Source organism: Cinclus cinclus, chromosome 5 (genome assembly GCF_963662255.1).
Source record: "Cinclus cinclus chromosome 5, bCinCin1.1, whole genome shotgun sequence".
Lineage (NCBI taxonomy): Eukaryota > Metazoa > Chordata > Aves > Passeriformes > Cinclidae > Cinclus > Cinclus cinclus.
In genome coordinates, this window is record NC_085050.1 from 17,399,223 (window position 1) to 17,955,525 (window position 556,303).

At 39.4% G+C, this 556,303-nt stretch overlaps 2 protein-coding genes across 4 annotated transcripts; both read right to left on the minus strand.

The window, feature by feature from the left end:
• Positions 1-110,483: 110,483 nt before the first annotated feature.
• Positions 110,484-470,525, minus strand: PPARGC1A (PPARG coactivator 1 alpha). Of its 3 annotated transcripts, XM_062493424.1 has the most exons (14): positions 173,797-173,890; positions 171,245-171,279; positions 169,516-169,695; positions 139,461-139,655; positions 138,383-138,505; positions 137,308-137,512; positions 133,173-133,218; positions 132,991-133,064; positions 124,286-125,192; positions 123,592-123,696; positions 123,063-123,183; positions 113,967-114,088; positions 113,461-113,612; positions 110,484-110,587 (listed from the first exon to the last, which is right to left on the minus strand). In XM_062493424.1, exons 1-14 carry the CDS (start codon positions 173,888-173,890, stop codon positions 110,484-110,486), a joined length of 2,463 nt encoding a protein of 820 aa, XP_062349408.1. The 3 variants fall into 3 exon arrangements, with proteins under 3 accessions (XP_062349408.1, XP_062349409.1, XP_062349410.1); XM_062493425.1 differs by lacking the exons at positions 171,245-171,279; positions 173,797-173,890 and adding an exon at positions 470,439-470,525; XM_062493426.1 differs by lacking the exons at positions 171,245-171,279; positions 173,797-173,890 and adding an exon at positions 174,781-174,828.
• Positions 470,526-484,055: 13,530 nt separating this feature from the next.
• DHX15 (DEAH-box helicase 15) lies at positions 484,056-528,567 on the minus strand. The gene is made up of 14 exons (XM_062492690.1): positions 528,435-528,567; positions 522,437-522,785; positions 517,293-517,486; positions 516,030-516,189; positions 515,439-515,657; positions 504,278-504,445; positions 500,349-500,435; positions 498,711-498,860; positions 498,435-498,543; positions 497,066-497,257; positions 493,909-494,031; positions 491,600-491,790; positions 485,889-486,058; positions 484,056-484,625 (listed from the first exon to the last, which is right to left on the minus strand). Exons 1-14 carry the CDS (start codon positions 528,500-528,502, stop codon positions 484,508-484,510), a joined length of 2,298 nt encoding a protein of 765 aa, XP_062348674.1. The 5' UTR covers positions 528,503-528,567; the 3' UTR covers positions 484,056-484,507.
• Between the last annotated feature and the right edge of the window lie 27,736 nt (positions 528,568-556,303).

The following is a 556,303-nucleotide window of genomic DNA, read 5'->3' on the forward strand; positions in this document are numbered from 1 at the left end:
GTTTTATTTAAATGTGAGAAAATATTCCATTTAAGAAGGATTATAAACTCAGATCTGAAAGAGAAATCTTGTATGTGTCCTTCCAGGAAAAAAAGAAAACAGAAGCACTTTCTACTTTCCTGTATGGCAAGTAAGGCCATTCAGAAGTGTGAGAAAAACTGAATATGTTTTATTATGTTCAAAGGTGCAAGATAGCTTATCAAGTCTGCAATTCATCACACGCTTTAAGTGCTATTTACCTAGAAGTCATTTCCAAATATAGCCAGGACATTTGTAAATTTGTAATGACATAGCTTTATTGCAATAAGTATTCTGCATGATTCAGCAGGATATTGGGGAGCATATTCAAAGTTTGCAGCTATATCAGTAATGGCTGGTAAATCTGGACAGACGACCTACTGCTCCTTACTATCTTCATATCCTGTTCCTATATATTTTTTTCTCTCTTTAAAAAGAGTGCAGAAGTTGCCTTAAATGCCTCCTGAATATTGTCCTCTTGAAAAAGTCTTGTTCTGAAATCTGTGCCTGTTTCCCATTGTGCCATAGCACACCCATAAGAAGAACCTGGCTCCACCTTCTCTATAAGGTGTCTAAGGTCAACAGTAAAGAGTCCCCTTGTCTTCTCTCCTTAAGGCTGAACACCCCAAGTTCTCAGTGTTTGTATCAAAACCTTCAGCTCCCTGAATAATTTGACTTTAGAACTTCTCAGGGTTATGAGGACAAAATATGCTAAAGTTATTTTCATTATTATATAACTAGGATTTCTTAAATGATGCCACAGAAACTGATAAACATGATTGCGTTAACAGAATTGAAAAAAAACTTCTATTATGCTCCTCTGATTAATTACAGAGCTGAGAAAAATAGCAGTTTTAAAAAGATTTAAGGTATTTGCTTGCAAAAGCATTACTCAGAGACAGCTTTATTTTTTAAGTATGCAATTTTTCTGTCAGTCTATAATGTGGTACTTTGACTGGATAATATATCTTGAGGCTTTAAAGACTCTTGGCATGACATACTCTTTGCAACAGTAGATCTTAATAGATCCTTCTGCATTAATTCTGACTAATGAGAAGATGAATAGTTAATTAAAAATGCTTCACACAAAATTTGACACAGTAGACCACTTCAGCTTCACTGTTTTTTGCTTTGCCATAGATGAACACAACCTAATTTTCATTTTTTCCATTAGCTCACTGTGGTTGAAAAAGTTCCATTACAGTTTACCAGATCACTGATCTATGAACTAAACAGTATTTAAATATTTCCAGATTTGATTTACTATGGTATATGATCTCCTGTGCCTTCACTGAAACCATATAGTAAAAGAGCCATTATGTGATATCTTCAGTCACTGATCTAGCAGATCATTAAGAAATTTTTCCTTCTGTATGCATTAAGCTTTACAGGCTTGATTTTTTCTCTAGCATTCTGATGGTGCTCCGCATGAGGGGAAGCACTTCGACATGGGTGGTTCTTCAAGTGCAATGTGTACTGCATGGAATCATATGCAGCAGCCCTTATCAAGTTAAAATAGGGTCTTTTCTGTCTAAAGAGAATCCTGTTTTTAGCTCCTGAATTATGCAGCTTCTGATGACTCTGCACATTTAGAAAGTGCTGGCAGGTGTGTAAGAATGCAAAATGACAAGAGATTTGAGTCATACCAGACAGGAATGTAGCCCTCCACTCTTTACTGAATTCTCAATAAGCTTCACCTGTGGGGCAAATGTCTGCTAATGTCCCATAAAAAAACAGGAAAGAACTCTAAACAGCAAGGGTAACATGACTGGTCTCAGACACCTAAAGAATTTGGATTCAATCACATCAAGATCTCAGTCATTTGTAAGACTAATATTTTGCAACTTAGTATTTAAGGTATTTGGTCTTCAGAAGAAAAGGAATGGTCAAGTCTTTACAGAGGAATTGACAAGACTCTATATTCCTTTAAAGAAATCCACTGTCTTTAGGGTATAATTATTACTGTGATCAGTAATGATTCCATTTTGTTTCATTCAGCCAAAAGCACATTGTCCTTTGTCCAGCTGTGCAATTTTAGGCTACTTCTTTAAAAGACAATATATTTTACAAGAGGGTTTTCTCTAAGTTTTGGAATTTCTCTGCACAAATCCTGCACAAAAACAATACATTTAAGCAAGCCTTGCTATTATTTTTAAACTATCAATATTGTACTACAGAAAATGCAACAAGCTATCCTTGGTAAAAACAGTCACTTGGGATAAGACCATTTGCCATGAAAATGCAAAGTTCCATTTGCCAAAAGTGATGAATTTCAGTCTTCATGGTTTTGCACAAAAATTCAACCAAACATTTTTCCTTTCAAAATTTTGTATGGCTAGTAACAAATAGCAGGTGCTCAAAGGAAGCTGCAGGAAACCACAAAGAGGATGACTAAGAAAATACATACCCATACTAGACAATTCTTTCTATAAAACATTGCTTAGGTCAAATGTATAGGTTAAGGGCCAAAATTTACTTCCTTTTTTGTTTAAAAATGTGTTCTATCTAGTATAACAATATTGTATAAAATATCTTTCTATAGTTTTGATGATTCTCAGTGGGATCAAATGCTCAGGTTAGATTAGGTGAGAGTTTCTTCCAAGACATTTCATCAGCTATAAAAATATTCTAGACGGAATTACCAAACTGGTAGAAATCAGAAAGAAATGAGTCATGGTAATTAACTTCCTTCAGGACTCTCTTGTGTCAGAACATAAATGTTACTCCTTCATAGATTTGCCTCAGGTATAATATTCTACCTACAGTTTATAGAAACAAATGCTCTATTAGTAAAGCAGAAATTTTGTAAATATGATGAAGGATGCTCAAGAGAGCTGAACCCACTAGGACTGATTGTTGTACTACTTTGATGCCCAAGTTTAAGGCTGCCTATACAGCTACATTCCACTTTATTTTGAAACTCATTAAGAAAAAGAAAAATGTCTTAGCAGCAATTTTTCCTTCCAGTAATGAAAAAATGCTACACTGGAAAACTACAGGGACACTGACCAAAGAGCAATAAAGATCAGGAGAACTTCTGAAACATTAATGATGTCCTTCTGCCAAAGCTTGTAAAAGTGTGCTAAAACTTTGGGTATTCATGAACATGGCATCTTGAGATTTACCTCATCTCATCAACTCCCTGGGCTAAGTTTTCACTTACCCAATATTTTTCCCAGACGGGATCTCTGTAGGATTATGAGAGATAAGAGGGAAAGACATGCATTCCTTAGCCAAGAGATAATTAAACAGAGTCATCAAGGCCAGACCTCTGGCTGGGCTGTGAAATCTACTGCCAGGTGTTGCAGATACATCTGTCTAAGTACTAACAGGATCCCTTTTATCACAATATCTAGGCATTTCACAAATATTAATGGATTTTCTCTCTGGGAAAGGACTGTTTTTCCATACTAGCATAGTACAGGACAGAGCTGAAGAAATAACGGTCACAGAATGGGTATTTTTTGAGTTTTACATTTTGCTTTATAACTTTTTCCATTTGAATGTATTTTTTTTTCTTGTACATAGGGGAAAAAGAACCCTCAAACTCTATGAAGCTTGAAAATCTAGAGACAGCTAGTTGCTTCCCCATAGCAGACTCTTTCCTCCATTATTCTTATTTTTTAAAAAATAGAGCATTGGCAAATGGTGAACCATTTATTGATCACTCACTTCAATATATTTTTAGGTCTGCATGTCTTACATGGTGTAGTGGTAGACAGCTGTGGCCTAAATACTGAAAAACTGAAAGAAAAATATCCAGGATCTTCTATACACACACACACACACACACACACACACACACACATACATACATGCACACACTCATATTTACAAGAATAAACAAAAATATTAACTATAATCAAATTGTGTATTAAAAATTAAATGCATATGCAAGTTTTTGTTTGTATATAATTTAAAATGTGGTTGTATGTAATTATGATTACACACATAGGTAAGTTTTATTCCATCTATTTCATAACATGTAAGAGTTGTCTCACATACTTTGAATAGCTTGGGTCTTCCATTCTGTAGTTCCTGGACTAAACTGAATATGATGTGCGTGAGAGAGAAACTTCTGCTTTTTATATTACTTCATCTTTTATATATTGCTGTGGGTTATCGTCTGCACTGTGCACAAGGACAGAGATAATGGGAAAGGTGAGGAAAGACCATGGTATCTTATACATTGAGTCAGAAAATTGCATTCTTCACAAAGATCTAAGTAAGCTTTCCTTAGACCTTGCAGACCAGTGGAGAAGAACTTGCATGCATATATGAGAGCAAGAATAGGACTCTTCCATCAGGTTTGGCATTAAATAACCAATAACTGAAATACCACCTGTAGGACAGCAGTAAATATAAACAGCCAGGTGCTGCAGCGAAATGAAATAATTTGTTTAAATGCCTGTAACTTTGCATTTCAGTAAATTAGTACATCATAATTAGAGATTTTCACTGAGATTGTACCAAGCATTGTGGTCTGTGAAGTTTGTTCTTGCTGACAGTGAAAGATGTCCAGGTTGCACTAGTTGCTACTGTGAATAAAATGGGGGTTTTCCGTCAGCTTCTGGTGTTCAAAAAAGAGGTGCATTTTCATGCATTTACACAGTAAAATGGATTTGATCAGACTCCACCTCTGACATGCCAGCCTTCTCCAACAGCTAAAAAGAGAACCCAAATGGTGATAAAACAGAGCACAAGTTGTCTTTTATAAGCCAAAGAGGAGGGGTAGACAAACTTCCCTAATTCAGTAAAATCTGAATTAAAAGCCCTTTGAGGAGAAGTCGGAGCAACCTTCCGCTGTCCTTGGGAGCAGGGGGAGTCCCTCTGTCCTGGAGTCTCCCATGAATGTGCTGAGGTCACCTGTGTGATGGATGTGCTGACTTGGGACATCTCCCCACTGACAGGCGTGGCAGTTGCCAATCTCTGCCAGGTCTCACCCTCTGCACTGAGCAGGGAAGGTCAGATTACAGCACATGAAGTCTCGACTGAATACAGTAACCCATTATGTGTTTTCCTAAGCATTGTGTGCCACATGCAATGATAGCATCACATGTATCACATACAGGCAGCTGCTACTGACTGAGCAGCTTCTACTACTACTGCTAGCTGAAGGTGGAAGTTCACATATTAATTAATAATGCAACCCTTGCTACACAAATACTTCTGGTTTAATAAAATTGTTGCATCTGCATACAGAGCTAGGATGAAATTTTGAAGAAGATTCTAGATAAATTACAGAGGTTTATTAATAATTTGTTAGGTACACACTGTATATAACTGTACACATAATTATTATATTCTGGATGAGGTCTAGATTTTTCCACTCTGTTGTTATTGATAAAATAATCTATTTGCTTTTTTGGTCTTGTACTAAGAGTTTGGTTAGACCTTGTTGGAACTTTAGAGACAATTGAAAATAAGGGGCATCTTTTCACATTTGAGTACATGTTTTACCTTACATTACACTTTTAAGTGCCTTTTTTAAAAATTCAGTTTAGAATTTGAAATTGTTTCTGGCCAGTAAATACATTTACAGTTGCTAAGCATTTCCCTAACAACTGGGAAGAAAACCCCCTATTTTAGTTCCATTTAGCTGTCAGTGAACTCCAGTGCTGACACCAGAATAATAATGATATACTTGTGATATTGATGCATTTGAAAAGTATATGTACTTTGGACCTTGTGGCTTTTTAAAATACACTTCCCAAGATTATTTAAGTGTTTCCTGTGATGATGTAGAACACAATTGATGTTATTAAGTACTTTACCAGGTCTTTTGGGCACTGCAAGGACTTCTAGCACCAGTATTTTCTGACTGTGTGCTGCCTCTGTGCACTCTAGTCTTTTCAAATCAGAAGTGGGAAAACAGCCCATTAAGAGCTGCATGTGCTGGGAATTACATAAAAGCCATGCTCATTGTACTCTTGGAGGCAGAGGTAGAATCTTGATTAGTGTGTACAGATTGAGTTGTCAATTATTTATTTAAAACTTTTAATTGGTGCCAGAGAGGTTGAAGGCCTTGGCTACATTCCCCAGCAAAGCAAACACATAAAACAAAGTAAGTGTGGTTTGAAGAATATTCAGTGTTTTGAGTAGAAATATGCCTTAGTTTAGTCCTGATCTTTGATTTCCAAAGCTGTCCAATTCCAAGAGGATCAGATTGCCCACTTATCAGGCTGTTAACTGTTCTTTAGTTACTTATCCTATTTATTTATGTATCTTTCAAGTTATTTACTGATGAAAGAATTAATACCTTCCTCATTAATACAAATATGTTAAGACCTGTGTTAGATCTAACCCTCCCCTGTGATCCAATGACTTTGACCTGTTAGAAGCCAAATCACATCAATTTGCTGGAGCAATGCACTGGAAGATTTGGATTGCTGTAAATATTTCTTTACCCAGATATAGTGCTCCAAACTGAACAGTATAGATTAGTTTCAAAAAAATGCATGCAGTACTTGTTCGTTTCTTAACATTCTCTTCATTTGTGTGCAGAGATAACTCAGACAAATCAGAGGCTTCCCTAATATTTTCTTCATTCAAAAAAATTCAAAATGGGATTTAAAAAGCATTTTATCAGCTAAATTAGGATTTGCCAGGGACACATTACTTACAGATTCTTCTTCTGCACAGTCAATAATGGGGCTTTTATTATGTTCCTTGGGAAAATTTATAGCAATTTAGTGTATTTTATCGCTAACAAACTTGTTCTGCTTGTCTAGATTACTTTTTTCTCTTCACAACTTCACTCTGTTACACTTAGCTGTATCTTCCTACTTTTTACTAAACAATTTTTCTACCCTTTATAAATATCTCTAAAAATCACTTAGAGATCCTTTTCAAAATAGTTTAAATATTTTTTAAATAAAACAGATGGGTCTCAAGAAGTCATCTTTCACATCTCTTAGCCATGTGTTTTCATAAAATTTTCTGTATTAAACAGATCTGCTATTCACCTAATATGTTCTAGTCTCCTTTTTAAATTGCTTCATCTTTGCAGACAGAAGATGCATTAATTTCTGTTCAGAGAAGTCATAAATAAAGTAATTATTCTTATGAAGTTCCTTTCATCTGTGTATCCCAGAGTTTATGATAGACATTATATAATCAATTCCTCCTATGTCTCACTGGCAAAGGTGTGTAAGGCCCTACTGGTAAAGCTAGGGAAAAAAGCATCCCTTAGGACTATAAAGTACTATTCTGACTTGAATTTGCTCAGTTTGAAAATCCTTGAAAATCAGGCCACATTGTTTTCAAGTAGGATACAAAAAATGCAGGTCACGGAAAAGAAATTTACAGCTGGACTGTATTCTTCTTTTGTACTTCCAGATTTAAAATCAAGCAGGCACATGCTTACACATAAAAACGTGTTCATTACCCATTTTCTTCAACAGGATAGAAACACATAAACACGTTTATGAAGTAAAAGTACATTAGAACCACAGGTTGATTCATTTGGAAAAGACCTCTAAGATCATGGTGTCCAACCACTAGCCCAGCACTGCCTAGCCCATGACTAAACCATGTCCACAAGTGTAACATCTGCATGTCTTTTAAATACCTCCAGAAATGACAACTCAACCAATTCCTGATTGCACAGATACCTGGTATACTAATACACACATTACTGCTACGTGAATGAAATTATAGCACTGCTTGTTCACAGAAATGTGAGTGCCAATTCATTTCTTGTTCTAGAGAGGAACTGAAACGGATCAAAAACAATGGCTGGAAGACTCATTACAAATGTTTTTTTCATTCATAATGTAAGTGAGCCAGAAGTCTGAAAGCAAGCATTCAGAACAAAGTGGTCAAGGTTTCAAGGCTAACTGCATTAATCCTTGGTGAATGACAAGCATAAATTCTCATCACTTCTAGCTGACAAACAAAAGAAATTAGGGTGATCCATCTCTTTAAGCAAGCATTCTTCACCATCGTAATTGATGTCCTGTGGTTATTATCTTACATATTTTAAGATATACCCCTTAATTAATTAAATTTTTCAGATTTTGCTTACTTTCACTGCAATAATTCATTCTCAAAAAAGCTATGGATTTTTGACAATATAAATCAGAAACCTAAAAATGACAATTCCCTTTTCTAGCTGTCCTGAAGAATTAAACAAGCAAAATACAAAGTCCTGTCCTGAGCTCACAATTCCTGCAATTGCTTCCCATTTAAGCAGAGGTCTGTTTGCAGCATAGGGGGCTAGAAAGTCACAGCCACCTCCTACCTCATTCATTAGGTCATGGTAGTTACGTCTTGTGGTAGGGGGACCCCTTCAGTTTTGGACTGTGGGCCATCCTTGAAGAGCCTTAGCTACAGTGTGGTGATGATTTGTTGTGAGAAACTAAGGTATTTGTGAGAGAGTCAGGGCTTAACAAATGAGTTAAATGTAGCAGCAGTTATGCCATACATTTAAAACCAGAAGACACTAAAAGATGTGTTTACAGAAATTGTATAGATATTCTATCAGCTGCAATAGAAGTGGAAGAAGACAGTTTTGAGACACATTTCCAGAACCATACCTAGCATCCTGCATATTAAACTCTGTTATCTAAAGGTTACTTTGTCCCATGGATTTATCACAGGCTGTATACTGGCTTATAAATAGCTAATATAAATAGCTAATATGTTCCATATACATACAGAGCAGTAAGTGAGCATGTTCTTAAGCAGCACTTAAACATTATTTATGTGGTTTTAATTGATTAAATTATAGCTCTGTACATGGCTTTCAGCCATGACAGCAAACATTCCTTCAACAAATCAAGATACAACCTGCTAGCTGTCTCATAAAGATAGGGCTACCCGCTCCTTTATTCATTTCATGCCTCTGAAGACACTATTAAAAAAACATTATTCCTCCCTTTCTGTAGATGTGCACAGCAGAAGTCAAACAAGACCTAAGCTAGCTTTTCATTCCTTAAACCAGCTGAAACACAGAAACCAACAAAACATCTTACAGGCTGGTTTCACAAAACCTTCAACATGGCAGCACCCGATAAATAACAGGAGCCAAAGATGCCATCTTGAGAAAGCAGAGCAAAAATACTGTCTTTTAAATATATATGCCTTTATACTTCAGTCAATTCACATCTTTTTTTTTAACTAAATCATACCTACCATTTGTCTCTCATCTTATTTGTTTACTTCACTTTTGTACTAGCATCATCAAAATGATTCATTATTTCAATAGCCTGACCTTGCAGTGTCTTAACATATATTACAGATAACCTTATTTTTATAGTGTTATAATGGAAAGCAAAATTGCCCTTTCTGGGTAAAAATGTACATGTGCAGTCTTGCCCACAATTCATTCACTTCTGCCATGCAGCAAAAGTTCTAATTAACCAGGCCTCTCAGGGGGCTGGTTAACTTCTACTTGCAAAGCTATATTGCTGAAAACTGTAATATGGTCAACAACTCCCTAAAAAGAAGAGGCTTTGCACTTTCTGGAATGAGAGAAGAAATGGTTTTGCATGGATCAGTAAAGATAGCAATAATTGCCATAAGGCTTACTGCAATTTATGCAGAAGAAGTCTCTCAATTGCTCATAGTGGACTGTCAGATGTGAGACAGCATGCAAATGGAGCAGATCATAAAAATAATTTCTAGCTGGGATTCTTAGAACAAAACTCTTGAAACCTTTTATTGCTAAGAAAAGTAAGAATAGAGAAAACAATGTGATTGCTGGAAATGAAACAGAAGTGCTTATTTTATTATTCATACTTTTTTACAGAGCTACAACAGGCTAAATAATACAGTTTCCCAAGATTTATGCACAGCTATATCTTGGTAGAACAAAAGTTTCATAAATTGCCAGCACTGTATTAGTCTTCTTTCAGTTTAGAAGCAATTAAAATCTTTGTTGAAAGGCTATATCTTTTTCTCTGGCCACCAAGGCCTTAAGACTTGAAAATAACAGGAAAGTTTCTGGTCAAGTATCTTAATGCCTTATTAGGCATTGTCTCTTATGATTAATTTCAAGAGAGCAACAAAAGATACACTAGGAACATTTGGAAAAGTAAAAACTATACTGAAATAACAGAGTCTGAACTTTGGCAGTTATGGTAGGTACTATCATACAATTTTTGCAAAGCAGGGAATACTTGCTGACTGCCAATTGTACAGCTCTTTCACTGAGTACCTCAGTACAGTACATATATTATTGAATAGAACATTGCAAACACTCTCAGTCATTTTGTGTCACCTTCCCAATGGTACTCAGTTTAGCTATTTTTCAACACGTAGGAATCCTGAATCATGTCTTTCCAAGATGGTTGTCTCCTACCTGGAACTTGAAAATATCTTAAAGTAATTTTTAACTCCCAGTATTTATCTATATGCATTAGATGCAGGGCTCATCTCACCTAAGTTTAATGGTATGAAAGCATACAATTTCTAAGCTATAATAGTTGCCTAATGCAAACATCTTAGAAAATCATCATCTTTCATCTGTCAGAGCACAATTTATCCCTCATGCTTAGAGAGTATCTAACATGGGTTTGAAGTGGAAATAAAAATGTGAAGAAATAAAGATTGTGTTAGTGTAAAGTTCTAATACTTCTTGAAACGGATAGTTTTACAGCATCTCTGAACCTTTTCCTCAGCCATTTATAGGCCTCGCAGAATCTTACTTCACTCAAAGCAAGAGCCTATTTTCTTTTGGAATGCAGTACAGGCTCCACTCGGAAGTCTCTAATTATCAGCATTTTGCTTAGGAACTTGGCATGTCCAAAATGGAAAGACAGACAACTCTGGATAGACTGATTGCAGGGATTCTAGGCATCCTTCATGGGTACCTCATGAGACACCCAAACATGATGACAAAAGGCTGGTGTCTCCCACTCCCCTGGTTCTTATAAAGGTCTGCTATTGAGGGTGAAGGAGGAGGCACTGACTGTCTAAAAAGGAAAGCTCCAAAACGTACACTAGCCAGTGACCTATCTTTTTGTTTTTAACCTACGTTATGGATTGACAATAGACATCCCTCTTTCTTTTTCTTTTAGGAAAATACATTACTGCTTCACCTGTTCCTCATCTTGTTTTACTTTACTTATCTTTGGGAATTATACCTTGGAGGGATTTTCTGTGCTATTGAGTTCTTGACTGCTGAAGATCAGCAGCTTTAACATTTGCCTGTCAATGGCAGTTTTTGTAATCTCATGTTCCATACTCAGAATGCTGGACATTACAGCTTTGACATTTGGCCTAAGATTGAGGACTTGCTATTAGTATTTCCCCAGGAAGCTGACACTTGATGGACAAGTTACATAATCCATGCTTGGATACATTTCTTAGTGAATTGATCTCCATTTCAAATTGACATGGGCAAAGACACAAATGTTGTACATCACCATCTATTCCCCATCCATAGTGTATTTTAATAAAAGACAACATGCATTACAGCATAAGATATGAAGCATATAAATCTGCAACATGCAGTTTGAAACTTGCTTACAAAATACCATAAATGCCTTCCACATTTCCCTTGTGTTTGTTTACTTATGCAGGAAGTCTAGAAAAATATTTTGATGTATTGCATGCCATAATTTTTAACATTACTCAAAATGTTCCAAGAGACTTTTAGTGAAAGTTAACCCACATCAATCACAACCTTGACATGAAAAATTACTGCCAACCTTTAAATAAAAGAAGAAGGAACAAGCACTCTAATACTCCTGGCTGATGCTGAATTGTTGAAAACATTTAAAGTGTTATGCGCATATTCTGTCTGCAGTGAAGCAATATAAAAGGGAGCCAATCATTTATTACCTTGGCAAACATAATTAAAGATATTTTATCTTCTCAACTTATACGATCCCAGAATGTGCACTTTATATAGTGAGAATTATATTTAGTAACTATTGTATTAGTAACTATAGTAACTCTTTCTACTTTAGATTAACAGATTCCAATGAATTCCCTGGAGCTTTTCAAAGTTAGTAAAAATGTGCATTCAGGCCATGACTTTGTCTCATACATTGCACCTTCCCTATTGTGTTTCCCCAGCTGAAGTTATCCAAACAAAAGGCAATACTAGACTAAGCAGGTTGACCTGATTTTTTGGTGTTCCTCTTATGAGGGAACAGCAAGGAATACATGTCAAGATCTGGTTGTCTCACTGGATCTGAGTACAGAGATTTTTTTATTCACAGAAAGCACAAGCAGCATGGTCTCCAGCTCTATGCCAAAAATTCAGTAATGTGCCTACCAAGGTGGTACATGTCTTGTAGTTTCTCCAAGAAAAGTAAGCTTTATCAGAAGTCTGGGACTTATGTTGTTGTGTCAAATTCCCTATATCTCTGGAGAGTTTTGGTCAATCTGATATCTTTGGACACAGAATTAAATATGATGCAAATGAAGAAATGGTTCTTTTCTCTGTTATTATGGGAAATTTCAGCCTTGAAATATTTTAGCTGTACATTCCTCTGGACTGTATGCTTTATAAAACCTTGTTATTACAAATCCTACTTATTTCAGAGCCTTGATCCGCAAAGCCTCTTTATATACAGATTCTGATGGTTTTTTGCAACACATCTAAATCACATCACCTAATTTATTCAAAGTTCGAATTTCTGACTGTGGTTTTCAGTCTCTTGCTGCATTTCAACAAGTTGTGCAAACTATGAAATTTTATGAAAATATGGCATTTACCTTGAGGATATGAAAATTGCTCTTCTGCTTCATCTGATTTGTTATTCTTCTCTTGCAGTGGTCAGATTCATCTATAAATGCTCTATCACACTTTTAAATCATGCAGTTCTGTATCTTATAGGGAAATAGATGAAGGCAATTTCCTTCTGCTCACAGTTGTAGCTTTACAGGCTTAACTTGAACTCTTACTGGCAATGAACTAAAAGCATTTTAACTGAGCTAGTTAAAAACAAAAACAAACAAACCAAAAACAAAAACAAAACAAAACAACAACAACAAAAACCCTGGAAATTCCCAGGATGTATAAAATAGCTACCCCAAAAAAGGAATCAATTGTATTGTTAACTTGGGAAAATTAGTTTCCTGAAAGTATGAACAATGGTCAAAAATAAGAAAATAAATGTAACCAAAAGCAGATGAAATTAATCAAAGAGTTCTTTCCTGTGATGCCTTCTTACTGCCTGAAACATAAATGTGGATTTAGTATACATCAGCTGCATAAATGAAAAGCACAAGACTGAGTTTGTAACTATGAAACTTCAATACAACTAGAGATCTGGAAATGTTAAAGGAAAAACCTCATGAAGGAGAAGACGAGATCTGTGTAAACATGTTTCTCTTTGTCTTATTTCTTACCAGAAGTTGCTAATTCAACCACATAGCTACTGCTTCCCAACATCTTAAAGAACTGGTCAGCCTTACAGGTCAATTTTTCAAAGAAAAGACTGGTAGCACAGACACTAATAATTTTCAATCACTCTTTGAGTTGATCACTTTTGTTTTAAATAAATCCAAAGTATCTAAGGAGTTTTAGTTTTTTCATTTGTCTACTTTTGTGGAAGATTCTTGTGCTGGTTTTGACCGGGATATGTATTTTTTCTCGTATGTTTTGGGTTTGGGCTGAAAACAGTGTTGATAGTATAGAGGTGTTTTTGTTACTGCTCAGCAGTGCTGACACAGGGTTAAAGCCTTTTCTGACCCTCAGCACCCCCACCACTAGCGAGGAAGCTGTGGGTGCACGAGGAGTTTGAGAGGGACACAGCCAGGACAGCTGACCCCTACTGACCCAAGGGATATTCCATGTCATAGTGCATCATGCCCAGCATGTACAGCTGGGGGTAGAAGGAAGAAAGGGGAAACGTGTCAAGTGCTGACATCTCTCTTCCCAAAACACTGTTACATGTGAGAGCTCACTGCTGTCCTGGAGATGGCAGAAGCCCTGCCTGCCCATGGCAAGGGGTGAATGATAACCTTGTTTTGCTTTCCTTGTGTGAGCAGCTTTTGCTTTACCTGTTAAACTGTCTTTATCTCAACCACGTGCTCTCCAGCTTTTACACTTCCAATTCTTTGCCCCATCTCGTTGTAGGGGGACTGAGAGAGCGAGTGTGGGACTTGGTTGCTGGCTGGGATTTAAAAACTACAATGCTGAAAGAATCTCTCCTCTCTTCTTCTCCCCGTTTTCAGCAATTGCCTTGTAATGGCAAGGAGCACTTCAGGAGAATCTATTGGCCATGTTAGGTTATGTCTGACCATTAGTCTGATGCTCTGAAGGCTATAACTCATGGGATTCTGTGCCATAATTATTCTTCCACTTCATTTACAATATTCCTATTTTTAGTATCAATGTGAGACAGACACAATTATACTTGAAGTTCAGCAGCATATAATAGGTGTCTGAATTTGACTCTTGAATTATTCCAATCATCATTTTCACAATTTAACATAATTTACACAGTGCTATTTGGTTTTAAACATCCTGGACTCGAAGTCATATGTTTAAAATCAGGTATTTTTAAAAAAAGCCCTAAATATAAATTGTGAAGAAATGCATTATTGTCAAGTAACTGTGCTATGCTATGTTTAGCAAGTATAGAGTAGCATATGAGATTATTTTTAGCAGCTGTATTCTCCATTAATATTTTTTTCTGAACGCTGAGAACAACCATCCAGAGTGAACTTGCACTCTTTATGGTTGTGGAAATTTGAAAAAGCTGCTGTAAATTTGTGTTTCTTTCCTAGCTGTACTTTAACCCAGTTTCTACCTTTGCTTCATCTCATTTCTATTAGCTCCTATACTTCAACAGCAATTTCCAGTCTCGTTGCAGCTGAGCTCCTCAACATTCTAACTGCAAAGAGGTGGGGACCTGGAACCCTTTGGTTTTTCTGACCAGGTCTTTCATGTGAACTAGTAGCAAGGTGGTTGAATTGTTTAGAATTATTTTGCAGACCCTAAGTATCTGTCTGAAACTCAGTCTCCTAAGTACTGTCTACCAATCTTTGTCTGGGATTTACTACAGAGAAACACTTTCATATGTGCAGTGAAGTTAGTCAAGTGCCATTATAAGATAACTTTGACCGTTTGGGGACTGGTTGGATTTATTTTATTACGTGTGCATAAAACAGCTGTGCAGTGAAAATAGAGTGAGTCTCTCAGAACCCTCTCCAAAATTATAAACCTGGTAACCCTATAGGGCTGAATCCTGCTTTGTACATGGAGTTAGAAGGTGTCAACAAATCACAGACATTCACTGCAGATATGTGCCTGGAGTTACAGCCATTCAACAGTCAGACTCACACTACTGCATATGTTCAGCAGCAAACAAACTCACAAGGATGTGATAGCATAAAAATTACACTACAAAAGCAAACAGTAACTTCTCAGATAGGTTTTCATCTGTTTAAATAAAGTATAAATAAATGATAACACAAAACACACCAAAAAAAGCCTCACCAAAATACAAACAATGTTCGTTAGGCAAGCTACTGGGAGCAGGACAACTCAAGAGGAGTGGAGATGGCTCCACCAAATCATGCTTATCATAAGATTTACAGGTAGCACATTTTACAAGAATTTCCATTCTAAAGACATTTTTAGCTTAGAGCCTTCTGGACCCCTTTGGAGTGTAACTTTGAAGGTCTTAACTGAGGTATAACTAGAATTGTATCTAAAACATACTCCAGGAGACTGAAATATCACTGCTTCTTTCAAGTACAGATGTGGAAAACATCACTAGTATTATCCTCACAGAACCTCATGGTAAATTTTGACTTGTATAATGCGTATCTAAGTACTGTATACATATATCCCATTGATGTCAGTAGCATATCACAGCTGAGACCTGCTGTGCATATCTAAGAGGAAATTTTTGTAACTGAAAAGATTTCTTAGTGTCTAAAAGATAAAAAATTGTGATGAGATTTGGTCATTGTTCCCAGAGCTGTATAATTAGGCTTAAATGTTCTAGTTACAGTCTTGCTGTGGATTTTCATGTGTTACTCCTGGTGATTAAAGCAAAACATGAAGAGCAGAACTAAGCTTTTGCTCTTTAGGAAGCAACATATGAAACTCTGCCCACTGAAATCACTAGAAGTATTTTCTCTTCTTTGCTGGATCAGGATTTTCTCCCATGTCTGGCTAAATGCTCAATAGATTCATTTTCAGACACTCTATTGCCTCTCCCTTTTCTCCTCGTTAGATAAGATAAAGTATTTCCCAGAAAACAGTAAAAAGAGAACTAACCCAAATAAATGCATAATCTTGCTATCCTACTTCTCCCTTGTATAAAAGGAGAAAAAGAGGGTTTATGTTCCTACTGTAGTTTTGATTCTAAATCCAATGTAAATATAGAATGAAGTGCAAATCCATTAGGTTTTTGTGTGGTGAATTTTACAAATTTTTAATATTGATTCAACTATATGCTGGAAAGTCTCTTTCATTAAAAAATCCATAAGCGTTTGAGGAAGGAGTTGAGGTGATGTCTTTGCGTCTTCTAAAGTTTAAACCCCTCTTGTATATAGCCAGGTGAAATCCAGAAGTGGGCAAAATGATGTAAACCATGTCCTTCTCTGATCTCCAAGATTTTATTACATGCTTGCCTTTACACTTGTAACTCCTTGGTTACAGTTCAATTGAGTTCTGTCTCACTGTGTCACTGTCTTAAGTATTTTTCTCTTTTCTAATGTCAATAGCTCTTCTGTTGAGAGGACTCAACAGGAAGTGGATGCAGGGAGTTTGAGCTCTGATGAGATCCTTTAATCCACCCCTAATCCCCCTCAATTAAAACTCCATTGATGACAGAAAAATCATTAAGGGCTGAAGAAGAAGAAAATTAATGAAAACAACCCTGCATGAGAAATTAGATATGCAGCTTTTAACAGGGGTGTCCTGCTCTTTCTCCAGCACACCTCCTTTCTGTGCCATCCCTGGCAAGAAGCCAGGCTTTACCTACAACTGAGCAGGTAAAAATGTATAGTCTGGCTGGCAGCTTAAGTGATGCAGCTCTCACTGCTCAGGGAGAGTTATGCACAGAATACCTAACCACACATTCCACTGCTGGGGAAGATGAGGGGGTCTGGAGCCTTAAATGGAAGGTCCATTCAGAGACTGTTCTCTTCTATAAACACATAGTAAACTGTTCTACCAATGCACTGCTGCTTACTGTGTATTTCTGTAAATAATTTCTTGTGACAAAGTTTGCAGAGATAAAACTACAAGTAAAAATATATTTTTAAAAAAATCACTTTGTCTATAAATAAATTTTAATAGTATTCTTTTTGGTTTTCTACTGTAAACCACAAAGGGCATTTATTTTTTGATATTTTTACAATTAGTGTATCCTTTTTCCTTGTTTACATATTTTCTAATGAAGTGAATGAAAAATTAGGCTAAGAAAGCAATATTTAATGTTACCTCTCCCCTTTGCACAACCCTCTCCTCCAAAACCTTGAGGTGGTTTGTATGTCATAGTGAAAGAGGCAGTATATTAGAGGGTGTACACAGAACTAATGAGCAGCGGGTCTGAATGACATTTTCCACTGGGAAACCTGGGAACCATATGCTGTAACTGTTGAGTACAGTTAATGTGGCTTGAAGCAGCATTAAATGCATTTACCCTGCATGAGCCCCCTCTCCCCAGTGTGCACACATGGGTCATGGAGCCAAAAAGAAGTACAGAAAGCAGCTGGACTTTGCTAAAGGTTCTGGTGGTAGCCAAAGGAAAGCTTTTGATAAAGTTTTTTTGCAAGTCTATGCTGAGAATTTATAGTATTGCAGTCTTGATCGCTCATGGATCCCCAGCCTTCCTTTTCTTCCTTTCTTGGTCAGAAAGAGCCCTATTTGGAATCTCAGATAATCTCACAGACAGCAGAAGGGTATGAGGTAGTTAATAGAAACAAGACCCAAACAACTGTAGTCTTCTTGGACTTATTTTGTTCCCCCATGTGAACTTTCATCTTTCTTCATCACTGCTTAAAAATGGAATGATCTGGTACTTTTCCAGGCAACCTGTGTGTACCTATAAACTGAAATGCAGCTCATAAACATTAACCATGTTGAGACAATACATTCGCTCTTTGCAATCACATTATAAACAACTTAGATGTAAGACACAATTTGTAGACATCTGTAATATCCCAGAACATGGAAACCCAACCTCGACACCTAAACCACAGAGAAAATATCAGCACATATATATTTTGCCCTGCACATAAGCTTTCAACCAATATGTATATCATCCCTATGACATTTTTTTTAATAAGTACTTCTTCTTGAAATATTGGTGGTACTAAACCTCTGACCACTTTTACACTCCTTTAATGTCTCTTCTCTCTATTTCCTTGGTACACACTTACTGCTGTCTACTTCAAAATGCAGGTTTCCAGAATTTCTTAGCTTCTTAAGTGCCTTGTTTAATTCCTTGTATTCTAACTCCCATGTAGTGCCCCTAGGGGTTGCAGTAAAAACAGTAATTCATGGATCCTGACCCTTCAGATACTTTCTAGTACAAGTAATATCCACTAACACTGGTAAGCATGTCCAAGAACAGGCTGATGATTTGTGCACTTGGCAAACAGAGGCTCAAGAGATTCTTTAGAGGTTTCACTTGATGAACAGGAGAATGTTGCCACGCACGTATTCCCTGACATTTATTTTGATACAACAAAAAGCTTTTGAAAGATAGGCAATTTTTAAGTATTGAAGTACCTTGCAAGTTGCTTGTAGATCTCCCTCAGGCACCTGGGAGTCATTCTACTTGCTCCTTAGCCACCAGAGTCAGCTGCCAGTCATCAGCTTCAGCTGGAAAATTACAGGATCTGCAAATCTTCCACAACTCCTCCAAGTTCTATTTATAGAAATTTACTAGGATCTACACTCAGTGGATCTGGTGCCATTGACAATTTTAGAGGGGACTTGGCTGGCTTCTTCCACATCTTTTTTTGAACAATTTTGATACAAGTAAACATAAGGTCAGAGTCAAGACCTTGCAGAACATTTGTCTATTTTATTACATTGCAAACTTGTACGTTTTAGCACTTAGTGCTGTTGCAGAGTAGTCCACTAGCAGACACACCCTGTCAGTTTATTTTTGTATAGTGAAATAAATAAAAAATGCACTGCTGCTGATTTTTCACAGGACAAAAGGCTACACAACTTGATTAATCTTGTGAATAATACTCTAGACTGATTTATTTTCTCTAAATCAGACAATTTAGTTTCACAGTCCTTCTCAGGAGTCAGAGAACACATACAGGGAACATGATGCTCAAATGGATGCCTGAGGTGTCAGTTCCTTTATCAGCTCTATAACAGATATCCTGCTTCCCCTCCTCTCAGTTTTCCAATCTGTTAACTATGGCTGAAGTTCCTGATCAGTTGGATAAAGACACTGAGGTCTATAGGGAATCAGGCAACTTTGCCCAGATAAGTTATGACTTCACCCTGTTAAAGATGCATTTGCCTGATGGCAGGAGGATATTAGCGTTGGTGTGTAGAATAGCCACACAGTGCACCTTTTCAGTAATACAAATCTAAATAAAGAGTAAGCCTAAATCTCTAAAATGAGATGTGTTCACCTATACAGCATCTGCTGTTCCTAGATACCAGGACCTGTTCACTGATTACAGCTATTTGACCCTGCATTCCTTTAGGAACACAAATTAAAAATAATGTAGCCACATAGGCTATTTTGTGACCACAGATAAAGACCTTAAACCCCTAAGCAGCACCAAGGAAAACAGAGCAAGCCAGAGATTCCTTTATGTCTTTTCAATATGTCCTGTGTATGAAGTGAGGTGTTCAATATGCTGCCTCGGGGAGCAGTCCAGGGGTGTCTGCAGCCCAGGAGAGACCCAGCCTGTGCCTTCATGGCACCTAAGGAATGCCACCACTGCTGCCAGGACAATGTTTCAGCAAGGCAAAAGCAAGTGTCTGCAGCTTTTCTCTCCTCACTTCCTCACTCTATTAGCCTGCACAGAGAAAGTTTTGGCTCTAATCAGACATCATTTCCCACCACCTATTGCAGCGGATGAGTAAGGGATTTCAAAGCACTTGATTAGGCATGCAACATGAGCCTCTATGTAGCCTTGTGTAAAACAGGATTACAGGTTGGTGTCTTACTTCCAGCTGATTTATTTTTTTTTGAAGCACAATTTTGGTAAAGTCAGCATGTCTAGCATCAGGCATTTGTTACCAGCCCAAACTAGAAAAGCATCTACACAATTGCTTAACTATGAAAAACATTAGTGAAGGGAGGAGGAGGAGGTGTGTACTTGTGAGATGGCCACTATGGCAAATCAGAAGGCTGTAGGAAAGCCAGAACAGCAGGCACAAAAATAAAGCATTAATCAGAAGTCAAAATTCAGGCCCAGTCTAGTGTCTCCATGGAAGAAAACAGCACCTTTTCCAGAAACAGTTGATCAGGCATGTTTAACTCTATTTGAGGTAAAGAAGATAGCCCAACACTCATTGCTGATGGGCAGCATAATGGCAGGCTACCAAAGTCCCAGGTGCTTTTCTCCCTGTCACTGTAGATATAAGATTGGAAGAGATCTGGACAAAATTTTGAGATACTACCATTCACACTCAATGAAATTAAAATGGTTTTAACTGTTCCTAAAATACATTAACTTGCTGACAATTGAAACACTGGGTCACTTTTGCCTATGTTTTGTTCTCATTTCATGCAAAGGTAGCACTTCAAGCCTCACAGACCCTGTACTCATTGAGCAGCAAGGAAGCGAGACCACAGCCTGGATCTAGCACTAACATCATAAGTGAGATGTATTCCTTTGTATCTACCTTGATTTCAAAACCTTGTTTAACTCAGGTGAAACACAAAACTGTAACACTGCTCTACTTGTATTCAGCAATTTCCAGCAAATTGGTCTTGTGAAACTTAGCTTGAGCAGAGAGCAGGAGCCTTGGAGAAGGATCTTTCCCAGCACTTTGAGTTGAATCTTTCTTCAGGTCTACTTGATTAAAAATAAATTCCACTAAAAATGTGAGTATTCCTAAGAACTTCTTACATTGAAAAAAATTAAATAGATATAATTTAAGAAGTAAATGCCAAATGTGACTAGTTAATGCAGAAACATCCAGAACAGTTTCTTAGAGAATGCTAGTGGGTTTTCATGCAAATTCCCAGCTCAGAGTTTTATAGAAAAAAAATCACTAAAAATAATTTTGCATAATTGTATAGTATCATTATTTTGAAAATATTCATTTTGTTTGGACTTAAAATATCAGCGTTGAGTGACGTAAAAACAAAATACATCAAAGGACTTTGGATACTGTCTTTGTATACTAATTTGGAAAAGTAATTTTCATGTTTCTTTTTTCTTCTGGAACTCACATTCTTCTGAGAAAACTAATAGAAGTCAAAACTTTCTTGTGAAATGTGGGGGGTTTTTTGAGTATTCTCTTAGAAAATAGTTTCTAATTTTTTTCTGGAAAAAAGTATGTACTATCAATAGCATTTAAATCGTGTCCAGCTATTCAGAATAAAAAATTATAAGCATCTTTCCCGTATAAAGTCAGATACAAAGACTAAAGGGGAAAAACAAGTCACAAAACCATACATATAAAAGACAGCATTAAGAAAAAAGAGTAATAGCTGCATTATTTGTTCTTACAGATTGTGCAACTTGGGTCTTTATGAGTTGTTGAATGACAACTTAATTTGCAAGTGGGAGAGCAAAGAGAATAATGTGATAATTTATCTCCAAATGAAGATAGAGCAGTAGCATACACAAATTGTATCAAACCCCTTCACAGATAGATTTTCTAAAGTCTTCCAGTAAAAAGCATTTTAGCGTTTTTTTAAAAAATAGTTGTATCCATCTGAAATTACTTTCACTTTTACTTTTAAAAGCATTTTACATGGGAAACTAATGCACAACTTGCTACTTGATAGGGAAGGGTATGGGTGCATTTAAGTTCAAGAGGAGAAGGGGGTGTTTTAATATGCAAGTCTAATAATGCTGTTGGGTTTTCAAAAATCAGAATGATCTAATTGCCTCCTAAAGCACATCTAAATATCGTGGTATTCAGAGACATGTTGTGTACTGTTAAATTTTTTCAGTAATATATAACAAGAACACAATAGCTCCAGTAAATCAAACTAAAATGAGTGATTAAGTACCTGATTTAATAGTGTGCATTAATTTTAGTTCAGATGGTCCTTGCTTTGTTTTATAATACAATTGCATTCAAGACTACATCATTTGCATGCTACGGGAAGGTATATTAAAAATAATATTAAATTATCAAGAATGAAAGGGAACAATTGTTAGGATACAGTATTCATATATCAAAGACAAGTCTTTAGTGAGCTTCTCAATTCGTATTTAAGAACAAGCACTCAATTGCCTGAGAATTCTTGATTTTTTTTCCTAAAATCCAGTCACAGTTGCTTCCTTTTGCGTTTCTAGACTCTTAGCTATCACTGCTATGCCTGCAAACTCTCTGTAACCTCTTACTTAGCAAGTTTTAAATTTTCCTGTATCTATCTCAAAACTACAGGTGTACTGTATCATATCTTTCCAAAGGATTCAGAGCCAAAAGGAGAATTTCATTCTAAATTACTGCTTTAAAGTTCTGTAGATCCACTCATCTATCTGCAGGGTCTTCTATCTCCATTCAAGTGATTATTCCACCTTTCAGGCTTTTATCTTGGCTCCTAGTTGTTCATTGCTCCACAACTGGCTTTGGAAGAAAGGCAAGCAGTTTAGAGGTAAACACACAGTGTATTAGTTATGCTGGTTATAAATAAACGAAAAATGGCCTATTAGAAACATAGCTGATGTAATCTTCCTGAGTGTTATGGCCATGTCACCCCATGGAGCCTATCTTGTGTCTATGGTCCTGCCTCCCTGTGATCCTGCTGCTGCTGCACAAGGCTAACCTGAGCAGAGAGTGACAACCAGCCCAGCATCCATCAAGAAGAGTTTCAGCATTATTGAAAAGAACCTGACTTGTGTTTCTTCTAAGCCATCTAAGGCCCTTTCACTGTGGATTTCTTAAACTGCATCTACTTTTTTCCCAGTGCTGAAAAAGGCAATAAAAGCCCCTTTTCACTGAGACAGTGGAAGGGCTTCTCCTAAAGCCTGAGGGTCCCTTCAGTGCCTAAAGGAATAACCATTCAGCTTGGTCAGAACTGCTGCCTTCCACCTGCCACCTCAGCATGATCCTTGAAATGCAACAGAAGGGCAAATGCTTGGGCTGTTAAGCTGATAAAAGAAGGGCCTTGTTGATCCAGTCTGAGTGCGTGGGCTATTAAGTCAGTGCTTATGTTCCTGTCTCCATGTGAAGGAGAAAAGTCTCAGTGAGTGCCAGTGAGGCTACGGGGACCAGCTGATTGCAGGGCAATCCACAGTATGGCATAAGATGGAAACAATGGGCAGTCATGGGAGGTATATAAACCCTTACAAATTTTGCAAAGAAAGATATATAGAGATATATTGTTTGATTCTTCTTAAGCTATGTAAATCTTAACTACTTATTAACAGTTTTATTTAGAGTAGTACTGAGCAAACTAACAGATTAGGAAAATATTCATATTCATGACAACTTATCATCCTCTGTGTATGGTCATCCCACTCTCCATCCTCTAGGTGAAAAATATTCCAAGAACAACACAGAAAAGAGAGCAATACAGCATTTACAGAATGATGAAACTTCAGAAACATGCCTCATCACACTGGGGGAGAACACTGTTTCATGCTCTTCATGGATCTGTTTCATATGAACACAAGGATATTAATAACACAAAAACCCTGGTGACCCAGTTCAACTGTTGACTGTATTACAGTAGAGTCTACAGTCTATACTGATACACACAGATCAACAACTTCAGCTCTAAAACATGAGGTTTCTTTACCCTTGTAACTCTGTGGTAGTAACGCTGCAAAACTTTAAATGTTGTTCCTGTTGATATGGATACCTCATGCCTTTTCAGTCTTCCTAAAGGGTTTATTTCAGCCATGTCCATAGTGGCTTTTTCATTACTGGCTGGTTACACACCACATGCATACATACATACCTACCTCCTCTTCTGCCTGAGTTCAGCAGCATTAGAGGTCACTTGGTACTCACCAATTTCCACACTGGAGGAGGAATGTCTGATTTGTGGAAATCTCCAGGTCCTACTGTGTTCAATTGGAGCTGAGACTATCTGTAAATCTGCCTCCAAGTGCAATGTCCATTGATCCGTAAAATATTAAAAGCCTGTAATCAGTGCATAAATTTTAGGTAGTGCCATAGTTCCTCCAGTCAAACAACATAAACTTTTGAAATTTATCCATAACTATGCATATTTAGCCATCCTTAGATGCTTCTTACGCTTTATGTATCTATATTTGTGTCATGAAAATAACTAAAGAAATAATATCTAGCAGCAGATACTATTGAGTCTGTTTCATAAGCAGCTACATCACTGTAAAGAAGCTGCCAATTTGGCTGATAGGAAGCTCTCTCATTAGCTTGTTTTCAGTATTTCTTGCTTGAGAAACTTCCTTTGTTCTCATCAATGTGACTTTGAAATGAGACTAAAGGGGAAGAAACTGGCTGGAACAGAAACTTCTTACACACTACTCCAAGCCTTCATAGAAGAATTTTTAAAGAAGACTGCGGTCTTAAAAATCAACAGTGTAGTTGAATGATTTCCTATAAATGCCAAGTGTCCAAAGTACCATAAATTTGAAGGTCATACCTTAAAAACATATAAGCCTCTAACCTCCTTAAAACTCTGATGTATTTTACTTTAAATAAAGTATTTTATTTTTTTAGTAAAACCCATCCCATATTACTTTTGCCAAGCTGAATCTTATTTTGCCACTTTTTGGCCTCTTGAGATTCCAATTTTCCTAATTTAATAAAACCTGTGAATGCAATCAGCAGGCTACTCTTCTGCTCCCGCATCTCTAATAAAAGATGTTGTATGAGTCTATATCCAGCAAAGATCCTCACATCACTCTTCTTGTAACCTCCTATACTGTTATCTTTCATAATGTCCCACCAAAAAAGGCTGTGTACTTCTTTCTCTCTTCCACGTGTGGAAAACCAAATTGAAGATACCTATGTGTAAATTCCTTATTTGACCTACATTAGGAAGGGAAGTAACAAAAGAGCTGGAACTGGTTTCCCTCTTTTTCCAGCTGTTATAGAAAAGCCTATTCTTCCTTATGTGTGTTTTCCAGCACTCATTTTCCTGTACTCAGTTTCCAGTAAACCCACTAGATATTCTCCAGCATCCGTCTTTGTTTCTCTCATGTTTATATATTAATCATTCCATATGACAGTGCAAAATATTTCAGCAACAATAAAAGCTGACTGGAAAGCAGCTATAGCAAGCATGTGGGATCAAATTCTAATCCAGTTATATTAATGAGCTACCTACTCCTGTCCAGCAGGACTCTCTTTTAGCTTGGTGTAATGCCTTATAGACTTTAGCAACAGAAGAGATGGTGCGAAGTTTTCTCTTTGTTTATGTGGGCCTCTCTTAGTGTAAGTTCATGACAGCAAGAGGGAAATATTCCAGAGAGAACTTGTAGCACCTCAAAAGTCTCATTTGAAGAGTGCTTGCTGGAGGAAGGAACAGACTCCATATCCTATGGCAAAAGTCCTGAGAAAGTAATGGCCCAGGCTAAAGCTGGCCTCTTTCTCTGACCAAGGCTCTAAGGAAAGCTGAAGGTACCATGACCTTCCTCTTCGATGACATACAGGCCCTCTGGGAAATCACAGATTTGTTTGGTGGAAGAAAGTCACACCCCAGCAAGGGGTCTGAATCCTCTCTCCTAAACTAAGTTAAAATTCATCAGTCATTTTAATATGTCACACACAGAATTCTACCCAGTGTTAAAATAAACAGCATGGTACTGGTTTTGTGCTATTTTTCTTTCATCTACTAAATAGTCTGCTAGGCACTCCAATACTACAGTAATGGGCTCTGGATAATGACTTAAACTCAGAGTTAGACTTTAACCATATTGCAGTGTTTGTCCCTACATACCACAGCACCATGGCGTTTTTCAGCAAAACACAAGGGAAAAAAATGAAAAAATGAATGAAAAAATATGGTTGTATCATATTAGGAAATAATAGGCTAAATGCCAATCTTCAGGCATTTCTAAGTGATATCCTTGTGTTTATACTATTAGTTCAACCAACATTACTCTGCTTCAAACTAAAATAATAACAAGAACAGAACCATTTGTTCAGCCTGACTGCTGGAAAAGGAAAATGACGTTGTCTGTAGAACTGCAGGAAATTATGTTGACTGATAACAAATATAATTATTTCTGAATTATTATGATTGTGTCACAATCATTCCATGAATGCAAAAGAATTTTTTTTCTCCACTCCTCCTTTTCCCCCTACAGCACAACTCCTTATCTTCCCTCTTTGTTCCTACCTTCTGCAGCAGTTGCAACACTGGCACTGTGCCCCAGCACATGAAAGCTATAGTATTGTGATTATCAGACTTTTTGCCTGGAATAAGATGGATGCAGAAACACTCTGTTTAACAAAGTTCCCACTTTATCTTTGTCCAGGCTTCTTCCCTCTGCTCTTTGAAGCTTTACTAGAGTATATTGTGTCATAGGGCAGCATAAAGGGTAGCTACTTCCTGAGAGGGTTTACATGCTGCAGAATTAGTTTGGTTTTAAGAAAACCAACCTTAAAACAATAATTAATGAGAGCATCACTGTAAAAAAGAGTAGTGATTCTGGCCTGAGGTGTTAGTTGGTTGGATGAAAAGTTTCATAAAATGGATTCTAGCAGGAAAAGAGTAGAATAAGGAACAATGATTGGAGAAAGCCCCCAAATTGGTAAGTTATTGTAGAAGATTATAGCTGATGATGTGTGCTATAGCAACTGAAGAGAAAGGAGATGCATTCTGAAAACTAGACCTCAACGAGAAGCAAAGAACTGTGAAAAAAAAAATAGTAAACAATAACTGATTTACAACAGCTTGTTAAATAATATTGGAAAATATTACCTAAAATGGTGGAATAGTTCAGATGCTGAATTCTGGTTTTGCATTAACTGAACCATGGGAAAAATTTTTGGGTGAGCAGTTATCATGAGCTCTTCCAGCTATGCTGGTGGGGAAAAAAAAAAGTGACAGCTTTAGTTGTTAAAATCCACAGGCTATATTAGATAAAGCCTGCACAACAAGCCTTTAGCAGCAGCTGGACTAAATATCAGAATCCAGGAAATACCCCAAAGTGAGGAAATATCCAAAACACTGCTAAGCTTTTGATAGATTCATCTGCAGTGACTAAGCAGTAACAAATAGGACAGGTTTACAGTGGAAAATTGCAGTGTGTGTCAAAGTGGAGTACCAGCTTGTGTGGAAAAGACCATTAGTCGGTAGCAGAGGCCAATGTCCCACAACATGACATGTTCTAGTAGTCCCCAGCCACCCCTTTGTTGTGCTATGAGCTGTAGGAGCTGGAGGAGAGGAGGCAGATTTTTTTATTCAATTGCTGAGCTGCAGAAGGCTGGCAGGGAGCTGCTGGCCCCAGGGGGTGGTCACTCAGAGCTGTGAAAAGTCTTTCTGAAAAAGGCAGTGACGACTGTCTGCCTCACACAGTGTAACCAGTCACATCTCATCAGAGATGTCTAATGTCCTAATGATGTCTACACTTCTTATTGACTGTGCACAAGAGAAAAGATTGTCTTCGACAAGGAGACTTTGTCCCAAGCACTAGCTCTGGACTGAGCCTACTTAAACAGGGTTTAACCAAATTCTCATGAATTGTAGCAGAAGATTGCTGTTTTGAAAAGGACTGTGTTTATCCTGGGCACTTGAGTGTCACATCTGTGTCCTTTCTTTGATTGCCAGGATCTGGAAACTTGGGATCATAGCAGCAGCTCCTAATCAGGCTTTCCAACGTGGTGAATCTCTTTTTGAACTAATCCTGTTAAAAGGAGGATTTCAGACAAAGCATGAGGCACAAATCCAGCCAGCAGCTCTTTGAGACACTGTTTTTGGTGGGAAAATTAAAAATTTCTGTATTTGTGTGTGATGTAGATTTGCTTTGCAGTAACTACCTCAGAAGGGGATGTGCTACAAAACTCCCATGTTTGACCTCTCAGGATGTCACACGGTAGGGAAGCAACCACTGTCTGATCATCCCTTTCATACAGCACACAGACTAGTGGAATAACACAGAGATCTCTATTTTATATTAATGCAATAGCTCGCTGACCAGGCTTCACATCCATTCCTCCATTTATAATGCTTCAGCTACTAATATCCTGGCAACATTCTGCTCTTGCTATCTTCATAAAGATACATGCCAAATCTACTTTTCTCTCCCTTGCCTTGGTAACAGATTGAAGCCTACAGTATTGTCCCCAAATTGCTTTGCTGCTTTGATTCCTTAGGCTGAATTTTAGAGTATAAATATCTTACAACACACAAGACAAACATGGGATTTCCAGTATGTATGAACTATTAGAAATGAAACAACATGAAACATTCGGAACGAGTATGGCCTCTTGCTCCAGAAAGCAAAGTATTAAAACTATCTTAGCTGCACCTTGACAGTGTAGAAATTATCACAGGGTCTTATACAGGGAAACTGCTTGTAAGCAACATTAAAGGAGATGGATCACTAACTCCTCAAATAACAATGTCTTAAAATAATGAAAGTGGAAAAGAAGAAACTTGAGACATCCAAAACCTGCAAGCTTATCTTGGCAGAAAAACTACTGTTACTAGCTACCTATTGAGCCAGCTAATGTTTAATTTCACTAACCTTGAGTGAAGGCCTATGTAAGTGGCAAAATCAGACAATAGGTGCAAAGGAAGAGATAAGGAAAAATGTAGAAAGATTAGGAAGGAGAAAGGCTAGTAGGGGATTTTGTCTGCTACAAAAAGAATTATATTCTTAATGGGGGGAATAAGGCATAAAAGAAAGGACATTAGAACACAACAAAGACAAGAGATCTGAGCTTTAGAAAGTGTACTATGCAAAAGAGCTCATTAATATATATTTAAATATAAATATATATACACATATATGCATTTTGCAGAGATATGAAAAGCTTTATGCCTTGAATCATGTTGCAATCATACTTTGCCTTTCTGAAATATGCATGCTTTGATGTTGGCAATGGGATAACACTATTTGTGTTTTATTTATCTATACTGCACAGAACTGTGTAAGATATATATTATGCTACAACCAAGGCTTTGATACAGAGGAATATTTCCTCTTTTAAATTATTACCATTCCTTTTTACTCATCAGGAGCTTCATCACGGCTACCTGCCTTGAAGAGACCAGATTTGTTCAAAATGCCCTTATGCTTTATATTGATGTTCCAGGCAATTCAAATGTGGGACATCTGTCTGTGAGCACCTGGCAATAGTTTGCTGACAAGAGCAAAGAACATAAAGAAACATTGTTCTAGGCCCCATCAGAAGAGCCAAATACAGAAGTGGAAAGAGACTGGTTCCGGCTTCCTTTCTCAGCTGTATAACACACAGAGTAGGAAGTCACAGTTGCATTGCTGGCTAGTAATGAAAGCTTTGGGCTGCTGCAGCAAGTTTTGATATATCAGCCATCTCTGAAACAGATCACTAGCTCAGGCAATTTCTGGACTCTTTGAAGGAAGTCTAAAGTTAGTATTTCCTACTGCTTGGATATTTCTTAGTACCTAAGGTTTTTACTGGTTGATGGAAAACATGATAAAGTATTTGGAGTTTACTGGAATTTTCAGCATCTAAATATGGTCCTATCTGATAAATCCTCGAAGTGCTGAAAGCATATGGAAGGAAAGACTTAACACTGGACTTCTTTTTGTTCAAATTCCATCAGCCACTGCTGAGACCAGAGAGCAAAAGGCATTATAGAGCCTAAGGAACACTTACTGTGCACACTCATATTTTGTGTTACATGTACGGACCACAGGGCATGATTCTGATCCCAACACGTATGTGTGAGTTTATATACTTCTATATGTATGAATGGAATATATTATATACATTTTATATTATGGTTTTTAGTAAACTTGCGATGTGTACCACATAACAATTATACTGCTGACATGCATGCATATACAAAAATAGAGATAAAAGGTAATGTTAGTGTGTATAATGACCAAGGATGGTGGTAGTAGTATAAGAGTAAATAGAGCTAGAGAATTTTTGTAAGTTTTAGGCTAAAGGAGTATATGAAGAAAAGACATCAATGAAGTCTCCTAAAGGAGTACACAGTGGGACATGTGGGACACTTAGGCCAACCATCATGAGCACAACAATTTAAGCATTTAAACTTGTTGGGTTGTTTGAGGATTTTATAGTCCAAGCGAGTTTCAACCTGGACTGATTCCTTGAGCTGTTTGAAAATCTAGCATAAATACATGTGCTGACAGAGAAGGAAGAGAGGGCATGGGGTGGGAATAAGCAGTCTAAGGAGGAACACCTTCTACCAACTTTGCTTTGAAATTCCAGCCCTCGCAGCACCTGGGAGTGCTGTGCAGACAAATTATAAGAAATCACTTGTGTTGCTGCAACCAGAGCCATATGTGCATATCAGAGCATTATAAATAATATATTCTTTGAATCTTGTTATCAAAACAAACAGACCATTGTTAAAACACCCTGCCAGCATCTATCTCTTGTTTCCACTAAAAATATTCCTTGAACTTTCAAGTTGTAACTGTCAGCCTCATAAAGCAAAAGGCAAAGGTCTCTGACAACTTGTTAAGGAAAAAACTTCAGTGGAAACTTCATGGTAAAACATGTTTTAAAACCTGCCCTGTTCAAATCATCTTTTTCTTGTGTTTCAGGGTGTTTTACTATTAGCCCACAGGCTAATAATAACTTCCTGTGTGTTTATTGGAAGATGAATGTGCTTTATTTGCCTGTTTAAGTTCCAGAAATCTGCTCTATTTCAACCACATATGAAGATAAAATATATTGGTTGATAAGGTACGAGCAAGGGCATAGTCTGCTGAGATGAGACATTCATTCTTCCCATAAGGGGATATATCCAGTACGTCCCAAGTTTCCACAGGTGCTTATGTTGTAATGAAGACAGATATTTCAATTCTCCAAGTTTTAAGGAGGGGAAAATAGAAGTATTATGTTTAAAGACCCTTTCTGAGATTTTTGTATTAGTTTTGGGCAAAACCTTTAGTCTGTGCCTAAGGTTAAATCACCATAAATGGATATGGCTCAGGGAGTGGGGAAAAAAAAAAAGGAGAAAGAAAAGCTGATTTAAATTGAACACTGGTCATACAGGACACATAGAAGAAAGGCAGGAAGGTAAAGAGAGTCATCAGCCCTCTTTCCCTTGAAGCACATGTTGTGAAGCCTTGGGGGGCAGCCATCCGAACTACTGCTGGCAGTATCCACTCTTCTGTAGAGAGGATCTGGGGGTAACAGAGGAAGAGTGCCCTCCTTTCTCATTGCCACCTTTGCAGGTATACAAGTTTTTCCTCTTCTGGTGTGCATTTCTAGCTGTAATTTGAATATAGGCCTGTGTTATTCACAGGGCCAGATAAGATTCCCCAAACCAGTCATAGGTGCTTTGTTACTGTTTGTTTATACTGCAGTATAAATAGTAGTACCTCTCTGTTCCAAGTATTTGTATAGTCCCTATCATTGCTGAGCCCAAGTGCCTCCCAGTCTTAAATGTGTTTGTTCTCACAAGAGCACTTTGAGGGCAGTGCTGTTTGACCATCTAGGAGGAGGAAGCCAGGACACAGGGCAATGAAGGTCTGAACAAAAGCATACAAAGCTCTGACTTCACTGATTCCAGTAGCGTTTATACATCTAACCAGAACTTCGTGTCCATGCCTAAACAGACAGAACACCATCCCTTGACAAGTTATGGAGCAGGGAATTCAACTCAGGTCCCACCACCTAGCAGATGTCTTTCTTTTCCACGAGGAATGTGCCTGGTGAAACAAGGGAATAACACTGCATAACAAGGACAATGCCTGCCCTGAGGGGTAAATACTGTGGTCCCTTATTGCTGTGTAGATGATTTTCAGAGATGAAAGTGGAAGAACACTAAGGTAATGTAAAAAAAAAGTAATTGTGGAGTGAAAAGTTAATCACTTGTTCCCACAGTCTCAGAAATATCTTTCTAAAGTTACACCTCCTAGAGGCAACTTTTCCCCTGGTAGGGATTCTGGTAAGAGAGTCACATATGAGTGATGGAGTTGTCCTGCTGTGCTGTGGGTTTTCTTGCTCAGGACAGTCTGTGGTTCTGAATTTTTCCTACCTAATGACTACAGGATTTGGTCTTTTAATTGGTTTCTATGTATTAATTGCATATGAAAAGCTAAGGTATTTATCTTTGTAAAGCAGTTCTGAATGCTGAATAACCACCTATTTTTCATAAGGGGTTTTACTATACAGCCTGAAAGGGAATGCAGATTTATATGATAAATACAACTGCTCCAAAAGATATGAGATTTATCTTAGCAACTGGCTAAGTCTCTCTAGGATTCATCCCCAGTCCCAGTCTATCAGTCAGTGTATTTTTCTTCAAAGGTTTCAATGCAATAAACCATACTCTTTTATAAATTATAGAAGTTTTATTTTGTCAGAGACATGAGGAATTCCTTGATGTGAGAGTTTTTATCCCTTAATGAATCACATTAATAGCAGTAATATTAATAATTTACTTTATACCCTAATCAGGATTATATCCAAGTTATTAGGCACAGCCTTGAGCATAAACGAAGAAGGGCAGGGGCAGTTTAGGGTTACAAGGCTAATACAATCTCTAGACCCAAATAAATAAATAAATAAATATCTTACCAAGAAACAGCAGAATCTTAACAACTGCCGAGCCAGCAGGACCCTGGAATCGTTTCGAGTTCACCCTTTATGGCCCAGGAAAAATACATTGTTAAGCAATTTTGCTGTTCCTACCAGCAGACCTTGAAGTGGAAATTAACGAGTGGTGGTATTCTCTCACACCCAATCCCCTGTACATTTGCATTTATTTGCATATGAATGCCCAGCTAATTGTTTTGAAGTAACAATTAAGAGAACAATAGAGGGGAAAAAAGGGACTCCAGGCAGCAACTGACACCTGGGACTCTGTATTAAGAAAAGCTTTTACATATTTGAATTAAAAATAGACAAAGGAACAGAAACAGGCAGGCATAAAATTCATTACTGTAAGGAAAGTAGCACATCACATCCGTGCATGCTACCATGCTCCAGAATATGTTTCACACTCATCCAGCCAAGAGATGTACAATATAATGGATGATAGAGGAGGTTTTTCCTTCTGGTGTGCATTTTAGAAAAAAAAGTTGTTTTCTCACACTCTCCATTATGCCTGAATCAAAGAGTTTGAGTTCAGAAGGAAAGGATTATTTTGGCAATTTGGCATCAATTCCAAAGTGGATTAGCCTTTCCTGAGAAGTTCAGATGTGCATGGATTGAGCAGTACCTTTAAACCATTTGCCTGCGGTTAGAACTGGATCCATTGGAATATGATAATAGAGGTTTAATTTCTGTATAACACCATCAGTGCCATCTGAAATTATTACTCAGCTTGCATTTCCAGTAGGGATCCAATTATCCGATTGTTGGTGCAATGTGATTTGTTAGACTCAGTCCTCACTCCTGGTAATGATGATGTAGCTTTTTTTATCTGGAGCAATTGCTGTTGTTAACTGCATCACTGGCAAATGCTTAGGCTCTGCTGTCCCCTCCTGCAAAGAGAAGCATGGGGTTGGGAAGTAGGCTAGAAATGGAGCTAGGCGCAGTAATAACCCCTGCTACTAAAGAGGTTTATTGACTCCAAATTACTGATCACTAAAAGCACTTTTGTACCCAATAGGATCATCTGAGCCCTCCTGTAGAGAAAAACGCCAGCACACAGCAGAATGGAAGTTTGAGGCCACAAGAAAGGTCCATATCAGCCAAAGAAGTGGGGAGCAGTGGGGCTGGATAATGGATAAAGCTCTGGGTGAAGAATCTGCAGCAGTGGATTCTCTTTGGAAGACAGACACCAGCAGAATCCTTATACGAGCTGCAGGCCAGGAACTGCTCACACAGGACAGTATTTTTAACCTAAAGCTCCTTTTGAAAGGTTTTCTTTTACAGAGCAAAGAAAAGGTGAATTGTATACTGTGTACACTTCAAAAAAACTGAAAAAAAAACAAAACCAAAAAATCCAAAACAAAACCAATCCCCCCAAAGCCATGTACATTAACTAGGAAAACCCAGGCTCATGACCAACTATTTCTGATCCAGGTGAGACCATAGTATGCAAAGGATGCCTGGGAGATACTCTCAATGCAAAGGTGAAAACTGTAATCTGACCATAAATTACATTTCTCAAAATGCGAAATTACTTAGCCTTGAATAGTTATGAGTAGGTAATAGTTATGCTGCAGGTAACAGCATCTTGGTACTCTGGTGGTCATGGGTGGCAAAACTCCCTGAATGCACCAGGTGATTTAAGTGACAGGTTGTCTTATTCAGAGCAATAAAAACTTCCTATTTTGCAATTAAATAGTTCCTTTTAAAAGGAAGAGATGTACAATCACAGGAGCCGGTTATCTAGCTTTTTTATTGTCCTTCCTTAAATATCTCTAATTTCTGGTTTATTTTGATAAAAAATATTGTGAGATAACATACATCATACAATGGCACATATCACACCACAACTAAGGCATGTGAATGTACAGTGTCATGTTTGAAGATGATCCTAAACATGTAATGAAATATTTATAACACATTCTTCAGTATTGTCATGTTCGAGTTGCCTGAATTGCTGAAAAATAAATGTCATATCTATATAGAACTGCAATGGCTTTTCTCTTACTTGATAACAAAGATAAGTAAGATAGATCCATTGAAAGGCAGATAGGACTTACACTATAAAGGATTTAAAAATACTGAATAATCCATCTCCACTTTATTTTTTAGAATGCTCTATGGGAGGCATTTCTTCTCTTCCTCTTTTAACTTTCCCTGTTTTCACTTTTCCTGTTTTCCCATTCTTTTCATGTACTTCTAATACATTAAATAGAATGTTATGGATTGAAAAATAAAGGTCTCTGTTATGGATGAATTATTTTTTTCCATCAAGTTGTCTGAAGGTTAGACAGTCAACACCTACAAATTACACAGATGTGTCATATTCCTAAATGAATTGTATTATGCTGGCACACCTATGAATACTAAAAGAGGTCTGCCACAAATCTCAGTATAAAATGCACCCCTCTAATTCAGCTGGGAGTACATTGAATACAAGAACATTGTGCCACTCTAAAAAGCAACAACATCCTGTGGGTGATGTTCTTTAGCAATTAGTTCTTTATCTCTTTGTTTGAATAACAGCTCTCTTTTCAAATTTGCAAATAAAGGAGTCACTGTGAATTGGTGACATTATTACACTGCTTTTATATTAAAAGCCATCCTCATGTGCAGTGTATGAAGCAAGAAGTGAGGAAGGAAGATACTAGCAAGAACAGGGACAACTCTGCTGCCCATTTTGAAGGCTACCATTGCCTCAAAATGTAATGCTAGATGTATATTTTTAAAAAGTTCACCTTAAAATATGATCTAATCCCCTCTCGTTTTCTGTGAATGATGTGGTAGGAAGGGGAGAAAGAGTTGCCATTTTACAGAAGCAAAAAACCATAACACATTGTGCAAGGGAACCAACACTGGAACTGTTGATTGAGGAGCCGAGATAAGTGGCAGAGTGTTGATTAGCCAAAATTACAATGAGGACAAAGGGAAGAAAGTAGCTTAGAAACCTCAAAATTTTCCTACAAGCTTGGTGAGAGCAGCAGTGAAGAATGTTACACTAAAACCAAGGACATTGTTTGGATCCATTTAGTGGAGGAAAGACAGCAGAATGCTGAGATATGTGAACTAGCAGGTACAGGACAAGGACACTTCTTTTGATACTATGGGAAGATAAGATGGAGAACAGACTGAAAATAAGATTTTAGGAGAATTTAGTGGGACAGGTGAGTACAGGTGAGAACACCTGGAAGTGGTAGAGGTTTAAGGGCGATTAGAAGGATTTTGGAAATTGAACAAGACTGATGCTTAGGCTGGGCAGGAGGACTGTAAATATAGATAAAATTATTATTCAGTGTTTAGCACAGCTGGGCCCAAATTTTTAGGTGCTACCCTAATGCAAACAATACATAGTAGTAATAGCTTGCCATAGAACTCATCATAAAATGTTAGTTTTAAGCACGTGATGCCATTATGACTGGGGTTTCTTCTAAAACATAGTTATTTCAGAAAAGGATAGTTTAATTTCTTCATTTTATGACATTTTAACTTGTTAATTTAGTAGTCAGCATACTATGAAGTGTCCTCCTATTTAATATTTATTACTGAAAGCTAACCTAAGGTGTCACAAGTTGTAATTTTGTGGTGGACCTGGTGAAAAGTAGATTCTATTTCCAATGGCAGTACCATAGTAAAATAATTAGAATGTATACACGAAAGCTGAAATAAAATAATACCCAGTGGGCCAGTGCCAATGCATATGCTACTATAGTAGAAATACATAAAGAAAGATTATACATTAGGTAGTCCAGAGAGTCTAGTCAATCTACCATGAACAAGAATCATAATTGCCATAAACCACAGTAAAAAGTGCACCTAGTCAGAGGTCACTTTCTACCATTAGGAGGACAAAGATAATGAAGTATGGTCAAATTGTAGAACCCATCCTGCAGGCCTTCGATTAGGGCACTTGCTAATTCTTTAATCTTTAATCTTTAATTGTGCATGAGTAAGGTGTATGCCCTGCCAAGACAATTCAAAGTTGCATTTTCTTCTGTGTGAATGTGTGAATCAATATTAGTGATTGAGTAAGACAAGCTCATCTGTTCACTCTATCTTGAAACATGACTTATGTGGTGAAACTACTTCTAGTGGGAGGGCAACTGAAATGTGTATAGCCAAATGAGTGAGAGCTTGCCAAACAGGTTTTCTGATCTGTAACAGAAGCATCTGGACAAGTGCTAGTGCTAAAATTGTTTAGTTTAGGATCAAAGGGGTCTGCATTTACCATAGCTTCCGCTATTTTGTTTCCTTCAACTGAGTTGTTAAGTGAAAATCAGCTGTGTCCATATGTCTTCTTGTTCGTGGAGCCATGGAAGCAACAGTTTAATGCTTTGAAAGAAATGTTTCTAGACACCTGTGAGATGTTGCTTACACATTTCAAAGAGAAAAGAGGGTATAATACAGGACTTAAAGAGAGTAGCTTTGTGCACAAAGTTTATGAAGTTGGTATTTTCTGTTCTTACTCAAACTGATTTCCAGCACTTCATATTCCACAGACAAACATGCAACTGTGCGGAGCAAAAGCTTATCCAGCCTCTGGACTGATCTTGTAACTCTTTGAGGTTCTCAGATTTTGAAGAGCAGCACCTATTTTCTGTTAGCTAATGGATGCTGCTTTGCTAAATCATGCCCTGATTTACAGACGCAATCCCCCAAAACTAAAATAAAGTCAAACTCAGAGAATGTGTGGGTAAGAGGACAACTACAAAGAAAGTCATTAAGTATGGTAGATTAAATGTTAACATAGCATATGAAAATCTCAGTCACTTTATATTCATTGAGTCTTATTTGTCCATTTTATTTACTCCTGTAAGGCCATCCTCTTGAATCATGGCACATGGAAAATCTGTTCTCTGAAGGCATGCTTTCTACTACTGATGCTGGTGTGGTTTCTTTTTTTGCTTAGAAGAGAATACATGACTGATGATTGTGAATTAAATGTAACCCAGTGAGTTGTCAGTGACAGATATGCATTACGTGCACTAGTACTAGTCCAGATGTCACTGCTACACTCTACTATTTTTCCTTTAGCAGCTTTCAGCCCCTAATTAAGGTTTAACTTTCTTTTTAACACTTTCAGATCCCAAGGCACCATATGATTTAATTATTTTTATATTAAAGCTAGTTATTTGAGAAGAAAGAGGGTGCAGAGACACATGTTTATAAGTATGCAATAATTTTGAAAAAAATACTATTTCTTAATAAAAGGAAACAGTAATTTTGAAGAGTATAACAAAAAAGGAAAGGAATGCCACCTTCTAAGACATGACAGATTGTCATTTGTTTTCTTTCCAAAATCCAAATGGGCTGAAAATCTAAGAGTAATCTATAGCCACAAGCACTAATCTGTGGTTGCATCCACTCCAGCAGCTTTTTTCCACTTTTTTTTTAAACCTAGCTTCTTGAATCTATAGTATTAACCCCTATGTTTCCTAAATTGCACACAGCATTCTAACAACATGACTCCCACTGACTTTAATGAATCTTGATGCTGAGGATTATGCAGCTGACTGATGGCTGTAGTCGACATGTACGGTGTGCAGTCACAGATCATTACACTGCCTTGTCTCTCTTGCGAGCTATAAGCAGTAGCTATAGTCTCTAGGCAATCAGCTTAACTTTCAACGGGTTTAATACAAAACATCATGAAACTGGAAGGAAACATTATGCTGCCCCACTCCATGCTGAAAAGAGAAGACCTGATTTCTTATTATCTACCAGAGCAAAGCTACCTTCCCTCAAGAAAAATAACGCTTCTTGTATGCTTTTAATTGAGAAAAAGCGGAAATTTTAGCCAGCCCAACTCCCTAGGTCCCAGCAAATTCCTCTTTGTGTGATTGTGTGTTTACATTTTTCAAGTTAAATTTTTCAATTCCAATCTAATCTAATCAGCTATCAAAGGGTAATGTATTAAGAGAAAATGTCGTATGGGTCCTGAGATTTTCCTTTTAAAAAAGTAGGAAAGTGGTGCTTTGTCTGCCTGCTTCCACTGTCACCTTGGAGGAGAATGGGGAAGCAGTGAATACATCTGGAAAACAACCCCATGTTCTCAGACAGAAAGCCTGACACGTGGCTCTCCTGGGACTCTGTGAGAGCACCAAACTAAAACAATGGTCCTTCTCTTTCTCTTTTCGTCCTAGTTTTTTTTTCTTTTTTCCTTTTTATGCCATGTCTTGAAAACAAAATCTGTCTGGCAGCAATACTCTTCTCTTGTCTTCTTTGTTCTCAGTGACAGGAGAGGCAAAGAGGCAAGTAGTGAATGAGGTCTGCAGTCATTTGGAGTTGTTGCATTAAATGCATAAAATGTATCCAGAACAAGTATCCTGCTTGATCCTGATACTTTATTTTCCCTTGACATGACTTAGTTGCTTCAGTAAAAGCACCTGAAGATTTGTATCTTCAGTGCTAGCCCTTGTTCTCATGGAGGTCTTTGCCATACCGAATGTGTCCTGGAAATACAACATAGCAGAGGAGACAGTCTAGGACCTCCTAGACTTGTGGACTTCCTCTTGTGTGGAAGAGAACTTTCTGACAGAGCTGGTGAGAGACCCAGTAAGGGGAGATGTTCCCACTGGAACTGCTGTTTGTGAAAAAAGAAGTGGGTAATGTGATGGTTGGAAACCACCTGCGGTCCAGCAGTCATGAAACGATGCAAGTTTTTGATTCTCTGAGAAGGGAGGAGTTCAGCAGAATACTTTGGCCTGTTTAGGATGCTGGTTGAGACAGTCCCTTCAGGAGGCAAACCTGAGGGACAAAGGAGTCCAGGAAGGCTGGGCATTCCTCAAGGAGGAAATCCTGAAGACACAGGAGAGGTGTCCTGGTTTACAATACAAGATACATATTCTATTAGCATCTGAGAAGGGTGATCATCCTTACCTCTGTGGAAAATGTCTTCTGTTAATGGGCCATTGAGTCCTGCTGTATAACTGATAAGATTACATCATCACACTGGGAGATGCTCCAGCCAGGAGGATGACTCAAGCCTTTCCTACCTAGATAAAAACTGAGGTTTAGAACACCAAAGGCAGCCTTTTTCCACTGGATTCCAGAGGAAGAACCAGGCTTTTTTTCCACATCATTGCTGGACCCTTTGGAGGAAAACTGCACCAGCACCCTGACTGACAGGGTATCAGGTTGTATTCTGACTCTGACAGTGGTTTTATTTTTTTTTTTATTATTGCATGTATTTTCTTTTTCCTTTTTCTCTTCCCTATTAAAAATTGTATTACTGACTTGAAGTCTCACTGGTTTTACTTTTCAAACCAGTACAAGAGGCTATCCCAATCTGCTCTAAGGTGAGCCAAATGGGAATATTTGTCTGGCTGAACAGAGAGATTTGACTGGAACCTGGGATAAAAAGTAGAGCTTATGACTTTTAGAAGAAGGACAGGTAACTCAGGAGGATGAAAAGTATGTCATGAGGTTGTGCAGAGAAAAACAGAAGGACCAGAGTCCAGCTAGAACTTAATCTAGCTACTCACATTAAAGAAAATACTAATTCCTTCCATAAATACATACAAAAGGAGCATTAAGGAGACTCTCCAGCCTTTAATGGAGGTGGGGGGAAATGTGGTGATAAAGGATGAGGAAAAGACTGAGGTACTTAATGCCTTGTTTGCCTCTAATAGAAAGACCAGTTGTTCTCCAGGTTCCCAGTGTCCTGACCTAGAAGACAGGGATGGGGAGAACAAAACCTCCATATTCCACACACAAGTGGATTAGACACACACAAGTCATGGAGATGTGTGGGAACCACACAATGGTACTGAAGGAGCTTGCAGAAGTGCCCACTGAGAGAGTTTCCATAATTTACCAGCAGTCCTGGTTAACTGGGGAGGTCCCAGTTGACTGGAAGTTAGCAAATCTAGCCCGTCTGCAAGAAGGGCTGGAAGGACAATCCATGGAACTACAGGCCTGTCAGCCTGATGTCAGTGCAGGGAAGGCTGGATTCCATGATCTCAAAGGACAGCCTAATGGTTAGATGATTTTATGTTTCTACGGCGCTGTTAGATTTGACAAGAGTATCAGAGGGTTTTATTTCCCTTCTTTTTGTCCAACTCTTCTCAAATAATTAAACAACTTTCTTCAGATTGTTGCTTAAATCTCTTGCATTCTGTTCTCATACATAAGTAAGTTCACCAGCAGGAAAGATACAAGTTTAATAGAAAGCAGCAACATCCTTATGCAGCAATATCAACAATTTGTTTAATTTTAAAATCAAAGTTATAAAGAAATCAACGTTAAATCAATCAATGTTAAATCAATGTTATTATTGCTTCTAATGAATGATATTTGAGAAGTGTATGTGTCTGTTGTAAAAAAACAGAATGATCATTAATTGGGACATCTTATGAAACCCTTGCAAGAAGAATGCAACTGTGGTTTCTGCCAATTAAATAGTACCAAACTGATCCAAAATATATTTAACATGAGTCTATGACTTATTATTGGACATTATACAAAAATTTCCAGAAAAAGATTCATAAATTAATACAATTCTAAGCAGTTTGTAATTTAAAAGGACAGGTAGGTAGTACATACATGCATTCATATATGGCCATATTCCTAATGCACATACAATGCTAATTCATGTGGTTTGTATGTAAATAATAAGCAATTATTATAATAAGCTGCTTATGAGAATATGATTAAACTTTTTTCCTGTAAATAATAATATGGAATTAATTTGATGTTATTTAAGCATAAATGTCTAAACATATACACACAAAAAAGTAATTATCTGCAGGCATGTGTAGGCTTGATGTACATATGTCCAACCTTATCTCATTTCAAAGCACTTTTATTAGTTATTGCTTTAATTTTATTTATTTATGTATTTATTATTTTTATTTATTTTCATTAGTTATTTTTTATTTTTATTAAATTAGTGTGCATCAGACACCACTGGGATAGGTAACTCCAATTACACACCCACGCAGACATGCTTCAAGAATTGGATATGACATACAGTGTAAGGAACTGGAATTCACACAGAAAGTCTGTGGTGTAACAGTGAATTAAAAGCAGCTCTTCTGGTTCTCTGGCTGGAACTCTAGTCTTTTTAAGTTCCTTTCAGACCAGGAAATACATATAAATATATTTAAAATTATAGTAGTTATAAATCAATAAATTGATTTTAGAATTTGTACAGTATAATTTTTTCCTGCTGTTATAAATATTGTCTTGTTTATAATGAGTGAGGAAAATAAGATGAAAATTCTTACCAAGACAGTAAGTAGCTGTTAAGATTGTTCATGGGATTATAAGAAATGGATTAGAAAATGAGCAAGACTGCTTTATGCAATACTCTGTACAACACAGAGCTTCCCAGGATTGCATTTGGGAAAATGATGATAATTAGGAAGATGATGATGATAATTAGGAAGATGAAAACCTTGGCAGTAGATTGTCTGGAAAATCATTCTGTTAAGTTGGTTTAAATGTGTACTTGGGTCAACTTCCCTGCCTCCTGGAGTCACTTTTCTGGACATCACTTCTTCACTCTTTGCCTTTGGAGTCTTAGGGGTGTGTTCCTGTCATTTGGCTGCTTTCAGCATTGCCTTCCTATGGTGTTCTGTTGAATTTAGGCAGAAGTCTCCCTTGTGCTCAAAAAAACTGTTTCAGTGCAGGAAGCAAGGCCAGCATTTCCTTTTGAATCTGCTGTATCACTTGTCTGTGTCTGTCAGGGCTCTGTTACAGTGGGCTTTGCAAAAGGCCCCTTTGGCTTCTCCTGAGGTATCATGTGCCTCCAGCTGTTGTATAAATCCCTTAGCACCTTAAATCCAGTGCTTGCTTATATTTATTCTTTCATCTCACTTCAGATTCTCCTGCAAGTCCCATGCCGCATCACTGAGGTCTGTCTTAAGGTTTCAGAAGTATATCAAGGGCATGTGCAGAATGCAAAAAATTGCTGAAAGTTTTGCAATTTTCCCTTCATGTCTGCCAGCCTGTGCAGTAAGTGGCAATATATACTGACTTCTTTCAAGTGCTCTGCTCAATGACTTTGGCTCAGAGCAATCCTAGGTTTACCTGAAGACTCTCTGACTACTTTTTGGGTGCTGATTTACTCTGTCTTAGTTTCAGTGAGCATAACACCTCTTGTTTGCAGCCTTGTCAGCTTTTTCTTTACCAGCCTCATCACAGCTAATCATGCTTTTCAATTCAGTAGCTCTATCTTGACTTTGCCCTCAGAGTGTCCTGAAATATGTCTTTAAGTTTCAATTCTTCACAGACCCTGAGATGAATGCTCTGTTTTTCTCTATGTGTTGCAAGTATAAGTTTGTCCTGTTGTGAGGCTACTATATATTGTCCAGAGTAGTGATAGATGTGCCACCCCTAGAAACATTCCAGATCAGGTTGGATGAGGTTCTGAGAAACCTGATATAGTTGAGGATGTCTCTGCTCATTGCAGTGGGGTTGAACTAGATGATCTTTGAAGGTCCCTTCCTATCCAAATTATTCTGTGATTCTATGATATTATGACTCTATGAGTTGCTCTGCCTTGTTGCTCAAGCAGCCACTGATATCCTTTTGTGTCAACAGCTGTATGCTCCAAGTAAGAGCACAGCCCATGTCTGGATTTTTCTTGTTGACAGCCTGCATGCATCTAGTGCCTTAGGAAGATTTTACTAAATATAATCAGTCCTTTGTCACATTTCTAAAATCTGATATTAGCACTCTGATGTGACTCTGGAGCTGTGCTGCAGTTGGGTCCACAATTCAGCTGGATTACTGAACAGCAAAAGGCTGCTCATTATTTAGCAACCCAACCAATGTGGCAACTTTCAGCTGGCAGCCTTCTTCTGCCGTGTATTTATATATTTGAATCAATACATAACTTTGAATTTGCCAAAATCACTTTGCAGATGATCTTCTCTGTAGTGGAAATCACTGTTCTTGGTCACTGCATGTACTGCCATTTTTATTTTCTCTGGTAAAAGTGAGATTATTAACAGTGCTGCTTTTTTCTCCCCCACGTATTTTGAGCGACTTCTTATAAGGCTGAGCATTTTATTAATGTATTTCTGTCTGCTTTACAGAAAATTTATGTTGCTTCTAGACCATGTCACTAAAAATCCTTTCTCTTTTAAGGTTATTTGAGCCTACATGTTTGCTCTGTGCAACCAGCAGTCACTGTTTAGATATTGGGCATTTCATCAGTCCATGATTTTGCAGAAAGTCCTCTGAGATTCTGAACTTGCTCCACCACTGTATCCCAAGGTCTCAGCCTGCTGCAGGAGAAAGTGTTTTTCTTCCAGAGACAAGAGTAACTCAGCCACAGAATGAGAGTTCCCAGCTCTGCTATTTAAATATTTGTCTGCCTTGGGATTTCTCAGATTTGACCTAATCTGTCACTCCATACAGGAAACATATTACCAGCCAAAACTTGCCACTGATTAATGTTTAATGTATTTTTCCATTGTGACAGTGTTATTCCAATATGCTGACATCTGAGTAGAGACTCAGTTCGCATTTCCAGTATTTTCACACTTGAGTAAGGATATTGTAGAAAACAGCAATTCTGTGGGAGGAGGTTTCTGGTGCTACGGTCAGGCTGCCTCTTTGGTTTTGTTTTTATCCCATGTTGGCCTGCACACCAGACAGTTTGTTGCTGTGAGACTCTGTGGCCTGGCTGTTGCCAGCATGTCTCATACACTGCCTGCTGAGTCAAATCATGGAGGCTTCCAAGTTTCCTACCTCATCATGACAAGTCATATCCACAGAGATGCTACAAACACAACCAGAACTTCAGGCTGGCCTTCTCTGAGACAATCCTAAAATTACTCACACCAGCTGCTTGAAGTATTTCCTCCCAGGACTGTGACATTTACCACAGGCAGATGCTGACAAGTAGATTTTTCTGTAATGCTACTCCAAATATAATTATCTTACTTGAGAGATGAGTAATACAGAGTTATTTGGTCAAAAAGATCTAGCAGCTCAAAGCACAAGTACTGGAGTGGAGAGAGTAGAAATCTCTTTTACAACTTGAGTGTCTATAAAATGAGATTTAAAGATTCTGAGATTCTTTTACTGAGACTCCCAAAGAGGTCAGAGAATGTGGCTATTTGTGTCTACCAGTTTGTGCCTCTCTGCTAATAACTTGTGACCTCATTAGTTAATTTCAGTCAAATTTGACTGAAGGGTAACTTTACCCTTCATTCTTGAAAATAATTAAAACTGCATTTTAAAATAATTAATTAATATAATTAGGTGATAATTAATGAAATAATAAATCTATACCTTTTGTGAAATTGTGTAATCACAAAGGAGAAAAAAGCATTCCAGCATTTCCCACATAGGAAAAAAAATTCCCATGTGAGCATGAATATGTTTTGCATGCTCTAGACTAACAAATCTTCAAACAGGAAGCACAGTTTATAAATTATAAGTACTTTAAATATATATATATAATTAAGGCTAGATAAAAACAGGTGGGAAAACATGTTTCTTGAGTTTCAGGACTCACAGTGGTGTTGGTAAATATTGTCCTCTTTCTTTCAGCATTCTTTCCAGGTTTTTCTATATGAGGGACTTTTGGGCTGCTTGGACACATCAGCATGATAGCGACAGTACTCAGCTGCAAATGATGTAGAAAGGATAAGTGCAACCATTAGAGTATGAAAAATCCTAATTGCAGGTGCAGCTGGAGGACTTGTGTGTTGTGTCCTCAGTCTTCTGTCTACCTTAGAGCATCTGAAAAAGGATTCACTTTGTCTGGTTGCCTAACAGAGAGCAGATGCAGTGACACAGGATATCTTTTTCAGTGCTCTTATACTCGTATTCCCAGTGACCATGACTAACTGACACAAAATCAAACGGGCTTTGTGTATGCCAAAGACTTTTTGTCTATTCAGGCTGTTAAACCATGCTTAATGTCAGTGTAACTTCACAAACCTTTTAACATTATGTCATACTCTAGAAAAGGCCGTTTTCCTTATAGTATTTACAATGGATAACAATTCTCAGTAATTAATCTCATAAAACTGGGATGTGAATTGAATATATTTAATAAAGAAAAACCCCAAAAACATTCTTGCACCTCAAAGAATATTCGGTGGTGAGATTCACACCACCTGTTTTGAAGAAAGCGAGTCAGTCAAAACAGCTACAAACATAGACCACCTATTTCATGTCTGCAGAGCTGCTGAATCTGCTTTGATTTTCCATTCCTTCCCTCAGAATAACATACTGGAGTTTAACCTTCATTATATGATTATGTCTGTAGTTCTCATGGTAATTAAGTGACCTTCCAGAACAGTGAACAAAACTTTCAGGCTGAGAGATTAATTCTGAGAGGTGTGAACTTTTCTGTTCATCCCAATCGATGTTAACTCTGAAGCCTTACAGATAGCTTACATTTCAGTCTCATTAACTATTTCACTGCTGATCATTTTGCACAAAAGACTCAGTAATAAAATTGAGCCACAAAAGTAGCTACTCCCAAATGACTGAGAACTCCAGATCCACCAGATCCTTTTATCTGCAGCATCTATAACACCATAGTTTGGTATCAGAAAAGGAATCTGTAGCATACTGAAGACCAAGACCAAAAAGGTGGTCTTCACCAAAATGTGAGGAAATGACAATAAATAAAATTCCATATGAAAATAAATAAAACAAGAGTCTCTGTCCTGAAATTATTATTCATGCTCGTATTTAATTCAAGAAATACCTTTCTTAAGTGTAAAGGAAGCTGTTGCAGAATTTCTAAGCTCACTTTATGGCTATGAAAGAGAAGCAGAAACACTGCAGCACAGCATGGGTCCAGCTGGAAAAAGCATACATTGAGCTCTGATCTTAGCTAAGCAGATTAGCACCAAGATAGAGCCAAATCACTCTTACATGTTATTCTCATTAGAAGCTACTCAGAAAAGTAAGAAGGTGACTTTCATCCCCATATAAAGGAGTTGAGCATGTTTAACTCTTGGAAATACTCAGCAGTTCATAGCAGTAGTCCTGTTACTGTTTGTGCCTCACGTACAAGGGCTTGTCTCCACTTTTAAGTTATGCCAGGGTGAAGTTGAAGAGGAATGTGAAGCATCTGAAACAGCTCTTCTGTAACCCCTCTTGTTCTGTAGCACTCTGGCGCTGCAGGTTAGACAATCACCAAAGCTCTTCTTCAGCGGCGCTGCCACGTCCACCGCTCACCCCTGCAATCCCCAAGTTCCACAGGACAGAGGTTTTGGGACACTGGCTCAGGTGTTTGGAGGTGCTCAGCTCACCATCACCCCAGCCGAGAGTCTGCTGGGTCTAATCACCCAAACATTCCTTCCAGCTTGAGAAGAGTGTGGGGTGCCTATGTGATAAGGTCAGGTTAAGCAGGTCTCAGGTGGAAAGTAGTGGATGGAATGGACTTGCTGAAATCGAAGCGCGGGCTTATGAAATTTCTGTTGGCACTGCTGGAGCTAGTCAGCATTATATAGTCCCTGGATCATCAGGGACTTTATGATCTGTCTTAGTCTATTTGTGTTCTAACAATAACTTCAGCTGCTAGTTTCATGAGCTCTGCTCTTTGCAGGAAACAGTAAACTGTGCCTGAAAATCACTATGTAAAATACATTGCAAAGGAAGGGAGTAAAACAGGGCCACACAAAAAAAAAATGAAGTGACAAAAGGCTGTAGGGGATTAATAAAACTTAACTGGCTTACAAATAGGAAGAAATTGAATTGTTCAAGTAAAAGTTAACTGAAATGAGTTTTTAAAAAATTTCATATCTCAGATCTGCAAGGTTGTATTTGCTGACAAGTCTGTAGCTTGTTATTTTTATACTTTTGGGTTTCCATCTCTTTATATCAATCTGGTGAAGGCTTATTAAACCCTTATTTGAATTTTTGTATCTCCTTCTGCTTAGACCTTCACAGTGACTCACATAAAAAGCAATATTTTTAAAATCCATATATAAAACCTAGAATAGAAGCCCAAGTTTTAGCAATAGATTTTGATTTTGTCAGGCCTTGCTAAGCGAATGATTGGGAAATAAAGTTCTATTTCTCCTTGAATATTTAGATGAAGTGTATTTTGTGGCTTCTGTGAAGAAATCAGGACTCTACTGACACTCCAGCCTGAGAAGTTTGCTTTGTACTTGGGTTCTTTTGGAGATAAGTAGTTCTAATTAACTGTTCCTGCATAACTCAGCTGCTTGTCAAATGTTGTACTTTTCCAGTCTTCTTCATCAAATCTCAGTGGAACAGATAGTTTATCATCCTGTATGTCCATATTTGTTGTTTTGCACTCACAGTGAGTAAATGTATTCAAAGGTTTTGTGAAATATTGGTCTGTTCATTCTCTATTATCTGAATGAGGCACATCAGTTCAGCACAGGTAACTTGTTTTCATGTGCAGATTTTATAATGAGAAGGTGTTTGAAGAAATTTGCCTTTTTTGCAGACATAAGGGTGGCTTAGGCAAAGGTGTCTCACTTTTTGTCCATTTTTTTCAATCACCACATGATTTAGTACTTCACCTGCTGATTGTGCTAAAATACTTGGGTTATTGAGATTAAGACTCCATGGAACTATTTCTCCATTAAAGAATTATTTCTTTGATTTCCATGTTTCTTAATTTTCTTCACTAAAATCTTAGCAGTGTCAACAGTGACTCACTCAGACTTTGTCATTTGTCTAGCAGCATTGGAATGCTATTGCAGTATGGGAAAATTAATATTCTTTGGCATATTCTTCCAATTCATGAAAAGTCATGTAAATTCCATTATCTTAAAGCCAGTTGGGATGGTAAAATGGGAGAAATGCCAATTATTTGGGGTGGTCACTGCAGTGAAATCCAGTGAATTTCCTAATTTCCAAGAGGCTAAAAAGTGTTCAGTGCTGGTAAGATTCATGCTTTGGTCAAAAGGGCTATCTCTGCATTTCTTCACAGTCTTTCAGGAGCTCTGCAGATTTGCATTATCTTTTTCTTTGGGCATTTGGGCTGGCATTCAAACAGGTTTACCAATTGTTATTTATGGTGTATGAATAGTATTTGAACCAGCATTTTCTTGTTCCGTATTAGCTTCATAGCACTTCAGCTCTGGACAGCCTGAAACATGACATGGCTGCCTCTATGAGTGACATTATCTGGTGTCTTCTACAAATTAGTTACAGTGTGCTTCAAAGGAAAATGGGCCGTCCTTCCAAAAGGACATACATGAGCATCTGTTTTTGTGAATTTCTTACAAGTTGTCTAATATTTCATCACAGGTTCTTTTTAGCCTCTGCTCTTAAACTGGCATAGAGGTAACTTAGTTGATGCTGGCTGTCATTTCTGAATTGCTATGAGGTCAAGATTCTCATGTTCTCTGTCCTGTCAGGCTGTTCTGGACTGAAAATTTACTAAGTACATATTGATCATTTTCTTGTAGTATTCATCTAAAACATAACACTGAAGCTTCAACAGAAAGCACCAGATGTATCAAAAAGCTGTCAACAGCATTGTGTAGAATGCTGTGCAGCAGGCATTTTCCATACTGGGTTTTCTAGCTTTGAAAAACGGATTAAAATTTTCCCCATTTAAGAGCAATTGCAAGTAATTTCTTCTCCTATCAAATACATTTGCATGGGTCTAATATTTGGTGCGACTATCACCAGAGTAGATGATGACAATTTTTACCAGAATCCTTTGATTTTCAAAACATCCGGTATGCACTTAAATTACCAGATGATATTGCTTCTTCAAGTTTCTTTAAGAGAAATTTTTTTAAGTGGAAATGAAGTTTTTAAAATACATTGCTACATTTTCCAGAAGTACTCAATACTGAACATGATTCTAAAAAATTACAATTGACTGATATATGGGTTTTATTGGTAAACTTTCCTTTTTGATAAACGTATTTTTCTGTAGTAGTGTCACTTGTATTTGAAGTGTTATATTCCTAAATATGTATTATTATTGTTATTATTATTATTATTAAGAGGTACTAATACAATACTTGTATTAATAAAGGAATTTAAGTACTTTTTAAATCACAGCTATTTCTGTCTCACACCCTCATACAGAATCACACAGAATTACAGAATGGTTGAGATGGGAAGGCACCTCTAGAAATCATTTAGTCCAACTCCCTGCTCAAACTAAGGTCAAATAGAGCAGGCTTAACTCGGCTTGTGCCCAGTTGAGTTTTTAATATGTCCAGGAAGGTAGACTCCCAAACCTCTCTGTGCAACTTCATTTGGTGTTTGACTATTCTTGTAGTAAAAAGATTTTTCTTATGTTTTTGTGGACTCATCAGGGCCCATGGATGTGTATATGTACAGTTTGTTTGAATGTTCCTGGACTGAGCCCCCTACAGTAAGGGTAGGTCTTCCTTGCACCAGACATTCTCCCTGGTGTCATGGACCTGGGATTGCTGAAGGCCAGTCTTTCAGTAATGACAGAGGGAAGGAGACACTGGGTGCCTCATCCTCCTCCCTGTCCCCTACTCAGCCATGAGCCTACATATTCCTCTGTGTTCCTTTTGCAGCTGCTAGATCTGTAGAAACCCTTCTTGTTACTCTTTGTACCCCTTGCCAGATTCAGCTTTGAGTGTGCTTTTGTTTTTCTAACAAAATCCCCATCCCTGTACACAGAACCTCTCCAGTCAACTCCCTCGAGCTGCAGTGCATGGGCTGTATATCTGTCCTTCTTTGTGAGACTTAACCGGCCTTTTTAAGTCTGGTTTTCTTGAAACACTCACCCCTTGAGAATCTCATGATATGTCACTTCCAATTTTAGAGGAGGAATAGCATGATTTCTTTTCAAAGGATGAAAAAGTATCTCTAACATATTTGAGGGAACTGGCCATCAGAGAAGGTAAGACATTCTGTGGAGCACAATGCACCTTCCAATAGCGTTCATGGAATTACACTGTTTCCACTAAAAATTATGAGTGCATGGAGAGGTTTGTTTTCTTGGAAATTATAATCACCTCATTCATCAATGAAAAATGAGGGGTTTTGAAAAATTGAATTTATTGTGAATGCAATGCCCTTAAATTAAGAACACTAACTGCTAGCTTCAAGGTACTGGCAGCAAAGTGTGTTCCTTTCACAATGTGAAGTATAGCTCTTGGACAGGCTGCATTTCTACAGAATGTAAAATGAGCCTCGTACAGCACCTTGCTTCTGAGGTCACTTGTTCTTTTCATATGGAGATGCCACCCTATAAGCTTGGGAAATCCTGTGTCACAAAATAGCTGTGGGCTGGCCAGAGACTATAAATCATGTTTTGGAATTTGGGGTGTTATCCAATATGAATGAGACCATTCCTTTTATAAAAACAACTTTCTATTTTTTTCCTGTCCATTATGCTGGAGCTAAATATAACATACTAATGGGCTCTGTAGGCTTGCAGTGGATTTCCTCTTGTGACTCAATATTTTTTCTATTAATTTATTTTTTATGTGTTTCCACTCCTATTCCTAGCAGCACAACATGTATCTTCACTATAAAAAAGAAAGATAAAGATAAAGAAAAAAGATAAAAGAAATAAAAATAAAAGGGAAAAAAATAAAAGGAAAAAAAAAGAAAAAGGAAAAGAAAAGAAAATAAAAGAAAAAGAAAGAAAAAGAAAGATTGAAAACCATGATTTATCTTCTACTTGAAAAAAACCATCTGCAGAACAAAATGAGCCTCTTGATGCCGGAATTGTCATCAATGATGACTTTGACAAAATGAGCAATACATAATTTGCTAGCTCCCTTGCGAAGCTGAAACAGATTGTCAAATAAAACACTGGAGGAGATGCATATGGGGTGAGTAGACCAGCTTTGAATATGAACACACGCAGGTGGTCATTTAGTAGTGGTTGTAAGAGGCAGGACATCCCTAATTTGGGGGGTCATTTGCATTTGGAAATGCTCACTGATAAATAGCGTTGTATTCCCTATAGTAAAGCAGGACTGATACTGCCAAAACTACAGCTATTTCTGTTCCAGGGTAACTTGAACAAACCAGACAGCCCAAGGCAAAGTGAGTGGTTTACACTCCAGCAAACCTGCCATTAGTGGTGGGTTTGCAGAATACAGATTAGAAAGATTTGAAAAAGTGCTTTCTAAAAAATAGAAAAATAGAACTTCTTCATTCTCTAGTAAGAAATTATGGTTTTCTTGTGAGGCAAGTAGAGCAGCTGTATTGACTGAAATACTGTGTAAAATAGTCAACCATCAAAAATGTTTTATCATAACCTCCAATTTTGCCACTACTCTGAATTCTCAAACTGCACACTCCACCGTCAGTCACTTGACAGAAGCTGAAACGCTCAAATATGTATGTTCCTTGTATGTGTGTTACTCCTTTTCCTTGACTGTGTGCCTCTGTATACTGTTAGATCATGAAAGATACTATTTTAAGAACATCTTTAAGAAATGTTATGCTTACTATGTATAAATTTATGCTTGTTCAAAGAAGGGTGGCATATGAACATTTTGACTAACATTTCATTTCATTCTTAGTACTTGGCTGTGTCAACCAAATTAATTAAAATATTCTATTAAGGAATTATTAATCTACCAATCAAGAAAGGTTTCTCTGAGATGCTGCTCCTGCAAAAACCTTTTCTTTGTTTGAAGCCCCCACAAGATGTTCTGATTGGCTTCAACCCCAAGGAGATTAAATGACATTGTGAGCACATTCAGCACTGAGGACATTCTTGTTTGGACAGAGGATGATATCTGAAGGCCTTACTTCTGACAAGGTCCTTCAGATATTAGTATGCTATAAATAACTAATGATGATGTCAGCTTGGGGGCACTTAGCAATGTGTGAGAGCATGCTGCTCCTTCACCAATAGTTCTGTAATCTCAGCCTTTTAGCATATTACTTCTAAAAGAACATAACTTCCTCTGGAACCTTCATTTCCATTTAACCAGCCTTGTCCTTTTTTCAGATATACTCCCCTTGACATGTGTAAAAGAAATACCCCAATGAAAACTTGTTCAGAACCACTAATTACTTTTGACCAGACTCCTTCCTCCATACCTTGGTTAATAGTGTGGATTGGAGAAAATTGTGGCCAGATCTGCTATCCCAACAATTATAGAGAAATGAAAGTGACAATTTGCTTACTTGCCTGAAAGATCAAACAGTAAAACCCTAATTTCAGTCACTTGGCACTGGATTTTATATATTGAAACTGGCAGGCCCACTTTATGCAATGTCCAAGCAGAAATTACCTCAGGCTTTTATGGACTACCTGGCTTTTAGGGGACTCCTTTCTCTCTCTCTCTATCTCTCTCTCTATTTTTTTTTTTTATTTGGTTTGGTTTTGTGGGGTGGGTTGTTTGTTTTGGTTTTGGTTTTTGTTTTGTTTTGCTAGTTTGGGGGTTTTGTTTTGCTGTGTTTTCTTGGGGTTTTAGAGGGGTTTTAAGTGCATGTTAACCATACATACATATAACCAAATATAAAATTTGAAAAAAAAAGTGACCGAATTAATCATACATCATACAAATACAGTGTAGTGTGCCTTGACACTGAGTGTTTAATAACCTATCCTTAGAGACAGTGGAAAACTGCAGTAATTGAAGAAGGAAGAATATTTGACTCTTGAGTATGACTTTATGAACACTATATAGTTCATCGTACACTGGGGATATTTTAAGTGCAGACCACTGGTGTACAGTAAGTTTACCTCTTTGACAAATGATTATTTTACCACATACTCATATAGGAATCTTTTACTACTGCAGATGAATGAAGATAAAAAGCTGCAGAGCATTCTTATTCCCTTTTTTAATGTTTCTGTCTTTCTTAAATCTATTCTCCATGCTGTCCTTAAGGTCAGGAAAGAAGAAAAAGCTTCAGGACTAGTGTGAGTCAATTCAGTTTGCTAAAATCAGCATGATGATCAGATTTTCTTTGGTATAACAAGGTGATTACTTTACAAACACCTGGCTTGCCTTCACTGATCTGCACTCTGAAGTTGAAGCACAGACCACTCCCTAGTAAATTAACTAAAGAGTTCACAAATCTTATCTTATAACCCCTGCCTCTGGGAGAGGGTCTTAGTTCATTGATCCTACATGAATATTGAACAATTTTTGGCTACAAACGTCTGTTCACAGCTCTATATGGCTAGCTAAATGCTAAAAATCAGAAATCTTTACCTCAGAAACAGAAAGCTGAATGCATTAAAGAGTTCTGCAGAAAAATGGATCAGTACTGCTTAAGTTTTGCACGATGCTGTCTCTTTTGAAGCCAAGTGATTCACTAGGCTATATATACACAACTAAAAAAGTTCTGTGCAGATTTTATCCTATGGAAATCATAGTACAGTCCATTAATTACCCTCTCTGATGAAGGGAAGGGTGAAATTTGTTATAGAATCAGACCACAAGATAGGAAGTCCCAGGCATCCATTATATAATTTAGTCCTGACATAGCACATTAAATTCTGAGAAAGGAAGACCATTTTACTGTAAAGTCAGCAAAATACCACCAAACTAAAACAGTGCTGCCTGCATACCACTAGCCATATCTACAGTGAATAACCACTCTAATGATCCTATCTGTGTTAATGCTATAAGAATTTTACAGTGGTCTGTGCTTTCACTTCAGCCTCACATAGGCATTTCTGTTGCTCCAGCAGGCATTTTAAGCTTTGACATTTTGGTGAAATATTAAACCTTCTACTTACACCATCATGCCTTTTCTATCTGTGGCCTGGTACACCGAAGGCACACCTGCTGAATTAACATGCCCTCCTGCTACCCCTTTCCAAATCTGTTTGCCAATGAGGGGAGCAAACACACCAGGCCAGTATTTCCAGGAGCTGGCAAGTGGTGAGGTTGTGGCTTTGGGCTCAACCCTGAGCTAACCCTGGCCTGGGCTGTGCCACTGGTGGCCTGGGACACAGTGTGACTCACAGAAGGGAGCAATTTCTAAAGCTCAGCACTGAACACACGCCTTCAGCCAGAAAACAGAGGCACAGAATCAAAGTCCTCTCTTTTCCTTGGCTCCAGGCAGGAAAGAATGGTGAAGTTGAGCTATCCCTAAATGCATGGCACAGCAACATGAAATTCCATATTTTTTAAAGATTTAAGTCAGAAATTCAATACCTTTTTGGCTATAGTACCTGGTGTCAAAGTCCTAGTGCTCAAAGATGGTATCAGGAGATGAAGACCTGCCCTGTCTCCTTTCACAGTCCAAATCAAGGTGTAGCCCAGAGTCAGAAAGGGAAATGCTATTTGGTTTACAGTGTGCAATTACTTTATTTTTGCAGTGATGTCTAGTGGAATGGATTTAATTGTTTTTGCCATGTTTATAAGCTGCCCGAGAATGTGCTGGGTGCTTTGGTCACTCCTTGAGCTTTTGGACTCACAGCCTTTGCTATCCTAAGGCTGTATTTTCCCCCTCACAGCTGGCTGCACAGTGTGCAGCAGCTCAAACAGACTGCATTCAGCTGGGTATTTACTTAATTTGCTTTTTCATACAACCTCTGATTTAAGTAAAATTATGAATAAATTAGAAAGCTACCACATGGCTTTCCCACCAGGACAGCACACATTCTGCTGCTATTTCAAATCCAGTGATCTGTTTCTGTGCTAAGGTTCACAGAGAGGCGTTGCTATCTGATAACTGGTCAGCTCAAAGTTCAAAGATCAAAATGTGACCGTGTGTGGATCGGTTTTGAGAACAAATGCTATACAGTAATGGGGACAGTATATCCTAAGACAACAGAGAGAATATTTGTTTTCAGCACGCTATTTGCTGAGCAAGGTTTTATCCAAATCCATTAAAGAGCACAGCTAACAGCACTGCTGTGGTTATGAACATCCTTATGTGAGTCTACTTCATTACACGTTAGCCCTAAGAGGCCTCAGCAGACTAAACAAGTACAGCTATACTGGGGGATGAAAGGATCAGAGATCAATTTATAGGAAAAACAAACTCTCCCTGTACCTCCTCCTTCTCAGAAGCCGGTGATTAGGTGCTGTGTAAGGCACTTCAGCAGCAATGCCAGCCAACATCAGCATCCTGCTCTGCACCCCCCTCAGAGCATCCCATGCATCAGAATCACAGCAACGGGAATCCATCATTTCCCAGCAGCACATAAGATATAAGCAGATATACTTGTTTATAACTAGAAAACTGGGGTAAAAAGATGCTTCGTAGCAGTGTTATTTGTTCTGTATCACAAAAATTTGCATGATTTTTGCAAACAAAACCCTTTTTAGCTCAAGCATCTATCCCGACAGCCTCCACATCTTTCTTCCATTATAGTAGGAAGAAAAGTCCTAAGTTTGAGATAATAGAGGAGCTGGATGTCTCAGAACAGACCTTTTTGTTCCCATACAAAAGCACACACCTTAAACGTTTGTCATGAGTTTGGAGATTTTCCTGCTTTTTAAAGTGTTCAGTTTCTCAACATGTTTTTTTTCAACAGACAGTGTTTCTTTGTAGAGGTTTTACTCGTTGCCTATCTAAAAAAGTTGATCGTTTCTGCTTCTACTAGATAATTTTTTTTTAATTAAAGCATCCACCTTGGCAAAAAGAGAAAAGGAAAGAGTCAGAAAAGAGAGATGCAAATGCTAGTAAGCATCTAACTGCAACACTCTGCCAATAATAAAGGTATATTTTACTTAAGAGTGCTAGGAGAAAGTTATTTTTGAAATATCTTTTTACAGCACAACCTGCAGTGAAAGCCTTCTGAATTTATCATCCCATTTTTTTTTTTTTACAGAGCTGTGTCTAACAGAAATTCTTAAAAAGAGTTGAGTAACAAGCTATTGAGGTTGTTCATGTTACCAACATACATAAAAATTCTTGACTGGATACTTGCAAGAGATGTATTCAATTTAGTATCTTATGTTCAGCATGGAAAAGGTAAGGTCTGCGTTATGAACCAGAGTGTTGCTTGTGTTCTCTCTCCTCATCTGCTACCTTGAGAAGAATACCCCATGAGAGTGTAAGGAAGTCATATGTTATGCTCAGAATAAATCAGTTTTCCCCTTGGTAATTATCAAGGCTGCTCAGAAGAATATGCCCTATCGTCCTTTGATTTTTGGAATTTACCCAAGAAAATAACCACATATATTGTCTCCAAATGCATTACACAAGATTCAGGAAAGACTTATCAAGACCAATTGAAGACGTTCTCACAAGGCTTAAGATCTTAGTGCTAGTTCTAGCCATTCAAAATCTTGTGACAGAGTTGTCATTGCTTACTGGAAAATGAAGTGAGTTCTGGAGCATTTCCCTGAGTCAGTGAATGTGAACAGATTCACAGTAGCTGAAAGGCTGAAAAATTAGTGTTACTGGTGTATTCCATAAGCACCACACATTGCGGTGATTGACCTACTTCAGTGCTTCTCTGAATATGAATGAAGCATTCTCAAATCCTTAAAATGCTGCCAAACATATCTGTGAAAGGGTATATCCCTTTCATTCTGTACCAAGATAGCAACCTCGAGCCTCAGGACTTGAAAAATAACCTCCAAGACTTCTATATGCATCCCTATGAGTCAATTCAATCTCATCTCAACCATCATGTTATCATTATTAATATAAATAATTTTATTTTAAAATATTTACGTAACAGTAATTATTAAGGGACTATAAGAAATGGGGGAATATTAGACAGGTTACACTGTTTACCTCTAAGTAAATATCCTTTTATAAATTAATGTTAATACTCTAAAACATGGCTGCTCCCAAACATGCTATGAAAACATGTTAAAACCAACAGCTCTGCTTCCACCTATATCTCAGAGTTGCCCTTTGAAATCATTCCTCATGGGAAGCTATTATGCTGCAGAAACCTTCCTGAAAGCTGCTCCCACACAAGTGGAAAAGCTAAATACATTGTGTAACACAACAGTGCAATTACAGGAAAAGCAAACAGAGACTTTGGCACTCTCCCTCATGTTGCAGCTCCTGTGTGCCCTGTTCTGTGACGTGGGCACCTACTTGTTGCTGGCATGTCTTGACCCCTTCCTGTTTCAGGAGAAATACAGTTGCTGAACCAACAAACGACCCTATGTGGCACAGCCCTGCGGGCAAGGTTCACCCCAGCTATAGTCAGTCATGGGGTTACCCAGCCAAGAGTGCTTTGCCTCTGCCTTTGAACATCCAACCCGATCCCAGAAGCAAAGTTACCTTTATAAAGCCCCCCATCTCTTCCAGTTTTGTTGGAAAACCTTTGTGTGTTGATTGACAGACAGCAAGAAAGGGGTCTTGATGTGGGGGGTATTTTTCCCATCAGAATTCCTGCACTAAAATACATTAAAAGATTTTTCTAATCAATGGCTTCTACCAAGATTCATTTTGGTTTGTCGTCTGCTGAAATACAAAAAGTATAAATATATAATTTTGGTCAAAAAAGGAGCTAATTGGCTGCTTTAATGCAAAATCAAACACCTTTTATAATTGCTTTATGTACACATAAAAGTTCCCTGCTAGCTGTGCCAGTGAAGCCTGTATTTTATCTGCATCATCTGCTTCTTTTGAGATCAGAGGATTTCTGACTCAAACCACATACCCTCTTTCTCAGTATCTCTCTGTTCGTATATTACTATTTCTGCTTTTATATATTATAACAATCTTCTGAAGTTGTTATAATTGTACCTTAAGCATCTATATTATCTGAGTGGAATAAAACCTGTAAAAATGGGTGAGGGAGGAAACATTTTCTTTCAAAACCAAGTTCCACAAAGCTTAGTTAATTTATGTCTCTGAAGGTTTCTTCTTTCTCACCTTCATATATGGGCATCTTGGTCTATTTATCCCTTCTGAAATAACACAGTGGGTTTCTATTATTGTAGCTTGTAAACACTTTAAACTCTTTGTTTATGCTTGAACACCATTAGGAGGAAAGAAAGCCTTACTCTGTCTGATGCATTACTATGACTAACATCTGGAACATGAATGCTGCATATTTTGCAAGTCTCATTTGGTATAATACTAGTTGTAAAAGTGCTAGATGTACACCTTCATATTTCCTTTCATGGAAACACCAGCTTATCCTTGTCACAAATTAAGAACTAGACATCATTTGACCCAAGCATCTGTAAAGAGCTGGTCACATGAAAGATTCACAGCAGTCGTTAAGTACAGTTGTACTACTAGCCAACTGTTTTCCACCCAGACATTTTCTGTTTATCATAAGGAAAACATCTATTTGCACTATGTCCTAGTTTCTAGGCTACCAAGAGAGGTTAAAATTGGGTGTTCTGTAGAGGCTGGTCAGAGGTTGTCAGTGATCACAAGATGACAGCTATTAAAATGATGTATGGAGTGGCCAGAGATGACTGGAGTTGATCCTAGCAAACAGTACTAGGAAGAAAAGAAGTGCAGTGCACAGCAGTAAGTTTTATTAGCTTTACAAGTCCTAGGATCTATGTCGCTTGGAAGAAGGAGTGAGCAAGCCAGGAGTATCAAGGCATTGTCCAAGCCTGCAGGGAAGCAATTAGGAAGGCCAAATCTCAGCTGAAGTTGATACTCGTAAGTGATCTGAAAGGTGAGAAGGAAAGCTTCTACAGCACATTATCAGAAAAAGTAAAGCAAAGGGGAACAGAAGCATGCTGTGGGGCTGAGGCCCTAGTGACAGCAAAAAAAAAAAAAAATAGAGGTACTCAGTGCTTTCTCTGCCTCAGCCTCAGCTGATACTAATAAAATGTGCAGATACACGTGAAAAACCTCAGCATGACATGAAATAGAGAAAGGTAGTGTCCACTTTAACAAATTGGATTGGATACAGTGGATGCCAATGGTGCCAAGGGAACTTTGTCATTTCAAAGCCACTCTACCATCTTCAGGAGGTTATGGCACCTCAGAAGACGTTCCTGATGTCTGGAATAAGGCCAACACTGCACATCTGTTGCACAGGGGCAAGGAGGAGACTTTGAGGAACAAGAGAATAGTCATCCTAACCTTGGGTTTTAGGAAAGTAATGGGAGCAAAGTCTCCTGGAAGCTTTGTCCAAACACAGAGAGGATCCATGCTGGGAACAGCCAACATGGATTTACCAGGGGCAGCTCATGCCTGATGAACACCGCAAGGACTAATTGTCCTGGATGCAGTGTTGTGCAGGTGTGGTCATACCACTGCGTATTGAGGGTTGGAGCAGTTGACACCAAAGTACAGTGTCTATAAAACTATGAGTGCCTTACAGTATCTTGACTTGCAGTCAACTGGAACTGTGAAGGACAGTGATTCTGATCTCTGTCTATGGCTACTTGTAGGGCAAACCCTATAAAACATGGTTTAGAAAATTTTTCAAAATGGGGCTGGTACAGGGTTGCGCTTAGTTTAGCTTCTTATGGTTTGTTTCAGTAGGAGTTGTAAATTGGTTCTGCATCTTCGGTAAGTTTATTTTAGTTTTTTTAATGTGGTATGTCTAGGCAAAAGAGCAACATCTAAATACTTCACATATCCCTCTATACTCAATATGGCTTCCAGCTGTGATCGCTGTATGTTTTCAAATGTGTGCAATACGGTTCATACCCACACCTGGATTAATTGTTCTGCAATGCAGTTGAAGAGCCTAACCCCAGCCTTGCCATCTGGTGGTGGTACCCAAAAAAAGAAGAGGGAATTTTACACTTTTAAGGAAAATAAAAGGGAAAGGCTAGGTTCCTTCCCTTGCAAAGACTTCCTTTGTTGGTCTTTTCAGCCTGGGTGTCTCCAGCTGGTTCATGTTCCTTAGCAGGTACTCCCAGTTCCTCATTCACACCCTATTGGTGTACCTGTGCCCCTACAGTCCTGGTCTTATGATTAAATATTCTGGGAACATGTACAGCTGGAGAGTTGCTGGAAAGCCTGTAAACACATGGTTGTTTTCCACTAGCCTTTGGAAATTTTTCCTTTATTTAGTGAAAGTTAATTACTTTGGCATTTTCAGATCTTTACTCAATGTTTTGCAACTCTTCTTTTCTTATCAACAATCTCTTTCCAAATGTGTTATTGCAAATTTGCAGGCACTGGTTAATGCAAAATGCAGTTAGAAAAATCTTCAGACAGATCTTAAACAATTCCCAACTTATAAATTGTATTAACTCCATTACACATTATGAAATCTAACACCTTTCTGGCTCTCCAAATGATGAAACAAGACTGTTATATTTAGTATATTCATATGGCTGTGCCTGAAATATTTCTGCAGAAATTAGGGAACGATTTGCAATAATATCAATACTGTAAATGCAATGATACATTATAATCTTCCGTTTCTAGATCTTCGTCCCTGCCCAGCACGCCATGGCAAATTACAATCAATACAAAGCTAAACTTAGCACTGTTATGTCTGCCAAGTGATGGCCAGATGCAGGGGCAGACCTATCCAATTTAGAGACTCTTCATTCTAGAGATACAACTCTGTGTGTTCATCCTTTGCATTCCTGTAGGAGCAGCTCAAAACGGAGATGTCAGCTGACTCAGCCCTGCTCTTCCTTGATGCCAAGGAGAGTTTTGTCACTGATTTCAAAGGGGACACAATTGATACTTAAAATATTAGTGGGGAAAAAATTCAAGGTTGAATTTTCTGAGAAACTGCAAAGAAAATTCCATTCTTGAAACACAATGTCATTAGGTATGTAACCACAAATTCCACAAGTTCCTGAGGGGATGAAAACTAGGAGGGATTGGGCCTTCTCTGAAGAAATTCCTGTACCAGAATCCAACACAATTAATTTTGCTAGTGTCAAGATCTCAGAGATATATTTTTTCAGGGTGACTCAGAAAAACTGCCAGTTCATGACCCAAATGAGTAAAACCTATAGAAATTTGATGTTTCCTAATGGCTACGCTATAGAGGCTTTGTCTGTACACTTAATTAGTGCAAGTCAGTATAAATTTTGAAGCCAATAAAGTCTGTAATGATTTATACTAGAGAAATATTAAGGTTATGGTCAGTAGAGCCTAAAAGGCATTTGTTTAAAAAAGATTCAATATTTTGAGTGACTGAAGAGGCTTTTCCATTATTATGCAAGAAACTTTAGAATAGGGAGAGAGTAACTGAAGCCTCCATTGCCATATCCCTTACATGAGGTTACAGTGTCCTCATCTATCAGAGGTGTCACTGCTACTCCACCAAAGAAATTCAGGATTCACTTGCCTTCAAAAGCAAGCCTTATCCGGCAGGATGCTTATACTCCACAAAATGATAGTATCTTCCACTAACTGAGTCAGGAGAAACCGACACAATAACTATTAAAAGGGGGTCTTTGTATACTGAGCAGAGCTAGGAAGGGTAAAAGACATTACAGAATTCATAAATGTCTAAAGGCACTGAAGAGCTTTATCAGTGAAATCAGTTAACAAAAAACATAATACATAACTCCTGAAAATGTAAAGCATGTAGTTCCTTCTCCAAGTCAGGCTCATAAAACATGGAACTACTGACTGATATTTTTCCACTGGTTAAAGGACAATGGCATGGAGCTCTTCTATCCTTAGAAGCAAGATAAGAATACACATGTGTATTGAAAAGGAGCAAAGATGCTCTCCTGTGTGGTGAACCACACCCTAAGGCTATTGACAGTACCAGAGGACTACCAAGCACCTGAGCTTCTGCAGGAAGGACAGAAATGAAAGCTCATTTTTTAAAAATTCTGTAAAACAAAAAAAAAAAAAAAGGAGTTGGGACTTATCTATCTCTGTCCCAGCTTCACAGGTCCATTTATATGCAATGAGAGGAAAGAATGAGGACAAACAGCCTAAATTCATTTAGCAGTTACTTCAAACCATTTTTTGCAACCAGAAGTAATTTTACAAAGTCCTTTGCAATGGGAGAAAACCACTTGAGTAGGATCATTATTTCTTTCTTTTAAAGTGTTGGTTTCCTCCCCATTAACAGATTCAGCACCTTGCAATGTTTGGGTCCAGTGTTAACATGAATTGTGAATGAAAATATTGACTTAACTCCAAAATGTTTCTAGTTGTATTGAAGAGGGATGTCTTATAGCTGCCAGGAGAAATCCTGTGAGAGCCAGGAAGCAGTTTTGATAAATTAGCAAAGTCAGTTTTTAGCATTTCTGTTTTAACTTGGAAAAGGTTTGCTGCCATATGCATTTGTACTTTGGCAATGCTTGCTGACAGAACTATGCTGTCTTGGCATATTACTTGTCAGAGCAAAATAGATCTGGCTGTCATTTCCATAATAAGTATAATTCATATTACAGTGTCTAAAAAACATATGGAAAGGGGGCATGCCAGTATGAGAAGAATTTGCCTTTAAAAGAGCTTGTAGGGGACTCACAATTAAACAGGTCCAGGTCCAGATGAAGTTATAATATGAAAAAATTCTCTTCGCATCATAATTATATTTCTTTTGTGTTCAGTTAATGAATGGGTTAACTAAGTCTGCTACTTAAAATATGTAGGGCTCAGTTTATCCATTCTTGCAAAGCTCATACCCATGTAAAGCAATTAACCCGAACAATTCATATAAAAGACAGAGGAATAAAAAATGAATAGTAGAGGCTTCTGTGCAGATAAGACATGACGTTTATTTTTTTCTAGTGTGTGCATGTAGTATTTTGTCAGTGGTTTCAGCTGATCTCTCCAGTAGGTGTTGTTAGGAAAACACCAAAGCCAACTTTACACAACTTGCTCCTGACTAGAGGTGAGAAACTGATTCTTCATAATATGTAAATCAAGTTTGTTCTGCTCCCACTTAAAATTGAGCAAGAATAAAGTGAACAATGTATGAAAGAGTTCTTACCGGCGTGCAAAGTACCATGTAGACAGACTTCTGATATAAGAAAGTATATGGTTCCTTTGTATATTTTATATGAGTTTACAGCTCTAAATCTCTTTTATATTTGTGTCAACAACTTTTGTTAATTGTTATACTGATACAAATAATTGCATTGATACAAAGAGCCTAAGACCATAATACCACAGCTGGCAGCAGCATGGAGCCAGGCTCGAACAGGTTTTCAGTGACACAGAACTTATTGCAAAATGTTCTTGCATATAGCTGAGAGCCATGTTTGTCTGCCACTATAAAAAAAAATAGGCTACACATGAGAATCAGGCCCACACATATAGATACAAATTTACAATTTCTTCATTGTCATTTGCCACTTCTGCTCTTTAATCTGTTTTTGCATTGTACAAGGATTTATAATATAAAGAAATGGGGAGAGATGACATTCCATAGCACTGATGTTTGGCAGACTAAGATTATGTATTTCAATAAAATGGAATAGCTGGTTTTCAAAAGGCACAGGTGGATAAATAAAATGTGATCCCCTATATCCCAGCCTCCAAGTGTTAGAAATGTTATTCTGCTTTTACATACAGGCTAGAAATCAAAAAAGTTGGATTTGTGCTACAACTGTGCCATAAATTCTTTCATTTTTAAGTTTATACATAGACTGTGGTAAGTACAAGCGACACTTGAAGGAAAGAAAATAAATCAAAATTCAAAAGTGTGTGAATTAGAAAACTTGGCAGCCTTGGACCAAGAAAACTTGGGTCCACCTTCAGAAGTGTACACACTCTTGAACACACATCACCAATTTGCTGTGCAAGTTAATTATGTCTTTAAGGGTCTCCATGGTAGTGTTTCCATTGCTAAAGATACAGAGGAGTACTCGGAAGAATTTTTAAAATGCCTTAGTATGACAATCCCTTAACATTGTCAACATTTAAATCCCTTTAGAGATCTGATTCATGCTGCCCAAATCACTTCAGAAGGTGCAACACACTCCCAAATTATGTAGGGTTTTTCTATAACAGGTTTTTTAACCTTTAGTTTTCAGCTGTTACTTCTTAGTTCCCTGTAAAACATAAAGGAATAAATGCTACACCAGCCTGTTCAGTTGCATGAAGCTCTCCAATATGTCAAGGAAAAAGTAAAAGTTAAGGTCCAGCTGCCTGAGTACTTTGGTGTATGAATCTAGGATGATGGGAGTTGATCATCTCCACTTCAGTCCTCAGATATAGGCCCTTTCTTTGGATTAAATATCTAATTCATTTCTGCACACTCAGAGCAACCATTTCACAATTTCAATACTAGTGCATAGAGACAACCTCACTGCTCCCTCACTTTCCTTCTTTCTCTCAATTACCACACTGCAGCTCAATGAAAGAATAATTAGGACAGTTAGAAATGAAGAATGCCAAGGTAGTCTAATAAAGTAGAGATGAATAACATGAAGAGTTTTACAAGAGAGCATTATATTAGCAATATAATAACAAGCAATTTTGTGAAACTCAAATTTTCATTCTAAAGTGGAATATAAATACTGTTCAAGTTGTTGATGTTTCTATGCAGCAGAAACTGTAAGTTTTGATCAGGCTATTAAGATCTTATTTTAAGGTCTGTCCTCTAAAAGGACTGTTACATCTTGCAAAAACATCATGTAGAAGGTGAATAAGAACCCCTCATTGATTAAAAAAAGCCACATTCATCCTGCAATATCTTAATGGTGTTTGAAGGCTTCCGTGCAAGCTCTGAAACAATCTAATCCTCATTAATATGTAAAAACTTTTCTTCCCAGAGATATATTATTTTAGGTCAGAAAAAAAAAAAATTGTACCAAATAAGAAAAACAGGTATCTAAAAATAAGTATCTAAAAAACCCTGAGATCTGAAACCTTACTTAAAAAGAGAAGAACTAGAGAACTAAAAGTATAAAGGATAATGCTTTTCAGTGTGTGAGAGCGAATTAGCTTCCACTTTGCATAAACATACAACACAGAAGTTTTATACTTGCTTTTACAACATTCAGCAAAGAGATTACTTAACATAATTTTGACGTTCTACAGAATAACAGTGGCAAGAAGAAATAATGAAAACTATTGGAAGGTTGCTGCAAGTGGATATTCACTTCACAAATTCCTCAAATATTAAAAACAGAAGTGCTTGCAGAACTTTCACACAGCCCTGTATTGAAAACCACTGCGATGAAAATTGATGCTCTGCTTGCTCTTCTGTTTTTGTTTATCCACATTGTAAAGCAGTGTTAACCATCCTGGATGTACACACTCCTTACTGAGTGGAAAAAGAGTATTAATTCAAGTTAGTAATCGTACCAGTAGGAAGCTTGAAATTCACTGTTATCAAAGTTTCAGCTTCTCAAAAAATGTAACTCTTGTGCCTGTGTGTGAAATTAGCATATATATCCAATATTAGTAACTTAAAAACCTTAGTCTCCTTTGATGAATGCAAAATAAATCAATATGATTATCACAATGATGGGTGCAAGAAAAAAGCAGTCTTCACAGTCAATATATCTGACAAAACATGATCTCCTCTACAAGATATCATTATTCTATGTCTAATGACTCTCAGTCTTAGGACTTGTTCAAAATGTGCAAAAGTCAGTTATCTACAACACCTTCTCCAGTTCCCAGTGACCCCAGTGACCAGCAAGGAGCTAAGGTGCAAGCTGTTTGTCAACTTACTGTACTTCAAATACTTCAAAGTGTTTGGCAGGTATCCACCAAATCCTGTGCCAATATACCCTGCTTCCAACACCAGGCCATTTTGCTCTTTTCCTCCCCTCCTTTTTAGTACAAGAAGGAGGAATAAACCCAGAAGAGATGAGTTATCTGCAGACCAGTTCTTGTTAGACCTCTGCATTGCAAATGAATTGTTTTGGTGCAGCCATGCACTGTTAAATAGAACAGGACAGCAGCCTCAGGTCAATCTTCAAATTGAGGTCATTTGCACTGTTGTGGGGCAACCTGAGGTCAGTCTCAAAAATGACTTTAAAATATCCATACTGGTTTACTCATGGTGCAAGATAAATTCCTTTTTTTTTTTTTTGTTTTTGCCTCCCAGCCATTCAGTTTATCTTACTTTTTTAAAAATCAGATCTTTGATATTTCTTGGAATCAGTAATATTGTTTCACTGTCATTACCAACACTAATGCTGAGAAAATAACTTAGATTAGACACAAGTAAATTACAGAAGAGTAAGTTTTAATATTGCCAGTCACAGCAGCCTTCTGGGGTTTTTCCTTAGTAAATTAAAAGGCTTTTCTTTTCATCTAGAACCATCTTATCACTCATTTCACTATCAGAAAAACACTCTGAAGATAATAGCAAGAGATTCTTTTAAAGGAAAATATATCCAGTTTAATTTCATCTCCATTTCAAGAGGGAGGATTGTTCTATATTATTAGTTACTTGGGTTCATGTTTTTCCATGCATACACAAGTGATAACAGCAACATTTATGTAAGGTAAATTGCCTGAGAACTGTGATTTCACTTACTATGCTCAACTAAGACTGCCCCAAAATAAAGACTGTTCTTTACAGATGTGCCTCTTTCATTGCTTGTGTTTTGTATGATGTTTGCTTGTAAACTGGCAATTCACTCCTGCCCTGTGTCGTAACTCTTTATTCCCAGACTCTACACTTTCTTCAGGATTTGGCAACGTTCATCATTTTGATTATGTTACCCATTTGTTCAGCAAGTAATTTACTATCTTCCGTTAAGAATCAGGATACTATTTCAGGGATAACTTCTAACATTTAAGGCACTTAAGGTGCCAGGTCCAATTTACTTACTGCTAATGATTGATGTCTACTTTCTCTCTTGACTTAAAACTCAAGTCCAGATTCCTCTGTGTCTGCTCCCATTGTGCCTCTGTGGATGTGAGCGTGGATGTGAGAATTTTTCAAATGCAGCAGTACCCCTAAACAGATCTCTAAATTTCATTGTATTTAATTCAAATTGAGAAATTCAAAATGCTTTCATCAGCCTTATCATCTCTGAATGTGTGGGTTCCATTTCTCAGCTTCAGTTCATTTTCAAAATATAACGAGGCATTGATTTTACAAGCCTGTTTTGTAACAGTCCCAAGATGCTGCAATCAGATGTTTTTCTATCCCATAATCAGAAGAGAGGATATGACCTAATTCAGCTCCTTTGCATTTTGCATTATAATACCTGACCACATACCTGTTAATGTTCTTCACAGCAAGATAAGACACCAGAGCAGTGGTGCAGCTGTGGAGCAGGGTCCTGCCAGCCTGGTTCCCTGCTTCCAGCCAAGGGTGCCGAGGGTGGAGGAACCCCAGGCAGGGTGTCATGCAGGGTGAGCACAGCCTGCCTCTCCCACAGCACACACGCACCTCTGGAATCCTCAGAAAAGGTCAATCGTACACCTGATGTAGCTTTTCTCTCACCCACACCCACTTCCCCAGTCTTCTCTTGAGCACACAGCATTGTTCAGTGGGGAGCTGTAAAGGTCTGTTACCTACAAGTGAAAACATGCCGTGATCCCTTGATTCCTGTACAGGAAGAGTGAGCACTCAATCTCCAGTTGTACCTTTCCTTCAGCATTCATGAACTTCAAAGATGCCTCTTCCCCCACATGTAGGTGCTCTCTTTTCCTTTAAGAAGATCAGTCTCTTTCACCTTTCCTGGTACACACTATAGAATACTTGTCACTCATAATGCCCTATTTCAGATTTTTCCCTTGCCATACACTTCTGGAACAAGAGGAACAGAATACAGAGTGCAGGGTGCAGTTGGACGATAGCTATGGAATTGTAGTGTTGTTTTCCTGTTGGCTTTTCATTCCTTTTCTAATTTCACCTTGAAATCCATTCCTTTTCTCTGACAGTTGCTGAACAGTGAGCTGACATTTTTCTGGAGTTCTCTGTGACAAGACCCAAGGTCTCATTCTTTAGTAGTAATAAGTATGTCAGAGGACATTATTTAGTACACAAATTCAAGATGATTATTTCCCATCTGCACCACTTTATCTATATAGAATTTTTACTTCCATCTTGCTTTCTAGTCTCATAAGGATATTCTGCAATGTTTTAGAGTCAGTCTGGAGGCTGACTCCCCCAGCTCAGCTATTTTTGTCACCTCACTCTTTGCCGTGCTTTCCTGGTCACTTACAGACATGTTGCAAAGCACAGTTCTTAGAAGAGCCCTCTTTTTATTCTTGAAAACCAAAGATTTGGTCCTATCTTCTGTATATGTTTCTGTGATTAGCATCCATCCAAGATAGGATCTCGTCTCTTATGCCACGGTAATTTAATTCCTTAAAATCCTATAGTGAGGGACTTAATCAAAAATCTCCTGAAAATTCAGGGTCATCCTTAATGATTTGCTCATCGTCCTCTCAAGAGACTTTATCCTGATATCCACTAATTCCATTTTTTATCATGTCTTCTGTTAATTTACCAGGTGCAGACATCAGGCTCACAGGGTTGGAAATCTTCCCGAGAAACCTCTTTAAGATTATGTGCCACATTTGACACTCTCCCCTTCTCAAAAAAGACACATTAAGGTAAAATTTACACACCACCATCAGTATTACAGTACAACTATTTCTTCCTTTAATTCTCTCAAGACTCTTGGGTGCGCATCGTGCAGTCTCAGTGTTTTCTTAGTGTTTATTCTACCTCTTTATTGAATTACTTCTTCCACCATTTCTTCTGCTTCAGACAATCTCTTGCTGAGTCCTCTCAAAGTGTTTGGGGCTCCCCTCAGTCTTCCTACAGCGAGCATCAGTGCAAGACCTTTATTTACCATCTCTGCCACAGCCTTGTCCTTGCTGAGCTCTCCTCAAATAACCCTATCACCAGCTGACCAGCAGAGCTGGCAGTGGTTCCCTCTGCTCTGCTGGGAGAAGGATTTAGACCTGCCTTGATGCAGAGTGAAGCATATTGCCCATAGGGCCCATGTACATTTCCTATAAAAAGTGGTTACTTGGGTAAGGATTTCAGGAAGAGAAAGGTAGTCTCAAGTTAAGACAATAGAACAATGGTCTGGAAAGCTGGATTTATGTCACTGTCATATGAGCTGGGCAAGTGATTTATTTAAGTCTTCTGTTTGTGTTATTTGTGCACTCCTGATTTCTCAAGTGACTGATTCGATAACTCTCATATACAAGCAGTGCAGTGCAATTTAGAATGTATAAAGTAGCACGCCAAAAATTCAGAACTCATAATCTCAAATCTTGGAGGACTGGGGGGATTATTTTCAACTCCTGGTGTCTCAGTTCAGCACTTGCAAAATGGAATAATGCTACACCTCACCTCAGAGGGGTTTTGTGCATATAAATTCATTAAAATTTGTAAAATGTTCAGGTACTATAGCAACAGGCACCATAGAAAAACCTAGAAGGGACATAGTAATTATGCTCACAGAAAGGTTTGGATACTGTGCAGTAAATAAGGCATGGGGGACATATTGAGCAATAGGAAGAGAACTAAAATTGAATATTTGCTTTTCAGTTAAGCTCTTTCTGTCCTGTGCACAGACTGAAGCACAAATAGTTTAGAACAAAATTCAAATGTAACTGTGTAATTAGACAATGTCATAATCCTCACGCCCACTGGGGCTCATTTAGGCCCATACGAGGCAATTCTTAGGGTTTGGCAAAGACACCAGCCATTAAAAATAGGGTTTTACATTAGACAAAAGGTCAGGAAACTGTAATGAAAGGCAGTCCAATTCTCTTCTGCTACTCCACTGAATTGCAATTTGGAGGGGTAATAAATATTGCATACAATTTTCAAAAGTACTTTAGAGATTTGAGAGCCTAAACTCTATGAGTGTCATCATAAACCTAAGCTGCCATTACTCCAGCTAGAGGAAACTCTGCTTGTTCCAGAAATGGATGCATTAGGATGATATGTCATCATAGCACTCCATGTGGAGAGAAACACCACGAGAGGAACCATATAATAAATTGTCCTTAGCCAGTGTGTTTGGGCTAGTATCCTTGCATTGAGCAACTCATTGTGAGCAAGTAAGGTGTTGACACAAATTTGATTAATATGATGGAGTTTGACAGAATTTGGTGCTGATTTACAGCCTATTTTTGGGACCTTTACTCAAACTGATTCTCAGGCTACTCCAACAGCTTTCCTGCTGAAATTGGTGGGGTTGCTAACAGTGAATAACATTCAGTGTAACGGGTCCACACTCTACGTTACAGAGAGAGAGGAATAGAGAGGAGTGAGCACACAGAGGAATTACAAGGAATTACAATCTTGAATTGTGTTATTTAACTAAGTTGAACAAATTCTTTCTCAAAAACTGAGAAACTGTTAGAACATTAATTTGCATAGAGAAAAGTAAATTTTTTTTATTTTAAAGTCTTATATGAGATGTCTATTTATATGTATGATGCTGTGGTTGACAGTAAAAACTCCATTGATTACTGTGAGGTCAAAGTTTCACCCATAAGCAACTTAATCTACCTTGAAATTATGAACTCAGCTGACCCTGCCAAAATTTCATTATGGAGTCCAAGGAAGGCAGGTATTTTGACAATGTAGGAGGCAACAACTTTTGCTACCAATCTGAGCAGCAACCACAATTTGTATTTTTATGAATATTTGCTATAAATAATAGTTTTTTATTTGTCAGGATCATCCTTATGATTTATTTCTTTTTGTTATTGTGTTTTTAATTATTTAATGTTTAAAACCTTAAAAACCTGCAAGAAAATAACTGATCATCATAGTAAACATCATTACAGTTCTAGAATCCACTTTTTTTTCCTATAGGACTGCATTTGTTCTACTAGCATGCACATACATTTGATTTTTATGGCAGAATTCAATTTGGGCATTCATTATTGACACACACACACAATCATTTTAAGTGCAGTTAAGTACACCATCTGCCTTTTCTTTCTGCCTGTGTCTGTGTAGCTATGCACAGTGATCTGCTATTCCAGGAGTGTCTGGTGCCTGTTATAGCTGCACCAGTTGCACTACAATCAGCTGAGTAGGCATTTCCCTTATGAACTCTGATTTTCAATGTTTAACATCTAATTTGAAACTGTTTAAAGCTCAAACATGGCATGTACATTTGCAAACCAGATGTGTTTCTGTTTATTCTTTTACTTTTAAATACCAAAAATGGAAGGGTTAAAGAGTTCATCCAAATAATATAACATTTACAATCAGCAAAGCAGATCTCTTCTCACTTTGGGGATGCGGTTGAAAGATGTATGGAAGTGGGTCTTACTTAGCCTTTTGGTCATTATTTGTACCTCTCTTCCCTTAGCTAACTGCTATCAGTACACAGCATGAACTGCAGGCCACAATTAATGAAAAGGCTTGAGCATGTCTATGACAAACCACTGGCATTTGGCATAGAGAGGAATTGTTCTGATTTACCCAGCAGCTAGACAGGCTGGGTTCTATTAATCCCAGGGTAGAAGTTAAAACAGTCTTTATATTTCTCTCTGAATCTGAGAAACCTAAGGAGAGAGATAGAGAAGCCCTCTAGAGACAAATTCTGTGAAAGAGTTCACATTCATAAGAAGATGTAAAAAGGAAAAAAGGAGGAGAGGAGGAAATGAATTAAAACCAATTTCATTTAAACAGAGTTTTCCAGTCTTTCTGGTGATCTGAGCTTTATGTTGGGAAGATCCACTGCAGCAACATCTCTAAATTAGGGCCTCTAAACCTACCAAAGGTCTACTGAAGAATTATCAGTCACATCCCAACTTCATCTGCAAGTTCCCAAGGCATTTTCCCAGGTGCTGTTGTAAGTGCTTGATCTGGGGCAATGAATGCTTATCTCCTATCAAATACTCCACTGCAATCCAAGGCACCAGCTACACCCCACCGCTCCTTAGGAAGTCCTGTTTGCAAACCAGTCCACTGGGTAAAGCACTTAGCACTCAGCCAGTGCACAGCACCTGCAGGGAGCGCAGCCCACACCACTTTTGGTAAGTGTAATACAGATTTTTTCAGTGCTCTGATCTCTAACAGGAATTGAGGAAACCACCTCACCCTGCCTGAACATTAAAGGGAAGAGAGAGCCGAGTCAATTCTTTGAAGAAATAGTTACAGAAGACTGCTGTCAGAAGAGGATTCCAGATTTATGTTCCCCAGTGCATGAAGGCACTTGCCCATTACCTGCAGGGAAGTAGTAGGTGCCAGAAGAGGGAAGGGGTTGCACTCCCAGATGTCACCTCCTATCTGCTTCAGCTTGACATGGTCAAGAATAACAAGAAATTTAGACCAATGTGAGGGGAGGTTAGGTTCTACTCAGAAGTCAGGCACTATCATCTACTGATATTTTAATTACTGAAAATAATCAGTTTTCCAGTTTTGTGTTATTTTCCCCTTCACCCTCTGCTGTTCCCTGGCTCCAGTGTGATGCTGCTGCATCTTCAGTTACGGGCTGCAGATCCAATGTTGGCCTGGTTCCCACAAAGACATGTCCAATGTTGGGTGATTTGTTGTGTGATTTGTGGGTCACCAGTGTTTACACTGGTAAACAATATTACAGGTCTCACATCTAAGGCAGTACCTTAATGTAAGGCGAAAAGTTTTTAAGAACATTTTCCTGAAAATGTATCTTCAGCAGGGGAGAAGATAAGCATGTGATTAATCTTAAGCACATTAATAATTCTAATGAAGTCAGTAGGGCTACTCATTGACATGAAATTAATACATAAAGTCTTCATAGGATGAGCATATATGTATGAAGAAGATTGTTTTCTCATCTCATTTCACAGGCATCCAGGACCAGTTCTTGCTCTTGTGATGGTTTCTTCTCACATCAGCTGCTCAGCCAACCTCTTACTTTCCAGATGGTCTGCTTAGACCCTGCTATAATCTCTTTTACTCTCCCTCCACGCATGCCCAAGATGCCAAAAGGGTCCTTTTTAATTTCTACATTGATCACATATTTCTTCTAAAAGACATGTTCAGATCATTAATAGTTCTTGACATTGACATAAAAACAGATGAAGAAAAAGCATAAACCTAATTAATTCATGTTCACTGAGGTCAGAAGCAAGAAAGGGGCAGGTGAGTTCAGACTCCAGTGGGCCACTCTCTAGCCTCTTTTCTTTATGAGTCTGGATTCTTTAGATTTTATTTATGGACTAATCTTTATCAATATAATCAGTATTGGCTCCTCAAGGACATAGCCATTACTCACGTGAGACTTAACTACTGTTAAATACAGTGTAGAGTGCTTAGGGGGAGAGTGGGAGATGTACAAGAATGTCTCCTCGTCATGTTACTCAGCACTGAGTATATAAAGTGGAGGCTTGAGGAAAACAAAGAATGTGGAAATCAGAAGAAATTAAGAAAGTGAGAGCAAACAAAAGCAGATCAGATGCAGGAAATCTGGAAAAGGCACAGTATCATAAAAGATGGATGGAAAAATGGCTTAATATTGCTGCCTGTCTTAAATCTTCCTCCACCATGGTTATTGCTATAAATCCCATCCTTGGAGCCTAACTGCACTGTTTAGTCTATAAGGAGCATTGATGCCTATAACCATGAATTCTGCTCCTCCATGCTGGAATTCTGGCTGCTGCACAACTAAGCCTTGCACTTTGTCAAGTAGCCAGAGATTTTCCTAATGCAGAGAAAAAACTGTGCTACAAATGACACAAGCACTGAAAAATTATCAGCATTGTTAGAAATGTTAGGACACTTCCTGCAATGAAAAATAAAATCTATATTTATATCCCAATCATACAAGTGAGCAGTTTCTGCCATTTGACTGATTTTGCAGAGAGAATGTAATTCTGAGATATATAGATACATAGATACATAGATATATAGATATATGTATATAAAGCTTTTCATTGGAAAATTAATAATTTTTGAATCTGTTACATGGTCTGCTTAGAAACAACTAAAAATATCTTGGAAAAGCAGTGTGAAAATTTTACAGTAGTGTGAAAACTGTCTGGAAAGACTTGTATGGGCTTTTAGTCACAATCTGGTAAGTGAGCCAAGACACATCCCAATTCCTTCTCAAGCAGTCAACTGTTTCTTAGCTGATTTTCAAAAGTCTTTGCAACATGCAAAATTGTGTGTTAAAAGTTCACATTTCTGGGCTGCAGCAACATCTCTCCTTGAAAATTGCATTACTTATTCATGTCTACTTTTTCATAATAAAGAAGGAAAAAGTAGATGGTCATAACAATATAATATAAAGAGAGGAATTATTTTTTCTTGTTATGGAAACACTGTTTTCTTTTGAATTGGTTTGAGTGAAAGGCAGCAACAAGACTACTTAGCATGATAAGAAGTCACCTACCTATGTTTTTTTTCTTTTCAAGACCCTTTGTTTTTCTATTCTATAAACAGTTTAAAACTATTTTAGACACATAAGTTAATGATATTGGCAAATAAAATTTCATTATTATGTAGTCACCTGCAAATCTCTCTATCAGTTTCTGTAATGCCCCACATTTCAACCATTTCTTTGTAGGATTAGTCTGCAAAATGGATATAATTCAAATATGTGAAGAACATAAATGTTCTCAAGGAAAATCCATCTCTCTGTGGCAAAGACTGCAAAGTTTATATACTCCTTACATTAATGAGAATCATTTGGGTTCATTATGTTGCACCTCTACTTCACAATTAGTGGAGCAATACGAAAAACTAGAACTAAAGAGGACTCAAGCTGATAATGAAAATAACTTCTGGGGAGTAGCAAATGGAGGCAAATGTGGTATTAGCATTCCACATATATTTCATGTACAATGTTTCCTGAGACATTGTCCACATTGAGGAATTATAGCAGTTGCTGAAGCTCATTGTATAACTGTCTCCAGATTTCAGCACTGTTCCTCTGAAAAGGTTACTAGGTCTGAAAGTGCATAAGTGGACTAAAAAGAAGAAATTCTGTATTTTTAAAAATAAATAGGAAAGCTTTATCATTATGGTGTGCAATAAATAAATAAGAAACAGATCCATTTGTCGCAGGTTCTACACCTGTATATAACAAGACTCCAAACTTTTTTTACCTGAAGTTGGACCTCATATTTAATTCTCCACCAAAAAGGTTGTTTTCATTTTCAATTTAGTTCCAATCAGGTGAAAACACTCACATTTTCTGTGAACATCCACTTGGATTTCATCACAGTGATTTCACACATGTGCACAGGTTTTCAGCTGAGCTCACATGGACACAGTAACAGATAAGCTTAGCCCTGAGATCAAGGGGAGAAAATTCATGTTAAATATTACAGGATAGCCAAAGGAAGCAGCTCTCAGATTTGAAATACAACACTGTGTTTCAGATATGGGATTCAAAGGGTGCTGTGTGTCCAGTCAATTCGGGAGCAGAACAGAATACTCTGCTCTCTGCGCTAAATTAGAAAAAGCTCATTTGTCAAATGAATTGCTTTTCCACAGTATACTTGAGGTCTGAGACAGAGGCAAAGAAATATTCTCAAAAATGCAAACAATTCATGAAAAGTCTTTTTCTTTAGGATCCTGCAGTCCGTTTTGAAATGGAGCAAGAAATGTAAACCATTCTATTGTGTGGTTCCTGTGTAAATTAGCTCTATGGGAATCCAAAATGGAGAAGATTTATGCTAACAACAGCCTGAGGGAGATTACTTGCAAACAACAAAGGCAGCCTGGCCAGCAGTTTAGGCCTTCTCTTGTTAAGAAAATTTTCCCATCTGTAGCTAAATCAATTAGTTATACCAGTGCAAACCCTGATAGAGACATGCTGCACCAGCATGAATTGGGGCTTAAAGCCATTTAGGTTAATTCAATAAATCCTTGTCAGCATTGCTTTGAAGCAAAGGATACCATAGAAGCAAAAGTTTATTTGGGGTAAAGAGACTGACTGACATGTAGGTAGGTATCAAGCTGTCACTCTTCTGGCTTAAAACATGTGCAGCTGAGTGAATATATGTGGCAGGTTGGATTTGGACCTCATCTCAAGCCTATGTAATGAAGAATGACGTTTTTTTCCCTTGCAGCCTTTTCTATTCAATAATTGGTCTTTAATTTTCAAATGCATTAATCATGAGGTGCAACAAGACAATTACACATGCTGACCCTCAGCACCCCACACCTCCTGGAATAACACCAGACTGTCATCTTCCTCTCCAGCTCTCTCCTCCCAGCCCTCCCCATTTCCGTGTCCCATGGTGGCCAAGTCTACCACTTTCTTTCTCATCTGCAGGAGCACAACATCTGTGGAAATTGTCTGGGACTGCAATCCCCAGAAATGCTACGTGAGCTAATAGCTTGCATATTCAGAGGTATTCTCTGGGAAGGTCATCAACACTGCTACAAGAAGAAAGAGCAGCTACAGCAAGGCATGCTGCTGTCTCCCCCTCATTAGTGCTGACACTGGTCACTGGCTGGGGCTGGGAGAGAGGCAGCAGGGTGCCAGAATCAGATCAAGACATCTCATTTTCTCTATGCTCTATTGTTCTTCCTTCCCAGCTGTGGAAGAGAGTTTGTTTAATACCTGATGTTCTAGGGAGAAAAATAATTTAGAAGTTAACGGATTATAGAAAATTATGGTATCAATATTTCCCTGGGTCACCTACAAGCCATATATTAAACATTTCATCTGGTTCTCACAAAGTCAGTTATTGACTTCATAAAACAATGTCTGCTGAAAAATACATGTATTTGAAAGCAAAAAACTGTTCTAAATTTTTAAAGCACAAATGCTCTTGTCAGGTACTTGTTACAGGTCAGTCCTCTGCATGCTGCCTACATCAGATACTTGCTACTGCCCAGGAGCATAGGACTGAAAGCCTCCTAAGACACAGTTCGTGTGCCTGTTATTACAGGCTTCACATCAAACAATTTTTCATAGCAAATCAATTTCCAGTTTGAGAATAACAGATTTTTTTTTCCCATCAGACAGATGGTTCTGGAATAGAGTTCCCCCACTTACTGACCTGGCACCTCTCCCACTTTGCATTAATATTTCTCAAGCATGTTTTACCAGGGCTGTGCACACCACCCCTGATGACATGGCCTCCATATATGCAAACATTTTGCAATTATTTCACCTCAAACAGCTTCCAATCTCTTTTCCCCACCTACTTTACAGACTGTTCCTGTTGAGTGATCCTGCTCCATCACTACTAGAGGGAAGGCAGTAATCTGTGGTGTGGACACAGGAATGTGTGCCTTGTGAGACGTGGGAGAAGAAGGACAGAAAGAGAAATTACTGACAAAACACAGAAGGAATTTCCTTTTCCTACTCACCTGTAGCCAGAGAGTAGTCCCAAGTCTTTTCCTCCTCTTCAGTTGTTTCCAAAATATAGGCTGACAATGATTGGTTTTGGGCTGTGACTGCATGACCTTGAACTTTGTGCTATTACATTTCATTCATTTCTTTTTACTTCAATCCGTAGTTATCCATCTCATTCACGTGATATTTTGATCCTCCTCTACACAGGCAGTGCCACCCAGCACTGTGTCACCAGCATAATTTTTAGTTCACTGCACTTTTGATCCTCAGTCTAGAAGTAAAAATACTAAACAAATACAGAGCCTTGTTTTTTTAGCCACATAACCTTCCAGGAGTAACCTCACTCCTGCCTGCATGACCTCTTCCACACTCAGCAGGGGCATGTTCACTTCAGCCAATTTTACCCCTCTTGTGTAAATTCAGCTCCTTCCCCTAGTTTGACTGATCATTAGTCAGTGAGAATGCAAAATTAGTTGGATAGCTAGTAGCTGTTAGATTGGTCTTAATAATATACAGTTTTTGAACAACTTTTAAAGTAAAAATAATTGAAGGTGAGGAAATAAATATATTTATAAAGAGATCAAATGCAGCTTCAGCCAAGGGAGATTGTTCCAAATTCATCTGACACTGCTCTGCAGTGGAAATTTTTTTTTCCAGGAAAAGAAGCCCAAACAATCAATGTCATTGGTCTGGGCTTCAGTAAAAGGACAGCTAGTGAAGACAACTTAGCCTGTGGAGTTTAGGCAGGGAAAGGGCAGAGAGAGTTAGCATAACTTCATACCAGTTAAAAATAACTGTTGGGACTGAGAGTGATTGCTTGGTTGAGTGATGCCATTTACCACAGCTTTAAATTACTATGGAATTGTTTAGGCATTAGTTAACTGTCTGCCATGAATCCCATGATGGATCTCTTAAGTCAGGGTTGAGGAATGGTTTACCATTGCCTGGTTAATGGTTATTCAAGCTGTTCTTCATGTCTGATTAGTTTTTATCTTTCCATTATTGTAATTGTGTGATAATTAACTTAATTACTTTTTTTTCTCTTTTTTTTTTCTTTTTTTTTATTTTTAACAGGTTTTTCCTGGGGAAAACTCTTCTATTACAGAGTGTTCCACCATGTCAATCAATTGGCTGCTTCTGTAGAGCTTATATTCCCAATTTTTCAACCTAACAATAATGTATACTTAAACTTTTCCTCTGGAATAAAGTACAAATGACAGAATAGAGATAGTGTTTGATTGACTGGATTTACCAAGCAGCAATGAAAAGTTAAAACAGTATACCACTGAATGTTAACTTAAAAGAGAGGACCATAATTTCTTGAAAGATAATCATATTTACTGAGATATTAAGCATTAAAGAAGATTGTATAAGACAACTGGAAATATTGATAAACACAAAATAAACTACTGCTTCAGTGTAAAAGGTAAGGTACTAAAGATGCTATGCATGCTGCTTAGTATTTTGGTAATATTTTGCACTGTCAAGCCCCTAAGGAACCACCAGGACTTTCTGTCGTGCTGATATACTGTACTCCACACTTTTAATCACTTTCTTAGGAAGCAGCAGAACAACACACCCCCACTGAGAAATATGAACACAGAAATCACAGACCAGCAGAAATCTCAAGCTACCTCAGATCTGTGCTTTACTGCATTGAACCCATGCACAAACTCCTAGTTTGTTGCTTAGAAAAAGAAGGAATAAAACATGGAAGAAAAGATTGTGTCCATGTCGAATATATATCCTCATGAACTGAGTTGTATTTCAGAACTGATGCCTAAAACTGAGTTCCTATGACATAAATAAAGTCAGAAATAAGAAAGTTTTCATGGCTTAAAGTTGTTTCCTTATTTTAAGCAAACTGTAATTCTGGGAAATTGTCATCCAAAAAGTGAGGTGCATTTCCAGACACCCATGGCCAAGAAAATAAGGTCATATAGCAACAGGTGCAGAAAAGGGTCACAGACTTCATCAGGGGACTGGGATAAGACTGGGGTAATTCATTCTCATCAGTGTACCAAAGTGAGGGTTTGATTTATTTATTTATTTATTTATTTATTTATGGTGAAGCAACAACATATAGCAAAAAAATCACATAGCATTATGAATTTAAAATGTAAATTAAAATTCCACCGTACATATAAACAAATGGCTGCACCAATCCATCAAAAAGCAAGTTAAAAGATTTTAAGCCATGTCTTTTTCCATGAAAAGCAATTTCACCTTCTGTTAGTAGACATCAGATTTACTACTGGGGGAAAGCAGAAAGAGCAAGTCTGTGAACCGGAGCTGATACTCGTATTCATTTGGGGATTTTTAGTGAAGAATTAAGATTATAAAAATTAATAAATACAAATTTCATCTAGCATGCATTTTTCCAGAGGTAAAATTTCATGGATCAGCCCCTTCTTCTTCTGCCCACTGAAAAAAGTTCCAACAGTGAGTCTTTAATCTGGCAGGTCTAATGTGCACCAATTTGAGTGTTTTATAACAAGCTGCCTATAAGTGTTCCTAGCATGTGATGCTAAACTATGTGGGTCCAGGAGCAGCACCAGCTGAATCATCCAGCTCTCACAGCATGGTGTTAATCCCACTGCCCCAGTGTTCCCCTGGGAAGCAATACCAACAAGCCACTTCCACAAGCAGGCTATGAACTTGAACTATGATGTTGAGCAGGAAAATATTTCACATAATTGTCACAGAAAATCACTGAACCTCAATTCTGGTGCAGCATGTAGGATAAATTGCAGGAGCTATGCTTTTGCTATATTGCAAATTGCACAGGGTACAGCTCATTGGAATAGTTTTAGACAGACTCACAATGTATGACCAGCAGAAAGGGGGGATCCTCCCTAGACATACACACCCCCCTACTTCTTCTGTCTTGATACTCCTGGCTGTGTGTGGCCACCATTTACCATCAGAGCTTGTCTGAACAGACTCAGCTCACTGGCTCAAGTAAAACACCAAGTAAAGGAGTTATCTGCCCCTTTTGTTAGTGGATGAATCCACCCACAGGAAAGGCCAAAACCCACCTGATCTAGTGGAAGGAAGAGGTCAGAATGTATGCAGCTGGGTAAAGAAGAGGGACAAGGATGCAGAGAGAGAACAAGTGAGAGCTCTTTTGCAGCCCTATATGATTAGGCTCACATAGGTAGGCATCACTGTAAGCTAAAACAATAGTTATTTACCTCAGACTACTAATGCCAGTATTGAAAAAAATGCTTGATTATATGAAAATCTACCACGGTATTAGGTGGAATTCAAGTAATCTTTTTGGTCATTGGTTGAACTTCCAAGACTATTTTAAGAGAGTCTGTGAGGTCTGTAAATGTCAAGTGCTCTGGACTTCAAAACTCGGCAGATCTGAAAGCTGGACATCTGCAGTACAGTTTGTTGCCTTATACTACCAAGGGAGAAACAAGCTCTATTTTTAGTTCACCTTGTGCAAGAAGTGAAGTCATTACAAAGATGAAAGAATTGGTCTGTACCAAAAATAGTATGCAAATGAGGCAATGCTTCTACAAGCTTATCTTTTCCTTTCACACTCATAGCTATGGTCAGCAGCAAACACTTTTCCTGAAAATAGCCATGGCATAGACACAAGTATTGTTAATGTTCTCTGCACTCACAAGAAGGAAAAAGGGGGGAAAAAACCCACAAACCACGAAGTAGTATGCAATGGAAAATATAAATTTGCAAATACATATTTATTTTAATTAAAGATAAAATACATCTGCAGTTCCAAATAGCCTCTTATTTGTAGACCAAGATCAAAAGAAGCATTCTGAAGAAAAGTCATTCTTTCAGCCATTAGGAGATCCCTGGTTTCCAGCATCAAAACGGGAGTTAAATACTTACATGGTCTCTTATGGTATTTCTTGTCCCTTTCTACCTGAGGAGGAATAACCAGCACTATAGAATTTTCAGCCTCAGCGCTTTTTCATCTATTGATTGTCCATCTTTTAAAAGTGATTGAGAAAAAAAATGCATATTTTTACAGAAAATTAGTGTCAGGATGGAGAATAATTGCATTTTGCTACATCTTGATTATACAAATTACAATGGTCTTGTTACAAACATCTACTAATAAAACAGTGTTTGGCGCAGAAATATTGACACACGCTTGACTATAGTTGTGCTAGCAGTGCCATTATAATAAGATACTAAGATACAATGCAACAATGGAAAAGAACATTCAGCATAGACCATTTCTGTTGTGTTGGTTGGCTGCTGAATAGCTGCTTTAGAGACTGACAAGAAAGGTGGGACTTTTAAATGGGACAAAGACTTAATTCAGTAGAGAAGAAATACAATACAAAACAAAAAATGGAATTCTGTTCATTTACATACAAGCTAGGAAGTGGGTGAAAAATTATTTTTTTCCTTCAATTTACAGCTTTACAGAGAATTTTTGGGTTTGCAATGTTTTTTCAAGTTGCTATCATATTCTACATTTTCTTTGAGATACATAATTTTGCACACTTCATTTAGAGACCAAACAACTGCCTGAAATGGTGAGCTGTTTCATGCCCAAGCTTTATCAGTCCTCCTCCATTATTATTTCTGAACTCTGCTGAGTCAAGAAATGAGTCATGGTTGTGTCATACGGCTCAGCTGTTTCTGAGGATCTGAGTTCCAGAAAGAAAAACAAACTGCCCTTGACATTCACTAGCCAAAACGAATACTGAAATATGGAGAAACTTGTCATCCCACCAGTGTTTCTCTGAGAACATTTCCTGGGAAACCAGGATGTACCAACACTGTAGAACTTCAGTTTCCTCCATAGCTATCTATTCCTCTTGGGACTTTCTTTTAAATTTGTGAACTGGCATCTTGAAATATTTCTTCCCATAGTTTGGTCATTCCTGTTCTCTGTGTTCTGATTTTAGTTATTTAGCAGATGCTGTGTACTAATACATATTTGTTAAATATTTGAAATAATTGAATTTTGTGTGATATTGACAGTGAAGGAGTCAGGCCTTGAGTGAAGTGAACCACTCTAAATTCACCTGCTTGTGTTGTCACCAGTGCTGATCCATGCAATGTTGAGCTAGATTAGAAGGGGTTGAAATAAGTAAGGGAAAGAAATATACAGAAAATTATGTATTTCAAAGACTAGGAAGCAGGCAATTTTCATTTTCAGTGAGAGCATAAGGAAAGAAATGGGTGTTATCACTGGAATAAATGTAATGCATAGCCCCTCACAAGGTTTCAGGTCTTTGTGAGACAGATCTGCATGATCAAATAGAGTACCTCAGTGATTTCTCAGGTATAAACCTATGCCCTTCACCCTTGCATTCAAGCTTACATCATTATCAAAAGAGATAAGGCAGTAGCAAAGGAAACAGGATTAATCATGAAAGTCATTAGGTTTTAAATTACTGAATTAAATAAACTTCCCGCACTGTGACCCAGAATACCTAACTTTTCCTTAAAAACTGTTAGCACAGAAAACTTACCAGTCATTTTAATACTTTCTTCCATCAGGCCTATAGTAAATAAATACTAAGTGCAACAGCCTGGTGCCTAAGGCTCTGATTCAGAGATGCATTCACACACACACACACACACACACACACACACACACACAAACACATATATATATATGTATATGCACAGTTGTGTTGGGGGTTGGTTCTTTCCCTTTTCCCCCTGTGGAATTTTCCCCATTGTCATGCTAAGATACCTGTTGACTGGGTCCTGGGGGCAAGGGGGAGGGGAGAGAAGAGGGAAACCCCTCGATATCCAAACATCCAGAAGAGCAGAGGGAAAGCTCTGGCTCTCCCCATTTTTTTCCCCCGCGGAGTTCGGACGAGAAGGACGATCGCTGCCTGTGTCCCATCCCTGCCATCCCAGCGCTGGGAGCCATCCTCACTGCTGTGGGACCCTGCCCTGCTGCCTTCTCGCTGTAACCTGCCACCATCCAGCACTCTGCTGAGCACCAGGACCCACACCGTGAGTGGAGAGCTCTCTCCCCATCTCTCTCTCCCCCTGGGACAGCGCTGCCATCACCCCCAGCCCTCCTGCAGCTCTGCGGGACCCGCCCGCCCCCAGCACCGGGAACTGCAGCTCAGGGAAAAGGTGCCTGCAGCCAAAAAACACTGGGACTGAGTTACTGTTCTGTTTGTGGGTAATTTCATAGCTGTTGTTGTTCTTGTTTGTCTTGTTAGATATACTAGTAAAGAACTGTTATTCCTACCCCCACGTTTGCCTGAGAGCTCCCTTAATTTCAAAATCATAATAATCTGTAGGAAGGAAGGATCACATTTTTTCAGTTCAAAGGGAGGCTTCTGCTTTCCTTAGCAAACACCTGTCTTTCAAACTAGGACAAGTTGTCACTGTGTCATTGCATTCAGTCTGGAGAAGAGCAGTAGCCCATTCCATGGGAAAATGAGGAGTACACGATGCAGTCAGTGAGCAGAATGATCATGGCTGAATGTGCACCCTTGCACTCGTGCATTTCTCACCAACAGTCCTACCCACCACCAGTCCCTCATTGTGTGACAGGACACATCCAAAATACAACTAACACACCTGGACCCCCTACCTCCCTCATGTCATATTGCCTGGTACATCCAAGCTGTTTTGCATTATCAAGTGGCCTCATGTCCTGGGATTCTAGTTCAGAGCTATAAGAAGGCATAATGAGCATGTCCAGCCTTTTCCTCCATGTCCAGCATGTACTTGCAGGTGCTCTCTGGTTTCTGATTTCAGATGAGTTAATCTTTTCCTGCCTGAGCATTCCTTGAGCTCAGGAGCATAACATTCATTCTCTCACAGCCACTGCTATATTAGTACAATGCTGTTATATTTCCATTTTTATTTCTATCCCCTTTGGGCTTTCAGTTCCCTGCAAGCATATGAAAACATTAAGAATGATAAAGCTTAGTTCTTATATATCATTTTCCATGTTTAAGCACAGAAACTAATGATGCTGTAAGTCCCTACAACAGTGCTTTTTAGAGAGTAGTAAGGCAAGAACACCTTATTGGAGAATCAAGAAGGTGTGAAATGACATTTAGTTAAGAGACTGTAGGGTAGATTAAAGAGACATTAAAGTACTGGTTTTCAGCTAAGAGCAGAATCTAAATTAAAATCCCAAGTTTGCGGGGGAGAAAACAGCACTAATTTGATATATATAAGTGTAACTATAAAACCAATCTACTAGGTACTTATAGCAACACTGCAGTCAAGCCACTAGCTGGAATATGGCAGAAGGCATAAAAGATCTAGCATTTATACTGTGAACTTGGTTAAGAAATTAACTCAATTGTTTTTTTATGAAGCTCACCCAGTCCAGTCACTTCATTGGATTCTACCAGTCTGTTATGATATACCTACAAGTGGAGTCTCTGGACTTGTAAGCTTTCCTTTGTGCCTGGATTGCCTCCAGTCATCATTTCTGGGTCAAAGTATTCTATTAAACAGAATGTTATAGGTTTCTTGCTTTACTTCTAAATAGGAGACAGTCTTACAAAGAAGAGCTCCTATGCTAATTAAAAACATCACTTCCCATACCTTTGTTCTTGAGGGCCATTTCACTATAAGTCTACTGACTTCAGGCTACTGGAAGCAAGTAGACAGTAGTAGACAGTACTCACCACATGATTTTTATGAATTTCCCATAGACCAAGAGATATAGAGTTTTATGCAAAGCATGCAACATCTCCATCTCCACCCTCTTCCTCAGAATCAGGAAAATCCTACTGACCTTTGAGTTCCAGGTTCCTCCTGCTGGAATGCATTACCAATGAGTCCTTTAAATGCTACGCTTTATTTCTTTCACTTTCTCCAGTGTCATCTTGGAAGTCCTTAACCAAAACTTATTTCTGTGTGACTCCATGGTTCCCAAGCTTCTTTTCTACTTAGCCCTGCCTTAATATGTTCTGTTTCTTGGTTTCAAGGGTTTCCTAGTGCTTAAAACTCTAGATTGTCATCTTCAGACCACTAGAGAAAACCTGTTTTGCTGTCATGAACCAATTGCATGGTTTTGGTTGGAGAAGAGTAATTTTTAATAACAGTTTTAATGCTTGTATTCAAACCTACTATCCTGCCTCCTTGATCCCAAGGAGGAAGTAGGAAGGGTATCTTAAACAATGGTGCAAATATGTAGCAAGACAACAGTCCGGAACAGAATTTATAAATGCAGTGACAAATTCCCAAATGAAAATTCCATTATTAATCAGTGTGGTCATCCTCAAACAGGACCTGCTCTGCAGTACTAGGTATTCAATTGTTTTCTTTCACTGGATTTTCGTTCATTGACAACAATGATGATTAATAACGGTCTGGCCAACAGTTTATTTACACTCCAGAAGATTAAGTGCTACAACATGTAGCAAAAGAGAACAAAACAAAAACACAGACATATGGGTTGTTAAAATGGTATTTTATTCAACAGTTCTGATACTTTAACAAGAAGTACATCCTCTGATTGTAATGGATAGTCATATGGTTGAAACAATTAATCTAGGTTCCCTGTATAAAAATGAAAGAGCCTGATGCACCAGGAATCATTAGGATTTAAAGTAAGTAGAATCTTCTCTGTTTCAGAATTCAAAGGACTAGGGTGTTTTTCAAGCTGCTAAAATAGCATGGGTTGTTAATATTGCTAAAGACAGTCATCAGCCTTGTTCCCTCTAAGCTAAAACACACATTTCCCACTTAGTTTCAGACAAAGTTTCATGAGTTTCTATTTTTCTGGGAAGTTAAGATAACTGTTCTGGAACTCAATTTAATTTTGACATCCTATTCATCTTCCTGCTTATTTCCCATCACTGACCCTGATCTTATTAAAAAAACCTCAGAGAATGTCAGCAACTGCAGGGTGGGGTTTTTTGACAAGTTACTCTGGAATGTGTTTAATGCCTTAAAATTGTCATTGATTGAAACTAGCAATTCTAAATCAGCAATTGAAAACTAATTTCCCTCTATTATTTATTTCTGTTTCTCCCCAGCCATATATTTGGCACTCCTGAGATGTTTTTCAAGATGAACAGCCCAATGCCCATTAGGGACACATCTTTCTACATCCTAGTGACTGATTTAGCCTCTTTCAGGTTATAAGATCAGTGGATGCTTCAGTGGCACAACGAACTAACTGGGCCAACTGAAAAGACTGAGCACAGGTCCTGCTCCATTGAATAAGGGCACCACAAAGAAGCACAGAGCTGATCATATCCTCTGCATATGTGTGTGCCCTAAGTTTAATATATAATGTAAAATCTAGTGAGGAGCGTCAGGACAGGATAAGCTAAATGCAATTATATAGAAGTGGTGTTTCCCTGTGGTAGTCATTCACCTTCTAGTGACTTGAAGCTTGGACTTTTCAAGACTACTCTTGAGTTAAAAATCCTGGATGATTTCTTTCCATGAGTTTGTCAGGCACTTTCTGAATATATGTAAAATTTGGCAGTAACCACATGGACCTCCTGTGGCAATGAAGTCCACAGTTTGACGGTTCACAGCATCCCAAAATTTCCTGTTTTGTTTCTGAGACGTCCTAGAGAGCTAGATTTTATGTCCTTTATTTTGGTATTGTATTATATTACTCAGTGAATAATAATTTTCTACCTGTCTCCTCTTTCCACGTATTCTTTTCTTCATGACATCTGTCCTCATTAGGTCTCCAGGATGAACTGTTATTGCCTATTTTAGTCATTTTTCATAGAGAAGTTGGTTGTCTCATAATTTTTTCTCTTTCCATACTTTTTAATGATGTGATGCACTTTTCAAAACTGACAGAGAACTGTGTGAAATATTAAAGTTGTGGTCACAACAGTTTAAACAATAATACAAAGAAGTTTGCTGCTACTGTCATTGTTTTAGTGCTTCCTGCATCCATTTGTTCAACCAGTACAGAGAATTGAGCTAACATTATGAATATAATGTCTAGATTTTTTTTGAAGCACATGTCAAATTGCATTTATAAATTTCAAATATATCTGTAATTTTATTGCTGGGTGGAATTGACTCTGTAGAATCCCTTGGCAACAGTCTGCAATTATTCTGGTCTTCCTTAAACTGAATAGCTTAAAATTCTCAGCAAATTTAAGTTAATTTCTGGAGGTTTTTATGCATATGTTATGAATCATAGACAATTTTCATTTTTTACCACAGATTCACTTGTGAACTCTACTTTTTCTTATTTCTCTTAGTTTTTCAGTCTACAGAAGGACTGTGAAATGCCTGTGAATGCAAGGATGGTGTTAGGAAAGTCAAAGCTCACTTGGATGCTTACAAGGGACATCAAGTGCAAGAAGAGTTCCTAATGCTGCCTTCATAGTTAAATAGTAAAAGGCTAAATGAGAAAAATGTGAGGTTTCCATCTTTTAAATACCCATATTTAACTTTTACTTTCCATTGGATTTTTCTGTTCAAATGTGGTTTTTGAATATAGGTTCATCATAGGCTTCTGTGCTGGTTTACTGATAATAAAATTTTGAACCAGATCTTCTGGTAATACTGAGCTTCTTTTCTCCTCTGGGATGTCTGGCTTTCTCTCCACTAAACAATCATTCATTACATCAAAAAACTTAACCATGGTGTCATATTGTGTCTGCGACATCTTAATTTACATCCTAATTTATTACTGAAGTATCCTATCATAATAGCCTCTTGGATCTTGCTGTTTGTCACAATGAGGTATTGTAACTAACCTGAACAGGTGGCTGATGTCAACAGGCAGTGCAGGCATTTTTCTGTGTAGGTGCAGAGTGAATATCTGTACAGAATCCATACTATCTGTTGATATGCTTAAATTAATCAGAAAATTTAGTTCTTTGGATGCTGTCACATACTGTACCACTACTTGCTCTCCAGGAAAAGCTTTATCTTTCCTGCAGACTTTGGCCCCTGGCAATACATAGTCAGAGCACAAGTCTTATGAGGAGCAGCTGAGGGATTTGAGTTTGTTTAGGCTGGAGAAAAGGAGATTCAGAGGAGACCTTATCCCTCTCTACAGCTACCTGAAAGGGGCTTTAGCCAGGTGGGGGTTGGCTTCTTCTCCCAGGTAACAGGATGAGAGGACATGGCTTCAGATTGCACCAGGGGAGGTTTTGATTGGACATCAGGCAAAATTGCTTCATGAAAAAGGTCACCAAGAATTGGAACAGACTGCCCAGGGAAGTGGTTGAGTCACCTTTGCTGGAGGTATTTAAAAGACATGTAGGTGTGGCACTTGGGGAAACATCTGGCAGTCGGCTTGGCAATGCTGGGTTTACAGTTGGACTGGATGCTAAAGGTATTTCTCAATCAAAATGAGTCCATGATGCTAAAATTCTAATTATCATTCTTCCATAAAGTTTATGATTCATTTTTGAAGCCACAAATTCATCTTTTTTAGGCTTCTAACATTTGTAAAGCAGTGACACTCCTTAGTTCCGTAGCCACTTTTCTGGGATCTATTTAAATAGGAAATTATTTGGTCCCCTGACCTTACTATTAGCTGGGCTTTTTTCACCTTTTAGTGTATTCTAGCTTTCAGATTACAGCATGTCTATGATTTGAGCTGGAAGAACTTACGCAGAAAACTGTGATTTTCTACAATTTTTACGATATTTTTTCTCTTTATTTTAAAATTTCCCCGCTCATCTTTCTAATTTTAAATGTCATTTCACTGTTTCCATTTTGTTTTTAATGAAGTCATTATTGCTTCCAAAATCTTAGCTATTCAGTGGATATGTGCAGAATGATAATATTTTTTAGCAAAGGTGAGCCCATATGCTAGCATGGTTCCCAATTAGAAAATAAAGAGCAGCTAGCTTAGAAACACAGCTGCAGAGGAGTAGCCATGTAGTATCTGCTTTCCCTTATTCAAAGAATGACATGCTGCTAAAAAGAGACTGAGGGTGATAAACATTCAAAATAATGGAGAGACGAATTTAAAAAAAATAACAAATAGGCAATACTTACCTGTGAATTTCATACTGAGTTCCTGTGACTTTTATGTAGTCAAAATCCTCACAAATACTTTTTTCTTTCAATAGCTTATTGAATTTTGAGGGCAGGAGTGTTTAGTCTGAAGTGCTGGTAGAAATGTGAGTTTTACTGTCACTGCTTTATGGTTCTTTTGCCATACAGAAACCCAAACAAAACCAATAAATGTGTCTAAATCATTCCTGAACTTAATAAAGGTTTGTTTCCATTTTCCTTCTTACAATGTGCAAGAAATGCTTTTGTCTGAACCGCTTTTTCTATCCCGGATTTTCACCCTATCTACCTTCAAACAGAATATTTGGATCTGCATGAATTCCTACATTCTCTTCATAATTTGTACTGACTTTTCTCATGGTATTAGGTAGCAAATGCAAAAGCATCAGAGAGAACATCTTATTAGGAGCTAAACTTTAATCCTTTGTAAATAGTTAACTGCAGAGCTGTGCGTATTATTTTGGCAGATACATATACTACGCCTGAAAACCACTGTTACTTGAAAAATAGCAACATAAATCCATCCGTCTGAATACTTCCCATATTATTTACAGCTTAATACAATACCCAAATGCATTCTGTGAAGCAGGTCCACGCTGTAGCTAAGGTTTATTATTACAGATATACCACACAGGCATACCTCAGCTATCTTTCAGGTAGGGAAGTTTTAGCAGAAAATATCTGTGTAGGGGTTCAAGGAAACAAGTATCTGAGGATGCATTTTGACAGAAAAATGGCATTGATGCAGCTAGACTGCTAGGCAGACTCTTTTGTTAAAGGTAGACTGCATAGGTCATATCTTAATGTCAGTGTGGATAAACACTAAAAAATGAAAGTAAAAGTAAGGAGAAAGAAGAATTAACTAGTGTGGTAGCTCTTAGTCTTTTTTGTCTTTTTTTTTTTCCTTTCCTGTTAGAGATGCACTGATTTTCAGAAATACCTAAGGACTAGCTCACAGGCTGCTAATGGCACCTGCCAGTAAGCAATGACAAGAATTGCTTGTATGGACCACCAAGAGCTTACAGACCAGTAGCTAAATAGCAGCACACACATGCTGAACCAGGAATTAGTCCAGGGTCTGGAGCTTCATCTTTAGCCAATGCTTTCTCTTCTTCATGTTTATATCTCCTTCAAAGCTGTTAAAAGAAGCTTTTCCAACCCTTTTATTTCCTCTTCGTTTTTCATCTTGCAATGAAAATATTGGTCCTTTCAGTATGGGCAGCAAACTCTGTGTCCTTAAAGTGACTCATTGCATCAGAAGCACCCGCAGTAGTGCTACAGGATGCCAAAAAAAATAATTCTCAAACTGAAATATAGAAATCACTAAACGAGGAAAGAAGAGGCTGTGAATGGACATAATCTGAAATACATTAAAGAATGTGTCCACATAGGGGTTAAGAGGAAAAAGAGGGATTTCCTCAGCTATCCTGTACCAGTCATTCCAATGATCCATCGTTTTGACCTTTCCTTTAAAGATTTAGTGTATTATCAGCTGAATCCTTTGGCTGTTTTGTTGGGTTTTTGGATAGTTTTGTGTGAGCAAACCCTACATGTTGAAGCTAAAAACATTGAATCATACAAAGACAGCTGAGAACAAGCTAGAACAAAGCTGAAAGTACTGGGAAGCTCAAAGGAAGTAATAAAATGGAATATTTCCCTTTTTTAAAATATTCACTTGGGGCCAAATAGAATGATATTCTGCACACATAAAATCATTGTTAAGTCAATAACTTGGTAAAAAAAAAAAATCGATGGTTGTACCTCTTCAAAAGCTTATTATATACCATACCGTCACTTGAAATGTTGACGTCAAGGACTTTAAAGGTGGATTGATAGTCAAGGCAGGGACTTCTCTAAAGATTAGTGACCTTTCCTCCTAACCCTCCCTTTTCCAATATGACCTAGAGCACACATAAGAGCAGAATTCTGCTTTGTGCATTAATATTTTATTAATTAGATCTAAGCTAACTCTTATATTCATTTAGAAGTAGCTAAATAGTCAGTGTTACATGGCTAGCTTGAAGACTGAAATCCATGGATAGGAAAGGGTGCTGGTCAACAGCAAAATTCCTTAAAGGTTAGCTGAAATATTATTATGTGATGCAGATTTGCGACAGAAGTTAGCTGCTCTCATTTTGCAAGATTTTTCCAAATATGAATATTTATCACTAAAGATTCTATTCTAAGCCTATAAGGTCTCTTAGGTCATAAGATGTGGCATTCCCCCTTTGGCAGGGGAGAAGAGAAAGGAGAAAAGAAATGCCTGAAATGCATTATAGGAACATTAAGAGATGCATTTATGAGTTATCATTAATAATAATTATTTTGAGTGTTGGGAGTAAATACTCTTTTAAATGCCACTAAAGCTGCATTTGCAGGATGTAATTCTGGTCTGATTTACACCATTCAACTCTCATTTAACAGAACAAAGTTACTGTCATGTACACAAGAGCAATAGTGCAACTACCTCTTTATTCCCTAAAAAATCCCCCCTGCAGGGAGATACTTTCATAATAAAGCAAATTGGTATGTCCATTTGTGTATGTATCATAGGTGATCTGTTTATCAAGAAATGAAAGAACATTTCCTTCCAATTTCTCTTTTCCTTGTGATTGATATTAATTAGGTTTTCTGCAAAGCACGGCTTATCTTGAACTAAACCCAAAGCACATGAATATGTTTCTGTGCAGTAAGATTGTCTTTTCTTGAAATGAAGAATGGGATGAAGATGCTTATCTGAGATCAAACAGGCTTCAGGTAGAGTTTACATCAGCAGCACTTTGAAATTCATTGTTAGAGTATAGTTGGTATCAATAAGGAATGAGGATGGTATTCTGGATTGTGACTGCATTTATTAACTTATTTTCAGCAACTAAAAAGGGAAAGCTGTCATGTACCTCTAGCCACAGTCTTTTCTTCTTGAGATGAAAGAGGCAAGTATAGTTCATAATGAAAATTAATAGAATCCCTGAGGGAAAAAAGGGCTGAGTTTACTCCCCTGCCATCTTTGCCTCCTGTCTGTTTGCTACGGAGAACAGTTCTATAGGAATGCTCTGACCAGCCAGGGCTCAGGAGATCATACTGGTTGCACCAGCTCAGGTGCTGAATGCCATGCCTATGCATCCCACCACCAAGCTACCATGTCCCATTTCACAAAGTGAAACACCACACTCTTTTCTAGTACTTGATAGAGACTGTTTATACCTAATATTATAGTAGAGTCTTATTCTAAGCCTTATGTTTTAGGAATGTTCTAGGTACAGATACTAAATCTCTCTTTTCCATAGTACAAGCCAATGTCCTCTGATGTAGTATTATGAAACAGATCCAGTGACTTAATTTAATTCTCTCTTTACACCACACTGATGTAGGCTCTTTTTCCCCTTCAGCTTCCCTCTAATCCCATGCTTAGTGGTTCTGCAGCTCCCTTCACCCCTCACTGAGCTCGTTGTGCTCACACAGCCTGCTCAGCTATCGCCCTCTCCTTCCTGTGCTCCTGTGCAAGCCTTGGTATTCTCAAATCACCTCTCTGCTAGAGCTTCACCACTCCACCACTGGCAAAATAGTTTACACTACTCTGTTGTGTACAAGTGCAGCTTATCCCAGCAGTGACAGGTTTAAATCCCAGGACAGTTAAACCCTTCAATAGTGTGGTCATGTATGACATGTAACTAGATAGATGTATTACCCAGCAAGCATTTCTCCTGCTCCAGGATTCCAAGAAAAAAGCTTTTGCCAGCTTCCAACTTCATTGCTTTTCTCCTTCAGCATCTTTTTTTCTCCCTTCTCTTTTTAGCAGCATCCATTTGCTCCAGGTACCAGTATTTTCACCATCACTCTGCCAGTTATGGTAGTTACTAATTTCTTAATAAAAGAGAATAGCTGCAAATTAGGGCTGCCATATGGCTTTTATTACTAGAGAAGGAGCCTTTTCCTATCCCTTATTTTTATTGTACTGAAGAAATGCTGAAAAAAATAAAAAATATAGTTTGTGTATTCTTTTTGGTCACAGAGTCCCAGAAACGGCCACTCCACTTTACAGCTGAAAGAAGTGATTTCGTTTCCAGGCTAAATCACTCCTCAACTTCTCCTAAGCATAGACAGCCAATTGTGCCTAATCGTGTGTGGTAGTTCAGTGATATGGACTACTGTTCATTGGGGATTGAGCTGCACATTTTAGTTAGGACCACAAATTGAACTCAAACCAAGGTCCCAAAGAATAAAGCATGTGTTTTATACATTAAGTCATTTCTCCTTTCTTACTTGGCCCGTGAAATGAATCAGGGAAAGATTATTTTCTGGGTAAATTGGTACTAAAACCCTGATGCAGACAGTTCCACAATTTGATTGCAGCCTGACTTCCACTTATTGAATATCACATCAGGCAGTGGTTCAAGGGTTTCATATGACAGCTTTAAAATCTGCAAAGTTTTCAGAGGTACTTACTATATTGTGATCAGGTCACAGATCTAAATGTCAGTATTGTATGCCTGATTTGCACATTTCAAAACGATTTAGTAATTTTTTCATTTTATCTGCATGCATGAAATGATTTGAAATACAGAAACAATTTGGAATCATATTTAGTTCGTAACAGTTCAATTAACCTAAGTGCTGAAACATGCTTCTTTCTTAGTAACTAGTTTAATTGGTTACTATTGCAAGAATAGGTTTTGAAAGAATGCCTAAAAGGCCAGGGGCAAAGTAAAGCCCACTCTAGAGAATCCACGTTCCTGCATAGGCATATGTGAAAAAGAAATAGCAAGCAGTCTTAGGGGTCACAGTGTAGTCTATGATTGCTAGTGGGAAAAGGACACATAGCCTGGGCAAGAAATGGACCTCACAGCAAGTGCTTTTCTTTGACATAGTTACTAGCATGACCTCAGTTCCCTTTGGCTAATTTTATTACTGTTTAATAAGCAAGAATGGTAGAGCACAACAAGGTTACAAAATCCTAATGAATCATTATATAAATCATATATTTAAACCTTGATCCACGCAATAAGTACAAAGATTAGGTAAAATAATATAGTAGTGTGATTTATATGACATTACCATGTGCCGATGACAGGAAAGGTTTGTCTAATTAATGTAAGGAAACATCTGATTTTCTTTTGAAAGTCTGACTTTTATTTTGCTAGACCCAGAGACCTATTTTTTTAAAAAGAATTTGCACTTTGAAGGCTTTTTTGCTTAGGTTTAAAAATAAAAAGGACATGACTCTTCAGAGATAGTAAATCACCACAAACATGAATTCTCTTCTGTTACAGATGAATAAGGAAAAAAATTGCATGGATTTTGGTACCTCTATGTCACTGCAAAGGAGTGCCTGGGATTTTGGTGAGATATTAAAACTTTATTTCTTCCTCTCACAAATCTGTATCATAGCTCAGTGCAATGAAATAATGAATGTCTATGCTGGATCCTGGGCAAAAGAGAGGACTTGGGGCTGCTTTTCTGTATTTCAAACTCTTTCAGCCACAAGCTTTTTACTGCAGTAATCCAGCTGCAGTTTGCTCAGGGCACTGACTGTACCCACATTGCTACATGGAAGAAGTGATGTCATTCCTCTCTGAGATACTGGAAAGGAGGAAAAAGAATAATTTCTTCTACAGGGTAGGGACTCTACATATCAAAACTTCCTTTGCTTCTTTAACAATGGGCAAGTTATTGAGCGCCATTTATTCAGCGCACAGAGGACTCATACATAGGTTTATTAAATAAATGAGCATGTGTTCTCCACTTTAGGTAATGACAAACACAGCTACTGCCAGGGGCTGAGGTAAGGTACACTACAAGAGGAGGTGGCACTACTTCTGATTTCATCCATCCAAATTTTAGGTCTCTAAATCAGCCCCTATCCTTCTTACATAATTAATTAAGAGAAATCAGTACCTCAAGTGACAACCATTCCCCATAACCATTGTAAAAGCTGCATGGGGTATGAGAGTTGAGAAATGGCACAGGAAGTCCCCTGACTGGGGGCAAGTCTTAGAACCTGACTAGACTAGTTCTTGTACAGCTGAGACTAGGTGAACTACAGCCAGTGTACAGGCAATACATTCTGAAAGTGTATAAGCTATACACTCTGCAAGTATATAGCCAGTCATTCCTTTAAATAAGAGTATACCTTGACAAAAAAAGGAACCAGTATTGTTACCATAATCGAAAGATAGGTATACTGTAGGCTTTCAGATAGTATGTTAATAGATGGCAATGATGTAATGTTACAAATATGCAGTATAATACATGATGCAGGACAAATCTTTCTATTAAATAAGCTTGGAAAATGAGGATTATGTAATATGTATCCTTAATTCACTACCAAGACTGATAAATTCAATATGTGGGAATTACAGTGTCTTAATTCAAGAAAATTAATTAAGAAACTTTATTGTGAATAGGTATTAGCTGTAGGTTGCGTCTTGAAATAGCAGTAACATAATTTTGGATATTGTTTTAAAGATTATTTCTCTTTTCATTCATTAATGTAAAAGTTGAGCTGACTCTCAAGGAAAAGATTTGTTTTAAAAAATGCAAGTTTCATTTTTAATGTTTTTTCCCTGTGGTAAGAGACAGGTTCAGGAAATCTGTTGATGGGCTGCCTTTAGGTGATGATTTTGACCACAGGACTGAGAGAAGTGGGTAACTTCCCTCAGTTACCTGGAGAACTTCTGGTAACTGGAGCTGCAAGGCTGGGGAGGAGCAGAGATGGACCCATGGGTCCATCAGCAACTGTGGGGGAATTCTCTTCTTCCCGGGGAGACTTTGCATAACTGTCAACACAGATACCCAAATGCACAAGCACACACTGAAAATTTTATCTATCAATGGTATCAGTTCAGTTACCAGCTCATGGTACAAAATTAATCCAGAAGTCAACTGATCCAGCATCAGTGACCTAAATTGGACCAGACTGAAAAATCTGTGCATTCTTCAAGAGAAATAACCGCACCTATTCCATCAGGGGCTGCATTATGAGATGGGTCAAATGAGGAGTATTAGATGAAAGCAACAAAATGTCTGCAGATAAATCTAGGCAAATACCTGATGAATAAGAAGGTCTTGTGACCCCAAAGATGGAGATGGATATCATGCTGGACAAGACAAGACAGAGAAAAGACAAGGAGAAAGTGAGAGAGAAATGAGCAGAGAGAGCCCTGCAAGGTTTTCTCAGCCTGTGGTCTGGGAGCCTCTCAAGTTACTTTCACCATAACTCTGGAGGATAATTAAGGAAAGTAAGTATGCATGTAGTGGGTTACATTTAGTGACAGAGGTACCCACACTTTCACTGAAAAATTCTTAGGGACTGAAAGTTGGCAAAAGCTAAAAAACCCATTTTTTGTGAATTATGTTACAGCAGCCTGCTTTCTCCCACAGCTGAGCACAAGTTTTGATTGTGCTCCTTGGCCTAATATCTGGCCTTTGTTTTTTTATGTAAATCAGGGTGTTGAGTACAAATTAGTATTATTGAAAAACAATTGCCATCCAAATTAAAATTCTGCCTTTCATTTTACACCAAACCTGCTGGGCTTTTTTAGATAAACCCTGCATCAACTTAGCTATAGTGTTTACGACTAAATGGCTTCATTTTTTTTGGCACAGTAGCCCTGTTTCTCCAATAGCATAATGCCAGTAGCAATTCATATCTGTAAGACCATCCTCAAGGGTCATCTGGGGTTGTTCCTGTGGAAGGTAGTAAGCAGCTCCTTCCAGAATTTCTTCACCTTATTCACGCTGGGAATATTTTCAGTGTACAGATATATGCACATATATGCATGCATATGCATGTATTTATGTATACCTATGTGTGTGTATATATTTGCATACTGTTAGTATGTGCCACTAGAAACTACTATTTTTATTTTTATTTACTTTGTTAATTGCCCCCATTTATATATCTGCAGTTTACCTAGATATTATTGGAAGGGAGCACTGCATAATAAGGAAAGTACAAAGAGAGGGAAAGCAAAACAATGTATGACTGAAAAGGATGCCAAAGATAAATCCAGAAGAGATTTTTAATTTCAGATATCCAGCCAAGTGGGCTGGCTGGACGCTGTGCTTTGCCCCAGTACATAATTGCTATGAAGTTCAATGAGTAGGCAGGAAAAGTCCTTTGTTACACAGGCCCTAGGAAAGGATGGTTAAAAAATTATATAAATTATGTTTTTTCAAAGTAATATGATGAAAATTATGATATTGTAACTCTGAAGACATTTTATCCTCAAAGAGCACTTAATTCACAAAGGAACATCTCTCTAGCAAAGTAACCCAAAGCCTTGAAAAACAATATGAGCATTTGCAAAGATTTTATGGTATCACCAGAGAGGTCTGAATACGTAGACTGAAAAGCATGAACAAATTGTTGGAACAAACTTGTCTTTGGGATCTCAGATAAAGCACTTTCCCAGAGCCTGTTTTTTCAGTGATTTCATCAAGGAGGTGATTTCATCAAAAGCTCAAGGAAAGCTAGTGCAATGCTGAAGTGATAAAAACACAAGGAAGAAATTGTAAAGCCATTGAAGAGTGCAGCAGGGGTATCTTCAAATCTTTAAATACTTTTTTCCTTAATAACAGACAATCAGTAGAACTGAGAAATTATCTCCCTTTACAGATCTGAATAAAAAGATTTCTTAAATGGTAGTAGATAGATCTTATTAAATAAACAGTATGGTGTCACATATTGTAAATGCAAAGCCAGACATCAACAGAAATGACATACACTTCTTAGCTCTGGAGGACCATGGTACTAAAACGCAAAAATAAACTGGGAATTTTCAGTGCTGAGCCTATATGCGACACAGCACAAAACTTAGACTTTAGAGCAAGCATTAGTAAGTGTTGGTGTGGGTGTCCTGGGCACTCCTGCAGGACACAACATGGTCCCACAGTTTTCTTCAAAGTTGCAGTGATTTAAGGTGACCTAGGAATGCTGTGCTGAGAACCCATCTGGTGTTGCTACAGGTAACATTAATTATTTCAGTTTAGAGACTCTATTGAAAAGTACCAAATTGTGCTACAGTAAATAACCAAACAAATAAATGCATTCTTAAATAAAGGAGCTGAAGCAAATTCTTAAAATTTCATCACTGTTAACTGAATGGGTTGAAGGAGACTTTTTTATGACCAGAGACTGGAAATGGCATTTAAAATACTGCATCCAGCTATAAATGTAATCATAAAGTGAACATATGAAAATTGGGGGGGGGGGGGGGGGTGGTGTTTGGAAAACAACCCCTTTTTCAGTTGTCAGATCTGGCCCTGTATAAATGGAGAAAGGGGTTCATAGCAGCTTGTCAGCTAAAAGTACCTCTTCCCAGTTCACATATCTTGGACTGGATGATACACCATCCCAGATTTAAGGAAATGACAATTTCCTTCATGTTGAAGTAGTCCCTGATTATACCAGCATCATAGAAAGCCTGGGACTTGTTGGATCCCCAGGCCAGTTTCCATTCCTGAGAGGAAGCCAAGATGGTGTGCAAGTGCTTTGGACTCTACAGTCTTGGGGACTAAGCATACCTGCAGAGCAACTTCAATGGATGATGGTTCAGTGTGAGTGAAAAACAGACACTGCTGCTTTCCATCTTTTAGCTGGTCATGGGCACATTGGGTTAAACTCTGAGGGTTTCAGTCTGCCCATTACTAATAGTTCTTAGAGCACACAAATCTGTTTCTAAACAACATCTTAAGGAACAACTACTTGTTTTTCAGGCAGCTCTGAATTCAGTTACTGTAACTGCAAAGCTATAGAAAATTGGTTTGATATAAATTATTAGAAATGCTCAAATTATCACTATTTAAGCCACTACTGTGTATTTCCTACCAGCTGCCACAACCACAGAGCCCAAGGCATTCCCTTTGACTCCACTCATGTTTACCCAGTCAGGAAGGCTTTCTGCAATAGTGTCCACCAGAGCATAAGTGAAATCAGAACTTCTTGCTGGCCTGCAGGACAATTCTTCTGAAACATAAGGATGTAGACACAGCCTAGGGCCTTATTTGGAGAGAAAATTATTATTTCAGTCTATGCAGTCTTTTTGTTATTATTTGTAGGTGGCAAATCTCAGATGAGGGATCTACATACATATACATATTTTATATATCAGGATAATGATGTGTATATGTGCGTATATATAGTCCTGCTTATCTGGTATGTATACAGGTATGTGCATATGTATATGTTGGCTGAAGAGCAGGCATGACAGAAGGTTTCTGAAGATTAAACACACCTTAAAAGATTATATGCTAAACAAGCCTTACAGCCCTTGTAAAGGAACAAAAGATCTGTATGACTTTCAGTTTGACCAAGGAATATTTTCTTTGGCATTACCCAAACCTGTGCAAATGGAACACTGAAAATATTTCTCAGTGTTTCTCTCTGCACACAGGAAATAAATAGTTCCAAGGACCAGATATTGCCCTTGGCAGTGTAATATAATAAAGACAGATACAACCAGGAGAGAGAGAAAAAACATCTTCTGTTCCTCCAAGAAGAGCCACTTCAACAGGACTTGACAATCCACTTTCCCACATTCAGAGGTGCTTGAATTGATAATATTATTTTTTTTTGTGGCAAAGGACATAAACTCTGGCACTGACCATACTCCTGCTTCACTTTGTCCTGATTATCATCCAAAGGTACGACTGATTCCTCTAGCTACTCCACTAACCAGTGTAATAACAAATTTATTTCCATGCTCTCCATTACTCTGCATCTTTCAAAGAACTTCAGATTATTGCCTTGATCAGTTAAGCCCAACTTTTTTTTCTCTATCTTAAGCATTTTGGAGTTCTGAGCATATGAATTTCCTGTCTTGTAGAACTGTCCCATGCACACTGTGGCAGGAAAAAAAAATCCCAACCCTAAATCTAAATAAGAATATTGAAATCCCTTCATTAACATTGCTATTAGAGAATAAGAATAGCATCTGTATGTTAGATACAATAAACACAAGTCAGAAGGATTTCCAGTCTCATATTAAAATGTAAATCATCTATTTATTACTCTGTGTCTAAATGTTCCATTGCTATTTGCACAATGATTAAGAGTAGTTTTCAGAAAATAAATCTTTTTCTTAATAGTGCAAAGAATGAGAAGGCTGGAGAATAAATGGGAGTTTAAGGGGATGCTAAAGTTCTCCCATGAGCTTGGGTGAGATTTATGTGCAATGTGAATAAAAAATGTATAGGGCAGCACAGGATTCACTTTGTTGTTGGTTCCTATTCCATTTGTCTAGTCTAACTGTATTCGTTGCCTCCCAGCCATACAGTGAGTCTGGCATTGTTGATCAAGTGAGGGAATACACTGCCAGTCAGCAGCTATTTGGGGCAGCTTAACCTCATCCAATCTCATCAGACCCAACATTGTGTAGCAAGATCAGTGCCACGAGACTTGGAGTAAAAGCATAAATGTTACCTGAAAAGCTGCTTCTGCTAGGAAGAGGCATTCTAGGAGTCTCACTACAGAGCACTTTCTATTGCAACGCCTTTTCCATTTTTAAATGAGTATGGAATTTCTTCAATTATATATCAGCTTCCCTACAATGTCAACAGCCTAGTAAAAGGACAAGCAAGAGCCAGTGGGATTGTGATGTCTGATATGTCTGATATGGCTCTCCATGCAGCTTCAGAGCTGCAAGGCTTCATGCTTGATGCTTGATGCCCATTCTCTATCTACTCCCATTAAGGTTTCCGCATAAATCTCCCTACAATTGCCCAGTTACAAATATGCAAAGGTCCAAATCTGAAACTACTGACAGCTTATTTGTTAGGTGAACAATATCTGGGGGCTAGGAAATAATACCAATAGTATTATTGGTATTATATGACCCATCATAGTGGAGGATTCCACTGGGGTTTTTTTCCCTTGTTTCCTGAGAAGACTGAGATTCAGTTGCTTCTGCTTCATGCCTGTCTTGTCTCCTCCCACCCCCATTCTCCAGTATCATCAAACCATGATAACCCACTTAAGCAGAGTTTGGTAGCCGGGTAGAAGCCTTCAGCATAGAGTGATCTAGCACATCACATTTATTTCAGGAAATCAAGGGAAGAGGCAGAGGCAGAAACACTCTCCATTATTGCTGCCACAGAGCCACCTCAGATTATTACAGATCAGAGGATCTGCACAGGACAGAGCTGCAGTAAATGAGCCTGCACATGATCTACCTCTCAGGGAACTACTTGTGGAAGAAAAGTAATATTTTATAGCTGCAGAATTATTCTGGCTGTTGACTGGGCATAGAAAAGCCATTCCATGGTGTCCACCATGGCTGTATGGCCACCCTCCCACCAGAGTGCTGCCATACTCCACCAGGCCCCTGAAAACCCACAAGAGCCTCATGGTTGCCTTGTGCTCTCTGAAAAGAAAGATGTCATGGGCTTCTTCAGCCAGCTTTGCCATGCTGTTGTGGCACAGAGATGGAAATCCAAGACTTCTCATCCTCTCCAGAACAGGAAAGGTCTATTTTCTATCAAACCCCATGTCACCGTAACCCAAACCCTCACCCTAAACATCTAGCACCTCAGATTTCTGCAGTTTAGTAGACAAAAATAGTAGAGATCCTGTCTGGACAGTCAAATGACTCTGAGCGAGACCAGGAAGAACTAGATGTCACTGCTCTGCCAGTGGTGCTGCCAGCTGTGGCCCCAAGAACCCTGGGACAGCTATGGCCAAGCAACTCCTGTTTTCCAGATAGCAGGAGCTGAGAACAACTAGATCTTCCCCCCACCCAGGGCTCAGAAGAGCTGTGGCTCTAGGTTTTAGAACAGGACTTCTGAATGTTCTTCTTCCTTAGACCACATGAAGTGCAATATATGGCAAAAATTTGATTCCCTGCTCACCCTTCCTAAGTTAGACAAACACAGGCAGGGATTTTCACCCCATACAGCAAATGAACTCCTCACCTTGCAGGGAGGAACTGCATCCCAGCTTCCCACCAAGAGGTTGGACAAGTGTCAGCAAACAATCCCACTCATACAGTCTGTACACAGTGGGAGCCAAGCTCCTCCCAGAGTTTGCCAGCAGGTTGTCACAGGACAACTCTGAAGATGAGGCTGGAGATTCCTGAAGAAGCCATCACACTGTTTTCATCCAAAATGTCAGCACTGCAGAAGAGCAATGGCAGCACTTCAGCAGTGCAGTGACGTTTTGTACCCCCTGGCACACAAGATATGTAAATAAATGGATTTCTGTCTAAATTCGATTGTGTGCAGATTTGTACCAAAGAATTGTTGTGACGTGCATCATTATGTCTCATTATGTGATTGCAAGTAACCTTTTGTATAGCAGACACAATCCACGTAACATGCTGTGTGACCAGTTTACAAAGCAGGGCTCCTTCAGAAGGGCAAGTAATTAATCATTATTCAGCAACAGCACTCACCACTCCATACTTGCTGGCAGGAGTGTATAACCCAGGGCATGCTTAGCTATGACAATAAATTATTCATGCAATAGAAAACTAGTTAACTGTGGTGCTGTTCCAGTAAATGGTTAAAACAAGAAAGCACTCCATTAATTTTCAAGTGTAGGGCTGATTTTTTTTTTTAAATAAATTTACTGCCAACACATTGCATAAACAAGCATAGGCCTGAGTTGCAAATGCAGTAGGAAAGAATTTGTAGAAGGCACCAATGTGTGTTTTTCATAATGCCAAAGTCAATAATCCAAGGATGAGAAGACTTCTTGAAGGTATAGTGCAGTAACTTTATGGCTGCAATAATTTTATTACTTTATCAAGTACTAATTTAATAGAGAATGAAACACAGACTGTCAAAAATATACTGCAGCAAATATTTTATTTGATGAAAAGCCCTAAGAGAAATTTGCATATTCTGCTCTTTAGGACATGTTTTACTTCATCCTAGCTTTAGCTTTCATTTACATTACACCTGGCGGACAATCTATCATGATGCAAATAAGGCACATGAGATTATTTACATTTGATGACTGACCTCTATTTACATAAGCCGGGTTAATTCAAAAGGCTGACGAGGGTTAGAGTTTAATCACTGATTTTGGAGAGGCTGGAATAGTACCTGTTTTCCCTTCAGTTGTCTTTTCTCAGGGCAGCTCATCTCCTCTCTACTAGCAAATAGCAGAAGAAAAGTCAGTATGCAAGCACAAATCCTTCCATCATCTTGTACTTCATCATGCATGCCTACCAAAGGTACATTTAATCTCAGATCTCACTGTTTACCAAACCTGTGAGTATAATTTTTTCAACTGAACCCATTAGTAATTTTTTTAAAAAAATACTTCCCTTTATATAAGAGTACTTTTCTCTCCATTAATTCCATTAGAATTAGGAAGAGTTTAATTCACCAAGTCCAGTCACATCATTAAGATTATAGCCTTTTTTTAATAAAAGCGAATCAGAAATGCCTTTGAAAAACTATTATTCCAGAAGACTGTTCAAAGAAAGCTGCAATAATTCAAAGGAATCACAAAAGCTAAACATGTTTTGAGGAATATGTTTCCAGCTGCAAAACATGTATTTGTAACTTCACCAAAATTTGTCACTGAAGAAAACAATCTTTCACTTTGCTTTGGGTTCATAGGCTGCTAAGATTTTGGGTTGAGGTTATTTGACAATAAAAGCATCATTCGAGGAATGAACACCAATCAAGTGCAACATTTAAGATTTCTATATATATTCCAGCTGTTTTCCATAATTGTATTGCACAGACACCAGCCATTCAGCAGAGCACATCCTGTAGCGAAGAATGAGTTGGCTTTCTCTTTTTCCCAGCAGAGCAGTGTAAGGAGAGCACAGCAACGGGAAGCAGAGGACAGACTCACTTCCTCTCATGGAGGATTTCATTTTCTTCTTTGCTGAGATGACTAGCCTCCTTTGCCCTGAAGTATTAACAAATATACCAGCTCCCAGTGAAGACAGGCTGCCCTATATCTATCAATAGAATCTATATAGAATCTTTTCCCTTAGGGATTAATTCAACTTTTGATTCAATCTTTCTGAGCTTTAAATTATGATGTTACAAACCTCCAAGGAACTACTGTACTATTTGTGACCTTTTTATTACTTTCTGCTGTTTGATAAAGTAGGAAAAATTGATTTATAGATTAGTTTGCTTGTGAACATTGAATATCAATGGTGAGAATGTGATTTGCGGAAAAGCAGGAGAAGCTGGCATTGGTAGAAGTTTAATATAGCAGTTAATTAATGGTGAAGGACAATGGAATAACTGACATTAATCTTCAATAAGATTCTGAAAATGCAATGTATAATAATAGTGATGAATCAAGGCATCTTGCAAGAGTCGGACTTAAAGTTTTCAAAACATTTTCCACAAAGAATAATTTTTTCCATTGCTTCCACTTCTCTCCCCTAAAGCTCTCTCTCTTCCCTTTAAGAACTGAGAGCTGTTTTTATGTTTTCTGTAAGCATTAAAGGTTAAAGGTGGTAGGAGAGGCAGTTTTCCAAATGGAGCCTAAAATTAGGTGTTGGTTTCTGTATTTGGAATCTTGGGCCCCAATCCAGGAGTCTATTTTTATTCAAAGCAGCCAAGCACTTGACTTCAATGGATCTAAAAACACTCATGCTTAAGTGCTTTGCTGAATCAGGACAGACTTAAGCACAAATGTAAATGCTGTGCTGAATTGGGGCTCTAAATATGTGGCTTGATTTTTAAAAGTGCTGAGAGACAGCAGGTCTAATTGAAGTCAATGGGAGCTGCGAGATGCTCAACGTTTCTGAAAATCAGGCCACTCATTGAGGTGCCTGAATCTGATTTCATGTGCTCAGCTTGCAGTATTCACGGTGGGGAAAAATGGCGACCCAGGACAACAGGCAATGGAAAGCCCTGATTTTACGCAATAAAACTTAATAATGCAAAAGGAGGAGACGGGAGGCAATAGTTTCCTGGAAATCTAATGTGGAGTGCTTTTTTTGGCAAACATCAAAAGTGCTATGCAAAAATGTGAAATGAATAAGCAAATGAAATTAGAAAGCCTAGTAACTGGAGAAATATTGGGCTAAATTCATGCCTTGAGGAACAGCAGCAAGACTGACGAAATACATCAGGAATGATTTGGCCTACTACGTTCTGAGCATTAATTTGATCTGGAGCAGTGAGTCAACAATGCAAATCCCACAGAGTGAGGAACTTCACTCTACCATTCTTGCGAGAGCCAAGCAAAACAGTTCGGAGTAGTAAATGGTAAAAATGCAAAAGCTAAACAGTTTTGCAAGTTACAGAGCATAAATTAAACAGCAATGTTGGGAACAGAGATGAGGTGGAGGCTGGATGTTTTGAGAAAAGCAGTTTTTTCAAGTGAACTCAGTAGTCCTTTGCTTAAAAAGCACAGCCAGGCTGTCCAGCAGCTGCCCTGCCCTGCTCCTCACATTGTAGCTGGGTTCCTGCTGAGGTGACATCCGACAAGAAGACTCCGTCACATGGTGTTGAACTGTGAACCCCCAGAGAAGCTGCTGCCACAGCAGGACGGACCTGCAGCCATAAATTCACCAGTGAATGAACCCTGGGCAAATCAAACAAAAGCAATTCTTCCCCTATTTCTGTGCATGCAAAGGAGAGGGGTGTGAATACCCTCTGCCATCCCCAGGACTACCTATTGCCTGCCCAGTGGCAATGCTGCTGTGGAAGCCCAAATGCTGCACACTGTATTAACCCCAAAGGAGTCAGGAAAGCCATACTTGTCCAGCCACCTACCTGTCTGATCCTCCTGGTCTGTCTGCTGACACAGAAGCTGGTGAAGGACTCTCATGGCAGGCTTACTCCCAGTACAGGTGTTTATCATCTCAGGATGGAAGACATGAACCATTTTGCACTTCTCAGTCCCCACTACCTGCACTGGGATCCAGCATGGCCAGATAGAGAAGTCCTTGCATTCTCCACCCCCTTCTAACTCAAACCAGCAACTCTTAAACACCACCAAGATTTTTTTGAAGTTTTCTTACATGGTTTATGGCATGGCTCTTCAACAGACTTGGGTACTCATGGCAGAAAGGCACATAGCACCTTTCTACCATTAAATGTATTAAAACTGGTGATGCTGTGCCCTGTACAAAGTGCAGTAATGCAGGCATGCTCTGGCCAATAATCTGAAATAAATTACAACCACTAAGAAGGAAAACAGAAAACCCACAGCACAACCAATTGTGGGGGAAAAAACCTGTCACTTGTAATAAAAATGAGAAACAGAAATGAATTTGAAACATTCGTTTCCCTTTATTTTCTCAGTGAGGCTGATGTGTACTGCACATTAAAAAAAAGAAAAAAAATCACAGGAATTTTCATACAATGAATTAAACCACAAAAGTACATGTAGAATCGGCAGGTGGAAAACAGCCCAACTTGGGCTTAACTACTATCTCATTTCCCCTGTTCAGCATAGTCCAACCTACAACTTTACATATTCACCTACTGTACAAATCTTACAGTAGTTCCATCGGGTCAGTGGTTCACATTATTGAAAATGTCTGTCACAAAGGTACAAATTTAGAATCATCACATTATATTACATGGCTATTCTAGGTCATTTATAGATCAGATCTTATACTACATTGATTGAAGTTCTCATTACAGCCATTAAAAAGGACACATAATCATTACCTACTGTAGGTTTACATCTAAAGGGATGAGAAGGAGGTGTGACTGTTTTGTGTTTGTTGGTTTTTTTTTCAACTGACCCAAGTATTATTATCCCAGAGGCACAAACCTTCCTCTCAGTGCTACTCTTAGTGATGGAAGCCCAAGTGCTTCTCAGAGTAGCTTAGCACAGATATTTTTTTCAACTTTAGGCTCCCTCTGTTTGCATTAGTTTTTAGATCATTTTCCATTCTGTAGGAATTACTCAGTTACAGTTCTAGGAAAGACCACAGCTCCTAAGTACCAGTTCTGTTACCTGTATTGCGGATGTGGTACTTACCACAGCATGAAAGCAACAGTACAATCTTCATATAAAAGACACACAGAGCTATGCTGCAATTTGCCTCTGGTGACAATGTGGTACATGTGCTAATTTGAAATGTTCTTGGGGAAGAAAAAAAGAAAAGTAAACACTGAGTTTATATTTTGATGGATTTCCTACTACAGTGTCTATGAAAGATCCAAATAGCTTTATTCAGCAATCCTAGCTCTATTAATTTCATATGTAATTTGTAAATCCACAGAGGAAAGCCATCTTCAAGATGAGAATGTTTGCCAGGCCAGTGAAAAAAAAAATTGACTCACATCATTATGCCTGCTCAGTGAAAAATAAATAATGCCCCCACACAAGCCCCACACCAATTTATTAATGTCAGCAATCTAGGGCAAAAGAGAACACTTTAAAATTTAATCACAGAACTGTAAAGGCAAAATAGGTAATGCATCTGGTCCTTGAACACATAATATGATATACTAAATATTGATTTCTTAAAAATAATTTATTGCTTTTAATATTTTTCTTTACAACAGAAGATACTCAAAATCCAGAAAGGAAAACTGTAAACTTTTAGTTTGGCATTCACACAAAGTTAAAATACCTGCATTTTTAACCTACAGAGCAACAACAAGAATTATGCAGAGTAAAGGATGTTACATTTGTAACACAGAACCTCCAGAAAAGTTCTTTTCGTTTTTTTTTTGTTTGTTTGTTGTTTTATTGCTATCTATCTACTGAGAAATAAGAAGCCAAAAAATCAAGCAAGCATCCAACAGGACAGACAGTGGAATCTCTCAGAACACAATATGCTGGTGATAAAATGAATGCAGCCATCAAAATCAACTGCACTGGTACGGGGGTAGAATCAGTTTTCTAAGATTTGGAGTGGGAAGGTAGATTAAATAGTTAGGTGTGCCATACCTTTAAGAGGAGTCATGAATGCCAAAGAGTAATAGAATAACAAATCTATACATTCACAAGCAAATTCCAAACTTTGCTGATTCAGTAGACACTCTGAGCTCAGATGAAATTCTGATGCTCAGAATAGCAGTAGTTTATACTCTTGTAGTTTTTTTCTTTCCTGAAATTTCTATTTAATTTAACAGAAGCAATGTCATCAGCAACAATGTCATGGGCACATTTGAGGCCATGCTAGTGCACAGTAAAAAAAACCAGGAAGAAACCCAAAACCAACCCACTGCTTCTGCAAAAGCGGAATTTCCAAACAAAGCACTTTCTTACTCCCAACTGACAACCATCATGCATCCTAGGTATAAAATTTCCACTGGCCTTTTTATTCTTTTAGTCATCTCATAATTTATAATAAATAGGATAATTATAACTGATAAATATGTCTCTTCAGTAAACAAAGGAATGAAGGATTGGTATTTATACAGGATGCATAACTGTAAAAAATATAGATAAATACCATCATTAAACTCTGCCAATGAAAAGATTACTGGCTTCAAGAACAGTGTTTAGACACAGAATTACTGTAAAAATCATACTGTACTTAGTACCTCAGCATATTTTTATCAAACTAAAATCACAAAAATTAAAACAAAATAGCATTTTAAAAACATTTTTGACCTCTAGTTCCAAAACTACTGTTGATACATAAAATAAAAACATTTCTTAATGATTACCCATTTGAGAGAGTTTACATAAAATTATGATATTTTCTAGAAAAATTTAGATGAGAAAATTTCATTCCCCTAACAAATTCAGTGTATAAAACTGCAAAAGAAAATCAAGCAATGAGAAAAATGTGGAAAAATACTGCAGAAGGTGGTTAATATCTTTTGGGCTAGGATAATTCGTGACAAAATTCTTATATAAGCTCACCAAAGAAGGGATGAATGTGTATAATGCATTTTTGCACTCAGACACACACACACACACACACACACATATATGCACACTCACACCCTCACCCACACGCTTTTATCTTTTTTTTTACAATCAAATATATATAAGCATAAGTTCAGCTTTCTACATATGTTAGTGTACAATAATTGTTTCACGTCATATAATTACATTTGAGTATTCTTGATTAAGAAAAATTCAGCAGTTTTTGAAAAGAAGGCTGCATTTACAGTGCATAGCTGTAACAAAAAAAGAACATCGTCATACAGTATGTACATAAATAAAAATACTCCATTTAACATTTGTAAATACTCAACTACTTTAGAGAATGTAGTAAATAAACTATCTGTGCACACACCCAGATAGTTATATCCAACTCTCATTAATAATGTAACACCACGTCCGCTCATTAGAATAAATCGCTGAACAAGCTGCACATTTGACCATTAACAAGGCTTTGAAAATTTTGCTGTGGAAGATCAATGTTGTAGACATTTACATGGGTGTCAGAATTAAAAGATGAAACTTCAAAATATTAGGGAAGATTGAGCCTTTTAATTTTCTTTTCAGCAAAAGAAAAAAAACCTACAAAAAAAAAAAAACAAAAAACAAACCAACCGAAAAAAGAACAATCTTAAAACAAAGCTAAGACAGATTGCAGGCTTCTGGGACCTGTGGTCTTCTGGATTGTCATATTATCACCATGTTGTGAGAAGAAGCTTCTTTACAAAAAAAGAATAAGCAGTGTCTGATCCCCAGACATCAGCAGCCATAGTTCTCACACTGGGGTTTTTTCCTTTGTTTTTGTTTTTTTTGTTAAAATGCAATATGTACAGATTTAGCAGTTCACTGTAGTACGCGTATCTCTGTGGAACTGCTGCCATGTCTCGTGATTTGCATTGAACTCGCAAGGAACGCCCGGCTCCCCCGCCACCGCTCACCGCGAAAGCGCGGCTGACACCCATGGACATGCGTGTGCTTACTGGGCAGCATCCTGCCCCTCCACTCCTTGAGCAGCTGTGTTCATGTAAACCATGGTTTTGAACAGAGAGTGTAAAGTAGGAGAAATTCCTAAGTACGACTTTTTAGTTGTCCATTATTGAAGGACGTGATGTCCGTGAGGTATTCGCCATCCCTTTGCTTTCCTCGGATGACATGCTTGTTACCTACGCAGGCTCCGCTGTGCCTCTTTAAGTAAACTATCAAAATCCATGGAGTCATACTTGCTTTTAGTGGAAGCAGGATCAAAATCATCTGAGTTTGAATCTGAAACCCAAAGGATACAAGTTTTGGTAAGAGGCAAGAGCTATTTATTTTCTTTGTATATTGGTACAAACAGAGCCCTGAAGAAACAATCCACTTACAACGACAACTTTATGGGATCATAAAAACATAGAAATGACCAGCACAGAAGCTTTAGGCATTCCTGGTAAGAAGCAGCACTTAACAAAAGTGGTACACATTATCAGCAGGGGGGAAGAACCATTAATTGCATATACATTTAGAGAAGGTTATCTCAGAAGAGTTTCCTCAAGGACTTGAGCCCCAGAGACACTCATGTATAGGTCTCAAAGTAGTCCAGATAATCTTGACAGATGCCTTAACTAAAACTTCACCTTTGTCTTGCACCTGCTGTTTCATAACGTGCAAGACTTAATTCCCCTGAGAAAGGTTCTGAAGAAAGCCAGGGCAGCCTGTGAGCAGCACACAGAGGAGGCAGCTGCTTCTGCCTGCCTTGCCTTAGGGTCCTGTGGAAGTCTCTACACCTGCCAGAATCCCTGGTTTTGCTTTAATTCATCTTTTTGGGTTTGCTTGTTTAGAATATGAGCGGTTCTTGGCAGGGCCACTGCATGAGCAGTCTCATGTGGGCTCCTCTGCTTTCTCTATCACATGTGATAAGCCAGGGCAGCAATAACAGACCAGCTCCTGCAGCCTGGGATACCTGTTGCAGCTTTGTCAGTTGCTCAGACATGGATGTCAGTCTGTTCCCAGCACAGAGGAGGGATTGTACGTTTGTGGCCACACAGCTCCAGTACAATTATTGACATGGCTGCAAACGATGAATTTGCTTTTGGAGGCAACCCTGCCTCTAACACTGACTCTCACCAGCTCCTGTGTCACAGCTCCTTTATGAGAGTGCCCTTTTCTCGCCATTTCTTGTGTTGAATTAATCAGAACTCCCCATCTACCACTATAAGACACACTGCACATTAAATGTTCATTACAAGTTCTGTTAAGACAATATCTTCTCACAGAGGAGAGGTGTTAAACTTCTGACTACTATTTTCAAGTGTTTTCTTTCTTCTGTACTCAACCCAAAGCTGATTAATTCTCTCTGTCCTAGTACCAGCTCATGAATTTTAAAGTTCGTCCTGCCATTTCCTTATGTTGCTCTATCAGATACTCTGCAAAATACAAGGAATGCAACCTGAAGTACAGAAGCTCAAGCTGTCAGCAGGACAAAGTGAAAACAGTCTGCTCACAGATACTCTGGGAATCCCACTCACAATAGAGAGAGCTGACAGGGAATACTCCCAGTGATGAATAATGTTCAAGAGGGTTCCCTTCAGACAACTTATTTTAAACCCCAGATTTTCTGAGACACAGAGGTGACCTTGGCTTCCATTGCTGAAGATAAGTCAAATCAAGGCAAGACTTCAATCTGGTTTTACTTTTTTTATCAGCCTACATTTCAATAAATGCCTTGCTACCTTTTATATTTTCTACATCAACCCTATATATCTCTTCAGTAGTCAGTTGCCTTTTCTTAGCTTTACATTATCTGTTTAGCCACTGAAGTGAATTTTAGCATATTCATTGTGAACAATGCATATCATCTTTATAATTTATTTTGAAAAGGCATCAATTGGTTAAGAAAAAATATATCTGTATTCACTTCCTGAAATGTACAAAGCTAAGGGCAGCACATACAAGATTTCATTAGCACTGTGTTACAGGGTTATGAGAGATTTTAATGACTGTGGTCATTTATTCATTAAAAAATCCACAATATCTGATTAATATAGATTTAACAGCAAAATGTGCCTTGCTATGTTATTCAGAAAAGAGTATTTTCCATGCCTTTAGTCTATTTATACAGGTATTAGAAAGGTTTAGCATTTAATGAATACTTTACATTTTAAAAGGTAATTAAGTAAGAGGTGAGTTTATCATATATTGTAGTATTACAGAGGCTCTTTTGTTAGTCTGCATAGTCTCTTTATGCATATACTTAACATCAGCATTACTGCTGTAAGACTTTGAACATCTCCAAAAACCCTTGCAAGGGGAAGCACCACACCCTGACTCACTCAGAGCATAGGACAGAACCATACATTTTTGCCCAGGCAAGACTCAGACAGACCCAGCTGTGTTGTCACAGCCAGCATGCACACTTGGGACTGGAGTTATCACAGAATACTGAGGGCTGGAGACTGCATAAAGCTCCACATCATTGTAACTTCAAACACCAAGAGATTAGCTAAGCTCTCCACAGGCTGGAGCCTTTTACATCATGACTGGAAGGCTCTGCAAGGAGACACTTTCATACATAGATACTTATGCATGACTTTAGAATCACCTGTAGAGATCAGTGGCTTTCGCCACATTAAGGCTCAGATTTGGCCACAAGCTCTTCTAGCTTTCAAACTTGAGCAACTATGAATTGTGTTTAATGAGTGCCCCTGGCAAATTCTACATCTGCATCAGAACTCATGGCAAAGTAAGAATCGTAACGAAGTTTTTGGGTGAAGGCATCTACTCTGTACTCTGTTTACCTCTCATATACATAAGTGAGGTATTGGAATCAAACAGTTACAGCAATAAATCATAAAGCATGTGGGAGGCTTCTGTGGTGCTATCTTTTCAACTTAGAAATGCATTATTGAATACTGGGCACTTATTTTTGATAATGATGGAAATGGGCTTTCAAAGAATAATTCACAGTTTTGAATGTTTAAAAGAAGCTAGCTCAGATTACTTGACCTTTAAACTTCTTACAGCAAGTGAAAACCACTTTCTTCAACACCCCTCCAATCATTTAAATGGTATCAGCAGTAAACAAAGAAGAAGCAAACCCTAAATTCTCATGAGTTACAGGATTCCAGTTATGTACTATTCACAAAGAACAAAATACCTACCTAGGTCTGCATAGTTAGACTTGCAAAACTGCTTGCGTCCACAGAAGTACAGCTCAAAATCAGGTTCATCTGACCTGCGTAAAGTGTATCCATTTTCAAGAGCAGCAAAGGCGTCACAAGTATAGCGGTAGGTGATGAAACCATAGCTGTCTCTGCCATTGAAAAATACAGTTATGAACAAAAGCTGAGAAGAGTTAACACACATTAGTGTAACCCCATTCTGAAAGCAAGAACTTGCCAGAGACCCAGCAGTGGAAATGCCAGAAGTACTGCATCCATTTATCAGCATGATTGTCCTGTCATGCAGCTAAATACTTATTTCTGGGACAGGAAATTTCAACTAGCAAGATTAATAAATAAGGATGAAAGAAAATAAGTAAGGTTTTGAACTCAGCATGTCATCTGTCACAGGACTTACACTGGTAACTCCCATACCAGTGATCTTAATGCCATAGTTTTTTACATATGGCAAATCTCAAACAAGAAGTAATCTCAAAAGTTCCTACCCATCATCCCGCAAATTTACTGTGCACTCCTCAATTTCACCAAAAACTTCAAACCGGTCCCTCAGTTCCGTTCGGGTTGTGTCAGGTCTGATTTTACCCAGATAAATCACACGATGTTCTTCCTGTGGATAAAGAGCAACCAGGAAGGTGTTTTTTTAACAAATGTATAATAGAAATGAACCTATACATACATGGATGCAAATACAAACACAGATGTGCAAAAGATGCATAATTATAGAAAACAGTCTTTTGTGGAAGACCTACTGCATCTTGCAAGTATATGGAATAGTTTTCTCCTCCTAAGTATCTAAGGTGCTAAGCATCTAAGGACACTACATTTCTCAGGTGGTGTGCTCCTGGAAGGGTTCACTGACTGCTGTTACTGTTCTGGACACTGAAATATGCTTCCCTTTGTATCCTACTGCACCTTCTTCCCTCTCACCCTTTCTGCCACTTCCCCTCCAGGACTGCAAACTCTTCCAAACAAGAAACTCCCTTTCTCTTGCCATGTATACAATACTGAGCAAAACCCATCTTAGCTGCAGAGTAGCATAAAGTAACACAATAATTGCGTAAGAGTACCACAGACATAACAAAGCATATTACAAGCATAACATCATAAGCTCATATGACTCAACAGCTGATTCATTCTCCAATCTTGTTCCACCATAGTCCGTACCTTAAAAGAGAGGGAAAACTGTTTAAGGTTTTCACCCCAGCCAACAACTAAGTAGCGCTCAGCCCCTAGCTCATTCCCTGCTCACTGGTGGGACAGGGAGGAAAATCACAAAAAGGTGAAACACATGTATTATGATCAGCTTAATAAATGAAACAAAGTAAGACGAAATAATAATAATATTTATAGTGACAGTAATTGTAATGAAAAGGAGAGAGAGAAATAAAACCCAAGAGAAGCAAGTGCTGCACACTACAATTGCCAGCACCTGCTGACCAACACCCACCCTGTCCCCGAGCAGTGATCTGCCTCTCCCAGCCAACTCCCTCTGGTATATACACTGGGCAGGATGCCATATGGTATGGAATAACCCTTTGGTCACCTCAGGTCAGCTGTCCTGGCCACGCTCCCTCCAAGCATCTTGTGCACCTGCTCCCTGGCAGAGTATGGGAAACTGGAAAGTCCCTCATTTAGTGTAAGCACTACTTAACAAGAACTAAAACATCAATGTGTTATGAACATTAATACTAAATCCAAAACACTGTCCTGTACCAGCTACTAAGAAGAAAACTAACTCTATGCCAGCAGAAACCAGAATTGAATCCAAGAGATGTATTTTATTAAAAGAAATATTTTGGGGAGAATGACAGGAAGTAAAATATATCCCACAGTTACCACTGCCTTTTGATTTATTCAGAATATAAAACACCTGACTGAAGTTCCCTAGGCTAGGGTCTCTTCTGCATGTTCTTTCAACACTTGGAACAAAGCATCAGATACTTTTAAAACAATAAAGTCATGGTTGTATCATTCTTTCCTTAGTGCAGAATGAGGGAAGAACTAGAAAACTCTTTAAGAGTCACTTCATGAATTTTAGGATAAACACTTTTCTGAGGGCAGAGCCATTTAGTGAGCTCCAAGAAAAGAAAATGGAAAAAGGAGATCTTTAAAACACTGACCTTAAGGTAACCAGGGCAAAGAAGCACCAGCTATACATGGCTTGGGTGCTCAGCCTTCCTCTCTCCGACTGCCTCTGGCATGGCACAACTGGCCCTACTTCTCATCCCTTACACACCCACACAGCAGCTCCATAAATCAAACCACCACCGCATTCTCAGCTGGTGTAAAACTGTCAGTCAGTGGAGCAATGTCAGTTTAAACCATCAGCATTGGCACCTGAGACCTGTGCAGAATTTAGGCGCCGAATGCCGAAGGAGCTACACTGACTGCTGAGAATTCATGACTATCGTAACCTGGAGGTGCCTAAAGGCTAATGGCACCTCAACTGTGCAATGCAAAAGGCACTAGGGACCTAAATATAGACTTGCATTCCTGCTCAGAAACATTCTAGCCTGAAGAGACAGGTAGTTTATAGCATTACAATTCAGATATAGCACAAAATGTATCTTTTCCATGAGTCCCCACAGAGGCACAAAGCACTAGTCATTCTTGGACCACCGACAATACAATTGAGATCAGACCAAAACACAGGTAAAATCAGAAATTATATTGATGTTGCTTCTTTGAGTATTCATTTGAGGTAAAGAGACCATCAGAACTCTTAGTTAGGGGTGGTGAAAGTCTTGTCTTCCTGCTCCCAGAAGAGCACTTTGCTCTCAGGAACTATTTAATACAAAATAAATAAACAATTCCTGCAGCAGAAAGCCACCACTAAAATATCTGACTTCCAACAGAAACTCCTTCCTACTAGCACATTCAGTAAACTATTATTGCTGACTCTTTTCCTGGCCTCACAATTCTCAGGGGCTCAGATCCAGTTAATCCAAGCTCCTGAAAAAGGAAAGTTTAAAACTGCAGAAAACAGAGTTATAAGAATCAAACATTCCTACCCAAACCGTACCCACTAAGGAATGGTTCAAGAATTACCCGTGTTCTTTATAGGTCCCTGATCAGCCCAGTGGGGTCCTTGGTTGCTCTACCGAAGTATGTATCAGCTCTCCTTAATCAGGGGGATCAGGTAAGGATCTCATTTAGACACGTGAAACTACTTCCTCTTTGGATTATGTAAGGAACCAAGGTGAGTGCCTTGATAGTCCTCTGTAACCACGCTGGGACAGACACATCCACTTTTAAATGCTGCACCTTCTAAAATGCAGGGTACTAAAGCTGCCCTTTTTCTATGCCATAGTAGTGCAGTTTGGAGAAGCTAGCATGGCTAAAAGAAGGACTTGTGCTCATTTAGGGCACAAAGGTGCTTTCCAGACAGCTGCTGCTTTTTATCCGTCTCCACTGCGTCCCTGACCTTCCTGACAGAGGAGTTTGGGTAGGCTTCTGTGAACCAGGGACTATAGAGTGCAAGTTACAGAAATCTGCATTTCTCCCATTTTTCCCCATTCTAATTCTGCTTACTTTCACTATGGTTGGATGCCATAAACTTCAAAACCAGGAAAATCTGCATATGCACAGTAATTACTTTTTCAGACTGTTTTACCAAATCAAGGATTTAACCGCACTGAAACACTTGATAAGAAACAATTCCATTGATACTTGCTATTGAACCTAAATGACTGACCAGATGGAGCAGAACATAACACAGCAGACTGCCTAATATACTTTAGCTGAGATAATACATCTCAACTGAAAAAAACATAATGTTTCACTCACTGACATGGAGATTGTTATATTACAGTGTGATGGAAATATCTATTGCACACTCTTCCATAAGTCTGCCTGCATGCCTGTGCAATTTTTCTTTCTTCTATTCCTCTAATAACCTTTATATCTCTAATATCCCTTTAAGACAACTGTAATAAACCAAAACCGAACAATTAAAAAAAAAAGCCTGTTAAAGTACCGTTAAGGGAATAAGTTAAACCTGCAAAATTAAGGAAATTCAAATTTAAAGCTAAAGTGCACCATATGTCCTCCAGTATGCATATATGAGAAGTTGGGTTCAAGTAGTTTTTTAAGCAGAGTGCCATGATGGAATAAGACACCAGAGAACACAGGATTTACACAGCATTGTCTTTGCCTTGGTTAATTTGGCTTATTTAAAGCAACTAAGAATATTAAAATTCACAGAGATGCCTTCCTTCTATTCGCATATTAAGTAAGATGTTTACTGCAGTTGTTAGATGATATGATAGATGACTTGGAAACATAGAGAAGGGCAGAGTAAAGCTTTTGTTTTCAATTTCATTTGGGCAGAGGGAACCTGGAGTAAACTCCAGAAGCTACTTGTTCATACTTCCCACTCAAAAGTGCATGATTTGTTTTGCATCATAAGTGTTAACTGTGGCTCCTTGCTCTGCCAGGTTGAAAAGAAAAAGAATAGTCCAGCCAACTCCTTCAGGCCTAACATGTCTGTGTTCTATCATAATCTTGCTCGTTCTTCATCACAGTAAAAACATCTGAATAGGAAGATGTCGCAGAAAACCTCAGACTGACAAGCAGTATTTTAAGTCTCAAATTAAAATACTAAAGCATTAGAATAACACAATATGAGAAAACATGACTGGGATGTACCGGATGTACACATCTAAGGGTCAATAAAGGGACCACTCATCCTCTAAATATTGACTGATGTTAAGGATCTTTTTGTCTTGCAAAGGACTCCTCCAAAATTTTATTTTCTTTGTAATTCCTTATTCCTAAGTCTTTATTTCATAATTATTTTACTAAGCACAGACTATTTGATGTATTAGTTTTCCCTTGGGTTTTTCTTTCTTCTTCACCCCAACACTTGTTAACTTTGCCTGCCAGTGGTGCTGCTAAGCAAGGCAGCCACTCTAGAGGTGCTGCTGCTCCCATTTTTGCTACCACTTTTTGCCTGCACGTCTGTGGTGCACACCTAGTTCTCCAAGAGCCAGGTAACGCTTTATGTGAAGCTGGGAGAAGAAATCCAGGAACATTTTAAAGCTGGTTTCTGTAATGGCCTTGTGAAGGCTCTGCTGCTCACTCCAGCACAGGTGTCTGGCTGGGTGCACACCCCTTGTGTGTGCTGCCTTCCATGCCAAATGATTTCTCTGCCAGTAGAGACTTGAATCCATGAACACTTTTATCCTTAGAGCTGAGGGCCAAATACCATTTTGAAAATGCAATGGGATTGGTTGGGCAGAGTTGCAAAAACACAAATGCTATGGGTAGAAAAAAGCCATTAAAGCTTAAGCTTCTGATGTAATAATAATAATGAGAAAACAATTCTTTAGATTGAGTAAAGAAAAATTAGTATGGCCTGTGAATAAGTATGAATGGCAAAAGTCATAAAAACAGGGGAGAAAAAAAAAGAACGGGATTATTATCACATGGTGCTGTGTGGGTAACCCAAGGCTGAACAATTCAGACACAGTCCATGGTGACTGCTAGAAAAACAATGATGGATCACTAAGATTCAAAATTTAGGTAGAAACATATACAGCAAAATTACAGTACCTGAGATCTAGGCCACCAAGATGAGAAACAACAAAAAAAATCCCAACTAAATATGCAAAATACATTGAATCCTTCATAAGTTAAAAAGCACTCTATTATAGGCTGACTCAGGTTTTACACTTTAGAGAAGGCAAGCACTCATTTATGAAACCACCTTTCTCGTGCCTTCCGGTTTCAGAGCAATTTATTTTCTTTGAAACCTTGTGTTTCTTTCCACTGCAGTGGCCTCACAGCACATATATCTTCTTATGTCTGTAAGCTCTCTGGGACCGAGACTCTTGATACTCATCTCAGAGAGGCTGTCAGCATTTAGGAATGAAAACTAGTAATGTTAATTGTAATTTTCTACTTGAGTATAACCTGATTTTGTTGTATGTCTTGGCAGTAGCCAGTACACACAGTAAATGAGCTGCGTGAAGGATGTGACTGTAAGTCAGTATCATGGCAAGAGTGGCAGAGTAGCAGAGCCGCAACACCAAGCTACTCATCTGAGAGCTTAACCTCCAGCTCTGGTGCACCATATCAATGAGGAATCACCAACTAGTGACTGTAGAATTGGAATGTGCTAACTATTTCTGGTGCCATGCTTCGAAAAGTATGTGCCTCATGGTCTAATGAGCTGCAGGAGTAAAAGCCCACACAGCTCAGAAATTTCCTGGAGTGTATCAGAAGACAAAAGGGGTCCTTGGGCCTCTTGGCAAATCACTGGTCTGCCTTGATTGGGGGTTCTACCCCAGTTTCTACAAAGCACTAAGTAGACTGTGCTGTCCTGCAGTGCTCCTGAAGTCTCACAGCCCATGTGTCTCCACTATGATCTGGCTTCCATGGTTAAGCAAGTCTTGGTAGCAGACCATTCTTATGTTCAGTTGAGGATCCATGCTAAAAAAAAAAAATTTAACCAGTGAAATAAAACAAAACAAGATCAAACAAAACTATGCTAACATTTGGTCAGTTAGGAAAGTAATCACAATCAAAATGACTGACAAAAGTATTTTTTAACTAAGTACCTCCTAGGCTCAGCCCGTATTTTTCAATCATGCCTGCTCAAAGTTAAGACCTCAATCCACAAAAAAGGCACTGAATCTCCAGAAACTGGAGAGGGGGAAAGAAGAAAAGGAAGACAAGAAGAATATCACAGTACCTCCTGAAGTCAAGTCACCTATATACAGCTGTAAGACCAGACAGGAATTCAGGAATCTATACAGGAAAATGCTTCTAGCTCTGAATCCTCTATGGCAAAGGTGGTGTATGCAAGACTGAAGGGGCAGCCTTCAAACGTGCCTGTTGCCACACAGCATGAGCATAGGCTTCTAAAACAAGTCTCCTCAGCATTATCAACATGACTTCACATCTGCCAAAATACAAGCTGCCTACACAATCAGAGTGCATTGCTTCATATATGGTTTTGACAGATCAAAATACATTAAAATACTATATTTTTCTCATTTCTTTTTCCTAGGTTTCCCATGCCTGTTGTCCCACAGAGACTAACTTTAGATACTGCTTTCACAATACCTAATGACTTTTGGCTCTCTCATAACTTCTGCTCCTTGTTTACCGTGCATCCTTTCTACAACTAACTCTTGAGATCTCAGCATGATGCTTCTCGAGTCACCTGCCCTATGTAATAACTGAGGCACTACTACTTCCCAATCTTCAGGCCACTCTTCTAACAGTATCTGGAAGTATGTGGCCATAAATCAGTTCTGGCAGTATGAGAATGGGCTAGAAAGGAAATAAAAAATTCCCCAAGACATAGAGCAAAGAAATCTAAATTTATGGGACTGTAGAAAGAGCTCAAGGAAAGAGAGAGAGGAACATTCTTGTGGCTGAACGATGAGTTGAATCCCTCAAGAATGAAAAGAGTTAACACAAAAGAGACCCATAAACCAAAAGGCATAAGCAAAAGAGCAGAGAATGCTAGAAAGTATACAAATTTTATCATTTAATTTATGAGATTGGAGATTCCCTTTCTCAGTTGTCTCCTAATCCTTACCTAATCCTTTCACAGAGAATAGCACAATTCATATCCAGATTTTTAAAATAAAAGTGCTGGTAGACTTTGGATGAAGGAGTTAATAGGACTTAATCTACATTTCCTGCAGAACTCACACAGATGACTGGATTTTAGATTTTTTGCCATGTTCTGTTTATTGATATTTATTTTTAGTTTTGATTTATTTATGTCTATTAATAAATAATTCCATTAATTAAGTTAATTATAATCAAAACGCTCACTTTAGAAAGAAAATAAATTCAACCTTGGTTTTGAATAGTCTAGAATTTTTAATGCAGTATGATGCAGCATATCTGGAGCTTTTCAAGTTTCTGTTCTTTCCTTTCTCCTTTTCTCTTGATTAGCTACTTGCCAAATATTTGTTTGTCTTAAACTAAATCAAATTTTCTACCTCCTCAGCAGGATTCATGTTTATTTATACGGGTAAGGTACAGTAATTGAGAAGTAGCAAGATACACCCATGACAGAAGTCTACTTGAATCTCTAATTTGTGGTAGCTCTAAGAGAGAACAGACAGTGTAAGTTACGATTGCTGGAAGGTAGTGTTCATCTCTAAGCAGATGGAAGCCAGATATTTTAAAACTAACTGCAACAATTGACTTAAATACGGCCCCGTCTGAAGCCAAACAGAATTATTCCATTGCCTTCACCGTGTTTCAGAGCAGCACAGCAGAGCATGTTATAGCTCTAAATCTTGTGCTTTACAAGATACACCTATCACCCACACTTTGTAGATAGGACACCTGAAATGGTGAAAAGTGAAATGATTTGCTGAAGCTCACTAAGAAAAACAGTAGCAGAGACAAAAAACAGACCATAAAGTTGTCTGTTCATTCCCAAAACTCATTGCTGTAGACTATGCCAGTCTCTTTCAATCTCTACACACTCCTGTAGGTGCATTAGGAAAAATGCTGCCAAGTGTGTGACAAACCACCTTTTGCTACAAAGTCCACTAATGGCACCAGGAAAAAGAACTATTAATTTTGGTGACCTCTGGACAGAGCACTAATGGAAAACCTGGGAAGTAAGATGAACTATCCTGGTCTGTACCAGTTCATGCAAGAGCCAGAGCACAGCCAGAACAGCCATGTAGGTACAACTGAATGGAAGGAGTAGGACACAGAAAATCAAAATGTTAGGGTGAGCCGCCAAATGGGCTTAGCAACTTTTACAGCAACAGATTTAGAGCAGCTCCCAGTTTAATTTATCAAAATGCAGTTGCCAATGGGGAACTCAAAAGGGGCAAAAGCCACCCACCCATTTAACAGCCATTCTTCCTTCTGTCCTACTGCTACAACAGCCAAGACAGTTGTTTATCCCACATAGTTAATTTCCTTTGCTTCAGGTATTTCAGTTGTTTCATAGAGAACAAATATGAACAAAATAATTAAATAATATATATTCATTACAAGAGGACCAGTACTAAGTGACATTTGTTAATTGCATCATGTCTTCAGACTACTTTGCTAAAAAACAACTTAAATATTAACCAAATCACAGACACTGAAAAAATTATAATTCAAGCCAAGTCTTTGGATCCCAGTTTTGAGTTCTGTTGTCTGCACCCTCTGTATAGACAACTACAGCCACTCTGAGAGTTCAGCAAGTGGTATATTACCTGACTCCTTATTTTGCATACGTCCGGTAGGTGAAATAAAATATAAAAGGCAGGTTCACTCAGAGATGTGTATAAGAAACAGACTAGTTCTCTTCTATTAGCATATTGTCTGGGATGACCCCTTTTTCTATTAAGTTCTCTTAGCTGTTCATTGGGAAAAACCTCTACGAGTTGCAATTTATAGAACCCGAAAAAATTAGCACTGTGACACCACAACAGAAATTATTACGAAAACACTTATTTGCTTAAAATGAAAAATAGTAATAAATACACTTAAGCAAATTTTAGTATTTTTATAAAAAAAGGAAGAAAATAAAGTCTGAATTCTAGCGTTAGAATTTATGAAAAGAAACAGATTTATTTCAATATGAAAGTTATCTTTACAGTGCTTACAACTGCTTTCTGCCTCTGTCTCTCCCTTTGCTTGGCTCTTTCAGATTCCCGTTTTTCATACTCTTTGTGGTATTCTTCCCTCTTCAGGCTGTCATGCTGATATTCCTCATAGCTGTCATATCTAGGAAACACAACTTAGTCATCAAATCAAGCACCTGCATTTGTGAATGTAAAATTAGAAATACAATTTCTGGAATGCTTTATTATCTCCGGCCACCAGAGAAAGGATAAGAGGAAATGGCCTCAAACTCAACCAGAGGAGGTTCAGGTTGCACACCAGGAAGAATTTCTTTGCTGGAAGGGTGGTGAGGCATTAGAATGGGCAGTTCAGGGAAGTGGTGGAGCCACCATCCCTGGAAGTGCTCAAGAAATGAGTGGATTTGCTATGGTTTAGGTGACATGGTGGTGTTTAGCCAAAGGTTGGACTCAATTAACTCAGAGGTCTTTTCCAGCCTTAATGATGCTATGATTCTACATTATCTCCTGAGGAACAGCTGCAAAGCAAACCAATGCAGGCCAAAGGCACTACCTGGGTCTGCGAGTGTACGGTGATCTGGACCGCGATCTTCCACCTAGGGGAGAACTTCTGTTTGTTCGGTGTCTACAGTGGCTGGACTCACAATAGCAACAAGATCTGCAGGAAGAAACACATTCACCTCAGTCATTCCATTTGAGTCTACTGACACCATTTTCTACCTCTTCCCTGAACTTACAATTTCTTCTAAGCTACTGGTGGGATTTTCCAGTGACAGTTTGCAATCTCCTAGCTAACTAAGGAGCCTCAAGTGATTTCCCCCCTTCTGGCCCTTCAGTAATGTTCCTTATTGAGGCTAACACAGAGCAGACAGTCAGCCATTGTCAGCTCCATCTGATAGAGGCTGCAGCAAGATTGGCACCAAGCAGCTCACAGATAATGGGGAAGGTTAGCTGTGTACATCTCTCACCAATTGCTCTGTCTCTGACCTGACTGCCTCCACTCAGAATGTGTAAACCTGGCAAATGTAAAGGATATTGGAAACAAGTGTTTCTGTAGCAAACCCGTAACCTTCAGAGTTAATCAGCTCAGGAGAAATGAGTTGCATTGGATTAAGTTATTTCTTTTCATTATTTATTTTTCTTTCTTTCTTTCTTGCTTTCTTGCTTTCTTTCCCATAAGTTTCTTTATGTTTTTGCTGTTTGTCTTATTAGCTACAATGACCATACATTAATTTGCTGTACCATACCTTGAAGAGGATCTACTACAGGGCGACCTTGATCTCGATCGGGAATATGGAGAACGGGAACAAGACCTGCGTTGAGGAAAGGACCTTGACCTAGAGCGTGTCCTTTGGGATCTTGGAGAAAATAAGGATTTGGGTGGAGACACTGAATCTCTGCACGGAGAGTTAAAAGAAGAGCAAGAAGGTGATACATCAAATAATGAATAGGCTTGTGTCCCATCCCAAGGGTAGCATAGTTTATCACTTTCATCTTCACTGTCATCAAACAGACCATCCATTGCTAGTCCTGAATTTATAAACATAGGTAGTTTGGAGAATTGTTCATTACTGTAATCACTGTCCCTTAGTTCTCTGGTCTTATCTGCTTCTTCATCAAAAACAGCTTGGCTGGGGTGACCAAAATGCTTATTCAGTTCAGCCCGAATTTCCTGGTCTTGTAGCTGTTTTCTGTTATTACCATGGGATCCCTGCTTATTATTAGTCTCTTTCTTGAAATACTGGTCTTGTTCTAAAGAAGAACAAATCTGACACTGCCACCCAGGTGAAGAATCCTTAAATTCTGGTTGTCTGGAGTCCTGAAGTTCCTGGGATATTTTAATGTGTATTTCCGATTTTGAATTCACAGATTGACAGTAGTCATGGTCACCAAACAGCCGCAAACTGGGCCGTTTTGTCTTTCTCTCCTCATGTCCACTGGACAGTACTGTGGTGTTGCTAAGCTGTGTGTACAGCTCAGACTGTTCTGGACCCTTCTTGATTGGGTTATTTCCTTGAGAACCGGAAGACTCACTATAGCGGGGCTTTTTTGAAGGTGGTACAACAGTCTTGCATGATGACTTCAGTTTAGGTGAAGTCCTAAAAGGATTATCTTGGTTGGCTTTATGAGGAGGGGTCGTAGGTGGAGTTAGGCCTACAGGGAGTAAAAGGAGGTACAGAATGCTTTTAAGCACACATACAATGTTTATAAAGGTGGCTCATATGCTTCTTAGAATAGATACAAAGTAAGACCCATTCTATGCCGCTTCAACACTACTAATACTGAGAATAAAACTACCAAAGGTCTTGCAACAACAGTAGCAACAATAGCAATGCATCACCATCAATCTCCAGCATAATTTCTGCCCCTTCCCTTCCTCCATGACAGCCGCCCCTCTCTCTGTAGATTTTTGATAGAAAAGATCAAGAGATAAAACCCCAAAGACGTTTTTGTTGAATATAAAATAGATTTTGATGTAAAAATGAAGAGTCAAAAGTCTGGCACCATCAAAAACATAAAGAACCTAGCAAAGAAGAACCTAGATAAAAGCAAGGCCAAGAGAAATAAATGAGCGGCACCAAAGAACACAGAACTTAAATGCAATGAAATACAGCCACCCTAACTCAGTGGCAATGACTCTTTGTTTCCAGAGTTCATTATCTTAGAAAACCATTGAGAATGTATGTCTAATATACTCCTTAAGAATAATTAATACATTTTGCCTGATATGTGGTTCTGCAACTGAAACCCAAATGAAAAACAACCACAATTGTAATGAACCATTGCATTTAGAACTAAATCTTGGTGAGAATCATGCAGCAGGGAGTCAAAATGAAACAGGTAAGTCTTAGTAATTAGGTTAGTATTAGTAATTAGGTTAGTATTCAATAACTAAATATACTGCTAACTAACAGGACTGTTTATGTAACTGTAGTAGATTATATCACTGTGATGAGACAAAACTGCAGGAAGAACTACAGCACATTCTAGTAAAGCCTGGGAACTGAAGCAGTATCTTCCTGTTATTTTTATAAAGGTAGAATATAACTTACAATATTTTCTATAGAAATCATGGAATTTCTTCAGATTTTATAGAAGGATAATGCCAGACATCAGGGCAGAGTAAAGCAAACAGCAGACACTGTACAGGAAATCATTTCTCTTCAGGAAGTAGTTAGCTTAGTATGTTAGTTCGAAAAATCTGCTTTTGTCCAATTGACGTTAATATAATTTAGCAATATATGCTTAAAAATTAACAAAATAGATGGAGAATAGCCAGTTCTCCAAGATAATCTAGACCATCCTTCAGCAATCCAGAGGCTCATGCTGTCAAAGAATACTTCTAGCCCAAGCAATGAGCTTTCTATTAGTTCCTTAGCAGGAATGAAAAGACAGGGCAGAGAGAGTTACAGGAAATGTGTGTTTCAAACATGGCTATAGAGCTCTGGTTTGTATTTTTAAACATGCAACACAGCTCAGCGGATCAATGCAAATGGAGCATGTTTTATAGTGTTTTGCTGTAAAGAAGAAAAAGCATCCATGAATGGACAGTGCTCCCTAAGGAGCATAAATGGAGACTGGGAGTCCCATTGCTTTATCTGCAATGAATTTCTTTCAGAAAATAAGAAAATAGAAGTACCAAGGCATGAATACTTGATATGAGAGACACTTCCGATTTTGTCTGACTGTTTGGAAAAAATGGTCATAAGCTATCCATGGCTATACAAAGAATTTGCCTAATGTCACAAAATTCAAGGAAACTGAGGTAAAGGTTATGGCACTCAAAACTCCAGTTATCCCAAATCTGAATTTAATACTAAAAACATTTTGTGCAGTCATCACTGTTAAATTATTTCCTCTAAGTCCTCACTTTTTTCTTTCTTCTTCCCAAAAATTCACTTGAGACAGCCCTAACTATTTCATACCTTACACACCTCCTCACTGACAAATATTTTTGAATACCAATTGAATTTTTGCTAAAATGAAGAGAACAGTCCAATTCAAAAATCTGCAGTAATACTTTCAAGGTTAAAACTTCAGGCTCAGATTGAACAAATACTTCAGTAAACAACTTCCTAGAAAAAAAAATTAGAAATGACACTTTCACTTGTGAAATTATACAGCCCATGAGAAATTCTGGGGTTAGTTACTGGGTTTTTGGATGTAGTTTTAAAGAAAGAATGAAGCAAAAAAAAAAAGTTCACATTCACAAAATGAACATGTATATTTCAGAATTTCAGGCAAAGAAACCCCACAGATAATCCAATATTCAAAATAAAATCTTGTTTCAAATTCCACTTCTCTAAAGCTTGTCCTGGAAGGAAGCAAGTAAAAGATACAGTACAGCATCTCCAGAAACCTGACAAGGAGCCAAACAATCTTCAGAAATGGGGGGAAAGAAAGTACCACAACAACCCCTCACAAAAGTACAGACTGAGCTAAACTTCCTGGCACTTCCCTTGCTGGCAGAACAGGGCTGGGACTGCCTAACAAAGGGCTTCCTCGTGGCATTCTGGCTTTTTTCCTGGTTTTTAGCAGGAGCAGGAAGTGCACAGGCAAGTAGAAACAGATAAAAGATGGAAAATGTTCATTTAACTTCTGAACAAACCCATCCTGGGGGATGGAGGAGGGAGTGAAGATTTGAATTCATGTCACCACTACAGAGTCCACCTCCAGAGTGTCCCACGACCAATCCAAACTGTGAAACTTGAGAAAACCAGTTGCTCACACTTGTTCATCTTCAATCTAATCCCTGGTAATCTTAACCGAGGGCCATGATCCCACATGAATGGCATTACAATATTATATAACCATTGGATTATTTCACACACACTAACTTCTCCCCAATGTGTACATTTAGGCGTTGACAGTACAAGGTATATTCTGTACACTCACTTGAACTTAGCAAGTTTTGACAGATTTATGGAAGGACAGATGGCCATTACAGGCTGAAGGCTGACAAGAGGCAGTTCAGAGCATTGTTAACACACTTGCACAAACTCTCAGCACTGCAGCACTGTGCAGAATGTAATTCAGACTATAGCTTTTTTATTGCTGCCTATTTTCTTTTGTCAAAAGAGCCTGCTGTGCACAGCAACAAATGGCTGCCATTACCCAGAATGTAATGGGTGTCAGACAAATCACGTAACACAAACAATCAAGAGTATGTAGGTCATATTTCAACAGAGCACAACCTTAGCAATATTTATGATTACTGCATTGAAATGTGCTCTATAATAAACAAGTACCTCTACATCACTCACACTTATGTACTTCTGCACAGCAAATCTGTTAGAAGTGGTACATACTCTACAATCATCCCCCTTAAACAGTCTTTTTTCTTTTTAAAGTAAAAGGCAAGTATTTTTTCATGACATGCTATAAAACCATTTTCTTTGTAGGGACTTTTCCTTAATTGAATAGCTTTGGTAAATGGTACATTTGCACTTTGCCTTGCTCTGTCTATATACTACGAACTCACTCAGGGATCTTGTGCTAAAAAACAGCATACATCAAACTGCCAGCACTGCTGCCAAAGCAGCACCATCCTCCCTACATCTGTGCAACAAAAGGTGTTTGCATATGTGCCAACTCTGCCACCTTGGTCAAGCAACTTCTTTCCAGAAAGACTCTGGAAGGGTGAAACTACTTTCAATACATTCCAAAACTCCACTTTAAAAAAACTGCATGGTGTAACTCATTTAGCTCAGCTAGGCTGATAAGCAGAAATTAGGGGGGTGCCTTTGCATTAAAAGTGACATCTGGACTTCTTCGGACTGATTTTCAATGCTGTTTTATGTAGACACAGGTATTTCTAAATCTCTGCAGTAACTCAGCATTCAAATGTTTGATGATGACTGCTGTGTTTTGAGGGGGCTGATAATTAGTGTGTTTTGGGGAATGCAGCCCTGGAACCTTCCTACATGTGCACTGGGCTTTTGACAGGCATTGAAAATTAATTCTTTCTTACCTTTTGAGTTTGAAAATGGATTGTCAAGAGAAGCGTTATTTAAGAACACTTTAAACACTGACCACAAGATAACAGTTCAATTCAGTAGAAGAGTGTTTGTATGGCAATACATTGTAGAAGCTAGGAAAATATCATAAATTTAAATTGTCATCATATAATAAAAAACTTCATGCTTGTTGAATATTCAGCTTAATCCTTTTGTCAGTGCTGGAGAGAATAAACACAGATGCCTGAAAACATCAAATAATTCAGTAGATTTTATTCCCTCTGGACAACTGTCTCCATCTACCATCTCATTTTATCAGAAATCATTCTGAGGTCAAAGAAGCTCTTAAATGACAGATTTTAAGTATTTGTTCTGACAAGTAAGAGGTAACACAAACCTAGAGGTGGGCAAATAGCAGGGTAGCAGCACCCTCAACCATGGTCACATATTCCAAATCACTCTTCAAACTGATTGTGTACATCAGCTTTTCTGATGGCAGACAATACAGCTTTTTCTGTCATCTTTTCAGAAAAATCAAATTTTCCCCCAAGATCAGTGAGGAGTTTTACACTACAATAAATTGTGGGGATCTGTATCAAATGAAAGACTTTTCACTAAGAGGGTGGAAATAGTCTTGTAGTTACTGATTGAGCCTTAAGCATGTAAACTGACTTCATGTACTTAAATGGTGCCTTTGAGTATTTAGGTGTGAAGGTACAAGAAGACACAGAGAGAGATGAATTAGAAGCCATGCTATCTAACATCTGTCATTCAAAAGTTTGTCTAAGACAATCAAAAGTCTAAAACAACCACTGAGGAGCCCTGATTGCCAAAAGGAACACTGCCACCTCCAGAAAGTGAGTCCTCCTCCTAGTCCCTGTGCTTGCACAGTCTCATCCGTCCCTCCCCCTTCTGACTGGTAACAAAGAGGAAAGAGGTGAGACAGAACCATCCCAGATTTCTGGAAGACACTGGAGAGGTTTAAGCCCACGGCCTCTTAGCAAGGCACTGGCAATGCAGCTGGCTGTGGAAACAAAGAGAGATGGACCTCTTGTGAGCCTCTTTCTCAGAAGACCCATGTGACACAGGAATTTCATTCACTACATTATTATCACCTAGGACTCCCTCCATATCATGATGTTCTGGTCCAGCTTCCTTAGAATAACACTAGAATAATCAGCTTCAAGAGATATGACTTTAGACAGCAATAGACTTTGGACACTTACTTAAAGTGTATTGAAAGAACTCTTATGTGTGGCATGAAAACACTTCAAAGAATATTTGTTCCTTGTAAGTTGACAAATCGATGTTTTGACAGTTTTAGGGAGGATGAAGTTACACTCATGACTACTAACAAATCTGTTGTAAAGCAAGATATAGCACTGGCAAGAGAACAGTTCCAGTTTGACTTTAGATACATGAATCCAAAATGTGTGTCTGACGAAGATTGATGGCTCATGTGGGAAATGTTTTTATTTATTTATTTTTCTGGTTTATAGTTAATTCATCAGTGAGGGAAGCAATGTTGTTTTCAGCAGAGAGATCAAGGGAGTTGCTATTTCTATTAAAATACTTTGTGCTTCGATAGTGCAAGCAGCACTGTTAATGGTCTTTTCAATTTGGTAGTGAGATCAAGGTAACTCCTATTTAAATTATAATAAGTAGTGTTTGTACAGTGCAAGCTGCCCTATATAAGGACAATGAGCAATGTGGTTATCTGGATATGATTTGGAGTTGCCAAGGTCTCACTAAAGAACTTCAAGGTATTATTAATCACTACTGCCATTGTTTTTTTCCTTATTTTACTTTTGGTTGTTTTTTAAAATGAAGTGGGTCCCAATTCTGCTATGATTTACACACACATATATGCTGTAACTTCTTCAGTACTCCAGGCTGTTTCTATTACATACTTTGCCTCCAGCACAAGCAGACTCAGGACACAACACCACTGCAGTACAAATGACTTAAAAAGTAAGACATGCATCTTTTTATAGATTTACATACATACATGAATATAAAAATAAAAACAATGTATATACAGGCAGAAGTTCATACAGCTACCACATGATCTCCTGAAACCTCCTCACCAGGCATTGTGATGACCAGAGCAAGTACAAAAAGAAGTCCAAGAGCCACCACTATGTACACTGCTTGCCAACACTGCCCAGCGCCCTGACCACACAACACTCCAATTCTTATTCTTCCAGAATATCATCAGTTTATTTCCTAGCTAACTTCTAATTACTTCCAGAGGGGAAAAGAAATCATAGAATCATAGTACAGCATTCCTGTTTACATATGCGCCCACTTGTGCTGACTCCCAGCTTCTGTTGTTTTTTAATGCACCAGTTTTCCTGGTGATGTTGTCCAAGCACCTACAGAGCTGTTTTGTTTCCTGCTCTGTGCACAGCTGATGGAGCGGAATGAATCTGGTAATACCAAGACCATTCCTGTTGCCACTATGGACGCAATACTAGAGGACTATCCAGGGGTCAGACTGACTCCCAGTTTCTGTCTAGTCAGCTGATGGGAAAAGCAGGCTGCTGACTTTTTGGCTGGGAGAAAACACTGCTTCCTTCAGTGATTTCAACGGCTGCTTGTACCACTCTGCTGTAGTCACCTCATCTGCCCCTTTCTGTTGGCAGCACTACGCACTGATTTATCCATGCACTTACAAATGGGCACCCTTGAGCAGACTTCTGTCCAGTAGTGATGGAAGAGGCTTCTCCATGCTTCACTTCACTTCACTTATTGGCACTGAACAGGATTATCCTCCTGCATACAGTGAATTTTGCCATGTTTATGTTGGTCTTGCAAAATGAAGATGAATAGGAAGAATGCTTCCTTTTGCCATGAGAGGAATTATTAAGATTGCAGGCTTGCAGGAGACAGCAGGGGAAAGTGTTCATGTTTTAAAGGCTGAAGTAATGAAAAAGTTTTTGAAAAAGTAAAATGATGGCTGTAGGAAGATGAAAGCCCAGTGTACCTACCCAAACCCAGCTCGGGCCTGCTGCCACTGAATTCAGGAGCATCAAGCTAATTTGTGGTAACTGAAGACATTATTTTGCAATACAGCCCTCCCCCCGGTGCTGGAGATCACATATTTTACAATCTACTGCTACCCTAAGAGAAACACATGCCAAGTACATCTCTTATGTTTCGATATAACACAACTGAGAAAGAAAATGGTCTTGGCAATAGCTCAGGTGGAGCTCAATGTGTTCTTCTGTGCTTGCCTCTGGATACTTCAAGAAAATAGAGGCAAAACAGAGTTCAGAGGAAAGCCATAAAACAGATCTGGGTCTGAAGGAACTGACTTCAGCAGGAAGAAGAGCAGATGAATTAAATTAATTATTAAATGGGTGATACATGAACTAAACCACTACATGATAAAAAAATCCTACAAATCTTCAAATTGTACAAATCCAGGGATCTGAAAGGAGGAAGATAAAGGGAGGTTGTGTGAAGTGTGTAAATGGAACATAAAGAAAAAGCAGGAATACAAAATGAAAACCACTTTTAAAAATTACCTCTAAGCTATGGACCAGTTGTTCAATGGTAGAGGAGAAAGTTGTTATTTGTGACATATTAATCTAGAATTGACGAAGCAGTGAAACATGCAGTCATGTACTAGACCGACCTGGAGACAGACTGAATGACATAACTTTTACAACTGTAACATCTATTACACTGTGCTGTGGGATTTGTCTTTGAAAGATGGTGCTCAGCAGTACACAAATCCATGGGGAAATGGAGAAATATAACAGATAAATGGTTTCATTCATATTTTCTCAGAAATTATGCTCGCCTGTGTAGGTTTGGAGCCATATTTTCAAACACGTTTCTTCTCAGGTAGCTGGATAAAAAGTAATGCTAAACTGCACTGAAGTGAATCTACTGGAGACTTCTGTGAGATCTCGGCATACCTGTGGTATATTAAAGCAAACACACACAATCCATGCTTAAAGGAAGAGTCATCATTTTGCATTTCTTACCTGCAGTTCCAGAGAGTTCCACACTTAAGGTTTGTTCAATAGTCTTGTTCTCAAATGGGGAACCCTTGGGATCACTGGAAGACAGGGCACATTTATAAAAACAAGCTGAAATGGAGTTGCTGTAGCCAAAATCTACTGAACCCCCCTCCCTTTTATAAATGTTTGCACTTTTTAGTACTTACTTTGGTGACTCGGGTGTCAATGGAAGTGATAAATTTGTTGGTTTGGCTAAAGGAAAAAAGAAAACAATTATGCAATATTTAAACACTCTGTAAAGTATACTGTAAACATTTCTTTATACTTTGGCATTGGAATCCTGTAGTAGTCAGTCAGGGCCAAGCTCTAATAGTTCAATTGCCATTCCAGCGTATCTCAGATAGATAAATAAAGAGATTCATCCTGATTCCTTATTTACTACTACCGAACAGACACCTAAATTTCAACAATTATTTACGTCAACTACTGTACCTCTGAAATACAGTACACAACCCAAATGACAAGAACCTTTCAGAAGAAGAGTGGTACATATTAAAAATCAATGAAGAACTCTGTGGATACACTGTGAAAATGTTATTTCTTCCAGTGTCAATTTAGACTACAGTTCACATTTTATTTGGAAACAGGAGCGGCAGAATAACTACAAAGTAACAGAACGTTATGAATATTCAGTTAATTTTACTTCTACAAGATACAATTTTATATATAGCACTGAGAATAGGTTGTTTCTATGAGGCCAGAATCCAACCAGTTACTGTCCAAATTTTTGCAAATTATCCTGCAAACTGTGACAAACCACGGACATAGTCACAGATGGTTAAAAACGGGGTTGAAGCTCTCAGCACTACAGTCCTGACATACGCAAAAAACAAAGCTCTGGCTATAAAAATGTAAGTCTTTGCAGCTTTTACTCATGCAAAATTGTATTTTCTCAGAACAAGCCAAGAACCAGGATATTGTAATAAAACTAAGATTCCTTTAAAATTAAAAATTATAGTACTTGGAAATGTTACTTTTCAGAAGTTAGATTGATGTTTTAAACACAGAGAGCATTGTAGCAAGAACAGCAGCAGGGGATCTCTTCTGCAGATTAATTACTTAAGACAAAATGTTCCCCTTGAACACTCCTGCACTGCAGATCTTTTGTCCAGAGTGTCACTACTGCATATTTCATATTCATTACAGGCTTGGAGCTCCCATCAACATTAAGGGATTTTATATGCAAATTGATTACTTTTATATGCTCTAGAGCATTCCTGAAGTAATACAACTTTTTAAAAATTAACTCAATTCTCAAGAGCTGCATATTGTTTCTTCTCCACCCCATATGAAAGTTAGAAATGGAAGCTCAGGTGCTCATCTCAGGTTCATCTTCCTCAGAAATCACTCCTGGCACGAGGGGGCTCACCCCAATGAGTTATTTGTCTGGTCCAGCATGGCCATTGATTTGTGCATTTCACCAGGTGCAGTAAAACTGAATGTAACCTGACACATCTTTGTTTATAATTTATATACATCTAAGAATACTGAAGTTTGCCTGTGGCTACCAAGAGGTAATGCTGGCTTAAAAAAAACAGATCTTGCAGCAAGGCTCTGGAATAAAGTTTTATACAAAGACTTCCTTTCTTTTTTTTTTTTTAATAAAAGTTTGCACACTCTTAACCAATTTAGGCTAAGAAAGTTGAATGTGTAAGAGCTGTTTACATCTCTAAAAAGTCTCTTTCTAGCTCTTATTAGTCCCACAGAATAGTCCCAGATCAGAATATACACATATTAAATTCTGAAGCAGTGAGGCACAGCGCGAATCTGCCAGAGATGGGCACAGAACCAAGGCATTATCTCACACTCCCGTGTATTAATTTTAGGCAGATATCACTGAGCTCTCCCACTGAGAAGTTTGTGGACCAAAACACCCATTGGTTTTCTCATTGCTAGGCAAGAGTTGACCAAACACTTTCTGCAAAGGATTCGTACTCACATACAGCTACTGATAGTGTAAATATTTAGCCAAGACACTGTCATTTTCCATGGTGCCTGTTTATTAGAGTTTCAAGGTCTGGGTTTGGGTTTTTTCTTATTAAAAGAGTTCACATCAAGTTACTTGTCCCTGTAAATTGGAAGCATTCAGGTTCAAAAGAACTACGTTTCCTCATGGGCAAATTTCAGTGCAAAACCACAGATGATCATTGGCATGAATGCGTTTGTGGACATTCCCGTGGGTTTGCAATATGTTTGCAACAGTAACCCTAAAGGAAAATAACATTCGACTTATCCTTTGTGAGCTTTCCCTAACTTTGAAAGAAAAAATCTCAGACTGTGGTAGTTTTTTAAAAACAAAAGGAGCCAATTTTCTTGTACTTTTGATTAAATGTGTGAACCAATGACTGCAGGTCTGCAAATATCAGTTAAATTTGCAAGGTTGATTCTGCATGAATTGACTGTCCAAGCTGAAAGCATTAGATTCATGTATTTGTATTATACTCAAATCCATCGATATTGAAGTTATATTGGTGTATAAGGCAAATTTGCTGAGAAACAACATTTCACAAGCCTGTAAATTAAAGTGCAGGAAAATTACAGAAGAAGGTTATTTCTCTCTGCCTGCAAATTCACCTGCAAGACCACTAAAATCACAGTCATCTGTTAAGCATGGTTGTTAGCTTTATGTCCCTTTGGACTTTCATAACCTCTCCTCCATGCTGTTTTCACAACCTGAAAGTGCCGTGACTCTTTGAACTAAATCTACACAATTGCTCAGCCAGGGAAAAAAAAAATAAAAAAAAACAACACAAAAACAAACAAACAACCGGCTCTGATCTGAATAGAAAGACTTTATAATCTGTATGTACGTTTGTGTGCACATACATCTATGTATTGGTATAGCATACATGCGCACATAGCATGTTATACATGACACACCTTACCACCTACCACCTTAACATGCAGCAGTGCTAATAAAGCCCCCTGTAATTGCTGGCAGCTGTTTTTCAGTACCATTGCAGTAACAGACCCAGGTTTCACATGTAGTGCTCAGTCTGGATTCTGCTGTGAAAGCAGACTGCTGAAGCCATCCAGAAGGAGAGGCAGTTGGCATAAGGAAGTTTTAGGGGCCGTTGGATTTCCCTCTTATGAGAAATATTGTTCAGATAATTTGAGACCATAATGGAGAAAACCCCATATTTTAGGATGTCAGAATGTACAGCTGCAAGAACAATATTAAGTGACAGGAAGGGAAGATTATTTTTATAAAGTTTGCTTATACTTCCCAGTGCAGAATGAGAAAACAGATTTGATGGAGGCTGAAATGCAAGAAAGAGGGAGGAGAAAGGAAGAAAGAGCATACAGTTTACAACTGTTGCTTTGAAAATACCAAACACATTTAGGGTCACATCCTGATCTCTGTTGCAGACAGGTAATTTCCACTGACTTTAGTGGAGTCATCCAGGTTTTGCACTGATGTGTCTGAGATAGCTACGTAGCCTTCCAGATGCCAAGCCAACATAAATACATAGATGTATTTTAAAGTAGCAATAATTTTTAAAAGCTCCCTTTGGGTTTGTAAGCTTTTACAGCTTTCCTTTATCTTGGGAAAACAGGCAGGGGAAGAGAGGGAGAGGAAGTGAGAGAGGAGGCTTTAAGTTCTTGCATCTCTGTCACAGAAGCTACTTGTAATACAGACCAGTTTTTTACACATCAGGGGATACTAAAAGTCAACAAAAGTGCTTAGTTTTGATCATAAAGAACCCAAAAACGAGAGAGAAAGACCAGGATGGCATCTAAACTTTCAACTATTTACAAAATAATATTACAAACCACCATTCCAGCTTTAACAGGAATGACACATTTATTGTTTTCTCTGTAGCAGTGAGAGCACTGTTTATTGTCTCTTAAGGGCTACGTGGCAGGTTAACAATGCCTTCAGTTTTACTCCAGTAAAAGAGAAAGAAGCTCACTAATGAACTGGCCTGCCAAGCTTGTTTAGGGGTATAATGATTTCTTAGTGGTACAGTTCTCTGTGAATAAGTATCTCCAGTTAGCTTGGTATATTACCGTGTGGTATTTGTTAAACTTTTCCTGAGATCCTTTTCTGAGGCCTGGGACAATAAATAAAATAATCAAATATGTCTAAAAGCTAAATCTAGCTAACTAATTCCAACTTCATTATACTGTTTTAAAATTCTCTTTACTCAGAAGAGATGCTGTATTTCCAATACTAATCCAAAGAACAGAAGAAGTTTTGAGGGTATTCCCAACCATGGTACTTCAGCTTCCCAGAATTACAGCTGGTACCAAAGCTGTATTCTGCAGTCCCACACCTACCCTGCAGATGATTTGTCTGAGTCTGCAGATGGGGCTTCCTTTTGGAGGTGCATTTCTCCTTGCTGCTGTTCCTGTTCTCTGCTGGTTTGGTCTGAGGAGGATCATCATTCGTAGTCAGATATTTGAGAAGTTCAGAGCAGGGACGTCTTTGAGGCTTTTGCTGTTGACAAATGCTCTTCGCTTTATTGCTCCATGAATTCTCAGTCTTAAAACAGGGTAAAATAAAATAATAAAATAAAATAAAGCTAAAATTAGAGAGCTGAACCTTATCAGAATGGCTATAGGTTTTCTGAAGAGATGAGATTTTCAATGAAGTGTTCAGTCTAAGTGTACTAGATCTATGAGCTGTGAATAACTGTTTGCAGAACAAGGAAAGAAAATTACATTTAAAATTCCTAAATGACATTTATGCAGCTTTTTATTTCATTTCTCCTACATTGCAATGTTCCTACTCAGCAACATGTAACTAACAAGACCCTACAGCGCCTTTACAGTGAACAAAAAAATAAGCTGGTTTAAACTTTAATTTGCTGCTGATTGCTTGGGCGCAGTATTCACAACTCTCTTAAGTACCCCTAAATGGCCTGTTTTCAGTTTCACTGAATGGCAAGACAAACATTGTTTAATACTGCCTGCTAACAGAATTATGTCTGAGCCCCCCATTCCATCCAATCAATGTCTAATATACATCTTTTTACCAATAATCCAGTGTCATTTGTCTTATTTCAGACAGCTGGAAAAATGGCAGTCCCACATCCTGGAGTCACTCATAAACAACACCAGACCATCAGCAAATTTATCACACCCTGTCCTCCTCTGTATCAGAAAAGTAGGTAAGAGTAACAGACGGTGTGACTACAACTGAACTCTGCCAAGAGAAAGGGCATAAATGAAATATTCAGAGCATAAAAGAGCTCAGATGATTTTCTGGAACCCAGTGCAGAACTCACATCTTTTAAAATTAGTTACATATTAATAAAATACATTCAGGTCTACTGCTTGCTTGATCCCTGAAAGCATAAAAGACCTCGTTACACTTTCTTTTTTTTCCCTTATTATAAAATTAAGTTTGTACCTTAACAACCACAGGGCTTGTTCTGATCCTGTGATTAGTGTTTGCATGGTTTTGTGTGCTGAGACCACTGCATTCATTGTAATTTAGCTGAGTGTTGGCTGGAGCCAGCAAGAGCTTCTTAAGCTACAAACACATCAGGGAAAGGGAAGTGGAAAGAAAAGAGTAAAGTTATACATCTTTATGGATTAAAATTACTTGCCTACATTTTTGCATAGTTACTTAAACTAAAGTTAGTTATATCAATTTCAGCAAGCAAAGTACAATAAAACAAAAAGCAAGACTTGATATTCCTCAGAGTAAACAGATTTCATTTTCTTCTGGTTTGGCAGCACAGTTCTGCTCCCTTTGCTGCAGTACACTGTGGGGCAAGCAGAAATGACAGGGATCTAGGATTTCTAAATGAAATTCTCAGTGATCTGTTTGACAAGTGGCCTCTGATCTACACAGAGACATTAACTTTAACAGACTAATGGATACAGTGTCAAGATTCAGGTATGTGGCTCTGTTCCCACTGGAGCCAATGGTAAGAGGCTTTCAGCAGAAACAGAATCACATCACAAACTAGATTTACTGAGCAAAATGCATATAAAGTTTCACCCACATCCTCACCCAAGGTTCAGTATTGCCCTGGTTAGCACTAAGCCAGTGCTTACTGGTCAAATCAATGTTAAAGACACAAAAACAGCCCTGCATCCCAACAGACTCACTGGGGCTTTCTTCATAGATCACCAAAAATGATGTCTAAACTTTTACAACAAAAAGAGCCCCAAGAAATGAAATATGAGTTAAGAACCATTACCCTGACTTATCTGAATGGAATGATAAGCAAAAGTGTCAGCCCCATTAGCCTAAGAGTTTCAAACACATCATTTTCAACAACTTTTTAATAGACCGCCCTATTAATCATCCTATGGCTATTTGGTGGGGGGCTTTCCCCCACCTAATTTTCAGTTCTTTACTCGATTTTCCTCTCCAGTCGAAATGAAAAGCCCAGACCTTACTGTGACTACATCATACCCATGCAGCGGGTAGCCAGAGGCACATCCAATTCCTGTTAAACAGTAGGAAGGGTTCTTACTAGAGACGGCTCTTCTGCCTCCTGAGTGGGAGGGGTGCCGTCGGGCATTGGGGAGGGGCTAGCGGCATTTTCGTTGGTCACATCTCCATCTGTCAGTGCATCAAAGGAAGGCAATCCATCCTCATCCACAGGGATGCTGTCCAGGGTTTCAGTGAGAACAGCTAGCAAGTTTGCCTCGCTTTCTTCATCTATCTTCTGCGGGAGAGGACAAATCAAAGAGATGAACCAGGTGAGAAAAGGAGCAAAACTACACTTTTGTATGTGAACAAACAGACGACGCGTTCCCCTGAAACAGTAACCTGCAACAGAATCTCAGACAACGCAATTAAGAACAATAAAATGATCCATCTCTGTCCAAGAGAATTCTTTTTGTCCTCGTGGTGTATTGCTAGTTTTCTTTCCTTCCACATTTTTTTTTTTTAATCAGGTGTTAACAATGATAAGTAATCACCCAGGGATTGTATTACAGGATGAGCCTAAGATGCTGACACCTAATGATGGTGTCAGCCCAGGCTGTCTCTTTCTTTTGCTCTTCCACACTTAACACAAGCTAATTGACCTGACAAAACTACAAGAATCAGACAGCTAATCAGGACACCAAAATGAATCACCAGTAAGATAGGAAAAACACATTCACATGCATGGTCCAGTGTAAGAGAGAAAGGGTTTCCCTTCCACTCTTCTGCAAACGAACAGCTTCTCATTCCTGAGTATTCTGGTATAAGAGCAGCCAGCAGCACTCATACGGTAAATGACAGGCTGTTTGGATTTCTTTTAAAGAAATGTATTAGGCAGGTTGCCTTTGAAGTTGTCCTTTTGAGTTATATCATTTGAGTGCTCAATGCACTATTGTATGCATTTATCAAATTCCAACTGCAATTATAAAAAGTAGATTAATTTCTAATCAGATGTGGCTGAAATGTTAATTTATATCTTATTTCAGCAACAAGAGTTCTTTTTGTCAAACTGAGTAAATTTAAGTGCCTCCTGATTTTTTAATGAAATATAGTCCCTCCTGTACATTAAGATACAGATTTTTTTTGAGTGCTGAGAGTTAGAACTGAGAAATAGAACTGTGTAAAAATCATTACATTTATTTTTCAGAAAGATTGGAAATTGATCTTGACAGATCAATTATCTAGGACTCCTAGGCTGATCCTAGTGCTATTGAAGTAAATGAAAAGCCTTTCACTGATTCAAGTGATATCAAATCGAGAGTTTTTCCACCAGCTTCAGAGTAGCTCATCATGTTCCAGGTTCACACTGTGAAAAAATTTCAGCTAAGTTCAAATCTCAAAGTATAAAAGTGAACTAGCAAGACAAATAATACCAGCAAGACAACAAACAGGGAAAAAAAAAAAAAAGAAGCTAAAAAAGGCAACAGCAAAACATTGCCAAGTTAAACTTTGGGAAAAAAAATTATCAAGTGAATCTGGGTATCCCCTTAGCATTACTTTTTCAGTAATACTTTTATCTAGCAGACTCTGAACAGAGATGATCATAAACCACACAGATAATTGCTCCTGCTAGGCTTCTCTGCCAAATCACACCTCACGGCTTCTAACATAAAAGCTGTCTTTGAGCTAGAAAGCTAAGGCAGAGCACAAACTGTTCTGGTGCTTACAGCATCACCTCCAAGAAACAAATAAATACACAGGCAAGCTAATGGTAAGGAGAAGCATTTACTTGAAAGGCCAAAAGGCACTTGGCCACTGAGAAAAATTATCCAAATTTCAATATCAGGTGTTTTCCACCACACTAAGCAGACACATGCATACAGCGGTGATAATTCAGTGTGTAGAGGATGGAAATGGCAGAAGAGAGCTGAATAAAACCACACTCTGAATCCAGCTTTTCACAGCCACTTTCTGAAAGGAAAAGAGGAAAATTAAGGTGTCACTTTTAGAATAGTAAGAAAAGGCATTATTGGGCAAGAAAGTGTGTACCAGTGTTTATTTTCTTAATAGTTTTTCGAGTCACTCACAGATGGTGGGACGAATGGTGTGAGAGCCAGCCCTTGAGCTTAGGGTGTCCATGAGCTGGTTTGGCTGCCTGACCCCCAGCCCTACACCAGGAATTTTTTCAGCAAGTCCAGCTGGTGGGGCACACTGCTGAGCCCTTCAGCTTATAAAGCTGACAACGAAGCTGGAATTGTTGCTATTACTAACAGGGAATGACTTCTTTAATAATAGCATGCCAGAAGAAAACCTGATATTTGCTGTTAGCTGCTCAACTCTCATGCTTTAAACAGACATTCAAGTGCACTGACATTCAAGAAGAGAAAGTTGAGCGGACACTGGTCCTCATCACAGCAATTTCAATTAGTTTTGTACAAGTTTCAACATTCAAACACCCCAGAGAAAGCAAAGGATGTGACAAAGAGGACTCTGTTAAACAATTAATGTCACTTTCCATTATTGCTTCAGTCCCAATTTACAGAGCAAATAAATCAAAGTCACCACAGATGAAGCACACTAGCTGGCTAACACATGTCTATTCACAAACGACATGGCAGCAGGAACACATTAGTCAAGAAAATGACATTGCTAGATAACCTTTTAAAGGTTTAACTATGATATTGCTCCTAATTGTCTTAAATTACTGTTTATAAAGAAACACAATTATTAGAAACAGCAGAAACAGTACCGAGGAGAAATGCATAGGGAGAGATGCTTGGATGCATCAACGTCTGAGCAATAATCACTGAAGCAGCAGCTTTCTCCTTTGCTATTGCAGCCTGAGTCTTGGTGTTGACAGCACTGGGGAGAAGCAACTCCATGGCCAAATGCAGGCTCTTTCACGGTTTCAGCACTGTCACTGCAGAAGTTCACATTTCAGACTGGCATCCAACCTGCTCATCACACAGGCTCAGTGGAACAGCAGGAGCTGAGCACGTTCCCCCTCTGCTGAGGCCAGAGGATGCGCTGTGTGCTCTCTGGACTGACTCCACCATGTCCTGACTTCAAGCAGGATCTTACAAGAAGGATTTGTTTATTCTTTTAGGACCAGATCCTAGGTATTTAGACTACCTAAATGAACTACAGCGTGTAAGAAAAAGGACCAGAGGATAATTTCAAAGCTGCATGGCAAATATATGCAATTATTACACTTTTATGCAAACAATTCATAATAACGGCATGTTGCTAACTTGCCTTTTTAATGCAGGAGTTATGTATCACTTCCAAATCACACTGTTATGTTAGCATAAAGACATTGGGGCCAGAAATGTTTTGATTCCTGTAAATTTTCACCCAGATGAAGGAGGCAAGGAACACAAGTAGGACAATGAATGCATGTGATTCTGCGTTTGGGACAACAGGAATTTCCAGCATATCCAGAATGCCATCAGCTCTGAAAGGAAATAATTTTGGCATTTGTGTCACTCTTTATGGGTGAATCCAACAGAGTAAACTGCCAGAATATAAACAAGTCCTCAAACATGAGTAATCCAGGAGTCCAAAGACCATGGAAAGTTTTTAACTGGGCTCTTCTCTGCTTTTACATGCTTTGCTCTAATACTTTAATATTTCTACAGCACTAAAAATAATTCTCTCTCTGAAAACACTGTAATAATTGTGTAACAATCTAAATGCATTTCTGCCTTCAGTAAAATGTCTCCAGAGACATTCTCTCTTTGGCCAGTGAAATGAGTTGATAATTTACCCACGCAAAGGTATTTAAATTCTCTACCCCTGATGATTCCTTCTCTTTTGCTTATTCCAACTACTGATGGAGCTGGGCTCACCCTGTGGTTAGCATTTTATGTCTGTAATACCTGTTACTTGTTGCTAATCCACAGAGGCCACAGAGCCCAAAGGCTTGTCTATGTCGTCATTCACAGGCATCCCTTTAGGGTGCATACAGGGAGCAATGCTGTAACTTATCCTTGCATTTTTTTCCTTTAAAAAAATCATGCAACATTTTAAAATCTCAGTCATTACCATCACACTGGGTTAGAGAAAACCTAGGAAAACGTGAAATTCACAAGTCCATGGGCCCTGACAGAATGCATCCATGAATGCTGGAGAGAGCTGACAGACACCATAGAGAGGCTGATTCATGGTAATCTTTGAAAGCTCATGGAGATCAGGAGAGATGTCTGAGGACTGCAAGAAAGTAAATGTCACCCCAGACTTCAAAAATGGCAAGGAGTCATGAGTGGTGTCCCACAAGGTTCAATACTGGACCCAGTATTGGCCCACTAATGGAATTACTGGCCATCACTGAAAAGACAATGGAGCACGCAATTCTGGAGGCCATCTATATCCACGTGGATGACACAAAGGAGATCAGAGGTAGTCAAGCATGGTTTCACTGAAGATAAGTCAGTCACACTTGACCAACCTGCTTGCCTTCTATGATGAAACAGTAGATATTCTACAGCAGTAGATATTGTCTACTTTGACTTCAGCAAGGCTTTTGATGCTGTCTCTTACAACATGCTCATAGGCAAACTCAGTAAGTGTGTGTTGGATGAGTGGACAATGAGGTGGATTGAGAACTGTCTGAACAGCAGATCCCAGAGGGTTGTAATCAGTGGCATGGGGTCTAGTTGGAGGCTTGTCACAAGTGGTGTCCCTCAAGGTTCAATTCTGGGCCCAGTATTATTTAACTTATTCATCAATGACTCGGATGAAGGTGCAGATACCTCCTCAGCAAGTTCATGGATGACACAAAGCTGGGAGAAGCTTTGGGCTGATCCCCCTGAGTGCTGTGCAGCCCTTCAAAAGGACCTGGGCAAGTTGGAGAGATGGGAAGAAAGGAACAGTCTGGAATTCAACAAAGGCAAATTCAGGATCCTGCACCTGGGGAAGAATAACCCCAAGGACCAGCACAGGCTTGGGGCCAAACTGCTGGAAAGCAGCTCTGCCAAGAAGGACCTGGTGGACACCAAGTGTCCCTGAACCAGCAGTGCCCTTGTGGCCAAGAGGGCCAATGGTACCTGGGGTGCATTAGGGACAGCATTGCCAGCAGATCAAGGCTGCTGATCCTGCCCCTCTACTCAGCCCTGGTGAAGCTCATCTGGAGTGCTGTGTCCAGTTCTGGGCTCCTCAGTACAAGAGAGACATGGAGCTCCTGGAGCAGGTCCAGAGGAGGGTGACAAAGATGATGGAGGGACAGGAACATCTCTGTTACAAGGACAGGCTGAGAGAGCTGGGTCTGTTCAGCCTGGAGAAGAGACAACTGAGAGGGGAGGTCATCAATGTCTGTCAGTATCTGAAGGGAGGTGTCAGAGGATGGAGCCAGGCTCTGCTCAGTGCTGCCAAGCAATAGGATAAGTGGTGCCAAGCAACAGTGGGCAGAAAACAGATGCCCAGAAAGTTCTATCTGAACATGAGGAAGAGCTTCTTTATTCTGTGAATGACAAGAGTGCTGGAACAGGTTGCCCAGAAAGGTTGTGGAGTCTCCCTCACTGGTGATATTCAAGAATTGTCTGGGTGCAGCCCTGTGCCACATGCTCTGGGATGGCCCTGCTTCAGCAGGGAGGTTGGTCCAGCTGACCTAGTGTGGTCCCTTCCAACCTATCCATCAGGGTTTCTGTGATCCCTTCTTGAAAACCCTGAAGCCAGTGTGCAGATGTCCTGACTCAGGATTATCCTGTAGCTCTTGTCATCAGCACAGGTATGCTTATCTATTGCACAAGAGGGTCATGCCCATCTTTTAGAAAATCTCAAAATACTCATACTATCTCCAACATCTTCCCTTTGGGTGACTTCTCCTCTCTCTTTTAATTGTGATTAGTATTTGCACAACTTTTGCTGACTTTCTCAAGGAATCAAACAAGCTAATGAATTTTGATGCTCTGAAGTTTCTTTACTGACAATTTGAATAGTGCACAGGCCCATTGTGATTCACACTGAAAGACTTGGGTCTAAACTGCATTATTATCTACAGCCCCAAGGAGGTGGGAGCAGTGGCAGCTCGCCACATCTTTGTAAAATGTCCAGGAAACTTTGGGACAGATCCACAGCTGGTAGAAGGTGTCACCACTCCAGCAACCTAGCTTGGTAAGCAATTCAGAACAGCCAGGTGTACACCAGAACTCACAAGGGATCACCATTTCAATCATATTGACTCATTTCTCCTCATCAGCCTAAGATCTATTCTTAGCACAATTAACAAAGAAAATGAAAGATTTTCCTCCAGCTGAAACTATCGGAGTGATCTAAAAATACTAATACATTATGGCACTATTTTCAAGCAAACAAAATTGGTTTGTGAGCACATCAGGGATTTCCCACAAGACTTAAATCCTTAATGACAAATTTTGGAGTAAGGATGCCCTTAAGATTGTCTTTTCCTTAAGAAATGAGGGGTACAGATTCACCCCTTTTAGCATGTAAGGATGCAGAGGCACTGAAAAGCTCATTAACACCACTCAGGCCCTGAGCACCTCCTGTCAACAAACATGTAGGAGTAGGGGCAGATGGTGTGTCAGCCCTGGACCCACAAACCAAACTTTGCCACAAGAGGATAAGGAGCCACAGGCTGGAAAGTAGCACTGGGAGGGTAGGAGGTGTAAAGGGATTAGGATGCAGGCTGGTTGGCATTCCTACTCCTGACAGAGAAAACTGAGAACTGAAGTCAAGGACAATGAAAAGGAAGAACTACAGCCCAAGTTTTCCCTCTTCTGGTACAGAAAGAGCCAACCTGTCATGGCAGGGCACAGACAGAGCTGCAATGTTGATTTTGCTGCCTTTTCCATGCACTCTTCAAGGCAAGCACCTCCTTCTCTTCAACTGAGAGCTGGCTGTACCCAGGGCCAAAGATGAGCAAGTGGTCCAAGTGGTGAAACATTTGTTCTACCTTACCTGCTCACAATCAGTCCCATGCCCTTGTATATTTTAACAGCTTTTATTCTGCTGTTCAACTGCTTTGCAAATCCTTATGCATTCTGCATTGTCTTACAGTAAAAATTCACATGATGCATTTGCATTAAAACGTTTTTCCAAGGTCTGTTAGTCTGGTCCCCAAGAGACACTCCCATAATTGAAATGCTTAAGTCCAGAGCTATCAATTATCTTTAAAAACAAAATGGAGTCCCACTAGGAGAAAATTACAGCCAGATTTCTTTATATGAAGTAGAAATATGGGGATTAATTATCACCACCCCTGTGCAAATGCCTTTAGGGTATGGAAAGGAAACAAGATATTTTCTTTTCTTGAAGGAGACAGCTATATTCATACTCCTCACATGCATCTGCAAGCAAAGACCACTTGAATCCAGAGCCTGCCTTCTGATTTCAGCAACCCCTCTGCCCTTCATATGGGATGCGAATATGTCTCAATTGTAGGACCAATCACTTGCCCATATTTATGTAAAAGCTTCATTCCAGCTGGATTTCTCCAGATACAGACTTGAAGCAATGTGCTCTACCATCCCAAAATGCTCTCTCCAAAAATGATGTCAAATAAATATTGTGATTCCACACAATACAGGCACTGCAATGCCTAATTTCCAGAGCTAGGTCCCAGAAGGGCACAAACCCCCAGCATTGCTCCCAGGAACATTATGGCACCACTGGAAGGACCTGCTAAATGTCTACAGGCTGAAGGAGATGGGATTGCCAGCAGCATGCATTTTCCCCTTCACCTCTTCAGGGTATAACACATAAAAATAGAAACAATAAAACAAAACAAAAGAAAAATAATTTTTTTTTCATCATCATCACTATCCACATGTTGCTTATTTCTCAGGAAGTTCTTATAAGTAGTCTTGGTAACTGAAGTCAGATTGCTTTCTCTCTGTGACATGCTCTCTTGACACTGTAAAACTTCTGTCAAGTACTTGGTGTTAAAGCATCACAACTCAAAACCACAGCACAGACCACTTGCAAATAGGCTTTTCATGCCCTTGGATCACTGGAAGTAATGCTGCCATAGCTCCTGTGAGATGGACTACCTTTTCAAATGAAAAATCTAACCTTTCTGCTCTAAGCTAAACATGTCAGTTTAAAAAAGCCCATTGAATATTCTCCTACCACAAATCCCTTTTTTTATTACTTCTAACAAATTGTTGCAGTTCAGAAGTTTCCATTACAGCCTGTAAATTAAGTTTATAATAAACTGAAGAGATACTAATTGACTTACTCATCTCTTGAACTTGAGGATCTAGCTAGCAACCCATGCTTTACATCTTTCGTCCACATTTTGTAAGCCACTGCAATTTGATTTGTGTAAAATGCATCTTTCCCCTCTATCACAGTAATCTTTGATTCTGGAGAAAAGATGAAACAAAAAACAATCTGCAAGCAAGCTATTGTGCTATTGACTGTATTAAGGGGACCAATGATAAGATATTGTGCCAGATTCATTTCACCAGTGGTAGACCAAATATAAAAAAATTATAGTAAGTGAAACCACAGAATCTTTGCAAATGCAGTCAATTTGACTCAGTATCAAAAGGTCACTCTATTCAATTTATACTTGAGCACAATATTGAGAAAACACTTGAAAACAAATCATCTTACCATCAGTTTGGTCCTCAACATTTGCTGACTATATAGACTAATTTGCTGATTACTAAATAAATGGTCTACCCATGTTTTTTACTTGGTTAGCTCACCAGGGAGGCTTTTTAACTTCCACAGGGCTTGACATTGTAGAGGAACTGCATGATAATGAGGACTTACTATTGTGTTGCCTTGTCCAGTGCTCATGAAGGCCACCTGGTTTTCATTGGTGAGGAACTGCAGCAGGAGAAGATCTGGCATGTCTTGTCCAGCCCACAATGGGCTAGGTTTGGGCTGAGCTCCACAGTGAAGCACAAAACTAACTCTGATTCTGGTGGGTAAACCCAATAACAGGGAAAAGTGCAAAAGTTCAAAGGAAAGAATGTGCCTGATGAAGAGCCCCAGTAAAAAGGAGGACTGTGAGTTTTTCTTCACTGTGCAAGAGTGAAACCAGAGAAGCTGAGGTGGAGGTGAGCTTTCCTGTCTGCCAGAAGTGCGGGGGAAGGGGATGCAAGGTGTGAGAGGTTAGGCAGTCTGCCTCTGAGCTCACCACCCAAAAGCTTTGCCACTTGGAGCAGCAAATGGCACCTTTAGTCCATCCTCCCTTCCACAGTTGCACATGCGTGTAATAAGGTCCTGAGCAACTACTCATGGATTTTTAATTATTATTATTATGCACCTAAATAATATACAGGATGGTAGAAAGTTAAAGATCCTGGGGCTCCCGTCTGGACAAGCTCTAATACAGAGTGGGCATTGTAGAAAGAAGGAAGAAGAGGAAAGTAGGCTACACCATAAGGTAGGGAAAGACATTTGGGACTCTTCTGTTGCAGAGCTTTCAACAACAGTGTCAGCAGTATTTCAGTCCAAATAGTCAAGCACTGCTTGCTCAGATTTATTTATTTACTTGATTTATGGTCCATGCCCACACTAATCTCTCTATGCACTGACATAAGATTTTTCAACACTCATATACCTTTGTAGGGCAGCAAACCATATCCTGCAGGGAAAAAAAAAGCTACATATATTTTGCAGTGATGATTTCACACATGCAATTGATGTAAAAACTTGTTTGTCCTCTTTATCATGACAAATATCTCTAAAAACTGCACTTGAGTGGCAGTATGGACTCCTCCTTTGCCAACAAGAAGCATTATCTTGTAGCTTTTGTTCATCCTCTATTTTTGTGTTGCATTTCCTTTAGATTTAATTATACTGGATATGTCAGGATGTCTATAATCACCCCTACTTCTATCTTGAGATTTATGACTCTAAAGAAATACAGATTTAAAGGTAAAATTGTACACAATAAAGCAGAGAAGAGTTTACACAGATTTTTAAATTTCGTTCATTTACAGGGAGATTGTTTTAGCACAAATGAAACACACACTCAAAAATTTCTTTGAGCTACAAAGTAAGACATTTCTATCTGGTGCTTTTACTGTTAGAAAATTGGAATTTAATTTGACTGGGAAATTAGCATTTGTAAAGTATCAACTTCATTAAATGGTTTTTATGATGTTTTAATTTCTCAGCGTGTTCAGCTTCATCAAGCCTAACACATGCCCATTGAACAGGTATGACAAACACAAGTCATATCTCACAGGAAGAAAAGCACTGGTTTTCTTTACAGTTGAAGCACAAGTGGATCAGTACATCATTCATACATCTGAACTTCCCATCATTTTTTATTATAATTTGACTGGATGGCAGCTATCTGGTTTGAGTTGGTTAGTACTCAGAGACAACACAAAAACTTGTTTACAAGCCTAAAGATTCATTTCCTCTATATATTTTACCTGTGTACCTGTACATTATTTTCAGGTGGCACAGCAATGTCCTTCAATGTCCTCCATGTTTGTATGTACTAGCAAACACGTTGACTGACACATACCATTCAGAGAGGTGGTTTAGATAGATAAAATAAACCTCAGGTACATATACTCTGAGAGTCCCAGGCAAAAAGCAATAAAGACTCCCTTATAATTAAGCACCAAATGAGAATGTGGAGATCCCACAGTAAGGAAGGTCCTAGCAGGTACAGGGTTTAACAGCACAGATCACAGGTGAATTTTGCCAGGCTCTTCGGAGCGCCTTCACAGTCCCACAAAAATAAAACGAAAGCCTCTCCCAGCAAGCAAATAAGTCCTCACCTCAAAATCACCACAGTTATTACACAGTGCAACCTGGTAAACCCCTACAACCACCAAGAATACTCTTCAGGATGAGATGTGTCTGAATTTTCCACCAGTGAAACACTCGGCTATGTACATGTCTGATAATATCCTCTGTTATATATCCCCTTGATTTGTCATTCAGTGCTAAGACTTTATTGTTCTTTTAATCCAATTTTGTGTATGCAAATAGAATTGTAAGGTAGAGATGGTGATTTTAAAACAGAAAACATTTTTTGAAAAAACCATCACAGAAGAGCTATCTGTTGCAGTCTCCTCTAGGGCATGCCTGCTGTTGGCTTGTTTCTAAGTTTCCTGGAACCCACTAGCCTTCACAGATAATATTAATAAAATGGGCCTGACAATAAAATACAAAACTAATTTGCTAGTTTACATTACCATGTCCATTTCCCCTCAATCAGTCTGGCAGAGTTATGTAGTGCATGCATATACTGTGGTGCACACTACAGTTCCCACTGCAGTTGCCTCTCGTCTATTTACTCCTTACTCAAGACTGAATTTATTGCTCATTCTCTGCTAGTCTTTTAAAAAAGTCTGCATGTTCCTGATCATGAGCCCTCCATCTGCATGATATAAAAGACTGCAATTTTTTTTCAGTGAGGCACTCATGTCAACCAGTCCCTTTTCCACCAGAAATGGTGAAAATCAAACCGGGCATATTTTTTTTATCCTCTTAAAAGATGACACAGAACGGACAGTCAAGTCCTGATGTACTTACCAATGCACTAAATGACATTATTAATTAGGCCATTAGTTCCTTTAGACAGGGACTTTTTGTTGTGTTCACACAACCCCTTTTACAACCATGTCCTGTTTTACCACTGGGCTTTGAGATGCTGCCACAGCACCTACAAAAAATAATTTGGGGTACTTCTATTTAATCCTGCTGGTAAACAAAACAGAAAGAACTTAGATCCAGATGTTCAGCTGCAGTAAATTAGGGCCTCTCTACAGGTTTTAACAGAGCTATGCAGATTTACACTAGCTAGGGACCTGGTCCTCTGCTCTTTGTGTATGTTGATGTTTGAGATGAGAACAGCAGCTCTTACACAATGTGTCTGTACCACCCTGTCCCAGCACTAACTGCAGTCCAGCCACAGGCCAATAAGGGCTAATTCTTCCTCCTTACCAAGTGAGTTTTGCAGTTGAGCACTACATTGCTATGACCAAGACAATGAGTTTAAAAGTGGCTTGGGCTCACCTTGCCTATAATGTGGTGCACACTGTGTTTGCATTCCCTGCTGGAAATACACTGACATTATTTGTTCATGTCAAGTGCACCTTCAGTTTAAATGTTATCCCTGCTGAAGTTAACACAAGTTATAATTTGAGCCTGTGTAGCTGCTAGATGCACAGCCAAAACCCCCTGGGATGTGCCTAACCCGAAGAATAATAAGAAAATTGAAATCATTTAAATACTAAGCCAGAGATGGGACCCTGCAGACCACTGGGTTCAACACAGCCTATGTTTTCCTGGCTAAGATAGCCACCCTTTGTATTGAGATATTTTTCTGTGACCTTTTAGCATCCAAATTGAGGGGGAAGAAAGAGAGAAAGGGAGCTATAGATTGGAAAGACCCCAAGATGAGTGTCCCAGCCTTGCTAAGATGGCTGAGAGGAGTGGGTGGGACTATTCATGTTCAGGAAGCAATAGAATCCTGTTTTGTAAACATACACGAGGATTACACACACCACCAGGGGTAAGGATGAGAAAGGAGGGGAGAAAGAAAGAGAAAGCAGGGAGACAAGAAAATAAACATGGTGGCACAGGGACCACAATGCCAGCTCCATCTTGGCTTCCCTTGGATTAGAGCAGCACAAACCAAGCATCACCTGGCAAATCCGATGGAGTTAAACAAGGACAGATTAAGTGTAAGTGAGAAGGAAATCAGGCCCTTTATGTCTGCCCTTCCTTCCCTGAGAAAAATGAAATACATTCATTTTTTCTCAGACACATGAATAGCAATAGCTTAAACTGCCCTGATTGGGTTTCACCACTGGCAATGAGGAAATGTTTATTTCCATTAGGCTGAGTCTATAAAATCTTCCTTTCATTCCTGTGCTTCTACCATTTCCAAACAGCAAAAACCTGACAATTTAGTCTCTGACAAGCAAGCTTAATAGTGAGATGTTTGGGAAAAAAAAATCCATACAAAGAAAGCTCTTAAGACAAGATAGGCTGAGAGTTTGCACCACAAATGGTTTGTTTCAGCTATGTCTTTGCCTCCTGTAAGACGGAAATCAAACAGCTTACTGGCTTAGCTTGTTAGGCCAGGTTAAAGGGATGCAACACTGAAAGGCTCTTACAGAAGCTTACCCTTGGACTAAAAATAGCAGGCACTAGAGAATTATCTTAAATACTACCAAACTTGTTCTGCACTGTGAATGCAGATAACTGTAATATGTTTCCATTTTTGGTAGTTTTAGAGCTTTTTTAAGTTATGCTCGCTTTAGCTGACTATTTAATTAGTTTCTGATTCTATTTGCCACTTTTTCTCTCAGAGATATAGCCTGAGGGGTACTTTGCTTATGAATCCTTTGTATTTAGCAGTGTTGCTATTGTTAACATCTAATGAGCTGTTGGATTTGCCAAACACTCAGTATAGGTACAAACGCTTCTTTGAAATACAAATGTTTAACACATAGCAAATAGCAAATCAAAAGATACTCTAACACAGCATCCTCACTCTCTCATTGCGTGTCTCATCAAAAGAAAATAAAAATAAAAATCTCCTTTATTACATTTAATTCTGAAATTCAAAAATGCATATTGGAGCAAGACAATTTTAGCTCCTTGTCTGTGACTTTAGAAGAAAACTAAATGATTTTTAGTACCATAAGAAGACTTGTTCATGTGACTAAAGCTCCACAGTCTGACATGGATCCCTGCCAGCTGAACTGTGGAGCTAGCAGTGTTTCTTTGGAGTAAAACTGCAAGACCCTACAATCTTTAATGAAGCCACCTCACCTTTGAAACACATAAATTGAGATTTTGATGTGTTTTTTAGATTACAAGCAGTTTCTCTTTAAGTTCTGTTAAGCGGGATACGTGTTCATCTGCTCTTCACTGAAAACCATGACAAGATATCAAAAAAAAAAGAAACTCCAAAGCAAAGCACAAATGTTCTCCACCCGTACATACATTTCACTTGTGCTACAGCCAGTCTGAAAGACATCGCCACAGAAACCAGTCATGCGGTGTAACACCCCTGCTGCTGTCGTTGCCTCAACTTTTGCACTTCTGCAGATAACACCATTGTGGGTACTCACTGTACAAGCTCAGATCAGAACATCACAGGATTCAAACAGCAAGGGCCTCTGCACACTGCCTTCCACACGATGCCCCCAGTACTACGCCAGTCCTGGCATCCAGATGATTGCCAAAACAAGAGCACTGAATGGAAACTGATTCAGACGCACATTTTAGTATGTTTTCCAGTACCCCTTTCTCACCTGCAACTCTTTAGTATAAGTAATTTTTAACATAGTTTGAAAATCTCACCTAGAGTGAGGCCAACTTCTAGATAGAAAGGCTGGGCAAGGTCAGGCTAAAGGCTATCTACACAGCTGAACCTGTGTCTTCCTTTAGTGGGCAGCCATCACATCTGACTGCCTTGGAGCTGGTAGAGCCTGTCCTCTCAGACACAATTTTCCTTTGAGTTTCTTTTCAGGAATGTTTTTTCTCTTAAATAGTGGTGGAATTCGTGGATTCCCTCACCAGATACACACCATGTGTCTTTATAAGCTCACACACAGTGGCATAACACAGCCACATGTCTTGCAACTGCCATTAAAACCCTCTATACGTCTTCATTTGGGAAGCAAGTTTTCTTTTTGAGTCAGGACTTAAGTTCACAGCCTCTCTGTCAAATAAACAAAATGTCTGTTGTCACCTGGCTGCTGAGGAAGTCCTGTCTTTGAAAGTATACACTCAGTGATTTTAGATACCTATCTGTCAGCCTCTCCTTCCGCTGTAACGCAGCAAAAATCATGCTCCATCTTCATTATGATGATTAACATTACTATCCATCTCCTGCAATTTGAATTTTTAAGTAGCATTCTAGTACTGCCAAGGAAACGCCCCTATTGCACTGAATGATCTCCAGTCACATCTCAAGGGAAAGTATCTACAGAAAGTACTCACAGTTCAAACAGACAAGATCAAGAAAGGAGGATTATAATCCTCACTTTATAGAAGAGGATTTGATGCTCACAGATTAGCCAACTTCTCCAGGCCAGAGTGCCCGTAGGCTGCAGTCATGGTGGGAGGGCAGGGCTCCAACAAGCAACACCACTACCCCCTTCCAAGCAGGGAGCATTTCACCAACACCAACAGTGCACACATTCCCAATCCCTAAGTACTTTCAGCTGAACTTCTAGTTATCACAGGACTGAAAAAACGGCTGTCGAGATTGCTGGAGTCACTGACCACAGCTAAGAAGAAGCTCATTTTGTGCATTCATGGAACTTGGTGATTTTGCCTTTTTTTTTTGTACAGAAAATGTCACCATAATATTTGCTCACTTAATACTAGCATTCCAGAATGGAATTTTCCAGAGAAAGTTGACACTGAGACAGTAGTAAACAGACACACAGAAAAAGACTGATGTGTAAGACATAAATCTGTTTTCAAAAAGACAAAGGTACCTCTATGACACAGTGAATATTAGGGAGACCATCAGTAAGAGACAAGTTTGGACCACTGGAAAGGAACACAGTCATGACTGAGTTCAAAAGTGAGCATGGAGACCATACATTTTAACATGAAAAGCTGGGCCAATCCCCCAGAATGCCAGAGGAAGAGCAACCCAGTAAGTGTCTTGGAAAAACAAAGGGCCCACAAAACATATAGCTTGAGTGGGGCCTTCTCTTTGCATAACTTACTTTGGGGAATATAAAAACCAGAAAACACCCAATGCCTATAAGGTGAGTTTTTACCTGAACAGATAATCACACAGACTTGTTTGTCCCAAGGAAAGATATGAAGAAGAAAGTGAACTGAGGGTGTGGCAGAGCATAAAGCTAAGCAGGAAAACATTTTACTTTAGACTTTGGATAGCCCTTGGAATCAAAAATAATCACAAAAGCAACCCCTTTTGATCCCCATCAGGCTGCCATTATGGCAGCTGTACTGAATAAGGGTCCCAAGGAGCAGTGCCTATGGGAGGGCAGAGCATGGAGTATCTGCAATGTGTGACCACCTGCTGGACAGAAAAAGAAAAAAAAACAAAAAACTGTTGTGTAACTGCCTTGTTTTTTACTGTACATTCTTTTCTGTGCTAGTGAAGAGACTACACTTTCTTGCTACAGTAGTAGCTCAAGATCAGGGATCTGCTGCCAGGGACCTTCAGAGCCGAAGTGACAGCCCCGAATGTGGCACTCGATTGCAGACTTTCCTATGTAAGACTGTGAACTGTGTCATCTACCACAGCCTGCAAAAGGTCATTATGAAGTCCACAGAAAGTCAAACAGCAGCGATGAAGGAAGAAAGTGTCTTTGGCACAGTATCAAGAATAAAATGCCTTTCTCAAAGGCATTTGTGGGATATCAAGCACAGTGAATTGGAATTAGGATGAGGAATTGTGCCATTAACACCAACAACAGATTAAGTGCTGATGATTTTCCTTGTGTATAAGGTGGAAGAAGACAAGTTAGATATTGTGTGTTTATTGAAGCAAGAAGGTTAGAGATAAGGTATAATCTAGCCAAATTATGGAATGCAATATGGGAAGATAGTCAAGAGTTACCAAATCTGAATCAGTGGGTTTGTCTAGTATCTCTAGGTACAATTACCCCTGATGCAAAACAATTACCGAATTTCAGAGAAGGAGAACACTAGGTAAAGTGCCCCTGATCCTTCATTAGTTAAGTAGCTTTAAAAACCAGAAAGTATGCCTGTACATACCCATAGCAATCAAGCAGCAGGAAGAAGACATCTCAAGGAATTTTGGAGTGTACAAATTGGGCACCAGGAATAGTATTTTCTTTGCACAGAAACAATTCAGATGGATTTAAGCATTTAACTATTTTCTAGGTTTACATTCCAAGTCTACGAGCATTTTTACTCCTTTGCTATTGAAAAAAAGCATGTTATTATGCTACAGTACTATTCGTGTGAAATGCAGAAGTTTGTAATGAAATCTGTTTTTCTTTTTTGAGGTCATTCACACTCAACTCTTAAGAGTTGACTCTAGGGACAACAGTGATGAAGACAACTGTGGACTATCTCCAAGTCCCTATAACTTTGTTTTTCACAAAGATTTTAATTGTTTTATTTATTTACTTTTCTATTTGGAATACACAAACATTGTATTCCCCCACTGAGGGGGATTCTAAAGAAATAACAGCACATTATAAGACTGGATCAGAAGTGACCAGAGAATATAACGGAGTTCTGCACAATACATTTGAAGAATGCCTTTGTAAGAGTTCTTTTAAAGACTGATTTTGGGAAGGAACTGGGAAAACCTAGCTACTCTGTTGAAAGGGATAGAAGGGCAGTGAATTCTACTGTAGGATCTCTTCTTTTGCTGACTCAGTGAAGACACATTTGTCATTCAAAGACAAATTAGAAAAGGGCATGGATTGTGCTACATAGATGCTTCATCTTAGTTATCAGCCACATACAGGCAGCTTCCAACACATCTACCTCCAAGTGCATCTGAAAAAACACAATCTCTTCTGGTGGATGTGGACAGAACGCCTTTGTCAAAATTTGAGTTTGAGCAAATACAGCAAAGCGGTTTAGCACAGGGAGGATTTGTCCCTGCAGAAATTGACACAAATTCCTTTAGGACAGGGGCAGCTACCCCAACCACATAGCTGGGATTGCCAGCAGATAGAATTAGGGAAACTGGAAGGTAACACTGTGGCCTAATGTAAACTCTTAAATCTGCTGTAAACACTGCAGTAACATTGGCACACAATAAAACTGGTATCTGTCACTGCACTCCCAGAACCAGCTGTAGGGAAGGACAAGACACATGAGTGGATTTTTGTCATCTCTGTGAATTTGGTTTGAGGAAAAATCCAAGCTGATAGAAACTGCGGCAAATAGGTAGCATTCTAGTGATGGAGGATAGCTGGAGTGATGCAGGAGAGAATAATGGGAGATCAAGTGGAAGGGTCCAGTTTGAAGTTCCTGCTATGTGCATAGTGCAACTTGGAGTGGAAGCCCTGAGAAGGCCGCATTCCTGGATGTTTCAAGCTGGAAAGACCAATACTCACAAAAGCAATTTATTAGGAAGTTTCTGACATGCATATCTTTAAGAACACGCATCCATCATTTTCAAAGACATGGTTTAGGAAATAGGAACTATTACCGGTTTAAGTTTAGGAGCATGTCTCTTTCTTTTAGCTTTGGGTTTAAAAATTGAAGTTTCACAAGTCTAATCTTGTGAGAGACCCTGAAAGAGGAAAAACCTCTGCACATCATGGGGCTGCCCATAACAAGTCCCCTTGGGTCCAGACAGAGTCCACAGAGAGGCAGCTCAAGAACATCTGGACAATGTCCACAGAGCTGTACATGCCAGAAGCAGTTCTGTAAAGTGATGCTGATGGTTCAGCAGATAACTAGCTCCTTGTGGTCTATTAGCTCTGACCATACTGGACTTGAAATGACCAGTGTGGAGATCCTGATGCGATTCCAGTTGCAGTGGAGTGCAGATTCCTGGAAATCATTAGTGTCTGTACAGGGCACAGCAGAATATTCCTTACCAGCACAGTTCTGAAAACACAATACAGAGATGCTAACTGCTGGAACCTCTTTGGTACATTACAGTCATGTTAACTCAGAGCTCATAGCCCAGCAGCATCCCAATTCACTCTTCCAGATCTACTCCAGTATCCCTTCATCACTTTCTCTGTGTTACTGTGCTCCTCAGAGAGTGGTTTGCTTTCTCTCAGAAGAGAGCAGTTTGCTTTCCCTCAGAAGAGAGCCTAGGAGGAACATCAATATTGAGTGAAAGCTAATAAATCCCCCCACAGCAGCCATCAGCACTATGCAGAGGCATATGTATGGCCTTGCAAGAGCTCACCCTGATCTGGCTGAAGAGCACTGTATCAGAGCTAACACACCTTCTCTGACCACTTACAAAGGGACCAGAGTATCTTGTCAATGATAGCATTTCTTAGCTTCCTTGTATCCTCTGGGTTTTTTGTCCAGTTGAATTTTTAAAAATTTTTAAATTTAATTTTCTTCTTCATCTCAGATTTGGAGAGAAGTAAGTCTCTGTGTTGGGATACACTACTTAAGGCAGCTTTTTCTTGGGTTTGGTAGTCCCACATCACACTGACACAACTGCAGCTCTGACCTGTGCTGTTTCCTGGACTGGGCAAGCTCAGCAGGTTGTAACTGCCTCCAGCTGCCTGGGAGGAAAAGGAGTCTGGTTAAAGAGCAGTGCTCACAGGCCACTGAAGGACTTCAAAGTACACACCATAAAACTGGGATGGGCTGGTAACTAGTACATACAGAATCTCCCCCTACAACAGGATTTTTAGGCATTATCACAAAACAAGTAAATAAAGACAGTGTTTAATAACTGAAGAGGAAAAAAAAAAGAGAATGGCCCAGCATCACAGCCAAGGAACTTCACTTGCCAACTACTAAAAGGCCACATGGAAGTACTGAAATTAACCTTAATTCATGGGATGAGATTTTCAGGAGGGCTAGGTATCCAGTGACAATGTTTAAAAAGTAAATGCACAAAGAAGTAATATGCCTCCAGAAGTGTAACAAAAAGATTGCATAGAAAGTTATGCATTATGGATGATTTAGCAATATCATAGATAGCAAAGGCACCAGCAAAAAGAGTGAAATCATCCCTATCTTCCTATTTGTTGGCAGAATTTTAACAAGGGGCTCCTGGGAGCTCTTGGGGGCTCCTCCATGGCTCAACAGACAAATTAACTCATCAAAGGGAAGGTAGGGATGATTAACTAACAAGAGCCCCCTCCAGCCCATCACTGGTACATGGTTATTTCACCCAGATGGTGTGCACCTACCTGAAACTGGTAATGACAGTCTCAGATCGGATTTACAGAACAACATAGATAATAAGGTGCCGCAAGAGTGACATGAGAGGAGTTATTGGTCTGTGATGCTCCAGACTGCGCCAGAGGCAGCAGAGCTGCTCTGTAATGTTAGGCTCTGTTTTGTAACATTATCCTCTCCACCCGAGAGATTTCCTGCTGCAAATGGGAGACTTGGTCTTCAGAGAAGCATTTGACCTGACCCTTCCTATAGGAAAGTGGGATCAACAGCAAAGAAAATGACAAGATGTGGCAACACTCCCACCACACACAAGCAGAAGCACTTTGACACCCTTTCACTGGAAAAGGATGAATGTTTCTGCAGTGTTAAGGAAAAAAATCCACAAGTTTATTTCTTTTTTCCAGATGCAATTGACGCGACACTTGCCAATGTTTTGCCTGATGTCTTCATACTTATGTGAAGAGTGATTGTTGGGCTTTTAAGGACAGTCAATACAGCCAAGAAAATCCACACCAGTCCTGGTGAGAGAAAAAATAGTACAGCGAACAAAAACCCAGAAAAAGAATTTCAAAAATGCATACACAGACAAGTAAAAAATAAAAGCCTATTGCTCCTTTGTGTATGCCTGGAGGGTCAAATACCTAACAGAGCACATCCAACCAGAGGTCAGGTAGCATGCACTTATGTTTTGTTTATGAAAATAATTGCATATGCATCCATTTCAACAGGACAACTTTACAGTTTCACTAGTCCAACAATAAGCCCATGAAAATAGACAAGCCTGGTCTATTATAGACGAGCCTGGTACCTGTGGAAGCTATGATTAGCCCATGAAGCAGGTTTCCTTGCATGAAAATTTGTCATGAATACCAAGGCCAGACTGCAAACCCCTGAATGCCACCCATCTTCCTCTGAAAACTAGGATTTGGCAGTAATAAGATTCTAGCTAAATACAGGCATGTCTCAAATAAATTCCATAGCTGCTTAGGACTACGGGCTATGATTTTCAAAAGTGGATCAGAAATTCCTTACCAGTACTAATAAAGTAATTTCAAGGAGGGAAGAAGCAGCAGCAGCAGAGGAACACAAGTATCTCCTCAACTTCTCGTTCCATGTAGTCCTTCCTGAACAGTCTGGGTTGGGACAAATGGTCTCTTGAGATCCCTTCCCACTTCTATCAATCTATGATTCTACAAAGCCCTCGCCTGCTCCAAGTTCATTCTTCATCCTTTACCACCCACACTGTCACCTGCACTACCTGGCTGCCTACACCTCACCCAGAAGACCTCTTAAAGTGGATACCAACAGACCAAAGATCCTGTCCACTCAGTCTCAACACATAGGACCTGGTGGAGTGGAGAACATTACTGCTAGATCTACCTAGCCAAGTGGTACATATTTACAAGCAAAGTAAAAAAAAACAAAAAACCAACAACAACAACAAAATCAAACCCTAATAATAGAAGTGTTCTAAAACTCTCATAGTACCTGCTTTTCACTTCTGGTCACTGACTGCTCTGTGGAAATATGCAAGCTTTCAGCATTCTCACCAAAGTAAAACTTCCAGTGAGATGCCTCACTCCCATAATATTTATTACTTAAGGTCTCTGATGCACTTCCTGAGTCATTATGTCACTGCTTATACAGCAACATGGGAGAAGAAAAACTGGATTTTTTTGGAAGGTTTTGGAGTTCTTCCAGAAAGAATTTTTTGTCCTCCAGGAGAAACTACCATTCCAGAAGAAAACTCCCATTGTTTCTTTTGGGAGCTGATGAAGAAGTTCCTCTGACCAAACCAATCCTCCAGATAACCATTATCACCACCTCCTTGACAAGAGGTAAGAAACTTTTCTATCCAATTTCTCTTTTTAAATTCAAGTGTATCTCCTGCAGGAGTGATCTGCAGTCCCACACACTGTTTGATGGTGACCCCTCCAAATCCTGATAAAGATTTAATATCACTGAGCCTTCAAGGAGCAGCTATGGCAGCAGCCAGAAGTTCTCCCTGCCCATTTGACACCTCCAGCCCCTTATGCTTGGAAGGGATGATCCTCCTAAACTTTATGTGATAAACTGGACAGTTGTGAGCAGCTCAGGCAACTCAAACCTGTTATAAATCAACAAGGCAACAACACTTGCCTGAGGCTGCCACCATGGCTCCTCACAGAAAATACTCTGCTCTTCTGATTACCGTCTTAGTGATTAGAAGTACCCATTATGGACCAGCACCCCATTGTGTTACTCACAGTAAAGCACAAAAGCACAGATGTGTGTGAGGAAATGGAAGTATTATTCTAGTGCATCACACAGCTCACGCTTCATGACAACACCAAAATCTCAATAGGTTTTGGGTTTGTGCTTTCATAAACAAAACCCAGTGATTACTGCATGTGGTAAAAAGCAAACTCCAATCATGGCCCTTCAGACTCATCACTGCCACAAAGTGCTAATTAATTTCTCAATCATTATGAAGCAAGACTGTTGCTCTGTTGTGTCAGAACAGATAATTCAGCCAAAGCAACCAGCTATGCGTTGCAAAGGGGATGATTTCCACCGAGACCTGAACCCAGCCTCCATGGCTGAGTATGCCTGCACACACAGTCAGAACTCCATGCCTGCCAGGGCTGCAGCCCATCACTTGCAAAGGCATCAGCATCCTGTATGCACCTGCACAAAGCTACCAAAATAAAAATTAGACACTGGAGAAAAAGAGGCTTATAAAGTTGGCAGGGGGCACTCCTCCAGAAAGGCTGCAAATTTCCAGTGCGTCTGAGGATTACCCAGTAGTACAACAAAAACGACAAGTAGGTAAGTTTTCACAGACACATAAAAACTCTTATTAGTATTTTTTCTCTCTTCACGGGGAAAAAGCAGTTTATCATGATTCAATACCAAAACTTTCTCCCTGCCACAAATATGCTCCGTGCAATTTCCTCCTCCTGACCTACACATGCACAATAGTTTAGTGGCAGTAAGGAAAAGGAAATCCTAAATGAAGACTTGTGATAATTTTATCCTTCTGTAATGGCATGGGACAGAGTTAATGTTAAGTGGGATGGGGCAGCAGGGAAAGAGTATGCCTGGATTAAGATGGACCATTCAGTAGCAATTAGCAATGATGCATTGAGCAAAATTAGCAACAATGAAAAAAAAAAAAAAGAGGTTACACTAGAAACAAAACCATTAACAGAAATAAATTTAATTTAACCCATTAGCATTTTTCTGAGAAAGGCAAACTCTCTGTTGCTGTTGGTAAGCCAATGGAGAATTAAAAAAACCCAGAAGAATCTTATCAGAAATATTTACTTCCCACTAGCAATGAGTCTGGGATTGTTTTTCTAACAAAAGACAGAGCTACTGTCCCACATTTTCGTAACCCTCTCTGCAGTTCCAGGGAGAAAATATTTAGTTCAACATTATCGTAAGCTAGAATATGGCTCTATTTATGTGACAAGTTGACAACATACAATTTCATGCTTGTTGAACTGATCTGTGTTATATATTCACTGTGAATATTATGAAGCCTCACCATTATAAATATGAAACAGTATACACTTATTCAAAATAACTCCAGCAGTAGCAATTTATAGCTTGGTTGTTTATGTGCTTATGAAGTCCAAACTCCACCTTAAGAAGCTGCATCTCACTAAAACAGATGTGAAGTGTGACTGTGACCAAAGTGGATTTAAGATGACCTCTGTGAAAGGAGGCTATAAAATTTTTGTTTGTATGGCAGCTGACAACAGCTCGTATTTAGCTACGTAGCCAGTGGGAACACAGTGTAACACAGTGTCCTCAAGGGCTGGTTTTAACACAGGCCAAGACATCCATCTAATGACCTGATTAGCTAACTACTGTCCTGGTGAGTTCTAGTCTTCCCTCTTAGGAAAAGGACAGGTGTTCTGCAGAGCAGCAGCACAGCAAGCATCTCAAGCCATGGCTGCTCTAGGTGAAATGTCTCCTTAATGGAACCGTGAAGTGCATCGGTCTCATTTTCTTGATCGTGTGCCTGGGGAACGGTCTTGGTGGCCACAAACAACAAACTCTCTAAAAATTGTTTTTTTGCTCATTTGGGACTTCTTTCCTGCCTGAAGGTTTCAACCAACATGCCAGGTGATTCTTGCATTAAAGCACTGTACTATGTCCAAGCAGGAAAGAAAAAAGGAGCAGCAGCACACCTTGGTAACACTAGAGACAGAGCATTTGCATAAACTCTATCCAATTACATAGCAGCTGGTTCGAGTAAAATAAATTCCACTTACTGCTTGAGCCTTTTTAAATGTCAGCATAGCTAATCATAGATTATCGTTTACATACATCATCCCACATAGACAGGATGCTATTGTGCTGGTCTCCTACTTAGGAGCTGTAGAGCCCTGAGTCAGGACACAGACACTGGTAAAGGTAATGCATTCAAACACACAAGAAATGTGATATTGCTCCATTAGGAATAGAAAAAGTCCGGCACTTTTGTCTGCTATTTTCTTTCCCTGGAAATGAGGGTCTTCTCCTAGTTTCACAAGTAGCCTTTATGATACATTGTTACCTTTTATCACTCTTATAAAGTTTCCTACCCCAAATCTGCATCTTTTGCCTTTTATGTTTATGGTTGTATTAAACCTATGACGTTGTCTGTTTCACTACTAAATCTATCCCATAACCACATATTGTACATTCATTTCTCTAGGACCTCAGTTGCTCGTATCTGTTTGCTTTTATGATCTCTTATGAACTGTTAGGAATAACAACTTACAGGAATGTTTGTAAAGTCATCTCAGACTGCACTCAGTCTGAGTTCCCCTTTTTTACCATGCAGTGATACTCTCTGCAATGAAACCCAGTTTTCTAGAGAAGCAGTTCATTACAGGATGCGTTTCAGAGGGACACAAGTTCCCAAATTCCCAAACACATGTGCTTATAATGTAAATCGTTCAATCTGCATGAACCTGAATTTCAAAAAAGCCTACTTATTAGAGCAGGAAAGTGCATGTTTTTATGACTTGGTCCTGTGTTGCCTCCAGATTCACCAGTATGCTCTATACTACTGCCCAGAGCTATTCTCTTCATGCCCTCCAGGGCCTCAGACAGGCTGCTATGTGGTGCACACAATCACAGTCCTTTCAAGCACTTTGATAAGCTTTATTCTGCCATTATGCCATCTAGAACATTAAACACAATGTTTAAGTTCTATGTTAAATCACAATCAACTCCTATTAACTGTTCCAAGCTCCTCATTTTTATCAACAGTTACTTTATTAAATCCTTAATAATATAGATGGAATAGTTAGTTAATTTGTGTGTTGAGCCATGGATGTTAATTTGTAAACATAATAACATACTGCAATCATTTGCATAATAGCATTTTAATCTTTTTAGTAAAAGCTGTAATTCCCTACAAAGTACGCTGCAGTAGAAACTAAGTGACTATTGGTAATAATAAAAAAGGCCTTAAAATTCTGATCCTATTATAGTGTTGGAACATACCCAAACTGCTACCATAATCTCTGAAATGTTACTGTTCTCTGATTTAGGTGTCTGTGTCAAGAATAAAAATGAAGTATAACTGGTAGCAGTAGACTATTTCCTAAATGTAATTTAGTATTCACTAAGCACCAGCACTTTGCAAATAGCTCTGAGGCTTTCCTTCAAAGTTCAGAGCTCTAGTTATGCATATTGTGTGAGGTACGCCATGCAGCTCACCTCCAGCCTCTGCTGTGCTGAATAGATGGCTATGATAAATCATGCTGATTTGGCACTGAAGGGCATCAGCCATCAAGGATTTGACTACTATGTCTTTTTTTTCCCCTGAGATTGTATCTCCTTGAACTGCCTGCCCTGGGCTACTAGTTTTTGGAGAAAATTTAAAAGTGGAAAAAATGCTAGGGAAGGCCACTACAGAAAGTCTGTATAGGCTCAATTCTCTGGAACCCATTAACACCAGTCACAAGACTGGCAAAAAAAAAACATTGGTGGTTGTTTAAAAGTCAGGCCAAGTCATTTTACGCAAGATCTGGTAATTCATTAATCAATCTGGCTGCAAACCTTGAATGAATAACCTGCAATGGTGAAAGAGACTGGCAGCACCACAGAACATGAGGGATTTTATAATCTGAACCAATGCAAATTACCCTGGTGATGTTTAAGGCTACCCTCAAAACTCATCATCTCCCTGATACAACCCCTTCCAAATAAATAAGAAATCATTTATCTCCATGCATTCCCCTGCTGCCAGGGAAAAGACAGCCTGCATTTCATTGTGTATTTCTTTCTCTCCTCACATTCTCATTGCTTGTAACACAGCCTTTTTTGGCAGTCTACAATAAAACATAGTTATCTTTATAGGCTTTCCAAATATGTGGCACAGAATGGCCTTGAGAAGTAACCAGGGATACACCTATATAAAACAATTAAAAACAAAGTCATCAAATATTGTGAGCATCTCTTTGGAATACAGAGTTATGTAAATAGATTAAATCTGCAGAAGGGTAAGCAATGTGGGTTTTCTGAAGTCTATTTAAAGACTAAAAAAAGTGTTTTGCCAAGTACAAGACTTATAACTTTACATAGGTTCATTATAGTTCAACAGGTTATTGCCTATCTACAGGCTGAATTTTCTCTTACCATCAACTGATGCTAACAAACAGAAACACCCACTGTGGATATCTCCCCTCTCCATAATGCTAGGCATGGACCATAAGTAATTTTAAATATCAATAATCTTACTTGACATGGTAGTATATTTCAAGAAGCCTCAAGGGACAACAGTTTTCATTAACAAAAAGCCTTCTCACTCATCAAGTTGTATGTTTGTTCACAATTTCACATAGCACTGGCTTTGAGAATGAAAATTCAACCATTTAGATTTTCTGAAAGTAGCCTAATTAAATTTTTTGCAAATACAATTTTTTAAAGTCTAGTTCTCCACAAAAACAAATCATAAAAGTGAATGGTGCAGCAAACCATCTAAATAACTGGTCTTGGGTGACTTGTTAACTATTTACTTGCATGAACTTGTGTCAATAGACAGTGCCCTGCGGGTAAGAACTCCTTCATTTTATCTTTTCAAACACCAGGCAAAGAAAATCAGGTGAAAAACAGAAGTGATGGAGCTGTGAATAGATAGAAATCACCTAATTCATAATGTACATAAGTACAAACACCAGTAAGAAGAGCCTCTGTGCTGGGGCAGTACAGCCTTGATTCAGAACATTGGCAAGTGAGCAGAACGATGTAGGGATGAATTAGGTGTGTCTGCAAAACACTGGTGTGTTTTAATTCTAGAGTGAAGGCCAGTATCTCATCACACCTAAGAGGATGAGAGCAGGGATTTATACTTAACACTTACATACTATCTACACTAATTGGACCTTTATCTCACTTGGCTCTTGGTTGCTACCATAACTATTAATCATTTCTAGTCTGTGAGACTACCAGTGCCACAGGGAGTGCCTAAGCTTGTGGGTGCTCAGCTCAAGCAAGCTTTCAGGAACATGATGTGCAGAAAGACTGAAAAATGATTTTCTGAAATACAAACCTTTCTTAAAAAAAAAGAAAAAGAAAAAGAAAAAGCGCACCACAGACACTCAGAAATTTTGTAAAGGGCTTTTGGACACTGTCCCTCACATAGACAATGCCACATGTACTGCATTAATACCTCAAAGGAGAGTGTGTTTCATTCAAGCTAGATTGGGCAATTAACACTGTACAGCTTGTGCAAGTAATGATGCTTGTGTACTTCCTATCATTTGCTAGTCATTCTGGTTCCTTCCCTTCCACCCCAAATAGGCTGTATTTCTATTTTTGCATGACAATGCCTCGTCTGGAAGCTCAAGTTAAATAAAACATGCTACTCCCAAAATGAAAAGAGATTAAATAAAAAGTTTAAAAATATAAAAAGATGTTTTTTTCTTTTTAAAAAAGCCATTGAGGATCCATAAGGAAAAATCTAGTGATTACCAGATAAGAAACTGCACAAAACTTTCATTCTCTCAGTTAAAACAAATAGTTCCTCACAGAGTATGTGAGATAGTCTCTGGAGGAAGAAGACTTCTTCTGATCTTGAGCACCCCCAGTCGTCACATTACTGAGCAGCAGAGGCAGGAAATAGTGCAAAGTATCCCCAGCTGCACAGTGGAGAATGGGGACAGGGTTAATGTAGGGGAGGAGAAAGTAACTGTTTCATTCCCTTCTCCCTAGACCAAGCAACCAAGAAATGTAAATGCAACACTCTAAGAAGCTGAAAATAGTCTAATTTTACACTGCAGTATTGTAAAATACCATTAGGGCACAATTTGTCCCTACAGGTAAGTATGGGCCAAACTGTGATGAGACAGCACTGCAGCCTGCAGCTGAAGTCAATGAGTGTGAGGAAAGAAAACAACAGAATTTGTGTGTTAAAGGAAAGAAGCAGCGTATTTAATTTCCAAACTATTATTTCTGACCAATTACTTGCTGTGTAGATTCATTCCCCTAGCTGCACTGCCCCTGTTTCTCCACACATATCCCCCTGTTTCTTCACACCAGGGCAGCTCATCCTCAGACAGACCCAAACATGTCCATGAGATGTTGCTCCTGTCACCATCTCCCAGTGACATTAACTACCAGCCTATCTGGTTGTCCTGCTGTTTGCAATACGCTTCGATTTTCAGAACAGGAATTGTTTCCTATACGACGTGCGTAGGAGAGTGGTCACTACCTATCTGAGACAGCTTTATACTCAGCAGCTGTGGCCATTGGAGCAGACAGGCAGTAATACACAGGACAAGCAATCAGGTGGTCAAGTTCCACTGGTTTTACTGGAATAATCTGTACGCTCAGATTTGGTAAATACATAATTGTATTACTTATCTGGAACTTACACTTTGAAAGTCTGCATCCTCAACTGATTTTTCCTAAAGGAAAATGCTTCTGCATTTGGCTTTTGATGAATGTGGAAAAAATGTGTCCCCTCAGTTATAAAAAAAGAAAAACAAGTCTCCACCAGAGTTTCTGCAAATGTGGACCCTGCCCCCCTCCACCACCAACATGCCCTACCCTGCCTGAGGCAGTACAAGTGCAATTCAAGAATCAGACGGGATTTGGAAACTTTGTAAAACAAAGCGTGGAACATTATACAACTAAAGAAAAAAAGAGGATCTAAGCACAGGGCTTTGCAGGGCTACTTTGATTCAAATAAAATTAACTCCAAGTTACTTGGATGTAAACTACAGAAACGAAACAGAGAAGACCAGTTTCTGCTATCAATTGCACTGGTTTAAATCCAGAGCAATTCATCTGCATCAATGTGGGTTTAGAGCTGTGTAGAAAAGAAGGGGGATTTTATTCATATTTTATTTATATATCCTAGGGAAGCATTTTACTATACCATTTCAGTTAATTTTTTCCAGCCTTTAAAATTCTACCATGATAATCTGGGGCTTTCCAGAATCAGCGGGCTAGCTGTACTTCCTGGAGCTGTGATACCTGGTGTGTGAGAATTAGCACCCATGGCTTGCTTTTGTACAAGGTCTTCCTGCCAGCTAATCAATTTATTGTCCAATTTCCCAGTCACTGAATGATCTATGGCCTCTCCTATCAACAAGGAGGGAAGGAGGTGAGAGTTTAGGAGGGGCATGGCTGCCCAAAACCACAAGGTCATGAATTATGAAGGCTTTGCACAACAAAAGAAAGAAGACCTGAGACAAAAAAACTAACACTCCTCTTGTACACACTGATCCTGACATACACCCTAACCCCCAACCCACAGTTGGAAAGAAAACAATTAAATTCCTCCTATCACCCTTTGAATTTTACTTTTAGATCGCTCTCCACCATGAGATCTACAAAACATCAGAATGCTGAGCTGGTCCCTGAGCTACTGACAGCCCTCACTGCCTTCTCTGCCACATTCACCCTTCCTCTCCCTCATACATAAACAAATTGTAGGCATCGCAATTTGTGTGCGAGTAACCTGCACACTAAATCTCTGAATGGTACAAATCTTTACTAGCAATGTTCCAGCTACTCATCAGCTAGCTGCTGTGCATCCCTCTGCTCCTTGCTGAGGAATTCAAGTGGAAGACAACAAACAGGTTGCAACTTCTGTTTTGGTCTGTAGCTGACAACAGTGCAACTCCTCATCGTGACGCCACAGGGCGGTGTGCTCTAGGCACTTTTTAGCTGTTTCGTCTCAAAAATCAGAAGTTCCATTTAAATCCTTTTAAGGCTTTCCCCACCCCCCACCCCTCAGATTGCAATCCGGTTTTGATCATGAGGATTAAAGGAACCAGTCAGAACCCGTAACACACCAGCAGTTTTCTGATCCCTTAATGGTGGAAAAATAGTAAACTGTTGTCCACCAGGCTAATAAAAAAAAAAAAATCAGAAAAAAAAAAGCAACGGACTTTGCAACATGCACTTGCATCATCCTGCCTTACCTCGAATATATTGGCAGGTTCATTGCTGTACTGATTGGAGATGATCTCTGACTGGTCGCTGTACCACTTGAGTCCCCCCAGAAAGCTGTCTGCATCCAGGTCGTTCACATCTAGTTCAGAGAGGTCAAGTTCTGGGAGATCTGGGCAAAGAGGCTGGTCTTCACCAACCAGAGCAGCACACTGCAGGATACAGTAACACAGAAATAGTGTGTTATTAATTTCATTAATTACCAGGAATCTATTAACTAATATCATGTGGTAAGAATTAAGCCTCAATTAAGCTAAGGCATAGGGTCACTAGGACTGACTTTGTTTTGTGAAAAAAGAAACTTATAGTATTTAGTCACTGTTAGCTGTATATAGGCATGTAAAGGGGCAAAGAAAACAGCAGGGCATAAGGTGCCTTTTCGATCACATCTCTGCCCGGGGATGATGGCCTTCCTTCTCCCTATACCATTTGATAATGATGATATTCAAAGCTCTAAATCCAACAGCACAGGCCAAGCATGGCATTATTCTCTTTTCAGAGTGGACCAGTGCAGGTAGAAGTTACAGATGAATACCTCTGGGCAAGGTCTGTCATGCATTTCCTGATACATTCAGGCTAAAGAGGCACAGCCTGTTGCAGCCTTCAGCCCTGCAGGCTAGCTCAGGCTGGAGACAGTCACACTTTCACTTCTACAGAGCCTTACTGTAATCCTTACAGCCACTCATGATGGTGGCTACCATACGGACATAAAAAAGTATGGGTTAGCAATGCTGCAATGCTTTTTTCCTGATGCACAAACCACTGCCACCCACCCAGTTTTACATAAGAGTCCTGGCAACCAAAGTATGGCTTGCAATATCCCTATATTCTCCTCTCAGTGATGAGCATAGTTCACACTGCCTTTCACCTGCTTGGTGTGAACACATCTATTATCCTAGCTGGTTTCCTAAATATCCCCAGAGAGAAGCTGTACACAGAGAACCAAATGGATTTTCCTCTTGTGGAAGCCTCTGATTCAGTAATCTTAAAAGAGGGTCTGTGAAACACTTTCGTTGAGGCAGTAAACAAAGTCTAGTCTGCAGGAATCCTCTTCAGCAGTGCAAAACATTTTTGTCTGCACAACTCAGGAAGGGAGTAAGGATAAATAAAAACAAACCTGCAGTAAGTGTCCTTTTATATGCCAGTATGAAGCTAGATAGGGTATTGACTGACCTACTAGGGATGAAAAAATTAATAACATGCATCCACTTCAACATAGCAATTAAAATGTTAGAGTATCCACCAAAACCATTTCCTAATTATAGAAAACACGTAGTAGCAGTTTGGCAAATAGCTGAGTCCCATATGTCAATGCTGCTCAATTAAGGAATTCCTACTGCACTGTACCGCGTATCCTGTAAATCACCTCCGAACACCTACGTTGATATGGGCACATTGCAAAGCACACATGGAACTGCAGAGGCACCAGGTGCTGAATGGTTAAAAGCCATCTAAAGCCAACTGAGTCTAAGGGCATCTACCGTATTTCTAGCAGTGTGCTAAGGATGGCCAACAGCAGGACCTCCTCAACTCCTGTCAGTTGGCCGGATGGTTTGAATGATTTCCCAACTTCTTTTTGGACTGAAGTCAATGGAGAAAGTGTCACTTTCTGAAGGCAGATGTCTGTAGGGCACTAACAACGTCCATGGATGTGAATTGCTCAATACTGGCTCTGTCACTCTCGCAAGGACCGCCTTTTACAACAGTGCAAGCCAGGGCTGCTGAAGGTGCATTTCATTGAGGTTTTTGTCCCTGGAATCTCGGTGTGTCTGCAGTGCACGGGCTGGATGCAGCAGCGCAGCCGTGAGCAAAGATTTTGTCTGTTGGCACAAAGACTCGGTGCAGCTGGTGTGAGCTATAATTTACCAGACAACTTCTATGTCTACCAGGACACTACAGGATAATCACAGAGTAGGCCAAGGGGCAAGGAAGCTGAGAGGCTGCAAAATGAGGCTCCAAAATAGCAGTTGTTTATCTTCCTATTATTTAAGGGACCATAGAACTATAAGAAGTCAAAATCCCACTTCGGTGATCTTAACTCTTTTAAAAATCTGAATTTTTTACCATTATTTTGAGTGGAAGAAAACAAAAAAATCCAAAAGAAACCAACCAACTAAAAAAAAATTAGAGAGTTTCCTCTTCTCCTCTTCTTTAGTATGAGACACAACCTTCTGGAATCAGTCTTATAATACAGAGATGACCTTTTTTGATGCTTGGCCGAAATCTCTGATCTCATTAAAGGATAATCTAGTTTTTGACTGAAAAGGTAGATTCTCAGCATCATTCTCAGGTTTGTGTTCTGGAGGTCAGTAGCTTATAACTGATGCCATAGACTTCTAAAGTATCCTGCTGATCTGTTACTGCTTTCATTTATAAAAATAGCTTCACCCTGTGAACCACCCACTTAAACATGTTTACTTTTTGTAATCTGCATTTTTAAGTTCCTACAATAGGCTTTTGAAGCAATATAAAGAATGGTATTAAAATAAATACTGCTTTTTGCAGCTTTTATTTACCTATAGTGACTGCAATGTTACTTAAAAAGGTAACATCTGAAATGAAATATATATGCCTTGCCAATGTTGACATGATAATAAAATCAATGTTTCTGAATATGACATTATGCTTCTGAGCACACAGAACACATTTATCTGAGACACATTAGCAGCTAGTGTTCCTGTTATTAATTTATATTTGGCCTTTGGATGATGCCAGATTTAACACTCCAAGTCCTAAAACTGTCCTCATCTGACACACTGATATTTGCTGTTTGCCTATACATCTGTAACAGGTGCACCTGCATTGCTAGCACACATTTTACTGTCTTCCCACTGTTATTTGATATGATAGTTATTCCATAACTATAGCCCTAATTTTACAGTAACATCGACGAGAATAAAGCAGTCACTAAACACAAAAGGCTAATTACTGTGCGTTATTTCACTCCAACAGACCTTTTTTCTCTTAGTTCAGGAGAAAACAGTAAATTAGCTTAACTGCAGTGATGGTAATGAATCATTATAATTAAGTATAATTCTCCATTAACCTTTTGGCTTTTTTTGTGCCTTTGAAGGTAAATTAAAAAAAAAAAAAGAAAATAAATAAAGAAAAAATACTGGACTTGTGCCATATCAATTATATTAATGAAAAGATAATCTTTGTTTTATTTTTAAGAAGTTTTTCAAAGTGCCAAGGGGATGAACTCAGGAAAGAGATACTTGACAAAATGTGTGTCATGTGGATTCTCTCTATCAATCTTTGCAACCTTACTGTACCTCACCTTCATTAAGCTGTGAAGCACTGGGGACGCTGATCAGCTACAGTGATGCAGGCCTTTATTAAACAACACACCGTCCTGTCATTATGTGAGCGAGAATATAATACATTCTATACTGACAGCAAATATTAATGATTCAAAAAATGAAAGCTGCCTCCAGTACTTGCTGCCTGTGTTATTTTAGCTCAGTAAAGGTGATCCCCTGAGCCAAAGCAGCATGCAGACGCTAGTGTTGCTACAGGAAGTGCAATGCAGGAGCACATTGGCAAAATCCTATCCACAGTTAATCCATCCAGCACACAATTAATACCAAGATAAAACTCTTTTTTTGCTTCTTTTTTTTTCTCTCTGCACTATGAAAAAAGTCATTGACATAAATTCTCTATTCTGTTACTAGCTTGAAATTACTGCAGGAACTCTAGTGATTAAAATAAATCTTCAGTATTTCCATGTAAGCTGGTTCCTCAATCAGTTCCTAGCAGCATTAAGAAAAATACATGATGGAAAAAATGAAGCTATGGCAGCTGAGACCCATGCTACAAGCCAGACAACAACCCACAGGATACTCCAGCTACTCAGAAACAATTAGGACTTTGGAGTCAGAAAGTCATGCACTTACTGCCTTGACTCATAATAGCTACAGGACATATGAATTATCCATATCTATTCCACTTTACCAAGAAATCAAAACAAGATAAGACCAATTACAATATGCAAACAGAAATCTGCAGATACAATGGCAAGCTGCAAATATTTAAAACATGACAAAATTACTTGAGAATCCACACATATGCTCTGCCAGATAGGAAAAATTCACTGGAGAACACGGAAACGGTTCACTTTAAATGGGTAGCTCTCCACAGCATGAACATCTTACTTAAAAAGCACTGCCTGTAACCTGTTTTTCCCTCCCCCATTGCCCAAGGGAAGCATTTTAAGCACTTATTCCAAGCTCGAATCCAGAGGATTAGTTCCTTTGAGCAGGTCTGTATTCGGGATTCCTCTCCATGGGGTCCAAGGAAAGTTTGCCTCGCTTCGCAAGTTGCCCAAACTTTCAGGTAATGCTCCATTTTGCTGAATGCAAACATGCAGAAATCCTCAAACCTCACATTATACTCCAGAGATTACCACGGGGCCGCTTGCCTTTTTTATTTTTTCCTTTATGAATTGTAGCCAGCAGAAGCTGTGGATTTGATGTATTGCCGTCTATTTTTACACAAGCAGCAGCAGCAGCAGCGGCACCAGCAGTTCACACAGTCCTGCATAAACTCTATTCTCATGGTTCATCCTGTTGTCTCTGCTGTACAGTGGGATTTAACCATTTCTTGGACTACTCAGACTGACTGCGAACCCTGCTCTACGGGGCATTAGCTACAGCGTCAGTATTCCAATACCACAAGTAGCAGGGAAACGTCTCCTTCCAGAAATCTCTTTTAAAAGCATCTAGAGCCAAACAACAGGGTATTCATTCCTGCGTGCGTGCTTGTATTCTGCAGCTGATAAACAAGGAAAAAACCTTCGACAGAGCACAGTGAAACAAGGAATTAAAATATGAAGCCATAAGGTATAATTAGCTTTTTTTTTTTTTAATAAGAAATATTAGTCTTATTCTAAATAAACATGGCGTTTTTCCAACCAGGCCACTAAACGCCACTGGAAACGCCACTTCAGACACCGATTCGTATCAATATCTTAGAGCATAAATATTGCATATGACGGGAAAGCGAGCCAGAGGCACATGAAAATAGTTTCCAACTGCAGGAGATACTATACTGATGACAGGAGCTCAGCTTTGATTTGCTCAAGGCATCGCAGAGTAACCTTAAAATAGCAAACTTACTGGAGTTAAGATAAGATACGGACTTGTTTGCAAAGTGCGCTGCCTCGGCCGTCCTGGCGGTGCCTGCCGAGCCCGCGGCCCCCGCCAGCCGCCGGCACCCCACGGCCGCGCACCGCTCACCTCGAGATCGCTCCATACAGAGTCCTGGTTGCACATGTCCCACGCCATCCAGCTGCGGAGCGACGGCAGGAAAGCTGGCAAACTACAGTCCAGAGGCAGGCAGGCAGGCAGCAGACACTCATGCAGGCAACGAGACCCTCTCTGAGAGTGAACCGAAGGCACCTGTCTTACTACTGTTCCCCGTCACATGACAAAGCTATTAAAAAGTAGGCTGGGCTGTCACTCATCCAGCCTTCTGGAGCCGCTGCTCCGGCCCGTGACGTCAGCCAGGGGCAGACCCAGCCTGAAGTGAAGTAAATCTTTGCAAAACCCGCTCAGACCTCGGCGGCCGCGGCAACGCGCTGCGATTCGAAGCACATTTCCACGCCACACCCCCGGAACGCTGCTCCTGCCGTAGCACGGCTCCTAGCCCTCCCCGTCTCTTTTAATTTCTTAGCTTGCTTTCTTTGTCTTCCCCCCCACACCCCAGCACACAATAGGCAGAGCTGTGCTAATAATAAAGAAAAAGTGAAGTGGCTCCCAGCCGAGGCACAGGCTGCGTGCCCGGAGCAGCCCGAGCGCCTTCCCCGTGCCCGCACCGCTTCCCCACCGCCCTTCTCTTTGGAGAGGCTGTCCCGGAGTTCGCCAAAAGTTACACCTCCTCCCAACGTTTTTTTTTTTTTTTTTTTTCCACTCGGGGATTTTGCATCTCCCCAAGTATTTTGGTTAGGTTATGGTTTCTCAGAGACAACTGCAACTCAAGTTTAGGTTTTCCACGGTAAATATATCGGCAACCCCACCCCCCACCCCAGCATTTCTCTGAAATGGGCTCAGCATCTATAAAAAACGTTCCTGCAGTTATCTCTCTCACCTGCTCCGATGGGGAAGCCTGATCCTGCTCCTAGATGGATTACAGTACTTCGAGCTGCTCTTTAACCACTCCTCTGGCTGGGTGCATTCCCCAAGAAACCTCGGCTGTTCAAGGAACTGCCCACGACCGCCGTGACCCCCGCCCGCCTCTGCAAAGCTGCCTCAGGGCGCATTGCTGTCCCCTCCTGACCTGAGCCCAGCGTTTGTTCACTGAAAACAAATCAATTAAAAAAATCTCTTGTCGTGTGAAAATCCAGACACGCTGTTAACACCTGTGCCCCCGTCAAAGCCTTTCCCAGACAACAGGGGCTGCTGCAGGTGCAACTGGTTTATGATGCCCCTTGGCGTTGAGTACACAACAAATTCCATGTACCAAGCTGAACTGCAAATTGTTGTCCAGAACGGGGAAAGAAAACCCAAAAATAAAGGTCTTGTTTAACTATCCCCACCTGCCTGCTTATTGTCTTAAGCTGCAGTTCTTTTAATTATCTGGGCGCAAAAATTCTCCTGTAATGTAAATGCTGGCTCCCTTGTGCTGGGCTACCAGTCAAAGTTACAAAACTACAGCTTATCATCCTCCACGTCATGAAATATTCATTTTCATTGTTATTTGCAAACTTGACTATTCTAAAGACTAAATGAATTCAATTATTGTACAAGGCTATGGCAATTTTGCTGAGAGGAAAAAAAATAAATAAGAAGTACAATTCTTGAAATAGCCTTTTTCCCATAGACACTGGAACCTTCAGAAATGGTAGGAGGTCTCAGATATATGCTTAGCTTATTTGGGTTTCGCTGTAATTCATTATTGCCAGTCCTGATAAAATGCACATTTTTCTGAGCTTGCACTTAAGTTGCAAATCACATCACACTGTCATATTTTCATCAAGCACTGATAACAAAAATGGCATTGTTTTTATTTTACTTAATTGATAGAAACACAGCAAAATACCAAATAACTACAGAAAGCCTTTCCTACAAATAATTAAATTAATGGTATTGCTTTGCTCTCATGACAAAAATCCCCTAATTTCCTACCCAATTATATGCTGATTTAATGATAAAACTGCAGTAAATTATTAAGATCTGTGGCAAAGGTGAGTACCTCTACCCCCTGAACAGTCAACTGTGAAATAATACTGGGCACCTGCCTGCCTGGAGTGGAGTCGGTTCTTATTAATTATTATCTGTGGATCCATGGTTGGTGGAATATTCTCCTTCAGTATCTATTTATAATTGTGCTCATTGACTGTGCCGAATCCATCTTCTGTTTTTTTTTTTTTGAAGTTTCATTCACACCTTTTATAGAAATGTATTTACACTGGAACATTTCATATTGCTGTTTTGGATATTTTGACCTGCTCATGTTGTTTCTATTTTCTACATTTCCACTTCAATGCTTTCCCTTCAAATTAGCAAGTTAACTGATAAATATAAACTGTGACCTTAGTGGTGCTCTCACCATACAAGCCTTAAGAGATAGAAGAACTTTTCCAGTGCACCATAGATGGAGCAACCAAAAGTAATAATTACAGAGCCCCCAGAGCTTTTCTATGGCCCTGTCCACATTATAGTTTGAACTTTGCTGGCAGTTCCAGCGCTACCTGGAAGAGATGCCAAACAAAACTCCAGCTACAAAAGACTGAGATTTCAACAAGGGATCCACATTGCTTGGGAAGATTTCTTTTTATTTTTAACTGAAGTGTCTTACCCCAGCCATAGTATAAATTTACCCACTAGGATCTTTTATTTCCCACATTTTAATGTGGGTTTTGAGCATAGTGCCCCAAGGAGAAGAAAAGCAAGGAAGACAGCTGCAGTGGTGGTGTAGTTTGGAAACGATGCAGCCTCCACACATGCAAATGAAGCCTATGAAACCCAGCCAGCACCTAAGCTGCTTCCTCAAAGGAAACCTTGTCTTCTGAAAATTCCCTAGAAGCTTTAGCAATGCTCTTACCTCTGTTTTGACAACAATAAAGAATTGCACAAACATCTTTTGTGGGGCAATACCTGAGCACATACACACATGATATTTGGTTCCATAACAAACACATATAAAGAAAACCCTCCTTCAGCTGACAAAGTCTGCGGGTCTGTTTGACACAATCTGCCCGGCTGAAATGTCCTTTATCAGACCACCTCTTCAATCACTGCATTTCCAGTTTACAGGTTAGTCTGTACCAGCTCTCAGCAAATCTCCAGATTTTGCCTTTTCTTCTTTAAGGGCCATGATTAAAGAAAGTTCTGGTAAGCCTTCCAACAACATCTGGGGACTAATTCCCAAGTCCTGATACATTTCTAACAGGACTGGAAGGTACAGCTGCCTGCAACAATGGGAAACACACATCAAAGACCAAAGCCTTCAAGCCCTCTGTCCTTGACTTTTTCCTGGATTCAGCAATCATTTTACCTCTTTCTCCTCCTCTTTCACCCACATTTTCTAGCAATGGGTCAGATTTTTATTCTCTGTAGGTTTCTTAGAAAAGCTACTGGTTTTGGAGACCTCATGATGAAAACTTAGCCCCTCCATTATGGCACTAAGGAAAAAATATTTTTTTCCTTGCCCACAAGATTATGTACTAACTGATTTTCAGCAAAGTTTTATACTTTCCCAGTGGAGTAAGGACAAACTTGTACATAAAAATAGTGCTGGAGTTTCAGACAGATGAGGTTTGCAAATCAGTTCTCACATCGATTCAACCCTCTCTGCTCAACTCTTCAAGAGTGAATGGCCTTACAGCAAAAGATCAGCCAATGTTTTATATAAAAGAGCAAACTGCACTCTGAATGTGTGTTAGCGTGAATGGTGTTATATATAAAGTATATGTACCCTATTAATTTTTTATTTAAAATCTTCCTTCTGTGCATCTTTACTCTTATTTTTGCACAGTCCTGTATTTGTTCTCCAGTCCATTCCCTCTGTTTCACTTCTATTTATTTGCTCTTTTATTCCCCCTTTCTCATCTTCTTTTCCTTATTTATCCAGTTCATCCTACCCAAAATACACCCTCAATAGCGTAAGCCAGTGAATCAAACTCCTTGAACTTCTGGGTTCATTGGTGCAGTAATTCTACAATGGAATAAAGCCATCTGCTCCCTCTAGTTTTGTTAGGGCAGTTATGATTGGAGATTTTTTTTTTAACAGAGAAGCCCAGGCTAGTGCTCTGTACCAGCTCTCCAAAAAACTCAAGGGCCAAGTTAATTCCTGGCCCAGCTCTGGGTCACAGGCTGCTGTCTGAGGAGCCGTATATTCGAGAATCCAAAATAACTTTCTCCGAACAGCAATGCGTTACTGACATTACTGACACCAGGCTGAATTTTGCCACATCTGCCTCCACAGAGTGAGGGCTCAAGTAAACAGCACTGAATGCCAGAGGAAATCACTTGTTTGTTCATGTGCAACTGGACCTGACTATGACTATTCACTATCAGCACAGATTACCCGATTATCAGCGTCAACCAGGCTTGCTGACATGTGACTCTTTGTAACTGGGTGCTTGTAGCAAAACCTTGCAGGAGTGTTCAAGTGAAGCAGGAGGATTAACAGGTACCCACATCTTATAGCTCCCTGAAAATCACCCTCTTTACAAGCATGTTTCACTTACTCACTATTATAAACAAGAGCAATTAACCCACCCCAGCTGATACATTAAAAAAATATATTTGTCACTTGTTTCCCTCCAACATTTGCAGCATTCTCTAGAACCCTCATTTGCCACGATTTGCAGGAAAATCTAGCTTGTAAGGCTTGCTAAAAGGAATATGAACAATGTCTTTCACTTGGGTGTTACTGTTTTAAAGAAGGGCTGACCTGCAAAAGAGTATCTACCTTTAAATTTATGACCTCTATATGTTTGAGAAACAGAGCCATGTAAACACATCCATTTCCTGGGGAGGTGGTTGTGCTGCCTGAGCACAGGCACCCAGGCAAGCCAAGGAGACAGATTCAAGTTTTACACTGTCTTGCAGGTTGGCAGAGCAGGCAGGACCACATCAAAATCGCAGACCATTGCAGATCTTCATCATCTCTCCTTTACACACCTCACTGCTGATATTTCCTTGGAACAAAAGAAGTCATAAAGTTCTTGTTATCCCCTTATACTTCCACACATTCAAGTCCCTGGGAAGAGACCAAAACCTGCTCATATCTGATATTACCAGACTCAAGGAACTGGTTTCTGACATTCCTGTTCAGGGGTCTGGAACATCTGCCCCTACTCACAAGTTGTGCCCCTCCTCTCCCTCTCCCAGCTTTGCTGGGATGCTCACGCCCTTCTGGTGACAGGCAATTGTCTTGTCCAGCTTCAGCCACTCAGGGCAGAACACGAGGAAGCTTCAGGAACACACCTTGCATTTGGAACACTCTGCAGAGCTGTCGAACATCCCATCCAGACCTTTCTCATTGCACATATTACCATTCACCTTGCACCTTGCACCTACATTGCACCTTTTCCCCTGAGCACCTCGAGAATTACCCTGGAGCTCTTCTTCCCTGACTTGCTCATAGAATACCAATTTAGCTTTTCCTGACTTTTTCTGAGAGGGCTCTGAAGAGGATGATCCCATGAACAGCCATCACGGATTTGTTATCTTAGGGTACAGGAAAGATCCCTCAGTACAACCACAAGGAAGCTCGTGGGAGCTATCAGCCTTCAAAGCAACCAGCCTCCACTGAGGTGGCCACCCAGCTGTCACATTGCATTTGGGGTTTGCTTTGCCATCTGGCCATTTAGTCACCCAGACAGGGCCTCCCAGCCTGAAGGGGAGCTGTGATGCCCTGGCTGCCACAGCAGTGCCGGAGAGGTTAGCGCGTTCTACCACACTGAGGTTCACAGTAGCTAGAGGCAAGAAAAATCTCTCATTTTCATAACATAGGCTATCTCCTCTCTAAAATGGCTGGTAAGGCAACTGCAGTGGAGCACACACAAGGCTGCAGCGCAGCAGTGGAGAGAACAGTAACCTTTAAATACTCTAAAATCAAATCTTGCTTTACACAAAACCACTGTGGTAAAGTCAATGTGAATGAAGCACCTTTGAGTGAAGGAACAGAGGGAAAGGCAGTGGACAGTTTTAGTGCCTCCTAGCAATTTTTTTTAATAAACTAGAGATGACAGACAGCCTTAACAACATCTCTCATCTTCAAATACGACTTTCTTCAGACAGAGCTCAGTGGAACTGAGTCAGCCTTTTTTCTTGGGCCTAGCTCTTGGCATTTTTCATATTAAAGCAAAGTATAATGCAGAAATAATTCCGGACTGTAGTAATCTGATGAGATTTTAGTAACACAGGCCACACATTTGCTCTGCAACAATTTTAGGCAAACAAAATAAAATGAAGATATCACACAAAACACCTAGTGTGTGTGTCGGTTTTTCAAATACACTTATGGATCAAGTTGTCCTTTATAGGGTTATGCCTGCCTGTGGAAGAGCGTGAGCTTTTGCGGAAACTCCTGCCACGGGAGAACATACCTCTACTCACACAGCAGCCAGCACTCACTGCTTGGCCTCTGCAGCTCCCAGGCTGCAGCAAAACTCCCTTTCTCCAGCTCCCCACAGTCCCTGCACCCCATTTTCCAGTCAGCCAAGGACAAGCCAAGCAGAGATGGGATCACCTCATTGCAACAGCCAAGAGTCTCATGCAGACAAGGCTTCTGAAGGAACAGCTTTGCCTGACCTCTTAACTAGTAGTTCCTGCCAGCCAAAATTGAGCCCTGAAGTTATTTTTAGCCAGAACTCTTCATGAATTGCAGTTAACTCACAATATGCAAACTAGTGACTAGTGCTAGAGGAATCCCTATGGGTTTTGTGGTTCCTCTCCCTGCTGAAAAGTCCAATTATTCATTTTTCTTGGAGCTGCAATATTAATCCAAAAAAGTTGCACAAATGGAAAGAAATGTCATCCTCCCTCCATCCCCAGTTCAGATAACTGAAATAAAGGAAGATAAGCACTTAGCCCAGGGCTTATTACCTATACAAAGCACAGCTGTAAACCTTTAGAGGCTGACCCTCCTTCAGTGATGCTTTTGACGAGAAATTTGTCAGTACTTTCACCTCTGACTCAGGGCCAAACATGCTAGAGCACTGATGGAATGGGAGAACTAGCTACAGAAAGGTATGGATGACTTACTATTTTAATTTTATTTTATTCTATCCAAAATCACTTGCCTCAATACCTGTATGAGAAAATGCAGTAAAGTAAAAAGGGGGGGGGGGGGGGGTAGGTAAAGTAGGTAAAGTAGCTGGAAGGGGTGACTGCTCTAAATCATTTGGAAGGGAATGGAAATCTTTAAATGGATTTAGGCAGGCTTTGAATCAGACCTTATCACTGAAAGTGGCACCAGGACAGTTCAAAGCAGAAACTCCTCCACTTTTTTTTTTTTTTTTGATTTTCATACTATTCAGCCTTCCCCAGCTTTCCCCTGCAAATACAACAGGAATAAAGCACATCTATTGCATCAGCTATCACCATTTTAGACATCTTTGTTCCCAAGAAATTTAGCATTTGCTGAACATCTTTGTCCTGGGATACTGATTATATATTATTTTGTAAGTGGGTACCACGAAGACTCATGCATCCTTCCCAGAAGGGCTATAATTGTACTTTCCTTACTTCATGGCTATCAACAAATAAGGCAAGTTTGCTACTTCTATGTTTGTCCCTAGTGGGTCTCTATTGTAAAATTCCCCAACAATCTGGCTCAATTAAACACTGTTGTTTCTGCTCTTTTGAACTCCACACATGGAAGTGCAAGTCAGGGCAATGCATTTAACCAAAAGCATTGAAAGGACTGTATAGGATTCACACTGAAACAGAGACTTCATGGGAGTGCACCTTTCCCTTTTGCCCACTGTAGCCTCACCCCTTCTCTCCGAGGAACAAAGAACCAAGTAAAAATAAGAAACTGTCAGAATGGAAGATTATTTTAATTTCTGTTTCAAGTTGCTATGTAAAAACAAACAAACAAACAAACAAACAAAAAAAACTCTGAATAAAACAGCAAACCAACACCAAAGAGCACTTCATCATAATATTATTACCAATTTATTAAAGCAAGATTGCATTGACTGGAGAAATGAGTGTGACACATCCCTGGGGGTTTTCTGGAGGTAGACCTCCAGCTGTTTCATTCTCACATGCACTCCAGTTTACAGGGACATGGAAAAATATTTGCACTTCAGTCCAATGCAACACAATTTTATACTGTTTGCAGGTTTTCTTTAAGGAAGCGTAGAAGCACGCACAGCCAGCTGGAGATGTACACTTTTGGAGATAGGGCTACCATCTTCCAGGGAGAGTGGGGGAAAACACATGGTGGTTGTTAATTTATATCCTGGACAATGCTATAAATCGAGGTATTGCTGACAATTCCTGCCCAGTAAACATGCTCAATTTAATCTCCCGTAAAAAGGCGAGCAGGCACTAAATAGCAACACATTTTGATTTTCATTTAGCCACTTTAATGATAGGTGATGTTAGTAGAAAAGATCATTTATCTTCAGATTTATTTTATATGAGATAAAAGGCCTTGGCAATTTTTAAAAATTCATTTACACAAGTGAATAAATCTTCCCAAACAACAAGTAGGGAAGTCATATTTCTTTAACTTTGCTAAAATCTGAAAATGCTGATCTTGGAGTGAAATAGACAGCACTGGCATTTTAATCAAGAACATAAAGACTCCTAAATAAGAAGTACAGCTATACTTCAGTTAAAAAAAAAAAAAAATCTCTGATTCAGAGGACAGCCTTTTTAAATGCATTTTGTCCAAAATCTCTGATAAATCAGGAGAGTGCAATTTTTATGTCCCCTTCATTTTTAGATCAGTTCCAATGTGAAGGCTACCTAAAAATAGACAGAACCTAACCTTTCAAATATCTATACTGCTGCATACCACGAACACAAGCTTTCAGTGCCTCTCATGGCTTTCAAGAGCCTTGTGCCGTGCCTGTCTTTTCCTCTAGCACATTATCCCATGTTGCCTATTGCACCTAGGCATGAGGCAGGCTGCAAGTTGCAAGGTGTGGTGCACTGCAATATGTGGTCTGTGTCCATCTGAGAAGCACAAGCAGAAAGATCATGAAAAACAGCCTTTCCTTTTAAAAGCCATTTGATTTTTGCCACAAGAAGAACACTGACAACACTGAACCTAGTAAGTGGGGATGTGAAAATGAAGCTGTGCCAGCTGCCCCAGCAGCTCTGTTCAGAAAGCACAGGCTGTCTGGTTTGCAGCACACCACTCTTAAAAATACAAAGGGGACAATAATCTCTTTTATTGTTTTTTACAGTGCTTGCAGACACAGTTCTACCCATCTAAAGAAGAGATTTTGCAACAGTGCACCAGAGTGACTGGTGTAGAATTACAAGACAGCAGAATACTTGGTAACTATTTCTTCGCATTACACTTTAAAAATCATGATTCTTCTTGGCTTTAACTGTATAGGTCAAAATCATCCCAAGCACAATCCCAGCAATTTCAGGTCAGTGGTACCTGAAAAATCAATAGCATTTAAGTTGATGAAGTTATAACAAGGGGGATTTTGGCCCAGGCTGTACAAATACTTACTTTATTGTATATGTTCTTCACTTGGTATTATGCTATATTTCATTGTTCTCTAATGCTAAACATTTTACTTATCAGATCCTAAATTCACACTAGAAGTAGAAGAAACATGTACTAAAATTCAGTTGTGGAGCTGCCCTGGAGGCTTTGAGTGACTGTGACTTTTGCTTACATGAAATAGAAAATCACCCTTGTACCAGTTGTTAGCTAGCTACTCCCAGCAGGAATGAGCTCGTAAGGACTTGCTTTTCTTTGTTTACTGTCATGCTTTGCTCTGACAGAGTCAGGAGTTTGTCAAGGCATTTTACTCTGTCAAAAAAAATGAATATAATAACTTACACTGATAAAATAATGAAACAAAGCAATGTCAGACTAAATGTATTCCTTCAAAGAATTTTGGATGGAAAATGTCTTACCTGCTGACAGGAAGGCAAGAATAGCACACAAAGGCATAGAAATAAAAGCTATTCAATAAAATATCGATTTCATTATCACCACCTATTCAACTTAATTTTCTTGGCATCCATATCCCTAATGCAGGTTTGTGATAGATCGTACAATCACTTTTTAATTAAGCCCTACTGTGCCTTGTATTAAGAACAAGACAGTATACATTATGGCACAATATATCTACCAAAATATTTAATGCTTATCCTTTTCATTTTGGTATTTAAAAGTTGTTCTCTTAGGAGGTGGTATCAGTATTTAACAACATTCTTGACAGTAAGTATAAAAACAAAAAAGCTTCATACTTAATCTAGCCATGTCCAAACTGAAACTCCTTAAAATAACTGCTTTCTGAAGATATAGTATTTCTATTGCATTATTTTATTATTACTTTGCTTTCAACATCTTAAGATGCAAAACTTGTTCCTTCTCCTACATACGGATGAGATATGAAGTGGCACAAGGATAGGAAACTCAGATTTGACCAGCTGAATGGTACATGAAACAGATATCATCATGTTTCAAGAGATACTTAATGAGAAGTTGTAGAAGACTGGCAGCCTTCTGGGTTGGTAGTATTTTTTTGTTTCAGGTCTCTTTTGGTGTATTGTAGTCCTGCTGCTTGTGATGGGGCAGATCCAGTAGAAGAACAGTACCCATCTTCCACTGGAGTACTGGTACTTTTCAGAGGCAACACTCACTTTAATTAGTAAAATGTACCCACCTTTTTCCAAGTAAGAAAAGGCTGTTGTTGCATGTATAATGTGGTTTTAGTTTTTAATGCCAGAAATGAATCACTAAACATAGTTACACTATGGTGTACTATTTCTTATTCTGTACTCATAGTAACCAAATTAATCTCAAGGCACTGCTGGCATTAATTCAATCTGAAGTTCATACTTTGGATTTCACATAGGTGCCTTCATCCTATTCTTCTGCTTAACTAATAAAATGTTAATATATGGCAATATATTTATTTCTGGTTCAGTTCAAGTTGAGGTGTGCAGTACTTTGCAGAAACCTAATTAATATGAATCATACATTAGAACACTCTAGTATACAAAAAAAACCAGTGCTAGCGCACGAGGATGAAACAGAAGGCCCAAGAATTCATTTCTAGTTGTAACTTCTCTCTCTCTAGCATAGGGAAGGCCAGTTTTCCTTAACTTTAACAATCTCCATTTAAAAAAAAAAATCTAACATACAGTTAACCAATCACAAATTATTAAAAAAATTAGCAAGAGTAAGGAGATCTTGGAAAATGAGATACTGACATCTCACCCAGTATCACCATGAGTTTGGTGAACACTAACAATGAATTAGTTCCTACAATGATCCAGAAGTACTGTCTTCAGCAAACCCACTGACATGAATTTTTCCACTGGAACAGCCTTCAGCCCAAAAATACCCACCAGCTGATAGTGAAAAACCATCTCCACACCCAAAGAATTGTACCTGAACTGCTCAGGAGACACGAGCAGCTCAACAGCTGTGGTTGACTAGATCTTCTCTAGACCTCAGCAAGAAGAAATCCAGTTAGTTTGTCAGAACTTAATTTGGGCAATCTGATACCCCAGGCATGCTACTAGCCCAAAATCTGCTCTTTTACTTAGACAGGTTTTGCATAAACAGTTCACATTTGTTGGAGTCCTTTGTAGCTAGCTGTTCCCAGTCCCATGGATTCCCAGGAGAACTAGTGTCCCCAAGTATTGTGGTGCTTTCAAAATGTTCAACTAAGAGAAGTTACTGCATTAAATGGTACCTGACTTGGTCCGACCACTGACAGAGCAAGGGGCCAGATTCTGCCACCCTTATTCCTCACGTACAACAAGCAGTCCCATCAAAAGGGTGAGCTGATGTGAAGAGCTAAGGCAATGCTTACATTAAGGACAAGCAGAGGGAGTGTAGGTGATCTGTGGCTCACCCCACTCTGAAAAGAATCACCATCATGCCAGTGCTGCTCTCCATTGAAGTTCAGGCCCCAACCTGTGCATGGGTCGTAGAGCTGTGGCAGAGCTTGTATTTGGCTTACAAAGATCCCATGTTCTGGCAAAAGGAATTTTTTGCAGGGATTTTTCAGCGAGCCCACACACAGGTTGCATTGGCAGCCCCATGTCCAGCACTGCAGGACACAGGAGACTCAGTGGGTCTCTCCAACAGGCGCATCACTCAAGGCTGTATGAAGAGAAGCTCAAGCCCAGCCTTTGCAGAAGAACCCACCTCAAAAAAACCTCCACAACACAGGACTGCATCAAACAGCCAGAGTTCAAAGAGCTCCCCTGATCATTTCAGCTTCTTGCCTCAGTAACGCAGCAGCAGAACTCTCAAGGGGGCCCTGGTGTGCCCCTGGGCACTCCCATAGGGCTCCCACTGGCCTTGAGTTCTGCCTGCATACTGCATCCACAGGCACAACACAGTCCTTCACTTTCACCAACTGCTACAGAGTAAGAATTCCTAGAATGGCTCAAACACGTACCAGTTCAAATATGGGTGTTTTCAGACTTCTTTGCTATTCCAAATTATGTGCTTTGCCAGCTTCAAAAAAACAGATGGAAAATACATTCCTAAATGTGCACCCTTGTGATCATTCCAAAAGGAAAGCAGCACCAAGTAGCTTAAAACATTTGCTAGAAGAAAATCTTTTCCATATCATGCAAATAGCAGACAAAAATAACTGCTAGGCAATTGATATACATACAAATATTGTTTACTTAAAATAGTAATTTGTTATTGAGGACATCTCACTGAAATATTATAATATTCAATTTCCTCTGCATTTGCATGGAAAAGGAGCTGGAGAGCACATGATCATTCATTTAACTATTACATAAATACGTCTATCGTAAGATCACACCATTTTCAAGCCAAAGTTCGAATACATGTTTAATGCATGAGAGTATGATGAAGAAACTTGTGAAGTCAGAGGTCTCATAGCACAATCTCAATCAGATACAAGCTTGGTGTAAATATGTACAGTATCGTGTGCTTTCCAATAGCACCACGTCTCCAGGCAGCAGTCTGACATCAGCAAAGGAGACAGGTGGTTCCCTTTCCAGCCCTGGAGGGGTGAAAAAAGCAGTTAAGATACTGTGTAAATATAGCAATACTTTTTCCTCAGTGTTTTGCTACAGTTTTCAACCCTTAATGAAACTGCAGTGCATGAACAATTCTAGTAATATCTTTGCTACAAATCAGTGAGTGGATGTCATGTCCTAAGATATTTATAACCTTAAAGGTAGTGGTAAGTGATACTGTTTGGCAGCCTTGGTTTAGAAGTGCTGAAGTTATCTGCCTTTTGGTTTCGTAAGAAAGGAGCTCCAAAAAGCCACAAAAACCCAGTTTCCTTGCTCTAAATGTATCCCTTTCCTATAGCAGATCACTGTTACTAATAATGCCTGCAAGAATGACAAACAACAGTCAATCACGGGCACAGAGCAGGTCACAACTGCTTTTAGCTCAACTTTATAAACTCTAACAGTGTGAGATATGCTAAACCCTGCACAATCCACAGCAGTTTGATTTTGAATCTCGCAATACAAGAGTTCACTTGTATGCTAACCTGCATACAGAATAACCCAATTTGGCCTTTTTTTTTCCTATCTGTACATAGATACTTTTTTTTTTTTTTTTTTTTTTTTTAACACAGTGACAGCCACTGCCTCTTAAACCATTTTCTTTTGTTGCATTTCCTTAGAAACACAAATCTTGTTCCTTGGCAGCACTTGCTGTAAGTGCTGCACCACATGCCCAAACTAGTTCTCACTCACAGCTTTAATTCACAGTAAGTGGCACGAAAGGAGGTCAACACTTCTCAGAAACCACTTTCAGTTCTTTGCTGCTTCAGTATCTATTCTATAAAGCCATCCCCCCTAACAGAAAGAAAGCTGTTTCTTATATTGTGTCCCTTGCTTTTTTATTATTGTCATCTTTATGGAATGGGCTGCAGAATATATCTGATGGAATAAAAGAAGATTATTCTTGAAACCACAATCCTTGTCTCCCTTTTGCAAGATCCTAAAAATATAAGTAAAAAGAAAATAAAAATTAATACATTCTGCAACAAAAACAAAATATCCTTTCCTCTTTCCGTGCAGAAAGACTTTAAATAAATGGCATCTTGCAACTCAGCGTCAATCACCAGGTCTTACTTTCAATTCAATTTACTTGCTTACAGAATTATTACTTTTTTTATCAATCCAACCAAGACATCATGGAGGTTGAAAATCAAACAGTCTTCTTTTTGCCATGATGCATCACTGGCAAGAGGAATGGACTTGCTGACAATATTCTGCTGTCACATTTGCCTCTACAGCTTCACTGCCTTCTCTGTGATCAATGAAAACAGATTTTGACCTCATCTATTTCATTTCAGACCATATCCTGCCCTGAGGCACATGAGTACAACCTATCATAGTTATAGTGGCAATTGGGGCAGAATTTGTTCCTTTCCTGACAATTCAATATGTGATTCATGAACCAGAATTGAATCCAGTTCTCCTTTCCTAGAGCTCCTCTGGATTTTGGCATCAGTAAAAAAAAAAGCAGCAAAGATTAATTTATGTTGGTCATATCAGCAGAACTGGCTGGGTAGTCAATAATCAGACTGCTCAGGAAGATGCTACCTGACCGAAAGTCAGTTACTGTATTTTACTTACACGGTTTATTCTGTAGCCTGCTTGCTTGCTTTCTTCAGCTCTCCCTCTGTTGTTTAACTAATGGCATCGTAACACTTGGAAAAACACCTCCTAGTCTTGAACATTTCTAATTGGCTTAATAAAGCAAACCTTAAAAAAAAGATAATCCTCTCCACAACCATCACCTTAAAAAACACACCCCTGCCACTAGATATGGAATACATGGTGCATTCACAGTCGCAGGCAATAACCAGATGATCAAGTTTCTCATTAATCCCCAAGACAATGGGCCACTTTTGAAAATACAGGCTGCATTTGTATTCACACATAACTATATATGCCAACACACTCTTTCATACAACTCCCTGTACAGTTAAGGCAAGCTGCTTCAGCACACAGAGCCTCACATGGACACACAGCAATGCCATCTGCAGCACGCTAGCACACCTATGCTCTGGGGCACTCCCTCTGCACCACCTACAGAAGCAGGAGAGTCTGTTCTAAACCACTCTGGGAGCACTGGCACTCCAGAGCCAAAACCAGGAGCTCTTTTTGAACCCTGGAAGTCCCCAGTGTCTCAGTGCCTCACTCAGGATGACAGGCACTGCATGCATAGACTGTATTGTGATTTTCTCCAGGACTCAGTTCTTAAGCAGAGGCAAGGCTGACATCACTTTGAAAACCACATCCAAGACATCTAATGAATTGAATACAGGAGGTAACGTGTAATAAAATTGATGTACGGTAAAACTAAACTCCTCAACATAACAGAAGCACTAATCAACATATTGTATATTAGGCCTGCAAAATGCCAATTATCTGATGAAGAGGAGTAATACTATGTAGTTCCAGTTTTCTCAGTTATTTAACTTTTTATGTCAATGGAAATCAAGAAAAACAATGCCTATGGAACCATACATGAAAACACACATGAAGGATTTCAGCCAACATTTCAGTTTAGATTTGAATGAAAGGAGAAAAATTATTAAACAATAAAACAACAAAAATATAGCTCAGAACCTCCAAATCCTGCTGCATACTGACTGCTATTGTACTGGTTATGAGGAAACATTTTTTGGAAGCATTTTTTTTTTTTCTCACTGTTTAAGGAAAATGTCTTCAAAGCAAAACATAGAGCCTGATCCTGCCATTCTGCAACCCCATCAACAGCAGCCTTACCACAACCTCCAGTAAAGCAGGATTTATCCTTTCCCATGGGCCATGCTCTGAGTCCTTAATTCAACACCTTATTCACCAACTTGTTCAATGAGATTAGCTGTGGTTTCAACTGTTGTTCATTCAAAGCAATGGGTCTACAAACACACTCTTTCTCTGTATTGCCAGACTGAAGAAGATATGAACAATTTGGGGAACATTACCAAAGGCTCAGAGTATCCTCAGTATCTTCCCTGGGGTTTTTCTTTGGAGTGAGAGAGCTTCCTGAGTTTGAAAATCAGGCTTGCAATGAAATAAATAAAACTCCCTTCTCTTCCTTTATTTTTGTAGGTAACATGACCTAAAAAAGGATTTGCAAATACACTTGGAGAGGAGAGAGCAATCCTGAGTTTATTGGATTTTTGTTTATTTTCTGCAGTTATTTCAGAGAGTTTCTTAAAATTTCCAAACATCTGCCAATTGTATAAGGTTCATCTTTTCCAAGTGCAGTGTGTCGAGCTTAATTTTCTTTTATTCTTAGTATATTTATTAGACTTACTATTAATTACCTGAATGCCCACACAGTGCTTTTAAATGGGGCTGCAAATACCCCTTGATCACCATCAGCAAAAAAGCTTCTCCTCCTAAAGGGAAATAAAACCCAGCGCAACTTTTTGATCTACAGTTTGCTGTTTTTTTTAAAACTTGTGCCATAGGGGCCAAGCCCCATTCCTTCAGCAGCGAAGCAGAACCAAGAGGGGTCCGTGTGCCACACCAGAGTCACGAGTGGAGGCAGAGCACGGGAGCCACAAGCCTGCCAGAAGTGCTGATTCACTGCAGCCACTGAAGAGGCTGCTTAGCAGCTAAGCTGGGGTGGGGGGGGGGGGAAGATGGCACAGAGCAAGGGGGCATCTTCATTGGTACAAATAAATAAATAAATAAATAGGAGGGAATGCCAAAGCTGTTGCAGAGGCAGGATTCCCTGAGATCTCTGCTTAATACATGTGTGTTAGTTCATTTACTGGAACAAAACCTGTTAATACAGCTCTAGCCATAGGGGGAAAAAAATACTTGCAAATGCACAGAAGTCATGTAAATCAGAACTGCTGCTCTATTTTACAAGAAATTTTCTTCATTAATTAATTTCATGACTTAGAGCAAATGAGCATGGTTGGAAACAGGGGACCCTGCTGATATCAATCTCACAGCGTAGGATACTTTTGTTTCCCTCGCTCAGATATATAGCAGATGCACTCCCTGGCCAAGATCCAGGTGCAAACTAGGTACTTTTGTGGCTAAAACACCACCTTCTAATCTGGTTAAGTCTACTAGTAACTATTTTTTTGGTTTGGAGTTAGAAAATATCCCATAAACCCCCCAGGATTTTAAAATCCAAATTCTCAGAGTTGTCACATTTATAATTAGAACAATCTGATATGACTGGCATTAGTGAGAGGTAGGAACATATCACAGAGGGCCAAGCAGACAAACTAAAATATTTCTCACCGTTAAAAAGGGAATTCTTCCAAGTAGAAATGTCAGTTGAGTCACAAGGGCTCTGTGCAAAAGTAGCACCTCTTCATCCTCATACCTACTCTTAGAAAGTCCTGTGCTGCTGACTAACTTAGCCCAACAGGTCACACCACCTACCAAAGGCCTGTCAACAGCTCTGGCTCCCTGTGCTAAACCCAGATCTTCCTCCAAGAAGAAAATTACTTTTCCATAACTGCAGGTTGTTTCAGAGTATCTGTAACACTCCCAAACCCTACATAAAGACAGCATCTCTGTTGATAACTGCACACAAGAAGATATGCCTCCACACTAAAAAAAAAAATAAAATATGTTTGATAAAACACTTTGTCACAGTATTCCTGGATGCAGAACCTGTTGCAAGAGTAACCCTCCTATGTGCTGATCAAAGTACTTTCCAAGGTGTTTATCCCCATACTGGAGAGAGAAAAACAAAGTAGGAGAGAAAGGGAAGAAAAGAGGGAAGGAGGAAAGGATGAAGGCTACACTATTGTAGATACTGAATCAGCAAACAAGCCAGCAACAGACAAAATGAGAACAGCTGTAAGGAACATGGCAGAACCAGCATATTGATGGAAACAATAAAAAGGAGCCTGGAAGACAAGAGAAGCCCTGGATACAGACACTAACTTTTTTTTTTTTTTTTTCCTGGAAGAGGATTTATAATGCTAGATTTTGGTTGACTCCTAATACCCACACCTGGATAAATACAAATGAAATTAATTTTACAGCTGCAATCTTTCCACATTTGAACATGGTGATTTGCCATAAGAAACCCTATCACGAGGTGTCAAAAAGGAACATAAAATGTAACATCCAGTAGTTTTTGAGAGACATCAGTTGTAATTATATGAAACCTAAGCAACCTGCTCCAGGGAGAGGTGGATGGAGTTACACAGCAGAGTGCCTGGCCTGTGGTGCAGATGGCAAAGCTCAATCCAGGCAAATACAGTGGGAAGGCCACAGGAGCTCGCATGTATCAAATAATAACAGTAATGTGTCCCTTTCTTCTGCCATCCGGTCACTGAAATCAGTGTGAAAGCAGCATGGAGATGAAAATGTCAGGTATTGGGTTAGAACTTCCTACATGACCCGAGATTACAACTATCATCCCTCATCCCTCTTACTTGCACATGCTTACATGCACATCTTACTTACATGCACATTCCTCTTATATCCTAAACTAAGTCACTGGTCTCAAAAGTTTTACTTAGCACAGTATGGCCAGTCTTCATTCTAATGTATTTAGTTTTTCTTGAAAATCAGTAGTAACTGATCTGTAACACAGACTTGGTATTAAAACACACCATTGATGTGTGAAGAGATAGTGATACTCCTCAAAGAAAAGATGAAAACATTTCAGAATACTATGAGAAACAAGGTGTGACACTTATTTCAGAATTAGGGCAGAAGCAGTTTATCTGCTCAGAGTCCTTTCTCTCTTGCCCCATGACCAGGCAAATTTTCCTGTTTCAGTGCTTGGAAGAGCCAAAAAGGGTGCTGTCCTTTAGTCTCCATACCACACCTACAAAATACATCTCCAGGAATGTAATATTTTCCTTGTTGGCTTCTTCTGGTGAGGGTCATATTTTTAATGTATTTGGCTTGCCTTTCTGCAGCCAGACATTTCCACAACAGGTGTGGAGACCCACAAATTGGTCACATTTGTACCAAAAAAGCATCAGGTCTTTTAGAGCAAAAAATCCATGATTGCATAAATTGGGTCAGTGCTGAAGAAAGGTCTCTTTTCTGGGAATTAAAATAGGCAATTTGCTTTCTGGTATTTCACCTGCCTCCCATATTATCACAAGCATGACAAATTAATGGCTATAGCAATATTATAGCACCACTATGCTCTACACTACCATGAACACTAAGAAGGATATTGCCCCTGTGAGAAGGCAAACCACTACATCAGCTTTCCTGGATAAACTAGGGGTAAACAGATGCCTTTCAAACTATGAAGAATGACAAACAATTTTTACAAATACACTGCGAAAAACTCTTTGTAAGGTTTGGGTTTTTTCTTGCTTTGGTTTAAAGTATTAGCACTTTGGGCACCTGATATTAATCCCTCCCGTATTTCTCAGCTCTCATGTAAAAAACACAGTGCAGTCCTGCAGCTGCGGCATTTTGAAGTCTGCACAACATGCTGTACATGCCATTGCTTGACATTTTATTGACAACAAAGGCCTGCAGCACAGCAGTGCTTTTAGAGATGGGATTAACATAATGAACTCCATCTTCATGGCTTTTTCATGGCATTTCTTTATAAGAAAGAGTGAAAAAAGACACAAACCAGAAACAAACCAATTTTTTTAGCCTTTTAGGACACAATCCCCTCTGAAATAATTGTATATTCTTAGAGGACAGAAAAGTCTGCAAGTAAAGGAGCATATTAGTACTTGTAAGGAAAATATAGCTACTGAAGAACTAGGGTGAAAAAAAGATACTGACCTTTCTATAAGTCAGGAAGAGCTCAAGTATGTGGCCTGGACTAGTACAACATTATAGCTGATAGAGTAAGCTCCATCATGGGACAGTAACAATACTGAGCCTTCCACATGGGACTTTCTGCTACTCGGGGGCAGGCTGAAAGGGTCTTGCAGCAATGCAAACACCAAGATTTCAAAACCCCTAAAAATACATGTACAAAGCCTAGCAGATATTGCTTATTTCAGTCCCAAGTCAAATGGTCCTCATACATGAGTAGTCCAGACAAGCACAGCCACTGAACCCAGCCTTCGTCTGCCAGATGTCCAGCCCCTATTTGCAAGATGGCCCCAAATGCAGGAAAGAGAGTAGCACTCTGAGCAGGAATCAGCAATTTTGTCTACAAAGCTCTGATCTTCCCCTCTTAAAGCTTCAAGAAAACTCTTCAATGAAAAAGTGCTTGGCAGAGTTTCCATCTGTTCTTGGCTGGACTCGCTAGCCAAGTCTGAAGCACACAGAGCTTTGCTTTATTTTTTTCCTGGTACATAAGTAAAACTCCACAATACTACTGGTTTTTACAGAATGAAGTAGAGAAATCACAAAGCCATCGGTCCAGCCTAACTGTAGTTACTAAAAATTAATTTAGACAATTAGTAATTATAGTTTCTGATTTTTGCAAATTTTCTTTCTTTCCTTTTGGTCTGTTCCTTTTTTGAAGTCCTGTATCCCAGCCTTCCTTTTTATAGCCTTCTACAAACACTTAAAAAAACTACCTAAGTATCTACATGAGTAACTTATCCAGAACCTTTTCTGGGCAACAACAAAAGAACACAGCAATTTGGTATGACCTCAAACAACAATTTAGTCAAATTAATGTTGCAAAGGTGCCTTAGTAAGGGATCAAAGAAAAAAAATCACAATAGTCACCAACTGCAGCAATAACCTGTCTGCAACTGAATTCTTTGCTTTAAGCTAACACACTATATCCACCTAGAAATTAAGAGCTGCAAGCTCAACATGTGAACTCCTTTCAAAAATGGGGCAAATTACTCTAGTCACTGCCGATATAATGAGTATTCAGCACCTGTCCTAAAAGTTCTGTCAACCTGCAGAATCATAACTCAATTTTCCCAGGAAGTTCTGAGATGCTTTCTGAAAACCAAACTCCACCCTGGTTCACAACCTTTGCTTAAGGAAGACAAGTAATCTACATTGTGAAAAGAGGCTGTGCTCATTTTCCTGCTGTACTTTTCTGTGACCTGAACCCTCAGTTATATAAGAGTGGGAAGCGTGGACAATTCATTCTTAACGCTAGCTCAGTCCTGGCCTCTCCTGGGCACTGGCTGAAAATAATACTAAACCATGCTGAATCATTTACAGTAGCTTTATGATGTGGATTATCATTAAGCAAGGACTGACCTGACTCCATCACACTCATTTCATGCAGCAACACAGACTGGACTCCAGAATCTATCAGATGCCACCCACACTGGCACCAATACAAGTCATGCATTCATGCAGACTGCTCACTCTAGAATAAAGTTGCTTTAAATTTATCCTGGTACTAAGCCTTCAGTTGTTCTCATACCCATGCCTCTTCTGTCAGCATAGGCAGTGCTTTAAAACTATAGGCTGCCAGATATATATACCAGGTTTTTTTATTTCAAGCAGTTTCCTCACTCTTACTTTCAGAAGGGTATTAGCCATAATGAAAAAATATTTTGTTAATCAATGCTTTCAGCAGTTGCACATATTTCTAATGCCTCTGCTAAAATAATGGTCCTTTATTCTGCTTCTTCCTCCAGACAGAGGTTCTGGTCACAAGGCATGGGAACAATTTACCTCCTCTTGGACACAAGTGATACTGTGCTACAGTGCAGTGCAAAAATGTGAGCTCCTCAGTCATGCAGGACCTGGTCATATGGCTGCCCACTGAATTCCTTCTCTTTCCACCATCATAAAAGGGAGTACAAGATGCTGTTGCCATTTATATTCCACTGATTACACAAGCTATTTTCATGGCAGGACTCTGTTACTGCATTCCATCTCACAGGCTGAACAGATTGAGCTTTTTTAGTGGATTCTATTAAAATAGATGTTCGTTCCGATAGGACAAATTCATCAGGTAGGGAGCTTTTACAATGAGTCATTTTAAGGTAATCTTTGCACACATCCTTTTCAAATAGCCTGAACTCTTTGAATGACAAAAGTGCACAAAAACAATAGTACTGTGAGTGGAGAAGAAACGTTTTAAAAGCTGGGTTTGTCAAATGTTAACCCAGAAAACAAAACTCTGTCTGATTTAAGATCGGATCTTTCTATGTGTATTCCCATCCTTACTATTTTCTTTCTACTTTTAAACTAGGGGAAACAAAGGTTTAATTGCATTTTTACTCATGAACTGTCATTATCAATCATTTATGTTTTCTAGTGAACTCTTACACTAAATAAAAAGAGAATAAATATAAGAATAAATCTTTTAAAAGGAATCAATTTGCTGCACATCAATCCCTGCAGGCCATGTGCTCATAAGTCAATAGTTTAAAATGAAAACATCTGATCAAGGTAATACACCTGTTAAAGGAGCATAAAATTCCAAACCCAGTGGTAAAATATAAAGATTATAAAGCCTCTTAAAGGAGCCATCAAAGTAAACTATTACACAGATACATCTGCTTCATACCAGCACCCGTTCCATCAGTGCCAGTCACAATAAATGAGCATTAGGATAAACATTTCATAGAGCATCTGCAGAAAATATTTTTTTTCCAAAAGTGAGTAATTCAGCTCAAGAAAAGAAACAAGTAATGATTTAGCCTTGCATGCACTTTCTAATAGAGGATCTCCAAGCAATGCAAACTATTAATGATCTGAGCTCCTCACAGATCTGCGCATTAGCAATTTATCAATCATGTTTTACAGATGAAGAACTCCTTTACACAACAGGCAGGGTGAAGTGACCAGCATGCCTGAGTGTGCTGAGAGATGAGCTCAAGCACTGACTGAAGCTCACAGGGAATCAGGACTGTCACTGCTACTATGATTATTACTATTACACAGTTCAACCACTTGTTCTCTCGTTGCCTACTCCGGTGACTCTGTCTTTTGCAGCTTTGATGGAAGAGCAAACACAGTCCCTCACCAGCACAAGTATTCCTGCACTTTCACAGTGTGTCATTCTCCCTACTTCTCAAGCAATACAAATCCTACAAATGGATGCTCTCTGCCAACATACTTACTTGTGCATGTGCTGTTGGTAGAGCCGAGGGGATTTTTGTTTCTCTTTTGTTTGCCTCTTTTTTTTTCTTCCTTTCTTTTTGCTTTTAATTTAAACAAAGTGTGCTCAGGGCCCCATCTAAGGCATTTTTTAACCCCTTTCCAAAAGCTTATGGGCCTTCTGAGTCTCAGCTGTAATTAGTCTCAACCATGTTTTGTAGCACTTGTGGTCACACATGGGTTTGGCCAAATGGAGGGAAGGGCTGCTACCTGGTGTTCCTGCTCCAGACTTGCTCCACCTTTCTCCCTTTATTCTTCCTGAGGTTTTGTGGATGTGAGAGGAAGCAAAATATGGTTTCATACAGAGAGCCAGGGGAGCAGCACAATTTCTTCCTCACACAATACCTTTCTGTTGGCCTTCCTCCTGGCTCCCAACCAAACCAGTGGCCAAACCTCCTCTGGCTTCACAGCCCCAGGAAAGGCTTTCACAATGTTGAAATCACACACTGATTTCACTATCCCCCATCTTACCTCTGTGCAAAAGAAAGCTGATAATTTCACACCACCCTGCTCCTTGCTCATGGATGCTGCCGGAGGGGCACAGGGTGGCTGCAGGCAGCCCCAAAGGGAGACAGTGAGTGTCTCCTGCCCAGCAGTGCATGGGCCCACGTAGGGAGGTCACTGTGAACCCCATCCCACCAGTGTTTCCCTTTTTACTCCAGAAGCTGCTGGTGTAATGTTACCCTCTGTGTTACCACGTAAGTAATGCCACTCATGTGACCAGCATTTCCAGGAGTGGAATTTAAGTTCTTTGCACCTCTGATGTTACTTCATGAGGGGGAGACACCATGGCCCCAGTACCCACCAGGAGCCCAAGCTTCTTTGTCCAGGATCCTCAGGACACAGCTTTCAACAAATCTGCGAAGTGGCTGAACAGTCAGGGCCACTGTCATGCTTTATGTAACACTGCATTTTTTGCATTGTTTTTGAAATGCCTTGTGCAGGTGTCAGCCTGTTTAAAGGGTACAGTCTGTGTGCACACCTCGCCTTCCCCGCGAGCGCACGAATTGTTACCTCTCAGAACGCACTGCCTTGGCACTGCTGACATTTATGTAGAACAGTGAGGTCTATTTTGCCAGCTATGACTTCAGCGTCATTCTCAATACCTTTAAAGATCAACCATAACAAAACCAAAAGGCTTCTGAATTTTATTGGCACGTGCTGACACAGGAAATATAAAATACGGGTACCTGTCATAACTGATCCTTCATATTCTGCAAAAAAAAAAAAAAAGAAAAAACCAAACAAAATAAAACAAAACAAAACAAAACAAAACAAAATAAAAGAGCAACCACAGAGAGCTGCTCTGAACTGTAAGGCCATACTGAAACAGAGGAATGATTCAGAATTAGCCTTGTCTGAAACCGAGCACCCAAGGTAAGCATGGCGAGGGAGTGCTCCCAGGCAGGGCAGGGCAGGGCAGGTGCCTGCTGCAGGCGTCTCTCACAGGGTGAGAGAGCCACTCTGGAAAGGAAGGGTTAATATTAGCTGCGTGTTACACTCAGCGATGCCTTAAATAATCATCACATGGTTCCTGTAATCTGTTCCATGCTGTCAGCACTGGGTTAGTCATAATAATATCAGATAAGAGCTGTTCAAAGTGACATACTAACCAACATGAGAGCCACATGACTTTCTGGCTACATGGCTGCCCTTCACCTGAACTTTGGCTTAGATAGTTGTATACCAGCACAAGGTGTGCTGGCGTCAGAGCCCCTTCCCTGCAGGGGCAGTGGGATACCACCTGCCCCCCCAGGCACCCCACAGCCATCCTCTGCAGAGGGGATGTTCTCCTGCTGGGACACCCTCTGGACATACCCCTTCATTTTTTCTAAGCTGGATGTGGGGTAAGAGAAGCACTTCTGGCATGGGGCATGCAAGGTGACTTTTCTTTTTTTTAACAGTACTTCCTGCATCTCCCCTGCCTCCTTTGTTGCAAGCAGCCAAGCAGAAATGCAGAGAGGCACAGCAGCAGGAGGGACCCTAGCTGGGGAGCAAGGAGGGGGCAAGAGCAGGGGAAAGGAACATGAAGGGGTGCAAGTGCCACAAGGAAAAAGAGCAAGGCTGTGAGGTTGCTGTATGCCTTGAAAGACACACACACACTAAAAAAAAAAAAAAAAAAAAAAAAAAAAAGAAGAAGGAAAGAAAAAAAACCAAGAAAATTAATGTAGGAGCTCCAGCACTCAAAAGGTGCCCACGGCCAGCCCCAGAGGCAGGGAACAACTTCCTCTGTACCTTATGAACCAGCTCCTACTCATCACTTAGCTGCCACGTCAGCCCAGGGGGAGTTAATGTGATCTCTCCAAATAGCTGTCTGCCGTTTTCTCTTTTAGGCAGGAGGGCTGCCTTTTTTTGTTTGTGGGTGTAAAGTTTCCTGCACAATCATGCCTTGTATTTCAGGAGGCTAAATAAGTACAAATAATTAATAACAGCAAGCCCAATCCAGCAGCAGGCTATGAATTGGTGCTGTGCAAACCAGGGAAATGATACAAATACCCTGTTTATAGAAGAGATGAAGGGAAATCCATTGCAGTGCTACAAGAGATGTGAAGACATCTTTCTTGACAAGTATCATGTTATCCTGCCAGAGCTCCAGTGGCACAGGACTGCTCATGTCCTATGGCTCCACTCTCAGGCTCTACTAGAGTCCACCTCAGTAAACAGCAAAGGTCCAGCAGCTGCCAGCCTGGCCACACGGTGAGGAGCAGCTTTTTGGAGAAGGCAAGGGGGACAGCTGCACCACCAAAAAATGAGAAGAGCTGTACAGGCTAGTGCAGAGGATCAGCCTAGGGAAAGGGCAAGGGAAGGAAAAGGAAATGTAGAAAGGAACTGCTGTGTGAAGGAAGGGAATTCAAGGGCTAAAACGTAAAATGATTGAAAAACAATGGGGAAAGAAAAAAATATATGAAAGCACAGCATTAGAGAGAGGTTAAAAGAAAATGGAAAAGCCATGCCAAAATGTATTTTGCTTTATTTTCCTGATTTATCTTTTCCCTTATAAATTGCAACACACTCCATCTGTACACCCTAAACCAGCAAGTTTTGTCCCCTGAGGAGGAGATCTAGATTTTGAATCTTACTGCCAATTGTCCAGTAAGTGTTCATCTCTGTAATATTAAACTGCCCTGGGCACCTAACATACTCCCATATAAGACCCCTGTAAGCCAAAAAAGGATGGTGTCAAACAAGCTTGTTGAAGCTAGGGCATCCAAACAGAAAGGAGAAAAAGGAAAGTGTTTGGTACCCATCCGCCAACAGACTGCTCAGGCCAGCTGCAGAGGCTGCTCATACAGATCTTGTCCTGAAGACAAGGGGTTGCTGGATTAGGCCCTGGGTTGCCAAGAATGCTGAAGGTATCTTGCTGAATCAGAGACTGATCATAAGAGAGAATGTCTTATGAGAGAATGCGTAACAGAAAGACATTCCTTCTCTGGCACTTGCAAGTCTTTTGATTATTACATAAACACCTGCTATCCTGGGTATTGTAGTTAAGGAAAAGGGGCACTCATATTAAGACTAATGTACAGGGGTTGGGTTGCATACAGTCAGTGGACATAAACTGGCACCTCTTGGCTCAGTTGAAACTTGATTTGCTTTATGGACATATCTGTCTCATTCTTTTCACTGCACGGGGAACCAAAATCAACTGTGCTCTTAAGTCCTTAAATCAAATTGAACAAATCTAGGGCCATACATTTGTTTCCTAAGATTAGGTGGCCTCAGTTCTTGCATTTTTTTTTTTTTTTGTGAAAAATCTCCTCTAGGATACAATCTGGATACCATGGGGAGTCCCTGGTGTCATCTCCGAAGCCAGCACTTTTTATTTTCCCCTACCTAACTGAAACCCTTGTGTGTTTTCTCTTCTGCTAATGCAGGTCAAAACTGCTGTTACACAACAGTGAAATGGCTGGAAACAGCTCCCTGCTTTTTTAAGACCTCTAACCATAGGCAGGGTGCTAGGATGAACTCACATCTCCCTCTATGAGAGGTAGAAGGTATGTTTGCCCACTTCTCTTACTGAGCTGTGCAGAATTTTGTTCCAAGCGATGCCATTTATTATTCATTATTATTTAATGGGACCAAAGAATGCAATATGTGTAACCAAGAAATGTGCCAAGTAATGTTCTTTCTTTTAATGGCTAGATCAAAAGGAAGTTTATGAGGCTGGTGCTGTCTAAGACAGTAGTTGCATTTGCCCCTAGTCCTCTGCAGCACACCTTCCTCAACCACGTTTTATAATCTTTAAAATCAAGACCAAAAGGTGTGCTAGACATCTTAAGTTCACTCACCTTGATGATCATTTTTCCCTTTTCAAAGAAATGCTTTTGGAAGACATTTCCTTAAGCAAACTTGAAGTTGAGAGCTTAACATAGCATCTTGAGTACTGAAATAGTCCTTGGAGAACACTCTTTCTATTCTCACTCTAAATGCATGCAGTGGGTGATGGAAAGGCTCTTAGACATGCCAGAAAATGGACAGTTTTCTGATTTTTCTCTTTTCTCCTTGAGTTATCAGCTGCTTTGCCAACAATCAGATATCCCCCGCTCCCCTCCCTGCCTTGCCACCAGTAAGATTTGTAAATGTCTCTAGAAAAGTTGTAAAACTAGCTCTAGCAGGATATGCATTCACACTAATGCTGAAGACTCTCAACTGTGATAATTTAGCAGATCATTAATCCTACTCTCTAAAGAAGGCTGTAAAGCAGAACTAAATATGCAAATCCTCTTGTGCTTTAAACTTGCATCTGTCTGTCCGTCCATCCAACTATCTATCTATTGTAGTGGAATTCTCCTAAGATCACGCTGTATTCTAATCCATTAGCTCAACTGGAGCATACAAGATTAAATAATAGTTTTTTTTAAAAGATATAAAAATAACATAGAGGCCTCTGTACAGTGGGCAATCTCTCAGACTTTATGATCTCCACTGCACGTGCAGAAAGGGGGTGAGCCCAGCACTGGGGTGAGCAAATTAGCCTTTTATCACCACCCACTGACATTCAAGCACCTATTACTGTAAGGCACAAGTGCAAATGAGGTGGGTGGCCTCTTTCTAGTCCACTTCACTGCACTGTAACGCAATCTGGCATGACCTCCAATTCCTATTCAGGACAGCAAACACTGTGGTATCAGGGGGTTTGGGTATTCTGGCATGACTGCAGGTGGTGTGCTTGCACAGTAACTACCTGCACAGTGCCTGGGGCTAGACATTTTGCTCACATGAGCAATAAACTCTCTCAATCAAATGCAACTAAGTGTATAATTTACTATTTGCAGTTATTCTAGCATGGAACTGTTCCTCCTGTAACTTAGCTTCTTTTAGGTTTTTCCTCTGGCTTTAAATCAGAATCCTAAATGAACATTTAAAAATGTAATGATCTTTGCTCCTTAAAAATTGCAGTATCAACGTCTATGGGGCACCTTCACAGCAAGCACTGCAGTGACTTTTAAGATGCAGCACAAATAAGACTGCTAACAAATGCAAAGCAACATTGCGGGGGAGAACTCAACAAGCAGTCCTGGTCCCTACCATATGTATGCAACGTTCAGGTGGTGAGAATCCATCCAGCAGTGGTCCCCCATCTCCTGAGCAAGTCTGCAGAGCAAAATACAGGGAAAAGAATGTGCAGAGCTCACAGAACCTACCCAGCGGAAAATACAAGATCCTGCTTGAACCACGAGGGCTCTGGAAGGCAAGAGATGCCTTATTTGTGTTCAAGGGAAAAAGGGGCACTGTGCAGATGGGGAAGACCCAGCTTCAGCAGTTTGTGTCAGAGAATAACAGATTTATTCTTGGTTGGAAAGCCCTGTGGGGAGCTGCAGCAATCTTAAGGCTGGAACTAACACTATCTCTGCAACAGCCACAGGACTCCACTCCTGTCTGGAAGTGCAGCTGATGCTCCCATATGGGATTTAGCTGCTAGCAGAGAAACTCTGATTTGCTACAGAAATCTCCGCTCTCCTCCCTCAGCTACTTCAGTGTACTGTGAGGAGAGCTACTCATCTAGGGAGACCTAATGGACTGTGTCTGCCTCTTACACCTTTATAACCCTCCTAGCTCCCTCACTGAAAAGCTCATGTCTAGAATATTCCTCTGAGAGACTTTTGGTCTAAGGAACTATTTGGGCTTACAGAAGGTCCACTCTGACTGCCCACTGCTCCAGAAGAATCTGGTTTGGTGCTACATGGAGCTTGCCATTGGACTTGTCACATCAGGATCCAACAGAATAATGGTTGAGAACTGTGGATATACCCCGGTGTCTTGAACGCAGAAGAAATTACCTACACATGCCATGGGGCATTTGTGTGCATGTGTGGGCACATGAGAACTATTGAATTTTCACCAAGCAACATAATCTGAAATGTCATCTGGACTTTTTTTCCTTCTCTCCAGCCTGCTACAGACAATTTCCTCTTCCCATTGTTCATGCCAAGATCTCCTGGGTTCAGCTCAGCTATTTGAGCTAGACCAGGAACAGGACTTGCTGTGCCCACTGGATGGTCCAGTGACCACTAGGCAATGGAGGTATTGCAATACTTGAATCATTTCATGTCAGACGTACAGGACAGCACAAGCAATCGCTTTACAGTGGCCTATAAAGGTAAACAAGCAGATGTAGATGACTATTGTTTTTTGCTACAGAAACCACAGATTAGAGTAATACACAAACATGGGCCTTTGGCAGAAAAAATGTGTATATAAACGTGTATATATATATATATAATCTAAAAATACACAACATGCAGCTAGATTCACAAGTAAGAAAAGGAATAGCAGAAGCAAGCACTATAATTAATTTTGAAATTAATTTCAATATAGAATGACAATAATGCTAAACCAGCTCCTTAACCTCTGCTCCAAACAATGTGGCTGTTGTGTTCTTGCAATCCCATGGGTCACGTCAGGAAGCATTGGGCTTTATCAGTCAGCACTGGTGTATGAGCTCACATGGAGTTTTGTTTCTTTACACCTTGTATGTACATACACACAAAGAAAAGAATAGAATGTTTGTAGTGGGGGGACATTGGTAATGGAGAGCAAGATAGAGAGGCACAGGGAGGGAGGGAGGGAGGGAGGGAGGGAGGAAAAAATCTTATACATACGTGTGCACATCTTTTCTTCTACTAACTAAAATGCTGATAGAAATCCAACCAAAGCTGAAAATATCCAATGCCTAAATATTATTGTTGTTTCCCATTGTGCATGGGTATATTCCAGTATGAAACAGCTCAGAAATTAAAAATAAGAACAATAGGGACTTAAAAAAATTAAATCCTCACTCATAATGCACACAAACACATTAAGCCATTTATTTTTATGATATGTGTCAGCTTTGCATTGAAATAATTTCACAAATAACTCTGAATGTGTCCCATGCTCTATTTCATGCATGAGGTATTCAGAAGAACAAGAGTTTACTAACCAGACACCATTATAACCACAATAAATTATAGTGTGTTTTTTTCCTGCAATAGTTTAACATGATTTTAATTATATATGAAGTAAAATTTGAATAATTAACTTTATAAAAAGCTGCCATTTACTTCAGCAAGTGTTTAGCTCTTTTCCTCAGAAAATGAATCACATTCATTCAAATTTCAGACTCACAACAATGAGCTTCTCAAGAATACAATGCAACCTATTCTGAAAGCATCTTCTCATTGCTGAAGACAAGGAGTTTAAAAGGGGACAGTAAAAGTATGCAAGCAGCTTTACTCTGTCTGGTGTCTAAAGGATCATCCCCAAATGCATGTATTTGGTGTTTGTGTCACAAGTGTTATATTGAGGGGGCATTTTATAGATTACTACAACATACTGCAGAATGCTGCATGCAGTATGGCTGAAAGCAAATAGAAGAACTAATAATTCTGCCCTTATAACACCAGCATAAAATGTACCCCTGCAAAGGGAAAGATGAGCATTAACTGCTTGCTGTCAAATTCATCATTTCCCACAATTTATTAGAAGTTTTGTGCATTGCAGCACCACCAGAACAAGTTTGTGAGTACTGCAATACACCAATCTTTCTTCTCCCTTTGGCAAAATAATGCAGATATTTTGCCTTATGATAATTCCTAATTAATAAGAGGTTTAGGAAAAAGTCCCACTCATTTGGAACTCCAGTGCTACTATCATTCATTTGAAATTCAACTCTTAAGTTAAAAAAAAAAAAAATGCAGCTTTCTTTACCACATCCCATTTATTGCAAGAATACTTAATATTACTAAATTGGTCCCTTTGGGAATCTAAATGTAGGCGCACATATAATAATACAAGTTGAAAACCATAATTCCATCATAATCACTTCTCATTCTGTGTTGTTGGTTTTAGGTTTTGAGGGGGGGAGATTTTTTGGAGGGGAGGCGCTGTTAATTCAAAAAGGAGACTTCTGCGCTGAGGCTGTACAGTAAGATTTGCCTATTTACATAAACAGTTTAAGTTTGAAGGGCAAACTCATTCATGCACAAATAACCCTTTCACATATGAAATTCTTACATGTAAAGCTAGAGAGTTAAAAAAGATTTCTGCACTACAGATTCAATTCAGGTAGTCTGTAGAGTTTTCTGCAAAGAAGACCTTTAGGTCAGCCTGAAAACCACTTGTGAATGATTTAAAATACAGGAAAAATAATACAAGCCTCCAGATCAAAGCCTGGGGCTGTATTTTCAAAATGTGTTTAGTGTAGGTGACTCATGTGCACAGTATGTTCTTACATCTTCCAGGGTTTTCAACAGTGGTAAGAACAGGCAATTTTAACTCATTCTGAGTCTGCAACTTAAATAAGTGAAAAAAATTGCAAGGCGGAGTCCACGGTCAGCTAAAGCTTCCCACGTAGTGCACTCCAGCGAGCAGGAAAGAAGGGTACGCACAGGGGAACGACAACCGTGAAGGAAGAAGCTTAACCTGATTTCCTAGTTTGTATTTCCAGCCTTGCTGACGCACGCTGCTCGCATGAGACACGCCGAGGTGTCACTGCAGGGATCTCGTCCCCGGCCACCACTCATGCACTGGGACAGTCTGCAGCCCTGGCCATCAACGGGGGCTGCAAGCCACCACTGAAGCCAGAGGGCAGCGGCAACATCTGGCCTGATGCGCTCCTCGGGGGCACTCGGCACTCACATTTTAAAATACGCAGGTTTTCCACAAGAGAAAAGGAGGGGAGGAGAGAGTATTGTCTTTCTTTAAAAAGATAGCACGTTAGTGACGATGTTTTTTGTTAGATCCCAGTTTGTCTAGCTGGGGAATTTATGGACTTTTAAAAATAGATTTTGCCAAACAATTGTGTGGGCAACTGCTGACTTGCAGTCTGCAAGATATCTTTCCGTCAGCCTCGGGAAGATTAAAGCAGGTTCTATTTTCATCACAAGGGAGCTAAGGATGTAGGCACAAAGGAGAAATTCACTTTTTGTCCATATCAAGCTGAGCCTCTTGCCAGACGATGCAGCATTTGCTGCAACAATTGCCAACATAATTGTTGCCTTCTATAGCTCCTTCAGGTTGAAGAATAGCCTTGTGCTGCTACATGTAGAGAGGAGAAATTCCCAGTCCCTGGGCCTAGGGTTTAACACCAGGACAATTTCTTTCCTAATTTTCCATGCCAAAAAGCTGACAGAAAAGTAATGTTGGCATACAAAGGATTAACATCTCCCTGCATCACATGTGCGTGAGAAAGGAAATAGAGATGAAAATAAAATATCCTCTTAAAGATTTCAGCGTTATGTACTCTCGTATCTTCATTTAAGTCCTGATTCTCATCTCAGCAGTATGATGCTCAGAGAGAAAAGCAAGTTATAGCCTGGTATCTACCCCTCTTAGAAGAGGAAGAGGGGGAGGGAGCCCTGCCAGCATATCTGTACAAGACAAACCTTGCACTAAATAGGGCAACAGGGATTCAGGAATGAAAATGATCTTCTCAGTCATCAAATCTAGGCCCCTGGTGTCACAGGCTACAATGTGATGCATTCCCTCTTGGAAAGCAATCACCAGCTTCCACTAAAAAAAAAAATCCCCTGCTACCATCAGCAGCAGGCTCTTGCACAACTTCACAGTTCACGGACTGAACTTTCTCCAAATTCCAACCTGCCTTCACTCATGGCTAGTTTATTCTTGTGGCAACACTGTTTTGCAGCTTGAACAGTCCTTTCCCTCCATGGTGTTTATCCTTCTGAAGTATTTATGGTAAGCAATCAGATCCTCTCTCTGCCTTTGTTTTGCTGGGCTATCTGAGCCAAGCTCTTTAAGTCTCCTCTCACAAGACAGACGCTCCATCCCTCTGATCTTCTTAGTACCCATTCTAAACTGAATTTATCATTTGTGCACACAAACGACCTGAATTGTACATAGTATTTTTGATGGGGTCACATCACTAAATATGCAGTGGAAATAGCATAAGCAGAAGATATATGGGACTAGATCTGTGGGATGTTCCTGTTATTCTTGAATACATAGACTCATAAAGGTATTTGGCATTTACTGCCTCAAAATGAACACATAAATATATTAGAATGCAAGTATTTAGACAAACAAAGACAGGAAGCTTTTCCTTTGCATAGCAAGGAAAAAACCATAATTTTACCCTGAACCTAAATGAAATTTCAGAGAAAAAAAGTTTACTGTGCAATCTACTAAACTTAAACCACAGCTGTGCTCCCATGAAATATCATCCCCCTGTTTATAACAAAGTAAGGGCTCTGTGCCACAGTTCCTATTTCAAGCCCTGATATATTTTGCATGAAGTGCAAAATGTAAAAGCAAACTTGGGGAGAAGACCAGTATCTCTATGTAGCAGCTGTATCTTTTTCAGTTTGATCTGACCTGTTCTGCTGCTGCAAGAGAAGAAAACAGAAACAAAGAGCAGAGCAGCTCACCAACTCATCAGGAGATGAGGCAACTGAACCTCCCTCACTTGCAAGTACTTGAGAAACAGGCAAATTTAAGAGCCTATTACTAACGGCCCCAAGCACGAAACTAAAGTGAACCAAACCAGGCAGTACCATACAGGTAGGAATTGCATCAAGGTATGCCAAAAGTCAGCAAGATTTCAGCAACATCCCACATATGGCTGCAAACACTCATGCCAGTTAATTAGCAGTGGCATTACACGAGAAAATGGACACTGAGCAGGACATTGGGGTTAACCTTACCCTATGTGATCTGTGCCACATGAGCTTTTATTCCATCTGTTATCAACATACTTCAAGAGATTAATCCAATACTCGTAATTTTGAAAGAGCAGATACCACTTTGTTACTCTGTATCATACTTCACAAGTCTCAAATATTCAGTGTCTGATTGACAGCTTGAAGAGGTGCCACAAGGTTAAATGACAGCCCATCAATTTTTCAAGGGTAAGAAACCCTTTATGAGACATTCAGAGGTTTTTCATTCTAGCATTTTTCCATTGTTTGCCTAACCTAAACCTCAAGCATACACCAGAGTTTAAGGACATGCTGCTGTAACAGAAACTATCAGTCAACAATTTAAAAAATATCTCAGAAAGGTGTACCATATGCCCATCCTGAAAACACACATCAATTATGGTAGTCATACAAGATCTCATCGGCTCTGTTTCTACGGCAGAGCCACTGCCATTAGTTACACCATGCCCAGTGTTGGCACGCACTCCCGAAATCAAGCACAGTTCTCCCAGCAGTTCTAGAGGGGACTTTCGTGGGCACCACTCACCACAAAGGCACCTTGTTGCTCTAAGCCTGATAAAAAGCTTTACACCACACCAAAGACAGCCCAAGAAATCAGATAGCTTTATTAGCCACGACAATGCAATGGGAAGATGAAGCTATGACAACGCCTATGCTCAAGGAGCCTCTCTACTGGACTGTCAGCAAGGGGAGACAGACAGAAACACACAGCCAGGCACAAGCAGTGCTACTTTTCTTTATAGGAGGAGACAAGTGATTTCCTGGCATTTGTGCAAGTGCCTTGGAAAGTACCAGCAGGAATGTGTAAACATGACCTGGTAGCTGGCAATGCCTGTGAGTGTGGGACCCCCACTGGAAGGGAAGCTAGATGGTGCCCCTTGTCCACCCAAGTGAGAGTCACTTCTGGCATGCATACTGGGCACTGCTTCCTGCCTTGTCCTGCCTGGCACCCAGACCATATAGGACAGGAGCTGGACAAACACAACAGCAGCTTTTTATCAGCCACTGGAAATAGGGCCAGTTAGTATCAGCAAGTCATTAATCTGCTGTTATGTTGTAGGTCAAAATGTCCTTCTGTTTAGACCTTATTGTCAAAGTCTTCTGCTTCTTCAGCATCGTGATTTAGTGTTTGGAGCGATGTAACTTCATGTCACTGTCACTTTTGCTGCATGTGTTCTGCTCTTTGCCTCTGAGACATCTTGACACATTGATATACAAACCAGAGATGCAAAGATGGTTGTAAATATTGCACTAGAATCCATTCCTAAAACGTTGAAGAGAATAGAACACAACTAATTGCACATGTACAAGGAAGAGATTGATGTGAGAAATTCATAAAGACAAAATATTGCATTAATAAATTAAGACCTGCAACCTGTCTAAAGTTCAGCTGTATCGACTGCTAGAACAGCTGAATGATTGCTATAATTACTGTAGATACCAGTGCCACTTTGCAATATGGCCTCTTGTGCATGCATTGTCTTTCCTATCTCTGCAGCAGCATTACTGCTTCAATGCAACTGTTGCTGAATTTAAGCCGGAGTGCCTGGAAGGCAAGTGCTGTATTTTATACCACTATGCTTCTGGTGCTTAACTGGGTCCTAAACTAAATATGCTGAATATATACTTAATTAAATGTGCTAAAGAAATATTCTAGGTGCATTTAGAAAAGATTTGTTTGGTCAACTAAGATGTTTTGCAACTGTAATTGCATTATTGTTATTGGCATTTCTAAATCACTCTCTGCATTTCCTTTGGAATAAATGTCTTAGTAGCTCAACAGTATAATGTACTGCTATGCTACAAAACTGGTGGAACACATTATATATTCATGTACACTTGGCTTTAACCACTTACAGTATAACAATGAAGTAAGGATTATTATGCAGTAAGTTTGCTGAACCATCATCCTTTTAAACCATAAATATACTTGGCATATACCACAACATCCACCCAGTAAGAAATTGGGTAAACAGAACTCACTCATATTTTGAAATTTAATGGACAGTTAAAACTGAATTAACTGGGCAAATAATAGCATTTCAAAAATATAAAGTATAGTTCACAAACTATAGTATAACACAGCCTATTTTTCTTGCAATACAGACAAGAGAGAGTTAGTATCCTGCATGTTTCTGATACCTATACATTGATTCAAAACCAGGTTTTGATAGTGGTCTAAAATAGCTAAAATTATAAAAAGACATAAAGTCCTTTTATATTAATTTTTCTGAAACATCATCAAAACTGCAGCAGAGCAAGGGAAATCCAAATCCCTTTTATCCGCTTCTAAATGTAACATATGTTATATCTGTGATAATGTCTTTTGTTAAACTGCATCCAGGACGTGTACTTTCTCAAAAACCACCATCAAAAACAAAACCAAAGAACACAGGACATTAGAACAGAAAAGGGATGGCCTTTAGAACAAACTGACTATACTGAATGTGCATGGGCGGGGGGAGGAAGCATAATTAAATTTGGCACTTTAGCAGCTTTGTAATGTACAGGGATTTTTCACTGTCTCTGTGTATTGCAGTTTTGGTAACAGGCAAATCCCAGGCATATGCTTGCATAACACAAAACATATTTGGTTTTAGCATTAATAATTTCTTTAATTACTTTTTAATCACTTGTGTCATATTTTAAATTTTTCCTTACATCATTCACGTTTTATACTTTTTAATCTCTTGAGAACCTTCTCCTCAATAATTTGGGGTATTTCACATAGCATAAAATACTAATAGCTACAATATAAATTAACTTACGAGATTCAAGTTCAGAAGGCATGGGAAGCAATCCTGATGGATGTGTTACCTCTCTTGACAACAAATCTGATTTTGTATGGAGTCTGAGGGTGGGGGACAGGCTATGCCCCAGCCTAGCTAAGCTTCTAAGCACACACTTAACTTTAAGCATATGATTACTTTAAACTACTTCAATAGGATTATTCACATACTTAAATTAAATGCTCTTCTAGATTTCAGATCTTATGCATATCACACAGTCTGTCTCTGCAGGGGCTCCCAAAATACAGAGGGTATGTGGGAGAGGAGGATGAAGCACCTGAAGATATTTTCAGGACCTCATACAGCACCCAGGTGAGAAAAGGCAAAGATATCTTTTAACATCAGTTGGAAGCTGCAGCTGCTTTCCATTGCCACGATGGGTGCCTCCAGGGTGTTTTTCTTAAAGCCTATTAAAAATGTATTCATAGAAAGTCATCCTTTTGTAGAAATAGAGTTATTGATCAGAAATTTCTCTTTTCAACTCACATTTTATCCAGACAAAACCCATTCTTCTTATGAAGCTACTCACTTCATTGTTTGGTACTGGATGCTTTTCAATAATTTTGGGATGGGGAGGTGGTGCTTTGCCAAGAAAAGACAAAGAAAAAAGCTCATCTGCTCTTAAGAGGAAAACCTTGACTGTGTTCTGATTTTCAGGATTTAGGAGTATTAAAAAAAAAACAATAAAAAACTAAACAAAACAATAAGAACCAAAAAAACCCACCACTTTTTTTTCCTTTTGTTTAAGACAGAATAGCAACTCTACACTATTTCATGGCCAGCTTTTTATTCCTGATTGTCCACAGCAGCTCTGTTATGCACTTGTGCAGACTTTGGCAGACTAAAGGCTGGATGGAGTCGGGAAAGGGAGCTGCTCTTTAAACAGATAACACAACTGCACATAGGCTGTTTGGGGATTTACATGGCAGCTCCTGTAAGTATATTAATGGGAATTCAAGGTGTAAAGAGATACCAGAAATCCAAAGCAGGGTAAAAAATCTTGGATGTTTCTTCAGCATCAGGATCAACACAGAACAGCATGTACATGGTAGGTTTCACAGGTAGAATGAAATATAAAACCCTTTTACCTTAATATGCCTAATTTCTCCCAGTGAGAACCATGTTGAAGATGGTTCTAAAAAACAAAGACATGTAGCCATTGCTCCTCAGGATCATTTCAAATCATGCCTTAATTGTCTGTGTCAACATTTTGAAGTAGAGAGTATGAAGACATTTGTTAATTTTGTACTAATGAAGATCCCAGAAACCTGCAAAGATCTGTAAGCTCCTTCAGCCTTTACAGAATGTGCCGAAAGACCATGCTGTATTCCCAACACTGAGACAGAATCATAGTTTTGCTGCAGTCTTGGTACTTTCACTATGTGTCACTGTGCATCAGCCTTAGCTGAAGAACCGAGAGCAAGGCTAACGGCAGAGAGAAAAGTAGATCAGTGGGTTTTTTTTCTGAAACATCACATCTCTTTTCCATATAATAGGAAAAGGTTATGCTCCTTTTTCTAGTAATTATAAAAAAAAAGAATGTTAATACTACAGAGGTTCAGCATAAATCAATTTCAAACTGCTAAATTTATTAGGCAGTGCTTGTAATGAATTGTATGAAATGGGTAACAAATCCAAGGCTAAGATTTTTTGCTGGTACTTTTTAATTGTATCAAAAACAATAGATAACATTTCTGTTTCTGTTAAGAGCAGCTAATTTTTTTGCACCTTACAACCCTTGGAAATACATTTCCTTCTCTGCAGTGAATACTAAACAAAACTGTTTTATACAACTAGACTTGTGTTTAAAATTAATAAAAATTACTTATTATGGCATAAAAATCTAAAATGTATTTAGAATTTTTAAATGTGCAGGGGAGCTATTTTAAAGGCTATCCTAGATTAAAAGTTGTTACTACTCCTGTTCTTGGAATTCTTATTACTATTAATATTAGGAGCATCATAATAATAATATACAAAGAAGGGATAAAAAAAAAACCAACAACAAACCAACAAACCCAGAAATCCTTGAAGTTGCCTTGTTTAGGGTCTGAACCAAAGCTTGCTAAGGAGGTCTCAATAAATATTTCAGATACACTATTAGGAATGAATCAAAATATCATGGTGATTTATTTTCAATTCTGTAACAGTATTTTAAAGAGTACTGATATATTTCTATTATACAAATATATATATATATATAAGTAAATCTATGCATTCCTAGTTTAGCGTTAAACCTTGAATGCAGCAGTTCACAGAAAATCTCTTTAATTAACAGACAGTCCAGCATGCTAGCTAGGCTTTCCCTTCTGAATCAGATGGGAAAGCAGTCCAAGGAAGGAAGGAAGGAAGGAAGGAAGGAAGGAAGGAAGGAAGGAAGGAAGGAAGGAAGGAAGGAAGGAAGGAAGGAAGGAAGGAAGGAAGGAAGGAGAGAGGAGGGAGAAAATTTTTCTATCTGATGTAATGTTTTACTGCAATACTTTCATTCATATGTGGATATTTTAAAATATAGAGGATATTTCTGTTAAAATGCAAAGGTCTAGGTATTTTTATCTTGATGCACAGGAGTTGTGCAGAAATCTCAGGAACTCTAATGAGAGATACCGAACCAGTTTGTTACAGGGATGTGTCCAAAACCCTGAAGTGCTGTAGCTTGTGTCCCAATACTGGCAGTTATCTGTTGGGCAGACTGACAGGAAGAAAATAGGCAATATGAAGAGGTCTTCCTTCTCTGTCTGATCAAAGAAGAAAGGTAAATAATCATGGTGATTGAAGGGGAGGTATCACACACCATGTGGTCACAGAGAATGAACTCTGCAGAGAGTGACAAGCTCCTCTTTTTGACAATGAACTAGGCAGGCAAGTGAGGGGACACCTGGTCATTTAAAATGCAGCAGGATTGGAATGTCAGGCCCATTCACCAAATTGCTGCTGCAGTTCAGAGCCAGAAGTAAAATGTGTTTCCCTTATGCATTTCAGCTGTTGTGCTGTATCAGAAGGCACTCTGGGCTGGAATGTGAAAACAAAGCATTGCACTGGATTGTTTTCCCACTAGCTTTCACACTGCAAAAATCCATCTGACAAATACTGCCATTAGTGCATTACCTTCAAATTAGGACTAATAAAGTCCTGTCCCAACTTGATATAAAACAACACATACTTTTTTGTAATTGCATAAAGCACAGTGCTAGTTCCAGCAATTGCATGGGCAGATGACAGACTTGTGGGTATGGTAAATACATCCAACCTGTAAAACCCAGCTTGTAGTGTTAATGAAGAAAAGCTTGCAGTTTTTCTTTGTCTGCCCCAACTCTCATCAGCAGTATACACCACCCCTACAAGTCACTTCCTGCCTTGTTATTCAGTATTTCTCTCAACTCCTCGGAAAGCTGATTATATGAACAGTGCCTGACAGAGGCCACCAGCACCTCACACAACCTTCTCATTACTCCTTATCCTCCCAATCAGAACCACAGCATGACATTTTGGTGCCTTTGGCATCTTCCACCCAACGCTTCATCTGTCTGGGCTGCTCCCATCTCCTGCAGCACCTCTCACCTGGCCCTGTGGCATCATCCTTTGTACTCCTGGGGTCCCACTCAACCTACACTTCATATGGCTCTGCCACTTCTCACCAACAGCTGGTCTCACTTAAGATCTGAAAGTCCCAGTTAAGTCTCTTTCCATACGCAGACATTGCTCACTCACTTTTTGTAGAGAAAACTTCTTCACTATTCAGCTGCATGTTCTACAAGTGAATATCCAAATGCAATGGCATTCATCAGAGGGAGTTACGGGAAACATTTACACTAATTATTCTTCTCTCTAAATTAGTTACTAGTCTTAGATTACAGTTAAACTACCAGAAGGATTTCTAAAACAATAGATTTTTTTTGCTACTTAGTGGTTTTTATCAGACAGATAATGGGAGACAAGAAATAAATAAACTCAGGGAGGTACAATTACATCATCTTACTCTTTCAGCATGATAAAGAAAATGGTATTCACTTCCCTCCCCAGAGTGCTATGAGGCTTATTCCATTAAGGTTTGTCAAGTGCTTGGTTGGAAGGCCTTGTAAGTGCATGGTGTTATTAGTAAATATTAAATAGAAAACCAGATTCTAATTATCAGGATAAACAGGCTGAGTTCTGCTTGGCTAAATACACTTGGGAGAGGAACCCAAGACCACCAGCACGCTGTAGTACTGTGCATCCTTATCAGATCCAACTCCTTTTAGCCTCCAAAGCATCAGGCTGCTCAGGTGCAAACCCACCAGAACTAAAATTCATCATCCCTATCTCCTCCCCAACACTGAATAAAAATTTTACTCCCACTTTAGCATGTATTATGTATAGTAGACTCATGTAATTTATTTTTCAGGCATCCCCACACCTGCTCATCATCCTGTACAGCTGAGACAGAAACACAGCACACAGGTAAAGCACACAAGACTCTGATCCTTCAAGTAGTGGAGATGTCTGCCATTCTGAGTACAAGGTTCACAGTCTCACTTGTCAGTGGGCTTGTGACTGCCTTGCCCCTTACATCCCAGCACCAGAAGGAAATTCTTGTTTCATGGTCTTTCTGCCTTTTGTCATAACAGAGAGATAAAAAAATATTACCTTGTACACACTTCACCACAGATAAAAGAGACGTATACAAAGAGACATATGTGTTACACTGCATTAATGGAACATAATTAGAGATAAAACTGCCTTAATATCATGTGTGGGTAAAGGTCTAAAATATTTTTTGGATTGATCACTCATGATTAAAACTAATGTCATCTGGTAGCTTTGGTGGTGGGGCTTTTTTTTACCTTTGCTGTCAAGTCAAGCCTGTGCTGGGCACAGCCATCAGGGGCTTTACATCTTCTTGAGCATGCTAACCAGTCTGATGGCATCTCTTGCATAAAAGGCAAAGACTGAGAGGCATTCAAAGGAGACACTATTGCTGCAGTAAAGAAGCTTCTTTCACATCAGGGGAAAAAGGTGTGGATGGATAAAACTCTGGAAAATAACAGTTCTGGTGGGTAGAATAGGAATCCTAGTAAATATAGAAGGCCCTTCACAAACAGGGTTATCCAGTTTTTGGGGAGCAATAATTTTGCCAGCTTTAAATTACTTTTAAAGGGAGCCAGGCAACCTGTGCCTAGAGAACTTCTCCCAAAGACTGCACACAATACAGAGCCCCCAGATTTCAAGTGAGGTGTATTACCTAGTTCCTAGCCATGTATTTTGTTTGAAAGGAACACTGCCTTCACTGTGCTCAGCATTAACAACTTGACCACTGCAAAGGTAAAGTTTTTCCTACCAGCAGTAAGATCAGAGATATTTTGAAAATGTAAATTCTGAATTACATTGTCCTCTCCTTAGTGGGGACTACTTACTGAAGAACAGTATTTGCAAGACTGATGGTTTGAGTTTTCACACAAAAACCACCTACTAGAAACAGGACTTGAAACACCAGCAAAACAACTGGAAGCACAAACATTAAGTGTGATGGTTTGCAACCTTTCTGCGTCTCTTCCCAAAATCCATTACAACGGGCTGAATACAAACAAACAAAAAACCACTCTGTGAAGACATAACATCAGACGTCATCAATAATCTGCACCGAGTGATTCTCAGTGGAAGACTTTCAGCCACACCCCTTCCCAAATGAGATGGGGGGAGACTGGGAAGCCTGTTTCAGGGAAACCCCGGTAGCCAAACTGCATGGAGAGCTTGGTTTTAGGAGAGAAATTGCCCATGGATGCCCATTTATTATGCTCTCTATTCATACAGTAGTTATAGATTCACTACAGCCCTTGCAAGCAAACCCTTCTCTGCAGCTACAACGTGGTTAGGCACAAGCTGAGGCATCCTGAAATGGTGGCACCATCTCCTGCTTTTCAGAAACCACCTTCCAACACTAAGCAGCCTGAATCGGGAGTATGGACTGAATTGGAACCACACAATTTTTAATGCGTCTACTTATTGAATTTTTAATCTGCAGATTATTGACTGTATGGACTGTAATGGCTTTGAACAACAGGGTGAGTGTGTATGCCAGACATCTGAAGTAATTCTATGTGAAAAGAGATGGCAAATTGCTGGAGCCTTTAATTACACAATTATTTAATAGTATTAAGGGTGGGCCTGAAAAAACAGAATACTCTCCCCCTGCACATTTATCTACATCTCAATAAAATGAAATGTGATTTGTGTGAGGGGAAGGGAGCAGTGGCTCTGAATATATACACTGTCATCCACCATCTCTGAACGGGTTGCTATGAAAAGATGGACCATAAAGAAGTGATGGTTTCAGTCTGTGGGATTTTAACACTTTTTGTTTCTGTCATCCTATAAGCCCTCAACATCAAGAAGCCATTAAATGAAAAGTAATTAGTTTTCTAAAAGAATGATGCTGTCACTGATCCCCGCATCTGTCTGCTTACTGCGTGCTTTACAGACATAGGGCCTGCTATGCCACGGAAATGGGGACTCCTAGGCTTTTCTGGGCAGGCTCTTGACAGCACATTCAGCACACAAATCAGTTCTCAGTGAAGCAGCAGCAGCCATGGGCTGGCCTCTTCACCATTGCCAGCCCGTGTCATGCCAGGCACTCCTTCCCTCCCTGGCAGCAGGGTACCGCTCTTCTTTTCTTTCCTCATGATTTTATTTGGAAACAAAAAGAAACAACATCCTTTCACTGAACATCAGTAAGGCATAATTATTATAGCTATGTTTTACCTACCACAGTGAATGTTATTACTATGTGAGGATCACAAGCATCAAGCCTCCAGGAATGTCACATGAGAATGTCATAAGTAAGCCTATGTCTAAAATAAACACGCAGAAAAGCCCTTCTCAAAATCACTGTCTACCTACATGCAGATGCATGTTACTAAGGGCTGTTCTTTTCAAGATTAGAGAAAAAACTGGTAGAAGAAGAAGTCTGTTATTTCAGGGGCAAAAACAGCAACTGTGCAGAGCTAATATTTTAGCATGACTTCCCTCAGACCAGTGCTGTTGGAAGAAGCCCTGAACACCGGCAGGCTACAGCTCAGCTGAAACACACTGCAGCTGCTCAGGACGTGCTGCCATCAGAAACAGGTCTGAGGCCTGGCTCTTCTCTCTTTCATGCCACCGACTATGAGCCTGACTCGTATTTCTGCTGCCCTTTGCCAACAGCCACATCTCAGGCAGGGAACTCAAAGCTCCATGATAAAAAGCACCTTTGATAAAATTTAAACAAATAGTGCCCAGCAAATGGAGTGTGTGTCAGTGGTTGCTTTAGATAGATAGATTTTTACTCACTGCTGACCAGCTCATGCATTTAGGTCTAGCAGTGTTGGAAGAAGATACAGGAATATATACCTCAGGAAACAGAAATGGCACGCAGCAGGACAGGGCTTGTCAGTGCTGGGATGAGCCAGGGAAGGGAATTTTACAAATTCCTTTCAATGTCAGGTCCTTAACTTCGCAGTGTCAGTTCTGTATGCTGAAGTTTTGTTTCGTGCCCTATATATATTCCCCTTTCATAGAGAGAAGGCTGGTGACTGTGCTTACTATTCTTGGAGTGCTGTCATGAATGGGTGGAATACTAAGAGAACCACATCTGAAAATGTACACTCACAACGTCTTATCAGTATTGGACATACATAATTTTTTCTTGCAAAGTTTTTGCTATGAAATTGGTTGTCACACAAATTCATGTGCTTCTCCTTGCTGGTTTTTTTTTTAAACCCGCTAAGTTACTATATTTTTTGATGTCCATTTTAATGTTTCTTAAAGATAAAGCCAACCGTCTATACTAAAATTTCATGCACCCTTTTCTTTGGTTGAACAGAACTGCATTCTCACTCCACAGCAGTATTTCACATACATTTCAATAACTGGATACACTCCACACAGTTGAAAATATCCACCTCTAAGCATGCAATATTTCTGTCTTAATTGAATGTAAATGCAACCTTCCCCAACACACCTTCTCTAGGTGAAAGGAAGTGCAAGGTCCTTTGATGTAAAGCACCACTGTTTAATTTGCTACTGTGGGAAGCAAGGATGAATTAGTTGAATAACTGAAACACTGGCCCTCACTTTGGTCTACCCTTGGAAAACTGAAATCTAAGAGTAAAAGGGGTTTCAGCAAAAGTTTTGGATACATTTTAATTTATTGAAATAATCATCATCATCATCATTATTTATCTATTTGACACAGTGACTTCATGAAATGGTTTACAGGAAAAGAATTTTTGGAAGTTTGAAATGTTCATGGAGAAACACAACCTGGAAACTAGCACTGATGGTCCACACCAAGCATACCGTTCTTTTAGTGAATTCCATTTTTGAGCTGAAAATCACTACAGATTTTCAATCCACTATAAATGAGACAATGGCAGCATTAGTTTGCAGTTTTGTTTGAAAACATGATTTATTATTGATTACATGGGGAAATGCTGAACAATGAACCAATAACTTTGATTGATAGCTTTTTAATCTCTTGGGTTGAGCAAGGTGCTCAGCCAAGCCTTTGTGTGCTCTTCGCAAGACTTGTATGGAACTGACTGTGCACAGTGCAAAGAGCTGCAGTGCTCTAGGCAAGCAAGGCAGAAGAAACCACCAAAACTACCCTATTTATTGTGCTGAGGGTCTGAGAATGAGGATCATTGTGAGCATTGTGCATATTAAAGTCCTTTGTGGAGGCTGGCTGGGATTGCACCAGCTTTAATAAAGCAGGGCTAGGAAAAGATGTACAAGCTTCAGTCACAGAGGAGCAAAACACAGATGCCTTCCAGAAAAAATTTAAGCTAAAGGACTTGGAGTAGAGCTGGCCACCTCTAGGTCCCAGGATGAATGATGGTGATGATGATGACAATACTGATACTAATAACAACAGCATCACCACCCCCAAATACTTTATTACAGAATAGAAACTAAAACTGAAAGCCATCTAACATGCAAGTGTAAGTAATTTTCTTTAAAAGCAAAGAAGTGGAGAGATGCTTCTACATCAAGACATAGGTACTCTGATTTCATAAAATAGGTACTTCGGACACAGCAGTCAGCAAAGCATCTGAGAGAAACCACGAGAAACCAAAGAATTAAGACAGCTGAAGCACAATGGAAAGACACAGTGCTCTATTAATAATGCTCACCTTTCAAGAAGCATGATAGGACCATGGCATTTAATACCAGTGCTTATCACAAGCATCTCAAGAGATTTCAGCTCTTTTAATGTATGTCTTACAAAAGAAACACCATTAAAGAGTGCTGACTTCAATGTTTTCCTACTGCTAACAGCTGCCTTTCAGGCAAGATCCCATGAAGCTTTCCTCTTCCACATTTAACTGACTGTGGATTCCACATTTAATTGAATGGGATTCAACAGCAGGAGCAGAGAGTTCAAATTGTCCCTTTAGGGATTTGCTCAGGAGAAATTACTCATTCATACCATGACATTTTGAGGGAATATCATAATGTCATTTTGGACACAATGTCATAACTTAGAAGAACAGAAGAATAAGATGGAAACATCACTTACAATAAAAGAAAGGGTCTAAAAATTCATGTTTTGCCCTGTGTCCCTCCTTTCACGGGGAAGTCCCAGTCTGAAAATGGCTGCTGTGCATGTGAAGATGCTATATGGATTTACCACTGGGTCAGCCCCATCACCCATGACAGGGTCACCTGCAGGCTGTACCCTGCTGACTCCTGTTCACCCCAGCCACTCCAAATTCCTGCACAGCAGGACAGAGAACAGCAGTGCTATGGAGACCAGCATAGTAGACGACTGGTACTGGCCAGATATAGCCCCTTCTCACAGCACAAAATTGTAAAACAGAACTGATGTGGACATGGCAGGTAAAAAGGTATGATGGTACCCCAGGGTGCAACTAGAGTGCAAAACTTTTCTTTACACAGATACACGTGAATAAGTATATGTACATGTGTACATAAATACGTATATATATGTGTGTATATATATGTATAGATAAAGGGTCCAGACATTTATTTTTCTGATTCCACATCATGTGCTGATACTGAATTACATTAGCAATACCACTCTACTGTATAACATTCCATCCTAAAACCATGTAAAATAAATGTGAAAAATAAGGCAGATACAGAAATGTAATGGGAAAGCTTGGAGTTTTAGGCCTTTAATAAAGGGATACAACATCTCAGAGACAACCCACGAAGTCCTGTATGTCCTTTGTGAGGACAAAGGCTTGAAACCCCTTCCAGAAATACTCCTTGCATAGATGATAAATTGGGAGGTAAAAGGGCAGAGGAATATCCTTGCAGGTTATGTATGGCTTGACGAGAAAGTTGACTCAACACTAGTCTGCATGTACAAGACTGTATCATAGCCCTCTCTCTCTCTCTCTCTCTGTCTTCAACCTGCTATCTGACTTAATTAAATATAAATGTAAATAAGAATCAATTGTTTTCATCATGATTAAATATGTTAAAATGAATCCATCTGGTTATGTGGTAATCAAATTTCAAGGAACAAGTGTTTAAGTTTGCAAAAATTCAAACCAGTGCTAAGCAACACCCTTATGTTTGGTGTCTGATTTTAAATTACTGATTATTTTTCACCCTTTATTTCATCTACCATGTAAATTTTCACTTTTCATGTGAGATAGCTGCTATTCCAACACTAAAAAGGCACTAAACATTTTGCCACAGTGCGCTGAATGGCATAAATTAGAAAAATTTCAATGAATATTTGTAGAAAAGCTCTTTCTGGGTTGAATGGACTGCCCAGTCCTACTGCCACTCATCATCCTCACTGTCCCACTGGCAAGCCAAGCAGTGAGACCCACCATGCTCCTGACCTCCATGAGCAGCTTTTTGCAAGAGCTTAACTAGGAAAGTAAACTTCCACACTAGGGTTTTGTCTTCAGGATATTATAATTACTCAGTTTTCAGTTACTGCTGCCACTTCAATTCATTTAGCAGTAGGCTTTTTAGATTACAGTCCATTTGTTATCAACGTGTTTTTTGCACAGAAGGTTACAGCAGTTTATTAATCCATCAATGGGCTCCCTAAAAATATGATCAATGATGCTGTATGAAATGCCATTCTTTATACACTTTAGGAGGTTTGGCAATTAGCACTTCAAAACATTATGACTGTATTGAAGGTTCAAAAAATACTTGTACAGAAAAAAACCCGGAATCATATCCCTGAAGAATTCTGCTGAATTAGAACAAAACATTGTAAATCTTACCACCTGACAACACTTTTATGAAATTATTCAAAAAATTCACGCTATTTGCAAAAGTTATAAAGAAAATGTTAGAGTTAGGGTTTGATTAATGAGAATGTGTCTAGAGCAACTCCATACTGCTGTGGTTTCTCAGAGTCATGTTTCAGATGTACCTGAAAGCTGGGAAGCACTGCTATATTCCAAAGCATCTTTTTAAAAGAAAACAATCTGACAGGGCTGCTTGGTCAATACAGTGTGGCTGTGAACAGGGAGAGGCTATGAAACACATTATAGTTCACTTTTTTTTGGATGAAGAGAAGCTCTTCAATTATAGAAGTATAAATGGGTGAAGACTGAATCACAGCGGTGGAAGTCCCATAAATACATGTCTCATCACTCACTGCACACAGTGTGCAGACACAGCAGCAAGCAACACCTTGCTACAAGGTGAGAGAGAGTTAATGTTATCCACCCCCCTGAACAGCATTCACATTACATTCAAAGGACAGCACACTACTCTGAGCCTTGCTCTAAGCATACCACTTACTGTAGCACTGTGCCAAATATTTTGGTTGATATTTAAAAAATTCATGAATGCTAAACTCATCTCTTTTTTTAAACAGAAGAATAAAACCATCATATTCAGAAGCTGACCTTTTTACTCTGCTATATAAACCCATTAACAATACAGAAAAACATATCCCCAACATAAAAAGCTTTGAAATATCAATTTAAAGCCTACTTTCTGCTATATCCTTTATTGTAAATGCTACCAAGAAAAAAGCAGAAACCAAAAATCAATTTTTAATATATTTCTTCCTACCACAGGGCATCAGAAACATTAACGGTTTCTATATCTACATGGCTACTCTTACAAGCTCTGCTTTTCCTACATTTGCCTTTAAATTAAAACATGCTTAATGTATATTTGCATATATATTTTAAGTACTTATGCATGTAAATTAATTAACAATAACACAGTATAAACAAATTTCCCATTGTTTGATTAGCCAGAATAACAGTTTGGTATTTATATAGCTGCAGCAACTTAGGCGAGAGAAAAAGTTGCACATTTTTGATGAGCTAACTGCATTGCAAACAAACTGAGAATCCAGGCAGGAATCAGACTTTTGAAGTCACTGCTGTTCTGCAGAAACTCAAGTACCTCTAGTATTATTTTTTGGGAAAGTTTTCTCCCTTTAAACTTCCAGCGGTCAAGGAACAACTCATTAAGTTGCAGAAGTTCCACTGAAAATAGGCATCACAATACAATTATCAAGCAGTAGCTAAACTGAAGGGAGTGCATATGAAGGATGGTTATGAACAGCCTTGTGCAATCTGAGTGTGGAAAAACTCCCTTTTTTTTTTTTTTCTTTTTTCTAGTGCTTCTGAAAAGTCTCCCCTTTCTATCATAAACCCATACACACAGATATTTCTGCATAATTTATAAGTTCCATATTTTATATCAAATTTCATCCCATTTTTCCCAGTTAGTCCAGTTTCCAGGCTTTCTTCACCACTATTGCTCAACCCACTCCATCATGTTTTTGGAGATGAGGGTGGAAATTTTCTCTGTAATCAACAAAGAGAAATAGATGCCTTTGAAAGCCTGCACAGAGGGAGATCTGGATTAGGAATCTAATTAATTAGGGATTAAGAACCTAAATTATATGGACTTCTGTTCATAATGCATGTATTTACTTCAGGAGGACTAGTTCACTTTGTGCTTAAACCATGAGGGAAAGATATAATCTAGATATTTTTCCTAGGTTCACATCATATCCTCTATCACAGGTTTCATAACACATTTTTCTTCCCCTCTTTCCAGATCAGCACTATGGAATATATATGTATGTTATTAAAATAATACCACATTCTAATCAGTAATATCAACCTCAGCCTAGAAGTACCATACTGGACTGAAAGGCAGAAAAGACAACTGGAGAACATTGAGAGGCTGTGAAACCATTGCAGAAAATCATTAACATATGTTTGCTTGGGCTTTGGGTTTTTCTCTTTTACCTACTTTTAAACAGCATCCACCTTTTCACATTGTCCCACACCCAGAAGTTTTGGTCAATCTACTGGCTGGCTTGTGAAAAAGACAAACCCCAGTATTATTGGAAAAACCTATGTGAAAATATCGGTATTTCATAAATATAACATGGTATTGTCACAGTACAACTGCAGTACTAAAAAAGTGTAAGAGAAAAATCTCCTGTTGCCTGTAAATGCATAATTTAAAATCAACAGTGCAAAAGTCTCTTCTCCAAGCAACTAGACTTGACTTGGCTCCACAAATGCAAACTGGATAACTATTACTCTTAACCTTTTAAAAAGAATCAATGACATAACCAATGTTAACATAATATGAAAATTATCAAAGCATGTCATGTCATTTTAAAGTGATCTTTTAAGTGTCAAACAGCAGAAACATACATGGCCATGAAAAGTAGTTTTGTTCCTTTTTAAAGAAGGAAGGGAATAATCCCAGGGATTTGCAACTAATTGTATAGTTTCGGCTCTGAATAATTGGAGTAAGTAAAAGTCTATTTGAACTATCTCACATTTGTCAGGTCTGTGCTGTCAGCTGCAAACTCCACTCACAAGGAGTCACAGTTGCTTTCTAAATATTGCTGCAAACCACAAATACTTTTGGAACACCTTGGTGCATCACACTAAATTAAGAACAGACTTGTCCCCCATTTTAATGATAATCAAAATGTAGATTTTACTTTTGCCATGATCCCTGTCAAACTGCAGGCATGGAACTATGCCTCTGGGAAATCCTATTGAGCCCCTGTAACAGAGACCTATCTCTGACAGTAAGGAGGGAGCAAAGTATTCCTAAAAAATTGTGGATAATGCAAATTCTCTCAAGAGAAAAAAGATTTAATTCACTTTTTCATGTTCATCATTGCTACCTATTGATGTCCTAAACCAGCTGTTGAATATTAGGGAATTCAGAGTAAAAAACCATAAGATAAAGCTTTTACCAGCATGTATCTGAGCATTAACTGAAATGCCTTAAGGCAGAGGAAAACTGCTTCTGAAACATTTGCATGAGATGAATAAAGCTTGGATAAGGTAACAAAAAGGGGTATTCACAATAGTTTTCCTTGTAGCTATCCCCATCAGTTAGTCTTTAAATACTATGACTTTTTAAAACTTAAATTCTCAGAACTAAAGCCCTTTGTAAAGAACCGCAAGGTCTGAGAAAATATGGCTGGATTAAATACCCCAGAACTATTTTTAACAAAATAGTGCTATAGGATTGTTTTTTTTAATGGTGGATTTTTTAAAAAGGCACTGGTTTGGGGTTTCTTTCTATTGGAGACTCTCACAGAGTGTTTTTTCAGGGATCCTTTGGGGACACATCATTTAGGTACATCAATCTCTGTGTACAGTACACAACACCAAACACATAATTATGACTGAATCTCAAACCTCCTTGCACTCTGTCTTCTGAATAATAACCTGTGTTATTACAGAAAACCTTTTTTTACTGCAAACGAGGTCATATGCCAGGATAACTTCCCCTCATTCCATTTTGTCTGCAGTCCTGGTGAGGCAGATCAAGTCCCAGGTAATATGGGAGACACAGCATGGGAAGCCTGCCCCCAGGTCCCTGTGGGGCACAGGGCAGATGCCTTGCTGCTCAGCAGGGAAGGATTGTGAGGGACTGGCTGGGAAGCACTAACCCCCATTCCATCCAAGCAGGCTTTGGGGAGGAAATTCTAATTCTCTTTTTTCAGAAGTGATGTGTCACTCACTGAAGTGTAGCAACTGCTACCTGCTGGCCCCTGATAACAGGCAGGCTTTGGGACCACTAAGCTTTGGCCTGCATGCTTTTAAAGTCTGCTTTTCTAGCTACTCCCTGTCACCTCTCTTGTCACTGGCATGTGCCACATACACCCACATGTCCATGGCACAGCTGATGCGAATGGCACTGCCTGGGTGAGATTTGATGTGGCTGGAAGCTGCTGCCCACAAAACTGATAAAACTTCTGATTGCAATTAGAGCAGGGAGACTTTCCATAGGTTCTGGCACCAGGATCCCAGCAGGGTCCTCCACCCCCTGGGGAAACAAGGCTCAGAACCTGTAATCTGACTTAAAAACTCCCAGCAGGGAACTCATTCCCCTCCCAACCAACTCATTGTCACAGAAATTTGGGATCTGACTCCTGAGGAAGAGTGGCCAATTTCTTCTCCGAATTTGTTGGGATGATCTTTTTTTACCCTGGCATCTCAGCTTGCCTTTCTCACCTCGATTAAGGAGCTATCCGCCATCGAAGATATCATCCTCAGGTAATACCTTGTAGACCATCATCACATCATCTCACATCCTCCTCTTGGACAAAGTAAGTAGATTGAGCTTCTTAAGTCTGTAATTGTGGGACCTATTTTCCAAAGATTGAGTGAATTTGCTACTGACTTTAATGCTGTCAGGATTTACTCTCAGAGCCTCAGCTGGGCTAAGTTCTGGGCTCAGAGGTCAGAAGAAAATGTAGCTAAACCATTGCTGAGATTTTCTGATTCCAAATATCTCCTGCAAATCTCTCACTGCACACTTACTATTTTGCAATCTGCTTTAATTAAGGCTTAGCAATCAGAAGGAAAATATCTTTGAAGTTTAACAATTCAATAGTCTGTGAAAATGTTAAATGCTAAGCCCTTTTGTATAAGCCTTATTCTTTTTGTTAACAAATTTTCAATATATGAAACAGTTTGTTCAAAGGAGATAAAGAAAAAAAAGACTGGTGTGGATAATACCTTGTGGCTAGACCACTTCTTAAATTCAGTTATTTACCAAATGTTATGCTAGTGACAGTGGAATGCTTGGCAAAAGCCAGACAGTAAATCATATAAAATTATACTCCCATGCAACCTTAAATTTTGCATTTTAATTGTCTTTAAACAGATCCTGCTAGTGTTATAGCCTAAAATATGCAATATAGTTCTAGATAACAGTAAAACAGATAGAGATCAGAAAAGAGCAGTAAGAATTATGCTTAGATTTGTTTTCTCCCAGGGCAGTGCATTTTATGCCTCTGAAATAGTGAGTGGGCAAAGTGGAGCCTCCCTCTACCTCCAGTTGGACCAGTCCCTAAGTACAGCTCCTGTCTGGAGTGGCACCTGGCAAGGAAGTACGTGCAGGAGTCTATTTAATGGATATCTTCATGGCTGAAGAACTCAAATCAAAGTCATACAGGAATGCGACAAATTGAACCAAAGATCTTAATATTTGAGAAGCCTGGGGCTGCTTTATTTCCCCAAGAGCTGGGCAGAGAGCTATAGCAATGTAGTATACCTAAAGCATATGGAAGGAAGTACAGTGCACTGTGGGTTACATTTATAACGACATTTTCGGATGTAACTTTTTTCCCATGCTTTGGTCTGGTTTTGTGGCTAAGAAGGTACTTGTGCAAGCCTGCCTGGGTCCCCATGAAACATGTGCTACCCAGTCTAGTCTTCTAGACCACCTGAGTACTTTCACAACCAACTGAACTTGATGCATAGGAAGAAAAAAGTGGTCAGAAACTTCAATACAAATGCTATATTATGTATCCTAATAGCTTTACTGCTGAGAGACTGGTGTTTTCACTGGTTTTCATTGTTTATAAAATTTGTATTTTTTAACTACATAAGCTATACTAGTGACTCTCACATATGACTTTCCTAATAATCTACAACAAGGTATGAAATCTATTTGTGGTAGGACCCACCCATGAAATCAGGCAACGTTGTCCAGAACTTCTTAAGTAATACTATCGTAAATATTAAAGTATGCAATATAAATGCAATTGTACCGTAATACCCACAAAGTACGTATTAATGCAACCATTAAACAGAACGGTACTGCCACAACATTAATACATTTTAGATTATAGTAGCAGAATTAATACACATTAGGTTACAACATTTTCCTACAGTAATTACTGAAATACTACATTATCCATAAGAAACTGCCATCTGCCTTTGAGAATCCAATTTATCTACCCTTTCAGAGCAGCAGGAGCACAGCTGGCCTCTCTGGAGACAGAGCTCCAGCTGAGGAGCAGCAACAGGCATTTCAAGAGCCAGAGGTTCAGTGTTTTGGTGATAGTGACTCTTTGGAGTAGGTACCACTGACATAGGAAGCTCTTCAGGAAACGTCTGCTGCTGAAGCAGTCTCTCCTGGGAGCTGTGGATGCCTGGCATTTCTGTATTCTCTAACTTCGGTTCTCAGCCAAAAAAATCTGATGAAAATGCTGGAGGACAGGACAGGAGGAGTTTTGCTTTGTGATGGTGAGAGGCAAAGGCATTTTCAGATTAATTTACCTGATTAACGTTGATCCTGATCAATGAAGATGATGAAAGGCCATAAACTCCTCCTGAGGTACTCAGGGTTTTTCAGCTTACATAAAAAGCAAAAATATTCCTTTCCCTAATAATGTAAATGGAAAATCTTCACTTTACCAATTTTAAGGGCTGCCCTAAGTCCTGGCCAGAAGCAAGCCTCATTCCCTTAGAATTTCAGTTCTCAGAAAAAAACAAAATGATAGCCTGATGGATCTGATGGGTCAGCCTTTTTAGGCTTTTTTTAGGCTTTGAACTGAGCATCTCCTGCCACCAAAAGTCTTTGTTTCTCACTGCATGAAATGGAGTGAGAATACCACAAGAGTATGTTCACAATGGAATAGGCCTGCTAATTAAATTGAATTCTGATTACCCCAACTGGAAAAGTAAAAATCATTTTTCACAAAACTACAGGAAAAAGACTCTTTTAAATACAAAATTATTTCTACTTAAAGAAAGTGTGGAGAACATGAAGAGACACTGGGATGAGCCACACAAAATACCAGGAAGGTAAGAAATGTGCTACGTGACCTGGAGAGCCATGTTCTCCATTCCAGCATCTCACATTCCCATGTTTGACTCCAGTTATTTTTATGTCCCTGTAAGACATCCAAATCAGTAACTCAGGAGTTTCTAGTGCCTGCAAAATCTTGCATTATATTAAAATGCTAGACATGTGCAAATACCATTAATTACTAACTGAGGTAATTTTTCTTCTGGGTCTCTCAGAAAATCTTTCTACTTCCATTTTCTAGATGAGTACTTCTTAGATGGGCAATGCATTTCCAGAGCAGAAACGTGATGGGCCTGGCTCAGCTCAGTCATGGGCTGGGCTGTAGAAAAAGCTTTGTTATGGAGGACAAAGCTTTGTTACATCCATAATTTACCCCTTGCACTGACATGTACTTCTTCACTTCCAAAAGGACTCTGAAACACATTTCGTTCCTTCCTTCTCTGAAGAGGCAGTGGCAGAAACAGTTGAGTTGTGGGCAGGGATGAGCTTGATACAGAGTTGGTTTGTCCTTTCCTTCTCTTCTCCATGCCCCCTGCTAACTATTATGGAGTGTTCACTGTATCCCAGCCACATCCAAAGGATGCCTCTTGTCAGGGAAACTACAGTGAGAAAGTGCAAGCAGGTGAACATGAGGAAGTGACTGAGTTAGGAACACAGTTGCAAAGGCAACTAAGTCTCTCTGGACTCAGGTGGCATCTCACCATTCCATCCCTGCTCCATATCCTAATGTAAAACTGGTTCTCAAAGGAGAGAAGCAGAGACAGACAGTATGGCAAAAGAGAGAAAGACTGTCAAATAAAGCAAGACTGAACAGTATCTGCTCCAAGAGAATTTTGCCCCTGTAACTATGACTGGCAAGCCTGTTAAGCATAAAAAAGTCCCAGGATGCAAATTGTGTCCTTCACACCAAGGAACAATTCCCTGGCTGTTACTCAGTTGATAACAACACATCCCAATATGCAAGGAGAGTTGATATCCTGAAACAAAAGGCGTGCCTGAACTAGAGTAGCTCCCTACCATGCTACAAGAACACTCAGGAAGCCTCAGGACACTAAAAACTGTACAGGATGCTGAGCTGCTCTAGGCAGCCAGTGGGGAAATCCCACATGCCTCATGCTGCAGAGCACTGCAAGGATGCCCATGTGGAGTGTCCCTGTACTATCCAAGTTTATGCTCGCCCTTGGGGGATCAGGTGAAGCACACCCCCCTACCTAGTTCAGGAAGTTCCAACTCGCCCATTGTTCTCCCCACTGCTTTAAGTGCTTATCTGAATCACAGAATCACAGAATATTCAGAGTTGGAAGGGACCCTCAAGGATCATCAAAGTCCAACTCCTGGCCCTGCACAGGACAGCCTCAAAGATCATGCCATGCACCTGAGAGAGTTGTCCAAACACTTTTTGAACTCTGTCAGGCTTGGTGACCACTTCTCCAAGGAGACTGTTGCAGTGCCTCAATACTGTTTTCCCAATACATAATCTAAACCTTCCCGGAACAGCTCTATGTCATTCCCTGGGGTCCTGTCACCGACCCCCACAGAGCAGAGGTCAGTGCCTGCCCGTCCTCTTCCCCTTTACAAAGAAGATGTAACTGCAATGAGGTCTCCCCTCAACCTCCTCTTCCCCAGGCTGACCAAGCCAAGTGACCTCAGCCATTCCCCATTACCACTTCACCTCAATGTCCTTCAACACTTTTCTTGCCCTCCTTTGGACACTCTTTAATAGTTTAATACCTTTCTTAAATTGCGGTACCCAAAACTGCCCCCAGCACTTGAGGTGAGGCGGCCCAGCTCAGAGCAGAGCAGGACAATCCCTCCCTTGCCCAGCTGGCCATGCTGTCCCTGATGTCCCCAGGACACGCTCAGCCCTGCTGGCTGCCAGGGCACTGCTGGCTCATGTTCAACTTTCCACTGACCAGGACCCTCCCATCCATTTCTGCTGCACTGTTTTTCAGCATCCCATTCCCCAGTCTGAGTAACCCCACCCCAGGTACAGAATCCAGCACTTTCACTTGTTGATCTTCACATGGTTGGTGATTGCTCAGCCCTCTGATTTGTCCAGGTCTCTCTGCAGGGCCTCCCTGACTTTGAGGGAGCCAACACCTCCTCCCATATTCGTATCATCTGCAAACTTGCTCAGTATCCCTTCCAGTCCTGTGTCCAAGTCATTTATGAAGATGTTGAAGAGCTCAGAGCTGAGGACGGAGCCCTGTGGCACCCCACTAGTGACAGGTCACCACTCTGATGTCACCCCATTCACTGTAACCCTTTGTGCCTGACCCATGGGCCAGGTGCTCACCCAACACACCACGATGTGTTTATTCAGCTTTGTTGGACATTTTGTCCAGAGGAATCCTATGAGATACAGCATCAAAATCTGTATCGAAATCCAAAAATATTACATCAAGTGGCTTCCCTTGATCAGCTAGGTGGGTTACCTTGTCTTAAAAGAAAATCAGATTTGACAGATTTGAAGATGGGAAGCTTCCAACTGACCTACAGCCAGTCACATCCACAACACACAAAAATCCCACTTCACCAGCTCCTTCTGAAGAGAGAAAAAATCAGAGCAGAGAGAAGGTGGGCCCCTTTAACAGACAGCTATAATTAACCATTCCAACAATTTATCAAGGTTTCTCAGGCATTTCCAACCATGGCAATTTTAAATCAAGGTTGGATGCTTTATTTCTGAAATAAATGCTCTTGTTCAAACAAGAATTATTTCAGGGAAGTTTGATAGTATATGTTGTAAGACGAGGTCAGACTAGATTATTATAGTATTCCCTTCTGGCATTATAATCTATGAATCTATAAAAGAGAAAGGATTTAATTGATGAAGTTTAGCCCCATTAGCCCCTCATTACTGGATGACATTCTCATCATTACTCTCTGACTCCAAATGACTATAGATCCAAATTCAACCTTTTCTCTCCCATTTTATATACATTTTATATGTATGATATACACACATGGTTTCAAGGGATTATAAAATTCACCCTTTACCCGTCCCCTGCGTTAAGTAATGGAAAACATCACAGATTTCAGAATTATCCTATTTTCAGGGGTCTGACACTTTTCTTTTTCCTCAAAAGGAGGGGGATTTTTGTCAGTAGATTTCCAAAACAAAGGAAAGGAAAATTGATTCAGACTGGACAAAGACATCCAGGAACCACTGTAATCCGGGGGTTTATGGTAAATAAGGTGCAAATGCCATGCCCAGGTAGACGATATAAGTTACTTTTTTTTCAGCTCAGTGATAACCTTAAACAGACATCCTTATCTGGATATGGAAATTATCTGCTACCAGAGAATAAAGATTTACAAGTCATTGTTGAAGGCTGGTTTACACTGTTTACATTTCTGAAGTCTGAAGACTTACAAGCTGAAGTCTGGTTTGGGATATCATGTAAATTCTCTTCAGCAATTTTCTTATACCCATTTTTAATCCCCTCCCCCGCTCCAAGTTTGCAAAAGAAAACAGGAACAATGGAAAGTCTTCAGACAGGCCATTAATTTTATACTCATTTGTATCAAGTAATACCAATTAATTTCTCTGGCATTTACTTCACTTTTTAACTACTCCGCTTTTCCAAATTCTGTCCTCAGATAAGAAACAGTACTCAGTAAGAAACTGGACTGTAGTGGAGGAAATATTTCATCTGGCATCATTACAGGCAACAAAAGAAAACAATCTATTGAGCTCACTTCTGTTGGATTGGCCTGCTGCTGAAAAACCACTGTAATTTAAGGATATCTGAGACATGAAATACAGATAAAGAAAATGCAGATGAAATACTGAGTTGACAGAAGTCAATGGCAATGTTGTTAATTTTATTTCATTCCTCGCATAGTCTTTTTCCTCACCCCTTCACTTTATTTCATAGTGCTATTTTTATTTTAGTAAATAAGTATTATTAAGAGCAAATGAGCAATATATATTTTTAAATGTTAAAACAAAGGTTTGTGGAGAAAATTCCTTCAGGTACAGATGGAACTGTCTTCAGCCTTTGGAAATAGAGACTGAACCTTCCTGATGCTCAAGAGCAGTCAGCACTAGGTGTCTCATGTCCACGGCTGCCTGGGGGTTAATAAGGCAAGGGGCAGCTCCACAACAGGATGCATGCAACAATTGGAGGGCACACACCAAAAGCCTTGTCTTTATTCTTCTCTTTTCCAAATGAGAAGTGTTTTTTCTCTCTTTCTCAAATGGGCAGCTGAAGAACGAATTGGTGCCCCATTTTCAACAGTTTGCTTCTGAGAAGAACAAAGTAAAGAAAGATATTTATAGCTCAAATCTAAAGTAAACCATACCTGAGAAGCCGGATTAGACAAAAAGTCCTTTTTTATCTGAGGTTTTTGCTACAGATTAGGGAGGATTAAGAAAGCATTCTGCTCTCACTGTCGTGTGAATGACTGCAGCAAAGTGGAAGTTTTAGCAGGCTCTCATTAACACAAAAGGCCAGCAATGCTTAACAGTAGGCATAAAAGAAGTTTTTCTACTAGTCTGTGTCACTTCCCAAGAGCTGACAACAGAGAAAGTTCAAAACAAGTAGTTTGGGTTAATAGTGTACTTGCATGTAAATACATAAAAGCTTCAGTGCTATAAAGCTAATTTAAAAAAAGGACATTTCTCTTTATAGTTCCCCTGAGTATAATAGAAGCTATGATATTCTTTCTACCATAATGTACGTTTCATTAAAGAGCTGGAGCTATAATTGTCTACATCAGTACGTGGCAGCAGACTGGATAAATTGTTCACATAAATTGCTTAATACAACTCTGAGCTCTGTTCCAGAGAACTGGTGGCTCCTACAACTGCATCAGTGTGTCCTGCCTGAGGTTATGCCTCCACCTGCATCTTCACAAGGCCTCAGGTGGACTGAGAACAACCCCTAATCCCTAAAACCACCTGGTGCTGAACTCCACAAACACCATATTAAACATTTAAACTCATTCCCTATGTTCCACAATACACACGACTACATGGCAGTAATATTGCGGATTTTTGTGACAATTATGTATATGAAGTGATACGCAGGCTATAATCATTCTTAATAAATCAATGAAGTCAACTCAAAAATTAAACTGAGCATGTGTGGAACATCTGACAGCAAATATATTTTAGTCTCTTAAGAGCTGTCATTTCCATTGCAATTTACCACCTAACCTACAAGAGGGTTAAATCTGGAAAATGAACAAAGCAAGAGAAGAGGTCTCAGAAAAGCACCTGAAGTAACTGAATTGCAATTTACCAGTAAATCAGCATGGGATGAGGGAATTTTTGTCTTAACAGGACTGTTACTTTTTTATTTTAAAGCCAGTTTTGTCTTTAACTTGAAGCTAACATATATTAATGGCAATATTAGGACTGTACTAAAATATAAAACATACTACAATTGTAGACATGTCCTTTCATTGGTTTAAGTTTTCTGTGCACTATTCCTCATAAAAATATGAATGCTTTAACAACTTAGTAGGTAGGATGCAAAGAATCTCTTTTCTAAGCCAAAGAGAAAAGAGGGAAATCTTAGAGACAATGTGTAGACTCAGCACTTTCACAACTGTGTTTTTTTATCTTAACCACATTTTGACACTCTACAGCACATCTTTGCACAAAAGAGCTAAGTTTGTCCATTTTTCATCCTGAAGCAAAACAGAGAGTAGAATCATTCAGAATGTATGGTTCCTCAAATCCTACACAAATGCAGCAATGAATGGTGGGCACTCATACACAGTACTATATAAACATATTTATGGGAATACCTCGGATAAACACCTCTAGCGCACGTGTGAAAGTTTGCTGCTGTTAGTTCAGTGTGTTTTAGACCAGAGACCAGTAACAAAGAAGGCAGCATATGCAGCACATTGATGTGTACCAGGATATTAAATGCTGCTTCGGAGCACCTTTATGAGCCTCCGTATTCCCTGCCCTCTTTTGTGGAAGTTATCGCTGTGTTAGATGTGTTCAACATATTTGATATGAAAGCATTGTCTGTTTGCTACCAGTATCTAACGAGTATCTCCCCTAGAGTTGCCAGCAAGGTGCTGATTAATTAACTGAAGTAGTGAAGCTGAATCGTACAACAGCTGTTTAGAGAATTGTCATTACCTCGCTTTCTTTCCCCATCTATTCATTCCCTTATAGTGCTACTATGTAAATTTGGGAAACTTTCTGTTGCTCCTACCTTCACTTGTCCACGCTCCATACCAAAGGGAGAGGCAGCTGCTCAAGGCTTATTTATAAAAAGAGAAGGGAAGCAAAAAAAGAAAGGAAAAGAAGAAGATAAACTTCCTGTAAGTCACAGCTCTGCTGTCACTTGTCAATAGCAGCTGACAATAGATGGTCCTCCAGGCAGAATGTCAAAACAGGAATCACATATATCCTCTGCTGATTGAGAAGTTCAGTGGTCTGACAGCGCTTCCCTGGGACTGCTGCGCATCCCAGGAACGTGGCTCAGCTCTCCAGGCCAGCAGAGGCTCAGACAAGGGTGGCTAAGTAGCCACAGCCCACTCCCATGGCGTAATGGCACTTGGCAGAGGATCCCAACCTGCAGACCTCAGCTGCCCCACTGAATAAAGATGATTATTCAGGAGAGTATAATCGGTATTAAGTGCCAGACAGAGGGGTGGGGGAAAGTGTTGATAAGACACACATTTCTCACTGAAACACAGGATAAGCTTTCTGCGCTTGGAGTAACTGCAGATTCCAAAGGAGAAGGTGTGATGACCATTTTTTTTTCATTATAGCCTGAAAGAAATTAATGCAAGGAAAGGTTTGGCACACTCTCCTTGGGATGATCACCTGAGTAAGCTCAGCTTATTCCACTTGACATGCTCTGCCGTGACACGCTAGAGATCGAAACGTTAACACCAGCTGCATCTCTAACTGCTACTCTCTGCAATTTAATTTAATATTATGCTTCTTTACATAGGCCTCGCTTTATTATGCTTGAGAATTATGAAGACTAGAAATTACACATGTGATTAAACACTATCTAATCACTCCATGTACTAAATAAGCCAAACTGCATTGGAAAATAGATCAGGTACAATTTTGGTGTGAAACAAATGAATGCAGGAATATACTGCATTGATATAGATGGAGCATCTGCCTCGTGATAAAATTAAGTCTTGTGACAGAAATAAATCACTGTAGAGGAGAATGCAAACCATTATCCAATAGGATTTTCTCTTTTCTTCTTATATGACAGGAGTTATTGGATTCCCTGATGTTAGACAGCCAAGTGTATCCATGATATGATGATAAATCAGGAAGGCTACACAATTTGAAATTTAACAGCTACTTATTTTTGAGATGTTAAGATAAAGGAAGAAAATACTTTGATTTCTGCAAGTAACTATTAAATTGGGAATCTCCTTTTCTGATAATCTGATACTCTGTTACTCTGTCATATCATCAAACAATGCCAGCAACCAGCAGTGGGTAGAATAGATTTTGGACTAAGATGAATACAGGAACCACTTATCTTTCTTTTTTTCTTTTCCAATATTCACAGTTTTATCTAAAGAACACCATTTAAAGGTTACTGTTGACATAAGAATGTACTGTTCTTATTACATTTTCATTTTTGCATGAATATGTACTTAAATGGAGGGGGAGAATAGGGTTTTGTTGCTACTTTCCACATCTGAATGAAAAAATCCATACACTATGTTAAAAATACAGAATAAATAATGGAACTTCAGCATGTATAGTGGTTGATAAATGTGATTCACAAAACATACCTTCATGTTTTAATAGCTTTCCATTGTGAGAAGCATGCTATTAATTAGTGGAAAAATGGATTCATCTATTCAGGATGTACTTGTATTTCTTACCTTTAACCCTTTTTTCACTGTCATGACTTTTGGCTGTTACTTCAAAACATTAGCAAGTGCTGGAAGGGATGTGACTGAGGGAAAATGACTATGAAGGATTTTTGTAGGTGCATTCTTAAGCAAACCTCTGAGGAATGCCACTTAAAACAAGAATCACAATTACATAAACGATGAGTTTATGATTACAATAGACATGAACAGATGAAGGTAAGGAGTATCGCTATAGCACTGTTAAGCAAAGTGCCAATTCAGTTGCCTTTGGTGGAAAAACAGCAGTAACCTGAACCCGCTGGTCTTGCAGGTGGGCAGTGATGTCACCCTTCGGGCACATCAGTGTCTGAGCGTGGCTGACACTGGGAAGGCACTTTCTCCAAGCAGCCAGCCTCTCTGCAGCCTGACCTGAGACAAGCTGTGCTGGGAGGGAGGGTGGGGGGGGAGAAAGCACTGAATGTTGATCACTTGTAATTACAGTAATCTCCATCAGAAGCTTTAACTGCTCTAAGCTCTGGCTGTCTTCAGACAGACCTAGCTCCATGAGACAACACCGTAAGAGCCTTTGCAGAAATGCAAACTGCTCCAGCTGGGTACCAACTTTAACGAGCCTGCAGCACACAGACACGGGCACTTCACTCCAGGGAAGGAGGTGCTGTAACTCTACTACAAGCTGAAGGGAGCAATACTATCAGCAGACTCCTTCCTGCCACAACACAGAGTGAGCTTAAAATCACAGGCGAACAGAGGGCATTTCTTCACAGACAAAGCAAGGAAAAACCAAGATGTTTTTAATTACCTGTCCCACATTGTATGAGAAACACTGTGCTGCATGGGGGAAAACTACTTATTATTTGACATCCTTTGGCTATTATTTGACATCCTTTGGCTGACAAGGACATGATAACTGGCACTTGCTGATGTACCTCTGGACAGGGAAGGCATCAGAGCAGACAGTCAAGCATTCCCACAACATTCTATGTCAAGAAACCCCAATACACAATGATTTCTGCAAGAGACGTGAAGGAGGAAGACAAAATAAAGCAAGCACATCAGCCATCCAAGGCTTAGTCTGGGGATGAGGAGTTTGTATCCAGGAAGAAAACTTTTCCCAATTTTCTGGCACACAAGAAAATTCAGACTAAGGTAGTGAGCCCACTGGTGGTAAGGCTGCCCTGCATCCATCCTGACAGGAAAGAAATCTACTCTCTTAGTCAACAACCCCAAAGAGTATGTGGTTCCAGACACACAGTGTAGGCAAAAGCAGGTTGTTTAGATCAAGTACTGTAGCTAAAAGCCACGATTACTGTTTGGAAGAAGTGGACTTTCTCCAGCCATGTCTGCAACCTTTTCTATTACCTCTTTAGCAGGCAAGTTTGACAGACGTGTTCAGAAAGAGCAAGTTTTAAGTGACTAGAGTACAGTAGATTATCCTATTTGTATCACTACAGCTATAAACCTTCCAACAACCTCATAAGGTAACTTATTTTAAACCCTGAAATAGTGGCCTACCCCTAAAAGACAAGTCTCAGAGTTGCAACACCTAAGCCATTAAGAGTTTTAGACTTGACAGAGCAATGTAATTATCTGTCTAAAACACACACAACTCCCAAAAATAGTTTGTGTTGTTGTAACACAAATGTTGAAATCAAGCACTCGAAAAGGCAGGGAACACAGAACTTGAATAGATTCTTCAACCTTTCTGCGCCTTTCAATAATTTTTATTTCTTTGTTTCTTTAATTAAACTAATAAACACCATTAAGAAATCTCAACAGGAAATACCATAGGCTGACACAAGAACACTATTATCATGCAGTGTTTTGCACAGAAAGAAACCACAACACTGTACCAGAGAACACATATTTTTAACTCATGATTGCTGAAAACCATTCCATCTCATGAGGGTTTTTGTGTGTTTTGATTGTGGTTCTTCAGCTCTCTGCACTGACTACCCCTTGCAGTCACCTCCTGTGGCTACACCACTACGAGCCCTGGTGAGAGCCACGACCCAGCCAGCTGCAGGGAAGTGGATTCATGCTTCCATGGAACCATGGATGGAGTCATGCTACCATGGAGCCATGGATGGAATCACACTGCCATGGCATTTGATCCCTGGGGTCCCCTCTGCCACTTTGCCTCCCCTTACCATGGGAAAATTCCTATCAATGCAAAGCCAGCTAACTTAGAGTGACCTCAAAGTTTAGTCCCACCTGAGAATGGGTGAGGTAGTGACAACCACTTCAGTGTTTGGACTTCCAACATCACTCTGATACCTGGGATAGCAGGATATTGTATTTGCAGGCAGCCTACAAGCCCTACACTACCAAAGTAACTCAGTTCCAAGACCACTCTTACATGTACTAAATTTAGATTGCTAGCTCAGGAGTAGATGTGTTTTCTTGGAGATCCTTCATTTAGATAGCTTAGAATAAGCTCAGCTGGAAGACTGGATGGTGAGATGGGCCATGGTGGAAATTGGTGTGAGATAACCTTTTTAATCTACTATAATCACTGTATCAATGGAAAAATCTGAAGAGCAAGAGGAGAGAAGATGAATACATGCATAGCAAATTGCATTTCAAATTATTTCCACAGAAAGTTTAAGACTAAATTTGTTTTAAGACCCATCTATAAAATCAGGGCATAAAGCAACCAGTATTTTATCACCAAGAGAATTCAAGTTTGGTTGCCCTTCAGAAATGAGGAAGATCAGACTATAATAGCTTCATATGTGAAAACAGTATTTGATTGACAGAATCTAATCATTTGAAGGGCAGCAAACCCACATTAGGAAAGCAGAATTCTCTGCTCAAGTTCTGGCTTGCAACATCTATTAGCATCTTAACATTCATCTGTATGAGTTTTTGCTAACTGAACATATTATTATTCCATTACTGTGGTGGAAAAATAGCAACCTTTCTTTTCTATGATAAAAAAAATGTGGGTACTTTTCCTGTAGTTTATATATCTTACACCACAGGTCATTTTTAAAAGGTTTTCTTTTTTAGGGCAACCATTTATCTTTTTATTTTGAGAAAAAGCTAGTTTGTTTAGTGCAACAAGACCTTCACGTAACTTTCCGGTATCAATTATTACAGCGACACAGCAACTCCCGTGTGAAAGGTTTCCTGTAATGTGTCTTGTGTCGACAAATAAACACAGGGAAAAAAAGAAGAGACAAAGTACACATAACCTTCTTGCTGTCTATATCACAAAAATGCCTACAAGCAAAGAGAATTAATAGGAAGTTTGATAGTAGAAACAAAGCCTTGTACCATAAACCCACCATTAACATTATAAAACTGCGAACCAAAAAAATCTGAAACAAGAACCATGATGAGGCATGTTTTTCAAATAAGGGTTTTGGGTAGGGTGTGGGGGTTTCTGCTAAATGTGTATAAGAATAACATGACTTGAAGTAGCCTACTCAGAATCTTGTATACATGAAGAGGTACTGAGATTGAGAATAAGCTGTTTCTTGTGGTGTGTGCTGCTATTGTTGGCTTTGTGCTGGTGTCCCCTACAGAGTAAAACTGAGCACAAGTGCCTCATTCTGGGAGAACGATGGATTTAGGTTGATTTCATGGGAATAAGACTCTGTTTTACATCCAGTAATTAGCCCAGGATATGAGCCTGTCCAAGCTGACACATCTCCATACATCACGACTCATCAAGAAGAAACCAAAGAAAGGTGAGGGCATCTGCCATAGCCCAAGTTGGAAGAAGCACAGAGACTTCCATCACAGGAGAATATGAGAAGACAATACATACTGGTTTTGTGAAATAGTACTGGAACGCAGCAGGTTTGGGGCAACAGCTTGAAATTCTAGTATTGCTGAGCACAGAGGTTATTCAGAAACTTGGAGCCTGAGCAACTGGGCTGGCTTTGTGGCATACATTTCATGTGAAACACACTGCAAACTCTACCTTTTAGCACAATTATTGCCTTTTTAAGGACAATTATGTATTATGTACGATGTATAATTTATTCCAGAGGTTACTGGTTTATAAAAGAGTTGTGGGCAAACTGCCAAATTATTGTCTGAACTGTAGTTACGAGTAATAACAAGGGTTACAATTTCCATTCGTACTCTGTTTTTAAGTTAATGAGCTATCCAGTATGAAACCCAGCACTTAGCTTTTTGCTTCTGTGCTTTCTTATATTCATGCATACAGCTTAATTTTATAATTTGCCTCTTAAATTTGTGGCACACTAACTACCTTTGACTAAACTGTCAGGGGAGTGACCATTTCCCTGAACAGAGACACCACTGTGTGCTGACCCATGGCTCTTACACAAACGCGTTGACATTTGTACTTGCTGTGGTCAAAAACAAAATACCACCAGGACAATAAGGATGTACCTTCTTCTTTAGAATTGAAAAAGCAAAAATCCTTCTCTGGGACATTTCCACTTCCACTTGGCCACCAGGACGAGGTGCTTCAATGCAGCACTTTTAATCCACTTTAATCCACAGTGCTGTTCCTCATGTAGCCTGGCACTCAGCTGCAGCACTGGGGATGAACCATGTCCTGGTACAGGACTAATGGAGGTACAACCTTCTGGGGAAAAAGATGTCAGTGACAGAGCCACACTGTCACTACACTCAGTTTTCTCAGCTGACTAGATAGCTCTTTTATATTAAAAACCTGGAATACAGGTTTTCAACATGCAGTGAGAGACTGCAATAGCACATCTGGTAAACCATCTTTTTCTTTCTGGCAATGAAGCAAAAAAAAAAATAGAGTTGAACACCGAGGATGAGACTGAAATCAAGGAAGTAACAAACTCACTGAGCTCAACTGAGAAAGAGCTACCAATATGTCCTGGCAAAACATGAAGAGACAGAATTGATATAAAAGATAAGAACAGAAGGGCAGAAAATACATAAAGGCTTGTTGTTAACAGGGCCACTTATGTCTGTCACCAGAGAATAATATCTGTAAGTCCTGAGCCAGACTTTGTTGAATGTAAGCCTGGAAGGATCACCAAGCTTAATTTGCCCTTCATACCCATGGCACTGCTAATGGTAGCCCAGTGGTACTTCTGCTTCCCATAAGAAACCCATAATCACTTCCTTTTCCCCTAGAAGAAGTAACAAATTATTAAGTCCTTGGCACACGCAGAAGCAGTAATTAGATGATGCCAGTCTAGACTTTTCATCAGTGATCTTCCAGTCATGGTTCTAAAGTGCTACTTCAGAGCCAAGTATTAATTATCTGAAAATTAGTGCTTGGTGATGGACCAAGTCTTTTCTCATCCTAACTCACCAGTGTATGAAAGAAATGAGACCAAACACTAGTCAAGAAAAGGAGGGCGGAAATAAGCATGTCAGAACTTTCCATGGAAAGTTGTTTCACTTGATTTTTGCTTATTCCTCTCTCTGAGGCCTTGCTTTATCCTTTCAACCCAAGGACTTGGCTGACCTACCCAAGTCAGGGTGCAGGCAACTGGAGGATCCCACTAAGTTAAGGAGAGCCCACTGCAGAGTGTGATTCTTTCCAGCTGAAGACCTAAAGACAGCTCTGCAGGTACCACATTCTGTCCACTAACTACTCAGGGACTCAAAGACTGCTCCACGATGGGATGGACCCAGGCTGGCCACCTTCCCTTTCAAACCTGTTGAAGCCATTGTCTCCAAGCTGGAGGTAAAAACTGTATCTCAGTCATTGCCCAAACTAAAGCAAGAAAATAACTGTTTCAGTAACTCCCTCAGGGGAAGAGACAGATGAATGCTAGAAGTGGAATTCACTCCTATACAAAACCAGGCTTTCTTCTCCAGCTTTCCCAGTGCTGTGACAGCCCTGTGGACACATGGCAAGCCTGAGAGTAATGCTTAAGCAGCAAGAATCCAGACCCTGGGCTCAATCCTCCTTTCGTTTTTCTTTTTCATAACAAGGCAAATGAAGGAAGCTGGATGCTTTCTTCTCCAACATCTGTGTTCCAGAATAAATCTCTTTCACACAGTTACTGGTTACTGGATTACCCACTATTCTTTTTGCCTTTTTGATTTAAAAGATTTGCTAGTCACCATTGCGGCATTTCCACGGGACAAAACCTTCTCTTTTTATGCAGTCTTCTATAAGCAAAGCAGTTATTTTAGAGTCCTACAACCCAGGCACAAGAAAACAGGAAAAAAAAGGATTTCCATTAAGAAATGAAGGATCACAAGCTTTCCAGAAGACAAGGTCAAGGGCTTTAGTATTAAAGAACTCACTAAAATATGACTAATCGAGAATATTTTTCTCTGCCTGCTAGGTTTTGAATAGAGGCTCTTAGGCTTTGGAGGTTTCTCAAGATTCTTATTACTACTGTCCCACGCACAGACTGACATCATTAAATAGTCACTAGAAACCTGGAAAACACTTCCAGACTGGAACCCTCACTCCTACACTACGCTTGAAAAACAGTGCAATGATGAGAAAGATCTGCCACAGAGCTTCCACATCCTCTGGCTTCATCACTGCCAAGGGAGAGACAGGAGCTGGTCTGTTGATGCTCCCCGAGGCTTTCAGCCCAGTCCCATTTGTTAGGACTCAGTGCAGCTCACTATTGGTGCTGCTGTAGGCATCCTCCAGAGAGTCATTTACATGATGTCACACTACACCTGGCAATAAGCATATGAAAGGCAGAGTGGACACAGTCAGTATTAGGCTAGTATCTCTGATGAACCCCAGCTGCTTCAAAGGGAAGAAGGCAACCTTGACATGATGGAAGGATGAATGAAATCTGGGAGCAGCAAGAGCAGGATATCATGGGAGGAGAAGGGTACCCCTGAATTTTGCAAACTGATGGTGTCCACTAGGAGTGCAGCTGGCTGCTCCTAAATCAGAGAAACCCTGAAGCTACTATCATTTATTTGGTCTCCTGAGCAGTAATTGCTTGAGAAGCACGTTGTCAAAAATAGCTCCCTGATGGTCCTCCCACTCAGTGTTGGCTACTGCTGGAGCAGCAGAGAATCCTGCCCTATACTTCTGATGTTTACTTTTAAAAGGTAAGAGCAACAGAAACACCCAAACCATTCGTGTTGGCAAAAAAGACTTACTAAATTGTCAACAGACGCTTTTTAAACATAAACATAGAAAGATCTATAGACTAGAAGGATATAAATAAAAGCAATCTATATTAAACTGAACTGCTTAGCTTTTATTCTTCAGCACACAAGAAGCCTGTATTCATACACACGTGGCAATATATGATACTGAAAATTAAATAAAAAAATGTCAACTTAAATTCCTCCCATGATAATTGTATAGTAGGGATGTATTAGAACCCATCTTATCCCCAGCTAGCTTAAGCTGTTAAAGCAATGCAGTTCATTAGTCACTCTTCTATGTTACTCAAATTACAATATGGGAATTTTTATGTCATTTACATCACTCCTCTCTAGATCAGTTTAGTGGGAGCCGACCTAAATATTAATGTCCTCCACTGATGCTCTTTATTGCCCTTAAATAGCTTCAGTGCCTGACTGCAACATCTAGCTGTCATCACCCCCAAAAGCAAGACCAGCTGCAGACTGATGTCACTCTCTCAGAAATCCATTTCAAACCACTGCCGAACATTTTGCCACTTTTCAGCCTAGGCAACTACTTGGGATTTTGCCTTTCTTTATCCAGGATGTCTGGATCGAGCCCTTTGTTATGGGTTTACATGACTAATTTAAGTTGGCTTGAGCAACAGAGAAAGAAGACACTTAGAGAACAGCTGTAAAACCTAACAAGGAAGCAGATGGAGTTTCTGTAACTAGGAGTACCCTGATATTGCAGGTCAGACTTTGCTGGAATAAACAAACACAGCTGAGGGGTAAATGCAGACTTTACATTCAGTCTGTCGGGACACCAGTAAACAGGGGTAGCTTTGGTAGCTTTATCAATCACATCATGGTACTGCCACTGCAGGGGAAGTGTCCCAAGCCTCTTAGAGCAGAGAAAGGCATTAGTAAAGAAAAACACAGGAAGGTGAATGCTTTCTAAGTGATGGTACTGGCACAGTGTCTCAGTGGTGCTCTCTGAATGCCCTTTGCTGGTGCTGGTATTGCCCACCCATGAAGCTGTTCCTGAACTTGTCTCTTGTGTGAACCTGGCTGCCTGCTTGCATCTGGGACGAAGATAAAACATTCTGCCCTGGTCTCACAGAGTAGCAGCTTGTTCAGCAGTACTCGTAGACTACCCCAAATTTCCCTGATTTTGATAATTCTGTGCAATTGCTTTTGAACTGCTGGGAAAAATACCTGAAATGAAACAATTTTTAAGTTCTCTCCCTCCCCATAGCAGTGCAGCTCCATATCCATGCCTCTACAGATGTAGAACAGAACAAGATTCAGCGAAGTGTTTAAAATGTCACAGGTTACTTTTTTCATATTTCTACACAGATGTGAATGCTTTGCAAGATGTAACCAGGCTTCTCCTTCACCCCAATTTATGAAAACTTCAATTTAAAAAGAGGGGAAGGAAATCATGCCTTATGCTGCCCCTAAATGTCAGTCAACCTTAAGACCAGGGAACCGGTCCCTGCTTTTCAAATGTCAGTAAGACTTCTCATAAAAAAAACATGCTTGAGATGTCTGTATAGTTCACATGCTGTATGATCTCATTTTCAAATATTTCTGATCTTTCCTTTCTTTCACGGTTTGGCTGTCAGAGTAAACCAATTCACAGTTCCCTCCCACCTGCAGCTCCATCATAAAAACAGTCATGTGGCCCCTGATATCTACGTCTTTTAACACTGCGTTTTTTTCCTCTCCCCTTTTCCCCCCATTTTAAACAATACCCTAAAGTTAGCTTTTACACCTCAAAAAGAATGCTATAGAAATAAACAAAAGACCCAGGACAAAAATTGAACATAAAAGTTGTTGAAGATATTGTTTCTTGACAAATAGCCTCTCCAAACATCATAAATTGTCCAAAACATCTTAAACCTTTGCTCTACATTACCCACATAGGACTGCAAAGGGAATACAGCCAAGGAACTGCTGGCTAATTGAAAAATCATTCACTTGAGATACGCTAAGTATCACGCTCCAGTTCTATGAAAGTATACAGAAACTTGACACAAGTGACATCCTCCATGAACTAAGCAATTGACTAATCAGCAAACTCAAAAGGAAAATAATCTGTTTTTTCCTCCTTTGCATTGCTGAATTTGCATTTAATAATTCCTATGAGATTAAAAAACAAAAAAAAAAGGTCAAGATACACAGCGTGGCACTGATTCCTTCCCTGCCTCCAAGACTGTTGCCTCTCAAAAAGAAAACTACAGTATTGACTGGTAAAGCTGGTATAAGGACCCAGAAGCTGCTATTTCTAAACCCTTATTATTCAAAGATCGTTATCACAGTTTTCCATTAGCAGAAGTAAGTAAAAGCTTTGCTGTGTAACTGACAATGTTATGCTGGAGGAAGGGAAAGAAAGTTCAATATTGTACTGCAAGAGGTACCCTATAGATCCTGACTTTTTATAAGGTTTTTGTGCCTTTTTTTCTGGAGGCCATTTAGCATCAACTTTGCCTACTGTTAATTTTACAGTCAGTAGGAGCTTCTGGATTTTACAGGTTCAGTACAAATAGAAACACCTGTAAAAGCTGCTATTTACACGATATTTTTAATATTATGCATTCTGTCCCCCCAGATTCCATTTAATAGATTTAGTATATCCCTCTGTACTACAAAAATGTCTGACACTCACATTTCAAGATCTGTCCTTCCACTAGGTTCATGATGCAGTAAAAACAGGCCACTATGCTGTGCTTCCCAAAAGTCTGTTCCATACTCTAACAGCATTTACTTTCAGACTCTCCTTTTATGCCTCAGTAACTGAATTTTTCACTGTCACTAGTTGCCTTATCCTTCTACTCACTTTGAAGCAGAAGGTGATCACACATATGCTTGGGCATGTCATGCAAAGAAGTACATCACATTGTCCATTTTGAAATCCCTAAGAAAATAATATCAGGGATACTGACATCATCTTCAAAATATCCCTCCATTATCTCTTTTCGATGAACACAGTGTGGGTCTTCCTCTCAGCACAACAACAAGCTGCTAACATGACAAGACAAAATATCCCATTTTTGAAGGTTTAGAATCAAATATTGATGTGGTAGTTTCAGTTAAAGTTCAGTATATCTTTTGTCTTGCACTTTAAAATACATATAAAAATGTACATCAAAACTCTATTAAATAGCCAGTAAAAAAAATCTACTTGGACAACCTCCAGAAAAAGAATACTCAGTACAGACATAGCTCAAGCAAACAAACAAAAGAAGCCTTAACAGAAGAATTCTATTAAAAGAACCAATTTACAGCATGGAACATCATACCACTGTTTAGGTATATATAGCATGAGTCAGGAAAGGAGAGATAAAAAAAGGAAGCAGAGGGAAGAACTGGATGGATGAGGGATATGTAACACATGATCCAGGAAGGGAGATGCCAGATGATGGCCACAAACAGACTGCAGTAACCTGGGAAGAGGACTGACTCCAGTTTGAAATCAACTCTTTCCAGGTACATAAAAAAAAAAGCCCCTGAACTTTCCATAGTATAAAGCAAAAAGGACAGTCCCACAGCTCCTGTAAGAAAATCCTTATGCAGTTCAGATGTACGTACTGTTTACTGAGGCAATCCGAAGTTTATTTCTTAGAAATGTTTCTAGACATTTGGAAGTTGCCAACACTGTAATCAGGCAAGGCCCTTGAAATAGAGCTTTCCAAGCTATGGTCCACAGATTGTTCAGCATCCCCATTTCTAAGGACTTTAAGAATGATTATTACCAAAGGTGAGACTACTAGTTGTGGTCTTAATGTTGCTATGCAGAGGTTAGTATGTCCAACAGAAGTATTTCAGAGGTACTCATATCAAGGACGACCAAAGACTATCAAGGTCTAGAATTCACAAATTTGCTCACTCATTCATTTTGACTTGCAAAAATTTGTCCAAATGCAGCACCTGAAATTATATTCTCAGTTATCAGTTGCTCAATAGTTTCTTGCTTTTCTTTCCTCATGGTATATTTCCTCTCCTTTTCCAAGCCACGACCCTGCAACTATGCCTGTGATTTGGTGCTCTTGGACTCCAAAGAATTTCCCACATATCACAAAGATTTCACAGCACTAACTCTGACTTCCTGGGATTCATTTGCAGGGCCTAACACCAGACAAAGTGTTGTGTTAATAAAATAGCTATTTATTATTCTAACTGTTGAATGTTGAAACAACAGCAGCTGGGGTACATTTGGGCTTCTGAAAAAGCTCCAACAGATGTATAAAACTGCACCTCCAAAAATACAGGCCATTTTTAAAATAAAGAAGTCTAGCTTTCTCTGCACTGCTTTGCATAAGCTAAGTTGCTAACATCAACTTCTGTAACACATTTTTAAACTTACGGATGGAAAAAGAGACATAGTCCAAATTTTAAAGTGTGTATTTCGTGACGAGCAATCATCATCATCTTGCACAGAAGAAATGCTGAGAAACAAAACAAAGGTAAAAGACACCCCAACCTCTGAGCCCTGTTCTAGCTTACCCGTGTCTCACTGTACCAATGCCCTAAGGATGCATCTTCCCAGCAGGAGACACCCAACTCCCAGAGAGCAACAGAAGAATCCATCTCTGCTGTCTCCAGGCTGACCAGTTTTCAAACTCAGCCACTGAGACAAATAGACTGTATTTGTCCTTTTTCTTTCTTCTGACGTCATTAGAAAAGAAGAAAAATCAATACTATTAAATACAAAAATACAGAGAAGGAAATTACAAAATATAATGCTAAATATTTAAATAGACAGAGTTGGTCACTAAGACCTTGAAGGTTTTATTACTCCCAGCTGAGAGTGTAAATGGATCAGTTACTTGCACAAGACAAGTAGCAAAATTGTCTTAACTTGGCAGTGCAAACTGGTAACTACAAATAAAACAACAATAACCAAAACATATCCCTAATTCATCCTGATGCTTCCTTCTGATTCACAGCTTTTATGATGCAGCAGTTTCCAACCTGAATATTCAAATGGAAATAATACACCAAAAATTGTGGTTTATTAAGAAACCATTTTGCTTAGGCAGTCTCTTACCCCAGGTGACCTAAAGGAGTTAAACACGTGTGCCCCCAGCCTTCCCAGGCATGTGCTGTAATGGGCTACATGAAGCATAACACAAGGACAGAGAAGCACTGCCAAATATTTGTTATGCCTAATATTTATGTATGTTTATCTAATCTCCTATATAATACAGGCTGACAGTATAAACAGGCCATCTGAAGCTAATCTGTGCATGTTCTTAGCGTATGTAAATAGTCTTTTTCTCTTAAAGTATGGAGCCTGCAATTATCTCACACAGCGACAAAGGCATGACATGTTACTTAGCACTTTTAATAATGATAAATTCAGTCCTGGTGACAAGGGAGTTTAAACCTGCCAGGATATAAGCTGCAGTGTAAGATTTTCCAACAGACCCCAAGAGAAATCTTTTCTCCTACAGGCTCACTCATTTTAAAGCTCTCTACTCGTTCTGTCCTAGCCCCCCTCAAAAACAGAATTCCTTCTGCAGTCATTCATTAAATGACTTTCTGAAGACTGTTCTTCAGGTGCTAAATCAGATAAATTAATTCCACTATTAGAAACACTAAATGTGAAAACTGGGACTTGAGGAGAGCAAAAAACAAACCAAAATAAAAACCCAAAAACTAAACCAAGAACCTACAAGGCACATCTCTGCATTTCATTAACATTAAACTTCAAATAAACATCTGTGAAACTGTTGATACAGTCGATTGCACATCATCATCTTCATGTCATGGTTAAATCATTGTATTTTGAGAGTACAGCAGCTATCTAACTAGAATGGGAGATTCTGAGATTAAACAGCCTTTTTCTTCCACTCCTCTTCTTACAATTTTTCATGTTTTGACAAGAAAAAATTGTCACCCAGATTTTCTTGGGACTTTTTTTTTGTCTTATCTTCTCTGTTTAACTTAATTTGACATGCCTGTAATACCTATTTAAAACTGTGTCTCCCTCTGTCTAATACCTCAGCCTTTAACAGATGGATATTTTCTCCGGCACATAGTTACAGGCAAAGCATCTAAGAAAAATACAGTGCATATGATAGAGGGTGAAGCAGTGGTTGAAGCAGTGGTTCAGCAAAATCAGAGAACAAAACTAACTAGTCACAAAAATGCTTTAAAAATAAAAAAAAAGGGAAAAGGCAAGAAAAACCTGGGATTTGGATGCTTCAGATGGCATAGAGATCTTACTGGATTTATTAGCTATTTGGGCTATGTCTGTTTGCTGAAGGTCAACCTGGGTGGTTGACAATCACATCTGAGCTCCATAGCATAGCTCTAGCATGACCTCTCCAGCTGCAAGCTATTTTGATGCACCTTGATGCTCCAAACTTCTGCTCACAGCTGTATGGAAACACACCTCATTGTTTTTTGTGCCACAACACAGCAAGACTCTTTCCCAGATGGCTGTGTCCACCATGAAACAACTTGCAGGTCCACCACGAAAATGGTGGCAGTAGATCTGGGGGTTTGCTGGTCCTCAAGGGATGTGGCTGCCCACCCCCCCCCCCCGCCCCATGGCAAAGCAGGCAACTTCTGCTCAGATCCCAACCCTCAGTTGGACATTTATTCCATGTTTGAACCTGAGAAACAAAACAGGTGCTAATCCACACTCCTCTCCTGTGAGGGTGGAAAGGCAGTATATTTAAAAGCAGAAGAGGAGTGAGGATTAAACAAGCAGGGTATTAATAAACCAGAGTGAAGAATCAAGGGCTGTGTAATATTTGCATATAACTAACTTAGCACAACTAATTTGGCTTACAAGGGCAAGCCATTACTGGTTCAGTTGCAACACCGTGGAAATGCTGTGGTATGAGCGATACCTGTTAGTGTCAGCCTCTGAAGGTTTATCATTTATGGTCTGTCTTTTTAAATATTCATGGCTTGCTTGCTCCAAACACACATGCTAGTCCAAATAACATTCATGTGATTGATGTAATCTCCAAAATTAAAAGGCATCCTCTCACGGTGGCATGTGCTACATCTAACTGTTACCCAGGATGTGACTATTTGCTCTCTCACATGAATTTCAAGAGATAAAACTGAAAGCAATAAATAGCTAGAGATGGAGCCCTGAAGAGTCCAGGATTGGCAATGCAGTGTCCTGCCAGGATATTGACCTTTTATTTTTTGTAATGAAAATAAAATAAAATGGCACTAAAAAAATGTGAAACGGTCATTTCAAAAGCATTTAATATCTCCAATCTCAATTCCTAGCTGTACCACCCAGTGTTTTGAAAATTCTTTGGCAATCATCCCCAGTGCCATTTCAACCTTCCCATGTGGTCTCACAGCTTTCTGACATCCTGTGGGAATGGCAATCCTAGGTATCACAACCAAATGTACCCAGGGAACCTATGCAGAACTAATCAGACGTCTCTCTCTGTACCTGTGAACAGTGTCCCTGCTGCAAGGGGGGAAGATCACTCACATCCCTGTTTCATGCTAAACATCCCTCCAGAGGCTTCTGCTGAGGACTGTTTTGTTGGTGCCATGGGTACAGGAAGCTATATTCTTAAGACCATAATTTCATTTTATCCAAACCACCACAAAGCCACTGGATCATGGTAAGTGATTAAGCTTAAATTCAGCCAAGGAACCTCAGGCTGAAAGTTTGTACAGCCTGTTGCTGCTCCCTGTACCAACCCCAGCATTAGCTTTCGAGACCTGTATTTCTTGCACAGTGTTATTTGAATTTATTTCTTTGTAAATCATCTGCTTTATGCTTACATAATCACAATAGCGGCACTATCATTATCCAGCTGAATTTCATGTGGTACGCAGGGAATTTTATGGCTGTTTTAATAAACATTATGCTGGTTGGAAATTCTATAAAGTAAACCATTTTTCAAGTTAAACACCCCTTTCTTAAGTGCCAGGCTGCTAAGAGGGGCAAGCACACAGAAGCCTCACAGATCTGCTTGCCATGCAGGGACCCTCACCACTCACTGAAAAAGCAGGTGAGAATTAATTCAAGCTGCAGAGGAAACACAAACATCTAGAGCCCTGCTACAGAGGAGCTCTGGGTCACTCTTTGTCCCTCCCAGGACCAGTACCTTTCCATGTGGTGTCCTTCTCTGCCTCTCTCCCTGGCCAGTTTCCAGCACAGAGCAAGTGGTTCATCACCTCACTAACAAATCCATCAACAAAGTCAACTGGAAAGGGTCAATCCTGAGGGAAATGCTGAAGCCATACTGCCTCCAAATCGCACCAGCTAAATTTAGTTTGAATATTTGTTCTAATACAAAGATGAAGCAGCAAAGAATGTGATACCTTTCTGTTGTGAAGCTTTCCAGGCATCCTTCATCATTAATTTCTGACAGCATTTAAATGTCCTTTCTTCTCATGTTAAGTAATATTATATATAAAGCTCATTTGATACTTTGAGATTTATAGGTTCATGCATAATGACATTTTTCCAAAGTTTTACAAAGCCCTTAATTCTCTCTAGTCTTAACCAGGCGCTTCCCAATACAGCAAATTCAACCTGACTGCCTAACCCATTCTTCATGTTCTAGTCCAAAACTGACAAGACAAATGGAAAACAGAAGAAAGGACAGTGAAAAAGAGCCTTTCTGGATATCACTAGGAGCACTCCCTCCTGTAGTAAAGTAGAAGAAAGTAAGACAAGGAAAGCAGCTTTTATTCACTCTTGCAGAAAACCCTGGCCCTCAAGCAGACTGCAATTTAGCACTGGAAGCACTGTCTTCTGCTGAATAATTATTGGAGACAGAGTTGCCATGTATGATATTTCCCAAAAGACATATTAACCTGTAATGCACAACTGAAGCCAAAAACCTCCAATAATACAGGTTCCATTTCTCCTTCTGAGATACTACTAGTTCGTATTTACTTTAATAGAAAGTGAGATTAAAAACCAAGAGAGAGGGATTCATGTTAAGCAGGAAGTGAATCAGACCTCAGATTATCCTATTAAACAGAAAAACCTGGGAAAGTGCTGTAAGGAAGCAGTGTAATAGAGCAGGTAACTACAGCATGTTGGGCTTGCAATGAAAGGGAGGCTTGTAAAATAAAACCAGCATTACAGAAAGATCTGATTAGTTCCCCAGCTTCTATTCTTAGACAATCAAGGCACAGATATGACCAAGGCAATGTGTTTCATACAGTCTGAAGACACTGTCTTTAAAATGTTGAACTTTACTATCATCATTCACTAGGGTGACTTTTTATGAATGAATAAAAAAGCAGGTTGTACACAAGTGGATAATTTGCATACACTGAAGTAGAGCGTACTGAATTTAGAGATGCTGCAGGAAATTTCAAAGGGTCTACTGGTCAGAGTAAACACCTGAGGTATAGCTGCAGAATTGGCACCATTATTAAGAGTCACCATGTTTCTCGTTGTTGGAGAGTTAATGTGGTTTACCTGCACTAAGTGCTTCATGCTGGATGATGCCTCAGCCCACCAGGAGAGCTGATGCCATGGGCTCACCAGGGCACAACAGTGCAAGCACCAGGCCTACTGCTATGGACAGAGGGAGGGGGATACAGCCCCCACAGGCTCCCTGCCATATCCCTCCTTTAGCCTTTCAGCGTATGACACACAGAGAGCAGAATTCTTTTGGTTTGCTTTGCTTTGGGTTTGGTTTTTTGTTTGTTTTTTTGTTTTTGTTTTGTTTTGTTTTTTGGGGGGGGTTTGCAGTTGTTGTGGTTGTTGTTTTTTGTGGAGTTTTTGTTTTTGTTTTTTTGGTTTTTTTTTTGTTAAATTAGGGTGTTTAAACAAGGCAGAACTGGCTCCTGTGAGTTCTGGCATGTGGCACTCCAGGCTGCAAAGCCTCTGCCACCAAGACTCACCAGCACCCACCACTGAGACTACCCACCTCTGCTGTCCTGCCCCTGGGTCACCCTCCTGCTCTGCAGCCAAGGAAAAATGGGTTTCATGGAGATTAACGTTCCCACTACTGACAGTGAGGAGTTTGCCCACCTCTTACACACAGCAAGTCAAACAGGTGAGTCTGGATAGTTTTTGTCAACTCCCCCAGTACTGTGTCCTTCTAGCTCCTTCCCAAAAAGCTGCTGCAGGATACAGGGCCACATCTGGATATACTGACCAGACATTTTGCTGTGTTGCATGTGAGCAAGAAACACAGCCTTTTTCCTATCCCAGTATTACTGATGGCAAATTTCTTGTGAATATTGTTAAAAGTAGGATCTTTCTTTAACAAAACAGCAAATAATTCCCAAATATGTAGAATTATTCCATATTTTCAACAAAAAACTAGCAGTTAACTGCCCATTTTCCTTCTTTGTTTCCTACTTTACAATTTTATTTACTAACTTTTTTTTTTTGTTATGAGAGGGGAAGGGAAGGCAAATTCCAAAGAACACAAGCTGAAATAGTTTATTTGGGGCTACCAGTTCAAGGGGCTACCAGTTCAAGGGACCTAATCCTCTAATATTTTAATGAAGTAGAAATTATTTTTATGAGGCATTAAAAATGTATTAATTAGAATTATCAATTTGCAGACTCAGAATATGACTTGTGGCTTTCAACCTACCTGGTCATGACTCAGGGATTATCAATGAAAGAAAGAGGTTGTTAAACCACTGAGTCTTAAGTACAATTAACAAAAAATGACCAACATCTAACTGAAAAAACCCTCTATATTCTCTTGGTACAAGTATTACAACTTCAGCATAAACAAGGTTTTCTGGTGGGTTCTTTTATTCCATGGTCCCTCAGTAAAATTCAGTCCTCACTTTACTGCATACCAGGCAAAATCTGTTTGCTGATATCCAGGGTATTATGCAAAGCATTTGGAGAGAATGACAGGAAAGAGATTCTGATTTTTGAGGCATTTGTTTGATCTATTGCTTTGATGATTTAGGCTGATTTGTATGATGGGTCTGGGTTGTGTGCTATGGTTTGCATTTTACGCAGTACTTTTCTAGGGCTGGATTCCCAGTGATGTTCAGTGTCCTGCATCTCTTAGTATGACACACAGATTTCAAATGAATGAAAAATTCCAACATTTAGCACCTGCTCTCTGGCAACTCATATCAGAATTTAACTAAGAACTGCACTGGCTGCATTTGAGGGCACTGACCACTTCAAAATCTGGTCTTAAGCTTGGGTTTATGTGAATTTAAGCATCAAACCAACAGTCTGAATCCCATCTGGGGAATCCAAAAGAAGACAGAGTAGTTTTCCATATGTGCCTGCTATGTGGTCTCAGGAATCGCTCTTCTATGAATAGAGAATGAAAAGTCTTGGCCTATCTATTTTAAACAGCTGATAAATAAAGAAGGGGCATTAAAAAAATAGAAATGCTTTCAAGATTGATTCTCTGACTCTTGCAAAGAACTCTCGCTTCTTTTTTTTCACATTTATTTTTATAGCTTTTTCTTCTTTTCTTCTTTGCCTTCTGTTCCTTAATATTAAGTTGGAAGCAAAATGCTCTTTTGGTCAAAAGCTATTGTTAGCATGAATTTTACAAATCTAAACAGATGGGATAGAATAGTCTCCTTTTTGGAGAACTGATTTAGTACTGGACCACTGAGAGCTGCACTTCTAAGTCAATGCCAGGCTTCATTACTAAATTCCATGTTTAGCTTAAGAGGTTTCCACATAGTCCTATCCCAGCAGAAGCACATATCTCATGCTGCTAAAAGCAGCAAAATAAGAGAAAAATCTGCTAATCACCTGAAAATGAGAGGCATCAATCTATGCAACTTAGTTTACAAGGCTTTTGCAAAAGAAAGCAGTCACCAGAGTAAACATCTGTGATCAAACACTAATTTAGCAGCAACAGAAAATTGACTTCAAATCATCTCTTTGTCACTGTAATTGATTAAAAGTCAAATGAAAATTGATAACATGATTTTCTATTTGTGAATGTGTATGTGGCACAAACTCTCAAGAGCTCTACTGGCTTCATATATTGACTTTTTTCTAAATAAACCCTCTTAAGAGTACATTAGTCAGGCCACTACTAAACTTAAAATGCAGACTAATTACAAGAACACAAGACATTAAAACACTCTTCAAAAACTGTTGAACTTTGGTGCAAAAACTAAATTCTGAAGAGAACTCTGAACTCAAGTAAAGAAACAAAATGCATCAACTATTCCATTACTGCTGAGGTTTGTAGTGATGGAGGAAGCTGAGCGCTTTCTCTCTTACTTTCCATATATAACTTTCCTCAACATGTTATTAATTCTTCTCCAGTCTGAGCACCACATAATACTCTTCTTTCCTAATCTAAAGGCACTTTTTTTTTTTTTGCAGGTTACCGATGTCTGTATCTTTTTTCTTTAACAGATTATTTTCTGCATCACAGAGCAAATGCCACTTTGTATCGACCCTTGAAGAAAATGTAGCCAACAGAGAAATAAAATATTATTTCATCTACTCTATGGACAGTGATTTTTTTTAATATCACATGTAAATCTAACAAAAAAAAATGTTCTGCCCCAGTAATGTGTGTTTGCCTTATTATTGCATATTCCAAACTGGACTGAAACTGGGAGCAGAACTGTCTTGCAAGGAGCATCAGTTACACCAATTCAAATTTTCAACTACTTCTCTATTGATGGAAATATGAATAGTTATGAGAAATGGAGAAAAACACATATCAGAGATGTTGCATTTATGAAGAAAACAAATTTCATCCCTAAACCATAATGCAAGAAAATAAAATTAAAAAAATAAAGCCGTAAATAAGCTCCTTAAAAGAAACATTTTCAAGGCTTTCGAAATGCCTTTATTTTAAAGTCAAGATCTGTTACACCACCACAGTCATTCCAGTGGCCAAGGATCTCCATATAGGTCAAACAGAAACCTATTGCAGAGAGGAGAGGTCCTTTGCCTTTGCCTCAGAAGAGGATGGAGGACAACAGGAGGACTAAAAAATCTCCAACTGCAGATTTGAATTTTGGCTGGTAGCACTGATCAGGAGAAAAATTAGGAATCCACAGATGAAAGGGATCCCATACCAGATGGCAGCAGTAAGTAGCTCAGAAAGAGATGAAACAGGAGAAGGAGGCTTTCACAGCTTTTCAGGTAGACTGGCCCAACTTAGAAGAAACTGAAGTTTGAAGAGAGAGCTGTTGTGGTGCTGCTGAGTGCAATGGTCAGCTATAGTCTGTGAATGATGCTGCCATTGCAGCAAGACCTATTTTTACTTTAAACCTAAAAGGATGGAAAGAAATATGAACATACCAGAAAGAAAATAAAAACAAAAAAAAAATCAAAACAAAACCCACCAAAAAAATCAAAAACAAACAAAAAAAGAAACACCACATAACCACAGCTCATCATTAATGTTGTGGGGTTTTGCACAGTTAGGGTTCCAACAAAAGCATCAATGGACATTCAGTTGGAGATGAGTTCCAGCACAACAGTATCACTTAAAACTATCCTTGACTATGATGCCTACAAAACACTGGCAAGAGTTAAGCTGATGGTGAACTGGTACTGACATCCATCATGCTTCCCAGCATGCTTATTGCTTCCCCACGTTTACAGCTTCCTCATACTTCCACCCTTCCTTCTCTCTGCTCGTTTCCTCTGGCTCCCAGGACAAAGGCTGCCCTCGGGGTCTATGGGCACGCCATAAAGGACCACAGAGGCATTCAGTCCCTGGGGTGGCTTGGCAGCCCATCTCTGCAACATGAGCTCAAAGAGAATCTCAAAGTGACTCAACAGGTGGGCAGATCTCCCCTAGTCCCTCTGTCCAGCACTGAACCCCACAGATATCCTGGCTGCTGCAGCAAGGATCTTTGATCACTAAACTGGAGCACTTGCAAAACTTGCAGAAGTTCACATTCCAGGAGTGGCTCTTTGAGAAAGCAGGTGCAGGTTTTTCCAAAGTATCCACAAATATTAAAAAGGACATGCTGGGCAAGGGACAGTTGAATTCAACACTGATTTGGCTGTGTGGTTATTTTCACCAAAACCATGCTGTCCCTAAACTGCAACATGCCACCACCTGCAGAAGGTTTTGAAGGCTGAACTGTTTTGAGTAGAATAGAGGTTTTGTATTCCATAGAGGTGCGGCTTAAGGCAACCAAAATGTAATTAAGTGTCATAAGGGTTGGAACTTCCACAGCAACAAGGCATATTCCATTTCTCCCAAGCAGGGCCAGTAGGAATTTGAGTTTATAGTATATCGTGGACACTTCATTCCTCACCTCTGCAACCAGCTGCCCTAGCCTCTGCTCCCAATACCTGCCCAGGCAAGCAAGCACATTAGCTGATCATTTCAGAAGTAAAACAGAGTTTGCACATGCTAATGTTATCACCTGTCTATTCGAGTAGTAGAACTCACACAGACTTTAATGCCTGTGTCTGCTTTCACATTTGCACCATCGTTTACCTTGGCTCTCAACAATTATTATTCAGCATTTCAAGTGCCACCTGTGCTGCTGGATAAGTAAATGCCTTCAAGTATATTGAAAACAGATTTTTCAGAAGTTTTACCTTGTACTGGGCACAGTCATAATCAGAAAGATGTTCTCTACAGATGCTGACACGTATTTAGCTGTTTTTCCATAGGGATTGGTGTATTTAAATTTGAAATATGTATATCCAAGTAACCAAACAGAAAACAGGCACAGATAATGAAGGAAAATCACTGCATCACAAAAAGAACTTGCTCTCTGTGGATCAAATTCAAATCCACACACAAGGGAAACATTCGCTTGCTCAAGGAGTAATTTAGTCTTATAATAGTTAACTGTATCTTGAGACAAAACCCTATTAAATAAGAGAAAATATCCATAAGTTTAATGCACAAATGCCTCAACACTTCTTGACATCTACATCAGTCGTCATTAAAATGAAAATGTGAACTATAATGACTGATATTCACAAGACACATGAAACTGACTATTCTAAGATGCTTGGTGACAGTTTAAACTAGTCAAACTGACACATGGGAACAGATCCAGACTAAAAAGTCTCTGCCCAACGTCTTAGTGTAAATGTCAGCATGGAAGTAGAGTCTGTGAAAAAATATTTTTAAAAGACTTTTTCCTCCTTTAAAAATCAATCATTAACCACTGTTTGCTAATAACTCATGTTTTCTTTTCAACTAAAATCATAGCTGATTGTAGCCAGCTATTCACTCATTCTTAGAAGGATAACACCATACAAGCACATAAAAAACCCCCAAATCTAAGTTGCAAACATAGGTAAATACTACACAGAGAGTTTTCTAAACCAGAAAAATAAATGGAAGGGAAACCACAACCACATGGACAACTCTTAAGTATTTCAAGTCACTGAACAGATTGACCATGATAAGGCAACAAAGTGAGAATTTCCTTAAGTTTCCTCTCCTGATGCCGAACAGCATTCCTGACTGCAGTGACATTATTTATGTGACTGTCAGGCCTGACAATGCAAGGCACTGCCAAAGTCACTCGGACAAACCCAGCAATCCATGGACTGGGCACCTGAAGGGTTTAGTGAGTGAGAGAGGTGGGTTAATGTAGCCCCAGCACCAAAGCTAACAACAGCCTGTCTAGGACCTGGGCAGATCTGATGCTCTCCAGAGCCTGTAAAAGACTGGAAATACGAGGTAAAGTGCAAGAGAAGCATTCCAACCCACTCCACATGCCAGGATGCCTTTCCCAGTGGCGATCCACCATCTCCAGCACATCCCAGCAGCTGCCTCTTCCCCAGGATGGAGGAGAGGAGATGAGAGGCTGCAGGGAAGACCCTAGCATGTCCTCTATTGTCCTTCTTCTCCCCACTCACCTCGAGTCAGATCTCTGCACAGTTTAATTACAAACCACACACATGTGCAATTCTATTAGCCAGCCTAAAGCACTGGCATTAGATAAGCTTGTGCTCTGAATCCAGTTACTAAGACACTGCCAACAAGCTCAGAGATTCAGAGCCTCTTTTCTATGCAGGTCCATTTGGCCTGGAAATAGCGTACATATACACTGACTTGAGCTTAACAAAGAATGTTAATTTGGGTCAGTGAACTACCACTAATTGAATTCTAATAGATGTCACCATAACTCAAGTGCTCCAGATCTCTCAAGCAAAATGGCAGAAGACTGAAGCAAGCACTTCTACAGCACCAGGGAAGAAAATGTCTGTCCTAAAATTGCTTGGTTTCTTCCCTTTCCAGTTTTAACTACTGCTCGGGTGTAATAAAAAGCAAATGAGATGCTGGTTTGACAGCTCCCTCAAAAGATCTTCAAGAGCACATTTTAGGTTTTAAAGGTGATGCTTGCTCTTTCCAAAACTGAACAAACCTTGAGCTACTCCATACACGGACATAGCTGCAAGGATTTTGAATACAGAACTAATATACTTTAAAAGCATAACACACTAGTTCCCAGACCCTCTTTCCAAAGACCACTTATTTGAAACCCACTGTTTTGAATTCTTTTTGCTCAAAGCCAGTATCCCTGCAGTGGGTATGAGTAGTAACCCCAAAGCACAATTTTTCTAAAACTTGTGGATCCTGGCAGCATGGATGCTACTGGCCAACCAGTAGGAGAGCTGTATTGAGAAGGAAAAAGGGAGTTTATTTTAGCTGAGGTAACTTAGTGTGATTCACACTAGCTTAGCCATGGCAATGCTCTGTCTTACAAGGCTCATCTAAAAGTAAGAGATTTACAGTCAACAGACCCTGAGGGTGTTGGTTCTTGCCTTGGTTGAGATGGAGCAGAGAACACAAGGTAAATTTTCCATCAGCTTGCATCCTCTATAGTCAGTTTTCCCTGTGCAAAATGGATGTGAAACTGCTGCAGAAGGACATTGGTGGCAGTTTGCACAGCTTTCAGTAGTGACACAAAGGGGCAGGCTGGTGGAAAATCAGACCCTGTAAATTCTAACCTCTAGGCAGATCTGCGGTAGCAGCTGGCCACACTAGTGATGCTCACCAAAAATATTATGCAGTGGCTGGACTCCAAATGTAAAAATTCCAAAACCAAAATGTCAACTTAAATTCACTTTGCATGGTCATACAGGACAGCGAGTTACACAGCCAAGCACTTAGCTGAACCTCAAGAGCATAGGAGCCAAATGAGAACAGAAAATATTTTGAGTGGGTGGGAGGGGAAGAAGAGAACTTCTATTTTATTTGCTGAGCAGAAAAGAAAAATCAAAGTAGCAGATTAAAGATACACAGCTTCAAACAGGCACTGCAGAATCTTTTCAGAAAATCATCCTTTCTCATTCCTCTGCCCTTATGGCACATGTTACCAGGTGGCATTACAGAGACATAGCAGAGAGGCAAATCTGACAAATTAATTCTCAATTTGGACCAGCAGGTAAAACCACTAAACCTATATTCAGTGGGACACATGCATGCATACACAGACCATTGCTATGAAACAGTGTTCCTGGAAGGACAAAGTTGTATGGGGGGTTGCATGACAAAGTTTTTGTTGGGGGGGGGTGCTACACATCCAGCAGAGCCAGGACCAGCTGGATCCAGGAGGGACCCACTGCTGACCACAGCCAAGCCCACCAGTGACATCTGTAGCACCTTTGGGATAGCACAGTTACAAAGGGGGTAAAAAACTGCTGTGCAAAAGCAATGAGAAGAGTGAGAATATGTGAAAGAGTTCTGCAGACACCCAGGTCAGTGAAGAATGAGTGGGAGGAGGAGCTCCAGCTGCCAGAGAAGATTCCCCTGCAGCCCACGGTGAAGAAGCTGTGCTCCTGCAGCCCATGGAGATCCCCAGGGGTGCGGAGACCGACCTGCAGCTCCTGGAAGAGCCCACAATGGAGCAGGTAGATGCCCAAAGGAGGCTGTGACCCTGTGGAAAGCCCACCCTGGAGCAGGTTCTGGCAAGACCTGTGGAGCAGTGGAGAGAGCAGCTCATGCTGGAGTAGGTTTGTTGGCAGGACATGGGGGATCCCTTGGGGGATCCATGCAGGAGCAGCCTGTTCCTGGAGGACGGTACACCACGGAAGGGACCCAAGTTGAAACAATTTGCGAAGAACTGCAGCCTGGAATTTGGAGAAGTCAATGGAGGACTGTTTCTTTCCCATAGGAGGGACCTCACACTGCATAGGGTGGAGTGTGAGGTGTCTTCTCCCTGAAGAAGAAGGAGCAGCAGAGAAATATGTCTGATGAACTCACCACAACCTGCATTCCCTGCCCTCTGAGCAGATGAGGTACAGGATATGGGACTGAATTTGACCCCAGGAAGGAGGAAGGGATGGGGAGAAGTTGCATTTAAGATTTGCTTTTACTTCACATTATCCTACTCTGAATTATTTGATAAGAAATTAAGCTAATTTCCCCACTTTGAGTCTGTTTTGCCCTTGACAGTAATTGGTGAGTGATTTCTGCCTGTTCTTATCTTGACCCAGGAGTCTTTTGTTACATTTCTCTTCCCTGTCCAGTTGAGGAGGAAAGTGACACCTGGCATCCAGCCACAGTCAACCCACAACAAATGTGGTGCCTGAAATGGCTCTGAGCCATTCCCAGTTAGAAAGCCATCCCTTGCTAAGACATATGCAACTGGTTGTCACCTAGGGAATGACCTGATTTTGCAGACTGCATCGGGGGTATCAGACATGGATCCTGCAAAGACTTCTGGTTCCATGAGAGCAGGATGAGCACACTGCACACATCAGACCTCTCTAAGTCACACACTCCTTAGCACCTGTCCCTCTGGAGATCACCTTAGCACAGGTGTGCTAGGGCTGGCAAGCACTGAGAGCACAGATCCCCCGGTCCCATTGGGAACACTGTGCCACCAGCCACTCTGTGATGACAAGGGACCGTCAGAAAATGTCATAGCATTGGTCTTTGAGGAGCCACCTTACACACAACCTGCAATGTGTCTCCACTGTGAGACACAAACATATCAAAGGCAAGTAAATTCAAAACCTGTGTCCACCTTTGTAATATTGTCTAGAGTTAGCAGGACAGAGATGCCAAATAAGACAGTATTCTTCCAAATTCTGCTGTGCTTTTCTGATATGCAACAATTTAAAGTATATTCACTGGAAAACATGGACATGGTGAGCAACACTGGAGCCATTACAGAAACTAACCCTGGCCTCTTCCACACTGTTACCTTTCTTGTATTATTAATCCCACACCATCTTGTTCTTCTATTCTGTTATCACTTACATTTTCCATCTTCTTCATGTCTCCCTTTTGGCCAGATCCCACAACCATCAGTTCAACTGTCTTCCCTTCCAATCACCCATTTCATACACCCTCCAGTTAAACTTCCCTATCCATGTGAAAATGAATAGCCCTCAACTAACTACAGATAATGATCTTCAATGAACAGGTAATATGTATTTGTTTATTCCAGTAAAAACTCATGCCTTTTCCCAACTGTCTCACACATGGAATTCTTCTGCAGCCGGTGACCACCAGTAACCAGCGGGTTCATCTCTGCATTACTGCAGTAAAGACAGATGTAAAACTCAGATCTCGATCATCTGCAGCTTAAAAAAAAAAGCTCTGGCAGTTTTCATCAGAGGAACAGTTTTAAGCAGCCCTGCTGCACAAATGCTGGCTTCCGTTAACTTTTACTGCCATTTCAAGGGGACCTGTAATATTTTGTCCTGAACTGTTACATATTACTGCAGAGTTCAGCTGAGTAGCTGTCATATTCTGCACCAATACAGGAGGTGTCTCCGTGGAGAATAAGACAATCCTTATGTGTAGTTTCTATATTAATTTATATAATTTGTAAAGCTCTTTGGGATTCTGTAAGATGAAAGAAGCTACATAAATGTAAAATATATCACCATTATTGCTGTTTTCCAACCAGCATCTTCCATTACGTAGTTGGTATTTTTCTCCCATAGTGTATGACCTTGTATTTTATCTAAATTAAATCTCATCTTGTTAATTTTTGCACAGTTCTTTAAACTCTCAATATCCTTTTGTTATCTCTCTCTCTCTCTGCCTTCCACTGTGTTTATGATCCCTCTTAATTTGGCATCATCTGCAAATTGTATTGCTCTATATATTGTTTATGAAAGTATTAAACAATATTGTGATCAGCACTGACCCTTGTGAAACCTCCCCTGATATTTTTCCTAAATTGACGTTTTAACATTTATAATTAGGTACAAGAGGACACAATAAGAAGTATCAGGCAGCAATTAACAAAAGGAAAGTACAAGCTGTCACTAAAAACTCTGACAGTGAAATCTATCAGAATTTATCACAATAGCTTCCCAAAGGAAGTGTTGAAAATCCCAATTCTTATTAAAAAATACATTAACAGTAAATAAAACACTAAATAATAAAAACACTTAGCACATGACGTATATACTGCTTGACATGTTCAAGCCTATTCACCAAAAATAGCTAGTTTGGGGAAATGGTGAAAATTCTAGAAGACAAAGCACCCAAGTATATTTTCTTTTCCTTTTTGCATATGTAACAGCCTCTCCCCAACCAGCGTGACTCAGGGACAAAGCATTCCTGCAAATAAACCTGCGCTACCAAGGGGATACGTGTACGCCTCAGAAGAGGACAGGATGACCTAGCACTTTTCATTTTCTCTGCTACTGTACCCTACACATCCCACTATACACACTCTATGGGATAAGCTCTCAGTCACCAAAACCCACCTTTACAAATCCCTGTGCTCTTGAATGTTTTTTAATTCTTTTTCTTTCTCTCTCTCTCTTTTTTTTTTTCTTTTTAAATACAATAAACATAGAGGCTAATTTCAACCTGCTGGCAAAAGATAGGACTAAATCCCTTGTGAAGTCAGCCTTGAGAATCGACATTTTGAGACTCAACAACTGCCAGGAAGACTCCTCTCAAAAGTGTTAGTTAATCCATTTATTCTCTCCAGCCAGCGAGGAAAAAAATGAAAGCAGGGTAAGTCTCAAACCTGCGCCTGTATTCAGGAGAGATCTCAGGACCAAATCCATCAGGATGAGAGGAACTCTGAGCCTGCTAATGGATGTACTACATCAACATCTGGCCCCTCCTATCCTTTGAGTGAAGCAATTAAGGGAGTTCTTGGACAAAAGAACTGGCAACTGGGAAGCATAAAGATTTTTGCTACAGCATTTCCAGTGGTGGATGAGTACTTTTCCATTTCAGCCCTTACATCTCAGCCCTATCACCTGATATGATCATCTTGTTCTCGAGCAGTAGCAATCCTAGAAAGCACAGCCATTACCCACACGACCCACCAGCCAGTCTTCATATACACTGAAGGAGAGACAACCAGCCCTTCAAATTAAATTCTCACTCACATATTCTGGAAACAGCTGGAAACAGAAGTACTCCACTCAGCAAAAGTCTTTCATTTAGTTAGACAATATTTCAGTTATCTTACTTCCTACTCCATTACACCCTGTGACATGGGAGTGCAACTCAGATGTTCCATCAAGCCACGGGCAGTTAAGAATATGATGCAGATTGAGTGCATTACTAGTCTAACTCATCTCCACTCCATTGCTGGCATACTTAAAATTTAGCATATGCCCAGTGTTTGCCACTGGTCTCTGATACCTGAGAGCTGACAACCTGAGCACTTACTTTCACCAGAAGTTATGGCAGCCATTTGGTGGCTTGATACCTACACTGCACCATGTGGTATCAATGGAGTTTATTTCTGGCTCTTACTAGAAAAACCTGTTCCACAAATAAGTAAAACTGTAGCAAAAAGTGTTATGTATTTACAGTCCTTTCAAATATTCAGTAACAAACATCTGTAAAGCAGGATTTATGCTCCAGGTGTGCTTATGCAGATAGAGAAAAATAAGCAGGATACAGGTGGGAACAGAGAGACTGAGAACCACAGCATATGAGAAGCAAAGGGAAGAAAGAAAGGAGAGCTTAGCATGGGGCACAGCTACATACCAGTATGGTCTGGATGATTAAAGAACAGAAAGGAGCCTGGGTACTCCAGGAACTACCAATCTCACATGAAAAAAAGGGGAAAAATAAAGGTAAGGAGTAGAGTCATGCTCCTACCCCTACAGCCAGGGAGAATTTGCATGAAGCTCTCAAAAAATGGGCAAAAGAGGGGATGTAAAGACGGCTGGTCCAGGCACTCTGATGGAAAAATAAATCTAGGAATTGGTGGAATTTGAAGGCAGGGACAGAAAGCTGAAAAGCTGAACAAGAGAAGTATTTTGAGGAATGCCACCAACCTACTATGCTGCTCGGCACTCCTTGTAAACTCCTTCTTTGCTAGAACAGTGCTGGCAGAAACATACACCATTCAACCCAAGACACTACAGGCACCCAAGTGACAGCAGATGAACACTTGTTCTTTCTGAAGCCATGTTTTATTTTTGTTTCCAGAGAATGAGCTCAGGGATGGAAGATTTCAGTGCTTTGGAAGACTGATTTGAACAGCCATAGCCATGCAACCTCACTGACCTCTCCTGCTGGAGTTCATGTGGGGTGAGAAATAGGTGCTGGTCATTGAAGAAAGAGGACAGTCATCACAACATCTTGAAATCTTGCTGTCCTTGCAAGGCTGTAAGCCTGGGCCAGGCATAACGAATGGGTGCAATGCCTTTTCTGCTGCAGAAATCAAGCCAGCAAATTCCAGGTGGGGGTTACACTTCCAGATCTTTTGCAATCCTTACAGTGCTGCCATCTTGTGTTTCCACCTGTGCCTCCCCACTTAAACTCCTGCTTTATTTAGTTCTGAATAGCTTTTCTACTCAGTCATGTAGCAGGCACTGCTAATGTTAGAGAAGCCACTTATTCTGCAAGTCTTTTAAAAAAGAAGATATATTTTCTCACTTCCATATATTACCTCAGGTTCTGTAGAAGTATATGTGATAAATGTGGTGAATTTAGGAACTAATGCCACATTAGAAGGCATTGATTTTCTTTACAGTAAGATGAGCATCTTTGGGAGCTGGATGGAGGTAGCGAACTGAGCAGACACAGCATGATTCTGGCGAGGCGGAGCATTTGGGGAATTGCTCCCACAATAGGAAAAATTTGTTTTAATTAGGTTGGTTGGTGGTTCCCAAAGCAACGTGCTGTGAGTGGTAAGGAGAAATGAGGATGGGACTGTAAACAGCTTGTTGTGCTCTCAGCATCTGAGTCACAGCACAGAGACAGAACTTGTGCTCCCAGCTCAGCTGCCAGAAGAGTCTTAGGAGTGTAAGGAGAGGCACAGGAGGTAATGCATAGAAGTCCTTTCCCTTTTACTTTGCTGCTCTATTGCTTATAAAAGCAGATGAGGTTTTTGCTTTCCTGGACAAGAGAAAATATTCGAGGAAGAAGATAATAACAAGCAATTAGGGCAGCAAAAATATCCAGGAACAAAACTGACCAAAAATAATAAAATTAAAAAGTGAGTGACAGAGATTTTGTCATTCTGTCTTAAATTATGTTGAGGAGGCTGAACTCAATTTTATTGAGAAATCAATTCTAATTTGGCACTCCACATGCTATCTGGCAGAGGACACAGGTAACATTCTCCATTGAAATCTGCCAGCTAATTTACTTCTGCTGACTTTACATTAGCAAACAGAAGCAGGAAAAAATCATGTCGTAGGGATGACATTTCCCACTAAATATCTCATACTAATATGCATTCTGAGTCCTCCTACGCTTGCTTTAGAAACCCATCACCTTGCAAAGGGAGACAACAAGTAATAAAAACCTCCCCTGGAGAAAACGGTCAGAGCACTTGGCTAAAGGTCCTGCACACATCTTTCCAGTTGGGTTTGCATGTCGTAAGTTTAGCTGGAAGGAAGGGCTTGGGGACATATCAGCAGCTGTAGGAGTTCAGCATCATCTGTCCTCCAATTAAACTGACCATGGAAGTCCAGTACCAGCTACTTTTATAGGCATTATGTCCTGCTATTGATTGTCAAAAGGAAAAAAAGGCAAAAAAAAAAAAAGCTTTTAAAGGATTGTGAATTATTGACGAAAATGTGTCCGTAGATATTTCAGAAATGTACTGCATAAAATTTATCACGGGTTACGTGTCTGGGAGCACAAAATGTGCTGTTTAATGCTATGCTTTACTGACCTTTAAGCAGTGGCAGCTATCCTAACTGTATTCACAGCTTCTGTGTATTCACTCAGCATTTATATAAAATATCATTTATTGTTACGAGGTTTGTGCCACTGAAAATTTTACTTGCACTGAGAAAACTATTGCTGAGTGGATTGTTCATAGCATTGTTTCCAAACGTCAATATAAGCAAGACGTGTGATGTTCTCAACCTGCATGCTTAGTATCAACTCCTTAGTTTATTTTCTGAAGTAATTCTTACTTGTGGACAGAATTTAAAGGAAGAGGAAAAGAAGGAAAAATGAAATGCTTTTATTCTTGTGTTTGCTTACTGCCTTCACTTTCACTTCTAATGAAACCCGAGCATTCCTACCTGCCTGGCACAATTGCATTTTCTTTTTCAGGAACGGTTTCTGTCTTCAGTTAAGTAATATCCATACAAAAGTCCCAAATTTAGAAGTGCACAATGACTTACATTTCCTCACTCCATTTATAAACCAGGTTCAGTGCTCCATAAGGACCCAATTTCATCTCCTCCCTCTCAGTAACATTCTTTAAGTCTTTACAAAGATCCATTTTCCCTTCCTTATTCCCAGAAGCCTGCTAAAACTAGGGCAAGATGGCCTAAAATTACTATTTTCTTCAAAGTCCCAGAAAACCTAAGGCCACTGGCACCTCTCCTGTCCAGCAGAGCTATAGCTGGATGTGACACACAAGAGTAATGCTGGGGGTACTCAGGCATCCCCTCATCTCCACCTCTGGAGAACTTCTGCCTCATCCATGCAAGGACATGCTCCCACTTAGTCTCACAACCTAGTTCATCAGAAAGCTATGGACTTTTGACCCAAGCAGGCATTTCATGCCTCCAGAAACCTGATGCTGTAAAGACTGAACTTTGCCTCTGAGAAAAGAAATAGGGTAAAAAATGAATATAATGACATTGTTCTAAATAATTGATGTTGCAATCTCATCCTATTTCCTTTTGTATCACTGCAATCTTCTTAAAAAGATATTCTCAAGCTGTTTATTATAGCAATAACTATAATTTTTCCTTCTCTTTTAGTAACAGTACTTTACCCATAATGTCGCCTACTGATAATGTATTAAAGATATAAATAAAATAACACAGTATAGGTGGTACAGCAACATACAGCTCATTAACCAGCCAAACAAAATGAGGTTTAGAGCTGGATTAGCTAGAGCTGCATATTTAAGTGCCTGTTGTCTTCTGATTTATCCACCGTCGGCTTTCTCTCTATCTCTCTGTATTTGCTTTGACATTACAACAGTGTTGTGGATAAAACCCAAATGCATTCACCCTTTACTTTCATTCACCTCACCAGAAGGAAGAAAGGAGATGCAGCAAATGGCTTTGAACACCCAGAATATAGAAATCCAGCCCCCAAATTTAAACACCCTCTTGTCTCCCACTTTTTGTCATAGCTCTGAAGTTTTTCCACAAAGCTGTAATTTCCTTAAATACAAAAATCCATTTAAAAAATTTCTCAGTCTCTTCTAGGATGGACTAAAAATAACCCTGAGTGCAGCTATTACCATCTAACCTCTAGCTTTGGTTCAACTGCATATGCCACTTCAGGAGAACGGCCAGCAACAATCAGCCACCATTATTTGTATTACAGCAGCATCTCTAAACCCTTGCCAAGAGTAAGTCCCAGTGAGATAATTTCTTACACGATTTTAATGTAACATATAGGCCCCATCCCAAAGATTTTAAATGGAAAAGAGATTTTCACGTTTATGCTCACATTTCCACCTAAGCAGGGAAGTACACCCAGCTGATTAGGATGAGACCATTCACAAGCCCTCCTGCACTCAGCCTACGTGACCAGTATGTGTCAGCTCCTTGAAATGCTGCAAATGGCACCTCCTTCACATGGCAGTGGTACAGGCTGCCTGGCAAGGGTCTCTACCTGGAGACATTATCCCCATTACATTTCTGTATCTGCAATTCTGAAGAGTATTTTAAGACAAATGCTGTCCTAATTTGCTGTAGGCACTGAAGACCAACATGCATTTCAGTGGAAAAAGTTATATGTTTTAATTGCTTTATGAAGACAAAGCATATGCCATGACACAGTTAAATGATTAACAGATCCCTACGAATGCCTTTGGCATAGAATATCTATACATTCATTAGCTGGAACAATTCATCTTCTTGATAAAACTAAAATTAGTTATACAGCAGGTTTACTTTTTATGATTAATAAATGATAAAAATCTAAATTATCCATCTGAAATGACTGTTTTCTTAGCTATTAATCTCACATTTATCAGCTCCTATAATTCATGTTATTAGTTGAAAAATCTATTTCTGAAATATTTTTAATTTCCTACAAAAACCAAAACATGGAATACAAAGTTTTACCTTTTTCATTATGTTATTTTGAAATTAATTCTACAGCAGGTATAAAAAGATGTACTATTTGATGACTTTATGATAAAAAACAAAATAGAGATATATACAACTCCAGCTATACTGTGAATGTCAAAATAAAATTTTTAAAAATTGCTCAGTAATAAAGTAGCTCTAACAAAAGATGTATAGGCTCATTTGGATTTTCCAGCTCTCTATAGTTATTTTTGCCAAGAAGCAAAATCCATCTCATTTTCCAGAAAACCAGCTTAGGGCAAAGCAGAGCGGATAATATGGTAAAAGTTCAAAAGTACAGCACTGTCTATGTCCTGGAGACAGATTTGACACATCACAGGTTTAGCTAGAGGGAAGGGGTTGAGAACAGATACTTCTGTCAGCTATTTAAAATGTTGAAGACCTCCTGTCCTCCAATTAAAGTGATCAAGGGAGTCTGCAACAGCTTGTGTGGAACGACTGTGCAGCATTCCTGTTCAAGACCAAGTCTAGTCATGTAATTTGTGGTGTCAAACAATGAGTGTTCCTAAATCCAGTAATATTAGAAGAGAGAATTCTTCTAAGAATCAGAAAGGCTAAGTTTACCATTTTCTACTATCTGGCAATAAGTGGGTGGGGAGAAAGAAGAATGAAATGGAGGTATCTGGAGTGCCCAGATATTTATGCCCTGGGTGATGGCTGAGTCCTGCCAGGGGCACTGCCCTCCCAGAGCCCCAGCCCTGGGGTGGCTGAGAGCTGGGAGTCAGCTGGGAGCAGCGTGCCAGGATCTGCTGGAAGGAGGACCAGATGCCAATGGTAACTTGCTGACCAACTGCCCTTCTTCCCAGCTCAGAGTGAGATTCAGGGCTTGTGAAAACCTCCGGCAAAACAAAAATGATGAGCCAATAGCCACAGAAAGATGAGTGCTGAATTCTCTGCCACAATGTTGTGGGAGATAGGATCAAGAGAGATGTATGATTCATCAGTCACAAGTATTTAGGGGGAAAAAAAACCACAGTATTTTTTTTTGTAAGAACATGCATGAATTCCAGAAGTTTCATGAACTCTGAACTGCACACTGGCCACACATCCCCATCTGAAATACACTGGAACATATTTTAAAGACCAGTCACACAACCAAAAATGTTTTATTTTCCTTTGAAGATAATTTGTTCACCTCTTTCAGGCATGCTTGGAAGAAATTTTCTATGAAAGTAAAAGACTAAATTAGCAAAGAAATGTAAACAGGTTAAACTCTGCCTGGGATAACCTGGGAAGACAGAGATGAAATTTTCTTCTAAGGCGCCAACTATCTGCCTCCAGAGCTGGCATATAATTGCCCCAAGCCTGACACAAAGCAGACCAGCCACAGTGCAAAGCCTTCAGGGAACATGTAAACTGTGATAACAGCAGAGAAATGAGCACATGATGGCAACCATTACTTTCATATGAATTAAAAAAAAATCATAGAAATTAAATATGGTTTATATGTTAAAAGTTTATGTCTGAGAAATACTTCTTTGATACAGATGATTTCTAATAGATTTTAACAGAAGAATAAACAGAGAAGTTATTCATACAGGACAGTCAAAAATGTTTCTTGATTGTCTCTGTCAGTTGTCAAATAAGCCCCTTGCCAGGAATAAAAAATTTTCGATCTGAGTAAGTGCAGAACAAAACCTCCAACACAGCATGAGCCAGAAAGCCCCCAGGTTTCTATCAGCAAACCAGCACCTCATTGCTCTCTACAGCTTCCTGAAGATGGTAGGTGAAGAGAGCAGTGCTGATCTCTTCTCCCTGAGAAGCTGAGGGATTGGTTCAAAGTGCAGAACTTGAGCAATTAGTTCAAAGTTGTGCCAGGGGACATTTTGACTGGAGATTAAGAAGCATGTCTTTACCAAGAGGGTGGTCGAACACTGAATAGTTTTCCTAGAGAGGTGGTTAATGCCCCAGGCCCATCAGGTTTGGGAGGCACTTGGACAATGGCCTTGGTAACACACTTTGACTTTGGTCAGCCCTGAATCAAAATGCAGCTAGACTAGATGGACATTGTAGGCCCATTCCAACTGAGTATTCTATTCTATTATATATTCTATTCTCTATTCTATTCTATTCTATTCTATTCTATTCTATTCTATTCTATTCTATTCTATTCTATTCTATTCTAATTCCATTCCATTCCATTCCACTCCATTCCATTCCATTCCACTCCACTCCACTCCATTCCATTCCATTCCATTCCATTCCATTCCATTCCATTCCATTCCATTCCATTCCATTCCATTTGTATTTCTATCAAGCCAGAAAGTTAATATAGGCTTTTCTTAGGCACATGTTTAAGTGGTTCGTTACACAGGGATGGATTTAATCCTACCTCCCAAGGCTTTGCAGGAACAGAGCCACCCATGTACAGATTTTTCTGAAACAACACTGGTATTAAAAGATGAAAGTATAAAAGGTGGCTCTGGATGCTCATCCTAGCAGTGCAGGGAAAAAGACAAAGGCTGAATGATTCTAAGAACAAACCCAGTGAAAAAAGGTGGCAGTTTAATTAATGTTATTCTCAGACCCAGATGTCTGCCCACCAGCATACTTCACATTCATTCCTCAGGACAGTACAGCCTTTTATTAGAATGTTTAAAAGAAGCTAAGCAGTGTCCTGGCAAAGCCAAAAGATAGAGTTTGTATCATTTACAGGAATACACACATGCAAATTTTTAATATGAATATGTCACAGAACAAGTAATCTTCAAATTAAATATTCTTTTTTACTATCAAATGTCTTTAATGTTAGAAAAACATAAAATCAGTTTATAAATAAAACTGCATAAACGCCTTGGTACCAGCAATAAATTGAGAATAATTGACCTTGTCCTATCAAAGGATGAGTGTATCTTTAGATCTTAAGTGCTGTGAATGGTTATGAACAGGCTTAAAATACTGAGCAGTGGCAAGCTAAGCACAGCATGCATAGTGTATTTCACAGGGCATTAAACAGCTGAGGTTGGCAGAACCTCTCCCTTGGTTTAGTCTCAAGGCATTTGATTTCTAAAACTACAGTCCATACAATATCACATGGCAGTCCTATCTCCCTTTACACTAATTAGGTATTTTATGATCAAAAAGACACGTCGTACAATCCTGGTGCATCTAAGTCTCTTTTCTTATGGCTACAAGCCTGATCCCAGCTTTTAGAAGGACTGACACTGTCTTACCTCAGGAAGAAATATTCCCCTTCTGCTCCAGTGGATGAGGAGCATCAAGGAGAGAATACTTCCTCCAGTGCGATAAAAATAAGGCAAATCATTTTGTCCTCATGGTAGAGGGCCTAACCATCACATCCAAGAACCGATGGATCACTGCCAGCAGCCTGGAGTGAGATCAGCGTGTCCACCCCTGCCGAAGGCCAGTGCCTCATGGCACACTAACGTGGCCTCTGGAAGAACTGAGGTTGCCCATGTAACATCACAGTCAGTCAAATACCAGCACCAGAGTCCAACAAACCCAAGACATAACTGCTGTGCCATTCATTAACAGCTCCTACCTCACACGTCAGACTCCTTTTCTCACAAATGCTCCTAGGTAACAGTTCCCTATGTCAGTATCACCCTTGAAAGTATGATGTATATGTATTACATATATGAGACCAAATAAAGCAACAGCCAAAACAGCAACTGTAGGCAGAACTGATGAAGAATTTCCAGTTTATATGCTTCAGCTCAGTTGCCAATCATGTTGTGAAGCCTCCACAATATCCTCTGTCATGGTAACCCATGTGGATGGAGGGGTTGGAACTCCAACCAGCCCACCCACCCCTGGACCACAGAGCCCGCAGCCATGGACTTTAAATATCAAAATGGGCAATAAAATACACACGCTTAATCCAGCAGTAGATCTTTTTACAATGATTGTCTTCAAAACTCAATGTTCAGTAGTACAATAAAAAATTAAGTTTCAGAAGTTATTGGTCTAAGATAACTGAATTGTCTCCATTTGTCATTTGTGCAAATCCAAAAGAACCCAAACCAACCAAAAATAAACCCAAACAAAACAAAACAACAACAAAAAAATCCCCAAACACATACACAAAAATTTCATTAACTTCAGCATTTGAAGGTATTCAGTGTTCACAACAAACACAGTACAATCGTGCTACTGGATATACTGCACCTGAATCTTGCCTTCTTTGAATAACCAAGAAAGATTTTCCAGTAATTTCACATGCATTAGCATAGAGGAACACAGGGAAGACCTGCGAAACAATACAAGAAGTAGCAGAATATATTCCATGCTAGAATCACCAGGTGTTTAATAGCACTGCTTTGGCTACCACCAGCACAGAATAACAGTTCCACCAGCACTACTGCGATCGGTAAAAAAAAATTAAAAATTAAAAGAAAAAAGAACCTGCAGGTTCTTTTGCTTGTTTTTGTCATCAGAGAATGGCATTTATATCCTCATGAAACAATGAAGAAACAAGACCCAAAAATTTTGATGGCTTAACATTTTGCATTGTTTTAGGTAGATCTGAGAGAGCAAATACTTATGAAACTATTGAATTTGGAACTGGAAATTTTAAAAGGTTTAAGAAAAGCTAATCTAGACAGAGCAGGAAGTAACATGCAAATTTTACATATTACTTCAGAGAGGGATTCCTAAATCAACCTTTCCAAAACATTCTCTCTTCAGCACTGCCATACCTAAAAGATGTGAACACACTACATGCACATGCCCATGCAGATGGACAGATGTACACCTGCACATATAACCCACATACATATACAGTGATTACCCAGTGTTCTTTTCCAATTAATATTAACTTTATGGGTCATACTGGAAAGGAGAAGAGAGGTTATTGTGTCTCTTGCACTTTATACCATGTGTTGCTATGTTCCCAGCCCTCTGAAAGCCTGATAAGCTCTCATTTCAGACAAATTGTTCCTGCTCTCCACAAATGTTTATGAGAACTAAAAATTAAATGAAAATGTCAAGAGATGTCTGCTTTTATTATTCCATAGGAAATGATCATCAAACTGCTGAAGGCTCTGAAAAAATGCTTGTTTTCCATCAACTGAATGCCTATCTTGATGAAAGATCCCAAATTATTCTGGAATTACTTAAATCTTTCTTGCTCTGTACCCCTCCCTATGCAATACAGAAAGTGTATTTTAGGCTACACAGTAACTCAGCACATCAAGGACAAAGCTTAATGCAAGCTTGAGACAAAGGCCATACTCTGATTGAGCCATCAATTAAGAAGAAAATTGTGGCTTTCAAGATCTCACTATGTGAGCAGAGGGATTCATGGCTCTGACAAGTTGCTGGGATCGGTGCACTGTTGCTTTCTCAGGACATTTGGATTACTGTTTGCTCTCAGTTGCAGAAGAAAAATCCGCTTTTAAACCAACTAGAGTTATTCTGTCATCTCAGAGAGCACAACTTCCCCTGGATGGGTAAATGTGAAGGAAAATCCATTTGTTTCTATAAATATGCAGGACTTTTTTCTTTAAATATTGACATCCAGACCCTTATAGATTTCTTAACCTTTAGTCTATCAGCACAGTTGCGGTCACCCAAATATGTGCCTGGTCTGTGGTAAAACTGTGCTAGCTTTGTGACAGCTATAGATCTGTCAGATCTCAGAAGCTGTTCCCAAGGAAACATCAGGAAAAGGGGTTATAGGAGGTTTTGAAAACCTGTTCTGAAGGTCTGCTAAGAGGAGCAAGAAAGCCCACCTTTCTCCATGAAAATATCAAAAAGAAATATAGACCACTACAGCAAAGTCTGAGATGATAAGAACAACACAAGACAAAAATTTGAAGTTCAGTGATAAAAACAGAATTATCATTTTAGCACAATTTTTTTCTCTTTTTTAACTTAAGAGAACTCCTTTTGGAGAGATAATGTGATATATATCTAGACTGTATATCCCCTTGAAAGAAAAACTGTAAGCTTCTCCCTTCTTTTACTAGTAGCTGATGTTTATTCATGTGCATGGAGCTACTGCACAGGCCTCTCACAGCACGAAGAGTGTGCTAGCTGAAAGGTATGATAGATGACGACTATCACCAGAATTTTTAAAGCAGGATGCTCAAGCTTGGCTGCTTAACCTATATTTAGCCTGCTAAATAAGCGGCCTGATTTTTCAAAGTGCAAAGTGAGAATTGCCATGTCTCTCACTTCAAGAGGGAGACTGGCACACTTGCCATGTGACACCACAGTCTGCCTGTGACCCCATGACCAGCCACAGGTACCCACCACCACACACTCTGAGGCACAGGTCTCACATGTTAAAGCCCAAGAAAACTGAAATGTCTGTTGGCTTCCCAGGATACTCAGCACTTCAGAAAACCAGGACACTTATTTAGGAGACTAAATATGGATATAAGACCCTAGTGCTAAAAAAAATTGGCCCATTTAAGAAGAAAGGATGTACGCCATCACCTTGGAGCTCCCCAGCAGACAGGACTTAAGAGAAGCTCGGGCTCTGCAGCACTCACTCTAAAATCAGCTCCTTTCAAGACTGATGCTCTGCCCTACCCTGAGACTTCTGAAGACCTTACAGCATGAAGAAATATGGGATGAGTTACAATCAGAGTGAGAACTGGATAACCCCTTCCCAGGGGCCTCTCTGAACATCTCGCTCAGATATCACGAAGTTGCAGTCGCTGGGCAAAACATCTACCACAACTACCATCCCTGTGCTCCTGCTGAAGGGAATCTGATCAAGTCAGCATTTCTGCCTGGGAAGGAGAGGGACATTTGAGCACCCATGCAGAGGTAGCAGGGTACATTGTCTCCTAAGAGACTAGGTTCCACCTCTGTCCATCTCACAGCTGTAGGTATGGCACCTGCAGCACATGTGACTCCTTCCCTCACTGTGCTACCACCACTACTGTGTAATGGTGTGACACTCCCTGACCCAAAAAGGAAGCAGAACCACCTGGACATTAATTCTTGCCATGGCATGCTTGGTTTGCAGCCAGGGACTAGAGGAAAATTACTTCCATGTCTTCCCAACTCACTCTTCACTGATCTTACCCAGCAGAAACAGCACAAACCAGGGAAGCAGGACATAAGCCAACTGCAGGTACCTCCAACATGCCTGATCTCTTCCTGCTTTTCCCACATCACCTCCAGGTCTTCCATTCCCTCACTCACTTGTGGAGCGCAATCCTTTGGGGCAGTGGCGGTCTCCCATGCCGTGCCACACTGTGACCATCTCCTCTCCTTTGCCTCCCCACACCTGCTTTCACAGACTTGTAGAGAAAAGGGATCATTTGGCTTTGATATTCACAACATCCTGATTTTATACTTCATTTCGCCAGCGATGCAGAGAGGTAATCAGAAAGGCACCATGACACAAGCAGTACTGCATAGAGTATCATCTCTGAAAAGACATTTGTATTTCCTTTTCTAGAACAAAGTTATAGGAAGGGGACCGAACTAAACCAGCTTTTCTTCTGTGGTAAGGGAGCACACTTTGTAGCATTTAGACTGCTGCAGTAACTCTTACCAAGCTGAGACTCTTGCACAGCTTCATCTAATATGAAAACTCAAGTCACCACTTTTTCTGAATTTATTATGATGGCATAACCAAAATATAGTAATAAGTAACAACAACAACAAAAATAATCTTTTAAAACTCCTTGTAAGAAGCAGAAAGGGAAAAAAATGAAATCATTTGGTTGTACAATTCTTGACTATTGTTGACTGACTAATTAAAATGCATCAGAGCATTTAAAAAGTGCACAGATGATGCTTAGGATGTAATGTAAAGAGCAATCACAACCACTCAGTGGGGCTTAGCAGGTCGGAAGCAGTGTCTAATTCTGCAAACTCCAGAAGGGTACTGCATATTGGAAACCCTACAGCTCTGCACACTTTAATGAAAAATGCCTGCTTTTGGATTGAATTGCATACACATTTATTATGAGTCCAGCATGACAAAGAAAACAAGTATTGTGCATTTAAAGATGTTGCCTCATTAAAAGAAGCTGAAAGAAATCCATTACAGTTTCTATGACAGAATTAAGTAGCAGCGTGACAGGTGGTCTGTTATTATTTTTAAAAGGACTAAACTTGCATATATACAGACACAAGGCACATATTTCCTTTGATATTATAGTAGGCACCTGCAACTTGTTATTGCAAGGATCTTTATTAGGCAAGTGTGCATTTAGTAATGTCTGCAGATTTATAAAACTGTTTACTTGCCCTACAATTTGGAATACATAGCTTTGGAATCTTACAACTATTCTTTCTAAGAAAATAAGAAGATAATGATAACTGCTTTCATAGGAATATGCTTTCAGGCATTGTTACAAACAAACATACACATTTCACCTATGCTTAGGTAAAAAAGTTCAGAGATTTTTAGTACTGAGATTTAATCCGCTTGCAATCATACATCTTTTTATCACTAACCTGCCAGCTAGCTTCCCATCGCAGCCCTTTTATCCAGTTTTCTTCTAAGTCCTTATTCTCTCTCGTGGATGTTTCATCCATAGCTGATGGAGCTTGCACAAACTCGATTGGCCACTGGCTGTTACACTCTCTTTGTAAGCCTTTACCGAGGCAGCAGCAAGTGCAGTTCAGTGACAGACTGTCATGAAGAAAATGTCACACCACGGGTGGGGGGAAGACAAGGGGGGAGAGGGAATGGGAGGGGAGTGAAAGGGTCAACACGAAGGATCCACACGTGAAAAGATCTGGGGGAGTGTGACCGCAGTCTGACACGTTCCCGCTGGTCCTGCAAATGCATCGCTGCAGCCAGGGAGTTTGCAGGCTAATGACAGAGGGCTCTGACATTGTGGAACAGCCCTAATTAGATGTAAAGTATAGTAGCACTGCAAATACTATCCAAAGCCTTTCCCAAAAGTGTCTTTCTCACATATTGCAATAATTGCCTCATTTGGCGTCACTATAATTAAGACTGCATTGGGGGTGTGGATTCAAGCAAAGAAAACAATAGCTGCTGGGTCTGTTTAAAAGAAAATATTTCCGCGTGTCTGTTTGAAAAGTGCTTCCTGAACTGCTCTGCAGCCAATAAACATGAATAATAATACAGGCCATTTTGATAGAAATGGGCTCATTACCATACTGGCTGCTGAGCTCTTTCAGAGCGCAGGTTCAGCAATGCAGAAATGGGTTCAGCAGGACACAAGTATTTCAACCCCAAACCAGAAAAAATTAGTCCCAATGGAAGCTATTTTTAAAAATCTGCTCGGACTTGCTCTCTGTGCATCACACTGAGAGATGCCTGCCACATACCCTGAACATGGCCAGGCTCTCCTTATGATGCTCTTTATCACTCCTTCACCAAGCACCATCATCTTTCATCAAGAGACAGCTTAGTCTCCCCATCAACTCCTTAAAACATCCTCTAGGTTTTTTTTTTACCAAACTAGAAAAAAAGAAACAAAAACCCAAAACAAAACAAAATAAAAACCCCCAGAGTTTTTCTTCCTACTCCATTACAGCATTTATTACAGATTAGCTGAGAACATTGGGCTCACTGCACATGGAAATCAAGGTTTCAGTCAGTGACAAGGAACAAACTTTTGTTTGGAAGTACTGCTTCAGTACAAAATCAAATATTAATTTTTAATTATGCTTTTAGCTGAAACAACTCTTTCTTGTAGAAAAAATACACTGTGATAACTTTAAAATTCCTAAAGTTTATGACTGTTAGGATGAGGTTTTCTTTTTAAAGTGTTTGCTATCTGTCATTCACACTGCTTATTTACCAAGCATATGAAAAGAAATGGATTAATCTTTAGTTTCCTATTTTCTTCTGGGGATTTTCATTTGTGGATCCCAGCCATCTTCGCACAAAACCCCTCCCTTTACACATTTCTTCTGGGCTGCTGGAAAACATGTCCATTTTTCTCAGGCTTCACATAAAACAATTGTTAAAAATTTGGGGTCTTCCACAGCTTGACAATGTCTTTGCCATAAAACTAAATGTGCCAAGCAGTACTTAGCGTATGTTGCTCCACACTGTGGCAAGGTCGTGAGCCTTCTTCCTGCAGCTCTGAATTTCTCCTCTGTTGTTTTCTTTTTCCTCTCCTTTCGCCTGTTAGTTTAGCAATCAGAGAAGCTTGGGCAGTGTGGGTTTTTGCTGCATTCAGTGACTTTTGGAATTGTGTTACATACCAGAAGTGTGTGTGGACACCAGCTCCTCTTACATGTACAGGTATTTTATTTTAATACCCAGCAGCACAAGGTAAAGCAATACAAACACCAGAAGGAGCCAGATGCTTGCACAGACACAGAGGGAGCATCAGGCTGGCAACAAAAGAGATGCAAAGGGAATTTTCATTCATACATTATTAGAAATCTGCTGTCTGGGTGAAAAAACATTAATTTAACCTAATAAAACAGAGACACCAGGCAAAGATAACCCAAAGCCACTGACCTGGCCCTGGTGAAACCCTATGTGTAACACCACCCACCCACTGTTCAGCAGCAAATGAGTGCTTGATCCACATTAGCAGGGTGACAAAGGGCCCACAGTACTGCCAATGCCAAAACCTTCCTCCCAGATGATAACAAAATATAACAACACAGATAACAAATCCTTGAGATTTTTAAGAGTGCTGACATTTGTGAAAGGCAGCATCTAGGCAACAGCTGGTCTGATTTTGGAGGGGTACAATAAAAAAGTTAAAAACAAAGCAGGAGGAATTCTTGTCTTACTCTGCATATGGCACAGACAGATGCAAACCAACATACCGACGTACTCTTACCGGGCCAGAAGCACAATTCTAAATCTAAGATGGATAGCACACAGAAAGGGCTTGGCAATAACTGTAAATATTAGCAGTGCTACCAATCTAAGGTCTTCTGGATTACAATGAATTATTTCATGATTTTCTCTTGTCTTTTTTTACCACCGTGCAATAGCCAAAATTGCACATGAGCTGCAAGAATATGAAGACGTTTATTGACGGAAATCAAACTACCTTTTTACCCACAGTGTCTTTCATATGTTAGAGCCTGAAGCAAAGAAAAGATAATAAAAACAATATATAGATGAGAACTTCAATTTTCCCCTATGTATGAATCTGTCAGTTATTTGCTAGGAATCAAATCTAACTCCACACAGTTAAAGAAGCTCTATACATCATTCTCCATAATCCAGTACTCAGCTCAAATGTACCTTGCTTGAAGTTAATACAACATACTTGATTTTACACTAAACAAAACATCTCTGGATATTACAGCTTTGAGTCTAAAAGGTTTCTGCTGCAATTCTATCTCCAAGAGCAAGAAACAGGGTGAGAACGGATTTATCAGTACAAGGTAACAGGGATGCTTCGGAAATCCATCCTGAGGATTGGGTTTGACTCTTAACAACAGGCTATGGTTTTTTTTTCAGATATCCCAAATTTATCACCGTGATACCACTATATAGCTGGCAGCAGCACGAAGAAACAAACGAAAGAAAAACACAAAGGTGTTTTTGAATACTGAACTGCTACCCAAGCATACCCCGTTTTTTCAAAACATTTGAACTGTGAAATGGGTGCTGCTTCTGGGCAAGGACTGGCTTCTCACACTCATGCAGCCCTTCCCTGCCTAGCCAGCAGAGCACAGAAGCACAACCTACAACCTATGCTGGATATAGTCAGGAGGATATATCACCACATCAAGGCTGCCTGGAGATCTCCAATGACATAATCAGGAATGACAATGAAGCAGGAAATTATTTGGGTGCCTCCTGATGACATCAGTGCTAAAAAGGGTCTTTAGTGGAGAACTGAACTCCACTCCTTAACAGGAGATGCAGCATTGTGCTGGATACCAGTAGACTAACTGATACGGTTATTGGAGGGATGCAAGTACAAACATAAGTGATTCTTGCCATCTCCTTCAAAAGCTATGGTGAGGTCATACCAGACACAGAATGAGTTCACAGCATTTCAACATATATATTTCTAAGTCTTATGTTCGCCTTGCAGTCCTAGATATGCCCACCTTTCATTTCCTTCTCCCTAACCAAACATTGTACTCTGATCGGTGTTACCAGTTCCACATGAATTAAACCCTTAAGTCTGTTCATGGTATTCATTAAGTTCCTCCTACAGTTCTGTTTTCCTGCCGTGTGTACCCATTTCAGCCTCGCAATAACCCTCTTTTCTGAGTTTTCTTATCAGAGGATGATGGAGTGAACTAGTGAACTTATTAAGGGAACCCTGGGATCCCTCAGTGCAAAACCTCTTTAGGCTTTTCTGCCTCTTGGATCACAAGTTTTCAGCACAGAGCATGTTGTCAGTGCCAGACTCATGGTTGGCCCCTTAACTCAAGAAGGAATGAGATTTAAAGAGAAAGACCCCACTAGCACTTTCTATGAAACTGAAGAGGAAGAGTAAATGTCTTCAAGTGTAACTCAGATCAAGGAGCACTGTGTGGTATTATATGAAAGAGAAAAATCCTGAAGTACATCTTAACTTTTAACTGTACAGTGTTGTTTGAGAGTAAAATGTAAGTTGTCCCTGAACTAAATCCAAGCCACAGCTACATAATTTCCTACACAGCCTATATTAAAGCTACTCACAACCAGGCTACCTTTAAGGTGTCTGCGTAACAGTCTACAGACAGCAAGGAGCATTCCGCAGGGAACTGCTGTCAAACTTGCAGTACTCAGCTTATGTCCCAAACACAGCAAGGACAGTTTCTGATGATGACACTCATCTCAACTCCATTGTGGAACATAAATGCCACCAGTCCATACCTGATTAAGGTCCCTTTACCAAAGGTAAGAGAAGAAAGGCACCTATGGAGAGCAGATCACCCGACTTTAGCTCAGGCTGGCACAAAGCACAGCTCCCCACCTCCACCACGGACATGCCTTTGTCAACAGTGGGAGAAACTGAGGGGGACTCCCAGACCTGTGCACCTAATGCCCAAGTGGCCCAGGAGGTGAAGTAGAATCCCCCACTCTTGGCTCCTTGCTGAGTTAGTATCTTTCTGGATGGAGTTTACAGTCACCTTGTCTCTCTAAACACCATGCCCACATACTGTGCAGTGCATATGGCCAAGACCAAGCCACACACAGCGTGGAAGTGTGCAACACCTTTCTGCCTACCAATGCAAAGCACAGCGCTGTCTGAGGGTTTCTAAGGGAAAACAAACTCCATCTCAGCCAGACCCAATACAGAACCTCCTAAGTACTCAGAGCTCCACGGATCCCACTTTCCTCCCAGCCCCTTCTACAAAAGATTCCAAAAGACTCATTCCCAAACTTAAAACCTATCTTGGAAAGAAAGTGTCAGTGAAAAAGGAGACCTGATTCATTCCCCTTCAGTGAAACTTGGGCTCATGAAATCCCCTGATCACTTCTAGCAGTACAGATCAGACTATTACCCCCAGTAGAGGTTTTGGTTGCTGAAGGCAGCTCCTGCTCCTGATGCAGGCAGCTCCCTGCACCCTGCTGCAGCTGCAGAACTACAGCACCTGGCAAGCTGATAGTGTGGCAGCTTAGATGTACCTATTCTCATATGTATTGCTTCACGTGCCACCTAAATTGATTACCTGTTGACAAGCTAAAAATAAAGTTGCCATTAGAGCACCACACTGTGTAACATTCCACAGGCTGAAGCAGAGCTGTATTTTCCCTACCTTAACCTAAGTGTCCTTCGCGTAGAGGAGCTTGCTTTGTCTGCTGACCACTCAAGGAGGAGCTTCTTTCTCTGTCTTGCCTATCTTGCAACTTTTAAGCTCCTGCCTGAAAGAATTACTCATTTCTTAGTGCCAGACTGTCATCTCTTTGAAAGCAGAGCCACGAGATCTTAACAGACTGGATGTACATGGCGGTTAAATTTATTAGTTAAGAAAAACAGCAAATGACAAGTGAATAAAGCACTCTTTGGGACATTTGGACTACAGATTTTGTATAAATCAATAGGAAGTGCTATAAAATGTCAGAAAATACCAAATGGGGAGAAAGGAATCAATAGATACCTTCTGGATTAAATGATGAATATTCTTTACCAACAAAAATAAATTAAACTACAAAACTCCCTATGCTAAAGCATTATCCTCTTATTTGAAACCCCAAAGGAAGGTAATTCAGGGTTAAGGCTGAAAACTCTCTCCTTAAACAGCACCACTGAGGAAGAGTGGGACAAAAAGAAGGAGCAGGAAGAGGACAAAATTGCTTTGACACAAGTTGAAAATTAAATATGAACTCAAACATGTTCCTCTTCATCCTGAATTCAGTTCCTTTTACTGGACTTGAGTTACAAAGACAGTGGCCATCTGATTATAATGTGTCTGCACTATTCTCTGACTCTGATTTCAATACCTGATTTCTGATGTCAATACAGTATTATAGTCCTGAACAGTTTAATAAGTTTATAGATGTTTTGTCTTTGGGGTTCTGGATCCCACCTTCTGCAGCAGGCTCTGGACTCCAGCTGCTATAGCATCCTAGGCCAGGCACCCAGTGGAAACCCTGCTGTACAGCGAGGATAGTAAAGAGAAAACAGAAGACATGGGCTCACACTCCGTTTTTTTTACAGCTGTGGGTCTCCCCTCAACACAGGATATCACTTCATCAAGGTACATATTTCTGCTTCTAACAGGCCCCTGGTTTACAAAAGCCCCCGTGTCACATACTGTGTCACACACAAATCACAACCTGCCATAAATTAATGCTTTAACTTTTTCTTTTAATAGTGAATTAAAATGCATGCAGAAAAAAACTGGTATTACATATAATGGAAATACACTTGTATCTTCCAGACTCCTGCTGAAGACTGTATATTCCTACATACTCCCCACTCCACTTTGCAGAAGTAGGTCAAAGAAGGTCAATGAAAATAGAACATGTAAAATCCCTCCTATGAAAATTGACAGAAAAGGTTGTTTTTTTCTTTTTAGTTTCAGGAAGAAAAATTATTAGCACTGGACATGATGCAATTTTCTAAAGAAGGGAATGGTAAAAAGGAGCAAGTCCATTCTTTCTGATTCTCAAAAGAAGACAAGGACATACATCAAAAGCCAAAGGTGGCAGATTCAAATAAGCAAAACCAAACGGGTTGGGTTTTTTTTTCAGAAATACGTAATTAGAGAGTGGAACTCCATGCTGAAAGAAGTGCCTGAGGAAAGAATGTATCGACTTTCTACAAGTGTTAGTGCAACTGTAATAGTAAGCCATTCAAACTTAACACAGACACCACAAACAAATGTATGTTCTTCACAGTATATGCCAACCTGGAAAGCTGGAGGTTCACATCATGAGCAATGCAGGATGACATGTCTGACTGCCCTTATGATCACCCAACACTTCTCCATTCTTGGCTGAAAACAGCTGGTGCTGGTCACTTTTAAGAGCCCAGGCTCCATCTACTCTAGGTGCACTAGAGGGCTGAAGAGATGTTAAAATTCCCACGGCCTTACAGATCAACACTGAATCCTGCTGCTTTACCTGGGTAGGCAGCTGCTGTTCTTGATACAGGCTATACTGGAGGTGTCTGGTCAGAGTGTTCTCAGGGTTGCCAACTGTTACAGCTTTATTGCATTTATAATCCTCAGTGCAAAGAGAACAAAAGGTAAACATCAGAAATCAATCTTATTTCTCTGTATCCTTCTCACCTAAACACCTATTCATTATCTGCCATTTAAATCTTTCCAACCTGCAAACAAGACAGGTCCCAAAATCTCAGGTATGGCCAAAAGAAACTGAACGACTTCACGCAATTGCTTTCAAGCTCATGATCCTGCTCTGGCAAGACTTGAAGGACTCTTAGGAACAGCAGAGCTAATGTGATCAACTCTCCCATTCCAGGGAGCAGAAGGCAATGTTTTCAATTTGTGAAGAGAGGAACCCTTCATCATCTGAGGGGAACAGGAATATGGGCCATCTATCACAATGCAGTGAGCTTTGGGAGATCTGCCTTCCTTTGCCTGGGCAGATGGATCAAGCCAAAGATGCTGCCTCATTTCTCAGTAAACCAGAACCAGTAGAGAGAATACAAAAGAGGATGCTGGCACATATTGCTGCAACAAGAACACTTATCAGCATTTCTCATAGAACTCCAGCAAAGCAGATTTGTCATCAAGATTTAAGAGAGGCTGACCAGATGCAGGAGCACTCCACTCCCCATTCCTGCCATCCTAGCACAGCCAGATTCCAGCTAATGCAGCAAAATGACCTTAATTTCACTCTGCCCTTTCCTGACCTTTCTAAGGAGATCTCTTCTGCCACTGAAAGAATTCCTGGACAATGCTAATACTTCCCACTGCATGGGGTTTTCGCATCAAGACTTTGGTAGTGGAGGGGCAACAGGTGTGGTTGCTGTGAAAAGCAGCCAGAAGCTTCCCCATGTCTGACAGAGCTAATGGCAGCTGGCTCCAGGATGGACCCATTGCTGGCCAGAGCCAAGCCCATGAGCAACGGTGGTGCCACCTTGGGGATAACATGGTTAAGAAGGGGGAAAAAACTGCTGTGCAACTGAAGCCTAAGCTTTTTATCCATGTTTCATATATTTGTAGCTTTGTAGATTTCTAATACATGGTGATAACTGACAGTACTTTTCCTATCCCTTTTTCCCTACATTTCAGAACAACAAGCTAACCTTCAATAACACATATTAGGCTACATTCCTGAAATATTATTTAGTCTTGCCTCTTTAGCCAAGGACATCTTATTTTCTTTTACCACGTATCCTAAGCATAATAAATATGGGGCTAGAAACTCAGGGGGAGAGCATCCAAATGGGGCAGAACCAAAAGGGGGGGATATTACTTAACTAACTGCTCTTCTAATTGGACACTATTGTCAAATATGCTAATTTGCTAAACTTTTAAAAGAGTAGAAGTCCTGTATCATGTGTGCATTTTGCCATATTTGCACCAGGAGACTGCCAATTAAAAACCTGATTTTACCTTACCTTACCTCCTGTATTAATATTGTGTCAAAAGTATCTTGTTTTGTTTCTGGATTTTGAAAGGCAACACAACCAGAAGAATCTATGGGAGGAACAGCCCTGCAGACAGCCAGGTGAGTGAAGGAAGAGGGCAGGGAGGCACTGAAGGGCACCAGAGCAGAGATCCCCCTGCAGCCCCTGGTCCAGACCACTGTGAGGCAGGATGTACCCCTGCAGCCCACGGAGTTCCACAGTGGAGCAGAGATCCACCTGCTACCCATGGAGGACCCCATGCCCGAGAAGGTGGATGAACTGTAAAGAGTCTGTGATCCAGTGAAAATCCCACGATGGAGAAGGCTCCTGGCAGGATCTGGAAACAGCAGAAAAGTTCACACTGGAGCAAGTTTGCTGGTAGGAATTGTTACTGCTTGGCAATCCATGCAGGAGAAGCCTGTTCCTGAAGGACTGCATCCTGTGGAAGGAACCCACATTGGAGCAGTTAGTGTGAACTTGAAGAGGGTCATGAAGGACTGTTTCTCATGGGAGGGAACCCATGCTGGAGCAGGGGAAGAGCAAGAAAAGGAGGAAGTAGCAGAGATGAAGTGTAATGAACTGACCCCAACCCCCTTCATATCCATCCCATCTCCCTGTGACTCTGAGAGGAGGAGGGTTATATTTCCTCTTCCCATTCCATTTGAGGAGGGGGGGTGATGGAGGAGCTTGGTAGGCACCTGGCACCCAGTCAACCCCCCAAGACTACAGCTGCCTTCACTTGCTCTGTTAATCCCTTGTGACACTATTCCAGTGCTGGACATATACTAGCCCAAATTCTTTGCTGAAGCCTCCTTATTCCTCCTAAAGCACCTACAGGGAGACTTTTGCAGATGATCCCTGAGCAGCTCGAATAAGAAACCTGTTTTGCTCAAGCCCTACCTGTTGTTTGTTAATGTAATAAGCCTTCTCAGTGGAAGCTGAACTGAAAGCACGCCAGCTCACTGGTGCTGCTTGCTATTTCAGGCAGTGTCATGAGCCATACAGTCTGCTGGTATTTGTGCTTCAGTTTCACTGCATGACTCCAGCCACTCAGGATCTTTATGGAAGTAATACATTCCAACCTAATCTACAACGAAATTAATGTCAGAAGTAAGACAGTGCCCAAGTGATCAATAAGTGGATTTTTCCCTATAGAAATATTAGAAGCAACTCACATCAATAAGCCTCAAATTTATGGGGCAATTCAGCTCTTCCATTTACAGCTTGAATAACTGGCCTTTGTATAAGATATTACATTACTAAATAACGTGTGCTAAAAGGAGCTTCTCTGGTGCAGTCTCTGCCCTGCAGCAGCCACAGATTTCAGGGGCCATCAGCAGCTGTCGTGAGGGACTTGAAATGTCCACGTCAACCATGACCCTTTCAAAATCAGCACAAAATTATTTCTAAATGCATTATAGGCAACTAAATGCATTATACTCAGACTGACTTCTGGACTTAAACAAAGAGTGTTGATACTGGGACCTTTGAAAGACAAAGGAATGACACTTGATCTTACAACCATCTATATGGTCATCTTTAAAATGATGTATCAGAGACAATATCCTCTTGAATATTCTTTTTCTTATCAAGAGAGTCATATAAAACTAATCAACAAGAAGAACGGCATCTATGAGAGAAGAACAATCCTTCACTAGAAGCACTAACAGGACTCCACAATTTTTAATTTTTATGATCGATTTTGTACAAATTAGAAGACCTGATACAAGACCTGAGTGCAAGGATCTGCTTGGCTAAAAGTAAGAAAGTACCTAAAAACCCTTCTGAGAATTTTTTCCCCATGATATAATTTTAGGTCATACAGTTACTGAAAAGAAAGAAAATAAGCTGAAAATGCAATGGCGAGACATTCATTAAAAACCCCCAACCCCCCACCCAAATAAACAAACCCCCGCACACACCTCTCTAAACTCTTCTTATGAAGTCCCTGTTCCCTCTTGCAAACCTAACAAGCATGCTGCTGAGATTTAACAAGTAAATAATTATTGACTGTGGTGAAGAGCAGCACAGCTTGGTGTGCTTGGTGCTCAGTGGAAGCCCACTAGGCTGACACTCCAGGGACAACAAGCAAACTCAAGCCTTCCAAAGGAGGACAACAAGTCCCTACAACAAGCCCCTCCTCAACCAACCTGCAACTGCCATGGGAAGCATGGGGAAAATGGCTGGGAGTTTTCAGAGAAATGGTTTTCAATCTGTAAGAGATTTATTTTCCTGAGGGCAAATAACAATTTAGTATCACTAGCCAAATATTCCAGCTTTATTTTAATCAGATCCACCGATTTTGCTTCATTCTCTGGAGTAGGTTCACCATTTTCTGCTACATCTCTCTGGAGATCATAAACTTCATGGGAATCACAGTACAGCTATTTTCTCTTTTCCCCAAATCGTTGGCTGAGCTTAAGACTCCTCTTAAATTCTTTGAAAATTATTTTTCAAAATAATAGTAACTAAGGAAGGTGTTTGATTCCAACACAACTGCTGTCTGCTTAGGAAACTTGAGGAGCTCAGTAAGGTCACCAGTGGCTATTTTTCATTTCCCATTTATAAAAGGGCAACAACTGCTGTGCCATGCTCAAGGCAGAGCTTTGTCTTTCACACATTTTATCCTTCTCTCTCATTTAATATGCTGTTTTCATTTAGGCATTATAATAAAGAATAAATATAATATTATAAAATAATAATATTATAATACATTATATAAATATAATAAAAAGCAGGGAGTCCTGCAAACTAATAATCTTCAGTTTCTCCACCTGATCAATGCTGATGTGGACCTTCCAAGTGTCTTCAGATTAATTTCTCACACACATTCATGGATACTTGAGCAACAAACACCCTGATCTGTTCTTGATAATAGAAGATTAGTAACACTAACAACACACAGAACAGACAAAGGAAGAATGGTAGAAAACTTTCAAGTCATAGATTGCATCAAATCTTGAGGCAGGTTTCCTAGTGACAGGTGCAAGCTCCTGCAGCCTTTGTGTACGGCTGTAGGAGACACACTCACTTTGTGAAAAGGAAAGAGAACAAAGAACAAATTCATTGTCATTTTCCTCTCATGTCCTCTTTAGAGAGGAACTGGAATGAAATTTGCCTGCCTTTCTTTCTGAAGTAGGACTCCGTGCAAGCACTGCCAGTACATCTCCATGTGACATCAGCCCTCAATGCGATGACTATTGTGGAAGTGTCATGGTCTGTCAGGAATTTGGCCGCAATTGAAAATTACTCCTTTTTTACTTGAGGATGCAAATGCTCCAAAAAACAAATGAAAAGGGAACCCTGACTTGTCCCTTTTCCCTCCAAAGGGATATTGGGAAAAAACAATGCAAGAACTCTGACTGGTCTCTGTGGTTTCTTTGCCTCCCTTTTCACAGTAACACATGCAAAAAGAAGTAGCCATAACAGTAGTCACATAAAGCATTCCTTGGCTCACCATGAATGTGTTTGGAGTCTTCTAACTTTAGCATGCCCTAACCTTAAATTGTAGTGCTATTAAGAACTATTATAGAAGACAAGTTTTAAAATGACAGTTTTAATGATAGAAGGACAGACTAACAATCCCCATGTCAAGAAAGTTACCAGGATCATCCCAAATGACAGAGGATAAAAATTCTGAAGTCAAAATGGTAAGACACATGGATTTGAATGAGATTGCTTTGATTTCTTAATTTGCCTAAATCAGATATGCTGCTGCTTTACAGTCAGAGTGAACCACTAAGGTGCTTGCCACCCTGTCTTCCTCTGTAGCTATCAGGTCTCCTCTTTCATCCTTGCAAGTGGATGACACGAAAGCAAACTGTCTTTGCCTGGATTTGTTATAAAGCAATATTGTGCACACACACACACACACACATATATATATATATACACAGATAAAATATATGCTTATATATTTAAGTTCTTTCTAATGGGCTTGTGCATCTTCTGCAGATGTTTATCACCCTGTGTAGCTTCAGGAGTGCTGGGAATCATCAGAACAAGGTAAGCACATCTCAGCTATGGGGTACCAGTGTCTTTAGCAAGGCTTCTTCAATTTTTTGTCACAGAAGAGGCAGCACTGGTCAATCTAGACAGTAAACCAGGTAAACAGGCTGGCAAAGGTGAAAAGTATTTTTCATCACCAGTGCAAAATGGAGAATGCGTGCAGAGTGCGGAGGGAGAAGGGAGGATGAAACCTTGTCACAGCTCCCTCTTCACACAGCAAAAGGCAGATGCATTTCAGATGGAAGAAAGACTCCTATTGTTTATTCTACATACTCCAGCAACCCTCAAACCTATGACTTTAATTCCTTAGGGCATCAGTACATCATCATCTGCCTTGTTCTCCTTCATCTATGTGAATCGGAGCAGATAGACACTTCTGAAAAAAAAAAAAAAACAAACCAGGGATACTTATCAATTCCTCACTTTTATGTACTCTGATTTCTTTCTTTATTTGAAATACACTGTTTTGTTTTGTCTGAGTGAAGTCAACGTGTCCTTACCTTCTAGGCCTTTTCATTTTGTCCTCTTTTTTTGGTACCTTTTCCTGCAAAGGCAGAAGACTCACAGCTCAGAGCACACATACATGCATACTGACAGCAAAGTGGCCTCATTGAGCTGGGCAGCACTTTCTGATGCTGCTCCAGGAAAAGCATGTCAGCTGTACCTGCGCTTTTGGCACAATGACAGTATCACACACAACCAGCCACTTCCTATGGCCTTACTGCAAACATCCTTTACTCAGCAGTAACTAATCCACAGAACCATTCACTGAAGTCCATTTTCTTTATGCTTTCTTTTACTTCTAGGTCCCTTTCAGCCTCCTCATACCCAGATACCCTCCCTCCCCCATCTTCTCCCCAAAAAATCTTAAAAGAAAACAGGTAAAAGAAGAAAACTAACACAAAACAAAGGTAGTTTTGATCTCCTTTCTAAAAATCATCAATTTATTTGTTTTGCCTGCATGCTTTCCTTCCACCCCCTCCCAATCTGCCCTGCTCGTTTAAACTGAACACTTTTTAGCAGAGATTACTTATGAATTCCTATCACTGTGGAGAGTAATTCAGTAGGGTCATAATTTGAGACATACTTTGTAGTTGCTGCAATTAGATGACACTTTGTCCACTGCAACTGTAAGAAGATAAGAAAGGCACAACTACAGTATCTGGGTGGAGAACGGATGAGAGAAAGGGATGGGTAGCATCTAGCTTTATAAATCCTTTGAAAGTATTTGGCCCACAGAAAATCCCTGGAATTATTCATTCATCACCTGATAAATAACTAGGATTATAATAATTATGTGACTCTATCATAAAGTTATCCCTCGGCATTTAAGGGTCTCTAAAGAACCCTCAGGTGGCATCTGGGGAAGAAATACCTACAAAGAGAGCAGGTGTGCTGTGTTTGGGATTCACTGAACTGATCCAGCCTTGGTGGTAAGCTACTGTCCATTCTCAGCTTCTATCATAAGCCCCATAAACAACATTCGAGAATGCTAAGGTGCCAACAGAGATACCCCACAAGTGGAATGGCTGTACAAAGAACTATGAGTAGAAGAATAGATGTTTTATGCTTGAAGAGCCCTGCAGGTACTCACATTTGAGGACCTGGCTGAGCACAGGGCCCCTGAAAGCCCCAGCCCCAGTGCAGCTGTGCGCAGCGTTAGCAGCACGCGGGTTTGGTTTTGGGGTCAGGGCAATGCAGCAGGGACTGCGGCTGGCAGGGCACCCGGGCATCCCAGCCTAAGCAGCTTCGTGCAGCAGCAGTGACAGGGACCAGCAGCACGAGGGAGCAGATGAGGAGGGCAACTAACTGGTGGCATCTGCTTTGTGCAGGCTGGAGGACAGCAGAACAGGGGGACTCTGCTCTGGGGCTGCTCGGGTGCCTGGGACAGAATGACAGCAGAACGCCAGCCTGGGGAAGGATACTGCCCACACGGAATGACTTTCTACCAAGACTGACAATTCGGGGACTCTCCTTTTGTTCTCATTTACTTGCAAATAATGGTTTCCTTGTATGCCTACCAAACAATATTTACGCAGGACTGGATATATAGCTCTCATTAGAGCAAATGCTACTACCTAAATAGGGCTATTTGTGACTCTGCACCTCGAGTTTCACTCATCCCTGGTTTGAAGTGCACTAAAAGCACATTATTACTGCTTAAGATGCAAACTACTGTGCTGAAAAATATCACTTTTTACCTTCAGTGAAGGAAGTTAAAAATTAATGGTTAGTTGAAACTAAGGTGAACAGTAAACAGAAACTCCTTGTGACCATGTGCAAGCTATTCCCAATCTGTAACGAGGTTATACTTACTACTTAGATTAATTACTCTTTTTCTTCTATCTTAATTTATTTTATGTTTTAGGAAACCAACATGTCTACTTACCACTCTGTATGTGATAAAGAAACACAATAAAAGCAATTTCTCTCCTAACCCCCCACCAAAAAACATTCTCAGTAATGCATTTTTGAATCCAGCATACCTTCTCCTAATGAGGTTTCAGTATGCCATAAATAACACTAATGAGACTTTGTCTTGCCCATGTAATATATTTCCTTAATATAGCTTTAGATTTTCTTCTGTTGCATGGAAAACTAACAGTCATGGAAAGAAATGTCCTCCAACACCACATTAAAACTGAAAGTACGATTAAATATACATGAATTCAGTAATTTAATTGCACTATTGTCAATTTTAAAAATTCAGAAGAAAAGTAATGGTTCAGTTTTTTCTATTGGTAAATAATAAAAGTGCTGAGGGAACTGGATAATATTTAAGTAAATATTATTGTGACTATACATGAAACAAAGATACTTTTTATTGCCAGGTAAATTCTGCTCTAATGAAGATAGAGCTGAGTATTTACCTTTGCAACACCAGTCCTGCAAGTGTTATGCAGGTAGTCCCAGGTAAGAGACATAAGATTTGACTCCAGTTTCACAGAGCTCATAGTCTAAGTGCCAATTTCCAACTTCAAAATGCAGATACTTTAAGTAACACCTGCAAAATTCAGTCTGCTAAACAGAGGTTTACACTGAAACAATCTTAGGTTGACAAACAGTCTGTATTTATGCCATCTGGAGCTCCCGTCATTCCACAAGAGGACCAATATTGTCTGGGTGGATTTTTTTTCCTCTAAAAATAAGAGCTCATGGGTTTTTGCCCCTACAAAAAGACAAAATGTATTACTGCAGAAAAATCGAATTTTTATTTGGGGCAGTAAAATTTGAAGCCTATTCTCTTTTCAAATATAAACATGTCTGGCACCTGTTTTCCCTCAGAAAGCAATACAAGACTTGTGTAAAATTTCAGTGTGAAAGAACTGACACACCGAATTATAGACTGGGCATCTGAACAAAGTATTAAACCAGGATGCAACTATATGGCTAAAAATTAGCAATAAAAATACTTCCATACTTTGTGAAGGGAAAGAGGTTCATGCAAACATGAGCCTATACATCTCATTTTACTAGCGCATAAGGCTTTAGAACAACTCTTTCATGAAGGAATACCTAAAGGAGGTATAAACAAATGGCAAATGGCATGAAAATCAAAGATTTATCAAGAGAAGTCTAAACCTAACTAATAGCTTCCTTTGGTGTGATTCATTTTCAAAACACCAAAATGACCTTATCTCTCTGGACTCCAGCAAAGTGATTTTTATGTATATGGGAAACCCTTAGATAAAACGGACAACATGAATTTAAGACAGTAACTGTAAGGGAAACAAGAAGCGAAAGGGAAGGGCAAGAAGAAGTATACATAGCTCAGGTAAGACCTTCTCAACCATGAATGTGCATTACAACAATTCTCTGGAAGCCCGAGCACAGCTTCAACTGCTGGCTCCTGAAAGAATACAAACTTCACTGGGCGCAGAAAAGCATTTTTAGGAAAATGCTAATATGCAGAAAATAAACATTTTCTCAAAGTAAGGGAATTCTCCGAGACTGAGACACACTTAACATGTGCTGATCCTTCTTTTTTGTACGTGAGAGACTTTTTCCACTTTTTCCTAGCTAAATCTGTTGACTGAACAAAAGAATATTAATTCTTCACGCAAATGTTGACTCACATTTTTGGCTTTTCTCAGTTAACTGTAAGTTAAACAGCAAAAAACCAAATATTTTTGGAACACTGATGTGGTCCTATTTTGATGGGTATGCATAAAAGACCACTGGAAGGTCTTGCTTTTGCACATTTCCTGAAAATTCAGAAAGTTTTGTGAAATCACAACAGAATGTTAGTACTTCAGGCTCTGAAAACAGCATGTTTCCTTCTGAACTTCTCTAGCACCTGAGCTCACATTACATAGTTTTGAACCAATAGCCTTGCCAGGTAAGTGGGTTTCTCCCATGTGTTTTTCTGAAGAAGGAAAATGACTCCTGACAAACCAGTTTCTCATGAATGCTCGCTCAAAATCATATTTTATTTCTACAGATATAGGCAAGAATCACGCTATTAGGAAAATCCCACAAAATTACAAAACGTGGGTCAAAACAGAGCCTATATTTCTCAAAAGAAACCCCCCCCCCCCCCCCTTTAAAATGTCAGACCTTCAGCAGCCAAAGCTATAAAAGTAGTATTAACTTCTTTTTTTCAAGACTCCACAGCCTGGTGTCAGTGGGTGCTTCCAGCTAAGAAAAGGGGATTTCGTGATCATAAAGTCATAGTAAAATGTTGAATTTGCCACATAAGACCAAATTGCAATCCATGAAATCAAGAATGAGAGAGAAGCCAGCTCTAAGGGCAGCTAAGAGAAAGGACAAAGGGAACAAGACTGATCAATATTAGGATTTTGATTCTAGCTCTAGATAGATAGAGAGATCATTCCCCCATGTCCCTTTCTGGCAGGGAATATTAGTAGCAGTTATGTCAAATATTGTCATTTCATATCCAGACAATTGGCACTACTATTTCATCCTCAAAGTATCATCCTGGAGAGGCATGCCTGGACATACTTTGGGCCACAAATCTGACAGGACGTCTTTGAACTGAGAGATACAGCCACACTTTGTCAAACTGTTTTGACTTGCTTCCAGTTGGAATCAGACTCAGGATAATGATCCTTGTATTTCATCAAGGTTATTTATTATACATCTCTTTTTATTTTCCCCCACAAGACATTGTCTTTGAGTTATTTTTTTATTTTTGCATTACTGCTGTCTTTCAAAGAAAGACTTCTGAAAAAAGATTTATGAGCATTGCTCCTCACTTTGCTGGAACTGGGTTGTTACAGTTTAGCTACAGCCAAACTCAGGGCACCCCAATAACATCAGCAAACTGGGAGAAATTCACCTCCACATGCATTTAACATGATGTTGATGACAAAAACCAGACAGTTTCATATTCCTGTTAAAAATACATCTTCTCCTCTGCAAGGGCTATGCTGGTAGAAAAATGCCCATAAGGGACCCTCTTAACCTGGGGCTCTACACAGCAGAAAATCTTGCACAAGGGTCCAAAGAGCAAAGAGGCTCTGAAGATCACAGAAATCCAGAATAAGTGCTGTGTTTCATTGGGTTGATGCTTACAATAGTCGAAGTACTCAGGAGTTAAAGGTCCTCTTCACACATTCAAGACTACACAGTTTTTCTACTGTGTTCACATCTCTGCCTTGGTAAATTCAAACCAAGCCAGCTCCAAAACCATGCTGCTCCAGCAGTCTGTGCTGAAGACTCAACAGCAGAAAAACCCTCAGAGCCAGTACCCAATATCCACAGCACCTCGGGATTTTGACCCTGTCTAGGACATGGCCTTCTGCTAAAGCTGCACCTCCCGGGTCAAGCGCCTTGGAGTTTGACCTGCCTTTGCACATTAACCCTAGAAACACCACTTATATAAAAACTGGCAAAAATCTCTTTCCCAGCTCAGAGGCTGATACTGCTTCAGCAACCACTGACAAATATGAGGTACAGCAAAAGCACACACGGTTTCACATGGCAGATTAAATGGAAGTCCTGCCAACACACTATGTTTTCATTCAGTTCTGTTTCCTAACATGCTAGGAATACTGGCCCCTAATATAGAAAATTGACACTTGATGTACAAATATCCAAGATGAACAAGAAAGTCATCTTTATCCTACTCTTGGTAGCAGATACCTCTTGTGTGGCAGCAGTGATGGCATATCAGCAGTGAAACCTTCTACAGTCAATATGTGTCTCTGTCAGGCACTCATTTATGAGGAATTTAATTATATGCTGCTTTAACTTAAATAGATGCATACAGTACATATTTTAATTTAAGTGTCATAAAATCTTTTAGGCTGGTTTTAGTTTAATAACAGGATCATTAGATAATACTTTCTTCAGTAAAGATTATGGTAGATTTATTTCTGCAGCAGTATTTGTGGGCATGCCTTTCCTATATTTTTGACTGTCATTCCTTTTCCTGAAAGAAAAAAATCTGTTACAAAATGTTTTCAGAACCTGAGTTCATCACACCCCTTAGCTCATCACTGTAATATCTCCAATACAAGTAAGACATTATCTGTGACACTGAACTTAATGCATACACAAATGTGATAACATACTAACTTTCTTGTGCCAGACTCTGGGTAAATTTAGGAGGAATCCTGAAGAATCACTGTAAAAAGAAAGAGACGGTGCTGCACTTCCAAAAATTTAACAACGGGTTTATTCTTCTGCTTTTGCACTCAACCCTCTGTTATTTCAGACAAACATGAGGATCTAAAATTACTTACACCCTTAAAACAAAATGCTTTAGGAAGTTGAAGAAGAAACAACTATATCGAGAAGATAAATAACCGTATTGAGAGAAGTAAGTGCAGAGAAGAGCAGCTCCAGAGTGCAGAACTGAGCTTTGGTTTGGTCACCAGTCACCCCAGAATGCAAACACCATTTGAGAGAAGGAAATCTTTTGAATCCATGTAAACTTAAGGGAAATCTTGTGAAAATGTTCTTGTGCTATTGCCTTCACTACTCTGCTTCCATTTTTCTTAGAAATATGATTAATAAAGTCTTTTTCAAGGTACTGAGTAATCCAAGGCAATAACAGAAATCCTGACAAAAATATGGGGGTAAAAAGGGAACAAAAAGAGGTTATTCAGAATTTTGCAGGAAAGTTTAGGAAAGTCCTAACATCAAATTTTACATATTGTTTTGTTTTTTTTTTACTCACTTCCTTTCCACTAACAGCTCCAGATAAGGCATTATACAGTGAAGATACCAATACAGTCTTCAGTTTTTCATCAGGTCTCTCACAGCATTATGATTTTTGAGTTGATAAAAATTTTACAGTGTCCATCTCTCATTTAAGCAGTTTAATATAAGTATAATATAAATATAACCCACCAAATTGGTGCCAGGATTTTTAAGGTCCGGGTCTTGACCCACATCTGGTATTCACGTCTTTAAGAAAATTTAAATCAGCGCATCTCTAGTATTTCTGCTAGGTGTGCTTGTGACACATCGCAAACATGCCCTTATCTGAATGTGAAATACCTGTTATCCTGTAGACAACATGTATTTTATCATGTTGGATCAGAGCCTGCTCTGTGAAGTAGAACCTCCATTTTTAAGAACATATTTCTGCTTCCTGAAGATAAGAAGAGAGAAATCACAAATTATGTTTTTTCCTGTACTCTGGCAAGTAGCTCCATTGCCTCTTAATGGTTGGCCACGCAGAAACCAAAAGGCAGGACTAATGCTTGGGATTTTTATTACCAAAGGCAAAAGAAGATGGAAAAATTGTAGAAGAGAATGGGATTGTGGGGATGAGAAAAACTTATAACCAGAGGCCATTAACCTTCCAAAGGAGAGAAAAGGAAAGTCACGGATCCAAGCCAAGGGCTGACTCATTACTTTCTAGGATCCCGTACTACTTGCATGCACTGGGTAAGAAATTACTGGGCCCTTTTTCATTTCCTTTTTGCTCATGTTGTCCTTGAAGGAGACCATTGCTCTGCAGCTGAAGCAGGCAGAACTTGGGAGATGGGGCGCCCAGATTACAAGAGCTCTTTTGCTTATGAAGAGCACCAGTATCCTTAGTCTGGGATGCACTCAAGAGACCTTCTGCTGGACAAAATGACAAAACAATGAGCCAGGAATGCCAGGTTTACTAAAACTTTCTTCTTGAACTTACTTTATTACATTAAATTCTTTATATTCCTACCCTGAAAGTGAGAAATCCATCCTTTGGTTTTACTGAATCATTACATTTTCCTTTGTCCTTGATGATATCAAAATTCTTTAGTCCTTCAGGACAATAGTTGCTAGTTATCCTAACAGGGAAGAACTTCCAGATCTCAAAATAGTTGTCTGTTTAGTGCCAATGAATCAACTACATATCCACAGGGCTCTACAACTAACATTTTACAAATTCTAGTTATTAGTACTTGCATTTAGCTTCAATGTACTTAGAAATAATTAATCTTTTCAACAACACTTTGATTTAAGCATGTTGTATTATTCACCCTATTTTGCAGGCTGGAAATGAAAATGCTACAGTCTCCAAGGATGCCATAGGCAAAACTGGGAATGAAGCCTGAGTAGCTACTCCTCACACACCCACCCATCATCTCACTTTTCAACAAACAGAGAAACCTGACTGCCCACTCACTTGAATCTTAAGTTTTGCACCCATCCTGCAAGCAACCATACATTATGCAAAGCAGGCAAGAACTCAGCTCCGGACTTTTAATTTTCCTCCATCTGGGGACCAGTCCTGCTTTTCTGCAATCTCAATGCAAATCAGAAGTGTATCCATTGGAGTCATTAGCATTGCATCACTCAAATCACCGCCAGCAATATCAAAACTGCAATGTTTTATTCTAATAATGAGGAAATACAAGAATTTTAGAATAGGCTATCATATGTGAACAAGCAGAGGAAGATTTTCAAGGATTTTTAGTGGAGAAATGGGATCATCACTTACCAGTGGTAGTCAGCCTTTTTCTTCAAAAAAAAAAAAAAATCTAAGGGTGCAAGAATATAATCAATTCAAATTAGTATTGATTTCTAAATAATGTGGAATTAAGTTAGACATTTACAAACTGTAAATCACTGTTATTTAGTAAGAATCAGCAACATATGTTACATAGCAATAGACAGAACCACTGATAGATTTGAGACAGGAAATATGCTTCCATGAAGTTGGCTATGGCACTGACATTGTAATCAAGTTCATGTCCTACATTTGTAGTAAAAGGATAGGAGAAGAAAGTGATGTCTAAGCCAAAACTGACTGCTTCTCATAGTCTTCTCTAAGCAAAATAAAAACTATATCAAAAACCAAACAGAAAATCCAGACAAACTCCCAAGAGGTCAGGCAAAGTACTGTGGATTTATTTCAGCTTAATTGAGACCAGAAGTTTGCATCATGCCTGTGATGTACTCATACAGGAGTCTCAAGGGAGATGCAGGCAGTAATATCCAATCAGGAAATAGTGGTATAGAGGTGTAAATTGGTGACCTCTATAGGGCTAGGCTACATGGCTTGACTGTTACTAAGCCAAAAGCAGAACACAAATCACTGGGACTTTTATTTTCAAGACAATGATTTGTCATATATTCAAAGTTGGCTTCTTAGCATGACTAAATCAAGAGGATTGGAATTATTTTCATTTTGCACTTTTTATGTGCCTCTGTGATATCTGCTTTCCAAAGGTGATTTCACTTCCTTTGAAAAATTTATGTTGAGAAATACAACATAGAGGCAGCTCCTGTGAAATTGTATCATGTGGTACAAAGCTTTGTCCAAATACTAGGGGTGATTTAAGGTTCCTCTTGGTTCCTCTGTGAACCACCCAAACAACATGTAAAATCCAAGCCACTTCCTAAGTGTCAGCTTTTGTAGAAGAGGAATAAGGAAATCATTCTTTTCATTGAAATATGCAACCACGAATCATGAAACAGAGGCTCTGAGTGTGTTATCAGCAGTTTGATAATACAGTGCTAGGTGCTATACTTACCACAGAAAAAATACTCAGCATTTCTATGGGAAACTCATTCAAGGCAAGCTTTTCAGGAGCAACTGAAAAATGTGCCTCCAGTTTCCAAAATAGATGCAATTTTCAGAAAGTTTTTTGTTTATCTTTGGGCTAAAACATAGAGGAAAGTATTTGCAATCACCTGCATGACAGTTTCTTCTGCCTGGTTTCCCTATCCCTGAACAAAAGCGGGGTATCACTATATGGCTGTCAACATGTTTCATTAATTCCTGCCTAAAAAAGACCTTGGATTTAGGATGCTGGAGAACTACACAGAACCTTCATAAAGCAAGGGATAAGTGAAGAAATAGAGCTGTTTATGCATTCATTTCACTGCTTGAAAACTACTATTAAGGGACAACAGTCATGTCAAACACACATCAGGAGTTGTTATGAAACATCGGGAGGCAAAACTCGGCACTCACTGTGGGGATTTACGTATGTCCCAAATTCCAGCTCAATGACAGGATCTGCAATCCCAGACTGTGTCGCAGATTCTTCCCACTTCATAAACTCCTGTGCTACATATGCATACAAACGTGTGCTTGCATATGAATTATGTATACAGTCCTGTGCTCAGTTTATGTAAGTAAAAAGTGAGCTGAGAGCAATTTGCAGGGGACAAACCACCCTTCCCCTGCTGCCTCTTACAGGGATTCTCACAGTAAGCACTAGGGAATCTAGTGCAAAATACATTCTGCCTCTGAGCATTTGGCTACTCTCATCTCTTTCTGGAATTAGAGTTATGACCATCTCAAATATCCAGATGAGAGGCCACAGAAAATGTTTTAAAGAAACATAGAGTTATCACTACTTACACATTCCAGACTTCTGTTCAGCTGCAAATACATTAATGCAAGGAAGAAAAGAAGAGTGTGATGTGGGAAAGGAGACTGTCTACAATTTATCACTGCTGTGCAGACATGCCCTGAGAAGAGAGCTGTGCGGAAAACCCAAATATAGGAACATCTATATTAGCAGCAGTTATTTCTGATTTGGTCTGAGGGACTTTCCAAACTCAAGGGGCTCACAATGAAGGACTGGCCAGCCATGAAGAGCCTGCAGTAAAGCTGAAAGGACATGTAAATTGCTTTGATATCCCCACAGACTTCTGCTGTTTCAGGGATGCTATTCTAATCCCAAGAAGCAAGGAGTCCCATTTTCTGCTTTGCTCACTAATGCAGCAGGTTCCTATTTGGGCTTTATCAGGGGATTTTTATCTGCCAAATTACAGCTGATAATTCAATTTGATGCAATTTCCTAAAAATGCTGAGTCTCAACTGGATCAGATTCTCAGCTGGGGAAAGTCACTACTTCTGTAGTGTAAGATCCAAGCATGAAATGGGTTAAAATTCATAAAAAATAAGAGTATATTCTGTATTTTATTAGGGCATTAATAAAGAAAGGAATACAAAAATTATAGTTTTCTAAAAGGTCAAAAGACAGCTCTCTGCTCCTTAGAACATATTTTGCACAATATTGAAAAATGATGAATAACTTGGGGAAATAACTCAACCATATCTTCTTTGATGCCTAAAAGGACTGCCTTTGAGCTGTTTGGGAATTAAACATTTAACAGTAAAAAAATGAAAAAGCCTGTCAATACTTTGTGAACCAGACACATGAGCAAAAGCTGTTGAAACTGGCCCTATGAAACTGCTCCCACTACTAAGTGTTTCACAATTCTCCTTCAAAATTTTCTTGTATGCAAGTAATTCAAAGCAGTTTTTCTAAAATCAGGTTGTCTTGCAATACTCTAATTTTAAGTTTTTACTCTTAAGTATCTGTATTATATTACATATATATAAAACTGAGGAGTTTTTCAAATAATGTCTTTTCCTCTGCGTTCAGCTTTGGTCTCTCCTCTCTGCTTTACAGGACTTTTGTCCAGCTCTAAACCAATGTATTTTCCCCCCCACCTAGTCTCAGAATTCTTTTCCAACCTCAGAGTGTCTATTCCCAAGTGATCACAGAAGCAACTTTAGCCTATTGTGCCAAGGGCCAACATTCAGCCTTGGAAGTGGAAAGAAGAAAGACATACACTTAAAAAATAAAATTAAAAAAAAAAAAAAATCCAAAGGCAAGCTCTAATCTCACTATCTCCAGTTGTTTCCAGTCTGTAGTTTAATTTACTGCTGGGTTAGCAGGGTGTTCCACAATGCCTCTCATAATTACTTTCTCAAGGCTCTAATTCAACTGCAATTACCCACTGCGGAAGTTAACAGAATTGGATCACAGCTCTGCTAAGATCCAACTAAACCACCTGAGTGAGCAGCTGGCCAGCCCCCAGAGCTTCTTCCCTCACTAGGGTGAATCCAGACCTTACTGATCCATGTGGGGAGATGATCTCCTAAGGGACTTTTCCACCTACCCATCCCAAACATCTTGCCTCTGAGTCCGAAGAATCATTTTTGCAAGAATGGAAATATTTATGTATCATTTTTAATGTGTTAGTTACTCTAACAAAGCAATCCGGCAGAGCTTCCTTTCACACCCACAGCTGACCAGCTGGGTTCATGGCTCACAGCTGGCCAAATGATCTAGATAATTAAAGAAGAAAAAAACCTCTCTTTGTTGTTCAGGGATTTCAAGTCTGTTTCATCAAGAACATTATGTCCTTGATCTATCTCTGCTCTTTTTTGACTTTCCTTTTTTTAAACTGCCAGATTTAAAGGCCACTATGACTCTATGGAAACTGCCTATCAGCCATCACGGGCCATACCTACATAAAAGAAATGTCAGGACAGGAGGCTCTCGAACGAATGCTCAGTAGAGTTCCCTTTACTCACAAAAGGCCATATACTGTATAGGGCAAACGTTTATGGGCAGCTTCAAAATGCCCACTATGGGACAGCAGGGTAGCAAAGCAGCAAGTTCACTCTGCATTCAAATAGCTCATTGCTCTGCCCTGCTCCCCCTGCTTCACCTTAAGGATATGGATCACTGTGTCCACACTACATCCTCTAATGTGCTTTCTGCACCCCATGTGGGGGTCTGGCCATGCAGTCAGACCCATCACAGTCTCCACGGATCCTACGGAATTCAGCAGTGTCAACACCAGCATCTGCTGAAGCAGCTACTTGTCGGGGAAGGACTGCAAAAGGCAATGGTACAGATTAATTTATTCTGCAATCTGCTTTGACTGTCACTTTGCTTAATACCCAGCACCCCACACAACTTTCAGCGCAGGCCTAGGCTTACTGCATTTCAAGAGGACACAAGCTTATGGCACAAAAATGTATTTACTTGATGATTTAGCAAAACCCTCTTCACACATTTTGACTACAGAACCAATGTCCAAAATGTACGCTCTGCTGGCAAACAAGAAACCTGCGCACATTAAAAAGATTTCAATTACAGAGCAATTGCAGGAGGAGCGGAGGAAGAAACTGACTTAAGAATTTCAGTGTGAAAAATGGCTTGTAGCAGGATGACTTTGCCAGGACAACATACCCTGTAGCGTATCTCCATAGTTAAGTGGTGCAGAATTATCAAGTAACACAGCGCTGCTAACAATGCTGTCATACAGACGCTGTTTAGTCAGCAACTGCACCTCTGTGACACTCCACACTTGGTGAATGCTTAGGTTCCCAAATGAAATGTGATACCTTGCTAATGCAAAAGACAGCCTAAACCACATTACCCCCACGCACACCCTACTGACCTTAAATTTGGTGCCTTTCACGACTGACCTTCTTGCAACTGAAAGATTTACCATAATCCCACTTAGCTATTTTCAAAGTGTACAAACTCTCTGTGTCGGCACTGTTACTGCGGCTGACTGCACAATTTCTTCCAGTTTTAAGAAGGCAAACAATACAGTTTCAGACGCACTTGGCTTCTATCTCCACCACTTGACCTCCCTAATTTAGAGCGCAAGCCCCCAGCATGGCAGTGGTGGTGTGTCTGTTGAGCTGTTGCTCTGTGATAGCTAATACATGCATACATTACTGCTGACATTTAAAAACGTTCCTAACAGTTTGTGTGAGTACATGGTAAACAGATGCTATGGGACTTTTTACCCATTATCAGTCATCTCTGAAGACTGCAGTGAAGTGACAGGTTGTTTGAGACTCTTCGGTCTAACAGTGAGAGATTTATTTTTAATAGAATATTGATATTATGGCACAAAATGCCATTTGGTGTTTACTTTTTTTTTCCTCCTAGAGCTGCAGTTTATGGGTTTTTTAAGCTTTTGCAAGCCTCTGTTATATCTACTACTCTATTTTTTATGAAAAAAAAGTTAGACTTTTATGAACTCTCTGATTAAAGTATCTCCATCTGAATGTAGATTAAAAGTTCCAACACCTGAGAGCATTAAAACCAATGAATATTTATACAGAAAAACAGCAGATGAATGCACTTTAAATCTTCAATGCAAGTCTAGTCATGGGGTTTATCTTATTTTAGGGCTTACTTTTTATTAAAATGAACTCTTGCATATTTACACTACAGAAATAAATTTTATTTGCAAGCACAATACAGTAAGAATCTTACAAATTGATGGCCTTGGTGAAAAGTAAATGTACTCCTCAAACTAATTTATTTCTTTATCAAGTATATATTTAAGAGGATTTTCATTGTACGCTGCTAGCACAGTCTGGTGCAGAGTATTGTTCGTTGGAGCTGGTTCTGATTTCACACTCACGTAAATCCATGGAGCTACATTAACCACATCAGTGTAAGACAGTACTCTTCTGGGAATAAGGACCACTGCATATTGTTAACTCTGGACTTCAATATTTGTGTTATACCACATGCACTTGGTTGCTACAACTACAACCAACTCACACTGTACTTTGAAGTTGCTGTCTTTCCTGACAGAAGACAACCAAAGTGAGCAGGAACCACACGCCAAACCAGTTTTTCCCAGAAATGGTATGGGACTGCAAGATCAGCCTAAACCCTACAACCTTCTTGACTGCTGACTCCAAACCTGCCTCATTCAGCACATGTAGGAAAAGTCAACATCATCACTGATCCAAGTCCCATGGCAAGCGAATAAGCTACAGAAAGGGAGCAGTAGTGCAAATGAAGGCGAACAGAGACCTCTCTTCTGCACAGAAAGGAGCTCCTAGGCTCTCTGCATCCTTCTAGTGGCAAAAATCCCACTCGCTTACTCAAAAATTTGTTCTTCATTTGAATGGGAAGAAATACATGGTTTCAGGGAGCTGCTGCACAACTGAAAATGAAATATTGATGCAGCCCAAGTACCTTTTACCAAACCCCTTTTCTCTTCAGATCTTGTGCCTTGTAAGATTTGTTGCACTGACTCCAAGCCTATGCTGCTCTCTCTTGATTTTAAATGTAACCTTAGAAATAAATGTTTACAAATCAGCTCATTGTGTCTTTGTTTTGAAGCTTAAAGTTTCACTTTGATTGCTGCTTTTCTGACATTTTGCATAGGAAATATGTTTGCATGTTCACAGCACTATTGAAATAGCAATTAGATCACCATATTCCAGCTGTTGCAAAGTTTTCTAATGCATTTTCCAATAAACATTTTGAAGAAAACAGAGCTATTTTACTATGTCAAGCAGATAGGTTGAGATTTTTTTTGTTTAGCTTTTTTCCGTCTTATGTTTTTCTGTGAGTCACCATACTTTTTTACATTCTTCTATTTCACTTCCTTTAAACGCCCAAACAAAAAGGCTATGGGTTTCAAAAGTAGTACGTGGTTGGAGGAGTTCTGATTTTGGGGACCTGGGAAGCCGAGCCACAACAATTTTCAGAAAATCGACCTTCTTGTCTTATGCTACCAAGCACTACGACTGGGACAGCTTTTAAAACACTTGATGTTATTTCTCTGATCTTTAAGCAGTGAAACTTTTACCATTTTCAAGAACTATCTACCCACCCAGTTTCTTTCCATCCTTCCTCAATAATTTTTTTTCACTTCAAAAAAAAAAAGCAAAAAAAAAAAAAAGCACTTTTCTTTCCCTGCCTATTAAAATGAAATGTCCAACTCCCTTGGCACTGAAATCATTTCCATCTGTGCAAGGAAACATGTGCTTTACACACCAAGGCAAACAGCATCCAGGCACGAGGGGCAACGGCAACAGGACCTGAGCCTTGGTGGCCAAATACATCAGACAGAGCCTTGGTTGTAAAAACCTTGGTCACCTTTTCTAACTCAGTTCATGCCAGTCAAAAACCAAACTCATGATGTACACCAGGCAGCAGCAGTTACCTTGGTGAAAGGCAAACAAGATCTGCAACCTCTTGCTTTATACTTAGGATCAGATAACAATCAAGGAATTTTTTTCTTCTTCCTACCTTGTGTTTAATACTTCCTGGTACAGATGATTAAAACAAAACAAAAAAAATCTCCTTTGCATTTATTTTAATTTTTTCTGATTCCTGACCTCATGTGTCACAAGTTTTGCCTTCTCATTTTCTTATGCAAAAATTGCTATGAAAATTTTCATACTTGTTGCTTCATGCAATAAAAGGAAAGTCTTGGTCTGTCTAAATTTAGTCAACTAATTGCAACTGAGATGGCTGATTTATCTTCTGTGGTTTTTGACTGATCACTCTGAATTTGGTATACTCTAAGGAGATCAATACATTGATTAAATTTTTTGGGTGTTGTATATAATTTTCAGGGTGTAACTGAATTCCTTTTCCTGATGGTAAAAATTCTGGTAAGTACTGAGAGGAGAAAAGAAGTTTGTCAAAAGACTGCACAACTATGGTGGGAAACAATCCTCCTCAATCAATTCCAGTATTTTAGAGCCGGTAAACTATTTTTTTTTTTATGGCAGTTGTTATAAATGTAATATTAGTAGTAGGACAATGGAGACTTGCAAGCCTCTTGGGAGGTTTCCTCTTACCTCCAGATAAGTTCCACACTTGCACAGATGCTCACCATACAAGAGGCTGGTACATACAACCCAAAAAAGAGCAAAGCCTGGATTTGCACAGGCCAGAGTTTATGCCTGCCTACTGTTTTGAGGGGATTGCCATTGCTCCATCCAATTCAAAGTCTCTCAATTAAAAGTGCAAACATATGAGAGCTGCAGCAGAAGAGTTTATTTTAAGTTTCCCTCTCATCTTTGAGGAAAATGAGCCATTATAAATTCTGCAGCTGCCTGTCTATCACTGGTGGGACAGCACTGAGTTGGGGCCATTTCAACCTCCCTCGGGTTTCAAAATAATTATGCGTGATTTTGTCACATCAAGATGAGTTTATTTGCAATTCCCAAGTGTCATGCATGTCCAACGCAACCTTGCTGAGCACTCCAGTGATGACAACCTAAAAATACTCCTTGTAAAAAGGGCTTGGTTTCCATAGATTTCACCCAGTTTGAAACTAGTACCTTAGTTCCCAGTTAAACAAAAGTATTGATTTTAAAATTGCTCTTTTAACCTACAACGTACTACATGGCCTCTGTTCAGTGTCTCTTAACTTTATGTTCTTGGATGTACAGATGAATCTGATGAGGGAAATCTATTACTTGTCCTAATTCTCACTGGCAAATGTTAGGAAGTAACAGCTTTTCCTTAGGAATTCTGTCCTGGAAATGCAACAGGTAACAGTACGAAAAGCTGAAGCAGGCTAACAGTTTATGTTTCACAGTAGATTACAAGGCTCTTTTTAATACTCTTACTGTTTAATGAACTCTGCAACAACTTTTATTACCAATGAGTTATGTAAAATAGTCAAAGACACACAAAACAAGTGACAATATAACCTAGAAAATGCATAGTAGTGAGGAGACTTTAACTCTTGCATCCTAATTATCTTTTGTATGACAAAAGGAATCAAAATGGTTTCTGCAGCTGGCAGGTACTCCAGGTTGTTTTTTCAATAGCCTGATTATCAGAGTAAAGTGGGAAAAAGTCTGGAGGAAAAAAAAGCAAATCTGGAAGGTAGCCCATATGTCATTTTAACCTCATAAGCAGCAGCATCTTTCAGTCGATTAACACAATAGAGTAGCTAATAAATTATTTAGGCCATCTTTTGGTCTAATGGATTACTCTACATCTACTGAGACAATTCTTTGTGTCATCTCAACAACAGTCCCTGAATGCTGGGAGCAGAACATAGAGTACTCTTGGTTAAAAAGGGATGAAAAACCTGAACTTGCTTATGAAATCCAGACAAAGAGGATCCACGTAATATAAGCAGTTCAGTTCCTTCTCCTCCCATGTCCTGTGCCTGTACAAACTCTTGCAAATTTACTTTCCTAAGCCTTAATATATAATTAAAAAGAATTTGAGACAGGCATCTATCAAGAAGATATCCACAGAGATGCTTAACAATCCCAGGAAAGGACTTAAACTCTGAGAGAAATGGTCAGGACCAGGCTGTAGCAAAAACTGCATCATTAGCCAGGACAGTCTATATAAACTGGATGATCAGTAAGATATTTAGCCCTTTTACTTTGTGAAATTATTGAGAATGAAAACATGACCCATGGAATTTGCACATCCTTAGTCATTGATGCACTGATTGTTGGAACAACTCTGACAAGAAAGTATCACCTGGTGACTAGCTCATTCATCTGGAAAGAAATCAAGCTGCTGCTATTTATCACTCAGAGCAAGACAGGCTTTTGGTGTTTCTTTGGATGTGCCATTACAGGAACTAGAAAATGCTGAGCCAGAAAACTGTGAGACAGTTCAAGACAGAAAAGATATTAGAGGACCAGAGGAATTTGGCAGAAAATGCGTCCCTTGTTCTTGTGTGCTACTACATTAACATTACACCAGCAGGGCAGCCTCTAAAAGCTATTTCTATTCAAAATATTTAAGATTAATACAAGTCTTGTGTAGAGGGATAAGTTGCATATATGCTATTCAGGAACCTCCAAGGAAAGAATTGATGGGTAAAAAGGTACGAGAAAGGAGCCGATGGACCAACAGATGTGAAATAAAGTCAATTACGAGCAAATACAAAACTGAAGTAAGCAAACATTTCTGAAGCCTTCAAATGGAGGAGGTGACTCACATAGACCTTGCAGCTGTCATAACAAATTAGTCTGTCCCAAAATTGAGGAAATAATTCAATAGCCTATTACCTGAAATAATGGAAAGGGGATAAGTAGTTAAGTCACCTATGGGAACAAAACAAAAACCATTTCTAATAGCCTTGATGCTCCTCTCTTACTGAAATCTCTTCTCCACATTGAGTTCAAGCAATTCATCTTCACTTCAGAAGCTGTGCAGTGTTGACCCTGTCTGCATGTTGAGGTCCTGATTGCTGGAACGCCTTCCTGCTGCCTTGGCCAGCCCATGATCTCTATCAATATCCCTTCATGTCTCTCCTTCTTCCCCTCCTTCAGGAGCAGCCCACCTTCCCCTCTTTTGTGCCACGCTCGTCCCCAAAGTCATTCAACAAAACACAGTAGGAAGCTTTTTCATAACGTACCAGAATAAGACAAAAACCCAGAAAAAAACTGCACCACCTTTAGACCAAATCTTTGTCTAATCAACTAACCCCTTTTCAAGATACAGGACAACCTCCTGCTGTGGGGGATCAAGCTCAGTGCCTGCCAGGATTAGGTCCTTTAACCAAAACCTGTCATGTGCTCAGGGATGGGGAAAAGGAAGTTTTGAGTTCTGAGGGGCTTAGGAAACCATATGTCTCACTATTAATCTCTCAGTACACTATCTTTTGAACAACAAAAAAGCAAATACTCCAGCCAGATCTGAAATACTCCAAAGAAGAAATGAATGGTTTGATTTAGCACTTTCCATTGTACAAAATGAAAAATTCCAATGGAATGCTGCTACAAGAAAGCATTTGCTAATAATGCTTCTTACTTGTTTATAGAGAAAAAATTGGCTGTTATTAGAAGAGTTTCAGAGACATGTGGAACTGCAGTCATATGAATGCAGAGGCTGGAACCTGGCATTAATTTCAGTTTGCTGGTTTACTGCATCTTGTAAGTATCTACAAGAGAGCTGTAATTCTGCACTCGCTATTAGAAAACCTGTTACAGAAAAGTCCTTTAGGATGAACATCCCACACTCATAGCCATAGGTGTCTTCTTCAACTAAATTAAAAACCACAGTATTTTTAGGTCATAAAAATCATCAAAATTTTAGTTACAAATTACACCATAGTAAGTGTCAGCATCTTTTCCACAGATTTAGCATTGTTTGAAGATAAACTGAAACAGATCAGTGCAATACTTAATTGAGCCCTCAAAAGCATCATTGATAAAATAGTATTAGTAGTCTTCAGGAGAGACTCTATTGATAGCAACTAAGATGCCATACAGCAATGCTTCTAAACAGAGTGGATCAAATTTTCTCTGGTGCCCTAAGGCCTTTTCTATTGCTCTTGTGGCATAAAGAGGCTTAAAGACAGCAGACCTCAACCTTAGGGATATTTCCTGCATAACAAGATTTCTCAGGTAATAAATAGCTGCAACTACCTCTGTTCCTCAGCATATTAAATACATTAAATAAGAATTATGCTCTACTCTGTATCTCTCCTGCCAACAGTTCCAAAAGGTAAGGGCTGAAGCAAAATTCAGATAGTCTGAAGATCTCAGCCACTGGCCAAGCAGAGAAACTACCCCAATCAAAAGAAAATCAGAAACATAGATAGGGGCATATTTGTTGCAGCTTCTTTTTGCATAAAAAGCTTTGGACAAACCAAGTCGTGAGACTGCAGTCACATCCTAAAGCTCTGCTGTGTCAAAATTGTGTTGTCTGGACAGACCAGGTTACTTTGATCATAAGCCCTCTTGAACACAGTAGGGCCATCAAGAACTGTTCAAGCTCCTAACAGACAATGAAAATTACCCAAGTGATGTTACTGCTCTCAACAGAACAAGGGCTAAACAGAATGATGAATATCTCATTTTTTCCCCATAAGATCTGGTATTTTGACTTTTGCAGGAAGTATATTAAAGCCATACAATAGATGTAAAAAATGTTTTTATATATTCAATAGAAACATACTTGCATCTGAATCTATTCTTGAATGTTTTACAGAAAATCTCATGGTACAATACTAGTATTCAGTTGTAATTCACTAATTCCCAACAGAATAAATATCTTTCAAGAAAGCCCTTGGAAATGCTGATGACTAGCAACTATCGGTACAAACCAGTTTTACAGATCATAGAAAATCAGTTACTCATAGAAAGCATGACAGATACAGAATATTCTTACTGTAGATGGGAAAAAAATTGTGCACTATGATCCGTAAATCGATAAATATCCAACAAATCAGCAACACAAACAAGATGAGAGAACTTTATTTCATCTTCAATCAGAGAGCAAGATATATATATACACACTAGGTGAGATAGCAGTGAAATAGATACTGTGCTAATTTTCCACTCATCTAGTAATACGGATCCTTTACATTTCAATACATTTTTTTCCTCTCCTTTGTGATCATATTTTTATCTGTAGAGCTTTCAAACCCAAGACACAAGCTGTGAAATATTTTCTGCTGGTGCTCGTTTTGTTTTTAATAAAACAAAAAAAATAACAATATAATGCTTTAAGAATCAATATGCTCTTCTGCATTTAAAGTACCTTAGGATAATATTTTAAAACCAAAATAATAGCAAAAAATGGGCTGGATTCAGGTGATAGAAAGCAAATGAAGAGGTGTACTAAAGAAGCCTATACATACATACAGCCCTCTACCTACAAAAAGGACATGGATAGGGTTTTATGCAGGAGGGATTTAAGCAGCACTTCTGCAAGTATTTAGATTATTTTTTCAAATCCACAATTTAACCTTCATCTAAGAGCTGTCAGATGTCCCAGCTTCCCCAGGTATGACCTCTTTTTCCACTTGAAAGTCTATTTCCAAGTGATGAAAGAGGAATTTGGCCAGATGCCTTGGACATGCAAATCTCTACAGCCACAGATGCGGATGTCAGAAGTCCCAAGCAAATGGTTTCAGAGCACGTACAGGCCACCTGTATAAGCCCCTGTGCCCATTACTCTGTCCAAGAAATGATACACACAACTAGGGTAAACTGTGCTCCCTTACTCCATAGGGAAAAATATACAAAAGCAAAACCTATTTGTAGCTGAACCCACAGCAGCAAAACTCAAAACTTTTGTTGTGTGTTACCCATACAAAAATGGTAGTTTGAGGGGAAGAGACAGAAATGCATGTGTAATTTGCAGATCAGAAGGGGCAGTATGGGAATCTTTAGTAGGCAGATAGAGGACATCATTTACAGCCCTCCCCTATGACAGCAGACAGCACTGCTTTACTCTAAGTGCAAATCTCTGGTGCCTTCTGCTTCCATGCTTCAACTGCCCTTCTGGAGTATGCAATACACACATCTGGAGACTTAGAAACCCTCCTGCCCAGGCAGCAGACATCTTCCAGCACTGGGATGGCTACAGATCAGTTATTCCAGTGGCAGAAACAACGACAGCATTTTTATCTTTAGTACTTATTTTTAAATTACATTATTATCTTGTCTAGACATTATTACATTATTATCTGTTCCTTTGCCAAGAAAGGTTGGACCAGAAGATCTTTGAGAGCCCTTGCAACATGGTGTTCTACAGGCTACGGTTCTGCAATCTGTACAGCATCCTAAAAGTAGTGAAAAATCTCAAACTCTTTACATTTTGTAGCAACATAAAATGATTGACATGCTTATCAAAACAACCAGCTCAAGATTTTACATTTGTTTTCTAGTTGCTCAAGTATTTCTGCAGACACTACTTAGGAATTAGCACATGTTTTGAGAAAGTCATTTTCCCACAGTATGCTAGCTTGCACTCATTACTGTTCGTACTTTTCTTTAAAAAGAAGTGGGAGACTACTGAGATATTATTGTACTCCACATATACCCAGTTACTCTTTTTTAAACCAGACACATTTGTCATTCTGTTGGAAAAATAAGTGTTTGATACTTATCATATGCTCACAGACTTCAGCCATGGTTACTATTTTAAAATGCAGTGTAGCTGAAAAGCCCTTCTATTATTTATGTTTGCTGTGTCTCCACTCAAACTACTTCTTGCCAAGGGAGTAAGACCAGTGGCAATAAGGGCCAAACTCTTAGACTGATAAACACAGTATTTTCCAAACCTCTTGCATAGCTGACTACTGGGCCTGCCTGTGTAACCACAGTGACTGTGAACTCTTCATTTGTGAGCTGCTGAGAAAGTAGAAAATTCCTGCTGGGACACCCAGAGCACATCTCCCTCTGACATTCTGGCTCTATGCATGGTTGGGACCTACCCAGATGATGTGGTGACACCTGTTCATGTGGAAAGAGCCTGACACTGGTACAACAGCCTGCAAGGAGCATTGCTTCACCTGACACAGCAGACAAGCAGCCTGTGCAGGTGTGGTGGTGGCTGCCTACAGCCACGCTGAAACAGATCTTGACACCCTCCCTCCTAATGAAGCATGCAGTGGGCTGGGGGATGAGCATGGGGCTATGTGTGGGATAAGGCATTTTTCAGTGGAAGGTTCTGATTTGGTGTATTCTTCAGTGTTTTACAGAACAACAGACAAACAGAAAAGAAAGTTTATCTGTTTCTATATTTGATAAAATGGACTTCCGTTTCTGATGGAGTTGACTAAGTTCTTGGTTTTAAGTTTACATCAGAGGAAAGAAAACTGCCAGGAGGCTATGTAGAAAGACTTAAAAAATATTAGACATCTCACAGAATAGGGCTATTTCAGAAGAAGGATATATCCATCATGTGTCTGCATACGGCGCTCAACGTGAGAGCCTAGATCAACCAAGACTCAACCACAGCTGCCTGGTCCATGACAGCCCCCCTCAACTCTTCCAGCCTGATTCAGGAAAATCAAAATAGAAGTCCAGAGTGACACACATCATCTAAAATTGCTTCAATATTTTTGAGATAAAAAGAGGAATGCTGAGAGATCTAGATCTTCTGCCTTCAACTAGCTGTAGCATGGGCTGACAGCTGTAAGCAGAAGATGATTTTCTTTTGGGTGGCTGCCCAGCTGCAAACACTCACTGGCAGAGGTGAAAGGCCCTGACTCACATGTTTCCAGTTCTTCAAAATACCCATTTGTCAAAAAGTGGCATATTAATTACCATGCTCCTTGTTCAAGGCAAACACTATATTCCTTGTCCTCCAAAGCCCCTTCCAATCCCCACTTTCGGAGCATCTCCCAGTGATTAAGTTGGGAAGTAGGGAAAGCACTCATGGTGCTACCAGACTTTCATTTGCAGGTGACAGAGTGAAGGGCAGATAAAACCTTCCAGCTGAACATGCCCCCACAGAATCCACCCTCCCCTCTGCCTCCACCTCCAGACCACTCCAGCCATCCTAAACATAGAGTTCCTCTTCCTACTCCAGAGGAGACAGCACATCTGCCCCCATCCAGCCTCCTCTGCACTCTGCCTGCACCTCCTTCCCTCAACAAGGGCAGCCCAGCCAACATGTATGTGCTGCTTCCCGCTGAGAGGAAAGGAGGTATTCCTCAGAAGTGACTTGTGGCACCAGCATGTGCTCTATGCACTGGGGAGCTGTGTTATCTCCCTCTCTTCTATGGCTCTACCTGGAACACACCACAACTTCCTTATGCTTCACAAGAAAATAGCACTACTCTCTGTGACTCCCTACAGCTCTTCAGCTGCATGCCAGCGAGAGCCTTGTCCCTCTCCTTGCTCTGTTTTACTGCCCAGGGGCCTGCTATCTTCTGTGGCTAAATCCATCAAGCTGCCAGCAAGGAAGGATCCCTAAAACACTGCTCACCTCAACCTGCAAGCTCCTAAATGAACAACTTTTGCAGGGAGCACTGCTAATGACCAGCTCACCTCAACCTGCAAGCTCCTAAATGAACAACTTTTGCAGGGAGCACTGCTAATGACCAGAACCAGCTCCATTGCAACTGGCCTTGAATCGGCTCAGGAGAAAGGACTTTTGAAAAACAGAACCCATTACTCCTGAAAACTAAGTTCAACTGCAGACCACATGCATATTCTGGCTTTGAACAAATAGCACAAGTCAATTCTCTATAAATTCAAAATGCATATTAGAACAGGGAAACATATTTTAAGTGAGTTTCACATCCTTCCTCTCTTTTTCACCCTAACTGCTGGAGATTAAGCCTGCCACTTCACTATTTCATTCTTTTCCCAAATAATGAGACATGAAGAGAGTTCATTGCCTTTTGTCACCCCCAAATCACCTGGATGAGACATGAGGAAACAAACTGTGCCTGAGCTGGGATTTTGAGGTGTAAGGGATGGCAGCAGAGAGAGGGCATATTGGGAAACTGCTTTTTAATTGTGCTTCCTGAAAAATGCTGCTGTAGAAAAAATGACTGACGGACAATGCTGGACAGTCTGAAAGCAGCCACCGTAGTGCAACCCACTCAGGGAGCTGAAGAAGTAAGTGGCATTTTTGTACTCTGAGTGGCCTAAACAAATAAATTACAGTCTTGATAACCTTTTATTTCAGAGCTGTGCCATTTGTGCTACTCCAGTTGGATTGTGTCATTCCCAGGATAAATCCTCAATTGCAAGGGCTTTAAAATTGAGCTATAAAAATTTCCTCTGGGCAGAAATCTGGTGAAATGTAGCACAATGGAAAAAAGAAGCAAAGGGAATCAGTCTAAAAATAGAAGTAAGTAAAAGATCTTGGGAACCTTTAGGTGGACAACAATTTGTCAAATTTTTCTCCCTTGCACTCTGGTAAGCAAAAGAGGGTGGGGGCCACATTGGAGAGATGTGACAGCTTGCCTGCAGTTCCTGAGAGAAGCACCTTCACTGCCAAGATTGGGGAAAACAGGACAGTGGCCAAAATGTCCCTGTGAGTGAGAAGGTCTCAAATTGGGAAGGATGAGACAGGCTGAAATACGTGATAAGCTGCTCAGCCTCAGGTGACTACCCTATCCAAAAGCCACCCAAGAAGCTGAGTCACCCTCCTAAACTTAAACTCAGCCTGCCTAAATCTCACCTACATTCCTACTCCTGTTGTTTCCTACTTTCTGCCTCCACATTTAAACCTTGCTGTGGTTCTCTCTATCCCTGTTGAGATGTCTTCAGAGACACCCTGCTTGGAAGCACTAGGCATGAGGCTGACTCTGTGCTTTATTACCCCATAAAAGCTTAGTTTCTCTCCATAGCTTAGTTTTTATGTGCAAATTAAAATAACTTTTGTTTAAGTTTGCTGCTACCAGAACAACACAGGCATGGATGGGAGAACAGATTCACAGCTAGTGGGAAGTTAGTCCACTGAGCGTTCACCCCATGACAGCACCCAGGGCAATGCCTGAATTATCTGTATTTACAAGAATAAGAAATAATGCCTCAAATATACCAGAATAGGTGGCAGCACTGAAGAAGAATGGAAATTACAATGGAAAGTGAAAAAAAAGCAAAGCCAATCCTGTAAAAGCCTGCTCCTCCTGCAAATTTGGGCAGACTGTCCTTGAGATGAAAGGGCTACTTGGAAAACACAACACAGCCCCACAGCATCTCACACACCACTGTGCCACACAGCCTTAAGGGGCTGAAGGTGACACTGTCAAGCCTTGCTGATATCCATCCTATTTTTAAAACTGCCAACAGAGCTCAAGTTGGCTTATGACCTCCAGTCCTCCCATGCTCCCGAGGAACCATCCACACAGGAGGGACAGACATTCTGGCAACAGCTCTGTCTGTATGACAAGGCAGCAAGGCACAGGCCAAACACAGTGCTGTGTCCATCCTGATGTGCTGTCAGAGTGTTAGGCTCTGACTAATTTTCACAACAGCTTCTTAGTGTGCCCACAACCTGATGGCAATGCAGTTTCTGGTCAAAAAGAAGAGCTGCAGTAGCAGGAGATTGCTTGACCATGCACACCACATCTGAGCAGCATTTCTACTTGTTTTGGGGTATTACATGAAAAAAATAAGGAGCTGAGCTACAGTCAGTGTTTAAAAATAAACAAATTGCCGATGTCAAAGCCTCTGTAATACTGCAAGCCCAAAGTAATGTTTTTTATAAACGGGAAAGCAACATTCAGATTTAAAACACTGTTTAGTCCTAATAACTTAAGGTGTCATTATTAGCATATGCAAAGAATATGAAACAAACATATTTTCATATCTTTGAAGCATTCCTCTAATAATATAATGTTTCATACACATGAGGAATAACACATTTAGGCGTTGGCCGCCAGAGTTAATGACATCAGGCACTGATGAAACGTCTCGGCATGCCCCAAAGTTACGCAAAATAAACTACTGATTTGAATTGCATCCAACTCTGCAACTCTCTATCTTCAGGGCAATCCAAGAGTAGATTTTCTTGAATGTTTTTCATTAAATGCCATCGTGCCATACTAGATAAGAGATTCTATTTGGACTAGCAGCTACTTCCAATTTTCGCCCCAAAATAAAAGAGGGTTTATCAATTCCAATCAGTTTTATACAGAATTAGTTGTCAAGTTTCAATAGCTGGCATGCATCTGAAAATATAAATTCAGCAACAGTGTCAAATGACTAATACAACCTTATAGAAGAGGCCTCAATGTATAGTCCTGGTGGGATTGACCAACTGCATTTAAAATATCAGCACTTCTATGTTATAAGAGCTCCTATTAACAACAGTTGGCTGATATTAGATATATTCAAGCTAAGCATCAATTAAAAAATTGCTTATCTGTTTAAAAATCTGGAAAGTGGGTATGGGTTCTCACATGAGCAGAAAGTATTACAAACTAAATAACTGCTGTGGTGTCCTGGGACTGCATCACTTTGACTAACAGACACTGCTATTTTTCTGCCTTCTTTAAGACAAATTCTTGTATGTGCATCCCTGTCATGCTATGCTGCATTTCTTAACTATCATCTTTCATTTTTCAAATTGCATCATTTAGAGGCCCTACAGAAAGCCAGGGGCAGAGGGTTTTACATAAACAGAATGTACTAAAATTATTGTCCCATATAGTTCACAGTGCAAACAGACGTGAAAGGTATCCTGCAATCACCATCTTTATGGGAAACTGAGGCACCACTACATTCAGGGTATTGCCCAAGGTCACATAACCTCTCCTGAACCCAGGACCATAAAGCTACACTAGCGGTAAATGCTGATATCCATGAGAACTCCTTAGGGACTCATAAACGAGCTCAAATAAGTGCCAACCAGTTTAAATGTTAAATAGGCCATCACTAACTCCGATCAAAATGCTTTATTCTTCACTGTATCTGAGAGTGATCTAAATTAGAAATACAGACATATTCCTGGGAGCAAGAACGCATGGTTCCCTACTCAGCTGCTCTAATCACTGCCCATCGTTATACCCCGCTGGATGTCTGCCCAGATCTGGCAAAGTTTTGGGCAGCACCTCAGCTTAGAGGGGTGAGAGGTGTGGAAGATATCCTTCTACCTCCCCACCTGCCCCCCCAAAGCCCACCACCCCCCAATCTTCAGCCCACCACTGCAGCCACAGTTCTGAGGGTGGGCATGCTGGTGGAAAACCACACAAGAAAAAGACAATCCAAATCCTCAAATGTTTCCATGGCCAAATTTTCTGATCAGTCAGCTACACTGTAGAAGTGGAGATGGGTTTTTTCAGCTGTCCTCTCAAGTTTAAAAAAAAGCCATTCCTGGCTAATTTGTCCAAGGATATTGAAGAGGTTTTGAAAAGAGTGCAAAAGGGCTCTCTCAAATGGATCAGGACACTTCCCTGCAATTATTCAGTAAATACTCTGGAATGCAAAGTTAAGGAAAGAATTATTCCTCTCTACATATCATATTGGTTCTGACTGTCAAGATATCAGCCTTCTACAGGCAATAGCAAGGAAGTCCACGTGCCTGATAGACATCTCGAGGATCAAATGAAGGGCCTCAGAGTTGGCCACTCTGCCTTCTTAACCATCACCAGCACCACTGTAGACAATGGGAGCTAAGAGAAACAAGGACCTGACACCCCCATCACTTTACCAGCAGTCTCTGGCTGGTAACTTCAGAACAGTTAATGTAGAGCAAAATACTCTCTGTGTCAGCCAGGAGAGGTGTCCAAAAATAGTAGTCTACCACTAACCTCAGTTGCACCATTGTCTATGTGAGGAGCATAGTTTCTGGTTGTCTGGTCAAATCTCCCATTGTTCACTTCACTGTACACATTTCTCATTCATTAATGTAACAACAACAAGCTCACAGTAATAGGATTTTGCCACTAGAAGATGATTTCTTGCTTTCAAAAATAAATATCTCAGTTTCACCTTCACATTGTTTTTATAATACAGTAGGAGATCTTCATCCTGTCAAGTTTTATTTTCATCCTACTGACATTATTTCTTAATTAAAAGAAAAGATAAGTAGATGTATGCAACCAGGTGCTAGGGCTGATATGAAGCACAGCTCCTCAGGAAAATAAAAATAATCAAGTCAGAGAAGAAGGGAGTGTGGTTGGCAATCATTTCATATAGCCAGCCATGAGCAGTGGTAGGTGGCCTTAACTAACTCTCCTGGTTGTTTGTTCTGCAGTTTTGCAATGTCTTCTAGCTGTCTTTTCATTTTCTTTATTGTTGTATTTATTTTTTAATGATTCTGCGCTGAGGAGTTTCAGCTAAGAGAACAGAGAACCAGCAGCAGCAAAGCATCACTTCCCTCCTCCCCATGCACGGGGCAAGTGAGGATTTTGCATTTCATACATCATTTACAACTTATGGATGTGAGGCTGCCACCAAGCCCATAGTGGCTCAGACAGCATTCCAGCACCAAAAACCTCAGTTGGCAGCCAGAATTCTACTGAAAAACACTGGGGAGAAGTACATTATAAAGAACTACTGCTTTTGTAAAGTCTCAGTCACTGCAGAAATAAAACATTTTAGTTTGTATGAATATTCTCTTTCATAACAAATCAGTGTATGCCAAAATGCCCTATGTATTAAAGGAGATGTAAAATGCATAGTACTTTTCTCCCCCAGAAAAAACTTATATTTTGAATGTGTTTGAACTGTACCTCTTTCCCCTGGAGACCAATATAAGCTCTGAATAGTACAGTACAGTTTCATGACAACTGAAGTAGTATTAGAAAAATGCTGCTTAGTTGAAGAGACAGAGGCCAGCAACAAAACCAACCAAAGAGGGATAAACTACAAAAGTGAAAAAAGTTCTACATTTACAGAGTGTCCTCTAAAGGAGAGACAGCTGAAGACTACAAACAACACAGGGCAAAATTAACCATATTTTTTTAATTGACTAAAAGAAAGAGCTGCTCTGGTTTCTGGGAGCCCGAGTTTGGGGCATAGACTCCTGTGTGCTCACAACAATAGGCAGTGGAACAGTCAACTGAAACTCTCATTGTGTTAGCATCACTAGGAAACCACATCGAAGATGCACTCCAGGAAAAATAAAATGAGTCAAATAAGAGGGTTTAGGGGAAAAAAATCTACTCAGGGACAAGAAGGTAAGGGAAGAAAAAAGCCTGTACAGGAAACCACAAACTTTAATGGAGCTGGTGATTATTTTGCTTTAATTCAGGCCACAGAAATGTTTGATCCTCTATATAAACATAAAGCCTTGAAATGATCTGTCCTGTAAGGCAAATCTACTAAATAATGCAGAGCTCCCAATGGAAAAGAAACCTTGTTCCATCTATGGAGGGATTTTTAAAGGGCAACATCAGAGATCTGAGCTTTTAATTGTATCCTGCATTTAAATTTAACAATAGATCTATTGTTTTCTTTCAACAGATTAAGAAAAAAGGGCACAATGACTTAACAGCATTCAAAGTGAAGGCAGGATAACAAGGAAGAGAGAACTAGAGGCAAAAACACTTACAAATTACATATCCTTAACTCTCCTTACTGTGCAGGCAGGACCTCACCCTTAGATGCTGGGTCACTGATGGTCTTAGAAAGACTGCTGAGGTTTATAGCTGAAAATGGAGCAAATCAGTGACTGCAGAAAACCCAAGCAATTACAGCATGAAAGACACAACTCATCCTGTGTCTTGGGGATAGCTGGAAACACAGGACACCATCATTCAGTGACATCACCACTGAGTACAGAGAGCAAGGACGGGTCACATGCTAAATGGCATTTCTAGGATGAGGGCAGACTCCCATGGGGCACCCCTGAGCACAGAGGCAGGAAGCAGAGCTGCCCCACTGTCACCCCTCTGCACCCCTGGACAATCAAAGCAGGTAGGTTGAACCCCGAGTCTGCCCTGCCTGTTAGGGACCCCAGAGCATGCACAAGCAAGGACTGCATTTGTGGAAGCCCAGTGGTGTCCACCACTGCTGTTAGCCACACACTGTGTCCTACCAGGTGATGCACAAGCAACCCCAGAAACTGGCAGCACCACAGACCCTCTCCAGGCCCAGCAATTCACCACTCTGTCTCCTCTAACATCAGCTCATGGAAAGGAGAAAGGGAAGAAGCAGGAAAAATTGGTTTCACTTTTTCTTTCTGCTTTTTCCTTCTATGATATGAATAGCAAGGCCATAGTTTGCAAAATTGTACGTTATTTTCTCCTCCAGTTAACCTATATACCAGTAAGCATGGGAAATCCATCATGAGAATTAAGGAGTTTAAAGAAATAAAATAAGAAATTTAAAAACAGTGTTGAAATATGTTTCCCCACACAGAGTTTGTATTAGTATCTAATAAAATTTAATATATACTTAAATTTAAGCACAGAACAGTTTGCAGGATGAAAGGAACATACCATTCAAATCGTTCATTTCATCTGATACTTATAGCTCTTTGATTAACATCACTGCAACTGAAAGAAAAAAAAATCCCATCTTCCTTTTTTCTTCTCTCTTTTTATAGTATTTTGCACTTCTTTTTTAGGCAACAAAGTCAGCTACCCATTTATTTACAGTCAGATCCACTTCCATGTTCAAAATCCTTTCTATCTGAAACTGTGTGTCTTTTATGAATATAGGAGAAGGAGGGAGGAGGGGCAGCTCTGTTGGTGCTCCCAAAAAACATCCATAAAAGGATGTATCTGGCAATCAGAAAAAGAGCTGTGGACAAATCTGTACTGGGACATGAGAAGCAAAAGGGGACACAAAGGCACTGGAGGCTGGGCCAGGGAAGATGAAATGGGCAGAGCTGGTGCCTGGTCCGTACTGATGGTGGGAGGACCACTATTGCTGGGGAACCCCACAATATGGGGCCATGTTTTCTGTAGGGCTGTACAGAGAGCCACTGTCCTAGTACTTGACTGATTTCATATGGGAGCTCAGCAGTCAGGAATTAATAAGAAACAAAATTAAGCAAGAAGATAATTTGTCAAGGTTTCAGTTTGCTCGATAGAGCATACTGAATACAACACACTTCCCAGTATTGCTTCTTTCATATGGTTTTCTTCAGGCTGATATTGCTGGACTCAGGTTCCCCATCCAAGCCAGGCCAGCTCAGTCCTTAGCTTCCCAGAAAGCTTGGGAAGAGCTACGTCCCCAGCCTCTGCCCAGAGAGGAAGGTGGCATCACTCTGGCCACTGAACCTGGTGGATGCATTTGACACTGCACTGGGATGGCTGCCTGGATTCCAGTGAGTACCTTAGGACTGTGAGTTACACTGGGAGGGGTTTGACTCCCAGAATCCAGAGGACCTAAGAGGTGACTCAGTGCCACCTTCCTCTCCAAACCATGTACACAGATAAGAGGACAGAAGGAATGCTTTTTAATGAGCCAGTAATAAACTGATCACAATCAAAAAGCAGCTTTGTTTGAGTTTGTGTGTTCATTTATAGATACACATGCATATACACATACATGCACACCTCTATCTGCAGAGGAACCCTTAATAACATCAATACTCTTATTGAACATATTTACCTCAGTATGTGCTTAGCTTTTGCAATAAAATGATTCATATAAAACACATGGAGTTAAACCGTGCACTCAATACACTATTTTGGATATTCGGCACCCCTTCATCCTCCTCTAGACATCCTCCTCATACCTGAAAGGTCAGGCTACATTACTATTTCTTTATTTTCACATCTGAGTCACCAAACGAGAATCACCTCCTGTATGAGGGGATGTACATTTAGGTTTTGTCACCCTCCAGCTTACAGAAAATGGCTCTGTAAATGTAGCTAGCCCAATGCAATCTCTCATTAAATTCTCATTATATTTCCTTGCTCCTTTTTATCTGTGGAAGTGATGAAATGCAAACTACACTTTTTTCTGGTAAAACTTATCCTTCCTAGGAGTGGAACTCCTTCTCATTGGTTCTTCTTAGATCTGACTTAGGAAAATAGCTGGGGTGTTTGTTTATATAATCTTGCTCTTGTCAGGTGAGACCAGCCTGCCTGTGATACCAGCGCTCTCGTCTGCCTGCCAGTCTCGCTTCTCTTTCGCAGACACTTCATCCCATTGGAATCAATAGGTAAGAATCAATAAAATGCAAATGCTGCACTTTATCCTGGCTGCTCCAGACTGCCTTCCTCGAGCCCTGGAAATGCTGTGGCTCTCCCTCTAGCCTACACAAGACAGTGTAAGGGAAGAGTAAAGGTCCCAGGTAGCCAATGAACAAGTAAAGCACCAAGGCTTGCTTAGCTCCCAGCCAGCATCAATGAGCACCTGGGTTTCTTTTTTTCTTGGTACTCATCTGCTTCAGGAAACAGCTGTGCACTGCAATACCCTCCCAGGGAGTGGCTTTGCCAAACATCAGCAAGAGCAAGGGCACTGGTGTACTTTCAGAAAAGCAAAACCTGGAAACTGCTTCTCTAAGCTCGGCAGACTTCAACCATTGCCCAGGCCAGATGGTTTAAACCAGTCATTGTTTCACCACTGCCATGAGGCCAAAAGCTGAACTCATCCATCACCACATCCTTAACCCCAGTTCCCTCCTCAGTCTCTTTTTGACAGACTGCTGCTTCTGACAGCTTCACCTTCTGCAATTTTCAGACCCCACAAATCACTACTGGCAGAGCAGGAGCTCAGTAAAACAACCCAGTTGTACAATTCCCTCTCTAAACTGGCCACCAACTGTATAGACACTTAAATAAGCCAGTCTTTCAGTCTAGGATTTCCAGAGAAATCATGACCCACAAATCATGCAGGGGATGATGGACTGTAGCAGGGGGCTGTGGCAAGGCTGTGGGCAGCATTTCTTGCCACAAGGCAAATCTATTTGAATACTCCTATTATTCCAGTACTTGTTTATCATTAACTTATCCTGGTTTATTTCAAACAATAATATAATTTGTATGGGCATGGTGCATTTTACTTCACTGAGAAGTTAAGGTCTCCAGAGACTCACACTAAAATCATACTGATATTGTCAGCAATGTAATTGCCACATGGTCTCCACAGACTTCTATTGAAATTGCTTTCCTCTCCTAATCTCAAGCAGTAGGAACAACATCCCAACAGAGACTCCAAAGACTTGCAATGGAGTCATGTTCCATCATAAATGGTCTCATAATGATCCTCTTTAGACATCTTTTGAAACTACCAAGAGATTGGTGCTGCACAGTATTTATTTTCCACGACATTCTGTAAAGGACATTAATGTTCTCTTCCTTGAATCCTGGAACTCACGTCCTATTAAAAAACTTTATGAGCAGTAACTACTGCTTCACTGCAGTCCCCCACAGAGCCTTCAGTGTATATATATATATATAATTTCACAAACTGCACTACTGAGTTGCAACTGAATTAGGAAACATACCCTTTACCCAACAGACTGAAGCAGATCCCAAGGACTTGTTTTGCTCTATGAGGCAATGACAAGAGATGGGGAGAAGGAAAATATATTCTTTCACCCAGAAAACAGACTTGGATCTCCTTGGGAGACACGCTGGCCCATGCCCAATAGCCCTAACAAAAGGGTTAGCAGCACATTCAGTGACAGAAGTGGCTGGATTTGTGCAGTGGAGGCTGCAAAGGTTATTTTCCCCCTTGCTTCCCTTGGTTACATAATACAGACAGCTGGCCAAGTTCACCTGAAGCACTGTCATGCTGAGAAAGGGGATTTAAACCCCCCAGGGTGTAGGAGGAGGCTTAAACTGCCTGATGGAAGACAGATCCTAAATCTGGTCCACCTCTCTTTATCTTTGACACCTCTTCAACTCAGAGAACAAGTAATCCAAGTTTCTGAGCTTCTGGATAAAGTTCTTTCTCAACAGGAAAGCTGAATATATGCTTGGGTTGTAGCACACAGCAAATTCTGCAACTAGTTTTTGAAGTTCTTTGCCTCAACAGGTTTGGAGTGCAAGTAAAAGCAAGGTTTTCAATACTCTACTGGGGCATTTCATATTTTAGAGAAAAGGACACACAGAATCATTAGGTTGTCATAGAATCATTAAGTTGGAGAAGACCTTTAAGATCAACAGGGCCAACCATTAACCTAGCACTGCCAAGTCTACCACTAAATCATCTCCTGAAATTCTACATCTATACATCTTCTAAATTACCTCCAGAGATGGTGACTCAACCACTTCCTTGGACAGCCTGTTCCAATGCTTGATGACCCTTTCATTGAACACTTTTTCCTAATATTCAACCTAAACCTCCCCGGCACAACTTGAGGCTGTTTGTCTCATCCTATCACTGGCCACCTGGCAAGAAGGTGAGAGTGACCCTCACCTCACTACAACCTCCTTAGTTCATGGAGAAAGAAGGAACAGAGATGAGCAGAGGCTTAAGGGACTGAACACTTAGATTCCTTTCTTGTCTCTGCTTGTTCTAAGATTCATGTGGTGCTAGTACTTGATGGCTTTCAGAAAGCCAGCTCAGGTGCCTCTGACTCCCCTTTTACAAAAGGATTCAAGGACAATCACCTGCCACATATGACACAGGAGACAATGCTTTAGTAACATAAAGGAAACTAAGAACATTGAACAAATTATTGTTCCTTCTGGGACATCAAACTACTCCTACGTAGCAGAAAATGGAAGAAAAATCCTCTAGTCAGTTTACACTTACCCCAGCTTTTCTACTCCAGCAGTCATGTGCTGGAAATCTCATATAAATGTCACCTCTAGCCTTTGGCTGTATTTGCCATGATATTAGATGGTTGAGAGGCATCTCATACTGGAAAAAAAGATATTTTTCTGAGTAAAAAATAAAGATTGATCAGCTCCTTGTAAAAAAAACACCATTATAAAAGTCTGTTGCATCCGTGTCACAGACATGAGATACCCTCTGAGTCAAAGGATCTACTGGGAGAGTAGCAAGGACAGGATTATTTCTTTTGCTTGGTATGTAGAATAAGAAACTTATTAATATATAGATGCATGTAAATGTAAGATATAATTACTACTAATAACAATTATTGAAGCTCTGGGGAGAAATGGATCAATGGTCTTATTCTGGTCTTGTCAGCACCTGATCTTTACCATGAAAACTTATGAGCCAATCTACGTTGTGAATTAACTGAGTCACAGCTTATATTCACTAGAGAAAGAGCCCTGATCTGCTGCCATTTCACAGCACAAATCTTAAAATCAGCAAGCATTTTAGTTTTATGGCCGAGTAAGATCTACTGCTCAGCACTATATGCTTGTATTATACTGAATATTGTAAACTATACTCTGGCTTACACTGGTCCACTGTAGGGTAAAAAAAATAGTGGCTACTATCTAAAATTTAACAGTCTTGAGGCTTTGGTACAAGCCATTTTGCAGTATTAGATTATTTTTATGTCACAAAATAGTTCATTGTTTTATTTTTCATTCCTAGTCAAAATTGCACCTTTTCTAGCTGTTAATGAACCCTGCCTAAAGTAGACATTTACATTCAGTCTATTTACCTGATGCATAATACTTTATGAAAAAAATCAGCTCTAAATGATACAGCTAGAATTTTATTACAGACTTTTGGTGCAAATAATAAAATCTTTCTACAGCTAATGAAGTGCCCAACAAAGCAAGTTTGTTAGTAAAAACAAATGCTTTTAAAAACAATCAAGATATTAGAAAAATATGTGTTTCAATAAAGACTTGTTTGTACATTTTATATTAATTGACATTTATTACTTTCAGATTTTCTGCAATTCTAATAGCATGGAAATAAGCAGCAGGAATGGTGACTTCCAGGATAACTAATTTATATTAAAAAAACAGCAGGCTCAAACAAAGGCAATGTTTGCCTTCCTGGATTAAGGGTTTCCACCAGTCATTTATATTTGTAAATATGGCACAGTTTCTTCTCCTATAATTTCCTGCACTCACTTGACAAGCTCTCCTGGTCTTTCCACTTCCTGCTCTGCTAACAAGGATTATGCCAAGGCAGTATGCTCACATGCATGTGTGTGTGTGTATCTATGTATGATACACAAGATTAAGCTTTTGGGGGTCATGGCCTCTGTAAGTACGTTAAAAGATGCATGCTTATAGACCAGTTAATAATAATGTGAAGAACATGAAGATTTAACTTTCATTTGAATTATCTGTTCTAGGCAGAAGAGACCACAAGATTATGCTACACAATTTCTGTTAACCCACAGGCTATCACATTTCACACAGATGGTCTACATTCAACCCAAAATTTCAGGTAAATTCCACCAGTTCAGCTCTCAGATGACCAGAGTTCAACATCTGACAAACGGAAACTGAAGCTTAGTCAAATACCAAAAAACCTTGCAAATAGGAGGAAATCAGGTTAGAACCTGGCAGCAGAAAAAGAACTCAAGAAAGGCAACCACACATTCACATGTGTCTGATCTGACAGACTTCTTCCAGTCTTTCCATGATGATACACAAGACTGTGCCCATGTCAGTCAAATACAAACAATGAGGCTCAGGAGTGAGCATTGCTACCCCCTGTTTCAGAGCCCCACCTGCAAGTGTGGCATACATCAGGTTTTAGAGATAAGCATTAACAAAAACATTAACTAAAAGCATTAACTAAAACATTAACAAATCCAATTAATTGTGTGAGGGGAAAAGAAATAGTCCAGCTTCTTGCAGGTGACTGGCTGGAGTCCTGATGTACAAGACTTTATTATAACCCCTTTCCTGAGGTGGGACTTCAAGGGTGATGGATGTGCTGAAAGCAGTGAAGGTGACCCAGTTCTGCTCACAGCATCCAAAAGAAAAAGAGTAAGAAGTGCTCTGAGCACAGAGCTTAAGGAAAACACACTCATACCTCACCACGGCTCCAAAGGACCATAGGTACTCTACTACAGGAGAAAGTAACTTCTTCCAAAAGGACACTCCAACTTTGTCTCAAAAAGCACAAGCCATGGAAAGCCTGGAAAGCCCTGCACCTCACAGCAAACTGTCCTCATCCCTCACAATAAATGTGTATTATTCAAGGCTGAATTAGTCAAATTTCAGCCCTTGGATTTCTCTGTTTTTGTAGGCAGACCAAAAAGTTGCCACCCCTGATTTCCAGCTAGCATTACTTCCCAATGCATGCTTCCCCATTCTTTATCCAGCTGTATGCAAGCTTCTCCTTATCCTTACTTGGAGATCAATTAAATGCACACACCTCAAAGTTAGGCACAGCTCACCCTGAAGACACCAGGAGCTTTGCAGTCAAGCACTGCAAGTCCAGATGTGACTTAGATGAAAGTGAAGATAATTTGCAGGGCCAAATCCAGGGACAACTACCACTGACTTCAGGAGGGCCAGGATTTATCCGGGCTAGTAGTTTTAATAGAAAATTCTCAAGAGTGGTTATTTCAACCAATGTCTTGGCAAATTTCCAGCTCAGGTAATTATGTTCTGCCCTCTTAAAATTCCTTTGAAGTTTCACTTGGCTAAGTTAAACCTCCACGTCCTTTCCTGGACCTGAAAAGACATGAAACTATGAGGGCCCATCCCAGTAGCAGCAGCACCTCTGGGATGCACTAATGACTTCTCCCTGGGCTGATTTTGAGGCACTCAGATATCAGAGGGAGGAAATGTTAGCTCAGAGACAGAGGAAACTGCAGTGATGCTCTTAAAAAGGAAACTGCAATAAGCTTAACAAAAGATTTGTGAACATTACAACAAAATACGGGCAAGCAAAATCAAAGTTCTTTCCCTGGAAAGACAAGTATTAGCAGGGTTCCTTTCCCATTAACAGAGCAGAAGTCTACAGGTTGTATTTGCACAGTAACCTTCAAAAAATCTTCACAAAGAGCAGAAGATTAGCACCAGTCACACACTCATTGCTCAGCTGTAAGATGGCAGCACCTTCTGTACTCGGCTACGAAATTACGGCACTGTATGCACACAATTGATGCCTAAGTGCAGTTCATTTTCAAGGACAGTAAAACCTGAGAGTTGCACGATGAGCAAAATGAGAGACGCAGCGATGTAAAAACATCCAAAGGCTTTGCATTGCTTTTTCAGAATTAGTGTGTACGGTATAAATTTATTGATGCTTACTGCTGTTTTGAACTGATAAAATATTTCTTTAAGAGCTGCATTATTTTCATTTTAAATATCTTTTCTTAGAGTAGTTAAAAGTATTCTGTAAGAAAATATGGTCTTCAGTGCAAAATCAATCACCTCATTTAATGCAAGCATGAAGGAATTATTATTATTATTATTATTATTATTGTCTCAATTATTATAAATAATACAGAACAGATTATATTTCAATATTCACAAATGCTACACTTTTTGCTGGACCACCACTAAAATGTTCAAGCAGAAAATGACACCATTTTAAAAAATAGGGTATACTTTTATTTTATTCCTGGTGTTAAATTTATCTTTAACAAAAGAAAGAAGTCAATTTAGTTATCCTGTGTTCAGACCATCCTGAAACTGCATCTGCAGAGAAAACTGTTCTCGTAGCACAGCAAAATCTCCTGAACACATCTGGTGATTTTTTCATGTATATCAGTTGTCACAGCCGCAGTTTGGCATCAAAGACTAGGGACAAGTATGTCCTGAAGACACCCCTCTCTTCTTCCCCAGTGACATAGTGCCTAAACAGTTGGCTTATCATGAACAGCTGTCTCATAGATGGCTAAAGGTATGTGAAGTTAATGCTATCCTAAAAAGTAAACTCTCTTCCCATGCTATGACTCAGAAAGAAGAAACACTTTTTACTATTTAATGTTTATTATCTAGGGAAGCCCACCATAGTTTGTTTAAATGAAAAAAAAGAACAAAAAAACCACAGACCACATAATTTGCAAATGAAGAATCCCTCAATTTCAACATCTTTGGTCTGCACAGTTCCCTGAAAATGATTTTGGTTTTTTTTCCTAGAGCAGTAAAATGTGCCTTTACACTAGTAAAGTTCAGGTAGGTTTGGGGCTGCAGCAAAATGAGATCCAAATAAAATGCTAACTTGGGCAGAACCCCCACATGCACTTCTGAGCTGCTGCTCTACCATCATTTTCATCCTCTGCAGCTGCTTGAGTGCTCTGGGCTCAGATGAGAGTAGGAACCCCAAATTCAGAGGAATAACAGGAATAACTTTTGGCATTCTCTCCCTTTCCTCACCCTTTTCTGCTGGGAAGCACAAAAAAGATAAAAGCCAGTTGATATGAGAGTGAATTCTACTTTTGCAACCAGGATTCAGAATTCATATTAGTCTCTGGAGCTTGATTCAAGAGGAAGTATCTTGAAGCAAGAAGCCTCGAGTGAACAAGTGTTTTAAAAGATGTGCTCAGTACTTTTGTATATGTATTTTTTACTGCTGCCTTAGAAGAAACTCCTGCCAAGATAGCACACTTCTTAAGAAAATGCAATAGCTTCCCTTAGTAACTCTCACTCCAGTGATATCTTATGCTCTCACACGCAAGTTCATCCTCCCAAAACAGCAAAAAAAAAAGCACACAAAACATACAGTCCTTAACTAACAAAGACCACAAGCAACTCACAGTGTAAGTCCCATAGGGCAAATCCAGGTGGCATAAGCATGGATTTAAGTCATACATTTTGGGCTTCACATACATTGCAGAGCCAGGAAGAAAAGCAAGTCACTTGAGGCACTGCCGAGTGCACAGGAACGCACCACATCCATGGTATGCATTTGCACACCCTGCACCTTGCTGCCCCTCCAGGCACGGTCTGAAGACACAGCATGTAAGCCGTGCTCTCAGGAGATGAGCAAGAGAAAGGTCAGCAGCACTTCTGAGTCACATCTGTGGCCTGACCCGTTACAGCCCAATGCTTCCCACCTCCACTGCTGCTCGCCTTCACCTGCCACTAGCACAGCCCATCTTAGCTGGGGCAAGGAGCAGGATCCTATTCTCTCAGCCTGCAGTAAGGGCTCCACTCCCCTTTACCACCATGTAAACAATGGTCAATGCTAATAAATCTTACCCCAGAAATGCGACTGCCATTACCAATGAGCCATACCTCTAACCAGATCCTCAAAAAATAAACTTATAGTCTCTTCAGTGCTTTATACATGACTGAGCCATCTTCCTGGTTAGCAAATAAAGATTAAAAGCATGCCCTTCTGCAGGAGTACGCAGCAGGAGAAATAAATACGTTGCCACTAGAGAAACTCTGACCCTTTTGGAATACTGGAGCACTATAAGGCTCATTGCTAGCATCCATAATAAATACAGTACTCCTAAATTTAAAAAGCCCATTTAAAATATTCCTAGACACAGTGACCATTTAACAAGTTTATACTGAATAGCGTAAAAGAAAACAGAACAATTTGGTTTTCAAACACCCAGCACTGATACTATTGACATTTAGCTCCCCCCCCCAGCCTTAACCTTATCTTCTTTGTCCTTGTCTCTCCCATTATTCTTCCCTTCTTTGTTTACTTGATCTTACTTTTCTCATCCTGTCATTTACACAGTAACATTATTTTAACGAGTACATTTGAACAGGAACTACACCAATTACTACATCACCCATTTTTGCTTAGCCTTTATAAAGAAAGGGAGAGGAAGGAAAGTAAAAAGATTAAACTGAATGCAATAGTTTTGAGTTCCTTGCAAAGTGCCACTGAATCTCAAGTTAAGCCTGCTCTGCAGTGAATGTATAAAATATATTCAGTGCCGTATAAGTAATGACATATCAATTAACTGTGTCACAAGGTCTAAAAATATGCAAATTACTGTACTTCAATTAGAAAAATCTACATCCTTGGAGAATATTGTAAATCAGGAAATTTGGGAGACATTAAGAGTAATCAGTGAAGGAAAGCATGCACTTTCCCCCGTATCCTATTTTTATACATACATAATGAAATAATTATAGCTACACTGTATTTATGCCTCTGCAAAAATATTAAAATCTTATGATCTTTACAATGATAAATTTAATCCACATTACGTTTGCAGACAACATTAATTATATGAAAAAGAAATCTATTATCATTCAATATAACTAAGTTGAAACTAATTTGGACATGTAAATTAGACATACGACTTTTCCATAGTAGCAGTATATTAGAAAACAGACTTTTAGAAGAGATAGATTAACTGAAGAGGTCACATGTGTGAAAACGGCAAGTATGTTTCATTTGATTCTATGACAAAAAATATATATTAACAAAAAAAATGTATACTCATTTTGAGAAGAAGCTTTTATGTTTTACCAGCAGCTCTTCAATGATTATTTTTCTGTTAGGAATGCTACATCATACCCAGAGCCTATCAGTCCAGGGTGTGCACCTGCAAATGTGTATGGCAGTGTCAGTTTTCAAAGAATGGGTCATTTGCCACTGTAGCAGCTGTGGTGATATCTTTTGTTTGAAATTCAATTTGCATCTGTTTCAGAGATGCCATAAGAATTCATATAAGGAGCAAGCACATGACTTGGATCTGCAGTGTCTCCATTCTCCACAACCCACTGTAGCCTTCAAAGGACTGTACAGACCAGCAGAAGACAATTCCCAGGACTGCTCCAGCAGAGAAGGAAAGGGACCTTTCTTTCCAAGGAACCTTGCCTACATGTTGGAGAGCCTGTTGAGAAGGAAGTTTGTTCCCTGTTGCTCACCTGGAACTTCATCTCCCAAAAGTGCTGATGGTGACCACCACATGTTGAGGACCCTCTGAGGCATTCAGTGCCTTTTGGGAATATGCTGAAGTCCACCATGCCTGGGGCACCTCCCAGTGAAGCTCCTGTGGCTTCTTCCCCAATGGCAAGCGTTAGGAGAAAGCAGGGTGGGAGTGTGCCAGAGATGGTTAGGACAAGTGGAAGGTGCAGCTACCCAAAGCACATGGGTTCCTTTGCAGACACAATCATACAGGGAACAGGCACACAAAGACAGCCAAATTCATGCACGTATCAATTGCAAGGATGAAGCAGTCCAACATTCCAACATTAAAAGTGTGGGGTTTTAAATACCACAATTATGGTCTTGCATTTATCTGAGGAACAGGGGCACCCAGTGGCCAGTGCAATCAATCAGAGATAAACAGGCAAGATCAGGAAAGACCCAAGAACAGAACTGAGTCCTCTAACAACCTCTGACCTGGGAGCTGAGACCACCGAACCCTGACGAAAAGTGCTCAGAGCACTGCAGTTTGTAAGTATCAGAGGACTACAGAGCTCCAGAAGGGTCAAGGCTATGTGGGATTATTCCTGGGGTTCTCCACAAGTCACGCAGGACTCAGTTCTGCTCTTAATGAAGTTGACATTTTTCCTCATTGACTTTGAGGAAAACAGGGACCAGCCCTTCAAGAAACCCATCTTAAACAGCTGCCATTGACCTGTGCACACCACCACTATTAAAATAGTATCACACACATCTGTCTCTCATCAAAATCAGAGCTATAAATGGATTCTTAAAATGTATATAGGACAGTTTTACTTAAGCAAAGGAGATTTCTGATAAACATGCAAATAGGAATTTAAACAGCAATTTAAAAACCACGAATTCAATTCTCATTACTTATGCAAACTATCATGGTCTTGTCATGCTTTATTTCTCTGCCTTATCATTTTATCCATGGTATTTCCCCTCTCTTGCTGTATTTTCTTTTTTTCCTGTCATCTACATTTTCTGGATGCATTTTTAATGTCCTTACCTCCATATTTTAACCTCTCAGGTAATATAGGATTTACAGCAGCAGACAGGGTACAGGCATTCATATGTAAGGGAAGGCACCTCCTGTAATTCCTGATACATAATTGCAGGAAACAGAAAACTTAATTATATTATTGGACAAGTAGTTTATCATTTGAACCTAAGGGCATTTATAGGCTGCAAGCAGAAAACAGATAAGACAGATTTACAATTGCATTTCTACATCTTAAAACTTAAAAAAACCCCAAACTGTAAGTGGTTATGTATAGGGAATAGCAGTACCTCCTTTAAAAAAATATTTTGCTTAGTTCAAGATGTGTTAGATTTATTTGCCATATTTCTGTTTGTCATTATAGTTGAGGAAAATACCAGAATATCCATCCTTCCTGAACTGTAGGACAGCTATCAGATAAGGATCAGAACAAATTCTAAAAAAAACCCTCACGAGTTATGATTAACTCTATGTAAAAAGAGGACAGGCAAGAGGAAAAAAATACAAGGAAGAGAAAACCATAATCACCAACTACCTTTACTATGGGAAGGGAAGGAAAAAACCAAAGAAAAAAAGCAGAAGGAACGAGAGACAGAAGTATATGCTGTAAATATAGTATACATTTTATTACCACCTATGTGCTGCTACACCCCAAGACCTTGCCATTTAGTTGCCTATTATTTGCCTTTAAACATTAGCAAAAGAGATCTACCATTTTTGAAAGGTAATTATACTGTAATGCAGATGGCAGTAAAACAATTACACAAGATAAGCCCTTGCAATGATCTTTACAAAGCAAACCAAAAGTAGTACTGAATCATAAAAGACCCAACGTGGAGAAGGCTGCATTGCAGCACTACCGCTCTGCTGCGAGCTCCCCTGCAAAAGCGGCAGCGCAATATTGCAAACAGCATATGAAGCAGACACAGTGAAGGTTAAGCACTTCGTAAGTTTAAAGGATTTTAATCCCAGACTAATCCTTTACAGTCTCTGTTTGGTGTATATCCTAAAATACTCCAAGTGCTACAGAAATGCTTGTTTGGGCGGGTTTTTTTTCCTCCAGTATAGACTTTAACTTTTACACCCTCCTGCTATCTACAAGCTCTGTCAGCACACTGTCTTTTTAACAGGATTTTTCCTGCCTTCTGAAAGTTGTTGAGACACAGTGAATGTAACTGCTGAAGAATCATTAATTACTATTAATAGATGTCTCTGGAGATGAAATGAACTATAACAAGTAGTTTGTTTGACTGTCACATCAATGCACCTGGTATTTTTATGACTTGTTAGTGAGTCAGTGAAGATTTCAGATGGTAAAAGGTGCCTCATCAAGCCATGTTGATTGAGATTGCCTACCAGATCCAAACAGATCCTTCTTCTTTAGAACTTTGACCAACTACTCAACAGATCAGGGCACTCTCCAGTGATACATTACAGATAGGAGCTAGCATCAGACATGCACAGAAAAGAGGACACAGAGAAGATAGGATGTGATCTCTGCTATTTTCCAGCGCATAAAATAACAGCCTGTCATCTACCTTTTGCAGGTCATTTTTATCAAGTTGTAGGCCAAAATGAAATTTGACCTCCATTTTCCAGCTAGCCCCGAGATGATAAATTTCATGCAGACAGTGTAAATGAATGAGTCTCTACTAGCAAAAATCTGGATTGGTGAGAATTATTAGTAATAAAGTTTCTGCCTCCGTACTTTTCATTTCATTTTTCTCCTAAAGATTTTGTCATCCTTTTCTTGTACTTTTCTGCCTCTTTCACCATGGTCTGACCCCTTTTCCACCAGGAAGGATAACATTTACTGCAGCCATGCTCTGGTCACTGCAAGCATTATTCTCCTGGGTAATTAAGAGTCCAGGGCAGCAGGGGGACAAGTCTGCAACCTCACCCAAACCAGCCAAAGGGACTACTTGTATGCTTCTAGAGAGGCTAAGCCAGGCTAAAGCCAGGAGGTACTTAGGTAAAACTTTATAGCACCACACTTGTATTATTTCTGTATTTCTTGAGGAAAAACACCTAAACAAAACATATGCAAAGTTATGCCTGCTGAGGACAATCTCCTAAACCCACATGTATCTTTACTCACACACAGCATCAGGGCTTGGGCTATAACATCTTCAGAGCAATCTACTTTCCATTACAGGTTAGTAGAGAAGAAAGGTCCCTGGCCAGAATTGTTGGCTTCAACCACGGCTGGGAAAAAAAAACAACTTCATCAGTTTGTAACAGATTGTTTTAAACCCTGACCTGTTGTCCAACAAAGGCTGTTCTACTTTGCCAGCTGAGTGTGAGTCTTCAGGCTGACAGTCCTCTCCCATTAATTGCTTTGAGGAAGGAAAGAAATGAAGACTAATGGCAGACCTGGTGGACCCCTCCACGTGGCTGCAGTTTGCATGTACAGTCAGCTGTCCTACAAAATCTCACAATTATCTCAGATATCTCTCTCCATGCTATTAGAAAATAGTGACTTACTGCCAATGATAATCTGATATTCCCTTGCTTAAGAAAATGTGGTTTTATTATTAAAGCAAGATGCCTCACTGGAGAAAATTTAGCACCACGGAGAACAGCAAAGGATATATTTCATTATTATTATTGTATACAGGGTGCACTGGTTGTAAGAGGAACATCTGTGCTCTTAATTTTATTATAACTTCCAGTATTTACGAGATCCAGTGAGGCAGGCAGCACACACCATGTGTGCATCTAAAAGACAGGGACAAGAATGGATTCATGACAAACTCCTGAAACTGCACAGCTCCACCTTTTTCTCTGTGAATAGGCAAGGAGTCACTACACACAATGGGGCCATAAAATCTGATGGAAACCACAGATGAATTCACTGGGCAAAAGACCTTGCATTTCCAATGGTCTCCCCCTCTGGAATTCACCCTCAGTGAGGAGATGAGATTGAGCACAAATACTAAAACTATCAAGACTGCAATTCAAAGCTGGAAGTGGATCTTCTACATCACTAAGTGCTGAACACTAGAATGGCCCCAGGAGTGTAATCCTGAATTAAACTACACAAATTCAAGTACCCATGAGCAAAAGATGTATAACTGAAGCAAAGGGAATTAGAACTAGTTCCTTCTCTTGAAGGGACCAGATGCTTTACAGGCATATTGTAGTGCTTCTCTACCACAGTGACAGATGCCTTTGTGATTCCTGTAACTGTTGGCAATGATAGTGATAAAGGTATGCTACTTTTATCCCACTGGACTGGAAAACATTATCGTTGAATCTCAAAGTCTGAAAAAGGGGGAGAAAGTTGGATACCAGTTCTGTGACAAGCAAACATGTAAAGCAGAATGCCATGGAAAAAGAAAAACATGTTTTAAAAAATCCTTTCCCACTACTGCAGAAAAATGAGGAGTTATTGTGGGAGGGAGGGAGGGAGGGAGGAAAAAAACCTGTAAATACAGTTTTAACAAGTCCTTGAGGTTGGCCTGTTCCTCCATGTCCTGTCCAAGCAATGTATTGTACAGCAGTTTGCACACTCACTGATCTGAAGCAATTCCTCACCTCTCATATCCCAAAGGGGCAAGACAGGTCAGAAAAGTTTGCATTTTAAACAGCAGTTGGAAAATTTTCCCACAAGTACACACTCCATTTATTTGCCACTGAATCCCACAGCCTGTGTGCTTCCTAGGCACATTCCTAGGTCCCTAATACTCATCCAAAGGATGCCCAGGAGCTGGGGTGGATAGAGAGAAGAATGGTTGGCCATTCGATCCAAATCCTTGCAGTATCTTCTTTAGCCACTGTCAGAGGCAGTCTATTGTGCTAGGCAGCCCACATATCTGACCTGTAGAGCATTTCTCTTGCTCCTATGTAGTACACCAACCTCCCCAGGGAAATTCCCACTGGGTCTTCTAACACAAACACTACACTCACAGGAATATCTTGCAGTCACATATTCAAGCCTGCAACCTGATTTTCAAGGTGTAACTGTTTGCCTGAGAGCTCCTATATTGCAATTATTCAGATAAAACAGCAGCCAAAGAGAAAGTAGAGCCATATAAAAATGTAACATTAACTAAGCAAGTGGAGTTAAACTCCATCTAGGTAAAGGCATCAGGACTGCTGAAAAGGGGGAGGAGGGCATCCAGGCAATGACCAAGGCCAAGCCCTTGTCTGCTGCTGCACTGACACCTCTGTAGTGAGGTCCATGGGGTTACCCCACTGCAGTAAGAGGATGACTCTGACAGCAACTGTTCATTCCTTTGGAAACAAAAAGGGAAAGAACACTCTACACTGGAAAAGAAAAACTGGAAAATCAAGAAATTAATAGGCAATGTATACGAAGGCAGTCAAGAGTCTGCAATAAATTTGGGTGGCTCTAACTGTGCTCTGACCATGCTTTTGCTGTCAGGGAAGGTCCCACAGTGCTGAGGATGAAGTGGGAACAAGGTCCCCCCAAGGCACACGGTGTCTCTATGAGGTGAACGATCCCTGACCAGCACAGCTATGCAGGTAAGGGCAGCAGCACAGAGCACTTGTGCTGCCAGAACTGTGCTTCTGCTGCTGCTGCTCCTTCTGCAGGGACAGGCAAGCACTGCTGTAATAAGCTATCTTGTCAAAAAGCGCTGTTTTGCCAGGACAAGCTATTTCCAGCAGTCCACCCAGGACTGCTTTGCTGTTGCAGTGTGTGGGTATAGCTGTATCAGCAGCCTGCTCCTAATGGAGACAGAGCTTCAAGGCTGCTTTCCACATGGAAAAGGGCAGAACGCAGGGCAGATGTCATACCACTTCACCTCCTCCTAGTCCCAGAGCCCATAATGCAAAGGAACCAATTTCCCAGTCATTTTCTGATGTTTCTGGCAGAAACAGGTCATACTAGGCATATGACTGTGCAGACATATGGATCAGGATTTCAGGCGTTCTCTGACACAGAAAGGGAGAGCAGAAAGTGTCAGCACAACATTTAATACATCCGTGGAACTGCATGGTGCAGGACATCGCTCAGGGAAAAAAAAACAGTAAGATGGAAAGCTGATGTCTTTCAATATAGATTGATTTGAGGAGAATCACAGAGGGCACATCAAAACTGCAGAGCTGTTCTACAGCTGCAAAGAAGAAAGACCAGAGAATTACAAAGCTGCTGGCCTTGACCACTGCTGCTTAAAATCCACCATTGCAGAGAAGGCAAGTGACTGTTCCTCTGTTTCCATTTGTGTATTTGATTATTTTAAGAAATGCATTCTAAATATGTGTTGCAATGCAAGCTTTACTCACAGCAGCTCCACAGATCTAAAAAAGCTGCATTCAACACATGCAAGTACAGTATGTCCAACACCTTTTCTCACGCAGACTTGCCCCATCATCTCCCTATTACAGCCCTACAATCCAACTGCAACAAACAATATGAAGATAAAATTAGCCACGATCTCTGTATTGTATGATCCATCAGAAGTCTGCTATCATCATAGAACAGCTGGAACAATTTGAGGCTAAGCACTTCAGCAACAGCCTACAGCCTTGCTTACAGCAGGATTTTCCAATGCAGACTAGATCAAAACCTTCTGATCTGGACATTATAAAAATATTTCTGAATAGAGAAGTTGCAAACTTAGCTTCCTGCACACATGAAGAAAAGGAAATAAATACATGATTCCATGTCCTTTACCTTCTATAGTCTTTATGGAGAAATTTCCTCAACAAGTTGAGACACGTTCATCTCCAGAAGGAGTATTTTGAGATCGAAATGGAAAGCAAAGCAGGTTAACATGCCCCTATATTTTTAGAGACGCTAATGCCACCCTTACAAGTTCCAAGCATTTCTAGTATTAAAAAAATACCATGTTTTCACCTGGCAGTATTTTGCAGGTAAGAAAGGGCATCTGCTGGACCACTGCAAAACACTGCCCAAGTGGCACTGAGCAGACTGAGCTGTTCCCTTTCAGGCTCAAATTGGCATTGCCCCAGAGCAGCAGTGGTGCAGGGGTTCCTGCTGCTCTCCCAGACAGCCCCTACAAATGTTTACTGTCCAGAACTGGTGCTAAAAAAGACACATCTAGCCAGGCAAAATCGCCAGGAAATTTTGAGGTTGGCTCCTAAAAAAGCAATAAAACAACTTTGTAAGTGTAGAATTGAGTAAGATCAAGTCTCGGAGAGAAACAGCAGGAAACAAGTGACTGATCCTGCTGGGGGCTAAAGTGCCCTCTAAACTTAACAACTTCCAAAGGATTGGCACGTTGTGAGAAGGGCAACACTTCACAAGATCAACCTCCTCGGCAGGATTTGGGGGTGCTACTATTCTTGGCACTCTCATGGCTTCATGTATAATTTGTATAAGTACATTAACCTTGTTGTGGCTGAATTCACCCTCTGTACTTTTCCCTCCCTCTTCCTCAAAGGGCTTTCTGATCTTTAGAAAAGTCAATATGGGTTGTAAGATATCTCATTATCACTGGATGAAAAATGGAGGGCATGATTCTGCCATGCCTCCTCATTCAAGCATCCCCAGTTCCTTCAGCTGTGTTAGTAAATGCTACTGGCCCTGAATAAAATGCTACAAGGTAGGACCTTTAGCTGAGGGGGAAAAGGATACTAAATGTCAATGCTAGAAACTTCCTACATCTTAAAGAAGCAAGGAATATTTAAAAATGGAATTATGCACTGAGTACACAATTCTTAAAAATATCTAGAAGTCACATTCCCATTAAAATACTGCAACACACACACAGAGACAAAAAAAAACGCTCTCTGTTAGAAAGAATGCTCTTCAGGCAATAAAATCAAGGCTCCAACATTAAACAATGAAAGAATTATGGTTGCTGATGCAAACTTAATTTGGTATCCTTTGCGTATATATTACCATACACTCTAATTTTGTTAACATTTTTTTAAGTGCATTTCTCCTTCACAGCACAGGATGGATGGTGTTGAATTAATAAAGAAAGTATTCAATATTTTGTCTTATCATTGTTCAGGGTATGGCCTTATGGCTTGTTTCCTGCTAACTATTCAAATAGTGCTCTGAAGACAAAATTATTAATTTCCTTATGGGCTTTTCTATAGCACTCATCACTGAAATAAGTGAGGGTTTCACAGCCACTTCACTAATCTTCACCAAATCCCTGAGAGTTGAGGGGACTATTATTCTGCTTTATACATTGGGAGCTTAGACACAGATAAATTAAAACCAGACATACCCACTAATTTAGGAAAGTCTGCCTTAAGATGTCCAGGCCATGATTTTTTCAGAATCTTTAACATTATGCAGTGCTTTGTATCTTCAAAGTGTGAGTCTCACTGCTTTCAGTCACAGCTATGCTCTTCCAAAAAACAGGCCCTTGGGCTGAGGCTGGGCTTCCAGAAAAATGTGAAACATGCAATTACTGATCATCCTAAAAGGTCTGATTTAAGGGGCTTAGCATGTCTGAGAAAACTGTGACAGAAGGAGAGACAGAACCCAGTTCCAGTGGCCCAGTAGCTAAACAGTAGGCTAACCAGCTCCCTGCTACCACTGCCATTCACCAGCAACCTCTTGTACCCATTTCAAGGGACAACAGTCCTGTTCACAGCCATCCTGGCTTGTCCACCTACCTTTATCTGCCCTGCGCAATTAATGATGCTTAAACTGTGGGGAAACAAAGTGCCATTAAAGGCACAAGACTATTACAATGTGTAAGTGGATAATGAGTATGGCATTAATAACTTTGCCGTATTTCTTAACAGCTCTAAAGCTTATTGTTTTATTGCAGATTGTAGATGCATTTTTCTTTATTTGTCCCCCAAAAAGCAGAAAACACCTGAACTGTAGCATCACGTGGCTATCCTCCCACTTACTCAAGTTAGGTTTTAAGTGTTAAGTTGTGCAGCTTCTAGAGTAACTGACAGCAATAATATATTATCCTCACTGATGTGGACAAACACCTGAAAATGGATGACAAATATTCTTACAAGGAGAATTTAGAGGTATTTGGGAACAGCAAAAGACAGATGAGTATGACCTTCCCAGTCTCCATCCCTTACGATTCTCAAAGGGATCCCAGTCTCCTTGCTAAGACTAACTACTCTCTTTGTCCTCACTCTCCAACCCACAATCTTTTTTGCATCCAATTAAGTGTCTCTTTCCTTCTCCCCTTACTCATCCTTCTTCCTCATCAGATCCTGTTATGTCCTCCAAAGCCACTGTTTCTTCTCTCTCTCTTTATAGCACTTACCCAGTCACAGAATTTCCCAGCCTCTCACACATTCCTCTCCCATGCTTTTTCACACATTAACAGAACCTCCTTCCTCACATCAGGTCCTAGTCCAAATTATCTCTTTATGTTCTCTAGTCTCCTTTTCCAGCCAGTTCCAGTCCTGCACAATCCTTCCAGAGACAAGGTAGTTCCCTGTTTATCCACACAGCCCCACTGGAGTATCAATTCAAGTTTCAGGTGTAACTTTTTCTTTAGATTCAGGATTTCCTGGTTTTGCCCAACACCCCCAATTATTAGTCTCACTCCTCCAGTTGTTTTTTGGGTTCTTCATCAAGTCAGTCCCAGCACCCTCCTCCAACTCCATATTACGTTTCTCTTTTTTTATTCCAGCCCCATTCTGCCCAATTCCCCTGGTCCTACCTTCCCATCTCTTCCTCCACCCATTTACTGAAGTTTAGCTTCCCCCTCTTTTGCACATCCAGGTTTATTTTCTGCATTACCTCATACAGCCAACTTGTCTTTTTTCAGCTTTGGAACCTGGGGGTCAGCCAGGATTGGTGCAGCCATAACAGCTAAGGTCCACCTGAGACCCACTTGTCCTCCACCAGTTCCACATTCTCAACACCTCATGGAGACACAATGGCTTTTACCAAGCCCAAGCACAGGCAGAGAGATTAAACTGTAACACAAAGAAAACCTTAATAGAACCTTTAAATTATGTATTCCAGTCTTTTTCTGATTTAAGAGTCGAAAACTGATTAAAAATGGACTTGATTTCATGAGCACTAAAGGAATATGCTTGATGAAGAAGACTACCTCCCTGCCTGTTATCAAACCACTGCTCTGAAGCACAAGCTGTTTGTGAAGTCCAAAGTGTTTCTTTAGAAGAGTAGAATAGCATGGTTTTAAACACTACAAAAAGTTTTTCACTTTATATACAGCATTTGCAAGGAAATGTTGCCAGAAAAATATTTTGGTAAAATGGTTGAAGTTCTAAGCCATGGAAAAAGGAATCCTTTAGAACATACTACACAGCCATACAAAAACCACCTGTCCTATCACACTCCTGCCCTCCTTAGATTAAATCAAATAACTTCTCATTTCAACAAAGAGAAGCAAAGCTGGGAAAGAAGCCAGAGACATACTTTGATGCAAATAGGGTCAGGAGACCTTATTGGACAAAATCCTCTTTCTTCCGTTTTCCTGAAGATGACCTGAAAGTCACCAATGCTAATTCTGCTCATTCTACCTACAGATGCAAGATGAAAGGCACCAGCATTTATTGTTTTGACTAAAGCAATTAACTAATATTCATGATTCGGCTGCAGCTTCCATTCAAAAATATATTGCTTAGGGAATTGTGTTTGGCTTGAAGGCAATTCTGTTTCATCAAGGGTACTGTACAAGACACTCTTTAGTAACAAGAAACAAGAATTAAATGTTTTCCTACTTCTGTAGCCCAGCACCTTCCTTTGGGCCTTCGATCATGCTAACAAGTGTTTTGTTTCTGTGGGCTGGAGTTTTTTAAAGCTTTCCATCATAATTACATTCTAAATGCTACTTCTGTTGTCCTGCCTTGTCACCACTGCCTTGTTACGCCTCAGCTGCTTTTGCTCATGTCAGCTCATGCACTTGAGAACACACACATACACATGACCACTTCTGCCACACCAGACCAGAGGAACAACACAAAGCAAATTTCATTTGTGCTTGGCTACAAACACTATGTATTTTAAGGAGGTTCTGACTTAAGACTATGGTAAGAACCTTCTGAAAACTTTCTTTTCCTTGGCTGAAAAAACAGTCTCCACATCCACCAGCTCCCTCCCTCCAGGTTTTATCACAAGCCTGGCATAAACTAACATCAGACTGGGCCCTGTTTAGCCATACAGAATACAGGTAATTCCAAATAGGCAAAAGGCAATGTGACTTACACAAAACGGCACAAGTTTCTCATATGATCCTCTATCCCAAAGATGCCTATGTTGTACTTGTAGACATTTATATCACAGATATGCTGCTATGCGCTTCTTTTTGACACAGTAACACCAAAGACGTGCAGAGACAAAAAAAAAATCTGTTTAGTAACTATTTCCAGTGTTTTTAAAGTCCTTAAAAAAAAAAAAAAAAAGAAAATAAGAAAAGCTTTTACTTCTAGTTAAACACATAGATGACAAATATGTTACATAAAGAAATAAGGCCATGCTCTGAACAGACTCCCACTCCTTTGGCTGCAGTGATCTGTCTTTGGGTGCCAGCAGCACTCTGCCAGCCCCAGGGAGGAACCTCAACTTTGCTGCAACCTTCAGCCTGGTGTGAGCTGCTGCGTGCCTTGCGTGACTCCAGCCTGCTTAAAACCAAAGCTACCAAGGATCAGAGGTGCAGGAAGAACTGCTGTGACATCGTGGCCTTTTTCTTGACCGCCAGAAACACAAAAAAGGTCGCATTTTGTCAGGCTGTGAAGTTGGGAGGTTAAGAAGAGAAGCAGGGGAGAGTGCGGGCACAGGTGGGTGTGTGGATGGCGCTGGTTGCTTTGGAACTTCTTTAACTTAGCTCCTCACAGCAAATTTTCATTTCAACAATTTAGTGAACTAGAAATACGCCTTTCTTTAGAGTCAGTCTATGCTTCAGAGCATCAAGCAGCAGGATGGAGAAAACACTGACATACAGCCTAGAAACTTCCTTTTAGTGGGTTTGATACCAAGAAAATACAAAATACAGATCTGCAGAGCTATGCGACTGAACGTAAAAAGGAGCAGCTCACTGAGCACTGTAGCTATCTAGAAAACACACATAAAAATTCAGAGAAGAACCGAATGAGAAGCAATAGCACAATTTACTTACAATCTGGAATATCAGCAGGATTTTAGTTTGTTGTTTGTGGGTTGCTGGGGTATATGGTACATTACAGTAGAGCATCAGCACTAATTCTACATGGCAGCTCCTCAGAATACCATCTGCTTCCCCGGTAACTGTTAATATAGTTGTAATTATCTACTTCTAAGCACTTTATTGGGAATATCATTTGCAAATTAATCAACTACAGACCGGTAAAACAAATGACATGCTTGTCTGAAAACAACAGCATTATTTCAAATTATTTTCCTGAGGGTTGGGAAATACCAGACATAGCCAAAGCTAGAAACAGGGCAAGGAAATGTCTATGTTCAGCTTAAAAACACTCATTCTAGCTACATTCACCAGGAATTTGTGGGTATATGAACAGATGACTGGTCACTAAGAGTACCCCGCTTTTGAGTCTCTTTCTCGTTGCTCCCTACAATCCAAGTTCCTCCAGGACTTTGCTTTCTCTGCCTTGGCATCTTTCCTTGATTCAGGCTGCTCCAGCCTCTTTGCCCTTGATCACTTCCCTTCTGCCACTTTTGCATAGCTCATACATCTTATTACTAGCTTCTAGATCATTGCTTGCTTTCTTCAGCAAGGAATTCTGAGGTCTGAGTACGCCATCATCCTAAAATAATGTCCAATCTCAGATCTGTGGTACAAAGTCAGCATCAGGTTTGCTCCTCCAGATCCCAGTTACATACTTACCACGTTGCAAAACTGAAGGCTGCCAAATGCCAGTAAATACCAGGTTCAGCTGCATCATCCCATAGAATGAAGTAACCTTAATTATTTGAATGATGTTTGTATGAGGAATTATGAGAACCACACAAAAGCACTGTCCCCACCAAAGTTTCCAATAAGCTATTAGGAAAATGAATTTAGAGGAGCACAATAAGCAACCACACTGCTATCAGTTTACTCATGCAGGCACCATAAATAGCCCTTTCATGATAATGCTGTCAAGTGAGAAATTTTTAAAATCACTTAACTTGTAATTCTTGAAATATTAGAAGCCTTGCAAAGTTAATGCAATATTCTAGCTCAATGAACAAGCAATATGTAAGGCATGGTTTTTTTGTGGTATCTGTTTGCAGTGTCCTTTGTTTGACAGTAGGTCTAAGTGAAGCACTGTCAAATGGCAGACAGTGGGGTAAGCTGATCGATAATTGTGGAGTGCCATTTCTACATTCATGGTTGAAAGCTCACAAATAAAAGCAAACAGGTTATCTGCTCTGTGATATAAGTGTCCTCAGATCAGTGTATTCCAGCATCTCAGCACTTTTCTTATGCTTTTCCCATCAGTGCCTCTGTCATCTATTAACACAACGATCAAGGTTAAAAGCACAAAGAAAGTATATTGTTTGGGGAGAAAAATTAAATTAATTTCTTCGGAGTGATAACTTCTGTGTATTGCTTCAGTATGCGTAGAACCAGCTCCCCAATCAAAAATCCCGTTTTTTGAGTTTAGAAATATGGATCTATTTTATGTTTCTTCAGCTGTACACTATTCAAGGACCCAAATATAACTTTATTAAATAACAGTTCAAAGTAATAAGAGTTTATGTTCTTTAAAAAATTGAAGTCCTTGAACAGAAACCCACTCAAGAATTGAAGCAGCAGACAAACAACTCAGCTGATAAAACCTCTGCAACTAAAAGGGTTTCTCTTCCTTCTCACCACTGTTCAAGTGAGCAAGAGTTGTCACCAATGATCAAGGCTGAACAGCTACTACTAACTGCTACTTTTGTGCATGATGAACCTTTTCTTAAGGGTTACAGATACTTGACTCCAACAGTAGGCATTTCATAGCAACTGTAATAAAATGGTATTCTACCTGTGGCAGTCCATTCAAATGAACTGGAACTTTGTGTATGATTCATCACCTCTGCTTTTACTATTTCATTTAACTTCATAAAATAGTCTGGAAAATTGGTGTGAAACTCCATCCAAACCTTTGAAATTTTTACCTTGTTTCACAGACATACAATACATGCATTTAATTTAATTCATAGAAGGCTGTGTTCTTTAATAGCATGATAGATAAACATCTTGAGAAAACCTAATTGTTTTTTAACAAATCATGCAGCCTCTCTTGCAGATGGCTTCTGTGAATGTCAGCTAAAGCAAATTTTTTTGCCAGATCCATTAATAAATGGCTCAAAAGTTACCATCTGCAAAGACTGCACAAGAAAGAACTTTTTCTTTAGAAAAATGGGTATTTAGAGTACATGTTCATTATAGTATATAAAATTTGATTTTTGGGGGGAACTCACTGCATAGAATAAAACAGAACAAAGTTAGCTCTTTGTTATTTTCAAGGGCCTGTGTCAGTAAACATCAATTAATATCTGGCCCATGACCTGTTTTTCACATATTGCTGACACTGAAGCTTTAGGTTTTGAGCACAGATTGCTAGAAAATAACATTTGTAAGTTAAAGACTTCTGTGCAGAAGCATAAATCTCATCTTATGTCCCACTTACATATGAAATCTCCAGCTCATTACATGTGAGTTAGCAACCTCACTGGTACCTGTATTTCTTGCATTAAATATGTCTTCCCAACTACTGTGCATCACAACCTTCTTTTCTCTCATCCTAAATGAACTTTACTACTTATTACATCCTCACTTATCCTCTATTTAGTGCTGTGCTGAGGTATTAAACAGCACTGCATGCCAGCAAGCAATTCCTGACCTTCTTTCTCTTACCTGAAGTAGCACAATGGTGAGGAAAACACCTCCCTGGGGAGGCAAAATTTCATACAAACATGGCAATTCTTTTCCTGATGTATTTATTCATAGGAAACAGGCCATTTAATAATCTTAATGTGGTTCTCAAGCAACCCAACTTCGAAAATTCTGATTAAAATTTTCAACCTAAATGGGCATTGGACAGGAAGGAAAGGGTGTCCCCATTTTCTTGTTATTTCCAAAGCATCAATAAAAATAAACATGCAAAAGAAATTGGAAGAAATGTGAGAACACTGAAGATCTGACACCAGCCCAGCAGAACAATTCAGAGCTAAAATAAATGCTCTAACCTTAATGCACCTTCACGGTGCCTAGTCATCTGCAGAGATCTTTGAACAATGAGTGCTTCTGCATAACAAGTGAAATACCTTGAGTGGATGTAATAAGGCAAATTAAAATTGCAAGGGCAGCTTGAGCTCAGAGTGCTTGGGGCTTTGTCCACTGAACATTTAAGATCCCTTTCCTGTGCAGGGTTAATTTTGCAGGGGAATGTGATGGTGTGCTATGGGAACACCCTGGAGCACAGCCCGTAGAAGGAGCCGAGAGGACGCAGATTGTCCAGTCTGCCTTGGCAGATCCACCTTGTGCCCATTTCCACACCTTTTGCTTGTGAGAAGCACCACTGTGAATTGGGATTTACCACACTGAGCTCACAGGAGCTCAGGTGGCAGAAAGAGGCACATCATTTCCAAGCTTAACTTGAATCAGTTCTGAAAAATCCTCCTACTGGTTTACTCTAATATTACTTTGCTAGTAGCGGGGATTTTCTGCCGCACAGGACATCTCTTCTGTTCTCTTGAGCTTCTGCTCACTTTATAACAATCCCTTGAAGGCTCCCTGAGGTTGCTCTTTGTGAAACAAGACCTATTCTGAGTGCTAGCTCTCACACTGGATCTTACTCATTTCCTTGCTCCACTGTGGTTCTAACCTTCTTTCAGGATAAGTGCAATTTACATCTCTTTAACGAGACACATTGGTGTTATTACCATTGCAGTCCTATTGATTGCAATGCTGCACTTAGCATCACTGTTCCAATTTTATCATCCTTAGTCATTCTTGCATGACTGTGTATTTATGTACAAGTTCTATTATTTAAATTAGCATATAACATTAGAAAGGAAGCATGACAGAATTAAAACAAACTGAGAAGCACAAAAGAATGATACCACTATGCTGAAAATAATGCCCTCCTTTTCTTGGATGTATCAGCACTCAGATATTTGGATTTCTCTTTCAGGAAATGCTTTTGGTTACTTTAAGACATTATGGCCATAAAACAATGTAATCAACCTTGAAAACAGAAAATTGGTTATTTTTAAGTTTCATATTCTGATCTACAGTACAATACAAAAAAGGCAAAGAAAATGCTCTGAGTAGATCTGTAAAGTATCTATAAAGTATCTGTAAAGTACTACAAAGACTTATGACAGCAAGTGTTTACCAGTGTCAGAGTAAAACAATCACTGCTATAAAGAAAAAATAGTTGTTTCTGCCATTAACTAAGAAATCATGAGCTTGTAGTCTGGAAAAATAGTCTAGAACTTCTGTGGACACTGTAAAGATGGCAATAATGTGTCATGACATCAGTCAGACTCAATCACCCCTTAGGTATTTCATGTACAATACAGGGGAGCAAAGACAATCCTTACTGTGAGGCAAAGGCCAGAGGTTTCATCCAAAACCCAAAGTACAAAAAAACCCCGATTTTTCTATATTTGTGACATGTCAGCTAAGCCTGCTCCCACCTTTGCCTCAACTCTTTCTTTCTACACCATTCTCATTCCTCCTTTTACAATAAAATTCCAAAACTCTGTGTCACAAAACACTGACTGAACCTTTCCAGGACCCCCGGCTCTGACATGGTTGCTACTACTTTTAACTGCTCTGCAAAGCTGAAGAAAAAGCTTATGATAGACCTAAATGCTCACAGGTTTACTGACCAGTTTGAATTACAGTACCTGTGTTCCTTGCAGAATTCTCTCAGTAGAGCTCATGATGAACCAAGCAGACTACTCCTAATCCTGTAACCTAGCACACTCATAATTCCTTTACTCCCTTGAAAATACATACCCAGCTTTCCCCTGAGGCCCACAGTGACTTATCTTAAAACAGTCATTCAAAGAAGAAGGAGAAATACCTTGCCTTTTGGAATTTTTTTTTCATCAAATGATCACTGAATATTTCATAACTCAAATAAGAACATGCAGATATGGCACACAAAAATACTGCTGTAATCAATAAGCAGGTCATTCAGCAAATCCACTCTCATTAATTAAGAGATGGAAATGTTATTCCTTAAGACAGATACAAAATGACAGTCACATGTCTTTACCTCCTGTTGACATCTTGATCCAAGCTGCGTAAAAATAGTATTTCTCATCTCTTTTAAACAAACAAAAACCCCACTTATGATCAGTAGGCGGTCTGACAGCATTTTAATTTTAATGAAAAATATGCTTTCACAGCCAACAAGGCCAACCAAAGTCAGTCCATGAGTGGTCTCAAGACTGGCTTTTGCTTTAAAGCCATGCCGTTCATTTCAGTGTGGACAGTTACAAAGCTTATGCACATTATTGCTTAATGCTCACAGCAGGACTGGGGCCTAACAAATGCTTGGGCTATCCATTTACAGCCAGAAGGGAGACAACATATCAGCCTTTTAAAGCTGTAATACAGGGTCTCATAAGCCACCAAGATATGCGAACTGGAAAGAGAAACTGAGATGTTCACAAGGTTAATTATCAGCTGCCTGCGTACTTAGAAGTTGTTACCCACTAAGACCTGACAGCTAACATTTAAACCACTACAAAAAGGAATAATGAATATATGCGTGACTACAGAAGTATAAGACTTCAGACCCTCCTCCTCAAGCTGTCTATCACTCTACTCATTTTCTCTTTCCCAAAGCACATGTTTTTCACAGAACCAGAAGGAACTACCACTACAAAGCATCTTCACCAAGCTACAATGAAAATTCTAAACAATCATCCAGTGACTCAGCCTCTCCTAGCACCTACCACATCCTTGCACTACTCTTCCCCTGAATGGGGGCTAGCAGTGGCTTGGTACATTTGGCATCAAGCTCATCCAGATGGGGTGCACACCTCTGGAGAGACAGTTCGTATCTGCCTCTTGGCATGAAGAGTTACGAGCTGCCCACACCTATGCATGTCCCATCAACTCTGTCCAAGCTTGCAAGGACCATGTGTAGGACTGTAGGGAGCAAAGTGAGCCAGCTGCAACAAGTGGAAAAGACAATACAACACCTTATTCCACCACTGTCAGCTTTGGAGAGAAAGCCTTGTTCTGACAAAGAGACAAAATGTCCTCAGAGAAAACACGTTCCAGCCCCCGCTAATATATGTAAACTGATCCTTTCAATTCCCTCCAGGCAAAAAAAAAAAAAAAAAAAAAAAAAAAAAGCAAAGTAACTCCTAACTCCCCCCAAAAAGAAAGGGAATCATAATCCCATTTCTTAAGCTTTTTAATTTTTTTTAAAATCAAACAGCTCACCAAGGAGAGCCTTTCAAAATGGAGGAGACACACTCAGGAAATGAATTCAAACAGATACAACCTAGATGCTCATGACAGACCAAAATCTGGCCTGACATAGGAATGATGTAGGTTCAGCATTTAATAGTTTGGTAAATCAGAAAGAAAGGAAAGAGCTGATCCATATAATCCAATGCATGTCAGGATCAGGATTTAAAACTCAGTCCAGCACATAACTAAAAGACAGTGTAATGACAGAAGAAGCAGATGAGTATGTTGTCCACAAAGCTAGTACAGACGAGCACCTTAGCTGTGTAATTATCCTCTAAGCTATTCATACTCTGAGAGATTCATCAAAAATAATGCACATGAGAACTACAAAGGGTATTCACTCGTTTACGACATAAGCAGGACAAAAATCTGCAGGTACAGTACAGGACAAGCTGTCCAGGTCTTGCCTTGATTTTAGAAAGACATTCATGTCTGCACAACAGACAGCAAGGTTAGTTCATAAAAGTATATCTCATCATACAGCAGGTCAAAATGAATGATGTATAACAAAACAGATTTGATAAACTGAGGTAGTAATCTTCACAAAGTTAATTTGGCATTCATAACAACTCAGAATTTATATTTGCACTACCTGATAGAGGGCAGTTCGTACTATTATTATTAACAAAATAACCAACAACTGATTCGGCCTCCAAGTCAATTCTATTTACAGTTTGTCATTCCATCACAGCAAAGCAGCACTGGCAGAGACACAAGAAAAAGACTTCATCTTCATAAAGATAATTTTTTACATACAAGCACAGACAGGCAAACACAAACACATTTTTTTAATAAAGGAAGGAGGTACTACAAATAAAAGAAAGATTGGACAGCTAAAATGGAGCTGTCCAATATATAAAATATTATTTTATACTAATTCAAACTGGACATCAAACTGTAGAAGTACAGTCTAGACATTGAAGAAAATGGACTGAATGCCATCACATCCTCATCCAACACAACAGACAGTCCCCATGGAGGTTGTTTTCTGGGATATCTGCAGACATCTAACGGCAGAGTAAGAGGTAAAGTGTTTTCATTTAAAGGTAAGACACTGGATTTTCTATCCACAACCTTTTAACAAGTTAATAAGACAGCAGGTATTAAAGTAGGAGAGAATGGGATCCAATTCCATAACTTTTCACTAGTTAGTCATACTGCATGCCATCCAGAATCTTCCCAGAGGAAGGTTAACACTCCGAGAGTCCAATTAGTTAAGGAAATATGCTTAAGTTGTGTGTTGCCACTGAAACACAGCTACTTTCATTGCACAGACAGTAGCTAGAAGGGTAGCACTTTTATGCCATATGCATAGCATATGCATCTGTTAAGATTCAGGGAAGCACTTGGGTTTGTCTTTTCTTTTCTAAGAATCACAAACCAAAATCCACTATTAAAAGAGTAAAATTTAAAATTTAATATTAATCTTATTCACAACTTTAACTTGAAGGCTCTAACTCTTCTTCAGCAGGGAATCAATTCAGGATTTACGCAAGCGATGGTTTTGGCAAACCCTCACAGAGTACAGTGTACTGAAGGTACTCTTCACAGACTATCAGGAGATCATGATGCCCTTGGGAGTCTCTCTAATTAACAATAAACTGCTTTTACAATTGAAAATGCACCCTCAAAGCCTGGTGACTCTATGGATACGTCAATTCCTGATCCACATGCTTCATTGTATGCAATGTCTTTGGAAATCAAGGGCAACAACAACCTAGAAAATATTTCTCAACATTTGGACTGTTGCCACCAAATCAATAATGGTGGAACAAAATGAATTACAAGATTCCACAGCTTCAATCACAGAAGAAGTAGAGAGTAAGCCAAAAAGAGAAACCACAACTTGCATTGAGAGACTAGTTGGACAGAATTGTATGTAGACTTGGATCTAATTAAATGAGACTAAGGACAAAAGGGAGGCAAAATCATTTGATAGCCTGCATGGAACTGGTCAACACAAAAGAGTACTCAGCTTTTGAAATATTTAAGTAATTTCCCTTGATCGAGCCAGAGGATTTACGCAACCTCCATCCTGAAGGACAGACAATGAATGACACAAAGAGAGGAGAATGCTTAACTCTCAAGATTATTAAGATTTTCTTGAAAAGCTTTTCCACAAAACTCAGTTTTTCAACACTTCAGGAACACATGTTCAAAATTATTTAGGGAAGATTCAAATTGGAGAAGGCTGTGAAATATGTATATGAAATAGTGCAGTTTTCTCCAAAAAAGAAATAATGTGCATTGCTTTGATACCTCTGCACTAAACATTTCTGCCTTGTCAAGCCTCAGCTTTGTCAGCAGCCAGCTTCTCTTACTTGCACTCCACTAGCTTCCCCCTTCAGCAACAACAAGCATGGAATAGGCAAGAATACCATATTGGAACAGCAGCATGTTTGGCTCAGGTCAGAGGGTAGGAGCCCACATGCTGGAGATGCTGTGGGGAGCAACAAACTTGCACAGATCACTGTGCTGGCTAGCAGAGAAGTGTCTCTGTTCACAGACCCAGCCTTAAAAATATCAATCCATCAAAATGGACTTATAAAATGGCTGGATTTGTTCTCCAAGTATCTTTAACCCATTCCTGGAGCTACATACTCTGACTTAAATTCTATGGTCAGCTTTAGCATCAGCTATGGCTTTAAAATACTGCATTTTTCTAGTGCTCTCTAAAACTTTTTAAGTGGCGGTGTTGAGGATTGGGTGCTAATTTTACCACTGATGCTGCTACTGTAACCAAACCTATGTCTGGAATAAGGAAGTCCAGCATCACGGCTGAGTGGGAATGATAACTGGTGCTTACACCTGTGTGACTACTGGGTACACTAGAGAACATTACATTAAACTTTCATGGCTGGTGCTTAGGTCAAAGAAACCACAGCAAGCTACAACATAATCTGCTGCTTTTTCATAAATGCACGGGGAGCCAGGCAAGCTCATTACCACTTACAAACACAGACTCAAAATGCATATAAGTGATACTGGGTCATTTGAAACACACTTCCAACGACAACAGACAGGGACAGTAATTTTAACCTTGCATTACTGAGTCATGATTTCCAAACACAACTTTCCATCTTCTGCTTCCATCTTTTCTCTACAAAAAGAATAAACTGTCCAAATAAGGTTGATAGCTTTAAATCAAAAAGTAACAAGCAAAATAGTACCTTGTAGACTAAACTAAATACATGACTCTCCAAATATCCTTTACTCTTTCCAGTTGCATTCATTAAAGGATACAGCTAGCTCTAATACAGGAAATTATACACCTGTAAGAAATGTATGTCAGGTGCCAAAAGCATTTAAATTCTATCTTTTTCCAATTCATGAAGCTCACTGTAGCATTGTATTGTTGCATTATTAGATTTATGCATTTAGCAAGCAAGCATATTATAAGAGTGGCTGTAAGTAATTACTCTTTTCTAACAGCAGGAAACACAGTATTGTCCATGCTTTGTCATTTTTTTGTGAGAAAAGTAGTCAGTTTTTTAAAAGAGACTTCAGTGCTTATAAAAACATCCAAATATCTCATTTATTAATAAAACATGGTCCTAACTTGTGGGAAGAGCAAGGCAGACACTGAAGGTAAGTGACATAACTCATTCATTACAGCATATTGATTATCAGACGTTATCCAGAAAAGCTTATTTCTGTACTGACTTCACATTCACTTGGGGATTGTGTCTTGTAGGATACATTTTTAATGAGATTTTGAAAACTAGGAAATTCAAAGATAATTTCTTATCCTTTGTAAGTTTTTGGTTTGTCTTCTTTAAATTGTCACCATATGTATGGTATGTTCTGTTCAGGAAATTAGGGTGATGGGTGATTAGGACTATTTTATTAGTCTAGTTGCTGAAGAGTTGTACCAGTATGCTAAACTTTTCATGTGGAGTCTTGCGGAAAATGTTCTCAACCCCAAAATCCTTCTTTCAGGACATCTACCAAATGCTCCTTGTTGGAAGTGTCTCTCTGCACTGGGAATGCTGGCACTCACTATACAGAGCTCTGAACTTAGTAGGTACCTCTAGTCTTTCTTCAGACAGTTTCATACAGATCAGCAAGAGCTTTGCATATGAAATATGTCTGGGATACAGCCTTACATGTACTACAGGAACCTAAGTACCTAATCCATCTGCTTCTCACATTCATGACTCTCTGCAAACATTTTAAAGGTGGTACCATCAATCTACGATGTTCTTTTACTCGCTATACAAACAGCTAAGTAAACTTTGTGAGTTACCTGTATTTGGCATGGTATAACTAGATTCCAAGGGAATTTTTATAAATTTTCTAGTTAAATACAAAGTTTAAACTCAGTTACTAATACATTGGCACTTGTGGTATTTGAAACACAGGAAGGGACTTCCTTTAATTATCGACAAAATAATGTCTGGGTCTATTTAAATACTCAATCCCTTACTCACATTTCTCATGCAAGAACCTCACTGGACGTAAGCAGGTTATGCAAGCATGTCAGGACTGAGTGTACCCAGGCTTGCCTGCCCAGGACATTGCACTTCATCAGCTCCAGAACAGCAGTGTAACACAAAATGGTGCAGAACTGCAGCCACGTGGTGCTTCTCTCTCAGTGATACAAATTCTGAACTCCACAGAAACTCTGCTGTGATTTCAATCAGCTGATCACTGAATCCAACGAGCAGATCCTAAAGTCTGTAAAGTCTACTGTCATCTGCTGGAATGAAAGTCACCACTAACAATGGCATGATTTTTACGTTTTACACAGAAAAATTCCTCAGGAGACAACTGAGTAAATGTTGCTTTTTTCATTTAATTATCTGATCCTCATTTGATTCACTCTCCTGTCACCAGTGAAGAGCAGCATGAAAATAAGACACACAAGAAATAACCCCATTGCAAGGCTAAAGAGCAGCAAAAAGAAGATAAAAAGTTGTGTTATGACACTCTGCTTTTACAGATGCTGCTGAAATGCTATTGCTAAATACCTGGGCAGTTTATTTATAAACCCTTTCAAAAGCCTGTTCTACACAATCACAAAATAAATTAAACTACCCAAAAATCATGCTGGTAATTAAAATAGTCCCACTAGGAGGGCAAAGTAGCTACAACGCTGAGGTAAACATGATGCTTTTTTATTGAACAGAACCTGATTCATTTTATATCCTATTTACATATATTTGCTAATGTCATCAAAACCTGGTAAAACCCACAATTTTGTACTCATCAGTTAAAAACTCCAAACAGATACTAGTCTATCTTTCAGGACACCAGCAAGCTCTCTTGCTTTTAGAGAAAGCCAGTAGCACTACACTGCTAAAAAATCTGCCAGCTTAGGTAACTAGGACTAAGACATATGCAGTCCTTTATGTATCTGGACCAGAACATTTTATGCCAGTCATAAAATCAGAATTATAAGAGTTATGAGACAGCTAAAAGGGACTATAAAGGGTTAAATGGACCTTATATTACATGCTCTCCTAATAGAAAAGTGATGTTCATGAAAGAAATAAACTGAGCACTTAACATGGTGCCAGGAGCAAGTCACTGAAAAGTCACTTTTATTCAGAAAGGATCATTCAAATTTTAATAGATGATAGAGTTTCATTTTAACCAGCTGCTCAAGATAAATTTTTCTCCTGACAATACAATTTAGAAAAAACTCAATACTTAACATCCAAGTCGCCTAAAACGTCAATCTAAATACACCTCATGACAAGTGACAACCTTGTCATGGTTGGTTACACAACTTGTATCACAACCTTATGAGTTTATGGAAGTCCATGAACTGATTGAGCTTACCTGTCCTAAAAAATGAGCTATGGATACAGAGAGCTCTCTTTTTGGTGCCTTTATAACAAGAATGAAAGTGAAAAATTAAAATCTGGACCATGCAGACCTCCCCACCTTGCACTGGCAGTCAGCACGCAAGGCACTGGTGCATTTCAAGGTCTTGCAAGTACAAGGCCTCATTAGATACAACATCTTTAATACCATAGCAGCAAGCCACTCACAAGATTGTCTTTTACCCTATATTCCAAATAGCAAGTGAGAGCAGTCACAATGTCCTTGTTTCCTCTTGGGTGAGCAAAATGAATTGGACCCAGGGAAGATTTCTCCAGTGTAGACCCCGACCACAATTTTTTTTACTCATGCTTTTTTACTGGCTCAGCTTTTCCACAATAACTTAATTATTTCATTTCCCTTTCTACTCTGGGCAGAAGCTTTTATCAGACTGACATCTGGCAGGGAGATTGCAGTCTGCTCATTGGTCCTTACTTTTTTAGAGATGAATGAGGTGGACCAACACTTGGAGCAGTGCTGGCTGCTTAGTAAACCATAAAACAACTGGGCAGGAGGAACTCCCATTACTTTTTCATGCCTGCAATGTGCTGCAAGAACTTCACCATTCTTCTTTCCTTTTGCTCACTTACTGGCTTATCTGCATAAGTCAGTGGTTTCCTCTCCCTCCCTCTGGGCTGCCCTTTCTCTTGGCTCTACTGGCTGACAGAGAACCTGAGGATGCACCTGGCATAATTTTATGGATAGTTAGCTGCTGGACTGATTACTCTAGGCTCTGGTACACTGCCTGTCATGGGCAGTTTCAGTATCCAATATTTTCCCTGAGAGAGAGGCTCTAGCACAACAATGAATTGATGCTGGTGAGCTCATGTAGTATGTTTATGTTATGGATCAAACCAGAGGGCCAACAGTGGACCTTTCAGGCATTCCCTGCAAATTTGCAAATTTTCCTCCAAACCTAACTCCCATGTGCTGACACACTTCAAGGAGAGCAAAAACCAAACCTTCAATGAAGAGATGACATTGCCAGAAACCTATAGCATTTTATCAAAATAGATTTTGTCCTCCCTTATCCTTTGCTGAATTCCTCTGATACATCTGCTGGTTAAAGCAGAAATTCCTGTGGATGAGCAATGGAGGTGAAATGACTCCCTGACAGAGAGGTCTGACAATGGGTCTTGTGCACTAAAACCCAGCACCAGGAAGACAAACTTCTCCAGTAGTGCTGAGCCAGCCCTCTCCACATCTCCAACTTTCCACCACCAAGCCCAGACTGTACCTCACTCCCTGATACTCAGTTACATCCTGTCAGCTCTGGAGTGAGGCCATGATTCTCCTAGATAGGGAGCAACTGAAAGTTAGAAATAGAAAATTTATAAAGTTCAGCAGCTGGATCGTATTACGTGTTAAGCAGTCCCCAAGCCAGCACGAGAAGCTGCTTCTAGTCAGCTTCCCATGGTCAGCTCACTCAGGTGAAGGTTTACTCCACCCAGGAGCAGGTAGTGAATGCACATCCAGGTGATCAAATTATGTTCCCCTCCATGCTGCAACGGCAGTGCAATCCTCATGAATAAGGAAGTGGCTCTCTTACTTCAGGACAGATCACATTAAAAAGGACTTGCATCATGTGAACAGAGACTGTTGTGTTACATGACATGGAGACTACTTATTTCAGGACCTTTTGGAACATGACATTTCTCTGAAGTGCACTGAGTCCATACCCTCCCAATGCCACATGATGCAACATCCTTTAGCTTCACATCTCCACGGTTCAGCTGCCACAGTGGCAACTCATAGCAGGATTTTAATTTATATGAGGGCCGTTCTTATTAAAATTTTCAGTGCATCTTCAGAAACTCTGTTTTACGGCCAAGTTTTAAGTGTGACATCTTTTCCAGGGGTGCAGACAGCACTGACCACAGCACAGCGTGAGACGAGGGTGGACTGCTGCCCACACCACTTGCACAGCTCAGCTCGTGCAGGCCAGCCATGAGGCATCTGGAAAAACCTGTAACAGCCAACTTCAGAGCATCAAAAGGTACTTGACCAAACACAGGAAGAGGTGTTTTAGAGGCTTGTCAACTCCTGCTACGGCAGGCACTGCCTGGCCAGCTGGCCACAGGTGGTCAGCAGTTCACAAGGATACTCCAGGCACACATTGAGGTAGAAGCGTGGCTGGATCTCAGTCCTGCATGCTGTAAACCAGCCAACAGAACCTCCCTCAAATCATATGCATGGCTACAGTAAATATGAAAGGGAAAGAAGCTTTAGCTCCCACCAATGTGATCATAGATTTTGCCTAGAAAAGTGTAATTCAAGTCTTGTGCATATTTTCTCAGTCAAAATCCCTCTAAAATCTTGTGGCCAGAAGGCATGTGGTGAAGGTATGCCGAGTTACAGACAAGCTTTTGGACAAGAGAGAGCACATGTGGAAGGCATGTGTTGTCTGTCTTCCATTTCGGACTGCACTGCACTCGCAGCAAACCATTTTAAGGAGGTGTCACTTTACTAGAAATCTATGGGATGGTGATTGCCCCAATTAATCTTCCTGACTCTAGCACAGATTAACTTTTAAGATCAGTTCTCAATATAGGCAATTACAGTTCACCAATTAGGCAGTAACACACAACAGTGCATTTCTGAGCAGTTAGAGCACAGACCAGTACTACAAAGTGCAGTCCTTCAGGACAACCAATTGTAACTGAACTATGAGCACTATTATCTTTTGCTTGATACTTATTATTACTCCTATTAAAGATTTTTTAAATACAAATAAAGAATCCAACTGTACCTGTACATTGATCTGACTATGTGAGTCATTCAGAGAAAAAGGCATCATAGCCTTACCCATAATTGCAGTATCGCAGAGATTAACATTACAGAATCAGCGTTTTGCCTGAAAAAAGAACTATGACAAGCATATTATTGGTGGACATATCCTATCACTGACAGCCAAAATGAAAGCTCAAATAAATTTTGTGAATCCACTTCACAAAGACATCAAAAATGCCGAGCTCATGTTCCCATTCATGAAATACATTTAGCTGTACCTCTACCGACTATCACAGCTGTACTTCTAAGCCCTGGCAAAAATACATCCCAATAGTGACTACTCATTTCAGTGACCTTTGAGGAATTCAGAGGACAGGATAATAGATACAGTTTCACTTTTCAGGTGTGACAGGAGGCAATCAGACAATCTCTCACTCCACATACCCACCAAACCATACCATCAGGACACAGCCCAGCCACCATACATTTTCTAATCTATGCTAAGGCTTGCCATTTCTGACACTGTACTTTGGAAAGCAACAGCTCAAAGAACATGTTAGGGGGATCTCCTTAATAAGAAGATGAGGGGGGAAAAAAAAAAAAAAAAAGGAAAATATACAGATATGCAAATTGCATTGCCTTCTTTACTTTTCTGTCTTTTTTTTCTTCAGCTGGTGCAGGAGTCTGCATAAACAGGAGCCAGTATGCCATGGTGCTCAGCAGCCTGATTATCATTACAAAACCTTCTCTCCTCTTTAGCACTGCATCCTCATATTAAAAATAATGTTCCTATGCTTAGACTTCTTATTTTTAGTGTACTAGAAACACATAATCTGTGAGCTGTATGTATATTCAATAGCACTGTCAAATAAATTATTATGGTATGTGTACTTTTCCCTCCTTTTCTGATTTATAATGGATTTTAGCATTGTTAAAACTGCAGTTAGTCTGTCTATAGTCTCATAATTCTTCTCTCAGTCAAATGAAACTACAGTCTTGCAATTTTTAAACCAAATTACTGCTAAAATGTGTAGAAATAGGAATTTTAATAAGATTTCTATGTTACAAACATTTTAGCTCAGAAATATTTGGAGTCAAGTCTCTGAATAGGATTAGCTTCTGCATATTTTCTTCTAATTTTACATAGAAATGAAATACAGGATCTCTCATCATAATTAAATTTGAACTATTCAAGATTATGACTGGGAAAGTACTCTACATACACATCTACACAGATTACTCAAAAGTCAGCCAATTCTGTAGCTGACAAACAGAAGATGCCAACCTCAAAGTCTACAGTTCTTCAAACCCTGACTTTCAGAAAAGCTAAAATATAAGCAAGGCAACTGCTGGGCTAGGAAGAAACTGAGAACACAAATTTTTGCTTGAAGGCATGGGATTGTACACGTTGCATGTCAGCAGGTAAACTAAAAGTATGCTGTGCTTTGATGGATTTTCAGATCATTAAATTAATGATGATGATCTGACTGATTAGGATAAGCAAGACTTGGGATTTTTCCTTCATCACTAAGGTCAGTAATAGATCTGCCACTGACTTTAATGAGATGAGGACTATACCACTGATGAAGTGCAATAAATGAAGGCAAGCCCATCAGAGTGGAAAGACACAAGAGCAGAAGCCTGAGTGGAACAAAAGGATTGAAAGATAAATTGAGAGCAAAAGCAGAAACATTACTTGTCACCAATGCCATTACTTGTCAACAATCTGCCCTGTAGATAACCAAAACAATTCTTTATCTCAACACAGTACTTCACATTTGCCTTTATGTTCATATGGTTAAACACACAAAGACACAGATTTTCATCATGATAGTACATACCTGATTACTTGGACACTCTGTTACAGCTAAGTTGGCTTCATTTCATTCCTCCTAAATCTAATTCATATGCTCTTTTTCACTATGTCTGTATCTTACACAAAACAACCCCAAACAACCTAAAAGCCAGATAATTCCTTCTGTCATCATACATATAAATTTCAAAAACGCTTCATGGATTCAGGTTCTAGAAGCTTCAAGGACTTCACCTCCATGATTATTTCATTGGCAACATTGCCCAGCACTGGATCCAGCTGCTTTTCTACTGTATCCGCTACTGTTTGCAGCTAACAAACCAGTCTTGCATAATGCAGAATTTCACACAAATGACTGTCCAAATGGAAATATGGCAATAAAACTAGGATTACAGCTGTGGTTCTCACATAACAGCACTCACCTGAACAGAGACTGTTGTATCTAAGTTTAAGTGTCTGTCTCTATAGTTCTAATTATTCAAGTTTCTGCTGTCATCAGCAAGGGGAAATCAAGTTCTAAGAAAATTTCCACCCCTGAAAATTACTCATTAGCTTGAATTTCAACTTCTAGCAAGTTTTGGACTTAGCAAAAGACAGATGGCATCAATCCAAACAAACAGCAGTGGGAGAAAGAAGCTTCGTTTTAGCAAAGCAAAATATGGCTGTAAGATACCTTCTCATCCAAAAGATGCATCTTAGGCAAACTCCTGCAAAGCTTCCACTCTCTGCAGCAAACCACTTTCACCCAGATTGGGGAGGGCCCCCGTAGGAGAATCCTGCCTAGTACATGATACATTTGCATCTAATAATAGTTACAGTGCCAAACTGTGAGCTTCAACCACAGTGACTCCCGTATTGTGACAAGGAAATGAAGTTTCCTATTATGGAAATCCTATATTGTATTTAATTATGTAATTATATTTTATTGTATTAGTGAGTGGTTGGGCACAATAGCAACTGCTGGGATTTCTGCAAATTAGAAGCACTGAATTCATTCTTTCTAACAGCTGATTATTTTTTATGATTCTATGGGGTTTTTTTCCAAGCTACAGAAATGATTCTAATTTTGGCCTATTTCTCTTAAACACTCTCCAGCAACAGAGATCCCCACTCTTGACACCAAAATTCACAGGCACACAAATAATTTCATCTTAGCATAGTCACCAGGCCGAATTAAACCCTAGCATACACTCTAATAATTTATGCAAATACAGGGTGGTGGTATTTACATCTAAGTTCAATTTGACCCCCACCAAACTATCACACCTAGGGTTCTGTTTCATTTTTTGCACCAAGTGAAGTGTCTACAGTGCTGCAGAGTGCTTGAATTCAGTGTCAGCACTCAGAAGAAAGTATACCATTTCTAAGCATCAAACACAAACTCCCACTGAACAAAATGGTGTTGCATCTCCATGCTCTAATGGCTGGCAAGTAGCACATGCCAACATCCTCCATATTAGCCTGGGGCAGGCTTTTCCTGATAGTCCCTGACTTGAGCTCAGACCTAGCAGTGAGATGGAAAAGGAATGCAGGCAGAGATGAGCAGTACCTCCTCATTACCCTACCTGCTGCTTTCTCCTCTATCCAGCACTGACATGGCAGAAATGGGAAATTGATTTCAGCCAGGAACTTTTTAATAGAGGGGTGCATGGAAAGACAAGAGACTGTATAATAAACATGAATATACATATGAAACAAAACACTGACTTGGTAAAACAAACAGTAAATAGTATTTTACTCAATCCCTTTTATCATGCCTTAGCGTACAGTCTGTGTTATCATGAACTCTAAAAACAAAAAATGAAATGCATAATTGATATAAAAAAGAGATAGAACATGTAGAGTCCCTCCTTTTCCTGAAATTCTTCATGAATGTGAACAGAAGTAGAGGCATGCAGTGAAACAGGGCTTCATAGGAAAAGTGTATCTTCAGAATGAGGAATACTGACTGGCTAGTGAAGATCGTGACCAACATTTTCAGCATGGAGATGAACAGGATGCTTTTTAATGCTCAGAAGCTGTGAAATCCTGGCAGCTAGTTATGTGCTTCAGTGTGGCTACACCAGTTTATTTCAGTCACCTACCATCTTCACCTTAGAGACCTTCCAAACACACTGTGTTTGGCTCTGTGCTCACTTACTACATGTGTTTTTTTAGTACTCCTGGTGAAAATATGGGTAATAGTCAAATGCTCTGTGTTGTAATGATAAACACTTCTAGCCTGTCAAGGTAATTTCCACAAAAAATATAATACTATTAATTATCCTGATTCTCTCTCTCACCTCCTTTGCTCTAGAGCGAGCTTCACTATGAAATTCTTGACTTCTGTTCACCTTTTTACTACTGGCTGAATCACATTTACATTGCTTTAAAAACTCATGTTAATCTGGACACACTCTGCCTATGAGGTGGATATGCTTATCATTATAACAGCCTAACAATCACTTGAAATCACAAAAATAGCAACTTCACTTTGCCTACCCTACTACAGATTTCATATATAACACATTTGGCTAGCACTTCACTTCAGCCTAGCATTCAGCAAACAATTCACCTGCTGGTTTGGTTTTTTTTTAAGGAATCTAGGAGTGGGTGCCTGGAGTTGCTTTTCTTTATCTACATGGCATGATGGCATAGACAGAAATTACTGGATTAGGCAGTATTTCATTCCTGAAATGAAGTTAAGAGGGTCAGTGTCTAAAATGAGTCATTACAGATCTCTGCTAGGAGATTAAATATTATCAACCAACTGAAAACCATTGATATAAAATATGCAATTATTCTGTAGTATGTGATTACAGTATATTCGTCACATCACTTATTTTGCTCTGTAAGTGCTACCAACCTTTTTACAAATTAAAAACCAGTAGAAGAGGTACCTAAACTAGAAACTATTCTACAAGAAGCAAATTCACAATGGGATTACACTGGGGATTTTCCACCTAGAGGTTCCTGGTGTTGAAAAGGGGGAGTATGCAAGGATCATATTTAAAACTCTATGATTAAAATAAACAGAAAACAAAAAAGGAGAAGTAATCAAGATCTCAGTTCTCCTTCAAAACAAATCAGAAAGGCAGTTTCTCTTTATAAAAAAAAAACAAAATTAACACACATTACCAGGAGGAGGAAAAAATACTAAATGGCATGTGACAAGCCTTGTTACAACCCTGTTTTGACATCATAATTTCAATTAAATAGTCCAAATAACGCTAAAAAGCATCTTGAAATACAATAAGGGGCATTATTTAATGTCAAGGAGATGAGAATCCTGACAGGATTCATGGAGCCTGCCTGCCTCTTAAGGTACATTGGCTTTGGACAGGCACCACTGATATAATTTCAATGTTCAAAGTTGGAATGGCTTCCTCTGTTATGTAATTAATAACATATGACAGACATGCAAAGAAAGATGTGAGATCAGCTGGTTTTATCTCATGTCTCAGTCATTTCACACATATCTCTGAACAGATTTATTATTTACTTGCCTGTTAATAAAACTAGCAGCTCTACCAGTCAGTACTTTTTTTCCCTAAGCTTTTGAACTCCACTGAGATTTGGAGGCAATTAACATTCACCAGTAACAGAGCAATCAACACAGGGATATCTAATGGGACTGGACAGAATCCAAAAACAGGTATTAGGATAATAGTGAGTCACTGACATAAGGTTATGATGTTAATTTTGGAGGGGAGAGCAACAGTGAGTTTTCAATAGCAGTCTGTGACTGCTGTCGCATTAACATAACATTCTTTTCTATATGGCTGTCTTCTGAATCTGAAACGTGTTTAAAACTGAAAGCAGCTGACAACACCGAGAATTAACTCTCTATTGCCTATTGTGAAAAAGCTTGCTCAACTAAATTACTTACACAATGGTTTCCAGATGCTTTTCTTCAATGAACAAATAAAAATAATTTTAAAAATGCCAAGAACTACCAGTGGGTGTGCATGGTTCATTTATGACTGGTACATTCTGAGAGAGATCTAGTTAATCCAAGCATCTTTAGCTTAAAAAACAAGGACATTCCTGAAAGCAGCATTTGTTCGAGGTATGGCTGCTAGCTAATCAGCTCTGCAGTTAAGCAGGTTTAAGATGTAGGCTGGATCCCATAGAAGGCTTGGGCACCTACAACTAGGCTTTGCAAGGCATACATTTCCAGAAAGTTGGTCCCAAAAAGGAACTTGAAATACAGGGGTAGAGACATTGACCCCCAAGGACTTAAAGGAGACAACCTCAAAAGAGCACTGGTGCATGAGAAACCTCAGAAGACTCCTATCAAGCACGTGACCACGTAACCAAAGAGGAAAGCTTACTGCTGAGTCTACTCAAAGCCTTATTCCCTTCCAAAAGCCCCTGAAACAAGGCACCAGGTGGCTACTTCCATCCACAGCCCAGAACCTTCTCCTGAGCATAGGCACCTACTCCCATCCTTTGAATGCAATGGCAACAGCAGTTCTACACAGGACCATCTAGCAGAGGAGATGTTGTCAGCAGCTGTGTTATGCCATACACTGATGGCAATGGCAACAAAAAGGTGGGGCACCTGTATCCAAGTCTTTTCGCAGACTGAGAGCCCACATTCAAGCACATGTCTGTTGTGACAGCATCACTGCCAGCACGCCACAGGTGACACTGCTGATGGATGAGTACCTTCCTTTGGCAGCTATGTCACCAGGGAGCTAGGCACCCAGTATTTGGGGTGTCAGGAACCCGAATATAAAGGACAGTCTAATTTTGTAGCACCATGATTAGAGTAAGGGGCATTTCAGATGGGTACTGTTAAGATTTAGTGGCCTTGAAGAGGAGTGAGTGCAGACCTACACATCCAGATTCATCCTGACTGCATATTATTTTACAGAAGTTAAAGGACAAAATCAAGAGGCCAAAACCAACAGCATTAAACAGAATTGTTATTTTTCACAGATTAGCAGGTCTGAGAGGAAGGCACTGCGCAAATGTAGCCTCTTCTACAAACATATGGCGTTTGCTATCAGCACCATATGTAGCTTCTGTACTTAGCGAAAGAGCATCCATTCTCGTAACATCTACGCTGTATTTATTAAGTTATTCTTCGCCTTCCATAAACATCCACTGTTTTTGCAGTGTTATGTTCTCTATACAAAAGCCACTAGAATTTGCCAAGTAAAAGCTAATAAAAGAACAGAAAGGAACCCAGAGTTTGGCTTATAGGGTTCATTTCACTTCATCCTCAATCCAAATGCGGACATCAGGGTGGGACACATCAGACATTTCACTCAGCCAGCAAACCAAGAGCAGCATATACAAACTAACTAAAATGACAAAAATATTTAGCTTCTCACCATGAAAGGGCAGCACAATAGCATATAAAACATATGGATTACACAGCTTTACTCTCCTAGTCTGAAGAATCATTTAAAATTTAAAGGCATCTACATCGCATTAGATACACTTCCATTTGAAGGTGTACATATTTTTTCAAAGGCTGGGTGTGCAGCCACTGAAGGACCAGACTTCTAATGCTGAATAATAATGGGAATTAAGACAACTTCTGGTTCTGGGAGTTGTGCTTTTATGGTGGCCTAAGATGGACCTAAGACAAGAGCCACATGACTTTCCTGCCTGTTTGGTTTTGGTAGTTGTCCTTTTGTGGTGGCCTAAATTGCACCAAAGACAAGAGCCACATGATTTTCCTGCCTGTTTGAGCCTTGTAGAGGTTTCATTCCCATTCCCAAAATGGGTGAATGCCATGGCTGCTTCTTCTTCTGCCCAGCCACCCCAGCTCAAGGTGGACAAGAGGTAAGGCTTTTGCTCTTGCTGAAGTCCAAGAAAATGCTAATGAGAAGGGTTCTTTATGTAGAGCCATTTGCTATTAATAAATACTCAACCTTGGAGACAAGTTTTAGAGATTTAGAGGTCTCACAGCAATCTCTCACAGCTTCTTTCTTGGGAAACTGAGGGTATCCTGATATAAAAGCACCGGAATAATTTAGGCACACAAAGCTGAACTTGTGTTGGGGACCCTTACATACTTGAGGACACCCTTCAGGTCCCACAACATCCTGTACCCCACTGGTCACAACTCTTACAACAATTTTCACCACTAAATGTATCCTTTCTTGATTGAGACTTCAGCAAAAAAATTGCTCAGATTCCCATTTATTATTCACTGCTAATTCCTACTTCGTTACTGAGCTGCATATCATCCAAAACTGGCGTTTAGCATTTCATGCATCCATCCGTGTTCCTTCCTCCTTTCTCCAAAAGGGCATTTCTATACTTGGAATTGTTTTTGAATAGCTCTGTCTGCAGCCTCTCTTGCGCACAAAACAGAGCATTTAAACATAAATTATTCAAGAAGTGTCCAGAAAATACTGACTATTGTCAGCCGTGGGGGAAAAAAGTCACTTTAAATATACTCTGTCTTAATACCCCTCCACTGGCATCTGCTGCTGGTCTGAGACATGGTACTAGGTTTCAGAGACCCTTGATTTGCAGTATTGGCTATTATGTGCTTACATTAACTTCAACCACCAGCTTACCCAATACTGTGTTTTGAGCAGGGGCTCAGGCTGCACTGAATCAGGCTATCGCAGAGAGGCTGCTTTCACAACTCTGGAGGAGAGAATATGCAATTTTTATTTTCTTCACACAGTGAAAGGTAAAATAACTACTCACTACCTATTTCTTTGCTGCAACAGTTAAATATTTTTCTACAACAGCCACAGGACTAGAAGATTAAAGAGCTAAGTGCAGTCATCCGATTCTTCAGCATGGTCCCGCCACACGTCTCAATCACTGGCTTCCCCCAAAGCCACAGTGGTAGAGATTAAAGTGCTTCTGGTCCATGGTAATCCAATCAGAGCTAGAAGGCCTTTAATCTCTGCCATTCTGTAGACAAACATTTTGGCAAAATGCCTTCCTTACAGTATTCTGAATTCCACCTGGGTTGCACTCTCGCTTTGACAGGGATGGGGATCTGTAGGATTATCATCCCTACCCAGAAAGGCGACAATTCCTGCCTTTTCCCTTGGATTAAAAAGAAGACACCCAGCTGCATATCCTATATGGACAATAAACAGCTCCCAAGTTGTATACTAGGAAGCAATGAAAATTCTCTGGACAAAGGAAGATTGAGAGAATGCACTTTCTAATATAAACTGAGGACAAAAGGGGGTTTTACTGCTCACAGTCACAAAGAATTCAATGCTTAGGTCAATTGTCCCCTCCTGATATAAGGAAGGAAAGCACTAGAACACAGCTGTGTTGAGTGAGCCCATTTTTTAAAAATGAGGTGACAACCAATTGAAATTCTGGAGCAAAACCAAGTCTCTCCAGCCCAGGGAATTTGCATTATGCCCACAGGCTATCACAAGGCTGCTCAAATTCTGCCCTGTCATATAGATAGAATATGGCATGATCTTCCTTGAAATGTTAGATTTATGTACATCTGTTTGTGTCAACCACATTACTTAAAAGCAGTAGAGGAAATCTTAGCCAGAAAGGCTGACACTGTCATCCTAAAAAAAAAAAAAAAAAAAGTTTAAAAATAAAAAAGGTACTTTTTCACTGGGATGGGGCTCTGTGGTATTGACTGTTTCACACTTTTTCTCTTTTTTTTCCGTGGAAATCACTGATGAGATAAAGGATTTTCACTACAATCATAATACTCACATATTATCACTACCTTCACATATCACTTCCTTGGACTTACGCCTGTTCAGTGAGTAGGAAGGGATCATCATGCCTGCTTCTCACTATACAAAGAGAGGCACAAAATTAGCCTGTCATTTTCATTAAAGAGAAAGGGGGAAATCTGGGGAGGGAATCAGTAGGGGGCAAGGCAAAAAAAGAGTAAAAGAGAGATGAAGCTATATTATTCTAAAGTCAATGCATAAATCTTTAGTGTACAACTCCCACTTGCATTTAAGGGATTTGCACAGCTAAAACCTCATGCATCAAATTGACAATGCAGCCATAAAGATGTGAAATCTGAAAGGGGGGGGGGGTGTTATGGTTTGGTATTTATTAAATTTATTTATTTGGAAAACAGGTTTTTAAATTTTTACAACAAAAACTGAAAGCAGAAACAAGAGGATTCCATTAAGCCCACACAGTTGGGACTTGGACCCCTAAAAGGATTTTTTCCATCTGGCAACTGTGTCCCACCTGCTCTTTAAAAATGAGCTATTTACAACATTTGGGCCAAATCTATAGGGTTATAATCTAGGGTTAAAATGCCTTCATTATCCCAACCAACCCCTTCACAAGGAACCTTGACTGCAGGGAGTCTGAGAGAAATAATCTAAGACTATTTGCCTTTTCCACCAACACTTTCCAGTGAGGGTGCAACAGCTGGAAACTTCCCGTATAGTCAACAGTCTTTAAATAAGTTGTGCATCCTCCTCACACCAATTGTCTAAATTTGAGAAGATAAATTTATGTCCCCCCAGGCCAGCCCTGGTGGTAGGCAGGGCCTACAAAGACAGGAAGACAATGCTGTTGTGCCTATGGGCAAGTGGAGCTATAGCTGGGCTATAGAAATCTGAAGTGGGATGCTCAGTGTAGCTCCAGAAGAATGTGACAGCTGGGAAGCTTGTTCCCACTTTCCATCTGGCTGACAGTTGGTTCCCTGAACGTTATGTCAAACTGCTGGCTACTGGCAGGGTGACACCACTGCAGCAGTAATTATTGAGGAAGACTGAGGAGAACTGGGTGTCATGTTCAACTACAGCACTGCTGCTTCACAAGGTGCAGAAGAACACTTTGTGCATTGGAACACAGGCACAGAGACCTTTTTTTCTCTGCAGAAGTGGAAGAGGATATCTAGCTCAACACATTTACTGGGTGCACTGCTATACCACAGGATTAATATTAACAAGAGGTTGCAATAAAAGAACAAAACTGAGCTTTGTATTCTCTGAGAAAGTGGGGCCGGCCAAAAGTTTCCAGAAAGATTTAAAAACTGTGGCAGGTTATAATCATTTTCTGCTTTTGAGTTGCTAAGTCAAGTTTTGTTAAGTACCAAAAAGGCAGAAATATTGGTCAGCATTATGCTGGTAAGATTGTGTTAATGACCCACATACCACTTGCACTTTTCTGAACTTCTGTCTGCTTCTTGATTATCACTGCCATTAACCATCCCAAGAAGTGCATCAATGAACACATTTTTCCAATAAGACTCAAGTGGCAGGCAGCATTTCCCTCACATCTAAGATCAGCAGATTTAAAAGTGAACAGGCCATGTCTCAATCCCACTGAAGCTGATGGAGTTACACCAGTTTTGAACAATGGAGCATCTTGCCTTAAGTATTTAGACTACAGTGTAAGCTTGTTTCCAAAGCATGAAAATCCTCCTGTACAATTTTCCTGTTGTCATCCAATGTCCTGATACTAGTCTTTCACTACGGCATAAAAAGCCACCAATCACTGAACTAATATTGCTTGCCAAACTTTCAGCAATAATTTGCTCTAATCAATAATTTTCATGTAACAGTAATTGGCACTCTCTTTGCTACTTTTATCTCCATGACTTACATTATGCAATTTAGCCTATCAATTTACTTAAAAATGAATGATAACATTTACTATCATGATGAAGAGCTTATTGACAATGACGATTTTTCACCCAAGTCAATAAAATACAGATTACTGTTTAAAAATTAAAAGTTCAAAGGAATTGCTTAAGAAGCCAAAACTGTAATAGAAACTTATCAAAGCTAAATGAGCAATAAATAAGACAGTATGAAAACTGTCAGAGCAACTTAGCATCCCCATTCTATTTGTGCTTCATTTTATTAGCTAATCAAAGTGTCATATTATTTCTACTGGCATCTATTTACTGCCATGTAATTTTGATAAGGGCACCATCTGTATTTATAAAAGCATTATCTTAATAGCTGTCTAGCAATCTACAAACATAGGTGATATTTAACTTTTCTAAGGGGATCAATTTTAAACCAGGCAAAAGGACTGATATAAGTCAATACTCTCTGCTAACACATCAAGGGTCCTATCTGGATCTCCCACTGCTGTGTGCCATTACAGCAGCCTTACACTTACAGCAAGGAGGTGAATTTGTTTGACACGCTCTGCACTCTTCTTTGCTTTATTAAGATGTACAGCCATGAATTTTGTTTAGCAGGGCTTAGAGCTGCCCAGATTTTAAATCCCTGGCAAAAAAAAAAAAAAAAAAAAAAAAAAAAAAAAAAAAAAAAAAAAAAAAAAAAAAAAAGAATTGTCACAGAGGACTATTTTGCCACAAAGAAAGTTTAAGCGACAGTGCTAATTTAAAGTCTCTACGAATAAGGGGGTTTCCCCCTCTATAAGGACTCCATGGATAATTTAGGGATATATTTTTTTGTCTGTTAATAATCTGTTTATTTGTTCCCACCTTTTGCACTGGACCTATCAGCAGAGTGAGGGCCTCCTATATGCACCCCAGGTCAAGTCTCTCCCATCCCAGAAATGCCACAACCCCTCAGATGCCTACTTTCTCCTGGCTCCCAACTCTCACACTTGGCAGCAGGGCAGCCCAGCTTGGCAAAGCAAGTTAAGTAACTTGTAACTAGACCCTGCACTTGGGTTCATTCCCAGGGGACAGGAGATATCACTCTGATTCCCTCCTTCCAAACTCCACCTTCTAGTCAAGTTTTCACACAACAGTACCAATACAGTTTTGAAGATGCAATGCACAGTACTTTGTGCTTTGGGTGGTCACAGAGGAATGTAAGAGCCATGTCAGGGATCGCTGTACGCAGCTTTGGTACCCTCTCCACCCTGACTCCTGCCATCACACAGGGGCAGCTCAGCTCTGCACAGCAATGGTGATGTCATGTGCAGGCCCATGGCTCCTTTGGCACTTTTCTGCTAAGGCACTTCCAGCCTTACAGCTCAAAACACTCTCTGAAAATCTCTTTTAAAAAAGAAGTTAAGCTGTGGGCAGCAGAACAACTTAAACATCTTATTTTTAAGCATACACTAAAGAAGAGACATCGTGAAACACTAAAGCAGAACAAGGCACCCAAACTCTAAAACTTCACACAAGAGCTAGCTACAGAAGACTGGATTTTGCTCACTAATTCTAGCTCTTGCCTATTGGTCAATGGGATGGTAAAATAGGCATTTCTACAGGATTAGATCCTGTGGGATCTCAAACACATTGACTAAAAGCATGGTTAGGAGGTAAAGAGGAGGAAAATGCAGTCCATGCACTACATGACAAGTACATGTCACATATTCTTTGACTGATTTTAGTACATTCATTTCTAATATATTTCTGTGTTAATTGCCATCTCCTATTTGACATAATAATTATACAAATCTGAGTAACTATAAAATTGCTGCCTTATATTGCAAATTAGTAATTATAGTAATAAACATTAACAACATGCCATATATAAAATAGTGATTTCTATATTGAAATGAATTAGAATTAATTGCAATATGTGATAATTAAAATTATGCAAACATTAGCTATCTAATTGTTAGGTTGATTTTTTTATTCATATTTTCCTTTTAGAGGTTGATATCATTACCCAAGAATTTTTTTAAATGTGTAATTCAAAGGCTTTTTTAAATCCAAGAGGGAATCAAGAAATGAAAAATGTCATGATTGAGCCCAAAAGGGGATTTGAGGCAATACTCATGCATATGGCTATCCATGCAGGGCTATGAAGAGAAAACCTTCAAGAACGTCTTCCCAAACAAAGAGGAATCCTTTCCTTGTCCAATCTGCAAAATCTGTCATAACCCTTACAGCTCAGAAACTTGGAACTGGAATCAGTCATCGCAATTAGTAGTGACAGCATCCTCAAAGACATCTTCTTGCCACCTCTTAGGACTTGTGTGCAGAAAACTACTTGAAAGCAGCTGTGGAATATCCACCTCAGGCTGCAGCTGGCTGCCTGTGGATCTGCTTTAGGAAGCACTTAGGTGAGCACTGATGCATATCCATCTCAGATCCTGTCTGTATTACAGTGTTTCTGCACCTCTTTTTCTCCTGTTCCGTGGCATATATACCCCTTGCTAAAGGAAGACCTCTTTCTCTCTGTTGATCATCACAGCATTTACAAATACAGGGTTAACTTCAGAGACAGGGCTTTGAAAACTCTTACCTTAGATTTCAGGTTAGGTGTATGTTTGGTAAAATGGTAGCAATTGCAAACTGGAAAGGAACTGGAAAGGAACATAGAGGAATTGGGCCAAAGTTAAATTAATACCTAGTACAACCTTCAAATGATAATGGTAATGTCCAGTACTGACAGGTACTGAAGATCTGCAATACCTATCACCCACACTGGGAGTTTTAAGGACTGTTTAGATTCAAGCTTTGTCAGAAGGAAAACAGGAGGAATGAACTTCCGTCCTGGCAAAAATTTCCAGCTACTTTCAACTCCTTCTTTCATATTTTTGTATCCTGTATCTTTGTCCTCTTCTCCTATAATGCTCACCTCCCACCTAGCTTCATTTTTGCAGTGCTGTAGAAGCCCTAATGGAGAGGAGGGGTTTGAGACATGAATGTTGATGTAATGTACAAGCAAGGGCAAATTAGGTTGCTAAAATTATGTGCTAAGTCTACATTTATCTGCTGAAGAACATCTTCAATATTAGTGAAAGACTGGAGAACTAATCAGAAAACAGTCCAGATGCATTATCAGCAACCGAGCAGCGAGAGGACACAGCCCCTTTATGAAATTGTTTTCTTTGATAAAGGGAGTTTCTTAGTGCTGTAAATCTAACTCACATGAGTGATCATATAGCCACAGGTGCAACATTCATTATTAACTAAGTAAAGAGTATGCACCAAATCAATTAAAAACAATCTTTAAAAGAAGGTACATAATTTAATTGTACCCAGGTGCAGCTCTGCTCTAATTTATCTTCTGGTCACTTGCAAGGGATTTTACTTAGATGTTTAATCTAACATCCATTGCAAAGGGTAATTCTCATGAAATTGCTATGGCATCTCCTGTATCACTTAATGCAAATGCTTCAGTGCCTCGGCAATGGAGAGGAGCTTTTTCAATAAAGACACACATCACAGTGCAGTATGAAGGGCTCTCTTTGTTCAAGTTGTTTTAAAAGCAGCAAAATGTTTCACAGTAACGAGACATTCAGACTCTAACACCAGCTACATTTAGATGACAAATCACATTCCAAATAGTGTATGTACATCACATGTCCATCATGCAGCAAGGAATATGGGCTCCAGACATGTTTTGCATATAAAAGCATGCCCAGAATCATGAACTTGCACAGAAGCATTAGACAGTATCAACTGATGTGCAGCATTAAAATATACTTCTGACATTAAAAAAAATCAAAGAAACAAAAACACCAAAACAACAACAACAAAACAAACCCAAAATGCTTATTTGTGGCTCCTGAATCCACATATAAGACATTAAATAAGCAGCCCAGTCATTAAGGGCGATGTAGCTATCAGCACCCATTAACTACACTATTTGTTTATATGTATAGAGTGAATTTGAGCAGGTACAAAAGAAAAGACAGCCCACATGTACCATGTGCAAGCAGGAGCTAATCTTTTTCAACTATTTATAAAGTCATGGTTATCCATAAAACTCCAGCCACTGGGAGGGGAATTGCTTCCTGGGGAAGGAAGATTGACCCCAAAAGGGAAGATGAAAGCTGCAGGAAAAGGTCTTCACAGACTGGAATACCTGTAGGAGCTAACAACAAGACATTCACATTTCTGGGCAACGGGCAGATGAAATGTGAACAACTTGTATAGTAAAATGTCAAGCCTGAATATGCTCTCATTCCTTCTTCAAAAAATCCTTAAGTCCTTTCACAGCAGAATTACTTCCAATTTAGACTGGTTTTGTTGTTTGGCACCACCTACCAGTTTGGGAACACAGTGAGCTGGGGCTGATAGCTCCCAAGGGTATGAGGCATACACACAGCTACAGCTGGGGACAAAAGACATGCAGTCCCATGACCAACTCCTCTTCCTGGGGAAGACCACTCTATTTTGCAGGAAACAAAGATGTGGCTATTATAATCTGCTGTTCAAATATATGTAAGGAAAAGGTTTTCTAAGTAACATCCCACTTGACATGAACTTCTTTTTGGGCTCTTTAGGAAGGGTTGCGAGGAGGCCATAGAGAAGAGAGAATTGGCACAGACACAACCTTCAGCCCTGAGTACTGATTCGCCATCAGCATATTACCAAAACCCTGCTGAAATAGCACCTCAGTGACAGGCAGCAGAGGGAGTTTCAAGGCAATCTTGCTGATAGGTGCACATACATTTTCTCCATCTGCCAATTTTCTCTGGAGAAGGAGATAGTCTGTTCCCATACTCCAGTACTCCAGTACTCATTGTTAGAAGCAAACAGGTTGGGTTTTGTTTGGTTTGATTTTAATTAAGACCCCTACCAATAACGCTGTCCATCATCTCAGAAAACGGTTCAGGAAGACATCTACTTCCTTTCATAGTTATTTTTCACCTTTACTCTTTCACCTAATGTATAAAACATCACACTGGGCACAGATTCCCATATTTAAAGAATACCAATGTAAGCAGCTATAAAACTTATTACTCAGAAGCTCTCTCTTCAGGTTACCATTACAATCCATCTGCCTAAGAAATGCATTTATAAATGTGTATGTTTTCACACCTCTGTCACCAATATGGTGTCACTGTGCTGCTAATCATTATACAATTATTCAAGTAATATAAGTCTGTGCTTTCCTTCTTGATGCAGAGAGCTTTGTACCTGTTAGCCAGCATGCGTTTTTTTTATCAAAAAATATTCTTAAATTTTTTCATTCTCCTGACATAAGTGAAATGGTTATGTTACAGGAAAGATTAAAATACATTACTCTGTTTGCAAAAAATAAACCCCACACACAAACTAAAAATATAAATATTGCCCTACTAGGGAAGAGACATTTATGGTCATGTTTGCATAGTCCAAACACCAACTCATCAGTAATTTGAAATCATTACCAACCTTTAGTTTGTACAATGGAATAAGTAAAAATGTTAATTTAAACATCTTTCCACACAGAGAAACTCTACTGGCATCAGCATATTACCAAAACCAATTTTCTTACATCAACTTACATCTTCCCCTAATTCTGTAGCATAGCTCTTGGGAGTTGCTACAAGGTCTGTGTAAACTGAAAATCTAAATAACATTATGACGGCTGTTACAGAACTAATTTATAATCTAATACCCTAGTTGAATTTAATATCCTACTTATTTATTCAAGCAAAATATCTGGAAAAGATATGTCACATCATAATGCAGTTTTTATGAAAATGGAAAAAATAAAGAGGAACTTTAAGTACGCATAATAATAATCAGTAGGGACAGGTACAAGCAAGAACTGTTGCTTGCCCATCACATGAACAAAAGCTACAGTGCCTTAGTAATTGGACTGTTTGTTTCAGAATTCAATTATTACCAAATCTACTATTTTACATTAGATGTGCAAGCTGAAAATGCTTCTTGTATTAATGCTATTAGTTCCACAGTACAGCAGCATGTAACTGGTGGACAAACTGCTGCCTCCTCATCAGCCACCTTTAACAGCTCCTTTTTTGAACTGAATTGAATAATTGAGCTTTATAGCAGTATTTCTAAACATGCCATTTTATTATAAACACAGTCATATATGCATTGTAACTTTCAACTTAATGAAAACAGACTGTCAGTGAATATAAAATTTACCTCTTAATTTGCCTTTTCTAAGACCTTCCAAGTGAATACCTCTCTCAAATATAGTTTTGTAAAAATATTTAGGAGCACAGCAGGAAAGAAAACAAATAGGCTACAATCATTCACAAAACATTTTGCTATTGAAGTGTCATTGCTGGATAAGCCCTGTTAGCTATTCTGGCAGAAACAGCAGTTTATAAAAACTTAGTAGACCTGAATAGCATATTTATATGGCAGAGCTGAATGCCCAGAAAAAGGACAGCATCCATTCTTAGTCAACTTAACACCCACTGTGGAGGCCTGCATAAATCATACTACAACAAATGCATAACCTTGTTGCTTAACTTGAGCTGAGCTGCAGTCCAGGCTTTGTGTCTCCACCTGGCATTTAGCAGGTCAGAAACAGTCACTCACCATCATGCCCTGGTAGTTTCCAGGGAGCATCAGTAGCACACACCACAATAACAAATAAATATATACACATATATAAGAAACTATACATATATTGATTTAAGTCTCTTGAATAGTTAAATTCCTTCATATAGCTACACAATTCACTCTAGGTGCAAAGTTGTACTGAGGCGTCTATGAAGATGCCATTACCTTATTCACACAATTTGTTTCTATGTGCTTAGGTGCACCCAGTCACAGAGTAGATGAAATTCACCTCTTTGGAAATCCAGGACACAAAGACAGAAATTGGTCAACTCTGCTACCCTTGATGGTGTCACTGTGTTGGAGGGCACAGGATATGCCTGGTTGAGTTTAATATTCACACCTCTCTTGCAGTAGTATTTACTCTGAATAAAAACTCTCAAAAGGAGATGAAAGGCTGCTGTTCAAGACAAGTCACAGAGTGACAATTAGATAATTCCTCTTCATTTTTCTCCAAAAACCTGCAGTTCCTTATCAGAAACACATACTTCACAGAATTACTGATTAGAGAGATGCTATATCCTACTCCCTATGAATATGTTCCTAAGGATTCTCTTAGAAAATAGCTAATTGTTATGTTCCTTCAGAGGTCAAAGGTTTGTCAAGTACTTGCCCTCCTATGATGTTCCCTCACATCCTCCACCAGCCCCCAAAGGCCACAGGATTGGCAGGTCCGTGCTGCTGCCTCCTTGAAGCCTCACAGTAGCCAGCCCCAATGGCAGTAGGAGCTCCCCTCTGCTGCTCCTGTGCTCACATACCCTGCGGCAGGTTTTGTTTTAGCTAAGAAAAGAAACAGGAGGCCAAGGAGCCTGGTCTCCAGGATCACAGCAATCACGCAATGGAGGCACGGGCAAGGGTGCAAAGAAGTGCAACAGCCACCAGCACTGCTCTTTTCTAACTCATTACCCCAGAGAAGAGCTGGACTCTGTCAGCCCCATCCTCTTCCCACATCTTCTGTACTGCTTCAGAGACAGCAAGGCAAGAAAGGTTTGTCTAAATACAGCCAGGAAAGTGGCAGAGCACTGACAAAGACAGGTTTTGCACTCCCATTCTCTCAGTAAGGTGAGGTTGCAGCAGGAGCCATAAGTGGACTACCCAAAAGTGTTTCTAGATATCTCTACATTTTATATGCTTTACTTAGTTTAAAAAGATATATTTGAGGGGGAAAAAAACCTGTAATACGAGATTAACTTCCCGTATTAAAAATAAACATTATGTATGGACTCCATTTATTAAGTATAACAGACTTGATGCAAAATCTTCTTCCATCAGCTTTATAAAAATAATGCTCAGATTATTGAGTTACTTGACATCCTAGAGAAGTGCCAAACGCATCTGGGAAAATGAGGGTAAAAGTGGAGGGTGGGGGGGAGCCTTTTCTTGCCTGTGTTTCTTTACCATATTTCTGCTCCTTGCATTTCTGAAGTCTACCAGGGCAGAAACAATTCCCAGAACACATTAAATAATTATATGGGGAATCCCCATAAGCTGTCTTTAGGCAACTTTAACTTCTTTTTTTCACCACGGGTACAGCACAGGAGGGACTCATAAAATGGAAGATCCTCAGCTTTTGGTCCTTCAGGCAAGCAATAAACTTCCCCCACCCGTGCACAGCATGAAGGCTCCTCTTCTTTCAACAAAAGGTTAAAAAACCTGTCTACATTTTTCTTCAGTAATCTTTCACTAGGGGAAGTTATTTTGGATGGCAGCATGGCCAGCTGCTCTTAATTATAAATCAGGTCTCCAGCATATGTGCACAGTACATGGGGCCCCTCTAACAGGGGAGATAAAGGTGTACGGGCGAGCCAGCCCTCCCAGGAGCAAACACTGGCATACAAGTTGAAGGGGTGCAGCTCTGAACCCACAAAGCCAGCCCTCAAGGAGTGCAGCTCCTGCACCTCCATCAACCCTCCCTACAGGAAATGCTCCCTTATTTGTGGCTGCTGGAGGAAAGTAGGGCTCAAAACCTTCACTGCCTTACCATTTACTTGCCAACTTTTTCTCATTTGATTTTAAGACATTCATTAATTTATGGGGGGTTTTCTTTTAAGTAAAAACAAACAGGCATACATGGCCCAAGGACCAAATGCATCCCATGAAGTTCTACATTATGGCCTGAGGCCACTCTCTCCTCTCTCAACTCTTTCAAATATTTAAAGATTGCAGAAAGGCAGGAACCTCAGGAGAACATCTTGCCCAACATACCAATCACAGCATTATTTCAACAGAGAAATATCTGGTAATAACAGAGTCCAGGTTCTTCATCAATGGGTGCCTCAAGCACTAATGCTCATGGTTCAGACTCCAATCAATCAGACTGATTTACACTAAGTGGTGCTGAGGGCCAAGGAACTCCCACCAAAGGGAATGGATTGCCTCAAAATCCTACCACATCTTTAGATTTTTAGATGTGGACTTCAAAAATAATTTAGTCAATGAGTTTGAGTTCACAGCTAAAATCACAGACTTCTATTTTAATGGCTTTATGAGTGTTTTCACTCCTTTTACTTTTCTTTTCCCCCAAAGGCTGATAAGTTTAAAAGAGGAAGATTTTGATGCTGTCCACTGTACTGTGGTACACCTGCATCCAAGTTCCAAATATTAGCAGGTATACTTCTTATCCTTTTTATATCTTGGGGCTTTTTTTCATTCTTTAGCCTTAGAAGAAGGCATGAATGAAAACTTGAGTCATGCCCCTTTTTGTTAGCAACATGGCACCACACAATCCCCACAGTCAAAAAATAACCATCCAATAGTTGAGGAACAAAATAAAGGAGACTGCAGCAAAGAAAAGAGGGTTAGACAGAAGAGGAAAGAGCCAAAGGGAAAAGGGCACTGAACAACACAGCATGGAGAAAGGATGTAAAATTCTTAATTCGTAATAAGTATTCACAGCTAAATGGCAAGCAGAAAGCACTGGCTACTGCAGCTGAGGTTCTAGCTTGGTAAGCAGTGTGTTCACTCCATATGTTCAGCAAGCACCAACCTAAGCCATCTGCTTCTTGTGTCTGCGGTAACAGGAGCCAAAACATTCCTGATTTCTCACACCTGCTCCAAATGGAAAATACCTACAAAGAAAATAAAGCACTCCTCCACGGTGGACACAAACCTCTAGAGAGCGTGTCTCTGTGCTTGTGTCTTGGGTGGGAGAGAAGAGTTCATCCCCCTGTGTTGCGTAATATGCCAGAAAAATGTATGACATCTTCTAATAACTACAGGGCAGATTATTCAAGTCAGGCATATGCAATTGGGCTAGCCTAACTTAGGCATGCAAATAGCAGATGTGCATGCACAGATATCTGACCTGCACACACACACACACACACACACACACAGAGACACACAGACACACACAGATAATTCATATTTCACAGCTCTGACAGTACTGGGGCATGGGTTTATCTTCAAAAGTTGACTCTTACTTGTGGAATTTTGTATCCCGATACGAAGGAAAATACGTTCATTTATGTTATTCAGCTATTATTCTGGTATTCAGATGGAATTCAAAGCAGACACCTAGAGCAAAAATGACCCAATAGAAGAAGTAGGAGCAATGTATGGTAGGGAAAATATTTAAATTAATCTCTACCCACTATATTAGCAGCACTGCTGTTAATATGACATCGTACCTAAAAACAGGCTCAAGAATTATTATTTTTAGTATTTGAGAATTAGATCATGATAGAGGGCAATTTAAGTGGTACACTGAGTGTTTTATGAACGCGCAGTGACAAGTAAGATTGCTGTACATGGGCAAATTTGCAAAGTGAAATGAAAGAGCCAGGAAATAACAGAACTGAGAAGCACAGCTGTACAAGGGGTAGATGGATCTTACATCTTTTGTCCTGTGATGGTGTGGCTGCCATTGGCTGATCTCACCAGAAACTGAGGAAAGCAAATTAAAAAAAAAAAAAAAAAAAAAAAAAAAAAAAAAAAAAAAAAAAAAAAGGAAGTATCCTCTAAGCTGCTGAGAAAGGAGTAACAGATTCAGGCTCTGACCCGACAAAGTCATGGAGCCAACGTCCTTTTGAAAATCCCAATATAGAAATCTAAAGATGTGACCTGATTTCAAAAAGTACTGAACACTCACAAAATCCCATTGACTTCAGTATAAGTAACTGCAAAAGCACAGCATATCCTTTCAATTGCCAGTAATTCCATGAAACCTGTTTGCCACCTACAAGATCAATGGCATGGGTAGGTGCTAAGTATCTCACAAGATCAAGCTTATCTGGCTAGGAAATAAACCAATCACCACATGATACATCCTTTGTTTCTCAAATATAGGTTCAAAGCAAAACCAAAATTACAAGTTCTGCTCAATGGATGGTACTGACTTGTGAAGCTTTAATGACACTTAATATATGAGTAATCAATACATTTACACACATAAAATGCATCTCTTAAACACTTCACAGTAAATTTAATCCATGCACTTTTATTGTTTGAACATTTTTCAAGATTTTCCTTCATTAATACTGTAGGCTGTTCTGAATGTCAAGACTGCACCACTCAGGTCAAGAGTTTTGGAACAGATAAACAAATGAGAAAATCCAATTTGATGTTAAAAAGAAATTATTTTTTCCATAAAGAAGAACAAATGTGGGTTCTGCTCAGAATGACAAACATTTCCTATAAGGATCCAAGTCCATTTTTACTCTTTTTAAAATTATGTGTATATTTATATAATTTAAAAGAAACATGCTGGTATATTCATATTAAACAATGGTTGCTGTTCTCAAGGAGTATAAATCCATTGTCAAAGCACTAACAATATATTGTTATACCAAAATGCAAGATAGCTTTGAATGCTTAAATGGCCCGATACCATCTGACCACTATGGAATCAGCCTTTTATATTAAGCTGACACCAGAGTGTTGCTGAACTGCCCTGCTCTATAAAACTTTTCTCATTCCATACCACTGATTTGCTACAGAAAAGACTCCTGCTTCTGTCTTAAAAAAGCCTTCTGGTATTGGGCTTCAATTAAAATTTCATAATAAACATACCACTTATTTTAAATGTTGCAAATACTTTATAAAAAATTAGTTAACAGCATTAATCTGGAACACTGTTCTTCATAGTTATGCATTTAACAGCATAATACTGTACACTGCTATAGGTACAGAAACACGTACTCATACACAGTAGAGTCAAAATTGAAAGGTAATCCCTAAAGTTGTTCTCCGCAATCAAACCTCAATATATCTCATCTTATTTTTTTTTCCTAATATGGGTTTTGAAAGTAGAATATGTTTCTGGGTTTGACTTTATTTTTTCACTGGGGGAGAAAAAAAAAAAAAGGGCAAACAGTAACTTCAGCTTTTAAAACACTGCTGTTTACCTATACCTGAACAAACTGCACAAGTAAGAGTAACAGGATCTAGGTTTACTACAGAAGCTTCTGAAAATTAGAGATTTTACACAGGTCAGTGATTCTTCTTTCACCACCAGACCAGTTACATCAGTTTCCTGTAAGCTATTCTTACTGGGTGTGCACCTGTGGAGCTATCTGAAGAGTGCATAAGTAACCAAAAATAGGACCAAAGAGCGTAGGCAGCATCTGACCACCCCACTGGTGCCTGACCTCCACTGCAGGTCAGCCCTTCGGTTCCCTACAATTTAGAGAAAGAAAAGGGATGAAACGAGAGAGTCAATGGAAACTGATGATCAGGCACTACCTATAGAGGACCAAGGCAGACTGGGAGCAGAGACATTACATTGCTGATAGAAATGTAGTTCAGCTGCCTGTCAACAGGCTTTTTTTTCCACTCTGCCTGTCTCCCTAGATAAAAAGAGCAGTTATCGTATCACAAATAACACTCTGCTACCGCAGTTAATCTTAAGATGGAAGGGCTGCATCCCATTCATCAGCACACAGAAGCCAGAGAAAACAAATGGGTGAATCTGAAGCTCCTAAATACTGACCCTTACCAGTCTAATTTCTACTAGTCATGCAAATTCCATTTTACTCAGTGAGAAAGTACTGCAGGGCTGCTACAGATTATGTTACAATTACCTAGTAGCAACGGAACTGAGCGTCCATTTTGCATTAATCTCAAACAACCACAGCTAGAATTGTTGCTTCAGCCAGGAATATTGGATAGGAGACACTTGCACCTGTGACACGTGGATATAAAGGCAGCTGCAGAGCTTCCTGGTGGCCATCACTACTCATCCTGCATTACCACGCTTCACTCCAGCCACAATGACCAACATGGTCATTTTAAGATTACTGACCACTCTTCTACTTTCAAAAGAACAATTCAGTTCTAATAACCTCTTGTTTATTCTTTCAAATGGCAACTTTTATAAATTTTAATGACTCTCCCTTATTTTTGGTCTATTCCTAGACAAACAGTTTAACCTTAAGGTAATTCATACTGGAAAGAGCACTTACCATCCTTTTGCCATCTGTTCCAATCTACCAACACAAAGGATATATACTATTCAAAGCTGTATCTGCTGGCACAATCATCTCCATAATTTGTAAGAATCTGAGAGACATTAGATCTGCAAACTGAATATTTAACCATTTCTTAATATCAAATCTTGTAGTACAGACACAACTAGTGAATGTCAATACAAAGCTTTTTTTTTTCCATTCAAAGAAATACAAATTTGTGTCAAATTTCACGATTAATAATGTTTAGGAACAATTCCCATATTTTCAAATAAACTTACCTAATTAAGTTCAGGTAGCTCTGTTTGCCAGCATCAAACTGTAACACAGGTACTTATTTGAGAGCTGCCTCATGTACGCTAATGAATGAAATCCCTTTCACCATTTTGTTTTGTTGTAAGATGTTTTCAAACAACATTTGTAGCCAAATACTTGTCCTCAGCTCTTTAATACAAGCTACCCCCACATAAGGGCTGGCAAACTGACATATCTCCTGCAATTTTAAAACTCTGCTGTCACTTGAAGAAAAGCAATTGAAAATTGCTCCTTTTACACACTTTGCAAAGCAGCTGGTGAATGACATGCAGCGTACTCTCTCCTGCTTTATGGAATCACAGAATTATGAGCATTGCAATTAGCTGGAAACATATATTCCTTCTCATCTTGCATTATTCTGTAAGCAGGATAGCGCCTCCAAAATTTTTATTCGCATTATCAGCTGCAAATGATGATACACTGTCAAAGTTTAAATCACATTATTCTAGCATGCTTTTTTCATTTTCCCAGTATTAGTTTCTTGTTTGTATTCCTGTACTGAAAAACAATGATATTAAATTATACAGTAAAAAAAGCTATCAGAAATGCTTTGCCATTTCCATGGTTTCAGACACCAGTGATCTCAAACAAAAATCCATGCCTTCAACCAAATCTTTGCTTTCCCAGCTGAAAGCAAAGTGATTGCTGGCAATACTTAAAGCTTTTGTCCTACCAAGCCATGTCACTGTAACTATAGGTGAGGTTTGGCAAACAATATTGCATGCTGTTAAAATGAGATATTTTACACCCCTAAACTTATTTCCCTGTACTTTCATTATCAGAGTCCTTTGTCACATCACAACACAAGCAGGCATGTAATTTAAAAATAAATATATCATCTTTTAAACATAGAAACTATTAGACTCAGACACTGCCCCTGCTCCACCAAACTCTGTGCTGAGCCAATAAACTCTATGTTGTGCCTTGTACAGTATTAAGTTCTCACAGAAAGTAGAAACAGTGAACCTGAAATACATATCAATCCCAGAAAAAGTTTTTAGCAGTTTAAAGCTATTACAGAAAAACCCTCCAAATACATTATGTGGGATTCCAGTAGAAAATTAAGGACATTTTAATACATATATTTGACACGGGAATTGGTAAATAAAGTATTTCAAAAGCACTGCAGACTTGTAAAATAGGGCTGCTGGGATCAAATACATATGACTTGTTTTTAAACCACCAGAAAGTTCACTGAAAGAAAAGGTACTGAAAAAAGAGTTTGAAAGCAGGACCTTAGGATTCCATGGAACTATATTATTACCCCTAACACTTCCCCAAATTTATTTCCATTCCTCCAAACAAATTGTTTAGTTTTACAAACTGTCTAGCTGGAGTATTCACAGAGATGTTCTCAAAAGGCTTTTTGTTTGTTTGGGGTTTGTGTTGTGGGTTTTTTTGTAAACTGTCTTCCACTCCCTTGTTCCTCATTTCTGCTCTGAAACTCTTGCTGATCTGGATCCAGCACTTGCAGAGCATCAGTTTTGCTTTCCAGTCTGAGCACAGTTAAGTGAAGTCTCCCTCTAGAAACCTCTTTGTAGCTCAGCACAGCACATCCAAACTAGAGCTGGAATCCACCACTACTTTTATGCTGCTGAGCTTATAATAAAAATTTCAGACAAAAGAAATGCATGTAGAAACTTCAGGCCCTGTCAGAAGATGGCTTACTACTTTGTTCCAAAGTAAAGCTGCACACAGGACTCACTGAAACCTCTGCAATAAAATGCATTTATATGTACAAGCACTTAATACTAACAACATGTGTAGTTAACCTTTCCACAATTTTTTCTTCATTTCATGCACATCCCCATGTACCTTACAAATGGAGGGGCAGCAATTTTAATAGGGAAGATGTCAGACAGGAATCCCTATCACCAATGTTTTCCAGCGTGTAAGCTAAGGCACTTCGAGGAAAACATAAAAAGACAACTTCTGGATGCAAGTTTACACAGAAACAGTGACTCAACTCCTGCAATGATCAGAGACGTCTTCAACTAGATCAGGTTTTTCAGAGCCCCATCCAACCTGACCTGGAATATTCCAGGGTTGGCATCATCCCTCTCAGCAAACTGTTCCAGTGTTTTGCCACCCTCAGTGTAAAAAAGTACCTTCCTTACATTTAATCTACCCTCTTTTAATTTAAAATCATCACCCCCTGCCCTTTTGCAGGGAAGATGAGGGAAGCTGGGAGGACAGAAGCCTCCTCTGTGGTAGACCGGAATAGAAGAACAAGAGAGCAAATCCATTCCGATCTCTGAGTTTTTTCTCCTCTGCTTCAGTTTCAGTTTACTCTATGTGATTTGTAAGATGTGTCAGGAGGGAGAAATAATGCAGATGGACAAATGAGGACCACAAGAGCTGAGCCTCCCCCCAGCCAAACTGGGATATATCCCTTGTCTGGGGGCTTGGCATCATGAGCTCATCTGCAGCTCAGTTCATCTGACTGCTAACAACACTATCCCTGACAGCTGTTTATGGTAATGAGGATGAAAGTGAAAGGAATGGATATTTTAACTGCTGGACCAGTTGCCTCTGCTTCAGGAGTACATGTCTAAAATGCAGCAGATTCCATATATCTGCTGGAAGGAATAATGCACACCAATTGCAGAGTCAAAAAGGCTCCTTCCACCTCTCATTTTACAGCCTACTTGCAAGACTAAGCACAAAAATCCTGTTAAGGGACATCCTGTGGATTTGCATCATCTCTAGGGACAACATGTCCACAGACCAATGAACAGATTAAGTTCATCCCTATGTAGGCTTTTCCCCGCTATGGTGGATACACTATAGATACCAGCCTCAATATAATATGTAAATCAGATATAATTTGAAATTTTAATGATGTCATTCAACCCATGTCACTGATTGAGCCACTTTCACCACAATTACTTCCCTGAAAACCCAGCACACAAGAGAACACCCAGCAGGGAGCCAGGAACATGTGCAACAAAAGGAGCTCAGCACTCTCCAGGAAGATCTTGAGCCCAGTAAGTTCTCAGTGCTATCCATCCTACTGCAAGAACTCCTCAAAGATGTCTGTACACCATATACCCTTCTCTCCAGCTAAGCAGCAGTTATCACAGTCAGGGAAACGAAGGCCTATGGTTTCATTGTTTGAGGAGCAAAATACACACAGTGTACGTGAGCACTGGACTTAGCAGTGAGCACGTGGATTCAGGAACAGGCTTCTGTTTCTGATGTCCTGCACAAGACACTGCCCTTTAAAACAGCAATAATTACAAGATGTCCCTTCTTGACAACTGTAATATAAAATTAAAAATATTAACACACTGACAAGTTAAATTGAACAGTGATGAATAAATACCTAGGTAAATACATTAACTCCAGTAGGATGCTTCCCTCCTCTCACCATTCTGAGATGATGAAGAAAGAGGTAAGTAGGGAATCTCCCCAGGCTTTTCTTGTACCATTACTTCCTACAGCTTCTAACATTAATCTCTGCTCAAAACTAAGTGATTCCAGCTTTTTATTTCTCTCTATTGGAAGCTCTTCCACAGATCTAGTTACTTCTAAAACATTATTTTCATTTCTGCCACACAGCTATTTTGAAGCACACATTTATGCCTTAAACTTCTGGTTTACACAATTATTAGCAGAGTGCAGTTCCTGCAGGAATGTACCAATTAAATATAAACAACTGATGAAACAGCATTTGTACATTCTCTATTTCCTTCTCACATAGGGTATCACTGTGTATTTCACACACAAAATCTTCCACATAAAGTCTACTCAAATGCCACCCTCCCAGGAAAAGATTGCTTATTTCACAAAATGCTCTGTAAATTACTTTGATTTATGTTTCAGCTATTAAAAAAATCAGCAGAAATTCTTTTCCAGACTGGATAATCAGAATATTGCATGTAGAAGAGGTCCACAAAAGTCAGCACACAGTCATAATTTAGGGTTAAAAAAGAACAAATATGGAAAAACCTTGCTGCCATAGACTGCTGAGTATCTGCAGATCTGGAGAGCAAGGAAGTGACAGTCCTCTAAACCTTCAAAGTTTACAAATTCCATCTTGCATTAAATGTAATGTTGTCAGTACAAAACAGTACTGAACATTAAGCTTTTGTGTCTGTTAAAAAGCTCTCACCCATATGGCAGCCACACTATGCCACTGAAAATTTATGCGCTCATGAGTTAATCATCAACTCAATAACTAATGATAGAACAGACTTCCTGCTTTATGCATGCACACATATCTACATACACACATACATACGTGTACCCCTGTATGCATACATGTATTTTTGCATATGTGAAGAAGTATGCATGGAAATACCCACTGAAATCTCCACTCTAGGTCTCATTAAAATGTCTCGAAATATTTTGCCATTACAGGCTTGGATATCTATCACTTCAAATTTCATATTTACACATTAAATAGTGCAATTACAAATGTTTTTTTAAGTAATTGTTCATTTGTAAGTCTTTAACCAGGAGAAGTCTGCAATTATAAGTATTTTAAGCCAACCAATGGACAAGGACAAAATCTGTGGTTTATGGGTACTGCAGAGCAGCTCAAGGCTGCTCTGAAAATATGACACATTTCATGCTTCTCAATGAAATACTTTTTGTTCATATTCAATACAGCAAGTCCTATGCTCAGAGTAATTTGGTTTTTGTCAATTTAGGCTATCTTACGCATTGTTGTTTATGATTTCATCTATTTATTGAATAAATGAACTCAAGTTCTACGAAGCTCATATCAGAAATCACTGAGGTTTTAATGAAGTACACTTCGAAAATATATACCCTTTTGTTTGAGACAAAATTCAAAATCCTAAAGGCAGGAGCTATAGAACATACTGCTTCTCTATTTTCAGGAACTGTTTCTGGATTTTCAAAAATCCATATCCATTTTCTGTGGTTTCCATGCATACAATCCCTTAAAATAATCCAGATGAAATAATCCTTCTAGATAACACATTACTGGCACACAGAAGTTCTACTCAGTTTCCATTTTAGAAAGCACAGTACCACATATCTATTTTCTCTTCCTGAATCAACTTAAGACTCAAGACTCATAAAAACCTGGATTCTTAATTTATTCATAAGCTGACTAGAAAAAAAGCTGGTGGTAAAATAATTAATAGTTGTTATATCTGATCCACTATAAAAAGCTTGAATTCATGAGCATGTAACACTTGAATATACCAAAAATATTATCTGAATCATATTCCTTCCCAAATGCTGTAATAGGACAGTGCACAATTACTGTTTTAAAACTTACAAGTTTAAAACAGTGTACCAAAACTGGCAGTAGAAGCTCATAACCCAATGTAAGTGGTTAGTGTCCTGCTTCTGGCCCATCTGGAAAGCAGGTTGGGTGAATGGAGGCTGTGCTGTAAGAGCCACTTTCCTCTCCTTGTACCATCTGGAATCAAACACTTCACTTTAACTGTTCTGCATTTATGAGAAAACAGACCCCTCCACTGTGTTTGGTCCTGCTATGTAACACTCACCTGAGATTTCTTCATAAATGCAGTAACAACTGTGCAAGTTACAAGGCAAGTAAATGGAGACCAGATCTTTACAGCAAAGGTTACATCATGACAAAGGAAAGACAACTGCCTCTCCAAAAAATGTTTCTCCTTCAGTGCCACCAGATTTAGAAGAACCAGTAGGAATGAGTAGACATTGGCTTCAAAGGCTTCAACTTCCTTTGTGTGAAGAAGCTGCCAAATCATTTAGGGGTAAGCAAAACTCTAAATAAAAAACAGCAGGGAAATTGCAGTGTAAGGCATGTAATAATGTAAGAACCAAGCTGTTATCTGCTACTTTTAACATTAATGATGAAGCAATGGCTTTCACGGTATTGTTAAGGTTGGAAAAGACCAGAAGGAAAGGTTAAGGAAAGATCATTGAGCCTGGTAGCCCTGCAGTACTGTCTTCACCCCTGTCCATTATGCCCAAGTGCCACATGCACATACCTTTAGAACACTTCCAGAGATAGTGAATCTACCACTTCCCTGGACATCCTGTTCCAATGCCTGACGACCCTTTCAGTGAAGAAATTTTTCCTAATATCCAATCTTAGCCCCCTCTGGTGCAATTTCAGTTTTTTTCTTGTCCTAATTCTTGTTACCTGGGAGAAAAGACTGACCCTCTCCTCACTATCACCTTCTTCCAGGTCATCATAGAGAGTAGTAAGGTCCCTCCTGAGCCTCCTTTTCTCCAGGCTAAACAGTGCCAGCTCCATGAGCTGCTCCCTGTAGGACCTGCACTCCAGACCATTCACCAGCTTTGTTGTCCCCCTTTGGACTCATTCCAGCACCTCTAAGCCTTTCTTCCTGTGAGATGCCCAGAACTGAACACAGGATTTGAGGTACGGCCTCACCTTTGCTGAATACACAGGGATGATCACCAGACAAAACCAGAATTGTGTTAGGCCATTATGCTTCCATCGTTTCAATCAGACACAGAACAAACTCAGACGAACTCACCACCACCCTCTGGGTGCAGCCATCCAGCCAGTTTTTTTACCAGCAAACAGTGCATCCATCTAAATCATAAGCAGCTAATTTCCCCAGGAGAATGCAGTGCAAAATTATGTCAAAACTTTACTGAAGTCCAGCAAGACAACACACACAGCCTTTCCATGGTGACCCATTAAATAGGTCACCCTGTAACAGAGGGAGACCAGGCTGGTCAAGATGAACTTGCCTTTCATAAACTCATGCTGGCCAGTCCTTATCCTGGGACTGTCCTCCAGGTGCTCAGGGACAGCACTTACCATACAAAGTGAGCAAGATACATATGAAAATAAACAGCAAAAGAAACATATGAAGAATATAATTGTAATGTTACGGCTAGGAACAGCATTCTGGCTGAAAGGTAAAATATTTTGAGGTGGGCAAGAAAAGGGAGGCATAGCTCATAGGAATTAGCTGCTGCAGAGTGTCTAAATAGAAGAATTATCAATCCAGATCATGATGTGGCAGTTTCTAATGAGAAAGGCAGGATGTAAAAATAACATCTCAGTACCTAACTATTAAGCTGGAATAGATGCTGTTTACTGTATTAATGTTGCCTTTACTGGTGTAAAAAAAACAAAACCAGAATTGCAATAGGCCATCGTGCTCCCATCTTTTCAATTACAGAGATAGAACAATCTCAGATTCCAAAGCTAACTACAAATCAAAATTGTGTTATGTTATCTACTGAGACACAAATGGAAAATAAATACTGTTAACTGTCACTTTCCATTAGGTAACAGAAATTCAATTACATTTCAAACAAGCCTCCATGTCAACAGAATAAATCTGTTTCATAAATGAGCAGGTAACCATTTTTTATTCTAACTTCCCAAAGGGAAAAAATCAATTTTAATCACAATTGTTCATTTTTCCCCATATTAATGTTTTGAAGCAAAGTACATCATCTGACCTAATAAACACCATTGTATAGCACTAAGGTTTAGGAAAAAGGGGCAAAAAAAAGGTATTATGAAGAACAGTTAAATTCATTGTGCTGCTCTGGCAGTGAAGGCTCATGTTGCCCAACTGACCTATGGACCGCGAACCTTCCTAACCTTCTGATTGCATCAGAAGATCAGAAACCCAAGTAAGCATCACTAACTACTGCAACAATCAAAAGTTTATAACAATGTACCAGCCACCATAAAAAGCAATGTGTTTTATCAGGATGATTACACTTTAAGAAATTGAGGCAAGTAGTAAAAAAGCTTTTTGGAAAGAAAGGGCCCCACTTTCCTCCCAGATATGAACAAAAATATATGTAGACGGGATGAGTTTTTTCAGCAATACAGGACTTTTGTGGACTCAAGAGTACCTTCTCATCTGAGACACCACCAGGGTGGAGACAGGAAAATTAAGAAATCTGAAATTGGCACCTATATTTAAAATTCCTTTGTAAATCTTTATACAAGATCTTGGAAATATCCCATTTTACTTGCATGAGAGCCCCAGCATGCCAGAAGCCTGCCCTGAAACAGAGCAGGAGGCAGATTCGCCACCGGAGTCTTGAGAACCAGACCTTCACTCTTTCCTAAACATAAGAGGCTAAAAAACTTACTTGATATAAACAGCAAGAGCACTATGACTCCAAATTCACATCTTGACCTCCACATGTGGACAAGAAGAACAAAGCCCTCATTGCCTGATGTGGGAAAATACCGGCCCTACACCACCCTTTGACTGGGAAGGGAAGCCAGAACTGCAAATCAAATGTGTTTGGCAGCCGTGGGTTCCCACAAACAGTACCAGTTGCAACAGACAATGAACATCCTCAGCTACACAACTGCCAACTGGCTAAGTGTCACATTAGGTTAAAGAGAGAACAAAAATACTTTCAATGCCACAAACTTCTTTCTTTCTATGGAAACCCATTATGGAGCTCACAGAAGTCACAAAATATGTGTTTCTTGTAACACAGTGGAACTAGTTCAGGAAGTAAGATTTAGCCATTAAGCAGCAGTGGTCAAAATATTATTAAATTGGATCCCCCTCAGAGTCATCACATCAACAGACAATGCATTAAACTTAATGTATGAGAGGGGCTGTTTTCCCTAAAAGAGAAGATTAGGTGAAGCCTAAAGGGGAGAGTTAGGAAACTAAAATCCATAGAAACATACCAAAAAGTATCTTATTAGTGTCACAGGAGGCTTTATATATATATATATATATACGCACACACACATATATATAGTAAAAAGTAGAAAGTAGAAAGCCAAGAGCAAAATGGTATAGCTAAATAATAAAGCACCCCAAAACCCCAAAACAAAAGAAAAACCAAACAACAAAATACAAACAAACAAACAAAACAACCTAAAAACTAATGAGAAGAAAAGCAATAGACAAACACAGACATTACCATATTGAGTGTAAAAACAGATTACAAGGGTGAACAGAGTCCCCAGAACAGTAAATTACATCATATAAGTAAGGTTCTGGAAGTACAGCTTCCAGCAGGACTGCTGTTCCTAGTAAGCCGTGTGGGTATCAACAGTTGGGTTAAACAAAGCGATTAACCAGGAAGCTAAAATTTTTCTTGGAATCACTATCCATCACAATTAATAATACCTGGAATGGACAACTCTCAATCACATTGCTGTTTTCAGAGACAGGATGATTAAAGAGGGTGAAATTTGACAAATTCTACTGTCTGCTCCACTCAGGACCAAGAGCCTTTCTCAATCTCAAACCTGTTTGCAAATTTGACCCCACTTACAGCCCATCTATCATGATATGACTCTCGCAGCAGAAAGAGAGACAGTATTTGAAGGTCAAGCAGAAGAAAAAGAGCCTATTTTGAATGATCCAATATCATGTGCTCCACAGACTGCATGAAGTTTGGATTAGTATTTGTATTATTTCTAAGAATTTAAGAGCAGCTGGGCTGGTTCAGAACCAGGCTGAGCTCTCACCTGTTTTCTACTGCATCCTCAGTGTCCAATCTTTGAAGAAGGCAGAAATGGGCATGAATATGTGATACCACCTCCTTTTGGAGTCCTTGACTAACCTTGCCTATTTCTAGAAATATTCTATTTCTAGGAATATTCTGTTCTTGATGCTGTTTGCCTACTTTGTTACTCTCAACAGATCTCTCTTCCAATTACCTCCCCAGTATAACCTTGAACCATCATAAACCTTTTGTGCCCAAGAACTCGTCAGGTTTTCACAATACATGCTCCCTAAACAATATCTTAAACTTAGCAGTTTCCAACCCCAAAGGTGGCCTGTTAAACACTGCACCAGTTCTGAAAGAAGCAAGGATCAAGAAAGTAGAGCTAACGCAGCTGCATTACTATATTTCCAGCCTCAAGGATAAAACTGCACTCAATCCACATAATTAGAGGTACACAATTTTTGCTCTTTAACCAGAAAGAGTACTGGTTATTATCTAGAACAGAAGTCAGGAGTCACAAAACATACGGAGTGTAAGAATTGCTTATCCCACCACGAGTGCCCTGAGAACCCATCCATAACAGTCTGAGTGAAGAAAAGAGTGAGCAAAGGAACATTAAACAGATTCTCTAGAAGCTTCTTTATATTAATTTACTTATAAAACTTGGACATGCAGTCTTGAAAGTCAAATACTCTGGAGGGCTGCAGAAGGTCTCCAAGGGGATTCAGTCCACCCAAGATTATGTTCTAGTCTCAAAGGCAACTTAATTCATTGAGGACTCCTATGAGACCAGTCCTGGTAGCTGCTATGCATCTCTAAGAGCATTCAGGGGGACCCAGTCATTTACATTGCATTCCTGCCACGCTCTGAAAGACCAACTAAATTATTTGATATAGGAAAGGGGGAAAAAATAACCAGTGCATGAAGAAAGCATGTCCAAATGATCAATACTATGAAAGGCACAGTTATTCATATTTACTAATAACTGAAAGCTGACATGCTATAAGTAATAAGAATGTGAATCTGCTGACTACAGAGAACTATTTTGGGTAGTCAAGACTACAAAGGATTGTGAGGAACTCCAGAAGGACCTTTAAAAAACTAGGTAATTGGACAACCTGACAGCAGATGAAATTCACAGTGAAAAAAGTGCAGAGTAGGGTACACTAGAAGGAACAAATTTAAAGCCACTTGTACATACTGATGGGTTCTGAATTAGTTATAACCTCTCAGGAAAAAAGATGCAAGATTCATCACGGGCACTTCAATGAAGACATCTGCTCAATACACATGAGGGGTCAAAAAAAGTGAACAGGATGCCATGATGTATTGAGAAGGGAATACAGAATATGAAAAATATTAATATACTGCCATTTATATTGCCATCACTGCAAATTAATGACATATACGCCCCTTGAATACATTACCTCTGTCAAGAAGGACATTAAAAAATAGTCCAAAGGACATAAAGGATAAACACCCTCCTGTATCACAGGAAAAGAGGATTTCTAGAACAGCTGAAAGAAAGTTTCCTTGCAGACCACTTATTCCACTGTCATTCATGTCAGCCTGGATCCTCTGAAGAAGTGCAGAATACCTAACAACAGAAACAAGATACCAGGCCAAGAAGACCATGGCCTTTGTTCACAGAACAGTGCCCATGCTTTTAATCAGAGTCTTTAAAAATAATTACCTGTTTTTCAAAGAAAACAGCAACAGAGGCAGATGACTTAGTGACCATGCACACAGCTAAGACTGAGGTACTCCATGCCTTCTTTGATCCAGTCTTCACCAAAAAAGGTCCTCCAGGCCTCAACACTGAGAGGCAGAGTAGGAGGAAGAGGACTGACTCAGGTATCTCAGAGAACTCTGCCCAGACATCCATACCACCTGGCAGACTGCATCCAAGACTGCTCACTTGCAAGGGGCACCTCTGAAAGGAGAAGAACAGGGCCCCGAGAACTGGCAGAAGGCAAATCTGGCACCTGTCTTCAGACACATGTAGGAGCCTCCTGAAATTCAACAAGAACAAAAGCCCTGTCCTGCGCTTGGGAAGGAATATACAGTAAAGGCTGGGCTTTGCTGGGAAGCAGCCAGTGGAAAGTCTTGGTGTGAAGGGAGCTGAATGCGAGCCAGCAGTGTGCACTGGCAGCAAAGGCCAGCAGTTTCCTTGGCTGTGTGAGCAGGACTATGGCCAGCAGAGAGAAGGGACGACTGCCCTGCGCAGTACTCATCCGAACACATCCAGAATACCACAAACCCCACCCACAAATACAAGAAACACAACAAAGAACCAAGGCAAATTTCATCGAGGGTTTCAAGATCAGTTGGGGTCTGGAGCACCAGACCTGTGGGGAGGAGAGACTGAAGGAACAAGGCATGTTTTGCCTGGAAAACAGATGGCTTTGAGGGCACCTAGCGAAAGTCGCCTACCACCTGTGAGGAAGGCCACTGAAGAGATTAATTTGGGGTCTTTATGACAGAGTATGATGGCACAGAAGACAATGGGCCTAAGGTAAAATAAGAGAGGGTCAGACAGGATATAGATTACAACCTTACCCTGTACGGACAATCCACCAGTGGAATGAGCTGTCCTTAAAGGTTTTCTAATTTGTTCGAAAACTTTGAAGATTCAACTGGGTCAGTACCTGAGCAACCTGGTCTGACCTGGCCACATTGTATGAGGTTGGACAAGAGATTGCCTGTAGCCTCTTTCAGACCAATTTATCCTATGATTCTCTAAGTATCTATTCCCTAAGTATCACCACCTTGGGAAGTGTTCAGAAAGCAGGCAGATGTGGCATTTGGAGATTTGGTTTAGTGGTGAATACAGGAGTGCTGGGTTAATGGTTGGACTCAATGATCTTATAGGTCTTTTCCAACCCTAAGTGTTTAAGGATTCTAAACAGTTCTTTTTTCTGTCATAATTACAACATGGGGAAGGAACTCATTTGTAGTATCCACATACCTGGAAACTCAAGGAAATTACATTTCTACATAGCACCAAACCTTATGAATTTCAAACTACAGCAGCAAGCAGATCTCTGGACAGGATATTTTTCCTCAAGTTTCCATCTGTTCTATTCCATCTACTTCAATTTTATATGGCCCTCATTAACCACAGCATCTCAACATCAGATTTTTTCACTGCATTTCAGAATCATGATTATCTTTACAATGAAGAAATTAGTAAATTCACTTCCATGTGTTATTGTTAGCTTTTACTCACTTTTCTTGTTGTGGATCATTAAGTTTTCCATTGTCAAAAGCTTGTACCTTGTTCACAACAAAGGCTCATTCATAAATTAGAAATGTTGATATATTGTCAAATTACACTCTAAATTACAAGACAGAGAGTAGAAAAACCATGGAATCTAGAAAACTCAAAATATCATTCATACATTTTCCTTATTTAATTTCACTCCGATGCACTACTTTGTATTAGTGATAGCTTAAAGATGAAATGTCATCTTTAATTTTTGATTTCTGTAGCACTTCAATGGTTTTCAGGTTTCTTCATACACATCATGACATTGAAAAAGAATGTTTTTTTAACATATTCTCTTTTTTAAAATACCTAGTATTACTAGAAATAAAGCACTGTTCCACAGAATACCTTAGCAGGAAACATTTTGCCCCTATTGTACCTTCATTCATCTACATTTAAAATTGTGAACTTCCTACCTATATCAAACACAACTAAAATTTATGATACAGTACAAAAACGTGGATTTGCTTTGACCTGCAGAAGTAGTGATCCAGCAACAATGAAGCATGTGCTGTTTCCAAGAAAACAACACTCTATTGGCACAAAACTGGCTTTGTTCACCCACTTCATTCTCTACCTTTCCACTCCTATTAGAGCAATTCATAAATGAATGAAAACATTTGGCTTACACACCTATGCATGACCAGTGTGAGATGGGAGTCCCCAATCCTCTTAGGCACAAGCCTTATTTTCAAAAATATTCAGAACTTTTCAGTTTTTATTCTTGAACATTTCTGTTGCCTGTGTTTGACTCAAGAGTACTTGAGGATCTGCTTAACCACAAGGGGTGTCCTGCACAACCCATTCTGTCCTCACCCCCATTTCTGTCACACCACTTCCTAGAGAAAACGCACTCCATTTTGAAAGGCTGAAATGATTACTTGCCCCCTTCTCTTTTTTTTTAATTTTGTTCATTTTCTTCTCTGTGTTTCACTGCTCACTCTTTCTTGAATTTGATATTTTTATTTACAATTCTCATTTTAAATACTTTTCCAGCTTCTCTTTCCTAAAAACATGGGCAATAACTAATGTAAACAACGGTGACACACAAAGAAATATCACTCTTTTTGTGGAATTAATGTGCCAGGTATCCTGGCAGGTAAAATTCCACTACATTGCAGTTAGTTTACTTAATGAAGGTCTTCTCAACTGGCATGAGATCTAAAAACTTTTTTATTTGATTTCAGGGTTGGGTTTTTTTAAAGGAAATTAGATATTGAAAAAATACTGCATGGGCCAGAGAGTTCAGTCTACAGATCAATCTAGTTTGGGAATCAAAATCTGACAGCAATTATGTAAAATTTCTAAATGTAAGAGCACGTACTGGGGGGGAGGGACATTTTCAGCAGACAGTCAGTAAAATGGTAACGCTACTGACAATAAAGACCAAGAAAGACTAAAAGCAGTACAAAGATGGGAACCAATGTAATGAAACAGGTTATCACCAAAGACTTTCAGGAGCAGACTTCTGAATCTGACAGCATTAAAAGTCACCTGAATTTTACTTGATTTTTCAGTCTACTACTCCTTTTGAATCTGTTCCCCAATACACAACACCACTCTGCAATGATGAGCACAGCGATTCCTCAAGGATCTGACTGTTCTGATACATATAACCCCAGGCTAATTTTCTATATGGGTGATACTATTCTTTTCCCAATGGAAATCTAGAGCTAATTTAAAACAAGGAATAATTTATGTTAAGATTACTGAACCCATAGAATACCAACCTTGAATTTCTTAACAATCCTAGTACAAATTGAAGTGCTGCTGAATAAATCAATTAAATGCACAAGCACACAAATATGCTAGATATACACATACATACACCTTTATGCATACTGATTGTGAGAGTGAGACACCAAAACTGGTTTGAAATAATTAAATCTAGAGTTCATGAAAGATCAAATTCAGATCTATTTATATCTTTATTCAAGAATAGTTTCCACAAATTTTTAAGTATGAAAAACCTAAACAACAGAGGTAGGCAAATAACAGACTTTCATTATGGCAACAAAAAAACATTAGTAAAAAAGAGTATCTTCTTCAGCCATAAATTGTCCTTAGGTTAAATAGGAAATATTTGAAAAACTCTGAGAATGAAAAAGTCAAAAAATAACCTTCAAACCTGATGATACAGTTTCTTTTGGCTTCAAATACTATACTTCTATTTTAAGCAATTATCAAAAAGCCTGTAAGTGATCAAAACAAAGAAAATGCTGCAGTTCCGAAAAAATTTAGATACTTTATTTTGAAATCTTCTAAGCTAAACATATCCCTAACTCTTCTGGAAGTCTAGATGGATAATAAAACCCTAGTATATGGTTAAGCCTTTCTCTGTCACCTAGTCAACCTATTGATAACAAGAAAAGTTGAATCCAAAAAATGTCAGCAAGGGTTAATCAACAATCTAGTGGGATTTACTCATATAAGAAGATACTAACCGTTGTCCAGTTCCAGATGAGAAAAACAGAAATTACAACTACAATTACCTCTGTCCATTTGGCTTAGTTAAGATTTTTTGTTTCGATACTAAAACTAGAGGACACAGAGCTGATAATAGCATTTACAGGGGGTTTTCTACTGCTGAGTTGTTAAGGCTTGCTTAGGTTCGTACAGTTCTCTGTCTCCAGACCTTTCAGGTCTACATACCCAAGCAGATGGAGTGAAAGAAAAAACATGACCCATTTAAGCACCCACACACTGCATTTGGCCAAGTCCCGCAACTAGAACATGCAGGAGTGGTTTTGCATAGTACTAATGTCACAAAATTAATATATTTTCCTCCAACTGAAGTGGGGGGAAAATTAATTAAAAACAGCTCAAGATACTGAAATCTGGTTTATATCAGTTATGACAAGTAGACCTGAAATAGTCAAATCTCCCTTCTTTAAGGAAGCTGCTGATAAATTTGGGAAGATGAACACATTTATCTCTTCCAAGTGATTTTTGCCATACTCATCAGTTACTTTTCTTCATTACACCTTAAAGGTAAATATTCTGTGCATTTCTATCAACTACTTTGACTCTGAAAGTTTTACTCTTTTTGATATATTAATTGGCTATCATGAAAAATGGAGCAGAAAATATTATATTCATAGAAGTCTTACTCTGCTATGCATTGCAACTTCAAAGCACTTCACAGGTTTTCCTTACCCTCCACAGCAGTCCTATCAAGCAGATAAATACTGGTTTCCCCATCCTCAGGCAGAGGAACAAAAGAAATAAAGACCTGAACTGCAAAAGGGTTTCATTAAATGAGCTGTTGCAGTGACCAGTTAACATAGTACCTTCCAGACAGAGGTTTTAGATAGCTACACAAATCCATCTAGCATTTTTTGGAACACCTAAGGTTGTCTCTGCAGGTTAGCAAACCATTATTGGCATCTTGGTTTAGGTCAGCTAGCTGAATACAACAATATTAAAATTTTAAGGCCATCTCAACCCTAATCCTGAGTAGCAGTCATTATGTCATTTGTTCTGTAGAGCAAAAGATACAAATGACCTCAGACATTCTAGTTAATTATTTATGCACAAGGAGTAGTATCATGATTAGAAATTATGCAGAACAGATTAAATGGACCACATTTTATTATGGAAGAAAATTACAAGCAAGATTTCCAAAACATGGTTATCTAAAAATAGTCTTCCAATTCCTTACTGAGTCACTGGACTCTCCAAACTGCCAAGTATGCAGAGGTTTTCCAAATTAAATACCAAATAAGAAATTCAGGACTTCTTTCCACCAGTCTCTTCTATGAAAAGCTGCCCTAAATAATGCTAGTGAGCTAATAAAAATTGGGTAATGAAAGCAAAATATCTCAAAAACTAAGCATTGACATGAACAATTAATCTGCCTTAAAAAACTTGACTGTAAAGACATTGCTTATATAATTTGGGATGTTGAAAAACATGAATTTGTGTTGGGCCACGTGCTGTACAACATAGTTTAATTTCTTCTGTCACAAAGAGTATCATTTACTTGAATTACAGTTGATGGCAGAAGACGTCAGTTCCCATTAAGTACACAAAGAATTCAACAGCAGATATTACTTGATGCTCACGTATTTCCTTAGGAAAGCTCTTAGCCACCTGGTGCTAGGAGTCAGAATTTGTCAACTGAAGGTGTTCATGCAAAAATGTATTAGTGACTAATCACCTAAGACCAGCTAGGGTTAATTTAGCAGAACAACTTCTAATCTCCACTTCTTTCTTCTCTCAGTGGTAAATGGACCAGTAGAGACAGCAGAGTAAAAACATGCTCCTACTTCCTGAAAAAAAATATCCTTTTTTACTATGTCCATCTATCACAACCTTTTACTTTCCAATACCGTTATGAAGGCCACATCAGTCAAGGAGCCGTCCTTTGAATGTAAGACAGCATTTCAGCCAAATGCAGCAAATTTTGGAGAGGCAAACAATCAAGTAGGGAAATGGGAGATTCAGTGAGGAGGTAAAGCACAAGGGTGAGAATCCACAGAACAGCAGTCATGTTTTAATAACCATTATGGGGCAACAGGCCTGTTTTAAGAATGGCTTGCAGGATGAGCAAAGAGCAAGGCAGGAACATGTAAGAAAAAATGGTTTGATGGGGAAAATAAATGCCACTGAGTAGCACTCAAAGAAATTAATATTTACAGGGAATATCTGTATCATTGTATCATCATTTTTGGAGCTGCGTCTTAGCTCCTCCTGGAAAAACAGATGAGCCGCTTCTGAGAAGCGGCAAGAAAAAATCTATAGAATGGGCAAGAAAAGGGAGGCAAATTCTAGGACAAAAGATGAGGAGTTAGTTTCCCCCCCCACAAAGACTGATGGAGATAAATACTACAGATTTAAAAGGCATAACACAGGCTAGATGGAACAATCCCACAGGAATATCCATTGCATCTTCTCTAGTGCCGATCATAAGCACTTGGGGAACATGGCAGTGCAAAGTTAATGGCTGGACTCTCTGATCTTAGAGGTCTTTCCCAACCTTAATGACTCTGTGACTCCAAGTCCTGACCCTGAAGCTGAAGAAGAAAATGGCAATAGCCTAAGAGTATATGAACCTTTAAACGGGGGGAAGTGTTTGAGATACAAGGTTCTTAAATCCACACGGATTACAGAATTATCCAGAAAAATCTCCAGATGGCTCTACAAGCGCTGTAGGTAGCTCTCCCATGTTGAATCCAGCATCATGACTTGTGATTCTTCGCTTTCCGATAACTGGTTTTCAGAGAAGAAGTAGAATACAAACCTATGTATTCTGAAATGTATTTAAGCACAGGTAAGAAGCTACCTCAATATGGGACATCCAGGTATGTAAAGAGAAAAAATCTGGTTGTAGTCACAAGAGTTCTGGTGCCAATAGAAGAACATCACCGCTAACCTGCAACAGTAGTCCCCTTGGGCATTTCATTGGATCTTGTTTTTAATGGATTTTGCTACCCAATAGTTTCAAAAATGCAAATCCGTATTAATGAATTGTCTTCTTAATTCTTCTTCCATCCAGTCATTGAAAAACAAAGCATATTATTAAAATGAACCACACAAGTAAAAACGAAAAGGGACTAAAGGGTTCTGCTGAAAGTCAAAGCTGGGCTAAGCTCCCTATTTGGCAGAAATTCATCTTACTTACCTATTCTCTTATTTATAATTAAAGCAGCTTCGTTATTACACCTTTTCTAAGCACGGCTGTAGCTCAACCATGCAAGAATTAGGTGGCCTTTTAAAAATCACTTCTTTCATCAGTTGGCCTGTTTTTGCTGCTGCTGTTTTAGAAACTCCCACATGACGTGGAAGAAATGCTTTTAATTCAAAGAATCCTTTTTAATGGACAAACTAACTGAAAGGAGAAGACAAGGAGAGTCAATGTAACAGCTTCTCTTTGTATTCTAAATGTGAAATACAGTTCCTAATATTCCACTAATTAAAGCTCTAATACCACACAGACACATCCAATCTCTTCTTCATGAGCCCACCAACAAAACTTTCTGCACCACCACCTTCCTAGGCAACAATGCAAAAATGTCTTTCTTCCAAAGGGACGGACATTTTATTGCAAGAAGAGTAATCTTTGAAAAGCTGCCATTTTGTATTTCATTAAAATGGGAAGAGAAGCAAAAGTACTTAAATTGCTCATGTCTCACAGCAGTAACCACAGGGGCATTCATTCTTTTGGAAAAACAAGAGGTTCAGTTGTTTTGTTGGAGTTTGTTGGTTTTTTTTAACAAAACAGCTGGGAATTTTAGCCAAACAACTCTGAATCTAAATCCAAGGTTCTGAATATGCACCCCCATAAAGTCTGACTTAATACCATAGAAATGGAGATACCAAATGCAATTTAATTTTATGCAGAGCAATTACAAAGCAGATGTAACATTTACACCCCACTGCAACCTCCAGTGTAGAAACACAATGTATTCCCAATGCTATGAATAGCAAACAATCACTGTAATGCATGGCTCCAGTGTTATATGTGCTGATACTTCTTCACTTTTGGAACCTGCTTGGGTTCTTAAAAGTCCCTTTAGAGTACCACTGTACCTTTTCCAACCTTGTCCACTTCTTCCAAGGATACTGATCCTCCTATGCCCAACTTGACCCCTGAAGCTGCACCCAGACAGAAGTAGCTGTAGTTGTAATGGGACACAGGAAAAGGTGCTAGGACTTTCTGTGGAAGAGAGAGTGGCAGCTACCTATCCCCTTTAAAATCACTTAGGATATGGCTGAGCCCTTTCAAATTCTGCTGTTCCTTCTCTTTTGGCAAGGATAAGCAGAATAAAAGGCATTTAACCTGATGAGTTACACAAACCCCTACTATTCCCATCTTGCATACCGTCTTGCACTACTTTTCAAATCAATATACTACAATTACTACTCATACTTTGTGCTACCATGATACGTGGCTTAAGTAACAGTACTATGAAACCCCAAAAAGTATTTTTTCTTCACTGTCACGTGAAGCACAGCAGAGGCAGCATTCAGGTGATACACAGGCTCTGTTCAGGCTCTCTGAAAAAGAGGCATTTCCCCCATAGAAGACACATTTCCTTCAGGAGAATATTATGGAAAAGGTTCTAGTTTCTAAAATAAATTCTGTAATAATAGCGAGAAGACAAGAAAGAAGGTTTACATTTCATTTACAAGTCAGTCTACTAGTCTCCACCCCAGAATTAGTTCAGGTCCCCCAATTCCACTGCAGAGGCACAGCACAAATCCTGTGCTCCTTTCCTTGAGAGACTGCTTCTGGAAGTTTGCTAGAGATAGCCTTAATATGGTACCATACCTGTCCATGGCTGTATCTGACACCGTGTGTCCACCTGTATCTGACACTCACAGTGAGGAAGAACTATCTAGTTTACAGATATTTTTCTAGCATGTATTTCCTCTATTTTTCTCAAAGGCATGAAATCATGTGATATCACTGCCTGGCTATGAATATGCAACACAATTTTACTTTCTAAATTTTGTATTTGCATGGCAGATGAATTCTGAATCACTCACATTGTCTACTAAATAAATATGTAAATATGGCTTAGGGCTAAACAAGACAGCATGAGTCAAGATTATTGTCCCCAGGCAGACAGTCCAGTGCTAATCCAAGACCTAGACTTGCATGTTTGACAACTGCATGTGCACATAGGACCATCCATCATCCAAAAGCACACATGTAATTTTTGACATGGCTGGAGCTAGCACCATTACATGAAAAAGCTGGTCCCAGAGCTCCCCAGAGAAATGCCAAAGTTGGTGACTGCAAAGGTGTCCAATTCACAGATACTGTGGAGAAGTAGAGACAAGTGGTGCGGCATGACAAAATCAAGGAATTCTTTAGCCAGCCTTGCCAAGATGGCTCAGCTCCGAGCTAAAAAGGATGAGCATATTCAGTCTTGGCTCTCTTCTGACAAGCTTCACACTTTGTGCCCACTGATTAGGATGCATATAATGACCAGTTTTTACACTGATATCAAACTGAGTATATTCCTTACAGGAATAAAGTGTACTTAAAGGACACTTTAAAATATCATAACTCTTTCATCTATTTGAAAATAAATGAATAAACTATGGTGTTTATCACAGAAGCACAGTACCTAACCTTTCAATCTAGAAGTTTTTCGCATGGCAAGTCAGGAATGTGAAATTAATGGTCAAAGGAACTGATTTAGAGCAAAATTTACATATTCATCCTGCATCCTGTTCACAGTAGCAGCATAAGCAGATTTGAGCAGCACTGAAATATGCCTCCTTACACCCATTTAACCCAGCCTTTCCTCCCATATATGATTCTTTCACCTCAATTTAAACAAGGTGAACACAGATCATACTGGCACCAGATCCATGGCTTGCTTTCCAAAAGATACTACAAGATATGCAGAAAACAGCCAAGCCAGTCCATCTAGGCATGTAAACCTGTAGCATAAACACAAGAACTCAAGAGTTCCACTACCTAAAGGTTAATTTAATCATAAGCCTAAGTAGTTTTCTAAATTAAGGCCTAGGCTGTTTCTTAAAAATCTTGAGACATCCTGGGATCCTAAAACAAATGAGTACCTTTCACTTCAGTTTATTTCTGCTAAAAATTTCCTTTAACCACCAATGAACTAATGCATGAGGATGTGTGCTGCCATGCCAACAAAAAAATGCACCACCATTTCCTTTTTAATGGCTTATCAAATATTTTGCTTTGTGCAGACATCAAGATTTACAAGGGGTTTTTTTTACTTGCATTAATAGTAATAGTGCTAAAATCTGAAGAACTAAGTAGCATTATATTTAATTATCCTTCTATAATTACACTGATTAAATACAGCGTGAGGGACCATAAAGATAGATAAAACATTATGGCTAAAAAACTTCTCAAAAATGACCATAAAATTATTATTAAGCCTGAGGTGAGAAAATTAATATCACAAGCATGATTTTTATAGGGTTTTTTTAATATCACTTCCCCTTCTTAGAGTATCTCATCTGCAGTGGCAGCAGAATTTCCTCCCAGCATTAATGGAAATGAGAACTAACTATAAAAAATGTTGCAACTTGAAAGGGAGGTCAGTTTAGACCTCTATACCAAGGGAGAGTATTTGTGCACATGATGCTTCAGGCAGATGCCAAAAAAAACATATTAAAACACCTTTGAGCTCCAAGCCCACTGGTTTGCACTTGGGTAATACTTGTTTTCCTCATTTTCTTTTCCTTTCTTGTCTTTTACAAACACTCTGTGTGTGCAACAACCAGCACAATGCAACAGTCACATCTATTTTCTGACTAATGATCTAAAAAGAGAGGTCCGAGGTCTTTTATACTGGATGACCAATATTATAAAAAGGTTTAAAGAATCATAAGAAAAATTCTGACCAAGAACTAATATTAAGGCAAAGAATTAATACTGGAAATCTGCAATGATTTCAAAAACAGAACAGATTATAAGGTTCCAATTGAGCACCAGAAAAATAAAAACGATTTTTCTGACCTATGTATGGGATAAATCATTTCAAGTAATAATTTTCCTGATTCTTTGAATTATATGTTTAATTAATTTTATTACACATAATTACCAAAATGTATCATAATTATCTGACACATTTCAAGAAATATGGTCTCATTTTACTTAATTATATGATTAATTAACTATGGTAAGTAATTGCTAAATTTCAACAAAATTGCATTTCACCCTTTCTTTGAAAATTCAGAAATCACCCACAAGTGCTCCTGCCTGTGACTGCTTCCCACAAACAGGATCATGGTCATCAAACATACATTTGTTCCGCAGGAATGAAGTGCACAACCTCCTACTTCTATGCTCTTTTACTGTGTTATATTCACTGACTTGCTGTCAGTTCTTAAAAATAGCTACAAATGTTTTTCCATAATGGTTGGCTTTGACACAGACATGCCTTGTTGTCTTCAGAACCATCACACTCCCTAGAAAGTCTGTTATTACATTTCCCAGCCCACTGCCTTGGTTCTGATGCCTGTAGCGCATCAAGAACGTGCCTCTGAAGACACAGGACTGGTGCAGCCCTTGACCTGGATCTTGGGTTAAAAGCAGGAACAGCCAGAGTGTTTCACTCTCCCACACATGTGGGTTGGCAGAAAGCATCCATACGAGGCCATGGAGCAGGAGTGAATTGAAGATAACCTGCAATATCTCAAATTTATCCTAGGGGACAAACCAGTCACCAGATGCATCACAAAACTGGCACATCAAAATCTCTGCTGTGCATCACCACTCCGGCAGCTGCTCTTAGCTGCCAGCCATTGCACGAGCCAGGGTGCAACATTCAGGATGCGCACATGAAGAGAGCTCAGAATTGCATAACAGAGAAAAAGTACTAAATCTTATTAATCCAAAATCAACATCTAGATGAAAAAGGAGCATATACAGCACATACTGTATCATGGGCCCTGGCAGATATAAATATACATTTGGGGAGTTGTACATCCCAACCAAAGCTTGCCAATCAAGAATAACACAGAAGCAATTTCTTGTAATTCAAGAGCTAGCTAACAATATTCCAAAGATAGGTAATTTGCAACACTAAAAAGAGACTTAACTTGTGATATTTTAATACAAATTGATTGCCTGTATTTCTGATAGAGGATGTTAGGATAATTATTTTACAAAATCATTTCATCTCAACTGAAAATGCGTTAACACATCCAGACCTCAATCAACAAAATGTATTCCTGCATTTTGACGGAAGTATCAAGTCAGTTATTAAACAGAGCTTTCCTATTTTTTACTAGTTTTATGCCACTATTTAATACTTGGCACACAACCTCTGGATCTGAGTTGCATGCTAGACATTCCTAATCCAACTAGTGCCGCCAAGAATCGAAGCAAAGACTGTCTAATGCACCAGGATCTTATTATAAGTCGGTCCCAAATGACACTGGAAAAAAAAAATCAATCTTTTTTATTTTAATCCCCATTTTCCCCTAAATAACAAACTCTGATTCTTTCACAAACTGATGAGGTGCCTATTCTGCAGGCCACTCAAGTGTAGGCTGACTGGTGAGCAAAATAAGGAAGTGTATATGAGAAGCAGAAGTGCCTTGCTGGCTATGAAGCAAAACAGAAACCAAAGGCTGTCCACATCAGTGCCTTGCCATGTCAGTCACACAGACTGCTCTGTGGTTAATGTCTCCCTGTGCAAAACTGCTCATCAGCATTTTACTTCGAAATCCACAATTGTTTTCATGCATTCTTAGAAGAACGGACACATTTTCCAGCTTCCTTGAGGGATGATTTCTAATAAGGTTCTTAACAAAACCTACAGAAAAAAAATACTTTGTTGATAAAGGATAAATTATGGAAGCCAATATAATTGTCAACCTTGTACCAGCCATGGCTAAGTATCAAAAAACTGGAAAACAATCAACTTCACCACAGACCAAGGACAGAAATAGAGAAAGATTGTTTACACAGCATGCATGTCAAGAGTTTTTCACTCATTCTCAAACTGGCATCCACGGACACTCCTCCTCTCCCTACTCTCATGATCAGGTATCAGGGAATATTTTTTCCTATTCCTCCTCCTTCACAAGTATCAAATTCAGAAAATCACATGCAGCCCTCTGGAGATGGCTTCATACTGTAAAAGTGATCTCTTCTTCCAAAATTCAGAGATTGCAGAAGTGATTTAGAACTACATTTGCCTTGCCAAATGCGTGCTGTGGATCTTGAACAGCTCAAAAGCTCTTGGGAAGGTGGAATGATTAACAGTTAACACCTTGGCCATTTAAGTATAATTGTCACCCAAATGCAGAATTCTTTCTCACTGCAGCATTTCTGAACTAGTAGTAAACATCACAAACCTCTCCTTACACCTCTCCTCATTCTGCCTGCAAAGCAAAAAGCAAACTAGTTATCAGGAACCTTTTCTTGTTTGTATTAATTGGAAGTCTAATGGCTGTACTGCTCTTTGTGAATGTAGATGATCATAAGCAAGTGTGGTGATACTGATGTCAATATACTAAAGGGTATCAGCCCAGGAAAAAGGGAGACCAAATAATGGAGAAGGCTGCACACATCTATATATTAAGACCTCAATTCAATCATGTATTCTCCAAACAGTTATATTGTTTCTAAATCTTATTTACAAGGCTGGACTGCAGAGTCTGCAGCCAAGTTTATCATAGCACTGCTCCTATTTTAATGCTTATTCTTTTCTTAATAAGTAAATGATACAGCTGGATTTATTTGTGTTCCGTTTGTGTCATTTTTGGTATTTAGTCTCCGTATCTAGACACATGTTCTGTCAGGCAGCATTTTCTGATAAATATATTGTAAAATATTACACATTTGAAAATATGCATACAAAAATAAGAGGGAGTAGTGAAGGCAAGATTATACCTGAGCTCACATCAATGTCCACACACAGGATCGTGATCTTCAGGAGAGCACAAGGTACAAACATACCCAGAAATTTATCTTGTAGCTAAAGTTCCCACACTATCTTTCCCCAAAAGGGGAAAGGCCTCTCCTGGATCCTTGGATTTACTTTCCTGAGAGGATTGCCAGAGAAGATAACAGATGCTGTTTGACTGACCCCCTGCCATAGGCACTGGCCTGGCTGAGGAACACCTGGACAGGCAGCTCAGAGAGCATACCTCATCCCTACCAATGAACCCCATCCAGCACACCTGGCTGCCAATGGGAGGGAAAGACACTGGCCTTTAGTAGTAACTCACTTTCTTTCACTTTGGGTCATTCATCTGATTTCTGGATGTCTGGTAGCTTGGGAAATCCTTAAAGGGCTATTGCCACTACATAGAGGAAGCCTACATCACAACAAATCAGCCCTTTCTCAGACAGGACAGCTAATCAGCCTGACCATTTTCTCTAAGCCCAGCACATCAGCCTGCACAGCATCTGCAAATCAGACACAATAGGACAACTGCTAAAGGATGCATCTGACAATTGCATCAAGCTTGTCAACACTGGAAGGCCCACCAAAATCTCCAATCTTCTACTTGGAATAAACAGACAAAATGTGAAAAACACATGCCATCCCATATGGTTTCAACCTCTCCATTTTTGGTACTAGGCCTTCTTAGATCTAAAAGTTATGAGACCTCATCAAAAGTAGCAAACCAACCTCAAATCAAGATTTCACTCCAAATTTAATGGACTTCTCAGACCTCTACTCCTGCCTTCTCCCATCCTCTAAAACCAGAGAATTTGTTCATATTTTTAATGGTCATTAAGGCAAGGGTTGGTGCCAAAATTTCTTACAGAGGGTCCTTGATTTTAGCAAGTTTTTTGCCTTTTAGTGGGGGTTGTTGGTTTGGGGGGTTGTAGTTTTTGGTTCTTTTTTTTTAGAATCCTTCGTTCTTCAATTGCTGCACAACTTCAGGGCATCTAGTTCTCTTTCCTAAAATAATCATTTGACATGAATATTTCAAAACATATTGAGATAAATGTATGTTTCATAACAGCTAGATCACAATGGAACTTCTATAGAAGTATTTCTGACACTAAATGAACCTTTGTGATTAATGTTAACAAGACATTTCATATAATAATAAAGGTGCCATAATGGCTTCAATGTTATTTTGAAGTGTTACTAAACCATCAATTGCTCTAAATACACAGCAAGGTCTTGCAGCAGAATTTAGATTTAAACACACACTTTTTATAACACTTAACATATTGCACTATATGAATCACAGTAAATAAGCCCAATGGGAATGTTTACTGAGACACAAAGAAAGAAGATCTGCATAAGCAACTAGTTTATCATAAACAATACAAATATTTACTCTATTATTTAATGTGTGCCCAGCATGCCTATCCTTACTGCAGCATTAGCTGACATCAGGCATATGCCATATGCACAAATAATTAATTCAAATTATGTTTTCTTCCTGTGTGTTGTCTCAGAAACAAGCTGAATTAATGCAAAGATACATTCAACAGCAAATACTGAGATGATCTCTCTATGTAACAATGCAGCCATGTCTGTCTTCATGAGCACACAGGTTTCAATACTTCACCCTCATTATTATTCCGAGCCAAGGGCTGATGGTATGTGAAATACTCCTGAAGTGTTCCTCACATAATCACTGGGATAACTAACGCAGTGATTTTTAAAACTGACTTGGTAAAACATTTTTTTTTATAAGACAAATCTTCACAGAGCAGAGTCTTCAGAACACACCCACCTTATTTAAACCAAAAAAAACCCCTCAAGAATAAACATCCAGTAGATTGTCTACAGCAGTTTTCCACAGTGCAGGGACGGATCAACTGTCCATATATACTCAGTAGATGTCCAACAGAGGGACTAGGAGGTTATTTCTAGCAAAGAAAACATAACCTGTGAAGGCATTTCTGAAGGGGATCACATGGCACCTTTCTGCAATGAATTACTGCACTGCAATATCCTGTTCTCATGCCATTTTCTAATGAAAAGTTATGCTTGGGCCCAAAGTCCAACATGAAAGAAGTTAGAAGCACTTAACTAGTCTTGAAAGGCACGTTTCTACATCATACCTGTAAAATTTTATTCACATCTTCTCTGAGAGCTGCATGTTACCCCTGTACTTTTCTGTGTGGTGTTAGTGCCAGTCCTCCACACCTACTAGCTCTCCTTTTCTCATCAGCTTTTCAGCTGATCATGGAAAAGAACTGACTGATGAAAAAGGAATTTCCCTACCCCCAAAATTAGCCTGGAGAAATGCCATATACAGCTGTTGTAAACCAGCTTGGCTTTATCACATTGGCAATCCAAGTAATACTGCAATTCAGGCCATTCAGAAAGATTCGAGGAAAGGAAACAGTGAGATAAGGTAAAAAGACAGCCCTGTTAAGCATTTGCAACATCCCTAATGGAATGACCCCATCTGATGCTTTGCATGTCCCTCAAGTTACTAATCATACTTCCTGAACTTCAGCCCTGCTCATCTTGAAGGTGTTAACATTTCCCACACAAATGGAATCCCCGATTCAGGCTACATTTTTCATCCATTTAAACACTCTCCATTTAGGTATCTCAGGATCCTTTCTCTCACCTCCTGTAAATTGCCCAGAAGTGTTTGTAGGTGCCTTACTCACACCTTTACAAATATGGCCTTTAGCATTTGTCCGTTTCCAGGGACGTGCTGGGCTTCTTGGCAGCAACTCACAGCTCATCACTTTTCTGGGGCTCCCTGTGGCTGCCCAGGTACAGCCTGGACAAAGGAGGCCAGGATTAGCAACACACCTTTTGCTACAAGAAGAGAACAGACTGGCAGAGCAGGCACCAACTGGATGGTGCAGGAAAGATCACATTATACCCTTATTTTGGGATTACAATATATACAAAGGAAAAAATCATGAGTTGGTTGCATATAGTTCAGCCAGACAAGACCTAAAGCAGGCACCATTAATGGTGCTGTCTACAAACATCTGAGTAGCATAAATAGCAATAGTTGAAACTTGTGATCATGACACCAACTAAACAGATAGAGAAACAAAAAGCAGAAATTACTTTCTTTGTACTTAAAACTGCTTTATATTTCAACCTCCTGATCACAGTATGAAAAACAAAATCAAAAGGAAAAGCTTGCATTTTATGACACTGCATATTAAGCAGCCATCACAATATCATGCTTAAATGAAAACTGTATTAGAAACAAACACAGCAGTGCACCAAGACCTACAACACTATTTTCTGCTCACAGTTCTAAAAAATAAATATTAACATAAAAATTTGAAGGTGTACCTACTTCCCAGTTTTACCACGCTTTGCCCCAAGGAGACACACCCATTTATTGTTTGAAAAAGCTGCCAAGACTAATATAGAAAATTTATTTTAGACTCAGCTTTATTTTATTCTCAAGACAGTAAAGTAAAAACGACCTTTCACATGAAATCAAAGGCACTGGAAGTACTTTCACATATGCTTGAGCTCTTGGAGCTACAAGCTGTTTCTTGGTTTTCTTTATTAATGTTTTGAACCATTATCAAGTATGTTTTACTGATCAAACATGCAATACAAGTTAAGAATCCACAAGCACAAGAACCACTTTACAAAGGCCATCAGAGCATGAAACTGATTTTGACAGGTCGGACATGATCCAGCCAGCTCCATGATTATAGCAGGACAAGGACTGTGTTTAAGACCAATAGATACAACTGAGGTTTCCAAGGCAAGCCTTTCTCAAAAACAGTACAGGCTTAAGGTGACCAGAAGGTAGTTGTATCTGGTTACATATAGGTAGGTAATTCTAATAGGTATATTCTAATACCTATATTCTATAGGTAATTCTAACATAAATTATATAAATATTAAAGAAAGCAAAATATTTTGTTGTTTTACTGAAATATAGGAACTTTATGTTATGAAAACCAACAATAACAATTTTCTTTCACACACAATCAAGCAAAAAGAAGAAATTAGTATGACAGCTTTCCTTATCCAGAATACAAGGGGTTATAATAGACAACAGCAAAAAAAAGTCATGCTGAAACCATGAAAAATACCTTGAAAGTGTCCTTTTAAAGTCGTAACTTATTATGGAAAATCAGCATTCACAAGCATAAATTTGTTTCTGTATAATTCACTGCCCAGTGACATTTGATTCCTTCCTAACAAACCTGTATTTAAGAGGAAAGTCATAAAACTGAAAAAATGGCAATGACTGAGTAATTCATGGCTTGGTGCTCTATTAGTAATTAATAAATTCACCTAGCAATATCCAGAACCTAGTCATCTGCCACTTTTTATTTATTTCATTTCATTTTCCATATCTTGCATATACTCTGGGGCAATCATATATAGTGCCTTTACCTTGCTTGCAGAACACTAGTAATTCCTCACTGTATTTTAGCATTTCAGGCATCATCTTTACTGCATCATTAAATGCACACGAAATAAATACATCTTGTAATGTAGTGGAGAGTGTAGTACTTAACAAAGGCCCCTCAAATGTTTCACAAATACCTATCAAGTTTCTGATGTTCAATGTGTTCATTTGTATTTCATTATCTAGGATAGGATTTGATTTACTCAGGAGTATTTTGGCCTTAAAAAGCTCCAAAAAGAAGTTCATCAAACCCAGAGGGGAGCTTTTGAATTGTATTCATGGAAAGGAGATACACAATAAATGGATCCTGACAACTTCTCTCTCTTTTGTCACTTAATGAGTAACCATCTAAGTCAGAAAGAGCCCTGATGGAAGGCAAAAATATTCAAAAATAAAGAGACTCTTGAAGAGATTACTTTATCATTTGAACCTTTCCTCCCCTCACAGCAAGTCAGACACGCAGGTGATCCAAACTGAAAGCCAGAGAGAGGAGCAAAGGCAGTTTCTTAAATTAGACAGGTACCAAGTCACTTAGAGCTTTAAAAATTGCAGAAAAGACACAATACTCTACCACTTCCTACACATTGCACATTTCATACATGAATTTAACAATATACCATAATCAGTCTTCAGCAACCAAGGCATTGATCGAGTAAGAGCCATGCATCAGCAGCAGTGTCAGCCATTGTGTCATAAAGGCTTTCCTTCCTTACTTGCTCAGAGGTTTCTAAGGGAGAATGAAGATATTTCAGCCAGTTTGTATTTCCTAGCATTTGAGGAAAAGCAGATTTTGTTCCTATTCCATTTCTCTGCTTGCTTCTGTGAGAGAAGAAGCAATAGTTCTGGACCCAAAGACGGGATGGTCCCTAGTTTCCCTCAACTTTCTGTGCAGTCTATGCTAATACATCTGATACTGCATTTTACTGTTGCTTTTCTTTCTATGTATGTCTTAATATTGACAGATATCATGGTGGTACACAGAACTCTAATAGTAATTATATAGACTCTGGAACAGTAAAAGCTCAGTATTCAAGCAAAAATAAAGAATGATCAAATAAAACCAATTCTGGCATCTGGCTGTGCCCTGGTATCCCCAAAACAGAAGGAGCTCTCAATTCCCTTCTTATACATCAATGTCACCTCAACAAAACCAGACTCATTTATCTATGCTACCAAGTACAGAATCCCCCACTCAGGTGCTGCTATTTGCCTGACTGTTTTAGGACATTTTATGCAATCCTAGTATTGCCAACAGCACAATTTCCAGTCTAGGGGTCAATTTTCAGGGGGTCAGAGACAGTGTTTGGCTGCAGTATGGTTTCACTCAGAAGGTAAAAGTCTGCCCCATGGCACACTGCTGTAACTCACAAAGAGAAGTAATTCCAGTCATTAACTGACGTGCACACAAGTGGCAGATTTCAGTTTGACACCAATGCCCTTCCTGTAACAATCTATCAGCTTCCCCCAGTGCAGTCTCCTGGAATGGTATCATTCAACTCTGTTGCTGCTGAGATGCAGTGGAAAGGTAAGAGCCCCCTCGTGTTCCAGGTGGTTATCCCAATTCACATGCTTAGCATTTCTTGAGAAATCTACAAAAACTTCAACACTGTGATGAAGCTTCCTTGTAAAAAGGATCAATAGTTCACTATAATGCAAAATTTAATTCAATTCCTGTTGATAACAAGAAGATACAAGAGGGTAGTATCTGATTTTGTCAGCCACACTTTCTGGGTTTTTTATTTAAATATTCTTACTGGTACTACCTTATTTTGCTTTTTCTCTGGCCTTTGCAGCATGATTTCTGACAATACATCTCAAGACGGGCACATACACCTGACACTTTTAATAGGGCAACCGAAAGTTTCACCAATACCACTCAGTACTAACTTACAAATCTTCTTTTTGCCTTCCTTCTTTCTTATCTTCATCACTGGCAACATGGGAAGTGAAGTTTTATGCCAATATTTTTATGCATGTTATTTTCTAAAATGTTACCTTAAACATTATGACTGTTTTAATAAGCAGTATTATCTCAAGTATCTCTCCATTATTTTGCCTGGTAACACATAAAAGGGGAAATAATTTTAATCAAACTGAAACAAGTCTTAACCTGGAAACTGCAAAAACTTGTCTTTTTCAGTGTCTTCAGCTAACTTAAATTCAATTGCATAGACAACAAAATTGTGGGTGTTAAAATATGTAACTGGAAATGGTATCACTGAATCCTGTAAAGGTATAAAACTAAATTACAACTTTAAGACTTGTACTTTTGAATTCTAACATTCTGAAATTGAAGGGGCATCACCAGAAGGTTGACAGCAGTTCATCCGTAACCGCAGGAAACTGCAGGCAAATTCAGAAGTTTGGAGGCTGTTTGCTGCTTTGGTTTTCAACACGTCTTTCTTCCTCTCACCTCACATTTAGTCTTTCATTGTTAAAATGTTCATTCTTACTGGTTTTGTTTCTGCTGAGAAAATTAGTTTATTACCAGTCCTTCACGATAATTTTTCATTATACTCCTCTGCAGGAGGAGGATAACTTTTAATGTCAGTGTGAATATGATTCTGTATATCTGTAACACTGAATTTATAGCACACATGTGGAAAATCTTGTAAACTGCCCCTCTCTTGATAGACTGTGCAGTAAACTGTACAGTATTTTAATTAATTTCTTAATTACAAACCTAAAGTGTGGTAGTTCAAATCTCACATGCATGCACAGCCGAGATTGTTGCTTTAGCCTGACTAACACAAGGCAGATCAAGGCAGAAATGCTCAAAATATGGAGAACCAGCTGGAAAGATAGATACTGGCTCTTGCCTGCTTTTACTCACTTCCTATTTTATTCCTTCTCTGATAATTACCAAATTACTTTTTCCAAGCCTTATGTTTTAACCTTCTAAAAATCTCAGAAGCCTGAAATATCACAACAGAGGAATTAGTACCAATTCAGGGACATTCAGTTGACTGCGTTACTCAACAACTGTATTTCATGATCTGTGTATTTGGTGTCACTGATTGATCCACGTACCTGCTGTCATAGATGCAGGACATCCAGGAGTCATGAGCAGCGAGTCATGCAGAAATTTCCATCTCTGTAATGTGGCCACAGAGCAAATACAATTTTCTCTCAGGTTTTACTCATTTGAGTATGACTTCCAATTGCTGATCTTTACTCTTGTAAGGCTGAACACTATGGACTTAACAAACTAAACTATCTTACAGTGACAAGACTACATATAAAAACAGCACAAAAGACCAGCCTATCACTTCAGGCCAAGTTTCTATCTCATGTTATTTTCAACAGTGGCCAGATGTGTAGGCCCTTTGGAAGAAAATATGGTCTTTCCTCCTTTCCTCTGTGAGCTTTTAACAGTTGCAGATAAAACGTTTCCTGAGCTTAATGAACTTTCTTTAATTATGAAATCCCAAGAGATCTCCCGAGTTCCCATCCAATTTTCTCCTGAAAGGTAAGGTGGGAAGTATGATTTGGAAGATGTTCCTTCAAAATATTTAGGGTTCCTCCCTGACCTCTCATGTGCCTAACAGCTTGGACCTAGGCAAATCTCAACCACAGTGTTTCAGGAGGACAAGAACAGTTCTTTCTTATGCCTGACAGAAGAGCATTCATGTGAGTCACTGCAGCAACAGTGGTTCCAAGAGCTGCATTCACACATCCCCCAGGTGCCCACACAGAGATTAGCTAAGCATGGCACCAGCACGGAGCTAAGTCCTGTGCCCTCTGCAGCAAACAGAACTGATGGAGCCTGAAGAGCACAGGCTCTCTCAAACAGTTACAAAGATAGATTTTAATATACAGTAATCAGACTGTAGCCACCCAGGATAATACTGCGGGCTGTAGGAACAGGTGCCAGCTGCAGAGCCACTCCTGCTACTAAGACTGCAGAGGTAGGACTACGTAGGCATCAGCCCAGCCCTGCCTCTGGCTGTTTGTGCCCTGCCAGCCCCTGTGCTACCCACCACTATCCTCAGCTGCTTTACGTTTCCCAGCCACATTTAAAACATGCACCATGCCATTCCAAGCAAGGCACGCTACCTACGCTCTGAAAAGATCTGTGACTCGATTAATACTTCATTTCCGGATGGCTAAAATTAGGCAAGAGTCTGCCACTCCCTTCTACTTCTTTAAAGCTTTTAATACATTTTATTCTGCCCTTATGCAAAATATGCCTGCTGTAACAGCTTGCAACCAAAGCAAAAGGGCAAGGCACGAAGATTTTGCAGAGAGGAGTTCTGTATGAGCTGAGGAAGACTCAGACTCCTGTACAGCTGAGAGATGACACCAGGGAGCTGGAGCTGGGGCTGTTCCACCACAGAGCCCTGCAGCCACTCTGGGGCTTGGCCTTGGCACGCTGCAGCAGCAGCACACGGTGGGGATGCACAGGTACCTAACACAGCACAACCACACATTCTGCTGCCTTCAGAGAATCTGGAATCCTACCTTTACAGCATGAGCATGCTGCGCAACTCTATGAACAGGTTACTGGCCGCAGCACGCAGAGTTCTGTTGGTTTTTCCCTAAAGCATCCTTACTAGCCACAGAATCCCTCAGACTCCGATGCTGCTTTGCATTCGATGCTAAGTGTAGTACTGCTGGGTGATACTACAGTAGTATACACCAGACAGGTTGGGTTTTTTAGAAAAAAATGTTTAAAAAGCAGTAATAATGGTGTGGTCTCCTGAGAATACATTTATTTCTGCAGTATAAAATAAAATTAAATTCTTCAATCTCAAAAACTATTAAATGGTTGTATTTAAAATGCATGAAGCATTAAAAAGACATCAAAATTAAAATAATCTCATAAATCTCTTCATTTAAAAGACTTATTAGAATACAGATAGAGGCAGAAAACAGCTGCCCTGTAGACTAAAGCAGTAAATTACGACTATTTTAACTTTTTTTTTCACTTTCACCATTGAAATTTTCCTCACAGAATTACTGCAGTAGTATAAAAAGACCAACTGCCCCTATATTTAACATGTGAATAGTAAATTATTTTTCAGTGGACTTCACAACAGATAAGCTGTATATTCTTTCAAATGTCAGCAGACTATGGGATCTTTTCCAGACAAAGGAGGTGGGGAATGTTTTCAGAAATCACTATTGCATGCAAAACTATAGAATTAATCAGCAATTCATTCTCTTTGACACAACAGCAGCGGGAAACTGCAGCAATTGTGATCCAGTGCTCCAAACCCCTCCTGCACTCTCTTGGCTATTAATTTTTAACAGAATTCCAGAGTTAGGTATATTTAAATATCAGCAGTCTGACCTGTGAATTGACAAGCATATAACAGCTCCAGAAATTTTTCTTGTTTAGGGACCTAATCATCATGTTAAGAATCTCCATTTAGTCAAGAATGTGGCTTCTCTTAAAAGCAAAGAGACACCTTCTCATTGGGCAGTACTGAGATTAGTACAAGAAGATTCAAGGGCAAAGGGAGAAGACCCATTAGGTAAGAAAATCAATCAGTAATATTCAACTTTTTAAAAATGACAGACAAATTTTTCAGCAAGTGCCCTCATTCCTCAGACCATCATTTGTCAGTCTTGATGATACCAGAGCTTTCCTTGGAGTATAATTAAACATTAATGCTGATTGCTCCTCAAAGTATCTCAATCCAGGGAGAAGGCAATGAAAAAAAAACCAAGAGGAGGAGAGTTCACACCATTTACCCTCCATCTTATCAGTTTTCCAGTGGTATGATCCTGGAACATCCAGGCTATTGATATCCAAGCAGATTACAGAAGGAAATGCTAAGGATGCAGAAACTAGGGAAATGAACAACAACAACAAAGCTACCAAGGGGGAATGGAGGGAAAGAAGTTAAATCAAGAGGATAAAGAGTGTTCCCACATAGCAATTTGCTGGTTTTGCTTCACTGCAAATTATATCATATGATATTATAAACCACTTTTCCTGACAGCAGTGTGCATTACTGTGCACTGTAACTTCCTTCCTGCTTACAAGAGATAAGATTAGTAAATGTTTGCTTTATTAACAAGTTGAAATGCTATTAAACGAACTTAATTGATGGTACAGTTACATGGAGTCTGCTTCTTGTTTATATTTTTCAAAACTTACACCTGCAACAGAAGTTGACTTCTCTCACAAAAAAAAAAAAAATCCCCCTGCTCTAATTTTCTAATTTCTTCCAACACCAGCACCTGTTCAGATTGTGTAAAGATCCTTTGCTGTAACTCCAACAAGGATAAGAGAAGTGCTGAAAGATAAAAGTCCATTCATTGTATTTACCTTTCTTACTGCTAGACTAGAATTATGTTTTGGGCTTCAAATAAAGCAAGTAGTCAACCAGAAGGCCTAGTTTGAACCCAGTGGATTAGTGCATCATCAATAAAAAACCACTTCTGCCCTTCTTTTACTTTAGCCTAAGGTTAGCTTCCCCATGAGTGGCTCCGGATGCTTCTGTAACCTCCCCTGCAAAATGCTTATGCAGAAGAACATTGTGTGTTGTACAGCTGCTTCAGGAAACTGCTGATAATGCCGAGCTTAAATGTACATCACTAAGAACACACCAACTCCACTGCAAACCCAGAGAAGAACTCTCCATGGGGAACAGAAAAACCCTTAATTTAACTGCCAATGTAAACTGTAAAAGATGATGGTGCTGCTCATCTGACAGGGTTCTTGTTCCACTTTGTTGGCTCCCTCATTCTACGCCTGAACCAAACTAATCATTGTTATTTACAGCAAATAACATACAATTTAAAAGTTAATCTATTTTTTTAAAGCTGCAAAGCAAGTCAATTATAAAAATCTCTAAGTGTAATTCCCACTTAATATAAATATACCAGATAAATTACAAGCCAGATCTTATTTAGTTAGTAATACCTTGACAAGCAACATTATTAAACCTTTAATTTATTATGTCTTCAATTGATCAGTCTCTTACCTGACTGTTATAAGAACATAACGATCGGTACAGTTGTCAAGACTGTCATGTACACAAGATAGTAAAAGCCCAAAAGAAATTCAGTCTTTTCTTAATAAAAACCATCAAAACCTATTTTTTTTATTTATAGACAATGATCAAGATAATACTGTCTGAAGAAAAACAGTCAGTAATTATGCTTCTCTACAGCATTTTTTCTTTTAACAACTTTGACATAATAAATGTTGATGTCTGCTGGAATCTTACCAAAATTACAGTCATATGACTGCAGGCTCTATTATGTTAGTCCACGTGATGGGCAGGGGGGAGCTGACTGGTTCACTAGAAATTAATTTTGATTACATTACATTATTTTACATTTCAATCACATGGTGACCTGCCTGGCATAGTGTCAGAGTGAAAGATGAGTTTGTATTCAAGGCTTCAAATGTTACAAGAAAAAAAAAAATCATAGCAGTATTTCTTATGACTTATGAGATGAAGCAGCAGAAATCACTTGATGTAGCAAATTGTAAGTTTGAAGGATTTACACAGCTAGATCCTCTGTAAACTCAGGGTAGCCTCATTCACATCAACAAAAAATACTGCCCAAGAATCTGATGCTCCATCATCTCCTACACTACCAAGGTTCTGCAGAAACTAAACTTCAGTGTTAGCAAAATGCCTCCATCCTTCTTTATTATGAAGGAGAAAGCCAGAACTGAATACCAATGCCCAATCCTTAGCATACACTAAAAATGAAATACACTTTCCTTGTGGGCCTGTGAAATCACCTTTTCATCCACTTGTATACTCAGCTCCAGTGAATGGGAAACCCATCAGAGCTGGAAATGGTTGTGGTGGTGAGGGTTCAGCCAGAGAATTCCTTGCTATAAGGAATTACTTTTTCAACTAAAATCTGAAATGCAACTGTACTATATAATACTCTGCATATACACACAAAAAAACATTCTCTCTCTCTATATATATACACACACAGCTACACACACATATACACGTGTACACTTTTATAAAGATCCAGTGAAATGCAGTCTCTAAGACTGAAGGATGGCAGTCTCCATTGTCAGGCTTCTGCTGCAGGAAAGCAGAAAAGGGAACCCGAAGGTATTTGCTAACATTACACATCCTTTTTGTAAGGCACAACTGTGCAAACAGTTTAAGGTCTGCACACTGTTAAACCCTTATCCCTGAAGATGCTGTGAGAATTCCAATTAATTCTAGACTTCATTTAGCAACCTGAATACATTAGGAAAGCAATCATCATAACATCCTGCAGAGTGCTTCACATAGCTCTGTATCATATAAAGTGAAGGCTCACCCTTAGATTCAAGGTACAAGCAGTATTCAAGGTAAACCAACCTCTAGCTGTGGTTAGCAGGGTCTGGAGGTACACATCTAGACTTGAATGTTTCGCTCAGACTCTTGGGAGAAAATCAGAGAAGTGGGATAGAACAGGTGTTCCCAGTCCAGGCCCCACACTGGCTTCCACCGACGGATTCTTGTGATGGGGGTCACGAAAGGCTGCTCAGAGCGGTGTCTGCTCCTACACAGTACAAGCACAGCCACTGTGGGCTCTGCAAGGCACCTGCAAGCAGCCTTTCACACAGAGCCAACAGAACAGGGTCATTCTGAAAGAAGCACCATGTATCAGCTGTGATCTTTAGCAAATCTGCAGTGGTATGTATTTTCTAGCATATTCTTCTTCTCAATGGGTTCTCCACTGCATTGCTTGAAACCTCAGCATACACAATGAGCATTTCACCTAACATCTTACAACCATATACCCAGCCAGGCAGTTAGTTGTGAGCATGATTTTTTTACCTCCACTTTTCCATCTAACAGAACCTTATACTGCCTGTTGGCTTGACTTTGCCAGGGTTTTTATCTTTTTAGAAGAAGCATACTAGGAAAAACACAGTGGAGGGCCAATCTGGGAAGATAGGAAGATAGGAAGATCCCAGATGGTGTTGGTTGCCATAGATTGACTACAATGCCACGACAAGTCACAGCAGCTGAGCTGAGGGCCTGCTCCACTCCATTTCATCACACTGAATATTATGCTACATCTTAATGCATATTTACTAGAGTCACATTTGTCCCCCAGCTTCAACAGTGAAGCTTTGATTTAGCTTAATGCATCTGTGTTACTGAAATTCCTGGTTATCCATACTCCTAATTGTCTTCTGGTTTAGGACACTCCCATGAGACCCTCAGATAACCATGTTTCCCCTGTATAACACAGCAGTCCTTTAACCACATTATAATGCAGTTTTGTCTCACCTATAAAGGTCAGGGCCATAACACAATTTAGCAGTGAGGGTAAAATATGATTTACTTCCATCCACAGGCAAGACCAAATCATGTTATAACACTGAAGGTAGAGGAAAAACTATCAGGTTACAGCACAATCCTCCAAAGTCATTTTGCCAGTTACAACCATAAACTCTGCATTAGCACCTGATAGCAGAGGGAGCACAGTACTTAAGCTGGCTATCTCAGTTCCTGGGAAAAATATAACTGCACACTATTAAGGGAATCCATAGTTTCAACTGTTGATAATGCACAGAGTGACCAATACCTCTACAAGACCCATCTAGTGAAATCAATGAAGCCAGAAGAGGCATCAAGGTCATCAATTAATGGTTTGTGTATAATATTTGATGATCTCACAACTAGCAACACAAACGCTCATTTCACTCCCGGCCCCTCCAACCAAAACCACTGAGACCTCCTACAGAGCACATGCTGGAAGACTACAGTGGACTGACCTTCCTGGAGCATCCAGCACCTCATCTGCTTTTACTGTAGGAGCTCCACTGAGACAGATCAGCTTAAGCTCCAGGTGCCTACACTCCACCTTAGGACTAGACTCAACAATGCAAAACACAGAAATCAATTCCCATGCAGCCTCTCAGCTTTGTCATACCAAGAAATTCACAGTTGTGGTAGCGGTCTAACTGCTACTTGTACCTACCAGTCCTCTTCAAAGAGTTTTCAAAGGAATAAAGAAGCAAACTGTGAATCTGAAACTAGGCTAATCCATTGAATGGTCTTCTGACTGCTTTCAGCCAGGTATGAGCTACCATCTTGCTTTCGAGGTCATTGTGTCAGGCCCTATTCTTGCTGCTTAGCCTCCTTTTTTAGCTCTGCAGTCAGTCTGGGACCTCAGCTCAGCTGCCTATGCAAAGGCATCTATCTGAGAGCATCTCCACAAACCTGGATCCTACATGCTATATTTGGCATCCCTGAACCATTCTGGGCTAGCAAGTACAGGCTTTAGCTATCTCAGTTCGGGCAACTGAATGATACCTTGATGATTTCTTCAAATATCTAGCTTGTACAGTATAGTTTTAGAATTCTACAAGTCATTCAAGAGATCTTAACAGAGGAGGCACATGACATTAATACTTTCAAGTGGTAGTCTACTGACCTGGGAACAAGGCTGAAGAAAAGGCAAATTAAGCAGAATTTCAAACCTGGATTTCAAAATTGGAAGAAAACTTCATTCTCCACTCTAAGACCTCACTACAATATTTCCCTGGACCTTTAAAAAACATCTTATATACAGATTATAAGATATCCAGTATTGCACTTAGCTATGTTTAAGTATATATGTTAAAGAAAACCAGCCAAAAATCCAGCAAACTTGTTCTTGCTGTTGAACCTCAAAAATCTGTTTCAATCAGTGCTAAAGAACAGAACAATGTGGGGAAGAGTCCAACCACAAGGGCAACCACAGGAGTTCAGGAGACTGTAAGTCTACTCTGGTCTCAGTTTGTTGCCCTAGGCAAGTTAATTAACTTAACTGTGCCTCAGTTTCCTCAACAGTAAATCACAATACCCACTCAGATTTGCACAGCTCTCTAAACACTGGCTGGCTACATTACACTTTCAAACCATACAGACCTGTCCTACAAGACCTGCTGAGGTCACAGAGATCATGTAATTAAGTAGATGGGTATGGAGCCACCTGAGCTCCTCAAGGTGTGCAAAAATAGCTCCTGTTTTTAAATCTTGCTTGTTCCCTTACAATACTTATTTGTAGCTGTTTAGTATCCATTCTGAAATATATAAAACAACAAGAGTCAGAAAGATCTTAACAAAATTTACTTAAGATGTAATTCTAACAAAGTTCTTCCTACATGCAAAGAAGTAACTGGCAGTGAATGTTTGGTAACTTTGACATGAAAAAAGGGGAGAGATAAAATGCTTTTATGCAAATTTGATTTCCCTATAATAATCTGGAGCTATTCTGCTAGAAGGAATTATCTCCGCAGGCTGGCAGCTGCAGTAGGCAGTGAATTAAAAATGGCTCTGTATATGGGAAAATCTGTTCTATAATCAGTGCTATTCTTAGAGAGGACATCAATCTCACCAGCTCCCACGATGCTCTCCTCATGTGAATGACATACCACTATGATGTAGAAACTCCCATTACATCACCAGCATTGATTTCCTGAGCACAAGGAATACACCACTAACACGAAGAGAAATTTTTTTAGGGGTGACTGTATGATTTTCTATTTTCCATTTTAAAATCTGCAGCACTAAATAACCATATAAAAAAAAAATCCAACAGTCATTCATGCAATTGGACTTGACCAGCACATTCTTACTGCAAGGCTTCAGTTTGTGCTTGCTGTTCTTATACCATAAGCTCCATTTCCAGGTCACAAAACATCAAGACAGCAGATATTGCATGAGTTTTCTTTGAACATTAAAAAGGCACATGCCAGAGGAAACTATTTTACAAAGTAAGCACCTGCTGCTGTTCTACACATAAAATGCCACAAATGATGCAGCTGTGTGACCACCAAACAAAACCACAACATGCATCTATGCCTTGCAGATCGTATTTCAGCCTTTACTTGCATGTTGGGTGTAGGATCCAGCCTCACTATCAAATCAAAGGAAGTTATATTGTAAACAAATAAAATCTCCTATGCACAAAACAATGATTCCCAGCTACATCTGACTCTAGTTAATCTTTGTCCTCATGCTTCACACGTACAGTAATCCTTCTTCTACTATGTCACATGCACTGTAAACCATCTCAGCTTGAGTGATGGATTTGAAAATTAAACAACCTAGGGGGCTCACTGTTTTTAAAAACCATTTTATGTATCATTTTACAATAACTTTAGGTAACCTGACACGAATACTAAGCCACTGGATCTATTAATCCAAAATTTACTCTCCTGTGTTGTAGTTTTCCCTGACAAACTGACTTGCAGAAATGTACAAACTGCACTGAAAAAAGATAAACACAAAATGTACTGAAAAAATGCCAAATAACCTCTCCAATTCATGGGACTTCTCAGATATTCATATCTTTGGCACTTTCATGAGGCACAAAAGTTTCCAAAGCAGAAAGTGGTTTTCTTTTCCACAAGATGAAACTTCCTTGAAGATCGAAATTAGATAGTACACCTTAACCAGAGAAATGGAATTTGATGTTGCTAAAAACTATTCCCCTCCTTTTCTAACATCATGAAACTGTGTTTGCATCACCGGAACACATCATTCTTCTGTTGAATTAATATCCTGAGAGTTATTCCATTGCTTTCTTCTGGGGGTTTGCCATTATGACAACCTGGGCTCTCTGCCAATACAGCCACATGTCCCTCCACCCCTTAACTCTCAGATGCCACAAAGAGGCAGGCTTCCCTGTTCTGGAGGGATAATACTGAATACACTGCACTTCCCTGGGAACTCCATGCCTGACAACTCTGTTGGGTTAATCTAAAAAACAGCTGCATTTTGTTCATTTCTCTCTGTAGATAAACTGCAAATTGCATTTGAAAATAAAATAAGTTATTTCTAACCTTTCAGCTGGCAGCCAATATCTTGGTAGAAGAGGACATAATTTATGACACTGATGATGTATGGCTGCTTTCCAGAGACTGTAAACCAGTTTCCAATCTGCTTTAATGGTAATTTAACAATCAGAGAGTTTTACTATTTAAATAAAATGTTAAATAAAATGCAAGTTTTTGAGTGAAGTTGGTCCCTGGATTGGTATCTCAATTTCAATGGTTCCTAGCCAGACTTGCAACACCTAAGTAGCTGCAGTATTTTATTCCCTATGCTTGGAACACTAAGCTCCTCTTTCCTTCTTACCTGTAGATTCCCTGAATGGGGAAAAATCCCTCTGTGCAAGACAGGAAATGCCATGAGTCACATCTAAAGTCAGGTCAGTCAGGAAAGTGGGAGCAGGACATGCTCAGATGGAAAAAGTGAGAGATTCTGAACCCAGAATTTGCTGATTCCAAAGGATCCACAGCAGGCTGGAGAAATCCAGAGGTTTCTTTTCTACGTTTTCGAAGTCCAGCCCCAAATGAAAAGTTTTACAGGACCCATGGTCCTTTAACAACCCTACCCTGATTTACACTATTTAAAATAACTGCAACAAAGCTTGTTTACTTACAAACAGGGCAGAAAATTGTAACACCTCACACCTACTAACTTGAAGTCTGCTTTTCAGCAGACTCTGGGGCCCAAAACTGAGGTCCAAGGCATACAGAACTCATTATTTGCTTACAGTATTCCCCAAACCTACAGTTGCTATAGACAGTTGAGACAGAGAATCAGGTCATAAAACTGCAACATCTTGCTAAATAAAGGATGTAGATGATGCCCTTTCCAGATGAAGTACGACTGTGCTGCTTATCTGTAGCTTCCAAGTTAAGCATCTCACCTGGGACTGGTGGAGGGCTCTGTGCTGCTGCAAGGGCCACTGAGCAACCAACACCCTTGGCTGTGGAAAGAAATCAGGCTGGACAAGACTGATGAGGCCAGTTTTGATGTTTCTGATGATAGGCATCTTACGGATCCTGAACAGCCATGTGAAGATTCTAGTAGTGCAGCTCCCAGAATGGGCATCCCCCTATCACACAGAACAGCAGCTGGCTTTACCACAGTGACATGGGTGGCCACACCACAGTCACCTCCGAGTTTAAACTACATCCATATGACGTAAGTTGTTTGTCTACACATCCTCTGAAAGGCAGCCTAACCAATTTACAGCTTCTGTCATTGCAGTGTTTCATTCCCGTGTTGAATTCATTCTTTCTCTAACAGGATTTTAGCCCCATGAAGGACAGGCCAACCCAACCTGCAGCGGGCCAAAATTCAGTGGTGATGGATAGTGTCCATAAAATTCATAACTTAGTAAGACCTTAGATACTAAGGCTTAATTAAGAGAGGATCTGTCAGCCTGAATTAACTGGATACAACATAATACTTCTATTTCCAAATATGTCTAGTGGAAATGCAGCCCCACTTCTGGTTTGCACTGAGATCCTGGTAGCACTCCATTAGCTGTCAAATAGAGACCTGCTGAGCTGTCTATCCTGCTCTTTTGTTTAACTTCTGTCACCTGCATCCTTACTGCTTGAAGATGCACTTCTACACTTAAATAGCATGATTACCACCTTCCTGTGACCATCCAGTCCTGTGATGTTAACAATATATATAATGAGGAGCTTTCTGCTCCTCAGCTCTTACCTACCCAAGAGAATTCAATTTTTTGTACCTTTTAGGTCATCACCAGAACCTATTTCTCAATCAAATCACTTACCTCTATGCAAGACAAAAATGGGGTGAATGGACTTGTTTGTTCAACCATCTTACTAAATGGGACAAAACATTAAAAATAAGCCCAAGGTTCATTTACTAAATTCAAAAATAAAAAATATTCTTGTAATTGGAGTAGCTATTCTACACTCATTGGGACAATAGATAAGAAACGCAGCTTTACTTAGAGAGCATTGCTTTTATGAAAACAAACACCACAAATAGGACTGAAATTTAAGCCACATTAGATTTTCTGTCTTTTCCATTCTATGAGGATAATGCCTGAGACTTTCTACTCAGAAGCACAGGAAAAGTAGAGAGGTCACACACCAGCACACTGCCTAAGATTATCTGGAGGTGAAGTCATGATTTTGATACAAAGCCTTAGGTCTCACATAATGCAGTCCACAAAAACTGACCTAGTAACTCCTGCATACAGCCTGTACCTCCTAAGCTACTTGCAGGGTAGAAAAACATTCTGCCTTCATTTAAAGATGTCTTCTGCCACAGGAGTTGCTACATGATGAAGTAATTAGGTTTGGTGATAAACTGAAATGTAAAAATAAGCACAGTTTTCTAACTTCAGCTACTGGATGCTAAGATCTATGTATTTATTTCAAGAATGAAAAATTTCCTGGTCAAAAAACTCTCCTTATGGAAGGCCAGACCTGAACACCTTCTAAAAGTTATGGAGTGGCATCCACACCAACACAGTTTTTTTGTAGGTTACTGAAGCTATTTTTAAGCTTTTAATTTAATATATGCAGCACAAATGTCCAACTTCTGTACTCACTTTTGCCACTGGTACTTCTCAAATAAATTCTGATCTAAACACATTCATAAAAGCATATTGCAAGCATTGGCCCTGTGTTTTCCCTTTTACTGCTCACCTTTGGTAGTAAAGAGAGAAGCTTCAGTGGGTGAAGAGAGAAACTACAGCATGCACTACCAAACCAACCTTCATCTCTGAAGTTCCAGTAAAGTTCTCATCCAGTTTTTCCTCTGAGTGGCTACAAATAAAGGCATCCCTTTGCTGATAAATAATATGGAGATGAGCAACCTGCTTCCTCTCCTCTGTGTTAAGGCTTCAGTAGTTCAAAAAGAGCAGACCACAGTTGGCTCACACCAATCCAGCTAAAAATGGCTTTGTAGTGCCTCCCTCTCAACTCTGTACTCAATGATTAAATGACATAAGAAAACGCTTTGTAATCCAGCTGCTGTTTGTCTCCAAGTTCATGACTGTATGATCTGAAGTGGCACTATGCAATACAAATTCACAAGCCTTTGCCACCTATAGCTACTTCACACACACAGTCCAAAAAATGCACGGGCGGCTGTTCCAGCGTGGAGGAACAGTGACATCTAGCGCCCGGTGCCTCGGCAGGCTCTGCTCTCCAGCTGCGTGGGGACACAGCACATCTGGACACCAAGTGCCTCTCCTCCAGCACATCACCATTGCTCCAAGAAACTTCTCCCCGTGACATCCTGCGTGCCTTCACGTTCAGGGTGAAAGACAAAGGAAGGAGACATTATCTCGATGCAAGGATCCACAGGAATCAGGAGTGGCAAAGGAGAGGCAGCCCGACAGAAAAACAGGTCTTGGAACTCAGCAATTTATAGACACCCATCTCTCAACAGTGTAGGGATATCTGGATAAAATACCTTTAAAAACACAAAGGTTACAAAGGAACCTTGGTATTTTATATTTGTATTAAGTGCTCAATCTATATTTCATGTTGGAAAAGTCACCAGTTTTTGAGACTGAATTACACCCTTGGACTTTACGGAAGACTGCGTAATGCACCACTGTGTGTATGCTCAGCTCTCCAAAATTGTAAGGTGAAAATAATTTGCTGAAAACCAGAAATCCTTTACAGTAAAATAGAGTCTTTCAATAAAATAACATACCTTTGAATAGGATCTGTACCATAGTTAATTATGCTACATTAAAAAAAGGTTAAGACATGATATGCAGTCTTTTTAATTAAAGTTTAACATACATTAACATTTCTAGATGAAAACCTGCCATTCTGTGAACAGTTTTACATTTTGCTTTGATTTTTTTTTTCCAGAGCACTGAAGCTATCATATAACTGGAAAAAAGGACTAACAATGTCAGATTCTTTAGTAATTAATTTTGTGTCCTCCTGCAGACGTATGAAATTCTATAAGCATTATCTTGACAGGCATGTCAACTCTCCTGAAAAATTCCTATCCATTATTTTATAGACTTTATTACAATTTTGCATTCTTATTAGATATCCAATCTCTACAATAAAACTTGTACTTGATGAAAATTAAACATAATATAAAGTTAGTTATTAGTGCCAGGAAATAACAACAGCATTGCCAGCATAAAAGGAGCATAAACTGCAAGATAATTGGGTCAGATTTTGCACAGTATCTTTATTGCATCAGATCTATAACACTCTATTGCACAATTGTTACCTTCTTTGCAGCTTTGCAATTCATATTATATGAATTACAAGTGTCTAAGAGGTATCGTAACTTCCATAATATTGCCCAAAAAAACCCATTAGAAACCACAATGAGCAAGAAAAAATAAAAGAGTGAAAACCTCTTATCATTTGTAAATGATTAAGTAGGCATTCCTGCTATCCTAATACATGGTACTAGGTATTACAGCAATCTAATCAAAATTGGTCAGCAGGACTGAAAGTATATCTCTATCTTGATCATTACAGTAAGGAAAAAATGTAATTCCTGAAAACCCTGATCTGCTCCTATATACTGCATTTTCTTCCCTTCAAATTGGACAGTCCTTCCCTCTTCTTTCCTCACTAGTAACAGCAGAAGACTCGCTTCTTTTTCTTTCTTTCCTTTGTTCTCTATATCAACAAAGATATTAGCAATTAGCAGAGAAGAGAAAGGGAGTAAAATCTTACAATTGCCAAACTAAAAGCCTATAAATGCACCAACTTGCTGAAACTGTGTCTGAATTCATCACAAAGGGAAACACTCTTACTAACCTCATATGTGAGAAAACAGCATTATACAAGGGATCTGAATGACAAGCTGATTTCTATTCTCACGTACAACAGGGTGGATGAGGGAAAAAAATCCAGCCAAATACCTTTGAATGCTTCTCCTAGCATGATGTCCACGGCGTTTTTCCCCATGCAACAACAAAGCACCTAAGCACATGCTTCAGCTTTACAGGTTCAAGGTGTTAGATGGTTTCATTAAAGCCACCCCATTTTTAAATCTGTGCTGAATGGCCTTGCCAGAGGATTCCAGGATCATGACCAAGGAGAAGAAATAACATAAGGAGTATCTGGATGTCTCTTGGATTCTTAAGTGGTACCAAAGCTATTTCTGTCCAAGCAAATTAAAAGGAAGCAGGGGCTGTATGTGACAAAACTGATGCTAGAAAAACAGATGGTTTGAACTGCCAGCAGGCAAAGACTACTTCACCCACTAAAGCTACTCTCAAGACAGAAAAGTACATCTGAAAATAAAAATCAAGACACACTGTCAGTTTTAGCACCCAGCCTCATCTCAGTATGTCACAAAGCACAAGGGAGATTTGCCATAAAAACATAATTTGAGTATCATCTCTCATCATTCAATACGATTTTTCAACTCTTTCAAAATTGCATTGAAAAATCTATATAATGTGTGCTTAGATTAATGAACTGTTTGAATCTGGATCAATACACACTCAAAGATTTGAACTGTTGACACCTGCTGAATACAGCTGTAAGAATGCTTCATTCAGCTTATAGCCAATCAGTACTTTGTAACTACAGGGGTTCCACTTAATAAACAAGCAATCTAATATATGACCTCTGTAGATTAATTTCCTGAGAGCAAGTAAATAATCTGGATTCAAAATTTCCATGATTATACACATAATTACAGTATCACTTACCAATTAACACGATGATTTAAACCTTCTTGGGATTATGTACTTAAGTATAAAATAGGTGATTCAACCATCATTCAAATACTAAGCATCTCTTTAAGATGGCAAAGTCATGAGCCACAGAACACTATGCATCTAATTTCTCTTGTGGAAGAAAAGTGTATTATGGTAATAGAGATTATGAGATATCATAACTATGTATACTGTGGCTAGCTGGGGCTATTATGCAATAGCTGGACTATACCAATAAACAACATGAAACTGGTCTTTTGTAGAAGAAGCAAAGATTTTTATATTATGTAGTTCATCTACGTCTCCCACTGTTCTTAATAATAAAGCTGAGTATGTGTTTGGACTTTGGTTTTTTTTATTTCATATACACACACAGCAACCTTGCCGTGGTTACCAGTTGCATATAAACAGATATATAAACAGAGATCTATAGTGGTTTATTGCTACACTTTTAACAAGGACAATAATTAATGTAGAATTAGATTATATAGTAGTTCCTGACAAAATTGCCTGCTTTAAACATTAATATATCTTTCTGTACAGCAGCACTGCAGTACATGAAGACAAATGAAAATCACTACACAGCTCTTGTAGATCTTATTAAGTTAAAATATTAATTCAGGGGTGCAAAGGAAAGCAAGGGTGAGTCTCCAAGAGACTATGATTCTAAGGTATATTTCCTGTCCTATTTTGTTTTTAATATTAAGATTTTTATCCACTGTTCAGTTGAGTATCTGTCATTCACATATATACCTTGAGGGGGAAAAGAATTCACATCTGGAAGCAAATCATTATGTTCTTCCATTTTTTCCTTATCTCTTTCTTGTGAGTAATCCTTTCACACAGAAAATCAGAATATATAATAAACAACCACATTTCAATACATGATATTGCTTGAAGTTTCAAAACTGTACAACATAGATAAGTAACTTCCAAAAACAAATTTTGAAAATATGGTTAAATTAAGTGTACAATACTTAAGGAAAAAGAGAAATAGAAATACAAAAAATTCAATAGCAAGTTTTAAATGCTTTATTTTTTCATAGATCTTTTGATTCTATACATATTTCATATCATAGAAGCACAGAATGGTTTGGTTTGAGAGGGACCTTACAGTTCATCTAGTTCTAACCCCCCACAGGCAGGGACACCTACCCCTAGACCAGGTAAAAGCCCCATCCAACTTGACCTTGAACACTGCTAAGGAGTGGTGCATCAACAGCTTCTCTGGGCAACCTGCTCCAGTGTCTCACCACCCTCACAGTAAAGAATTTCTTCCTAACATCTATTCCAAACCTATTCTCTTTATGTTCAAAGCCATCACCCCTTGTCCTATCATTACATGTTCTTGTAAGAAGTCCCTCTGTAGATTTCTTGTAGCATCTCTTTAGGTACTGGGAGGCTGCTATAGGGTGTCCTCAGAATATATATCTCATCTCCAGGCTGAACAAACCCAATTATATGATATGACTATCACTGAGAATCACAAATACCTGATTGATCAAAAAAAAAAAAAATCAGATTAGCTTAACTATCTCAAGTTATTTCCAGAAAGGGCATCAGTACTAAAAGTTGCAGCAAAGTGCAGAATTTCCTATTACCCCTGAACTTTTTTTGCAATACTTACATAAATAATGTAGTAGGTATACATGCATTCTCCTAAAGCATACATACATGCAACAAAGCCATAAAATGGTTCTCTGTCTCAGCCACTGTAATCCAGCTTGAAGGGACTTGGGACATTGTCAGCAGCTATTCAGTAAAAAGGGAAACCAAAACCAGTAAAGAAACTATTTATAATAGCAATAACATATAGTTTTCTCAGGCATTAACTATCAGATAATGACCAGTAGTGACTTTAAACTATATATTACAGCTTAGGTATGGTATGATGCTCACAGCAGTTTCATAGCTAGAAAGTAAGTAATGCAATCTTGCCATAAACATTCACAGTGTTACAAAGGTAGTTTGCACGCATGGATTTCTCCCTCTCCAGTGTTATCCCACTAGGCAGCTTTATAATGATCCAAAAAAACACATGCCTCGATTAATAGTGCTGCACTGGAAGAGAAACACACCAAGTCCAGTGTGCTGAATCAATTTTTAGACGACACATGTTGTAGGGATGTTGGAATGCTCACCTCCCATATCTCCTCATGAGAGACAATAGCTCTCATATTGTACACTCTTTAATACATTTCACTGGGTACCACTCTGAAAATTCCTCACTACTGCTTCCCCCAGCTCTATTGCTATCCATAACTGCAGCCACTCAGGAAAAGCAGTTTATCTCAGTAAGAATCCAATCCACTTCTAGTAGAAACTGTGAGATGCTGAGCCTTTTCTCTACTAGCTCTGAAGGTTAATAGATCAACACTGAAGTGCCTGGAAAGGCCCTAATTGGATGAACTCTGACCACAAATGAACCTCATGGCTCCTATCACAAGAGCCAAAAGGCATTAAAGAAACAAAAAAGAAAAAAAATTACATTAATTTGGGCACTGGCCTGAAATACAAGAGATTCAGACTGAATTCCTAGTTCTACCAGCCTTAGTTTTATGTCTGCAACACTGTGCCACCCTCTGCAGAGACAATCAGGATAATTCTGAACTGTAAAATCCTATATACCCTCCTGGAGCAATCAGTACATTGATATAATTAAACTGCCTCCACAAGTGAGCACCAGCTCAGATGTGTCAGCCAACACTTCCCTGTGCTGTACAGACATACCCAGCTCAGGACATTATTCTATTTTGTCCACACCAATACACTAGACACATCATGAGTACACATGCAATGGTATTTGAGAGAGCCTCAGCTACCATTATTTTAAAATACCTACGTAAGCTCAGGGGCACAAAATTTGAGTTAAGGCAAGGTAAATGGAAATGCCTAGAAAAACAAATTGTTCAGAGCACAGAGTCACAGAAGGTGTAAGCACATGGTAGACTTAAACAGCAAACCTCAATTTTGACAACTTAAAAGATTTTTTTGTGGCTGCAACTGCCTGAATTTCCTCTCATTTTCAGCTGCATTCTCTAAACATGGGGAAAGAACAACCACCAGCTATTTTATTTATCCTCTCCATCTCCACAAGATGTGGTTGTGCAATTTCAGATTTCATTTCTACTGGCTCAGCAGTATGGCTTCATAAATGGCCCCATAAGGTTGTCTGCTCTATGAGTATTTTAATAGAGTGCTCCTGGAATGCTCTGAGTCTTAATCACAAACAACTTGACAAATAATAGGCCACACAGTCAAAACAACTCATCTTCCATTTGGGTACATATGTGGGAATAAAAGTAGCTGCTGGATGCTAAATACTTTTGCAAATCCAGCCATTTAATTTAGGTACCCAAACGGGAGCTGAGCTCTTTAAAATCTGGCCAAATAATATTCTTGAAAGGAAGAAATACAGTGAAGCTGTGTAAAGTTCACCCTTTCTTCCAGAAGAAAAGGTCTGGCTTCTTCATGCCTATGAATTTATGAGGAAAAACCCTTTCTCACCATCTGTGATTACAGGTCATGAACATTTCCAGGCTCACACTGATATTCCTAACTACCTCTTTAAAAGAATTATAGAATTACCTATGTAAACACAATCAAAGAGAACAGTACAGAGAGTCTACAAAGTATACGGACAAATATAAATCCACATTTGCACTAAAACTTCTCTAAATGTTTCTTTCACCTGTTCTTTGGGGTTTTTACATCCCTCAGGCTTTCCACAAAACACAGCAACTAAGATTAAACATTTTTTTCTACACCAATTATCACAAACTAGTTCACAATGGTGATCATGATAACATAAACGGAAGGAAACAAGGAAGTTATGAACAGAGAAAAGCAAAATGTTCAGTGGTGAAATATGCAAGGAAATCAGTCATTGCTCCAGCTGCTGGACCACACAGCCCAGTTCTCTGGAAGTATAGCAATTAAAAAGGTTTTTGAATGCTAACAAACAGAACTCAGTGTGAATCTTTCCAAAATTTCTGTTTGCACAAACCCTACTTTTCTGTTGCAGCTTCCCTTTGATATAAAGCATCAGTAGTTCACACAACTGACATAAATGTCACCATTTTGCTCTCCTACTGTTATGGGAAATCACAGGGGTTTTTCTTGTTCTGTATTATTCCTGTGAGTTGAGTCTCTAAGGAACAACCAATTTCCCATTTAATTCCTCGAAATAAGATTCCAAGTTTCACAATGTCCTGATATGTAACACTCTAAAACAGGAGGCAGTTTCACCAGTCCGGATGATATGCTTCTTCACAAGTTGAGCAAGCCAGTGGGATACTTCACATGTAGACAGAGTAAGAGACAAATTGTCAAAAAGATGTGTTGCATAAAATAAGGTAAAACTGGAAAATAACTACTTCAGTAGCAAAGTACATTCCTATGCTTAAAATGGAGCAGACAGCCAACATGTTCCCTAGAAAATCTGTGTTAATCCCTTTTGTATATTGGAAGATGTTCAGTCCCACAGTCTTCTTACCAATTATATTAAATTCTTAGTAAATAAACTACAGTTACCATCTACATCTGAGCACATGGCTGACTCCTCAGATGACCCATTTTCTATTGCTGATACTTAAGAAGCTGCTAATTCTTTTTGTCTGGCAAAGCCCCAGTTCCCAAATAGCTTACTACTGATTTTTTTATAACACCTCTATTGACAAAATTATACAGAAGCAAGTTAGCTTGAATAATGACTCCCCAGCCCACTTAGTTCACCACCTCTCCTCCAGCACAGACTTAATGCATAGCATGGACAGTTACATGCCAATACCTTGGAACACCAGAAATGCTGAGTACATCTCCTCCTGACCAAATGTTACAGCAGCCTCATGGCATTGCTAGTAATTCCAGGTATAGAAAAAATTAAAATGGCTTCATATGTATATGTGGATGTGGACGTATGAAAAATAAGTTTAATTTAATGAGAAAGCTCACCTGAGCCTCAGTCTCTTGGAATGGATTTCTTTTTTGTTTTGTATTAGAAGTTTGGCAATAACCTCAATATTAGGCATCTCCCAGTAAGCAGAGACAGGATTTAACTGCTGTTCTGTCACCATGGAATGTATTTTCATAGGACTGCTCTTCACTGCACAGTAGTTTCTCACCAAAAAAAAAATCATCCTGCCAGCCAGTCATTGCTACTGGTATCCATTGTTCCAGCCACAGGGGTAAGACAGCCCAAAGGACTATTAAGGTCTCTGACCTCCAGGTCAGTAGTTCAACAGGGCCAGGCAGCAAAACATCATCTTTGAGTAGATATGACCTATCTTTCAGTCCTGGCTTTTTTCCTGTAAAATGTTATTAGCATTTGGGAGAGAATGGAGAGACATACCTACTGTCTTTTGAAACGGAAAACCTACAGACTGAATTAATTGAATTAATCAGTTCCCCCAGAACAACTTAAACCAACATGGAGTAACAATGGCACTGCTTCTCTAGCAGGTGCTGAATGGACACAGACTTTTTGAGCAACAAAGTGCAGGTCTTGTAGTTGGAATTATGGGAGGGAAAAAAAATATGTATCTAGATGACATACCATCATCTCTTGCAGCAGATTCAGAAGGTTCTATGCTTCTTCTGGCCCTAATATAAAGCTTTTTTGGTAATGCACTCTTTTGGCCAAAATCTTCTCAGATGCAGGGAAGCTATGAAAGTGTAAATTAATGTGACCATTGCTTCTGCTGGGAGGCCGAACAACTAGAAAATGGCTTTATGCTGAAATTCTGGACTTGGCATTCAAATCAAGTGTGCATTAGAAGCATGTTTTCCACTAAATCACAAACCAAAACATTTTAGAATAAGTATCAGAAATTAACTGAGAGTCCCTACTGTTTACTCAGTCAATGCTCCAATATTTAGTATGTTTCTTAAAGCCACAGCTTTGTGACGAAGTACAAAATTCAGTTTCACAACTAGATCTTCATCAGCCATAGTTTTTAATTGCCACTGAATTTGCAGTTTTTGAATACCACTTCCTGTCAACAATCTAATGACCTCTCTTTTTTCAGCACAACCAAGACAGGTGTTGTAGAAGGAAATGTGCTTCTCATACATTAGAGATCTGAGAAGAAATCACTGTGCTTGCAGGCACAAGATATTGTGAACACATCTTCTTGAACTGTGGAAAATTCCCTCATCGACACTGCTCTGGGTGAAGACTAGAAGTGACTTGAGTAGTAGGAGAAAGAAAAGGGCAGAAATAAGGTGAAAGAAAATGGAGAGTTCTTCCAAGGAGAGATTCAGTGAAGTCCTGCAGGGATCTATTCCACATCCATAGCTGTTGCTGTCCTGCATACTACCCCATAATCCAGAAAAAGCATGAAATTAACCTTATTTTGAATTCAAACATCAAGGTTTGTATGACGTCACCAAGTTATTAAAGAAATTAAAACACAAAAACTATTTGACAAGAGTTAGCAATGACCAACAATATCATGACAAAATGGCAAATGAAGTCTATTCTGAATTACTGTTTAAAATAGTCCTCCACTACTTACACATGGATGGGATCTGAAATAGCTGACATGCCACATGACAAATTTTGGGGTTAAAGTAGAAACCTTATGAAATCTAAGACTGGTGCTCAGGGACAGTCAAACACGAAAATGAAATTTTAGAAATTTTTAGGACAGGAAAAGAAAAAAAAAGACTTATGCCACAACCTAAAAGAGAGGTTCATCTGTATCTTGAACACTGTGCACAGGTATGGCTGGCTCTTCTCAGAAAAGACAACAGAAACAAAAACCAAGGAAGGATGACCAGCTTGATGAAAAACATGGAACAGCTGCAGTGTGAAAAACGACTAAAAAGAGAAGGTATTTTAAGCATGGAAAGAACTAATTGAACATTTATGAAAAATGCCATTCATGTCTACAAATTCACACATAAAGGAAGTAAATAAAGAATGATTTTTCAGCATTTCCTTCAAAAGAAACAGAGGTCATCAAATTAAATTACCAAATGAAAGGCTAATGAACAAAGTGGTTTTCTTCCTACAAAATCTAGCCAAATTGTGTCATCAACTGCCAGAGGATGTGGTTTGTGCCAAAAATGTTCACAGGTTAAAAGTTCAATTGGACCAATACGTGGAAGGTAGAAAAAACAGAACAAAACAAAAGCATGCAGAACCATTCAAATTAAACACCTACAGCTAAGGAAGTCCCAGACAAGTGCAAGTCAGAATATAAATATGAAATACCAAAATGGGTCTTCCTGGTTCTTACTCCCCTTTCACCACTGACCTTTGCTACTTGGTTATCAGCTGAAACAAGATACTGTAAGATACTGGCTATAAAAAGCTCCAGTCAAAGCCGTAAGGTCTTCCCTACATCCCTTACTGAAGAGAGATGTTTTACAGAAATGGATGATCTCTTCCAAATTCCCACAATTCAGAGAGCACTTCATCCTTCATGTCAATACCATACCTGTTCTAGTTACTTCACCCTCTAATCAACATCATAGCTAAGTTCTTCTGAACAGCAAGAGCTGCTGAAAGATAAACTTGAGAAGAGACATGAGGAATTTTCTGCTTTCCTTACTGGCAGTAAGGAACATAACATAAAATAGCTGCTTCTCCTTCCTTTTCCCCCTCTGCATCCTTTTACTATAAAAACACTGCAAATAAGGTTAAATTACTCTTTTATAGCAACAGTACTTTTGCAGAAGTTAGGATATGACATGACAGAAATTAAGTCATTGTCAGATTTGGTGCAGGTGTCGTTTTTCTTTAGATTACATACAGTATTGCAGCTTTTTCCCTCAAAAACCTTACGAAAAGATTTTGAATAGACATCATGGGTTGCAAAAGCAGAACAAGCTTCTCATAAATTTCTACTACTCAGTCACTATAATAAGAGCTTTTTTTTTGCCATCTACCTCATTTCTTTGCCAATGGAATGCAGAATCATCATTAGTCTTTCCAGCATGCAGCCAATTAAGTTCCAGTGAATTGTCTCTTCCAGTTTCAGGTGTGTGCAGATAAGCTATTTTCCCTTGCAGCTCTCCTAAGGGGCATACTTACCTTTTACTGAACAACTACAATCGGTGCAGATTTTAAGAACTTCTGCCAGAAGATGCACAATATTAGTGCCACTTTAAAAAATGCTATTTAATCACCAGATATCAGGGCAGTGCAGAATGTGGTGCATTTGAATTAGCTATTCAAAGACACGGTCTTACACTAATATACTCTGATGCAGGCTGACTTTGTGATTTTCCTTGAATATGAACTCAGCATCCAAAGGTGTTTTATATCACTGTAAGTCAAGATATTACTGTGGCATATAAGACATATCAGAAAGCTTTTGTGGCTCACAAGACACAGAAGGATAGTCTCAGAGCACCTATTGACAAAAGAAATGTCACACTGATCACAGGAATTGGAGGGGGTAATAAATTCAGACTGGTAAATAAGTTTACAAGATATTTATACAAGGCTGTACAGACGTCTATTCCGACTCAACACAGCCATTTGTCTGTTAGGCCTTTGTGACCAGGCACTTCAAAACTCAATAGTCTTCCCTCTATGATCTGGAAGTTGAGAGTACAACATATTCCACCTGGCTCTGTACTGTCAGTGCACCTTCATCTTGCTTCCTTCAGCCTGTACATGTAGCACACAGGCTATCCATGTATGTATCTTCCAGTATCATATAGTTTCAGTGACAGCGAACTTCTCATAGTGTGTCAGACTGGGGTTAATTTTTAAAACCATAAGAAGTGATTCAAGAATCTAAAAAGAGCTTTTCCAATAGTGACTTAAGATTCCCAGAAGCTTAATCCTCATGAGAAATAACACTAAGACAGAAGCATCTCAAAACTCCTAGTTATTTTTGAGTATATGGCCATTTCTCCAGACACCAGCTTCTCTGCTCACTTTATTAATATATTTTTCATCTGTTTGTTCTCCTACCTCTCCTATCTTCTTTTTTAACCAACCTATCTCTTTTCTACACGTTGTAAGCGAGATGCATCTCTTTACACATTTACCCTTTTCTCTATAACACCTGGAAGTCTGTGTATACATGAAAAACAAAAGATGGTATTTTGGATTCAAAGGCTTCTTTTTTTCACTGCAATAATGTTCTAAAAGCCATTTTTATGTTGGCTCCAGCGAAGGATAGAGGAGTGAAGGATAAAGATTAATACTGTGGTAACTGACACTCCCAGCTCATGAGCTGCACACTTATCTTAAATCTCAGGGCACTGATGACATGGGAGACATGCTCCCTCTGCCTGAAAGCCCTGTGCCACACATGGGATCCATCTCACAGACAGAATGCCAGCTGGAATGCCACAGTCATCTTTCCCATTGATCTGCAGTAGGACAGAGCATATTTAAGTTACTGTGAAGAACTCTGAGGCTGCAAAGAATACACTGGTCCAGCAGTATGGTATGCTGGACTGCACCCCACTTGCTTTAGATCTCCACTGAGACCCCAGGGTTGCTCCATTTCCACACTGCTTCAAGAACTGCCACACTTTGCTCTCACTCAAATTCAAAGGGCAGCAGAACACTATAAAGTGCAAGGCTATTATCCCTGGGTCACTGGAAAGCCCACCAATCTCCAAACAATCATGGGCTCAGGTAACAGAGAGGCCCATTTCTGCAGGCTATTAAAGTATGAAGAAGGGGTCTCCTGAGCCAGCACACAACTCATGGCCAGTTGACGAGCTCTCCTACTCACTGACAGATTCCTTCCCTGAGGCCAGTTGGCTCAGAAGGAGGCAACAACAGTGATGCTCTAGGGCTTCAACATGGACAATCATATGAGAGAGATGGAAAAGACCTAGTAGGTCACCAAGTTCCTTTATCAGCCAATGCACAGAAAGATCCATGTGCTAAGAGCATAACCAGTGCACTTGAAGACTTCTATTTTCATGTCAAACCTTTGTGATCAGTTCTTACACTCAGATAAGGCATCTGGCTACACTGATGCAGACCACCAAGGTCCAATGCATCAAAATATGGAAATAATACCTCCAAATTAATACAGCAATTAGGCACTGTAATATATCTTGCTTAGTTCAAGAAGAACTTCCTCTACAAAGCAGAAGATCTGTAAGAAATTTTAGTGGACCAATCATTTTTCAATAAAACTATGTAATCAAAGGAGAACACACTCAGAAGCCTGTAGGTTAGTATACTGCTGCCATCACTACAAAGACTTGATGTTTATGTTTGTATAACTTTACTGCCCAGCACCTGTTTGCTCAGACTACAAAGACCTCTATCTATGCCTTTTGTCTCTAATGCCCAAGAAAATGTTGGAACTGTTTTTACTGAAACAGTATTTGTTCCTCCTTCAAAGAGAAACAAGGTTCAGCCTTTCCTGGCCTAACTTGCTAGCTGCTGCTATGCTGGTTCAGTCATGTCTTGCATCAAGTAACACTGTTTGCAACATCAGTGAGGTGCCTCAATTATACAATACACTGAAGTAATTCTTCTGCCAGTATACTGTCCTTTGGCATGCAAAGTGGCAACTGATATTAGGACTAGCATGTACATTAGAAAGCTTGTTGCTGCTCCCATATTATTCAGGCCATGCCTGTAATGACAAGACAAAAATTCTGGTCCCTCAAATATGTCCAACTTGTGCACTTCTCAGCCTGAGAGGCCAAACTGCTCTTCTTCTTTCGTGTGTGCTTTATCACCTGTTGTTCTACTGAAAGTGGATGCCCTACTCCTGGGAACTGCACACTGACACATCTGTAATAAAGCCATAACGGGCATTCCTCTAAACTTGCATCCCTGTACTAAAAGAACAGCTTCTTCTCACAAGTCCACTGTACCTGAGGGGAAAGAAAAGAGAAGTCAGATTCACAAAAATGGCGTGTATTAGAAGTTACTTCATTATTTTTGCAAAAGCATCAGAAGGACAACAGGGACAATGGAAGTGTCAGATGTCACGATAAGCAAAAGCAAATATGTCTAACCCCGATCAAACACTGCTGCTCAAAGAAGAGGCATCAGCTTGTCAGAGAGGAGCATTACAAACCAACTGGATTATATATAACATTAGCAAGCTTGCAATTCTGCCCTGTCCTACCTCCAGATTCTGTCATTTTCAGCAGAAAAGGCTGACACATCTGCAATCGGATGCACAGGTAACACGGGGAATTAAGAATTCCTAGGTGTATATTCTTTGAAGGAGCACAAGGTGTTCTCTGCAAACAACCATTATTTAACAACACAGAACAGAGATGTACACAGAACTGAGCTCTAGCAGTTTGCCTCCACCTTCAGGAACACTATCCACACCTGCCTTCAGCTCCTCCTGCAAAAGACACAGCAGCTATGGAGCTGTGTTGTTGTATGGATTTGTAAAATAAGGGAAAATTATGAAGATTCACTACCCATGCTACATTTCCTTCTACTGTTCATTGCATTCAGATCACAGGGAGGCTGTAAAACAAGTCCCTGTCATACTTCTGTGACCTGTGCCCTTCCTGCCACTAGTATTATTTGTTTACAGGTTCATAGGTAACAACATGCTATCTGCTCATGAAGCTTTCCCTTTTGAAAAGTAAAAGGATGTGAAAAGACATGATAAACAGCCCTTCAGCAGTAAATGCCAGTGGGGAAAACAGAGATAAACAGTACCAATACCCCTTCTACAACTACAAGCCTGACCTTAAAAAATAAAGTCCGTTTGTATGCTTTTTTTTTAAGTGGTTTACCACGTGCTTACAAAAAAAATACAAGGACCCTTTCATGGAGCCACTGATCTTATATAAAACAATATGTCATCATTCCTCATATTGAAATTAAAAAACCCTTCACAGGTATTTCTTCAAAATCAAGAGCTACCAGTTCTCTTCTAAGTTTGATATAACCTGAGACAAACCTTAAGCTCTTAATGCTATATAGTGGAATCACTACACACATATAGATCAATGTACATGTAAAATTAAAACTTGCTGTACCTCTCTGACAGGGCATTGCCTTTCAACCTTAGCAATCTTCTATTTACCTATTTTCAGCAATTCCTGAACACTGCAAATCGGGTTTTCCTACACCACCAAGATCATAATGAAAGAGCGGTTCTCACCAAAACTTCTTACTCATAAAGTCCTGATTAGTGTAAATGACAAAAAAAATTAAAAAGCTGCACTTTGTAGAAGCTATTGTGCCTTCATCTACAGAAACAAGCTGTGCTCAAAAACTGCTTAGCTTACAGTATTTCCAAACCACCCACAAGCTCCATGGAATTTGATACAGCAGATATGCATAATACTTGCTGCACTTGAGACTACTATAGGAGATATGCCTGCTGAATCAGCCTTCAAAAGCCAGACTAATCATAAGCCGTGGATAGCACGAAACTGTTCTCATGAGGGCACAACAAATTAAGTGTGCAGAAGAAAGTCTGCTTCACTAATGGATCCAAGGTATAAGGCTTTGCAAATTCACCAGAAGATGATCACCCGAAGTGGAAGAACTTTGGGTAGGCAGGAAAGGCAAATCTACTGACAGCAAAATAATCTTCTCAGCTAGGCAAGGCACAGGGAGCAGCTGCTCCATCAACCACCCCACTGAACTCATTTCCCAGCAGTGGTTAGAGAAGCAGTTCTGTGAGCCAGAATTTTATAGGCATCAGCAGCAGAAGAAATCTGGCTGTTCTTCTTTCAACAGCAAAACATGCAGAAAGAAAATGGTACACATCTACATTCCTGAAACCAAGAATTTGAAGACCTGGATACACCAAATATCCCTTTTACCAACTTACAACAAACTACTTCACCTGCCCCTAAGCAAGCCCAAATTCCAAATTACTTGGTATGGTGGGAAATGTTACCAAGTCAGAAAACCAGACTCTGATCGTTAGCAGACACCTTTATGTAGCTTCAGAGAGTACATCTGCCAACATTACTAGCATGGAGCAGCAACAAGACTGGCAACATCAGCTCTTACCTCTAAAATGCCCATTACAATCTGAAGGCAAACATGCTAATAGCAGTGGCCAGTTCAGCTACTCACTGTGATGAAACCATTTGCTGTGACACCAGTAAAGGCATATTTTATGTCACCTTCACCCATCTAGAAGTAATGCTTTTTAACAAGTGCATTAAAATTCAACCACCAGCTGAGGGTCAGTCACCCTATGGACACATTTCTTTTTTCTGAGGCTGCTAAGGGAGCCCAAACAAGTGTGTATAGACTCCTGATTAGCACTGCCCAAGATGAATTCCACTTCAGGTATGTACACGTCACCAAATCCAGCTGCCAGAAAAGCTCTCCAACACCACAACAACTTTCCCCCTCACGGGATATGTTTTACATGCACAGTCAAACCAAATATAACACTTCCACAATGTTTTAGAGAAAACTGGGGACAGCTGCATGTGTGCTTATTGATGTGACATCAGGCTATAACAAAAGTGAGGGCTCTATCTCCTTAGCAATGTACCGATTCTATCGGTCCCATTCAATACTTTATCTCTTCTGGTACAGACCACATGAAAACCATCAGAGTTTTCTCTCCTCTGTGAGGCTGCTCCCACTGCTCCCCAGCATGCTGATGTCCCATTTCCACCGACTGGGAATGCACCAGCACACTGCTCCAGTCAGGATGGCAGGTGAAGGCCTCACTGCACAGATCATATGCATACACCTCCATAAGGAGTTCCTTCCCCCTCAGGCTTCTGCTGGAGGCCTGGAACATTCTATTACTTTGCTAAGAAGGAAAACAAAATTAGAGCACATTTTTCATTTGTAAATTATTCTAACTGATTTAACATCATATTCCACCACCGTATTATTGGCAGTAACCATACTTAGCTTGGTGGTCATCATGCAGAACCCAGATACAACTGTCATGGGTCCTGTGGAAGGAAGAGTACACAGGTGCAACTGCTCCAGGCACAGATTTGTTGAGATTCCAGTTCTTCTTCCCTCCAGGATTAAGAAACACCCACTGATATGAGCAGCAACACTAAACACCCTTCCTTTATACTGTCAGGTGCCAGAGCTGACCAGTCCATTTTCCTGGTTACCCATATCTGCTGGAAGTGGCAGCGTGCAGAGTGGCTATTCTCCATCCTGTCACACACACAGCCCAAGAAATCTTTTTATGCCTTCCCCCTCTGCTTGCAAAAAGCAAGTTACAAGACTATTTTCATTTTTTGTCTCTTTACAGACACACCGAATAGATGGCTTCCCATCATGGCCCTGCATGTTTATTCTAGTAAATTATTCAACTTATTCTGTGTGGAGCAAATTAATTTCTACAGCAATTCAGCTGCTACTCCATCTACAGCATATATACTTGCTGAAACAGATTAATTCTGCCATGCAACATCATCTTTCGTTTTCTCCAGCATCTGCACAGACTTTTTATACAGATAAAACTATTCTTCTCCCCTTGACCCCTCCCCCCCCCGCCATTCCCTGCCACAACTGATGTTGCTTGGACATAATATAGTGGGAGTAAAAAAAATACTTTCAAAAAGTTGATAAATTCTGTGAATCTAAAAACCATTTTACATTTTCCAAATCTTCTCCACTTGATTTGCTCATACCTAATTTTCACAGATATTCATTATTTAACTTCCAAACACATGGGTTGCAATATATCAAATCCTAAAAAAAAAGAAGGGATTTGAATGGAACTATTCTAAAAGCAGGAAATGAAAAATGAGGTCCAATCTGCAACGCTCTGTCACTGTCATTTAGCCACATGGGATCTACGTATTTGTACGTGGAACCAACTGCTTAGCTGCTTGCACTGACCTCCTGAGTGGTAAACAAAGTTACCCAAATGTCACCAGATTATCTGCTGTCAAGCACAGAATATTTTCATCCTTTTCTAGTATGAGAATATCCCAAAATTAACTTGGTTCTTTGTGTAACACTACATTGTCAGGTTCACGCTGCAGAGAGTTTACCTGCTATAAACATACACAAAGCTGAGACCTTTTTACCTAATCGGGAGGAGAAAAGCAAAAAGAATATACAGGCTGATTGGATTTTTTTGTATACTATCAGATTATAAGATTGAGGTTGCAGTTTATTTCTTTACAAAAGTCTGAAATGGAATCACATAGATTCACTACCTTGTCACCTGCTCATATAAAAAACTTCTGGAAAAGTCTGAATGGTTTTAGAATTTGCACATACTTTATGACCCAAGGTGACCTTCTCCTGCCTGATTTGAGACTGCTTCCTCAGGAGCCAGACAGCATTTCTTCAGTACACAACTGCTGATACATATGAGACACCTTCTGAAAAGTTAGACACATTGTTTTAGAACAACACAGAAGTTCAAGTTGCAAAGGAATACACCACACTACACAGTGTTTGTGAACTGCTCTGATTCATTGCTCTAAAGTATATATAACTACAAACAAATTATTATTAGTCACTTTTATAATTTTCTGAGAGACATCTCTCCAACTTTACTTTCCTTACTGAGGCATTTATTATATTGACACAAGTCTTAGTCATACCATTGGTACAAGTAGGTGCTGACTTGTGTCTCGCGGCTCTGTCAAAGCTCTTCCTAAAAGAAGCTTGAGCAGCTCTGACACATTCCCCAAGCAACTCCACTTATGCCAGAGAGTAAACAACTGCTATAAGCAGCACCAGGTCCTCAGGAACACAGGTCTCTGCCCTGTTTTCACAGCAGGACCAATACAGTACAGAGATGAGAAATGACTGTTTCAATGCTTCCTTGCACCCCCCTACTTGCCTGCACTCATCCATCATATCTTCTTTGCAGGCTAAGTTCTATCAGGCAGGTACTAGCTCTCATTTGGCATTTGTGCATGTCCCATTTTAAGAGGGTGCCCACATATGCCTGGGTCTGCCACTTAAGAAAACAGTACCACTAAGCAGAGCTGTGTTTGTCCATGAAGGAGAAGACACTTTTTGTATTCTCCTACTTGAGGGGTGACATCACTTTTACTTATCCCTTATCTATCAACAGCTCAAAGACTTTGTCTGTGTCCTTTCTGTTCCTTTCATGCCCTCCTACGTACCATCTTAGTGCCTAGCACAAAACAGTCCAATACACTCTCCTAATGTGCCCTAGGTTACATATCTGAACATATCTGAAATGCAACAGTGCAGGCATTATGTAAGATATATGTGTCAGTATTTTCCAAACAACAACATAATTCACTGGTTTCCATATTTTTATTACACTTCTCTCCACAGGGACAGCAGAACTGTCTCTCCCAGTGGGAAAATCACTCCTGCTGCTGGACACCAGCAGCAGTTCTGGCATGTAATACTAACAGCATCATCAATTTATGACTTTAGGAACACTACCAGAATCTAGTAGTAGTGTCTCTAATATTACAGATGGCCCATTTGTCCATTTTTATCACATGGCCCTTCGTGTCTTTTCTTACATCCTTATTAGTGTTTCATGAGAGCACTTACCTTCTCTCACGTAAAACAGCTTTCAAAAGGCTCCCTCCAGCTACAATTCCCACAGTTAACAAGCTGAAACCAACAAAGAACTCCTGTTATCTGCTCTTCCCCCTACCACCCCCACGAAGATATGTGGTCACCTCTCCTCTGAATAAGGGATCCCAGCTGAGCAACCCACACTCTCCACGTCAGTGTGCACAGCTCTGCCACTGCCACTGCCACACATCGTGCACATACCAGTCACACTGCAGGGTCCTCTGGGCAGCCACTCCTCCTGCCTGAACCGTGACACAACAAGGGAGGATAAAAAGAGAAACATTAGGAAGGATATAAAAAAATCAAAGCCTTCACATCCAAGAACAACCATGTCAGCAACAGCACAAGTGAGAAACACTGCACTCCTGGCTGCTTCGTAAGACAAGAGATGGAGCACAGTGATGAAGACAGCACGCTCTGCTCCAGCCTCAGTGACCTGCAGTCATGACTGCTGGCATTCCCTCACAGCAATGCTTCAGCAATCAAATATCCAGCTGTAGGATGAAGATAAGAAAGGTGGAAGCACCTCCCTTTGGGTGAGAGGTCTTAAAGCACCCTTTTAAAACAGTGACAGCCAGGCAAAAAAAAAATAATTTGCTATTTGACCACATCTTGTAATGCAGTTCGGCACAGCCTCAAGCACCCTTACATCATTTCTCTCTTGTGTCCTTACACAGGGAGACACAACCACCAGGATGAGCCAGGTAACTTCCAGTCTCAATAGATATTCCAACCCATAAGGGACAGGCTTCGATACAGAGTCCGAAAACCTTCTTTAAAATGGCAGCATTTCATTGAAATAGCTCCACTTCACACTGACAAGTGAAGGAAGTCTAATTCTCATACAGGCAGAGGGGTAGGTCCTCAGCAGAAGTCAGCCAACTCCACCTGCATCAGCTGCACTCTGCCCTAATCACCAGATTTTAAACTCATTACAGCTATTTTATAGTTCTGCTAGCTTAAATGACCTATTTTATTTTTTTAACTCTCTAAAAATTGTGACCTTTAGTTTAAAATCTATTACTGAATGTGAAACACTGTAACTATTCCTAATTTTACTCAAAATATTTAAAATTACTGCTGTCCTTAATCATATTTACTACAGCAAAAGGGAAAAAATATAAAACCAGTTACTCAGAAAAAGAAGTATATATATTCTGTAGACTGCTCAACAGATTTAATTCAGGTATGTTTTATGACTGGTTTTACTTCAAGATTTGTGTATATATATGGAAATTACTGATGAAAGAATTGCATTTATGTTGCACTGAAGTGAAAGTCATGCTGTGATAAAAATGTGTGCTGCTTTATACATCAGAGAACTAGAATAATAGGCTGTTAAATGGGCAATATTTGATTTATGATTTAAATTACATTTATGATTTTCTTATTTTTTAATTTACTTGTTTGGGTTTTTTTAATATGAATCCTTGACTTAAAAGTGATTATATTAGGAAGTACAACGCCTAGCAAAACAATGGTCTAGATCTCCCCCATATGCTTTAAAGACATCATATTCCCTGAGCTAAGTGATCACCCTAAGTTCGTTTTAAGTAATTTGGTTTAATTTCTGTTTTCTACAGGTATATGGTACCAACCTTCAGACACTTTAAAGGAGGTAGTTTAGACAATACCTGTGAGCTTCTCAACATCCCTTATGTTTCACATTTCTAATATTTTATTCATACAAAGTAAATTAAATTAAATATTCTCAACCACTTTAAATAAACAGCTACAACATAGTATGTTGACTGCTTGTGGCTGAAGTCATTAGAGACAATTTTGCCTCTCTGGAGACATGCAGCTCTGTTTTAGCCAACAAGATTTCCTGTGCCACCTTTTCTATGTGTCATCCTAAATTTCCTCCTTAAGTATTCCAAAAGGGAAGAGATAATGAGAAACGAAAGGACAGGAGGAAATGTAATCCTGCAAACCTGAAGGATCCTTTCAGTTTTGGAAAGTTATTCAGGCCCTGGAACAAGCTCAGTAAGAGCATTGGGCTAATAATGCCAAGGTCACAGGTTTGATCCCTGTGTGGCCCATTCTCTGAAGAGCAGGTCTTCAGGAGCCTTCCAACTCAGAATATTCTGTGCTTCTGTAATACAGTGTTGTTCAAATTCACAATGAAAACACCGTCCCACTTTCCTATGTGCAGCAAATTTACTGACAGAGAAACATGTCTGCTTTTTAAATAATGAAAATGTCTTCAACATGTTCCTGTCACTGGAAATCACTTCTTGCAGGAGCCATTGTCAAAATCATTGTCAAAATCACATGTAGATTGGATGTAGTAAGGGGCGTGGGGTGCGGGGTACAGGGGGAAGAACGTAAAAGCACTCATTAACCTAGAAAGAATAAATGGAAATATTATAAGTCTTTTAAACTGAAACACTTTTACTTCTGTTAATCGAACATGCTCACTCAATAAACAAGACAGAACACAAAAATATGCAAGCATGAGATTTTTGGAATTAAAAATTAATTTTAATGTTAGCATCAGAAGAAAACTCTTGTCTACCAGATTAAATCAGAAAACACTGCATACCTCCACAATCTTCATATATATATCTGTGTCTGCCCAAAAAAATCAATGTAGAAGTATGAAAATGTATATGGAAAAAGTGGACACACACAAAGCAGCTGAGGCTGAAAATATCAGCATCCCATACTGATGATATAATAAACCAGCAGAAAAGGTAGACAGAGCAAGGCTAAATTATGAAGGTACAAATACTCATTTGCAAGCCAAAGTCTGAGAATGAGTGGGAAAAGACGAGGTTTTATCTTTGTCCAGCTACAAAGGGAGAGGGTTCCACAGTAAAGTGTCAAGTGTAAAAAGTAAAGTGTATTTTGAAACACATATGATAGGTTCGTGCAGAAGAAAACAACCAATATTGGGCAGAAAATATGACAGAACTGAAGCAAGTTAATTATTTGCCAAGGGCAGAGAACATATCAACTTCTATGATTTAGTAAGTCTCATTATGTTAGAGCCTGCCTTGATCCAGAAGCCAAGAAATTATGTGACTTGTCTTTTCTTATTTCAATTTCTAACATTCCTGATCACATAGAAAATTGAAAAAGCAAGCCCAGCAGTTTAAAAATCCTGAAAACAATATTAAAAAGTCCTCAAAAATCATTAGAGACATCATGATTTTAAACAAGCTGATTTTAGCCTGCTGATTTTTTAAAAGCCAACCATGGTTTTATCTGCTTTCTGAATGAATCATGGCTATTTATGAAGACACTGAAAGCTGTTCTGAGCAACAGGAAAAAGAGCCAACAGTGAGGCAGACACAAAAGACCCAACCACCAATGAATCATTTTAAGGTATCCCCAATGCACGTAATTATTATACCCATTAAGCAACACTCACTGCAATTAAGTATTGTTTGGCTTAAATCAGTTACCTGGAATGTCTTCTGATCAGGCCTGTTCCAATTAAGTGGCACTTACTTATTACCCTAATCATGCAGTATCAGTTCAAAGCAGCACAGTACAGCTTCACCTTGAAGGCAATCAGCCTAACATTTGGCAACCAAAAGCAGGAGCCCTTGAGTTTCCAAATGACAGAAAACTTATATATAAGTATAAAGCATCATTGCATTGTCTTCTCTCATTTGCTTTTATTTCTAGAATTCTCCTCACATAATTCTTAAAGCTGCTACCAGTGGAAGAACACCTGTTCAAAAACAAAAGAGAGATTAAACACATACTAAACACCACCATATTGCACTATTCTGGAAAAGGAAGTTGCTGGGGAGAACAAGAAGTACAGAAACAGCAGGACAATGCTTAAAACTTTCATAGAACCATGGAATCATTTAGGCTGGGAAAGACCATTAAGATCATCAAGTCAAACTACTAAGCCAGCACTGCCAAGTCCACCAATAAATCATGTCCCTAAGCACCATATCCACAGATCTTTCAAATATTTCTACAGCTAGTAACTCAAGCACTTCCCCTGGAAGCCTGCTCCAATGGTTAATAACCCATAATTTGAGTTCAATTTATAAAAATGGAATTTCTGCACTCTCCTCTACATATTACTCTTCTAAACATGTTTTGCCACTCTTTAACTCTTAGTTACTTTTATGATCTATATCTCTTCTGTTTCAGAGAATTATGTATTTTTGCTCATCTGAAACCTCTGTGCTTCACAATACAAAAGCAGTCATCTCTCTTACATTAAGAACTTCATTAAGGCACTCATACAAAAGTTACTGTAGAAAATGTTATAGATGGAATTTCCAATGCTTCACAGTAGAGTATTTAGGGTTACTACACAGACAAATACATCTAAATTAACATAAATTAGGCATTTCAAAGTGCACATTTATTTAGGCTTTAAGCTAGATTAACAATTTGAAAAAAATAAATTGAAAATCCTAGACTGTCAACAACCCTTTTTTTTTCAGGTAATGTAAGTCCATGAGGCAGCAGTGTCCTTGTGGCCAGGAGGGCCAAAGGGATCCTGGAGTGCATTGGGAAGAGTGTGGCCAGCAGTCTGAGGGAGGAGATCCTGCCCTGTACTTGGCTCTAATGAGGCCACATCTGGAGCGTTGTCCCCAGTTCTGGGCTTCTCCATACAAGAAAGACAAGGACCTACTGGAGAGGGTCCAGTGGAGGCCACAAAGATGATGAGGGATCTGGACCATCTCTCTCTTCTGAGAAGAGACTGAAGGAGCTGGGCCTGGAGAAGAGAAGACTGAGAGGGGATCTCATCAATACATACAAGTATCTCCAAGGTGGGTGCCAAGAGGATGGTGCCAGACTCTTTTTCCATGGTTCCCAGCAGCAGGACAAGGAGCAATGGCCATAAACTAAAACACAAGTTCCACCTCAAGATGAGGAAGAACTTCTTTACATTGAGGGTGCCAGAGCACTGGAAAAGGCTGCCCAGAGAAGTCAAGGAGTCTCCCTCTCTGGAGACGTTCAAAACCCACCTGGATGAATTCCCGTGTCACCTGTTTTAAGTGACTCTGCCTTGGCAAGGGGTTTGGACTGGATGATATCCAGAGGTCCATTCCATCCCTAATGATGCTGTGATCCTGTGATCTGGACAGCAGACAGAATGAATGCACACTCACACACTTGCCAGTCTGTAGAAACTAACCACCAGAAGACTGCAGTGCAACCTACTTCTGTTGTCTTTATTATTTGCACTAGTTAATTTTAAACTGTCTCAAATATTCATACACATTTTAGGAGAACTTTAGTAAAGTCTGAAAGGCACCTTACTTCTCACATACATGCAACTTCAGAAAACAAGCCTTTACAAATGCTACCCTAAGTCCTCTGGGCTCAGCTCTAAATACAGTCATCACTGCCAAATCAAAACTCTTTGTGGTCACTGACAGTTTACAGGGAGTTATTTCAGGCTGTTTCATCTCATGTAAGTTTAACACAGATATCAGGACAGGTCTGTTCCAGTGTTCAGTTTCAGCTTACAAAAATCTGCAAGCAAAATATGCTTCATCAAATCAGATTGGGAAACAGAGCCCTGCACTGTGGAACTATGTAAGAAACTGACCATGCTAGGTTTGTTTTCAAGAACTGATACAGCAGGTCTTCAAAGTCCTGCCTGTGATTTACAAACATCAAAAGCATACATTATTAAAAAGAGACATCAGTTACAGTAATCAATTTCTGTGACAACTGGCAATTCTCTGCATAATCCAGCCTAGCAAGGTTTCCATACAGCTTTCCCTGAAATGTGGTTGCAAGCTGTCTTCACACATTAAGTATCAGAGGCATGCATGTCAAGAGACATAGATTCTTGTTGTTTAAGATTTGTTTGCTCAAAAAGCTCAAAAAAACAATAAATAAAGCTGCTGAAAGTCAGCCCTATTTAAGATGTCTGAAGCTGAGCTTCAAAAACCTCAACACTCACAATGATTACTTCCCTGCAAATGGGCAGGGGAAAAAATAAAAAACACAACCTCTACACACATCTCATCTACAGAAAGTTGATTCATTATCTATAACTCTTCAGTGAGGAAAAATTCAGACCTACTGAAAAAAAAGAAGCTCCCAATGTTTTCATCTCTAATCTTTCCCAGAAAAAAACTCTTCATTCTAATTTACTTAGTAGCTCTTCCCATTTAGTGCTTTTACAGCAAACAGGCTGAATTCAGCGAGTCTTGAAGCTGTAGCTGACCCAGGCTACCACCCCTACAGACCTCTAGCTGCTCATCACCACTTCTTGACGATCACCCAGCATGACAGCACATCACTACTGTACTCCACTCAAGCTTTTCCAAAATAAAGGCAAGTTTGCTTGTTGTTGTAAAGATTCATAACAGAATTTTTACAATGTTCTATTACTTTCAGTCATTTTTAAAAAACCAGGTTAGGGAGCAGATGAGTGAACAGTTAAGCTTGACAATTTGGATGGAGAGCCTTCTGTCCCAAAGTCACACTAACACGATGGGGCATCAAAGGTGAACAACTGGCATGGTAACTTCCTTAGCACACCTGACCGCAGATTACACCACACTGAAACCACTATAGACAACCACTGATGCTAAAACACATGGATTTGATTCTTCCTTGCTTGCTTGCTCTCGAGCTCCTTTGGATAAAATAAAGTACTAAGGTACAGATCAATGAACAGAAAATGTAACATATGTACAGGGTGGTAGACTATATCCTGAATAGTCATGACTCAGTTAACTCAACAAGTATTGAACTACACAAGTTATCCAATGTGAACTCTCATTGTGATAAAAATGAAATTGAACCTTGAGCATAATGAAGAGAAGCAGGTAAATGAATTCTTCTCTGTAGTACTGACAGCAGTGTAGAGACCAATACTGAAGTACCATCTTGTGTTTCTGGCATCTGATTTTCCTGAAAGGAAATCAGAAAATTGGAAGCAAAACAGAGAAGTTATGCAAATGTACTTGAAGTCTGCAAAAATTGTCCTCTGGTGAAAGTCTTAAAGGGACACTTTGATTAGCTTAAAAAAAAAAAAAGACACACTGGTGTCTTGAACAAAAGTACTTTTTGTAGGCAGAAACAGACATACTGAAGGGTTTCCCAACCTACCAGGTCAAGTCATAAAGAGAATTTTGCCTAGAAAATTAATTCTGAACAACTCTAATGAAAACCAGGACTTTCTAAAGACGGCAAACAGTAAGAATGATTAACCAAGACAGGAAGTAGTAAAAGCTTTACTGAATGCTTAGCATCTTTCTTCAGATAAATACTTACATTTTGCAAAATATTTTGGTCAAATCAAATTCAAACACTAAGCACAGTTTTCAATTCAATAGAGAGATAACTGAATACTAAGACATGGCTGAATCACCTGGTCAAACTCCGGCTAAATCTTTGGCTTTATGAAATCGTTATTATTCTCAAAACCAAATCTCCTCCATTTCCTCTACACATGCAAATGTGAAACATGCAAATTACAAATATGATCAGTTCTTAAAACAATTCTTAAAAAGAGATTTTTAATTTGCTGTATATTTTACTGCTGAGGACAAGACAACTAAAGAATTTATCACCTTAGCTACCTTGGTTATATCATTTCACTCAGACAGTGTTATCTCCTTGTCTCCCACACAAGAGTCATGCTGTTATCAAAGCCTTTCTCGCTAAACAATTATTTCCTTTTATGATTTCTTCTGGCTGGTCAAAGATAAGGGCTTACAGTGAGGTTGATTAGTGTTGCAAACAAATAGGAGTAATACTGGAGGAGATATAACTAAGCTGAAGTAATCAGCACTATTAATAACCTTTTGATTTCTAATCAAATACAGCTCTGACTTTTGCTGCCACTTTGCTTTACATCTTCTAAACTACAAAAGAATTAATATTTTATAAAATATGCCAGTCCTTTTATTATCTTTTTTGCTTTTTGTCTTATACTTAATAATCTTCAGCAAGAAAAAATAAAAATAACAAATCTACTTTAGAAAAAGTTCTATACTTTATACAGCCTTTCCTGGTAAGAAGATGTAATTATATATTGCAGTGTGAAATTCTGCTTTATTTTTTTTAATTTAGTAACATTTCTGAAGACAGTAAAATCACATTTCTTGACATTTGCATTTAAAAAGAACCCAACACAAAGACACAAAACCAACCAAACAACAATCCTTGCCTGAGACATACGACTGTGGCAAAACCCAGTTCATACAATTATCATATGGCAAAATTACATCCAAAAATAGGAATCTAACATGTTAGGCCTTAGAAACCTGCACTGCAGGTAGCACTGCCACATCCTTTCATAATCCTGGGCAACTACTAATCCAAAGGATGCTCATTCTGCTCAAGTAATGGGCAGTGTCCCTTACAGAAAACACCTAAAACCACTAGAAATGCACCATTCCTCATCCTCTGCAAATCCTAGAAAGGCACCATATTCTTCCAAACATGAAAAGCCCTTCTTTCACTGAGACTCTCTAAGGGGAATTACATCCAAAGCACCAAGTAAATCCTGTAGTTCACTCTGCTCATGGGAGAAGCTCAGTCATTTCACAGACACACATCTGTGATCTCCACAAGTATATTTCTCTTATAAAAGTCTCTCCATGATCTTTCCAAACATTCTTTTTTTCCTATTAAAAAAAAACCACGCAGAATACAGGCATAACTATCTTTTTTTTTTCCTGCTTGCATTGCTATTTTACAGTTGCAATAGTCTTAGGAAAGTTGAATGTTGCACAACAGGTTTATAGTTTATTCAGACATGAAGGTTTAGTAGTAATTCCAGAGACACTTCTGTATACTTGAGGTGTCATTGCTCCATACATCATGCAGCCCCAGCATGTGCACAGGGACAAGATCCTTGCTTCACAATGCTTTAATGAACAGATTTCCATTTCATACAACACTTATTTGCAACAAGAGTAACACAAATTAAACAAGTTTGCTTGCTTAATTTTTTCAGCAATTTTTGTAACTTATCAAATTTATTTTTTTAATTAATTTTATAGCAATTGCTGCTGTTTCATTTTTCCATCTTTGCCATTTATTTTATGTAACATACAAAAAGAATAAGAAAATTTTATTTTTGTGATTCCTTTCTTCACATTAAAAGCTGTCTTTTTCACAAAACTGAGTTGTCTACCAGCAGACTTTAAAATAGACAGACATCAATGTTAAAGGTAAATAACTACACTAAACACAAAAGGGGAAATAGCATCTGAAATGTGGCAAACATTTTCCAGTTTTCACCTAAAGAACTCCTTTCAGAGATGAAAGTCAAAGATGAAGAAAACAAAAAATGTAGTAAGATGGATGTTAAAAGTTGGCCCATACAGATTTGAAAAGACTGTGAGCTGCCTTATAAAATGGCAAGTTGGCAATATTAATACACCAAGATAAACCAGTCATTTTTATTTTCCATTTTTGTCTCAATTTATTTGCTATCATAGTAAAGAGTAAGTACTTCTTCTTTTGATTTTTAACATGGTTTTAAAAGCTAACATGCAACTGAATCCATCTTTTTGTCATGGATATGCCCAAAATTTTCTTTATAATGCTGTTTGCTTGGATCTGTCCAAGTCTGTGTTCATAAAAAACCCAAATTTTTTTCTAAAGGTATCTTCTAAACTCACAGCAAATAAAGAGAAAAATAAAGTATTAATGTAAATAACTATTAAAAAAATAAAAATAACCAATTCATAAACAGCCCCTAATTAACTTTATTTCCCAAAAAAACCCACACATCTGTTTTCACAGCTGGACATGATTCAACCACTGGTAACCAGAAAAAAGCCTCAGTGTGTTAAAACATTCTAGCCAAAAACTGATACTCCAGCAAAGATGGCTACTATGCCAGCACAATCTGAGCAGCTGTTAGGACAGCCTTTATTTATACTGAAAGGGCATGAGACATCCTGATGCTATTACTATTAAACCACCAAATCTTACTGGGAAAACACCACTGGTTGAAAATGGACAATGCAAAAGCACAACATGCATTTTACCAATCAAGCAGATTATAATTATGTGAGAACAGTCATGTATAATAATCCACTCTCTACCCACTTTTCTACAACAGAATCTGCAGGGCTCAGCTTCTGGAAAAAAACTCTTTGTAAATTATTTTTAATACAGCTGTTATTATAAGCGTCAGAAAAAATCAATTAACAATGCTGCCCTAACTCTTTAGGAAAAGAAAAGGACTTAGATAAATAGAAAAAGATTATGCTATTTCTTTTACAGCATTATTCTTATTCTGTAAGTGACATCAAAGAGCCACAACTCCCTCCTTTTTTTTCCCCCCTCTTTTGGCTTTGACATCACACAGAGAGAAAAGTATTCCTTTCACTGTCTCTTGTGTAGCTGGAGCATCCAAGCTCTGCATATTGTTACCACTTTCTATCCTTGAATATGAATTATTTTAATCCTCCAGTAATTAACAGTCTTTTGGATGAAAATAAAAAAAAGGCTGGGAGTGCAACCTTACTTTTGTTTTGCTAATTTATTTGGTCAGTAGTTCATTTTCTCATTGTTTCGCAGGGCTTAAATGTTTAGGTGTGTGCATCTCTTACTTACAATCTTATTTTTCTTTTTTTTCGTTACATGTTTACAGCCATCTTTTTTTTCTCCTGTGCTTTAAACCTGGAGTTTTCCACTCACAAGTGTATTTCATGGAAGGGTTTCTGTCATAATTCTGCATTTTATAGCACCGCCTATTCATTTCATCACACAGCTTTTTGGCTGGGAGAAGAGTAATCACCTTTTATTTGTAAAACCATTTTAAAAACAAAGAGACTGAACTGCCACAGAAGAATTGCCAGGTTTCCTTTACCATGACCAGGTCTCCTTTATCTCCTCACAGTTTTCTTGCTCCCACCACAATTACCATTACAATTGTAATGTATTCAAAGCATGGCAAGTTCTTGACAAGCAAGATGGAAGCAAAGTTCTCTGCCCTCAAGACACAGCTGTTTAAGGCCCCAATCCAATACACCACACATTCATTTTTAACCTGTATGCAGCTCCCTTGACTTCCAAGTGTTTACTGCTGAGCAATTAAGTGCTCTGCTGGACCAAGGCCTAAGCAAACTGTGAGATGGAAAGGTAGCAGACAGATATAAGAAGCATCATGAATGACAAGTCAAAGTTTAGCAGATATATCAATTCACAATGTATTGTTTGACTCAAAAAACATAATTTAAAAAAAGAAAAAGAAACGGTTGAAGTAAATTATCTTCTTGGAGTGAGTTTGTGAGTTTTACAATCCAAATAAACCTCTGACATTGTGAAATGCTCAGTCCAGTGAGCCTGTGACAACTGTGGATATGTTTTATGAATGCACACACTCCTAATATAAAGTTCCATCAGCCCTTCATTGCACCAGACATACATACATTCTTAAACTTCAAAAAAGTTCACTGCAAACATGCAGCATGGTAATATTGACCTGCTCTAGCCCAAGTCAGTTTTCTTTGAAAGAGAAAAAGAAGGGCCAAACAAATAAACAGACTTATAAACAGTCAAAATGAGAAAGGAAGTGAATTTTTACAATCAACAGCTGCCTAAAAAATAAAAATAGGAAAAAGTTTTATCTTAAACAATCAGCTCCATGGTCTCAAAAGGAAGGCTAAAAGGCTGAATACAGAACCCTGAATTACAAGCTATACTACTCCCACTCTGTCTTCCAACCCCCCCCCCCCCTTAATTACTTCAATGTTTGGTAGAGTGAAGCAAATGAAAAAAAAATACGTAATTAGTCTTTTTTTTTTAATTATTAGAAGAATAAAAAGCTATTGTTTATCTGCTCTACAGACTGATCCAAGTATTGCAGCAGACACCAACCTAAAGGAACAAGTAACAGATTAATAGAGTGCAATGCAGCAGAGTGATGAATGGGGTTTCGGTCAGTTTGCTCCATAGTTTTCAAAGTGCAACATAAGATTACTCATTTTTAACAACCAGACAACAATGGCTTACAAGATGGCTTTCACCAGGTAGATGAAAGCCTACATGATCTTCCTCAATGGGCTCATGACTTCAATGAGGCAAAGGGGAAAGCATGAGACAGCAAAAAGTGCCTATTCAGGGAACCAACCTAGCAAGCATCAAATCCAGGATCAGCAATAAACAAAAATAAGTTGCATTAATGGTAAACAGGGAAAAACTAAATTAAATCTTTACAAATTATGTAGGTGGTGACTTTAAGGTCAGAGCTTTAGGGGATCAGAAATAAACAGATATGCAAGCCAGTATGTAGAAAATCATCAGAATTTAGAAATGGCCTCTTTGAAAGGAAGGGGTTAAAAACAACATTTGGATTACATTCTTTAGAGCTATGAAGAAAATCTCCACAATGGGAAGAGATTGAGTGTGATTCTGAACTGTTTCTCACACTGATTTTTGTCTGTGGATTGGTATTTTTCCAAGCATGAATAACTCTGTATAATACAGAAACAGATTACAGCAACTGACAGTGAAAAACTTTCTTTGTGAAATTCAAACTAGGAAACTCATTAAAGTACAAGATATTACCTCCCCCTACAGTAGAGACTGACAGCATTCACTCATTCTAGCAATTGTAATAATGTCTCTTTTCTTCTTTATCTTTCTAATAACCAGAACACAGATCATAAGGTCAGAAGTGGCAGAAAAATTTACATCACCTTCAGCAGGCTATGCATACAGCCTATAATACTTACTCTTAATTCTTCCCGCCTCCACAATTTCAATCTTAATCTACTCAATCCAGAGTGCTGTGAAGCTCTCTAATCAGCAGCAGCATGATTTGTGGCTCACTACTACCCTTCTGGAACACTTGTACATGTGAATATACCTATAAAAGTATGAGAAAAGCTTCACACAAGGATGACAGAGGGAATCTACAGTTTAAAAAAATCCATATATTTTCTGTGTTTTATGAGGGGGATGATTAAATATTCTATATGCAATTAGTAAATTGTCAATAGAATTCAATAAATGTTGTTTAAAAAAACCTAATTATTTGTTACAATAACCACCAACTATTGCCATTTTGTTTGTGAAGGTTTGTAAACTACTTCCATTTGAGAAGTAATTGATTCCATTTTTATCATTTGCTCAAGTTTATGTGGTTGTTCACATCCAAAGAGATGATAACATCTATTTGCAGCAAATTATACATTAAATTCCTCATTCAAAAGCTGTAATGGAAAACAAAATGCTAATTTGTGCTGTAAACGGAAGTACAGAATCATAATCACTCATTGTTAACATTAGGAACTAAATTGCTCTTGCAAACAATAAAATGGGTTAAAAATGTGGAGAATTTTTGCAAGCCAAAGTACCAGTGCCTCTTACTCGCTCATGTTACATTACAAGTGATGAAACGAACCTTTCCTCTTCATGCCAGCACAAACCACCCCTTTTTGAGGGAAAGAACAATGGCCTTATGGCTGCAGCATAAGGGTGCATGTCAGGTGACCCATTCTATCCATGAGTCTCCAACCAGCTTCCCAAATCTGGGCTGCCCTGCACTCCCTGCTAGACAAACTCCTCAGGATGCAAGGGCTGTCTACACAAGAAAGAACTGTAGAACTGTAAAACTGGAAGAGTAAAGGCTGGTGCCAAGGATCCGACATCTACACTTCATGCTCTGCACCACACGCTTAAGGGTACGGTTTGATTATTTAACTTCACCCTAGAACTGATCTCATCTCATTAGCTGAATATAAATTTGTAGCTCCAATTCGCTAGGGGTACTCCTGGAACAGTCCTCACAGTCCAGCTTTATCCAAAAGGAATTCTGACCAGCTGCAATGAGATCAGCCTACAACACTAACCAAAGCACAGCAGTGTTGGGATGAACACAGCACACTCCTGCCTTCAAGAAAAGTGCTAGCGTAGACACACCTCCCATCATTTTGGGTCACAGTGAGTTCACGTGGAACCGCAAATACCCAATTTCTCCTTCCAAAATTAGCACTGGTGTCACAAGTGCTATAACCAGAGCAAGGGTTGCTCTGCTATTAATCTCTCTTCACTTTAATTTTACCTTTAGAGAGGAGACAGTAACACACAGCTATGTAGCAGAAGGAGAATCTTAACTGCCACTTGTAGAGAACACAGAGTCTAAGACAAAAAATATTGTAGAGTTATTTGGCGTCTGTCCATTTTAGCAGTTCTACAGCCCTGTAAGTTTTAAATGTACACAGGAGTTTTGCTCACACAGCAAACGGACACATCATAGGAAATTAAAAAACCACCAACACATTAGGACTGTGCACCTGCTCTTCCACATTTCATTAAGCCTCTACACCTAAATGTACATCAGGTTTTCTCCTATGTGCATCCGTTGTGCTGGTATCCCTCAGTGATACCTTCTGGTCATGGCGAGACAAAATGGATCACAAGCATCCACACTGCCTCAGGAAAAAAAAACATTAAAAAAAACAACTTTTGGTAAGTCAGATTAGATCATTATGATCTAAACTATAAATGCCAGATAATATGTTAAAAAAACTTGTATATATTTGTAAATAAGCTGTCACTTGTTATCAAGCCTTTCCTAGCTTACATTGTATAGCTCAAATCCATGTAAAACAGCTGATCTGCCAGCCTTTTTCAGTTATTAGCATTAAAAAAATATAATTATGTTATCAAAAAGAATGAAAATTGCCTTTTAGGTGACCAAAAGAAAGTTCCACTGCTTGATGTAGTAAATCATTTTGCTGCTGCCCTTTTATATTTAATACCCTTCTGCAGTACACATTTATCTCTACACTAGCAAAGTGTACTCATTGATTTCCTATGGTCTCTCTGGAAGAAGGTTCTGCTTCCCTGATGATGAGTACAAAGGGTGGATGACCCCATTCTCATTCCAATGCAAACCCTGCACTTTTACATTTCTGCTTAGACCACATGAACATTTGACCAGCTAAGAACTCCCTGCCCTCTTCCTTCAGAACACATTGCTAGAACTACTGACATTCTCTCCTGAACAAAACTCTATTTTTGAAAATCCCATCTTATGTATAAAGCACTGAACTGCATTAGTTCATCGCAGCCATAACTATAATTCACAATCTGCACATGAGTTTTTTCTGTAAAATAAGATAGAACAACACCTTGCCCATTTTCTGCATGTGGTTTAAACTTGTGCCATTGTGCTGTACTGTGTAGCTATTTAGTTGCTCTCCTCTGGGGCATGAGAAAATGGCACATTCCCAGTTTAAACCATGCTTTTTTTGTTAGATTAACCTGCCCTCAGAATATACTTTTCAAAGCTACTGTGTTGAATGAGCAATTTAGGCATTAATCTCTGGAAGACAGAGAATCATGTTTAACAACATTTTTAATAAAGTCCATTACCTGTTTTAATAAACTACATCTTTCTCATTATCCTATCATTTATCTTTTGCTGGGATGTCAAGAAAATAGGTGTGTTCAGTTTCACTTTCATTTTTACTGCTGTTTTTTCAGCTTTGTGCACAGACACCCCTTGGAGTCAGGAAAATTTCAGATCCAGGATTCACTCTTTTTTAAAATTATGAAGCATTTTCTGTTAATACTAAACCAGGATTGCATTTTTTTTCCTTAACTAATTCAGTTTTGACAGCCTCCTTTGAATTTGTGCAGATGTTAGAGGCTCTGTTAAAATGTAACTGCAGTTGAATGATGGTATTATTACATTGGTTTCCACCACCAACTAATGTGCAACTATTGACTGAGTCTTTTTCCATTTAAGAAAAACATCTTCAAAAACCATAAAGTGCACTGTCCAATCTTGTGAAGATTGGTATCTCTCATTCAACACTCTCATACACAGACATACTCAGTATATGCTATGCACGTGCAGGGCATTAACGCAAATTAATCTAGCATGTTTCCAAACCTGCCTAGATTTCATGTTCTACTACTCAAATAACATTAAAGAAGAAAAAAAAAATCCAGAAATTCAGAAAACACGGAAACAAAAGTAAGTCCAAAAGTCTATTTTGGTCCATTTGCTCTGAGAAGTGGCCACTGGTCACAAACTAGGTAAAATAAAAATGCATAAAAGCAATATACTACACTCAGTCCATCTCCCCAAAAAACACCAGCAGGAAGCTAGACTGGGACACTTCTGTCCCTGCTCATGCAAAGACAAAGGCAAACCCACAAGGCTGGCTCTCAACTTCATCTTCCACTGACTTACTCACACCCACAGAACACATTTTGTCCAAGTATGTTGTAAAATATCCTGCTATGTTTGAAAACACAGGACAAAGGAAATGGTGCCAGTTACTAAGTCCACGGCTGAGAGTTGCAGGGGAAAATCTTTGAAATAATGGCATCAATCAGGCAACATACACCTCATTTTACTTCCATACTGCAAGGATTTTGAGGTCAAATTAAAATAAGTATCCAGATTTATGCATTAGTCATAGAATCTAATTCGCCAACTACATTTCAAATTATTTTCAAGCACTTCCCAACCACACAGATTAGTAACACAACAACGTATCCAACTCTGGAGAATGAAAAATAATTAATACAAATAATGCTACCAATTCAGCATAGACAGGTTATGCCGAATAATATTTTTGCTCTTGCAAAGCTGAATACCTCTTTGCAGTACTTAGAAATAGCTGTTCTTTACTCATGACTACTAATTAAGAAACAGATGTAATGAGAATTTCCAGGAGACACATTCAGGAAGGTTCCGGCAAAAATAAAGAACCAGAAGTAGAGTGACAGACTAAAAATTAAGAATACAAAATGAATCAACAGGAAATCTGATGGATATTCCTTCATCTCAGTTTTTATACACAGTGGCAAGACAACACAGGTAAGATTATGCAACCACAGTTCAAACTTCTCAGGATCTAAGTTTGACTACGCTGGAATTTAGCATAATGGTTAAGTCCCTGTAACACAGTAACTATAAAAGAAGACAGCAAGCTTCAGGAGAATATTCAATCTTTTTGAAGTTATCCTTAGTAATGTGAAGTCTTAGGTATAACTAATATGGAGCCTTATATTCTGGAAGACTAAGAAATTGATTCAAACCAGACTTCATAAAGTTTCTAGACATGATTTCTCCAACACAAGCTTTTTTTGTGATGCACTTTGAAATTTAATATGCAATGGGAAAGCACCTTACAGTAATGTTACCAACAAATCACACATATAAGCTTGTGCTTAAAAACGAACTGCAATAACGCACCAAAAATATAAAGGTTGAAACACATCTTACAAAGTCCCTGAATTATGAAGCAAGTATCGTGTCACTCCTTTCACAGCTGCCAGACAGTATGTTATGCTTCTAGAAGTCACTGTTCTCTTTAACCTGACTGGTCCCATTGTTGAATTGTATTTTGATTACTAATACTCTCATTAAAGCCTTGAGATGCCAGGAAAAGACTCTTTCAGTAAGCTATGGCTCAGCCGCTATTGATATCATACAAGGGATCCTTTTACCTCGTATAGGATGTTGAGAGTGCATCATATTGATTTGGAATAAAAAACTATTTTTCCAGTAGTCAGCCCATCTTCTCATCTCAGCACTTTCTTTTTTAAAGTTTTTCTGTTTGCTGTTTTGTTTTAAACTAAACAAAATCTATTTCGGTTATGTTGCTAAATTTGGCAAGAAGAAAAGGTATGCAAGCTTTTTTTTTTAACACAATTCAGGTAAAAACAAACAAACACAAATATGGCTGACAGTCAAGTCTGAGCCAAATCTGCCTTTTTAAGTGCTAAAACATGTAAGAAAAACCTATTTGCAGCAAAATCCCATATTCGTTTTGATTTCATATTCAGACTAACATCTACTGCTAATCCTCAGCTGATGAATTTGACTGATATAAATGGTAACGTAATACGCAAAAGATGAAAATAGAAAGGAGCCTTCAGCACCAGAAAGAATATGTGCCTTAAAAATTCTTCTCATCTTCACCCTGGAAGCTCTTGCAAGCTCATCTGTTCATCCGTTGTAATGCTATGTAATGATTACACCTTCTCCTTTGAAACACCTTTCCTAATCATGCATATTTAATTCAACTTTGTGTATATATCCTACGGTTTATATAGGCCTGCTATAAATAGACCTTCCGCATTCTGAATTATCTCCCGCGTTTTCCCTTAGATACAGTTCAACGCTGGTATTTAGAACAGATCAACTCTGGATTTGCCAGCAATTCTTCCTGCTTCCATTGTGATACGGCTTGCTCTCCTGAAAGGGGATGTAAGGGAACTATCATTTCACAATGACATTCTTTCACCCAACTGTTTCGCTACAGAATGAAACTAACTTTAGATAAAAGAGCTGGTTTAAACCTGATTGTATTGTCCGCGTTCCTCAGCATTTCCCCCCTCTGATGGTTTCAAAGGAGTCTTCCGTGTGACTGCCTGCCTTTTATACCAGGCGTGAGCCGCTCTTAAATCCCAGCGACTTGTCACGGGCTCGCATTTAGCAGGACGATGCCGCACGTTCTGCGTTCATACGAGCACACTGGCACCGGGTGTGCGCCCTCGGTACGTGCAGAGGAACACACACCCGAGCGGGCTGGGGAGCACCGGCCACCACGAGCCCCTGCGAGCGGCGAGCTCGGCGCCAACTCCGCCGAGCCGGCCGCGGGCACGCCGAGCACCGGGCCCGGAGTCCGGGCAGCCCCGCCGCGCTCCCGAACGCCGGCTCCGGCCGCGCCCTCCCCGTCACGGACCGGCCAGCGCCGCTGCCCCCGCCCCGCCGCCACCACAGGGGCTCGGGATGGATTCGCCGAGCCAGAGGGGCTCTGGCGCGCCCAGGAGACGGCGTTTCGGCGCTGTCTCTACCCTGAATGCGTGTCTGGTCACCACACGAGACCCCTTCTCCCCGGCGCACGCCAGCCTGACTCGTTCCCCGGCGGGAAGGCTCTCCCGGCCGGGGCGGCACGCCGGCAGGCAGCTGTACCCGGCACGGGGCGGACGCCTGCCGCCGTGGGCCCGACACCCGGGCCACAGAGATTCGTATTTATTTATTTATTTGGCGAGCAGGCTTGTCAGGGCTCCGGAGCCCCCACCGCGCCTGGGCTCGCCGGCTCCTCGCCGCTCGGCGTTTGCCACTCCAGGAGCAGGGAAGTGCGCACGGCTTCTCCCTGCCTCGCCGTGAGCTGTAACTTCAGACTGCTAGTTTGGGGGTTTCAGTCTCCGGGAAACTGGGCTGCACGTTTTGCCCTGAGCTCAGCGGGCTCTGTCCCCGCAGGGAGGAAGCAGAGAGGTGACCCCCCCCTGATCCCGCGGGCACCACCACCACCAGCACAGCCCGGGGCGCCTCGTCCGCTCTGCGGCCCGCTCCCATCCTCTGCCCAACTTTTCCTGTCACGCCAGCGCCAGAAAACCCCTTTCCCACGCACGCACGCACACACACACACCGGTGTAGTTTATAAATGACAGTTGCCTGTAGACTTTCACCAGACAAGCAGCGGGGGCAGCAGACTACAACAGTTATTTAATTAAAGGCGCTTCGGAGGCTCCCAGAATAGCTCTCTACCTCTGAGGCGCGATTTCTGGTTTCCCCCCCGCTCTCCCCCACCGCCTCGCCAGCCGCCCCCCGCTGCCCGAGCCCCGGCGCGGGCGGGAGGGACGGACCCGGCCGGCGTTCCCCGGCTGCGCGCTCCGCATTGCACAGTCATCAAAGTTAAGTGCGTGGAGGGGGGATCGGGGATGAATCACAGGGAGAGACGGGTGAGCCGAACTATTTCCACCTGGGCAGGATCCGAAATTACGGATCTGAATGCGTATGCAGCCATTTCTGGGGGGGGGGGGGGGAGGAGAAGGAGGAGGAGAAGGAGGAGGAGGAGGGGGTGCAGGAGGGTCCATCTCGCACGCAGCCTTTCACTCGCACCCTGCTCTCCCCTCCCGGCAAACTCGCCCGGCTGCCTCAGCGCGCCCCAGCAGTGCGGCCGAGGGCAGGCTCGGGGCACTCCGATCGAGTTGCCCGGCTGAGCCCCGAGTTGCTCCAGGGTAACACACAGCCCTCCGCGGGCTACGGCTCTCGTTCCCTAGTCCTCCTCACGGGAGGGGCGGGGACAGAGGGAAGGGGGCTAAAAGGCACACTGGAAGAAGCTCTTTTCTCTCATTGCTTTCTTCGACTGATTTAATACCCCCAACCCGCAACACATACGCGCTGAACAGAAAAACACTTCCAGACCCTTCGTGCACACACCGGCACCACCGTCGTTTGTCCCCGAGGAGCCGGGCGGGCGCAGCGGCGGAGAGCGCGCAGCACCGGCCACCTCTTACCTGGTTGTAGGAGGTCTCCCAAGAGGAGGTGTAGTTGTAAAAGAAGGAGGAGAAGCAAGTGTCTTCCGACAGCCCGCAGCCAGCCATCCTCCGAGCGCAAAACCTCTTCGGGAAGGCACGAGCAGCCCTCGCAAACTCTTGCCTTTGCGCGGTCGCTGCCGCCGCCGGCGCTGCCCCCGCGGAGTGCTGCCGACAGCTTCGCGCTGGCGGCGGCCGGCGCGGTGCGTGCGGGGGAGCGGGGCTGGCTGCCTGGCCGGCCGGACGGACGGACGGACGGACGGATGGAGGCGCGGGCACCGCGTGTGTCTGAGTGTGCGAGCGCGGCCGTTCGCGGCGGCACCGAGGGGCCGGGGCCGGTCACGTGCGCGCGCTCACTCCGCCGCCGCCGCCGCCGGGGACGGGCCGCGCTACAGACCCCGGCACTGGATCACCGGCGCCGGGCGCCCTCGCCATCCCCTCCCGCCCGCCCGGCCCCGCTCGGCAGCGCAGCCCCTACGCACGGGAACGAGGGGGCGCCTGCGGAACCTGCGACCGCACCGCGGCGGGGAAGGAACGGGCAAGTGGCGACGCGCGTCCTCCCCCGCCGCGCCGGGGCAGCGCCGCCGCGGGCGGGCCCGCCCTCCCGGCCTCGGCCCGGCCTCCCCGCCCCGCCCCGCGCCCGGCCCCGCCGTGCCGAGCCCGGCCGAGCCGAGCCGAGCCGAGCCGTGCCGTGTCCAGTCGTGCCGTGCCGCCAAACTTGTCGTTCGGTTCGCAGCCGTGCGGACATGGGCTCGACCCCGGCGCTACAGCCCGGCCGCCGGCGACCGAGAAGAAGGGGGTGGGAAAACCGACGGGAAACTTCTAGGAGCCGTCCTGACAGGTGCGATTTCCGCTGATTCCTGCTTTGGGCACCCATTTTGAAGGAGAGGGAGAAAAGCGGATTCCCCCCCCCCCCCCTTTATTTTTAGCGTATCGGTGATGGCAGGAGCTCCCTCCGCAGCCCCGCACACGCGCTCCGGGGCACAGGGAACACTCCCTCCCTGAGGAAAGGTAACACTGAGGGCCCGTAAGGCGTGGGCAAATTGCTCGTCGGACACGGCGAGGTCATGCAAAATATCATTATCTTAAAGTATTTCCCAGGAAATCAGCGGAAGTAGATTGGATTACGTTGACTTCGCTCCATGAATATGCGTTACCCTGATATCACAGAAGTCAGCTAATTGTAAATGTAAAGCAAGCAACGTAGACTTTTTTTTCCGGAATAACTGGTTTTTTTTCTTATAAAAATATATGGTTTTAACTTTAAAAAAACACTGTGTTTGCTTCCAAAGTTTAGCTGGGAGGGAGGATAGTTTGTTAAGCACTGGGCAGTACTTGTAACAGCCCACAACCATCAGTAGAAAAGACTAAACACAGTTTTGTGGCACAACTGATCAGAAGCCCACTGAAAGGCCTCATTTCCCCTCCTCACTTGACACTCCAAGGAAGCCACCATTCAGTAATACCCATGGAATCTTTTGGCCATTCCATTTGTTGAGGAAACAACTGTGGCATTAGTATGAAAAGTATGAAATCCTGTGAAACACACTCGAGCATAGTAGAAACTCGGCTTTTTGGTGTGAGTTGACTTTGTCCAAAAGAAGGCTAGCCAAGAATTCATAATCCAGAGGAACATTTGTGACAGGCAGCTCTATCCCAAATGAGGTCAAAGAGCCTTTCATCCTGCCCTAAACCAGGTAAAAATACAGCATGAAGATTCCCAGTAACAAAATGTGGAAAGCAGATCAGAAACAAGGTGTGCAGTATGTTCACAATGATGTTTCTCTGTCTGCTCCAGTATTTGCTTTCAGAGACTTCATCCTATTTAGGCTGCTCATCAGTCATCACAAGACTGGTGGCTTAAGAATTTTTTCAGCTTTTCAAACAGCAGCAATTAAGGCATACAATTCCTTGACACTTCACCATCACTCTTGAATTTCCCTTTGTCTGAGGGGTCGTTGTTCAAAGCATCTCACTTCTAAAATTTTAAGCAATTTCATACTGCGTGTTTCATCTTCATATTAAGTCTTAGTGCATTATATTCTCACTCTGTACTCCAGCATAGCCTGACCTCTGAGCTATTTATTTTATTCAGCAAATTTTTCAGTGCTCCCCCCCAATATCTGATGTATTTATACACTTCAGTAGGTAGCATTTTACCCTACTTCCCTCTCCTTTAGTGACAGATGCACTCCCTCTCCCATGCCAAGTTCTTTAAAACTCTTAAAACAGATCATGGGTTGTTAACTGTTTGGGATTTTTTCTTTTTTTTTTTTTTTTTTTTTTTTTTGTTCAGACATTGTTCCTTACCCTGCTGTTAACCATTTGGTCTAGCTCAAAATCTCTTCATTTAAATTTCAGAGTTCCTCTGGGAGACCATCACTGGTAGGAGATTAAGCTTAATTGCACAGTGATCAGTTACCACTGGAGATCCAGTTGTAGTCTTTGCTGGTAGCTGTGAACTACTCTGAACCTATTCAAGGCCTCCACAGAATGCACTTCTGCTGGCAGCAGAACAAAATCTGAAAACTTACAGCCTTACTTATTGCTCCTCCAGACCATTTGTAATGTTTTCAGTCAAACAGCCATTACTGAAATGGTTAATAATGTCTTTGTCTATTGACTGCGTTAGCTCATTAACATCATTGTCACCGTGATGGTGGTGGAGAAGTAAAGAAACTGTATGCTACTTCTCCTATTTGAAGTGTGTAACCAAACATAATAAAATCCACAAATAGCTCTTGTCTAATACCCCATCCCAGTGCACTGACAGCTTCATAGTAAAGATGCTAAAAGTGTATTCGGTTCTGTAGACAGGAAGAAGTAAAGTGGAGATAAATAAACTCTTGTAAAGAACTTGGAACAATGGATCGTTGGTGGGTGGAGGAAAGATCAGAAGCCATTAAAAATTTGAATAACAAAAGTAATCTCAGGATAACCATTAATATTCAATTGGTGCTGAAAAAAAAGAGGCCTGGTGCAGAATGGAACAGAGAAAAATCACTCAAATATCTTCAGAGATGCATAATACTGAGCAGTTACAATGTTTTCACCTTAAAGATTTTCAAAGTCTAGTAAGACAGAAACTTTTCTTGGAGGAGTAGGAGAGGGGTGGAATTTATTCCCAAAACAGACAGGTTTTGCAGGTAAAAAAGTGAATCAGGATGGAACTTTTAAATTTGACTGGTCTTGCCTTCTCACAGATAGCAAGAATCTGATGCATTGTGTTGGTTTTGGCTGGGATGCAGGTTATTTTCTTTGCAGTAGCTGGTGTGGGGCTGTACTTGGGATTTGTGCTGAAAACTCTAGGTAACACAGGGATGTTTTTGTTACTGCTGAGCAGGGAGTGGACACAGAGCCAAGGTTTCTCTTCTGCTCCTCATCCTGCCCCACCAGTGAGGAGGCTGGGGGTGCACAGTGAGTTGGGAGGGGACATGGCCAGCACAGCTGACCCCAGCTGACCCAAGGGATATTCCATACTCTGTGGCATCATGCTCAGCTGGGGGAAGAAAAAGGGGAGATGTTTTGAGTGATAGTGTTTTTCTTCCCAAGTCACCCTTCCAGGTGATGCAGCCCTGCTCTCCTGGGGATGGCTGGACACTTGCCTGCCCATGGGAAGGGGTGAATTAATTCCTTGTTTTGCTTTGCATGTACACATGGCTTTTGTTTTATCTGTTAAACTGTCTTTATCTCAGCACATGAGTTTTTTAACTTTTATGATTCTCTCCCCCATCCCTCTGGAGGTGGGGAGGGAGCAAGTGGCTGTGTAGGGCTTCGTTGCTGGCTGGGGTTAGACCACAAAATGCACCGAGACAGGACTGAAGCCAAGGACTGTTGTTTGAGACAATAAATAGATCTGGTATCACCAAGTGCCAGGTTTTGTCAAAGACCTCTCAAAGAGGAAACCTCTATCTTGTTGTTACAGGCTAAAAGCCAGGGCATCTTCCTTTTCTTTATTCAGAGTGATCTCTTGGGAAATTTCTTGAAGAGCAAGGAAGGCTTCTACAGGTCTTTGGTTTGAGAAGCATATGAAGAACTTGAGATAGAAAAGCCATTCTTGTGCAACTTACACGTTCCATGTAAGAAGACCGATTATCAGAACCATCCCACGGAATCAGGGTTCAGCTCAGCTATAGCCACTAAACTAAGATTCTGTAACAGAAGGTGATACTCCACGGTGTACATTTTGTTTAGGTAGCTCAGTGTCCCTCCAGTAGTCAGAGTAGCATCTAAACTGAATGCTGTGTTCCCCATATTTTTAAAGATTGTGATCATAAACACCTCAAAATGTTTCTGAGTAGGATTCTTTTCTTCACTGTTGTCACTTGTGTTAGCATATGTGCAACTTCACCTGATTTCATTAGTTTAAAATCTCACTAGTTTAAAATCTCAGAAAGTCTGTAATATCAGATATTCTAGAATAAAGTTAGAAACTGTGCATCTATCTTATTTGCAGGTGAAAGAAAAAAAATACTTTCTTCTTAGCCTATTCATAAGTGCATAAAAAGTCAATTAAGACAGTCCATAAAAATTGAAGAGGAAAGGCTTTAGAAGTCCACTGATATGTTTTCTATTAGGCTAATACCTTAAAGCTTCCTGAGCACTTTCCAACAAATCATTTTATTCGGCTTTATGAACACCTCTGGAGATAGGCATTACATCTTTTTAATATTTGAGGAGATCAACAGTGTAAGTACCAGAACCTTGGAAAAGTCAAGCAACATTGTTTGACAATGTTTATAAAAGCAATTAGCCCCAGAGTAGTAAAAGCCTACTTAAAGCAGAAATAAGTGGAGATTTCAGAGTGTTTAGGTGTCTATTTAACTTAAAAGATAACTCATGTCTGTAATACAAAAATGTAAGATTAGACATAGTTTGAGAATCAAATTATAAGTGCATGAGAACACAGCAACAGTGGTCACCTCTAAAACATCTTTTCAGCGTTCTTTTTTCCCTGCCGGCTTCTCACTGTATTCTAAATAAAATCCAAATAGCTTTTTTTTCACCTTAACATGGCTACACAACCCAGTTCCAAGCTAACTGAGAGACCTGGAGTTCCCAGAACAGCTTCTGCACATTGGATTCAGCAGCCTCAACCAAAAGAGCTATAGGTGCAGATTTTCCAATATTATGATAATATTATAACACCTCATTATTCAAAATACAGCTTTTCTAAAGTATCCTAGGACACCACTCCCAAACTTCAGCTACGCAATACCATTAAAAAAATACTTGTGGTTACTGCACAAACAGGTTGTACCCTTACCTCAGGATGTTCAGTTACACCAAAGATGTAACTGGCACTGGCTTTGGTACTCGTGGTCTCCAATCCCAGAACTGAGTTCAGGCCATAATTGTTAAAGAAGAAAATCAAGGCCTGGAATGCAACTCATTTTTCTAAGTTTGCTAGATGGTGAAGATTGCATAAGCTGTTGTGCTTCATCCAAAAGCTAAAAAATAATTGAAGCTAGATGTGCTAAGATAGGATAGCCGCTCCAAGGGAAAAAAAGACAGCAAAAAAGTACTTTTTTTTTTTTTCAGTGCTGCTACATTAGATGATCAGAAATGAGTAACAAGGTTCTCCGAAGCCATCTAAATGCAAAGACCAATCAAAAATACACAATCACCAAGAAAACGGGACATTTCTCAAAATGTTTTGATCTCACCATCACTCTACTATTTGCTTTGCCTGAGTTCAGATTCAGTTGCTTGCTCTTCATCCATGAGCAAATTCCATCTAAGCATTGGGTCATCACGATAATTGAAGTTACATGAAAAGGCAACTGAATGAAGCAAAGCTGATTATTCAAAAAGAAAGAAAAAAAACTGACAGGAGTTTTAAAGCTAGATTACATGAATTTTGCTCATCTCAAAAATGCAGGAAATTATTTTCCTTGAATTCTGCAAGATCAAGTGTGCCACTGATTAAAACTTTGTCTACTGAAGTGGAAGAGGAGAACACTGATGAGTTTGATTGTCCTGCAAGCAAGATATTTTCAATGAGACTGTTAACAAAATGAAGCCACTATGATAATTTAATTCCTAGTTCAGGCCTTCCAGCAGCTTTTTCAACATGAGTAATCTCCATCAGTTCAATACCCCCAAAATTATAAATAACAACCAGTGAATATGTGCTATTCAAATGTCAGCAGGCATGAACTTATGAGATAGTTCATAACTTTTACAGCCTCACCACCAATTAACAATGTAAATAAATTGCTAAAGCCCTATCAGATTATAATTTCCCCAAAATAACATTCTGGTGATTATGTTTGCATGATGATAGTTATGAAGTAACTAATCAGAGCTGGGGGGAGAACCCTAGAATAATCCAAATTAGCAGGAATCAAGATGATTGGCTTCTCATGAGTCCCTACCTCTAGTGTAAGTATCTGTACATCTGAGAACCATCCCCCAGCTATTCTGCCAGTTTCTGGGTACATTTGGCTCATTAGCAAAGTACTGAGTGATGAGAAAGGAGTGGACTCAGCATTATTGTATTGGTCACGGTGAAGATGTTGTGTAAGGATGGATGTACTGCAAGGTATGTAGAGATCTCCTCAATGTTCAGATAATGAAAAAGACAGGAGGCTACACCTAATTCAGCTCATTGATACAGCAGTAGCACCTTCATATCACAAACTGTATTACAAATTCAAACAATAATTAGCTACTCCTCTATATGCTGTATCATGTGGGAAGGAACATGGAGGAGGGAGGAAGACAGACTCGCAGCCACATGTGGTAGAACTTGGGAAAATTGCATTTAACTGTCTTTTGCACAATCCCAATAAAAGCTTAGATCAATACAGAATTCCATTTTTACACAACAAATACCACAAAGAGGCAGCAAAGCCTCGGAAATAATTGATAGATATTTCAAAGGGTTTTGACAGAACATTAAGTTTGGATATCTTCAGTGACATCGTATTTTGAGTCAATTAAGAAAAACAAGCTTTGTTAGGAGTAAACCTAGGCATGCATTTGTGCCCAAAATGGTTTTGCAGCTTGTAAGCCCATGTCCTTTTTTTTACATATGGGCCAAAATCAAGGGAAAGACTAAACCTTTTCTTGAAGCAGGTTTTTTAATGTTAAAGTTTTTTAAGTCGTAAGAACAAAGATTTGCTGTTGACTTTGTTCCTTATTTAGGAAGTTGTACTCTGAGTATATTAAACCCAGAATTTGTAGAGTTGTTTTTACAATCAAATTAGGTTGCTAAAAATAAAAGCAAATTAATTTCTGAGACAACACTGTACCTAATGAGAGATCTAAACATTAGTCTCATATCAAGCCATTAGACTACATTTGTATCCTTAAACTTTACTTGCAAGAATAATATCCATTAGAGGCAATTATTTTGTGAAGAACAAATGTGATTATGAATGAGATCTCAAAGTGAGATTTTCCTATTCACTTTTCCTTCCATAATTCTCCTTGAGAAAAAAGCAGGACTTCTGTAGGCTGCAGAAGAGTCAGAATCACCGTATTGCTATTCAGCCTTGTATGTGACAATGCTTGAGAATATAGGGAACAGGTATTTGGATAGTATTTGGATTTACATAGCAGCAAATCCAGCATGGAGCTTCAGAGCAAAAACACTTTAACACTGGTTTGCTTACAAGGAGAAACTGTTCATTGTCCATAAACGTAGAGAATATTAAATGTCAGTTTTCAACAGAGTACATATTATGAACATCAAGACTGGAATTTTAAATTCTTGACAATTCTTGTATTTGATTTCTGCTCTTAACCAAATTATTTGTTTAAAACATGTAGAAGTAGCAGTAATTTGAATTTACTTCCATTATATTGTATAACCAGTAACACATTGGAACAAAGCTGTCAATGCCCTCCTCTTGGACAGCTGCTTAGAGAAGCATGTTGTGACTCGCACTGCTTCAAACCTGCTGCTGCTGTACAAATTGTAAGCCTTTCTGTACAAATTGTAAGCTTTTTAGGAAGGGTTCAGAGGGCATTAATTTCTTTAAAAGAACGATACTATCCCTCTCACAGTAAAAGCTTATCAGTTGTTATTCAACATGCAAAATGAAACAACCTGAAAGATATGATTCTAAGGTTTGAAAGGCCAAATTAAGTCTGAGTCTTTAAAGTCATACACAAATTTTGATAGCATCTTCATAAAGCTGAAGAGGTTGATATTTTTTAAGGTTGAAACTGGTTACTAACATAAGCAGAAGTTGTTTGACTGCTCAGCTGAATATTTAAATAGGCAAAGCATTCAGGAAACACATCCACCAGTAGCCCTCCACTCAATGGAGCCCGGTAAGAGGCGATGCTCTAAGTGTTTATTGTTTATGCTGCTGGAAGCAATGAGGCTGGGAACGTCAATGGAACAGGCTCACAAAATAGAACACTGAATTCAAATGGAAAGCAAGAGGCCTACTTTAGCTAAAGGAATAAGACCAATCCAAAATAACACATGTTTAAAGCCACAAGAAATATTTATTATCAGCATTAATTTGTGCTATGTTTTATTTTTCTATACAACAAAACTACTGCATAGCTTTCACAGCTGGAAGAACCACTCAGAGCTGAGATGTACACAAATGAAAATTATTTTATAATCTGTCCAACATACATTCAGTGTTCCTGAGAAACCACTATATTTGAGTTGAAACTGCAAGATCAAACACCTACAATCAGCAGAACTAGTGTTGTTATTGCTTCTACAGGAATGTTATTTTACTGCTGTTACCATATTTGGTTTAATCCCTTGATAGTGGAAACTTGAATCTCCTTGATGCCAACCACTTATCTCAAATGCATCAGTTAACCAATTAAGAGGCAGCCCAAGCTTATCATTTGTGAAAGAAAAACTGAAGAGAGGGGCAAATGCTCTCATAATGGTTTCATTCTGGTTTTAAAGCTGCCTGTTTGAAGCTTAGAAACATGAGACATTTGCATTACTGGGAACCGATGCCCAATTCTAGGAACAGTTCCAGGAAGCATACATACCCCAAAACAAAGCTACCAGTGTCAGAGGTAAGACTGACCAAGTAGATAATTTTTCCCTCTGCTTCACATAAATCAAATGTCACATACATAGCTATGACGTTAAATAAATTTTGAAAGGTCAATAAACTACCAGAGTAAGTTAAATAATTCTGAAAGGTCAACAAACTACCATAGTAAGATTATACTTCTAATAGTAAAATGTGTTTATTATTAAAACCCTCAGCTGTTCTAAAACCGAGATAAAAGTCTAATCTTCACAAACTACAGTAAGTGAATGAATTTGTGTACTTTCTTTGTAACTCTCTGCTTTCTACTGTCATGGTGTGCTATGGCTTTTTATTGCTATATGTTATCAGAGATGAACTAGAGCAATCTGATTACAAATTAACAATTGTAGCTGGGCTGGATGGAAGGAAAAGTGTTTGCCTTTTGACTTCTGCTATGGTATCTTTTCAAATGAAACCATGACAGTGGTGAAATCTAATGTCAGCATTTTTGCTTTAAACTGCACTTCTTATGGCAAATAATGAGCACTTTTCAGTATGCACTGCTTAACAGTGCAGGGTGCAAGTTACGTGTCACAAACCAATGCTGTGTCACAAGCCCTGATCCCAAAAGGGAGGTGGTGATCAGACAGAACTGACCAAAGTCATACAGAACATCCCAACCCAGGCTGGCCCACGCCTGCTGCTCTCTACCTTCCACGAATGGACACAGGTACAAAGAATGAAGACATTCCTGTCAATCCCAAAGGATCGTCAGCATCTGTCTTTAGCACTGCAGTACATACAGATCTCCCAAAAGCAAGCGTTCAGGGGCTTTTATGACATCAGGACATGGCAAAGCATGGAGTCACCATTTATTCTATTCCCTGACAAAAGTTCTAAGTGCTAATCTAAACACAGTATTAACTGGTCACTTCTTTGTATCTTCATAATGAAGATAGGTACCTAACCACGTGTACTTAGCCATTAGTAAGTACCTCTGTGTCTAACAAACCTAAACAGTTACTACCTCACACTGATACTAGCCCTTTACTGCTCTGAGGTATTACACAGAAGCACAATTAAGACGGAAGACTTCCTCTTTTCAAAAAATAAACTCCTTTCACTGAGTACTGTTTTCCTGTAATCTAATCCATATTCTGTATTTTCAAAAGTCCCACACTATATTAAATAATTACATACAAACCAAATATTTTCAAAAAAACATCAGAATGTCTCTGAGAAAAAGATCAGTCTAAGTAAGTAACACATCACTTTTCCTTTTAGATTGTTCCAAAGCAGATAACCAGTTAATCCTAAGGGGCAGTTCCTCTGCTCCAAAACAGATGTACACCCTTGGGTAGCAGTCTGAACACTCTAAAGTAGCGTCAGCAAGGCAGGGAAGACAGCAGAACAGCAAATGCTGCAGCTGCTGGGGGCAACTCTGTACTTTATTTAGGTACCCTTATTCCGCAGACCAGGCAAAAGAGCCCCAGTGTCTTGTAGTCAGTTGTAGCTTTTCACAGAACAAAACAGAAGCTGAATTTCTATTTGACACCAGCAAACTCTTGATTTCCAGCTTCCCCCCTTATCTCCTGCATTCTGCATAAGTATGTAAGTACAAGCAGCCAGAGCTCTGATGATGGGCAGGGCTCTTGAATACTTTTAACATGTTTAAGAGGGAGGCAATAACCTCCCTACGCTCACAGATGAAGCAGTCTAATTCCTATGCTCCCTTCTTGGTCTTTTGTTTCTCTGGGCAACCTTTTTTGACATTTTCACCATAATAAAAAAGGGAACAAGGTTTTACCTTTCAACACTGAACTGAAAAAGCCCCAGAGCTACTCTTAAACCTAAGTTCCTCTGCATGCATCCACTCTACCCCTGAGACAGCAGTAGCCAAGAGGTGGTTCCTGACAGTTTCCCTGTACTCAAGAAGCCCTGCTATCCCTGTCATTACTTCTTCATAGATGGTGACTCCTGAGACACCTGGCTCCCCTCCCACTGCTATATGGCTCTAAAATTACATCAAAAGTGAGAACTGAAGTAACTCTTAAGGTATCCACAGTGATTTAAGGGAGACTGTGTTTCTACACAGAACTCCTGAATGGCTGCAGTTGAGATCAGTACTGGGCAGAGAACAGACTGCACAAAGCCACTCCAACCCCGGGGCCATTCTCCACTACTCAATTCTTAGCAAAGGAGTAACTCCATACACAGCACACAGTCCTCCATAAGAAAATGCTTTCTTTAGTTCTAAACTCTAGTGCAAGTGCTTTGTCAGTTCTTCAATAAAGAGGTGTGTTTTTCAGGAATATACAGGTATCATGCAAGTATCAAATGCAATAGGTTCACCAGGTGTCAAAGGCTTCCATGTCCTCCTGAAGCACTATCCCCCAGATTCCATCAGCATCCCAGCAGGAAAGCTGTTTCCCATTGCTCACAGGAGGGGTGGGGGCACCCGGCCTGCTCTGCCCCCAGTGACAGCTGGGACACTGCCAGCCTTCTAATTAAGCCTAGGTGTCACCAGCTTAATTGGAAGGTGGCAGGGTTGCACAGCTGTCAAAGGACATGAGTCTGGCCAGTAGTATTTGCATTCCTGGTAACAAAGGTAGAGCAGAGTGAAAGAGCTCAGGTCAGCTGTCACAGCCCAAGCTGAGCTTGCGGGTATGACAACTCAAGGAAAAAGAACACCACCAAAAACAAGACAAAGTCTTTCCTGTGTCAAGTTCCACTCAGCCATAGCCATCTGCTCCCCCCTCCCCAAGGACCCAAGCTACAGCAGCCGATGCCAGCTGTTTCTGGGGTCCCTAAGGCGTTTCATGCAGAGAACTGTCTGTGGCCCTTGCCAGACCTAGGCAAATTCATGCTGAATGAGGTTCTACACCGTTCAGCGGAAGGCTGCACACAAATACTAGAGCAATTCTTACCTGGGGAGCAGCCAGTTTTCAGCATTGCACAAAGCAACCCCTTCTGCTCACCACACAAGACGATAAGCAAGTCATCAGGAAACTCCACATATCCAGTCTGAGCCATCCCAGAGCAGCAATTTGCAAAACCAACATTTGCGTGTTCATGAATACTAGTTTGAAATTCAGTTGTTTAAGAAGTTCAGAATCCCTGTTTCAAATAAAACCTCTTCTAACTGCAGTCAGAAAACACAATCTAGTTCAACATTTTATGCAGAGTGGAGCTCTTTCCTTCCTTCCTTCCTTCCTACTGAAAATAGTTTGATAGGGTAGGAAAGTCCAGACTCATCTCACACTCCCTCTCACTTAGCAAACTCAAGACAGACTCCCAAGTCTACTGCATATTATAAATCCACTCAAATTTTAATCTTCTGACATTTTTATTTCACTATTACTATTTTAGTTGTTAACAAAGTTTTCCAAACTTCTCTACTCTTCATCATAGAAGTAGCAATTTAAAAAAGTGAACTGGAATAAAATCCGCAAATTATTCCAAGTAATTTTATAGCCTAATGCTCTGATTTAAATAGGATAGGATATCCCAAACATCAGTGCTTAAAATTAGTCTGAGGTTAGTTTGCAGCTCTGCAAATCTAACCTATTTTTGCTTCAGCCTTACTGCATGACAGCAGCCAACTCTCTTCCTAAGGAAACCAGTTTCAGCAAGAGCTGATCTAGCTGCTCTTTGCCAGAAGGACCAAAGCACAGTGTATTCCAGGGGGGGAGAAATAGAAATCTGATCAAATACACTAAACCACAAAATGGCTTGGGTTCAACCAGACCTTGAAGATCCTTTAGTTCCAACCCTCCTGCCATGGGCAAGGACACCTTCCACTAGACCAGGCTGCTCAAAGCCCCATCCCACTTGACCTGGAACACTCCAGGAACTGGGCACCCACAATTCCCCGTACAATCTGCTGCAGTGCCTCACCACTTTCACAGTGACAAATTTCTTCCTTATGTCCAATCTCAATCTACCCTCTACCAGAGTAAAACCACTGACCCTTGTCCTGTCACTGGCAAAAGTTTTTACTACAGGCTCTGGTAAGAAGCCCCATTCATTCTTCTAAAACCTCTGGAGGTATTTTAAGGCCACAATAAGGTCTCCTCCTCCTTTTCTCCAGTCTGAACAATACCAACTTTCTCAGCCTGTCCTCCTAAGAGAAGTGCTCCAACCCTATGATCAAATTTTACTATAAATTCCTCATGGGATTATGCTGTCAAATCATATTTCACAAAAAAAATCACTGTGAAATTACAGCAGTGCAGTGTGATTTGATCTACAGTGTAACTTATGCTATTGTTTGTGTTGATCCTAAACAGTACCTGAACATTGCCCAGCAGGACAATTTCTATCTGGCCACACACACACTTCACTTTATAGGACACGTTACTAAAGTTCTGTCTGAGAAATATTTAGGGCTATGTTGGAAAAAAGCATTCTCCTAACACATCTGCATGCATTTTGAGTTTTCCTAAATAATTTTAACAAGTTTGCAAGGGATCAACATTGTATGCATCATATTATATCATCATTGTGTTGCTTAAACATCTGTACTTTTAATATTAAAATATTAAACTACTGCCATGTCTAACAGCAGTTTAATGGGAGACTAAATGGGCTTCTCATATTCCAATCAAAACAATAGAAATACTGACATACTGTGGCACAAAATTAGTATAAATAGACTTTATTGAAGTCAGTACCCTTGTACTGAAGCCAAAGATTGTGTCTACAGAAGCACAAGTTGTAACATTTCACAACTTCTAAAAGGAATGTCAACAATTACAACGATCATGCATACCATGGTCGATAATCACATTTTAGAAGCATTTTCAACCATTTCTAAAGAAATGCTTATAACATTGTTATATATAGAACTACTTTCAATAAACTGCAAAACATTGATTAGCTTTTCCAGTATGAGCTACAGTGTCAACACAAAAGGGAGGCATAAATGTTTAATTTATGAAATCAGAATGGAATATTTACTGTAAAGAAAAATTAAAAAGCTTTCAAATAAAGGCCATTATTGAACCAAAGTGAAGAGCACAACTTGAACTTTGAACCCTTTCATCTCTTAAAGCTGTCCTCTGAATAACTTCAGTTCAAAGCATAAATTCAGTACTGTGAGTATTCCTTGGACTGAAGTTTGGCAATGATGCGATCCAACTGTCTCTTTGCTTCGCACTGCGGAAAATTGCTCATGTCATAATATTGAGGGGCAATTTTCACCAGCCTGTCAAAAAAGAAAAAGCTTGTTACTGATACTCAAACTTTAAGATGCATCTTACAGTTCTACAACTGAAGGAAACGAAAGTTATCCATTATTTTCAGCTCATTCTGCAATTGTAAGACTAACTGAAATTTACACACATTTAAAATGACAGTGCCATCCTGGTAAGTGTCCCAGTCCAAAGCAAAAAGCATGCACACGAGTCTCACGAGATGTTCCTGTCTGGCCATGTGCCCCTTAAAGACTCTTCCTGCTGCTTCAGACCTGGCATGGCAACCCCCACAGCCAGAGCCTCTGCTTCATGTCAGAGTCTGTCAGCCACAGAAGTCTATGCAAACATCCACTTGTGTCAGAGTACAGTTCAGCCTTAGCTGTTTTAAACTTAAAAATATAACCAAGGCCATAGGATCCTGCTTTAGGTTAGAGACAGTGTTTGTTGAAGCAGGATTTCTAAGCAGGAAGTCAAACACATTTTCCATTAAGATACTACAGACAATATAAATTGTCTGCATATATATACAGACAATATATATATATTCTGTGTCTTCCAGCTTATGAATCTTTAAGCTCTTCCTGCACAACAGTAAAATTACAGCAACTGAAGAACTTCTTACATCCCCAAAGCTTACAATAATCTGGTAGTTAAAGTACAACCTTAAAGACAGGCAAGATGCTTCAGATCTCTGCTCGTCTGCAGAGTCTCAGGCTTCTGATTTCCTTGATATACATAGCTGATGAATAAGTATCATGACATGACAAGTTGTGGCACTATTATCACATCTTTCCTTAGAATTTTAAGAAAACACAAAATGCTGTTCAGAGCCTTCTCAAAAATCAGACAGAAGAGTCCTAGATCTTGAGAACAGAAGTATTTATTGATACTGAGGTACTGTCATCTCCTAAATCAGGTACACAAGTGGGTGCTAGGACATACCCCCAAACCTTGCAACTCCAAGCTTACTGAAGTAACTGGTTCTAAGTCAAGCTGTGCACTGCACAGAGAGTCCAGGCGTCACAGGTCTAAACACAAAACCCATCAACAGGCACGAGTACCCACAAAGAAATCCTTTAGTCATCTACAAGATCAAGTCCATACCACTGCCATTCCTTAAACCATTTTTGTAAAACTAGCTTCAGGAAAAGTGAAAAGAACTACCTCAACTTAAAAAAAGGAGGAGAGGGGGAAAAAAAAAAAAACAAAAAAAAAAACAGCAAACCCCCAAGAACTCTACAGTAGATCAAGACTGTTGCAAGACTCTGGCTTACCATTCTGGCTTGATGTCTGTACATGTCCGGATGTAATTCTTCGTTGTAAGGACAAACTCATTATACAGCACCCATTCTGGTTTGTGATCAAGAACAGTGGAAGGATGCAACTGCACCACCTGGTTATCTTTCACTGTCAAGTAATGTCCTGTTCGCTCCAAATGTGCCACCTAAATAAAAAGACATTTTTTTAAATGAACACAGGCAATTTTTAAATAAAGCAATTTCAAGCTGATTGTTGAGTGTTCTATACAAAACATACTAACCCAACTTTCAAACCTCATCTAAATTTGGCACATTACTTGACCACTTCAAGTATTCATGCTTTTTATAGACACAATCAAGATGCCAGATGTTTTTGCTAACTACCACGGTAAGGGTATATTCTAATACTCAATTCAAGCAACATACAAAAATAATTACCATCCAAAGAGAATAATTATTATTAGAACAGCAGCAATGCAAAGACAAAGTACTGAAAGGGAATATATACTGGGCAGGTTTGCAACATCGCACAAAGTCAACTGTGGTATACTACAGACATTTGCTTCAACCATTTCATTTGCAGTAGCCACTGTGGGACCAGTAAGCCACAATGTTACCCTTTAATGAGAGAGGTCTCACTACAGCATGAGCTTCAGAGCTGGAAAATGTAGGTTCAGCAACACACTTGTGCTGTGACCTTGGTGAAAATCAATTAACCTCCCTCTGACTAAGCTTCTTGCTCTGTGAAAGGGAATAATGCCTGCCTTGCCAAGATACCCCGATACCTAGCTCATTAAGATTTGGTAAAGCAGACAGTTATCCTTAGAATGACATCCTCTGTACAAACAGCTAATCTAACAGAACAAGTAACTAAAATTAACCCTTTGATACCAGTAATTGAAAATAACCTCGTCTCATTATTTATACACACACACAGGAAGTAAGACCAAATATATTGGGCAACAGCTGAAGGACATCAAAAAGACATTTTCAATATGCTCATTAGCTGTTTTCCTTTAATATAAACTATGTATTTTCCTTGTCTTCTTGAATTCCTAGGTATATTTTACTTTTTTTTTTTTTGGCCTAGTCAATAGCAAATTCCACCTATTAGATTAAAACCCCAGGCCTTCTAAAGCAATAGCTACCTTAAGTTTTAAGACATAATATTTCTTTACTAAGAAAGTACTCACTTTGAGTGTGCTTCTCTTTAAAGCATTAAGACATTAATATCCAGAACATGTTTTAGGAGTAGAACAAAGTATTTCAATAGTTTGCAAATTCTGTCACAGAGTATTTGAGAGATAACACCTTATTTCAAGTCTGGGAGACCAGAAGAGGTTCCTTTAAATAGAGATTAACACCACACTGTCTGTAATAATTTAGGCCAAATTTTATTCAACTCAATACAGCATCATCTGTAATATTAAACAGCAGTATAGGTGCAAACCAGACTAGACTAGACACTCATCTGTCACAGGCCTAGCACAAACACAGCACCTCACTGTGGGATTATGATTTTTTTTGAAATTAAGTTTTGTTTAAAAATCAATTCAATTTTTCAGATCCAAAGTACACACGCATACAAAAGTACCTGTTTTACCTGTTTTAGTTCTTCCTAGGAAAGGATGAAACAATGCATTATTTAGGTTTCATTCTAGAAAAGCGTGCTGTTAAATTCAATACAATTTACCTTTAGCACCTCACTGTTTTAATACATATGAGTGAGACTGAAGTCTTATACTCTACCTTTCCCAAACACAATTTCCTTTTCCATGCAATTTGTAATGGCAGAGCTATGTTTCTTACTGACTTTGCATAATGCTGAAGCATACGCAAAGAAAAATAAATGCTACAGAAACACAACAGTTAGCTCTTAATTTCCAGGGAAGGGCAAGAATTGGAATAACCCCAATTACAAAAAAAATGTTTCCTCAGACCACTGATATCAGGAACAAGCCACCTTTAGGTGGTTACATACTATTGTGACTAGCTTCAATTCTGAGATATCAGTGAGCTGTATTTGTATTTGTAATATTTGTCCTCTTTAGATGTTTCTATAATGTGTGCTTGTTGGCACACACCTTGGTAAACAATTTCAGGGTCAATGATAGCAACTCTGTGGGGAAATACACAGTGAAGCTATGGCTCCAGAGTGATCTGTCAGCCACTACATTTTCCTGCTCATTCCTGGTCTGCACTATTCCACCACAGCTGACCGAGCCCATTCTTGCTTCCGCTCTGTGAGTGGCCTGCCAGGTCACTGAGCTGAGAGAATTTAGAATGGGCTCAGGCAGGCACCAAGGTTGACACAAGGGAGCAAACAAGTACAAATGAGAGGCAGCTTATATCACTCCTCTGAAAAACCTGGTTTGCAGGCAATACCAGTGCCTGTAAAGACAGGGTTGGTTGGTTGGACCAGGTGTTCTCCAGAGGGCCTTTTCACCTCAACCATTCTGTGATGTTATTCTGAGTACAGAGCATGAGCTTCCACAGAAATCACAGGATCATACAAAGTACGTCTAAAAAGTGGGTTCATTTTTTAATGAGCAGTGGTAGCTAGCAAGATACTACAAAACATACCTGAAAACCCTGATATCACCGAAAAATTAGGCTACCTAAACAAGACTCTAAAAGAATGGGCAAGTACCAAGCCAGCCCGTGTACCACTGCAACAGATTACTATGTAGCCCCAGAAAGAGACAACAGTCTTATGAACATGACAAACCCAAATGGAAAGAGTGGCACATACCACCAGAGAAAAATGTTTCACTTCAAGTCTTCACCACAACTTTAATAAGAATTAAGCAATCACCTCAGAAACTTTGTGCTTATTTATTAGCTCTCATGTCACTGAACCTAGAGGGTGAAGTTAGGGGTCTTCAGTCAAACACTAACACACAATCCAAATGCACTTGAAAGGTCAAAAGCAGGAACAGTGTCACAAGATCCAGCCCTTTTAGATTTAGGGCTATACATTGTGGCATGCTAGTCTCAACACCCAGCTTAGAGAAATGATTGGTCCTTGTTCTGACAACACAAGGATAGCATGCATCAAAGGAACCTTGGCAGTTGCCTGGATTTCCAAAATTTCTGACCACAGCATATCCAACGGTGTTCCTGAATGTATTAAAAAGTTTTACACCACTCTTCAGCATTCTTAAATATGAAGGGTAAAGAGATGATTCATCACCAGCAGAAATTCCACATTTATCTGTGTCTGACACACAGCTGAAGGCAGGTAAACATACAATATTTAGTACTGATTATATAACCAGTACTATTACAATAGTCAGTAAAAGCTTAAACTGTCTGACTTAAACCACAGGCCTTGGCTAGTACAGAAAATTCAACAGTGAAATTTTATGACTTGTTTTAGGACAGCAGGCAATTACAAGGTATAAACAATGCAACAAATTAGAAGTATTTCAAGACAATGGCTGTTACTGTTTTTTTCACTTCACACTGCCTTTTTAAATTTACAAAGTTTGAAGAATCAACTTCTGCCATGTGCTGTCCACAGACCTCAGTACTTTCCAAGCAGAACCTATCAGTACCTCACAAGCACACCACTTCTCAAGTGCCCACACTTGGAATTCCACACATGTCCTGTACTAAGGGGACAAAGGAGGATGCATGCAAGTCATTACTAGGGTTTTCTGAACAAGAACCCCCAAATGCTACAGCCTGAATATTAACTTGAAGGGGGTGTAATGTGTTTACAGATTACAATTGTACATACTTCAGCTGCTGGTAAATAACACCTGAGTATTTCAAATTTTTCTACTGAAGACTCCTTAAAGCAATGTGGAATTCATCACAGAAGTTCAGAGTCAAGGTCAAATAGGTACTACACTATCACAGAGGTTTAAAGAGTTGAAGAAACTTGAACTAAAACAAACTGAAACGCTTTGAAGCGGAAGAGTTACAGTTGAAATGGATCCCACTCCAAACAGTTTCGTCAGGTCTGCTATAGCTACCTCTTGATATATCCCAAAAATTAAATTAGGCATTTTGGGTGAGGGAGGCAGTAAACAATCTACTGACCATGGAAGCCCAAGGAGACCTCTGGACAGGCTTTAATTTTCATTTGCACGAGCCTACTTACTAGTCTATTCACAGCAAAAATACTAAGTCAGATCTTTAACTCCTAAGATGCAGAGACCAAAAATCTACTTCCACCAACAGCTCCCCATGCATGAGAATAGGTGTTTTCTAACAGTAAAACACTAATTAGAGGAAGAGTTTCACTCCAAGTAACATGAAACAAAACTGAGAGCACACCAACTTCCATGTATATGGCCTCCCGACAGGACCAATTAAGTGAAAGAAGGCACAGAGTATAGTGCCAAACAAAAGTGCAGCTGTGGTACTCAGACCTGCATGGGGCCCAAAATGGAATGCTGGGTAGAAATGTTGTTTGTCTTTCAAAATATTTACAGAATTAAAGGTATAGGTGGGAATGTATTCTGAAGCATTTGCCAAGAAATATGCAGAAAACATGCCCCAAATTCAAGGACTGAACACAGTTACAGCCTAGTTGTCTGAAAGATTACAGCAAGTAGGGCTTTAGAACCATTTAATTATTTAAAAGCAGCCAAAAGTCTTAAGCTCCCATTTGCATTACAGTGAAATGCAGTTGCTGACATTGATATTCCTGTATTCTGAAAACCCAGGAAGATGTTTCTGCTGCAGACTGACTGGCTGAGCCCTGGAGAAAGCACTTGGCAGGGATGGTTTAAGGACAGAGTACCCAAGCCTGTGCCCCAGTTTGGGTGTGGAAGTGCAGTGCTTCTCAGGCCCATGCCATCTTCGCCAGCACAGCACTGACCAACTGGCAAGTGTTTGTGTTTAAACACCACGACAGTGCAGCCCAAGAACAAAATCAGGAAATGCCATGGGCACTGGTCAGCCTCTTAATGACAACAAGATTGTACTCTCCAGAAGCAAGCTATTAGGCTCTAGCAGAGATGTTGCAGAGATGTGTCAAATGCTTTTTTTTTGCTATGAAAAGCATTATCACAACAGTCCAGAGTCAAGGAGGATGAAGATTCACAGATTGTATCTGCAAGAGCCAGCAAAGAGACCCTAGCAGTCCTAAAGATGTATGCTGAAGAGAAAAATAGAGCAGGATGGGACTAAGGGGAAAAAATGCCCAAAAAAAACCAAACCAAAACCAAACAAAATAACAAACAAAAACCCAAGCAGCTGTGGAGATTGGCTTCCATAGCATCCTGGCTCAAGTGGCAAATGCATTTCAAATAATATATGTATTTTGAGATTACAGGACTAATCCAGTATCTGACCCATGCAATTGAAAATGAAATATAAATATGGAAAAACATACATAAGAAAAATACTCTCTTCCTGTAAATATATATTTTTTGTATTTACATACCACTATACTTCCCCTTTTGGTATCAGATTACAAGTAACTTTAGAACTACATATTCTGCAGTTACTTCAGAATGCTTTATGTAGTTAGTTCATGAATGGTCAGGCCAGAAAGGAGATTTTAATACACTGGTGAGGTGGCCTAGAACTTTTTTTCCATTTGACTAAAGAAGGTCCTATTTGAGTCATCACCTAGCAACCTGGCAAAGACTACATGGCAGTATCGTTAGCCATGTGTAATTTAAGTAACATTTAGTAAATTGTAACAATGATACAAACATTACCAACCACATAAACACTGAACTAATTTCCCTATGAGAATACACACATACCTGCATGAAATAGCCAGTAACTAATGCCTTTCTTATGTTGATGTAATAGTCTCGGCTGGTAAAATCTGTGCTTCTACGAGGCAAATTAAATCTATCCATGATTCGTGACAGCTGTTGGCGTACATTGTCTGCAGACATCAGGGACCTGTAGTTAATGAAGTTGTCATAACACCACTGAACCGACTCATGATCTGCAACATTAGAAAACATGAATCAAAATTAGAACAAGTAAATAAAATAGCAACTAACCGATTCCTCAGTCAGATGAACGAGAAAAAAAATATCCATAAACTTTTATAAATGGTAACAGCTCTCTATTTGTTCAGCTGAATTCTTGCACTAGGTAACTCACCAAAACTTTTCTATTCAGGAAGCACATGGTCGGGATAGAAGAAAAGCAGGGCTTTTCCCCCTCACAAATATAATATAAACAACCACTACTGTTTTACTGAAATACTACACCACTAAATTTTGGACACTTCAAAAATCCCATCCTGCAATTAGGAAAAAACATATTCCAAACCTGAAGTGTAAGACATAACATGATGTCAGGAATACTGCACAGCCTTTAACTGCAGCATGGAATGAACACAGAAGACAACTGTATGTAACTATGCTTTATTTGAGAAATGAAACCCTACCTAAATTAAGCACCCAAGTAACAGCTAAGAGCTACACAAACAGTCCAAGTGTGACACACCTCATGGCAGTTTAAGCAAATGTGACTGATAAAATACAGCCACTGTAACACAACTCTGTGCTCTTTAACTATTCCTACTGCTGATAGCTCTGAGAAATCTGATGAAACAGCAAGCCTCAGCCATTCTGTCAATATAAATACCTGCATGTTTCACATCAAGAAACCCAGTTCTCCCTAGAAATTCGGACTTTCCAAGTAATGCTCTTCTGATCTTTTTCAGTTTAGTAATCCAACAAAGCCAGCCTTAAGAATTAAAATTTAAGGTAACTCTCAGAAAGAAGGGACTTTTTTTTAAATTTGAACTGAAAAGAATGAAGGTTATGGAAGTTAAGGTAATACAAAGTTCTTTCTTGCACTTTATCTTACAGAATGTATTTTAAATGAAGTATGAATGAAGCCGTAGTGCAGTTATGATTCTACTGTACCATAGCATATTACTTTCTGAGCCAACTGAATTGTGCATCATAGACAACCCATAGATGCTTTATATTCTTCTAGATACAAACAGTAGTTACATTTTGTCTTCTGATCCCAGAAGTCAATTCCCAATTTCACAAAATGATTCCTGAAATAATTCCTTCCCTCAGTAACCTGAGTATTAAAGGCTTCCAGAAACATGCACAAATTGTCTTAATGAAAATGCTAACAGGAAAAAAACAAGCAACAAATGTCTAATTTACAGATGTTTAATAGAAGCTTCTCAGTAATCATTTGTATTGTAAACTGAATGTATTTGTACTTTTGAACTTATTTTGGATTGTCACATAATGCCAGCATTAAAAAGTTTCAATATAAAATTCCAAAATCAAATCTGTAACAGAAAGGGGCATGGAGCTGCATTTCTTTTTACTCAGGGTAAAAAGACTGCTTATTTTCTGTTTGCTAACAGGAAAGTATAACTGGAGCACCTAAGTTTACATGGCTGGCAGTTTATAACAATATTTTCATTTGCCACCAATGTAAACCAATGGTAAAAATAGTGGGTCACTTCCTCATTTTTCAAGACAATTAGCTTCACCTGTTCATTTTTATCTTCTTTAAGCTGCTAAAATACAATTCAGCTGTGCTGAAAAGGATCATACATTTTCTCCAAAATTCATCCACAGAAATTACACACTTGAAACACACGTATCACACAGTTTCTTGATGCATCATCCCTTTGCCTCTCAATCTGTTCCAAACCTTTATTACAGAATTCCTAACTACATTAAGTTAGGATTAAAAAGGTTTTTGTTCTAGGAACATATCCTTCTCAAAATTCACATTTTTTTCTGCACTGCTCTCCCCAAAAAATCACTAAGGAATTATGTACATTTTTTTATAATTAATGTTAGATAAACTTCCAATATTTCTTAATTACAGCAACACTTGCTTCCTTCTGTCCAAGGTTACCCAGCATTGATTTTAAAGCCTGGCTTGTTTGCATGCTCATCAGTTTATTATGAGATTGCTTGGGGAGTTGTTTTTTTTTTGTTTTGTATTGCTTGACCCTCAAAGGAAAGTAGCACTTAAACAACAAAACCCAAGCCTTTAAAGTTTGGAACCCAGAAACAGCAGTTGGCAGCACAAAGCATAATTAGTAATTTTACTGTAACAGACACAGACTTACTTTGCTTGAAAGCATGGTAGACATTCAGCAACGTCAAATGATCTCCATCTATGTGGGCAAACCTCATCTTGGCTTCATCTGCTGCTTTCTTTGCTTCCGTGGGGCGAACAAAACACTGTGGGACTAAACAAGGTTGGTATGGGCCCAACACAAACGCCCATATCGATGAGTCACGCATTCACAGATAGAGGAACAAGGCCTAGCTAGGTCAGTTCACAGAGCATAGGGCAGGGCAGGATGGCCTCCAACTGCATCTTGGACTGTTTACTACCTTGATTTGGTACATCAACACCTAACCACATCTGTAAGACAAGAGGGTTTCAAAGCTACAGAGTACCTGATTATTTTAATAGAATTATATGTATGCATCAAAATCACTAGTCTGAAGGCCATCAAGGTTACCTACACAGACTGGAAGGCTAAACAGATCTTAGCTCAAATCCAGTGCTGATAGCTCTACCAGGAGCTAGTACCACATGGAATGAAACACTTTTAATTGCAAATTTGCTTCTTCAGAAAGCCCCAACAGACAAAGTAAATAGTTCTGAAACTGTAGTGTACTAGCGCAGTCTAAAACAACTTGAGAGTTGATTATTTGAAGTCTGTTACTAGACAGAACACACCAGTCAAGTCTCCTCCCACATGGTATTGCTATCAGCACTGGTATACAAACAAGTGAATGAAGGTATTAGTAAGTCTAAAGGCTGTGATGGTAGCGGTAGTGGTGGAAGGTTAAACCGTCCTTTGGCACTACTTCAAATAAAAACTATACATCAGAAAATACAACATGAGGAGCTTTCTCTATTATATTCTCTTACATACATCTGACTCATCTCACCTCCATCCAAAAATCATGTTCTATCATTTATTTTCCAGACACAAACTAGCCAAGACCATAAACAGCATTGCAGCCAACTTAATTCATGGTCTGTCAACATTCTAGTATGTTGTGAGATTACTATCAATCCACAAGATCTTGAAAGTAGTTATAAGAGATCTGCTGGAGCAGCGAGGTTGCACCAAGATCACCCACTGTGATTCCTTCCAACCTCACCCATTTCATGATTTACTTTACTGAGACCTACACCAGAAAATAGATCAAGTTTGGTATTAAGTAAGCACAATTTTTAAGAGATTAAATTTCGCTAAAATTAATTATTAAATACAAAAAATCCTTCATATTTTTCCAGCTGCTTGGGACTACATTAGTTTTTTCATTATCTGAAGCCCTGCAATCACATGAGAACACCTCTTTGCATATGACGTATCCCTATCAAATGAGGGCTTTTTTGTGCAGTGTTACGTAGTTTTTCTTTATTCTTAGATGTGCATTAAAGCCCTAAAGCACTAGATACTGTAAGCTGAATACCAGATGCAACTTGAGAGGGGGAAAAAAAAAAAAATCACACTGTAACATCATGGTAACAAATCAATAAAGAGCAATTCATTAAAGAAAATGGAAATGCAGGTATGAAATAAACACCCTGTATAATGGGTCCTGCATTTGAAAAAAAGAGATAACATCAGGGTTATTTTAATATTTGACTCATACTAACAAAAGCAAAATCCAGATTATTCTATCACTGTCTTAATTCAGTGTTTTGGAAAGTGACAGTACTTTCCATACCACAGCATGACACCATGGCTCTTATAAAATGTAGTGTAATCATTTAATCTGTTCATTTATTCTGCTGGTTTTTTCTCTTTTCTGTCACCTAATCAGCAACCTGACAACCTTTATGTACACTTAATGCACCAAAACATACTATTATACTGCTTGTCTAAAATGCTTACTTTGGGAAACAACCCTCACAAAGACCAGGAGTACAGGTTTTTTAAGAATAGTGTTTTAGTTATGGCCCATACATTAACCAGCTTCAATAATTTTTTAATTTTTCCCTCAAAATTTGTTTATCATTACATTAATTGTGGTCTAAAACAAAGTAGGTAACATGGCCTAGGAAAAGGTAAACTGGAAAAGGAGTAAGGCAAATCAGTTGACGGCTACAGACAAAAAAACTAAACTGACTTGTTCTGTATTAGATACTGGGGGGAGAAGGGGAAAAAGAAGAGAAAGACAGGCACCAACCTACCACCACCTCCGCAATTAAGCCTACCATTTAAATACAGAAAAATACTATGATTCTGCCCTGCCCATCTGCTCTGAGTCTGAACAATCATAACTCTGAAACAAACATTTTAACTTGTTCTTTAAAACTTTCATATAAATATAGTGTAAGACTAAACTGAAGCAACAGATTTTACACTTAGTCAAAACTTCTTTTCTTTTTCTCTATCCAACCAAGTTAAGCATGTCAACACCACACCTGCACTGTGGAGAGCCTGGTAAATTACCATAGGTAAATCCCAAAGACAAAAGAGTACTTATGAGTATCAACACCCCCATTTTCATAACAGATTAAAACCTGCTGCTTGTCCTATGACTTCTAGTTATAAAACAAAGTCACTTCTAAACAATGGGGAAATGAAACACAATGTTTGCTTGGTAACATTTTCCTCTCGTTAAGCTCTCTCAGCATGCAGCTCTGCTCTGACACAGAGCCATTCATGTAACAGCAGCAGAGTACAACTGTACATCTCAGTTAATTCCTATAAAGATACATTTTCCTTCCAAGCTTCCTTTTTCCCTTTGAAAGTACTGACTGTTCTCCAGTTCTGCCATTTAATGACTGAAAAATGTATAATGTACCACCTTAAGATTTAATATAAATTATACTCCAATCCCTTTGGGAAGACTGATTTATCAAAGTGCAGAAGAATGCACAATACAAAATACATTTTACTGCCTTAAAAATTAGTGCCAAGATGACACTTCTGGGCCTGGCTATGAACCTAAATGGAAATTCCTGCTCCAATAGCCTGATTCCCCACCCCTAACAATTCAAATATATATATTTTAAACTCATGTTAGGAGCAAACTCTTAGATCATTTTATGCAGTAATTTTTAACATTACTACTCACTAGCTTCAAGGTCTCAGCATAAATCCATAATAACTGAACCCATATAGGAAGTTTTAAAAAGCAGTTCTAATTTTATTAAAAATGTATTTGTCATTTTTGCTGATGTGGGAAAATCAAATTTTCCCCCAAACTGAAGATCTGCAATTTGTTTAGTTTCTCTTTTCCTGCTATTACCTGACAACATGGCAGTAATAGATAGGACCTCATTAGAACAGTTGTAGTCACAGCTTGCAATAACCATTTTAGCCAGCTGTGGATCCAATGGAAATTCAGCCATCATGGATCCCAACTCAGTCAAATCTCCATCATCATTTAAAGCAGCCAGATAATTCAAAAGCTCTAAGGCTCTCATCAGAGTTTCAGGAGCTGAAAGAAAAAAGTACGTAAATTCACACATTAACCGAACAGCTCTGAAGCAGCAAAAACTGAGGAAGCACAGACTCTTACTAGGTTTAGGGTTGTGGGGTTTTTTTGTTTGTTTTAGTTTTTCTTTTTGTTTGTTTGTTGTTGTTCTCCATCCACTAGCATCCAAATGTAAAACTGTTACCAAATCCAGCAATACACACCCAAGCATGAATGAATGGGGGTGGCAAGGAGGGAACACTTATTTAAAAAAGCTTTAAACCTAATCACAAGCTTTGAGTATTTGAAGATTACTGCTTTTCATAATTCAGACAGCAACAGCACTGTGAAATACTCAGTAATATCAGTGATATTACTGAGAATATATTACAGAGAAGTGATATTTCACTTCTCCCTGCAGGTATTTTTTCCCTTGTTCCATACTAAATAGATCAATAGTCCTAATATGTCAGCCATATCAGCTCTAGATACCCACAGTCTTTCACAAAGCCAGTAAAAATATTCTCTTCATCTTGCATTCCTCACACAGTCAGTCTTAACCCACAAAGAAAAATAAAAGCAAATCCAAAAGTATTTCTGCTAAGCTATCATACATGTTGTGCAGAACAAAGAATTTAATTGTTCTGTAGAACTATTTAAAAACTTATAGACTATGCCAGATTTTTATTTTAGGGGAAAAACAACAACTAACTCACCTATTTATATACAATAGATTCACATTTTTGATTAGTAATATAACCCAGTTATTTCTGAAGCATATATGAACATTTAACACTTAGAAGAAAGATGCATATAAATTACAGTTTGAGCCAAACCATGTATTCAGCTTTAAAAACACCAGCGATTTTATTTACAAACAGTTGTTAACTGATTGCACAATGAGGATGTGTAATCAAGGTGATAAGTAATAAAACCTCAAATAACAGACTGCCTAATGACAAGCATTTTCTGTTATTCTTTGAAGGCAAGGAGCTTTCAGTAGCTTCCTTGGTTCCACTAAAAGCTCTTACATATTAAGAAAAAGCTTGCTTGGATATGACACAGAGCATTGAATTTCAGGATAAACATAAGACATTGCTTACAGATTACAATTAAAAAAAAAAAAAGAGAGAATTTATTCCATGTTATCATTATACAAAATAGTCACAAAAATAAAGATTGGAAAGATGGAAAGAGATACCTGGAGGATCCATAAAATCAAAGTGCACCAAATCATCTATACCAAGCTTCTTGAGCTGTAATACTACAGATCCTAAGTTAGACCTCAAAATTTCAGGGTATGTGTTGTCCTGGGGGGATGAGGGGGAAAAAAAAAAAAAAAAAGAAAATTTGTAAAATTTCTTCCAAACACTTTATACTACAGAAGCATTCAAATTCTAATTTTGTTTAATAGCAGAGCACTCCAGAATCTAAATCAGACATTCTTATAAACAAAATGCAAAAACCAAAATCTTACCTGCATTTCAGTTTTGTAGGCTTTCTCTGTGTAAAGCCTGAAGCACTTGCCTGGTCGAGTACGACCAGCACGGCCAGCTCGCTGCTGGGCAGACGCTTTACTGATCGCAGTCACCAACAGAGACTCCACTCTGATACGAGGATTGTACACCTGTTTTAAAGTAGAGGCAGAGCAGGGCAGAAGGTAAAAGAATAAACGATGTTCACAGATACGACAACTATCCAAACTGCTTTAAATTCATTTTTAAACACAGCTTCGGCTCAAGTTGTATGTATGTGAAAATAAAAAAAAAGCTGGCTACCGAAGACTCCGGAGAACTTCAAATACAACTGCCTAGAGAACAGCATTTTTTACTCATCTGTTAACAGCAACTCTTGCCAGGTTCCCTGTTCTTAAATGTATTTTTAGGTAAGATTTTCATGGCAAAAAGAGTGTGTCCAATTTGTTCTACAGAGTGCTAAACTCTCAGGATGCTCAAAAAATCCAATTAAAATGTTGTCTTCATATAACTGTGAGGTTGAATAATCATATTCTAGAGAACAGAAAGAGCTAACATCAAGGTTTTATGCAACTGCAAAGATCAGGCTGATGACAAAATAAAACTGTATTTCAAGAATAAAAGACTATCACAGCACAAAATATCTGCTGATATTTACTGTAAACTTCCACATCAGTCATAAACAGCAGCCCTTGCCAACTCAATAGGGCTCATGGAAAGGAATACACTGTAAACAAAGGCAGTAGTCAATCAGTAGTTTCACCCGAACACATTCTTGGTCCATGTTTTAAGACCTTTCTGGTATGATTCAGTATAAAATATGTAGAGAAACCTTAGTTCTTATACTGGAAGAACACCTTCTGTAAAAAGAACTATTTGTAAAGAAAGTTCAGCCTTAATAGTGATTGAAATTTGTGCATAAAAGCCCATCAGCTGTACTTACATTGTGCTGTGTGTTGGTCTTATTTTGCACAAGTTAAAAAGGCTGACAATGTCTACCAGTCTTAAAGGAAAAGACTAAGAAACCAAGTTATAAAGAAAGCTACATTCAGTGAAAAAAAACAAATGAAGACAATGAGATTCATATTTTATTTTATGTAGTTACTTGGTTGACTGTAGGAAAGATACTTCAGTTCCTTTGAACACCCTATGATATTCCAAGAACCACAATGCAAGCTTGATTACAATCTTCAGGGCTGCAAGAGTACATGATAAATACTGACAAGAAACAGCAGGGATCATTTCTTCTCATTTTAGTGCTGGAGTTTTCTATGGTGACTTAAAAGAAGAGGAGGCTTCTAGAATCACTTTTATTTACTTTCATACAATTTGTTTTACTTGAGCACACTCAAGCGTAGACACAGTACAAAACTACCCTTCCTAAAATATCGACCAAAACTATATTCCAAGTCTAACGCAATTCTCACATTTCTTTCCTTTTTAAAATAAAATTATTCTATGTGAAGTTCGTGGACTGAGTAAACCATAAAATTAATGCATTAAAAACAAAACAAATCCAAACCAACCAAGTTCAAGATGTCAACTGAAAAGACCTATCAGTGTTTGCAAAGGGAAGAGCAGCCTGAGCAAAACAGATTGTATCAACTTTCCTACTATAAAGAGAAAAAAGTTGTACTTACCTTCTGTTTTGCAAAGCCGGGATCAATCACAAACACTACACCATCTATTGTCAATGATGTCTCAGCAATGTTAGTGGATACCACAACCTGTCGAAAAAAAATAAGCCAACAAAAACCCAAACAACTAAATGAAACTACTTCATCCTGAAGATGAAGGGCTACAATTTTGTCTCTGCACAACTAACTTTCAGTAAACTTTCCATGCTTAATCAATAACTACCAGAGCTGCACCCCACCAGTTTCACAGGATGATCTGAAATCAACCAGAGGAACTTCGTGATAAGAAAGCAATTTTCATCCACTGTTTTGTTTTTTTTTTGCTCCCCTATGAGTCTATTAACAACAAAACAAATGTTAGTTGAGAAAAAGAAGAGCAAAAGTTTAACTTATGAAACAATTTTTTTTCCTCCCTCACATCTCTGGTACAAAATGACAAGTTATACTGGGAACCCTTTAACATCATATATTAATACTAGCTTTTTACCTTTTTCTGAAAGACTGAACAAGGTAAACTGGTTAAATAATATTATATCAAAAGTTATATACATTACCAGTACAGTATTTTCTTCTATCTGGTTTGAAATAAAGCTGTTACCGACATTCCAGCTAAAATAGTGAATAGTATGTATTGAATTTCTACTTTGTCTTTTTCTATCACCAGATATTCAAACACCTTTACATATCTTTACATTTTTTGCCTTTCAGAAGGTTGAGTCACATGCAAAACTTAAAGCAAAGGCGACTATCAAGAGTTCTGAGGCTTGATTTGCCACCATTTAATTTTCATGTCCAGAGATGCAGTGTAACAGGCTATGGATACCATTAGCCCTCATCCCAACAGTGACCATACTGAATCACATTACTAGCACATAATTAACTCAGAAAAAACCCAAAATCTGTTCAGGACTTCATCATAAGTGCTTACCTTTCACTTCCTAATTTCAGAACATTCTGTCATCACTGCTTTCAGTTTATCAATTAGAACTGGAGAAACCCCTAATACTTAGTTCAGAAATACAATGAGGCCAGTGACTGCTGATTTCCCTTCCTGCTGGCTGATCACTTTGCCAGACAGCTACTTATCACATTCAGCTTCTCTCTTCTTAAGGTCTAAGCTTGCCCAAATATTACAATATATTGAAAGCAGTACTTCAGTGGAAAAATCACTGACAAGTGATAGTTTGCAATTAAGGCATTTCACCCAAAAATGTCATGCTATTTAAAATCCCTCAAACAAAAAATACTGTACACATGCCATTCCCAGGTAGCCTGCATAAATTAGTCAAGAGATACAGCTACAAATATCAGTGCAAGCCAGTGCAAAATGTCAATATGTTTTCATTAAAAATTTGTAAGGCATTAAATATACAAATTAAACTCAATCCACATTTAGCGTGCTGTCACAGAGTATACCTCATGTAAAGAAGTTGTGTGTTTTTCTGTTTCTACTAATGTACACAACCATTCACACCCAGATTCTTCAAATACTAATTACAGAGCAGAGACAAAAGGCTTTTATCCTGCTTTTAACCACTGATTTCTATTAGGATACTTCAATATTAGGAACTCAAAACAGTTAGTATAATTAGTCCACAGAGGTACAACAATTTCATTTGTACCTGAATTCACTTAAGCTATACAGAACTTTAAGGTAGAAGGAAAGAAGTTATTTACACAGTGGATTCTGTTGCACATACAGATATCATTTGTTAATGTAAATTTGTTTAAAATGAGAATTAATGACTGCAAAAACAGAATTTTTTAAAAGGATGAAGAAATTATATCTTCCAAGTCCAAATCAAAGTACAAAGTTACCTGAGCATCAAACAATTGAAATTAGCACTGAACTATATAAAATAATGAGTTATAATTAGCCTTAGCTGTAGTTCTGCAGTTTAAGAAGAATTTTAAAGCTTTCTTTAGAGTACTAAAATATATGTAATATCTACATCTAAAAATACATCTATATTGCTAATATATAATCTATGATGCATATACATTAACTAGCAATGCTTAAGACTGATGAAATAGAAACTAGAATGCAGCTTGAAAAGAAGGAATAAGATGACAAGGAGCCTTTAACATAGGACAATAAAAATGTTAAGTCATCTTCATCGTCCTCAACTAAAAAACATTCTTACTAGCTAATCAAGAGTATTTGTCTGTAATCCTACATTTTTCCCACAATAACAGCTGCTTTGAAAGCTCAAGAGGATAAAAAACAATGTGAAGTTGTCAAGCTGCATCACTACTAGCTGTCACCATCACTACTACAGCAAAATGCCACACTACTTCCAGCATCTCTCATTCCGAAAATTTAAAGCTCAGGAGATAGTTACACAGTTACTGCAAGCACTTCACTTACACTTGTATGACCATTAGAGCCTTTGAAATTATACACATCACCTACTAGCTCCCTCCTCAGCAGTTCTAAAATCTAGGTTCAACTCCAACCAAAGACTCGATGAAAACAGATTTTCTTAAATAGAGAGGCACAGCACCACATGGTTTTACTCTACATAACTTGATCACCAAGACTAACTGAAACTAAACCAACATTTAAAGAATTTACAACACAGATGCACTTTCACTCATAGTTAAGATTTGTTATGGAGATGAAAAGTAAAACATGGAAGGCTGAATATTTCAGCCAAAGCAGGCAAAGACGAAAAATAACTCCACAGGTCTGAGTCTGATGCCTACATGCTGTGCCTGTTTTTGCCTATAGCAGGCATCTTTTGGGCGTAACAACATTTCTTGTAGTAAAACAGCTGCTACACCAAGAGGGTCTTCTTCACAAAGACTGGACTGGCTCTGCCATTTCAACATAAAAACTAGGCTCTGCACTTGTTATTCTCTTATGTAAAAAACCAAAACCTGCCTGTTCTGAAGGGCAGTTTTAAACATGAGTGAAAATTTAATTAAATACACAGCTACTGCTTATTACTTAAAAGCAATTTCACTCATTTAAGTAATTTGAAAATACAATTTTGTTGCAGTATTAGTCTCATGATTTCAGACTGAATGCTTTCTGCAATCAACTTCTACAGGAAAAGGAAGATAATTTCACTTAATTTAGTGAGTTCTTCTTCCAGAACACTAGAAAGTTGTCACTAGTAATCTACATGCATTGTACTGCACAAAACCAACAAATAATCAAGGAACAAACCCTGCCTAGAGCACATAGTACGATTCAGCTCTGAGCTTCAAAATCTTAGCTTTGTGACTGCCAGTTCTGTAGAGCAGGAGTTTAGTTTTAGGAAGCTTTACTATGACGCCCTTCTAATAAAACACACAGCTTCTATTATGGATTATTGTGAGTATTGACCCATTAATTTCATGAAGAACATTCACTGTGCCATTTCAAGTTTTTCAGTTTGCAACTCGATTCTGCCTAACAAAAGAACATCATTTATTGCTACAAAAATACAATCCTTGAATTTCAAACACTTGTTTTAACTTGCACTTTCCCATACACCTTAAGAAATAGATAAAACCCGCCTGACAATCCTCCTTAAAGAGACAGCCCTAACTGCCTAAAAAAAAAAAACCAACCAACCAACCATCAAACAAAAAAAAAAATCTGAAAATAATTACTTATGGAAAAAAATCCCATCCTCCACATAGATCATATTTTACATAAGAATTTAAATGAATGCCATTGCCATTCAGTCATGTCAAACTGTTACCTCAACTCCCGGCCCTATATAGATGGATGACAGAACTTTGCTTTGTACTGAGAGAAAAATTTCAAGTTATCTAAAAATTCCAATGTGATAAAATACTGCATTTTTAAGGCTTCATTTAAAAAACCCTTGTACTTGTTGCTGTCCAAATATATTTAAAGGAGCTGAAAGTCATATTTCATGGCTCATGCAACTGTGAGTTGCTACTTACAGAACAGAATACTAACACAGCTTAGTATTTACCTTTCTTCCTATTGCTCCATTTTGTTTTTTTGGTGGGGGAGGTTCAAATATCCTTTGCTGTTGCTGTGGAGGAAGGGTGGAATACAATGGAATGATTTTTATGTCACCAACTTCAGGACCTAAGTCATCAATTTCACGTTTTATCCTCTTGCAAGCTTCATCAATCTCCTGCAAAACAAAAATACTGGTTAGAAGAGAACTCCATGAAAAAGGAAGCATATTTAGAGTGCTTATAACAATTAGATTAAGTATGCACCCTGAAAAACAGTAACTTCTATTTTAAAAATAAAAAAAAAAAAAATCAATCAAGGTGCTTACTGAATCTGCAATCAAATTTCCACAATACTTCAAGATGTTTCAGCTTCCATACTCTAATGAACAGCCTAATTTGCATTCAACATCCCTTTTCTTCCAGTTGTATTTCCTAATTAAATCTCTACAAATTGTGCTAAAATTGAAATCTCTCACTCTGGAATATTAAACTGCACTCATGACCTTTTCAATTTTCACAATCTGAAGGAAATTGATGTGTAAGATATTTAAAATAAGCCAATTAAGCTTTAATGTCACGTATCACTAATGCAATTATATGGAAGATTTGCTTCATTGTACCTAATGAGAACAAACATCCTTAAAGTATAAACATGGATATTTAAAACCAAACCTCTCAATACCATGTTACAGATCTTACTTTAAAATTAACTCAAATACCATTCAATCTTAAGAAAAATCAGTGAAATACTCTGAAGATGAAAGATGCTTTATGTCTTTTTTTTACCACAGTGTTTTTAGCCTATTTTCTGCTTACCATACAAAACGGTACACCGCAGCCCAACTGGTCCAAGTCCATTTCATTTTAAAACTACTACACTTAAGCCAGCTAGGTGACCAATAATTATGACAAGATCTAAGGAAAACTGGAGTTCACATAAATTTAGGTTCATGAATAACACCACTCATTATCTTCAACTTGAAAATCACAACAGAGCCCTCACTAGTGTTAACTAAGAGACACACTGACCAACTATTGATCTTCCATCTGAACAACTGAGTGGAGAACACAGTCATGACAAAAAGCAAAAGTAGACAAAAGCAAAAAAAATTACTACAACATACTCTGAGAAGATGGGATACCTCCCTTATCACATTCATTAGCCTGAAGCTGAAGTGATACTTAAGACCCTAAAGCAAATATAAGGAACTGGCAATCTAAAAGCTCTGTAAAATGATTGCTTTAAACCATGATTTGAAAGGGAAAAGCAGTCTCCTTTTTAGAAATCATAAGTTCAGGTATATCTGCACCAAATCTGTCTCTTTCACTTGTTTTTAGAGACATTTAAGTTCTCAGCACAAATGCACTGAGTATGTTTAAAAGAAGCACAGACAATAGTTGTTCTGTATTGATCAGTGTATACAATTAATGTAAGTATGACAAAAGGAAGGCTCTTTGATGTCCAACAGCTCTTTCAAGAGTAAGCCTAATGCTGTCTAGTAATGCACTGCCAATTTAAGGCAGATATTTACCAAAACCATACACTCCGCCAACAAATCCAACACATCATAATCAAATGTAAGGGGTATACAGAAATTGAGCTGGAATGCCCACTAATGGCTTACTGCAAGAGAATGAGGTTTTTCTTTTTCTTTTTTTTTTTTTTACACAAGTGCAAGCATCCTTTATTCTCCTGAAAACCTCATTTCAAGTTCAGTAATAGCCTCCTAGTGCAAAAGGAGTTAAATATTTAATATAAACAAAAAATACAGCACAGACCTTGATTCCTTATCTGAAGGTCACTACACCATTCATGGAATTTATGCAGATTATACTGTGTAATTGGGAAAGCTGTGATGCTGGATAGGCTACTTAGTCTTCAACAGTAATGACTAGAAGTTCCAGAACAGTTTTATACTTAAGGTAAAATACAAGCAAGCAAGAAAAAACAAAAGCAGTACACTCTTCAGTACATGTGCACACAGCTACTGATCAACTTTAACACGAGATAAAAGTAATCATTTTTCCTAGGGTTTATCAATGTAGTTTCAAAGTAACTCTACTCAGGACTCATTAGAATACTTCAAAATAGAGATGCCATATTTGCAGAGGCAACTACAGACCTCTCAACACAAACTGCTTTAAAAAGGATGCAAAACACCAAGAGCCACTGTCACTCATATGAAGACAGTAAAAGTGAATTCTTTAACAGTAGTAGTTTTAAATTTTAAAAATGAAAGTGGTTTCCTTTTATTTATCACTCTAACAGAAAATACTGAATCTACTTCAGTAGATCTACTACTAGTACATCTACTTCTCCACACAAGTCCTCACAGTACCAATCCTGCCAGAGTCAAGAAACATTTGGACAAATGGCAAGGGGTTTTACATACATACATACATATATATATATATATATATTTGGGTTATACTGCGAAAGACCAGGAGTTGGACTTGGATGATCCCAGTGGGCCCCTTCCAATTCAGGATATTCTATGGTTCTAACTGTATCCAGAAGCACACACAGATGATGACCAAAACTGGTATCCCCAAGTGCACAAGAGAAAAGGATTTTGTGTAGTAATAATAGTTTGAAAGTGGTAACACTACCCTTGAGTACTCAAGATCTGTTTGCATCACAGGAAGATATTTAAATCCAGAAATATGAGACTTAAAGGCACAATCCTATCTTTAATCCTTTAAAGATTCAGCAAGTCTAATTCTATCACCCCTGTTAATTCAAGTATTAAAGGCTTTTTAAAAAAACAAAAAAAATCAACCATACACTTCCAAATATTTTTACAGCATCTACTCCAAACAAATTCATTATAAACACCTTCCTGGAAGAAAGATTATTATAACAATCTGCACAGAAGACAACACTCTTCTCAGGCAGAACAAGAAGGTAGAGTGAACTTGCAATCTATTTGGATTATGCCTGAAAAACTCCTCAAAGCCCTGAACTACCACACTGACATAGTGGGTAAGGGAGTACAGAAAGCAGGAACAGACACAGGATCAAAGAACCCACACTTAGACCTATGATGCCCAGTGCATCAGCACAAGGACTTGCTTCACAGTTAAGCAAAGTAGTCAATAGGCCTAACATACAAAAAGCGTAACACTTCCTGGAGTTAAAAATTGAGCCTAGCTCTTCACAAAAGACTTCCTAGGACTAGTATTTGAGAAATAGTTCTCAGTAAAATCATAGTCAATGAACTTTGTCCATTGATGTACTTGTTCTAAAAAGAGCAGACTACCAAAAGGTAAAAAGCAAGCAGACTACAACAAGGGGAAAGATCATACTAGCATTTGCTATTTTTTTTCAGGCTTCAAGTGTCACAACATATCTGTATTTCACAAAACTCACAGTGATCAGACTTGTCCCAGACAGTCATCTCAAGTACTTTAAAGCCTCCAGAAGCTTCCTCTTGACCCCATCAAAATAAATTTACAATACACAGGCATTAGCTACAGTTAAGCTGTAACACTATGGAAACCAGAATCAAGTGGCAGTTAAGAACCCCACAGTACTACACTATGAGCATGAACATGGGAGTCCTCAACACTCTTCCACACCATCAGCACCTGAAGTGATTTTCCTTGGAAAAGCTTCCAAAACAAACTACAATCAGTAAAGGGAAATTACTCCTTTTTATATATGCTAGTGATCAATGAGGTAATGGGGTGGTGAAGATTTTTCAACTAGGAAAAACAAAGTCACTTCAACGTCCAAGTGACAGTCAACATTTTTTTTTTACCTTATAGCTAAGTAAAAATAGCTTAAAAAGGAAAAAAAAACAAGAAAAAAAATATATGCAATCAGGAAAATAATTTTATCAAGATTATTGTTATTAAATCAGATTTAAGCTAATTGAAATGCTGTTCCTTCAAACAAACCAGTGTGAGTAAGACTGATTCTAGACAAAAACCTGAGCAGGCTGCTTTGTTTTCAAATAACTGGTGGACAACAGGCAATATTTAGAATATATGTCAAATAAGGTGAATTTAATTCAGGAGCTCAAGTATCAGTAAGCAATTCTAAAACCCCAAAAAAGCTTCAGGATTAAAGCACACCATAAGTCTTCCCATGGCTTAACTTTAAGAGTACCACTTATAGGACTAATGCTCTTATCTTCACCCCATCACCATCTTTGATGTGTATTAGTAAATACTGACCAGACAAAGTATGAACAGGACTTTGTTCATGTCCTGAACAAAGTATTACTAAGTAATATTTAGCAATACTCATTTTTTTCCATTTAAAAAAAATGTAACTTACAAAAGTGTTATTACTAAAAATTTTCCAGGTATGACTTTTAAAGACTGTCTATGCCAGTTCCTGTTCCTGGTTCCTCAGGCAGTGTCAAAACACATAGCAAAGAGAAACTTGGAAGTAAATGAACCATAAGCCAGTTGCCTCCAATAACACATTTCCACTGCTCTGTATCATCTCACTACTCCAATACCTAACATGCCCTAGCTCTGCATCAAAAACTAAGGATTTGAATGTATTATTAGCAGTTCCTCTAAAAGGAGCTGTATAAAATTAATCACACAAGAGACTGATTTTGCCTATCATGCACATTACTTTTTTCTGCTGTTGAAAATGAAGTCTTTATTACATATTCAAGCTGAATGCTCTGTAGAAATTCCCTTCCATTTCTTTTCCTGATGGCATTTTTGCAGTCAAAAGTAAGGTGCTCATACTCAATATCATGAACAACAGAAAAATATTACAGGAGCAGTTGCACTTACTATTGAGTTAGTGCACCATGTCTTTAAGAAGCAAGCTCATGCTTAAAACAATAAATGATTCTTACTAATTCCATTCAATGGTAGGCAAACCAATCCCCCCCAACATAAAAAGAAACCCATAATGATAAGCAGCAATGCAGTTCACAGAATCACAGAACAAGAGGTTGGAAGGAACCTTGAGGAGCACTGAATCCAACTTTTCTTGTCTTAAACAATCCAAGCAAGAGCCCAACACCCCGTCAAGCTGAATCCTATATGTCCCAACATTGTGGAATCCACAACCTCCCCTGGGAGTTTATTCCAATGGTTGATTATTCTCATAGTGAAAAATTTCCTCTCTTGTGATTGTCTAATCACAATCTCATCAGGATTAACTTTTATCTATTACCCCTCATCTTTTCATGTGGGTCCTTGTAAAAATGGAGTCTCCATGTATCTTGTAGTCACCTTTTAAATCCTGGCTCATGATGAGATCTACCCTGAGCCTTCTTTTCTCAAAGCTGAACAAACCCAGTTCCCTCAGCACTTCCCACTCTTTTGAATATTCTTTGTGGTGTCCAGTTTCTGAGTTACAGTGCTCTGGCAAATCTATGAATCCTTGCCTTGTTTGTGTGCAAGACTCATCTGTGCTGCCACGGAGAAGGTACAGTGAAATTACACTGATACTAAACAGCAGTTGCTGAATGATGGACCACAAATTACCCTAAGCCAGACTAACTCAAATACCAGCATTCACTCTAACTCACAGGCCAGAGTGATCGATGCAAACAGCCAGTGAACTTGCTTGCCAGGCTGTACACAATCATAAGATCTAAGCTGTATCATCTTTACCAAAACCCTTTCTACAAAAAGATGGTGACTAGTAATACTTAAGCACATTCAGTGGGACAATTTGAGCACTTGGAATGCAAAATAAGAGTTCAATGATTTTGTAAACAAATTCCTTGGGAAACATTATTGCACAGCCCCTTTCTTAAGCTGACCCTGTATTTCGCACACTTGAAGAACCTCACGGGATGAGCAAATTTCAAGACTGCTCCAGTTAAAACATACTTTAAGCTATTTTAAACAGGAGATGACAGACCTATCTACAGAAGACCAGCTGCTACACTATACAGTTAGATTCAGCTTCATCTTGGATACATGGCTCAAATAGACATAACTCTTTATCCCCAAAGGAAACTAATGCCAAAAAACTATAAGGCAATTTCAGCCTGTGTAAAACGAGTATAAGGCAAATGAAACAAATGCACAAATAAGAAGTACTTTACAAAATAGAAGTATTTGGCAGAAATGTTAACCTGTGCCCTTCTGAGCTCCATCACATGCAGGGCACAGCCAGTCGCATCTGGATTTGATGACACGAACCTTTCTAGAAATACAGTCTTTGTTCTCAAAGCCTGCAAAGAACTTTCGTAATTTCTCTTTCTTCCCCTAGAAATGAAAGCAGACTGCTACAAGCTAAAATGACAAAACAGCAGTAAAAAGAACCAGCACCAAGAGCGGCACCACTTCAGACCTCTGAATACAAGGTGAGCGAAACTGAACTTCGCAAAATTATGTACACAGGCAAAAAAAGTCATACATGGAAAAAGCCAACACTTGACCAGAACTAAAACTTCTCAGTCAAGTGAAAACTGAATTTGCCTCGGCATAATTCCCATATTCAGGGTATCTTTGACCTGATTTATTTCTAGTATTTAATATTGGCATCTTCTCAAATGAATGAAAAGCAAAAAACCTTCTCTTTGCATTTGAACAAAATTACTATTACTGCTCTTCTTTCAGTTCATGCTGCCCAACTCCCCAAATACTTCCTATCTGAATCTAAACAGGACAACTTGTGCTCACTTTAGCCCACTACACAGACTTCCTCTTAACCTCACCCAACCACTATCACTGACACCGAGAGTTCCCAATTTTTACTCCCATTTCCACAGAAGAAAGTCTGTTTTCTTTCAACTCCATAACCAGTCTCACTGTGATGAAAATATTGTGCCTTTAAAATAAACCCTCATTTAGCAAACTTTCTATCAAAACATCAAAAACATTTTGTAACTCTTTTCTAAACCATCAGTTTTACCAATATCATTTAAGCTCTCCTAGAATACTGAGCTACACAGCAACAGTTTTAAGTATATTTATCTACAATCAAGAACAGTGCTGATCTGCATTTCACATCTCCAGATGCCACTTGAATTCTTCCTCATAAATGTGTAATGATGCATTTGGCTTTATAAAAAACAAAAAGGTGACAGAACACAATTGGAATTTGTAAATGCCCATGTTATCAGAACACGTAAGATCTATACAGTTTTTGTGTCATTTTTCTTCCCCTCCCAAGTTTCATCTCTAAAGTATGCTACAACTACTCTTGAATTACTGATCTTAATGGAGTGTAAAATCTAATACTGTTTTAGAAGAAGTCCAGTAGAAAATAAACCAGCTGCCTCTCACTCAGATCTGCAGGCTTAACAAATGTGTATCCACACAACTAGATTACCAACTCTAATCTCAAAGACTGAGAACAAGTTTGACAACACCTATTGTCTAAAAAAGACATGTTGACTGAAATGTAATTATGCTTTTCCTTGTGAAACAAAATCCCCCTCAGTTTCCAATTTTGCCTGTGACTGATGACAGGCAACCTAGCTTACAGCTGTCCTGATGTAGAGGGTTGATGCTGGCTGGATGTCAGACACCCACCAAAGCCTCTCTATCACTCCCCTCTGCAGCTGGACAGGAGAGAGAAAACATAATGGTTCATGAGCCAAGGTAAGGACAGAGAGAGATCACTTATCAAATACCATGGGCAGAACAGGCTCAGATTATTTATTACTAACAAAATCAGAGCATGATAATGAAAATTAAAATGAAACCTTAAAAACACCTTCCTCCCACCCTCCCTCCTTCCCAGCTCTACCTCCCACCCCAGCAGCACAGGGAGACAGCAAACTGGGGTTATGGTCAGTTCATCACACTATTTGTCTTGCTTCTCAAGAAGAAGAGTCCTTCTCCTGTTCCAGCACAAGACCCAGCCACAGGAGACAGTTCTCCATGAACTTCTCTGGCATGAATCCATCTTGTGACCAACAGATATCTGCAAGCTGCTGCAGCAAGGGTCATTCCTCCACAGGGTGCAGTCCTTCAAGGACAGACTGCTCCAGAGGGGGCTCCATTCTCCACAGGCCCTCGGCATGGTCACAGTCTCTTGTCAGGCATCCACGTGCTCCAGCATGGGTGTCCTCCATGGGCTGCAGGTGCATTCTGCATCCTCACAGATCTCCATGGGCTGCAGGGGCACAGCTGCTTTACCATAGGCTGCACCACCAGCTCCACGGGAACCCCAGCTACAGTGCCTGCAGTACCCCCTTCTGCATTGACCTTGGTGTCTGCAGAGTTGTTCCTCACACACGTTCTCACCCTGCTCTTCTCTGGCTGTAATTATAACTACGAAATAATTTGGTTTTTTCTTAAATGTTTTCACAGAAGCATTATCACCATTGGCTCAGCCTTGCCCAGTGGCACATCCATCTTTGGAGCTACAGGGACTGACTCTGCTGGACATGGATAAAGCTTCCAGCAGCTCCTCAAAGAAACCACCCTGCTACCAAAGCTTGGCCATGCAAACGCAATATACCTGGCCATACATTTTTTGAACACTGGCATTAAGCATGAACACTATTCCAACGTTCTGAAATTTTCTTGATATACCCAAGGGGGCTGCTTGTTTTAAAAATCAACAAATGAGCCTTCCTTGTCACAAAGCCTGTAGGGCAACTCCTGTTTCAAAATGTTCACTCCTAGTAAACTTTGCTTTTAAACATCCACTTTTGTTATTAATGGACTTAAAAGCCGTTCATACAATGTAATCATATACTTTTGCTCCTTTCAGGATTCAGGGAGGAAATTTTTACTGAACACACATTTCTGCACCATTAACAACAATTTTATCATCATCCAGTAGTAGGCTAATACAATTAAGATTCTTTTAGTTTCCAAACACATTTAAGCTTCTTTTAATTTTCCAGGCATGACAACACAGAATCTTCCTTGCTATTTCCAAGTTTCATCATCTTCTCTATGTCTTAACTAATCTGTACTAATTAACTGCTATCCATCTTAATTCCCATATGAAATTACTTCAAGTTCATTTGGATGAGAAGACAGCTGCCAATAAGGAACCCCATTCTACCACAGACCACTGCAATTACATCTCATTTTCAGCCTCTTAAACTCTGAATAAGTCACATTAGCACCACTTCAGCTAAAGCATGTTCCCTTTCCACTAACTTTGTATATGCACCTTTCTGACAAGAAAAACAAATAATCCTGCACCCTGTTCATACTGTTTTGAAGAATCCAAAAGAACTACAAAGCATTTCTTCCTAGCATACATCAATTTTAGCCTAGCTACTAAGCCTAATGAACCTGAAGCACATAGTGGTAATGGTAGCTAGAGTACACTTTCTTGAGAGTACAGCAGGTCGCACCACTTTAGATTCAACAGTGATACACAGTGAGACTCTATTATGATGCTCAACAGAGGCCCCAAAATGCCATTCATCAAAAGGGTTAAGGTACTTCCAAGCTTCTCTACAGAAACAAAACCAGACTTGAATTTCATGCTAACCACCCAAACTAGCTCCAGGCAGAGTCAACTCCAGTGCCCTTGAGTAGTACCTTCAGCTGACACATGGACTGGAGAACTCCAGGTTCCAGAGCGGAGGACACTGGCTTACCAGTGCATGTTTTAAACTGACTCAGTAATCACAGTAAAATACAGTGTTAGATGTTTTTATACTTAATTACATAAATATGTTTATGAGCATGTACTGTGTGCAGAATTTTATTCAGTATTTTTCTTGTAATACATTATGTCCTGCGAAACAACCCAGTGAAAATCAAAGAACCTGTTGATACAAAAGAACGGAGAACATCTGTAGCACTGGTGGGTCTGGAGTCCAGAGCCATTTGCCAAAGGAAGACACTCATCCCATGCCCTGCAGCAATTGTTTTAACAGGCTATTCAGAATAATACACAGCACCTGATGTAGTGAGCACATAATTCATAAATCAGAAGGCCATGTATTTGTGCTTTGTGAAAGGCTGCATCTTGCTAAGAAAACAAAATCTGCTGAAACCGCAGGACAGCAGGGTTCTTTTTCTCTTGCCACCAATTTTCACCCTTCTGCACTAATTCACACAAATATTTAAGTACCCAACCAGTCAGAACTACAACCTCAAACTAAAACCAAGCAGGTAGATTTCAAAGCCACTACCACCTAAAGTATTTCTTCCTACCTGTACTTTAACTTACAGCAACACTCCAATCAAAAAAGGAAAAATGCTAGTCAGAATTATTTGCTTTTATAGTGATAGTCATTGCTTTGGTTTATAAGGGACATGACCTGCCAGATGACACCTAAATCAAAAGTCTTAAAACTCATGTAAGATGCAACATCTTTATGACTGGCAAGTCTACTCAAGAAGCCCAGGTACTTTTAGCATCACAGGTTACTTGTACCACTTTCCCCCCTTAACACAGTTAAGATTGTGTATGCTTGGAAGAAAGACACTGAATTGTTCCACCTCCCTTGAAAGGTAGTTCTTCAAGAGCAGTAATTGCAAGGAGAAGTTGAGAAACATTTTTGTTAGCAGCACTTCTTCCCCTACTAAAAACACATTTAGGGTGACTGCATCCAGCAAACTTCCAAAATGCTTACAGGTTTTTAACCTCCTCTCCATCTCAGTTTACCAATATGGACACTCAAAGGAGCTTCAAAGAAAGAACAGGACTAAAGAAACACCCCAGCTTATTTCAAGTGAAATACTTAAAATTTCCAGAAAATTCTGATTTCCTGATGTAGTTTAGCTTAAGTGCTTGTATACAATCCTCTTTTGCAGGGCACGGAGTATATTTCTGAGACCTAACTCCCTGAATTTATGGTACATAAAGTCTACAGCTTCATACTCAAAGTTATTAATAAAAAACCAAACCTGAACACTCTTACAACAACTACTGGCTACGTAGCAGAAGCAAATGGTTATTCTTCAGTTAAGCTGTGCAACACATGTACAGAAGTGCACAGAACTACCTTTTCAATAAAAACCAAGGATGCTCTCAGGTACCCAGATCTTCAGGATTCCCATCAGTAAAAACCTAGGGTTCATTCCCTGGGTTTTTCTTTTTGAAGTACTTGAGCTGCTGACAATTTTCATTTTAGAAAGGCCTTGCACAGCATTTACAATACAGACATGTACAATGTCGAAGGACCTAAAGTGTATGGCAGGTAAACCTCAGGTCATCCAAACAACAAACAAGAAAAGGAACTAAGTGTTTTAGTCTACATAAGTCACTTAAAGCAGTTTCTGTATGGAACAATGAATAGATTAGCAGAATAAAAGTACCTCTTGTCCAGTAAGAAAGAGTAAGAGATCTCCTTCTTCTTCTTCACACATGTGAATTTGTATCACTGTTCGAATGGCAGCCTCAAGGTAGTCCCTTTCAGGTTCTGGAGTATAGAATATCTCCACAGGATGGGTGCGACCCGGGATAGTTAGAAGAGGACAGTTATCAAAATAGATCTGAAACTTGCCAGCATCTAAAGTAGCACTCATAACTATAACCTGCAGATTTGGAGGACAAAAAGTTACTCAACATTTAGAAGAGCTTGTGACATGTTATGCATGCAATATGTAATTAAGGAAGTAAATTGTTGACTGTCATTTAACAATGATTTTATTATAGAATACAGCACCCTTGTTATAAAGGTTCAACAAAACTTCAAGTCCAATACATAAGGTTAAGTTACAATTACATTGTTTCTAGGAGCTTCCGCAATACAAAACATTCAGAATTTCATAGGGTTAGCTTTCCAATATACATTACCACAGATCAAAAAACAATTAGAAAATTCAGCTAATGGTAAGTACACAGATACTTTATCTAGTATGATTGCAACTAGAACAGAGATGCTGTTGAACTTCATCATTACTGACCTTCAAATCAGACCTCTGTCTTACAACTTCCTTCAAAACTCCCATCAAGATATCTGTAGCCAGTGTTCTCTCATGGGCCTCATCAAGAATTATAACACCATAGCGCTCCAGCAAAGGATCATTCATTGCTTCACGAAGTAACATACCATCAGTCATATACCTGAACAAATTCCAACACACATTCTGTTTATTAGATTTGATGCAGAATCCTCATCTATGTTCACTAGGTTGCTTGAACAAAGCATTTATTCAACTTTTTAAAAGCAGGAACACCAGCAAACTACTTCCAACACTGTAACAAGCCTATTTTAAGTTTTCAAGTAAAAACAGAGTATAAATGGAATCTGTGATTATGGGAAGAAAGTTTTCAAAAGGGGGTGAGGGGAAACAAGGTTTAGTAACATTTACAATAGTTTGTAGACTTACTCACAGACTTCCACACCTAAGCTAAAGAGGCAGGAAAAGAAAGGAGAAAACACCCTCTAAAATCCAAGATACACTATTTCTGCAATTGTTCTTCTTTTCTGTCTGCAGATCATCTGTTCATTTCTTGCTTTTCTCCTACTGTTACATTTATTTTTCCAAATTAACTTTCTGACCAGCCCTACAACTACTTGTGCGACCAAAGAGAAGAATATCTTTTGATAGAAAAGCATTACTCCTTGAACCACACTCTGGTGTTTTTAACAGAGCATTCTGAATGCAATTTGCAACTGATATATTAAATCCACCTGGTTCCTGGCAGCACAAGAATCTATAGCAGCTGACACAACTCCTGTGTGTCTCAGAACCAGGCACAGACCACAGTTTTGAATCTTTAGGAAGTTCTCTTTACTGAAATAAGCTACTGAAGTTTACTTTTACCAGAAGTACTGAGCAGAAGACACCACACACAAAACATCAGGTGAATGCACAACAAGAAAAACTGCATGTTAAAGGGCTTTATTGTGAATTGCACCTTAATAATAAAATACTTATTCAGATCACCTTCTTTACGGATCATTTAAAATTAATTTTTATAGGGTGCAGTGACTTCTTTAAGAGGAATGAATAATTTCCAACTCTATTCATGCCTCACACCTCAGGTTTCTCTCAGTTCATGCTCCAGCTCCCATGTCTCTTCCCCACTCAGACACAAAGCACCAATCTAGAGTCACTCCCTTATTATTCCTTTCATAACTTTGCTCACATCCTTCACTACCCTGTGATTCCCCCAATTCCAAGTATGCTGTTATACCTTTACCTGACAGCTGCCATACTTACTTCAAAATGGTTTTTGCGCTGCTGCAATCTTCAAAGCGAATGGAGTAGCCAACCTCCTGGCCCAGCATGACATCCATCTCATCAGCAACGCGCTGTGCCACGCTCATCGCAGCCACTCGCCGGGGCTGGGTACACGCGACTCCTCTCTTCGGGCCAGGTAACGAGCGCATGTAGTCAACACACCACTGGGGGATCTGTCAAGAATAAAATTCAGCGGTAAACACACTTCAAATGGTCATACGGAACCTGTCATCTTTCCATTGAACCCAAAGTGAGTTAGAATCCCACAGAGATATCGACTGCACGTGCAAAAATATTCAAAGCAGGAGAGCAGATATGTTATATACACAGACACTAAATAAAGCACAATCTTGTTAAGCATGTACATAATGGTCTTTAAAGTTATCAAGGAAATACCTAAGTTCACAGTACATTTCAGCCCTGTTAGATCAATACCTTTTACAGGTACTTAGCAGCAGCAAACATGCTCCAAGGGCAAAGCTAACACACTCAAAACTTGAAATCAGTAGCACAGTTAAAGTTTTACAGTAAGCAAAATGTATTGAAAAAATAATGTTTATTAACATGCTTAAGCAAAAATAATTATTTTAGTAATAACGAATTGTCTTAGTCAAGAAATGCAACAAATAATATGAACAGATAATTATGTTCATTAGGTTTATTACTTTGGTAATTTCATCAATGAGATATAAAATCCCTATGCATTCCTTCCTGTGTTAGCACTCATTTTATTTGCCAGTCAGTAGTTTTCTGCTCCTATTAGGAATGTGGAAACAGTAAGAATCATCCAAAGGAAGTTTTATTCAGAATTCCTATGGTTAGTAACAGTTTGATGGAGATAGATTATTCTCCACATGTTCTCATTGTGATACTTCATGAGGAGACACCACCAGGCCTAACTAGTTGCAAAAAAACAAAAACAAAACAAAACAAAAAAACCCAACCACTTTTACTTAGTAATTACTTTCCAAGTATTAAAAGCACAGAGGAAAAGACATCCTTTATACATTGTACCAATGAGGAATAAGAGAGGAAGTATAATTTAAAGCAGGAAAATGTTGGATGCTTATTATTATATTTTTACAGCAAAATGGACATAAGTAAACAGCAAAACATAATCAGAAGCAGATGAATGCCATGTAAAGCATTTTTAATACACTATAAATATAAAAACAATAGAGGAAATAGAATCAAAATATGACAGGAGACTACTAGACAGCTGTGAAAAACTCAAATTTCTGAAAATCCTATTCAAAACTAGAACTAATAGTAGTTCTTGAACACTTAACAGCAGCAACATGAAACCCTATCCTGTAACACATACATGGCTCCCCTGCTTCCCAAGTCAACAATAACAGCTCAACTAAGTATAACAGTATATACAAGTATATTAGGTGAAGCTTTTTGACTTTAAACAGAGCAAATCCTGTAATAAATTTTGAATTAGCAGGTCTGCCAGGCCACTGCATCATGAAATAAAACCAATTTAAAAGTGATTTTCCAGTAAACAGCAAAACCTTCAGCACTGAGATTAAAGAGAAGAGTTCCACAGACTTCCTTGCGCTAAGCGGATACAAGCAACCACGCCAAGACTTTTCCTGTCCAGCTTTCAAAGACATACAATTACAGGGAAAAAGGACTGTGCCATAATGCATTTTTTACCTCAGTCACATCTGGGAATATACTGAATACTTCTTATCATTTGGTTCTTATGAAAACTAGCCTAAATTCCACTGACAGAAAAAAACCCCGTAGCATCATCAAAACCCTGGACTTTACTTATGGAAAAAAAGGTAATTTTATCAACATCAAAAGCAGGAGGAATGGCTTTAGTTACCCTCATTTAATCTCAAGGACTTTCTCAACTAAGATTTTCAAACATAACTTTCATGAACACAAGAAGGTAGTGACTACACATACAGTGTATGTGTACTATTACAAAAGAAAGGGGGAGATGTAGAAATACAGCTGGAGAGCAGGGCTCAGAGCACTGCTCAACTCATGACTGAAGTGGATGTACAAAGTTTGGTAGGCCACAAGCCCTGGCAAGCCAAGGCAGAATTCTGAATGCAGAAGCAAAAGGTGTGCTTGGTGTGCTTTGTTTAAGATAAATCATGTAAGACCATACATGCCTATGCTGGTCTGTACAGGTCTGTGCAAAGGCTCTGTGCAGAGCTCTGATTAAGTAACGTTACTTAGAAACACCAATCGTGTGATAGTGCTATTTTTAGCTAGCTATAGGTGCAAAGGTACACATATTGATGTGTGAAATCAATAAGCTGGCTTCATGCTTGCATCAAATGGGGGTCCCGTCTCTGTGTTGATCACCATCAGGAATTCACAGCAAGAGACAGAAGAGCACTGCCCTGTCTAGCTTTTTTGAGCCTCTCCAACTTCCTGAAAACTTCCTCAGTTAAAAGTTACATGACAGAATTCTCTGAATTTTCATTGTTTGAGAACCTGTCTCAGTTCTCCTGAACACTGTAAAGGACACAGATTAAGCATCACCTTGTTTCTGGACTTCACCAAGAAGTTCTGCTAAAGAAGTGGCATCACTAACATTACATCAATATGCAAAGGAGATACCACTCTACCACTTCTTACCAAAGGAGAAATAATTATACCAGAACCACATATGATCCCAGATTTTAAAAAGAGTGAACACTGCAATTACAGTAAGTAATTACCCCTTCCTAAGAGAAATTTGGTACATCCATTCCACCACTGAGCATGTTTCCAGTACATTGAGAAAAAACAGTTAACTTCGAAGGTTAAATTTAAACTACAAATTAAGCCACTGTAAATACTAAAGAACAGAAAATTACTGTCTTGGCTTCCAATATACTTCAGTACTTTGGGGTTTAAGTCTGTGTGGAACAAGTGAGAAAAGTTTCATCATCTGTTTTTTCCACTGTCTGAGCCAAGCATTTCCAATCCTGGGTGCTCTACAAAAACACATACATGACCACAGAATCACAAAATGGTTTCAGGTGGAAGGGATGTTAAAGATCATCTGGTTTCAACCATCCTGCAGTGGCCAGGGATACCACCCACCAGACCAGACTGCAACAAGCCCCATCCAACCTGGCCTTGAACACTTGTAGGGATGAGGCACTCAACTTCTCCAGGAACCTGTTCTATGATTTTACCACTCTCACAGTGAAAAAGTTCCTAACACCTAATCTAAATCTCCCCTCTTTCAGTTTAAAAACTAATTTCTCCTTGTCCTGTCACTATCTGCTCATGTTAAAAAAGTCACTCTCCATGTTCTCTATAAATACCCTTTAGGTACTGAAAGGCCACAATGAGGCCTCCCCAGAGCCTTCTCTTCTCCAGGATGAACAACCCCAACTCTCTCAACCTGTCAGAATAGGAGACACAGATAATGATCAGGGAACGGACTTGAAAGGCAGCAGATCACTGTGAAAAAAATTATATTGTACACCCTTCTACTATCATAAGGAAAGAGAAAATACTAATTTTGGAAATAGTATTTTTCAAGTGTTGCTAGCTTTTATTTGTATAAAGCGGACATTAACAGCTTATGTACACCTGCAGTTTAATCATAAAAGGATTTCTTACCTGCAGAAAAGTATTTATTTTGCTCTGATCAATGAATTCAAGAAAAAAAACAAGCATCGCCTAATAGGATTTAAGACAGCAATTGACCACAAAAGCAACGTGACACTATCATATGGAAAATGAAATTTTCATTAAGCGGCAGCAGGACAATTTTCAGTGATATGTCCCTACAGAGACAACATCAATTGTTTAAAAATGTATCTGCAACTTCACAGAGTAAATTCAGAGGAAGAAGAGAAGCTTCAAAGACAGTTTATGTAATTCTGGCAGCTTAAATCCCATTTTTAGGAAAGATGTGTTAAATTACTTAAATCCTTTCAGAAAGTAAAGGTTAAAGTAGTAAGATAACTCAGGAAAAACTTTACGCCTGAGGAATGACACTGACACAACCCTTAGATCTCCAATTTTCAGACCACACAAGTCATCTTGTTTTCATTCAGGGAAGTACCATTTTTAACATAACATCCAGGATAATGCATCTTCCATGTAACTACATAATCAAACCTTTCTGAAGAATTCTACATATTCCTAGTCTTGGCTTATGCAATTTAAATAAACAATACAGATAATGACATAACACAACCCGCTAACATAACACTGGTTCCTAGAATGTGCAGCAAGGTCCTGGAACTTTATAGGTGTGCCTAACATATTTAAAGATATCCAATACACTACTTTGTCCTTCACATTTTCTCAACATCCAAAACTGCACGACCAAAAATTTACTGTATGTAAGACTCAAAGTCAGCTGCAATCCATTTTATAAAGACTAAAACATTCTTCCATTTCCTGCCTAGATAAAAGGACTTTATCAGATAACAGAATAAAAAACTTTTTTACATTATTTTTTGGGAGGATAAAGTTTTGAACAAATTTTCCCTGCTACAAATACCAAGGTGTTCCTTGTATCTTAGATATTTCCTGTTTACTGGTCCTCAAAATTTTTCTTAGAGCTTAAGGAAACTCTGCATCTCAGTCTGTCATCACTACTTTTAGTGCTGAGGAAGACTTTTACTGCCGTGAGTCCAGAAAAAGTGATTTTTAACTGCAGCACTAAAAAGCTCTACAACCTCTGAGAAGTTTGAGCATCAAAGAAACACAAGACTCTACCTCTCAAGTTTGATTATCACAAAAGCTAATCAGATGTCAGAATAGTATGTGACATTTCAATTCCTTTTACCTGTAGCAGCAAGTTTCGCAAAACATGAACAAGTTCATACTTTGTAGCTGCCATTTACACAGATAGCTAAATAAATCTGGAACCACCACTTCAGTTTGTGGATTAGTACACTTCTGTCACACTATCTTCCTCTGCCAGAAACCTACCAATTACAAAGCCCAGTGGAAGCAGGGGCCTGGAAGCAGTACTGGAAGATGCTGCAAGATTCTCCTCACCTTTCTGCACTCATTGAGCAAGTATATATTCATCAAATTAGTTTTGCTCAGTTTGTGAAGTATTCTTACACAACTGATTTCTCACACACACCTAGCAACAGCCACAACATTTAAAAAAATGCAGTATCATAAAGATAAGAACTCACCTGTGTTGTTTTACCAGACCCAGTCTCTCCAACCAGCACAAATGACTGATGCCTAACCAAAATATCCGTAAATCTTTCTTTATATTCCCAAACAGGAAGCTGTAGCCGTTTTTTCAGGATATCATAATATCGTGGGGTATGTGGCAGATTTGTGAAAGGGTTAATACTGTGTGGAATCATTGCTGGTTTTATAGCTGGTAACCCAGCAGCCGCATAATACGTGGAGTTAGATGTAGGTCGCAGATCTTTTTCCTTGTCCCTTTCTCTGTCACGATCTCTATCTCTGTCACGATCCCTGTCACGATCTTTCGAACGGTCATCTCGGTCCCTGTCCCGGTCCCGATCTTTCCTAAAATGAGTTAAGAGACACAGCAGAAAATGAGACACCTGAATATTTAACTGCAGAGGAAGAATTTTAATACAATACAACCCTATAGGTGCCCAGTGTAAAGTGGATACAAACCAATTCTTAAAGTCTTGCAGGCAGCTATCTGGAAGGATAAGGACCAAGGAGTAACAACAGTATATATGATGCATACTCCACATTAGATACATACAGCTACACTTATTGTACCTAAACACTACAACAGTTCCTCTCATTACAGGCAAGACTGAATAAAGCTATCACATGGAGAGATGAACATTGTAACTCTCTTCATCTAATGATTATAATGAATCAGCTATGCAGTGTAGATGTCTCACAGCTCTCCCCACCTCCACTTGCTGCTGCAGAAAAATAAGAACACTAAATAGTTTTTCTGCCTACCTACCAAAGGAATTACACTCATCCAAAAAAACTAACTCAGTAAGCGAGCCATGGAAGGAAAGTTCCATTTTATTCTACAATTACTCTGTGGCTTTTTATTGTTTCAAGTCTTACACACAATTCTGACTCCATCAGCTTTCATATACAGGCTGTTGAGTCTGTAACTTAAGACTTAAAACCAGACACTACATTTTGCAGAATCAGAATAATTTAGGTTAGAAACAACCCTTAAGATCATAGAGTTCAACTGTTAACCCAACACTACCAAGCTGCATTTTCTCCAGTATCACCACCTACCACACACTTAAACAGTATTTATGTAGTCACATTTGTTCCAAATACTAAGTAGAAAAATCCACTGCATGTGCAAAATCAAAATAAAAAATTCTCAAACTCTGACCTCAGTCTTTTTGAAAGTTTCTGATTCTGCAAATCCACATACTTGTTCATGCACATAATCCCACTCTTCTACAAACACACTCACAAAAGAATCCTTAGCTTGACCCAAAAACTACAGCTGCATGTTTTCAATAAAAATTCCCAATTCAGGACTCTGAAACAAGCCCTGCTATACAAAAACAACCAATCCAATTTTAATCTAGATCAAGTTAAAAAGATTAGTGGCATCTTTGCCTGCAAAACTGAGGATATCCTCAGCTCTGTCTCTTTTTGTGCATTAATTGAAATCCCATCTAAAAGGCAAAACAACAAACTAAGTCAACACCAGCTTTATAAAAACTGCACACAAACATTTCTAGGAATATTAAGCAAAAAACAGGACTTAGCCTCCTTCTTCACCAATGCTCAGGCATGTCTAGAGACCATATCCAAAGAAAATTCTTGCCAACACTGCTCTCCACAGCTTTTGTTTTAAACATGCATTTGGCATTCAAATGTAACTACTGAAATAATACCGAATTCTGACCTATAGAGAAGATGCAGTAACCAAGATTGCATTACTACTGATTCCATAAATTTTAATTCAAAATGTGCTGTGCTTTGGAAACAACCACCACTACTCTTCTTGTATAAATGAATGTAATGTATGCAGCCTTTTTGTATCCCCCTCAGTACTTCAACATATGACAACAGAGGTCATATTATGATTTTTTTAACATTACTTCTTTTAACACAGACTCAATGAAATAAAGATGGATTACAAAACATACTGTTTACTGTCACTTACTTAGTTGTGTACAGATTTTCCTAAAGATTTGGACTGAGTAAATTAAAAATTAAGATCTTTTCTAGGGCACTTGTTTGAATCTGAGATACTCTAGCTTTAACATTACTTCCAACAAGGTCAAATATTGTACAAGAAAGCAATCTTTTCCTACTGTAAAATGCCAGGCAGATATTGCAGAACCCAGTAGGTTCATATTCTCCATATGAAAGTTACCCCTAAGAATTAAGGCTGTCTTATGCTACTTGGAAAGGTGTAAGTCTAATAGCACTTATCAGACAGCAACAAAGCTTTGGAGTTGATTGATCAGCTATTTATTCACCTTCTAAATAGCTGCAGGCACCAGTACATACAAGTGCATGGTCAGACAGTAACATTACTGGCAGGAAAAAGAAATAAAGGTATAAAAGTAATTCAAGAATGGTAAAGACAGGGTAAAATGTAACAATATACTTAACTGAAAGTAGAGTAAGTCACACTACTAATGTGCAGGTTTGGCTTGGATTTTTTACAGCATTCTTTTGTCTATGACTGTTTCTGAGGGATTTGTATCCTTCACTGGTATCCAGTTAAGGTATAAATAAACCACACCAACAAAATTTATTCCACAACCATTTACTTAAACAGTATCATGTCAGCAGCTTCTGCAAGACAGACCATCAAGTGTACCTTCCCCATACACTTCAGCCTCCATGAAGCAGCCCTAGCACTAAAATTAATATATTGCCACTGCTGCCTACCCTTCCCACGTGTCAGCACAAACATTTCACTGAAGAACCAACCTTCCCACTAGCATTGATTTTAACTTGGATCAGTACCTCTGATCTAGCCTCCTAAACACTCTCTTGTACCACTTATTTTCTGTGTTGGTACCTACCTGTGTGGACTTATAACAAACAAAAACACAACGTCATGAACAAAAAGTGAATTAAATGGACCACAAACACAATCCATCATGGAAGCTGGCATTAATCCCCCACTTCTCAGTTTCTTCACTGAACTCTTGCAGCTTTCTAGTTGTACAAACAGAAAGGAAACCTATCAAGCTCTATGTACATTTCAGAAGTAAAAAACTACTTATGTGTTGATAAAAGGAGTCCATTTCTTGTTTTCAAAAAGCAGAAGAGAAGCAGGGGCAACCAGATCCTACCATAGAAACAACACAACATACAACATGCCTTCAAACTTACTCACTAACACAATTATACAGCAGCACTTTCTTTCCCTAAAACTGTTTATCAGTCCCCCATTATTACTGAAGCTTAGCAGACATTCACTTGGTCAACAAGCAAAAAGAGGAATGACAGTTATGCTGCCATATTAATTTCCTTAACTATCTAAAAATGTGGCTTGGCAGTTTTTCACTCAAACTGCCACATTTTAGTTGCTTTTTCATTATTGCCCAAAGAAAACAGAACTCAAAACACAAAAATTAACACTAAAATAACAGTTTAATCTCATTTGTCTTGTGCCTGAAACTGGTAACAGCTTCCATGATCAGAAGGAGATTGGAATTTTTTGCTTTGCTTTTAAGTAAAAAAGTCTGGTCTGATATTTGCTTTCACTTCCTTACGTTTACGCACATATAACATATATGAACAGACACATATGAACATAATAGAAGCACTATAGCAATCACTAAATAAGAGTGCTTTTCTGTCAAAAAGCAAAAAGAAAAATGGAAACAAAAGGCTCAAGGCAAACTACTGATCATCACAGTGAAAGTTTAAGCCCATCTAACAGATTTTAAAATAGTATGTATAGAATTTACAGAAACACTGTAACAAAAAACCTTCCATACAATTTTTCTTTTTCCAAAATGCTTTTTACTTCACAGACAATACCTCAAGTCTGGAAGAAAACAGATGTCCTGCAGATGCTTAAGGTTACACCAACAATTACAAACCTGCTGGCCAAGTGGAGCCCGTGCAGCACTGCTGCTGTGTAGAGCCACCCATACCAACAGAGGCCTCCAGTGAAGAGGAACTAAAACATACAGGTTCACTTGAAGTAACTTTCATATTTTGTCAGGTAGTCCAGATTGAATGCAAGACATACTGTTCTGACTGTGAAGTGGTAACCATGCAAGGATCTCATCCATTTTAATCCAGCTCCAAAACCCCCTAAATTGCAGAAAGGCACTCTTGCCACAAAGGCAGGCAGGTACAAACAGGCTTTTAACAAGACTCCACCCATCTTCCTTACGGCCTAGCATAAGATGCAAAACCAAACTACTCTAAAGTAAACCAACCATGTAACATTAGTATGACTCGAGCTACAGGAATTAAGATTTCAGGTCATCTAAGAAATAATCATGCTTAGAGTGAGTTCTTCTCAGTCCTATACATTTAATGCTTTAACTGCAGAGGAGGGGTCAAAGGACCAGCATTTCTACTTTAAGCTTTTAGGCACCATAAAGGTCAATGTCTTCTAGTTTAACACTGGTGGGAACTCACTGCAGTACATACAAAATGATAAGACTAAGAGCTCAGAATGACATTACATGATCAGTAAAACTATGATAAATAAAGCTACACCAAAACTGTAAAACCCACCAACATAAAAACAAGGAAATACTGACCCGTGATTATCTTTACAACCAACTGTAACAGTCTTACCACATTTAAGTAACGCCCGGTTTTGACATAAACACTTGATAATTTTACAAAAGCCTCTATATACAGAAAAGCTGTATATGTACAACTTTTCTGTAGACTCAGAGGAGCTATTTCCATCTTTAGGAAATCCTACAAAAATGCATTAACAGCTCCATATATTAAAAATAAAAAAAACAACTGATTATGCTGATCCTACAGACAAGAAATAGGAGTTGAATAATAAACATTTTTTTTTAGCTGAGAAAAATTCATCACACTCTAGAGGCTAAAAACTGAAGCTGTACAAGCCTACCTTAAAAGAAACGCAAGTTTTGCAAAGACTGTTTATCAGTGAATGTTAACTGGTACATTAGACTTAGAGCTATTGTAAGCTTTGAGAACAAACTGAAGGATTTTTATTAGATAAACAGTCTGAAACAATGCTGATTTTGTAATTGTTTAATTCACGGAAGCCCCCTGTGCTCATAAAGAAGGCCAGACTAGATAAACATTGCATTTCTTTGTACTCCCTGAGACTTCAGAAATCTACTTTAAAGAACCGCCTGCCTTTTCTCCCCCTCCTGCCCAATTAAGGGGTAAAAGATTATGTAAAGAAAGCTCTAAAGCAACGCTGAATTTAAGGACAGCACCAGTACATTGTGTTCCTACAATTAACCTAATCTCAACAAAATTATGCTAAGCGTGTGCAGTACAGTCCTAAAACTCGAACCATCACAAAACTAAGAACAAAAAAAACACTCCCTTGCTCCTACCTCAAAACCCACCTTACCATCGATTCTTACTTCAAGACAAGTACATCACCGAGGGTGACTGGGTGAAAGACGTTAACAAAGGAACAACGCTCCCACCAGCGCAGGCATTAATAACACGGGCTGCACAAACCTCGTGCGCACCTCTAGGCTCACGTTTGCCAGACCTTTCAAGCCAGAGATTAAGTAAACAAATACAAAGGAGGATAAGAGAAGGAACGGGAAGAGTGACTATAAATATGAAGGCGAAGAACCGCAAACAAAGCGTGAAGCGGGGGCGCGGGCCCAGCAGCGCGCCACCCCCGCCATGGGCGCCCAGCCCAGCCCACTTGCCCAGGCGGCTGGGCCGGCGCCTTCCTCCCTTCCCCCTCCCGGCGCCGCCGCACGAGGCCCTCCCGCCCGCTGCCGCCGCCATCCGCCCGCCCGAGGGGCCCGCCCGGTGGGGCGGCCGATACCGAGCCAGGCCCAGCGCTCCGGGGAGCCGCGAGGCTTCGGGGCCCGCTCGGCCGCGGAGGCGCCGCTGCAGCCTCTCCCTGCCTCGCACGGCAGCCGCACCGCGCTCCAAGGAGCTCCAGCCCCGGAGGGCGGCCGGAGCCGGGGATGCGGAGCGGATGGCGCTGGAGCCACCGTGATCCCCCCCACCTGCCCCTCCGCGGGCCGCGCCGCGCGCGCTACCCCTCACCCGTCGGTGGTGCGTTTCTTGCTGGAGCTGTAATCGTCGCCCAGATCGAGGCGGTGGCGCTTGGACATGGCGATGGCGGTCGGTCGGTCGGTCGGTCGGTCTGTCGGTCTGTCCGGGTGCGGCGGGCGGGCGCTCTGCGCTCCCTCCCCAAGCGGCGGCGCGGCGAGGCACGGCCGACAAAATGGCGGCCGGAAGGAAGCGCCGGGGCCGCGCGAGGCGCTGGCGCGCGGGCCCGTTGGCCAAAGCCTCCCATGGGCGCGAGCCCGACGGCCCCGCCCCGCCGCGCGCGCTCCCCGCTGAGGCCCTGCCGGGAAACGCCTCATCGCAGGATCAGTGGAGCTTTGGACCACCGAGGGTGGAAAAGACTGTCAACATCATCCAGTGCAGCCGCCCACCCAGCACTACCACTGTAACTGCTAAATCCATCGCCCAGAGCCAGATCCAGACACCTCCTGAACACCTCCGGCGATGGTGACTCCACAACCGCCATGGGCAACTTATTCCAGTGCCTGAGCACCCTAACTCTGAAAGATTTGTTCTAATAGCTAATCTGAGTCTCCCTTGCCTCAGCTTGAGTCGATTCCCTCTGGCCGTCTCGCTGCAGGCGAAGCAGAAGAGACCAGGTGCCGCCTGGCCACAACCTCCTGTCCGGGAGCTGTAGGGAGCCATGAGGTTCTCCCTGAGCCTCCTCTTTCCCGGCAGAGCGGCCGCACCTCCCCGAAGCGTTCCTCAGAAGTCGTGTTTTCTAGACCTTTCACAAGCTTTCTGCCCGCCTCCGATCGTACTCCAGCACCTCCCACAGTACTTGGGGTGCGGCCTCACCAATCTGTCCCTCTTCACAGTCCTGCTCGAGATTGCAGCCTTTGCTCAGCTACTTCGAATGAGCTTCTGCTACCTCACTGTTGGAGCAAGGGTGCATTCACATAAATGGCTCAGCTAGCAAACATGAAAGTAGTCAAGAAACATCATAGCAGCAGTGACCTGTTCTGCAAGTACAGCCAGCTCAGCAAGTGGGGCTTTGTCCATAGATTCACGTTCCAAAGATTTGCTGGAATTACTTTAATATAGCTAATAAAATATTTAATGTAGACCAATCCATAGGTTATTTTCTTTAATAGAAGAACATTTCTGTCCCTAGTTTTAGATAATATAACAAAATGGCACATACAGCTCTACTGGAGTTCTAGATGTTAGCGTAATAAAAATAAGATTTTTCTGCTTAGAGTTATCAACCAAAATAAATATTTCTGGAAACTGGAGTTTGAACTTTTCCTGCGAAGCTGGAAGTAATTTTAAAAGTTATACTAAAAAAACACTGGAATATCTATGTCAGTGGTTTCCAGAGGATAAACACTGCAGAGTAATTCTCTCTATCCCAAACATCAAGCTTGTTTTGCTGTGGTAGTCTACATAGAGCTGCATTGCCTGAATGCAGCTAAGGGAAGATTCTCTACATGTCTTTGCAAGTGAGTTTAAAATTATGTCTATCTTAAACAAAAGCAAGTGTTTATTGAAATAGAGTACTTGAATAGGACACATTTAGGAGGGAAAAAATAGAGGCTAGGTCTCCCTGGAAAGTGGGAAGAATGGGAAGAATATAAATGCATTACACGCATTAGTTGGGATGAGAAGCTAGTGCTGGGAAGTTCTGAGAAGGCTGCAAAGGTGCAACAACAGAAGCATGGAGAACTCTGCAGCTCTTTTTCAGATCTTTATTTCTCCTCCCTGTACACACCAGCATAAATCTACTTATGGGCTTGCTCTAGATTACACACCCTGTGGCCAATATCTGGGAAGGATATTGCTTTAGGAGGTAAGATAAAACAGGTGTCTCAGCTGGTATGAAATCTGAGGCTACAGCTCAGCAACAAATGTAGAAAAGAGGGTAAAAAGATTGTGTGCTAGTTGGGGTGAACAACTGTGTGCTGTGCCCCAGGCACATCCCACAAACCAGGTCAGTCTGTTAACAACTGTTAACCTCACAAACTGTTGGACTCGTCCTCCACCCAACCATGCTTTGAGCTATCTGACTGCATAATAACTGATCTGGTCCCACTCCAAAGGGTTTACAACATAAGAACTTCCTCCCGAAAGCACACACATGCCTTATTTTGCTAATGCAAATAATCCTTTTAACTTCAAAGGGATTAACAAGGAAGGAGTAGCAAAATTAAGCATGTAGGTAAGTGTTTGCAGGATCACAGCCTAAATAAAAGATGAGACAAGAGAAAAAAAAAAGACTGGTAAGCACAAATTGACATAATGGCAAAGTGATAACCATTACCTCAAAAGCCTAAAGGATGAAAGGAATATGTAAAACAGGACACATTTAAGCATATTTTCTGCCTTTTCAAAGGTATTTGTTAAAAAAGAGGTTTTTATTACCACCCCCCGGAAGCCTTTTATATCCATCTATAAAAGTAAAAATCTTAAGTTACTGAAATGGGACACATTTGTATGAGCTTCCACTTGACTACCTAGTCTGCTACCCTCTATTTCTTACCCTAGTTTTAAAATCACTGGTATCAAAATCTTTTTAGCCAACTTCCTGTGAATATTTCTTCACATTTGCCATGGGCATATTTGTTATGCTATTTGGGTTGAGAGGAGCATTAATACTTAAAACTGAAACAATGGCTTAGGGGAATAACATAATGTCTATTTTTTCCCCCTGATTGTGCATTGCCTTCTCTCTTAAAGAATAAGCATGGGTCTCAGACCAGCTGTAATTCAAAGACCCTGGAACCCTCACCTGAGTGGTGTGAGGTTTCTGACAGAGAAGTCTAGTATCATAGTGTCATATTTTAGGTTATTATTGCCTGAGGCCAATTGCTTCACCCCTTTCTAGAGATTACTGAGTCTATAAAGCACATGACATCTATCCAGTCTAGCATCTTAGTCAAAACTCACTTTCTTCACTGGCTTAAGCCAAAACACGGGATGGTGAAGTAAAACCACAAACCTCTTTTGCAATGGAAGCCATAATACTGAGCAGATTGTTAAGACACACAGCTAAAAAAGGTTAAATTTTCTAAAAGTTGTGTGTTAGAGCCCTAAAACCCATGCAGTATGTTTTTCTTTTATGGCTGGCTGGATTGCAGAAGACCCTAAGTTACAGCCTATATATGCTCCCAATGCCATGGACACATTTTTGCTGACACTTTTTTTTTTAATAGTTTCCTTGCTAAAAACAAGTGCTAAAAACTCCTTTTTCTAATAGATATACAAAACATTATATGAAAAAATTCCTGCAAATCAATTTAAAATATTAAAATTAAATACTTAGGATAATTGCAATCGCTGTTTAAAAATTATATGCATGTATATAAAAATGGGTAATACCTTTAGAAAATTATCCAGGAGTCTTAAATGCAAATGCTTGTCTCTGACAAGCTCTCATTCTATCCTCCCCCACGAAGCCCATGTGAATAAATGGATATTATCCTCATGTTCTGTCATATCATCAGGGAAAGAATCCTTGAGACAAGAACCCACAATCAGAGCATGTTTAAAAAGTCAGACTTCCACATCGTTCCAATTAAAAATATGAAGATAAATATGTGCACTGATCGCAATTTCTGCAGTGAAGAAAAGAGGCAGCTTCTCTGTAATTACAGAAGCTAAACTTTGCAACACTTCAAGTATATATAAATCAGGGCTTTGAATTGCTCTGGGAAGTGTGCTGTAGGAAGACAGCATGGCAACAGCACTATTGCCGTGACAGCAAACTTTATCAGCCATACAGACACACATCTGAATTTTGTGAATGGTTATTAAATGTTATCCCATATAGAACACACCACTGAGACTGAATCTGCAGGTCAGAAAGGTCTGAATAACTTCAGTAAAGTATCATGAAGAAGAAGAAAAAAAGTAAGAGAGATAAGAAGAAGAGAGAGGTTGCAGCTTATGTATCTACTAGTACATTAACTAGAGTAAAAAAAATCACTTTTTAAAACAAACCCCATTCTGTAAAAGGAAACATATTGTAGACAACCAGCTGATATTATGAGCCCCCTCAGTCACCTGTTAAAGCCTTATGATCACCTTTAATCCCCTCAGAGAAATCCTACAAGAGCAGGTATTCATTATGTGCTTTGAATAGAAATCAAAGAAATAGCTTAAAAGCAAACCATCACCAAGTAATTTAGATTATATGTCTAATTTACATTAGTTACATAGAATTCATACATTGTTCTCACAAATTCCTGGTCTTCGTGGTTAAAGTGGCATTGTTTAATGCATTCTGCATTCAGAAACATCTGAAACTAAAGGCTAATATGTTGTTTGTGAAAGCAGTTTATCTTTTAAATTCTTTAAAATCTAACTGCTTTCTATACCAAGTCTGAAATCTTGTGAGAAGCTCTGTAAGTATGAGGTGTTTTTAGGAAGTAGTAGCTATTTCACAAAGAACTGTTTAAAGCCAGAGAAGATGACAATTTCAAGCATGTTGTTTGATCTTGTGCTAGAATATTAAAGAAAGAGCCTATGCAAATTTTTCAGTCGGCACTTTTTCACAAAGTTCTGATTCTTTCTTGAATTTTCTTTATAAATTTTTCACATCAGCAGAAGGGAAAATTACTTCATTAGTATACATTTTTCATTCCTTTTGTGTTGAGTACAATGATCTCTTTCTTATTCACTACTGCATTAGCTCTTTAAGACTATTTTTTAAAAAAGCTCTGTCTTTAATACAATCTGTAAAACATTCATATTCATGCCTAAGATTCGCCATGCTGGAACTACCAGTGGTACCTGTTCCCTCTGAGTATGTGCAAAATTATTAGGAAATTTATATGCTTAGTTCCTGCTATATATGTAAAGCATTCACAGTTTCAACAAGCTAAGATTACAAAAAAGCTAATGAGCAGTGAGACAGGTGATCTAACAACCTGTATCTCATGGGCTACTAATATCTAAAGTGGTAAATACTAATCTTTATTTTCAAAATTAGTTCCTGACTAACTTACAAAATAACAGCCATAGAAAATCAAGCACGCTAAAAATCCGTCATATCCTAGAACTGGTCTGTAACAAACCCTAAATATTAACAGTCATACCTTAACCCACCGGGGTGCCATTTTTAGCAAATGGCCTTACTTATCCTTTCACTATATGATGAAGTCTTTTTCTTCCAACTGTAATAAAAGTCCACTTGCAGAAAAATCCTCAGTAGTGGGTGAAAACACTGAAAGTGCACTTAAACTTCTGCAGCTGTGTAACCTTCCACTTTACATCTTCTTATCATAAACCCCCAGCCTAGCAGAAGTGAGGTTATTTTATTAGTGTGCATTATTTTTCTACTGCCAGCTCCCATCTGGGTGTAACAACCTTAGTATCATCAAAAAAACCAGTGTAAGTCTCCTAAAGGAGCTGAAAGAAGACACTGAGATTTTGAGGGGAACACGGGGATTAATAAACTATCGCCCTGTGAATGTAATGATGTCCTCTCTAAAGAGCAAGATTGTTCCTAAAGGTAAATGAGAAGGAGAAGCAACTGCTAGAGCTGCTCCTTGCAAACATGAAAGAACCAACACAATGCTCTGGTGAGCAATCTTTATAGATAGAGCAACTTGGTCTCTCCACTGCAAAACCAGAGAACACTGTACCTGCAGCATTTATTAAAATTATGACAGTCATATCTAGGTTGAAACAAGATTTTTCTTATGTGGCCTTAGGCTTATTTTTCTAATTAGAGTAGTGGTGACCTTGTCTTCTACGTATTCTGCTTTTGCAAAGATAAGCTATATGTATGGCCTCTTCTTGTAACTGGGTCTCCCATAGGCACACAGGGCAGCTGATCTATGCATATACAGGTTACATTTATTATCTAAGTGGTGCTTCCTGCCCAGATCTGGAAATTACCGGGAAAGAGGATGGTGGGGAACATGCTGTTGCCAAAGTCTTGCTCAGACTCTTTGGGCCTGGACTGCAAAGCACGTAATTTGTTCTGAAGGCAGCACCTTGCTTCCAGACTTCATTTTCTTGGGTCCCATCTTGATCATCAGTGAACATTTCCATATTGTAAAAGATTCTTCCAGAAAAGAGAATGGCTGGGACTCATTTGTGCTTCTCGGATGTTATTCAGACTACATGACCAAAATAAAGCAATGCTGACTCAAATCTGGTTTTGCGTTCTGTGAATGTGTAATACTGCTCTGTCCTGTACAGTCTCATATAGCATCATGTGTAGTATTTTCATGTACTATATGAATGTGAAATTCCACTATGATAGCAGCACTTTACTATTACTGTAATCCCACTGTAATCAGAAGGGAGGTAGAATTAAGGGTATCACAGGTAAAGAAGTGATTTCTTTTACAACTTAAACTTTTTCTTTAAAGCACCTTTTGTCTGTGCAACAGTACAAGCAATATCTAACATGGAGACCATTCTTATGTTACCTTTCACATGCATCAAGTAGTTCCCTGAGTGAATGAGGCTTCTCAAGATTGTGCTGTAGCATGACCTAAGCAGACCCTGACCTTCCTGATGCTGACTACTCTACAGTACCCTCTCCCTTATTATGGGCATATTTTTTTGGATAATCATGCAAAGCATCAGGCTGTGAAACAGATATGGCTAAAAAGCCAACCTAGCAACAACAACATAAAGAGAGTTTCTCAGCCTGTTTAGTTTCCCAGCTAGGACAACAGATGGAGTAGTGTGGGGACACAGACAAGCAACTGGAGACAGGACACTGTCAATGGCAGATTGCCTGAAAAAGTCCATGACATAGCTGTCTAACACTGCTCATAGTGAATAAAATCCAGTACTTGAATATGTCTTTGGAGAATCAGGACCAAAGAACTGGATTTACAATTTTTTTCTAAAAACGATTTTTTAATATGCGTTTTTACAATTTTACCAGATGACTGGTCCTGCATTAAAGTGATGTCTTGATTGATTTGGATACATTTACATTAATCAGATTAACTCTACTCATTCAGCATTTTTTGCATAAATATTCAGGTATTTGACATTAGCTTAATTTTTCATAGATTCCAGTGGAAACTAATTAATAAATAGAAGCAAATTTATGCTGGAGAATCCTAGAGAATTTAATTTCCTTTAAAAGAAGGCAGTGCTACTTACCACCTTGTGTGGGAGAGTGATGGGGTAAGGACTGAATCTTCAGTACAAATATCCTCTGAAAAGTATTCATATTCTGTGAAAATCATGCACTATCCTACAGTGAAGCATGTTGATCTGGGAACAGTAAAGTAGGAAAAAACAAATCCTCCAAGACATAGCTAAAACACTGTGGATCTTGTAGAGGATTTTAAAACAAATGACACTATATGTACTCATCTTTTTAACAGTGTACCTATTTGGACACTCAAAAAATCCCCAAAAATAAACAGAGCAAGGACAAGACTGTCCACTAATGGATATTTATAGAGAAGAAAGCCCTAATATCCCTCATACACATCCTTTAAAGTTCTCCCATAGGTGTAGTTTTTATATTTTATAAGCTTTTTGGTCTACTTTTGTCAAATAAACTGAATTAACAAAGACCTGATTTTTGCATTGGTTTAAGTTAACCTTTCTAATCTGGACAGAAATTACTTAGGGAACACTTACATAAATTGCTTTATTGGAAGATTATGGTAGCAGGAAAGTATTAACAGTCCAGCAGAGCGACTTTGCTAGGAAGCTGATGGTAATAATGTCTTCTAATCCCCAGGATGGGTCTAGAAGTTTGCTGCTTTGTGATTTATGAATACCACTGCACAACAACCAGAATGGATTGTGCAGGTGGTCTGCTCTAGCTTTATTTGTAACCATTGCATCTGCTGTCTCTGTTGTGATTGAGAGTAAATGGCACCCTGGTTTAATGCCATGATGATTAATACTTTTGAATTAAAATGTTCTCAGTAGCTAATACTAAGAAATAGCCAAGAGACATGTCCATAATCTACTTTGTCATATCTTAAAAACAAATCACATTCCTGTGCTAATTCCACAATAGTTAAGACTGAGATTGGTGTTACTGCTTTCAAAAACTTCTGCTGACTTGATCCAAACATTGCGCTATTTCATAGGGTCAGTATGTGAAATCCTAATTTATTTCAGCAGGAAGTTGTAGTTTGTCCTATGCACACTTGCGTTCACAAAATTATCCAGCTCTGCTCATGACTATCATCTGGATGCTCCCTGGAGGAGCACTACTTCTCTAGGCCTATCTCAGTTCCAACATGGTGTCCCCACAGTGGGAAGGAAAAAGAGCGGAGTGTATAAAAGACAAGAATGCCAAGGTAAAAAACAGTAGTGGCAGAGAGAGAGAAGAACATAAGAGCTGACAGGGACAAGAGAAAGAGAAGCAGAAACAAGAGAAAGAAGAAGAAAAATCCAGCCTTCTGAACAAAGCCTCTTATCAGACTTTCTAAAGGGATAAAGATTTAAACTGAAGACAAAGAGTAACAGGAAGTAAGACTGAAATACCAACCACTTAAGGAAAAGGAAAGGTATCACCTTTCTTTGGCTTAAAGCCCCCCCATCAAGCATTTCATGTGGAAGCTTGTGTGTCTTCATCAGCTGGTATGAAATTGCAAACCTCAGGCCCATTTCTTTTCCATCATTCCTCTGTTTTCCTAGTGTTCTAAAATACATATAGCTGGTGGCTCTTCCTGTCCTCAGCAGTCCTCCTCTCTGCTGTGCACATGCACAGGCTCACACAGGCTGTGTATGTATACCCACAAACCAACATTTACTTTCAATTACAAGTAATTTGCAAGCTACAAACTCTAAATGACAAAGGAGGGAGGAGCAGAGTTAATATTTCATTGGATGGAAAAGAAGAACATAGAACAAATTTAGAAAGAAGATAGCAGATGAAACTTTGGTCAGGGAAAGAGTAAAGTGGCCATAAGTTCTAGGTACAATACCACAGGTCTCCCAGAAGATGAGCCCAGATGTTATATGGAATGCAGCTCTGACTTTGTCATTGAGGCAAGTGAGAATAAGAAAGAAATAATCAGGAAAAGAAAGATTCCTAGTCTTAAATGCCACCTAAATCGAATTACCCTAAACTGAGGCGAGATCAGAAAGCATTAGCCTAAACTCTCACCTTGCTGTTGTTCAGTGAATGCAGCTTTTTGAGTGTCATCATATTTTCTTTTGTGATACCTGTGATGCAATAGGTTCCAGTCTGCAGAAATGCTGCTCTTGGTGCTTCTTCCTTCCTGCCCATTTCTCAGTGTGGTGTGTCACACTGAGCTGCTGCACTGTATTTTTTTATTTCTTCCATCAGCTTTCATCTCAATGCAAGTAGATCTGCAGCTGTTGTCAGCAGCTCCATAAACCAGGTCTATGCTGGAATATTACAAGCACTTGTAATTATGAAGAGGAGGTAAGTAGGGATTTCTTTATCACTTATTACACTGATTTTGTACCTTGAGATAAAGGTCCCTCCCAGCGTGCATTCTGTATTTCTGGATAGATCTCCAGTGAGATAAATATGTTTTTAAAAATTGCCGCATAATTAAATTTAGGCCTTGAAACCAACATTACAAACTGCCCTTCCCAGAAAAAAAAGATTACCCAAACTTTCAGCTCTTTCCCATCCCTATAAAGAAGTTATTAAGGAAAACAAAATCAAGACTTTGTATTTGCTTGATATTTGAAATGTGCTCAACTGGTAGTGCCTTGGCCTGCAAATTGACTTTGTTACCTTCTTTTCTTAGCTTGGAGAAGGACTGTGGACAATATATTCATGCTACCAGATAAACTTCCTATGGGAATGATTTTCCTGAAAGTGCAAGCAGCTCCAGTACAGTCAAGAAGGAAAACCAACACAGTACTAAAAGTTACGCATTTCACAGTAGTTCCCTAAGAACTAAAGGTTTTTGTGTTTCAAAGTCCTGATACAGGAGAACTACTGCAGGAACTCATTAGCCAACATACCAGTTTTCCTAAGCCAGCTGTGAAATGTGAAAAAGTGTGATACATTCAGACACTGTCAGTGAGGTACACTGGCCAGGGCATATCTGCAGTCTGTGTCTTTGAAGGGGGAGTGGACAAAGTAGAGACGATCCATCCATCTGAGGGTCACAAAGACAGTTGTGGCATCAAGGAAGAGTGGTCAGCCATTAGGAATGAGGGAGGTGGGCTTGCTCACTCTGCCAAGGAAAATCTAAGCAGTATCTATTAGCAGCCTACAACGCTTGAACGGCAATCACAAAGGTGATAAGCAAAACTCTCCTCCATATTAACAGATAGTGTAACAAGGATCTCAGCTAGGGAGGTTTGGACTTGGCTAGGAGGACACTTCAGCGCTGGAGCAGGTTTATACAATTACCTCCCCAGGGAGATAGTAAAATCTCCATTATCAGGGCTTTTCAAGACTTACACAGATAAAGCTACAGCTAACCTAATCTAGCACTGGCAAGAGTCCCAAGCCACTCAGGAGGTTAGACCAGATGATCTCCAAAGGTCCCTTCTGACCAATATTTTTATGACTCTGTGAACTAAAAATAAAGCAAAAAGTCAGGAGTGCTTCAAGATCAGTTCAGTCATGGCAAAGTAAATTAAGCAACATCATCAAATTATTGCTTGGCTGGTGTCACTGACATTTGTAGTGAAGTAAGTATATTTGAATTGCATAATTCAGAATCTTCAATGGCAGTTTCAGTAAGAGTTCTAGTAATGTAAAGTACATGGATTTTAAATCACATTACCCTTTCAACTCTAGAGATGTAAATTACTGAGCAGTACTAGTGGATAACTTACATCAGAGATGTCCAGGCCAAGTTTCATTTATACAGGGACTGCATTCTTGATCAGTTTTATCATGCCAGCACTGTTGCTTAAAGCTAAATCTATTTTTAAATAAAAGCACCAAGCAGATTGAAAAATTTATCCCCTTCTAAAAACAAGGCTTTCCAAAGAAATTCTCCATAAGTGAACAGAAAAGAAAAGCAGCCAAGAGGAAAAAAAAAAAAAAAGAAAACACTGATTAATGAGATTTGTTTGTTCTGGGTGTGATCAAACAGGCCAGCACTACAGTCAGTGATAAAAGAAGGCAAAGTGCTGCACAGACTGCTATATTCATCTGCTTAAAATTCACATGGTCTGAGTTCTAGAATAATTTGCTCCACACCATCTGGCAGACATAAGAAGTATGAATATATAGTGGGGGGATGGCATGAGGAAATTTTCTGCATTTCAGTAGCATGTAGAAATACTATATTGGGGTTTGAAACTTATGTTCAATACATTAAGTGTACAGGTAAGCTGTTAACAATCCAACAAATCCTATTTTTTAAAACACTTAGAGACAAACATACTACACTAGTATAATCCCACTCTTTGTACCTTATGTTTGGACTCAGAATATAACACAAGCTATGAAATGCAATGAAGAAAGTCAGTACAAGTATTCAGCGGTCAGTATGAATTGCACAATGTCATCAATGCCCAAACCAGAGAGAATGACTGCTGTAGCTCTCAGCTGAACCCCTTAGCTTCACTTATAAGCTCAGATTTTAGAAACTTCTGCTTGCAACCGTGAAAACCTTCTGCGTAGGTCAGGGAGAAACCATGGAAGAAAATACTACTAGTAGATTCAAGCTGCTGTGGGATAGAGATATGTAGAATGAACATGCAGGAAGTATGAATGAAAGCCACTTTTCTAAATGTGTTTCTATGTTGTCACTCCAGAGAGCATACTATTCTCATATATTTTACTTTCATAGTTTGCTGTGCAGGCTAGGTAGTTTTTTCTAGCTTTGCATAAGGACCAAACTACTTTCAGCTAAAATGATGGCTGTTTGACAAAGGTATACAATTTATCCATCAGCTATTTTTTTTTACACTATAGAAACCATTTTATTGCTATATTTTTAATTATAATGATTTTGTGACTGCATGCAAGTTTATTCCCATGGAATAGAATGTCAGTTATCAGACTGAGCAGTTTCCAAAGTTTGTCCTGTCCTTTAGCCACCAAGGAATTCTTAGAGAGGACAGAAGCTCATATTGCATATGGATATGTACCTGTGGCTTTTAAATTTGTGCTTAAAAACCTGTAGCTAATAAGACAGAGGGGAGCAGCTGAGTAGCAGATTTCTCTTATGTGAAGTGTCTGTGGAGGTGAGATCCTGACAGATGAGCTCGGACAATATTGAATGTTCCTGGTCTGCCAGCTTTTCCATCCCATCTGAAAGGCTGCTTATATCCCATGGGAAGCCTCTGTATGCCCCTGCCATCCATCTGCCCCAGGTGTATTGTAGCTGCTCTCTTGACTATGGCACATCCCATCCTACTGTCTCTGCCCTTGGAGTGTAACTACAGCAGTGTAAGGAGAGGAACAGTCTCAACTGACTGAAGATAGGTATCCTGAATCCCTTACCAGACAGCTTTAAGGATTCCATCCTCCATAAATACAAAAATTTGGACCAATAAAATATATAAATCCAGTTGTTATATGAAGACAAGCTTGTTAGCTGAGCTGTATGTGTGGGAGCTGATGCTTTCACATTACAAAAAGAAAGAGTTAACCCTTATAAACATCTCTGTCCCAAGGGTGATACTCAGCTGCACATCTTGGATGACCAGAGTGTTTCTGCTTCTCCAGGCTGCTGTGAAGGGTATTTAATTACAGTGATACTGCTGTCCCTGTGCTATTACTGCATTGCAAGGCAGTCATAAAGCCTGAGAAAGCATTCTCCTTCCAAGCTTCTGATGTTAAGTGGCTTATAAAGTTTCCAAAACGTGACCTTTAGAGCTGAAATTTATTATGCTTGCATTATACCCAAGACAAATTTAATTAGGCAGTTTAGAAGAAAACCTGTTTACCAAATGTTAAGTCATCTACTTGGTAAAGAAGTATTTTTTAATTGCTAAAATAATTCTTCAAATGCAGGGGGAAATTGTACAAAAGTGCTCTTTTTTTTCTTTCATTTTAGGCATGCCACATGCTGAAGAGTAATCTCATTTTGTGCAACCCTTCTTCAGATTTCCCTGTGTTGCTTGCAGTCAGTTTTCTCTCTCAGAACAATCTCTGATAGTACTTTCTACATGTTTGCTTTCACTGTCTCAAGTTCATATCTGCAACTTACTGTTGCCAGAGCTATGACAACAGCAAGTGGTGGCCAAATAGAATTCTTACAGTGCATAGCATTCACTTCAGCTTAGAGTGTGGAAGAATGTCAATATCTTTGCAAAGTCAGCTTGTTTATTCTTATTAGAAGGCTGGCTTAAGTATTTTTTCTGTAGAGAAAGATGGCATTTCAGTGCTTAGTAAACTCCTCTTTAAAAGTTAGATCAAGACAGTGACACAGGAAATTAGTAATGCACATAACCATGATTTGACTTTTATCACTGATCAAGTAAAATAAAGAATTCATGGCCTTTTTACAGCATTTTATTGGCATGTGTCAATAGTGAACTGATACAGGTTTGTGCATTTAGCCAGTAGAAGCACAATTACCTCCAAAGATGGCAAACAAGAAGGGAAAATGAGACTGGGGAGAAACTGATTCTGTGGTGCCACAAGGTGTGGCTAGCTGGATACTTGGGGTGAAGGACTAAAAGGCAGATGGAGGACATGAAGCAGTAGTTCCTGATGGTTTGAAAGGGATAGGGGCTGTGCCCATGGGCCTAAACATCACCATCCTCTACTGATGGACCAAATGCCAAGAATGACAAGGAAAATTATAGAAGTGGGGTGGCTGGTAACAGAGGTCCAAGAGACAAAGAACCCTGAGGATGGTGCACTGTGAAATCAAGATGGAACCTAGTCACTTACCATATTTTTATCTGCAATTGTTATTAATAGTTTCTAGGCTGTTTTCATCAGCCTTACAAAACAAAAACCTAGGGCCTGAAAAGCCTCTTATGGCAAGACTTACTTCTAAAATATTGTTCCTTATCACCGTACTGAGTGTCTGGGGACCGGTGTACAATCATTGTGGGAGAATCACTCTTCTGTGGGATCAGGTGCAGTAGCAGTTTAGCAGTTTCATTCAGTCTCTCTGTGAAAGCAAGGGACCACCAGCCAGCCAGATTATAAAACAAGTGCTCAGTATCTGCACCTCATGGAAGAGGATGGAGATTAGTAAAGTGAAACAACAAGAGGGCAGATGAAGATCAAAAAAGGGAGTAAGAAAGCAAAGGAAAGAAAAAAGAGTAAGGAAAGCATGATAAAGGATAATGATGTTTCTATAAAGGAAAAAAATAGAATGGAGAAGGCTAAAAAGAGTCGAAAGAAAAATTAAAAATAACAAAGTGGGTCAGGGAAAGAAGATGCAGAACCTCAGGCTGCTGTGTTTTGTGTAGCTCTGTATGTATGTTATGCAAATAGACTGTTTTGTATATATAAGAGTAATTACAGACATAGTTTAAAAATAAATTAGTATCAATTATAAGTATTATCTAATAGCTCTTTTGAATTAAATCCTTTGTTTATCTACAAGAAAAGTTTTCCACAGATACAGCTATGTCTACATTGCTCTTCCCAGTCTAAGAAGGATATGCCTCCTGGGGACAACTGATTGGCCTCCAGGACTGATGCAATTTTCAGCCTTCTTGATGAGCTTACAAATTATTCCACAGTATAATAACAGCATGATTTAGGGGCAGGAATATTTCAAATAAGGGTTTCATGGGTGGGTCTAATGGCTTATGTACACACAAACATTACTCCAGGACGAAGTAAGGCACAAGCTTAAATAAAGAGAAGTTCTTGCACAATGATTCCTAGTATAAAAACATCCCCTGTAGCTGAAGCAATTCCTTTTCCAATTCTTAGTTTAAAGTGTTTCCAGAGTGTTTAGTGTAACAATACTGTATTGGTCCCTTCACACAGAAGCACTTAGAGATTAATTTTTAATCATTGTTCATTTGAGCTGGTTTTAGCTGGTTACCTTATAGGTGGAAAAATCCATGTCCAAAATGTCACACCTGTCTTAGCATATGTCACCAGACCTGCCTGGCTGGCATTGCTTTCACACATGCACAGTTAGTGCAGGGCTAGAGAGACTAAGGGGGACTAGAAAACTGGGATAAATTAAGGGAGCAAATGGTATAGAGTGGAGAAGGAGGTGCAAGTAGCAGCTCTCAGTGGTTTCTCTACTGAAGGTTTGCATGCTTTTCAATTGCACTAAATTATAAAGTCGATCTTGAATTTTGGATTCCAGATAGTAAAAGAAAAAAGAAATGTGGTAAAGAACATAAGTTACTCAGACAGCGATTGCTTGGAAACCCGACTCTAATTACAGGTAGATAAAAGAAGCAGACAGCTGTGGTAACAGCACAGTAAAGTACCACAAAAACAACTGTCTCAACACCCCCTGTTGAGGTCGTGTACTGAAGGCCATTACATGATTGACCCCTAACTTTACATTTCCTGGAATTTAGTGGTGTTCCTACAATTTTAGCACTGCTATTATGGATCTTTGATCTTTGGAACTATATATAACTTATTTAACAAAGACTGAGTTATCTTTTATTTAAATAATTTAATAACCAACATGCAGCAGGACTCAAGGTATGTCTTTGGAATACTTCTAGCAGGTATTTTTAAGGACAGCAGGCATATTTACCTATCCATGTAATATAGACATATAAAGTATGCATGGCTACAGTATTCACAGTTTACTGGTAAATTTGAAAGCAATTCATGTTAAACAAGTATGTAATCCAATTTCTTTCCAATAGAAGCCCCTCAAAATTAAGTAATGCTTTGTCTTTCCCCATAATTAGTCACAATTTTACTATCTTTAGGCAGTTACAATCTTATGGCATTGCTGGGACTTCTATTCCTATTATGCTTAATAAAATTATAATTCACTGTAATGGATTTTTTCCTTATCTCTTTCTTCTCTTGCTAATTTGTGTGCTTGTAACATTCGGTCTATTTGTGTCACCACTTCCCATTTGTTATGACTCCCAATGTTATTTATTATACTTGCAACTAATATGTGTGATTTTTAATTGCTACATTTATTTTATCACTCAATGGGATGGCTTTTAGCCAAATATTTTCTTGATTGTGAAAGCAATTTCTTTGGTCTAATCCTAAAATATGCATCTATATTTAGAAGGGCCGCAGTAAGTTTTAAAGAAAACCTCATTTACACAAACAAAAATATTACAAAAATTTTATCCAAGACTAAATAGAAGAAAAATGTATTTTCCTGTTTTGTACAATATATCTACATCCTGTTGCATCACAATACTACATCTAGAAAAATAAATTTATGGGTGAAAATATTTAATTGCATGTTAAGTACAGTTTGTATTATTATAAGTGTAAAATATGAAACCAAGTAATTAAGAATCATTAGTGGTATGTGGTATATGATAATTAATATCTATATGTAGCTGAGGGTTTCTTATCTGCGAGTTTAGTGTAGGGAGCTCACTGGATTTCTAAGACCAGTTGTCGGGGACTGGACGAATTATATTTACACTCTTAATTATCTGGTGAGATTAGTGTTTGTGGTCTCTCTAAGTAGGTCACAAACATAGCAATGAAAATTAATTGTGCTACAGAATAGCAATGATTCATATGTTTTTTAATCATAATTCTAGCAGTGTTTTAAAGATAAGCCTCCTAAAATATTTGATTTTTAAGAAGATCCATTGACAACATTCAAAGGATATTTTCAAAGCAGAACAAAACACCATTCTCAGTGGAAGTATTTTCTCTGCATTTATCTGGTGTTATTTTGCAGTACAATTACTTCAATTTTCAGAGATATGCAGAGTCAGCACTCCATCACTTGTGCTGTCTGTCAAAAATATTTGTCCCCAACTGAATTTTGTTATTTTTTAAATATAGAGAATGGGAAGATACGGTGTGTCACCAAGAAAAAAATTCTGAGCCTATTTTTTAAATCAGCTGTGATGCCAGTTTCAATAGAAATATTCTGGGCTTTTTGTCCGCATAAGTAATTGTTTTTCACTATGCTTCAGAGTTCATTGCTCTGTGATATTCTTGCTCTTAGACACTCCTTATAACACTGCTGGCACAACATGATGCTTTGCAAATGTCAGCAAAGACTCCTGCCACATGCTGTAGCTGCTGACTTTTTTCATCCTTTGCTCCATAAACATTAGTCTCCAAATCACAACAATTTAAGGCATTACCAGCCTCAGTAGGTTTGTTCTTTCATTACACCCATTCGTTTTAGTTATTACATTAGTTTAATTTCCACAGTCATAGCTACACTAGTGTATCAGCATTTCCCACTTCAGTTGTTTTCAATGCATTAAAAATTAGTCATAAATACTTTTTCATTATCAAATTTGGCATGATTTGCTTTACAGGTCAAGCAAACATGTTTTTCTTTTACAGATTAAAAGTAAAATCTGTTTGATCATATTCAAGCCATTTCATTAGTTGAAAAACATTTAGGCTTATTAATTTGGAAACACCATGACAAGTTGTGCTGTTATTTAGACTACTGTTAGTCCAGAGTAACTCAACTGTATTGAGTAGATTAGTCTGAATTTGTACCCGTTTTTACAAAAATGGTCATATACTAGCCCCTTTTAACTTACATAAATAATGAGTAGGGGAAAAAATAAATGGAAGGAAAAGAAACAGGTTGATTAGAAAAAAAATTGCCTGCTCATTGAATGGTCAAAATTTTGTGCAATCAAGTGCTTTGATTGCAATACTTGCCCCAGGAAGGAGGAAGGCAATTGCAAATGCAATTCCCACTTATGGGTCTGTATTTCCAGTTCAGATGGGGATTTCATTTATTTTTACTTGTATTACTGGATACCAAGTGGAAACCAGTGTCTTGAGGAGCAAAGTTGCCTTTCCTGAGTAGAGCATTTACATATTTCACATATGGAAATAGTGGTTAATACATAAAGCGGGTTTCTGCACTATGTCTAGTCCCAAACCATTCAGGTCACCAGAAAACCTTGAAAGCAAATATTTTAAAGCTCAATAACCTTTCACTGGTGCTAAAGGCATTTTATAAGATCAAGAGATGCCATGGAGAAGTCTTCTCAAGTGCATCTATTGCTCATCAACACAATGCTGTGGCAGCTATAATGACATTATAGATAACTTAGATCCAGGTTGCTTATCTTAAAGCTAAATTTTCTGTAAAAGGTGGCTCAGACTTTTCCTGTTATAATAGCTTGTCTTTAGGTTTTTAATGTGGCAAATATTGGCGCACCATTTGTTACCAGAAGTGTCTCAGACCACATCAGTCAGAGGATTTCAGGATTCCACAGCTGTCTAAATCCTTGAATTAAAATTCCTCTAAGGTAGACTATGGCAGTCTTGATATAGGTGGGTGGGTTAAATGTTCTTTCTATCTCCTAAAATCCAGCAACTTTGCCAGGGGACAGTAGCTACCTCTGTTACTGAGCTGCACTTCTTGGCTCTTTTTGGAATTTCTGCATAGTCATACATCTCTCTGACAAGGCTATACCTGCTGCCTTCTGTTTGATGGCTGTGCCACTGATGGATTCCTTCTCCAAAATCCAGCAAGGAAACCCTTCCAACCCAAATGAAGATCAATCGCACTGCACCTGAAGTTTTGATAAATACTTTGATCATCCAATAATGACTAATTGCTTTAGGGGAGCGCAGTAATTCTGATGACAGTCATTTATCAAACAAGGAAGAAATAAAACTTGGACATTTACAGAGAAGTTAGCCATCCCACTTTACTAACTATGTTTTGTTTTACACAGTGTAGGTCAGCAAAGAGAGCCTCTTCAAATTAATGACTAAGCCTCTCTGAAGCCTAAGAAGGAGCACAGTGTGAATGTTGTGGCATGAATGTTCTTTGTCTACACAGTCTCTGTCCTTGTTAGTTGATTCCTGAACGAGATTATCAAAAGACATTAGTAAGAAATGACCAAAGCACATTGTCACTTACAGAAATGGTTTCCACATCTGTAAATTATGAGCTCCTCCAGCTTTTTGCTATCTCCTGGAACCCACCTGGCTAAAATAACCATGAGTACTTCATGCTATGCCCATGAGAAGATGAATCCAGATGTGAGTGACACAGAGCCAGGAGCTGCACTTTCCTCCTGTGCTGAAATGGCTGTGTCTCAGACATGGGCCCTCACACCAGCTGTCCCTGACTCTGGGGACCTTGCCAAAGCAAAGCCAAAGTTCTCCTTGCCTTCTGCTGGAAATATAGGATTTACCTGCTGCTCTGGCTAATTTTGCCACCAAGTGCAGGTCACACTCAGCTGCAGTATCCAGGCTGACCTGCGGGTGGAAGTCCTGCAGAAGGAAAAGAGACACATGGAGGCAAGTTTCTGTAACACTGAAAATCCAAGAACATTACCAAGACCCAAATACAGTGTCACTCTGGAGGATACCTTGGAGGAACAATCTTGCTGTCCTCTACCAGAGACAAGGACCTCTTCTAGTAGTAGCTGTGCTTCTATCCTCTCTCGAGGTGTCAGGGAACTCAAGAGTGACCAAGTATCAGCTACATTTTGTGGTCTATGGAAAATATCTGGCATCCCTCTCTTGGATGTGTGCAGTGGTGGCTGAAATTAATACATCAGTCCATAAGCTGCTCTTTCGTGCATGCTTTGGGAGCTAAGGAGCAAATGCACTACCTATTCTGTCATATCCATGCACCAGAAGGCATTGCAGACAGTGACAATAATCTTCCAATTACCACAGGAAAACTGAGCAGGGCTGGGGGATAGGACCCCTTGGACATAAGAGGCAATGAGTGAATGCGTCTTTGATCAGCTCACCGTTGGATTCATGCTGTCTCCTTGCACATCTTTCTGTACCTTCCAGTCAGGAAGCAACTTAGCTGAAGCCCACAAGATTTCACACTATGCACAGCAGGCAAGGGTGAAATATTTTCAGTTTTAGTGTGATAACCATAAGGACTGGAAGCCTCAGAGAAAAACTGCATTGCTTTGAAAGGAGAAAAGATTGCACTTGATCTCTTCCTCTGCATAGAAACTACCTCTGGAGCCAGCTGGCCATAGTATCCAATACTCCATCTTCATCTAGCAACCTCCATGGAGTTTTGAACTGACACCTGCACTTAGAAAATCTAAGTCAGATTTCAAATGCTGTGGATTGTTGTCACCCTGGAGGTCAAATACCTGGAACAGAGGAGCATCTTTAGCAAGGACACTTTAAAGCTGTATGCATACATCACGTGCAAGGCTATCCTTGCTACAGATTGGTAATAGATTGGGCATTATATTTAGGCAATAGCTGATGTGAACTTAACATGTGCCAAGACACTCCTCAAATCAAGCTTTATATACATATGTATATAAATCACTTGTTACCTCTAGCACAAAAAAGTGTACTCATGAACACATTTAGGTTCCAAGCCTTGGACTTTACTTTCTAAGGTCGCTGGTTACTATTCTGGCATACTGTTCCTCAGAGATCAATCTACAAAAGCCCCAGCCTTGTTCTTGTTAACAAGGTGTTGATGCTATAGGAAATATAGTGGGGAGCAAAGAGGGGAAAAAGAAGTGCTTGCATGAATATTCCTGTTATAATTCCTGTATAATTTCCATCATAATGATAGATAAGTAAATAGATAATACAGATAGAGCCAGCAAGCCAACAACTCTAAAGGATTCTTGTTAGACTGGCAACAGCCTCATCTGCCAGCTCAGAGCAGCCACGGAGCTGAGTGGTGGTTGCCTTCTTTGCCAGCCCTGTTCTCTGGACACAGATAGTGACGCCCCTGATTCTTTCTTAGTTTCGCTGGCATAGTGATTCCTGGTAAGTCAGACAATAGGGCTGAAAAAAAACAACTAAGGATTTGGGTGAGAACATGGTGTGAGGCCTCTTTCTTTCTTAGGCTCTCCTTGCTTGTGAACACCAGTTTTGCCTTGGAAATCAACTTTTACATAGGATGGTTAAGGCACACTGAAGTGATTATGTTATGAAGAGTCTAGTCAATTCAGATTCTTGGATATAAACAAGCATCTTTTGGTTATGGCAGATGAAATTATATGAAAACCATTGTCCATGTGTCATGGTTTAACTAAGCACCACACAGCCACTCACCCACTCCATCCACCATTGGCATGGGAAGAGAATGAGAAGGGGTAAAGTGAAAAAGAAGCTTGTGGGTTGAGATAAGAACAGTGTAATAATCAAAATGATATAATAATAAAAATTTGTAAAAAATAAGGAAAATATGGGAAAGAGATAACAAAGACAGAAGAAGTTAAAACCCCAGAAAGACTAATGATGCAAATGAAAACAATCACTCACCACCAACTCACTGGTACCCAACAAAATCCCGAGCAGCAGCCCACCCACCAGACTTCCTCCTCTCCCATTTTTATATGCTGAGTGTGATGCCATCTGGTATGGAACATCCTTTTGGGCAGTTGTCAGCTGTCACAGCCATGTCTCCGTCCAATGTTTTGTGTACCTCCAGCCTGCTCACTGATGGGATGAGGCGAGAACAAGAAGGTCCTTTGACACTGTATATGCACTGCTCAGCAGTAACTAGAACATCTCCATACCTGTTCTCAGCACAAGTGTACCTGTTCTCACCACATCATCTACAATAAATTTAACTCTATGCCCACAAAAATCTGAACAACTGATGAGTTGTCTAGAATCCTCCCTTCTCCATCCTCTTCCCTCATAAACCTTAATGGACTGATATTTGTGCGTTCCTATTATCACAAACTTCCCAGAATTCGAAGGTCATGGAAAAGCACATTATCTTTAGAAGGACAGGCTGAAAACAGTGCAAAGACTAGGCAAACTGACTCACAGGCTGAGAATATCAGTGTCTCACAGTCCTTTCCCTTTGGAAGAAGGAGATACAAGGATGAACAGTTCCTTCTTTAGTTATTTGTACCGAACCAAGGTGTTCTTGGTACAACATCTTGGCAGAGACTACCTGTTTGGACTGCAAGTCTGATAGTGATGATCAGTAGCATATGAGTAAGAAGAAATTGCAAGAACACAACAAATATATAATCAAACACTCCTGAGAATATTCTCTAAGCTTTCTGCAGTTAGTAGCCTGAGACAACAACAGAGCTTTCATTCTCCACATTTTAATTTATCATGCACCTTTGTTACCGACATGATGTGATACAATCTCACATAGCCTCTGTGCAGCACACCCTCCCCAGGCCGTGCTGGTTTGTCTTTCTACTGTTTCAGTCCCCTTAACAGCAAGCTTTTGTGAAAAGGATTTTTTCTTACAGGTATAGCTATTGGTGTAAGAGAGATGCTTAGCACTGTGGGTGCCCTCAGTCTGCCCATAATCATTCAGCCCCTTGCATAATCAGTTTATGTTTCAAAGACTTCTCTTTGTCGTGCTTGGTTTTGCTCACATATTGCATGTTTATATGGGTTCAAGACCATCCAGTTAAGACTGTCTAAGACTATTTCCATGTTTTGGCTCTCTGATGGACAGAAGTAAAGGCCTTAGAAGCAAATTTGCAAGGTGTGCTCCTATGTCAAGTTCTGCCTCATTCTCTTATAAACAGAGCTAAAGACAAATATACAATTACTCTGGATTTCAGTACTTCGGGGCATTGCAGCACCCTGAATCACATCTCTTGAAGGGCCAGGCGTCCTCTCACTCATGGATTGCTACCTGTTCTGCAGCTACTCCTACTTCCACTTTTAACATCATGTGCAAATAAAGAACAGAAAACTAAAATACAGGAAGATACATCACACCTAAGAATACTTTATTTCTTAAATAAAGCTATGTAATCTGCCATCTCCAGTCATCTCCAAAGCTGATGCCTATCAGCAACATTAGACATTAAAACATTGATATTCCTATAATAAAAACAAACAAAAAAACCAAACCAACAACAACAAAAAAACTACCCAAACAAAACAAAACCAAACAAAAACAATCAAACAAAACCTCAAATAAAAAAACAAACAAAAATACACTAAGGAAAAAATGAAAAGCAGCTCAGTATTGTGGGACAGTAATCAGCAGTTTATTTTTTTTTATCTCAACAGTAGGTAAGGAAGAAAAAAAGTCACGTAACTTATGCACATTTCAGTTTTCCATTCTGCAAAATGTGAATTGAAAAATTGAGCTCTTCTAGAAAGTAAAATTAAAATTTTAGGTAATTCATGCAGATTAATTTATGAAGATTAATATAGAAGAGGGAAACTGGGTACCAACACTACCTAATCTACACTGTCATTAACATTACATTTCTCTTTTGTAGCATGTTTAGTAGAACACCTCTGTCATACTTAATAGTACATAAATGCATAATAAAAAGAGAGTCCAACCATTTCCAGAGCTGTTGCTCACAGCTGTTTAGAACAAGAGTAAAGAATGGTATTCCTTGATCCTCTCTGTCGCCAGCTCTTGCTGGACTGGATGAGATACTTTCCTATGAACCCCTTCTCTGCTCTTTCTAGAGATCTTGATATGTTTTGCAGTTACTTTAGTTATTAAAAAAATCAATTTTTAAGGTTGCTGTGACCCAGTTATAATGGTAAAACATCTAGTCCTCAGCTTACCAAGGGAATATGCTGAGAAATCAATCTGCAGGATGCAAAGGTTTGATTTGAATAAGAGCCTGCATGGGTGCAGTTAGAAGCAGCTAAGGCAAAAGTAAACTCCCTCTGCTCTGTATTCTGATATGGAAAAGTTTAGGAAAAGAGAATGGTACAAGGAGAAAGCTATGATAAATTATCTTTAAGTTCACACTCTCACTCTGCATTCTACATAGCCCTCAGGAGCATAAGTTAATGTTCCAGTAAGATGAAAAAGAGAGAGAGTTCTGGGAGCTGGTGCCACCTATATACACACTGAATATCAATGTCATTTATTTCACCTGACATGCTTACACAAACATGTTAAACTTCTAGAAAATTAGCTTTTCATCATACTCTAGAAAGCTGAATTTAAGCTTTGGAAGGAATCCACAGAGCAATTCTTTATTTTTTAGAAAGCTGGCTGCTTTTTGAAATAGGGCACTTCTGAGAATAGATACATTGATCGAAGTTATTTTGATCAGGGGACCAAAGGCTTTGTTTTTGGCATGGGTTTTCTATTTATGTTTGTTCTTTTGGTTTTTTTCTTAGCTTGTTTTCCATGCTTCTTTTCCTTCCCCTCCTTCCCACACGCTTTTTTTTGTTTTGCTTTTGGTTTTGGGTTGTTTTCTCCTTACTGTTGCACATAGCATATGCTCCCCACTTTTTCCTTTTGAAACGGAGCATCAGGATGAGCTAGTGCTGCTGTGACTGCAGTTCATCCTGGCTCTGCAGGCAGCACCAGACACTGGCTCTCTAATCCTGCCTTCCTTCATCTCCTCAGTGCCAGGACACTTGCTAAAAGTAGTGCTGAGGATTTGCAACATGGTGCTTAAAACTCGTGCTTGGACCACTTTTAAAGTGGAAAGTAGTATCAGTTCCTTAATTCTTTTGGAATTGAGTACTGGTTTCCAGTTCACGAAAGCCAGCAAAGGACCAGTGCCTTGCATTCCTCACTAGCCTTGGTTGTGTGATTTACAAATGAAGCCTCAGCAGGCTTACTGTCAGTCCCCTATTCCATCCCATCCCCATCTAGATAATATTTTTAAATCTAAGCACTTTTGTTCTCAGAGGCAGGTGAGATGCAAGATAAAATATCCATTTTACAACCACCTTTCAAATAAATGGAGAAATATCTGTCAGTTAAGTTATTCCACCTCTCTCCCCCTCACACAAACATGTAGTATGAAAGTAAATTCTGCAATTAGTCACCTAAATCCTGTAGTCACACCTGTCGTGCTGTGAATGCTGGCAGATGGTTCAGTGGCCACGGTCTGTGGCTGCAGCTCCAGCTCCCAGCAGGTTCCTGTCCCTGGCAGCCATGGGCAGCAGGATGAGCCGCACGCCCAGGGCTGCCCTGCACCACGAGCTTTGCAGCAGGGGCGGATTTCTGTGCAGGTACAGAAATCTTCTGTGCAGGTACAGAAATCTTCTGTGCAGGTACAGAAGAAATCTTCTGTGCAGGTATAGAAATCTTCTGTGCAGGTACAGAAGAAATCTGTGCAGGTACAGCCTCCCACAGCTGCTGCCTGGCACCGCCGGCTACCCTAAGTAAGGGAGCAGTTCTGCCCAGGTGGAAATTTTGTCCCCAGGCTCCCATTCCTAGAAACAGAAATAGGGAGATCAAAAGCCTCTGTTCGGGGCAGTTGTTAGGTGGATGTTGTTTGGGACAGCTGGCACGGTGGCATCGGGATGCGCACCCATCTGTAAAGTCAAGGCAGATCTCCCCTGGCCCTGATGGAGGGCAGTTGATCTGCTTGCTGCTGTCTGCCTTCAGACACGAAGCAGTTAATTCCAAGTGTCCGTAATTAGACTTGGTATTACCTCTCAATTTAGGTGAACGAGGAGCATTCACACCTCTTTCAGTGCTATTATTTCAGCCTTGCTGGCTGGCAGACTCCACGAGACAGCAATGTATCCTTGTCAGAGGGACCAGCTGTCCCTGCTTAGGTGAAACAGTCCCCTTTTTGTCATTCTGTCCCATTAAAATAATTCATCAACTCTGATGCATTTTATTAGGGGCTAATGGTGCGACCCTGTTTTCCCTTCAAATGTCCCTATTAATTACTTTTACATATTTTTGTCTGTGTTATACAGTAAAACAATTTGCAATTTTTCTTTTTCTTAATTCTTGAAAATTGGGAGTAAAACATCTGAAAAAATTTCATAACAAATAACAACACTATTTCTAAGACAAATCCTTTCTGGAGGTAGTAAATGACCACTGAATTATTTTGTCTCTCTAAATACATTTAAGTTAATTGCTTTCTGGGCAGATGTCTATCACCACCTTCCTCTGAATGGAGTCCAGACAATCCACTCATATATCACAGACCCTATGTTGGGAGCAACCTGCCTCCAGGTCTTTGGACAGCAGTTAAAGAGACAAAGAAAAGGAAGGTTAGGAATCAGTAACTTTTAAAATAAACCTCTGAAGTTGAATACTGCATATTGAAAATACTAAATATTTTAAGACAGAGAGTAAAGCTCTATAGGTAATGCCTGGAAGGGTCCATAATCATACCAAAGCAGATAAAATGAAAGGCTAGAGAAAAATTTCAGCTCACTGAAATAATTTCTTTTAGAAGTTAGTGAGCTAGATTCGGAGAGAAAAATTCTTTTCTGTGTTCATCTAGGTCTAGAAGAAATCCTCAAAAAAAATACATTTCCACTTGTTGCTTTGAACACCACACAAGCTACTTACAAGATTTGTAGTCACCTCGTGCAAATTGGACATCACAAAGCACAGACTGGATCTGTCCCCTTAGATTAGAATGGCATCTTTAATTATTGTCATGAAAGAAGTGGCATGGCTTAAAAATCCATTTGATATATTCATAGGGTACATGTATCCCCTACATGTCAGACTAGTCAAAAAAGGCAGCGTGTGCTTTTAGTCCTAATTACTAGACTTCCTATCCCTAATGTGGGGATGAATGGAATGTCAGTCAATGAAATCAATGTGAAGAAGTGTCATTGTTAGATATTTATGTTGCTTTCCTGTTACAACTCTCTCTTCTCTTGTAAAGTACAATCTCTGGGACATTTCCATTTTGCCAGAAGTTTCAAGTAGATACACACTAAAAATGGGAAACACAATGGATTCCCTAAACCAGCCAGAATTAATCCCTGTTGGACAAGTACCTCAGCTCTCTGTGGTACTCCTGTTGATAGAACAGGGGCTTCAAGCCACGTAGGACTCACAGAGACTGAACTTGCTTTTATGGAATACCAAGGTTTGCCTTAAGCCATCTTTCCTCATAAGGCAGCTCTTCTCTGCCTCCAGCAGAGAGGATGCTGATGGGACAGACATGGTTGGGTTTATAGCTGCTTTCCTCACATCCCATATGTTTCTCAGCAAGACAGAAGAAGTGGCTCATTATTCGTCATATTGAATGATGCCTAGATTCATCAGTCAGTTCTTCATGAAAGGCTTTATTATCTCTGCTGCTAAGGGGCTTAAGCTCTAACCTAATTCTTGTGTTTCTTTCAAGAAGATTGTTCTCTCTATAATTATTTTAAATTCAAATGGGTGAGTCCAGTCAGCTTGATAACAATAAAATAATATATCTGCATCTATAAGAGGAGTCTGAAATTTACCTTTCACATTAACTCTTGTGCCTCTTACTTTTGAGTGTCTAATGCTAAGAAACTGGTGTGAAACTACACAACTAAGATGTAGGCTCAGGCAGCAAGAACCTGGTTTTCACTAAGTAGATAAACATTCACTGAGACTCAGACTAAAGGCATAGCTAAACTATAAATGACACAAATCATTGGTATTACACAAAAGAAGCTGAAAATTGAGATGGACTTCCTAAAATGAATTACACATGTACAGGCTGAGGTAAAGAATGTTTTCCTGGCATATTTTCTGTTTGTCTCCAAGCCACTTCTTGTAAATTACACATGTAAAAGTACATGTCTAGTTATGTAAGCATAAACACATGCAAACATATCACATATGTCTTGGATTTGTTCTCCTTTACCACAGTTTTTGCTAATGGTACAAACCATTTTTCTTGGGAGTGCTTTACACTCCCAAAATCCCAAAAGATTTTAAAGACCTCGTGTTATACCAGGCACAGTCACCTTCCTCTACATGAAAAGAGAACTTTCCTCACTGCCCTCATGGGGAGGAAAACTGGAATTTTCCTTGATGATATTCAACTCATACACAGTTTTGGCTATACCAATTTTAAAATTTCAATTATTTCTTTACTAGGAAAGTAATACCACTGAGGCCCTGAGATTTTCCATGGTTTTAGTGAAATGCAATGGAGTCTTTAACTTCCACCTGAAGAGCTGCCAAAGACAAACAGAAAGGACCTTGGATTTAATGTCTCATCTAAAGGATATTCTAATGTGTTGGCCTCATTATTCACAGCAGAAAAGACCTTTGTCATGG

What these genes read in the sequence shown, in the direction of transcription:
- PPARGC1A (XM_062493424.1), bottom strand. Translation starts at nt 173,890, where the DNA reads ATGGAGCATTACCTGAAAGTTTGGGCAACTTGCGAAGCGAGGCAAACT. An exon ending in GTAAATTTGCGGGATGATGG is followed by an intron (nt 113,613 to 113,966) that starts GTAGGAACTTTT and finishes TTTCAATGGCAG; the next exon opens with AGACAGCTATGGTTTCATCA. An exon ending in GTCTAACTATGCAGACCTAG is followed by an intron (nt 110,588 to 113,460) that starts GTAGGTATTTTG and finishes TTTGGGTTTCAG; the next exon opens with ATTCAAACTCAGATGATTTT.
- DHX15 (XM_062492690.1), bottom strand. Translation starts at nt 528,502, where the DNA reads ATGTCCAAGCGCCACCGCCTCGATCTGGGCGACGATTACAGCTCCAGC. An exon ending in GGTCTGGTAAAACAACACAG is followed by an intron (nt 517,487 to 522,436) that starts GTGAGTTCTTAT and finishes TATTCTTGACAG; the next exon opens with ATCCCCCAGTGGTGTGTTGA. An exon ending in CCTACAAAACTGAAATGCAG is followed by an intron (nt 498,544 to 498,710) that starts GTAAGATTTTGG and finishes TCATCCCCCCAG; the next exon opens with GACAACACATACCCTGAAAT.